This window comes from Panthera leo, chromosome A2 (genome assembly GCF_018350215.1).
Source record: "Panthera leo isolate Ple1 chromosome A2, P.leo_Ple1_pat1.1, whole genome shotgun sequence".
Lineage (NCBI taxonomy): Eukaryota > Metazoa > Chordata > Mammalia > Carnivora > Felidae > Panthera > Panthera leo.
Window position 1 is genome coordinate 118,160,362 of NC_056680.1, and position 576,716 is coordinate 118,737,077.

General features: G+C 43.0%; 2 protein-coding genes and 1 non-coding gene across 11 annotated transcripts; 1 reads left to right on the forward strand and 2 right to left on the reverse strand.

Annotated features, from left to right (window-relative positions):
• Nucleotides 1-41,440: 41,440 nt before the first annotated feature.
• On the forward strand, nucleotides 41,441-132,358 carry TAX1BP1 (Tax1 binding protein 1). Of its 3 annotated transcripts, none has more exons than XM_042920852.1 (18): nucleotides 41,441-41,570; nucleotides 48,836-49,004; nucleotides 64,554-64,656; nucleotides 69,051-69,238; nucleotides 72,573-72,731; nucleotides 82,584-82,732; nucleotides 82,826-82,916; nucleotides 86,975-87,160; nucleotides 91,633-91,857; nucleotides 92,391-92,537; nucleotides 93,911-94,028; nucleotides 95,242-95,345; nucleotides 98,457-98,582; nucleotides 102,235-102,306; nucleotides 119,608-119,791; nucleotides 120,368-120,516; nucleotides 130,534-130,616; nucleotides 131,230-132,358. In XM_042920852.1, the coding sequence occupies exons 2-18, from the start codon at nucleotides 48,843-48,845 to the stop codon at nucleotides 131,429-131,431; spliced, it is 2,448 nt and encodes an 815-aa protein (XP_042776786.1). In that variant the 5' UTR covers nucleotides 41,441-41,570; nucleotides 48,836-48,842; the 3' UTR covers nucleotides 131,432-132,358. The 3 variants fall into 3 exon arrangements, with proteins under 3 accessions (XP_042776786.1, XP_042776795.1, XP_042776803.1); XM_042920861.1 differs by having other exon boundaries at nucleotides 119,608-119,761; XM_042920869.1 differs by lacking the exon at nucleotides 98,457-98,582.
• LOC122214708 lies at nucleotides 106,543-106,650 on the reverse strand. The gene has a single exon (XR_006200083.1). It is a non-coding gene; the product is annotated as a small nucleolar RNA U13 (small nucleolar RNA).
• Nucleotides 132,359-134,941: 2,583 nt separating the features above from the next.
• Nucleotides 134,942-475,259, reverse strand: JAZF1 (JAZF zinc finger 1). Of its 7 annotated transcripts, none has more exons than XM_042920890.1 (6): nucleotides 475,060-475,259; nucleotides 282,816-282,888; nucleotides 182,856-183,052; nucleotides 146,809-146,913; nucleotides 143,155-143,324; nucleotides 134,942-135,250 (listed from the first exon to the last, which is right to left on the reverse strand). In XM_042920890.1, exons 1-6 carry the CDS (start codon nucleotides 475,172-475,174, stop codon nucleotides 135,074-135,076), a joined length of 837 nt encoding a protein of 278 aa, XP_042776824.1. In that variant the 5' UTR covers nucleotides 475,175-475,259; the 3' UTR covers nucleotides 134,942-135,073. The 7 variants fall into 7 exon arrangements, with proteins under 7 accessions (XP_042776824.1, XP_042776869.1, XP_042776861.1 ...); XM_042920935.1 differs by lacking the exon at nucleotides 475,060-475,259 and adding an exon at nucleotides 331,371-331,524; XM_042920927.1 differs by lacking the exon at nucleotides 475,060-475,259 and adding an exon at nucleotides 306,431-306,870.
• Nucleotides 475,260-576,716: the final 101,457 nt, after the last annotated feature.

A 576,716-nucleotide genomic window follows, 5' to 3' on the forward strand; every position in this document is an offset into this window, starting at 1 on the left:
GCTCTTTCTAAGGCTATTGGGAAGGTGGGATTCTCCTGAATGGAACAAAAATCTGGCATGGCACCATTCTTTGGATTCTGTAGGGAGGGTGTCCTCATTAATAAATGCAAATGAGAGATCATATTCTCTCTAATAAGCGGATTCAATAATACTCTGCCCATTGGCTTCTGGATTTCTTTTTTCCTTTTTCTTTTCCTTTTTTTTTTTAAGATTTATTTATTTTTGAGAGAGGGCAAGCAGGGAAGGGGAAGTAGAGAGGAGGACAGAAGATATGAGGCGGACTCCATGCTGACAGCATGAGGTCACAAGAGAGGCTCAATGTGGGGCTCGAACTCACAAGCTGTGAGATCATGACCTGAGCTGAAGTCGGATGCTCAGCTGGCTGAGCCACTTAGGTGCCCCTCTGGATTTCTAAGTGTGAATTCCTAACTGCCTGCTAGGACAGTGCGACAGAACTCCTGAATAACAAGGTGAACAAACAAATGCAAAGTCAATTTCCAGTCAAACCAGTAGGAGGGGAAACCCCAACAGAAAGATCACTTTCAATATGCATGAGGTTTCAGAGGGCTGGAAAAAGATCCAGAGAGGATTTCGCTGAGCAGCTGACATTCAGTCTTCAGCTGACTAACCTTGCAGTTTTGTCCTGCTGACTTGAATAGCTTTGTGAATTAGGGAGAGTTTGCAGCTTTTCTGACTCTTGCAGGTTACTGATTCATCAGACTGCCTTTCTATACCAGCCACTTGTTTTCCACTCTCTAATCTTCCTCCTACCCCATGTGACAGCGCACACTCCATATTTTAGCTCCTTGGCCATAAGAAACCAGCAAGGCACATTCAGTGACCATAGCTACAAGGCCCCTGTGGCAGATACTGTTGGCTGCTTTCCCAAGGTCATACCTCCTCTCCCGCCTTCCTCGCTGGCAGGACCGCCTCCCACAGTAGGGGCAGACAATGCCGAGTAGTTGCATTCTCAGCCTCTCTTGTGACCTTAGTCCTGGCCTGTGACATAAGGGCAAGTCTGTTGGGAATTTCTGGGAAAGAAAAGAAAGAAGTTTCTCCATACTTCCCTCCCCAGTCTTTCTGGTTTTGCTGTGATTGCATAGAAGGGGTGAAGCTTGAATGTCAGAGGACCATCTTGTGACAGTGGTCAAGAAATTGCACGGGTACCTGGGTGGCTCAGTCAGCTAAGTGTCTGACTTCAGCTTAGGTCATGATCTTGCTGTTTGTGAGTTCAAGCCCCACATCAGGCTTTGTGCTGGTGGGGCGGAGCCTGCCTGGGATTCTCTCTCCCCCTCCCTCTCTGACCCTTCCCCATTGTGATCTTTTTCTCAAAGTAGAAATTTAAAAATGTATATATTTTAAAAAATTTTTTTAATTAAAAAAAAAAAATGCAGAAAAGCCAGCTTAGAGCTCTTTGAACTTCTGTTTTGTGACAAAAATAAGTTATTTTTTAATGTTTATTTTATTTTTAAGAGAGAGACAGAGCGAGCACGAGTAGGGGAGGGGCAGAGAGCGAAGGAGACACAAAACCCAAAGCAGGCTCCAGACTCTGAGCTGTCAGCACAGAGCCTGACTCGGGGCTTGCATCCACCAACCGTGAGATCATAACCTGAGCCAAAGTCAGACACTCAGCCGACTGATCCACCCAGGTGCCCCTAAAAATAAGTTGTGTTTAAAGCCACTTTAATTTTTATTTATTTTTTTACTTCCACCCAAAAGCACCTTTACTAATTTCTTTTTACTATTTTTTTTTAATTTAAATTTTATTTTATATTTAAGTAAACTCTATACCCAACCTGGTGCTTGAACTCATGACCCGAGATCAAGAGTCACTGGCTTCACTGACTGAGCCAGCCAGGTGCCCCTAATATTTATTCTTAATATCAATATAGCTTGCCAACGTGAACAGATTCTGTGATGATTCGAATTGCCTTTCAGACAGTTCATGGTATCTACTTGGTTATTTCTCAGTCTAGTTTCTTTGATGCTATAGAAAAACAGTCTTCGACCAAAGGTATACAATGCCGTTTATTGAGCTTTAAGTAAAATCTGAATGGAACAATGGTGTGTGAAACAATGGCTTATCCTTCATGACAAAATTCACTCACCCCAACACTAAGTCAAATTTGATCTTTCTTTGTCTTTGATACTTCTGTACATATAAGGCAGAATGCCCGTGGACATAAAAATGTTTCTCAGAAAAGATGTATTTTTTTTATCATTGTGGGTAAAATAGCTCGTGGGATGTAAAATGGAAAAGATGAGAATCATAGCTACCAAGAGCTACAGATAGTGATAGAAATTCAAAAAGAAAAACCAAAATTGATGTCCGTATTTTGTTCACGCGACTCATTCTCATATAATCACAAATTATAATAAAAAAAAATCAGTTTTTAAACCTGGAGTTTTGTGGTCACCTTAGGAATGTTAGCAAAAGAAATCTTTGCATCTATTTTCAGCTAGGAAATTTGGCAAAACCTACTGTCTCCCATAAGCATCACAATTATTTGCTTAGTCAGAAGAATAAAATATGGAAAGGATGTTGAATGTGTTTGGGAATCGGCTTCAGAGTCAGAGCTCTGTCTCCTGAGGTCATCGCTGAAGTCATGTGGAAAAAGTCGCGGTAATCTACCGACTGAGCCACCTGGGTGCCCTGCAGTAGATATTATTGACAGCACGTGAATCTCCCTGTGAGCTTGGAAAATTTGAGTGAACCCCCCAGCAGCATATGGGGTTATATCACTAAGGATTAGGCTCAACCGTTGGCCGCAGAGACCCAAGTATAGTGGTTTAAACATATTGTCTATTAGCTCTTTTAAAATACATCCAAACGGTACAAACTCCCATGACAATAAAAATAGAGTTGAAGCAAAGATAGCTTTTCCTCTAGGGAGAAAAAGCATAAAATGTGTAGATCCAAACCTGTATTTGGTTCTACCTCTGGTACTTACTAGCTACACGGCCTCAGGCAAGCTGCTCTCTGAGCCCTAATTTTCTCTTGAATAAATGGGAAGAATAAAATGTGCCCGGCAAAATTATGGTACCGATTAAATGAGATAATAAGTGGGAGTTTTTATAACATATCTGCTGGAAAATGATTTTTTAAAATATTTATTTATATTAGAGAGAGAGACAGACAGACAGGGTGCAAGTGGGGGAGGAGTAGAGAGAAGGAGACAGCATCCTAAGCAGGCATCAAGCTCCAAGCTATCAGCACAGAGCCCTACGCGGAGCTTGAACCCACAAGCCATGAGATCATGACTTGAAGTGAAGTTGGATGCTTAACCAAGTGAGACGCCCAGGTGCCCCTGGAAGATGATTTGAAAAGAAGAGTCCACCAGGGGCATCTAGCTGGCTCAGCTGGAGGGGCATGGGACTCTCGATCTCAGGGTCATGAGTTCAAGCTCCACACTGGATGTAGGGGTTACTAAAAAAAGTAAATAAACTTAAAAAAAATAAAAATAAAAAAATAAAAGAGGAGTCCACCGAAAAATAGAAAATAAAATAAGTAAAGTAAGAAAAATAAAAAATAAAAAAATAAAAAATAAAAAAAATTAAAATAATAAAATAAAATAAAATAAAATAAAATAAAATAAAATAAAATAAAATAGTCCAGGACTGGAGCTGCACTTAGAAGAGCTTCTAAGGATCAGCACTTCATGTTGAAAGCAAAACTAATTGGTTCTATTGATCTCAAAGTTATCTGCAATGGGCTGCTGACTCGTCAGCACCAGGTGCTCTTGTTTCTTTCTTTCTGGGAGGCCCAGAACTTTTTCTGCCAGAGTGGTCAAGTTCTCTGTGACGGTTAATTTTATGTCACCTTGGCTGGGCCATGGTGCTCAGATATGTGATCAAACATTCTAGATCTTTCTGTGAGGGTGTTTGGGATGAGATTAGCATTTAAACTGGTATATTTTGCATAAGAGATTGCCTTCCATTATATGGGTGGGCCTCATTTAATTAGTTAAAGGCCTGAATAGAACAAAAGACTAACCTCCTCCAGGCAAGAGGGAATTCTGGCAGCAGAGGGACTTTGGATTTGAACTACAACATCAAGCCTTTCCTGGGCAATCACTCCGATGATCTTTGGACTTGAATTGCAGATTTTGAACTTGCCAGTCTCCATAATTACTGGAGCCAATTTCTTAAGATAAATCCTTTTCTCTCTCTGTTGTGTGTGCGTGTGTGTGTGTGTACTAAACTTTTTCCAGCAGTCTCAAAATTTTGTTTTCTGTGGTGCCTGGGTGACTCAGTCAGTTAAGCATTCGACTTCAGCTCAGGTCATGATCTCATGGTTCACGAGCTCGAGCCCCACATCAGGCTCTGAGCTGACCCCTCAGAGCCTGGAGCCTGCTTCGGATTCTGTGTCTCCCTCTCTCTGCCCCTCTCCCACTTGTACTCTCTCTCTCTCTCTCTCTCTCAAAAAATAAACTTAAAAAAAAAATGACCCCTCTTGAGATGTGTCATTAAAAGATCACTGTATTTGAACATCCAGATGACCAACTGACACATGAAAAAAAATGCTCAACATCAATCATCATCAGGGAAACACAAATCAAAACCACAATGAGATACCACCTTACACCTGTCAGAATGGCTAACATTAACAACTCAGGCAACAACAGATGTTGGCGAGAATCCAGAGAAAGAGAATCTCTTTTGCACTGCTGGTGGGAATGTAAGCTGGTGCAGCCACTCTGGAAAACAGTATGGAGGTTCCTCAAAAAAACAAAAACAAAACTACCCTACGACCCAGCAATTGCACTACTAGGCATTTACCCACGGGATACAGGTGTGCTGTTTCGAAGGGACCCATGCACCCCCATGTTTATAGCAGCACTATCAACAATAGCCAAAGTATGGAAAGAGCCTAAATGTCCATCGATGGATAAATGGATAAAGAAAATGTGATACACACACACACACACACACACACACACACACACAATGGAGTATTACTCGGCAATCAAAAAGAATGAAATCTTGCTATTTGCAACTACATGGATGGAACTGGAGGGTATTATGCTAAATGAAATTAGTCAGAGAAAGACAAAAATCATATGACTTCACTCATATGAGGACTCTAAGAGACAAAACAGATGAACATAAGGGAAGAGAAGCAAAAACAATATAAAAACAGGGAGGAGGACAAAACAGAAGAGACTCTTAAATATGGAGAGCAAACAGGGTTATTGGAGGGGTTGTGGGAGGGGGGATGGGCTAAATGGGTAAGGGGCATTAAGGAATCTACCCCTGAAATCATTGTTGCACTATATGCTAACTAACTTGGATGTAAACTAAAAAAATAAATTAAATGAACATTTTTAAAGAAGAAAAAAAATCACTGTATTTGATATCACAAGATAATGACCCAATACCAAGAATATCGGTTATAATGAGCCTCTGTTAGGATGGTTAAGTGGGGAAAGAATGAACTTTTAGCTGGGTATAACTGTGCCTTGCCTATTCCAGCCTTGTTTAGGACAGACAATGCCTTCACACATAAAGTAGGGGTAATATAAGTAAAGTATTATATTAACTATATGTTTTATTCATACTACTTTTCAATATTAAGCTGGTGATTTCCTGGAATGCTTATGAATGTGCATATTAATTGCATTTCTAAAAGTTTTCTGCAGATTTTAAAACACAATTTATTAGCAAATATAGTCCACAGCCACAAATACTAACTACTTCCAACTGTGAATGTGTCAATTCATCATTCCTTGATACTTTTTCATCACACATTTTAGAATGGCATTCTCAGTGTTTGGTTGGAAAAACTTCATGTTGGTGCTAAAATAAAATTATTGAGCATGAATGTGATTTTCCTATTATAAAATACAAAATTATACATGTAATGATGACTCACTTATACAGGCAAACTAGAGTTTTATGTAGAAGAGAAAGAAGTGATATCTTCATTTATTATTTCTCTACTGTGAAATATGTATTTTGTGACTATATGCAGGCCTTTAGATTATAAAGTAATAATTAATTTCCCACTAACTATAATAGATGTCTTTTGTGCATTTAGGTGTTTTTGATCACTTAAAGCTTACCGCTTTATTTTTAACTTTTGCATTCTAAACAGCTGAAATATTTTTTTTAATAACTGAAATGGTTTTATGAATTATCTTGTTAATCTTCATAATACTACCCAGAGCAAAACTGGGAATCAGTCATAGTTTTGGGGGAACACAATGTTAATGTAACATGTATTTATATTTATTAATATAAGTATATATGTTATATGTAAAATACACATTTACTCTGAGTATGCTTAATCCTTCACATTTTTACTTAAACACAGGATAAGTAACAGAGACAAGTAAATGAATGTCTTTTATTCATTTTTATGCCATTGGTAACTCACACGTAAAACTTAGTGTTTATGAAGCTCTAAAGACACTGATGATTAAATTTATATGAAACATACACAAAATAGGACTATATTTTCCCTATGTATATAAATGCATAGAAAAATCTGGAAGGATACATGCTTACCTGATAACAATGAACACCTCCGGGGAAGTAGGGCTGGCATCAGGATGGAGGTAATGTTCTAAGAGGATTTTAGCTTTATCTATAGTGTATATATAATTTATGATTTTAATAATTGAAAGATTTTTTAAAATGAAAAATTTTAATGTGATTGATTGCTAGCAGTTTATTTGTCATGCCCATTACCTGAGTCCCTATAATCCTACATTCATCAGTCACTAGATGACCCTGGCCATCTAGTGCATGGATATGTAGACTCTTTTCATCACAAAGGAGTGGGCATTGTAGAGATTTGTTCTACACGAGGCTCCTGCATACATAGATGTTGGCTGAGAAAGAATAATTAACACATCTCTCTCTCTCTTAAGGCTCTGTTTGCAGGTTTGTTGAGAATAATCATGGTTTAAATAACAGTTATGTATTCAATGTTTATTCTTTTTTTTAAATTTTTTTTTAATGTTTATTGTTGAGAGAGAGAGACAGAGTGCGAGTGGGGGAAGGGCAAAGAGAGAGGGAGACACAGAATCTGAAGCAGGCTCCAAGCTCTGAGCTGCCAGCACAGAGCCTGACGTGGGGCTTGAACCCACAAATAGTGAGATCACGATCTGAGCCAAAGTCGGATGCTTAACCGACTGAGCCACCCAGGGGCCGCTATTCAATGTCTATTCTGTGCCAGGACCAGGGTAGACACTGGACATCCAAAGAGGCATAAAAGTGATCGTGCCCCTAAGGACAGGTGGAGAGACTGGGGAGACATACATAAAAGAATACAAATACAGTACATATGGTGAAAGAAAAGCTAATGAACGTCTGAGCCCAGTGAATGGGGAACACACGGGATGGGGTAACAAATGGTGCTGAGGACTGAGGTGAAGAAGGAATTGGGAAAGAGTTGTAGTGATAGTTAGATGGATTCTTGAAACATAAGAAGGCGTGTGGTAGGCAAACAAGAAGAAAATGGGCACGACCAGGAAAAGAATTGTTAAACTCCCTAATCAAAGATCACTAGGGGAACCTGCTGATCGTCCAAAACTGGGTCTACACATAGTGAGCAAGTCACAGTACCACCATTAGGGCACCTCAAAAGGTAGGAGTTAAGGAAGGTTGCTTACTTAGAAGTTGCCATTTTTCATCAGATGGGTCTTACTTAGGTGGCAGCTGGTAAGTGTGGTCTGGGCAGAATTTGGTGAGAATTTGTAAATGAGGCGAGCTGTTGAAAGAGCCAGTGGTCTCATTGATAGAGTACATGAGCCAAATTCATTGTTGATCTCTGGTCTCACTTAGAAGATGTGAATCAGAAGGAGCTGGGGTTCAATCAGTTCAATCTTAGAGAATGTGTGTGGCATGTTTAGCATATACGGGTTAGCACAGTAGAGTTTTGTGATCGTGATGCATTTTTCAAGTCACATTTCGGTGTCATCTTAGGACCTATTCGTGCAAATGTACAGGACGTGAAAGGCCATGGCCTGATTACAAATGTCGCATGAAAGTAATTACTGAGATTGGGTGTCAGCCTCGGGGCCAAACAGTGATAAAAGTTTTCTGTTCCTCATTATCTAGCAAGTCCCTGGGTCTTTCCTGGTAGCAGGTCAGCCATGGCTTCGTGTGTGGCAGGAGGGCAGGAACAGGTCTGTGAGCATTCTGATATCAGAGACAGAGAGAGGTGTCCGGACAGGTTGCCAAAAGGAGGAAGGCCTGGGATGAGGATCTTAAGCCAATAAAAGAGAGAATAAGGAATAAAGCTTAAGGTGAACAAGTGGGATTCTTGGCGACGTGGTTACATATAACACCAGAGACCAAGAAGACAGTCAAAAATCCACACACCAGATAAGAACTAGATGGTCTTCCAAATCTAAAACTTAATGTACCAAAATCATAAAGAAAGGGGGAAAAAGCATAAAGGTGGAAAAGGGCAAGGTAGAACAATCGGACATAAGGATGAGGAGATGGTCATAAAATATACAACATTTTATCAAGGGCGACTTGATACTCACTGATCGCAACATCCCCTGATGGGTGGTCATCTGCCCCCTCTATGAACTTCTTTGAAAGAGGCCATATACTTGTGTGTGCGTGTGGACAGTTTTAATCATTATCTGAGCTGAAACTGCATCATCTGTAATTTCTGCTCTTTATTTCTGCCTCGGCCACTATACAGCATATATCTTGTCTTCCACCCAAGAGGCCTGCATGTTTTTGAAGAAAGTAATCAATGTTATCAACTCACCAAAGTGTTCCTTCTTCCTGGCTGAAGTCCATTTAAAAAATTCCTTTCTGGGGCACCTGGGTGGCTCAGTTGGTTAAGCGTCCGACTTGGTTTTGGCCCAGGTCATGATCTCACTGTCAGTTTGAGCCCCGCGTCCGGCTCGGTGTTAACAATACAGACCCTGCTTGGGATCCTCTCTCTCTGCCCCTCCTGCATTCTCCCTCTCTCTCTCCCAAGATAATTAAATAAACTTTAAAAATAAAATTAAAAAAAATTCCTTTCATTTTTATTCTGATATTCTGTGCACAGAGAAATATTATGTACAGATAGGAATAAATTGTAAACGTATGTATAACTTTTGACTTCTTATAGTTTTGATATTAATAGATATTTTCATAGCTCATAAACTTTTTACTTTAGGATACTTTTAGATGGATAAGAAAGTTACAGTAATATTATAGAGTTTCCATTTATCCCATACCTCACTTTTCTGTTATTAACATTTACTAAGGTACATTTGTCATAGAAAATGAACCGATATTATTAACTAAAGTCCACACTTTATTCATTTCCTTTAGTTTTCATCTAATGTCTAAAAGTCCATTTTTCACATGCCAGATTTCTAATCCTGGTCAAAGAGGTGAACAAAAATAAGAAAAGCTGGGGCAACCTCATGGATAGACGTGAGGTCCACACCCAGGAGACTATCTAGTAAAAGCTATAAACTTTATTAAATTAACTCATTTAATCCTCCCAACAATTTAGGAGGTAGGTGCTCTCATTATCTCCATCTTAAAAAAATTTTTTTTTAATCTTTATTTAGTTTTGAGAGAGAGAGAGTGTGAGCAGGAGAGAAGGAGATACAGAATCGGAAGCAGGCTCCAGGCTCTGAGCTGTCAGCACAGAGCCTGACATGGGGGTTGAACTCACGAACTGTGAGATCATGACCCGAGCAGAAGTCTGACCCTTGAATGACTGAGCCACCCAGGTGCCCCTCGTTATCTCCGTCTTTAAGAGGCTTGAAGAGATAAACTTACCTTCCCAGAGTCACATTGAGCCAAACCTCCAGTCCAAGTGTGTCTGACTCAGCAGCATAGCTCTGTCCCTCACTGGTATATTTCCCAAAAAAAAAAAAAAAAAAAGGTATTCTGTGTCTGGAATCCATGATCCACTCATTGTTAAGATAAGATGGCAACATGAGGGCCATTTAGCCATCTTCTAGCTGTGGGTTTACTTATTTAACACACATAAAAAATTTTTTTTGCCTCCTACTATGGAGAAGAAATGGCTGTATTTTGTAGGAGGGACTTTGGACAGAAGCAAAGACTAGGGACACGGGTCCCGATAGTAACCATGAGTGTGAAATGTAAACATTTTAGTAGTCAAATTCTTTACTGCAATTGACAGGCTTCCAAGAACAATAAATGTAGGGAAATTTTGTTTAATCATGTGATTGGAGTTGGCAATAACGAATGCCCCTAAATAGAAAATCAATAGTATCCAGGTCCATAAATGTATTATTTCTACTTCTGTCTAAAGTGAATAGGACATTTATCAAGGGTCAGAGATAAACAGGTGATGCTTATGAACCTCAGCGTTGAGAACCACTGGTTTACTAAGTTCTGTGTGAATGAGAGATTGTATAAAAGAAAGTCCTTTTTAAATCTTTGGATATAAATTGTCTGCTTAATTGTTCATATAATGTAATTGTAATATGGTAAACACGTAGTGATGATGTTAGCCACCATTTATTGGGCTTTAAGTGCCTGACATTCATTTTCTCATTTCATCTTCAAAGGCTCTGTGAGAAAGATATTCTAAACACAATCCCACAAAGAGTGAACTGAAGTTTAGAAAGATTAAGCACTTAATGTCAGTAATTTAAAACTGAGCCAAGGTTTGAGCCTGGGTCTGTTTGATGCCTGGATGGGGCCTGTGGTTTTGCCTGTGGTTCTGCCTGTGGTTCACCTGCTCAAACAGGAGCCTTAGGAGTTGGGGAAAATGTGATGACCAGTGGTCGACCTTGAGGTTCACCCTCTAGGTTTTAGAAATGAAGATGTCCTTCAGAGAAGAAACAGAAATGTCCAGCTAGTCCTGGGATGTAATAATGTGCCATGGTATGAAGGTTCTTTGGTCCAGATGCAAGCTAAACTTTGGGGCACCTGGGTGGCTCAGTCAGTTTAAGTGACTGGCTCTTGATTTTGGCTCAGGTCATGATCTCAGCTCAGGTCATGATCGCACAGTTCGTGAGCTTGAGCCCCGCATGGAGTTCTGCACTGGCAGCATGGAGTCTGCTTGGGACTCTCTGTTTCACTCTCTCTCTGCCCCTCCCTTGCTTGCACGCTCTCTCTCTCAAAAATAAATAAATTAACTTAAAAAAAGAAGAAGAAGAAGAAGAAGAAGAAGAAGCAGCAGCTAAGCTTCTCCTATGTGTGGATTGATGAGTTTTATATGATTTATTCCCATAAACCTATAATATGGTTTGTTCACATCGATAGGGCAACCTGTTGGATATATCCAGGTATGAAAAAATGAACTTTACCTACCCATGAGGGTAGGAGGAATGTAAAAAAGAATGGGGAGATGGAAACATAATACACAGGGAGAAGAAGGAAGACAATACGAGGTGGTTTTGAAACCATCCAGCTTTGTCTTCCTATACTGAATAATGATGATAATAACAAACACTTTTTATTTTTATTATTTATTTATTTTCAATTTTTTTTTTTTAACATTTATTTATTTTGAGAGACGACACAGAGTGTGAGAGGTGGTGGGGCAGAGAGAGAGGGAGACCAAATCTGAGGCAGGCTCCAGGCTCGAGCTGTCAGCACAGAGCCTGACGCGGGGCTCGAACTCACGAACCGCGAGATCATGACCTGAGCTGAGGTCGGCCGCTTAATGGACTGAGCCACCCAGGTGCCCCATGTATTTTTTATTTTTTAAGTGTTTATGTATTTGTTTTTGAGAGAGAGAGGGCACAAGCAGGGGAAGGGCAGAGAGAGCGAAGGAGACATAGAATCCAAAACAGGCTCCAGGCTCTGAGCTGTCAACCCAACACAGGGCTTGAACCCACAAACTGTGAAACCATGACCTGAGCCAGAGTCAGATGTTTAACCCACTGAGCCCCCCCAGGCATTCCAGCAAACGTTTTTTAAATTGAATTAGAGCTGGCATACCATGTTACAGTTTCAGGTGGCCCATTTAGGTCCACAAGTCTATACGACATGCTATGCTCACCGGAGATGTAGCCATCATCTGTCACCATACAACACTACTACAATATCATTCACTGTATTCTCTCTGTTGACAAATACTTTTTGAGTACTTACCACATGCAAGCATTTACACGAGCACTTTGCAACTCTACCCAGTCCCTGCCATATAGATAGAAAAAATAGGGTTGGAAGAGGTAAAACGTTCTCCTAAAGCCAGTCATGCCTGTCCGACTCAAAAGCTTAGAAAGTGTGACATTTCTTAATCTATGTACGTATCACCCATGGTTCCGCCACAGGTCTTAAACACCCTCCTCCAAGAAGGCATTGGAAATAAAGGTGTGGAGAGAAGGTCTGTGGAAGATATGATACAGAGTTTCTCTGGACAGGACTCTGAGAGAGGGTGTGGGACAGGGCAGTTGAGAGCTTGGCACGGTTTGGCTCCCGTAGGGTTGGAAATATGTACTCTGTTAGCTTGACTCTAACTATGAACTTTGTGTTTTCCTTGCTTGTGTTTCTTTGTCTTCAGTTTCCTTTGGAAAATTCCAGTCTGCTTTGCTGGGCTGACAGAAACAACGTGCTTTTTGTTCATGCTTGAGCCAGAGAGTCAGGAACAACAATTTCTCTGTCAGGGTTGGAGGAAAGGTTGGAATAGGATGGAAGGTGGTAGGGGGTTAACCATGGACATCAAAGGGAGAGAAGCCCAAAAGGGAGACCCACATGCACAGACACTCCTGGCTCCTTTTCTCCAGTATTGTGCCAAAGGGGAAGGCATTGCAAAGGGGCAAATACCATGTTGCTTAATTTGTACTGTGCTCCCTCTTGACTGTAGATTCTCTCCGTCAAACAGGCATCCAGTGGAGCGTGTGTAGAGGTTCTTTGGGGCACCGTATAGGAGGGGTCTCCACTGTTTCTCTGATTTGGGATAAACCAGCCTGATGCATTTTCAAGCCCATCAACCCCTTCTTCTCTCCGCCATATAACCCTTCTGACCCCCTTGACGCTGCTCTTGCCCCACAGGCAGTTTCTCTTGAGTGGGGTACCCGTGAGATAGCTCCAGCCTGCCTATCTTTGTGATTGCACACTTGACCAGAGAAATTCCCACGTCCTTGCCATACCTGTTGAGAATCTGACTAATTAAAACAACAACAAATGCACTTTAATGGACGCATTGTGTTTTACTAGCTAAGCCTACAATAGTGCCCTCTCTGAGGGCATTCTTTAGCATTCTTTAGCCATTCTTTAGCAAAGGGGCAGGCCGCTCTTCGCTCTTCGAATGTCCCTTCTCTCCTCCTTGTCATCACTCTCCAATTCTTTTTCCCTCTGCTCAGACAGGCATAGAGGGTAGGTATGCAATTCCGGGGCATGATCCTGACTTCAGCCAGAAAATGGCTCTCTTCTTCCAGGCACTCCCCAAATTTATGAACCTACCAGTGGTCCTGTTAGTGTTCCCTTCACTTGGTCCGGGTGGAGGGTGGGAAAGGAAGAAGCAGGGGGAAAAAGCACGGTGGAAGGAGGGAACTCATAATCCTAGTATATCTCCTAGAATTTTGGTTTTCGTGTATAAGCTGCTGGGTGTTTGGGGTGCTAGCTGGCATAGCAAAAGCTTTGCTTTCAGCAAGTTCCGAGGGCACACATCTGAAAGCTTTCTTCAGAACTGAAGGTAGGAAGTGCAATCGCCTCTTGTCCTCGGTTCTGGCACCTGATGTTCTCACCTTTGGGGCAATCAGAAGCAACAAGAAAAATCTTACTCAGCAATCAGAGGTGACAGGAAGAATCTTCTTCAACGTTCCAGTATGTGTTAAAGCAACAGTAAAGATGCAGAGATGTGCTTATCTCAATCGTAGAGCTGATGGACCATGGAGTAGTAAAAGCAATGACAACCCTAGCCCACAGTAGCTGTTAAACCAGTGGGAGCCATTACCGTTTGACGATCTCTAATTTAAAACCTGTAGGGCCAGCTACGTTCTAGAATTCAGACGTTTGGGGATTTTAAAACGGTACTTGTATATATTGTGTGGCTATTCCCGAGGGGTCTGGAGCAAAACCCTCTCATCAAATACATTAATGTCTCTGCAACGAAACGTAGAAATCAGCACAAGAACTGGTTAAATAAAGACTTTAAATAGCCTGATGTCAGTTCAAGCGACGATGCGCCCTTAAATGAGTTCAGACTAGTACACGGTTTTGGCATCTACCGAGTTTTGAACAAGTTGTCAGCTTCCACAGTTCCTCAGATTTCAGTTTTAGATAAAGGACTGTGGGTTTGAATTAATCATACCAGGTCATTGTTCCGGGAACTGGAAACCAACAAGCCAAAACACTGGACTATAGCTTATCCTCGCTGCTGATTCCCAACAATGCTTCATTAATCTGGCCCTTCACAAAATAAACTGTGTTCACTTGACCCATTCATATTTTACTGAGCTAGCCTAAAACAATGCCCTTTCTAAGTGCAGCAGCTGTTCTACCATTCTGGCACAAGTATTTGCTGTCTGGTAGACATACCTCTCGGATGACTATCATGGTGCAGAGATTCAGCAAAATGGTGCCTTGCTGGTTAACATTCATACAACTCTGAAACATGCCTAATTATTACCAGGGAGTGTCAGGCACAAGGCTGAGTTCGTTGGGAATTTGGCCAACCTTAAAGAGGATAGAGCACACCTCTTAGTTACTAGTCCCTTTAAAGTGTTACGTTCTGGCTACTGTCCGTTGATAATAAATGCCCCGGACCTTGGCCAAGCTCCAGGCAATCAAGGATGACTTCTGCTTTTGAATGACCACGTTTTTTTTCTTTTTAAGTTCTAAAAAAGGTAGAGTAAAAACTATTCATCCACAGAGTCCCCGGACTACTTGAATTTATTGTTACCGTGAGATATTTACTGCCAATTAATTGACTCATTTAAAATAATACACCGTAGAAAGCTTCATGTGATGCTAAAAATATTTTTAGTATTAACTTATTAGAGCAATAAGAGCGATATTTTTAGCACAATTTAAAAAGTGCCCTAGGGCTTTGGAATTGAAAGAGTATGTTCATAATTTCCACGGGGTTGGCATGAAATATAATTATCAAGAAATGCATGGGATGATAAACGCTCAATTCAGAATATGAGTTCTCTCTGCAGGGAGGGGAACGCAATCTCTGAGGAACGTATAGGGGCTGACAATTGCACCGATAAAATTCTATCCTTTAAACTGGATTAAGGGTACATGGATATTTATAATTCTTTACGTTTTTTCAATGTCTAAAATATTTCATGATAAATATTTGTATGATTTGCATGAACTCATCCAGGCTAGGGCAAGAGAAGCACAACATAGACTTCCTGTGTCAAATATCTTGATACTGATGAACTATTTGCTATTCAGCCATCCTTCCAAGGATTTGCTTAGTGTGTCCTACAATGTTTGTTTCATTTTGTTTTTTGTCCTTCAATGTTTCTTGATCATTGAATGCCCTCCAGGCTCTGAATTCTTTGTAGGGGTTACTTGGGAGACAAAGGGAAGCATCTGTGGAAAAGAATTATGTTTGGAATGTGAAGTGTGACATTTTATCCTGAGGGAGATTGAAAGGACAGTAGAAACTCCTGGTCTGCTCCAAAGCCCGCTGCTATCACATTTCTGCCCCCATCACACTTCTCCCCCCAACAGTCTGCTCTTGCACGGCTCCTCCTAGCCTTACCTTTGTGTGCTGCAGAAGTTGGTCATGCTCTCTGCCATTGAAAATGAGGCACCATTATTACAGGGGAGTGGCCTTTCCCAGAATCCCAGGCTTTTTTCCATAAACATTTGTATGCAAAGGAGCCAGAGTCCCATCCGTCAGCTTCACAAGATGTGGGAATCTGATCATTGGCCTACTTTGTCTGCAGAAAAATCTTCTTGAAAGCAAATGTTAAGCAAACATTATGAAAATGCTTATTTAACACTGTTTACATAAACTTTAGTATATTAAACAGTTTCTCATATTAACATTTTGCTCGCCTTTTAGATATTATCCCAGTAATTATGTGACATTCTGTTATAAGGGTAGTGCAGATAAGAAACCTCTTGGATATCATGTACACACGTTATGTATGTTTGCAGTGTGTTCTTCGAATCTTGGAGACATATATTTATTTCTCTAAAGTAAAATATGCTACATTTGAAATCCTCAAATAAACTTACGATTTCTAAAATTTGTTATTTCATAAAGAGGACAACTAGGTTGTGTTGGTGATGTTTATCCTCTGCTTATGGGCTGGTATTTGGGGGAATGGACAGCTCTAAGGCCTTCTGGCTCAGTAGCTGTCTCTGCTATGAATCCACCCCAAAAGAGGTATTGGGAATAATAGCAGGACCCAAAACAAGGAAAAAGAGGAAGTCAAAGTCTGGTAAGAGTATCTAGAAATCTCTGTTGTCACATTAAACAGGGTAAAGGAGGGGCACCTGGGTGACTCAGTCAGTTAAGCATCTGACTTCAGCTTAGGTCATGATCTCACGGTTGAAGCATCGCATCAGGCTCTGTGCTAATGGCTCATGGAACCTGGAGCCTGCTTTGGATTCTGTCTCCCTCTCTCTCTGCCCCAACCCCCCATCCCAACTTGTGCTCTGTCTGTCTCTCTCTCTCTCAAAAAATAGACACTAAAAAGGGGTGGCTGGCTGGCTCAGTTAGTAAAGCGTCTGACTTCAGCTCAGGTCACGATCTCACCGCTCACGAGTTCGAGTCCCACATCCTGCGTCGGGCTCTGTGCTGACAGCTCGGAGCCTGGAGCCTGCTTTGGATTCTGTGTCTCCCTCTCTCTGACCCTTCCCCAGCTCACACTCTGTCTCTGTCTCTGTCTCTCTTTCTCTCAAAAGTAAACATTTTAAAAAATAGACATTTAAAAAAATATTAAACAGGTTAAAGGAAAGAGAACTAGGGTCATGGGTCCTACAAGGCTCTGGTTTTGGTGAATAAAACCAGGACCCTGGTTTTCTTGGTTCCATGGGCCAAGGCCTGGTCAGTTTTTGCTAATCTACAAAAGTGGGGAGGAGAAGGACCAATCTATAGCTGTGGAACCCGGAGTAAATTCACTTCTGTTGGAAAATCAATCCAAAACTATGTTCTTTGAAGGATAGGGTGGTTACATTATCCCAGGAAAAGGAGACCCTAGTGTTCAATTCTGAAATATCATAATGGTTCATGTTTCTAAGGGTTAAATTAGCCAGAGTACATTTGCTTGTAGGCAATGGCTTTGAAAGGAGCTGATTTTAAAATGGAAGCTTTTCTAAGACATTGCAGACCTGGTGACCTCGGAGTAGTAATCTGATAATTTTTTTTTTTTTTAGTGCTCCAAACTGGATTGGGAATGATAATAACAAACCTATATAGCACCTTAGCATTTACAACTTTCTCCTGTCCTTAAGTGTATGAGAGAACTCTGGGCAGAGAATCCATCTGGGTAGGTAAAGGTACTCAATACAGAAGTTCTGATCTGGCTTTGATGGGGACTCTAAGCTGAATAACATATACATTCATTTATTTCATTAATATTATTTGAGTTTCCCTCATGTGCCAGGCACTGTGGAAGGCATGGAAACGTTGCAATAAATGAAACAAAGTCCCTATCCTCATGCAGCCTACGTTTTTACAAATGAAAATATGGCATATTGTAGCAAGTGAGAAGTGATAAAAAGAAAACCAAAGCAGGATAAAGAGCTAGAAAAGGAAATCAGGGGAAGAGGGATCTGTTTTGCCTAAGGGAGTAAGAGAAAATCCCTCTAAGGTGGTGACATTTGAGCAGAGGCTAGAATAAATCAAGGAAGTATGCTATGTGGCTGTCTGAGGGAATAACATTCCAGGCAGAGGTAACAGCACATGCAAAGCATATTCTGAAGCAGAAGTATATGTACGTATATTACTTTTTATTATAGAAAATTTTAAACATATGCAAAAGGAGAGAGAATTGTCCAATGAACTCCAAGTATCCATTACTCTGCTTCCAACCAATTGACCAGACTCCACCACCGCCCCCCCCCCCCCCCCATATTGGGTTATTTGAAAGCAAATTCAAGCCATCATATAAATACTGAGTATGTATTTTCAGCGTAAGAACACTCTTCTTTGACATGCCACAATACCACAATCATACGTAAAAATTTATCAATAATTCATTAATATCGTCTAATATTCTCTAGTATTCAACCTTTTCCAGATTCGTTCATATATATTTTTTTTCTAGTTGTCTTGTTAAAATCAATTAAAAAGAATTTTTTTTTAATGTTTATTTTTAAGAGAGAGAGAGACAGAGCACGAGCGGGGAAGGGGCAGAGAGAGAGGGAGACACAGAATCCAAAGCAGGCTCCAGGCTCCGAGCTGTCAGCACAGAGCCCGACGCGGGGCTCGAACTCACGGACCGCGAGATCATGACCTGAGCCGAAGTCAGATGCTCAACTGACTGAGCCACCCAGGCACCCCTAAAATCAATTGTTAAATAAAGTTATCAGAGGTGTGGGAGAAACAGCAAGGAAGATTGTGTGGCTGGAAAAAACAGAATTCAATACCTCACAAAGGGCGACAAAAGCAGAATCAGAATCAGAACATCAGTTCAAGTAAGTGAGAGAAGGCGATCAGTGGTCAAGCAGATAAAAGGAGCAGGCTTTTATTTCTATTTAGGAGGAGTGTCGCCCTGTGGGCCTACCTCCAGGACACTAGGGGATGAGATTGCCCCACCCTTGAGGTCCTTAAATTCCTTGCGCTGAGAACCTTTTCAAAGTGGCCAAACAGGAGACAATGCCCTTTCTGTTCAGCACTAAACTTAATTCTCACAATAACCCTGCAAGATAATAATTGTTATTCATAAGAAATGAAACTAGGGGAGCCTGGGTGGCTCAGTTGGTTGAGCTTCTGACTTTGGCCGAGGTCATGATCCCGTGGTTTCAGAGTTCGAGCCTCGCATCAGGCTTTCTGCTGTCAGCACAGAGCCCGATTTGGATCCTCTGTCTCCCTCTCTCTCTGCCCCCTCCCCCGCTTACTCTGTCTCTCTCAAAAAAGAAATAAACATTAAAAAAAAAAAGAAGAAGAAAAAGAGGAGCGCCTGGATGGCTCAGTCAGTTGAGCATCTGACTTTGGTTGAGGTCATGATATCGCCGTTTGTGTGTTGGAGCCCCACAACGGGCTCCGTGCTGACAGCTCAGAACCTGGAGCCAGCTTCAGATTCTGTGTCTCCCTCTCTCTCTCTGCCCCTCCCTCACTTGTGCTCCTTCTCTCTCTCTCTCTCTCTCAAAAATAATTATTTTTTAAAAAGTGAAACTGAGGCTCAGAGAGGTCAAGAGAATGGACCTGAGTGCTGGCCTCTGTGGCCCCAAAGCTGATCTTAACTTTCCGATATTACGTCAAATGTTCATCTGTTTGTTGTCTGTTTCCTCCCTGATGAGAATGTAAGCTCAAAGAGGCAAGGACCTTGTCTGCCACTGATTGTCATTTTCCTGGGCCCAGGAAAGTGTCTGGCACACGGGTGAGACTAAAAATGTTAATTCAATGGATGATGTATATGTTACATAACCGTGAGTCTCACAGGGGTCAATTCTACAAATTTCAGTGTCTTCATGGTTCAACATGAAACTTTCCATCCTTCTCTACCTCCTTCAATGCCTTCTGGATCCACAGCTCTGGGATGGCCTGGAATGTTGTCAGGGTTGCACAAGGCGAAAAGAGCTCAGGATTGCTCCCACGTGAGATACGATTTTTACCTCCTAGGTCTCGATAACATCAAACATTGATGAGACTGTGGGTTAACAGGAATTCTTGCATACCGCTGGTGGGAGTGTGATAGAATTACTTTGAAAATCGTGGGCACTAGGGGCGCCTGGGTGGCTCAGTCGGTTAAGCGTCCGACTTCAGCTCAGGTCACGATCTCGCAGTCCGTGAGTTCGAGCCCCGCGTCGGGCTCTGGACTGATGGCTCAGAGCCTGGAGCCTGCTTCCGATTCTGTGTCTCCCTCTCTCTCTGCCCCTCCCCCATTCATGCTCTGTCTCTCTCTGTCTCAAAAATAAATAAACATTAAAAAAAAAATTAAAAAAAAAAAAGAAAATCGTGGGCACTAACTTGCGAAATAGGGTCTCATTCCTAGAGACCCCTTGAGAGAGAGAGAACCAGCAGGGGAGGGGCATAGAGAGGGGGGACAGATCTGAAGCAGGCTCCTTGCTGACAGCAGTAAGTCCGATGGGGGGCTCAAACCCACGAACCATGAGAGAGTGACCTGAGCCGAAGTCGGACGTTTAACCGACTGAGCCACCCAGGCACCCCGGTATCATTTTTATAAAGCATAAAACAAGGAAAATGAAACAATACAAAGTTGAAAGGTCTATACATATGTGCCAAATCCTTTTTTTTTTTTTTTTAAGTAGGAAATATAAACACAGTTCAAGACTGTGGTTCCTTCTAAAGAGGAGGCAGAGGAATGAGGCAGGTAGAGGCAAAACACTGATAACGTTCTAGTTCTCCTTAATTTTGTGTGGTGTGTTCATGCTTTACTATGATGCTTCAAGGCTCAGATATAAATTATGTGGCTTCCATTGTATGTATCAGATGTCAAATAATTAAATAAACAAGCCAGTTCAGGATGGAGCTGTGTCTTAGGGCTCGTGTCTGTCGTCTGCACAGCCATCTGCTGGATGCTGGCAGGAGTGTACCTCTGGTATCTGGAAGCTGTTGTTTACTGCATCATGGGTGCCAAGAGGTGAGCTGAATCCCTTAAGTGAGAAATGACACTCACTCAAACTTGGAACTCCCAAGTACATATCCAGTAATTACACACCAGAGAGCAGACTTCATTCAAGGAGAGCATTATTTATTTGTATGTAAGCATTCCCTTACTGTTCGACAGTGTAGTGATCCTGCCAAGAGATACCAGGGATTGGAATGTACTCTTTTTTTTTTTTTTTTTTTTACGTTGATTCATTTATTTTGGGAGACAGAGAGAGTGCAAGTGGGGGAACAGCAGAGAGGGAGAGAGAAAGAAAATCTCAAGCAGGCTCCGCACAGTCAGCGTGGAGCCCGATGTGGGGCTCGAACTCACACGCCGTAAGATCATGACCTGAGCTGAAGTCGGACTCTTAACTGAATGAGCCACCCAGGTGCCCCTGGAATGGATTCTTTAATAAACATTTTCCTTCATGTCATTGTGCTGCATAAAGCTGAAAAGATCACGCCTTAGATTCATGTAGCCTCTCCCACATAGATAGGGAGGCACACAAATTCTCAACTACACATGAAGTATCATTATAGGAAAGTCACAGATTTCATCACTCTTTCTAGTAATTTTAGGAGTCTTGCAATCGGTAAATGGGGTAACTTCATTAATTCTAATTAAAGGTCAGAAATGAAAATCAAAAACACACAGAGAGGCTTTTCCTTAATGAGGAATTTTAACGACATGTGACCTTAGCTGTGTGACAAAGACCGTATTTGTATTGCAGTCTAAGGTGTGGGACTATTTTGGAGAGTATTAAAAGTGCTCTGAAAAGGGAATTTCTTCATTATTTTTAATAAGTTTTAAGTAGATAGGAGAAATGGGTGAACTGTTTTGTTTTTTAGTTTAAGCAAACTGAATTTAAAGAGTCTGTTAACTGGGGCGCCTGGGCGGCCCAGTCAGTTAAGTGTCCAACTTCGGCTCAGGTCATGATCTCATGGTGGTTCATGAGTTCAAGCCCCGTATTGGGCTCTGTGCTGACAGCACAGAGTCTGGAGCCTGCTTCAGATTCTGTGTCTCTCTCTCTCTGCCCCTCCCCTGCTTGCTCTCTCTCTCTCTCTCTCTCAAAAATAAATAAATGTAAAAAAGTAAAACTAAACTAAAAATAAATAAACTAAAAGTAAAATAAACTAAAAAAATTTAAAAAGTCTGTAAGTATGCTTACTCTCCTTGTAATGAAAATGAAGATTTATAAGTCACCCTGAAGATATGATTAATGTGAATAAGCTCGTAATTTAGACACTTCTATTTCTTTATGTTTTCACTTGTGTGTCTTTATCACATGAGCAGATAATTGCTAAATCTTGACCTTAATTTTTTCAGATTAGACACAGTGCCAATCACTGATTCAGGCTACAAGGCAGTTTTCTTACAAACTTAATAACAGCTTTTAACAAAACAAATGAAGAAGTTTCGTGTGTGTATTACATATATCACATATGCATACACATATAAAAATGAAAAAATATATATTATTTAATTTTTTAAAATGTTTATTGTATTTTTGAGAGAGAGACAGACAGAGCATGAGCGGGGGAGGAGCAGAGTGAGAGGGAGACACAGAATCCGAAGCAGGCTCCAGGCTCTAAGCTGCCAGAACAGAGCCCAACGGCGGGGCTTGAACCACAAACCGTGAGATCATGACCTGAGCCAGAAGTCAGATGCTCAACCTACTGAGTCACCCAGGCGTCCCCATGAAACTATATTTTAAAAAATACTCTAGAACATTTTTACTGAATGTGAGGCATACACTTTGGGTCTTTCAGTATAGATGGGAATTTGAAGATAGACATAGAGGAAAGAGCATGTTAGGTGGAATGTAAAGGGGGAACACATGAAACATATTCCAGAAAGTGTGGGTCCAGTCTGAGTTTGCAAGAAGAAGTGGTAAGGGTTGAGAATGGAAAGTTAGATTGGAATCAGGCAGTGACATCCTTGATTGCTGTGCTGAGATGTTCTATATAGGATTCACAAAGTCCCAGAAGATAAATTATTAGATGTCTGTCACTCAGCCTCACTCAACTCTTCCGTTCCGTGATGTAGACCTGAGCCACCGAAATGACTAACTTATATTCCCCGTGTCTGTCCATTCCTTGAGCTGGTCAAAGGCGAAAACAACAAATTGCATGTGTTTGGAGCAACACAGAGAGCTTGTATCATTGAATTCAGGGACCTTGTCTTATTCATTCAGTCTTGCACGAAGGTTGGCATGTGATTAGTGCTTAATAACTGTTCTTTTTTTTTTTTTAATTTTTTTAACGTTTATTTATTTTTGAGATAGAGAGAGACAGAGCATGAATGGGGGAGGGTCAGAGAGAGGGAGACACAGAATCCGAAACAGGCTCCAGGCTCTGAGCTGTCAGCACAGAGCCCGACGCGGGGCTCGAACTCACGGACCACGAGATCATGACCTGAGCCGAAGTCGGCCACCCAACTGACTGAGCCACCCAGGCGCCCCAATAACTGTTCCGATAGTTATCTCGTCGATCACTTGGTAGAAATCATTAAAAGAAAAACCAGAGCCCATATATTTCCCTTTTTTTAATTACATTTTTTAAATTACAAAAGGACACTGAGTAGACATAACCAAATACAATGTATTGTATTGGTTTGAAAAAAAAAAAAATAGGTGCAGAAAGGCATTTCTGAGACATTTGGGAGATTTGAATACAGTCCAGATATATGAGGATATAATGGACTCATTACTCATTTTCTTAGGTGCCTGAAACTAACTTTCAAATGTTCAGCAAAGAGTATACACACATATACACACACACAGGTAAAGAAAATTCGTGAGACCATCATGAATTGTTGAATCTGGTTGGAGGGTATGCAAATACTTACCTTTACTATTCTTTTAATTTTTCTGTATGTTTGAAATTGTTCCTAAGTAAAAAGTTAGGAAAATTGTTAATTTCAAAAATATACCCCATCAGTCGGGGTTCTTGGTTCCTAGAAGGAAACTAACTCTGGTTAATTTAGGGAAAGGTTTTTATTTAAAAGACAGTGAGTAGCTCACAGATCCTTTGGGAAGGCTTGAAAGTCGTAGGCCGGCTTGCCCTGTGAAGACCTCCTCATCCTGCCCCTGCCAACCTCACAGCTGGTTCTGCTAACCCTCTGATGCTACAATTACTGCCAGTCTTCCTCTGGAAATAGAATGTCGCTGCCACCAAGCTGCTGCCTCTCCTGGGCCCGAATGGATTCTGGAAGTATCTGGCTGGTGTAGCGCGTGCCCTGACTGCAAGGAAGCAGGGGAAAGCATGTAGCTTGCATTTCAGTTTCTAGAGTGGATGTTTGGCCTACTTCATAAGGTGGGGGATTCTCCAGAAAGAGCAGGTGGTTCAGATGTGGATGGGCCAACGACAATCACAAAAGTCAACTGTTTCTGCAACTGATAAAGAAGTCTAGAGGGGCACCTGGGTGGCCCAGTCGGTTAAGCGTCAGACTTCAGCTCAGGTCATGATCTCAACGGTTCATGGGTTCAAGCCCTGAGTCGGGCTCTGTGCTGACAGCTCAGAGCCTGGAAACTGCTTGGGATTCTGTGTCTCCCTCTCTCTCTGCTCCTCCCCTGCTCACACTCTGTCCCTCTCTCAAAATAAATAAAGATCAAAAAAAATTTTTAAATATGGCCTCTCTGAAACCTACTGTTGTAGTGTTTTTTGATTCATATATCAATATATCATTGCTTGTCTACTTCATTCTTTTAAAGGCTGCATAATGTGGGCATATCAAAATGGATGTAAGTATTCCTTTATTGATCAACATTTAGGTTGTCCTGATTTTTCCCTATTCAAACAATATTTCAGTAAATGTTTTTGTGCACATTATCTTTGCGCTTATGTGTAAGTATTTCCAAGAATCCTAGAAATGCATTGCTGGGTCTAATTGTACAAGCATCTAAAATTTATAGATACTGTCAAATTGTCTTCCTAAAAATTTTGTACTAATGTACATCCCACCTCTCTAACATGAGTATCTCTTTCTCTTATCAGTCTCTACATTTGTGACTATTAAATGGTAAAAAGTATTTTATTGAGATTTTAATTTCTATTTCCTTGGCCATTAGTAAAGCTCGGTATCTTTTCATGTGTTCATCAGCCATATTTATATTTATCTGGGTTGCCTGTTTATATCTTTTAACTCATTTTCTCCATTGGTTAGTCTTTTTCTTGATTTGAGGGTGCACTTCATATAAAAATCCTTTGACGTGTATGCTACCAACGATCAGACCTTTGTCTAAACTAAGACCCTAGGAACGTAGAGAGCAGTGGAAATGCTGCGTGTGTGTGTGTGTGTGTGTGTGTGCGTGCACGTGCACGCACACGAGCGTGCATACTTCTCTGTGATTAAAAAAAATCAATCTAGGGTATAATCTGAACAAGGCCTGTAGCCTAGGTAATAGTATCATGCCAATGTCAATTCCCTTCCTCTAATATTGTGCTATCTAGTAAATTAAATATTACCATTGGGGAAAGCTGAGTGTTTTAGTCTGCTAAGTCTGCTGTAATAAATTAACGCAAACTGGGTGACTTAAAACAACAGAAATTTTGGGGGTGCCTGGGTGGCTCAGTATGTTCAAGTGTCAGACTTTGGCTCAGGTCATGATCTCACAGTTCATAAGTTCAAGCCTGGCATCATTTTGGATCCTCTGTTGCCCCCCTCTCTGTCTTCTTTCACTTGTGCACTCAAGCACGCACACGCTCCCTCTCTCCCTCTCAATCTCGAAAATGAATAAACATTTAAAAAAAAAGCCACAGAAATTTATTCTCACATTTCTGGAGGCTACAAACATGAAATCAAGGTGTTGGTAGGGCTACTCTCTCTGAAGACTGTAGAGGAGGATGTTTCTTAGCCTCTTCCCAGCTTCCGGGACTTTCCAGTAATTCTCTTTCCTGGGCTTGTACAGATATCGTTCTAAGGTCTGCCTTTGTTGTCGTATGGTATTCTGTGTCTGTGTTCAAATCTCCCTCTTTTTCTAAGGACACCAATTATTGGACTAGGGCCCACCCTAGTCCAGTATGACTTCATTTTAACTTGATTATACCTAATAAGACCCCATTTTCAAATAAGGTTGCATTCATTGGTACCCCGGATCCTAGGATTTGAACTCATATTTGGTGAGGGGCACAATTCAACCCACAACACTGGGCGAACTACTGGGTCTCTGTACCATTGTTTGCAACTTCCTCTAAGTCTATAATTAATTCAAAATAAAAAGTAAAAAAAAAAATATGTCAATCATATCTCAGTAACAAAACAAAACAAAAAAACAAAACAAAGCCCTCTCTGGAAAAACAAAACAAGATTATTAACAATTACAAATAAAACAAATTATTAATAATTACTTCTTTAGAAGATTTTATTTAACACATCAATACTTCTTGCTTTCCTTGGAATTACTGTGTGTGATTTTCATAATTTATTTGATTATAATTATGTAATTTTGTAATTCATTAAGAATTTTTAAAAGATGTTTTATTATTTATTTTTGAGAGAGAGAGAGACAGAGTGCGAGCAGGGGAGGGGCAGAGAGAGAGGGAGACACAGAATTTGAATTTGAGCTGTCAGTACAGAGCCTGATGTGGGGCTTGAACTCACGAATCATGAGATCATGACCTGAGCCAAAGTCGGACACTCAACTGACTGAGCCACCCAGGCGCCCCTAAAATTTTTTTTAATGTTTATTTTTTTGTTTTTGAGAGACAGAGAGCATGCATGTGAGCAGGGGAGGGGGAGAGAGCGAGGGGGACAGAGGTATCCAAAGCGGGCTCTGCACTGTCAGCAGCTAGCCTGAGGCTGGGCTTGAACTCATGAACTGTAAGATCATGACCTCAGCAAAAGTTGAACGCTCAATCGACTAAGCTACCCAGGCGCCCCTTAAAATTAAAAAAAAAAAATTAAAACCTAAGAGTAAAAGCACCGTCCTGCCCTTAAAGTGCTTCGAACTTAGAGCTTAGCCTTTTAGAAAGATAACTTCTGTAGTAGTGCACCTGGCTGGCTCAGTCAGTTAAGCTACTTGGCTCTTGATTTCAGCTCAGCTCATGATCTCATGAGCACTGGGCTCCTCGCTGACAGCAGGAGCCTGCTTGGGATTCTCACTCTCCTCTCTCTGCCCCTCCCCCATGTACACGCATGGGCTCTCTCTCTTAAAATAATTAAATAAACATAAAAAAAAAAAGAACGATAGCTTCAATAGCCCTGCGATGGGATGGTGAAGGAATGATTGAAGCTAGAAGCCGAAAGACTAAATAAGAGATGCACAAATTTATCAAGATGAGAAGAGCTGGGGGGGCACTGGTGGGGATGCAAGGAGAGGATGAATGTGAGAAACACTCAGAAAGTAACATGCACACGATTTGGTGACTGATTGGATACAGTGGAGGAAGTGAGACAGAGGAGGTGAGGAAAACTCTCAGATTCTTGGCTGGAAAGACTGGGTAACTGGTGATGCCATTCACGGCAGCGATGTGCTAATGAGTCTCCGTTTGTCCCACCAGAGCTCTTCTCCACTCTTTACCCCACTGCTTTGTGGCCCAGGGAGCTGACCTCTGTGGACATGGTCACCTGTGCTCCTTTGACCTTTGCTTTCAGGTTGGGTTTAGCCAATGGGTATCAGTAAGAGATCATGAAGACAGACATAGTGGTCATGGGTGTGGCCACGGCTTCTGTCTGGAAGCCCTTTCTCCACCTGCAGGTAACATCTCCTTCCCCAGCACCTTTAGGCCTGATGGGGGATAACTGCTTCCCTCTGTTGCTAGAGAATCCTTACGGAATCTCTCAAACTCTTTACTACACTCCCTTCAATGACTTCTTTAGTGTATTATCTGTTTCCTGCGGGACTTTGAGTTTATGATGTTTGTGCTGAGTTTACGATGACGTACGAGTGGCAATGTGTACATGGGGTTGATGTCAGCAGGAAAGTCTGGGCTGGAGATCTGGTCGTTATTAACACAAGTATTAGTATATTTGGCAGTTGAACATAGGTAATAATAACAGGAGAGAATTGAAAGCTGAAGGTACAGCCAGCTGGACTCTGAGAAGATCAGTATTCAGGGAGGCATTTGCAAAGTCAGAAGCATGCAAGTGAAAATGAGGACGAGTGTTCAGAGAAACAGAAGAATGACTGGGATGTAATTGCATCACGGAGGGGTGGTAGGAAACAGTTTCAGGAAGGAAGGCGTGGACGATAATATCAACAACATTTTCCTGTCCGTTGAAAAGTATGTGGGGTGAGGTCTGAGAATTGAAAATCAGGTTGGGAAATCTGAGGGTTATTGATGACCTTATCATGGGACTTTGCAGTGGACCTGTGTGGGTGAGCACATTGTGTGAAGTGAGGAAAGAATGGTGAGTGAAGAAATGGGGGCACAAGGTTAATGAACATGTAGAATATGAAGGGATGCCTGGGTGGCTCTGTCGGTTAAGTGCCCAACTCTTGATTTCGGCTCAGGTCATGATCCCAGTGTCGTGGGATTGAGCCCTGCATTGGGGTCTGGGCTGACAGCACAGAACCCACACGGGATTCTCTCTCCCTCTCTCTCTGTCCCTCCTCCACTCTCTCTGTCTCTCACTCTAATAAATAAAATAAAATAATGAACATGTAGAGTATGAATATTAGTCCATGGCTCAAGTCTGTCAAAAAAGCTAATAATTCATTGATCTAGTCCACCATTTCAATTTCTATTTTGGGTTCCTCAAGCCCAGTTTTGTTAGGATTTTGGAATATTACTCAGTACTAAGATGGGGCAGGGATATTTGGAGACCCGGCAAGGTTAGACAGGTTGGGTGGTTTTGTCCACTGACAGGTACCCTTTTACTTTTCCCCAGACCCAGGGAAATCCATTTCCAGAGTTGGGGAAAAGGATGCTGTCTGTTCTCACTCCACGTTTATTCCCCGATCCCTGCCTTCTTTTCAAGCTATTTTCTCTATATCCTAAATCCTCTCCCTGTTTTGGGGTTTGAGATCTTGGAAACAAATGCCAGAAAGATTTTCCTTCTATATCTCTGCCCCGTGGCAACAAACCTATGGGTTTGATAGTGGGCAACATTTGGGAAGGTGGCAAGATATAGAAGGGGGAGACACCAAAAAAAAAAAAAAAAAAAAAGAAGAAGGTTAATATTTCAAATATATTTTGTCATATAGATTGCTATTTTTAAAAAAATTTTTAATGTGTATTTTTGAGAGAGACAGAGCATGAGTGGGGGAGGGGCAGAGAGAGAGAGAGAGAGAGAGAGAGAGGGAGAGAGAGAGGGAGACACAGAATCTGAAGCAGGATCCAGGCTCTGAGCTGTCAGCACAGGGCCCAACATGAGGCTCGAACTCACAAAGATCGTGACCTGAGCAGAAGTCAGATGCTTAACGAACTGAGCCACCTAGGTGCCCTAGATTGCTATTTAAAGAACTTAAGTTGGGAAGGGAAGAAGAAAAATAGCATGATAGTTGGATATGGGATAAAAAAAAAGTTCTTCTGGAATGACAGCAATTGTGATTTTAAAAAGCACAAGAAGGGTCCCTTCTCTACGGAGATTTCCCCATGGCTGTATGGAAATCTACAATGACAGTTTCATTTGTTCAAGCTCACAAGTCTTTTTATTTCTTTTTTCTTTCTTTTAATGTTTATTTTTGACAGAAAGAGCATGAGCTGCGAGGAGCAGAGTTAGAAGGGGACAGAAGGTCTGAAGGGGGGGTCTGCACTGACAGCAGCGAGCCTGATGCAGGGCTCAAATTCACGGACTGTGAGTTCATGACCTGAGTCACCTGGGCGCCCCATGCTCGAGTCTTATTTTGAGATCCCCATACTTGCATTAAGTCCCTCATAGTCACAGAGATTAATATTGAACTTAAGCTTCTTTTCTTTCCCTGTACAAGACTGCTTGCTGCCTGAGGGTTAGGGGTTGTTGAGCTTGGGAAAGAGTTCCTGAAGAGGAGGAAGAAGTGTTGAGAAGGAAGGATTCTAGAAGGGGAATTTTATCTACTCACAGCTTCTTAGAACTTGCTGTATTATATACTAACCAAACTCAAAAGTCTATTTTCACAATTAACCAATAAAGTGTACTACAAATCACTTTCTAAACATACTCAACATAGGTACTTAGTAATAATTTCATTTTTCCCTTTGTCCTCATGGCAGGATCAGCATAGCTGTGGCCTCATCTGGGAATAAAGGCATTTCTTTCATCAAGGAAAACCAATGCTAAATGGCAATAAATCATTGTTCATTGAATTCTACAACCTAAACTATATGTTGCAGAAGAAATTCTAGCCCCTATGCATCATAATTAACATCAAATAGTAGTACAAGATTGCAGCACAACAAAGAGCTACATGGCAATAACCCTAACTGGTCAGAAATAAATTAACTCACTGAGCAATTACTTAAGGGGAAGAAGGAAAAATAATCAAGACAGTTTCTACCTATGAAGCTAAAGTAATGGGCATAGTGGTTATATCAGTCTGGGTCCAATCAATAGAGGGAAACTACACAGTGATTTGAACAGGGAAACTTAAATAGAAAGAATTCTTGGGGGTGCCTGGGTGGCTCAGTCGGTTAAGCGTCCAACTCTGATCTAGGTCACGATCTTGTGGTTTGTGAGTTTGAGCCCGGTGTTGGACTCTGTGCTGACAGCTCAGAGTCTGGATCCTGCTTTGGGTTCTGTGTCTCCCTCTCTCTCTGCCCCTCCCCTGCTCACGTTCTGTCTGTCTGTCTCAAAAACATAAACATTAAAAAAAAAAAAAAAAAACAGAATTCTTAACTCTAACAAGGGATTGAATTAACCAGGCTAATAAGGTGTAAAGGGAACTCAAAGGATCGTGATAAAAAATATAAAAGGAACAGACACTATCCCCATGGCTGAGACACATGCCCAAGCAAGAGCACCTCCGGGGCAGAGATCAGGAGATCTCATGGAGAGGGCATGGATATGAGTCATTGAAGGAAGAAGTTTCACAAAGAAGTACCTGTATTACTGAGCTAGTGGAACTTGCTGGAAACTCACTCTCTGGAACTAGCCAGAAATCCACCTTTTGGAACCTGCTGGACAGCCACTATGTAGAACTTGCTGGAAATCTGCCCTCTAGGGTTGTAGAGAAAAATGTTCATGAAGTATTTCAGGACAGGAATGAGGAAGCAGAATTCTTGTCTACTGCAATGTTTCTCCAGCACTTTCTACTGACAAAGCTTTGTATTAAGCCATCTGGCAAAGAAAAAAAAAAAATTAAAGGACTTAGGTGCACTTTCACAAAGCAGGCAAAAAGGGTGAATGTAAAATGGACAAGCAACAAACTGGTAATTGATGTGGCAATAACCCACAACTTCTTTCCCCTTACTCCTAATTTTAAGCCCATCAAAAATGTTTTGTTCTATGAGTAGGATGGGTATCAATCAGGGGAATGACCAAATTCTCCAATACAGATAAAATTTAAATTCCTTTTCATGGATCTCTTGAGTTCCTGGCAAATCATGAGATGTGGTCAGAAACCAGGTTAGCACCCATGGGACATGAATGGATATTAAGATAGATTCACCTGTCTAGAGCACATTATGTACATTCTGGTATTAATGCAACCTGTTTTGATGTGATGGGGGCAGCATGCAGAATGAAGGGGGGTTAAGAAAGAGTGGGGAATGGTGAGGAGGAATATTGACAATTCTTTTCAAAAGTGAGAAGTTTGGTTGTGAAGGTGAAGGCAAGAGGCAATAGCAGTTGAAGGAAAATAAGGAGGAAATTTTGTTTTTTAAGATTTTATTTTATTTCATTTAAGATTTTATTCAAATAATGTCTACACCCAACATGGAGCCTGAACTCACCATCCCAAGACTGAGAGTTGCACGCTCCATTGACCAAGCCAGCCAGGCTCCCCTGGAATCAGGAAATATTTAAAAATTTAAATAGAAGAGGCATGCCTGGGTGGCTCAGTTGGTTAAGTGCCAGACTTCGGCTCAGGTCATGACCTCACGGTTCGCGGGTTCGACCCTGTGATGGGCTCTGTGCTGACAGCTAGAGCCTGGAGCCTGCTTCAGATTCTTTGTCTCCTTCTCTCTCTCTGCCCCTTCTTGGCTCACACTCTGTCTCTCTCTCTCTCAAAAATAAATAAACATTAAAAAAAAAATTAAATAGAAGAGACAATGGGAAGGACCTCGTGGAGGCAGAGGGCTTGAATATAAGAGAGAAAATACAGAGTTCCTGAGAAGGCGGGAGGAGATGAAATCTGAAGTAAAAACATATTTCAACCTAAGATTTTGATTCAGCTTTTGTTAAAATTTAGAAGTTCAGGAGATTATATTAATAACATTTTTTTCTTTTACTTTTTTGAAAAAAGGTTTATTTACTTATTTTGAGAGAGAGAGAGAGAGAGAGAGAGAGAGAATCCCAAGCAGGATCCACACTGTCAATGCAGAGCTGGATGTGGGGCTCGAACCCATGAACCCTGAGATCATGACCAAGCTGAAGTCGGGAGCTTACCAACTGAGCCACCCAGGTGCCCCAACATTTTCTTAAAATAACTTTTATTTGTTTGTTTGGGCGCCTGGCTGGCTCAGTTAGTAGAGCATGTGATTCGATCTCGGGGTCGTGAGTTCCAGCCCCACATTAGGGGTTAGAGATTGCCTTTAAAAAAGTACCTTTATTAACTTTCCTTACCACTGATATGCAAGCGAGCCCAAAAAATAAAGGTGTGTAATTTAAAACACTGAGAGGAAAGAATCTTCTTGACATGGTATCTTAAGAATTCAAAGAATTCTCCTCTCAGTAAGGAAGAGAGGAGAATATTTACTTCCAGTGACCTCCAGTTTCGTAAGGATCAGAGAGCACTGTTAGGAACAGGGTGGGGCAAATGTCTTACTCAAGTATAAATCTCTACAGGCTCTGTTTCTTCTCTTTTCTGTTCTTTTCTTTTTAAGGTTTATTTATTTATTTTGAGAGAGAGGAAGAGCTTGTGTGGGTGCATGCGCACACGTGACCAAAGGAGGGTTAGAGAGAGGGAGAGAGAGAGAATCCCAAGTGGGCCCCAAGCTCAGCACACAGCTGGATGCGGGGCTCCATCCCATAATGGCGAGATCATGACCTGAGCTGATTTCAAGAGTCAGACGCTTCACTGACTGAGCCACCCAGGCTCCCCAGGCTGTGTTTATTAATATCATGAATTACATAGTTTCTCTCTTTATAGTGCAAGAAACTTCCCAAGACACTCATTTTATTCCTTTAACTTGTTAATTTTTAATGTTTTTATGATAAATGCTTTTCTTTTATTAGTTGAAAGACAATTTGTATGTTCTACATCGTATATAATTTTATTTGAAACTTTAATAAAGTTATCTTTAAGTGTTGCTTAGGCTACATAGAAAGTCTAAAGACTCTATATTTCTTTTTTTCTTATTTTTTTAATCTTTATTCATTTTGAGAGGAAGAGAGAGACAGAGTGGGAGTGAGGTGTGACAGAGAGTGAGGGAGACACAGAATCCAAAGCAGGCTCCAGGCTCTGAGCTGTCAGCACAGAACCTGACATGGGGTTCAAAACTATGACCGTGAGATCGTGACCTGAGCCGAAGTTGGACTCTTAATTGACTGAGCCACCCAGGTGCCCCAAGACTATATATTTCTAGAAAATAAATTCTAAGTATAATCAGCTACAAAATAATTGTCAAGAAAGTTTGAGAATGAAAGTGGTATAAAGGATACAATGCTCTACCTAAAGACTGCTAAGGTGGTTTTAGGTGCCTAGTTTAATTTTTAAAGTTTTTTTTTTTTTTTTAATTATGTATGTACGTGTGTGTGTACATATTTGTTGAAGTATAGTTGACATACAATGTTACATTAATTTCAGGGGTACAACATAGTGATTTAGCAAGCTTATAGGGGCGTCTGGGTGGCTCAGTCGGTTAAGCGTCCGACTTCAGCTCAGGTCACGATCTAGTGGTCCGTGGGTTCGAGCCCCGTGTTGGGCTCTGTGCTGACAGCTCAGAGCCTGGAGCCTGCTTCCGATTCTGTGTCTCCCTCTCTCTCTGTCCCTCCCCCCATTCATGCTGTCTCTCTCTGTCTCAAAAATAAATAAACGTTAAAAAAAAAAAAAAAACAAGCTTATAGATCATACTATGCTCACAAGCATAGCTACTATCTGTTACCATACAATACTATTATATTACCATTGACTGTATTCCCTATGCTATGCCTTTCATCCGGGTAACTTATTCATTCCATAATTGTATCTCCCACTTCCTTTCACCCATTTTGTTCATCCTCCCACCCCAAACTCCTCTGGCAACCATCAGTTGGTTCTCTGTATTTATGTATTTCTTTTTGTTCATTTATTCATTTTTGTTGTTTTTTATTTTTTTAGCGTTAATTCATTTTTGAGAGAGAGAGAGAGAGAGAGGAAGTAGGGGAGGGGCAGAGAGAGGGGGAGACATAGGATCCAAAGTGGGCACTGAGCTGATAGCAGCAAGCTCAACGTGGGGCTTGAACTCACGAATCGTGAGATCATGACCTGAGCCAAAGTGGGGTGCTCAACTGACTGAGCCACCCAGTGCCCCAAACTGTTGTTTTTTAGATTCCTTCTATAAGTGACATCATATATTACTTGTTTTTACTCTGACTTATTTCACCTGGCATAATATCCTCTAGGTCCATGCATGTTGTCACAAGTGGCAAGATCTCATCCTTTTCGATGGTTGAATAGTATTCCACCGTGTGTATACGTCACATCTTCCTTATCCATTCATTTATCAGTTGATACCTGGGTCCCAAAACATTCAATTTTAACACCAAAGTTTTTGCTTAGTACGCTCAGACATAACTTTTGTGGTAAAGCATATGACGATTCCAGAGTCTATAAACACATTTGTTATGGGAAATTGCACTTCATTTGTAAGATAGAAAATCAAAATATTGGATAGGATATTGAACATATGTTAACAAAATGAGAATCCATGGACTTAGAGTTGGATAAGAAGGGAAGTATTAAAAGGAGAAAGCTGAATGGATTAGAGATCTCGATGAGTTTGAGAAATAGAGTGGGCATATTTGAATAAGCAAGTTAGAAGAATAAAAGGTTGGGGCGTTGGGGTGGCTCAGTCAGTTAAGCATCTGACTCTTGATTGCAGCTCAGGTCTTGATCTCAGGGTCCTGAGTTCAAGCCCTCAAGGTTGTTGTCAAAGAGCAAGATGCTTAATTTTGAAGGTTAAGGAGTTACAGGTGGGGACAAGGTCCAAGGTATGAGCATGGAAATAGGTATCTGGAGTGGGGTGGAGGTTATTGGAGATGAGGGGGTTCAAGAAATTGAAAGCCCAGGGGCGCCTGGGTGGCTCAGTCGGTTAAGCATCCTACTTTGGCTCAGGTCATGATCTCGCGGTTTGTGAGATTGAGCCCCGCGTCGGGCTCTGCGTTGACCGCTCAGAGCCTGGAGCCTGCCTCAGATTCTGTGTCTCCTTCTCTCTCTGCCCCTCCCCCACTTGTGCTCTGTCTCTCTCTGCCTCTCAAAAATAAATAAATGTAAAAAAAAAAAATTAAAAAAAAAAAAAGAAGGAATTAAAAGCCCAGCCTGTTGGCCTTCTAATTTTGATCTCATCCAAGGAGACACCAAACGGAGAGGAAGACTGCACGAGGTGATATTCTTCACTGAATGAGGAAGAGTGACTTGGAGATCAGCAGATGACAGAAACAAGGACAGAAGAGAGGGTAATAGCTCATTGGCATCCACCCCAAAGGAGCAAAGTTTTTTATAAACAATTGGGAGAGTAGCAGAGGAGAGGCAATGTGGGTAAGGAGTAAGTACATCAAGACCATCTCCTAACAGAGTAAGAGAAGATAACCCTATTTACAGTGTTGGAATCCTCTCTTTCTCTATCCAGAACCCATCATTATTCATATCCTATCTTAAAAAGCCCTCTTTTTTAAAACAAAGGTTTACAGATGTATTGATTAAAAAAATTTTTGTTTTTAATGTTTATTTCGTTTTGAGAGAGACAGAGACAGAATGCGAGTGAGTTAGGGGCAGAGAGAGGGAGACACAGAATCTGAAGCAGGCTTCAGGCTCTGAGCTGTCAGCACAGAGCTCGACGCGGGGCTTGAACTCACAAGCTGTGAGATCATGACATGAGCCGAAGTAGGATGCTCAACCGGCTGAGCCACACAGGCACCCCAAACAGTTGTATTGATTTTTAAGGAAAGAATCATTTCTAGCAAAGGGAATCTTTTTTTTTTTCAATATATGAAATTTATTGTCAAATTGGTGTCCATACAACACCCAGTGCTCATCCCAACAGGTGCCCTCCTCAATACCCATCACCCACCCTCCCCTCCCTCCCACCCCCCATCAACCCTCAGTTTGTTTCCAGTTTTTAAGAGTCTCTTATGCTTTGGCTCTCTCCCACTCTAACCTCTTTTTTTTTTTTTTTTCCTTCCCCTCCTCCATGGGTTTCTGTTAAGTTTCTCAGGATCCACATAAGAGTGAAACCATATGGTATCTGTCTTTCTCTGTGTGGCTTATTTCACTTAGCATAACACTCTCCAGTTCCATCCACGTTGCTACAAAGGGCCATATTTCGTTCTTTCTCATTGCCATGTAGTACTCCATTGTGTATATAAACCACAATTTCTTTATCCATTCATCAGTTGATGGACATTTAGGCTCTTTCCATAATTTGGCTATTGTTGGGAGTGCTGCTATAAACATTGGGGTACAAGTGCCCCTATGCATCAGTACTCCTGTATCCCTTGGGTAAATTCCTAGCAGTGCTATTGCTGGGTCATAGGGTAGGTCTATTTTTAATTTTCTGAGGAACCTCCACACTGCTTTCCAGAGTGGCTGCACCAATTTGTATTCCCACCAACAGTGCAAGAGGGTTCCCGTTTCTCCACATCCTCTCCAGCATCTATAGTCTCCTGATTTGTTCATTTTGGCCACTCCGACTGGCGTGAGGTGATATCTGAGTGTGGTTTTGATTTGTATTTCCCTGATAAGGAGCGATGTTGAGCATCTTTTCATGTGTCTGTTGGCCATCCGGATGTCTTCTTTAGAGAAGTGTCTATTCATGTTTTCTGCCCATTTCTTCACTGGGTTATTTGTTTTTCGGGTGTGGAGTTTGGTGAGCTCTTTATAGATTTTGGATACTAGCCCTTTGTCCGATATGACATTTGCAAATATCTTTTCCCATTCCGTTGGTTGCCTTTTAGTTTTGTTGGTTGTTTCCTTTGCTGTGCAGAAGCTTTTTATCTTCATAAGGTCCCAGTAATTCATTTTTGCTTTTAATTCCCTTGCCTTTGGGGATGTGTCAAGTAAGAGATTGCTACGGCTGAGGTCAGAGTGGTCTTTTCCTGCTTTCTCCTCTAGGGTTTTGATGGTTTCCTGTCTCACATTCAGGTCCTTTATCCATTTTGAGTTTACTTTTGTTTTGTTTTTTTTTAATGTTTATTTTATTTATTTTTGAGACAGAGAGAGACAGAACATGAATGGAGGAGGGTCAGAGAGAGAGGGAGACACAGAATCTGAAACAGGCTCCAGGCTCTGAGCTGTCAACACAGAGCCCGATGCGGGGCTCGAACTCCCAGACTGTGAGATCATGACCCGAGCCGAAGTCGGACGCTCAACCGACTGAGCCACCCAGGCGCCCCAAGTTTACTTTTGTGAATGGTGTGAGAAAGTGGTCTAGTTTCAACCTTCTGCATGTTGCTGTCCAGTTCTCCCAGCAATATTTGTTAAAGAGACTGTCTTTTTTCCATTGGATGTTCTTTCCTGCTTTGTCAAAGATTAGTTGGCCATACGTTTGTGGGTCTAGTTCTGGGGTTTCTATTCTATTCCATTGGTCTATGTGTCTGTTTTTGTGTCAGCAAAGGGAATCTTTAATATAAACTCTGAGGAAAATCACCATTCCGAAAGATGAAAATGATTTATTTTGCCTGGCTTTCAAAACTCGTAATATTTCTATAACATGTCTATTGGAACTTAGTTTTTCCAATTTTCAAACCATGTTGTCCCACGTATTTGTCAAATTTGTGCCCTTTTAATTATTCTTTCCAATAAGCCCTTTGTCTGCCTTCTCAGATCCTGTTCATCTTTCAAGGCCTAGTTCAGTTTAACAGAGTCTTGCTAATTCAAAATTAAGTATTTTGTATCGTGCCTTCTTTCTCCTTTACTACTCAAGGTCCATTTCTTACCATGCTTTGTTCTGTCTTCCCAGAGCACCTGGCAGAACCCAGCTCACATTCTATATGACCAAAAAGCATTTATCAAGAAACAGCATAACAAAAAAAAAAAAAAAAAGAAAGAAAGAAAGAAAGAAAGAAAGAAAGAAAGAAAGAAAGAAAGAAAGAAAAGAAAAGAAACAGCATGGTACGGGGGAAAATGGATGAACTTTGAGAGTTACAGATTTGAGTGCAAGTCTGGTTTGCCCTTTTCATGATCATGGGCAAGCTATTTAACTTTTCCGAAGCTACATTTCCCTGCATATTGGGGTGATACTGTATAGGATTGCTGTGACGAGTGGAGGCATCCGAAATATCTGGCAGAGTGGCTGACCAGCACTGTGTACTAAACAGATGGCGATTGTTTTTTGTTAACGATCTTCTCCCTGCCTGACTCCTGTGCCCAAGCTCTTATATTCTGACTTGGTCTTCTTACTTCCATGCCTTCATCAAAATGCTTTACCAGCGGTCTACCTCCTCCAAGAAAAGTATACTGCTCACGCAAGACTACACTGAGTTCTCTCATCTCTGAGTATCTTTTATACCTGTTTTATTGTCATATTTTAGAGTCACCCACATTTTCATAGATTCATTTATTTTCTTCCCTTTGTTATCATGAATCCTTCTAACAGAGGAACGGTGTCTTTTAGATATTTGCTCAATCTAAACACGGGACAGATGGTAGGTGATAGATTAGGAGAACCATCTAGAAACTACTTGAAATTATAATTGCTCCAGAAATATTATGAGATCCTAAGGGGTTTACTTTCCAATAATTCTTGGAACAGGTCTACAATCCCTTATTCACTGTTTTGAAGGTAAAATGTTCTCTTCACGTTTTGTGGCAAAACCTGTCTTGACCTGAACTCACCTGAATGCATCATAGCAGAGTGGCAAAGCTTGATCTGAAAAACCTGATCTGAATTGAAGACTGTGTGCTTTATCCTACCTTGTAGTGTGGTAGTCATAATTTTTCCTCAAAAAATGTTAACTTGATTATGATGTGCTGTTGCAGACCTTGTGCAATGTCATGGAACATAAAGCAAGTACATTTTTCGGAAGTCTAAAAAATTCTGAATTCTGAAACCCACCTGGCCCAAAGGCTTCATGTGTGGATCCATATCCCTTATGGCCCAAGTACACTGCTGTATCTACAATAGGCTAATTTTTAACAATTCAATTAAATACCGAAAGGATATATATTTAGCTTACTGGGAGAAACATGGTCTAAAAATTCAAGGGGCCATTATTAACTGGATTAAAGCAAGTTACAGTTCCTAAGCAAATACCTTCATGGGGAAAATAAGGTCTAAAAATTCAAGAAATTATCAAAAATAACAAAATAAAGTAAAAAGACTTGCATAAAAATGCTTTCCAATTATGGCTTTTCTTAAGCACATTGTTTTTCTGATTTCATTAACTGAAAATTGGTGACAATTAGAAATTATATATAAACAAGTAACGTGGTTAAAAAAGAGTGACACCTCTGAAAAATTGTGCTTATAAAATTTACTACTATCTTTACATTTCTTTAAAAAGATTTTTTTATTAAAAAAATTTTTTTAATGTTTATCATTGTGAGGCAGAGCATGAGAGCATGAGAGGGGCAGAGAGAGGGGGAGACACAGAATCTGAAGCAGGCTCTAGAATCCAGCTGTCAGCACAGAGCCTGACGTGGAGCTTGAACTCACCAACCGAGAGATCATGACCTGAGCCGAAGTCAGATGCTTAACTGACTGAGCCACCCAGGCGCCCCCAAAAAATTTTCTTTAGTGTTTATTTATTTTTTAGTGAGGAAGAGAGACAGAGTTTGAGTGGGCGAGGGGCAGAGAGAGACGGAGGCAGGGAATCAGAAGCAGGCTCCAGGCTCCCAGCTGTCAGCACAGAGGCCGACGTGGGCTTGAACCCACCAACCTTGAGATCATGACCTGAGCCTAAGTAGGAAGCTCAACAGACTGAGCCACCCAGGCGCCCCTACTATATTTTCATTTCTTAAGGGATGCAGTTATTTCCACTACTAGAAGACTGCTAATAGTAACACTAGTGATCAGTGATATTATCCCACCAATATCATCATCTGTAAAATAAGGAGGTTGGTACTAAATGACCTATAAAGTTCTTCTGAAATTCTACCATCAAGTATGATATACAACAGAACCAAGTTCAAAGGTTTTTATAGGAAGCAATTGAGCAAACATTAAGAACCTGTATTATTGAAGGTATTGTAATATTTTTTTAATTTTTAATGTTTATTTTTGAGAGACAGACAGAGTGCAAGTGGAGGAGGGGTAGAGAGAGAGGGAGACACAGAATCCAAAGCAGGCTCCAGGCTCTGAGCTGTTGGCACAGAGCAGGAGGCCGGGCCTTGAGATCATGACCTGAGCCCAAGTCAGACACTCAACCGACTGAGCCACCCAGGTGCCCCTGAAGGTATTGTAATCTTAAGCATGTGGAAGAAAAAAATGAAAGACTATGACAAGATTCTGTATGTTCTGTATTTAGAGCATTTAATGTGAGGTAATTATCCTTTCTTTACTAGAGATATTGATGATTTTAAAAGGTTTTTTTTTTAATTTTTTTTAACGTTTATTTATTTTTGAGACAGAGAGAGACAGAGCATGAACAGGGGAAGGGGCAGAAAGAGAGGGAGACACAGAATCTGAAACAGGCTCCAGGCTCTGAGCTGTCAGCACAGAGCCTGACGCGGGGCTCGAACTCACAGACCGTGAGATCATGACCTGAGCCCAAGCCAGACGCTTAACCGACCGAGCCACCCAGGCGCCCCTTAAAAGGGTTTTATAGCAAGAGGAATATGATGAAATAGAACAGAAACACTTGCTTCCGTGGAGTTTGGATTCAAACTGAATGCCTGCTATAGGAAGGTAAGAGACATCACAGTCAAAAGTGATTTTAGAAAATATAATTGAACAGAAAACACAGGACAAAATTTACACACACACACACACAATAACAGATAATAAAAGCAAAATAACACAGATAATAAAAGCAGGTAACCACTCATAGAAGTGCGGGCAGAAAGAGACTACTGCTGGGACAAAAGGAAATCCTAGAGCATTGGAACTGTATCGCGTCTAGAACCGAGGTCTTCCAATGAACAAAATGTCAGTCAAGCAAGCACAGGACTGGACCAGGAGTTGGGCTAGAGCTCTCGAGTTAGGGGTTGCAGTCCTAGCCCTGTGGTCCGCTCCTTCACTTCTCTCGTTTCCCTACTTTGTCATCTATAAAATAAACGGATTCATTTAGACAGGATTTTTAAGCGCCGGGCAATGCCATGGTAATAGTCCATGTAACTTTGGACTACCCTTTCAACCTAACTGGTAAGTTACCTAACTTTCCGGTCAAAGTAATAATTAAATGAAAAACGCAAATCCAAACGGACCCTGTTTGACTAGGTCTGCGAGCGATTCCTGGGAGGCCGAAGAAAGAGGAGGAGTAGCCGAGCCGGGGTAAAAGGCCGGTCTGGAGTTTGGATCCGCCCGCAGAGCTGGTGAAAGGTCACGTTTGCAGAGACTTCATTTCAGCTGAATGGCCCGGCCCACCAAGCGCGGCGGTGGCGGAAGGGGCGGGCCCACAGCCGGAAGTGACGTGCCGCCGGCTTTTTTGGCCCTGAGGGGAGGTGTAGCCGGTCGGGGGAGAGAGGTAGTGGTGGCGGAAGAGGTTCGGCGGCTGATGGCGGCACCGGCTCGGAAGCCTCTCTAACGCTCCCTCTGTCTTGGGGCTCCTCGCAGGGTAAGTGCCTTCCCCGACCGGCTCCAGCAACTTGTGCGGGGCCCCAGCTGGAGCTCTTTGGGGGCTCGCGGTACGCTCCTCAGCTCTTAAAGAGTCTAGGGGCCTGGCCAGTCTCGGGAATGATCGCCGTGGTGACGATGCAGCCAAATGACGATGCTTTCCTTCCCCAGGACAAACTTTTCCTTCTGGACTACGGTTGTAACGGGGGTGTGGGCAACTTCGGTTAGCATTGGGGCTGGGAAAAACGACGGGTGGCCGCCCCACACGGCGGGGAGGCCCCGGGATAGGCCTTCGCGATTTGGGGGGAGCCCTGGGGGACGTGGGCACTGTGGCGGGGGCGAGTGACACGGGGGGCCCCCGAAGAAGAACCTGTCTTGCCCGAGGCCCATTCTAGGGTGTGCTCTGAGGGCAGTATGTGTGCTGCCGGCGTAGGCGAGCTTGGGAAAACAGGTCGAGTCCGAGGCTCGGGTTTGCTCGGGTGGGGTGAAACCCAGGTGTTTTGGTTTGTGTCGCCGTTGGAGAAGGAGGCGGAGACTCACTGCGCCGCCTCCGTTTGCGGGCGGGGGGCGGAGTTAGCTGTTGGGGCCGGATCGCAGCCTTCACCTGGGCTACAGGTCTGGTAAACGTTTCTTTCGTCTGTTTATGGGTGGCTCCTACGCTTAACGTTCCGAGGGATCTCAAAAAAAGAAAAAAAAAGTCTTAAGAAAGCCACACGTCTTCTTTTGCTTAGGCAACTTTTCTTGATTTCACAACTCTCCCTTTCCTCCACCCAACACCCTGCAGGCTCGCAAGCTGTGGTCTGGTCCCGACCGGTCTCCTCGCCTGGGGCAATCTTTGTTTGAATTGGGTGTGTGTGTGTGTGTGTCTGTTGATACATTTAGTTCCCTTTTTAATAATAGGTTTATTTGAAAACACGGTGGCATTTGACTTTCTGTATAATAGGTTTTAAGGCTTCAAACGTTGCTTAGCACAAGGATTTACAAGGATTTAGACGGGAAATCTTACTCAAGTCTGCGTTATACTCATTGTAAAAGTTCTACAAACAGCGCGAACTGTGGCACTAATTACGATTTTCGTGCTCCGTTCCAAATCATTTAAAGAGATGAATTCAATAACATGTTAATCTAAAAGTGGGACGATTGCCCCTCAAAGTCCCATACAGGTAGAGAGAAGGGCCTGAGGCCAGGCCTTTGTTTTGTTCTTAAACTTGGTTTCTCGAAGTATTGATTACGTTAGAAATGACTTATTAGGTCTCTTCAATTTATTTTTTGCAACTTCAAACAACATCCTGTTGTTTTTTCTTGTAGTCACATTGAGTTGTATACCTGTTTACAGTTAATGCTGTAGCCATTTTAATGTTAAATATGAAACATTCTAACGATGCTCATGTACTTTGGGGGAATACATATGTGAGGTTTATTGGATTTTAGTTTTTTGGATTTTGTATATTACTAAGTAAAATTTTGGCTGTATGCTCTTCTGGCTTTTAAAGTTTATTTTGGCTCAAATCCTTACAGAAAGATAAAAATTCTCTTTATATGGGCCAAGATCATAGCTTTTTATTTTCTCTCTCTCTCTCTTTTTTAAATAAAGTTTATTTTGAGGGGCGCCTGGGTGGCTCAGTCGGTTAGGCATCAGACTTCAGCTCAGGTCATGATCTCACAGTTCGTGGGTTCCAGCCCCTCATTGGCCTTTCTGCTCTCACTGCAGAACCAGCTTCTCCCACCCACCCCCCTCAAAAATAAAAATAAAATCTTTAAGTTTATTTTCAGAGAGCGTGAGCAGGGGGAGGGGCGCAGGAGCGAGAGAACACCACACAGAGCGGTGCTGACAGTGCAGAGCTAGTCGAGGGACTGGAACTCACCAATCTTGAGATCAGGACCTGAGCGACATCAAGAGTTGGACGCTTAACTGACTGAGCCACTCAGGTGCCCCAAGATAGAGTTTTTTAGAAGCCACCTTTAAAAACAATCTACGGAGTAAATAAAAGTGGTATGAGTGACACCTGGGCAGAGTGTAGTGGTACTCAGCTGTAAAGAATTCTAGAGATAGGGATGCTGGTTGTAAGAGTGCAAATTAACAGATTGTTGGCTTTGTTTCTGCCTTCCAAAAAGATTTCAGATAACATTTTTCTGCTCTATAAACCAGCTGATAATATTTGAGCTAAAGTATGAGTAATTGGAAACTATTAGAATGTTAAACAGCTTTTCCTTCAGATATTTGTGTGTCCTATCTGAAGTTTGGGACTGAAGTTTGGAGATAATTTTAAAAGTTCATATATTTTTAACTGAAGATTTTAAAGACTTTTTTTTTTTTTGCTGAGTTTGTCATTCACTATATATAAGGTGTTCTATTGCAGGTCATACATGGAGCTTTTATTACTGATCTTTACTTACAAACATACACAAAAGGAGAACAAACAGTGGAAGGAACGACCATTTTGCTAATCTTGTTTTATCTCCTCCAAAACATTTTTCCCCCTGGAGTTTTAAAAGCAAATAAATCCTGGACATCAGGATATTTCACTTATAATTAGTTTAGTGTCTTTAACTTGATAAGGACTTTGGGGAAAAAAAAAAACCCACAATTACCACAATCCTATCACACAGAACAAAATTCAGAGTATATTTTCTAGTTCGCTTGGCTGAGGCTTACATTTTGGACTAGTCCAGCAAAATAAAATAAGTAGCAGAAGCCACTGGAAAAATACTACCACAAAAGACAGATTTGTTTTGGGCTTGAAAAAGTTCCAGCAGGAAGAAATACAACATTGAAGTGCTTCCACCTCTTCCCTACCCCCCCCCCCCCAATTTATTTTAGCTACTTAACTGAGTGCCCACTGCACGTTATTTGTCTTTTCCTTAGATATTGATGAATCCCCAGAATAACACAATTGGATTTTAGACCAAAGACTTAATAGTATAAAGTTTACAGCATAATTCATACAAAGCGACTCTAGAGATGTTCGGGAATATAGTAGGAAACATGGAAGAGGTCACTGCAGGCAGCAAGTGTATGCATTTCAGACTTGGTTTCCCAGCTGAATGTGTTTGGTTCTTTAATTCTTGAGTCGAAAATTTTTGCTTAGCCTTCGTTTGCATCTTAGCGTACTCACGTTTCTGGAGATGTACTTTAGAGAATGGGAAGTAAAATTTGGTCTAGTCCCGCTGCTTCCATTTCTCTTTGGGGGGGGGGGGCTATATTTCCTCTCCAGCTGAGGTGCAGTTTGTTCTTTTCCTCAGGATGTTAGTGAAGCTACACTTCCCAAGCATTACCACAAGGTGATGCAGTGACTTTGCACATTAACCTCTCCACTAGGCTTTGTGTCTCTGCCTGTTTGTGTGTGTGTGAGCGGGTGTGCATGGATATTGTATAAATCTGCCTGTGAATCATCTTGATACATTGACATTCTCAGTGAATTTCAGCATTTTTTAAAGCTTGCCCATCTTTTCATTTCTTTATCTGAGTAAGGAGTGAAACAGGACTTCTATGGGAAATTTTTATTTTACTGTTGGAAATGGATTCATTCATGTGGTAATTACATTCAGATTACATTTACCCCTGTTAAGTTTTTATGACTAGGAAATATATTGGAATTTAATTTTTAAAGTTTGAAAAACTAGTAATGAGAGTGGAATGACTTGTAAAACATTTCTGTAGTTATAATTGCATTGAAATTTTTAAAAAGGGAGGAAGGAGTGTTGGAGAGATATTAAGGTTATTAGGATCACAAATTATCTTAAGATTTATAATCATGAATATATTTAAAGTCTGATTTAGGGTTTTCTGTTAAAAACTTGAATTTTGGGGGGAAGGTTTAAAAATGCAGCTTTATGTTAATATGTTTATTTAAAACAGTGAAAACAATGCATTTATCTATACTAGTAAAATATCAATTAAAAGTTGTCTTCACACAGATTCCTCTTGAGTAAAGACTGTTGTGTGTACTTTTTGAGTCCTTTTTGATCAATTTATAAGCATATAAACAAACATACATAAATACATAGATCTGTACCTTCTTGCTATTTTTCATCTTTTCAGTGAAGTAAAAGTGTAAGATTGATTATGGATTTTTAAGACGCTGTTGTAGTTGAGGTTAAACAAAAGTTTAAACTTCACTGCCTTGTTTTATAACATAATCACAGCTTTGTTAATTTAGTTTACTTTAGGAAACATGATAAATTTTAAGAAAAAGTTTCATTCTTAAACTGCTTTTAATTAAAAACATGGCAACTCATTCTAATCTAGCCTTATTTTCTCCTTAATAAATACCCTCCTCAGAGAAACCGAAGTATTCATTTTCTTTGTAGAAAAATATTACTGATTCACTTGTCTGTTTTGGTAGTTGAGTCTGCTAGAGGTTGGTTTCATTGATTTAGCTATAGCTTCTCTTACTGATATAACCAGTACTGAACAATATTTCAAAACTGGAATTGATGGGTTATTTTTTCCTTCTTTATGAAGCCATTGACTTGAAAAGAGATTATCATTAGTGACTTTATTAGCACCATGACATCCCCCTGAGCCCAAATTAGGTCAGACAATTCAAAGCAGCAAAGTAAATAACACTTCATTTATTTTATGCAGAGTTCCCAATATTTGTAAGTAAGTGCTACCTTTTTTCATTTTACTGAAGGCTTTGGCATACCAGCTGGGGAATACTAGTTAAGTCCTTCTGTGAAATAGGGCTGCTGGTCATAAAGCCTTTTTGTTAGTGCAGAGATCTTACCTAGAAGGATTGCTACTGAATGCGCTCTCCTTACCTTGGAATCCTGGCAGAGCTCACACCTAGCTAACAGTCAACCAGACTGGTATTCTAGCAGTGGCCTCTAGGTTCACCATTGACATTCTCTTTATGAGATGTCCAGTATATTGTTTCAGTAAAGCAGTACTTGAATAGAAGTTGAGCAGACACAAGAAGAAAAGTGGATATTTTCTGAAGTGTTATTATTTTGAAACTTCAAAAATTTGCTAGTATTTCAAATAGGTCAGCAAAAGAAACATATTGTAAAAGCATGTTGTCTGAGATCTTCTTAGCAATAAAGACTTTTTTAACCTTTATTTTTGAGAGACAGAGACAGAGCATGAGCATGGGAGGGACAGAGAGAGCGGGAGACATAGAATCCAAAGCAGGCTCCAGGCTCTGAGCTGTCAGCACAGAGCCCAACATGGGGCTCGAACTCACAAACCATGACTTGAGCTCAACTCAGATGCTTACCGACTGAGCCACCCAGGTGCCCCAAGACTTTTTTAATAGTTAAAATGAGTATAGACTAACGCTGTGTTTGCCCTATAGAGACTTTATTGATTTGTGAAGTAAATGAGATTAATTTGGTTGGCAAAAATCTTGCCTCTTTTTTCCCCCATCACGGAGATTTCTGTTGTGATGACTAAGAAGCAAGTACCATAGGGATGTTGTCATAGTTTATGTGTACTGTAGAATCAATAATAATTGTACTGAGTCTGTGACACACGTATAGATGGCTTTTATGAGTAAATTCTCAGTTGTATCCTTTTTCTCAAAAAGTAGAGTACAAAATATGGAAAATATTTGTGTCTTGCAGATTTTTATAGTTCATTTTCACCATCTCTCTTGTGCTTGGTGTTCACTAAGCCAGTGAACATTCACTGAATCTGTAATAGATTTTCAACAGCTATGTATTTCATTGGCACTATACGTTAAAAAAAACACAACAACTTAGTTTTTGAGAGAGAGGGCGCAGTTGAGCAAGGGGCAGAGAGAGAGAATCCTATGAGGAGCTGAGAGAGAGGGAGGAAGGGGTGGGACTGAGAGAAAGTGGGGCTAGTGTTTTGCTCAAAGTGGAGCTCGAGCTCACCCAATGTGGAACTTGAACTCCTGAACTGTGAGATCATGATCTGAGCTGAAGCCAGATACTTGACGACTGAGCCACCTGGGTGCCCATAAAAAAGAACTTATTTTTAAATCAGTAAATCTATGGAAGGAGCACATGAACACTGGAAGCCAAGGTAGGATTATTAAACCCAGAATGAAAGGGTATAAAATCAGTATAGGCTGAAAGGAACAGATAAGCTGAGTTGTGTCAAGTAGACCAGCTGAGATTTTATGTGATTTGAGATATCTGAACAAGCGTGTACCAGAAGTCCTGAATGAAGACAGGCTGGGTCTGGGCATTTGTGGAAATGAGTGAGAGGTGGTAATGAATACTTAAGATTACTTGGGGAGGGGTGCCTTGGTGGCTTAGTTGGTACAGCATGAGACTCTTGATCTCTGGGTTTGTGAGTTCAAGCCTCTTGTTGTAGAGGTTATTTAAAAAATCTTAAAACGTCTCCCCAAGTAATCTTTATTTTTTAAAGAAAAAAAAATGCATGCACACACCCATACTTCCCCAGATCCTGCCTTCAGAAAGTCATTGTCATCTTTTCATTTTTTTTTGAGTTCTTTATTATTATTTTTTATAATGTTCTTTGAGAGAGCGTGTATGGGTGGGGGCAGAGAGAGGGGGACAGAGTATCCAAAGCAGACTGTGCTAACAGCAGGGAGCCTGATGTTGGGCTCCCAGCTCATGAACTGTGAGATCATGACCTGAGCTGAAGTCGGCTGCTTAGCTGACTGAGCCACCAGACACCCCTAAAGATTTTATTTTTAAGTAACTTCTGTAACCATTGTGGGTCTCTAACTCACAACCTTGAGATCAGGAGTCACATGCTCTACGTACTGACTGAGCCAGCCAGATGCCACCCAACCCCCCTTTTTGGAGACCCCCTAATGATTTTAATATGTAGCTCAGGTTGAGAATGCTGGTCTAAGGGATCACGAACATGGGTCAGGAATGCAGACACAGAGAGGTTAACATCAATTAATAGGAGCCTAAGACCTAGAGGAGGATGGGTCAGATTGAGGAAGAAAATTACTAAATTCCAGGGTTCAGCATAGAAACACTTCTGGTTCATTTGCTTTTGCTTGCAAACGAAACAATGGGCTAGGCTTTCCAAGAGAGTTGAGAGTTTTTGATTTTGGTTTTGTTTTTTTAATCCTTATGTAACTTTCTGAGTCATCTTATAACTTGTTATTTCCTGGTTGTGTTTTTATATTTAAGCACATTTAAAAAAATTTAACCACATTTTTAAAGACGAGTTCTAAGTATATATCTTGTCAATAATTATGGCATGCAAATTCTCATGTAATTTGCATTCAATGTTAAGCATTTTCTGAAGGTGTAAGGTTTTTTTTTTTGTTTTTTTTTAGTTGGTTTCATTCAACTTACATGATTTACTTGTTACAGATTCACAATGACATCCTTTCAAGAAGTCCCCTTGCAGACTTCCAACTTTGCCCATGTCATCTTTCAAAATGTGGCCAAGAGTTATCTTCCTAATGCACACCTGGAATGTCATTACACCTTAACTCCATATATCCATCCACATCCAAAAGATTGGGTTGGTATATTCAAGGTAAGAACTTTCTGTGTATTTCTTCCACTTAGGTATTCTGTTTTCTTTTTAAGCAGGTTGATACGTAGCTTATATAAGCCTCGTCTTAACTCTGCATTGAGGGCCTTTCTTACAATTGTAAACTTAAACGTTTTGTAAACATGAAATATTTAACAGTACAGAGTAGTATACAACAAATACTGGGAACTTGAATTTGCCAGACTCACCTCTCTTTGATCAAAAGGTTCAGTGTCACTCCAGGTCTTGTGAAAACTTTTCAGAATCCTTTTTTTTTCTTCTTCTGTTTTCTCCATTCCTTACCTGAAAAAAGATCTTTTCCTTTGAGTTGTTATATCATTTACTGTCTCTTCCAGTCATTTGTAATTAGTGTTAATTATACAATTCTATAGCCATGTTACTCTACTATTCTACTTGCTTAAATATTGCTCATATTGTCTTATGCTTTTATAAGAGTTTTCTGTTTTACATGACTAAATAGTAAACTCTATGATGGCAGGTATCCTAGTCCTTAAATTTTGCCATTTTTTATAATATTTGTGAATTACATTGAGGTGATCATTATGGTGGTGCTTTACTGTGCTACAGATTTTCTGGCAATTTCAACTCTTTACAATGTAGTAGAGAACTAAAACAAGAGAATCTCTTTGGGGTGCCTGGCTGGCTTAGTTGGAAGAGCATGTGACTCTTGATCTTGGAGTCGAGTTCAAGCCCCACTTTGAATATAGAGATTACTTAAATAAAATTTTAAGTCATTTGAATATTCAAAATGTCATAAATGTCAACAGTAAAACTTTCCTACTGGGTTCCTCTAGATTCTCCCTCAGAATAAATTTATTTTAGATCTGATTTTAATGGTTCTGAAATTTTGATTGGTGTGTATAAGTTAAGCAGCAAACTAGAAAAGAAGAGTTGCTGCTAGGGGCGCCTGGGTGGCGCAGTCGGTTAAGCCTCCGACTTCAGCCAGGTCACGATCTCGCGGTCCGTGAGTTCGAGCCCCGCGTCAGGCTCTGGGCCGATGGCTCGGAGCCTGGAGCCTGTTTCTGATTCTGTGTCTCCCTCTCTTTCTGCCCCTCCCCCGTTCATGCTCTGTCTCTCTCTGTCCCAAAAAATAAATAAAAAACGTTGAAAAAAAAAAAAAATAAAAAAGAAGAGTTGCTGCTAGAATTAGGGACATTGAGGGTATCTAGAAGTGAAAAATGGCTGTACAGAGTGAGGAGGGCAGAAAAACTATTGAACAAGGGGCACCTGGGTAGCTCAGTTGGTTAACCGACTTTGAGCCCTGCATCGGGCTCTGTGCTGACAGCTTGGAGCCTGCTAGTGATCCTGTGTCTCCCTTTCTCTCTACCCGTCTCCTGCTCATACTCTCCCTCCCTCTCCCTCCCTCTCCCTCCCTCTCCCTCCCTCTCCCTCCCTCTCCCTCCCTCTCCCTCCCTCTCCCTCCCTCTCCCTCCCTCCCCCTCCCTCCCCCTCCCTCCCTCCCCCTCCCTCCCCCTCCCTCCCCCTCCCTCCCCCTCCCTCCCCCTCCCTCTCCCCCCCTCTCCCCCCCCTCTCCCCCCTCTCTCAAAAATAAACATTATTTTGTTGAATTTTTTTTTTTTTTTAAAGTTTGGCATGCAATGACATTTCCTTTTATTATTTTATTAGAGAGCGTGTGCGTAGGGGAGAAGGAGAGAGAATCTTTTATTATTTTTTAAATAATTTATTAATTTTTAAAATTTACATCAAGTTAGCATACAGTGCAACAATGATTTCAGGAATAGATTCCTTAATGCCCCTTACCCACTTAGTCCATTCCCCCCCCCCCCCCCAACAACCCCTCCAGGAACCTTGTGTGTGTTCTCTATATTTAAGAATCTTTTATGTTTTGTCCCCCTCCCTGTTTTTATATTATTTTTGCTTCCCTTCCCTTATGTTCATCTGTTTTGTATCTTAAAGTCCTCATATGAGTGAAGTCATATGTTTGTCGTTCTCTGACTAATTCGCTTAGCATAACATCCTCTAGTTCCATCCATGTAGTTGCATATGGCAAGATTTCATTCTTTTTGATTGCCAAGTAATACTCCATTTGTGTGTAGAGACACACACACACACACACACCCACCCACCTCACCTCTTCTTTTTTTTTTTTTTTTTTCAACGTTTTTTATTTATTTTTGGGACAGAGAGAGACAGAGCATGAACGGGGGAGGGGCAGAGAGAGAGGGAGACACAGAATCGGAAACAGGCTCCAGGCTCCGAGCCATCAGCCCAGAGCCTGACGCAGGGCTCGAACTCACGAACCGTGAGATCGTGACCTGGCTGACGTCGGACGCTTAACCGACTGCGCCACCCAGGCGCCCCACCACCTCTTCTTTATCCATTCCTCCATCAATGGGCATTTGGGCTCTTTCCATACTTTGGCTATTGTCGATAGTGCTGCTATAAACATGGGGGTGCATGTGCCCCTACAAAACAGCATCCCTGTATCCCTTGGATAAATGCCTAGCAGTGCAGTTGCTGGGTCATAAGGTAGTTCTGTTTTTAATGTTTTGAGCAGCCTCCATACTGTTTCCCAGAGTGGCTGTGCCAGCTTGCATTCCCACCAGCAGTGCAAAAGAGATCCTCTTTCTCCACGTCCTCACTGACATCTGTCGTTGCCTCAGTTGTTAATGTTAGCCATTCTGACAGCTGTGAGGGTGGTATCTCATTGTGGTTTTGATTTGTATTTCCCTGATTGTGAGTGATGTGGAGCATTTTTTCATGTGATGGTTGGCCATCTGGATGTCGTCTTTGGAGAAGCATCTGTTCATGTCTTTTGCCCATTTCTTCACTGGATTATTTGTTTTCTGGGTGTTGAGCTTGATAAGTTCTTTATAGATTTTGGATACTAACCCTTTATCTGATATGTCATTTGCAAATATCTTCTCCCATTCTGTCACTTGCCTTTTAGTTTTGCCGATTGTTTCCTTTGCTGTGCAGAAGCTTTTTATTTTGATGAGGTCCCAGTAGTTCATTTTTGCTTTTCTTTCCCTTGCCTCCGGAGACGTGTTGAGTAAGAAGTTGCTGCAGCCAAGGTTAAAGAGGTTTTTGCCTGCTTTCTCCTCAAGGATTTTGATGGCTTCCTGTCTTACATTGAGAACTTTCATCCATTTTGAGTTTATTTTTGTGTATGGTGTAAGAAAGGGGTCCAGGTTCATTCTTCTGCATGTCGCTGTCCAGTTTTCCCAGCACCACTTGCTGAAGAGACTGTCTTTATTCCATTGAATATTCTTTCCTGCTTTGTCAAAGATTAGTTGGCTAGAGGGAGAGAGAATCTTAAGCAGGCTCCCCATTTGGTGTGGAGCCCGCAGGGCTTGATCAGTGACCTTGGGATGATGACCTGAGCCGAAATCAAGCATTGGATGCTCAGCTGACTGAGCCACCCAGTTGCCCTTTCAGTTTCATTTTGAATCCCTCCTTCCTTGATTTTGCCTGATAGAGGAGTCATTTACTATTTTTTTGTTTTGTTTCTTAAGTCAAATTCCAAAATGGAGACACACTCATTGTAAGCATTTTATGAAATCAGTACCTGTTTTGATTTTATGTGAGCTAAGAGTATCAAGTTAAACTGAGTGAGAATTGGTGTTTTGTGCAAGAATGGGTCAGGGAAGAATACAGTAGGGAAATAAGATTAAAGGAAGGGAGGGGCGCCTGGGTGGCTCAGTTGGTTGGGCCTCCACCTTGGGCTCAGGTCTTGATCTTGCAGTCTTCTAGTTCAAGCCCCGCCCTGCGTCGGGCTCTGTGCTCACAGCTCAGAGCCTGGAGCCTGCTTCAGATTCTGTGTCCCTGCTCTCTCTCTCTGCCCCTCTCCCACTTGTGCTCTGTCTCACTATGTCTCTCAAAAATAAATGTTAAAAAAAAATTAAAAAAAAATTTTAATGTTTTATTTATTTTTAAGACAGCATGAGTGGGGATGGGGCAGAGAGAGGGGGAGACACAGAATCCAAAGCAGGCTCCAGGCTCTGAGCTGTCAGCACAGAGCTCAACGCGGGGCTCGAACTCACCAACCGTGAGATCATGACCTGAGCCGAAGTCGGATGTTCAACTGACTGAGCCACCCGGGCACCCCTAAAAAAATTTTTTTAAAGGAAGGGAGGGGCATTTCTGACAGGAAAGTGGTATAAGCAAAGGCATTAAGTGGAGAATGTTATGAGTACAGGTTAGTTTGACTGGAACATATGTTTCATTTAGGGAAGTGGAGAGAGATAAGTGTGGAATTAAGCTTTAGTCTGTTAATGGAGGACCTTCAGTGTTAGTCTAAACTGTTTGTAGGTTTGTTATGGGTAGTGGTATGTCTTTGTATATGTAGGTATTTAGGCTGGTGTATGATAAATTGTATTTCAAGAAGATGAATCTTTCCCTTTTTTCCTTCAGACTGCTTATTCTGATTTTTAATTTTAAAAATTTTTAGTTAATGGCCTGTTGCCTAAGCCACAAGCTTATGACTTTCCCTTCATATTTAGTCAAACACCAGTTCCATCCATTTTACTGCCTATTTATTTCTTTATTTGTAATATCACTGCCGTAGACTTATGCCTCCTTATCTCTTTACAGGACTATTGCAATAGGTTACTTGTTTTCTCTGCTTTCATTCTTGCCCCCCCCCCCCCCAATCTATTCTTCAAACTACTCTATAAAAACTATAATATAAAATGAAAATCTGAGCATATCTTCCTTTGGTTTTAAACTCTTAAGTGGTTCTTTATCATCTATGGAATAATGCCAACATTAAATAACTTTACCACTGTGCCTTATAAGGCTTCTTTATATGATTTGATTGAAAACTTTATTTTTTTTGTCATTGCCTGCTTTATATTTTTTGCTTTGGTAATGCTAAACTATCTCTTGTGTACTCCAGGGACTATAACTTTTCTTCAAGAAATAAATATATAAGTGAATACAATTGTGTAGAATGCCCTTGGATTATAGAATTCCCTAGATAATACTTTAAAAGTCCATAGTAATTTCAGGCATACAGTAAAAATTTCAGAATCTATGGGAAGACTCAAGAAATCATGTTTAATAAAGTGGAATTGCCATGTTTATTGCATGTTTTAAACACTTTATGCATACTGCAAATTGCCCTCTAGGATGATTTTGATAGATATGATATTGACAGGCAAGCAGGGAGAAAGTGCCCAGATGGTAGCTCTAAGGGAGAAGGAATGAAAGGAAGGTGTGTGTGGTATGTTTTGAGAAAGTGTTAAGGAATTTGATTTGCCTGGGACAGGTAACAGTTTTAGAAGATAAATGGGGAGGACATCTGGTGGCTCAGTTAAGTGTCCAACTCTTGATTTTAGCTCAGGTCATGATCTCACAGTTTGAGATTGAATCCTGCTTCGGTCTCTGTACTGACAGCTTGGAGCCTGCTTGGGATTCTTTTTCTTTCCCTCTGCCCCTCTCCCCTGCTTGTGCTTGCGTGCATGCTCTCTCTCCAAAATAAATAAACATTAAAAAAAGATGAATGGTTGGTTTGGATTACGTTACGGATTTAATATCTGGCTGAGGAATAAAGTTTAGAGGTGAATTTTTATTTTGGAGGGTTGAGTGAGATTAATTGGAATTAGAAGAGAATGGAGGCAGGGAAAATGTTTAGACTATCCTAATTTCCTAGGTGGGATAATGAAGGCCTACGGTAGAAAAGGGAGTCAGTTGTAGGTAATAATCCCTAAGTAGAATCCATGGGGGTTTGTCAGCAATTAGTTGAATGAATTTGGAGTGGAACTCATTCATGGCTTCGGTATATTCAGTAAGGAGGAACAAGGTTATGTGTTAAATAAGAGTTGAGGGGACTTGAGTATGCAGAAGATTTGGTTCTGCTACTGTGGAAGAATGTCATAGGGAATTGGAGATTGCTGAGCATCAGTTTTAGGATTTTATCCAGAAAGGTTTAGCACCCAGAATTATGAGTGAAGAATTCCAAGGTGGTAATCATTGAGATTGCGATTTGGAGAGGTAAAGGTGGGGGAGAGAATGGGAAGGGAATTCAAGAAGACAAAGGATACTAGGGTGGATTTAGGTGCTCTGTTGATATGATTAACTGATTATGAAGTTGGGTAGAGAAATGAATGAAGCTAATCAAGGGATGTAGACTGGGTTGGAGATTTTTATTTTTTCCTTGTAGTTTCCCTCTCCTCTGTATGGACTGTTTTTGATTATAACTAAAATAAACACGTAACACTGGTTTATTTATACTTTGCAAAGATTTTTCATCAGAACATTATAGTTCCCATTTTACAGATAATGGAATGGAGGTCCAGAGAGAAGTGACTTAGAGTTATTCATTAAACTTTGGAGCTGAATCTTGAACCTCATGTAAACTGGCATTCAAGAATTGTTTTCTGGGGGCGCCCGGGTGGCTCATTTGGTTAAGCAGCTGACTCTTGGTTTCAGCTCAGGTCATGATCTCACAGTTTCATGAGTTCGGCCTTGTATTGGGCTCTGGGCTGACAGTGTGGAGCCTGTTTGGGATTCGCCCTCACCCCCTCCCACTCTCTTAAAATAATAAACTTAAAAAAAAAAATGTTCTCTGGCAGTTTGAGAGATCTGGTTATCTAAAATTAGCAACAGAGTTCCTAGTAAGTTCAACATGCATTTTATGAGTGATAGAGTTGAAGTAAAAATAGAGGAAAAGATTTAGAATTAGATCTCATGCTGTATTTTTATTGTAAATGCAACATTAATTGCAGTAAAATATATCACATTATGTTTGAGTTTTATTTTTGTTTTATTTATGTTTGTTTATTATTTGTTTTAATTTTTAAATTTATTTTCGAGCATGTGAGTAGGGGAGATGGGGGCAAGGGGGCGGGGAGAGAATCTTAAGCAGGCTCCATGCTCAGTGGGGGGCCCAGTATGGGGCTCGATCCATGACCCTGGAGTTGTGACCTGAGCCAGAATCAAGAGTTGGATGCTCAACCGACTGAGCTACCCAGGTGCCCCTAGTTGTTATGAATTTGATTTGGTTTTAGTTGTACAAATATATAAGCACAAGGAATTTACATTTAGATTTATGCTTAGTACAAATTAAATTACCTTATAATTAAAATAATTTTTAATAAACTAAAGGTCCATGAGATTTTTGGTTTTTTTTAAGACTTGAGAAGGAGACTTAACAGTTCTCATGTTTCAGATACTTTTCTAGGTGAGGAAATTGGGAGTGCAGTGATCGTCATGTTTCCAAAGTCTTTTTAGGCAGACCATGCTTCCCAGTAAGATACTGTTTTCACACATCACACCGCCAACCAGGTTAAAAAAAAAACACCTTAATTTCCTGGTGTGGACAGTGAAACTGAGCAGTGATTTTATGCATGAATATCTTGTTTCAAGCTTTTGTTTGTTTTTCCTTGTTTCTCCTTTCCTTCTCATATTTCCTTTTCATATTCTCTTCTTTTTGCTTTTTCTGCTTTTCTGCCTTGGTCTCCCTTGAACCTTGTCTCATTTTGTTTTTAAAAAGTATTCTCCTAAAAATAAAATAATTGTAAAATAATCATAATGTTAGAAAACTTGGAATAAAGTATTAAAAAAATTAAGATGATCAGCAGTCTTCTTGCCCAACTATATTCCTATCTAGTAACAGTGGCTAATACTATTAATGTTTAAGTATTTCCTTCCAATCTTTTTTTAATTAAAGGAAGACTTTCACTTTTTCTATTGCATATATTTTGAAAGTAGTTTGAATAATATTGCATGCCCTTTTTTATGCCCTGAATTTTTTCACTTAGGATTATAATCACTTCTTTACAAGATTTTTTGAAAGATTTTTTAAGATTTTAATCTATATCCAGCAGGGGGTTCAAACCCACAGTCCTGAGTAAAGAGTTGCATACTCCACCAACCACACCAGACAGGCACCCTGATAGTCCCTTTCTTTATCTTTTTCTTCTTGTTTTTTTTTAATTTTTAAAATGTTTTTATTTATTTTTGGGAGACAGAGTGTAAGTAGGAGAAGGGCAGAGAGAGAGGGAGACACAGAATCTGAAGCAGATTCTAGGTTCCGAGCCATCAGCACAGAGCCTGATGCGGGGCTCAAACTCACAAATCCTAATCATGACCTGAGCTGAACCAACTGAGCCACCCGGGTGCCCCTGTCACTTTCTTAATATAAGTAGCTTTGTAACGTTTTGTCTTATGGAGGGACGTTTATACTGGTTGATACTTCTATTTTACAGTCAGCATTACTTTCTCCTCATGTATATTTAGGCATTTTTGGAGTTCTTTTTCTTTTAAAAAGGGAGGATCTTTATTCTTATAAGTGATTTTGGGAAACTACAGAATATACAAAAGAAAGAAAATGCATGCCCTTATCCATTGTACCCCCACCTTCCCCAGAAATACCTGTTGTTAAGTTTGGTGTATATTTTTCTAGCTTTTAAACATCCATAGGCTCATTTTATACTATTTTGTAGATTATATATTTATCCATATATAACTAACATTTATTTTCAGTGCCTTTCTTACTCCCAGCTCTTAAGTCTGTCTTCCTTTACCTCTCCCCTAAAATCAGTCCCTCTGAGTCTGTTTCTCACTTTACAAGTGCTCTTTGTATGCTGTCCCTAATGTTTGTCTTTTGTTCTGTTAAGGTTTCTCCAGAATTTATTAATATCTTAGTTTTACTAGGTAATCTTGATGTCCTTCTGATTTTTACGTTCCGTCTCAGAATTTCCTTTATTGTCCGTGCTTCTCATCCAACATATTTTTCTGAAATGTTAATCCTATTTAAAGGGAAAACATGGGCACCTGGGTGACTCAGTCGGTTAAGTGCCCACTCTTGGTTTCGGCGCAAGTCATGATCTCACGGTTTCTTGAGTTCGAGCCCTGCATCCGGCTCGGTGCTGACAGTGCAGAGCTTGCTTGGGATTCTCTCCCTCTTTCTCTGCCCCTCCCCTGCTTGCTCTGTCTCTCTCTCAAAATAAATAAATCAGTTTAAAAAGAATAAAGGGAAAACATTTGTGGTTTTTTTTCCTTCCATGTTATCCTTGTTTCCTTTCCTTTTTATGCTTTTGTTTTGCTATTGCATTAGTAGAAGAATTATGCCTAGTACTTTGGTAATTCCTCAAACTAAACTATGTGCAATAACGGTTGCTTTGGTTCCTTCCTTAGTATAGATATGCCCTCTTAACTTGATTCAAGTGCAGCTCTTAGAAGCAAAGTGTTTTGGCAGTCATGGGAACTTTGTTCCTTTGTTCTAAGTTGTTATTCTTGTCATTTTTCATTGTTTTAAAATTGCTGTTATCAATTCTAAATGTATTTTCTTTCCATTTGCCGCTAGTAGACTAAAAGGCAAATTCCCTTGCATTTTAAGGGATTGAAATCTGTAGTCTGAGTTCTGAAATCTGAATTCCAATCATGTTTTAACCACGTGACCAGGAAAATAAAAACAAGCTGTGACTTGGACACTTTGTTGTCTGGCTTTTTTAATTAGATATTTACTGTTCTTATGCACTTGTACATAATTTCCAGAGGTGTACTGTGTTTTTTCCATTATGACCTGCTCTGCTGTATTTTCACGTGAGTTTAGGTGCAAGCCATACCTATCCTAAAGGAGCCTGTACTTTGTATCTTTCCAGATAGAGAGACTTTTACATTTATTTATTTATTATTAAAAAAATTTTTTTTTTTTAACTTTTATTTATTTTTGAGAGACAGAACAAGCAGGGGCAGAGCAGAGAGAAAGGGAGACACAGCATCCGAAGCAGGCTCCAGGCTCTTAGCTGTCAGCACAGAACCCGACGCGGGGCTTGAACCCACAAACCACAAGATCATGACCTGAGCTGAGGTCAGTTGCTTAACCGACTGAGCCACCCAGGCGCCCCTACATTTATTTTTTTATGTATGCCTGACATGGCCCTTCCAGAGTGACCTAAGATCCATTGTTCAGTGTTTCTTACTCAAAAGGAGTTTAAAGCACAGTTTTATACTTTATACTCTGGGTTGCATCTTGACCGTCTCCTCAGTGGTCTCAGCAGGGGATACCTTTGACATCTCGTAGCACCGTCAACTACTTCTCTTGAGAAGAGTTGGCCTGACATAGAGGCAGTAAAGGAAAGCAAAATGTTAGATAGACTTTCTAAGTTACCAGTGTAGGCAACCAATAAGGAATAGCCTGAGCTATTGTGATTCACTTGGAGAAAACACAGCAAAGACCAAACCACTCAACATCTCTTTTGTTACATATATTTTTCTTATATGATAATGGATCTCATTTCTCCCATTTTGTTTTACTTAGCTACAAACAGAGCTTTCGCTCTTTGCTGTTTCTCTTTTGTCAACTGCACTTCTTTTAAGAATTATGTAGTTACCGACTCAGTGTTGAAAGTGGTGGAATTTCAGAAGGTATGAAAGTATTACATATCTTGCCAGGAAAGGAGTGAGTAGTGTCCTGGTGGTTAAGAGTTTAAACTTTACGTTCAAATCCTAACTCTGCTATTTCCTAGCCTTTCACTAGTTTCTTAGTTTGTAAGATGATAATACTTACTACAAAACAAACATTCAGTAAGTCTCTGTTAACTGCTATTCCCAGTGCCACTTGAATCAGATACCTGTAATTGTGATGTTTGCAGTTTTGTGTGTCAGTCATTCAGAAGTTAAATGGCACACTCCGTTTTTCCTTCTCTTGACTACCTGGTCCAGGTAGAGCCTGTTCACTTAGGGAGATCTATCTATCTATCTTTCTTTCTTTCCTTCTTTCTTTCCTTCTTTCTTTCCTTCTTTCTTTCCTTCTTTCTTTCCTTCTTTCTTCTTTCCTTCTTTCTTCTTTCCTTCTTTCTTCTTTCCTTCTTTCTTCTTTCCTTCTTTCTTCTTTCCTTCTTTCTTCTTTCCTTCTTTCTTCTTTCCTTCTTTCTTTCCTTCTTTCCTTCTTTCCTTCTTTCTTTCCTTCTTTCTTTCCTTCTTTCTTTCCTTCTTTCTTTCCTTCTTTCTTTCCTTCTTTCTTTCCTTCTTTCCTTCCTTCTTTCTTTCCTTCTTTCCTTCTTCCCTTCTTTCCTTCTTTCCTTCTTCCCTTCTTTCCTTCTTCCAAGAAAGATGTGGCTCTAGATAAGTGTTTCTTTTAAGATCAGTAAATGGACAGAGACAAAGAATACAAGCTTTGATTTGTACCAGGTGTATCTGTTGGGGGAAGAACTTCAGATGGGCTCTTTTTTAGGAGATGGTGAAGCATTGGGGGATCTAAAGTGAGGGGAGAGAGCATCATAAAATCAAGATCACTGTCCCTAATAGGCTCTGTGTCCTTGGGTATTAATGAATGGTAACATTTAATGAATACCAGTGTGCTCAGCTCTGTGCTGATTGCTTTATGGGAATTATTTAATACACAGCCCTTTGAGATTGTTAACATCATCTCCATTTTAAAGAGGAGGGAACAGAATAACTTGTCTGAAGTCATATAGCTAGTAAGTGCTCTTTCTGGCAGTCTGACCTTAACTTCCTGTGGTCTTAGTCACTGTAATATACTGTGCTTGCAAAAACTACCGTTTATGGAGTGCTTACCGTGGGTCAGGCACTCAGTTGGGTGTTGCTTTTATGTTCATCATCTAATCTCATTCTTCTAACAGTTCTGAGAGGAAAAAATAGCAGCCTTTAAGTGAAGTAGATCATCATGGATTACTCAAACTTCTCATCTATAGAGACGAATAGCATCTTTCAAATGTTTTCAAATGGTTTTCTTGACTGTGACATACAGAAAGAAAGAAATGTGATTTGACCTAGCAAAAAGTTGTACGCAAATACACCGGAGATAAATTTTCAGGAAGTGTAATTTAGCCTTCATGCACTCATACTTCTAATTCTGTATAATTAAAAAATAAATAGGGCTGTGAACCACTAAATTGATATTACCACTTCTTACTGGATTGTGACCTACAGTTTGAAAACATTCCTTGAGAGACTAAAGATTGCTAATATTCTTCTAGTTTCAGTGTTCTGTAATCTATAATCCTAGGTTTATCAGAATTATAGAACATATGTATAATCTAACCCTGTGGATGAGGCATAATTTCTTATATTACCTGCAAATAGATATCTAGTATAGGCATAGCTTGGTTGGGTTCCAGGTCACTACAGTGAAGTAAGTCATGATTTTCTTTGGTTTCCCAGTGCATATAAAGTTATGTTTACACTGTATTGTAGTCTGTTAAGTGCGTAATAGCATTATGTCTAAAAAAAAATGATGTATATCTTAACTAAAAAATACTTTATTGCTAAAATGTTAACCATCATCTGAGCTTTCAGTGATTTATAATATTTTTGCTGGTTATGCCTTGATGATTCATGGCTGCTGACTGGTCAGGGTGATGGTTGCTGAAGGTTGGGCTGGCTGTGGCAATTTCTTAAAATAAGACAACAAAAGGGGCACGTGGATGGCTCAGTTGGTGGAGCATGTGACTCTTGATCTTGGGGTTGTGAGTTTGAGCCCCATACTGGGGAGTGGAGTTTGCTTAAAAAAAAAAAAAAACAAAAAAAAACAGTGAAGTTGGTCACATGCATTGACTCTTCCTTTCACAGTTTTTGTGTAGCATGCAGTGAATGCTGTTTGGTAGCATTTTACCCACAGTAGGACGTTTTTCCAGAACTGGAGTCAATCCTCTCAAACCCTACTGCTGTTTTATAAACTAAGTTCCTATAATATTCTAAATCCTTTGTTGTCATTTCAGCAGTCTGCACCATCTCAAGAACACATTCTTTGCTCCTCCGTAAGACGCAAATCCTCATCCACTCAAGTTTTATCATGAGATTGCAGCAATTCAGTCACATCTTCAGGCTTTACATCTAGTTCTTTTCCTGTTTCTGCCACATCTGTAGTTACTGTTTCCCCTGAAGTCTTGAACCCTCCAAGTCAGCCGTGAGGGTTGGAATCAGCTTCTTCAAGCTCCTGTTGATGTTTTGAGCTGTTCCCATGAATAACGTTTTAGAATCGTGAATTCTTTCTAGAAGGTTTTCCAGATCCATCAGAGGAATCGCTATGGCAGCTATAGCCTTACAGAATGTATTTCTTGAGTAATAAGACTTGAAAGTTGAAATTCCTCTTGATCCATGGGCTGTAGAATGGATGTTGTGTTAGCAGGCATGAAAACAACATTAACCTTGTATATCTTCATCAGAGCTCTTGAGTGAACAGCTGCTTTGTGAATGAGCAGTAAGATTTTGAAAGGAATCTTTTTTTCTGAGCAGTAGGTCTCAATAGTGGGCTTAAAATTATTTAGTAAACCATGTTACGGACAGATGTGCCATCGTACAGGCTTTGCTCCATTTATAAAGCATAAGCAGAGTAGATTTAGCATAATTCTAGAAATTTTGAGACGGTAAATGAGAATTGGCTTCAACTTAAATTACCAGCTGCATCGGCCCTTAACAAGAAAATTGGCCTGTCTTTGAAGCTTTGAAGCCAGGCATTGACTTTTCTCTCTAGCTCTGAAGCCCTAGATGGCTCCTTCTTTCAATATAAAGGCTGTTTCATCTACATTGAAAATCTTTTGTTTAGTGTAGCCACCTTCATTAAATATCTTAGCTATGTCTTCTGGATAACTTATTATAGCTTCTACATTAACATTTGCTGCTTTGCTTTGTGCTTTATATTATGGAGACATTTCTTTCCTTAAATCTCCTGACCCAACTTTTGCTAGTTTTTTCCTGCACTTTCCTTACTTCTCTCAGCCTTAATGGAATTGAAGATAGGATAGGGCCTTGCTCTAGATTAGGCTTTGGCTTGAGATAGTGTTGTGGTGGTGTTTGATCTTCTATCCAGACCACTAAAACTTTCTCCATATGAGCAATTAGGCTGTTTGGCTTTCTTACCATTCATGTGTTCACTGGAGTAGTACTTTTTTTTTTTTTTTTTTTTTTTTTTTTTTTTAACATTCATTTTTGAGAGAGAGAGAGAGAGAGAGAGAGAGCGAGCATGAGTGGGGGAGGGGCAGAGAGAGAGGGAGACAGAATCCAAAGCAGGCTTCAGGCTCCGAGCTGTCAGCACAGGGCCCCATGGGGGCTCAAACTCAAGGAGTGGGAGATCATGACCTGAGCTGAAGTCGGATGTTCAACTGACTGAGCCACCCAGGTGCCCCTGGAGTAGTAGTTTTATGTCCTTCAAGAACTTTCCTTTGCATTCCTTTTTTTTTTTTTTTTTTTTTTTTAATGTTTTATTTTTGAGAGAGAGCAAGCATGAGCAGGGGAGGGGCAGAGAGAGAAAGAGAGAGAGAGAGAGAGAGGGAGGGAGGGGGGGAGACAGGGAGACAGAGGGTCAAAGTGGGCTCTGTACTGATAGCAGTGAGCCCGATGCAGGGCTTGAACTCACGAACCCTCAGATCACGACTGCGTTGGACTCTCAATGCATTGAGCCACCTAGCCACTTCTCCTTTGCATTCCTAATTGGGCTCTTTGGTGCAAGACACATAGCTTTTGGCTTGTCTTGGCTTTTGACATACTTCCGTGCTAAGCTGAATCACTTCTTTGATTTTAAGAGTGAGATATGCAACTTTTACTTTCACTTGAACACTTAAAGGCCACTGTAGGTTTATTAAATGGCCTGATTTCAGTATCGTGTCTCAGGGAATAGGGAAGTCTGAGGAGAGGGAGAGAGTAATGGGCCAGTTAGTGGAGCAGTCAGAACATACATATTAAGTTCATTATTTTATATGGGTGTGGTTCATGACACTCCAAAATAATTATAACATTGAAGACCACTGCTTACAGATCACCATAATAAATACAATAGTAATGAAAAAGTTTGAAATATTGTGAGAATTACCAAAAATGTGATAGTTATGAAGCGACAAATGCTGTTGGAAAGATGGTGCTGATAGACTTGTTTGATTCAGTTATCCCAAACCTTCACTTTGTAAAAACAACAGCTACAACAAAAAAACCCAAATGTAGTATTTGTGAAGCACAGTAGAATGAATTATGTGTGTACTTGTTTTAAACATCTCTAATACTCAGTATTTAACACTGTACAGTTTGTCTAGAAAATATAGACTGATACATGTAACATAGACATTTTGTAAGTTGAAGATGTTTTAGATATAGGTGGGACATAGGTTTTCTATATGTGTATATTAATGTCTGGGCAATACATGCCTTTTTACAAAATTTACCAATTGGCTGCAGGTAAGACTTGATATGAGAGATTAGTGAAGTTTTAGTTACCACGTTAATGGGGAGAAGGAAATCTAAACACACTGAAATTTGAGATCTAAAATAGTAAGTTTTAAAAACTTAATGTATAGTGAAGTTATAGAGAGAAACATGAGTTGTTACATTTGATCATGTGCATACTAAGATTTTCCTTGAGAAATTGGGTATCAAATTGTATTTTTAATACATAATAGAAACTGGACTGTTCCATTTATATAGATCTTTATAACACTATGTTATAGCTTAATAAAAATCATAAAAATTTGACAGGCTTGTTAAAATACCCAATAATTTGTAAACATAGCGACCCATGTTTTAATTTTAGGATGCAGTAAAAGACAATATGCTATATCACTCTAGTATTAAACTACTTATAATCTCTGTGTTCTTATTATTTTCCTTTAGGTTGGATGGAGTACTGCTCGTGATTATTACACATTTTTATGGTCTCCTATGCCTGAACATTACATAGAAGGATCAACAGTTAATTGTGTATTAGCATTTCAAGGTAAGAACCGAAAACTGCAGAACTTGATGAAATTAAATGTTTTAATTTAATTTTTATGCCATTAAAAATGTTGTTCTCCATTGTAATGGTCTACTTAGGCATGTCCAACATACCAAAGTTGAATTAATTAGTGTCTTTGTTTAGCAAAAGTCATAAGAATATAAATATGAGTGTAGGATACATATTTTATCTAGGCATTTAAAAGGATTTTTATTTTTGCTTGGGGCACCTGGGTGGCTCAGTCGGTTAAGTGTCAGACTTCGGCTCAGGTCTTGATCTTGTAGTTTGTACTGCACATTGGGCTCGCTGCTGTCAGTGCAGAGCCTGCTTCGGATCCTGTGTGCCCCTCTCTCTGCCGCTCCTGCTTGTGCTCTCTCAAATATAAACATTTGTTTTTAAAGTTTTTTTGCTTATTTTTCATTGAAGAGTGAGTTTCTTTCCAGAGCCCAATGTGGGGCTCGATCTCACAAACTGAGATCATGACCTGAGCCGAAAACAAGAGTTGAATGCTCAAAGTTCAGTCATTTTTAATGTGATTAATTTTCTTCAGTTAACTTAATGAATTTGTTACAGTGACTAATGATTTCACTGGTAGTTTACCATGAAGTTAAAAGGCAGTAAATAAAGAGAAAAGTATCCAGTTAGTTAAGAGCATTTTCATGGGAGCTAAGCATAAATGCAGTTGTTTTCCAAGCTTTTAAAAATTCATCAGGTGAAATATTACTTTGAAATTCAGAAATAAAAGCTTCTGCCTGCCTAAAACTCATTTGTTATATAAAGTCAAGATAGTCATGAAAAACTTAGTCATAGAGTATTAGAGCTAGAAGAGATTTTAAGCACAATCCAAAATGACCTTGCTCATTTTGTGAATGAGTCATGAGAATCTTGAAATGCAAAACTCAAAACAACTAACACAAATATATAAATGTAATTCTTTGCCCAAATGAACTCTTGTTGTAATTCAACTGATTGCTTTCCTATTTTCTTTTCAATGTTATTAACCTAATGAGAGATTTTTCTAGATAGCTTTAAATTGCAGCTCTGAATAACTACATCTGGTATCTCAAACAACATTTGAACCATTTCTTAGTGGATTACTTTTGTGTGATTTATCAGACCTTGAGTATCTAGTTTGTAGAATTTTTAAGTTTATTTATTTTGAGAGAGACAGACACAGCGTGGGTGGTGGAGAGGGAGAGAAAACTTTGAACAGGTCCATGCCTTTTTTTTTAATGTTTATTTTGAGAGAGAGAGAGACAGTATGTGCATGCACATGTGCACAAGTGGGGGAAGGGGCAGAGACAGAGAGAGAATTCCAAGCAGGCTCCATGTTGCCAGCAGAGAGCCTGATTTGGGGCTTGATCATTCGAACCATGAGATCATGACCTGAGCCAAAACCGAGAGTCGGACGCCTAACCGACTGAGCCATCTAGGTGCCTCTGGTTGATAGAATTTCTAATGTCACGATACTAGAGCCGATTAGTCAGACTATATAGATTTTTTCCATTTAAACTTTTTATGTAAGTCTCTTGGCCATTTGCAAAGTTACTCAGCCATGGCTTAATAAATTTGGTTGTATATACTAGGAGGGTGGGGTTTTTAAAAGCTTTTAAAAATATATTGCTAGAGCTACCCTTATATTACTCTTTTTAAACTATATATTTTGAAATAATTTTGGATGTAAAGTTGCAAAAATAGTACACAGAATTTCTGTATACCCATTGTCCAGCTTCCGTTAATGTTAACATCTTACATAGTACATTTATTTAAAAAATTAGGAATTTAACATTGGTGCACTGCTAGTGACTAAAGTATAAACCTTATTTAAATTTTATTGTTTCCAGTAGTGTTCTTTTTTCTGTTCCTGGATCCGATCCAGAATTCCACATTACATTTAATTGTCCTATCTTCTTATCTCCTCCAATCTGTGACAGTTCCTCATTCTGTCCTCTTTCATGACTTTTACAATCTTATTTTTTATTTTATTAAAACTTTTTTTTTTAAGAAAAAAAATTTTTTTTTAAACGTTTATTTATTTTTGAGACAGAGACAGAGCATGAATGGGGGAGGGTCAGAGAGAGGGAGACACAAAATCTGAAACAGGCTCCAGGCTCTGAGCTGTCAGCACAGAGCCCGACGCGGGGCTTGAACTCACGGACCGCGAGATCACGCCCTGAGCCGAAGTCGGACACTTAACTGACTGAGCCACCCAGGCGCCCCACATTTTTTAAGTTTTTTAAAATTTATTTTGAGATAGTGTGCACAAGTGGGGGAGGGGAGAGAGAGAATCCCAAGTAAGCTCCGCACTGTCAGTGCAGAGCCTAATGTGGAGCTGGAACTCATGAACCGTGAGATCCTGACCTGAGCTAAAATCAATAGTAGGACACTGAACTGACGGAGCCACCCAGGCACTTCTGTGTGGTGGTGTTTTTTCATGATTAGATTAACGGTATACATTTTTAGGAAGAATATCGTACAAGTGCTGTTTTATAGTCACTCTTCAGTGCGTTGTATCAGGGAGTACTTGATGTTCCTCTCTCATTCCTGGTGATGTTAATCTTTTTTTTAATTAAAAAAAAAGAATTTTTTTTTAAAAACGTTTATTCATTTTAGAGAGAGAGAGGGAGACTCAGAATCTGAAGCAGGCTCCAGGCTCTGAGCTGTCAGCACACAGCCTGATGCGGACTCAAACTCACGAGCCTTGAGATCATGAGCTGAAGTTGGATGATTAACTGACTGAGCCACCCAGGTGGCCCTGGTGTTGTTAATCTTGATCACTTGGTATCTGCTGGGTTTCTCTACTGTAAAGTTAGTATTTTTCCTTTTGTAATTAATGAATACTATGGGGGAGTTAGTTTGAGACTAAGGAAATACCTTGTTTTTCCTCAAATTTTCACCCTCTAATTTTAGTATCTATCAGTAAGATCTTGCCTATAACAATTAAAAAAAATTTTCTTTTTCATGTGCGTTTATGTTTTTGAGAGAGAGAGAGTGAGAGTGAGTGTGTTCAAGCAGGGGAGGGGCAGAGAGAGAATTTTCAAGCAGACTCTGCGCTGTCAGCTGAGACAGCCGGATGCAGGGCTCGAACCCACAAACCGTGAGACCATGACATGAGCTGGAACCAAGAGTCTGGCACTTAACCAACTGAGCCACCCAGGAGTCCCTAGCTTGCAACAATTTTTATTGTTGTGTTTCACTAATGGTGCTTTTCTGTGCTCATTCCTTGGACATTTACTAGTTGGAATTACTATGTTGAGTAGTTGTCTCTTTCCCCATAAGCTCATAGGTATTTATTTTTTTCTATGGAATAAAATCTAATACTATCCTTTTTTGTTGTGCAAATTATTCTAGCTTTCTTTGGCCATTGGGAGCTCCATCAGGTGGGCTCCTGTGTTTTTTGACATTCCCTCCACCCCCTGCCACTTTGAATTTTTTGGGGGGAACTTCTTTTTTGCAAGCACCACAAGTTGTCCCAGGCTTTTCTTGTATTTTCTCTGATCCTCTCTCTTTTTGCTTAGGAAGAAAGTTAAATATTTTTTAAAGAAGGAAATCAAGTGAAGTAGATATAATAATGAGGTTGAAAATTTCAAGTTATGAAAGAATAGATGTAGTGGTTACAAATTTCTGGGTAGTTATGAATATTCAAGATAAGGTGAATGTATTGATCTTTGTGTAGTCATTTCACCACCACTGAATGCTTCCTTATAAAGTCATTGTGGGGGATGCTAGAATTTTTATATATATTATATATTTGCCCTCAGTATTTCTGAGTTCTTGATAGGATATAAAGCAAGGTAATTGAAAGTACTATGGAGTGTGGTAGGTATGTATGTATGTATTTTAACTGTAAAAAATACTGGGAGCTTTGGAGAAGAAGAGGTGAAGTTTAATTTTGAGCAGGGATAATCCAGCAAATCTTAAAAGGGGGTAACAGTTGAGACGAAGGAAGAAGGAACAAATATCAAACATATTCATCAGATAATGGGCTAGATGGTGTAAATACATTACAGATTGTAATTCTGAGGTAGATGGCTTCATAGCTGTTTTACAGATAAGAAACTGGGGCTCAGGGAGGTTGAGTTACAATGGCTAGTAGTACAGCTGAATAAAGCTGTGTGATTCCAAAGGTTATTTTTTATTCTGCAAAAGTGGACTTCATCTTCCTTTCTTTTATACAATTCATGTACAGCACATTCCTTCCGCTCAATATCTTTCTTTTCATGGAATGAATGTCAAATTTGAGGGAAGATTTCTTTATATGATATATTCCCACCCGCAACCTAAACAGGGTCAGGAATGAGCAGAGATGGCAAGGTGTGTTAAATGGGGGGAAAAAAACCCCGTTAATTTCATAATAGGAAAGTTAATCAATTTTTTTATTAATTTTCTTTTAGGATATTACCTTCCAAATGATGATGGAGAATTTTATCAGTTCTGTTATGTTACCCATAAGGGTGAAATTCGTGGAGCAAGTACACCTTTCCAGTTTCGGGCTTCGTCTCCAGTTGAAGAGTTACTTACTATGGAAGATGAAGGAAATTCTGACATGTTGGTGGTGACCACAAAAGCTGGTCTTCTTGAGGTTAGTACCAACAGTGAGCTAGTGATTTATAGATAATTTAAGAACAGGGCTCATGTTGGCATTTAAAGAATTTAAAAGAATAACCTGAAAATCAAATGGTTTTTAACTAAAATAATAAACTTAGAGTGTTGTTTTTGGAATACTTTAAAAATCTTCCTGTCAGCTATTGATTTCACTGTGGAAGGGTGAATCAGGGAATATCCCTGTCTCTTAGTTTAGGTTGAGCATTTTTAGAATGATTTCCGTGTTCATTTTATCAAGTAAATAGCCTGGATTAACCATAATTTAAAGAGAGAAGGTGAAAGCCTTCTTACATTCTTTTAATTGACTATTTGGGAGTCATCGCATTGGCTCTAATAGAAATTTACTGTGCAGATGGTCTAATGTCTTACGTCTTAAATTTTAGTAATTATTGAAGGAGAAAATAGAACAACATTCTTATTTTAAGATATTTTTCAGTATCTTTAAAATCTAAGAAACTAGAATGTTACATTTGAATTTCTGAAAAACAGCTTATTTAGTTTGTTCGCTATGTATTTTTGGTTAATTTACATTCATGTTTCATCCAGCAGGTCATTGCTTTTTCTTTATAGTCAGGTGGATTTTTAAAGTTTATTTATTTTGAGAGAGAGAGAAAGACCACATGAGGGAGGGGGAAGAAAGAGAATCTGAAGCAGGCTCTGACCTGTCAGCGCAGCGTCTGACATGGGGCTCGAACCCACAAATTGTGAGATCATGAGCTGAACTGAAACCAAGAGTCAGTCGCTTAACCAACTGAGCCACCCGAGTGCCCCAGATGGATATTTTTTATATGTAAATATTTTATGCCTTTGATTTTATTTTATTGATTTTATATCCTTATCTTCAAAAATTGAGGCTAGAGAAAAAACACAACAGGTCATAGATACAATACTTTCATTAGAGAGTCAAACTGAAGGAACCATTTTTTATTGTGAATTCTTCATATCTTCCCTTTCCCTTCCAGAAATTCCTTTCTTATCTTAAATAAAGAAATGTAACTTTTATAGGGTGACTGAAACATTTTGTGGTGACAGCCGCCTGATGATCAAGGTTTTTAGCCTGATATTTGAATGCTAGTCAAAGATGCTGAAACAAGCCCAGCTCTTAAAAAGAATGCAGTTAGTGTTTATATTGCAGCTTTTTGAATACTTGTTAGACCACCCTGATTTCAGGATGTCCAGCAGAAAAACAGACATTCAGGCATCGGTGTCTCTCTTATGTTCCTTCTCTAAGTTAATTGGGATGTCGCACAATTTATTCCACTTCTTCCTACTCATAAGGGGTACTTGATAAAGAAAATTGAAATTTATGTCTCTTAAATGCTGAGATAAAATATTTTTATATCTGACCCAATTTTTTTGATAAATATTTTAAATTTCCACATTCATCAAAATCTTTAATGGTTTTATCTAAAACTACACAAAAATAGTACAAATATATGAGATATTATTTGTGGCACTGTTGACATTGAAGGGTTATGTCTTGTGTTAATTTAACAGGTGAACCTTGATTGAGTTTTCGATTTTTTTAAAAAATAGGTCATAGTTATATATCTTCCATTATTCCCAAAATATCTATCTATTGGATGTTATAAAATTATTAATTTTCTTATTTATGATAGTGGTAGTTGAAAAGGAGACTGTCTTTAGGAGATGCTTGCTCTGAGTACTTAGGGGTGAAATGTCTGCAATTTCAAATGGTTGTAACAAAAAACAAAAACATAAGCAAGTGATAAAGGGAGATGGAGTTAAACATGGTGAAATATTAATAATCAGTGAATTTAGGTGATGGGTGTCAGTTATAAAATTTTCACTATTTTGTGTGCTTGGAAGATTTCAGATACAAAATTGGAGGCAGGAATTAGACTTGTATACATTTTTATCTAATTTGAATTCCTTTTTAAAATTTCTATTTAACATTCAGTAAACTCTTCAAAAAGTATATGCCAGTTAAGTGTATCACTGGGAAAATTGGTTCTTTCATAATGTTTCTGTTGCACCATGTCAAGATATGTTTTCACTTTTAAGCTGCCAGAAAATTTAGAGCCAAAAATTGGTTTTCAGAATATAAGGTATAAAGGAAGTTTAGTGAATACATAAACTTTTCTTTTTTGAGGGCATTTGATGGCTGTTATTTTCATTTGGTCTGATGGAAGAGGTAGAAGGGTCATTCTAAAAATTTGCTGCTCTTCCAACTTTCACAAGACCCATTTTAGAGTTTAATCAGTTTGATTCCGTGACCCTGGAGAAACAATTTAGTGTACCAGGAGAAAACTTTATTTTAGCTAAATGTATGATGCCTCCTTTGCAAAATTTTCCCTCTGAGTCTTCATTATTCCCATTTGAATCAAAGACTGTTGTAAGAGAAAAGTTAACTATTTTATTTACTACTATTTTAGGTCCTTTAATTAGTAATTTTAGAACATTGGAGGTTTTGCTGAATTGAGTTACTGTTAGTGTGCCCCCCAAAATCAATTATGTAATTTATTGTTACAATCTGCATTTTTGTCCTAAAATTTGCAGTTTTTTAAAGTTTGTTTTAATTTAGCTAAATAGAGCAGCTGTTATTCCTTAGTACCAAAAGTTTTAAGAGTAATGCCATAGGTGATGGTCTTCTATAACACACAAGGGAGTTCTTAGTACATTCGAAGATCTCTCCTAGCTTTACATTTAAGAAGAGTTATGAAATATATATGATTTCACTCATGTAGAATTTGAGAAACTCAACAGATGAACATAGAGGAAGGGAAGGAAAAATAAGATAAAAACAGAGGGAGGTAAACCATAAAGAGACACTTAAATACAGAGAACAAACTGAGGGTTGCTGGTTAGGGGGGTGGGTGGGTTAAATGGGTGATGGGCATTAAGGAGGGCACCTTTTGGGGGATGAGCACTGTGTGTCATATATAAGAGATGAATCACTGGGTTCTACTAAAGCTAAGACTGTACTGTATGTTAACTAACTTGAATTTAAATTAAAAAAAAGTGGTATACATTTTCTTCTTGATAAATACTCAAGAAAAACCCAGAATTAAGTCACTTGGAAAACTTAATATGCCCTATTTTTGGTACTAATTTGAAAATTGATTAGCAGGCAACTTCATAATAAAGTTTATTGATTTTATACCTTTTAATGTTTCCTTTTTTGCCCAAAGAAGGTTTAAATTTGATTTGAGTTTTTATTTACATGTATGATTCATGAAGTAAATCGTATGTAAAAGTTCTTTTTGTGCATTTCTTTACTATTTTTTTGAGATGGAAAACTAATCACATTTTAGGATTATAAAAAATCAATGTGAGTTTTTGTTTTATAGTTGAAAATTGAGAAAACCATGAAAGAAAAAGAAGAACTATTAAAGTTAATTGCTGTCCTGGAAAAAGATACAACACAGCTTCGAGAACAAGTTGGAAGAATGGAAAGAGAGCTTAACCATGAGAAAGAGAGATGTGACCAGCTGCAAGCAGAGCATAAGGTTAGTTGTGTTTTATGTCACTGTTTGGAGTTGATAGTATATTGCTTGAAACTCCACTTTTTCAAGAACTTAAACCAGTTAAAGTGAATAAAAACTACCTGTTTAAAAAAAAAAAAAAACAAACCCAGCATTTAGATACATACTTAGAGGAGAATAGGTCTGTTCCTGTCAGTTTTCTTCCACAGCTTCTTTTATGTTATAAATGTTTAAAATACTGTTAGCTTTTTTTGGTACCAGACTTGACGAGGTGGTTCCTGACAACTGTTTTTTTGTTTTTTAAGTTTATTCATTTATTATTTCTGAGAGAGCACACAAGCAGGGAAGGGACAGAGAGAGAGAGGGAGACACAGAATCTGAAGCAGGCTCCGGGATCTGAGCTGTCAGCACAGAGTGCCCATGTGGGGCTCAAACTCATGAACTTGAGATCATGACCTGAGCTGCAGTTGGTTACCGACTGAGCGACCCAGGCACCCCACTGTGTTTTTTGTTTTTTTTTTTAATGTTTATTTTGACAGAGAAAGAGAGCATGTGAGTAGGGAGAGGGGGAGAGAGAATCCCCAGGCTCAGTGTAGAGCTTGACGTGGGGTTCAGTCCCACCTGCATGGGGTTGCAACCTGAACTGAGATCAAGAGTTGGATGCTTAACCAACTGAGCCACCCAGGTGCCCCAACTGACAACTGTTTCTATATGATTTATATCTAATTGTAAAATAATTGATCAGTATTTGGTGGGGGAGGGTGGTTGGAAATAGAATTAGGAGTGATAAATGCTGATTAAGGGGAGAATAGAACAAAATAGTTAAAGTTACTTTTCCAAAAAGTGGAATTCAATGAAATAAAATGTAGTATTCGGCAAAATTTTGAAATCTTTGATGTGAGCAATGCTATAAATTATCCTAAAAAAAAAAAACAACACATAATTAAAATTGGCACAATATCTTGAGGTAAGAAAAAGAAGTATAAGTATAAAACAGTGTAGTTTCATTAGAGATGCAAATGGATTTAATTTAGGGTGACTCAGTTGTGCTCAGCTGAGCATCTGACTCTTGATTTCAGCTCAGGTCACGATCTCAAGGTTCGTGAGTTCGAGCCTCACATCGGGCTCTGTGCTGACAGTGTGTGGAGCCTGCTTGGAATTCTCTCTCTCCCCTCTCTGCTCGCTCTTTGTCTTTCTGTCTCTCAAAATAAACATTAAAAAAAAATGATATAACTTAATAGTTGAAAATAAAAAGCAATCACCTGGTCATTGACCTGTTATTTTCATAAGGAAAGTAATTGGTTAGTTTTTCAAACACAGATTGCGATGATACATATCACAGCCTCACAACTGGTTGGATATTCTTATGTCTTTTGACATGATTGACCCTAAAGATGGGATGTGTTCCATTCTCTTGTCCAACAAGGCCTAGAGCAGTTAATTATTACTTGAACCACCGGTACAATGATTTTCAATAATTTTTATACTCCAGTAGAGTAGTTGTAAATTGCACACCTGAACAGAGATGATACAGAAATAGGGCTTAAATTCTGAAAAACTTTCTCTTGACTTGTAGTTGTTTGAAGAGTGTTCTTTTGAGTTAGAGGGTGACCTGTCAAACAATGTGTACAATTCTAACTCTTCCTTTAGACATCTGTAATGTCTCTGTTATTACCATTTGCCTTTTTAGTTTAAAATAAGCAGTTATTCCCCTAATTTTACTATTAGTATCTTGCAGTAAAAGCAGGTATACCGAATTAAAATATGATAAAATACCAAATGTGCCTACCTTGATTGTTAGGACATTTCAGCTCAATTATGTATTCAGTTATTTTAACTCCCTGGCTGTTTTGTATAGTTCTTATTCTTTTCTCTCTATTCTTTACATGTTTATTTCGTTTGTGCCTGGGTTTGTCGGTTTTCCAAAGTGGAATGCCAATCTTTTTTTCTTTCACTCAATTACAACAAATTAGAGGGGTGGAAGTGAGATAGAAGATGATATTCATGACAATGGCCCATCACAGCATGTACTTGGCCCATAAGATCAAAAATGCCCTGAAATGTGGCCTTTGAGGTTTCAAATCTGATCAACTTGAAATCCAAGGGAAGAATGGATGATTGGAAGAATAGGAATGGTGGAATGGTAGGCTTTGAATTGTGTGAGATTATTCATGTGCATCAGGTCGTGCCTCTGGTTCAGTGGAGTATTAGCTGAGAGTTAATGCTGTCCACATGACGAGGGTTAAGCGCTACAGATAAGACTATTATAAGAGAGCTTATTCTGACATACTTAGATTGAGAAAGTGGTAGATTGAGGGCGGGGGATTAATGAAGCAAAATAAAATTTGTAGGAGATTGTGGCTCTTGTATCCAGAAGAGGTCTTCAGAAGTTTTTATGGCAACTCATAAGTCTTGATGACAGACACTAATCTTGGAGGGGACTTCTTCCCTGCTACTATTCTTGTGTTGGTATTGTACTCTGGGAAGATGAAACAGGTAGAAGTGATATATATATTTTTTTAATGGTATTCTATACTATGAAAATGGTAATTAAAAAAAGGACCTAGAACAGTGTTTGTTACATAAATAGATTCTCACTACATGTAGCTATTATTTTACTAGTTTTCATAATGATGATCTAGAGAAAGAACCAAAATGTGAATAAAATCTAAATATGAAATCCATGCCATTTTCCTCAGATTCTAGAAATGATACTTATATAATGTTGAAAAAAATTTCTTAGTCATATGTTGGCAATTGCCTGTTTATTTCTGGGGATGAAATAATGGGCTTGCAGGGAAAAATAGTTCCTTTTCTTTTCTAATCACGGGGCTTTTTAATGAATTTTTTTTTTTTTTTCACCTCCGGAATCAGTCTTCCTCTAATCAGGCAGGCCTGCTGGGCAGCTAGAAGTCGCTTGTCGCTTGCCTTAGTTGGGTGGCTTATAAAATCCATGACATTTCTTGGCACTTGTCTTAAGTCTCTTTTGTGGTGTGAATTCTAAAAAACAATCTTGATGCTTGTTAAGAATTGTCTTCTAAATGTTTTCTCTTTGAGGTCCTGGGTGTATGTACTGCTGAGTATCTGAAGGGCTGTTATGATGTATCATCTACAATTTCACTTAAAATTTTAGAATGGACAGTGTGGAACAGAATGATCTGTAGTACCCTTCAGTTTCTTCATGATAGAAAAAATTGTTTTCCTTGTTTTATAAAATAAGATTAGCTTGTTAGCCATTCAATACCTGACAAATACTGAGTTAAATGTTTATAAAGTAAAAACTTTCATCTTTTATAAATATTGACTTTTTTCATTATAAAATGCCAATAGTAACACTCCTATTTTGTAAATTAAAAGAATTGGATGTGTTAAGGTTATCAAAAACAGATTGGCTTAAATGTTATGTTTAATTATGTTTTAGATTATTTTGTGTAATTGGCTGCTTAAAGGAATAAATTAGGATTACAAAGTAGATTAAAACTGAAACCAACTAACATCTATAAATAATTATAAAATACATATTATATTTCACCTGTATTTTAATGTGATCTGTATATGTTCTGTCATTCATGGGTACCCTAGATTTAAAAAGTAATTATTTTCATAATTAAGGATAATTTTACATTCATTTCTAATTCACCTCTAAGTGTAGATTTTTCTCTCCTATAATAGGCTAATTAATAAAAATAAGTCATTATACTTAATGCAAGCCAGGTGCAGTTCCGAGTGTTTACTTATGTTAACTCATTTAATCCTATAAGGTGGGCATTGTTACGTAGGAACTTTACAAAGATAGCACAGAGGTGTTACTTAACCTGCCTAAGATTGAACAGTTTGTAAAGTGGTAGAGGCAGGCTGTGTGGCTCCTTCTAGTACTCTTAATGACGGTCTATACTTTTGCCTGAAAGGACTAAAGATTTGAGCTTATCTAATTGATCTTTTTTTAAAACAGCTTTATTGAAATGTGATTTATAACTGGCATACCATAAAGTCCAACACTTTACAATAGACAGTTCAGTGGTTTTTATTACATGTATAGAATTATGCAGTCATTTCCATAACCTAATTTTAGCACACTTTCATCACCCCAGAAGAAACCTGTACCTGTTGGTGGTCATTCTCTATTTCCTTTCCCTTCAGTCCCAGGCAACCACTAAACTAAATTTCTTTTTCTGTGGATTTGTGTATTTTGGGCATTGCATACAAATGGAATCATGTGTAGCCTTTTGTGACTGGTTTCTTTCACTTAGCATAATGTTTTCAAGGCCCATCCATAGTATAATAATTATCAGTACTTTATTTCATTTTATTGTCAAGTAATATTCCATCGTATTGATTAGTCTTTTTTTACCCTAACTTTACATTTTTTAGACTTACATAAAAATGAGCAGTTTTGGGACGCCTGGGTGGCTCAGTCAGTTAAGCAGCCGACTTTGGCTGAGGTCATGATCTGGTGGTTCACAAGTTCAAGCCCTGTGTCGGGCTCTGTGCTGAAAGCTCAGAGCCTGGAGTCTGCCTCAGAGTCTCTCTTTCTTTCTCAGCCCCTCCCCTGCTTACGCATGTATGTGCTCTTTCTCTCACAAATAAATGAAAAAACATTTTAAAAAATTAAAAAAATGAATAGTTTGTAGGTATATTCATTGTGTATTTGAAAATTAGAAGATTAAAAACTGAGGCTCAGGAAACCAAATGATAATAATGAGTCTTGTTTTTCAAATAGGACTAAAACAAACTATGGCTTTAAGTTTTGTAGTTTTCTTTTGGAGCCTAAACTATGAATTGAGTTTTTTTAATAAGATACATTTTTTTTTTTAATGTTTATTTTTGAAAGAGAGAGAGGAAGACACAGAATCTGAAGCAAGCTCTAGGCCCTGAGCTGTCAGCACAGAGCCATGCGGGGCTCGAACCCATGAACTGTGAGATCATGACCTGAGCTGAAGTCGAACACTTAATTGACTGAGTCACCCAGGCACCCCACCATAAAATATATTCTTAACTTGAATGTTGATAATAATAAGATGTACTTCAGTGTATTTTTTGGTATGATTTTTAAAATAATTGTGGATAGTAACCCCTTACCACATGGTTGATTTGCAAATATTTTCTCCCATTTTGGAAGTCACTTCTTATTTATTTATTTTTTTTAATTTTTTTTTTTTAATGTTTGTTTATTTTTGAGACAGCTTGAACGGGGGAGGGTCAGAGAGAGAGGGAGACACAGAATCCGAAACAGGCTCCAGGCTCTGAGCTGTCAGCACAGAGCCCGACGTGGGGCTCGAACTCACAGACCGCGAGATCACGACCTGAGCCGGAGTTGGACGCTCAACCGACTGAGCAACCCAGGCGCCCTGGGAGTCGCTTTCATTTTGATAATTTGATTTGTTGTGCAGAAGCCTTTTAGTTTGCTGTAGTCCACTTCTTTATTTTTCGCTTTTGGTGTCAAATTCATAAAATTCTAAGACCAGTGTCAAGGAGCTTCTTTCTCGGAGTTTCATGGTTTCAGGTCTTAAGTCTTTGAGTTGATTTGTTGTATGTGGTGTAAGGTAGTAGTTCAGTTTCATTCTTTAGCATGTAGCTGTCCACTTTTCCCAACACCATTTAGAGAAGAGATTGTTTTTTCCCTGTTGTATATTCTTGGCTCCTTTTCCGTGAATTAATTGACCATACATGCATTGGTTTATTTCTCTTTTCTTGATTCTGTTCCGTTGATCTGTGTGTAAATATGTTACATATCCATGTGTAACAAGCATTATAATGGAATACACAGAAATCATTCAGTTTCATTAAAAGACAGTGTAAGTAAAATTATACTGTCCTATTTTTTTTTTTCATATTCCCTTATTAATAAATACACATGAAATCTAATTTAAAAATTATTTGTCTGTGGATGGGGTGCCCGGTTGGCTCAGTCAGTTGAGTGTCTGAGTTCGGCTTAGGTTATGATCTTGCGTTTGTGGGTTTAAGCCCCGCATTGGGCTCTGTGCTGACAGCTCAGAGCCTGGGGCCTGCTTCAGATTCTGTGTATCCCTCTCTCTCTGCCGCTCCCCTGCTCAAAAAATTTTGAGCTCTCAAAAAATAAAATATTGTCTCTCAAAAAATAAAATGTTAAAAAAATTAAAAATTACTTGTCTGTGGAATGTATACGTGTTCAGGAAATAACTTAAACAATAAATTTATTTGTAGGCTAGCTTCCCTTTTAGCTCTAACCAAAAAATTTAATCCTCTGAATCTGGTATTATAAAGGTAGAATATAAGTGTATTTGCTCTTAGCAGATTTTCGACAGAAGTAGTCTTCTTGGAAAAGAAGAATAGTTATTCTTGATGCAGATTTTTTTAAGTGAATTTGTTGTTGCTGCTCAAATAAAGTATAAGTTTTTCTCAAGATAAATTTGTTACTGAAGAGATTATATGAATTTTTAACTTTTAAAGATATTTTAATTCAGAGATCTAAAATAAACTGAAGGGCGCCTAGGTGGCTCAGTCGGTTGGGCATTGACTCTTGATTTTGGCTCAGGTCATGATCCCAGGGTCATGGGATTGAGCCCTCTGTTGGGCTCTGAGCTTAGCATGGAGCCTGCTTAAGATTCTCTCTCTCCTCTGCCCTTCTCCCCTGCTAGCACTCTCTCTAAAACAAAAATAAAAAATAAACTGAAATAAACATGCTAAAATAACTTATTTCAGGTTAGTTTACAAAAACAAATAACCCAACTGTAACCTGAACAGGTTGTATTTATGGGGGCAGTGTTAATGAAAGAGGAATTGCCCAATTATTATTTATTTTGCCTTTTATCCTGTCATTTTAATGCCGTGAAGATGTTATTGAATATTGTTAATTATATCTTTGGTATGTTTCTAGAAACCAGAGAAGATGCACTTATATTCTATGTAGATAACTGTATATAGCTCAGTGTTTTAGTTGATTTCAGGAAGCAGAGTGTTTGAGAAAAGCCAGATTAAGTCAGATGAGTAAGGTTCATTTTAAAATCTAACAATTTCCATAAAAAACATAATCCTTTAAAATGTTTATTTTTGAGAGAGAGAGCATAAGTGGGGGAAGGGCGAGAGAGAGAAAGAGAAAAGAGAATCCGAAGCAGGCTGCCTGCTGTCCTTGCAGAGCCTGATGTGGGGCTCAAACTCATGAACCTTGAGATCAACACCTGAGCTGAAGTCAGATGCTTAACCAACTGAGCCACCCAAGGGCCCCAATAACATAATCCATTTGCCAATAATTTGCTGTTTAGAGCATTCAGGTACTAATTTACTAAATTTTACCACTGTATACATTTGAATCCAGAATACTTTTTCAAAATAGTTGTCCAGGGTAATATTTATTTATTTTGAGGGGGGAAGAGAGGCAGAGAGGGAGCGAGAATCCCAAGCAGGCCCCAAGCTCAGTCTGGAGCCTTATGTTGGACTCGATCCCATGATGGCGAGATCATGACCCGAGCCAATATTAAGAGTCGGTTGCTCAACCCACTGAGCTACCCAGGCACCCCAGTTGTCCTAATATTATATCTGTTTTTTTTCAGATTGTATTCATTTGTAATCAGAATTTGGTGTTTTTTTAAACATGAGAATAAGTATGTTCTGTTGCTTCAGATTTTTTTAGTGCGTGCTTAGCCACCTAAGTGGCTGGCTTACTTATTTATTTATTTTTATCTGGTTCATATTTGAGAGTTGACTTGAAGGAATTGCTAATAGTGGTTCGTGGTAGCAGAGATTCTTTAATCTCAGAGGAGGGGATGAAGTCGGCTACATGAATTTGAAATGTCCAAATCCCTTAATCTCCTTTTGCCTCCATTGTTGTAATTGTTCTTATCTTGGTACACAGTGTACCAGACTTAATCTGTTTAAGTTTTACTTTAATATTAGAATTATGTTTTGGGGCATGATTTGCAAATATTGACTGAATATTTATCTTAAATTTCAAGTGCTTTTCAAAGATTGTGTTCTAAATTCTTTTTTAAAAAGTTGGTTTTTGAAAGAAAGGAGTTTTAGTTTGTGTGTACTACCACAGACTTTAATGTCATTTTCATGCTAAGAAGGACCTAGCCGTATTGAGATGCTATGTGCTTCACTCAGACATGGGAACTAGAGGCCTGAAAAAGAATCTCAAGCATTTTCATGCCATTAGAAAATCCGTATGGATGCTGAGAAGCTATTAGGTGCTTTAATGGGTACTGGAGAAAGACGCTAAGACTCTTCAAGTTACATTAGAATTAATTTGTGACTCACTGTAGAGTTAACTTAGCTCATAGATAAAGCAGTTAGTTAATATTTTGCATTTAGTTGCTTATGAATCTTCTGATTCTTGGCCCATACATTTTTTAGAATGCTGTTTACCTGATATAGAACTTCATTAGTTACAGATTCAGAAACTAGTTTTTGCTTCTAGGCAATCTAATCCTTGTTTTAGGAAGAAATACCTGATTAAATCTGTAAGCTATTTACTGTGCAAAAAGAGCATTTGGTAAAACCAGCAATACAAAATTTAAAAAAAAGAAAACAAAACACAGCTATTAGAAACCTCTCTGGCTATCTTTATAAATGAGCAAGATAAATAAATGAAAAATGTGTCAGATTTTGCAAGAATCCTTGGATATTGACAGCAGTTTACAGCAGAGGGAATAAATATTATTTGCTTTCTGTGGTCATTGGAATCAGACAAGCATTTAGTTTTTTTTGTATGACAGTCTTTAGTTAATGTTGCAGATTCAGTAAACAAACATTTGCTTTGAGCAAAAATAAAACCAAGAGAGTGTATCTGACCGTTATTGTGATGAGCTTTTTAATGAAGATGCAACATAGCAATTTTCATATTCTTAAGTAATCTCTACACCCAGTATGGGGCTGGAGCAATTTTTATATTTTAGTGATATATTTAAAGTGGTATTTCCCTTATAAGTAAAAAAATTTGGCTGACTTTATGAAAAAGTTGTTTGTAAATACTGTATAACATTTGTTACATTTAAATTGTAAGACTGGTGCTTTCCTTTAGCTTCTGCTGTTGCCTAGATGGGTGGTACTTTTATATGTGGAAAGTTTTAAAAGTAGTTTTTAACAAAACCAGTTTGTTTTAATTTATCAGTTCTTTGAGGTATAGTTTTCCATAACAGTACTTTCATATGCACTGATACATTTGATTCTCATGATTTTATAGAGTGAGGGAGAAAAGGCTTTATTATCTTCATTTTACAGACATAAATTGGGCTTAGCGAGGAGCTTGACCAAGTTCTTATAAGTCAAATGTCTTGATGTGTTAACATTTTTTTAAACTTTTAAATTATTTGTCCAAAGTGGAATATTCTATTTTAAATAGAAGTAATTTTTTTTTTTTTTTTTTAAATTGCATTTACTACTTTTGTATTTCAGTTTCTTTGAGTATTTGTTCAGGCCTCTGAGCCACAGTGGCAGGATCATTAGGAACCTTGCTTTAGACATGTATCTTAACTTAGTGCTTTGGTATAATTATCAGTGGCACTTAGCGATCTGTGCTGTAATAAGTTGTTAACCTTGGTAGTATCATTTGAAACCTGATTTGTCACTGGAGTAGCATTGAAAAACAGGATGTCAAAAATGAAAGTGACCAGTTTAAAATGTTTTCTCTCATTTTTTGTTGCCTGCCCTCTGGTGGAGAAGTTTGTGAAATCAACAATTGGTGGTTGAGAAGTCTGGAAAGGAAATTAATAATTGTTTCATTTGGTGTATAAAAAGTTGAATGTATATTTCAGTTTCAGGTTTAGTTTTTAATCTAGTTTATAAACTTTAGAGGGGACAAATGTGGGATTAACAATTTAAGAATACACAGATTTCTTAAAGATTTGCAAATTTGTCTTAGAAATTACGTTTCCCAAAATACTCCTTGTTGTTTCTAAGGGTCTTGTTGAAGTATCACAAAGTTTAAGAACGGAAAATGAAGAGTTTAAGAAGAGATACAATGATGCTACGTCCAAAGCTCTCCAGCTTGAGGAAGATATTGTGTCAGTGACACATAAAGCGATCGAAAAAGAAACTGAATTAGACAGGTATTTCTGATGGTTTTAAAAAATAACTTTATGTTCCAAAAATGTTTTAAAGAAGGTTTTTTTTGGGTCTGTATTAATGTTACTTTAATTCAGTTTAAAGGATAAACTCAGGAAGACACAGTATGAAAGAGAACAACTGGAATGTCAATTGAAGACCGAAAAGGATGAGAAGGAACTTTATAAGGTAGTTTATTCTTTCCATTTCTATTCGTTATCTCTTGCTGTGTAACAAGTGATCCCAAAACTTAGTGGTTAGGGATTTGGTAGCAGCTTAGCTACGTGGTTCTGGCTCAGGGTCTCCTGGTCAGTTGCAGTTAGGATGTTGGTAAGGGCTGCAGTCAGCTTAAAGGCTTGATTGGAACCAGAGGATCTGTCAGGGTGGCTCATGCAAATGACTTTTGGCAGGATGTCCTTCAGTTTCTTGCTGTGTGGCCTCCTCAGTGGCTGCTTGAATGTTTTCACAACATGGCAGTCCGTTTCCCTTGGAGTGAGCTATCCAAGAGAGAACAAGGAGGAGGTCCCAGTGCACTTGGTGACCTAGCCAGCGAAGTTGTATGTTGGTGCTTCTACTTTGTCTTATTCATTAAAGACAAGTCACTTGGTTCAGTCAACACTCAAGGAGAAGGGAATTAAGTTCCACTTCTTGCAGAGAGGAAGTATCAAAGGATTTGGGGACCTTTTAAGACTACCCCATGGTGTATAGTCCCTAAAAGTTTTCAGGGAATTTGCTGGTATTTTAGTTGCTTAGCAGGTAATACATGATAAGTCAGAGATTTAATACTATAACAAGATACTTATTTATTAGAATTTATAAAACCTAATTGTTTTCCCCTTTAAGAACATATAAATCTTAGAACATTAACTTATTTCTGTGATGATCATTATGTTTTAGAGTTTGACTTTTAGAATAATCTTCAGAGAATGTCATTTTAAAAAATAATCTTTCTGGGGTGCCTGAGTGGCTCAGTTAAGTGTCCGACTTCCACTCAGTCATGATCGTGTGGTCTGTGAGTTTGAGCCCCACATCAGGCTCTGTGATGACAGCTTGGAGCCTGAAACCTGTTTTGGATTCTGTGTCTCCCTCTCTCTGCCCCTCCCCCGCTCATGATCTGTCAGTCTCCATCTCAAAAATAAATAAACGTTAAAAAATAATTTAAGAAATCTGACAGATCATTACCTTTTGAAATTGTTCTTCATTTTTAAATGATTCTGAAATAGAATGGTTAGCCTAAATACCAATAATGTTGTGGATGTAAATTGAGACATGTTTATCTTAAGTGTTCTTATCCTGGCAGTTTTTTTTTTTGTTTTGTTTTGTTTTGTTTTTAATGTTTGCTTATTTTTGAGAGAGAGACAGAATGCGACTGGGTTAGGGGTAGAGAGAGAGGGAGACACAGAAGAACAAGCAGACTCCAGGCTCTGAGCTATCAGCCCAGAGCCCGACGGAGGGCTCGAATTCACGAGCCTCGAGATCATGACCTTAGCTGAAGTCAGCTCAACCGACTGAGCCACCCAGGTGCTCAGCAGTTCTTGAAGGCAGTTCCAGATGAGGAGTTTCAAGAACTTTTTGAGTTAAGTCAGTATTATTTGGAGAGATTCAGTCTCTTGATTAGATTAGAAAAGGGCTTGCTTATGTATTGTGGTATATATTTGATTAGAGAAAACCCTACACCTGTGCGTATATATTTAGTATTTGAGACCTACAATTTGCACGTAGAAACTGGAATATGATTTGTATTGCCAGTGGTTTTTTCCTTTTTATTTGTGGTGGTGGTGGTGGTTTGTTGTTGGGTTTTTTTTGTTTGTTTTTTTTTTAGGAAGATAAAAATAAAAAAAAAATATTGAATCTACCATGCAACTTAGAGCAGAGAGCATGGATGGGGACGTTTTACATGCCATGGATTATACTCACTTTATTTCTTGAATAGCTTATCCCCAGAGCGTGTGTGTGTGCATGTGTGTCACTCTCAAAACAGGAAGAAAAATAGTGATGATTCACTTGTAGGTGGTTTTATGATTTGACCCTTTAAGAATATATATCTCAAAGTAATGTTTGATTTTTGAACAAGATTTTGTGAAAAAGGGAAATACAGATACCTAGAGAAATTGATGTAGTTGGGTTACTGTTGGCGTAGTGTTTTTGCAAACACTCTCCAAAAATGCAGCTTAAACTTTTAAAGTTACAAAGCATTTTTTAACAAAGTGAAAATCTGGCATCTCATAATTTTTTACTCAATGTCACTGTGAATTTCACTGAGAGGATTTCAGGTTTTTTGCCAGGAAAAGACCTGAGCATTATTTCTCTGTGGATAAAGTGCTTTCCGTGTCGTTTTCTTGTTAGCACAGTGGGAGATAATAAGAGAAATACAATGTCTATGTCTTCAGTCACTTCAATTCAGTAATAAAATGAATTCTGAAGGCAGACTAGTTAGTATTGGGAAGGGTTTGGGAAGATCCTAAGTAAACCAGTGATGGTGAAGAGGTGTAGTGAATAATAACCAGGACAAGTTATTGGAAAGAGAAAAGACCTATCCTTAAAATGGTCATTTTTCACACTGCCTTTCTTTTCTTTCTGTTATTAGAATAGGACTTGTGGTGTTTGTAGAGGATTGGTAAGCACATTTTAGGGCAAATCCAAAATTTATTTTTCCTTTACAGCTCTCAATTATTTCTCCCTTAGGTCTTGTGCTTTTTTTCACTTTCTGTGTCTGTTTTACACCTGAATGACAAGTCCTTTGCTAAAAGACTTCGTATCTGGAAGGAAGAGAAAGAATGAGGTGTTTTGGGGATTTATTCTTTTATAGTGTGATAATATCTCCAGTTTTCTGTAAGCATTATCGGTAGGGATCAAAGTGACTTTGAACTCTTCATTTGAATACACTCTGCCCCAATCTCCCAGCATTCCAAACAGTATTTCATTTGTGTGTTTCCCCAAAACTGGAAGTAAAACTCTTCCTTAGAGACTTTTGTTTTGTGGTTTTTCTTTTTTATGGAAAGGAGTCTCCATTTAGTGTGATAAGACATCGTGTTCTACTTTTAACCTCAGAAACATGCTTTCCTTTCCATATTGTTTATAAAAATAACCAGAGAGATTACTTTTGTCTCTCTCCTCAGCCCCCATTAGATCATATGACCCATCCCTGTCCTATCAGAATTTAGAGGAATTGATAAAACACTTGAGCTGGTAATTACGAAAATTAGATAGTGTTTCTAAAGTGATGCTGCAAAGGTCTTGGCTGGTGACATCTTCAGAAAATCTGGAATTCTTTGCTATTTTTATTATTTTTTTAACGTTTATTTACTTTGAGAGAGAGCAGTGGGGAGGGGCAGAGAGAGACAGAACATCTCAAGCAGGCTCTGTGCTGTCAGCACAGAACCCGATGTGGAGCTTGGTCCCATGAACTGTGAGCGAGATCGTGACCTGAGCCAAAACCAAGAGTTGGACACTCAACTGACTGAGCCACCCAGAGACCCCTGGAGTTTTTTTCCATCCTTGTGAGCAGGAATTAATGTTTCATTAGTCACACATTTAGAGTCAAGTATGAAAAGTATGTCAATTCATTTCTCTCTGGTACTCTTAACCAAAGCAAGATACTCTTTATAGTGAAAACTAGATATCTATACTCTATAATTTCAGTTATGGAATTTGACTTGTGCATCTGTTAATGGGCAAACTGCTGCCAACGTTCCTGGGAAAATTAATATAGTTGAGTTAATGAATCAAATATATTTTTAGGCACACAGGAAGTAAATGACAGTACTTCTCACCAGCCAGAAATTGAATTGCTTAAGATGTTCTTGAATGTACCCCTTTAGTTTTCCAGAATCTCGCCATACCTTTGTATCTGACTATATAACAATAATTTGTTCCCCCAACAGCAACCAAATTGATTTGCGTTTTTAAAGAGAACTTAAAAATCTTAAAAAAAAAAAAAAAAAAAAAAAAAAAAAAAGCATTAATTGGAAAAAAAAAATCAAAGGAGAAAACTTCAAAGATGAGGTAATATTGTTAGACCTTAGATATAATCTCTATGGAAAATTTACAACAACAAAAAATCTTAGGTTATGTTCTGTTCCCACATATTAGCTAGTTATTTGGTACAACTTGGGTCTCCTGACTCCTGGTCTAGTAGGTCTTCCCATCACTTGATCATATTTGGGCTAAACAGTGGTATTTTGAAATTTGAGTAATTTAGGTTATGGAGTTAGGATATTCTTGACATTTTCAAGCACTGTTAACAGGTACATTTGAAGAATACCGAAATAGAAAATACCAAGCTTGTGTCAGAGGTCCAGACTCTAAAGAATTTAGATGGGAATAAAGAAAGCATGATTACTCATTTTAAAGAAGAGATTGGCAGGCTGCAGTTCTGTTTGGCTGAAAAGGAAAATCTGCAAAGGACATTCTTGCTTACAACTTCAAGTAAGGTAAGTATTTTTGTGATACGTGTTTGAAGATTGTAAAACCTGTGTCTATTAAATGTATGCAATATTCTTTGTTTTTTATTTTTAATCTTCCCTTTTCCCAACCTTTTCTTTTGAAAAAGTTCAGTTTTACAGAGAAGTTAGAAGAACAGAACAACGAAAACATGTATCCTCAAATATTTTGCCATCTTTATCTCCCCATTTGTATGACCTTTTTTTCCCTCTGAGTCATTTGAAGTCAGTTGCAGGCATTATGATATCACACCCTAGATATTTTAGCATGTATTCCCTATCTACAGTTGTGGTTCATTATTCTGTATAACCATAAAACCATGATCATACCTAAGAAATTTAACGTTGATAATACTCATTCATAATACAGTTTTAGTATAATCAGATTATCCCAAGTATATATTTTTTATAAAGCGTTTATTTAAAACTTGTAACAGAGACACAGAGAGCATGAGTAGGGGAGAGGCAGAGAGAGGAGGACAGGGAGAGGGGAGAGAGAGAATCCCAAGCAGGTTCCGCACTGTCAGCACAGAGCCTGACATAGGGCTAGAACTCAAGAAACCACGAGATCATGACCTGAGCCAAAACTGAGAGTCAGATGCTTAACTGACTGAGCCACCCAGGGGCCGCTGCCACTCCCCCCCCCCCCCCCCCCCCCCCGCCGCCACTATATATTTATATATAACCTTTACAATTTCTTGACCTGGTGGTAAAGATCCACACATTCATTTGATTATTGTTGTGTTCTTTGCTCTAATCTAGAATAGGGTCCCTATACACCTTTTATGATACTGATATTTTTGAAGAATTCAGGCTTGTCTGAGAAGATGGTTTGTAATCTAGATTTATTTATTGTTTCCTCAAAGCTAGATTTAGGTCATACATTTTTGGCAAGAAAAAGCCTAAATAGATGATGTCTTGTACATGATTTTGCAGCAATACCAAATGTCACATAATGTTGATGTAATATCATTTGTTTAAAGTTGTGTCTGCCTGAATTCATTATATGGGTGCTTTCCCCCTCTTTGTGATTATTGAGTAATATGTAGGGTAATACTTTGAGATTAAGGTAACATCCTGTAATGCCAATAGCTTTTCACCCAGTATTTTTGATCCCTTAATGATCCTCACCTACATCAGTTATTATTAAATTAATGATTACAAAATGGTCACTTAAAAATTTTTCTTTTACACTTAATAGTAGGTATTCTTTCTTAAATAGTTTTTTTTTTTAATGTTTATTTTTGAGAGAGAGAGTAAGCAGAGCTGGGGAGGGGCAGAGAGAAAGGGACACGCAGAATCGGAAGCAGGCTCCAAGCCCCATGCTGTCAGCACAGAGCCCAACGTGGGCCTCAAACTCAACAGACCAGAGATCATGACCTGAGCTGAAGTCAGATGCCTAGCTGACAGAGCCACCCAGGCGCCCCTATTCTTTAAATCTTTTGATTGAGTCTTGTGTTTTGAATATGTTAAATAGTTGCATCATTCAAAAGTGAAAATAATTACAAAAATATTTACTGTCTCTTCCCTAAAAAAACCTTTTTTTTTTTTTTTACATACACACATATGTAAAGATTTCCCATTAGTTTTTAGTTTATCCTTCTCTTTTTGCAAAAATAAGCATGTGCATACATACACACTCTTAAAAAAAAATAGGTGCCATGCTATATACGTACTTTTTTGCACTTTTTTTGTCATTTAAAATGTGTAGTTTAATGGTTTTCAGTGTATTCACAGAGTTATACAACTAATACTGCAGTAAATTTAGGAATATTTTTATTACCCCCCCAAAGAAACTGTACCCATTAGCAGTTACTCCATATTCTCATTTGCTTCTCCCCCTCCCCCCAGTCCTAATTAATCATTGATTTACTTTTTTTTTTTTTTTTTTTGGATATATAAAGAGCTTTATATTTATTTCTTTTTTTTAATTTTTTTTTTTTTTTTAACATTTATTTATTTTTGAGACAGAGAGAGACAGAGCATGAACAGGGGAGGGGCAGAGAGAGAGGGAGACACAGAATCTGAAACAGGCTCCAGGCTCTGAGCTGTCAGCACAGAGCCCGATGCGGGGCTCGAACTCACGGACCATGAGATCATGACCTGAGCCGAAGTCGGGCGCTTAACCGACCAAGCCACCCAGGCGCCCCTATATTTATTTCTCATGAACCATGAGATCATGACCTGAGCTGAAGTTGGCCGCTTAACCGAATGAGCCACCCAGGCACCCCTAAAATTTACATTTTATAAAAAATTAGAATATTTATAACAGTGTTCCAAAACCTCTTAAAAATTTTTTTTATGGAAAATCTGGACATCTTGTATGAGTACGCATATAGATCTTTCTCATTCACTATAACAGCTGTATAGTATCCCTCGTTTAATAGCTGTGTATGTAATTGTTTTTTAGTTGTGTACAGTCCTTAGCTTTTATAAGCATGCCGCTTATGCAAACATCATCCTTGTACAAATATCTAGGCACGTGTATATATAAAAAAAAAATTAGTTATTTTCAAATTGCTTTTAAAAAAATTAATACCCCAGCATTTGTATTTATTAGTGTTTGTGATGGTAGCACAGACTTCCATCGTGGGAAGGATATATAATAGAATTTATAATAAATTCTCAGATAGTCTCAGTTTTAAATAATTTTTCATTATTTTAATATTGTACTGAATCCCTGTAAAGCTAAATTTAATGTCCATACCTTTTATTAATTTTCTTGGAAACTCATAAAAATAAAATTGCTAGATCAAAACCTGTGTGCTTTTTCAAGGTGTTGATGAATGTTATAAAAATCTGGTGAAAAACTACACCAGCTACATGTACATAAGCCTAACCGTTCATGAATTTGCTAATTTCCCTAAAGTCATCTGAATATTGGAGTATTCCTGTTTTTTAATCTTTGTTAATTGAAAGAAATTGATGTTTGTTTTAACTTCTTTATTTGATTGTTGATGAGTGGAGTTTTTTGTTTTTTGTTTTTTTTTTTTTGTATGCATAATGGCCATTTCTGTCTTTTAAAAAAAATTTCACGGTAGGGGTGCCTGGATGGCTTAGTTAAGTGTCTGACTTCAGCTCAGGTCATTGTCTTCATGGTCATGTGTTTGAGCCCTGCGTCGGGCCTTGTGCTCCCAGCTCAGAGCCTGCTTCCCATTCTGTGTCTCCCTCTCTGCCCCTCTCCTGCTCATGCTCTGTCTCTCAAAAATAAACAATTTTTACAAATTTCATGGTTATGCCTTTCTCCAATTTTTTGGGTTTTTTTGTGATTAGAGTTTTTTGATTTGAAAAAAATGCTGATTAGAAAATAATTTTATATTCCAAACATTTTCTTCTAGTTTTATTGTTGCTCTTTTGCTGATGATATTTACATAGTTAGATCTGTTAATGTTGTATCTACAAATATTTTCTTCACCTCAGTGTACATAATCCTTTATATTTCCTTCTAAGGAGCTAACAGTTTTTTAAAAATGTTTATTTATTTTGAGAGAGAGAGAGAGCGCGCGCATGTGAGTGTGGTAGGGGCAGAGTGAGAGGGAGACAGAGGATCTGAAGTGGGCTCTGTGCTGACAGCAGAGACCCTGATGCAGGGCTCGAATTCACGAACTGGGAGATCATGACCTGAACCGAAGTTGAATGGTTAACGAACTGAACCACCCATGCGCCCCAGGAGCTAACAATTTAAAAACCAAGAATGGATTGCACTTTTTCTCAGTTCATATTATTTGTAGTACAAAGATAAAAAATAGGAAACTTGAATAAACTAGATGTGTTGGGCTCATAATATTAAATAATTTTATTATGGCAATTTAAACTTTTTTTCTCTTTTTTTTTTCTTAACAGTAATTTTAACTTTTTAAGATACTTTTAGGTTAGGTAAGAGGGGCTGATTACTTTTTTATCTTCCCATTGTCTCAACTTTGATATTTGTGTATCAAATGTTTTATTTTTAGAACTAAGTTTTAAATCTGCCCTGTGGTTTCATAACGATATGGTATATGAATATTATATCGGATATGTTTTCGGTTAGTTAATAGGAAACTTAACCAAAATTTTTGTAATTACAGAGAAGTTTTTGAAATTATTTTTATTGGTAATCATAAAAAGTGTGAGTCAGTAAGTAGTTCTAGCTGTTAGAGATTTTGGGGGACAGGAACTTTCATTCAAATTTCTTTTTAACCAGGGATTTAAATATTGGGCATGTTGCTTGACTTATCAACTTAAGTTTACATGTGTTTAATGTGGTAGAGATACTGAGTGCATTGGATTGTTATCTGGGGATTCTAACACAAAGTTCTATCATAAGTTTTTTTAATAGACTTCTGTATTTTATTTAAGTCATGAGTAGAAAACCAGTGTTTAGTTTAAAACTTTGATCTGTTGAAATATGAGTAAAACTTGTTTCTGCTACTGTTTTTACTTTAATGGTTTCGTTGCTAATGTATTTATCTGCTTTTCTTCAGGAAGATACTTTTCTTTTAAAGGAGCAACTTCGTAAAGCAGAGGAACAGGTTCAGGCAACTCGGCAGGAAATTGTCTTTCTGGCTAAAGAACTTAGTGATGCTGTAAATGTGAGAGATAAAACAATGGCAGATCTGCATACTGCACGCTTGGAAAATGAGAAAGTAAAAAAGCAGTTAGCTGATGCAGTGGCAGAACTTAAACTAAATGCTGTGAAAAAAGACCAGGTAAAGTGGGCTAATTTTGAATTTCCATTTTGATCAAAAGCTCACTAGAACTTACAAAATAGATTGGGTTATGTCAGAATAAGGTCAGATTCCTGATCACAGAAATTTAAATTTCCATTCATTTTGTTTAGTCATTGTAACTTCTTGGGTTGAAATTAATGTAAACTTTAAGAAAAACTTAAGTAGGCAAATGCTTAGTGGTTAGTAAGAACTGCTCTGTTATTAAACTTTCTGATGTCAGGTATATATTGCTTTGTTTGGAATTTTTTATTTATTAGCTTCATAAAGTGGTATTATGGTTATTTAACAGGGTAATACTTATTCCTCAGGAGGGGGATTGTTCTTCTTTAGTTTTTTTAATGAACCCTAGTCCTAAGAATATAAAGCTAGATTTATTAGGAGCTAATGTGGCTCTGTTGCCCAAACTCCAAAACAAATAAAAACTAGAAGCCAGAAAGAAAAAAGTGAAAAGGAAGTTGGGATTTACTATTACATGTGAGATAGGAGATTTTTATCTTTTATTTTTCTCATAGGAAAAGTCTGATACACTAGAACACGAACTGAGAAGAGAAGTTGAAGATTTGAAACTTCGTCTTCAAATGGCAGCAGATCATTATAAAGAAAAATTCAAGGAATGCCAGAGGCTCCAAAAACAAATAAACAAACTTTCAGACCAATCAGTAAGGACAATTGAATTCTTACCGAATAGTTCCTTTATCAGTATTTTTGTTTACAAATCAAATTTATAGTAGTCTAAAGTTTTATTTATTTAACTAACGTCTACACCCCACACGGGGCTCAAACTCAACAACCTCAACGTCAAGAGTTGTGTACTCTTCTGACTGACCCAGCCTGGCACCCCCAAATTTATAATACTGTAAATATCAACCTTTTGAATATAATTTATCTCTGCATGAATTGAAGTGATTGGCCTAATGTTTGTAATGATATATGTTTAAATTTGAAATTTTTATGTGCTGGAAACCCAAGAAAGGAAGCAAGGGCAGCAGCAGGGGAAAACAGGGAGGGAATGCCCTCTTTCTTGACCGTTTCCCTCTAAGTTCTTGTTAAATGTCTTCGCTTAAAAGCTCTGTACATATTGAATCCCTCCTGTGACTGATGCCTGTCCTCAGTGGGGTTCACTGTTGGTTATCCTCAGAGTCAAAGATGGTTTCTCGTTGTCATTATTGGGTTCTTCCATCCTACTCATAGCCACTAGATTAGGAAGAGTTAATGTAGCTAATTATTTTGTATTCCATCTGAGAGGGTAAGCAGATTTAATGAAAACAAAGAAATTGTTTCTGTTTTGGTGTGTGATTTATTTATTTGAGAGGGCATGCTGCATGTGCCATTGGTGGGGATGAAGGAGAGAGACAGACTATCTCAAGCAGGTGCCACGCTTCGTGCAGAGCCTGCTGTGGGGCTCAATCCCATGACCTTGGGATCGTGACCCAAGGCTGATTTAAGAGTTGGATGCTTAACTGAGCCATCCAGGTGCCCCTTGGTGTGTGTTTTAATGTGGGTCCTTAAATTGTAGTTAAATATAAGGTTTGCTATGTAATGGAATGCTGGAAGTAAAGAAACACATTTAAAACCTGCGGTTGAAAATGATACCAAGTTCTCTCTGCAAACAAAATTTGCTATAAAGACTTTTATTTGTATACTGTATTGATACAGATGATATTTACCCAGAAATGCATGTGGTAAGCTAGGAATGCTTTTGTGAAAAAATATACTTTAAGTATGACCCACATGTATGGGTTTCGGTTGAGGCCTGTAAGTATATTATGACTTTGTAGTAGATGACTTATGAGATTTCTGTGATTGGCTTGCTTTGGTAGTAGTTTGATCATTTGGCAAGGAATACCAAAATAAAGTTTGTGTCTGTTGTAACTTTAGGTCAGTTAGTAAAGTGATGGGTGTTACCTTTAGTCTTTGCTGGTCTTTAAGACACAATAGCAGCTTTGTAGACTTCTCAGATTTTCTTTATGTGACAATTACTGAAGGAAGGAAATATAACTCATATAACAGTTTGTTGTTACATTTTGAATAGGCCAATAGCACCAGTGTCTTAACAAAGAAAATCGGAAATCAGCAAAAAGTGAATGATGCTTCAATAAACACAGACCCAGCTACTACTGCCTCTAATATAGATGTAAAGCCTTCTACAGGTAAAAATCTTTTAGCCATTTTGTGTAGTGTCCTGCCTCGATGAGTATTGATGCTTATTTATACTGCCTTATTCCAAGTGTGTGAGTCTTAGGGAGCTTCTGAAAATTCTTATGAGAGGATTAAGGCAAAGATAAAGTAAGGGGCTTAATAGTAAGAAAGTCTTACATGTGAAATACATAAAATGAGTGTGAACTAGTACTTATTTTCATGAGACTATTCATAAGTATTAAATGAGCTGGAGTTTGTAAGCTTAAATGGTTATAGCAGTTAGGCTATAGGATAGAAGCCAATAATTGAATTTTTAATTAATATTCCACTAAATCTGTGGAATCTCGAGGCATTTATGGTAATTCAGTTGTATAGTTCTGTTGGAGGGGGTGGGGTGGGGATTAATCTCCTGTTCTATTTATGTTTCTCTCTCTCTTTTTTTTTTTTATTTAATATTTTTGACCCGGGTACTATGTGGTTAGTATACCTATTGGTGGGCAAGTTAAATTTTTATTAGTTTATTAACTTCTAGAATAGATTAGGAAGATCTGGTGAATGTATTAACATGACAGTTTGAATTAAGTCTAGGTTTTCACTTGTCCTAATTTCTTTTTTTCACTTTATGTTAAAGATTGACGATAATGGAAGTCAGCACTCAAGTATATAAAAATACATTTCCTAATGTAGTGTTTGGGGTAATTGCTGTTTTAGATTTTTTAAATGTATTGTAAATTTCCCATGCTATTAAATATTTAATCAGGTTCAGCCACTATATAACAGGATCCTGACTTCCATTTATTTACACTTTTTGTAGTATGTAGAGTGGTGTTGTGTAAGTTACTTAATACTCACTGAATAGTAATGAAGGACTAGAAAAATAATTTAAAGTGTTTTCTCAGAGTATGGCTTTCTGTTTATCCTGTGTATTCAGTTACATGAAGAGAACAAGCATGCCATTTAAGAACTATTTTTAGCTGATTAAAAAAATCACTTTTCATTACTGAATGTGATCTTGTTTCTGGCCGGACTGACATTTTAAAAAATCTCATGTAGAGTTTATACTGTCTTTATTTAGTGTATGATTAGATGTTTTTAAGTAGATATTTCTCTCCTTCATTGTTCCATTTATTGTATCTCACAGTATACTGACCTTTAAGTTATTTTGAACAGGAAGACAATATGGGGGCAAGATAATTTTTAATATTATTTTCTGTCTTGTAATAGCTGAGACAGATTCTGACATTGTAACAAAGGGACAAGTCTGTGAAATGACCAAAGAAATTGCTGACAAAACAGAAAAATACAATAAATGTAAACAGCTCTTGCAGGTAAGCTGGCTCTCTTGTAAGTGTGAGATTTATCAGATATAATGGCTTAGCTTACCTAATATTTATATTTATATTTACATTTATATTTATATTTATTTATAAATCTTGGGGTTTCTTTTTCGTATCCATATACTGGTATTGAGTTTCACTTTTGAGATGATGAGAGGGGTTGTTCTGTGTACCTGCACACATAGGCCTGTATGTAAAATTATCCTAACATCATTAGTGTCCTTTCTTGATAATGGGCAAGTGATTAACTGAGGCTGGATAGAACTTGATAAAGGGAAGTGCTCTTTTTATATTCCCTGTATTAATAGCAAAGAATTTTACCACATCTTAAATTGACCAGAATTATAAAGTGGGAAAAGAGAATGTTAACCAAATGAGCTATTGCTTTTATGGTGTTACTTATTGTGACTATTTTAAAACTGTATTCTTCATACATTTCAGTTTTACAACTGTCTTGGTAGCATTCACTCCTGGAGTATTTCAAGGACAGAGGGAAAATGGTTCTCATTTATACCTGATTTGGAGAAGGGAGGCAAAGGCGTTTTGTGTTTGTGATTTTTTAATTTTTTGTGAGTGTATTTTTCTGTGCATGTAGAGAGGAAAGAGATATTTAGAACTATAGAATAATGTTCATACATTAGTTCAATGTTACTCTAGTAATTAAAATATTTTGTTACTGCCTTCTAAATAGTACTTAATCTTTTAAACTTTAAACTGAAAGTTGTTGTTCCTTTCTTCTGTAGAAGGATCGATGAGAATAGTTTTACCCTTGAGTTAAAGTAGTTGTTTATGAGGGACTAAACTTTTTTCATCAAGTCTGAAACAATTCAGGATGCCTGTTTTTTAAAATGTCATCATACAGTATTACTGAAAGGATGATAGAATGTTCCTAAGCCAAAAACTTCCTCAAGGTACATATTTTTTCCAAGTTGTGTTGAGGTGCAGTAAACTGCATATATTTGTTGAAATCCAATGAACTGCTTATATTCGTTTAAAAAAATGTTTTTTAATGTTTATTTTTGAGAGAGACAGAGCTCAAGTGGGGGAGGGGCAGAGAGAGAGAGGGAAACACAGAGTCCCAAGCAGGCTCCAGGCTCTGAGCTGTTAGCACAGAGCCTGATGCGGGCTCAAACCCACAAACCCTGAGATCATGACCTGAGCTGAAGTTGGACACTTAATCAACTGAGCCACCCAGGCGCCTTGAGCTGTATAAAATCTGCAGTTTGATCAGTTTTGCCATATATACAGTTGTGAAAATACTATAGTGCCAAGATAACATTTCTATTACTTGCCAAAGTTTTTATGTGCCCATTTGGTATATGTGCTGCTGAAATGAGCAGTTCTATTTGGAACTCATTCCTCCCTCTATTGCCATCCCAGGAAACTGTTGGCTTGCTTTCTGCCACTGTAGCCTACCTTTTATACAGTTTGTATAAATGCAGTCATATGGTATATACTCTTTTTTTTCCTGTCCTCTTTCAGCATAATTATTTTGAAATTTATCCATGTTGTTGCTTTTATTGGTGGTTCATTTTCCTTTTTATTGGGAGAGTTCAGATCTTTGCTGTTTTAAACATTGAGTTCATTTTATTACTGAATTGTAAGCTTTATTGTGGGTAGAAGTCTTTTGAAACATGTTTGGGAAATATTTTCTCCCAGTCTGTAACTTGCCTTTTCATTTCCTTAACGGTGTTTTTAGAAAAACTTTTGATTAAGTACAGATTTATCAATTTGCTCTTTAATGTTTTGTGCTTTTTATGTTTTTTTTTTTTTAAGTTTATTTATTTTGAGAGATAGCAAGCGGGGAAGGGGCAGAAAGAGGCAGACAGAATCCCAAGTAGGCTCTGTGCTGTCAGTGCAGGGCCTGATGGGGCTTGAACTCAAGAGCCGTGAGATCATGACCTGAACTGAAATCAAGAGTCAGATGCTCAACCGACTGAGCCACCCACGCACCCCTCTGCTTTTTATGTTCTAAGAAACACACACCTATAATCCAACTTGTAAAGATTTTTTCTTCCATAAGTTTTATAGTCCTAGGTTTCACTAAATTTAGGCCTGTTAACAATTTTAAGTTTATTTTTGTGTGTGGTGTGAGGTATGGTAATGGATAGTAAGTTGATCTAGGATTAATTGTTAAAAAGTTGCTTAGAGCATGTTTTTAAACTTTTACTTTGAATATAAGACATTCAAAATGAAATTGCCAATTTACCCTTTGGTCGTGGTTTGTAACTCCTTTCTTTTAATATTCTTGGTTGTAGAGAAGAGCATTGTATAAGAAGTCAACCTAGATAATATCTTGGTTAGGAAATCCCAGAGTATTATTTGTCTACATCTGGAAGCAGCGTCATTATAATCATACGATTCTTTTTTCTTTTTTCTTACCTCTCTGCAAAAGTTGTATATGCTTATTGTGAAATCTTAGGCATTATAGAAATAAAGAGTAAAAATGGTAAAAGGTACCATCATGATCCTGATTCCAAGTGATGAGAGCTATTCATATTTTGTTTATATTTTTCTACACAACATGATATAGAGTCATAGAAGATTGTGTTAACTTTTAAAACAAAAATAAGATTATACTGTATATTTTGTTTTTGCAACTTGCTATTTTAATGTATCTTGTTCCTTGTTAATGTGTAGATCTACTTTGTTCTGTTAAATATATACTATTTCATTGTATGGACTTAAAATGATTTTCCCCATTGTCTACTGACATTATTTCAGTTTTTCTTTTTTTATTTTTTTTTTATTTTTTAAAAATTTTTTTTTTTTTTCAACGTTTTTTATTTATTTTTGGGACAGAGAGAGACAGAGCATGAACGGGGGAGGGGCAGAGAGAGAGGGAGACACAGAATCGGAAACAGGCTCCAGGCTCCGAGCCATCAGCCCAGAGCCTGACGCGGGGCTCGAACTCACGGACCGCGAGATCGTGACCTGGCTGAAGTCGGACGCTTAACCGACTGCGCCACCCAGGCGCCCCTATTTCAGTTTTTCTATTGTTAGTGTTAAAATGAAACATTCAGTACATATCTAAATATGTTCATAAAGATAATGGCTGTATCTGTGTTTTTAAAAGTCTTTGGTAATTCTAATTTCATTTAGGATGAGAAAACAAAATGCAATAAATATGCCGATGAACTTGCAAAAATGGAACTGAAATGGAAAGAACAAGTGGAGATTGCTGAAAATATAAAACTAGCACTAGCTGAAGTAGAGGATAATTACAAAGTAAGTCAGTATTTGTATAATGTGAGGCAGGTGCACCTGGTACTTTTGCAGATGTGTTAGCTATAATTTTTATCAATCTGATGTGCAGTTTTAACATAGATAATTGGGATAGTATTTTTGTATATAAGTAAAAATGTACTACATTTTTAGTGGAGTATAGTTAATTAACTATGAACTGAGAAAATGAATACCCATACATATTACCATTGTGGCTTTAATTCTGTTCATTTTGATGGCTAATTAAAATGATATCTTTTAATTTTGCTTCATTTCTAAGATGAAAAGTGATCATTTCATTATCATATTTGTTCATTAATAAGTTTTTTAATGTTTATTTATTTTTGAGAGAGACACAGAGTGCAAGTGGGGGAAGGGCAGAGAAAGGGGGAGACACAGAATCCAAAGCAGGCTTCAGGGTCTGAGCTGTCAGCACAGAGCCCAACGTGGGTTTCTAACCCACAGACTGCAAGATCATGACCTGAGCCGATGCTTAACTGACTGAGTCACCCAGGCACCCCCCTATTTATTCATTTAGAAACAAACATGAGTGTATATAAAATTATTTTAGGGCCTCAGGGCTCCTGGGTGGCTCAGTTTGTTGAGTGTCTGACTCTTGGTTTCAGCTTAGGTCATGATCTCATCGTATGTGGATTCGAGCCCTGCGTTGGGCTCCACGCTGACAGTGTGAGGCCTGCATGGGATTCTCATTCTGTCTCTGTCTCCCTCTCAATCTCTCTCAAATATATTGAAAAAAATAATTTTAGGGCCTTGACATTTTTGTGGGGATATAATAATATGATTAGTAATTTTAAGATTTATATGAGTGTTATTAAATGAATCACCAAAATGTGTTACCTGTGATCCTAAAAAGTACTGCAGAGTGATGTAATCTTTTTTTAATTATGTCATTAGGAGGCCACATGTTTATTATTATTTTTCTTAAGTTTATTTTGAGAGAGAGCGAGCGTGTGCACAGAAGAGAGGGCAGAGGGAGAGGAGAGAGAGAATTCCAAACAGGCTCCGAACTGTCAGTGCAGAGCCTGACCTGGGGCTTGATCACATGAGCTGAGAGATCACGACCTGAGCCGAAATCAAGAGTCGGATGTTTGACTGAGTCACCCAGGCACCCCAGTGATACAATCTTAATTAAAATTGTTTTTGCCAGTGTAATAATAGGCAGCAAACAAGCTTAAATAGTAAATTATATTTGTAAGAGTGTTAGAGAAAAAAATAGGCTGTTTAGCTAATTAATAAGTAGGAAGATATTTTTATTCTAAGGAATAAAATATAATCTTACATATTTTGGTATCTATATGTACATGTAATTTGCATATTTTGTGTGACTAAAGATCAGGAAGTTTTGAATGATTTAACTTTGCTATAGTGTAGCTAATTCTACTTACAATTTTTAAATGTTCTTAAAGACACCAAAGATTAGGTTTCTCCCTGGGGCTGGAGAGGGTGCACATTATATACTAAGGTAATTTTACTGGTGGTCTTTTTTTCAATCTTGATCTATTGTCAGAATGAAATTTTCAGACTTTTAATTAATGAGATTATTGTTTCTGGGATAGCTGTGGATATTGTTTTCAATGACTGGCAACTTTGCTTATTATAAAGTGTGAATACTGAATTTATGTGAACTTTATCTTTGCATATTGACTAGAAAAAAAACTCATTTAGTAAAATTAAAGCCTACTATATAGAGAGAGCACTGTGTTAGCTTTTATCTGGGTGATCACACAGGTATGGCACAATGCTATCTATGCTTAAGGAGTTTACAGTCTACTAGAGATTGCTAGTGGTATCATGGTGATGCTCACAACTCCTTGATATTCGTGACCCAGCTAATCATCTGTCAGATTCATGGGAAGTTAAATAATGTTTTTAGTTCATTAATGATCAAAGTGAGCATCAAAACTAATGTTCTAGATTATGCTGCTGGTAAAGGTGCTTGGCTTTTTGTTTAATGCCCTTTGACTTCTTTTGTACTGTTGAGATAGTACTCACTAAACAGATACTCGTTGGACAAAGCAAAATGGGATGAAGTTCTACGTGAATGATAAGTCTAAGAAGTACCTTAGAGCTGTTTTCAGGGGAATATTTAGGAGTTAAACATGGAGAAAACAGACCCTTGAAAGAGAAAACTGGAGGGGAGGAGAAGCAGAGCTCGGGAAAGAAAGAAGCGGCATTCTAAGCAGATAGAAAGGCATTAATATACAGGTTTGGGGGTGAAAAGTGCAGAGCATAGTCTGGAGATTATGAGCAATCTTGAGTAATAAGACTTCAATGTCTGTAATGGAGTAGATTGGACTTGATAGATTGAAGCCACGTTTTGGGGGGCCTAAAATGGAATTTTAGTGCTATTTGTTGTTAAGAATTTTCTAAGAGTAAAGAAAGGGACCCAACTATAGTGGGTCTTTGTGAAGTAATTTGGTAACCCTGAGGGGATTTATAGGTGGAAAGAGTTTTTGAAGGTGAGAAAATCAGATAGAAATATTCTTAGAGAATTACTTGATAAAGGCCACCCCTTTGGGGACCGTCCTTGATCACTTACTCTTGAACAGGACATGAGTCTGTCAAGGAAATCTTTGAAAGGCATCCTCAGGGAAAAATTATTTGAAGGATAGTTTTGTGTTTGTATCCATAATGCTTATAATGCAAATGGGCGGTGGTTAAACGAATGAATGACTTAGACTGACGATGTTGGGAAGAGGAGTAGGAAGTGTAACAGCTTCCTAGCTTCAGTCACACTGGGCTCTGAGATTGGTAATATCTGTTAGCAAAAGTTAGAAAAGTAGGTTTGGGACCCTTTGCCCTCAAAATGCAGAAAGACAATAATGAAAACATGTCATCCGTCAATTGAAAAGACAGATTTGAGGGTGCCTACGGTAGTTCAGTCAGTTAAGTGTCCGACTCTTGATTTTGGCTCAGGTCATGATCTCACAGCCCACATCGGACTCTGTGCTGACAGTGCAGAGTCTGCTTTGGATTCTCTCTCCTTCCCTCTCTGCTTCCCCACCACCACTTGAATGTGACCGTCCTTCTCTCTCCCGCTCTCCTCCCCACCCACCCCCTCCTGCCCCAAAATAAGTCAATAAACTTAAAAAGAGAGGCACCTGGGTCGCTCAGTCGGTTAAACATCCAGCTTCGGCTCAGTCATGATCTTGTGGTTCACCATTTTGGGCCCTGTGTTGGGCTCTGTGTTGACAGCTCAGATTCTGTGTCTCCCCCTCTGTCTGCCCCTCCCCTGCTTGCTCTCTCTCTCTCTGTCTCTGTGTCTCAAAAGTAAATAAACACTTAAAAAAGAAAAGTACTGTATCTATAAAAAAGATTTGGAACTTGGGGAAGAAAGAGGTGTGCCACATTTGTTAATAGTTGTGATTTTTCCCATGGGGATCATAGTTGAAGGCGTAGAAAAAAGGAAGTTTTCAGGGGGAATATAGAGAGAAGAAGCCAAAGAAGAAACTTCGATAACACTCAAATTTAAACAAATTTTGGGGGGGATAATATCCAGAGATGTCAAAGAATAAGACCCAAGGAAATACATGGGTTATGGTAATAGTAAGTATTTTGATAGAATGGTATAAACTAGCTCTTGATGTGTAGGGAGAGAGTGGATAATGAAAAAAATGATGATTTCTTTTTTCAGCTTCAGTTGGCAGAGAAAGACAAAGAAATAAATGGACTGACGACACATTTGGAAAAACTCTCCGGGGAGAAGGTATCGAATGGTGTACTTTAACATCTTTCATGAGACAGTGAATGATACTACAGCTTTATGAAGACACACATTTTATAATCACGTGAGGGTGGCTAAAAAAAGTTAAATTAAGGGTGCCTGGGTGGCTCAGTGGGTTGAGCGTTCGACTCTTGATTTTGGCTGGGTCATGATGCTAGGGTCATGGGCTCGAGTCCTGCTGAGCTCCTCGCTGAGCATGGAGCATGCTTAGGATCCTCTCTGTCCCTCTGCCCCTCTCCCCTGCTTCTGCATGCGTGCGCGCTTGCGCTCTCTCTTTCTCTCTGTCAAAAAAAAAAAAAAAAAAAAGTTAGGATAAAGAAAAGACTGAAGCAGATCTTAGTATGCTTAGGTCCAGAATCTTTTTAGTTAAATAATATTTTTAAAATATTTTACTTTATGGGGAAAAGGCTGAAGTGTTTAAGTTTAGCTTGCTCTTTGTTACATATATTGTATTTAATAATAAAGAAATTTTAGGATGTTTAAATTTAGAAAGAGTAAAAAATTTAAAAGTTATACATGATATTGTCTTTATCTGGTTTTCTTTCGTGAAGGAAACATTTTAGAAGTTATTTAATGATTTATAGTGTAACTTACCAGTGAAACAGAATGTACATTTATAATGTAAAAAATGCTACAGTGTAGCATTTCACAGAGTATTGTTTGAGGTCTTTTGGGGGCCCCTATCCCCTTTTAGAGGTCTACAAAGTTACAAACTATTTTCATAATACTAGAGTGTTATTTGCGCCCCCCCCCCCCCCCCCCCCCCCCCCCCGTACTGTGTTACATTTAAACATGCTGGTATGTAAGCAGTGGTGTTAAAACTGCTGGTGTGTTAGTTTTTGAATCAAGGCAGTTACACCAAACTCCGTTAGTGTAGTTACCATACATGGGAGGACCCTGCCACCCCACCTTTCCTGTGCCTGTTATCTCTGCCCCGCAGCAGCATCTGGGCAACGCCAGTGGCTGCTGGGCTTCTCCTGGGGCCAAAACAGATTTCCCAGCCACTGGCGGCCCAAAAGTCTGGAGAAAATTTGCTTGCCGTTCTTGCTGTTGGGCAGCTCTCCAGTCCAGCGGAAGGGCTACGTGTCATGAGGGAAGCCAGGCTGTGAAGAGCCGGGTTGCTTCTGTGGCACGGGCAGAGCTTTAGAAAGATGGTCCTCGAAGCACACCTGGTAATTGTTGCATGATGAAAGGTAATTGTCGCATGATGATCCTGCCCTGCTGCCCCCAAAATAAAAATGGACTCCTGTTGGTCCCTCCCCCCTCCCCCCAACCACACACACTTGGGCACTAAGGGAGGTCAGTCGGTTGTCCCCCTCCCTTCCTTTGCCGGGACTTGGCAACCCCAGAGAGGAGCCGCTGTGCCCTGAGTCCCAAGAGGGTCTCTGAGGGCTCCCTGCCTTGCAGCCTCCAGCAGGGGCGCCTCTGTAGTGTGAGGGCGCTGGGGCTCGTGTGGGAGGCCATGTGGCGCGGCCATTCCCACGGGAATGGCACTAGCTGCAGACTTGGCACCTCTGCTCTGGATCCTGGGTTAAACTTGAAGTTGTGTTTTAGCTGGCGTGTCTTGGCTTGTGGTCCATGTGAGTCGGCTCTGTCAAGTCGCCATAATAAAGCTTTGTAAGGTGGCAAAAAACATGTTAACCGTTCATCTTAACCATTGCAGTAAAGGTTAAAAACAAAAAGCCTGATGATGAAACAGTAAAATAGTAATCTTTTATTTTCAAACGTTTTTTTAATCTTTGTTTTTGAGAGAGAGAGAGAGACACAGTGTGACCAGAGGAAGGGTAGAGAGAGCAGGAGACACAGAATCCGAAGCAGGCTCCAGGCTCTGAGCTGTCAGCACAGAGCCCGATGCGGGGCTCGAACTCATGAATTGCAAGATCATGACCTGAGCTGAAGTCAGATGCTCAACCGACTCAGCCACCCAGGTGCCCTGAAACAGTAAAATAGTAATCTTAATCGAAGCTTGATCTCAGGGTGCATGTCTTTTTAATATTCTATGTGATGAAATGGGAAGTACCCCCAAAGTGCTTCTGCCTGAAGTATGATGGTTATCTTAAAGTGAAGTACTTGTGCAGTTGTTTGGGTTGTGAGCTGAACTAGCTGCTTTTTTCCTAGCATATCGTTTCTGTATTAAAGAATGACTAATATGGGTGACTCAGTTGGTTGTCTGACTCTTGATTTTGGCTTAGGTCATGATCCCAGGTTCGTGGGAATGAGCCCTGCATCGGGTTTCATGCTGAGCGTGGAGTCTGCTTAAGATATCCCCACCCTCTCCCTCTCCCCCCCCCCCCCAACTCCTTGCCCCTCTCCCCCCCTCCTCGTCCCTCTCCCCTGCTTATGCGCTCTCGTGCACTCTAAAATATATATATAAAAAAAAATGACTAGTAGACAAGATATATAGTTATTTTAAAGGTAAGGTATTTGGTAGGTGTTTTCTTGAAAAGAAGTGACCTTTAAGGAAAAAACAAATGATAGTATTTATTGCCAGTGATAAAATTCAGGCTTTTAAGCAAAAACTAGAACTTTGGGTAACTTGTATCTGCTACCGTGAGCTTGATAATTCCCAGTGCTTACACACTTTTCTGATAAGATGGGCAGTAATATTAAGACTGATTTTTAAAAAGTGTTTAGTTAAATTGGCCAGCATTTGGAAGATCTACATGACTCAGTGAACCAATCAAGTTTCCCAAATGACCAATGATGATACTACAAAATCACCCATGATAAGGAGGCCATTCAGATCTTAGGGTTGAGTGGCGTTGCTGTGTGATAGTTGCAGAATTCTGACTTATCTTTTTTTTGTTGTTTTTAAAGTTTGTTTGTTTGTTTATTTATTTATTTAGTGTGTGTGTGTGTGTGTGTGTGTGTGTGTGTGTGTGTGTGTAAGTGGGAGGAGGGGCAGAGGGAGAGAGAGAATCCCAAGCAGGTTCTGTGCTGTCCGCACAGAGCCCAGCACGTGGCTTGATCCCATGAACTCTGAGATCATGACCTGAGTTAAAATCAAGAGTCGGATGCATAGCCAACTGAGCCACCCAGGCTCCCTGAATTCTGATTTTTCAAATCCATCATTTTCTGTTTGTCCCTCAGCATTCTATAAGGAAGAAGAAGAACCTTTGGGGTGTCACAGAGCTTCCCTACCCTCTCCAGGCATGGCACTGTCTTAGCACATTGGTGTGTTCACCAATTGGAATTGTTTAAGAATTTTAAATCTGGGGTTTGAATATAATAGCATGGTTAATTAAATCATTGGTCAGGTGATTTAACTCAGTCTCCATCTTCCCTCCTATCCCTGATGTAGAGGGGGGCTGTTAGTAAAATTTCTAACTCTCTGTAGTCACGTGCTTGGTCCTTCTGGTGGAACTGAGGGCTTCCCAGGAGTCACCTTGTTAGCATAAATTATATTAGTCTAAAGGGACTTACTATGAATGACAGAAGACATTGTTGCTATTCAGGAAATTCTAAGAGTTTTAGGAGATCTTTGCTAGGAACCAGGGACAAAGGCCAAGTACATTTTTGTATCTGTGTATGTGTATGAGTATATTTTTAATTTATATTTAGGTGTCTTGTGTCCATCTGTCTATCTTCCTGACAGTCATGAGTATGAACTCTTTAGTCAGTGGATTGGAATTTGTTGCTCTTTGGTTTTGTTTTAAATATTTGTGTATTTTGAGGTGAGTGTGCAGAGGAAGAGGGAGAGACAACTTCGGGCAGGCTCCACACGCAGTGTGGAGCCCAGCGTGAGTTGAGATCATGACCTGAGCTGAAATCAAGAGTTGGATGCTTAATGGACTGAGCCACCCTGGCACCCCTAGAATTTTTTTTTTTTTTTTTTAATGTTTGTTTATTTTTGAGAGAGAGAGACAGAGTGTGAGTAGGGGAGGGGCAGAGAGAGAGAGCGAAAAATAGAATCTGAAGCAGGCTCCAGGCTCCAAGCTGTCAACACAGAACCCGACGCGGGACTTGAACTCACAAACCACGAGATCATGACCTGAGCCAAAGTCGGAAGCTTAACCGACTGAGCTACCCAGGTGCCCCGGGGACCCCTAGAATTTATTACTGTTCTTAATTGGATGTTTCTACAGTTCTAGATTTGGTCAATGGAAGCACTTTGAAACTGGTTTCCTGATATTCACCTGTATCAAAAGGGTGTTGTTGATTTTTTTGAGTACTTAATATCTTTCCAGCATTGCAAGATATTCTGGCTTATCTTGTACCCTTCTTCCTCCTGCCTTGCGGAGGTTGTAACAAGGTTTGAGGGAGGCACATGTCATACAACAATGGGAACAAACACCCAGTCATCACGCTTTTGAACTACAAAAGGATCTCATCGTGTACCCTTCTTAACTCATCTTTGGTTTGTCCGTTGTTGTGTTTGTTCTTTTTTAAAGTTTATTTAATTTGTTTTGAGAGAGACAGAGATAGCATGAGTGGGGAGGGGCAGTAAGAGGGAGAGAGAGAATCCCAAGCAGGCTCCATGCTGCCAGTGCAGAGCCCGACATGGGGCTCAAACCCACGAAACTGTGAGATGATCACCTGAGCTGAAATCAAGAGTTGGACACTTAACTGCTGACCCACCCAGGCACCCCTGGAATTGTCCTTTTTTTTTTTTTTTTTTTGTAATAAGAACAGAGTTTTTGGCTTATTATTAGAGATGGTATTTAGAAACCAAAATATGGGCCCTCGGTGTGTCCATGATTCCTGGTGCTCATTGCCTCTAGATCTTTTCAGTGGACAGAACTAAGAAATGTTATTTTAGATATCATGAATTGTGGTCCAACTCCACACAGTTCTTCTCCTTGCCTTCCTCATTTCCTATTTCTATGTCCCGTCTACCGTGAGAATTCTGGTGTCCAACAATACCAACACTTGTATGCATTTGCCAAACCCAATAATCCACAAATATTACTATGAGACAGAAACCTATTAAGTAAGAATAGAATTTGAGGGGCATCTGGTGGCTCAGTTAGTTAAACGTCCAACTCTTTTTTGACTCAGGTCATGATCTCAACAGTTTTGTGAGTTCAAGCCCCACATTGGGCTCTGCGCTGACCCTGTGGAGCCTGCTTGGGCCTCTCTCTGCCCTTACCCTGCTCGCGAGCGCTCTCTCTCTCCTCCCGCAAAATAAATAAACCTAGGGAAAAAAAAAAAAAGAATTTGAGATTGAAGTTGTTTTTCCTGCCTCTTAACACTTTAGAGTATTATGTTGAAATAGTTTTTTCTTCTTCCTCCTCTCTCCCCTTCCTCTTTGCTTTTAGTGTGTGGGAACACAAAATGAAAAGTGGGTTATAAAGATTCCTGCAAAGGGACACCTGGGTGACTTAACATTGGCTCCTGATTTGGGCTCAGGTCATGATCTCACTGTTTGTGGGAGGGAGCATGGAGCCTACTTGGGATTCTCTCCCTTCCACTCTCTGCCCCTCCCCCATTTCCATGTGCTAGTGCTCGCTTTCTCTAAAAAAAAAAATAAAAAAGATTGCTGCAAGTAAACAATTAAAGATAATTAAAACAATAGCACAAATGAAGAGTGAGAAAATGATTTTTTTTTAATTTCTGGTATGAGTTTTGGTCAAGTGTATTGCAAAGTTAAAACAATGATGCTCTAATCATGGGGCACCTGGGTGGCTCAGTCAGTTGAGTGTCTGACTCTTGATTTCTGCTCTGGTCATGATCCTAGGGTTGTGGAATTGAGCCCCGGGTCCAGCTCCTTACTGAATGTGGAGTCTGCCTGGGGTTCGTTCTCTCTCCCCTCTCCCTCCACCCCCCTCTCCCTTTCTCCCTTCCCCTTTCTCCCCCCTCCCTCCCTTCCTTCCTTCTCCCCTCTCCCTCCTCCCTCCTCTCTCCCTCCCTTCTCCCCCCTCCCTTCTCCCCCCTCCCTTCTCCCCCCTCCCTTCTCCCCCCTCCCTTCTCCCCCCTCCCTTCTCCCCCCTCCCTTCTCCCCCCTCCCTTCTCCCCCCTCCCTTCTCCCCCCTCCCTCCCTTCCTCTCCATCTCTCTCTCTGTCTCCGTCTCTCTCTCTGTCTCCGTCTCTCTCTCTGTCTCCGTCTCTCTCTCTGTCTCCGTCTCTCTCTCTGTCTCCGTCTCTCTCTCTGTCTCCGTCTCTCTCTCTGTCTCCGTCTCTCTCTCTGTCTCCGTCTCTCTCTCTGTCTCCGTCTCTCTCTCTGTCTCCGTCTCTCTCTCTGTCTCCGTCTCTCTCTCTGTCTCCGTCTCTCTCTCTGTCTCCGTCTCTCTCTCTGTCTCCGTCTCTCTCTCTGTCTCCGTCTCTCTCTCTGTCTCCGTCTCTCTCTCTGTCTCCGTCTCTCTCTCTGTCTCCGTCTCTCTCTCTGTCTCCGTCTCTCTCTCTCTGTCTCCGTCTCTCTCTCTTCTTCCCTCTCTCCTTCCCCCTCTCCCCCCCTCCCCCCTCTCCCCCCCCCTCCCCTCTCTCCCCTCTCTCTCCCCCTTCTCTCCCCTCTCCCCCCCTCCCTCTCCCTCCCTCTCTTCCCCCCCTCCCTCCCTCTCTTCCCCCCCTCCCTCCCTCTCCCTCCCTCTCTTCCCCCCTCCCTCCCTCTCCCTCCCTCCCCCTCTCTCTCCCTCCCCCTCTCTCCCTCCCCCTCTCTCCCTCCCCCTCTCTCCCTCCCCCACCTCTCCCTCTACTCCTCCCCCTGCTCACTCTTTCTGTAAGATAAAAAATGAGTGATGCTGTAATCAGAGCTGACAAGAAGTTGGGAAGAGATGTATATATATTACAAATGCTTCAGACAACTTTGAGATACGGATTTACTTTCAGTATTGTGAATAAGAAACCCAGCTCTAAGTGTGTATTGTGCTTAGAGATATTCGCTAATGCTAGAGAGAAGCAGTCAAGATACTTTATATATTTTACAAGTATAAAAAGACATTTTTATATGAAATATTTGTATATGATACATACATAAAATTGTTTAGAATTTATAAAATGGTTATATTACCTACCTGACAATTAATATTTCTACATTAAAATGTGTTTGAGGGGCACCTGGGTGGCTCAGTCGGTTAAGCATCCGACTTCAGCTCAGGTCGTGATCTCAACAGTCTGTAAGTTCGAACCCCGCATCGGGCTCTGTGCTGAGAGCTCAGAGCCTGGAGCCTGTTTCAGATTCTGTATCTCCCTCTCTCTGCCCCTTCCCCGCTCATGCCGTCTCTCTCTGTCTCTCAAAAATGAATAAACGTTAAAAAAAAATTAAAATAAATAAATAAATAAAATGTGTTTGAAGTTTTATATAGGATATAGTCCTGAATGATTATAACTGCTTGTATGTTTTATTATGATATAAATGGCTGAAATCACATAAAATAGCATTGTAACTGTAATATACTGCACTAACAAATTTTCCCCAAACTTAATGGCTCAAAGCATTTGTTATTTCACAGCTTCTGTGAGTGAGGAGTTCGGGTGTGACTTAACTGCGTCTTCTGGCTTTAGACCTCTCACAAGCCTGCAGTTAGGTTGTCAGAGGGCTCAGTCATCTCATGGACGTAGATTTGTTTCCAAGCCCACTCAGGTGATGTCAGGATTCAGTTCCTTGGTGGTTATTAGTCCAAGGGCAGACACACTTCCTCTGCTGCCATCTTCCATGCGGTCACTCCTCTCCTGTACTCTTGACTCAGGTGAAAGGTTACTCAAAACACAGGGTAACCTTTAAAAATGTAAAGCTGATCACTTCCTTGCTTAAAGCTCCTTAATGGGCCTGTTGTGCACTTAAGATTAAACCTTAACATGTGATATTTTGTATGACTGGCCTCCATTTCTCTCTCTGTTCCCATCTTAAGCCACAGTGTCCTGTTTCACTATCCTCCATTGCAGAGTCTCTCTCAGTAGTTCTCAAACTTGAGCTTGCATCAGAATCCCCCGTAGTGCCTGTTAGACCCTAGATTCCTGGGTTCCATTCCCAAAGTTTCTAATTCACTAGGTTTGTAGTGGGGCTTGAGATTTGTGTTTCTAAGTTCCTGGTGCTGCTGCTCTGGGCACCACACTTTGAGAACTGTTCTAGTCACTCAGTCTGTACAATTCACCAATTGCCTTGTTTTCTCAGGGCCCGCATTCATGTCCTTTATCAGGAATATTCTTGCCTACAATTCCTTATTATTTTGTTAGACTTTTTTTTTTTTTTTAAGTTTAAACCTAAGAGGGGCCCTTGGGTGGCTCAGTCAGTTAAGCATCCAGCTTCAGCTCCAGTCATGGTCTCATGGTTTGGTTTGCGAGTTCAAGCCCTGCATTGGGCTTCGTGCTGAGAGTGTGGAGCCTGCTTGGCGTCCTGGCTCTTTCCTCTCTCTCTCTGTTCCTCCCCCACTCACACTTTCTCTCTTAGGATAAATAAGTAAACTTTTTAAAAAAAGAGTTTAGGGGTGCCTGGGTGGCTCAGTCGATTAAGCATCCAGTTTCGGCTCAGGTCATGATCTCATGGTTCATGGGTTCGAGCCCTGCATTGAGCTCCACACTGACAGTATGGAGCCTGCTTGGGATTCTCATTCATTCTCTCTCCCTCCCTCCCCCACTTGCACTTTCTCACTCTCTCAAAAATAAATACAAAAAAAAAAAAAAAGTTTAAATATATGAGAATAGAGAGAATAATAGAATGAACTGTTGTACTCCTCACCCAACATCAGTAATTGTTATTTTATGGCTGTCTTATCTATGCAACCATAATTACCTTCCTTCTTCCCCAGTGATTTTTTTTCAACTATATTCCAGAATTCGTATTACTTCCCTCTAAATATTTAAATATTCTTTTCTTGATTCATCCTTCAAGTCCCAGATTAACTGACTCTTCCTGAGTGAGGCCTTCTTTGACCTCCCACTCTGAAGTACATACCTTTATTGAATTCACACCTGGGACCTGTTACTTTTATTTCGTAGCATTTAACATAATTTGTAATTAATGTTTATTTCTGCCTCTGCTTAATTGTAAGATACATGAAGATAGGAAATGTCCATTTTATTCACCATTTGTAGCTCCTAGTACAGTGCCTGATACTTGAAGTTAAGTATTAGTTGAATTAATAAATTAATGGGGCAAACATAATTTATAGCTTTTGCTTATAAAAACATTTGGTGAAAGAAATGTACTGGAATCAGCAATTTTATTGTCAGTAAGTACCCTGCCCTGTCAGGGTGCAATAGAAGTAGGACAGTTTGGGGGCGCCTGGGTGGCTCAGTCGGTTAAGCGGCTGGCTTCGGCTCAGGTCATGATCTCGCGGTCCGTGAGTTCGAGCCCCGCGTCGGGCTCTGGGCTGACAGCTCAGAGCCTGGAGCCGGTTTCAGATTCTGTGTCTCCCTCCCTCTGACCCTTCCCTGTTCATGCTCTGTCTCTCCCTGTCTCAAAAATAAATAAAAACGTTAAAAAAAAAAAAAAAAAAAAAGGACAGTTTGTTTTCTGCTTCTGGTCTCCCTGAGTTACTCCTGATTTTCTTGCTGGTTACACTGTAGTTTTATGTTACTTAAAAAGTCTGTATTTATAAGAATTTCTGTTTCCTATTTTAACAGCTTATTTAATGTTTATCTCCCCAGTGTTATCTCAGAACCATCAGAACCCCTACCCTAGTAGGGTACAAGGTTAGGACTAAGTCCCTTTTGTGTATCACTAAAACCTAGATCCACTAGAATGAACCAAGTGATTGTTGAGTGGATAAATGAAAAGTACTTACCACCATCTAACTATTTATTTTACATATTTTGTGTATTGTAGTTCTTCTTTGCCCTAGAGTATAAACTCCATATGAGCGGGAATTTTTGTCTGTTTTGGTTATTCCAGAATCCCTAGTGCCTACCACATAATACTCCCTAAATATTTATTGAACATGTGTGTGAATAAAAGAACTAACAGTATGAAGTAATAGCTCTCTTAAGATTAAAAACCCTACCAATTTAGGGATGCCTGACTGGCTCAATTGCTAGAGCATGTGACTCTTGATCTCAGGGTCGTGAGTTCAAGCCCCACATTGGGTGTGGAGTCTACTATAAATAAATAAACACATAAATAAATAAATAAATCCCTACCAGTTTAACTTCATTTAGGAACTTAATAGCTTAAAATATCTTATTTTCATGTCATTCAAAAACTATTTAATAGAATTATCATTTTCATATTTTCATACTATTTCAAATATTCTGCATAAACGCCTTAGTAGAAACATAAAGGGGGAGAGTAAAGAAAATAATAAGCAAAAGCAAAATGGCAAATAATGATTTAAAAGAAAGATTGTGGGAAATACAAATAAAAATTTTTTAAATTAAAAACCATTTCAGAATAGTTGTTAACATCAGATACCTGACTATTTATTTTTTCTGAATCATTTTGTGTTTCCAGACGGTTTGCTTCCTACATGACAGTGGAAGAGTAGCATATATACTTAAAATTAACGGGAGATAGCTGTAATGAAATGTTATAATAATAGCACGATTAAATAATCATGACCCCACACAACTGGTCCTAGGAAAGTCGTAGACTACCATGTTTCCCTTTTTAGCTAAAACTTAGCGGCTATCTAGGAGTGATAAAAGGAGGTTATGAGAATTATATAATACCTTGAACAGCTTGTTCAGAGTTGTAATTCCGAACATTTAATGTCTTTCCTCCTCTTTGATTGGGTCAACATGTGGCATATAAGGGAAATATATTACTCCTCCTGTTTAACAGTTGGGAGTACCAGAGACCTCCTTAATTCGTTGGGTAATTTGTAAAACCAAGGCTACTGTGAGCCATTTTGGGGCCTTGAAGAAGAAAAAAAGATGTAGGCATTCTAGCAGAGGCAAACCAGCTAACCACACTTTTGTGCCTTAGAACTATAAAAGAGGATTCCTAACAAAATCTATTCGTTACATTGTGGAGGCTTTTATTTTAGGAGGATTCTAAGTCAGTCATTAACAGTTTTGCCCAGGTGACATAGCTGTATCCTGTCATGCATGTCTTTGAAGGTAGAGGAGGTCTTGGAGGAGTTCTGAGTTTTTGGCCATTTTTCTTTTTTTTTTTTTTTTTGTACTTCTTTATTTTTGAGGGAGAGGGAGAGAGAGAGAATTCCAAACGGGCTCTGCACTGTCAACACAGAGCCCGACATGGGTCTCAAACTCCCGAACCGTGACAGCGTGACCTGAGCTGAAACCGAAAGACACTTAACCAACTGAGCCACCCAGGTGCCCCTTGACCATTTTTGTTCTAAGGGCCTTTTGATATAGTCTGGTGAAGTCTGTTTTCAGAAATAGTTTTAAGTGATTAAAGCAAAATATACAGAATCACAAAGGAATCAAATTCTAAGAAAGTTATCAAAATTTTCAGTTTATGATCTATGTGACAGGTAGTATATGTGCTTATTTCAAAATGTTAAGATTTAGCATGTCTAGTAATTACTAATTTCAAAGTAGTGAAATATAAAGGCTGTTTTGAGATGGCTGCAGTGACTGTAATATGAAGTGAATATATCTTTGATTCTGTAGGTGACAAAGGTATTGGAACCGTTCGCTTCTGTGGTTTTTGGCCTTCATAATCGAAGAAAATGCTAAATTTCAGTTAGAAGTTAGTGAAAAGATAACACATTTATTTTCCCCATCTAAATTGATTTATCTCCTGAATTCTAAACGTGGACCCTTTGGGGGGTGTTGTAAATGCAAATTTAAGAATCTTCTCTAAGTCAAGAGTTCAGTCTTCCAATTTACCAAACAGCCTACCCATAACTGTCTTGTTCATGTCACTGTGTTCTCTTCACCCCACCTCCAGTTTCCCTCATGAGGAATCAAAGCTGCTTGTTACTGGACCTTTTCTTACCCTGCATCCTATTTGCAGGGGATTTATTACATCTCTGATGGTAGAGGAGAGGGGTATTAACTTAAGAGTGAACTCTTTATTGTGTTGGAATCTCTGAAGTTGCTTGACTATACCAATGAATGCATAAATCTCTTGTTGAAACCCTTGACTCCATATAATTTGCTTAAACTTTTGTAGCAGTTGACCCTGTCTAAACCTTTTACTCTTTCCTGTCCTTTTCCTCATTTCTTGAATCCTTTTGGAAATATTTTTTGGGGGTGCCTGGGCGGCTCAGTCGGTTAAGCATCTGACTCTCTATTTCAGCCATGGTCGTGCTTTCATTGTTTGTGAGTTAGAGCCCCGCGTCAGGTTCTGCACTGACAGCTCACAGCCTTGAATCTCAATCCCTCCCTCCTTCTCCCCCACGTCTCCCCCCTCCACCCCCCTCTCTCCCTCTCCCCCCACCCCAGCTCTCTGCTCTTCACAGCTTGGTGTGCTCGCCTTCACACGCATGCATAGGTGCGTTCTCGCTCTCTCTCAAAAATTTTAAAAAAAAATTTTTTTTTTAATTTACTCTCACTTTTTATCTACTCACATTGCACTTTCACAATACTGAATTACGGTGGCAGCGCGTCTGGGGTTTTTTTGATTCATGGCAGGAGATGAGGGAACCTCTGTTGAGGTCCTGCTGTGTTCTAAACACTCATTTCTCAGTAGTCCTCCTAGGGCTGGAAAAGATAGATTCTTCAGGGTTATTAGTGCTGGAGAAGTCTGACTCCAGTCTGCCATATTATTTGTTTCTAATTTCTGCTTATTTATTTCTAATTTCAAGTATGCCTAGAATAGCTTTGCTAGAATAACCTTAGTAAGGACCATTTTACCATGTTATTACTGTTTCAAGAACAGTTAGACCCATTGTAATAAACTGTATGACAAAGATTTGGCACATCTGGCCTTCACTTGACTTTTTAGCTACATATTTCTTGCTCTTAACATGCAACCTGTGCTCTAGCCACATCGTTCACTTAACCAATCCTGCAATATGCTTATTATTTCATGTATCTTCTATACTTTAAAAAAAATTTGTTTTTAACATTTATTTATTATTGAGAGACAGAGCATGAGCTGAGCATGGGAAGAGCAGAGAGGAGTAGACACAGAATCCAAAGCAGGCTGCAGGCTCTGAGCTATCAGCACCGAGCCTGACACGGGGCTCGAACTCATGAACTGCGAGATCATGACCTGAGCCGAAGTCGGATGCTCAGTCGACTGAGCCACCCAGGCACCCCTATGCTCTTTTCACAGGCTTAGGACAACTTGTAATTGCTGTATCTCTTCTCATCTCTTCTCTGCTGTATCTCCTAAATTGACTTGAATTTTTCATGTTTACCAGTTTTTCTTTCTATGGTAGTGACTTACTTTGTTTTAAGAGTCTTATCTGTTTTCTCATAGGTGACATTTAGCAAAACCAGCTGAGCTGGTTTTGCTTTACAGATAAACTTTTCCACTCTTATATTCTATGTTAAAATTTCTGGTTGATTTTTTAAATGACTCTATTGATGTACAGTTTAATGAAACCCACCTATTTTAAGTGTAACTTGATGAATTTTGGTAAATATATATAGTCTTGTAATTACCACTGTATTCAAACTATAGAATGTTTCCATTGTACAGACTTCCTTCATGCTCATTTTTAGTCAGCTCCTTCAGTTATCCCCAGTCCCAGACTGTCACTGATCTGTCTTCTGCTACTGTATAGTTTTACCTTTTCTAGCATTTCATGTAAATGCAATCATGCAGAATTTATCCATTCACTAGTTAGACATTAATCCTTTTACCAGCTGATGGACATATGGATTATTTCTAATGTTTTGCCGTGAATAATGGTGCTGTGAACATTCTCATCTCTCTGTGGGCATGTGTTTTCATTTTTCTTGGGTAGATGCCTACAAATGAATTGCTCTCTTGTATGATGGATTTGTTTTTAAGAAACAGCCAAACTGTGGGGCGCCTGGGTGGCTCAGTCAGTTGAATGTCTGACTTCGGCCCAAGTCATGATCCCGTGCTTCATGAGCTCAGGCCCGTGTCAGGCTCTGTGCTGATAGCTCTGAGCCTGGAGCCTGCTTCGGATTCTGTGTCTCCCTCTCTCTCCACCCCTCCCCTCTTGCCCTCTGTCCCTCCCCTCTTGCCCTCTGTCTGTCTCCCTGTCTCCCCAGAATAAACAAACATTAAAAAAATTTTTTTTAAGAAACAGCCAAATTGTTTTTCAGAGTGGCTGTACCATTTTGCATTCCCACTGGCAGTGTGTGAGCATTTCAGTTGCTCTGTAGGCTCTTAGTACTTGGTATTATCAGATTTTAATTGTAGTCTTTTCTGGTGGGTATGTAGTATTAACTCATTATGGTTTAAGTTTTAATTTCCCTGATGATTAGTGGTGATGGGTATCTTTTCATGTGCTTATAGGCTATTCATATATACTTTTTTTTTTTTTTTTTGAGCAAGAGCATGAGCGGGGAAGGGGCAGAGAGAAGAGGGTTGGGGGTGGGGGACAGAGGATCAACGTGGGCTCTGTGCTGATAGCAAAGAGCCCAATGCAGGACTTGAACTCTCAAACCATGAGATCATGGCCTGGGCCAGAGCCAGACGCTTAACCAACTGAGTCACCCAGGCGTCTCTTGATTCTTTTGTAAAGTGTTCATATCTTTTATCTATTTTTTCTATTGAGTTATCTTTATTGGTTGTATTTAGTTTTAAGAGTTCTTTATGTATTGTACGTACAATTCCTTTGTCATATATTTTGGAAATATTTTCTCCCAATATGTAGCTTTCTTTTTCACTTTTAAAAATACTATACTTGAGGGGCTTCTCAGTGGCTCAGTCAGTTAGGTGTCAGACTTTGGCTCAAGTCATGATCTCATGGTCTGTGAGTTGGAGCCTTGCATCAGGATCTCTGCTGTTAGCAGAGCCCACTTCAGATCTTGGGTACCTTGCCCTGCCCCCATCTGCCCTCCCTACCCCCCCCCCAACTAAGCATTTAAGAAAAATATATATCTTTGAAGAGCTAAATCTTCTAATTTTGAAAATAGTTTAATTTAGCAGTATTTTTCTTAATGATTCATGCTATTTGTGTCCTAACACATTTTTGCCTCATTCAAGGTTACAAAGAATTTTCTTTTATTTTCTTCTACTAGATTTATAGCATTAGCTCTTATGTTTAGATTTATGATCTATTTAAAGTTAATTGTTTTGTATGGTATGGTATATAATCAGAATTTGTCCATTCCAGTTCTTTTAAGCTTATGCTTAAAAAAGCCCATCCCTGTCCTTCATTGAATTACTTCTGCATCTTTGTTGAAATTGAACGGACTATGAATATGGGTATTTGGGGGGCTCTGTCCTTTATTGATTTATATCAGGGGTCAGCAGACTAACAAGCCAAATATGGCCCATGGCCTATTTTATAAATAAAGTTTTATTAGCATATGGCCATGCCCATTCACTTAGGTATTACCTCTAGCTGCAACGGTAAAGGCATATTTGAGTAGTTGTGACAGACTGTTTCTTACAAAGCTGAAAATGTCTATCAGGCCCTTTATGGGAAAAATTTGCCAGCCCCTAATCTGTATGTTTAGTCATATGCCAACATTGTGTCTCCTGATTTTATAGCTTCTTATATCATAAATCTTGAAATCAGGCACAAGTCTTTGTTTTTTGTTTTTTTTTAAATGGGCTATTTTAGCACCTTTGTATTTCAGTCTTTATTTTCGAATCAGCTTGTCAATTTATACAAAAGCCTGCTGGGATTTTGTTGGGATTGTATTGAATGTATAGATCAATTTGGGAGGAGTTAATAGCATAAAAATGCTGTTTTCCAGTCCATGAATGTGGTATATTTCTTTCTGTTGAGGCTTTCTTTAGTATCTCTCAGTAAGTTTGTGGTTTTTAGTGTATAGGCCTTGCACATTTTTTTATTAATTTATATTGGAATATTTTGATATTATCTATTGATGCTACTATAAATGGTATCTTTAAAAACTTCATTTTTCAACTGTGTGTTGCTTATATATAGAAATACAGTTGATTTTATGTATTGACCTTGTATACTGCAATCTTGCTAAATCCACTCATTCTCCTAGTTTTAGTAGATTCCTTAGGATTTTCTACATATGTAATCATATCTCCTATGAATAAAGATGATTTTACTTCTTCCATTCCAGTCTGCTTTAATCTTAATCTTGCCTGAATCCACTGTTTAGTATCTCTAGTATGATGTGGAGTAGAAGTGGTAAGAGCAGGTGGAATTATTTAGTTTTTCACCATTAAGGTTCACTGTAGGCACTTTGTTGTTCAGTCTGGCTATTTGAAATGTCTTTTTTCATATTAAGGAAGTTCCTCTTTATTTCTGGTTTGCTGAGATTTAAAATATATATATGTGAGACTGTTGAGTTTTGTAAAATGGTTTTTTTACATCTATTGAAATGATCATACGGGGTTTTTTTTTTTTCCATTAGTCTGTGAACATAGTGATTTACATTGATTTTTGGATGTTAAGCGAACTTTGTTTTCTTGTGATAAAACCCACTTGGTCCTGTTATTTTTAAATACCATATTTGATTTTTTTGTTTGTTTGTTTTGAGAAAGTTGTGCACACACATGAGCAGGGGAGGGACAGAGGGGGAGAGAAAGAGAATCTTTTTTTTTTTTTTTTTTTAACATTTATTTATTTTTGAGACAGAGAGAGACAGAACATGAACGGGGGAGGGGCAGAGAGAGAGGGAGACACAGAATCGGAAGCAGGCTCCAGGCTCTGAGCCATCAGCCCAGAGCCCGACGCGGGGCTCGAACCCACGGACCGTGAGATCGTGACCTGGCTAAAGTCGGACGCTTAACCGACTGAGCCACCCAGGCACCCCGAGAAAGAGAATCTTAATCTCGAGCCTGACGTGGGGCTCGATCTCATGACTATGAGATAATGACCTAAGCTGAAATCAAGAGTCAGATGTTTAATCAACTGAGCCACCCAGGCACCCCATGTTTGATATTTTAATGAAGATTTTTGCATCAGTATTTATGAGGGATGGGGTCTGCAGTTTTCCTTAATGTCATTGTTTGGCTTTGGTATTAGAATAGTGCTGGCCTTATAAAGTAAGTTCAGAAGTGTTTTTTGAAAGAATTTATATGGGTTTGGTATTTTTTAAAAATAAGTTTCTTAAATGTTTGATAGAGTTTACTAGAGAAGCAGCCTGGTTTGTTTTTGTTTTCTGACTTTTATTGACAGCTAACTTGTAAGAGCTGCCCAGTTTCCTCTTAGCTCAATAAAAAGAGTATCATCGTGGCACAAATTTGAAAATGCATTCGGCTTTTTTATTCTGCCTTCTGATGTTGGAAGGGACAATTATGCGTAGTTGAGAGCCACCTGTATTCTTTGAACATGATGGGGAAATAATTTTATTTTATTTTGACCAAATGTTTAATGCTGCCCCTAAAATATTTCATTGCTTATTCACCTTTGGTTTTGTTAATTTTAGGAACTTAAAATGAGTCTAGAAAATCAAGCAGAAAGGAAAACAGAAGGTCCGAATTCTCAGAGTCCTCGGAAGATCTCACAGCGTCTCAGTACATGCTCAGAGCAAAATGGTCATGTTGCTGCAGTGCCAAATGTACAGCCAGTTCTGCAATATGGTAATCCTTATGCAACACAGGAAACCAGAGGTTATTGAAATATTTTTGGCTTTGGGTTAACTGAATATGAAGTTTTTTGGTTTGTATCTTCCTGAGATTAGAGAACTATTAGTACAGTTAGCTGTAATAGAAATCTTATTTATTCATTTATCTATCTGTTTATTTATTCATTTTAAAGCTATCTCTAGACCGAGATTCTTTTAAAGTTTATTTTTGAGACAGAGCACCAGCAGGGGAGGGACAGAGAAGGAGACACAGAGTATGAAGCAGGCTCTAGGCTCTGAGCTGTCAGCACAGAGTCCAACGTGGGGCTCGAACTCAGGAACCGCAAGATCATGATCTGAGCCACCCAGGCACCCCAGAAACATTATCTTATAACCAGTAGTTTTAATGTTTAACTAGGGTTCATCTAGGAGTGCTGCAGCGTGAATGAGTAGTCTTTTTGCTTATTACATGTAGTTCTTATTTTAAAAAATCACTTGGGTTAAAAGACATCATTTTTGTGATGCCCTAAAATGGTTCTTATATCCTGTTCATCATAGCTATACACAAAGATTCTCATTTTAGTACCAAGTTTCATTCTACTCTTCCAAAATTTTATTTCAGATGGAGCAGATGGTGCTTTTTACCCCGATGAAATCCAGAGGCCACCTGTAAGAGTACCTTCTTGGGGAGTGGAAGATAATGTTGTCTGCAGCCAGCCTGCTCGAAACCTTAGTCGGCCGGATGGTTTAGAAGACCCTGAGGATAGTAAAGTAAATTGAATTTCCATTTTCTGAGCCTGTCCCTTTTATTTTTTGTTTCCTGTAGAGAGGTTTGTGGAAGAAGGGAGTGTGTGTGCTTGTGTATGCATGTGATTGCTTACTTAATTTTTGGAAAAATCTGCTTTTATTTAAATTTGAAAAATCAACCGTCAATATGCGTCAGACTTACACTTTAGGATTTATACTAAAGTAAAAGATTAAGTTCAGAGAATGGCCTCAGAATATCATAGCTATCAGTTTAATCTTTAAAAAATGTTTTTGAGATATAATTAACATATAACATTAGTTCAAGTATACAACATGATTCCATATTTATATATATTGCTAAATGATCACTACAACAAGTCTAGTTAACTTTCATTATCACACATAGTTACAAATTGTTTTCCCTTTTGTGATGAAAACCTTTAAGATGTGCTCTTGGCGGCTTTCAGATGTATGATACATTATTATTAGCTATAATCACAGATAGGTTAATCTTAACTATCACTTATTAAGTAATTTATTCTTTTGAATGTCGATGTACTAGGTTGGAAGAAGCAGTGTTAATGACAATATTATGCTTCAGTATGTGTCCTTTAATTTTAACATTTATGCCCCATTTTAAATTTTAAGATGGACTATATATAGCTAGAAAAAGAGCAATCTTTATATATATAAAATATTTAAAGTATTTTATATATATTAAAATATTTAAAATATTTTAAGTATACATTTAATATATATATATATATATATAAAGTATTTTATATATATTAAAATATTTAAAATATTTTAAGTATACATTTAATATATATATATATATATATATATATATATATATATATATATATATATAATTATATCACAATTTTCTCCTTCTGAGAAATAATTCTTTTAGACATCATCAGTATTTAATTTTTTTAGCAACCCAATACTGATTATTGAATTAGTTTGTGTAGCATGTCATTTTTACTTTTACTTCATTGAAGAGATTTCTTGACTATTTAATAATAAATTCTTTTCCTCATAGCAGCTCTTTTTGGATTTCCTGTGCATTAAGATGAATTTAAAAGAAATGCTTTATTGTGCTCTTTGCAAGTACAGCAGTATCATGACCTGTTTCTCATTTAATCTAGTTTGCTGCATTTAATTGCTATTAACCTTTGCAGAAACTGATCAGTGTTCAGACAGGCATGATTTTAGCCCTAGTGCTCAACACCCATAATGGAGAAAAATGTATTTCTCCCGCCTGCCTTTTGGCCTTCTATGTCCATTACTGGGAATAATTAGGAAAACTGTCAGAACTTTTGTAGCCTATTTAAGGTCTAGAGTATAATCTTACTGCTTTTTCACACCTTTACTTCACATTTTGCATATTTAATCTGATCATTCTTGGCACAGATGTTACATGTGACAAGCCCTTCTCTTCCATAGTCATCTGCTTCAGTTTAATTAGGAGAATGTTCTTTCTGATCTGTGTGCTTTGCCCTCCTGCAAACCCATGAGAAGCAGTGTTAGAGTCTTGTGCTCATTTGCTGACATGCTTAGATTTGGTAATGAGATGGAAGGACTCTTAATAGGCAACACCTTGGGTAATTGTATTTTGCAATCAGAAGATTTTTCACTTTAGACAGAAACTAATTTTTATGTACATTTAGACTTTTCAGAAAATCTTGTCATTACAACAATCACTTGCAAGTAAAGTATTTTAATGAATAATTTTTAGAATATAGAAAGCAGATTTGAGTTGACCTATTCCTTTTCTGTGGTTCCCTGCCCGGGGAGTAATTAACAACCACAGGACCCTGGAGTCAGGGTTGAGTTTGCTTGTTCTCCAGCCTACCTCAGTCATAAACTTGCCATATCTCCTCCTCCCTTCTGTACCAGAAACTGGTCAGCTATAAGATCAAAAGCCTTTTGTGACTCCCTTTTCCCTAATAATTGTAGTAGCAATAACTATAGCATCATAATTATAATGGTGCTTGGCTGTTTAAATATATCAACTCATTTATTCTTCATAGCAGTCCTGTGAGGTAGGAACTATTATGATCTTTTCTTTTATAATGGAGGAAACCGAAAGAATAACAGGCTTGCTTCATCACACAGCTGGTTAAGGGTACAGTCAGATGAGGATTTGAACCTCATCAGTTTGGCTATAAGAGCTGTGGTCCTAATCACCTATCAAATAGACTAAACCAGAGGTTCATGGCATGACACCATATAGGCGAAAAGAAATACTGAACAATTTCCTAATGAATGTAGTAACTATTTGAAAAAAATAACGTATTCTGAATTGAAAGAAAAACTCATATATATTTTTTAAGCTTATTTATTTCTTTTGAGAGGGTGGGGGAGAGAGAGAGTCCTTCTATGAGCATGGAGCCTGATGCAGGGCTCTGTCTCACAAGTGTGAGATCATGACCTGAACTAAAATCAGGAGTCAGATGCTTAACTGACTGAACCACCCAGTCTCCCCGAAAAATGCATATTTTTATTTCACTTTTAAATAAGCACAGTTAGGGGCACCTGGGTGGTGCAGTTGGTTGAGAGACCGACTTCGGCTCAGGTCATGATCTCACGGTTCGTGGGTTTGAGCCCTGCGTCAGGCTCTGTGCTGACAGCTCAGAGCCTGGATCCTGCTTCCGATTCTGTATTTCCCCCTTTCTCTCTCTTCCACTCTCCTGCTCGTTCTCTCTCTCTCTCCGTCTCTCTCTCTCTCTCTCTCTCTCTCTCTCAAAAATAAGTAAACATTAAAAAAAAATAATAAAGCCTGTCTTTAAAAAAATAAATAAGCACAGTTATTAATGGGATATATGTGGTTGTTGACCACTGTACAACTGCTTAAACCTCAGAGTCAGATTGGACAAGCCACCTTCATTTCCTCATTCACATTGATTTTCACAAAGCACATGCTTTGTTTCATCAACTGCCAAAAACCCACCTTCTTCTCAAAGATAAGGTGTCACTGAAAGGAATGTAGCACTATCTAATGTTGAAATTGTGGGCTATCTTGAACTAGTTGTTCATGTAGTATCTGACAATTAACTTAGAAAATTAAAAATCTCCCATAGTACTCTGTGAATTTGATGTGGTGCCTTAGCAATAGAGGAACCATGTAAGCCCTTGCTACTAAGAAGTACAGTATGTGGACCAATAGTATTGATATCTCCTGGGAGTTTGGTAGAGATGCAGAATCTCCAGCTTCACTCTGTACCTAGTGAGACTCAGACTGGATTTAACAAAAATCCTTTCATGATCATATGCTCAGTAGAGTTTGAGTTGCATTGGTCTCAACATCCTAAGCCCATCATTCAAGACAGGAATACATTTTCTTCCTTTAACACACATCCTACTTTTCAGTTGTTTTCATGCCTTTGTTCACTAAACTCCTTGGACTGCCTTTATTCCTTTTCCTTCCCTCTATCTCTGAAAGACTAAAGCCCACACATTCTATTGATGTGTGGTTTGCTTGCAGCTTTTCATAAGATTCCTTCACTGTGAATCCTTGAACTGAAGACAATTTTGTTGGTGAACATTTTTTTCCTGATGAGTGATTCTCAACAAGGGTCTGTGACTGAAATTATTAAAACTACATTTTGAAAGAATCAGGGCCTCTTTCCTGTCATGGTGCATTTGAGTTCTGGGTTGGTATTTGTCTTTTTTGGGTATATACCTAATGTGTGATTACTGGATCATAGAGTGTTTCTATTTTTAATTTTTTGAGCAACCCCCATATTGTTTTCCACAGTTAGCTGCATCAATTTGTATGCCTACCAACAGTGCATGAGGATTCCTTTTTCTCCACATCCTCACCAACACTAGTTGTTTCTTGTGTTTTTGATTTTAGCCATTCTGACAGGTGTGGAAGTGATAGCTAATTATGTTTCTGATTTGCATTTCCCTGATGATGAGTGATGCTGAGCATCTTTTCATGTGTCTGTTGGCCACCTGAATGTGTTCTTTGGAGAAATGTTTGTCCGTGTTGGGAGAGAGAGAGTCAGAGGCAGGGCACGAGCAGGGGACGGCAGAGAGAGATGGAGACATAGAATCGGAAGCAGGCTCCAGGTTCCGAGCTGTCAGCACAGAGCCTGACATAGGGCCCGAATTCACAAACTGTGAGATCATGACCCAAGCCAAAGTCGGATGCCCAGCCAACTGAGCCACCCAGGTGCCCCTCTTCTGCTTGTTTTTTACTTGGATTATTTGTTTTTTTGGGTTGTATCAGCTCTTTATATATTTTGGACATGTAATTTGCAAATTTCTCAGTTTTTTTTAGTTTTTAGGTTTTTTTTTTGTTTTTGTTTTTTTTTGGTTTTTTTTTTTTTTTAGAGTGCGAGCAGGGGAGAGAGGCAAAGGGAGAGAGAATGTTTTTTTAAGTCTACTAGAAATTTTTTTATGTTTGTTTATTTTTGTAGAGAGAGAGCAACAGAACATAAGCGGGGGGGGGGGGGGGCAGAGAGAGAGAGAGAGGGAGACATAGAATCCAAAGCAGGATCCAGGCTCTGAGCTGTCAGTCAGCACAAAGCCCAATGCAGGGCTTGAACTCCCAAACCGTGAGACCATGACCTGAGCCGAAGTTGGACTTTTAACCGACTGAGCCACCCCGGCACCCCTATTGGTAGTTTTGATTACTGATTTAGTTTTATAGCTGGTTATCAGTCTGTTCAAAGTTTCTATTTTTTCTCATTTTAGTTTGGGTAGGTTATGTGTTTCTAGGAATTTATCCCTTTCTTCTAGGTTGTCCAATTTGTTGGCATGGAGTTTTTCATAATATTCTCTTAGAATTGCTTGTATTTCTGTGACGCTGGTTGTTTCTCCTCTTTCATTTGTGATTTTGAGGTTTTTTTTTTTTTTTTTTTTTTGAGTCTGGCTAGAGGTTTATCAATTTTGTGGTTTTTAAAAATTTTTTTTTAATGTTTTTATTTATTTTTGAGACAGAGACAGAGTGTGAGTGGGTTAGGGGCAGAGAGAGAGGGAAACACAGAAGCAGAAGCAGGCTCCAGGCTCTGAGCTGTCAGCACAGGGCTCGAACTCATGAGCTGTGAGATCATGACCTGAGCCAAAGTCGGACGCTCAACCGACTGAGCCACCCAGGCGCCCCTATTTTATGTTCTTTTGAGAACCAGCTCCTGGTTTCATTGATCTGTTCTGTTTTTTTTGTTTGTTTGTTTCTGTATCATTTATTTCTCTCTAATCTTTATTATTTTCTTCCTTCTGCTGGTTTCAGGTTTTTGTTTTTCTAGCTTATTTAGGTGTAAGATTAGGTTGAGATTTTTCTTGCTTCTTGAGGCAGACCCGTTATAAACTTCCTTGTTAGGACCACTTTTGCTGCATCCCAAAGATTTTGGACTGCTCTGTGGTCATTTTCATTTGTTCCCATGGAATTTTTAACTTCTTCTTTCATTTCTTGGTTGGCCCCCTTCATTGTTAGGAGCAGGTTATTTAACCTCTATGTATTCTCTTTCCTGATCTTTTCTTGTGTATTGTAGTCAGAAAGGATGCCTGGTGTGATTTCGTTCTTTTTTAATTTGTTGAGACCAATGTTTTGTGGCCTAATATGTGGTCTGCTCTGGAGAATATTCTGTGTGCACTTGAAAAGAATGTATGTTCTGCTGTTTCAGGATGGAATGTTCTGAATATTTAAATATTTATGTTTATATATGTTAAATCTATCTGGTCCAGTGTGGCATTCAAAGCCACTGTTAATTTTCTGTTTGGATAATCTGTCCATTGAGGTAAGTGAGGTGTTAAGGTCTTCTGTTATTCCATTACTGATTAGTTAGTTCCTTTATGTTTGTTATGAACAGTTTTATGTATTTGGGTGCTCCTATATTGGGCGCATTTTTATGTCTTCTCGTTGGATTGTTGTCTCTATGAATTTGACTATTGATCCCTCATATAAGTAGAATCATGTAGAATTTGGTTTATTACTGGCTTTTTCACTTAGCATAATATCTTCAAGATGTATCCATTTTGTGATGTGTCAGAATTTCCTTTTTGAGGCTAAATAATACTCCATTTTGTTTATCCATTTATCCATTGATAAGACATTTGGGTTGTTGTCACTTTTTGGCTAATGTAAATAATGTTGCCATGACTGTAGGTGTACAAATCTGAGTTCCTCCTTCCAGTTCTTGTACATGTATACCCAGAAATGGAATTGCTGTATCAAAGGGTAATTTTATTTTTGTAATCATTTTGCATTTGAATTTTGAATTTAGTATGATTGCATTTTGAATTTAGTATGATTAATCTTATTTTATTATGATTGTCCTCTTTTATTGTCCAAGAGATTAACCCCTCTTAATACTATTTCAGATATTCAAGCTGGTTATGTACTTTAATAAGAAAACAAAGAATTATACTGTTTTTATTTTATTCTATGTTTTGAGTTACTTTTTATGTTTTAGTAATCTGTACATCCAACACGGGGCTCGAACTCACGACCCCACAATCAAGAATTGTATGCCAATCGAGCCAGCTAGGTGCCCCAAGAATTTTTTTTATTATTTACTGTTGTTTTTAATGTATGTTTATTTTGAGAGAGAGCATGGGGAAGGGGCAGAGAGAGAATCCCAAGCAGACTCCTTGCTCTGCAGAGCCTGGCATGGGGCTCGATCTCATAATTGTGAGATCATGACCTGAGCTGAAATCAAGAGTTGCATGCTTAGCCAACTGAGCTACCCAGGTGTCCCCACTAAGAATTTTTTTATAGGCTAGATTTTGAGTTGGGAATCTCATGAGAAGATTTTGAGTTTCATATGGAGCTTCAGTTTACTGTAGCTTGTTTGCTTTGTTTTGTTACAGAAATAGTATTGTCATGGTGAGTCTAAAGGCAGGTGAACAATGTAAAGTGGTTTAGATGTTTCTGGAGATTAAAATGCTGTGAAAAATGTTAGTTTTTAATTATTTGCAGTTTTTCATAAATATCTCTCAGTTTGGTATTCCCAATAAAATTTGCTTACGAGATTATTTTGGCAGTTTAGCTAACAGACTAGGTGCTGGTATTTTAATGCCTTTTCACAAATTGTTTTTGCATTGACAACTTTCAGTACTAAACTGTTGATTATTTTAGCAGCTTGGGGAAGGAATCTTTCTCAAATACGTGATTCTCTGCCTTCCTAAAGAATACCTAATCTAACCTTGACGATTCAAGTTTATTAATTGAAACATCAACATTAAACAGTGTTTTCATGTTCTGTTACTAAAGCTGTGTGATCCACTACTGAAATATTATTGGATGTTTTGAGTTGTCTGCTTTTCTTTTTACTGGTAGCCATTTTTTTGTTGTTGACAGTGGGCCTGCCTGAATAGCCTTACTTCCCAAACTAATTTGTTATATTTAATCTAGTATGGTTTTGGAAACTAATTAACCAGGCTTGATGAGTAAAATAGAATAAATGCATTTGTGAGTGAAAATGTCATTTTCCATGTCAGGATCATAAGACTTGGTATGAATTGGCTACTCAGAGAACTTAACCTATTTTCTGGTTTTGAATTACTGAGTAGGTGATTTTTCTTAGTTCATGAGCTCTTACGTCTCATTATAACATCTAGAATTCTACTCTTGAATCCCTTTCCCCTTTTATTAGGTAATAGGTGGTTAGAAGATACAGAATAATAGGGTTATCATTGCCAAATTACATATGGCTTTAGAAAGTATAAAGGTAAGAAAAAGTATGCGTTGCTTCGCACCCTTCTACCTGATGTTTAACGTGTCAGATTAGGTCGGTCTAAGTCTAGCACTTGAGCAACAGACTCTGTTGTTAGCTGGTTCATGGGAGCAGTAAATTGGTATAGGCTCTAAGTTATTCCAAAACAGGGAAAAAAGGTTATGAGATTTTTGGTTCCATTATATTTTTGATCCTTAGAAAGTTGAGTTTTATTATAAGTATCTGTCATCAAGAATTTTGATAGTGGAGCTTCAAGACCTTTCCTTTTTTCTTTTCCATTATTTTCTTAGATAGTATTTGAAAATATGAGGTTTTATGCTTTTTTCCAAGATAATTGGGAAAATTGTGTTCATTATCATTTTATATGTACTTCTTTAAGCAGATTCATTGTTCAAATATTGCTGCTGGAAGCCCTAAATCTGGCAGCTAATGTGGCACAGAATTAAAATTTATTGTCCTAAATACTAGGGTTAGCAGATTCAACTACTGTATCATTTTACTGTACCTACAGATTTAAAAGCTGTCTAGATTTTAGTTACTTGAAGACTTAATATTCTTGAAGTATATTCCCCAATTTCTCAGTCCCTCATTAGGTTATATCTATTTTGTTTTTGTGCAGTGAGCAGTTTCCTCTTCACTGTGACCACCAGGGGATTGAAAAGCATGTGCAGACTCATTATGATCAGAATGTTTTAAATTTTGACTCCTTTTTATTGTGAGTTAGTAATACAGTTTAGCAGTTAAAGAAAAAATCACCTCAAATAGGCCACTATGGAGACCACAAAGTATCACTTCCATGCACCCTCTACCACACTTTTCTGACCAAGAGCTACTTTGAGTTTGGGTCAAGGTCGATCTTCAGCTTATCAGTAAATGTAACCTCTTTTAATCTTACTGAAGATTAAAACTTGTTTTTCTGTGTTGGTATCTATTTCCTAGTTTGAAAACTTTATGAATAAAGGAAACAGGGATTATCTTAATGTTACCACACTGAAAAAATATGTACATAGGGTAGTATTTAACAGGGAATCATATGTAAACAAAAATATTTTCTCATGTGATGAATATGAAAAAAAAAAAAAAAAAAGATCTCCCTTACCTTTCTTGGACTGTTTAGGAAGCAATAATCAGAGTGATAGCCAGGTAACCTCTCCTACCTCCCACTTCTGATAAAAGAACTCAGTTTGTCTTTTGTTTCCTTAGAATTTCACACTATACACTTTGTTGGTACCTTTTCCCATGACAGACTTGATTGCTTAGCCCATTTGTAGTGACTCTGGAACAAGCATAACTACCCAGCAATATAAGGACTTTCATCAGTGCCTGGTATACCTGTTTATGTATTGTTCATGACATGAGAGCAGTCAACAGCTGCTCAGAGGAAGAAAGCACATGGGCACTTCATGGCGATGTGGTTGGCTTTTGATGTGACGTGAGTCTATATTTGGCTGTTGATGTAGCTCATACAGATCTCTAAAAAGTGACCACAGGGATGTGGGCATGGAAATCCAAGCCAGCATTTGCTTTGATTCAAACTCAGATTTACAGGTTTTTAGCAATTTTCCTTGGCAATCTGTCAGACACTTAATACTGAATTTCCTTCTTTCACAACAGAGTTATGAGGCCTGTAGTTTGGTACATTCTTTGCTTTATCATAGTTTTCCAGTTTGATTTGCCTGTGTGTGTGCCCCCAAGAACATACACATGCAAAGTCATATTTTACTAGTTTTCCTTGATAATTTCTGTGTATCATGTGATGGGATGTAGGTTACAAATTCATTGAATAATAGGAAACAATGCAATCTTAAAATTTTTATGAAAGTGGTGATCTAGTCTAGTGTATGGAACAATAAAAAGTCAAAAGATTACCTACACGTAATAGGTTTAAACAAGTTTATGGATCCGTACTTTATATACAGGTGTGGTACATTCTTCCACAAAATACTGCTTCTATTTCAAGAAGACTTAGTCCATACTGAATGCTTTTAATGTTTATTTTTGGGGGGGGGGGGGCGGGCACGGGTGAGGGGCAGAGAGAGAGACACAGAATCTGAATGGGCTCCAAGCTGTCAGCACAGAGCCCGACGCAGGGCTCGAACCCACAAACTGTGAGATCATGACCTAAGTTGTGAGATCATGACCTAAGCTGAAGTTGGATGCTTAACCGACTGAGCTACCCAGGCGCCCCATGGTGAATGCTTTTAAAATTGACTTTTAAACCTTTATGTGAAAACTAATTGGTAACGGAAGTAAAATTTTAAAAAGTATAATCTTAGTTCCTTTGTACTGTGCTTGAATTAAAGAACATTCAGTTTCTGTCTTCTCAAAAATTGCAAAATTATGTTTTGCCTAGGAGGATGAACATGTGCCCACTGCTCCCGATCCTCCAAGTGAGCATTTACGTGGGCATGGAACAGGCTTCTGCTTTGATTCCAGGTAATTTTTCTTTTCCTTGTGTAGAGCTTGGATTATGTAGATGAGTGGTTCTCAAAGTATGGTCCCTAGAAACTTGTTAGAAATGTATATGATCGGGGCTGTACCTGGACCTTCTTAACCCAAAACTCTTGGTGTGGGTCCCAGGAGTATGTGTTTTAACATGCCTTCCTGGTGATTCGGATGCATGCAATCCTTTAAGAAGCAGTGCTCATGAATACTCGTAGTGGTCAAACTGAATGAATACTGTAGGCACATTATAAGTTCTGTGAATCTTTATAGTTTTACAAAAGGCATTTTCTGTTAAAAATTGAGGAATTCTTGTCACTGAGCTTCATTTTACATAATGTGATTGCATTTTGGGGCTTTTAATGGAAAAGTTTTTGTCAGTCTAATTGTAAAACTCCATCGAGAGGCTTTAACAGTGGTTTACATAATTGTCAATAGCAAGCGTTTAGAAGCAGAGGTTTCTGGAGTAAGTGAAGACTTTCAAGGTAAGTTTAGTGTGAAATATCGGCTTACGTAGATAAATATAACATCTAGCCTGAAGATTATTGCTGTTTAGAAATTTTACTTTTTGGAAATAGTAATTCTTTCATTTTTCTGTTTCTTCAAGCTTTGATGTTCACAAGAAGTGTCCCCTCTGTGAATTAATGTTCCCTCCCAACTATGATCAGAGCAAATTTGAAGAACATGTTGAAAGTCACTGGAAGGTGTGCCCAATGTGCAGCGAGCAGTTCCCTCCTGACTATGACCAGCAGGGCTTTGAAAGGCACGTGCAGACCCATTTTGATCAGAATGTTTTAAATTTTGACTAGTTACTTTTTATTATGAGTTAGCAATATAGTTTAACAATTTAAAAAAATCCCCTCCAATAGACCACTATGGAGACCACAAGGTATCCCTTCCGTGTACCTTCTACCACACTTTTCTGAACAAGCGCTGCTTTGGAGTTTTGTGTTACTAGGGTCAATCTTCAGCTTATCAATAAATATCATTGTAACCCCTGTTAATCTTACAGCTTAAGAAAACTTTTTCTGTGTTTGTATCTTTATTTATTCCCCAGTTTGCAGAACTATATGAATAAAGGAAATGGATTGTTTTAATGTTACCACACTGAATATATATGTGGAGTGTGTGACTTAGCATAATATTTACAAGTTTCTGTTGATCTTGTTGATTGAGCATGACTACTAAATATTATGTAATAAAAATAATTTATAAGTGTGGCAAAATAATTATTTGAATACAGAAACTTCCATAATTTAACCCATGAAAGGATTTTTTTTAACTTCCTTTAAAAATGGAGCTGCATGTAGAATCAGCTCACATGCTTGCAGTATAGCAAATACTTTTTGATATTTGAAATGTTTGCTTTAGGAATAGAAGGCATATTTTGCTAATTTTATGACCAAAACATTTTAGAATGACTTGAGTGATTATTTTTAAGCCATCTTGAAGTTGTATTTCTGTCTAATGGGAAAATGGAACAAATACACCAGTGCAGTTGTTTCATAACAACTGTTTCATAGAAAGGATCTACTAAACAGTGGTGGTTGTGGCATAAAATCACAGGAAGTGTATCCGTAACTTTTCCACATTTTCCTGATGGAGGAGAATTTTGAAAGAAGATTCTCAGTAAGTGATTGAAAATGTGATGTATAAATGCAAATCAATGTGTTCATTGTGTCTCTATGTAGTATTCTCATTAACATTAAAGAGGACACATTTTTGGAGATGTGTAATTTCATTGTCAAGTTTATTTACGATAGCTTTTCATTAAGTGTAAAACGTCATTAACATTTTTTTTTTTTGGTCTGGGCTGTTAAGTTTCCCAACAGTGTTTCTCTTAAAATATGAATGGTAAGAATTTACTGTGATTTTGCTTCTTTTGTAGTTATCAAAATATTTAAGCTTAAGCAAGGTAGCTGGGATGTTAACCTTACAATCCGCGTGGTGGCATTTCGGTGTGCTGTGTGTGAACTGCATTCACATCGTGTTGCTTGTATTGGTTTCTGAAAGCCGAAGTTGGAATCCTTGAAAAAGAATTGTGAGTGCAGGGCAAGACGGGCTGTGGCAGACTAGAAGGCAGCAGTAGCTGAGGACCCCCCCCCCCCCGCTCACCTTCCCGGGAGGGAGACGTGCGGATAAAACACGTTCAGTGGGGATAGTCTCACGCTGCGGAGCAAGCCAACCTACGAGTATCCTCCCCGTGTTAGGGTGGTAAGGGACACTACTGAAAATACAGAGCCCTGTTTGTTTTGGGTCAGAGGCAGTTTATTTTAAATGATTTCATTTACATTTATAAGCAGCTTTTCTTGACAGCAATTTTGATTAAGTTGCCTTCAGTTCTAAAACAAACCTCTGTTGCTTTCAAACTTAATGTGCTCTGTCCCCAACAAAACATATGAAAATATAATTTAAAGCACAGTTTTCACAGACACAGTACGATACATTCACTATACACGGTATAACAAAATATTCCCATCCTTACCTGTTTAGTAATACTGTCACAAGGAATAAGTAAATAGAAATTGAATTTGTTTTATAGTTGAAAGAAATTTAACATGCACAATGACTATTTTATGACTGTTTAGCTGTTGAACTACTGATCCAGCCTACATTTCTTGCACTAGAAGGAGCAAAGCTAAATAATGACTGCTGGCCTAAAAAAATTTTGGTCAATTATAGGTAGATATGAAGTATCCAAGCAGGGCCTTCTTATGCACCAACTAGTTGCTTCTCATTGTCTGGATCACCCTTTTTCAACCTAGAACACTGTATATTCAGGACCAAGACCACTCTTCAGAGATCTGAGGAAATTTTTCGAGGGCAGTGTCTTTAGAAATACTTTAAAATCCCTCATTATGAGGGATCGACAACTGAAGAATATAGAAGCTTACCCATCTGGCCAGTCATCCTTTCAGACTGCGTGAAGAATTGAGGAGGGACACCTTCCCAGCTGTAAGACTTTCATCAAATGGGAACATGGAAAGTTATTTTGTAAGCAGTTCGAGTTTGCTTTTCACCAGTTTTGTGGGTAGTTAGCCATCTCAGAGCAATTTTTATTGCATAATGAGGCAGTTGGTAAACTCTTGCATGTTTAAGGAATAGCACTTGGGAGAAAAGAACACTCAAGGCATGATGGTATTGTTGGTGAGAAAAACTTCAGGAATGGTCCAGACGTAGGTCACTCTAATGGGTCATATTAGTCACTCTCTGACCACCTGCCACAAGAAGCACTTAATTGTCAATAAGGCTCAATTTCGTATTTCGGCAAAATGTTTTATAAAGCTAAACAGACGTTGCCAATGGGAACACAGACCTCTACAATGTGATGGGAAAAGTGCCTTCAAAAAAAATGTCTAAAAACACAATGAGCGTGAAGAAGAGGCAGTTGGGGGGTGGCGTGGGGGGATCTTACCAAAAATGTCCTCTTTGAAACGTGCTTGTAATTTTCTTATTTGCAACCCATAGGTTAGGGCAGTGGTTGCAAGAATTGGCAACACATAAAACATTAAATCTGTTGGCAATAGAGAACTACAAAGTGCTTTAAAACTTCACCTAAAGATGAAGATAGAACTAAATTTCACACACACAAAATTTGCACTTAAGTATTTCAAAGTGTTTTCTAACAGATTTCAGGGAAAAGTATTTCACTAAACTGGTATCTTGGTCCACAAATATCAACAGGCATAAACTGAATCCCTTGCACCCAGCAGGCACTCCATGAATGTGTGTGAAATTAATGAGTGAACTGAATAGACTATTTTGTACAAAAATGCCATTTAGAACACAAATGATTGGTAAGTCAGATGGCAAGATTTTCAGCTTTTTAAGGGGCAGAAGGATTTGCAAGATAATATAAAACACAGAAAGCACACCTTTTACGTATGTTATTTAAATATGAAAATACTTTTAGCATATTATGTTAAACATTCTTATTTATATTTCCATTACCTAAAGTCTTTCTACTCACAAATACTAACTCCATTATGTAAGGCATGGTAACCAGTTTGATAATGAAGGTATTATTTTGGTTTTGAACATAGTGAGTTGATGTGTTGAAAAACTTCAATCACATTACAATCTTGGGGGAAAAAAAAAATCTCAGTGCCAGCCCCTCCTCCCCCCAGTTGATATCACTGCAATACAACCTAATAATATGCAACATGCCCTCAATCTTATTTTCTTTTGGGGGAAATGTGCTGAAGAACCTAGAGCTTTTTCTGTTTAGCACCTTATATCAAAGTAATGAAAATGGGTATGATGATGACATGTGCAAATGTACAAAATCATTAACTCTACAAAGATACATCATTCCAAAATTACAGAAAAGTTTTAAAGCATGCATTTAATTCTTTAAAGGGTTGCTGAATGCTTCCCCTGCAAAAAGGTGGCTGTTTTCAAAATCAGCAACTGCTGGTGAGGGTTTCTTGGCACAGTTGGGGACCAGCATGTTATTGCTGCATCTTCCTGATAATCTCAGCCGACACCGGGGGGTGGAAATTGATTGTGTGGTGCCGCAGGCCCTGAGCTGTCTTGTAACTCTTACCACAACGACATTTGAATGGTTTGCGGACGCGGATCTGTGTTCTGTGACCATTCTTAGCATGGTACTTTATGCCATTCACATTCTGTGGAGAAGACAAAACGTCACCGATCAGATGCAACCAAGACGTCAGACTGGGGAAAACCTCGGTGTGGGTCTGGGTTACAATGGACCTCTCCTGGATGGCAGGTGTGTACAGGGTAGGCTTTGCCTGAGCTCTAGTGCCAGCAGCCTGATGTGATCGTGGGCCGTGCAGAGTGGGTCATGTACTCTGACAAATTTTACATAGATTATGTATTCGAGACTGTAGGATCGTGGGCCGTGCAGAGTGGGTCATTTACTCTGACAAATTTTACATAGATTATGTATTCGAGACTGTAGAAGGAAGCACAGTTAGTTCCTCTGCCTAGAACTTTACTTCCTTTCTGGATCATTTTTTCCATTTGGAAGAGCGTTAACAACAAACAGTCATATAAACATAGCCTCAGGATGACCAAAAAGCTGTCTTTCGAAAGAAGACACAGGGCAATAGAGTTCAAGATCTATATAAATCCCTGATGCGGAAACTCACCTAAGTGTTTTGCTTCCAGACGGCTGGAATAACCTACCTTACCTGGAATTTTCGTCCATTTTCTACTTTGCATTAAGGCAGGGTCTCTGCCACAAATCTTGCCCAAAATCATGCCGTGACACAGTTGTGTTAAATAAGCACCCGTGGACAGACTGAACATTTATGTGCTGCATTCCAAACATAGGTTATGGAAGTCTCAACAATGTAAGAGTTCCAAAGTTCAAGCTGGCATGCACATTCTGGATTTCTACTAAGACTCCATGCTTTGAATCACTCTACGGACTTAATTTACTATTGCTCAATCCCAATTAAATGGTGAGAAAACGGGCATTGAGTGATGAAAGATTTAAGTAAAAATAAATGGCCTAAAAAAATTAGATGATTAGGTGATATTAGAGCATAGGTTCTCAACTCCCACGTCTGCTACTGCCAGATTTGGGAGTAAGGGAGGACACAAGAGCGAGCTTGAAACAAAGACGGGAGAACAGGTCGTCAGAAGAGTGGGCTGTTTCCTAAAGTATTACATGAATCTGATTCCACTGAGCCTAGTCCTAAACCCAACTCGGGATTCCAACATAGCAGTCTTGAACTTTACTCAGAAGATGCCCTTCCTGAGCTCCCAGGTACAGGGATGGCCTGCTGTTCCATGGGCATCTAGGACAGTGCCTGGCCCGTAGTAGATGCTCCATAAGCATCTGTGAGTGGTGAATTTGTTAGAACGTGGTTCACTATTCTGGAATGAATTGAGTTGCCATTAAAATGCGTTCAGTGATTACTATTTACATTCCCCTCTTAGAGATCCATAACGCACGTTATCCTGCTTGACTTAGTTGAACCCAGGGGTGCCAAACAGCAATCAGTTGGCTGTGTTCAGAGCCTGACTGACGGTTGTCCATGGAGTCAAAGCACAAGGACAAACACCCTTTGCCCTGGACCCCGGGCTCTGGGGCATCTGCACCTTTGTTTCTGTCCATCCCGCATCAATCCCTCCATGCGGGACAAGGGAACCCCTCCCTGTTCTAGAGGCATGTTGGGGAGAACCTGCTGCTGCAGCAGGGACAGAGGGAGAGCAGTGACAGTGGCAGAATCAGGCCCATTAAGATGATGGGTAGACTGCCCCTGCCGGCCTCCTGCTATTCCAGCCACCCCAGCACAAGCCGAAGGATGCGAGTAGAGCCAGCTGCGTATCCCAGCCCGAGCTGGCATCTTTCTGCCACCGCATGAGGCACCCAGGTAAGAACCACCTAGCTTTTGCCAGACAACCCACAGAACCACGAAGGACAACAGTTTTAAGGTACTTGAAATAAGTTTTTACAAACATTAGAAAAGCACCACTGGCTTTCTAAGTAACAATACGGTAGGAAGTTTCCTGGCTCGCAAAGACTAGAAATTTGCATCTGTCCCTCGCTGACATCCCATTTACTAAAAGCTCAACAGATACATTCACTGAGCACCTAGTAGGGTCCTTCTCCGTAGATGGAAGGGTGACTCAAACATTTCATGTCCTTGTTTCCACAGGGAACTTGTAAAATGGATCATCAAAAATCAAGAAAATAGAGGAACCCAAAACTAACTACCTTTGGCTAGCAAGCAAAACAGCATGGCGACTCCCAGCAGGAACAGGGCTTAGATCATCCAGGCCTGAGTTTTTACAATTAGGGGAGAAGTCTCAAACCAGAAATTGCTAAAGCCACAAGAAGCCAGTCCAACATGACCGGATCCAGAGTTCGGCAGGAGAAGGACAAGGCCAGGGTGGAGGGGATTTCAGCAGGTCTGTGGTCTGTTCCCTGCTTGAATGTAAACATGGTGGTGTGAGTCTGGCCATGAGACCGTGAGGAAAACACCGCTAACTCCATACATTTGCTTTATTACTTCGGAAAAAACGAGTAAGCCCCTTGCACATTTGGAAACGTGGCTCTTCCAGGGTTGGCCAAAGGACCTAGAAAACCTACCTTACCCGTCTCTTTGTCGCCGTGATTTCAAATGTTCACAAGGGTCAGTGGGATACCCTGGCACACGTTAGTGCAAGCTCTAATGAGATTCAAGATTTGCCCCATCTGTTCATTCACAGATAGCAATGGGAGCTTTCACTTTTCTAACACTTGAGGTTAAAAAAGATTCACGGACATGTATATATAATTGCAGAGAGTCTAAAAGAAGTTTGGTCTTTCAGAAATATTAATAACTAACATAGGTGATGGCAGGCGACTTGAAAATGAAATGCTTAAATCCTCTGGTCTCTGGAAAGAGGAAAGGGAGTTGATCTTTGAATTTTTTTTTTTTTTACATTTATTTATTTTTGAGAGAGCGTAAGGGAGAGGCAGAGACAGAATCTGAAACAGGCTCCAGGCTCTGAGCTGTCAGCACAGAGCCCGACACGGGGCTCGAACCCACAAACCATGAGATCATGACCTGAGCCGAAGTCGGATGCTTAACTGACTGAGCCACCCAGGCGCCCTGGGAGTTCATCTTTAAAAAGGGAAAGAAGAAAAGGGGGGGGGGGGGCAAGGAAGGTCAGTAACATGAAGAGCTTCTCATGCTGAGTATTTGAGGTGTCCTGTCTTATCCAGTACTCCTGTTTTAGATGAAATGGACACTGAGAAGGTGAGTGAAGCAGGTAAATGATAGGCTTGGGATGGGAACCCAGGGATGCCGGATTCCAGAGTAGTCCACATTTCTCCCAGAATTCCACATACCTGAAGTGCTAGGTACTTACTATGTAGTACAACCAACTGGTGGTCTTTGAAAAATTTTACAAGTTGGGAAGGATTGGGACACTCCATCTGGAGAAAATGGTCACTAAACTATGGTGGTCTGACACAGGGCTGGCATGTGCCGGAAGGCAGGGAGGAGGCAGCAAGGGGGCACAGGCAGGCAAGGGTGGCATCAGCTCATTTCCATGCCAGGTTCTACCATCAGGAGCTACCTGCCCTGATGAGGGAATAGAACCAGTCAATGCACAACAAACAATTCAGACGCTCTTCTCTAAATTCCAGTCCAGATCAAATCATGAAACCTAAAGTCTGTACGCCAAGCTGGGCCACTGTGTCCTCAACAGTATTTGATTTTTATAGTCCGGACTCAGACCCGAATAAATACAATATGTGACATGTGCCCTTGATATAAAAACTAACTTTCAGTTCCCCGCAGGCCTTGAGGCTCTACATAAATGAGAGGATGAAATCACTTGGGGATTTGATAAGGAAGAAAAATTAAACGAGCTGGGGTTGGAGGGGGTGGTGGTGTTAAGAGTGGAAAGTAAAGCCACCTGTAGCAGCGTGGTGACACCAACCAGCCTGAGAGCTGAAATGGAAGTCACTCCCCCACTGGACTCCGCATGGCCGCACATACAACGTCCAGGATGAGTCAGGTGGGAGTCACATCTTTAAAGTCCCTTTATTAAAGCAATCTGTGTCGAGGGTAGGTAATTGTACAAATGTAGAAAATGCAAAGGAACATAAAAAAAGAAGAGGTTAATCACTATTGAACATCTGAGCTACCTCCTTCCAGCATTTTCCCCATGAGAGATCTATCACATGAGATTGGAGTCTCCCACCGTTATGTATTTTTTTTTGAAAGAAGGATTTTGAGGGCATCATTTTATTCCATTGCCCTACTGTTAGAAATTTAGTGTTTCCTAAATTTGTGCTGTCATAGTGTGATGAACATCCTTGTATATCAATCTCTGCATCCCTGACGATGTGCTTGGGATGCATTTCTAGGAGACTATGGAGCTAAGAATATGGACTTTTTTTTTCTCTTTCTCTCTCTTTCTTTCTTTCTTTCTTTCTTTCTTTCTTTCTTTCTTTCTTTCTTTCCTTTTTGAAGTTCTGATTATTTACTGCCAAGTTGCTGTCTGGAAAGGTTGCCTGTTATACCCCCACCAGGGCTTCTGATGGGACAGTTAGGAGAGGCAAGGAGATTTAGATCCGCTGAGGGAGAGAAGGGCTGATGTGGCCTTCCCGGAAAACCTCGAGCTCACACCTGCCTGGCTGTATCTGGACATTAGAGGCCGCCTTCACGCTTTCTTCACGATGCTGAAACCACCAGTGTTCTCCATGTAGCAGAGGGACCCTTCCAGAGAAAGTGCAGGGGACAGCTTGTTCTGTTGCCTATTTCTTAAAAATACCCTTGATTCTAACAACTCTAATATTTAAAATTATCAAAGGCAAAAAAACCTCAAAGCACCACAGCCCATCTTTTAAAGCCATTCCCAGTTACAAGCTTGGGGAGTCCTCTCTCTCTTGCCTGCAGTCAGAAGAAGAGTGTGGGTTGCACCAAGGTGGATGGGATCAGTTATTCCAGGCCTGAAACGTATCTGGGACAAATCCAAAATCACGTTACTGCTCTGGGTCCTGGTGGTTGGCTGGGGGGGGGGGGGGGGGGGGGGGCGTTGTCTTCTTCCCCATACACTTTGCCTCTGTTCCTTTATCCTCAGAGTATCTATTGTCCGAGCCCTATGACCGATGCTGAAGGGTCTATGAGCTGTGTGGACCCTTGGGGTGAAAAGCTAGTAAGTGCTCTCTCCAGTGGTATGAACAGAGCGAGTAGAAAGGTCAGGGGATCGAACTTCAGTTGGGGAATGAGCGCCGGGAAACTTGGTAAGGCCTCCCCCAGAGGAGGTGGCATTTGAGCCGTGCCTTGAGAAGTGAGGGGAATTCAAATGACAAGTGCTGATGGAGAGAGGAGGGAAAGGGAGCACCCCAGGCAAAGGGATTCATCCGGGAAACAACCTGGAGACTCGGCTGTCCTGCTGGGCCCCTCTCCCTTGCCCAACTCAGCATGAAGTCTAGAAAGTGAGGAACGTCACCTCTCTGTTCTGCAAATGCTGGGAAGTGGCGAGAAGCACTGATCTGGGGTCGGTGCCCAAGCGGCTAACGGGTTAGAGACTCCCTGCCAACAGCAGACAAGTCTGAAGGGAGCCCTGGGAATGAACAACAAGATGGCACCACTTCTGGATTCTGCCTGACGCCACAGCACAGCCGCTCATTAAACCTTCCTCCAGCCAACACCCAATCCGACCATCACGCGGTAAATAAGAGGCAGGAATTACACCAGAGCTCACCACTGCCCTGCGGCCAGTAACTTCCCAGCAGAAAGAGTCAAACTGAAGCTTGAAAGGAGTATGACCACGCTTCCTCAAGCACTCGGTTAGAAGTAGTTACGTGTTTGTTCTTGGCCCACGTATCATTACTTGGCCTTCTGGCCCAGAAAAGGAAACTCACACTTCCCTCATGGAAATCAGGACCACAAATTGCAACCCGGGGTCATCTGTCAGCTGGTGGTACTGAGTCAGGCAGCCTCCGCAGCCCAAGCTTCACTCAATTTTCTTTTGGCCTTACGTGCAGAAAGAACACTCAGGTCCCCAACCACCCAGATGTAGACAACTACAGGAGAAATTGCTGGAAACCCAAGAGAAAAATTACAGCAAAAGAATAATGGTAGGAAAACAAGTGAGGTGGGGAGGCGGGGGGAGGCTGTGGAGAAGGAATGAAGGGGGCAGGGAAGCCTGGAGAGAGGGGCATCTGGAAAGCAGGCAGGAATCAATGAGCGAATTCTCAGTCTAGCTTTGTCCACTTTGAAATAAATAGAGAAGGAAAACTCTCTTTCTGACACGCAAGAGCTACCCTCTGGAAAAATGAGCCTGTCTGACAATCCCTTGGCTTTCTGGCCTCCCGAGGTAACAGCCTCCTTGCCTTTCCTACTCTGTCTTCCATGCCTCTGACGTAGAAAATGTGTGTCCCGGGGCGCCTGGATGGCTCAGTCGGTTAAGCGTCTGACTTCGGCTCAGGTCATGATCTCGCGGTGCGCGAGTTCGAGCTCTGCGTCGGGCTCTGTGCTGACAGTTCAGAGCCTGGAGCCTGTTTCAGATTCTGTGTCCCCCTGTTTCTCTGACCCTCCCCTGTTCATGCTCTCTCTCTCTCTGTCTCAAAAAAATAAATAACCGTTAAAAAAAAATTAAAAAAAAAAAAGAAAGAAAGAAAATGTGCGCCTGTAACTCTGAGTCATGTTCTGACCCCAACAGCTCCCCTGTCCTGATGGGATTCTCACACCTCCACCCTGGCGTTTTCATTTTACACAAAGCATATCTGGACTTTTCCATGATAAAATGCTAACAGTATAAAATAGGTGAAACCTTGGCCACTTAGTCTTGTGATTCATTTGTGTTGCATGCTTCTATATAGTGGCTGGCACAAAAAATACTGAAGTCGTTTTCTTTTTTAGTGTTCAGGGACATATTTAAGAGCAATGGGAGAACTGCTTATGCTGTTGCACATCTTTTAAGCCTTTTTATTAAAAAAAAGGTCAACCTGCTGAGCTATGGGTAAATTCGCATATCATCAAATGTACCAAGTATGTTTCTGATTTTTATATTTCTGTCTCACAGCTGGATTTTAAAGAGTTGCTGACACTTGGCAGAAGTGTTGCAATTTTTTTTTTAAAGTGTTTGTTTATTTAGTTTTGAGGGGGAGAGGGGCAGAGAGAAGGAGACAGAATCCCAAGCAGGCTCCACACGGTCAGCACAGAACCCAAAGGGGGGCCCGCACTCATGAACCGTGAGATCGTGACCTGAGCTGACGTCAGACACTTAACCGACGGAGCCACCCAGGCGCCCCGAAAAGTAAAAGACTTTTTAATCAAGTATGTATCATCAGCTAAGAATGTATAGATTTTAATATTTATATAATAAATATTCTTCCTTCCTAAAAAAAAAAAAATTTGTTTTTTAAGGCGCCCTCTGGACTGACACCTGAATGTTGTGGGTGTTCCTCATTGTTTTGTCCCTTTGAGTTTTCTTAACAGAAGATCTAGTGCCCCGGGCTGTTCATGACACCCAGCCAAGCTCTCGGAGACACGGGTTCCACATCATCTATATAGAGAGGGCACTGAGGTGGGCCATTGGTGAGAAAGATTTCAAAGCCCCCTTTTCTGCCTTTCCTGCCAGTAGGCGGGGGCTGGTGGGGGCGGGAGGGGGCAAGAGCTCCCTCCCCGAAAGCTAAATACCCTAGCACATCCACTACTTTTAAGACGTCAAGGCCGCCTTCGGAGAGCCACCTGCACAGCCAACCACTGAGGCAGGTGCTTGGCAAACAGGTGACACACTTGATATTCTGACTGATAGGACATGAGTTTGAAGACCACCGGGAACACGATCCTCCTACCAAAAACACCCCCTCTTTCGACCTGCAGCTCCCGCGCAGATGAGCAGAGGGGAAACCCCACGGAACTGCCAGGGACCAGGGGCCCGCGTGTGCCCAGGCACATGTCTCCGGGAGGACCGGGCACTCAGCCCGCACGGGAGAGGGGGGCATCTCTGCCCGGGCTGCACACTCGCTTGGGCAGGAGGAGCTGCTGCCCGACGTGGGGCTTGTTTTTCCACGCAGTCATGCCCGGTGGGGTGGTGGTACCGCGTTTACCTTGTATCTCTTTTTACATCCAGGAACCGGGCAGGCAAAAGGCTTCTCCTCCCCTCCGTTCATGCACATCGAGCTAAGGATGGCTTCGGAGCTTATGGCGCTCTCCGTGGTCCAGGACTCATCGCTGTCTGACTCCTCGTAGTCGACCTCCTCCTCGTCGTACTCGCTGCCTGCAGGGTCAGAGAAGCGCAAGAGCCATCAGCAGCGGTCCTAGGGCTCCCTCCAGTTTGCTCCTGCCACCCGCAGGGCAGGGAGGAATGGGTGACCACACGGGGGCCACTCCTCCTGCCCTGGGGGAACATTCCAGGCACAAAGGGACTGCCCTGGGGGCAGAGAGACCTGCGTTTCCACTAAGAGACCAGATTAAGAGCTGCCCAACGACTCCTGGCAGGCAATTAGCTGAGCAAGAACTTGACCGTGACTCCAAAGGTGCAGGGAAGGCTCTGAGGCCCAAGCCGAAGACACCCAGCCACGGCAGACACCCCTGCCCGAACACGTACACACCGGCTACGGCTGACGTTCCAATGCACAGAATTCTGTCCCCAGAAGTTCACGCGTATTAGCCTCGTAAATGCAAACACCTGCGGGAGGGGGTTACACTTGACACTGAATAGCTAGCTACACTTCAGTGGGACTTAATTTCAGATCTTTTCCTTTACAGCTCGAGCTGAGAGGACTGCGAGGAAATCTGGAACTAAAAGGGGGTTACCAGAAGCTAGGGAGCGGGGGGCTGGGGGGGACCCAGAAACACCTGAAGCTCCAAACCCAACTCATGTCCGAGTACAAGTTGTAGCTCATGGAGGACCAAACACCTCCCTACCACACCTGTCCCCAGGGTCCTGTCTACACCTGTCTTTTCACAGCATTCCCTGGGAGGGCGGGCTCACCCATCCCAGTCAGACTGCTAGGATGGGAGGAGGGGACTCCCTTGTGTTCCTGACGTTAAGAGCTCTGTTCGGAATTGAATTAAAAATGTGCTTCCCAGACTTCTGTTCAGGACGGTGGGGACGGAGAACCACTTCAACAAGCAGCCGCTTTTTGCTCTTTTTTAATGAGGCCCAAAGCCATTTATGTTGAGCTTTTGCACAATACAACCCCGAAGGACATAATTCTAAAGATCATAAACAGTGTAAAATAATATGTTGACAAGTCTTAATGCATTTACAAGCCCCGTGGAATAAATAGGAATTATAGCACAACATTAATAAGAATTATATGGTAGCAATTACAGTTGTGAAATTCATCCCCCAGGTGTGAGGCTAAATTGCACCAGGGGCCTGCCTGGGTGCTCCATGGTCCGTCTCTGCTACATCAATTATTTCAACACCAAATATTGGCATTTTTATTGGGTTTCATTTTAATAGGCATTAATAAGATTGTTTGAAGAGCCAATTGAGCCAGGCACAAGGACGCCGGCCTCTGAAGCTAACACTTAAAAGGATCCACGAAGGAAGGAAGGGACTTCAGGTTGATGGCGCGCCTCTTGTGTTTCAGGCACGGTCGATGCATTATCTCATTTAACCCTGGAGAGGACTGTTGCTTTCAAAACAGGAGGAAACCGAGTCCAGTGAGGTTCAAGAGCTTATGCGCTTTCAATGAGCTATTAAGGGACACTGCTTTTTTCCCCACCGTGCCTCCCGGCCTCCACTGCCAGCTGCACTCCCTTTCGCTGGTTCTTTATCATCTACCACTCCGGAGTCCAGAGCAGTCTGTTTTGAGGCCTATTTAGAAACTCGGCTGGTGCAGAAAAATCAATTTGGCAAACGGTTTGGAATTCAACTTTCAGCTGGGTTGAAATAACTCTGGGTTTCGGTAACCCTGCTGTATTGGGCCGTGGCCCCCAGGAATAAGAGACCCGTTTGGAAATGCTTCTACGAGACAACACAGGGGTATATACTCCGCCGTGTTTCGGAGTCTGTGAGCAAATTCTGAAATCTGTTTTTAAGTAGGGCATTGTTTAGGACATTTTGCTCTTAAACAAATGCCACATGCTGGTGTCCTTTAAATTGCTTGTTAGAAAACTATAAATGCTATTTCACAAAGCTCCTCCAGCAGGCTTTCGGAAAGTTCGAATGACTAATTTACCCATCTAATTGGGCTAATTTGTTAACCTGAATACCAAGAACCATGCGACATTTACAACTGGGGGGAAAAAACCTCAGACCAACTGAGGGCTTAATGAAGCCCAGCAGAAGAGAAAACTTCAAGACTCCACTGGATCAAAGGGAGCCAGCCCCTGAGGGCTGGATGCTGGGGACACAGTCGCCTGGAAACCACGCGGCATCCTGCAGGTAGGGGGACCACACAATTCATCATCCGAGCTGGGGCGCCTGTGAGGGGAAACGCCAGCCCCGGATGACAGGCGTGAAGGGGCACTGTCCCTGGCTAACTGCCCGCCCCCGCCCCCCACACCCCCTGGCAAGGCACCAGTTCACCACAGGGACCGCTGGGGCGCTTTGCGAAATTAACCGGCTCCCTTGGTAGGGGATCAAGAAGCACCTGTTTACACTGAATTCTAGCCTATAACAGACATCAGTGCACGTCTTGGCTGGGCATGTCAGCTGAGTGACAAGCTACTGGCATCCGCTTTCTCTTCTGTGAAAGGGACACAAATCTCTTCCTTGCAGTTTAAGGATTAGAATTAACGCCTACAGAACGTCTGCACATAGTAAGTGCTCAAAAACGTGGAAGACAACGTAACTTCATTTTTGTGATAACGTTACATGAACACGTTGCATATGATATGTTTAGAAAGGCCTGTTGTGAAATCAAGCAAAAACTAAGATAATTCTGAAAGACATGGGAATCTCCACCAGAAAGACAAGCGCATTGCGTGGACTTCTCAGTGTGGGCAGAGCTAAGCACCTCCCCATCTACAGGGAGGTCTGGGAGCCCAGGTCTGGGGGCTTGTGTGAGCCCTGGTCTGCCACTGACAAGCTGTGTGGCCCCGGGCAAGTGACGTCACCTCTCTGATCTTTTAGACTCCTCACCTGTAAAATGGGCTAATGCTACTAACCAGCCCGTAAGGCTGCGTGAAGCATAGCTGAGTTCCTGTTTTTCAAAACAACATACCGACGGGGCGCCTGGGTGGCTCAGTCAGTTAAGCGGCCGACTTCGGCTCAGGTCACGATCTCACAGTTTGTGAGTTCAAGCCCCGCGTCGGGCTCCGTGCTGACAGCTCAGAGCCATGAGCCTGTTTTGGATTCTGTTTCCCTCGCTCTCTCTGGCCCTCCCCCACCCATGTGCTCGCGTGCTCTCTCTCAAAAATAAGTAAATGTTAAAAAAGAGTTTTTTTTTTTTTTAAATTTAAAACAATACACCGAGAACAATGCCTGGCACAGGATAAACATTAAAGGAGTATTTGGTACATAAACAAGTAAAACATTATAAAAATAGGTTCCTCATTTCGCCCACCGTTCCCTCGCTCTTGAGGGTACAGAAGTGTGTGTGTGTCGGGGGGGGGGGGGCTCTGTTGCTTATCTTAACTGTACCCCAAATGCCACCCTGTCGTCCAACAGAGCTGTGAGCAGCTGGAAGGCGAGGCCTGGTCCTCAGCTGCTGGCCGTCTTTCATTCTGCAGCCAGGGGACCTGCGGCAGGTGGGGACAGGCGTGCTCTGCTCCCAGGCCACACGCACGCACGTGCCAGCACCCGCCTGGTGCTGACATCTGGAAGACGTGCCGGCAAGGCCCGGGGTGTCCTGCAGAAAACATCTGCAAACGGCCACCGCCCTTCGTCTGCTCTCGAACATCTTTGCGCCCTAGGAAGAGCGAACCCGAAACTAAAGTCACCTCCTGAGTTACGAAAACATTTGGGCCAAGCCCCTCTCTTTTGTGCTGTATTCCTTTCCTCGCGTCTTTGCGTGGAGAAAAAATACGCCCCAGGGCGGTTCATTTGTCATGTGTGCCGCATCTGCGATTTTCAAAACGAACTTCATGAGTTCCTGGTAGCTTCCAGACCATTGCTGGAGTTGCCCCGCCCGTTACGGGAAGTGGGGCGTGGCAAAGCTGGGTCTCCCAGCAGGGGCCGCCCGACAATTTGGTCCTACATCCGATCAATTAAACCTTGTTGAGTATGAGCATGTGGGAATGTATTTATTGGAAAAGGCATGTGTGCACTAACACGTTACTGTACAAACATACGCAAATCAAAGGATGAGGATAAAAGAAGAAGTAAATGTATCATAAAAGACGGGCGCCTGGGAGGCTCAGTCGGTTAGGCGTCCGACTTCGGCTCAGGTCATGGTCTCACGGTCCGTGGGTTCGAGCCCCACGTCGGGCTCTGTGCTGACAGCTCGGAACCTGGAGTCTGCTTTGGACTCTGTGTGTGTCCCTCTGTCCCTCCTCCGCTCATGCTGTCTCAATCAATGAGTCAATCAATCAAGTTCTGCTGGGGGACACTGGGTCATGGAATCAGAATCCTGGAACTTACGGGCCACTGCACCCCACATTCGGCTGGCCCACGGTGGTCTGTGCGGAGGGCTTGCCTTCTCAGCGCTACCTGGCCCAGGATCGTAAGCGGCAAAAGGTTATGGTTATCCCTTTCGTCTTCATCTTCCTTTCTTCTCCCCACTCTCGCTCTCTCCTTTCTACAGGGCAGCCCTACATCCTCGCAAGGGCCCGTTGAAAAGGGCGAGGTGCTCAGACACAAAACCGGAAAACACCGGCCACGAACGGACAGCCCCTCCTCAACTTCATGCTTAGAGGGCCCCGAGGAAGGCTTTCTGACAAAACAGAGCGAAAGCTTACGGACCCTAATGAAGAAGAACAGGTGAAAACTGCCAGCAGGTTTGACGGATTCCAGTCGTGGCGCCCCCGTGCCCTGGGTTGTGCTACCTGGGAAACAGCGCAGGAGAACCCTCTTGGAGACATTTCCCCTGCATTTTGAAACAAACATCGGTTGGCCTGATCAGGTGTCCAAACGTGACGAACCCGTTGTTCCCTATTAGAAGAGAGTACACCCTCCCAGATATGCGTCTCAAAAGGGAGCCCAAGAACGGAGGACACGAAAGACGGGCTGCTGAGCACTCTGGCGGACGCTAGCCCAGCCACGTCTCTGTTATGACGGTCACTGCCTTTGCAGGTCCTCTGGCTACAACACTCCATGGCGTGGAGGACCTGTCCTAACACGGCCTGTTCATTTCAGTCCACCGGTGGGCCGCAAGAGAAGATTTTCGGGAGGCATTTATGACACAGTAACAATGCCTGCTTTCTGTTGGCCTCCTTTTGCTTTCAGTCATTTGCTCCCCAAATTCTGGCGCTTCCCCCCCCAACCCCATGCCTAAACCTCTCTGTGTTTACTTGGACTTCTTAATAAGAGTCGCAGCCAAGAACGAGCAGGTTTTGTTTTACACGTGTCGTTCTGGAACCAGAAGGAGTGGGGAGGTGCTCCTGCCGCTTAGGGTTTGGGTGCCTCCTGTGTGCCTGGTGCTTATCCCGTAACCAACCTTCATTGCCCAATTTAACAGAGGGGAGAGCGGGGGGTTCAGGAGGTGACGGATGTGCCGAAGGTCACCTGGCCAGAAACAGGCAGACTGGACGGGTGCGAGGGTACTTGGTCCCAACCCTCGTGCTCCTTTCTTTTCAAATTGAACATCCCCTGCGTGACGGATCAAGACGTGACACACAAAACAAGGCCCTGGAGAGACCGGAGAGGAAGGAAAGGGGACGCATCGTCGTGTGGAGTCACAGCCGCTCGTGGGGTGCACACGGGAGTGTGTGGGAAGCACTGGGCTCGTACACCAAGTGGTTTCAACCCTGCCCTCCCAGGGTGGGCACAGTCGAGTCTTCCAAAGAGAAGCTACATGAGCTGGTTTTTCAGATTCTGCTTTGCCTTAGATACTATGACTTTTAAAATGCCACCGGTCGGTGTGAGAGTTTCTCCAAGAAAATGTCATTTCACCGTGCCCTGCCCACATAAACACTGGCTGCCAGTGGTCTGCCTCGGGCTGACTTTTCTATCGTCACCATCCACACTGCACAATCCCCACGCGGGGCCTGCGGTGGGCAGGACAGCAGCCAAGAGAGGCAACCCCGAGAGCCCCATTTTGGCATCTCAGTTTGGGGAGGAGCACAACCTAGCAGAGAGGGTTTCGTGATAAGGCAATTACCATTCTGCAGGATCGCCAGAAAGATCCCACCGGTGGTTGGCAAAGGAAGTAAAAACCAGAGCCTTTCTCATGCATCACATGAGAAAGCGAGGTGGTCCAGAGCCTCTGCACACACATACACACACACACACACACACACACACACACACACACACACGCAGATTCACCCACCTGGACCCACATCACTGCCCAGGAGCCCTGCTGAGTGCCTCTGGCAAGCTCACTGTCACTCGCCCCAGGAGCCACTTCAAATCTTGTCTACTCCCCTCCAACCTCTGCCCATCTGTCCTTTGCTTACCCCTTTAGCCTGTGCGCATGGCCTGCTCTCCATTGGAGCACCCACAGTGTTCTCATTCCTTGTATTCATAAACATAAAACACTGACACACAGATAGATGAAAACAAGTCAACCTTTTCCAGAAACCCAGCATACCCCATTTTCCCTATAATGCACATCATTAATATTCATGCACAAGTGCTAACTGCAGTGACAGCAAATTAAAACTCTCCTGGGGTGTCAAATTCTGGCAAATACATTAGCAAAGAGTCGCCTGCCTTATAGATTTATCATTATAAATTAGCTTTAATTGGTACTGACCCAATTTATAGAAGCTACAGCAACAATCGTCTAAATGAATTGGCAACATTATGATGACCATGGAAGACACGCTAATGGCTGGGGACTATGTGCCAAGCCTCGAAAGTTCTTGACCTCCTTGCTCCTGGCCTCAGCTTATTCCTGGATGTCATCCTCCCCCAACTGCTCCTTAACTATGCAAATGGTCCTGGCTCTCCAAGCCAGAAGCAACCTTTCCCTCATAGGACTCAACACTTTCTAACTTACTTGGAGGTGCCTGGCCATTATCTTTGATAATCTGCCCAGTGCTGTGGTTGCACTTAAGGAGCCAAAGACACGAGCTTGTTGGATGAATTAATGAGGGAATATACTTCTCTGGCTCTAGTAGAAGGGGACCCAATATTACACAGCTCTTGACCTCCTACAGTCTTAAAAAAAGAAAAAGTGAGGGGCGCCTGGGTGGCTCAGTTAAACATCCGACGTTGGCTCAGGTCATGATCTCAAGACTCATGAGTTCGAGCCCTACATCAGGCTCTGTGCTGACAGCTCGGAGCCGGGAGCCTGGAGCCTGTTTCAGATTCTGTGTGTCTCTCTCTCTCTCTCTCTGCCCCTCCTCCACTCACATTCGGTCTCTCTCTCTCTCCTTCAAAAATAAAAAAACATTAAACAAATTGTTTTTTAAAGTGAATATATTATCTTACTTGCCTTTTAAAACCCTCTAATGACTTCCCATATCAAGGAGCAACCCGATGCCTCATCATGACCTTATTCCATGTCATAGCTGCTTGGAACTTTATTATCTGAAGGACTTCTTCTCCCACCCTGGAGGGGTCCCCTTGCCAACTGAGGGCTCCAGCTGGGCATACTTCTCTGGGTCCCCAATCTCCCAGCTCTTCATGCTGGCTGGAGGAGAAAGAAACTGCCCCCCGAAACAAAATACCATTTCCTCCTTTATTGTCCCCAGCTCTTGGCTATTTTTCAGGACAAATGGGCACTGAGAAATAACATCTCATACATGTGAAACTAACGTAACGTTGTGTGTCAACCATAAGAAAAAATGGCAATGTCTCTTCAGTACAGCCCAGATTTCAGCAATATCCACCCCCTGCCTTTCTGCATCCCATTAGGAATTCCACTCTTTTACCTTTGGGGGAGAGTAAAAGGACTTATTTTCCCTTAGCCTTCGAGTGGTTGCTCAAGAGTCATAGAGATTTAACATAAAAGTTTTCTGTGACAATTGGCTGCTCTGGAGACCTACCCCCGATGCAGAGTCGTAGTGTTTTCAAAATGCATACTGTGACCCAGAAGTGAGTCATACAATCAATTTGGTGGGGCATTAAAGAAATAAAATAAAGACAGAATGGAATAGAAGGTGTCAGAGTCTAAGAAGTCTTCATAAAACTTGTCTCAGGTGTGCATCTCAATTTAAAATATAGTTCTTAACTATGTGTCACGCTAAAAAAGCTTAAGGCTATTTTTGACCATTAGCATCTCAGTTTATAGAACTTCTAACTAAAAGAACCATTTCATCCAGATTAGAAAACCACCAAACAATTTTAACCAACATTTAAGTAGGATGTAAAACAGGTCAAAAGAGAAGAGAAAGGTCATTTTTGGTGACCGTCACCAAGGTATTGTGTCAGCTGGCAGGAACCTACAATCTACCTGAGAACGTGGGCTGTTGGCAAGCCAACCTCAGGACCATCTGGAGGGCACACATAGACGGGGGGCCAACAGGTGAAATAGGAAAGTGACAGGTGTATACAATGGGCACCAAGTATGAAGACAGTTCGTCACAAAACGAAAAAGATTGTGGTACCCTTTATGACTGCGTCCCACCATGATCTTGGTCAATGCTCTCGGGGACAATCTCTGTTTTCAGAGTAGGCGCATCCGGTTCTAAAGAATGGCACAAGTCATTCACAGACCTTGTGCTGAACTAAGAAGGGTCACCCACGGTACCCTGGACTCTGCCCGGTCTGTCATCAAGTTGCCGAACAGAATGGGTTCTCAGAGTTTCAAATCAGCCAAGCTAAGTAGGGCAGGTAGCAAGCACAGGCCTGTGAGTGGTGAGTGGGCCTTCTGGAGCCAATACTTTGGGCCAGACCCAGAGAATCACAACTGCCCTGAACCAGGAAGGAGCTGGAGCCAAACTCAGGAAGGAGAGACCTAAGTGTGTCCAAGGGCAGTGGGGAGATCCGCCTTCCCCATCACCCTGATCGGCTCACTGGGAAATCACCGTCACAGGGGAAGTTCTCCTTATTCCCTGCAGCATCCCCAGCACCGAGCACAGCTCCTGGCCTCAGTGTGCCTTAGCTCGTCTTTGTAAAATGAACAAAATCCACAGGAGAGACCCCTGCACCGGAAGAACATTTGCTGTGTGCGTAATGTGCACATCTTGTACTTCGTGATTATGCTTCTTTAAAACACAATGCCATCTGTGCATGATGTAACGAAGGGACGCGTGATGACGACATTAGGGATGACCTTGGATCTGGGGATCTGCGAGACGCACATCCTCCAGTTAACCCTGATGAGCACGGCTCCAAGACCAAACCCAACCCCGTGCAGAGGCTGTGTGGGAAGGCAGGTGGCTCAGGGGCTTGGGAGCAGGCTGCCTGCATTAGGATTCTGGCTCTGCCGTCGCTAGCCTTATTTCACCTCTCTCTACCTCCTTTCTGTTATTGGTGAAACTGAAAAAAAACACTAGGGTTGACCTCACACAGCTACCGGGAAGACCGTACGGTTCAGCGTGGATAAGGTGATCAGATTAATTTCTGGCACATAGTTGTGTATATATTAGCACTAGCTGGAATTATTATTTTAATCAGTAACTAAAATTGTCTAGACTTGGGCGCCTGGGTGGCTCAGGCGGTGAAGCGTCCGGCTTCGGCTCAGGTCATGATCTCACGGTCCGTGGGTTCGAGCCCCGCGTCGGGCTCTGGGCTGACAGCTCGGAACCCCGGAGCCTGCTTTGGATTCTGTGTCTACCTTCTCTTTGCCCCTCCCCCACTCATGCTTGCTCATACTCTCTCTCTCAAAAATAAACAAACTTTAAAAAAGTCTCAGTTTGAAAGAAATGACATAGGCTAGACAAAGCCTAACAGGAAATCACCTGGTTACAGTCATCTGCCTAAAACGCACAGACAAAAATACCTGTACTTTGCATTTCCAATACAACGGATCGAGGTACTGATTTCTAATGCTGTCGGGGGGAAAAAAATAAAACGCTGATTTGGGATAAGACCGCTGAACTGACTTTTGTTAATTGGTTCACCGTACTGGAGACCCGGGGATGAAAAGGACAAAGACTCTCTGCCCTCGAGGCGTGCAGTGAGGATGCGGGCACCCCCAGTAGTCTGTTGTCACACCTCAGACTCCTCCTCTGGGGAAATGACCTGCTTCTAAAAACATGAACTCTGGGGGGCCCTGGGTGGCTCAGCTGGTTAAGAGTCTGACTCCGGCTCAGGCCGTGCTCTCCTGGTTTGTGCGTTCGAGCCCTGCGTCAGGCTCTCTGCCGGCAGACGCACTGAGCCTGCTTTAGCTACTCTGTCTCCCTCCTCCCCCTTCTCCCTTTCTCTCTCTCAAAAATAAAAAAAACATTAAAAACATTATTAAAAACATAAAAACACGAACTCGGCAAACAGTAGGGGGCGGGAGGATCTCTTGAACCCAGCACAGCCTCTCCGTGCAGTACAGGCACCTGCGACAGCTGACGATCGGTGTGGGGTCTTGCCTTCGAACTCCGAAATACGGTATGCTGTGTTCACAGAGCGCACACCTACAGACGGGGGTGAGTGTTTTTGTGCCGAGAGAGGGCTCGAAGAAGAGGGCTGGGAAGGAGAGGATGACGGATACTGAGGAAAAAGCCTGCAATCACTGAGCTGAGAAATAATTGGGGTCCGCCGGCAGGAACCAGTTTCCACTGCACCGGAGTAACGGTCCCTTTCCAGACACAGCCGATGACAGGGAAACGCACCACAACAGAAAATAAGTTATTCCTCTGGGGAATAATGTCATGGGAGTCACTGAAAGTTCACACAAATCTCCGAGATCTCCCATAAAAGCTCAGTTTCACACTTCGTCCCATGTGGAAACTACAGCCTGTGCCGCGTGAAAAACGAGTTTTATGAGAGTACTTCTGATTTTTAAGAAGGCTATTTGGCTTCGTAACAAGGCAGCTTCCTGAAAGCACCAGTGATGTCGTTTTTTTTTTTACATACTGCCCCTATCAGGCCGGCTTCAGACTCATCAGGGCCGCGTTAAAATCCGGCGGAACGTTAAGCGTGGGACAAACCTTGACAACAGCGATCGGGAGGGAGAAACTGCAGGGGCAAGAACTTCCCAGCCAAAGAGATCGTTTTGGACATGTAAAAGCGAGTCAGACTTTTTCCACTCCGGACATGATAATAAAGGCTCGGGTGAGAAGCAGACAACGTGGCCTTGTCTGTTCCTAGCTCCGCCCATAGCTCCACCCACTCCCTACGAGCTGATTTACCAGGCTTTTCCTACGCGCCAGGGGACGGGGCGCCATGGAGTGACTCCCCCTCCCCCCCATGGCACTTTGCTTTTTATTTCTATTTCTTTGGCAATATCTCACAGGGTCACAAGAGGACACCGTGGAGCCTGACAGCGTGCATCCCGGCGCTGGCTCCTTCAGTGACTCACTAGGTGACCTTGGGCCATTCACTCAGGTCCTCCTGGGCACAGCACCCACGGCAGGGGGCTAAATGAGTTAATACACACAGAGGTGCTTCAACCAGCACCCGCCATTTAGCAACAACTATCTGCTGTTGGCGTTTTCACGGGCTGAGCAGACATGCGACTTCACAAACTGAAACGTCCATCAGGCCAATGGACGATGCTCAGCTGCTTTTGAAGATCTTGGGTCACTGACAGACCCCAGGAGCCGCAGAAGTCAACAAAGCTGCCCACTGGCACGTGCATGGCCGTGGCTGGCTCCTGCCCCCTTGCTCAGCTCCCTCCCAGGCTCCAGCCTGGGCTGGCTCCCGTGCTCTCGCCTCTCGCCCTTGGCTTGCTCCAGCCTGCTTGGGTTTGACCTATGCTGGGACGTGCTTCAGCAGCCCTGCACCTGGCCACCACACCTCCAGATTCATCCACCCCGAGCGCGGTTCATGGTCAACCCCATTGGGGTTTCTCTAGCCTTCCACCCTGGACAAGCATGTGGAATAGGCTGCTCGCCCTGACTCCGTCAACTCCCCTGACATATGACACGTGTTGTGGGACAAAGACACGACGCTACTTCCTCAGAGGACGACAACCTTCTTCTCTAAGGTGGACACAGCTGATTTGAGAAAATGGCTTTGAGCTTTCCCTGTTGCCGAGACACAGAAGCATCAACTCTGGCCACGGGAGGTGGCCCGGTGATAAGAGCGAGGCCCCGGGACTCGGACTGCCAAAATTCACGTCCTGTTTGCCGGATCTTGGGCGACTTACCTCCTTTCAGGCCCCCGTTACCTCAGTGAAAAATGAGAACCGCACGGGGCGCCTGGGGGGCTCAGTCGGTTAAGCGTCCGACTCCGGCTCAGGTCATGATCTCGCGGTCCGTGAGTTCGAGCCCCGCGTCCGGCTCTGTGCTGACAGCTCAGAGCCTGGAGCCTGCTTCGGATTCTGTGTCTCCCTCTCTCCCTGCCCCTCCCTCATTCATGCTATGTCTGTCTCAGAAATAAATAAATATAAAAAAAAAAGAGGACTACAGCAGTGTCTATGTGCCCACTGGTAAGAACTGGGCCAGGGCACAGAACAGGCTTTCCACAGGGCCCGGCAGAGAACAGGGTGGATGGTCACATGCACTGGTAGCACGAGGTCTTTCTTCCTTGCCCAGAACAGAGGGGGGTGGACTCTTTTCCTTTCCTCCATCTTTGTCCCCTCTTCAACTACAGGGTCTCTCTGGACACAAGCATCATTAGACTGCAAATCCCGACTCGCAGGCTGCCTCTCCTCAGCGTGTTTACGGTAAGTCGTGTCTAACAGAACGACGCCATATAAACGCCACGGGGCGAAAAACAAGAGGCGTCCCCCTGGTTTAGTAACAAGACTAAAGGTTTATGATCAGCTATCTACTGAAGGCTGGAAACAGGAATAGTCGTGGCCCCAATAAACCACATCTATCCGTCCCCAGGCAAGCAGCAACAGACATAAGGAAAGACCTGTCATCCCGCCCAAACCTTCACACGGAAACGTGACGGGTGATGTATTTACAAGCCGGACTCCGAAATCACCAGGTGCTTCGGTTCTGTTCTGCCTGAACTGCCCATGGCCGGTCGGATGGGAATCTATCTGTATGACAATGGATGAAGATGAAGCTGTTATTTCGGAGACTTTAGACATCTGTGTCCTGATGGCACCAACATGGAGGAGCAGACGCCGTGGCATCGGCTTGGCTTCTCCCATTCTTCGCGCCCGGCCTCCCCCGCTTCCGAGATACGTTATCAAACCGAAGCAGGGGCTTCTATTTGGGTCACTTCCTGGTGTGCTAATCCCCCGAGAGAGCTGGCGGGCTGCTTTCTGGCCTCTTTTCCAGAATCCTGTCCAGGAGAGGGCAGGCCAGGAAGATGCCCCACCTGCCATCTTTGACATGGGTAGGAAGTAGGCTTTGCCCATAAAAAGCAAAAACAGAAACACAGTGACAAAAGACCAAGGTCCTTTTTGCCCATTTTCTTCTCTTTTAGAGCTGGGAAACCGCATTTCTAGCAAGATCTGACCCTCTGTGCAAAATAAAGGAGAAATGGTGAATTTCTGGGTCTCCTCTTCCGAGAGCCTCCACTAACAGGCCCCACCTCGCTAATCTCATTTAAAAAAGCACCCCTTGGGGCGCCTGGGTGGCGCAGTCGGTTAAGCGTCCGACTTCAGCCAGGTCACGATCTCGCGGTCTGTGAGTTCGAGCCCCGCGTCAGGCTCTGGGCTGATGGCTCGGAGCCTGGAGCCTGTTTCCGATTCTGTGTCTCCCTCTCTCTCTGCCCCTCCCCCGTTCATGCTCTGTCTCTCTCTGTCCCAAAAATAAAAAAAATAAAAAAAAAAAAAAAAAAAAAAAAAAAAACGTTGAAAAAAAAAAAAATAAAAAATAAAAAAGCACCCCTTGTCCCAATTAGTTCCCCTCCCCTGGGACCTTACAGGGGGTGTTTTCCACTCCTCTGACCCTCCAGTCTCCCTCGGCTCCCGCTCTTCTGCCCCTGTTCCAGCCCCTACCTGCCCCTTTCATGTACATCTTTCAGCTGTTTTCAGTTCCAGAAGAGTCCGGACTTGGCTTGTATGCTTCCCTCCTACACTTACAAATCCCAAGTACACCATCAGTACCTACTTTCCAACTGATTTTAAAATGCCCAAGCTGGACCTTTAGAGAATGTCATCACTGAGTCACAAAACGATAACATTTCAAGCCTGGAAAGGACCTCCGATATTCTGCACCGACCTCCCCTCCGACAGAGGACTAACCTGCATCGATGCCCGGGGAGGTGACCTGTCCCTGGGCACATACTCAGCGCGAGTCCCGACGGGGGCGAAAGTCTGCCACCCAGGTCTGAGTCTCCTGTCTTGTCAGCGGCTTTCATGGGCCGAGGAAGTGGGAACCCCAGCCCTTGCAAGCCAGGTGATCGAGACCTCCCTCACCTCACAGATCCTGAGCCATAAAAGCTGTTCAAGGCTTATGACCAGAAATGGGCTCGGGACACACACTCAGTCTTCTGATACCATGTCTGCCCAAAGAGGTTGCCTATCTACTTTTCAGAAGGTGACGCTGAAAGAATTAAGTTCTTTTCAAAACTACCGGCCGTTAACAGTGCTTCCTAGGTAGCTCCGACGGAGTTCAGGCGCTCCCCGGCCATGATCTGCACACACAGAGGCAGCTTCGTGGCTATACAAGGGACAAGAGGTTTAAACCCTTCTCTTAAACGGTTACTCTAACATCAAGGTAGAAGTTGGGTCCTGAGGGGAAAATGAAGGTGAGAATTCTTCTTTCTAAGTTCTCGCATCACTGAGTCACTTCACGGCCCCGTCCTCCTCCTCCACTGTGTTTGATTTGTGGCCAGCACTAAATCCAAATGGCCCGTTTTTCAAATCAGCCCTGGCCCAGAGACATAAAGGTCGACCTTGAAGAAGCAAACCCAGTCCTGCGTGCCAGAGGGGTTGTGGTATTTGTAATTCGACTATTACAACCCTTAGCCTACCTCCCATTTTCCAGCGGGCGCCTCCTACTTCCTCCCTGGCATTGTTTTGCTCAGTAAGGAGAATGCACTTGATCCAAAGACAAACCCAACGACCCCTGGCAAGGCCTGTAAGTTCTACGTCATCCACAGATTTCCTCAGGGGCGAATGTGTGTGTCGCAGACCAACAAGGGATGTGTTTTCCAGTTGCCTCAATGAGGATGAATGGACAGATATTCAGCAAACCTCTGGGGAGACGCAAGGAAACCTCTGGAATGGGCATTATCATCAGAGCCCACGCCACCGGCACGGGTGGCATTTGTAAATTTCGGGCTCTCTCAGGGGCACAATTTTCAAGTTTCGGCCGTCCACGAGACACGCTTTATAGGCCTGCGGTTTTCTGAAAAGTCAACGCTCAGCAAGCCAAACCCCAAATGTAAATGATGTGACGGTCTCAATCTTTTGGAAGCGGGTTCTACCTGAGCTGACTATCAAACAGCGATCCCGTGACACGTACACACGCAGGTCACGGGATCAAAGACGGGGACAAAAGTCGACTGGTGCTATCGCATGTGCCTTGTCCCGCAATCCTCCAGAAAATCCAGTTGAACTACTTCTAAGGGGCGAAGGCAACTTGTTGCGATGTCATCACGCGAGGTGCCGTTGAGGCTTTATAGCTCGAGTGCCCGCAGTCTCTGGCGGTCGTTCTGCACTCTTACATAAATGCGTCCCCCAGCACCCCCAAACTCCACTCTCCACAGAAACGGGCTTTTCAATAACGAACAGCCGGCTCTGTTCCACAGAGCACAGGAAAAACATGATAAACCTAAGTCGCACGGCCTTGGCTGTAAACATATTCTTACCCAAGATTTCTGTATAAACAAAACACGAGCTATTAACCACTTGCAGAACAACAACCAAAAAATGCGCCGGGTTTCCTGCAATTAAGCTGCAATGTTTTACAGTGTCATTTTATTTATAACTGAAAAAGAGTAAATAAATAAATATATAAAAAGTCCAGCAGACCCCTCCCACCGAAGGCTTATTCTGCAAATTAACTTTGCAGTAATAAAACGTGTGCCAGCTGGAATCCTTCCCCGGTGCTCTGTGGCACAGACAGCCAAAGCAGGTATACGGCTGAGAAAAAACAAAGTAGGGCATTTTCCACCTTCAGCCAGGGATGTTAATTGAACTTTGGCAAATGTTTAAAGATTTCTCTCTCCATGTACAAGCAAGAATTAAAAACAGTTGAGCTGGGGAAAATGAACATCTGTTACTGCCTTACGCTCACAACCACAATGAAAAACATTCATGATTAAAGCGATTTTGCTTCCCTGCTCGTTAGATCTGTAATCTTGGGTTAAAAATATAAATGCAGAGGCTCCTTATTGTCTTTGGGGCTTTCTTCTCATGGCTGCTTGTAAAAAAGGTAGTTTACGCTGGGCTGCATTTTTTCCCGTTGGAAGAACAATACCAGGAAACAGATTTGCGTGGAAAGATAGGGGATGACAACAGACAGCACCTACGCAATCGAGGCTCGTTTTATGAAGCTATGAAACAGTAGTCAAGAAGTGTTTTATATTTGGGAGTTAAATACACTTTACAGCTGTGTAAAAAACCAGAGCCATTTTGGACTGAACATAAACATTCCAATGTCTACGAGGTTTACCTCTTTCTGTTGAGCAAGCCGGGCAGGCTTCTATCAACTTGGAGGGATTTGTGTGTTAAACACGACGGCGCCGAAAAGCCTTCCACACCAAGTCATTTCCCCTTCGACACGCAGACGTTTCATCAAGAAAATCAAATGTGCTTCCATACGTGCACCATGGCTACTGAAATAACCTCCCAACTGAGACACCAGCGGCCTCTGGTCTCGCACCCTCCAAACCCGTCCTCCTTCCTCTGCCAGATGAACATTCTCGGAAATCACTGCGATCCCGAAGATCATTCTTCTCTGATTGCATTACTTACCTCTCGTATGAAAAATGTCTCCCCGCTGCCAACTCTATTAAACACGAATTCCCCAGCCTAGCGTTTGAGGCTGTTATATCTGTGTGTACGCTTTGTGAACCCGGTACAGCCACCAAACTGGTGCATCAACTGTGACAGGTCCCCACACCGTCTCCATGCTATCTGGGCACGGTTCGGGGGCTTGGAGTCCACAACACCCACTCCATCATACATATAACCCTTACCTGTCCTCATCCTTGAAGGCCTATCCCAAACGCTACTGTTCCCCAGGTAACCACATGGTAACTGAATTGTTCCCAAGTGGAAGTGACTGCCCCTTTCTTTGACGACACTTAATTTTAGACTCTTAGCTTCCGGGTCTTAGAGGAGCTTGATTCGTACACTTGTCTTCCTCTGCAACTAGATTCTCCTCTCCCAGAGGCCAATGATTCTTTTATTCACCTTTCATCCCCTCCCTGTGGCACGCGGCACTGGGTCTTTCAGGAACAGCCATCAGACCCAGTTCTTTGGGTGTCGTTCTTCTAGAGAGCTGGTGGAACATTTTTTGGCTCTTGTCTGATGTGCTGCTGCGAAGGTAGATGCAGATACTTGATCCGCTGTTGTGTGAACTAGAAACAATCATACTCACTTTCACCAACGCAAGGAGTGATTTGGTCACACAGATTGGCCAGGCGTGGATTCTAACTGGAATGGCAGTCTTCATTAGTCCCTTTTCTTGGTCAGGCCAAGAGGGGAATTCATTGTTAGCCATCGATTAATATTGCTTTGGAAGGATCTTAAAACACAGCGTGAATGAGCTTTTCTCAAGTTCAGCACACCTTGCCTGCTTAAAGGTCTAGGGCCCCTGCCGGAGGAGGCTGGCCCCACCTTGGAATGTGTCCATAAGCTCCAGCCAGTTGTGGCCCCATTCCCACACCACGGAACCCACTCGGGTAAAGGTGATGGGAAAATCTCCAGGGGGAGAAGACCAGAGGGCGGAAAACTGGCATACTCCTAGCAGAACATGGGGCTTTGTCTGAGGTTTTGGAAAACAAGTCGAGATGGTTTTCTTTCGAAGCGGTATTGGTTCAGCACGCTTCTCCGTTTCCTTGCCGCCCCCCTCAGGAACGAAAACCAGAAGTGCTGAGGGAGCGATGATGTTATTCCTGGCCTCCACAAGAACAGGAAGTGCCATAAATCTCTCAAGAAAGCTGAGGCTCATGGGATTTCCAGAACCAATCCGCCGATTTACGAGGATCAGAGCATTCGGACAGACATCCGAGCCTTAGGTCCTTATGAAAAGCATCAGCATGTGGGAACATTCCTGTCACTTAGGAAAAGGCTATTCTTTCAAGGTTCCCCACTTACTAGAATACGCCTGACATCTAGGGAAAAACATCAAAGAAGCATAGGCCAGTCAGCAAACCTTTAATTTGAGAATGACTTCTCTGGGAAAATTGCAACAATAAAAAGGAGAGACGGTGTGGCATGACACGGGTTTTGCATCTGGGTGGGAACATCGCTCAGAGAGTCCCCAAGTTATCAAGACTGGCCTTCGCAAATATGAAACAGCAGTGGTTCGCACACAACGTCCGTGGCCTGACGCTGGGCTGGCGGGGCTAGGAACACCTGGGAACTGCCGAGAGCTCCCGATTCCTGGCTCTGCCCTTCAAATCTGACTAAATCTAGAGTGGATTCCGGGGAATCCATATTCGTGAGATGCTCGCGCGTCACTGGCAAAAATTTGGGAACTACTGAAATACGGTATATCGTGATAGAGGCAGTCAATGATTTAAGATCATGCCTTGCTTCTAAAAGAGAGCCCCGGACTGTATATTGCCCCTGCAAACCTGTTCGTGCCCCGCCATACCCAAGAAATGGCACCATCACCCACTCAGCTGCTACGGCGAAGAATTCAGGACTCACTCCTGACTTTCCCTGTCCATCCACTCCTGTAATTCCCATAAGGCTCCACCTCCAAGCACTCCAAGCCCCTCCACACCTCCACCCTATGCTCTGGTCCTGTCACTGCCACCTCTCCCGGAAGGCTGCGGTCGATACCAACCACCCTTCAGCCATTCTTAGCCCTGTCCCCCAGAATCAGCAGGATCATCTTTTAAAAAACATAAAACGAGCCATGACATTCCTGTTTAAAACTCTCCAGCGGTTTCCTACCATACTGTGAAAACAAGGCAAACTCTGGCCAACTGGGCATTCTTCCCCCTCGGTACCCATCTGAACCAGCCAGCTCACCCATCCTCTTTCTTTTTCATCTAAGATGTATTTTTAAATTTTTAATTATTATTATTTTTTTAATTTATATCCAAGTTAGTTGGCATATAGTGCAATAATGACTTCAGAAGTAGAATCCAATGATTCGTTCCCTAGATATAACACCCCCTGCCCATCCCAACAAGTGTCCTCCTTAATGCCCCTTGCCCATTGAGCCCATCCCCCCCATCCACAACCCCTCCAGCAACCCTCAGTTTGTTCTCTGTATTTAAGAGTCTCTTATGTTTCAGAGGAACTGGGTGGCTCAGTTGGTTAAGCATCCGACTGCGGCTCAGGTCATGATCTCACGGTTCATGGGTTCGAGCCCTGCGTCGGGCTCTGTGCTGACAGCTCAGAGCCTGGAGCCTGTTTCAGATCTGTGTATCCCTCTCTCTCTCTGCCCCTCCCCTGCTCCCACCCTATCTCTTGCCCTCTAAAATAAACAAACATAAAAAAAATTTGTTTTAAATAAAAAAGTCTCTTGGGGGCGCCTGGGTGGCTCAGTTGGTTAAGCGTCCGACTTCGGCTCAAGTCATGATCTCATGGTCCATGGGTTCAAGCCCCGCGTTGGGCTCTGTGCTGATAGCTCAGAGCCTGGAGCCTGCTTCAGATTCTGTATCTCCCTCTCTCTCTGACCCTCCCCTGTTCATGCTCTGTCTCTCTCTGTCTCAAAAATAAATAAACATTAAAAAAAATTTAACAACAACAAAAAAGTCTCTTATGTTTTGTCCCCCTCTGTTTTGATATTATTTTTTTGATATTTTTTTTGATATTATTTTTGCTTCCCTTCCCTTATGTTCATCTGTTTTGTATCTTAAATTCCACATCTGAGTGAATTCATATGATATTTGTCTTTCTCTAATTTTGCTTAGCATAATACACTCTAGTTCCATCCACGCTGTTGCAAATGGCAAGATTTCATTCATTTTGATTGCCGAGTAATGCTCCATTGTAAAAAGATACCACATCTTCCTTACCCATTCTTCAGTCAATGGACATTTGGGCTCTTTCCATACTTTGGCTACTGTCGATAGTGTTGCTATAAACATTGGGGTGCATGTGCCCCTTCGTAAGAGCACACCTGTATCCTTTGAATAAATACCAAGCAATGCAATTGCTGGGTCGGAAGGTAGTTCTATTTTTTATTTTTTTGAGGAACCTCCATACTGTTTTCCAGAGTGGCTGCACCAGTTTGCATTCCCACCGGCAGCGCAAAGGGTTCCTCTTTCTCTGCATCTTCGCCAACATAAGATGAACTGCTTCTTAAAATTCAGAGTCAATGTCGTCGCCACCAAGAAGTTCTCCACGACTCTTCACTTCAAGGCTGGGCTAGGTGTCCCCTCCTTATAGGTACAAGCCAAGTTTGCCTCCATCAAAGGAACTTAGCATCCTGTGTGGGTCTCATCATCTCTCTCTTCCCCACTTGCCTCCGGGCTACTTGAGGATGTGGCTTAGGGGTTTTATCTTGGCGCATACACTTGGCACACGGTAGACGCTCATGGTTTTTTTCTGTGTATTAACAAGAATAATTCTCCCAATGATTCCTGGGAAATAGTTATTCTAGAGGAAGGGCATGTACTGAGTATTTCTGAAGGGCACACAGATGCATCACATCTCCTATGTCACATCTCCATGAGTCACACAGGAGAGGAACCAGAAGGCTGCTTTGGGGAAAGGCACACCTGGGTTAAGATCCAGGTGCCTACGCGTACTAAAATCCACCCTTGGGCAAGTTACTTAACATCTCCGACTTTCAGTTTCCATCCAAATAGAAAATGAGGATGTGAAAAAACATGCTTAGCAAAGGGCACAGCACATTCTAGGTGTCCCCACACAGTGACTAATGTTGTTAGTTTTAGTCCTCCAGGTGGGCATACCACAGGCTAACTCGAATGTCCTTTACCAAGCTGTGGTTGGGGTCAGAGGGTCTTCCTTCAACTTGCTTTCATAACTATTTTGTTCCATAAGTCAGATCTCCTGATTTGTCTTCCTCCTTAGGCGATCTCTGTTTTAACATCATTTCTGGAGTGCCTGGCTGGCCTCGTCAGTAGAGCATGCAACTCTTGACTTCGGGGTCGTGACTTTGAGCCCCACGTTGGGTGTAGAGTTTACTTACACACACGCACGCGCACACACACACACACACACCAGAAAAAGACCCACAACATCATTTCTGAAAAGAAAAGTCTACCGGCAGTAGAATTCAGTCATCTGATTCCACTCTATGCAGAAGAGAATCTGCCGGGGGACACCTTACCCCTTGTGCCCTTCTCCCTCCGGCATGCACATTCCTGCTGTCCAGTGTCACGAACGCTATTGTCATTACACCCGCCCAAACCTTGCTAAGTACCTAAAGTGGAAGGAACACTGGGTTAGGAGTCTGAACCCTTTTTCTCTCTCTCTGGGTAAGTCTTGCCAGCCCGGTTTCTTAAAATGCCAAGCATTAAGCTGCTTTTATCTCACTAATGAATAATTAGCTGTGGCAAGCAAGAAAGCAAAAGGCACAGCTGGATCATTCTCAAAAAGAAACCGTAATAATAACATCCCAGGTAGCGTAACTAGGGTTAAAACGGAAGGGGATGGCAAGGCCGTGTAGATACCAATAAAGCAGAAATCACAAGCTGGGTGTCTTTCCTTGGTTGATGGGGGTCAGTGGGAGAGTTTCCATTACTCTTTCGGGAGAGAGGTGCGTGCACTGGTGTGGATGGCTGGTCTCCACAATGGATGCTCTATGTTTGAAAGCCCTGAGAGACTAGAGGCAGTCTTTCCCACTGCTGCTTTGTAGCTTGGAAATCCCAGCTAGTGATGACTTTATGGGTTTATACGGTCTAGACAAGCGGGTTACTCTTTGGTGAAACTGCTCCTCGGGGAGGTTACCGTAAAAATTCCCATACTACTAATTACCATTCCGAAGGGCAGGCTACCGAGAGGACGCTGGGCTTTGGCAGAGGCTGAGGTTGGAAAGCCAGTACTCCCAGCTTTATCACCAACTACGTTTATTTTCTCCCCTGTCAAAACAAGGACAGGAAAGGGGGACGAGAGCCCTATTGAGACAAATCAACCCTAGGTAACCAGGAGGACAAAAAAACCCCAAACCAAAACAAACCAAAACAAAACCCCACAAAACAAAAACAAAACAAAAACAAACGAAGGCTGCCCATAGCTGTGCCCGAGGAAGCAGAGCTTTCTTGGAGAAACAGGGGAATGCTGACCCTCTCTCTGCTTTCTATTTTCTCCGTAAGTTATGTCAGCTTTTCTCTGCATCTGTAGATCTTTGGAAGAGAGTGTGTAAAGACACAGTGTTGTGAACTGCGTATGGGTGTAAAATGCTTCCTAAAATATCAGAGCCGTGGTGCGAAAACCCCGAGGGACTCACAGCTATTTTTTCCCCGAGGACTGAGCCAAGACACCTGTCTAGTAAGCTTCGGACTCTGGTTAACGGACTCTTTGGGAGGAAACACGGGCTCCTGTGAAGGGGAATCAAGGCCTGGGCTCCCAGGTGTCACAGCCAAATGCAAACAAGTTCTGGTAGATCATTTTCTCCGGAAGCCCTTCCAGACCACGCCTGCCCCACACAGGGGCCCCCTCTGCCCTCTGCGCCCCTCCCTGCTCTCTTATGACCTTGCACGGATACAGTTTTCTCACCAGTATCTTATTTGTTGTGACAGTTTCTTCTCTTTCCCACTGAGTTGCTTAGGGTATAGACTGCACCTTTTTCTATGAGTGTTTCATTCTGATGGACCCAATGATGGTCTTACGTGCTAAGGGCTCAGCTAAGTACATGCTAAGTGGATCACTGATAAAACAAAGGAGAAATCTCTGCCCGCCCTCCCCCAAAGGCAAATAGAGTGGGGCACCCGCGTGGCTCAGTCAGTTGAGCATCTGACTTGGGCTCAGGTCATGATCTCACGGTTCACGAGTTTGAGCCTGGAGTCGGGCTCACTGCAGCCATCACAGAGCCAGCTCCGGATCCTCTGTCTGTCTCCCTCCCTCCCTCCCTCCCTCCCTCCCTCCCTCTCTCTCTCTCTGCCCCTCCCTTGCTCTCACACACACACACACACACACACACACACACACACACTCTCTCTCTCTCTCTCTCTCTCTCTCAAAAATAAACATTAAAAAAAAAAGGTAAATAGAGAAAAAGCATTTTTCTTCCTCTTTGTGGTTAAGCTCTAGTACAAAACCTTGTTTGTTCTGGGGATGGGAGTCTAGGCATGCTCTGAGGTCTGCAGGCCCAGAAGGAATTGCACGGCCACGGTCTGATGAGGTCTTGTGAATGGAGAACTCCAAATCTAACACAACTGGCTATGAAAGCCCACTCAGTCTTTTGTAGTGGCTGGAGTGTGATGGAGAGGGAAAGCACTAGAGTGGGAACGGTGGAGTCTGTTTTGGCCCAGTGTGGCTACATGACCTTGAGTCTGACACTACACTTGCATGAGCCTGTATCACATGGCCATTCAAATTTTCTGACCACGATTCAGTAAGAAATAACATTTTATGTCACAACGCAGAAAACAACACACACGAGCATGAAACTAAGTTTCCCCAGACAATACTTACAGTTACTGAGTGTGAATTACCCTATTTTCTATTTCTTTTTTTGTTGGTTTTTGTTTTCAATGCTGGCGATAACTTACAATTACAAAACAGCCAAAATGATCGCTCCTACATCTGATGCTATTTTATGCCATGTGGTCTTTCCTCTTCTGCTTTCCTCTGTCGTGGGGAGGAGTTTGGAGCAGTAACATACCTCCTAATTTCAGGGGTGTTAACGAACCACGACTCCCATAATAAGGCACCCCCCACCTGCCACTCTCTTCCAAGAACTCTCTCCATGGGGCGAAGGAGGGAACGGGCTGCTCTAGAGTCTCTGACCATCATGTTATTTTACTTTGCTTATTCTTAAAAGTTTATTTTTTGAGGCACCTGGGTGGCTTTGTCAGTTGGGCGTCCGACTTCGGCTCAGGTCGTGATCTCATGGTTTGAGCCCCCCATCGGGCTCGGCGCTGACAGCTCAGAGCCTGGAGCCTGCTTCAGATTCCGCCTCTCTCTCTCTCAAAAATAAACATTTCTTAAAAAGTTTACTTTTTTTTTTTTTAATGTTTTTTCTTAATGTTTATTTATTTTTGGGACAGAGACAGAGCATGAGCAAGGGAGGGGCGGAGAGAGAGGGAGACACAGAATCTGAAACAGGCTCCAGGCTCCGAGCTGTCAGCACAGAGCCCGATGCGGGGCTCGAACTCACGGACCGCGAGATCATGACCTGAGCCAAAGTCGGTCACTTAACGGACTCAGCCACCCAGGCGCCCCAAAGGTTTACTTTTTTAAAGTAATCTCTACCCCTGACGTGGGGTTCGACTTCACAACCCTGAGACCAAGAGTCGCAGGATCCTCTAACAGAGCCAGCCAGGCGGCCCCCCGACCATCATTTCAAAGGGAGCGAGTAGTGTAAGTGAGCCCCTCCCACCCAAGCCGTAGAATCTCCGTCCTTTCTCAGCAACAAGCATCAAAATGGTTTGAGGCCTCCCCAGTTTGAAAACATTTATTTTTACCAATTCATCTTCGTTAGTCTCCCATTCCTCTGAATATTCCAAACACGTTTGTCCTGAACGAGAAAGACCATGGAAGATGAACGTGTCACGGCTAATATATTGCTTTGCTGTCACTGAATAAGTTGAGGCCATTCAGAGTACTTCAGAGACAAGCACTTTGAGTTGTTTTCTTCACGATCACATTGCCACTGACCTCGATCCCCTTGGGCCAAGCCAGAGGATAAAGGCAAATCTTTGAGAACCCAATTCGCCCCTGTGTGTTTGCCAGAACTTCACCATCTCTTTCTTGACAGGTTTCAAGGGACCATACTACACGCTGTTTGACATTCAGCTAGCATCAATCAAGGGCACGGTTCGTGGTCCCAGGTGCAGCCAAGTGAACTGACCCACACGGCGATCAAGTCCAAGACCTCAGTAACACCATGCTGTGGTCACGGAAGCTAACTTCAAGCCACAGAATTCCAGAGGAACCCAGGGGAAGACGGTTTACTACGAGAGTGTGAAGAATCAGTACGCAGAGCTGATTCTGTTTCGTAACTTTCTCTGTCAATGAGAAGAACCAACGACAACTATTAATTGGGCACCTGAGTAACTATATGGTTTATGACGTTAATAAATTCAGGCCACTCAGAACACTTTCTAGACATGACCTTGACACATCCCTCTGAAGGAGCCATAAACTGCCATCTTCTGGAAGACGACAAAAGAGGCAAAACGTTCTGAGAAAACACCCGTTCACTTTTCAGTCCTGTCATCTTTCCAAAATATACAATTATATAATAGAAAATACAGACAAAGTGAAGAGAAATTCTGGGAGGCTGTGAGATGCTATTTTTAAGAGGCACCACTACCGTGAACATGAAGCTCCTTTCAAGTTTATATATAGCATAATTCATTTTCCAGTTTGGCCTCCTTGCTGGATAGAACTAAAGGGACAATGCTCCTCAGTCTGCCACATCGATAGCTTTAGCTCAAGGGCTCCCACGCGGCAAAGGACAAACTTTCTAGGCCTGGCAAACCTTCCTCTTCTGATGATGCCGGGAAATAGTTCTTTGTTGGGAAGCAGAAAAGGGAGGGGGGGAAAAAAAGGAATCCTTTTTTGGAATGTGTGTTACTGATTCCTTTTTGGAAACACGGCCCTATGGATTATTTACAAATATGTTAACTGGGTTTATTTAACTTTTAATTTGCTCGAAACTCGCCCAAGTGTCACGTACGAATTACCAATGGTGGCCGTATGCTTCCGTAATGCACACTTCCCACGTGGCTATCCCAGAACCTCTGGTTTATTTTTGAAACGGTTTTTAAAATCCCAACTTTTGTATCTGCAGTTACTTCATAATTTTATGGTTTCAGTTTCCCAAAGGGGCTTATTCCTCTCCCAGGGGGAAAAAAACAACAAAAAACCAAAACCCCAAACCCACAAACCCTTCTAGGCTGAGGTGGCATGGTCCACAGGTCGTGCAAGGAACCCATCTAGCTTGTCACAACCAACTCCAGGCCCCTTGGGCAGTTCACGCACAACTGAGGTGCAACATTTTCATTTTGTGCTTTTAACAGTTAATGATTTGTCAGGTTTTGTTAGTCTCGAGAAAATAATTTCTTTTAGGTGCAACGTAGCATTTTCTAAATCACACGCGTGTATATTACTGAAGCCAAGTGGCTTTACTCGAACAATGTTTTCAAAGACTATTTCTTGGTAAGGGCAGTGAAATACTGTTCACGGCACCTGGGTGTTCTACCAGAATGAACTTGATCGAGTTGAATTTTCGGGAGACTTTCAACACAATAATGGTCTAGAGCTTTATTTTAGAGAGTAGCCACCCCCCGGCGGTGGTGAGGGGGCCTGTTGAAGACACAGGGTCATAACCGTGTCCCCAAACCATCATCCAAAGTTGCGTGACTGACAGTGGTCTTTGTCATTGTTAGTGCACCCGAGGTTAGCCTAAATAACACCACACGGTTCTGCCTGGTGGCCAGAAACTAGCCAACAGCAGCCAGTGGAAAAGCATGTTGTGGTCCTTTCCACCGCTGAGTTTAAGAGTCAATGCAGGGGTGCCTGGGTGGCTCAGTCGGTTGAGCGTCCGACTTCAGCTCAGGTCACGATCTCACCATTCATGAGTTCGAGCCCCGCGTCGGGCTCTGTGCTGACAGCTCAGAGCCTGGAGCCTGTTTCCGATCCTGTGTCTCCCTCTCTCTCTGCCCCTCCCCCATTCATGCTCTGTCTCTGTCTCAAAAATAAATAAACATTAAAAAAAAAATTTAAAAAAAAAAAAAAGAGTCAATGCAACTGCTTTCCAGTCAAGCTTTGTGACTGAAATTTTCACTACGCAGTTACATAGCCTGTGACGTATCTCACACAGAAAACGCCTTTTTCGCTATTTGTTACAAGGGAAATCTGCTTTACACGTGCTTTTAAAAAAATTATTTGGTATTCCTTGTTATTCTGGTAAGTCTGAAAAAAAAATGTATCAATTTAGAAACTAAAAACTCCCCCCAGACCCAGGTTGTAAAGAGACATCTTAGCTAGTAGACAACGGCAGCCACTGTCTAGGTACTTTATCTATTTTAGTCAAAGTTATTCGACAGGAGGAAAAGCAAGTTCTTTCGGAGCGACTTGCTCTCGGGCCTGGCACCATCTGGAACACCTTGGCTGCCCTTTTTTGCCGTTAGGGAAAAAAAAAAAAAAATAATAATAATAATAATTGGGTACGTGCATAGAGACATAGCACGTCATGGCATTGTTAAATCTCAGATTCCTACACAGCTGTCCCCCAACCAACTTTACTTTCTCGGGGGTCGTTTTGTTTTGTTTTGTTTTCTTAAGAGTATGAAACACGTCTGCGACCTGATAAGATCAAGCCAACTCGTGGCTGCTCTGATGGATATAAGTTAACACCAGCAACCAGGCTCCCGAGGAGGAACTAAGTTAACTCTGGTGGCAAGGTGCTAGAAACCTTTCCATCCCCGGCACCGGAGAGGCTCCAGCCGCCTGACGTTTCTCCCTTCCTGTCAAATACCACTCCCTGCTTAGTGCATTTCCAAGACGTGCGCAGAGAGATACTGTACCTCGGTTGTCCTTTTAGCAGGAACACATTAGCTTAAAGCGTTCCCATTTTCCTGCCGAGTCTGTCTGTAATGCTGTGCCGTTGGATGTGCCTGCGGATCATTTTAGTCTGAAAAACCGGACCCACATGGAAAAGACATTAAAACAAGTTTGCTGCCGTGATACCCACGAAGATGAAAGGGCCTCTCTGATTTTCACATGCTGTGTTTCGGATGGGAGGGAAAAGAAAACGGTTCTTTGGAAACGCAGGCATTTGGCCGGGCGACAAATTCATCAGGTGTTAAATCCCCATCACCTTCGTGCTAGAGGCGTACCTCGTGTCTGTTTGTTTATTCGTGTTTCCAGTGGAATCTGCACCGTTTTCCCGGCTTACAATACATTGCTCTCTTTAGCATTCGTATTTCGGTTCTGGTACTTGCTTCCAAAGGAAAATTACTGAGACGTGTGCACTGATGGGTGTTGGCATACAAGTGAGCTCTGGATCTTGGCTTGAAGAGACTGCATTCTTTCTGGGGGGCTAAGGGGGGGGGGTGTGGGCAGCAGAGTCGTAATGTGTGCCCTTTAAAACAACTTTATCTTGTGATCTTTCCCGATATTTTTTTGGCCGGCGCAGAGACCCCTGCTGGGACAAAGAAAAAGCAACACTGACAGGGAGCCAAAGCCTTGCCGCGAACGGTTTCTAGCACGAGGTGAAACAGGGCTGTCAAGACTTTTGAGATGTCTTGTGGGAATTCTTAACAGTGGACATATTATTTTTATTGGGTTTGATTAAACGACGCAGTTCATAGCAGACATGACATTGAGATGTAGAACTAAGTGGACAGGGTTCAGCAGGGCATTGCTAGAATCGTAGGCCTCAAAAATGGCTTCTTTAGCGAGCGTGAGCTACAGATACCTTCTGTCGCCGCGAACAGTACATCTGAAGGTAAGCCAGCGGCCATTAAGTCGCTGCCCGTGATAGAAACCGGGTTTCTTTAGAGGCAAAGATTGTTTTATTTGACCGCGCTATCGACTTCCTCACGGTGCCTAAGAAGGTTGAGGATAAGGGATTCCACTTACTGTCCATCTTCAACGGAGAGGAAATTCCAGAGATTTTCGTACTCAAAGGACCACATGTATTCACTTCCCTTGTTCTTCAACGGATTGTTTACAGCACAGGAAACTACTATTTGCTCCAAGCTCAAGGAGGGGGGTGGAAATTGTGGGGTCTTGCCTCCTCATTTCTGCCCGGGCCCCAAGTCCTCGAACAGAGGCAAACACCCAGTGCAATGCACAGATCTCGAGCGTGCAACTGGTAAGTGGGATAAACGTACGCCTCTGTGTAACCAACATCTCAATCAAGACACGGAACAGGTCTTGATTCCAGAAAGTTCCAGAGGTCCAGAAAGTTCTCTTGTGCGTACACCCCTCTCTCCACTCTCCTGGGGTCAAATACTGTTCTGATTTCTGTCACCGCAAACCGGTTTGCTTGTGCTTGAATTTCCTGTGTACGTCTTCGTGTCTGCCTCCTCGCACCCGGTGTCATGGTTTTGAGATTCACCCCCGTTTTTTGGCGAAACATTACTTTGTTCCTTTATATGGCTAAGTGGTATTCTACTGTATGCACAGATCACAATTTGTTTATCCATTTACCTGTAAGTGAATTAAAAGTTTGGGGCTTCGTGAATAAAGCCGCTCTGTACATCCTTGTACTTGTCTTCGGTGGACATGTTTCCATTCCCCTTGGGCAAATTCCTACAGTGGGATTGCCCGGCCAACACCATTTTGGTTCTGGAGCCCGGAAGAAGCCCTGTGATCTCTGCAGGTCTGGCCCTCCTCAGCCGGTGGAGAGGCAGTGACATCTGACGCTCTCTCCCTTCAGAGCAGCTTCGAGGATGTTCTCTGCCCTTCATGGGAACAAGGGCAGGGAGTTTCCAACATGCTCTTGTCAAAATTCATGTGGTCCTAAAGGCTTTGGGATGACCTTTATGTGGCCCAGTGAAATGTTTAGACCTTCCACATCTTAAAAGGCACTGAAAATGTAAAAGAACCTCAAAGAGGGTGCGGCCGAGGGATGCCCGTTGCCTCTGGCTGCAACGGTGGTTGGGCCTATGCGGGCATATCGTTCAACAAGAAAAGGCACAGAGCTCAATAATGAGTGTGTGCATCTGTTAGAACCATCCAATATTCCATTTTTTTTAGTGCTTTGAATTTCCACAATTAAAAGGGTTATTATTACTTCACTTACTAAAATAACAAAACAAGGGGTGCCTGGGTGGCTTAGTTGGTTAAGCATCCGACTTCGGCTCAGGTCATGATCTCATGGTTTGTGGGTTCGAGCCCCACACTGAGCTCTGTGCCGACAGCTCGGAGCCGGGAGCCTGCTTCGGATTCTGTGTCTCCCTCTCTCTCTCTCTGCCCCTCCCCTGCTTGCGCTCTCTCTCTCTCAAAAATAAACATTAAAATGAAAAAAAAAAAAACAAAATAAGATATAAAAATCTGTAAACCTGCTAACTCTTTGCTCCTGCCATCTTTGGTCATAAGATGGTTTATCTCAAATGCTCCTGTGTTAATACCATATCGGATCATTTTTGTCTCCAGATAGGACCCCCGCGCCCCTTCCTTGAGAAAACGCATCCATGCCCAGAGCAGGTCATTAGCAAATACCACCTGTAATGCACATTCCTGGAACCAGCCTTTTCTGAGGTTAGCGCAGACCAAAAATAAACACACACAGGCAGTCCTGGCCGGGGCCGGCGAAATACTGTCTGCCCGAGAAGGCAGGATTCAGTTAAGAGCAGAAAGTGTTTTCTTTGTTTTGAACATGCCATGCAGCCACTTCGAGGAGCCCTAACCCACCTGCCAGCGTCCGCCATTCCCACCATAGACAGCCAACAGTTCCTGGACACATTGGGCTTGTTTACCCGGGGCAGAGCGTCTTGCTGCCGAGGAGGGCACTTCCAAAGCCAATGTCCTTTCTAAACCGGTGGCTTAAGTAGAGTGTTCACACAAGTGGTTCTCTCCGTCCCTGTCTCTGTGTCATTAATCTTCCCAGTGAGGTGGGCATTGCCTCCAACGTGCAGATCCGGAAACGGAGAAGCGGGAAAGTTTAAGGCCAATTCTGTCTCGAGCAGCAGAACCAAAATCTGAATTCAGATCCGCCTGACGCCTGAGGCTCTCACCCCTTTATACTTCCACGTTCCCTGAGGTTTCAAAAGCGACCCAGAGAACCCCAGATACACTATGATGTGTTTTGTCAACATACCCAAGTCTGATTACGAATTCCCCAAGCTGACATTCCAGAATGATCATGGAGTATAAAACTGTCTGCCCCAAATCGCTTTCCCGCTGATCTCACCTTATTCCAGCTCCTTCGGACTTTACATTTGACTTACAGTATCTAAGACATTTTATGGGTGTGACTACGCAGCTCAGAACTGTGCTAAAATAGCACAGAGGGACTGACGCCACATGTTTCTCTCGTCTTGGTCACTCCTGAGAATTTAGGGCATCTGCGATTAAGTCATGTTCATTATGTGTCCGTCCTGCATGTGTATAACTGGCTTCTACTAAAAGATGGAAGTTCTAATCCACTAGGGCTATGGCTTATGCTTTTCTGTATCCACAATACCTGGCATAGCACTTATAAAAAACCAGATACTTAGTAAATTATGTCAAATGAAAAGATGCCCAATCCACAGGGTGCCTGGGTGGCTCAGTTGGTTAGGCATCTGACTTCGGCTGAGGTCATGATCTCGTGGTTCGTGACTTTGAGCCCCACTTTGGGCTCTCTGACAGCGTGAAGCCCGCTTCGGATCCTCTGTCCTGCTCTCTCTCTCCCCCACTTGCTTTCTGTCTCAAAAATAAACATTAAAGGAAAAAAAAAATAAAAGAAAGAAAAGATGCCCAATCCTAGTGCCACGGAAAACAGCGGCTATGCCATTTGGGAACCACTTGAACTTGGGCAAGTTATCATTGAAGTGAGGCTCAATTTCTTTTGTCCTTAAATTGGGGTGAATTTGTCCTTATTCCTTTAAGGAATAATTCCTTTATTCCTTATAAGGAATTTGTCCTTAAATTGGGGTGAATTTCTTTTGTCCTTAAATTGGTCCTTTAATCATGGTGAATATGAATGCTTTTGTGCACCATAAAATGCTATAAAGATATAACCCATTATTATTATTACAGATCACCATTGATTCGATGGTTTTCTTCCAGTCAAGAAAGAGTTTTGTTCAGGAAGGTGTCTTATTGAGCTGTGGAGTTCTAGAAGAGTAAATGAAATACTTCTTCACTGTTGCCATCCTTACTCTGCTAACACTTTCAAGGGCAAGAGGAGATTCAAAACAAGGGAAGGGAAGCAGAATTAGCGTAAGATTGGGCCGTGACCCTCAGGAAGCAGGATAAAGGTTTTACAAGTCAATCAGAAAAGAAGATGAGAGAACAATTAGACCAAAGTAGTATATAAACAAACAAGCAAAGCAGCCATGGGCCAGGAAAGGGTGTGTTAGTGACCCTGAACATAATGCAAGCCAGATAATACGGCAACATCTTGTCATTCTCCAGCAACAAGACAGCACTTGTATATGAAAGGGAAATGTAAATCAAGGCCATTCTTTTTTTTTTTTTTTTTAAGGTTCATTTATTTTGGAAGGAGAGAGAGAGAGAGAGAGAGAGAGAGAGAGAGAGAGAGAGAGAGAGAGAGAGAGAGAGACAGCGTGTGGGTGGGGGAGGGGCAGAGAGACAGAGGCAGACACAGAATCTGAAGCAGGCCCCAGACACTGAGCTGTCAGCACAGAGCCTGATGTGGGGCTCGAACTCATGAACCGTGAGATCATGACCTGAGCTGAAGTCAGAGGCTTAACCGACTGAGCCACCCAGGTGCCCCAAGGCCATTTTCTTAATAGGAAGACTTGGGGGAATGTTTCTTAGGCACTGTCTAGACATTCAACTCTTTAGGGCAGAGCCTGTCCAGGAGAAAAAGCCACTAATGTGGCTTCAGGAATTCATAAATAGGCCACGAAGCTCAGTCATGCTGAAATATTTCGCGTTGCTTTTCTCATTTTCCACCATTAAGCAGAATAGATTTCTTTCTTTGAGGTTTTTCTTTCTATTTCATCCTCTTCCTTGGATGGGCAGGGGGAGGTATGTTAGTTTCGACCTCACCTTAGTCATCTCAGAGGTTTTCTGTCTCTATTAAGCCTACTTCAGTTTATTTTGTCTTCCCAAAACGGCAGGCGTGGGGAGAGTTACCTCGAAGCCATTTATTTTATTTTTTTCAAGATTTTATTTTTAAGGAATCTCCACACCCAACATGAGGCTCGAACTTACAACCCAGAGACCAAGAATCCCATGCTCCACTGACTGAACAGCCAGGCGCCCCCACCTCAGCTCCATTTAAGTAGTTTCTAAACGTCAAGCAAAATTTTATTAGTTGTACAAGTCTATGTTGTAATTCCCATCCTTAGAGAAAAATTAGTACTTTCTTAAAAGATCTGTTGTGTATCAGTAACTCCTGGAAGTTTAAAAATCTTATAGTTTGAATAACTTATTGCAAAAGCCACAAAGGAATGTTAAGGATCTACTGTAAGGCCATACAGCAGGAGACACAGGAATATAAAGTGAAATAACACAACATAAAAACTCAAATTATGCATTAATACACATAATCTGTGACTTCACAGTCATTTTAGGGAGCCTAAACAAGAAAACAAAAAAAATGGGTTTAATTTCCATGGGTGCCTTTCACTGGTTTAATATTTGCATTCTGGCTCCCCTTTCCTGAGTGGGCCAAAATATATATACAAATATTTTCCAGGGGAGACTATGCAATGCCATTATAACCAGAAATCCAGCCAACTCTTTCTGTGGCTTCTCTCTCCATTAAGACATAAGCGAGCATCTGTTCAGTCCCATTGGACCCATCTCTGGAGTTCTATCAAGTAGACTACAGTAACCTTTCTCCAGGCAAGGTGGAAATATGTTAACCCAAGCGAGAAAACACGCGGCTGACAACTAGACAGATCACATTTTAAAAAGTAGTTTCCCTGGGAATGCAGGCTGGTGCAGCCACTGTGGAAAACAGTATGTTGGTTCCTCAAAAAACTAAAAACAGAACTACCCTACGACCGAGCAATTGCACTCCTAGGTATTTATCCACGGGATACAGGTGTGCTGTTTCGAAGGGACACATGCACCCCCATGTTTATAGCAGCACTATCGACAATGGCCAAAGTAGGGAAAGAGCCCGAATGTCCATCGATGGATGAATGGATAAAGAAGTGGTACGTATATACAGTGGAGTATTACTCAGCAATCACAAAGAATGAAATCTTGCCATTTGCAACTACGTGGATGGAACTGGAGGGTATTATGCTACGTGAAATGAGTCAGTCAGAGAAAGACAAAAATCATATGACTTCACTCATATGAGGACTTTAAGAGAGAAAACAAATGAACATAAGGGAAGGGAAACAAAAATAATATAAAAACAGGGAGGGGGACAAAACATAAGAGACTCTTAAATATGGAGAACAAACAGAGGGTTGCTGGAGGCGTTGTGGGAGGGGGGATGGGGTAAATGGGTGAGGGGCATTAAGGCATCTACTCCTGAAATCATTGTTGCACTATATGCTAACTAATTTGGATGTAGATTTTAAAAAATAAAAAATAAAACAAGTTAAAAAAAAAAAAAGTAGTTTCCCAACTTGGGCTATAGGTTAGAATTATCTAGTTTGGGAGAGCTTTTAAAAATGCCCAGTGTCCAAGCTGCACCCACCAACTGAATCAGAGTTTCAGGGATGGAGCCCAGGCAAAAAGTGGTTTAAAAATCCTTGAGGTTGGGGCACTTTGCTGGTTCAGTGGGTAGAATAATGGGACCCTTGATTTTGGGGTAGTGAGTTTGAGCCCCATGTGTAGTGTAGAGTTTATTTAAGATTAAAATAATAATAATAATAATAATAATAAATAAAAATCTTCCAAGTGATTTTGATTTCAGCCTGATGGAGAATCACTGTTTTAAGAGATTCAGTGGGAGGGGTGCCTGGGTGGCTCAATCGGTCATGATCTCACGGTTCATGAGTTCAAGCCCCACATCGGGCTCTGTGCTGACAGCTCAGAGCCTGGAGTCTGCTTCAGATTCTGTGTCTCCCTCACTCTCTGCCCCTTACCTGCTCATGATCTGTCTCTCTCTCAAAAATAAATACACATTAAAAAAAAAAAAAAAACAATTTCAATTAAAAAAAAAGGAGATTCAGTGGGTAAATATGGGGGTGCTGGGGAGGGGAGAAATTACTGTCTTAACTAATCTATAGACACTGACAACCAATACAATCTGCAAAAGCCAACCCAGGCCTTTCCTATGGGATGATCTCACTCCTTCTCCCAGAAAAGATAATTAAATTAATTTGAAGAAAAGAAAATTCACTAAACTCTTTTTTAGGGGGGAAGGAGCCATCAGTAATTCTGTCCAGATCTTCCGGTTATATGCACTGAATAGTTGTTTTAGTTATAAAAGTAAAACGGACTCAACTTAGTAAATAGGAAAGGAAAAAAAAAAAAAAAGAAAGAAGAAAATACCACCCATTTTCCTGTCATATTAAGGTAACCACAGTTAAGTTTTTTTTGGAGTAAAAAAATAAAATTGGGACCATGCACATATGGTTTTGTAATCCAATAATGTGAAAACCTTTCCTTGTCATTACACAGTCCCCCACAACACTGCTGTGAATGACTGCCGAGCAGTCCATTGTTTGAAACGGCCATTATTTATTGGTGACTGATGTTTGCTTTAGGTTTATTCACGGACACAATTAGGACCATGATCCCTCCGACACGAAGTATGATTAACCTGATAACTACCGAAAGGATAAACCATTGGTATAACACGTAAACAGGTGGTGGGTGGGGTGGGAGGGTCTTGATAGGTAGCATTTGCCGATTTGATCGGTGTAAATACTCCCACCATGGCCAATTTCAAGATCGTCCTTCTACCAACTGGTTTGCCCCCTGAACATGGAACAATTGGCTCTCTGGAATCAGCTCCAACTCATCCTTCAAGAAAACCCTGGCTAAACTAAACTGGCCAGTTCTCCAGTTGTGACATGTTGTTTGAATGGCACAGTGGAAGTTCTGTGGATGAAGGTGAGCCGTAATTACAGTTATCTTAACACTCTGTTGTATTTTGGTTTTGGAGCTGTCAAGCTGGTAACTGGGGCAGCTAGATGGCTGAAGGTCTAATAAGAGTTCTCTAAAAGGTCTTAATATGGAAAGTGCTAGTACACTGGAAAGACCACCTTTTTTTTTTTTTTTTTTTTTTTTTAATTTTTTTTTTTCAACGTTTTTTATTTTTATTTTTGGGACAGAGAGAGACATAGCATGAACGGGGGAGGGGCAGAGAGAGAGGGAGACACAGAATCGGAAACAGGCTCCAGGCTCCGAGCCATCAGCCCAGAGCCTGACGCGGGGCTCAAACTCACGGACCGCGAGATCGTGACCTGGCTGAAGTCGGACGCTTAACCGACTGCGCCACCCAGGCACCCCAGACCACCTTTTTTTTGAATAGACGGACATGGGGCTTTGCGAAGTTAACCTTATCATGCCTCTATGTGTTTAATCTGTATATGGGAATGATAATGTTGTCTCAGTAGAGGCGGTGTTGGGATTAAAAACCTCATTCATAGGGCCGCCTGAGTGTCTCAGTCAGTTAAGCATCTGACTTCGGCTCAGGTCATGATTTCACTGTTCGTGGGTTCAAGCCCACGTCGGGCTCTGTGCTGATGGCTCCCTCTCTCTCTGCCCCTCCCCCACTCATGCTCTGTCTCTCTCAGAAATAAATAAACAGTAAAAAAACAATTTCATGCATAAAGTATATAGTAAGCATATAATACAGTCAACACTCTATAAATGTTAGTTGTCTTTCCCCCTTAGTGATCATACTCTAGATGTTCTTCTATGACAGGATGAATTCTGTTGACACTTTATTTGCAGGGAATTTAATTAAGTTGATCTTTAAATTATATATCTTTATGATTTAAACCAGGGATTGGCAAACTATGACCCGTGGGCCAAATCTGTTTTTTTAATAAAGAAGGTTTTACAGAAACTTTCAGTTTTAAAGGAACACACCATGTCCATTCATTTATGGAGTTCTCTAGCTCAATGGCAGAACTGAGTAACTGAAACAGAGACCCCGTGGCCTACAAAGCAGGAAATATTTACTATCTGGTCCTTTACAGAAAAGGTTTGCTACACCCGTGATTTAAACCATTCTAACCTTTCCCTAACTGAATACTTTCTTTTTCATAATATGCATCTATATTTAAAGAAAACAAAACAGAGAGAAAATGAAAAAGATGAGGAAAGAAAATTTTCCTAGGATTTAGAAATTGCAAAATAAATATTAGGTCCAAGAGCACCGGAGAAATACTTGAAACTGTAGGATGAAGCTCAGCTCTAATTCAGTCAAGACGGTATATTTAAAAGAATATTTTATAAATGAGATTTTCTACAAGGGGATTATTACTCCTGGACCTGGAATACACCTTGAATGTATATGGAACTTGGAAGAGTGAATTTAGGAGGCAGAAACTTGGAATATTATTTATAACTTGGCCATGAAAGTGAACAAAACCACATTAGTCAGGCAAAATAAGCTGATCTCTCTAACTACAGGTAAAATAACATTTCAAACGTTGAAAAATGTACACATTCAAAACTGTACAGGGTAGGGGTTTAAGCAACCATTTCCCCTAATTTCTGATGTTTACACGGAATGTTCTTCAAGCAGCAAATAAGTTACCAGTGATTGTGACAGACTGAACATGACACATCTTTACCACGACATAAATTAATTCTCTCAGTGGGAAATTGTTAAAATAGGCAAGCTGTCAGAAAGATTTCTTTATGTCTGAAGGAAAGGAAATGATTCCATTTCTTCCAAACATTCTTACATGAACAATAATAAACTCTCACTTTTAAACTGCCTATTTTCATGGGGTCCTACGGCACTGGTTACTAATTGGGGCAGTCATGGTTATCTGCTGTTGGCCACGAATCAGTCCACATGAAGTCAGGTATAAAACACTCTCCGGTATAAAACTGCCCCCATAATTCATATTATAAATGAATAAATATTCATAGAAACACCCAAAAAAGAGGATCGCAGAATTACACTACGCTCTCATAGCGTTTCTTAGATTTGCACAAAGATCCTGGCAAGTAAATCTTCACAGAATAAAATATGGTGGCTTATCTAAAGAACGGAAATAGGGTGGCTTATTAAAGAAATGGGCAAGTACCCAACACATATGAGTGACCCTGACTCTGTTCCTGAAGCAACGAGTTGAAAACTCCAGACCACAGAGATGAACATTTATTGGATGCTGGGTGTATACGTACGCTCTCACGTTTAACACACACATACCTATATAATGGGTATTATTAGTGATCTGTAAAGGGAGACGTACGGGTAGGAACTCTGATGGGTCCGCCTCAAATGCCCTAACTTCGAAATGCTTAATCCTGACAGGACACAGGGTATCTGTTAGCCATGAGCCCCCCCAAAACTGCCCTTACAAAGGAGGTCCCATGACCAAAGTCAACTAAGTTTGGGAAACTTACTAAATCTTTCCCTTGGAGAAGAACAATATATATTAAAGCCCCACATTAAAGAAATCAGTCTGCTTTGGTTTAACCCATCAACTTCCCCCATCTTGTTAGGAAATGCCTTTCTTCCCGCTACTATTTCGTGAAAGTCAATATTCCGAAACACACTTTGAGAAATAGTACTGTAGTCCCCTCCCTTGCTGGGAGATGGCCGAAAGAGAAATCCACAAACTGTGAGAGAAAATACACATTTTTACCCACAGTCAAGGGGGTGATGCTACAGAGATGACGGTGTGATTCCAGGTGGCTTCTCTTTGCTCTTAGGATCAACCCATGGTGCCCTGGCTCCTGTCCAAAGCCCCGGCCTCATCCCACACTGGTCAGCGGGCCTATTTCAGTACCTGGGACCTGCCAGGCTCCTCCTCATAGAACTTCTGTAAAAGGTTGTTCCCTGGCTGGACGTTCCACTTGAGTCCTATTTATCTTTCAGGGGAAGCGTTTTCTCCATTTCTGTCTGGGTGCCCTCCTATCACTGAGTTCTATATAGCACTTGTCACGGTTACAATGTTCCATTTATTTAATGCCTGCCTAAACTCCCACTGTGGAGAAGGAGGAGGGAAATATATGGCAGGGCGATCCCAGGATGCCCTCTGGTCTGCCCCGCCTCCAGGCAGAAGGGCAGTCTGGGAAAGAAGTTAAAGTCAGGGAAGACACACTCAGAAGCCCGGTGGTTACGGGTCCAAATTCCATCCTGCGATTTAGCTTTATTCACTAATAAAGTGGATTTTGATCTCTCCTTGGGCGCCTGTTCTACTTTTCCAGTTGCTTCTACATTTGGGAGGGGAAGACAAGAGTGTGCTTCCTCACCGCCTACAACGCCCACATCTCCCACTAGGGCCCAACTGCCTTCAGGACGCGGATGAGGTCTCCTTTGGCTCGCTACTTATAGCTCAGTGTCTGGCACGTAGAAGGCACTCTGATTGGTTTTGTTTTTTTACATCTATTATGGAAAATGTTTAACATAAGCAAGCATAGAGAGAATCGTATAACGAACCCCTGGGTAGTCATCAGCCGATGCCAACAGTAATCAACGTATGGCCATCTTGTCTCATTTACTCTTCCACCCGACCGAAGCAAATCCAAGACACTGTGTCACCTCATACGTCGCAAATGGTAAGGGCTTGAAAACGTATCTATAGAACCATTATCACCTACATACTCCCAGTAATTCATAAATATTTCTTCAGCGATAAACGGAAGACTTAATCAACAAACTCTACAGAGACCAGTAAAGGGTCAAAGATGGGAGTGGCTCTGAATCATCATCTGTCCCCGGCCCCCTCCTGCCCCCCAGCATATCAGACCTCACACGCTCTTCCCCAGTAACTCCTCCCCCGCCCCCAAGATGGCAGGGCCAAGCCACTCACCCGTTGGGGTGCTGCTGCGGAACGAAGAGGAGGGGGTGATGGGCGGGGTCACAGGAGGGGTAAGGCTTCCACTGCTGTGGCGTGGTGGAGTGGACACATTCCCTCGAGACACCGAGCTGGACAAGGTCAGCGAGAGCTTCGGCTGAATCTTCTTCTTCAGGGACTCCTGCTCTCGGCGGGCAGCATCTGTCATGAATCTGAAGCAACAACGGAGGGTGAGCAGCCAGGACCATTTATGGAGCGTGAGGAATGAGGACGGTTACCCGGAGTTGGACAGATGCCCCACCCTGGGAAAGGGGCCCGTTCATAGGTCTCGAATCTCAGAGACTCACGACAGATTCCCTTCTCCTACACGATGGAATGATCTCTAGCTCAGCGTCTTCAGGTTCCTCACGGGGTGGGGGGCCCGTTTCTTCCTGAGGCAAACCCTCCTGGTGGGAAACGTGTACACACAGACTATGTCTGTACTCAGGGCAGTGCCTTTGGTGACAAGACTTCCTCTCTCTTGGAAGGTCCTCTCTTGTCTTTCAACTCCTAGAAAGCCCACCCATTCTCACAGTTCCCCAACCTTCCCAGGGGGAAAGGGCTTCCTTCATCTGTAGATTGGTAGAATTTACTGTTCATAGCACTTCACTGCCACCTACCATCTATGACCCCCTGAAAATGGATTCTTTTTTTTTTTTTTGGTCTTACTCCAGTTCCTCATACTGTTATTTGGGGTTTGAAAATTGTCTTGGCAGACTGAAGGTCTTGTCTCCCTAACCGTTAGCTGAAAGGAAAGGACACCCGTCCCCACAAATCGCTGCCAGCACACCACCAAGTCAATCTCAGTCAACATTTACAGAGTGAGTAAATCTGCCCAAGCAGATTCACGAAGAAGGGAAGAGAGCAGCACAAGGAGGAAGATCACAGCTGAAGACCTGTTTATATTGTGATTTTATTACTCATAAAGGGAAAGGTGACTTTTCCTGATCATTTCACTTTGGAAACGTCAAAGTTATCCCTTCAACCCTTCTCTTACGTTAGTAATATTCAAACTTCGTTCTTTTCTCACTGTATAACATTTCATAAGTTCATGTAATACGAGATTCAAAACAATCTACGAAATGGTATCTGTCGCTTAAAGAGCGAACTATTTTTTGGATTATACATTTTTTTTTAAGTATAGGCTCCATGCCCAATGTGGGTCTTGAACTCATGACCCTGAGATTAAGAGTTGCATACTCTACTGACTGAGCCAGCCAGGTGCCAGCAAACTTTTTTTTGTATTACCCGCAGGTGGGGCTTTGTCAACTGCATTTTTTAAAATTGTGGCAGAGGGGCGCCTGGGTGGCGCAGTCGGTTAAGTGGCCGACTTCAGCTCAGGTCATGATCTCGCAGACCGTGAGTTTGAGCCCCGCATCGGGCTCTGTGCTGACAGCTTGGAGCCTGGAGCCTGTTTCAGATTCTGTGTCTCCCTCTTTCTGACCCTCCCTCGTTCATGCTCTGTGTCTCTCTCTGTCTCAAAAATAAATAAACGTTAAAAAATTAAAAAAATAAAATAAAATAAAATAAAATAAAATAAAATTGTGGCAGAAAGCCTAGTGCATAGAACACATGAAAGCTTTTAGGCAAGAAAATAGGCACCTATGCCCACTGCCTTGGCCAAGAGGACCTAACTATGCCTCTCAAGTCCTCCCTGTACCCCACCCCCATCATTACGTTCCATTTTAATACAATTCATCATTAATTAATTCCATTGCACTTAAACACAGTGTTAATTACCCAACACATTTCACATTCTGTCTACAAAATTTCTTAGTATCTGCCTTCATTACACTAGGGAGTTTTGGAAGTCAACAGATAGTCCCCATGCCTGGTTAAAAAGCTTTAAACACTCAATGAAACAATATTACAGTATTGTTACAACGTCTTACAATGTCTACTTTTGTACTTGGAACATGCATGGCTCATTTCTTGAATGGCCTCTGCAATACAATAAAGATATATAATAAACCAGATATTTATGACGATCTGAAAGGTAATAAAGCTAAATGCTTTGCCTTGAGCTCTTTGGTTTTGTGCTACAAGATGGCAATGGTTTAAAAAGAAATGAAGGACAATGCAAAACAGAATTGTTTGTGCCTGGTATCCAGTACTCATTTACTTTCAGATGCCCAAGTTGGCTCTATTGTTCTTAAAACTGCTTTTTTTCCCCCTCCTCAGAAACCTCTAGCCAAAATATGGACTCTCAAAATATGGCAACTACTCAAAATAAGGAAAAAGAACAAGTGCTTTCCTCTATTATTCTAAGTAGAATTACTAACCGGCACAGCACCAAGCTTCTCGAATGGGGGTTCACAGTATGCCCGGGAGCGGGCACAACCACGGGACGGACATACTGCTTCCTCTAGAAAGACCAATTGTTCTCCAGGTAGGGATTTCAGGTCAGTTTTTTAAATGGTAAAAAGAAAAGAGACTTTTTGAAGTAGACTCTACGGACAGACTCTATGGAGTAGAAGGTAAAATGTACATCTTGCACCTTAGTTAAGAGCATGGGACTTGGAGCCAGGCTGCATGTGCTACTTTCTTTTTTTTTTTAATTTTTTTTTTTAAGGTTTTATTTATTTTTGAGACAGAGACAGAGCATGAACAGGGGAGGGGCAGAGAGAGAGGGAGACGCAGAATCGGAAGCACGCTCCAGGCTCTGAGCCGTCAGCACAGAGCCCGACACGGGGCTCGAACTCACGAACCGTGAGATCATGACCTGAGCCAAAGTGGGCCGCTTAACCGACTGAGCCACCCAGGCGCCCCTGCATGTGTTACTTTCTATGTGACTTGAGGCGAGGTTGATAAACCTCTCTAAACCTCAGCTTTATTCTCCGTAAAATGGGACTAAGGACCATCGGCAGAGGGTTAAGACACATCTCTTCCTTTTCTGCAGGAGACTTTGATCTTTGGTTAGCTCAGATGGTAGGCCAACTATGCTAGTAGGCAAGCACTCCCTGTGATCACACTGACTCCCGACTGGTAAATCGCTTCTCGACTGGGAGGAGTGAGAAACCATTTATTCATTCGTGACAGGAAGCCACAGCTCGGGCTTCCTGCGTGCGGTGATCTTGTATCTAGACCATTCCGGCGGGGAACTGAGGAGTATGCCCGTGGAGGGTTATGGGACTTTTGGTTCCTCTTCCGCCAGGGCAGCCCCCACCCTTGCCCGCGGGGCATCCTGACTCCCTGCCTCTGTACAGATCACTGTGTGCCAGCGAGGACTCCACAGAAGGCCCGATGCTGTCCTGCTGGCAAGCTGTGGCCCTGCCTGCTGTTCCTCTGAAGAGACTCAGTGCCCACTCTGGCTTCCGGTCGTCTTGAGAGTCTGAACGTTCATCATGGGAGAAAATCACCCACTAGCGGACAGGGTAGCGCTGACTTTAGGAGTGCCTGTCATACAGGAAGTGGCTCAAAACACAGAAGCTACTGTCATTATACACAACCCTGTGATACGGTTTCAGCTAATATTCGGTCTATCTTACCTAACTCCCAAGTTTCTTGCGGATGCGTTGCACGTTCGTAGGTCTGAGCTTTTTGTGTTTGTGCCTGACGTATAGAACGGGCTGTGGCTGGGCTGATGGGGAATCAGCCCAGGGAGTGCACATACGGAGTTAGATGGAAACTCTTGTCAAAAGAGGGAGGGAGAGAGGAGGGAGAGAGGCGACGGGCTTCTCTGTGTCTTCTCTCACCCCAGTTAAATAGTATCAATAGCTCATGCTTTTTATTGTACAATATTCTCCTACAGCTCAGGTATGAAACAACAACCATAAAAAACCACAACAAGGTGCACACACATACCCCCCACCTTCACCCCCACGTGAGTTTGGTCAGCTATGGACAGCAATCTATTTTCGGCTTATACCTGCTAAGTGCTTTCTAGAAGTGAGAACGAGACATCATGTTAAAAGCATTAAACATGAAACCCATAAAGCACTTCTGCCAACCTTCTTCTCCCTCCCTCCTTGGATTGGTGGTTGTGAACTTGCTTGCAGCTATACTCATAAATCCTGGCAACCCTGCCATATTAAGATACACAGCTGCAGGGTTATTCCCGGTGACGACACACACGCGCACACGGGTGTACAAACGCCTTGGGAGCATTGGTTACGACTCACCAGTTTCTCACTGGCAATATTGCACTGCTCCTCTCTCTTATCAACCACGACATCACCTATTTTTTGAGACCTATGAAACCCTAAAGTGTTAAAGCAATGTTCCACCAAGATGGCCGCTTGTCAAAAGATGGGCAGATTCCCAACGGCAAGGAATCACTCAGGGAGACGAGTTCATAAAGAACCTGATACGGCAGAGGAAGGCTGTGAATACAGCCAGGGGCTAAAGACTCATTGGTTTTGACCAGAAAGCCAGACAAATCCACTCCCCACCTTTGAAGGCAGCTGCACTCTGACAAGTGTCCTTGAAGGATCACAGCCCAGACCTTTCTGTGGTCCGTCTTAGAAATGTCCCCCTGTATTCCCATTGCTGACAGGGAATTCCAACTTGGGAAGTCATACCACCCTGTGGTCTGGTGAGTTTTTCTCAATGGGTTTTGACGTGCTGGGTTTTTCACCTTTTCTGAAGCCTTCAGTAATAGCTGCCAACATGGGGGTCTTCGAGCTGGAAGAAACCTAAAAAGACAGATCGCCTAGTCTAGCCCCCTCATTTTTCACATTAACTGGGAACGGAGGTGTCGCGGCCTGTTTAAGGTCACTTTGCTGGCGAGGGGCAGAGAGCTGGCAGCAGAGAAATTCAGCCTCAGCGCTGAATCAAATGCTCCTACTCTGCCAGGCTGCTATGGGCATATCAAAGAACCCTGAGCTTTCTGGTTTTTGCTTCAGAGCCTCGGTCTTCAAAGTTGCAAAGGCTTATGGAACCAGAGCTTGGGGCTTGGGGCAATGCAGAGGGAATCCCTCTGGGGGGTTCCATGTTGGAAGTGAGGAGGCTGGGAGAATAGAAGGCTTCACCCCTCCATGTCAGCCACGTTCTGCTGTGTGGGGCTCCTTGGCTCCTGGGGGCCCCCGATTTGTAACATCACCAAGCTGTGATGTGGGGAAGCTGGCCGTGTCCACCTCCTTGAATTCTTTCTGCTTTGCAATGGGAACTGTTCTAATCTTGTAGAAGTTGTGTGCTATTGTGGGCTCATACAACTCATCAGCTCGTGAGAGCTGATCATTAAACGTTCAGGGATTCTTGTGAGCCAGCTGTGAAACATACCCATTATTAAAAATTAAATTATATGAGCTTATAATTAAACAAGTATATTTTTAAAAGGTAATACACAAAGCCTATCAGTTCTTAATTATTTTATTCCATTTTACTATTATCTATGTCGTTGGGGTCATTTACATTAATATCCTGTCTGCTATAATTTCCATCTAATGATAATGGTGCTCCCATACACCTCTTCCCAACTCTGTTCAATGACATCATGTTGGTAGCTTGAAACTGTCCATACTGGGAGTATTTACACCATGGAAATTGGCAAATATACCAATCAGGGACTTTTTCCTCTCTAAAAGTCAGTTATTAAAAATCTGTCAGAGGGGCACCTGGGTGACTCAGTCAGTTAAGCATCCAACTCTTGATTTCACCTCAGGTCATGATCTCACGATTTGTAAGTTTGAGCCCCCCATTGGGCTCTGCGCTGACAGCGCGTAGCCTGCTTGGGATTCTCTCTCTCCCCCTCTCTCTCAAAATAAATAAATAAACTTCAAAAAAAAGACTTATCAGGGGGCGCCTGGGTGGCTCAGTCGGCTGGGCATCCGACTTCGGCTCAGGTCATGATCTCATGGTTCGTGAGTTCGAGCCCCGTGTCGGGCTCTGTGCTGACAGCTCGGAGCCTGGAGCCTGCTTCAGATTCTGTGTCTCCCCCTCTCTCTGCTCCTCCCCTGCTGGTGCTCTGTCTCTCTCTCTCAAAATAAATAAAGAAAAAAAAAACTTATCAGAGTACCTTGTAATTATTTATTTTCTTTTTAGTGTAGAAAAGAGCATTTGAACTAGGCTCCTTGCCTACTCACTAATGGAGCCAAGCACAGAAGGGATGAAGAATATATATAAGGAAGGCTTCCTTTCCTTTCAAAAATTATAAGAATACATCTCGTTAAAATACACTTATGTAAACATTGTTACGGATTTGTGACATTTTTTTCCAGTTGTGGAATATACACATACACATACACAAATGAGTGCACATAATCCACATGCGCAGTTTAAAGAGTAATAATAAAATGACAGTCTATAGGTTCACCACTCAGCTTCTTACCAGAACTTCTGAAGTTTCCGTATACAAGTATGGTTGATTTTTGAGGGTATTTTCCTCCAAGTATTGCCTTTCTACACATAGAGAAAACGGAATATTTCTCAAAGAAAAAACACGGTCACCTGAGAGTTCATTCACTGTTGACTAACAGCCTGGAAATCTGTGGTCAGCCAGAGCCGTGTTTTCATTTTGAAACCGAAACTGCCGTAAGATTAATTTTAACTTTCCTACAAATCAGAAATGCCTAAGTTACTTTAATTTAATATGGTCATTTGTAGTAATATTTGTTATTGCTTGGGGAAGTACATATTCCTTAAGTAAATTTTCAAGACTCCATTATAAATCTTTTAAACCCTTCGACCACAATGTTCATTCAGTCTGACATGTTAAATGTGGAAACATGAATATAACACCACAGGGGGAAAATGTCAAACTGCTAGTCCAGGGAGACCAGTTTCAACCACAAACTCAGGAAATTTACAGATTTCACTGGAACCTGGACAGAAACCCCACTGCCACCCACTCTACGGCCAAACACCTGAGCCTAAGTGTCCTGCTGGGGAAAAAAACCACATGGCTTTCCCCGGCTCTGGAGAACCGAGGGATGGAAATGACCACTCGAAACTGGAGGCTCTCTCGGAAAAACCTGAAAAGAATCCAAACTACGAGATGCGTGGTGTGGTTTGGCTGTTATTATAAGACTCTGGAGAGGGCGTGTGGTCCAGAGGCCTGAGTCGTGCGTCAGGAGGCTTGTGCTGGGGCGAAGAAGCGGGTGGCCTCCGGAAGTCCCAGTGCTCTCCGTTCTGGCCCTGGGTTTGTCTACTTGTTAAAATTGAAGCGTTCTGGTGTTATGGGTATATGTAATATATCACCCCTAAGTTCCTTCCCAGCTCCAACAGTCAATGATTTTAGCAATAGCACGGTGCAGTGTTTTCCACGTTTTTACCACAGCCCGATACGAGACAGATCTCCTATTGGGAGCCCGTACACATACGTATAATTAGGCCTGCAATTGGCAATTGTGAAATATGCAAAGCTCTGAAAACTGGGAAATTTGTTTTTACAAGTTTGGCAGCGAAATTAATTGGGAGACAAACCCTGAATTGAACTGCTTAAAAGCTACTACCCTATTGATGGTATTTAGTGTGAATATTCATACGCCTCCCTACGCGAATGTTAATGTATTTATTTGATTTACAAGGGCTGCCTCGGACTTTTCAGGGAGTGTTATGTAATATGCAGTACTTGCACTGTATTACCTTTCTGAAATTAGAAAAACTACAAAACATATCTGGACACACAAAGAATTTTTATGTAATCCGTCTGAAACAAAAATGTCATGAAACAACCCTTACTCTGTGTAAGATACCCTGATATTTTTCTATTCTATCTCATTTTAACAAAATCTCCTGGTCATGACCACAACACTGATTTCTCGACCCGCAAACGGGTCACGGCCCCCAACTTTGAAAATATTAGTGTGGCAGTTAAGAGGGTGGTGGGCTTTGGAGGAAGACCATTGAGATTCTAATCTCTGCCCTATGCTCTCCTGCTGTGTGACCCTGGGCAAGTTACCTCTCTGTGCTCCAAGTTCTCTCATCTGTGAATAGTGACATCTAATAACAAGGCCTATTTTACAGCGTTGTGAAGACGAAGTGAGTTCATACACCTGAAGCACTTGTGACAGGGCCTGGCACCTTGACCTTGCTAAATTTCAGGTTCCTGGCACATAGTGGATATGAACACGATTTGTTCTGGAAATTCTAATTCATAAACCTTTGCTCTCTGCCACTTACGCCGGCAACTGGTCGCTTCCGGGCCGAATTACTGAATAAAAGGATAAGTAGTGCCATCATTAATTCTGCTCCTTCTGAAACCAAAGAGCCACGCTTATGCTTATGGACGGTACACATGTTTATTACGCTAGTGTTGCAATCACAGGTATATTTGAGAAGGTAGCTACCGTGGCTGGGATACAAACAGAAAGTCCTTCTCCTGAGGGACAACAGGCTTTGGGGGGGGGGGGGGAAGGGAGCTATCTGTAAACCCATACGCTTCCTCTTTACTTTTCTGACTTGATTTCTTAAGAAGAAATGAACTGCAGAAGGCCTTTCCAGCCGGGCAAGCAACAGACCATCCACAGAGCCAATACAAAGACGTCTCTCTCTCTCTCTCTCTCTTTTTTTTTTTCAAAGTTTATTAATTTATTTTGAGAGAGAGAGAGAGAGAGAGAGTACAAGCAGGGAGGGCGAGAGAGAGAGAGAGAGAGGGGCTCTGCACTGACAGCGTGGAGCCCGGCGTGAAGCTCGAACTCACCAACCGTGAGAGCATAACTTGAGCCAAAACCAAGAATCAGACGCTTAACTGAGTCACCGGGTGCCCCAGAAAGACATCTTTCTATGGAGCTCAAGCCTGCCCTCGCCTTGGGAGATCCATAAAGTTGCACTGGTCCACAACCACAGCCTCTGTACAAGGCACCACATCCAGCTACCTCATTGGAAGTCCCAAGCTTTGTTCTGCTGTTTCAATGGCCCCTCGGGCATGGCCATTTTTCAGTGGAAACAAATTTCTGAAACCCAGAAAGCCTTTGAAAAAAGCTGCTGGGAGCTGGCAGATAGACCACGAGATTCCAAGCACTCCCAAATCTGGCTCCAGACAATGGGATTTCTGACCTGACGAGGACCCAATCCGTCTTTCCAGGGGAGAATCCAACGTGTACATTACCAATCCAACTTGTACATGACTTTTCTTTCCTCTGACTACTGACTGCTACATGCGCTCCAGGACAAAGACGGACAGAGAGCCAGTAAGGAAGGCCGTGGGAAATGACCATGGGAATAATGGGTACATTTCAGCATGCGATCATGTGTGGCCCACATGTCAGAAGATCTGGCTGCCGCGCTAGGTCTCCAAGTAACAATGGCTTTCGGAATACACATCTGCTAATAAATTCATGAGGCAGGTCTTCACATTTTCGCAGCAACTTAAAGCCGCAGTGCGGCTGAAGGAGTACTTGTTCGACACAGCTGGCCAGTGAAACATAACCTGGAAGCAACAAGTGGAGTAATCCCTTGTCCACTTGGCCCCTTTACGAACAGAGGGGTCTTCTCTGGTGATCACTGAGAACTTAAATAAATGTGGTTCCTTTCAGGAGACAAAAGTCGACCCAAGTAATGCTAGAATTTAGACTCCCAAGTAATGCTAATTTCAGAAAGTTTCTAATAATGTTTCGAATTAGTAAGCGTTTCACTTCTCATCCAGAGCTACTTTTGACTTCATCATCTGAAGCCGATGGGGTGGATTTTGAAGCTTCGTTAAAATTTCTGCAATGTCACCAGAATTCTGAGCCTCTTTTAACATGCTGCTATTAAAAATGTAGTGCTAAATAATAAAACTAAAAGCAGCACCAGGAAAAAACCCATACCATCAGATCAGATCAGTTTAGCACTTAACTTGTGAGGGTTTTCTTGTGTGTGATTTTCATCTGATATTCACATGGGGGTGGGAGTACTTTGTGAAGTGCATAGCCAATGAATCAGATTTTGTTCTTGGGGACCAAACCAAGCTGACAGATTTACTGCATTAAGTAAGACTTTTCTCTCTATTTTTCCTTTTACTTTATATCTGACACACACAGGATATAATTCCCGGACTTTGAGGAGCTCTGGTCTAATCTGCGCAAGATAAATTAACATTGAAGGCAAGCCAATTTCCTATCAGATCTTGTAGCTCATTTTTCTTATAAACTTTCACTTTATTTTTGGGGACAGTGAGAGGAAAAGAGAGAGGGGAGTAAGGCAAAAAATAAAAAAGAGGTGATTAAAAAAAAAAAATCTACTCCTGCGATACCTGCCTGGCTCACTGGGAAAAGCATGGGACTCTTGATCTCGGCATCATGAGTTTGAGCCCCCTATTGGGTGTAGAGATTACTTACTCAAAAATAAATACATTAAAAAAATCTATTCTCTTGACATCATATTTTATTTATTTTTAGGTATCTATTTAAAACAATTTTTTTAAATGTTTACTTATTTCTGAGACAGAGAGAGAGACAGAGCATGAGTGGGGGAGGGTCAGAGAGAGAGAGGGAGACACAGAATGTGAAGCAAGCTCCGGGCTCTGAGCTGTCAGCACAGAGCCCGACGCGGGGCTCGAACTCACGAACCGTGAGATCATGACCCGAGCCAAAGTCGGTCACTCAACCGACTGAGCCACCCAGGCGCCCCTGTATGTATGTTATTTTAAAGGCAGCTACAGTTAATTTACTTCTCTATGGCATCTAGCCCGGATATTATAAGCCTTTAAAAATATTTAATAACTAACACTGGTCTGCCAATTTTTATATTGCCAAGTGGTGTGCCTTATCTAACTACCATCTACCGTCTTCGGCCTCTTGTTGAAAAAAAAAAAGGTCATTTTAACATAAAGTAGAAGGAGGACATAATCTTCAAATAAAATCATCCTTTCTTGAGAATTTTTTTTTAATGTTTATTTAATTCTGAGAGGGACAGAGCACAAGCAGGGGAGGGTCCAGAGAGAGAAGGAAACACAGAATCCAAAACAGGCTCCAGGCTCTGAGCTGTCAGCACAGAGCCTATGCGGGGCTCGAACTCACGAACACGAGACCATGACCTGAGCTGAAGTCGGATACTTAACTGACTGAGCCACCCAGGTGTCCCTAGAAAGACTGTTTTTTTTATTCTAAGATTATGATAACAATAGCGCACAGGAAAAAATGTGCCTAAAAACTTTTGACATGCAGACAATATATATTGAGTTTTATCATTATTTTCTAATCATATCATCTGTACACTAGAATGTATTATTTATATTATTTATAATTATTCTCTAGATACAAGTTAATAATAACATCCAATTTTATCTTCTGTCACTGCCATTGCTAAAAATTCTACTTCAAGGAATGTGGACAAAATGAAACTCTTACATTTGGGAGGAATCATACGCAATCTGCTGAGCAAAATGAAAGACGCCAAAGAGAAGAGACCCAAACCCAGTAGTTTCTCCAAGGGCTGGGAGAAAGGCGAGAAGAGCGGGTGTCCTCCTTTGTCAGGGCACACAGAGGGGCCGTGGGGGTGTTGGGGAGGCTCCCTGCTCCCTGGCCCCGCTCCCCCTTGGCATGTTGAAGACTAGAAACATCCTCATGAACAGCATCATTCAAAGGCTAGCAGCTGTTCTGTGAATAGCACTTAGGAGTTACTTTTTTTTTCTTTTTTCGCCAATAATCTCTTCTGGAATCTTAGCACTCAAATGAAATTCATGTACTGAAGGTGAATAACGGGCCTAACGCACAAAATCCCATTCCTGCGTACCATTACTCTGTACCTTCCCGATAAATATTGGGTATTTTCTCACAAGGAAGGAGTAATAAAGTCCATCTATCTTAACGAAAGCTCTGGTTCTTGGTTCCAGCAACCACTATTTTAAGCCACAGGTCAGCATAAATTATCAGTGAAGCAATTAGTTTTGATTTACTTTAGCCTGAATAGAGTAAACCATGGTCTTTTTCATCGCCAAGGCCAAGAATAAAAACCACTTCTGAAAGCGACATCCACAAATCTTTGGTTTGGAGGCCAACTGGAATATCCCTCGCCTGGCAGCATTTCTCTCACTCTTCCATTTCTCTTTTACGTTCGTCGAGCTGGGAATAACTGTGGCTGTTTCTTACACATGGTTTTCATTGCTAATTTCACATCTGTGTCAAAACCAATGAGCAAAATGAAGAAGCTGCATTTTATGAGCTTTGGTGGCACAAAACTACAAATAGCTTTGGAGGGTTTTGTTTTGTTTCTGGTAGTGAATGAAATGAGTTATTTGAGTTTTCCACGTCAACGGCTAATGAGAGGATACATAATTCTCTCCATGAGCAGGGAGAAGTTTCAAACCTAAAGAACAAAACTGGATTTAGGGTCTCTGGAGTCATAGTTCTAGTATCACTAACAGTTGTGAACACGGCCTAGTGGTTGAAAGTCTAGTCTCTGGAGGCAAACTCCTAATCTGATTTACTAGGTATTCGAACTGGAGCAAAGTACTTACCCTCTCTAGTCTGGGGATCGTGATTTATACAACAGAGGTAACCCTAACACATACCCCATGAGGACTACTGTCGAGATCTCATTAGATATATGCATGGAAAACATAATACTCAAGAGGCCACTCAGAGTCTTGGTTTGTCCTTGGGTGTTGGCCCTAAGTGTTGGACTCTCACCCAGAAATTATGAGAAACTGTTTCTAAATGTAACACTCCTTTGACTGGATAATCCCTGCATCAGAGGACATTTTGCAGGGGGGAGCTATGCAGTCCACAGATGGGCTTAGATAGATACGTTAAGTCTGGGATCAAAAGCCTCCATTTCTTTTTTTCTTTTTTAAAATTTTAAAAAAATGTTCGTATTTATTTTTTTTATTTTTATTTTTTTATTATTTTTTTTTAAAGTTTTTTATGTTTATTTTTGAGAGAGAGAGAGAGAGAGAGAGAGAGAGAGACAAGGCATGAGCAGGGGAGGGGCAGAGTGCGAGGGAGACACAGAATCTGAAGCAGGCTCCAGGCTCTGAGCTGTCAGCACAGCCCCAGACGCGGGGCTCGAACCCACGAACCATGAGATCACGGCCTGAGCCAAAGTCGGACGCTCAACCGAGTGAGCCACCCAGGCGCCCCAAAAGTCTCCGTTTCTAAGGAGAAGTACTTCTCTGATGCTGCCATGACCTTCCGCTTGGGTGAGCTCTTCTAAGCAGGTGACAGTCAACGTTTAGCTGAGAACAAGGGACTCCAGCACCAAAGGATGGTGGACTGAGAAAGGGGAGATATGAGAAGACTCTCAATGTCAGAGGAGATCTCAAATGGGCAGGGTTTGTTTATGCCAGGGATGGCATGTACCAGGCCACTGGTGCCATTTATAACCAACTCTGCCCATGAGAGGCACCGCTAATTGATCAGAGCCCTCTTCCTTGTGCTGTTTTTGCATTCCACCTTAGAAACGTCTTCATTACCAGGTCTGACGTGGTCACTAGCCACCGATGAAGGGAATGCATAAAATGAAGGTCTGTGCCATATCTGACTTCTACATTTTCCCCTATATACACTGATATTGATAGGGAAAAATCTGCTATAAGATGGCCTACAGGACTGATAGGGAAATTCCAGTCCCCGCCCCAAGACTCACCTTCTGGGTTCTTCTTCCTACCCAGCTTGCCGTGCCCAAGAAATTACTGCTAATGGGGAATGCGGAAGTAACAGACTATAAATTGTTCCTTCTGCTTAGGCTCCGGACTCAGGCCTTTGGAGAGTGATCTCCTCTGAGCCCAGCGTATGAAATAAAACTCCTGCCTTCCAAGATCTCTGAGTGCCGCTTGGTTCTTGCGCCGGGTGATCCAGACCAGGTTCCATAACACTATTTCCACTAATAGCCCAGCCTAGGCATATCCTAATTCATTTGGACCACCCTGTCTCCTGTCTCAGGGAATCAGGGAGCAAAGACAGCAAGCAACAGACATATCTAAGAGAGGGGTGCCTGGCTGGCTGCATGTGACTCCTGATCTTGGAGTGATAAGTCTGAGTCCCACATTGGGTGTAGAGATTACTTCAATAAATAAAACCTAAAAAAAATTATCTGAGAGAGAAAGCCACGTGCAAGACAAGAGCTGTCTCCAAAGTAAGGCACGCATGTTAAGCACACAGTCGGATAACTGCATATATTCGTGAATATAATCATAAGGCCAACTGCTCACTGAAATTTATTTTTGTATATTTGTGACTCACTTATACACAGAGTAGCAGTCAGTAGATTAGCATTGTTTAGAAATGGTGGAGTCAACAGCAACTTTACTTAAAAGCATTAATCCGGGGCGCCTGGGTGGCTCAGTCGGTTAAGCGTCCGACTTCAGCTCAGGTCACGATCTCGCGGTCCGTGAGTTCGAGCCCCGCGTCGGGCTCTGGGCTGACAGCTCAGAGCCTGGAGCCTGCTTCCAATTCTGTGTCTCCCTCTCTCTCTGCCCCTCCCCCGTTCATGCTCTGTCTCTGTCTCAAAAATAAATAAACATTTAAAAAAAAATTTAAAAAAAAAAGCATTAATCCATTTAGGCAGTGAAATAATTTGGGAGGCAAAGTCACTTCTACACATGGGCTGTCCTTTACAAAGTACTCACCTGTGGGTGTCACAAGCTTACAGACCTCAAGTTTTGTGGGCCTTGGGGACTGATTTTTTTTTTCAAAGTGATTTTTTTCTTTTTGTGGCAAGAGCTCAGTTAAGCTGCTTCTGGACTAGTATTTGATCTTCCCTGTTTTCCAGGAGGCTGGCATCTGATAAATGTGTTTATGTATTTGGTTCTTCAGAAAAACACTCACATCAGGGGACTGAATTATTTTTTAAAAAATCAAAGATAGGAACTCCCACGTCTTCCTGCTTACTCAAATCCAATCAATGAGTTCGTGGATGCTAAAGATACTCGGTAAACTGTAAGCTGTATGTAAACACAGGGGGAAGAGAAGATGGGTTGACTGACGATAGTGGTAATTTATACTTTTTATTAGAGATCATTTCAAAAGCACTCATTAATACTATCTTGCCTTCTTGTTTAAGCTTTCTCCCGCCTACTCCCTTTTCAGACCAATGATTATTGATCATTCTTCTCTATACCATTCTGTGCTCACATAATGTCTTGAGAAATACATAGGGACAAAAAAATGGAAGAAGAGAGAGAAGGGGGAAAAAGAGAAAATTTTCAACATAGTCCCTGGGAAATACCTACTGAAGATTTAAAAATCGAATGAGATGGTTAGCACAGCATAATTGCAGGGTCTCTCTCTCTCTCTCACCCCCGCAACCCCCCCCACCCAAGCCATTTTGCTTGCAAAGTTAGAGCGTGGTTATATTATACACAGTACATACTACTGAATGACATAATGGAAGTTTACTCATTTGGAAGCTCTGAGCCAATGGTTCCCAACTCTTTCAGCTATGGGGACCCCATCATATAGTGTCAGTGTGCCGCTTTGACTATCATAATGGTATTTCTAGTGTCCCTTAAATTGTGTGTGTGTGGCGGGGGGGGGGGGGGGGGGAGAATAATACAAAACTACTATTCAGTATTGCTTTGAAATGAATTTGTATTTTACAAGATCCCCTAGGCACCTTTCCTCCACAAGTTCCACCCCAAATGGGGAATTTACAGGTTATTCTGGGGGAAAAAATTCAGGTGTGTTTGTGTGTGTGTTTAAAATTTTCAAGAATGTCACTGTATTTAACTGCTAATGAAGTGTTTCTTGGAGGGGGGCCCCCAGCCCTTCTGCTGATTTACAATGAACAGCCTTCATTTGCATGCCAAAAGCATGCACTAATCCTTAGCATCGACCGGGACGGTTCCCAGAAATACCTACTCGTGCCCCCACAATCCTGTTTATCCTGCTGGTTTATTTCCCAAACCTTTTCTTACAAAGACTACAGGCCCCATTTCAAGCAGGCCAACCTGATTATCCCAAATCCCTAATTAGTGTAATTAAAGCTTTAATGGATTGCAGCCAGGATATAAACCATGCAAACCCCTTTCTTAAACTTGTTGAGTGTGCAAGGCTGATCCAAGCCAGAGGGCTTCCTGTTGAGGCCCTGAAGGCCCTGGACGCCCCTGCACCCAACGCCCAGGCCATTTCTGATGCCCAGGGAGCCTCTTCACCGGGTTCCCCCAAATAACCAAGCTGCTCCCGCACGGTGTCTACTGAAGAAACGGGCATTTTCATTAAGGAGACACCTCTCCACCCTCCCAGTGATACTAGCCTCACGGGGCATTTTCCCCTGTCGCGATGCCCTGGAAAACAAAGCTAATTAAAATAATTCCAAGCAACCTAGGAGAATCTTGTTAGTTCCTGCAGAGGACTTTTACATTAACTCTTCTTCACAGAATCACAGAATCGCTCAGAACTTTTCCAATAACCAAGGCCTGCAGCTTAAACCTATACTTTTTTTTTTTTTTAAGGTGTTCCCTACAACGTGTAAACTGACCCATCCTTAAAATGGCTCTGGTGAGTGTTCACATTCTCTAAGCTCCAGATGGATGTTTGCAAATTAATATTAGAGAGGGGAAAGGAGAGAAGGATCTATGATTCAAAATAAAAGCCTTTTCAGTGTATACTATGCTAGATGCCTTGTAATAGCATCTAGTTATTCTTGAACCCTCATTACAAACTTATCAGGGGTTATTATCAGTCCTCTTCCTCTTTCTTTCTTTCTTTCTTTCTTTCTTTCTTTCTTTCTTTCTTTCTTTTCTTTTTCTTTCTTTCTCTCTCCCTTTCTTTCTTTCTTTCTTTCTTTCTCTCCCTCTCCCTCTCTCTCTTTCCTTCTTTCTTTAAGTAATCTCTATGCCCAACGTGGAGCTTGAACTCACAACACCAAGACCAAGAGTCACATGCTCTACTGACTGAGCCGGTCAGGCACCCATATCGGTCCCATTTTACAGATGATAAAGTTGAGCCTCAGAGACATGAGGTAGTTTGCCAAGGACCCACAGCTAATAAAATGCTATAGGAAAGGTACAAACAAAAATGCTAAAGATATGATGTCCAATCCAACAGCCAACAGTCAAACGGGGCTACTGAACACTTGAAATGTGGTTAGTGAAATTGAGCAACTGTTATTTCCAATTTTATTTGATTTTGACTGATTTATTTTTATTTATTTATTTATTTTTTTTTTTTTTTTTTTTAATTTTGACTGATTTAAATTTAAATAGCTACATGTGATTAGCGGCTACCATATTGGGTAGCACAGAAAGAGCACATTCTCATCATCAAAGACAGTTTTACTGGACAGTGTTGCTATAGCGGATAGGGTTCCGAATATGAAATGGTGGCGGGACACCCAAGGGGTTTAAGCAAATAGCTCAGCAACTGACATCAGGAGTCATCCATTTCCTTCCAGAGAAGGAAAGCAGGAGAACGTATAAGGGAGAAGAGGGACCAGGGTCGAGAAGAGAGTATGGGGGGAAATGCCCACAATTTTAGAGAGTAGGGGGAAGAGGAGCTCCCAGAGTTACCGAGGGAACGAATTCTTACACTTTTTTCAGGCTTAATAATTAATTTCTCCTCTTACATTTTTAGATGGGGGACAAATATATTAAGGCTGAAGATCTGCATTTTTTTTTAATGAAAAGACACATTGGCTTATTCGTTCTACTGTTCTGTGCAAAAATGTCCTCTCTTTGAAAGGCATGGTATTTATACCTTCCAGCTCAGAGCGGGGAACACTATGTGCAGTGAAACATTAGGGCAGGACACTGCCTCACGTGGCTTTGACGCAATGTGCAGGAAGTGGTTCAAATGCAATTGCAAAATGTACACGAACCTCCTTAAATCGGGAGATCCCCAAAACCTGCTGAAATAAGAACTCTGACGCAGGTCCCTGCTGTGAAGGGTACTTTACGAATGATTTTTGCCTCCCTCCCCTCCTTTCAGTTGCCTGGGGGATTCTTCATGAAGTTATCTGATCCTGTATTTCTTAGTGCGTAACCAAAGTCACTCAGAGAAAAAGCCTAATCCTCTTCCTTATAGGGATTGAAAAGACGGCTCAGGAAGCCTTTGCGGTGAGGAATGTTAGTTTGGAGAGATCTGAGATGAGACAAACTCTGTTTTCCCTTGGAGAGGATGAGAAAAATCTTGGGCCAGTTTACTCCATACTTTTCATCCTACAGAATAGTAGAGGCTGGAACTCCCACAGACTTCAAAAGGGAGTTTCCCACCCACCCCGGGGAATAGAGCTGGGTGACACAGAGTGGGGGCGGGGGGGGGGGAGGATAGTGAGAAAGGCATTAGCAAGGTGATAAATGAGCCTCCTCACATTTAGGTTAGAGTTAAAACAAAAACCTTGAAATTTCGAGTTCTGAAAAGCCCATTAAAACCTCTCCAACTTTTTTCCTATATAATTTACAACAGGGCTTTGGTGACTACTCACAGTGCAAGGGGCCCTACAATGCACAATGCAGAATCAGGAGAGAGGAATTCTGGGAGTTAAAATGCGTGAAGTGTGCAAACAGAAGGCCAGCTCTGCCTATTAATATGGGGCGGGTGGGGGGGAAGACTGGAGGATGCCAACATTAAGCTCCCCTTCTCCCCTCCTCACTCCTGATTGTAGCAGATAGTATTTGTAGTCATGGTGCTGAATTTACATACAGCCGGCTCTTGCCCCATTTGTGCAATTAACCACATTTTCTCTGTGCTGGCATCACTCCCTGGGAGAACATGAGGAATTTGCAGGGAGGCATTATATCTTTCCGGATACCTGGGAGCCATTTAGTGGGTAATTCACTGAATGGAACCCCAGTGCCTTTGAAAGAGTTAACTCACCTCCTGAGGGTCCCCGAGAATGTGCTTCATCATGCCTAATGGGACCAAAGGGAGGTCATTACAGAATAGTTTATATGATTTTTGTTTTTAAGTAACCAAATTGACTTTTTCTGATCTCTCTTTATGTTACATTTTCCACCACAACATTGCAATGCATTATTAAGGCAAAGAAAAAACCAAAAACTAGAAGGAGGCCCTACTGTTTGGGCAAGTAGGATGGGTGAGAAGAAGGTGTTTTTTCCTAAGGACAGGCAGAGTAGAGACAGCAGGTGGAGACTTCCCTTGTGAAGAGAGCCTGGGTGGGGGGCACTGCGGATGCTGGGGGAGTGGCCAGCGCACTTACTGCAGGCAAGATCTGTGTCCAGCTCTACTGCGTGCTAATTATATGCCTGTGATCAAAATGTTAAGTTGCTCCGGGCCTCAGTTTTCTTATCTGTAAAATGGGAGTTTTACCTACTCATTTATTTCCACCAGTTCTGGAAGAATGAAAGGTGGCTTTCCAGGATACGTGAAGTACAATAAAAAAGAATGAATGATAAGGGCAGAAGAAGTAAGGCAAAACAAGGCCGGGGACATAGCACAGAGGCAGGAATGGGACTGAAACAAACTGGAGTGTTACGCAGCTACCGCGTGGACTGAATGAATGTTCCTGAAAATCCCCGCAAATGGGAAAGTTGTGGACAAACGCAAGGGGTTGCTCCCCACATTCCCATCCATTGAGCACAGGACTACACGTGCCGGAATCCATTTAACAAGCACCTATGGAGGTAACTGGGCTGAGGGAGACACCGAGGGGAGGGAGCCGGGTCCCTGCTCCCCGAGGCTGTCCCCTCTCTGGTAGGAGGAGTCTGAGGGGAGCACAGATGATCTGAAAGCAGCCTGTGGGGAGAATGTCAGCAACAGGGGGGAGAGCGCTGTGTATGGCTGGGCTGGGGTCCTGGAGAGTAAGAACTGTGTGTGCATGTCACCCCAACTCCTGTTGTCTCTCCTGTAGGAATTCTGTGTACCTTTTCTTTCCAGACTGCATTTCTGGCTCTCACGTGGTCAGGCAGGACTGCCAGAAAGCAGCCCTCACATCCCTTGCTAAAACATGGAAAATCCTGCTGGTCAACCAAAGAGAAGAGGGGCGTGTGGCCAATGTTGACCTCGCCATTCTTACCCAGTCCCCCAGACAGACTAGACGATATTAGCTTTATTTTCACATGGGGTTCTTTTAGTGCCTTCTGCGTCTTTCGAACCATGACCCCACCTCATGCTCAACGCTCCTGTAGAAAACGAGCGTCGAAATTTCCCAAGACATGCACGGGGCTCCTCTGTCTTTTAGAATCTCCCCCTCTGGTGTGCTAATGGAACCCATTTTATGTGTAGTAGTAACCAGAGCACCGTTTACTTTAAGTGAAGAATTTTAGCTGGTGAAGAAATGAGCCCCAGCTCTTAAGCAAGGATTAGACTTTGCCTCGGTAACCAATAAGATGCCAACCGGCAGCCATTTTTAGCTACAAATTACCGTTAAGAGTTTACTATCAGGATGATCCCTTCAAGCAGGCCCTATTAAAAAAATAATCACCATCTGCTAGACTCCCTTCTTTTTTATTAAACTGGTCATTAATTACTGGTAACAACTAATTTCGCCTAGATTTTATTAATTATAAAATAAACTGGGGAGGATATCAACCTTCCTGCCTTGCTGAGGGCAGGGATTCTTTATAATGCTACATTTCAAAAGGGGGTTGTAATAAACCACCAAATTCCATTTAATATGGTAATTATAATTCTCAAAATTCATCCTTCCTGTGGTTAACGAGTGCCTTCTTTCAGCTTAGCTCAGCCTGACTTCAGCGTGGGTCATTAAATAGCAAACTAGTTTTCACCCACTGGTAACAATAGATCTTTCATGGGTTACTGCCTAATTAATTGAGGTGCAAAATTCGATCACTACAACTTTTTAAAAATTTCATATTCCGGGTATCATGTAACAATACAACATTATCGTAGAGTAATTAAAACCGGAGTTTCAATGTTTTGATTAGAACAGGTTGACCGTCTTGGATAAGGTAAAGTGCAACGTTTTACTCATGTTTTTCAACTACAACATTCAGGTTAAAACATTTGAAACAAGCCATTAATTTAATAACATGCTCATCCAAAACAAATCATAACTCATTTCTTTTTACTGCAAAAGTAATTGAGTAATGAATAATGAAAACCATCCCACTGAAAAGGGCAGTAAATATGTTGACTTTATTATTAATACTCAATTTTGGTTAATAAGGCAGCTATTAAATCTGAAACATGATGGACTTGATTTATTGACTTTTTCAAGATAACAGTGAAATATTATCTAGTAAATTCCAGGGTTCTTGCAAGAGAAGATGTGGTCATGAAACAGACTGGAATTTAACTGAAATTTCAGTTCACATTTAGAACTGTTTGACCTCAAACCTCTTTTCCCCATACTTCACGTGCTCCTTCAAAGAGTTTCAAGTGTGTGTGTGTGTGTGTGTGTGTGTGTGTGTGTGTGTGTGGGTGCTCCTGAGTGAGAGTGAGCGAGCACGAGACAGGTGGGCCAGGAGAGGGACTGAAGAGCCTTCCATACCAATCTGCACCCTCCCGAGCTGGAATTCTCTGGTGAATCAGTACTGCGTTGGTCATTTTGAAAGGAGTTCATAAAACCTACCAAGACGGCATTAGTTACACCTAAAAGGTCTCACCAGCATGTAGGTGATGACTCAGGGAAAAGGAAAAAGAATTCATTAAATGTAAAGGGGACTAATGGAGTTTTTTCCCCTCGCTCCAGTAAATTGAATTATAGTTGATTCTTCACTTATTCACAGTAGTTATGTTCTGTAAAGTTACTGCAAACACTGAATTAGTGAATACTGGAGCCCCGTGTCACAGCTTTTGATTCTTTGATTCAGGTTTACAAAGACATTTTAGCTAGGAGGAGAATCCACAAATAACGAATCTGCCAATGATGAGGACTGACGGCACCTTATACCGCAGGCTTATACTAATCATTCAACCCTACATCGTATTTCCACATCCACTGTAATTCTCTCTCACGTGTAAGACTACTCTGCCTTATGACAGGCCCTTCATTCAACGGTACGAGCCAGAACACACACTTTATTCAGTAAAGCCTGAAAATTTTAATAAAGACTGAAAAAGCCACAGCTCACAAACTGGGGGTGTATGCAATGCTGACCCAAGATGTAAAAATGAGATTTGATAGGACAATCCAGGCATCCGGGTCCCTTAAGAAAATGAGCAGCTCTAGGGGCGCCTGGGTGGCTCAGTCGGTTAAGCGGCCGACTTCGGCTCAGGTCATGGTCTCGTGGTTGGTGAGTTCGAGCCCCACGTTTTGCTCTGTGCTCAGCATGGAGCCTGCTCGGGATTCTGTCTCTCCCTCTCTCTGCCCCTCCTTCACCCATATGCGCTCTTTCTTTCTTTCTCCTTAAAGATAAATATATAAACTCGAAAATAAATAAGCTTGGCAAGGGACAATAAAAATCAAATTCTTCCATGAGGGAGTTGCTCATGTGCCTAAGCGTGTTGGGGGCAGACATAAGGTGGTAAGAGCTGCGATATTAGATGGTATTTGTGGGATATGTTGGCTGTGAGGAGGTCACTTTAATTACTTGCATAGAGTTTTTCTTGTGTGGTTAAGTTGGACATAGAGGCCTCTTGCTTTGATATATGCCTTCTTTTCAGATATGCTAAGATCCTGTGATGGGTTTTGGAAGGACTTAAATAGTCCTTCTGGGCTCATCTGCCTCTCATAACTCGTACAGATCTCCCTGCAAAGGGGCCACTGTATGAGCTGATGACTGTCCTTGTTCTAGGTTTCACAGTTGAGTTGGTTGACCTATCCTTCAGCCTGTTCTAAGGAGGACCTGCCTATGCAGTGGTGGCAGCAGTCACCTGTCCACCAAGGCTCCAAAACTGAGACAGTGGGGGGCCCAGCCAACACATTTGAACTTGTTAAATATCCTTTTTTGAACCTCTCCCTAACACCCAGCTGACTGTGTAGAGTGCAAACGGGGAGAACTTTAATATATGAAATGTACATAGCTGAAGAACCCATGAGCTAACAGGGCTACTTGTACTTGGGCAGCCAAAGGGGGTCTTGTTGTAGAACAGACTAGCAGGGGTCGGACATTGAGTCAGGTGTCTCTCGTCCCCAAAGAAGACGACGCCTCCTGAGAATGGTGGCAAAGCAAGGACAACACTGGGAGGGAGGGTGGGGGGATGGGGAATACAGCAGAACATGTGTTCCACAGAGAGGATGTTTCCTGCTGCAAGGAACCTCATCGATGCAGAATTTATTACCTACAAAACTGTTGGAACAGGGTGGTTCCAGGGTGGCTAATTAATGCAGTAGCACCCAGGAGTCAGGTTCCGTCCATTTTTTTTTTTTTTATCATCCCTAGCATGTTCGTTGCTCATCTGGTTGCAAGAAGGGTGCATCCTAACCCAGTATCACATATTTTCATGGAGATGCATTCTTTTTAAAAATAATGAGGACCTTTTCCAGAGCGCCTTCCTTCACCTTCCAATCTAGTGCACATCCCATCACGTTTCATTGGCTAGAGCTGCACCACAACATCAACTGTGTATCCGTCAGTGGCAAGGAAAATAAGTTGCCATCATTAGTGTAGGGCAAAGTTTCTGATTCGGGTCTGGGGAGGAACCAAAGCATTCACACCTCTTACAAGTTTCCAGGTGGGGCTAATCTTGTTGGCTTGAGAACCACGAAGCTTAGACTTTTCAAGATTTTACCACCTGACCAAACTTCGGACTCTTCAAGCAAATAAGGAGAGGAAGAGTTTGGGGGTGGGAACCAACAGTCGGGGAGCTCCACATGCTCTTTATGAATCATATGATGTCTGTTGCAACACTGGTGAGGGTACGTGCAAGCAGGCAGCTTGAAGAAGCCCAGCGGCTTGCAGTCCCAGTTTTCTAGACGGGAGCTAAGACCACGCAAGCTTAACATCCATGGAAAGTAAACTAGAGCTTATCAAGTTCATGGTCATCTTGCTTAAGAGTTTTAATCACTGGATACACCAAGTGCTACTTTCTTTCTAAAGATTACACAGGAAGATGTGGCAGTTATTGATGTCATTCTCGAAGTGTCTCTGGCTCTCCAGTTTCTGGGCACAGGACAGGGCATGGCCATGTGACTGGATTTAGCCAGTGAAATATGCATGGCAACAATGGTTCACACGGAGGAGACTTCTCGCTGGGGTCATTACAGCACACGGGTCAAGGTTTATCAGACTAGGTTACTGAGTAAGATGAACAGAGCATTCCTACTGAGCCACACCGGACATACACAGTGGGCAAAAAGTAAACTCTGTTAAGTCCTTGAGTTTTGGAGATTATGTGTTACAACAGTACAATCAAGCCCATCCCGGGGCGCCCGGGTAGCTCAGTCGGTTGAGTGCCCAACTTCGGCTCAGGTCATGATCTCACGGTTCATAGATTTGAGCCCCGCGTTGGGCTCTGTGCTGACAGCTCAGAGCCTGGAGCCTGCTTCGGATTCTGTCTCTCTCTCTCTCTCTCTGCCCCTCCCCTGCATGTGTTCTCTCTTTCTCTCTCTCTCTCTCTCAAAAATTAATAAACTTAAAAAAAAAGCCCATCCTATCTAATAGAAAGTATATAAAATGTTAACGCTGTATTTATTTTTATTCTTTTAGCTCAAACACCCCCCCCCTTTAAAAAACCCTAAATATCCTTGAAGCCCTCGCTCAAGTTACATCTCATATTTCATCATCACTCTGGCCAACATTTATCTCATGTGGACACCAATTCCACAAGAAAATCACAAGGTTCAGCAGCTGGTTATTTTCTAGTTGCTCGTGTATAGTAAAGCCACTTCACTGATTAGACTGGAGACGTTTGAAGGCAGGGATCATGTCACAGACATTGTTGTATCCTCTTGAGCAGAGGAGGGAAATTAACAGCTTACAGACAGAATCGAGCTGAAGAGTGGAGCTGTCAATAGTTTAGAGTATCTGAACCATTCCATTCATTATTTCGCACAATCAGGCCGTTATTGAGCATGTCTGGCTTGTACAGTTATATTGAACATTTGCGAGCAGAGTTGCAAGCAGTCACTTCATTAATTGCTGCAATTTTTACCACCTACAGAAATTTCCATTTCTCTGACTCTATACATTGACTAATATTGACTATATACTAACTAATTTGACTATATATTGGCCTGTTCACTGTATCTTTCCCAAATGAACTAAGGGACGGAAGAGAAACAGCGGTGCCTGTAAAAAGCCTTACCTTTTATACAGCTCCTCGGAGCTCCTTGCTATTTGCTGGACGGGACGCTGCCTGATTCATGAGTTGTTGAGTAAAGCCAACTAGATCTTCAAATTTACTCAGCTAAATTTTGTTTTTTAACACAGGTTTCATTAATATCTGTCATCTGACTTGGGACTTTGTGAAGTCATGCAGCCCAGCCGTCTAAAGATTTTTGCTTTCAAACCATAGACAATATTCGAGTTCTTAAAAGCAGATGTTAAGAGGCCCACCCGTTTAATAAATGATGGGGGTAGTATTGAAACAGAACCTAGTAAGGGGCAATGCTAAAAACTGAGCATAGGTAGGGTGGACGGTACCATCAGGATGCGATCTTAAATTATACTTTGCAGAATTACAACGTGTGTGCTCTCAGCAGAGAGAAATATTTTGGACCTCTCCAAGTTGTGAGTAGGATCCAAAAAGGGGAAATTGGGGGTGAGAAACCAATATAAAGATCATAAGTCAATCATGTAAAAACCTGTGATGAGAGTTTAAAAAAAAAAAATCTATCATTTAAGTTTTCAAAGGTAAATAGATTCAGTAGGTCTGGGGCAGCACCTAAGAATGTGCATTTCTTCTTTTTTTGGTCAATGTTTATTTATTTTGAGACAGAGAAGAGAAAGAGAGAGAGAGATTGAGCAGGGGAGGGGCTGAGAGAGAATCCCAAGCAGGCTCTGAGCTAACAGCAGGGAGCCGGATGTGGGACTCAAACTCACAAACTGTGAGATCATGACCTGAGCTGAAATCAAGAGTCGGTTCTTAACTGACTGAGACACGCAGGTGCCCCTGAATGTGCATTTCTAACACGTTCCCAGCTGATGCTGATGCTGTTGGTTTGAGAACCACCAGGCTCAGGCTACTCAAGATGCAAACATGTCAATAACGCACCGAAGCAGCATATTTTGTTGTCAAAAACATAACCGGCCAGTGCTGGATAGAGCAAGCATGAGGATACATTCTATGATAACAGGGCAACAACATAAAAATAACTAAAATAAGGCCACAATTGCTAGAAGGCCTACAATAGGTTTGGGTGAAGTCTGAGAAGAGAGGAATGCCTTAAGGTTACAAAAAGAAGGAGCGGGCTCAGTTTTGTGCTATTTGGTTACAGGAGCCACTCATGAAGAATGTGGCTTCCAGAGAGCTGAGAACATTCAGCCCAATTTTACCTCTGCCTTTAAAGAAATCATTAAAACTAGCTGATCCATTCAAGAAACACAAATTGGGAATAGGCTCTCGTTCTAAATACCACTAAAGACAACGTGTGTAGAGGAAAAATCACTCCTTGTTCCCAGTAGTTGAGTTTACTGCGGGCTAGTAATTGCTTATGCCTTAGTTAGAATCCTCCTTGATGGCCACCCTTCAAAGCCAACCAAATGGAGGTCTTGAAGGCAGCATAAATAACTTAAGGGAAGTACCTCTGGTGTTTGAAGAACCAAAAGCCTGTGGCCCTAAGACTAGACCAGGGCCATGTCATTCTTGTAAATGACATCCAAAAGTAAAGGTGTCAGAGTAATGTTTTGTGCACTGAGTCCTTAGCGTTTGCAAAACTTCAGCCTCATTTGGCAACTGCTGCCTCTTGGGAAGCAAAATTACTTCCATCATTAAAACTTCATCAAGTAATAATTTTATTACAGTTGTTAACATAAATAACTGCAGTAAAGGAGTACAGAGTGATCGATTGGTTCTTGAGAGCTCAAGGGAGTCCTTATTTAGCTCCGATACAGACAATCGGGGCAATATTTATTTGAATCGCAACCTACGTATCGACTATCCACTTGGGCGTGTTTTCATTTGTGTTAGGTTTAGCACATTCCATAACTGAGCTCTCTAAGCAGGTCTGCTTCAAAAATAAGGTCTCACATAACAGCTGAGTCTAAATGATGATGTGTCATATGGCATGTTAAATATTTTTCTGATTTCCTCTGCTTCCCTTCCTGACACGGGGTGTGGGGGGGGGGGGGAACTGTTCTAATAAAATGTAAAATGAAATTCTGCTAAGATGTGAAAAAAGGAGGGAATGTGTGCATAAATACGAAGCCCCCTCCCTCCCCCCCGCAGTCAGGAGGAAGTGTCTTCAGCCTGTCTGATCTGCTTCAGTAGCACAGGACAAATTTTTCATTAGATTAACGTCCCCCCTCACGGTTCTACACTAACGGAATAAGATACAGCCTGCTAAGATAGATTACCATAATATAATGATTGAAGGGAAAATATATGGTGTAATACAGAGAGGTCTAAATACCTGTAAGTGGAAAAAAGCATAAATGACTGTTTTAATTAATTTCCTAATGTAAAACACAGCTGCAGTAATGTTGGCAAGTCTCACCCGCCTGTTTTAAATTTGTGACATGAAATCATGCCACTTAATTAAGTCTTAATGCACAAAAATATATTTTATTTACTTTTTATGGAATATCAGCATTTAAAGCTTTCTATTTATGTGTGTAAACGCTTTATAAATTACTTGAAATACTGAAGAGAAAAAAAAAAAAAAGAACCAACCTCACTACCACTAATCGGCAGTTACAAGGTACCAGTTTTGGTTTCCATAATGAAATGCCTTTTCGCTGGACGCCTGCTGCTACGCGAACTAGCTCTAGGCTATTAAAGTAATGAGTCCGGACAGAGTCCTCCGATCTCCTGCTTGGTACAAAACTCAAGGAAAAGGCCTTTGCCCACAATTCCTAGTCTGTTTACCAGACTGCAACCAGACTGACTGCAGGGACACTATAAAGCCTCTGGGCTTCCCCTGCCCCCTTCCAGCAAGTACGCCTTTTTTGCTTTTTCCAAGCGTGGGCTATGAAAACATGGTATTAGAGAGCCCTCTGCAGGCCAGAAGTTTTGCAGGCGCTTACCAGCACAACTTAGACTTGCAAAGAAAAAGGGAATCACAGTCGTCAAAACTGCGTACTTCAGCTCTCAACAGAAAGATGTTTGTCCTAACAGCAGAGGGACATGGGCTCTTCCAAAAGACTCCCTTAACACATATCACTTTTGTCAGCTCATGCTGCCTCTCACAGAAAGTTCCTGTAAGCCCCTGGGACCTCTTCCTTAAAACACACTGCAGAATATGAGGGACAATATCAATAATACTGCCACAGTAGTTCTTAAGATTATCCATGAAGGATATGGGGCTCTGAGGAGCTCATGTAAAAAAAAAAAAAGCAATTTGTAGCACATCTGGGCTTTAGGGGCTAAGGATACAGGGAAGAAGAAACTAGAAGTTAGTTATGTGGCTAAGCACCATGATTCCCTCAGCCAAGTTTTCCTTCTAGTGAATGAAGTGTATGCCTAGCAAAATGCAGTGAACTTCTCAAGTTTTTAGGGAACTTAGTGTAAATTTTTACAGGGCATTTTATATTGTGTTTTAAACTTTTTGGATAGAGCAAATGTAAATCATTACTGAAAGAAATCCACATGTAAAGATAAATACGAGAAAGTGTACCGAAGGCAGAACAAAAATAAAAAAAGCTCTCATTTTCAGTTAGACGGTACCTTGCAAACCACATTTTATGTTGGTTATAAAATACTCTGAAAGTCAGCAAAATAACCAACAACTTTTAGTAGGAAATTTTTTTCATAATATTTTCAAGTCAGCAGAAGTACTAACAACTTTTAATAGTGGGTGATTTTTTTTTTTCGGAATAGTCAAGAGAGTATTAATTTAAAAGAGGAAGTGTTTGACCACAATATCTCTCTTTATTGAGTCTATTCTGTGCCATGTAACTCCTACAGCTCCTGGGGCACCGAGAGATACAGCCTTCTAATAATTCTCAAAGGGGCTGGGGCTGGCTTCTCAAAGTTCCTCTCTCTGGCAGGAAAACAGTATGGTCTGTAGTCATGTGCAAGCCAGGGTAAGTGGAATAAATGGGAAGTCATGCGATGATCGAAAAGAACCTTATATTGTACATGTTAAAACTTCCTCAGTACGTTTACTCAGTTAACAGGATCCTTTTGAAAGACCCGTAGGCAGTCGAGAGGCGGCAGTGGTCTCGGGCAAGGACCGAGGCCGTAATTATTTGCACTAAATCTCTAGAGGAGTCTCACGGTTTCCCTGGGGACGCTGGTGACAGTCTAACTAGCCAACCGCACATTCTCGGGTGGCTTGGCATATCTAACTGCTGCTTTTCCCAAGGACACGCATTCGGTGGTGGAGGTTTTTCTCGTCTCCTCCACTCTGGGGTGTAGACGAGACCAGCATGTTCCTCGGGTAATGTCAGCAGACGTCTGGGTTCCAGTAAAATGACTCCTCCAAACGAGAACCCCCAAATTAAAATGCTGAGTTTCCAGCCCTGTTGAAGTCAGAAACAAGTGCTCTCAGCGTGAACTGTCAACAGCCAAAGTTAAAATAGGGCAGCTGCTAGTTCCTGAGGAATCGTCTCCACACACGCCATCCCAACCTCGCAGAGTTGAATGCCAGTTACTCTATCAGGCCTGGAATCCAGCTGCCGGGCTCAGCCTCCTCCACCGGGGGCTTATCTCCCACCGGGAGGCTGTGGCCGACTTGACTGAACCGCTTGCTTCTCAGCAGATGTTGCATTGCCAGCAAGGGGAGTGCGACCGGGCCTGGCGCCGCGGACAGTCATGCCTCCCCCCCACCCCTGCTCCCCACAGCCCACCCCACCCCCCCCCAGCCCCGTCCCACCAAGGCCTGGCCTGTGAGCAGACTTGGCCCACAGGGAGAGGACAGGTGATGAGGATTAAGCCGAGCGTATTTGCATATCCTCAGCAAAGGGAAGGAAATTAACACCACAGTGACATGATTTAGTGGCTGAACTTAAACCCGGAAAAAGCCCTAGACCAATTTCTGAACACCAGGAGACTGGGGGAAAGAGATATAAGATGCAAGACATCTGGCAGGGATGGGCCAGTCCAGGGGTCATGGAAGAAATAGAAATCCATCAGTTCGGGTCCAAAGTGTTGTTCAAAATTCACCCACAAATTAGGAGCGGGCTTTTATTCCTGGACACAAGAAACGCCTCCTTCACCTCACTCTTGCCGGAGGGTGCGGGTGTGTGTGTGTGTGTGTGTGTGTGTGCTGTTCTGGGCCATCGCTATCTGTGCAGGTGGCTCTCACAGCCTTGAGGGGGTCCTCAGTCACACGGCCCGTCACTTGCTTGCAGCCAAATTCACAAACAGTCTGACAATTAGGTATTTCGGAAACTGAACATTTTTTTGGACTTTTCACTAACAAAAGACACTTCTTAAATCTCTCACAAAAGTTGGGTGAAGGAAAAAAGAATGAATTAGCACCTGTGAAGTATATATTTTCATCTTTCTAAAGTCTTTTTCTTTTCACAAAGCCAGGAAGAGGGGCGATTTTTTTTTTTTTTTTTTTTAAGTAAGTGTTCGGACAACTGTGCCCTCCGATAATGGAAGAAGGCAAGAAGGCAGCTAATATTTCAATTTGCAGGCATATTAAAGCACCTAGCAAACCGGATGCCATTAAAAGTATCTTCTTATTTTTACGAAGCCAGTAAGGTACTGTGTGCGTTGTCTCGACAAATCCGCGGAAGCGGCTTTCGTTTGTGTTTTGCTCAGCTAATGAGTTCAGCTCTAAGGAAGCACAAACCTAGAAGTGCTTAGGGCACATCACACTACCCACCATGAACACAATACTTTACCAAGGTGATGTGCCTAACTCTACAGCAGTCAGACTATTTTAAGGCAAACGCTGGAACACATATAAAAAGATGGGACTCTCCTCTTCCACGCAAGCTGTCTTAAGCAGCCGTAGGCATGTATCCCACGATGCCGCCATTTCATTACTCAAAAAATATTTTAGGGGCGCCTGGGTGGCTCAGTCGGTTGAGCGGCCGACTTCAGCTCGGGTCATGATCTCGCGGTCCGTGGGTTCAAGCCCCGCGTCGGGCACTGTGCTGACGGCTCAGAGCCCGGAGCCTGTTTCAGATTCTGTGTCTCCCTCTCTCTGACCCTCCCCCGTTCATGCTCTGTCTCTCTCTGTCTCAAAAATAAATAAACGATAAAAAAAAAAAATTAAAAAAAATATTTTAGACCTCCTCTTGAAAACAGCTTTGGAAAATGCCTGGAATTTTGTGCAATAGCACTGAGGGCGGTGAACTCTTTACCGCTGTGGAGCCAAAGGCCATTTGTAATCAAGTTTGGAGAGTAAAGCCAGCTGGGTCAGCCCCCAAGTCCAGTAAAGAGTAAAACGCGCACAGCACAACTCACCCAAAGCAAACAAGGTGTGGCCAGATAGGAGTCTAAACCTCTTCTGTGGATTGCAAGTTGCCTCTGAAGGCCATGTCAAAAGGAGAGCTGCGGGCGCCCGGGTGGCTCAGTCGGTTAAGTGTCAGACTTCGGCTCAGGTCATGATCTCACGGTTCGTGAGTTCGAGCCCCACATCACGCTTTGTACTGACGGTGCGGGGTCTGCCTGGGATTCTCTCTCTCCCTCTGTCGGCCCTCCCCCACTTGCTCTCTCTCCCTTTCTCTCTGAAAATAAAGTTAAAAAAAGAAAAGCTGCGAGCATGTTTCATGTTTTGAGAAATGGGACCTTCACTGAAACACACCTACAAACATGTCCCCGTATGAGCTTTAAAGGACAATACTCACTTGGATGGATCATTCTGGTGCATGTGTGTGGTAGAAAGTAAGCAAAAGGCCCATCACCCGAGTCCTTTAAAATCACTGTAGCCTATCCTAGATCTAGGAACCTCTACCGAGGTCAGCTAGCTATAGAGCATCTTTCTTTTGGGTAGACACTTGACTCTTTGTAACTTAATACGTGTGTTCACACATACATACACACATGAGATGTCAGTTTAGTTATGAGGAAAGGTATACGAGAAACTTTGGGAACCTCACCACGACCAGCCTGGACAGTTCCCTGAGGTATATATGGAACTGCATGCTGGGGAGGAAGTGGACCACTGTGCATGTCCCCCAAAAGGAGAGAGAAGTCACCACTAGGGCAGACAGAGTATGGACAGCTGGCCCAGACTCAAGATGGAGAGTAGGAATGCTCTGGAAACAGCCCGTGACTGTTAGAAGCACCTCTGTATCCAGCTTCCACGAAGCACCACTTAACTTTGAGGGGAACAAAGGCTACACATCAGGATTATGAAACAGAGGTACGGCTGCAGTCTTGCGGGAGGCTCTCCACCTCGGCATGTCCCACGATTGGACCTGAAAGCTAGCCCTAGCAGGAAAAGATCTGCCCTTGGAATAGGCGGGATGCATCTTCTGCGGCATCACGGTCAGGAAAGATGGCAGGACAGAACTGCTGAGAACTTGGCTTTCACCTTCCCCTTGGCCTCCTCTTTGGACTGAACAACCACTGGGTTCTTGGAAAATCTGTGTATGTGAAGAAAATCTCAGACTTTCTGTTAACAGAACACGTGGGTGCTCTACCAACTGAATGGAAAAACTGACGTGTAGCCCCCTCTCAGCACCGCGACGTCACTATTTTGTTATCTTTTGTTCGCGACCTCGTACATTTTAGGCGTTCCACAAATATTTGTCAGCAGAGATGAAGATCTTAGGATTCTCACAACAAAGTGATATGGATCGGAAAAGTGTCACAAGACCCAGCTTACAGACAAGGAAACTGAGGCACAGAATGGCTAACAGAAGTTAGCCAGAACAAGAAAGTTCAAGGATCGCTCAGGCTGCTGTTTTTCTCAGTCATTTCATACTGGAGACTGGGGATTCGGCAGAGCCCAGGGTTCGTGGCAGGAGGCAACAAAGAGGTAGGTTTCCCGAAAGAGGGCAGACATCGGCAGCATTCATATCGACGGAACAGCAGCCTTGCCCTCTTCCTGAGGGCATCAGGCCACACCCTGTGGGTTGTGGGGGAACAAGAGGTCTCCCAGGGAGATTTTCATTTTGTAATGGACATACGTCTTCCTTTCATCTCCATGGTGTTGCCAGGGTCAAAGAACTGAGTGGAGGGGCGCCTGGGTGGCTCAGTCGGTTAAGCTTCTGACGTGAACTCAGGTCATGATCTCAGTTTGTGAGTTCGAGCCCCATGTCGGGCTCTATGCTGACAGCGCGGAGCCTGGAGCCAGCTTCGAGTTCTGTGTCTCCCTCTCTCTCTCTGCCCCTCCCCTGCTCACACTCTGTCTCTCTGTCTCAAAAAATACACATTAAAAAAAAAAAACAAACAATAGAATGGATTTTTCCACAAACTGATTCGGGGAACCCCCAAGGGCTCCTAGTAGTTGAGGGAGGCAGGACAAAGGGAATGACTAGGAGTGTGACCCTGACATGTGCTGTTCCTCTAATACCTAAAAGAGTAGGGGTCTGTGATGAGTGGCGGGGACTGCACCGGGAGACCAGAGGCTGCTTCCTCTCCTTGGGAGGGTAAGGTTCCCAGAGGCAGCACTTGAAAATTCCCTTGGGGAATCCCTACCTCTGCGCCCTCCCCCGGGCCTCTACTTACAGTATTTACTATGGAAACAAACGATGAAGCTCTCACCGCCACAAGGGTCCTTTTAGAGACATGTTAAACGGAGCATGGGCTCCAGAACTACTCTGCTGTGTTTGGAATCCCAGCTTAACCGTCTACTCTGTGTGACCACGGGCAAATTCCTCGACATCTCTGTGCCTAAGTGTCTTCATTTGTAAAATGGGGGCAATGGTACCTTCCTTGTAGGATTGTTGTAAGTTGACATAACAGAGGTAAAGTCCTTAGAACAGTGTCTGTCATATAGACACAATATCCACATACATATGCGCTCAACAAACGTACTACAGTATTCTAACTATCCTACGACCACACCCCTCCTTTTACAAGTATTGAAATTGTACCGCCTTTTTTCTTTCTTTCCCCAGCTGTAAGCCTGCCAAGGGCAGGGACCATGGGGTCTACTACATAGCCATCAATCCTGATTTCTTGTTGAAATAAGACTCTCAAAAGAGTATCTGCATTAAAAAAAAAAAAAAAAAAAAAGAACTATGGAGAAAGGTTACAAAAAGGAGTAATTCATAATGCTTGATTTGGGAACACTATTTGCGTAAGGGATCCTCAGCGCCCTCTAAATCATTCCAAAGGCTAATTAGTATTCTACAAGACAGTCAGAACCAATTCTGGAAGTAAGAGTTTCTTCCCTGGAATCAGTGTTCAGGGACCCTACAATGAAAGCTTCTCATGTTGCAGGTTATTGATAAAGTGAAATAATAATTGAATCTACAAGGCCCTTGTGCGACATGCCGTCATATAACTTTGTGTCAACATGTTTTCATGTTATCTGAATAGTTCATTTGTATTTATTTAATCATATATTTACTGAAAAGCAACACAGACTTGTACCAAATTGTGTCAAATGGTATGTGATTGCTATACTTAAAGTGTTCAGGTTATTTTGAACGGAGGGATTTATTTTCTTCTTGTAGCTCTTGGAAGTCTGGACCTATCTGGTTTCAGTTAGGCCAGAGTCTTTGGCCAGCATTTTCTGGTACATTTGAAACTGTTGAACAATGAAAAGTAAAAACATGTAATTGCCAGCACAGCTTAAGCCTAATGCAGATATAAACACAGTTAAGAGCACTTTATTTAGGTTCTGCTTTATTATTCTTAACTTTCATAGTAATTTTCAATCACAATGCATTAACAAATTTTTATTAGGTTTCCCAATGGAAAGCCAGTTGCAGGCAAGGCCTTTTATGACTCTCCCTAAAAAACTTTGCAGTTGATTTTAGATTTACCTTCTAACGCAGAAGAAAACAATTGTTAAAATCTTGCCTTTGTTAACTTTTAACTTAGTGTGCTCTAAGGTACACTAATTCTTTCCTTTGCTCTTTGCTAATGTCCTCCCCTGCATTGTGCAACTAGCCTCCTCAACCATCTCTGAGTTACAGCCTTTCAAACAGAGCACGGGACAGTTAGCAACAGGAGGGCAGGGGCAGTGTTGACCTGAAGGTTCTAAATCTGAGCATGGTCAAGGGTGGGGGCTGCTCAAGGTCAGATTTAAACTGGCAGCTCAGTTTCCTTGCCACTCAAAGTATTCTAAGCACCTTCTCCCTCTGGACTCTTCTTCAAGACTTACAAATAAAACAGTCTTCTAGGAGCCTACTCCTTTATAAGGGAGCTGCTACGTTCTGTTTTATGATTTACTGAGTGGTTAAAGTATTTCTCTGTGATTTAGGGCAGGGTGGCTCCAGCGGACAGCCAGGCATTGCCTGGTGGCCTGTGGGATGGCCAGCATCTTGTGTGCAGTGGCCAGCAGGGGGACGGGGACGTGCCAGCCACTCTGAAAACTCGGGTGGCCGGCAGGCCAGGGAGGCCTCTAGCAGCCATGTGGAGGAGATCCAGGCTCGTAGCAGGAAGCGAGGGTCATTCTGGAATCTTCAACGAAAACACTCACTACAGGGCGCACTACAGAAGAACCACTTTCACTAAATAGTACGTTAACCACAAAGAAGTCCCTTAAGTTGCCAGTTTCCAACACCAGCTTATTGAGTACACGCAAAGGTTTGTAGGTAGGGGAGTACAGTGTTTGAGAGTTTAGGCGTGAGCTGTGTGACCTTGGGCAAAGGATTTAACCTCTTGAATCTTAGTTTCTCAAAATGAGGTTTGTAATACTTGCATACCAGAGGGATGCTGTAAGGACTAAATGTGACCGGGCATATAAAGCTGTTAGCAAAATACACAGTCAACCCAGATATTCAGTAAACGGCAGCATTATTTTTTCTCAGAAAGGATAACAGCGATTTATTTTTTTGGATAATAGCAATTTTTAAAAATTCATATAGCATATATGGAAAAAAATTCTGAAAGACCTACAGCAAAATGTCAACAATGGTTAACTCTGGGTGGTGAGATTATAGGAATTTTTCCTTCTTTGTGTTTTTTTTCCTGTAGTTTCTGCATTTTCTATTACTATTACTGCTCTTATACCTATTACCTTTTGAGTGTGAAGTTACTATAATTAAACTGTACCTTACGTGAAAATAACAAAGAAATGGCTATGAGGAACAACAAGATGAGAAAATGTTACTGTAATCCTGACCTTTGCCCTCCTGAGTAGCCTCTGGATCATTCCAACTTTATCCTCCAATTTCCCCAGAAAGAACACATCACAAGTGGTCACACTGATGTTAATGAAATAAGGCACATTTGTAGTGACAGAAAAGGGTCAATATGAATCTATATTCATATTGTAATACGTGTGTGTGTATATGTGTGTAGATATGTCTGTGTGTGTGTGTATATGTGTGTGTGTGTATATACACATTCGCTTTTTGATAACTTGGTTTTGAGATATATTTAAGGAAAAAGGAAATGTCAAATTTATCTTCATGGCAAAAAAACCATGATTTAATAGTATTCCTGATACTATTTTTTGTAAGAACCCCAAAATATAGATCTTTATCACCAAGAAAATATTCATATGATTTCTATTCTATATTTATTCTTTTAAGGAAAATGTTTATCCCTTACCACTGAAATACAAATATTCCGCCTAATATTCTACCATAAATTGAAAGCAAATTATAAAACAAAAAAAAAAAAAAAGAAAAGAAAATGCTAACTGTCGAGAAAAACACATGCTAAATCTGAACATTCAAAACCAGGGCAATGGTCACACATCCAACGCCAGCATCTCAGAACCTTCAAATATATATGAATAGGAATTTGAAGTTGTCCTATCACTCTGCTCTGAGGAAAAGAAGGTGTTAACAATCACATCTTTACAGAATGTGAAACCAGACCTGATGACATTAAATGACTTTGGCTACTGACCCTCGGGTAAGTTTGTGGTAAAGGAGAATTTCTCAGGAGAGCACTAGTCTTCTGGAAGGCCATCTGCAATGAGATTAGATGTCGGGCATGGGCTGGCAAACATTTTTTTTGTGTGTGTGTTTATTTTGAGACAGAATGTGCATGCACGAGCGGGAGAGGGGCAGAGGGAGAGGGGGAGAGAGAGGATCCCAAGCAAGCTCCACAATGCCAGCACAGAGCCCGATGTGGGGCTCGAACTTACGAACTGAACCAGGAGATCACGGCCTGAGCCAAAACCAAGAGTCAGAGGCCCAACCGACTGAGCCACCCAGGAGCCCAGCAAACTTCTTCTATAAAGGGCCAGACGGTAGGTATTTTAGGCTTTGGGGGCCAAATGGTCTCTGTTACTAGGTAACTCCTCTGTGATAGTGTGACAGCAGCCATAGGGAATTCCTAAATGAATGGGTGTGGCTGTATTCCAATAAAACTTGATGTCTAAAAGGCAAGGGAGGGCCACGTTTGGCTTCAAAATGTGCTGGCCCCGGGTGTACGGGAACAAAACAAATTATAAAACCATTTTTTAAAGTTTATTTTGAGAAAGAGAGGGAGAGGGACAGGGGCAGAGGGAGAACAAGAGAACCCCAAGCAGGGTCCATGCTGCCAGCGCGGGGACCGACTTGGAGCTCGAACTCACAAACCGTGAGATCGTGATCTGAGCCCAAACCAAGAGTCGGACGCTTAATCTACTGAGCCACCCAGGCGCCCCATAAAACCATTCTTTAAAGGCTTTTTTCTTAAGAAGAAAAACATGATTATCACAGTATAAGAAAAAACTCTGCTTTGGGGTGAGACAGGTTTGAGGTAGCCTTGGGCAGTATATGTACCGTTCACGCATGAGGGTGAGACTCAGGGGTTTGGGTGGCTTGCCTAGATGTGCTTGGGAAGAATTCTCCCTGAGTCATCACAGGCTGAGTCCTGAGCAGAAACTCCTTTGATGAAATAAAAGCATGGGCTGTTGAGATTTTTTAAAAAGGAGGTAAGGGAGTGATAAGTCTAGGGAAGAGGGGGCCAGGACAGAGGAGAGTTACATGGGTATGGAGGATGAGAAAGGAAAAGAAAAACAAACCCAAGGGTTTGGAAAGCCATTTGGGGTTGGAGGGGACAAGGCAGTTCGTTACCTAAGGCATTTCCCCCAAGTGTTCTCAAATGCTACCCTGGATCACACGATGCACGGGGTGTGCCGGCCCACGGGTAACTCGAATGCTGTTTGAAGTTCAATGGGCAATCACGGTAGAGAAAACCCCAGTGTTGGCTAGGCCACGTCATAACGTAGTACTTTCTGATGACTACTGCTACATAGAATCACAGACCCCATCACCTATGATGCAGTTGCAGGTGGGAAAGAGGGCACGTGTTGTGCCCTTACTCATCTCTGAAAATCAGCCTGAAACACTAAAGGAAACTTAATTCCCAGGATAAAATCTAGGCTTTTTTTTTTTTTTTAGAAAGAGACTTTAAAAATGAAAGTTTTGGTCACACATGGTGTATCCCAAACCATCTTCATATGTATCCACTTGCTGCCAAGTCCTTGGACGTTTATTACTAACCTACATGACACGTTTTTTACTCTCCTTTATGCTGCTGTTTGCTTTTCCTGTAGGCTTCACGTCCAACATGGGCCTTGAACTCACGACCCTGAGATCAAGAGTAGCATGCTTCACCAACTGAGCCAGCCAGGTGCCTCTATGCTGACGATCTTTTTGATATGTTCCGTATCAACATGAACGGGCTAAGCCAGATGTGTGCAAATCTGCTCTATAAGACCTGGTAACGACGGCTGTCATTCACTGAGCATGTTACCAGGCAGGCCGGGAGGCACTTCATGAATGTTACCAGGGTGGACACTCTCAACAATCTTATGATACAGATATTATTATTTCCATCTTCCGATGAAGCAAAGTGGGCTGGGGGATGTCAAGACGTCCACAGTGGCCCAGGTCCTATATATAGTGATCTGGGGTTCAAACTGGGGCCTGACTCCACAATTCAGTAAGCCACACTTCCTCCTCCTACAAGTGTGAGAAATTCTAAAGTGAGTGAATACCAACCAAAGAAAGAAGCCATAGACCTCCAATACTTCAGTAGAGTTTTTTGTTTGTTAAGTTCACAACACTATGTCCTTCACACACAAAACTTTCAAAAAGCTCCCACACCTATTCCGGTGTAAGAATCAATGAACACTGTGGGGGCCTCTGAACTCTCTGGAAAGAAATGCCTTTATTCACTTAGCATTGGGGGAGGATTCAAAAAGTTCCCTGGATGGTCTCTTATTCTTTGCAGCTCAGAGGACTTCTCCGGGGACAGGCTTTTTTTAATTTTATTTTTTAATGTTTAGATTTGTATCTTTGTTCGGTCCTTTCCTCTTTTCCCCTCTTGCCTCCCAGGTTGGACTATTCAGACTCTCTCTCCTTTTTCCTTTCCTTAATACTCCTAGAACATAAGGAGTATTTCTATTTACTTCCCTCTCTTCTCTAATTAAAATATTCCTAGACCATAATATTCAACACAATCACCTACTTATCTTCAAGTTCCCATTTACTCATTACCACGGAATTGTTTTCTTCATTTATGTATCACACACGTACAAAATTCCAGCTGCATCATGGCTAGATGAGCTTGTGGGGGCTAACCTGGGGCCCTGGTCACCGTGCAGAATACTTTTTCTACGGAAAGTGTCTTTTTATTTTTTGGCAGTTGATTTATAAATGGACGTTTGCAATCCAACCCACCGGTCAGGTAGGGGCTGCCTGTAAACCGGAAGGGTGTGAGGTAGAAGGCGCCATTTCTGATTGGTTTAGCATTCTGAGGCTATGCTACTCAACCACTCCCCACACAGTCACGCCATGATCAGTCCCAGTATGGGTCCCACGTGCTGACAAAGAGCTCCTCCCCGGCTTTTGTGCCACAGGGCCAGTCAGTGGATTCACAGGCAAAGAAACAAGTCCAAGGCGCGGTGTGGGCCAAGAGAAGTCCACACTTCCATTTTAACTTGGTAGAAAGCAGGAATGCAGAAGCAGAACAGAGACCAAATAATCACCGTTAATAAAATATTGTCTCCATTCTCAAAACTCTACCTTCTTTCTTTCCCATCACACCTGACTGGGCGGGGGCAGCTGTCTGTAAAAGCTTCTGCTACTATTCCAAAGAAGAGCCATAGTTTGAAGAAGACATAAAGCGAAAAACTCCATCACACAAACTCCTGAGTAAAATGCCCAAAGGAAAATCCACACCACCTTTCTGGTCTGGTCTTGGCCACAGCTTCTGTTCCAGGAGCTATGAATACAATTCCATGCCACAAACACTGAATGAGTGCCTACTTGGGGCTGGCTCTGGGGTCACCACAGGTTAGATATTAAAGCAAATTTGGGCCTGTCACCTCAAGGAATTTACCGTGCGACTGGGAAAATACATACAAAACTCAATATAACTCAAGGTGTACATAAACATCTCAAGGCTACTAAATGCTCTCTTCCAACACTTCCACTCTGGAAATTTCACTGTTTGTTTTCGGTAAACATATTCAAATTCTCACTCTTATAATCTGCCTTTACATGTGGCTCAAGGCGTTCCTGGTAAAAGTAGGCCAGCGAGGATCAAACACCTTTTATGATGCTCTGAAGGCGGTGGTTGGGGGTTTAATAAAGACAGCACGCACTCCATAGTCAAATGGACATGAGATGTAGCATAGGGGGTTGGAGTTCAGACCGAGAAGGCACCAATGACAATCATTAGCTGACTGATACCTACCAGGCAGATATTTTTCCAAAACAATATTCCAAGCACTGAGAAGGTAAGAAGCAACGGAAATACAAGCTCCAGAAAACGAGCAGCGCTGCCTCCATAGGAGGAAACAACGCACAGTAAAATCTCTTCTGGACGCCCCTTTGGGATTCTCTAGTTTACAAAGTAACACATGAATATTACATTTTGTGTTAGGAAGAGGTACGGAGAGAAACAGGTAGTCTGGCTACAGACTTCTCTTCCTTAGATTTTAGAAGCTCTGATCTCTGAGTCACATTGACGACAATAGAGTTGTTCTAGCAAGCCACATTTGGCTGAACATTCTTAATGTGGTGCTTACGGATACACTGTATTTTTTGCACACTTGCGGACAAGATGTTGGCTTCATTTTACAGCCGACATCTTGTCCACATCAGGGGAGCTTTCTCACACAGACACGCATACCATGGGGGCTACCTGCTGAGTTCTGGCAGGCTTGGCAGCCTGCAGAACATAATGGGAAGGCAGTTGGAATGGAAAAAAAAAAAAAAAAAAAAAAAACCTTCCTGGGAATTTTTTAAGTGGTTTAAAAAAAAAAAAAAAAGAGGCATACCGTGTCCTAATGTCCCACACCGTGAGCTGGCCCAGGAAAGATAACCCAGGAAATGAGATGGAAAAACTGTACACAGGTTCCCTGACAGACGAGGCATTTTGCAAACCTCTTTAGGAAGCCACGCCCTTGAAAGTTTCGCTTTTTAATTAGCCACATGGAAGTTGAAAGAGCTGGAAATCATCATTAAGGCCACATGGAGATCTTAACCAGTTGCACGCCCCCGTCCTCAGAAGCCGGTATGCTCATTTGAGAGTTCAGGCACATGTTCAAAGGAACCAAGCTGGAGAAGAGTCTTCCCTGGGGAATGTTTCCAAGAGTTGCAGCGAGATAAGGAGTACCAGGGAAATGGCATCTAAATGCGGCGTTTTCGTTGTCGACTTTGGTGTGATGCTTTTCCTCTAGTAAATTATGTGGCTCAGCAAAGCAGAATGCACATCATTTTCAAAGTCAGAAAGAGAAGACAAAAGAGGAAATGTAACAGCACCACCTAAAGGGCATTTCACAGCAACAGGAATGAAACAAAGGTTAAAAAGCAGTAAGGCCTTTTCATTTTGCCTCGAGGCACAGGGTGCAAAATTGCCATGAGAAATGTGGTTTGACGGACTGGGCACTGTGGGACAGTCTCTGGATATATCACAGTGGTGATATTCTGGCCCTACATCCTGTCTGAAAAACTGGACAAAAATCAATCCAATCCACAGAACAGATCCTTCTGTAAAGTTCAGACTTGGCTGAATGAACTCAAATCGTTCACAGACCTAAATGTGGGAGCTCAAACTATAAAACCCCTAGAAGAAACACAGGAGTAAATCCTCCTGACCTTGGGTTAGACAATGGCTCCTAAGACGGGGCACCAAAAGCACGAGGAACAACATTTAAAACAGTTAACTGGACTTCATTAAAACAAAAACCTCTGTGTTGCAAACAACTCCATCAGAAAAGACACAGAATAGGAGGGGAAATATTTGCAAATCATGTATCTGATAAGGGACTTGTATCCAAAATATAAAAACAACTCTTATGGCTCAATGATAAAAAGATAACCCGGGGCGCCTGGGTGGCTTAGTCTGTCTAGCATTCAACTTCGGCTCAGGTCATGATCTTGTGGTCCCTGAGTTGGAGCCCTCTATCTGGCTCTGTGCTGACAGCTCAGAGCCTGGAACCTGCTTCAGATCTGATGTCTCCCTCTCGCTCTCAAAAATAAATAAACATTAATATATATATATATATATATATATAATTTTCATATGCTTATTGGCTATTTGTATATCTTCGGTGGAGACATGTCTATTCAAATCCTTGCTCGTTTTAAAAATTGGGCCGTAAAAATGGGGCTCAGTCCAATGAGCAAGGATTTGAATAGACATGTCTCCACCGAAGATATACAAATAGCCAATAAGCATATGAAAATAATGTTCATCATTAGTCATTAGGGAAATGCACAAGTAAACCACAATGAGATTCATTTCACACCCACTAAGATGGTTATAGTCAGACAGACAGGAAATAATAAGTGTCAGAGAGGATGTAGAGAAATTGGAATCCTCCTACATTGCTGGTGGGAATACAAAAATGGTGGCGTTGCTCTGGAAAATAGCTCAGGAGATCCTCAAAATGGAACTGTATCTCAACTGATGAACAAAATAGGGTCTATCCATACACGGAAATGTTATTTGGCAATAAAAACAAAGTACTGATGCATGCTGTAACATGAGTAAATCCTGAAAACATTATGCTAAATGAAAGCAGCTGAGACACAAAAGGTCACATACTGTGTTACTCCATTTGTGGACAATATCCAGAATAGACAATTCTAGAAGTAGATCAGTACTAGCCTTGGGCTGGGAAAGTAGGGGGAATGAAGTGAAACTGAAGTGCATGTGGTTCCTTTTAAGGGTGATGACAACAGTTTACAATTAGGTTGTGGCAACGATCACACCACTCTGAACGCACTAAAGCCATTTAAGCGTATACTTTTTTAAAAAAAAAATTCTTTTTAGGGAGAGAGTGTGAGAGAGCATGCACAAGCAGGGGAGGAGGGAGTAGGAGAGGCAGAGAGAGAATCTTAAGCAGGCTCCGTGCTCAGCACAGAGCCCAATGGGGGACTTGAGCTCCCCATGCTGGCATCATGACCGAGCCGAAATCGAATCAGATGCTCAGCCAACTAAGCCACCCAGCCGCCCCGAGTGTATACTTTAAATAGGTGAAATGCAGGGTACGTGAGCTGTATCTCAATGAAGCTGTTAAAAAAGATTCAAAGAGGGGCGCCTGGGAGGCTCAGTCGGTTAAGCGTCCGACTTCAGCTCAGGTCACCATCTCGCGGTCTGCAAGTTCGAGCCCTGTGTCGGGCTCTGGGCTGATAGAGCCTGGAGCCTGCTTCCGATTCTGTGTCTCCCTCTCTCTCTGTCCCTCCCCCGTTCATGCTCTGTCTCTCTCTGTCTCAAAAATAAATAAACGTTAAAAAAAAAAAAAAAAAAAGATTCAAAGAGTTTTCAACTGCTACCCAACAGCAAAACTAAAGGTATTATTTATTTATTAAACAAACAAACAAATAAATAAAATCTTCATGGCCTTTGTGAACCTGCCCTTTCTGAGCCCCGACCACTACTTTCTAGAGGAAACCATTATAACTTGGCAAGGTCACACAGCTGTTCGCAGAAGTGGGACCAGAACCCGGACTGCCCAAGGTCCATGCGGGCCAGGTACTAGGGTGAGGGAAGACTGTCTAGAACACGACTTTTAAGGAGGTATCACTCTCAGTGCCCTGCTTGCCTGGCCAGGCCTTGGTTCTTACCCACACTCTTTCCACATTGCCCCCCTGGGAAGTTCAAAAGAAGACCATCGGTAAACAGGAATACTCGTGTTAATGCTTCCATGGTCATTCCTCATTTGTTTTTCCCTACAAATGTCCACAAAGAAAATAAAAGGTTTTTCTTTCCTTTTACTTTAGGGAAAAGAGAGATGACCCAAAGAATGAGAGGTTAGGCAGGGCTTGGAAGGAAAACCAAGTGAGAGAAAATACATGCTTGCCAAGAGGACGTGTTTTTGTTGGTGACCAGAAGAACAACATGGCTTCTTTTAACTATTTCACTTAGCACGGTCTTCCTTCGGAAGCTCCACCAGTGTTTCGCCAACCCTCTCGCTCATCTGTGTCTACGTGCTTCTTTTCCGTTGGTTGAACTTTTTTGTGAGTGCCATCAATAAAGATTTCCATTACGGAAAATACAGCTTATCAGTGGCCCTAGTCTGTTACAGTAAAAACGCTGAATTATTGCTACTGAGCAGTCCTTTATTTGCACATTTATGCATTCTCTCTAAGGTGAGCTCAGCACACACCGTTTGCATGTTGCTTGGTTTGTATCCGATGCACAAAGTCAGGTACAAAGTGTGCTTGAAAGAGTAGGTAGGCTTTCGGCTTTATTTTGCCCATTTGTTTACTTCTACCGCGACTGATAACAGATGATGGTAGTAAAGATTAAAACGCTCTCCCAGGTCTATCCTGATTACCTATCCTGCCTGTCGATGGCATAAAATGGCTCATAAGGCCAGCCTTTCTATTTACACGTCCTGATTTATTTGCTGTTGTCAAAGATTCCCTATTTATTACCCCTTCCAGAAGGAACTGCATGCTTTAAACATTCTCATACCACTTCCTGCTTTAATCATAGCCAAATATTTGACATCACGGACATGCTTGGTGACTCCAAGTTTCAGGATCCCATTACACAGCAAGTTAAATAGGGGCCTGGGCTTTAATGTTTTAACGTTTAGTTTTGCTCTATTTGTCTCTCCAGACAAGCAGTTTCCTAATTCTTAAATCCTCCCATGAGGCTTTGCCAACAACGTGAGGCTGCCTTCGTGTACTTCTATGACTCCGCGTCAACTCGAGTTGTGGACGTCTTGCCAGCTACTTCCTGGGGACAGCTCTTAGCGACCGATGAGACTTGGCCGTTAGAAAGAAAGCTCTGGTACTCAAGCCATTTACTCCACAGGGAAGCAGTTAAGCTTAATGGTTAACAAGGACTCCGGAAGAGTAACTCACAGACAAAGTTTGAAATCCCAGGCTACCACTTACTAGCTCTGTGCACGTCACTTGCCCTCGCTCTGCCTTTACTTGCCTTTACTGAGAAACAGGAACCCACACAATACTCCACGGGGCTGCCGTAAGGATTAAATGAGGTGCGTAGCAGCTACTCAATAAAGGCAGTGGCTAGTTTTTGTTGAACTTTGCCTTCTGGATGCTTCTATGATGTATTCTTACCCTGGTTTGCTCAGAGGTAACCAAAATATGCTCTCTCTCTTCCCAAAGCACATCTACACGGAAAATAAATTGTTGACTCGAGGGGCGCCTGGGTGGCTCAGTCGGTTGAGCGTCCGACTTCAGCTCAGGTCACGATCTCGCGGTCCGTGGGTTCGAGCCCCGCGTCGGGCTCTGGGCTGATGGCTCAGAGCCTGGAGCCTGCTTCCGATTCTGTGTCTCCCTCTCTCTCTGTCCCTCCCCCGTTCATGCTCTGTCTCTCTCTGTCTCAAAAATAAAAATAAAACGTTAAAAAAAAAATTAAAAAAAAAATTGTTGACTCGAAAACACTCAAAAATCAGTGAATAGGTTTACTGCTTACAAATCAGAAAAAAAAAAAATTAAGCAATCCGTGTTCTCTCCTGTTTTTATGGATATATAACAATGGAATCAATATGCTATGAAAAAGCTTTATATCCCGTTAGGAAATCTCATTTACCTGACTGAATAGGGCTGTCTGTTAACACTGGCTTTTTTATCTCTTTGTTTCTTTGGAATTCGAAAGCAGCACATCTTACCATAAACATCCAAATGTTATAGAATTACCTACAACGTAAAAAGGGAGTTTTCATAGTCCCATCCCAACCACTGTCAGTGGCTGGGGAATGGCGGTGGCATTTTCCAGTGTATTCTCTTTACCAACTTTTAAAATATATATATAAAAGATTGTAGCACTTTGCATATTTCTTTTTCTTTTTAAACATAGCAATGTCTCTTGGACATCTTTTTAGGTCATTATATGTGACTCCACCTCATGATTTTATTTATTTTTTTTTAATTTTTATTTTTTTTTTAACGTTTATTTATTTTTTGAGACAGGGAGAGACAGAGCATGAACAGGGGAGGGTCAGAGAGAGGGAGACACAGAATCCGAAACAGGCTCCAGACTCTGAGCTGTCAGCACAGAGCCCGACGCGGGGCTAGAACTCACGGACCGCGAGATCATGACCTGAGCCGAAGTCGGCCGCCTAACCGACTGAGCCACCCAGGCGCCCCCACCTCATGGTTTTAAATAGGATGAATACACTCAATTTACTGAACCAATCTCAAACTTAAGAGCATTTTGGTTATCTTCAGGTTTTTTTCTATCACAAACACTTTCCCAGTCAAATTCTTTAAGAATAAAAATTTTTTTAACGTTTTTTTATTTAATTTTGAGAGAGACAGAGAGAGAGAGAGACAGACAGACAGACAGACAGAGTGTGAGCAGGGGAGGGGCAGAGGGAAATGGAAACAGAATCTGTAGCAGCCTCCAGGCTCTGAGCTGTAAGCACAGAGCCCAGTGCAGGGCTCGAACTCAGGAACCTCGAGATCATGACCTGAGCCGAAGTCAGCAGCTTAACTGACTGAGCCGTGTAGGCGCCCCCTTCACATGGCCTGACCTCTAGACGTAGGCACGCATCTTGTCTTGTTCTTCCCTTTTCAACATTAACTTTTCCCTGAAATAAAAACACCCCCCCCCCAACCCCCCACCACCAAAGCATCTGTGTTTATGGTTAGATCCTCTGGAAACCTGTTGCTCTGCCCTGGCCCTGGCATCTGTCAAGCAGTTCTTTGCCCTGTGGCAATTTCCATGGAGTTCCAGAGCATATTAATCTCAGCTTCGCCCCTCAAGGGTGCTGCAGCCTCTGGCAAGTTACTGATTATCGCTGTGCCTCAAGCACCTCATCTGTGAAGTGGGGATAATGCAGATATAAGGACTGAACAAATTAACCCAGTGCAAAGTGCTTTGATGAGGTGTGGCAATAAGTGGTCAATAAAGAGTAGCTCATGTTGTTAAGAGTTACGTGGTTGCCTTTAAGGATTCTTTTTGAAAGACCTGAAGATTCTGATTTCTGCCCCCACGTGGAGAGTACTTCCTCACGCTGGTTTCCGGAAGGGCATTCTGCCTCTTTCTCCCCCATCACTGTTTAGCCGGAAACCAGACACTTGGGCCATGTCTCTAAAATACCCCTACTGTTTAAGAGCCAAGGAGCAGCTGGCTATGCAGTGTGGTTCGAGGAGCACAGAGCAGACCTTTCCGCTCCAAAACACAACAACAAAATGTTACAGTTAGAGATGCCTCATTTGGGACCTTGGGAGCTCTTTGGTTATCAGAAATTCACTGCTTCGAGTATCAAGATTCTGGGAAGAAGACTGTTACCAGCTCACAGCTTAGCAAAGAGGAATTGACAGGGAGCTAAGTCAAAACAGGTAGAAATAATGGCTTGAGGTGGGGAAGGACTGAGACCCAGGGCGAGAAATAGTCTCGAAGGGGAAGCGGATGGAAAGAAAGCCTCGCCTTCCAGCCTGTAGGTCAGAGGCCTGCCTCCGCACCCAGCACTCGGCCAGCAGCAAGTCAGGCTTATGGGACTCTGGATCTGGAGCGAAGGGGATGAGCGTGGGTGGCCCTGTGCCCTGGCCGGCCAGCCGGCGACCCGCGGCCGCAGTCCTATTTCCTCCTTCACATCCCTCTTACGGCAATTTCAGCAGTTGGGCGAGTTTCGGCCAGAAATCACGGTGGCCTTCTAGAAGTGGGATGGTCCTGCGTGTAAGGCCACAGGCTAAAGGTCACCTTGCCGTCAGCAACCCTAACGTGTCGTTTTTCTTACATTTGGCACTCAGCGTAGGAGCCCGGTTTTACAGTTATTGGCCTGACTCCCAGCTTCATGAGAAAGTCTGCGGGGTTCAGATCTGCTTTCGTCCCCGGCTTCCCGTCAACCAGGCTGACACACGGTCAGATGAAGAAGCTGGAGTCAGGGGTTCTGCTTTCCTATTTGTCTGTAACTAGCCCTGTCTTTTTTTTTTTTTTTTTTTTTTTTTTTTAATTATACCATTATTTTTTTTAATTTACATTCAAGTTGTTAGCACATGGTGCAACAATGATTTCAGGAGTAGATTCCTTAGTGCCCCTTACCCATTTAGCCCATCCCCCCTCCCACAACTCCTCCAGGAACCCTCTGTCTGTTCTCCATATATAAGAGTCTCTTCTGTTTTTATATTATTTTTGCTTCCCTTCCCTTATGTTCATCTGTTTTGTCTCTTAAAATCCTCATCTGAGTGAAGTCATATGATACTTGTCTTTCTCTGACTCATTTCACTTAGCATAATACCCTCCAGTTCCAACCACGTCGTTGCGAATGGCAAGATTTCATTCTTTTTGATTGCCGAGTAATACTCTAGTGTGTGTGTATCACACTTCTTTATCCATTCATCCATCGATGGACATTCGGGCTCTTTCCCTACTTTGGCCATTGTCGATAGTGCTGCTATAAACGTGGGGGTGCATGTGCCCCTTCGAAACAGCACACCTGTATCCCTTGGATAAATACCTAGTAGTGCAATTGCTGGGTCGTAGGGTAGTTCTATTTTTAGTTTTTTGAGGCACCTCCATACTGTTTTCCAGAGTGGCTGCCCCAGCTTGCATTCCCACCGGCAGTGCCAAAGAGATCCTCTTTCTCCACATCCTCGCCAACATCCGTCGTTGCCAGAGTTGTTCATGTTAGCCATTCTGACAGGTGTGAGGCGGTATCTCACGGTGGTTTTGATGTGTGTTTCCCTGACGATGAGTGATGTGGAGCATTTTTTCATGTGTCGGTTGGCCATCTGGATGTCTTCCCCCGTCATTTTTTTTTTTTAAGTTTATTTATTTTGAGAGACAGTGTGTGTGTGTGCGTGCACACACACACACACACACACGAATGGAGGAAGGGGCAGAAAGAGAGGGAGGGAGAGAATCCCAAGCAGGCTCCATGCTATCATCACAGAGCCCGACGCGGGGCTCAATCCCACGAACCACGAGATCATGACCTGAGCTGAAATCAAGAGTCGGACACTTAAGCGACCAAACCACCCAGGCGCCCCTAAACCCATCACTTTCCAGCTAAGGTTGAAAGCCTGTTCTCTGGCTGCCATGGCCAACGAGGAAGGCTCTGAGGGCAAAGGCAGGCAGCGGACAGACTGGCGATGTGGATGGGGACCTCCAGGGCGATGGCAGCGAGCAGGCCACCATCTCCTGGGAAGGAAGCCAATTGTTGCCACCTGTCCTCTGTCCTCCTCATTCCTGCTCACCACCCAACACTGTACCAGACCTGAAGGCACCACCATTGGAAATCAACCCCGGCACCACAAAGTCCTCTTCAGTTTATTTCTGGTAAGTTCCCTGGAAGGGCTGGTGAGAAAGGCAAGACCCTTCTGCTGTGGCCACCAAACACTTCCACCCTCTCACACTGCTCTCTCCTTTTTCTCCCCTTGGGATCAGTCTCCTGCTGACAGCTCACAGCCTCGGGAGATCTACAACTCCCTCCGCCTGGTCCCCTCGTGCCCTCGGGTATCCTTTCTGTGCCCTAGACCCACCTCAGAGTCCTTGCCTGGGTCTAATTCATTGTCTTTCTATAGCTTGCATTTCCAACACACAGCACACGCTCCCCCAGAAGCCCCGTCTCAGAGTTCACCTCCAGTCTTTCTACAGAGAGAGACCACAAGCACAGCTAGGCTTTTACCAAAAGCTCTCTGAAGATGACAGTGATTTGGCCGGAAACCCTCAAGTCCGATAACGGCACCAAGATACCAGGGATGGTCCACGCCAGCCACTGACCCTTGGTCCCTGTAGGGGTAGGCTCCGGTAGAGGCCGCGTGGATCTTGGGACGTCAGCGGGGTTTTTCCACCAATGCAGCAGCCCTTGAAATTAATTTTCTATTAAAATCTAAGCCTCTCAGTCTGATAAACAAACTGCACATTCGCTGTGGATTCTGTATCTGACCTTTTACACTGGTTTTGTCAACAAAATTTACTGTATTCATAAATACTAATGTTCTCATTTGGTTCCCTATCTTTAGTATACTGTAAATTATCAGCAAGTACATAAATGTCTTGGCCTGGTAATATAGTGGCCTGAAATGACTTCCTTTTTCCTTTAAAGATGTTGCATGTTTTAATGGTAGGTGTTTCTAATTAACTTGAAGTGCCATAAACTGCCCACGTACGAACCAGAGACAAGTGAGTTGCATTAAATTAAAAGTGCAAGATCTGACTAATGTTAACAAATTAGGCATGCCTTCAAGACGCACAATTTCTCTGTTTGCAGTTGTCATCTTATTAATGCAGAGGTAGCAAGGATCCCGGAGCCGCCGTGCCAAATGAACCTTTCGAAATTAATACTTTTGGCAATCGGTTAGGAATAAGATTTCAAGCTTTAAAAAGATCCCCGCTCAGGCATCTCAGTATCTCTTCTTCCTCCATAAATGAGCTCGATTTGGGGATCTGATCTTTTTGCCAATATCAGTCCAAATTAGCACTGTAAATATTGAAATCAAGTGTTACTACTTGGCCTAATTTTCTTTCAGCTTGCAGTTAATCTTTATTCAGCCCTAATGAGTATTTATTGTATGACCCTGACAGCTTGCTACCGCTGTGATAAATTATCTGACTCAAGTCCGATTAAAAATGCAACCCTGAGTGCTAATTATCTCAACAGACCTGCTTAATAATAGCATTTCGTGTCAATTACGGAATCTCAGCATGGGTGTCAATAGCAACAAATGCACAGGCCTACCTTAGATGCTGACTTCCCATAATGCCCTTTTACTTGCCATATGTAAATCAGGGCGCTTCTGTACCTGTGGTGACCTTTTATTAGCAAACTGTCAAAATGATAAAACTAGCCACAGCAAAACCCCCACCACCATACAATTAGGGGCTACAGCTTAGGACAACAGGAGGTCAATCAGACATAGCTAATTATGATGCGTCTTACTTATGGCCTGTCCAGCAGGAAGAATGAGCCGTTTTTGAAGTTTATGCCAGCTTAAGCATGGCCCACAGGAGGGAAGCGACTGGAAAGCGGCAACTTGGGAGGCGGAGGCACAAAACTGCACACTCCTACGACTCTTCGGGGCATCTGGCATCAGATGGGAGGTCGCTTTCAGCTCGGTCACTTGCTTACCGTCACTTGGAATAAATCGCTTTGACTGAAAAATGGAGCCAACACCATCCACCCCATTGGCCTGGGGTCTGGGGTGAGGATTAAGGGGTAACACGTGTAGAAACACGGAGCATGGCCAGCGCACAGTGGGTGGTGAACACCCGTTCGCTGTCTCTGTGTTCCCGTTCCTGTGATCGAGATAGGATCAGCCACAAGTATCATTTATGAAGTGCTCACTCTGTGCTCGGCACAAGGTCTCACGTGTATCCTGTCACTCAATCTTCCTCCTTTACGACAGTGAGGATGTAAGAGAATAGCTGAGCTGAAAGTTACCTCTACAGACCATTTACTATAGTCTTAGGTACAGATGCCCTCAACTATTCAAGACCAAGGATGAGGCTCTTTGGAAAGATCATCTGGGGCGAGCACCGCACGGCCTGCCTCGGCCATAGCGAAAGGAGCCGCATTTTACTGAAATGGGCATTCGTTCCAGGTCCTGCGCCGTGGGGAGCACTTTCCTTTGTCGAAGGCACACTGTATCCCTCTTATCATCTTCCCCTTGGAGACCAGGGAATAGGTTAGGAGAGGCTAAAGGACTTGCATAACAGCCCGCAACGGGTAGGCTTCAGAGCCCAGGCCCGAGGGAGGCAAAGGCAAGGCTCCCATTGGCCTAAGTAGGTGGGCCCCCGAGGTGTATGTTATTTACTGGGACAAATGCTTTTAGTAGAAAGGTTGGGAGAAGTTGACATTGGCCTGAGAATATTGCCCGACCCTGTTACGGGGCATTTTAATCACAAGGAGCAGTAAATAATACATGGCTTTCTGCTGTGACCAACCCACAAAGCAGCAGGGCAGGACCAAGCCCCAACACGTGCCTCTATCTTTTCACGGGGGCTTTTCTGGGGGGTGAGGCAAGAGGGGGCTAGTTCATCACGTGACCTGAAGCATTTTCAGCCTTAGGTGGTCATTTTGGGGCACAAACCTCCTCTGCCCTGGCTTTTGCGACTCCAGGGAGGCTTGCTTTTTCAAGTGGACATCTCACCACTGTTTGATTCCACCACATGGCCACCTTCTTGCCTCACCTGCCTGCCCTCCCTGAGCCAGCCGGACAAGAACCCAGAGCACCGTTGCGGTTCGGAGCATAACTCGAGGCAACCTCCTCAAAAATGGTTCCGAATTTTCCCAGACCAGAAGGACACCATCCCAAGAAGGGACCCCTAGGAAAATACAGATGTTTCCATTCTCTACATCTGGGCCATGTGGTCTGCGCAGAAGGGACAGAGAACTCGTCCTGTGCAGTGAAGGGGCCAAATGGTGTTTCCCCAGTGGCCACACCCAAGATGGTTTGCGAGCTGGATTCGAGGCTGTGGGAAACAACGCGGGGGAGAGGAAGGCAGGGTAGACGCCTCCACCACCAGCAGGAGGCCGCGCGGCCGGCTGGCTAATGAGACCCAGATGAAGGTCTCCTGCGATAGATCCGGGGAGATGCAAGAAAGGAATGCGGTCATTTCCTTCTGAAATAATGTGTTCTCTCTTCCCCCGACACCTTGGGCCTGCTTCATTACTTCCTTCACATGCAATCTCAAATTAGGGAGCCAGGCTTTCCCCTCCGTATGATGCCAAGTTAGTGCCACGAGGGTGTAAATCAAGTGTTTCATAAACACTGTGTGGGCTGATTTTCTTTCCAGTGGTGTTCCAGTCCTCCCTCTGTGTGCGCATTCATTGCTTCCCCCTCAAGCAGGTGTGCCTGCATTTTGCTTTGATGAGTGCTGCTGTTATTTGGGGCGAGCTACACAGCCCCTTCTCCAGGGTGTTAGCACAGACTCCGTGCTTTCCACAGAGACACCTGGTGGCCCGGCCTTCCGCATCCTGAGGCCTCTCCGCACCGTGCCCTGTCAAGGGAAACTCGGATTTGGGCTGGGAATGAAACCTCGCAGGCTGAAGTCGGCCTCCCGATTTTCACACTTCCTCTGATTCCTACGACACGATGCAATGCTGATGTGGAAATTACTTGGTACCACATCCCTCCTTGGCGTGTCCTTGAACATACGTTCAAATTCCACATAAGGTTTTGCAAAAACTATGGAAACATATCCTCTACAGACAAGTTTAGCATGAAAGTTACTGCCCCACTGGGCAGGGCGCAATTGATCTGATACCATTTAACTCTCCCTGAACACTACGAAGGGAGCTAAATCTTTCCAAACACTTTAGTAATAAGGAATGTAATATATGTGTCTGGTGTGCTATCAGAGTCCTACTCGTAGCCTCTGTATTCCAAATCGTTCTATGCATGAATCCAGCTCAATAGGAAGTGTGGCTCATAGGTGGGGGGAAGAGTGCATTAGGTTTTAATAGGCCTTTGCTGGCCTGCAGACCGATCCCTTAATTTTCTGAGCATCTTACCATTTGCCATTTGGTTTCCTATTTTGAAAAATATGCCTGTCGACATACATCTACTGAAAAAAAAATTAAGTAATCTGAAATACAAACTGGGACCCAAGTGGTAGACTATAATTTGTTTTGTATGTGGATGCCAGATTTAAGCAGCTAGTATCAAATTTTTCATTTTATAATGTTGACCACATCTTAAAAATTAATTATGCCGGCTATTTATTTCACAGTCCTGGTCTCAGGCCAACATAACAGCTTCTTGAACTCGCCTTAAACATATGGATGCGGGATTTCATTTATTGTTTTTGGTAAAGTCACGTTTTTCCAAAAAAAATCATGCAGGGGTCACATGAGAATCTTGGGTGCTGTCATTTGCCCGAAGCTGTTTCCATTAGCAACAATATTCATAAAAACACATGTCAGCAGTTAGCGCTCCAGCAGTCTGAGTAAAGCCAGCCCTAGGGAGCTTCATTTCTATTTTGGGGCCTCACTGTCCTTCCAAGGGCAGAAAAAGGTTTTGGATCATTTCGCTCTGCAGGACACCCCTTGCCTAGCTTCTAGTTCTCGAAACCACACCCTTTTTGGAATCCTACCATCAGCTATGATGGGACTCTTAACACATGTTAGAATTCAAGAAATAATCTTTGACACCGCCCCACTATGCCCTGGCATCTTAAAACTATCACAACACGTACAAGAAAACAGTCCTTCCACCTCGGAGCTTTGGGGAAGGGTTCGAAAATCCACTTTGGTGCTTGCGGGGTACTGACCTGGTGGGGGTGGGGGGAGCGGGGGGGGGGGGGGAAGAAGCCTTTGAAAAATCTTCCAAGGCCAGAGATTAAACTCACCGCTACTTACTGGACACACTTCTAACCAAAGTAAAACAAGAAGGCATTGTTTCAAACAGAATTATATGTGTAGGTATCGGCTTTATAAAAAACGCTGACAGGGCTAGTGCATAAAATATTCAGTGAAGACCAGTATGGCGAGCCATACCCAGCGCTAACTTTCTGGACTGTGACGAGCAGTCCTGATTATCCCCATGGAGCTTCCGTGTGGCATCTTCCAACCTCTGACCTTGAGGTCGACCAGCAGGGGCCCTCCGTACCTCCTCTCTCAGTCCCAGGGTTCGCGGGGCCCTACAAGTCAGACCTTCCCAGCAACCCCCTCCCCCCCACCAGGCCTGATTACACCTGTCAGATTTTTATGGTTATTTGATTCCCTCCAGACCAGTAACCAACACACATCAGGGGTCTGGTTCATCGTGGTACCCTTGCCAAGGGATCTCAGGGTCGGCAGCATCAGCACGGCCTGCCCGTCTGGCCGAAATGGACTCTACCCAAGAGTTATATAATTTGTACGTGGCACTGGTCTGGAACTGACAGACCGTTCTTGGAAACAACTAATTTCTCAGAGCTCACAAGTGATCTACGAATCTGGGATAGTCCTCAGAATGTCCACAACTGTAGCCACTTGCCACAATCTCACTGGTGGAGTGCTTAATCTACCAGGAGATAGGACTAAAGTTTGCAGTAAATTTATTTAGTCTGGAAGGGAAATCAAGTGTTCTAGTTCCCACACACACCAAATAGGGATAAATATTTTTGAAGAATTACAGAATTATATAGAATAAAGACTCTCTAATATGCAATTCGGAAGGTACTCTGGGATCGGGCAAGGCCTCACGTTCAGCACAGCCAACAGGGACTGGGGATGAAGCAGCCTCTGTGTTACTTGACATCCTACTGAGAAAAGAGTCAAAGAGTCTCCATGGTCCCCCTAACAACCAACCAAGTCTCCTTGAGAATGTGGAGTACTCGGTGCTCGCAGGGCTGTGAGTGTCTTCCAAAAGACAACTGGGAAGATTAGAATACAAATGCCCGGGTGGCACATCATTCCTCCTAGACCAGAATCTCTAGAGGCTGGAGCCAGGAATTTGTGTCTTTAAGATCTCCTTAGGTGACTTGGGGGGAAGGGCCATAAATGGGAGCGATTTGTTCTCGGCCACCGGGCGGCTTCAGTTTTGCTGCCATTTAACTTCTATCACATAGATTGATCTGTGAATCCAGAGGCAAAGAAGGGTTTTGTTGACTTGTCTCATGGGTGGTGCCCAAGTGCTTAGTAAACTATCTTGGTCTACTCCTTACTCCTGTAAGCAGGGGCAGATTATGACTACCGACGAGCGTCACTGCCCTAAGAAGCGTGCCCAACAGCTGTGTGTTTAGGCTCTCTCTGGTCCTGAGAGATTTTTAAAAGGCTTTCTTTCCTCCCCACTCTCCCAGTTCAGTACCTCAAAAGTACCAATCTGGAGTCTAAGGTCTTGTGACAGTTTTAAGATGTGATAGTTTCAAGATGGTGGGCGTTATCAAAGGTGAGTTCTTGAATTCCAACATGTATTGAGCCCAATCATAGCTGATGACAGGATTCCCAAAAGGGTGTGGTTTCGAGAGCTAGAAATTAGGCAGGGGGTTTCCTGCAGAGTGAAAGGATCCAAAATCTTTTTCTGCCCCTTAGCAGGACAGTGAGACCCCAAGGCAGAAATGAAGCTGCCAACAAATGCCACTGTCCTAAGAGGGAAAAAATGAATTCAAAGCGTTCTGGGTAGCCATGCTAGCTCATGCCCACTGTGTTTCATCTGAAATGGTTCTGTATTTTTTGCCTACAGTAAAACTTGCCTGAAGTCTGGGTCCTTTTAGAGTAGGATCACAAAACAATTTGTTCTCCTCTCTGAGGTGAGAAGAAAAGCCTCATGTCTGTTCCACGTGTCACATTACCTCATAAAGCAAGTGATAGTTGGCATTTTGATTACCTTCAGAGAGTCTATGCTTTGCTTGTGTTCTAGTAGGGTCGATTATTTAATCACTAAGCCTGAAGATGCTCATATCATCCTATGTTTGCAAAATAGTTTTAAGTGCTTTCAAGTGCTTCCAAGATTAAAAAAAAAAAAGAGTCTTGTCTTCTTTGTCTTCTGTTGACAAGTCAATTTCATTGGATCATTGGATGTACTTCCGCTAACGGATTTAGAACCATTACGTAATAGTAGCCGTCCATAAAGAACAATCTAATAGGAACAATTAGTTTACTAAGAATCCACCACTCTTCTGTTTTTGGCATTTGTGGCTCATAGACGCTTCTGCTTCTTTCAAATGAATCTGCCTTAATAGGGCATTTATTTCTGGACATTTCACACAACTTAATCAAGTCCACATTTCTTAATTTCTTCTTTTTGATCCATGGTGATCTGCAAACCAACGCCAAAACTACAGAATTCGAAATGTAGCAAGTTTACTATCCCCCCCCCCCCCCCCCCCCCCCCGCCTTCTATTTGGTTATTTACATCCATAGTGACTTAAGGTAAGAAACTGCCATCGCCAGCCACTCCTCACTGGGGATCAAAGCCCTGGAACGCTTGATGAAAATTTATCAGGCCTCTGCCCACGGATTCCCACCTGGATGCTGACCGTGCCCGCTGCCAGTGCTGCCTCGAGATGACAGTGGTGACTAACACCCAGCCCTGCCTGCCCCCTCCAGGCCGGGCATCCGCTTGCCCTCCGATCTCTCTTCCCTCACTTTACCGAGAAGCTGCCAAGGAGGCCCAAAAGCCTGAGAGGATGCTGGGGGCCAGGGGGCTGGGTAGGAGAGGCCGGCGCGCCGATGACCGTGCCCTGCGCTGATCAGCCGGTTGGTCGGTGACAGGCAGCTCACGGATGTGGGGGCACCGGTGACTGAACGGACCCAGGGAGGCTGGGCAAAGATAGAAACTGTACGAGGTGCTCCAGCTTATCGCCACAAAGGTGGTCAAATAAAAACTACCTGCCAGTATTTGGTAAACTTTGTATGGAAGGCGGTGGTTTTATTTTTTGCCCCTCACACGAGTCTCATCTAATCAAACAAATCTGGTGATACGTATTACAGACCTTAAGGTCCTACCTAATGAAGCAGTCTTCATTTTCTACCTTAAATTTCCCCCACCACACTGCAATGCCTGTGGAAAGAGAACCCAAGCAGAAACCTTAGCAATCGTCTCTCATTACGTCGCCGGGGGATGACTTCGCCTTCGTACATCCGTGCCCTTTCAAGGGGTTGGAACAATCCCGACAGCCCCGTATCCTGGAGATCAACATCAGGCACGTAGGAGTATTTTTGGCCAAGCTGTGACGAACTGGAGCACAGCTATGGTCTGTACAAACCGATAATCTCCAAGGGCTTGTGGACAGTTCTGCAACTTGCAAAATGTGGAAAAATCCAGCTCAGCTTTACCCATCGGTTCTCGCGACAGTAACGTTCACCAAACTAGAGTCCCTCCTGCGAAAGCTATATCCCATCTTCTTGGTGATTCAAAAAAATGGGGACTACGGGATTTAAAGCCGGCGGTGGAGCTTTGGGGCTCTATTTTGGAAGTTTTCTCCCCTAGACCCACCTCACAATTGTGCCAGTGGTCAAGACAACTTGGCAAATCACTAACTACCATCTGCCCTTAGAAGACACCGAGTTTCTGAACACCTGGAAGGCCAGGACATATGCTAAAATGGGCACCCACAGATTCACAAGGCTGGACTCAGCGGGCCCTGTTGTCAGCTGCATCCATATCCCATAAAAGCCGCTCCCTCCACCAGTTACATGCTTCGCCTCACTACCCAGATTGTTAGTGACTCTGCTCTTTTGGGGGAATCCTCCGATTCAACAGTCATTCGGAGAAATTCTGTAGGACAATACAGCTCTTTATCAGGACTCCAGGAGGCCCAGAAGAGTTGGGGGAAAAGGAAGCCTTTGTGGTAAAAGGCAACTCTCAACAGAAGTACCCTGTTTGATGGTGCCGACCCTGGGGTACCATCTGACTCCCACGATCCTCTCTGTAGTTGGGCCCCCCCAACACTGCAGTTTTCTCCTTTTCCTCTTGTGTGGCTGAGGTTCCCACAATGGCAGCTTTCAGGCTGCAGGTGTCATCTCAGAATCCAAATTGCCTGCAGGGAAGAGCTGCCATGCTCAGGGCATGAAGAGCACCTTTGCCACATGGGTCCTGACCCATTCGATGGGCTCTGTGGCCATTTAAATTTTGACCTCCTGGCCAACGCCAGTCTTCAAGAAGCTCTATCTCACAGCTTTGCCAGCTTCATAGGATGTATATCAGGAGCTTCAAGTTTCACCTTTAGATTTAGGCAAAACTACTCCCCATCGCCTCCTACCTCCATCTTAGAAACTTCCTACGATTTCTAACTACAGGTGTCCCTTCCATTTACTAGACACTCTGCATCAGACCCACTGGGGGTTTCCTTGCTCTTCATGACACCCTTGACATAACCTCACCCCACACCCCCCACTACACCTGTTAGACACAGGTATCCTTTTGAGTTTCACAGGCATCTGTTAACATTTCTGAGGTTCAAGTTTTTGTAGTGTCATCATGAACACAGTAAATAAAATTACACCTACTAAACTGTTTTGTAATCTACAAAGTACCGCAGAAGTGATTACTTGGTCGCCCAGATCTCAGTGTAAGACTTCTCTTTACTTTGCAACGTTGTTGAGTCTATATACTCTCAAGTCATAGTAGGACACCTGGGTACCACCCTAGATGGGGGTTAGTGAATCATTTGAGGGCCTAAATATGCAAAGCTGTTTTAACTTCAAGATGGTCTAGGGTTTTTTGTTTTTTGTGAAAGAGAGAGAGAGAGGAAATCCTATGAGGGATGGGGGAAGGGGGCAGAGATGCAGAGAGAGAGAGAGAGGGAGAGAAGCAGGGCTCACCAGAAGTGGGGCTCTAATTCATGAACCATCAGATCATGACCTGAGCCGAAGTCAGATGCTTATCCGACTGAGCCACCCAGGCGCCCAAGATGGTCCAGTGTTCTTAGGCATGCTTAGAGCATCTACTTGGACTCTGTCCCTACCAAGAAGGGCTAGGATTGTCCAGTGACCCTCCTCTAAGTGTGATGAAAATATATCTGTGGAAGACAATCCATGAATGGCTAACTGTCATGACCATGGGACCTCTGAGTAATTCTTAGATAGGCATACATTGTACTAAAAATAAATCGGCTTGGGGCGCCTGGGTGGCTCAATCAGTTGAGCGTCCGACTTCGGCTCGGGTCATGATCTCACGGTCTGTGAGTTCGAGCCCCACGTCGGGCTCTGTGCTGACAGCTCAGAGCCTGGAGCCTGCTTCGGATTCTGTGTCTCCCTCTCTCTCCCCCTTCCCTGCTCATGCTTTGTCTCTCTCTGTCTCAAAAATAAATTAAAAAAAACATTAAAAAATAAAAAAAATAAAAAATAAATCGGCTTTTCATGATAATGTCAACCTACAGTAATTAAAAAACAAAGATCAAACCTTGAGCGGGACTTATGAAATCATTTTAACTTTGAACGAAACTTAGTTAACAAAACTTGACCTCTGTATTGTCCTACTCAGTAGGACTATGTGCATTGAGCTAGATATTTTATTTAATCCAATACCTAGCCTATGATGTGCCCCACAGAACTACACTAAGCAGTTGTCTCAGTACCCATACATTAATGGTTATTCCAAGGCCTGACATAGGACACAATATTACAAATCAGTCCAATAAGTTTCTATTAAAAAGGCACTGATCTCGGTTGGGCGTCCGACTTCGGCTCAGGTCACTATCTCGCACTCCGTGAGTTCGAGCCCCGCGTCGGGCTCTGGGCCAATGGCTCAGAGCCTGGAGCCTGCTTCCGGTTCTGTGTCTCCCTCTCCCTCTGCCCCTCTCCCGTTCATGCTCTGTCTCTGTCTCAGGGATAAATAAACATTAAAAAAAAAAAAAAAAAAGGCACTGATGGCTCAAACGATCTGAATTTCAATCATAAAAAAGACATTCCCATTGCACACAAGAGGACTTATCCTTTAATTTTCTGCAAATGCAAAATAAGGCTGTTACATTCTCCTTTTAAAATGGCATTTAAATAAATGGTTGTATGTGTTCCATAATCTTGCCCTTATTTTTATGATTGTAAACCACTTACACTGGACTTAATTACTTCTATTTATTTACCCACTCAGGAAGTTTGGCTCAGTGCCTGTCATATAGTAAAGGCCCAAGAAACAGTTATTATCAGCATGATGTCCATACCCTCTCCTTCAGTATGGTTTTTCATTTGAATCTGGGTTTGATAACTTCTTTAGGAATAATATTGTAACTCACTCTTTGATAGCTTTAAAATGGTCTTTACCCTGAATTCCTGGATATGTTAATTCCGCTAAGCTAAAAGAATACCACTACGAGCCTGACAGGCCTCTGACTATTTAACAGTGCAATTTTTGCCAGGTTCTAAGGCATCTGCAACCACAGCAGATGCAAATACGAAGTGAAAGCATGCATTTGAGATGTTAAAGCAAAAGCCGCATGCTTACTTTTCTGATTCTGGTCATCTTTCCCAGGCAACCACACTTGGCTTTGTAGCTACGAGAATCTGAAGGTGCCTATTCCTACATAACGAATTAGGTCACTCAGCAAACATTCAAATTCGGATACTCGAGTTTCTCAGTAAATGCTTTTAGAATGAAAAACTGGTTAATGATAAGGCAAGCGGTGTGGGTGCTCCCAGGAGCTGCATTATCAGCAATTCAATTCAACATAACCGCGGATTGGTATTCAGTTCCTGGGGCATAAATAAAACAAAAAAAACAGCTCCTGCCTTCAAAGGGCCCGTAATCCAGCAGGCAAGGCAGGTACACAGATAAACACAACCACATCTACACAGAGGAGTAATTAACTGTAAGGGACAGGAGGAGTCAGGGAAGTCCTTTTGGAGAAGTTGGGTTTTGAGGAAACAGTTGGAGCTTATTAGATAGAAAACAGGATTAGGACACTGATCCTGGCACCCAGTGAAACGGTTCCTATGCCTCACCTGGGTCACCAATCCAAACAGGGGCCCTTTGCCAATGCAGACACAGCCCATGAGCACAAAATTACAGTCTAATCCACCGATTCTCTGTTTACATTCTTTCATGGGTCTCGTAAGTAATACCAACAGCTGAAATACGGATCTGGCTAAAAGAAACCAAATCCCTTTAGGCCTTCCCAAAGTGCCTGAGCTTTAGCTGGGAGTGGACTTGTCTCTCTGGACTATGAATCACCGAGGAAAAGGGACTGAAGCAAACTGTAAGCAGCCACAGGGCTGGGAGAGCGAAACAAGCATGTTCCCCTTTCATTAAAATCAGATGTTATCGACTTTAGTCTGTTTTCTTCTCTTCCTAAGAACAGACGCAGAAATGCATTTAAAACATGTTCAAAACATGTTCAGGAAAAAATACATTAAGATAGTTTTATTCTTATGAGAGTACAAACATGGAAGGGATTTGAAGGCACCTGCTATCAATATTCAATATGAAAAGTCTTACCTATTTGATCCCTTAAATGTTACCAAATGGAACCACAGCCTGATCAACAAAGAGCTTCATATATTAAACAAAATCATCTTTCCTAGAGAAAAAGGGGGCAGGGTTTTGTGTTTTTTTTTCCTGCTCTAAAGGCAGTAGCATGGGATATTAGTTACAGTATTAGCACAATCCTGAGCTTACTTTGTTTGAAAAGCATGGAACAGATATTTGATGACGCCTTAGTTCCACTAAACTCACGTTTTTCCAGCTGGCAAACATAATATGAAAAGTTAAGTCACGTAAGGCTATGTGGCCCCGTGTCCTAAAAATACTCTCCACTTTCTCAATTTTTCAAGCCCCTCTAATCCAATGTGCAGGTGGATAAATTTTAAGCTTGAACTACATTTTGAGATGTGGGCCTTGTGTTAACTTCAGCCAAGAAGTAAAAACTGTCCAAACCCAATTCTGGCATTCATCTGGAAGGTAGCATTTGAGATTAAAATTTACGTGTATAAAAAGGATTTACAGACTTAATGCTGAATCTAAAATGGGCTGTTTTAGTTACTAAGGCAAATGACAAATCCAGTCCTTGGACATCGTACTTAGCCGAAGTGCCTGCAGTTTATTACAGGCTCAGCTTTGAGAGGGAGAGGCTGTGGCTGGGGTGTGTGAGCTCAGAACTGACCTAATCAGAACGATCTAGAGCCTCAGAATCTCTAAATAGAGCTCCAGTCTGGTGGCAACATGTATACACTCACATTCTTTTGTTGGGAGAAGGAATAAAAAAAAAAAAAAAAAAGATCAATGTAACTTGAACAAAAGTGGAAAACAAAGACTGAGAATGAGGTGTGAACCCCTTTCAGATCAGACCAAAGACCTGGAAAAAAAAAACAAAACATATCTGTCGTAAGTTAGGGGCTGAGTCTGAGAGGAGGTAATGATCACCGTTGCTTCAACGGCCCCGGGAAAAGATGGACTCCTTATCCTGGACAACCATAACGCAGCTGGCTCCTCACTGAACATTTCACCAAAGGAGCCACAGCAACAATATCACCACCACCCAAGCGTGGCGACAAAGGTAGTAGACCCTGGGGCTGGGTGCTGTGATCTCCGACCCCTGCCCCCTACTGGAGCCCTGCCAGGCCCCTCTCCACAAGTGGGCCTGCTCATCCCTCGGCAGGACCCTTCCGGGCAGGCTGTCCAGGCTGCGGCAAAAACGTGTCTTTCGCTACTTCTAACAGCAGGCATTCCAGAGGCTTCGGACAGACAGCCTTCGGCCCTGCGGTAGGTAGGTAGCCCACCGCGTTATAGCTCCTGGAGGCACACACACGGGTTCATAGGTGCCAAAGTGTTTCTTTTCCCTGCTTCCCTTCACTGAAAGTTCTCCACCTACCCTGCCCAGCCTGGCTTGGAGGCGAGTGAGCTCCCAATGATTATAACACAACGTTGACCAAGATGGCCCTCGAGAAGCTCAGTGCCTGTGGCTACCTGTAGAGGGATGCTAACCATGGAACAAGACATGGTGGGGGGTGAGCATGACCACTGAGTCTTGGGACACTGACGTGGGGCGGTGGCTTTGGCGGGACCTTCCTGTCCACCTGCACTATCAATCCTGTTCTCCACTCCCTAAAGAAGACGCCCAGCCTCGCACACTGGCGGTTTTTCACTATGATTGGTCAGCCCAGATACGGAGGCCGAATTCAGCAACTCAAAGAGAGGTGGCTTAGGGCATCCACCTGTCATAAGTGAAAGTGATTACTGTGTGAAAATCAAAGGCACCAAAGTTGAGGGCCATGTGGAGGATAAGGCAGGCTTGGCTCAATCTCTGAGTAAGATCACTCTCTGAGCACCACACTTAACTTTTCAGGCTCTTGTGGGACTCTCTTAATGGACTTCTCCTAACTTCATGACAATTAAGGAGGCTGGCCAATAAATTCCTGTGGTTTGGCCTACCTATACTTCTCAAAATATATATTAGTCTTTTACATATTCAACGTCGGTTGCCGCCAGATTTGTGAAGTAACAGAAAAAAGTGGTAATAAGTGAAACATCCTTTGTAATTCCTGTGAAAATCAGGCCAACATGCATTCCCTGAATTCAGTGTGTTTTTAGAAAAAGAGGTGTAATTTATATCATTTCATTTATAACGGTGCTAAGTTAAGGCTCTTGGCTGCTTTTGACAGAGATCTTTCCAATCGGACTGCAATGATTTGTTTCCCTGAAACGCTTTCAAGTACGCAAAGACTTTTAATTAGCTTTCTAGAGTGTTTTCCTGATGGACATCACCTCCCCAAAGCCCTATAAGTTTCCTGGCTTCTAAAAAAGAACAAGAAGTTGACTCATGTTCTTCGAGTTTCAGGCTTTCTGTGGGTCAAGAACAAATTGTATCGTGACACTGGGTGCAAATGCCAGGAGTTCATGTGGACAGGAGTTCCTCTCCACCCACTCACCCAACCCCCACACCCACTCAGCGACCTGTCCACACTTTTTACATATTACAACTGATTGCGAGGGTGTCACTAAAAGGCATGTTTCTACACACACACACAAATGTCAGCTAGCAGTGGTAGTAAGATAGAAGGCCACAGTTAGGCACGATCTTGACTTCATGCAGCACTTCCTAAAGGGTTTCTATGGTCAAATACAGGTGGGAACCCCGAGGCTAAACAAAGTTAATCAGATAGCTTAGTGAAAATAAAAATTCTCAGAGGCTTTAATTTGCACCGTGAACCTTTCAAACTTGCACCAGGCACAGGTATCTCCGATGCACAGCATCCCCAAAACTTAAATTGGCTATAGAATCCCTCTGAAGAGCGTCTCATGGGATGTTGTGAGGAATTCACTTTGGGACACGTGGACCTCATTTACCGAAGTCATAGAGCACAGGAGGAAATGAAGAGATGAACTTCTGTTTGGATGGGGGTGGGGGGCTGTCACATAGAGGAAGTAGTGGCACGGCCAGCCAAGTCCTTGAGGAGGGCACAGGAGATCTTAATGATCGAGGATCAGGACCCTTTATTCAGCGCTGAGAGCTTCAATGATGAAGCAGAGTATAAAGTGATATATGGGCTAACACCTATTTAATTTGGATCTACCCTCTGCCCTTCCTTCATGTTCCCATAAGAGCAGATGATCAGCTAGTTATATAAAACAAGGGGTCTTCTGACTCAATTACCCTCACTGATTTTACCACGTGCCCAAAGACCCCTATAAAGGTCAAGCTCTTTGGGTTTCCGACTGAGGCATTCAAGAAATATTTTAACACGGGAATGCTATCAGGGAGGGTAATGTATTGGGCTGTGATTAGCCAATGCCCTTGAACCTTATAAGCAGAGGTCTTTATGCCCTAATGGCCCTCTACTTGGAATGGTAAGTTATGCACCTCATTCTCTACCCTCAACCAAGCCTCTCAAAGCTCCTGAGGGGGGACGATGTTTTTCTTCACAAAAATGCTAAAGACTGCTTTCCGGAGGAGGGGGGCCTTGTTTGGAAAGGCACACGTCCAGGCAACACCAGGAAAGCTGTGCTAAGGAGAATGGGTGAAAAATGCAGTCATGCCGAACTTCACCCACCTCACCATTTTGCTTAAGGCTAGGCCTGACTGTCGGCGACACCTGCCTCCATGACACAGGGCCGGTGTGAGGACATGTGCAAATTGTAGATTCCACCACTTGGGGGCCTGGAGACCAGAGGGGCAGTGAACTCTGTTGGGGTTCTGTTGCTATTTCTGAAGTAGGAGTCCATGTATTCGAGATCCCACAGAGTCAAAGCTGCACAAGAATAATGGCAAATTTTTAATTTTTCTATGAAAACTCGAAATCAAGTGGGCTAACTCATAAAGCCATTTCTGGATGGAAAGTTTGTGGTACTTCAGTTCTATTCTGCCCTGACTCTACATTCCCCGACCCCCTTTCCCCTCTAGTGACAAAGGCCTGTTTTGATCGGACATACGGATCTCCCTTGGTTCTCTCCTGGGTAAGTGAACAGTATTTCAATCCTCAAAGCACGCCACCTGTGACCTTCAAGGACACCAGCTTACCCTTGATAACACTTGGCCACATCCATTTGCCAAATTTCTAGCTTTGGTTTTCTAAATATTAGGCCTCATCTGGCATGGTAGAAGGGGTTTTCAGTGATTTATAAAATAAACCGATTTTGTGCTTTTTATTTTCTAGGAGATGGTGACACAAGGGATCACGTTCAAGGTGGGCTCAGAGAGAGTGACATCTTGGGCTGGTTTGCCTTACAAAGATATTCCTGCAGGATTTCAAATTCTGCAGCAGGCGTGAAGTATTATAAATTTCCAGAACTTCAGATATAAAGGCATAAAAAAATGAATAAAAATGGACTCAAAAATAAATCCAAATGGGGCACTTCAGGTTATCTGGAGAACTATATTTTCCTCCTTTGCCCCAGCTCCATTGTTGCAACATTCTATCATCTGGAAGATTCTATTTTAAGACACTACCTTAACAAATGCCCCTGCTCTCTACTCAAGACTAGTGCAATATTCCAGTAAGATTAATGAATTCACAGGCTGTTTCTAAGGATTTAATGGCTTCTTAATAGAATAGGGTGCACACACAGCCAGACTACTATGACAAACCATAAAAGGTTCTTAGTAAGAAACCTCAATTAGTTAATTAAAATTTGCTAATTGAAAATTCCAAGAATAGCATGTAAAATACCACAGACCTCTAGGTACAGTAATAAAACACGAATCTAACAAGCCCCCCAGACAAGTCCTACAGATCTACGCAGGAGGAGAACTCAGTCAGTGAAATAAGGAATGAGGGGACAGGTCATCCCACCGAAACCTTGCGAGTAGTCGCGTATTTCAGGAATGAGAATTGCAAATTATTATTTACCACAAAGACAGCAGGTACCAGGAAGGGGGGGGGGGTCATCTTTATTAATGTACTCGTACGTTCCTTCCTCCTCCCCCTCCTTTACAGACTCATCTCCCGGCGGTGGCAGAAAGCCATATTTAAGAGATTCGTGGGGTTTTACCCATTTTGTATATTTTAGCATCTTGTCTTGCTCCTAAAGGATGCACTTCATATCCAGGGTGGTTCTACAGGAAAATGCTCAAAATAAACATCACTAAGGTGACTAAGGCTTGTTTCTACTAAAGAGCAGTTCAAATGTCGAAGGGAAGGGACGGCAAGTAGATATACACCATTTTTTTTCAAATGCCATGCAACCACCTCCAAGTCCAGGGGAAAGGAGAGTGACAACAGAGCTGTAAGAACCCCCATCGGCCGGCCAACCCAGCCTGTGTGGTAAGGCACATGGCTGCCGTCCCAACAATCTGCAAGCCAGACTTCCCCGCTCATCTGAAGGGTCCCTGACGCAGTGCAAAATGGCTCCAGGGAAACCTGAGGCCCAGCCCACGTTCTCCGACTCGTTCTTGTTACAAACCAGGGGGTCCCGTTCCACGTGACTCGTCTTTACTCATCATAACGCATCAACGAGCAAAGCAAGGTCAAGTGTTTTACCTCTGAATCCAGTCTTGGAATTTGGTTTCGCGGTCTGGCCTGCACCGGACCTGCCCTGCCGTGTCCCAGTCAGGTCTCCTTCCGAAGGACTTTGGGAGCAGAGAATGGAGGTTTGTGGGCGATGGGCAGTGGGGTAGGGACAATCGGGGAAAGAGCTGGGATGCGACCTGGTAATAGAAATCAGCACACTACTGATAGGAGTGACGGTGGTTGTTAACAGGAGTAGAGGAGTCGTGGGAAGGTTAGCACAGCACTGGTGGTGGCAGAGTTGTGACCATAGCACCAACGTCGAAAATGCCGGCAACCACTTGGGGAAGTGCCTACAGAGTGTGCAAGACTGTTTAGACTGTTTCATTCATTTTTCTTTATTATGCTCCCTTTACTGATGAAAAAGTTGTGGCCCTGAGGTTAGGTAATCTCACCGCCACACAGGGAGTAAACAATAGACTTAAGCTTTTATTTTTAAAACTTCTTTTGAGAGAGAGAGAGAGAGAGAGAGAGAGAGAGATAGAGAGAGAGAGCGCGCGCACAAGCGCAGGGGAGGGGCAGAGAGGGAGAGAGAAAAAGAATCCCAAGCAGGCTCTGTCATGAACTGTGAGGTCATGACCCGAGCCAAAATCGAGAGTCAGGAGCTCACTGGACTGAGCCACCCAGGCGCCCCTAAACATTTTAATTAGAATGTTCCCGATGCTTTCTAGTTTTCCTCGGCATCCTCTGGACACATCTCAGGAAACACCTCTAAGCCATTCATTTTTCCTTTCCTTTGGCATGGGATGCCACTATTTTTTCCCCTGGCTAGCCAACTCCTATTTATACCGCAAAGCCTAATCACCTTCCTCCTCCTCCATGAAGCTTCTCTGATTACTTCAATTCCCCTGAAGTCATCGCACTGACCTTTGAGCTACTAACTCAGCCCAATACCCTGCGACACAGTGTGCATTGTTATTTAAGTTTTCAGGTACGTCCCCTTACTTGGGTGTAGGGGCCACATTTTATATTTGTCTCTCCTAAAGTACCTGGAACTTGTAAGCATGCATTATCTTTATTTCACCGATGATAAGCCCAATCAGTGCAACAAGGTAAGGAGGGCCCAAAGTGGGGCTAGGGCGAAACACCGATGACTTTACTCAGCATAAAAATGCATTTAAATTCCCCCAATTCTTCTCTTCGGAAAAGGTATACATCTGTGAGTAACCTTCTAACAGAAAAAGGTAAATTTCAGGACACAGTATCTTCCCAGTTCATTAGACCTGTCTTTCGCCAAACAGACTTCCACTGGAAAATTTTATACAGGTGACAAGTCAAGGGTCTCGTTTAAACCAGACGACTGAATGTACCCAAGGATTCCAGGAGTGAGAATTTACTTGTCTGGAAGAAAAGCCTACTGTTTCTAAGTGCTAGTTTATATTGTGTGTGTGTGTGTGTGTGTGTGTGTGTGTGTGTGTGTTTAAACGTTTGAAAGATAGAGAGATCGTGTACAAGTGGGGAAGGGAGGAACAGAGTGAGAGGGAGAGAGAATCCCAGGCAGGCCTGAAGGGGACGGGTGGGGGGGGGGAGGGGAGGTCTAACTTCACAAACTGTGAGATCACGACCTGAACTGATTCAAGAGCCATTAACTGGGGGAGTCGCCCAAGTGCTCTGTGAAGTATTTGTTTTCAACTTGCATTTCTTTCTTCCTGGGGGCATGGCACTTGTCCTGCAGAGGACGTTTCTTCTGGTTACTTCCGTTGTGGGCTCACTTTTGGCAAATTAACCTGGCACCGGGAACGTGGAAGAGACACGGCGTAAAAACGTGACGAGCATCTAACAATTTCGGGTTCTCTTGGCTGGTCTGTTCTCCGATGCACAAGGACGTCGTGCTGCGGTCTGAGGTGGACCCTCAGCACTGCTGCGGGTGACAATGGTGGGGTCGGCGCGTGCACAGTGAGAACTGGAGAAGTCGGGGAGAGCGCGAAGCTGTGGAAGGACAACCTCCGGAGGGACAAAGTTCCCAGGAGGCAGTGCCTGCGCCTCTCCAACTTAAACTGGACCTGCTGCTTGGGGCCTGGCCGCAAAGCCTGCTGCGAGGGGAGCAAACCACAAGGAAGGAAGGAAAAACCACAAGGAAAGGAAGAAACCACAAGGGAGGAGTTACAGGGGAGCCCCCAAAGGCGGGTAGAATGGATGGCACACAGAGCTAAGGACGAGAAGTCACACGGAAGCAGGACGGACCACAGATAACGCAAGAAACACTGGGGCTCTAAAAAGGAACGTGTGCGGGGCGCCTGGGTGGCTCCATTGGTTAAGCGTCCGACTCTCGATTTTGGTTCTGCTCATGGTCTTGAGTTTTGTGAGTTCAAGCCCCACATCCTGCTTGGGGTTCTCCTTCCCTCCCTCCCTCTCTCTCTCTCTCTCTGCCCCTTCCTCACACTCTCTCCCTCTCTCAAAATACATTAAAAAAAAAAAATTAAAAGGGAACGCATGTGAGAAGGCAAAGGAGCAGCCAATTGGGTAAATAAAGGCTCACTGCAACAGAAACCTGGCAATTGAAGATGTACTGCTTAAACTTTCTTACTGTGAGAAACTCAGAGGACGAGAAAAGCTGTCAGCCACCTACTGCCTACTGTGTACCAGGCACTGTTCTAAGTGCTTTACGTGTATTACCTTACACTTTGTACCTACCACAACATATACCAGTGGGGAAACGGAAGCAGAGGCAGGCCAACCAACTTGCCCAAGACTACAGTTTACCAAGGGGAGAGAGGAGATTTATTGGGAGTGGTTTTCTGTTTGTCACCACACACGTGCCTGGGAACACTGGGCAAGAGCTTAGGGCATTTATTTTTCAGAAAATATCCTCCCTAAAGAAAGCTGACAGCGAGGGCCACCGATGGCAGGAAAGAGGAGGCTCGCCTGAATTTGTTCTTGGGTCAATTCAAGAATGGAATGCTGGCTTAGATCGGCTCTAGGATACAGACCCGTCCACCAGACATTTCATATCCAACCAGGAAACGTCATCATTAAAAGAGTTTCAGGAGAGGGGAACCTGGGTGGCTCAGGCGGTTAAAGCGTCTGACTTCAGCTCAGGTCATGATCTCACAGTTTGTGAGTTCAAGCCCCACGTCGGGCTCTGGGCTGAACGCTCAGAGCCTGGAGTCTGCTTCGGATTCTCTCTCTCTCTCTCTCTCTCTCTCTCTCTCTCTCTGCCCCTCCCCTGCTTGTCTTTTTTTCTCTATGTCAAAAATAAACACACACTAAAAAAAAAGTAATAATTTCAAACCTTGCTTTTTACACATCAATTTTTGGTTGATATGAATTCCTAACGGTCTTTGAAATTCACCACAAGATGGGTATTTTCACCGAACTTCTTGAGAATTTACCATATGTAAGACTGGTTACACTGAAAAGGAAATGCACGTAGACAAGAAGTAACAAATAACTTGTCTTCAAACTTTTCTGATTGTAGATGTGCTTAACTCTGTTGGCCTTATGTTAGAAAAGAGTCAGGATGATCATTATAACCTTATAACTGTTTGGGAAAATGACGATGAGGTTCATGGTCTGAAGTGTTGGGAAAGCCAAGCTCACAGTACCTACCCAGCGCTTATGAAAAGTTTATCTGACTTGCTCTAACGATTGGGTGATTCACTGTCTTCTCCAATCCCCGAGAGTCCAGATTTGCTTTTCTAAAAACAGAAGGCTTTCACGCTAATCCTGGACTCTCCCAGAGACAAGGGGCACCGAAAGGATCAGAAATGGTTCCACGAGTTATATGTGGAATCCCATCCTGAACGCAGAACTAACAAATCCATGGAAGAAAGGCAGAAAGGCTTTGCCAGGCCATAAATTAATTACCTTTAATGGCCGGGCTTAGGGTAAAAGCAAATAGACATACAAGCACTTCCCTATCTGCTGCTTTCATTTTGGTATTTAGCACTAGAGTTAAAATCACTTTTAATCAGCAAGAAAGGCAGTTGTTTTTAAAACGGTAACATGCTGAAGAGAGAATTTCCCCTGATATTGAAGGGAATTTGAACTTTGGCCCTGGTTGTAGAACGATCCTATGTGTGCCTGTCTGGGATAAACTGCAAATCTTTTTTTTGTCTCCTTTAAATCAACAGGCTAAAAGTTCTCCAAAGGTTAACATAAATGATTCCACCCGCCATCGTTTCTTTTAAAACATCACTGTACAGGGTTAACATTTACCTTTAATTTAATAAAGGAAGCAAACTGAACACAGCAAGCTTTCACAATCAGGGAATTTAAATTTCAAAGTATATGGCGCTTTGAAGTGGAATTCTTTAGGACTGATTTTCTATAAATCAAGATGAACACAAATAATAAGACAAGATTTTCTGGGGAATATATTCTCATACGTACTATGTACACTTTGGCATATAGCATTCTGCAAACTCATTTCCTAATTGTGAAGTCAGTGAGATTTTAGGAGTCCAAAAATAATCGTCTTCCATTATCACAGCTCCATTAACTCTAAATTCGAAACAGTGTGGCTTTTGGGCTACACTTCCACCTGTTAAGAGGATCAGGGCTACTTTTTGGAAGAGAAAAGAAAACCGTTTCATTTCAAATTCTGTCCCTGTTCTGTAGTTATTCATATTGAATTAAAATGGTGGCACAGGAGTGGTTGTGAATCCTGGGGTCTTGGGCAGTGTGCCATAAATCGCACCGGTCAGAACATACAGGTCAATGTTTGTAAATGACTCCATTTTAAACAAACTAAGGTGGACTCATGCTCAACTGTACGTGAGGAGTATTTTCTCTTATCCTCACACAACTTCTTATGGTGGACAATGATGCAACATATGAACCGGTTACTTGTGGACCTGTAGTATACAGATGGCGATTGTGAATTTCTTTAGCACTTCACTCATACTCTTTTCCTCCTCCTCGTGTTTTGGGATTTAGGAGAAATCTGTCTTCCCTTAGGAATGTGTAATGAACGTTATCATCCAATATGCACATGGTGGCACAAAATGGAGACTCACTGGTAAATAGCATCCGCTTCTGAGCAAAGGTCCTATGAAAATAATCTCAGAGGAAAAAACTAAAAAAAAAATTTAAAAATAATAAAAAAAAATCAAAGGAAAAAACCACGGGCACATGAAATTGAAGCAAGCAGCAGTCAATCTAGAATAATGAAAGTTTATAAGCAGCCATTGTGACCAAATGGGAGTCCACATCTCCGTGACCTCTATCTTATGGGAGGAATATTATGTGGTCGTTTTAAAAAATAGTAATTTTGAAGATGTGGCAATATGGAAAAGCCTCAAGAAATGACACAGGTAAATATATATCCCAGGTATAACCTTAAACAAATGTCTATAAAATTAGATTAAGGCTCAAAATTAAAATACACATAAAATATTCTGCTAAAATGGTACAATATAAATGATCCACTCTCAGTCCACTATCTTTAAAGCAGACCTTAGGATTTCTTTAATTAAAAAAACAAAAGAAAAACAACTTTTTTTGCGGGGCTTCCTGGCTGGCTCAATCAGTAGAGAATGCAACCCTTTGATCTGGGGTTTGTGAGTTTGAGTCCTACACTGGGTGCAGAGATTACTTAAATAAATAAACTTAAAAAAATATTTTGTGGTCCACACAGTATAAAGGGTTTTGGTTTATCTGTTTAATTCAAAGGAGTCAAGCAGGAGATGACTAAGGAAACTAGGGGAAAAAGGTACCAACCTATTCTGGTTGTGAATCTTTTTTTTTTTTTTTTTTTTTTTTTTTTTTGGTGGTTGCGAATCTTCATGTTGGCTGGTTGGGTCACCTCAGGTGCCAACGGTGATAACTTATGGATCTGTTAGTCCTTAAAATAGTAGCTAAAATGCTCAAGCTAATTTCAAGCAAAATCACAGAGAGACAAAGAGAGAGAGAGAGAGAGACGCTAGAGACATTCCCAGTATATCTTGTGGTCTGGAATTTATCGTGGTATCTGTGACTGAGTGCACGAGTATGTTTGCATGTGTTTCTTTTTTCTAACATTATCAGCATGAGAACGACTAGAAACGTGCTGTAGATTTTTCAGAAGTCAAGACAGCTGTGACAGCTACAGGGTTTCATTTATAGACACTGACACTGCACATTTCAGTACATATCAGACTCAAAGGTTAAAATATGTACATATTGTTCTTCAGCGTGAAATCTACACAAAGATCATATCTAGACAGTACCAAAATGTTGCATTTCTTATTTTCTTCAAGTCATTGTACACCCATAACTTTGTTCCATATATATATTTATATAACACAAATAAGCCAACAAAAAGTCAGGTATCTAATGAAAAATGCAGCCATTCCATATACGAAATCTAAGAAAACGTAGCTCTGAGTATGTTCGTTGTTATAGTCAGATTGTCTCACACAGCACAAGTAAATTTTCCTTATGGCTAATATTTAACACACAACCATGCCCATCACTCAAGTCTTCTGACATCTCAAAATTACTATTTGAGATGAGTAAGGGCCATGGATCATGACATCCTTAAATTTCTCCAAATTTGACTACATGATGAAGACTGGCGAATGTCTCCCTGTTGAAAAAATTTATATTTCCATGTGATACATCTTTTTCGGGGTTATTTCAGTATATTCAGTTGAGTGCTGATTAACCCTTCTTGATCTTTAGTCCTGACAAGAAATGAAAGATGCTGTGTTTTATAAATCTTTAGATTTACCAAAATCTAATGTGCTCAAGACTAATGAAAAACGAAAGAGAAAAACAAAGCCAAAAATCATAAATCCTTCCCAACTAGAAGGCATTCCTCCTTTATCCCTAAAAGAAATTCATTCCCGCACATCTTGTTTGAATTTAACTTCTGAAGTTCGTCTCGTCCCATCCCTAGAACAAGTCAGGCAGCAGGGGATAAAGATAGGACTACATGAAATAAAAACACATGACCGATGCGGCCACTGTACACACAAAAACAGGAGGAGACAGAAAAATACTATCGAGTGATGTGTCGCTTGGATACATAGATTTCTGTATTTTGTCACGAGTGTTCGATCGGAAAGCTACCACAAGTATCTGGATTCTCCTTCCCCTGCTATTACAAAACATGGAAATGTAATCAGAAAACAGCTAATGCTTTATGAGCGGCACACTGGCATCACTTTTCAGTTCTAGAAGATTTGCTAAAAGAAGTAGTAGTCAACACATTAACACTATACAATACATTCGGCAACTCGACACGGGAAGGTGAGACTCCCGCTAACACAAGGCCAGGTTCTTCCGAGAAGGTGCCTTACACAGATGCGGGGTTGGAGTTTAACTTGGGAAGAGCGCTGTTTTTCTTTTATCCCCACCCGCTCTTTCTTAACCCCGGCCTTACATGATTTATAGTATTTTTATTGCAAATGCAGTAATGAAACCTCACTTTGTGCAGATTGAAGCGGGGACGAGGGAATTGCAGTGGTTTGGCGAGGAACGGAGGTTGGGAGTGAGACGCAAAATTCTATTCCTGTCACAAGTGAGAAAAACATAGTTCAAGGCTGACCCTGGACACAGTCATGTACATGGGCAGTGGGGGAGGGGGGGACGGCGGGGGGGGGGGGGGGGGGAGGGGGCGGGGCGCTGGAAGGCAAAGGACACGGATGGTGCTAGTGTGTGGAATGCGGCCGTGCCTGTAATGAGATGAAGCTCACACACTGCGTTATGCCTCTTCTGAGCCTCTGTAAACACAGAGACAGAGATGGAAGACAACACAGTCCGCCACAGTCATCACTGGTGGCCCAATGTTGCTGGTGGGAGAGGCAGGTTTACTTCCATGCTTTTATATTAGTTGAACCTTTTGGATAAACAAAATTCTTCGGAAACTCTCAAGGGATCATCCCGTGTGACCTGCCTGTGGTACCCTGCTTAGAAAGTTCTTTCCAGTTCTTAATTCCTTTAGAGGTCTGGGATTCTGATCTGGTAACTTGCAAAGAAGCAGTGCAAGCAGTAAAGACGAGGCGGTGGCCTAACCTCCCAGCTGCTGAAGTTCAGACCGGGGGAAAAAAAAAAAAAAAAAAAAAAAAGAGAGAGAGATCGAAAACTGAAGGGACATCCAGGTTGACTGCAAGATGGTGTGGAACTCATAGGCCTAAGGAACTGGGCCAGTCAGGGTCAACCTCTAAAAGCCAAGGGATTTGAAAAGGTCCAATTACCATTTCCTATTAAAGTCTCTCACCATAGGCTTCTGGAGGAGGGGAGAGACGTGGAAGCTGGAAGGAGTGGCTGTCGAAAAAGAGATGGGAACAGAGATCAGCCAACACGCGTTCTCTTTTTCTGCCCTCTTACATCCACTTCCCTCCTGGTGTAGGGTCTTTGGGACTTTCACAGACGGATCACAAATGGGGAAAAGGAAGGAACAGATCTGAGGGCAAGATGATCTTTGATTCCTTGGCAATGACACCAATGTTTATCTAGTCATTCCGTTTCAAACAAGGGATTCTCTAATTTTATATGAATGATTTGATCATTGTTCTGCAGGGACTCAGGCATGCGTTTTGGCTTCTATCTGGATCTCCTATTCACTACCCCTTTGAAAGGAAATCCAGAAGACAGCTCAGAAATTATAGCCCTCCTTCAGGTGTTGAAAAGACCTAGCCCTGTTCTAGGTCATGGCCCTGTGTGCATGAAAACCCTGAGACCGATCGCGCCAGTCATTCACAGACACCATGTACTGACATTTTCCTTAATATTCAACTGGCAGAGTTTTAAAAAATGGTCATCCTTCACGCCGGCAAGGAAACAGCAAAACAGTAGCTTCATTCACCACTGGTAAGAATAAAAAGGACTGCCATCCTTTATGGAAATAATGTGATAATCTCTATCGGTGGTAAAGTGTCCACACTCTTGAATCTCCATTCTAGAAACTTGTCAGAGGGAATACTGGCAACCTTTGTAACAGTGAAAAATAGAAAACGGTCCAATGGCTGTTGGGAAATGGTGAAGTAAGTTCCAAGTATTAATGCTGCCAAATGATTATTTAAAAAAATATTTAGAGGCGAAAAATGCTCACAATAATAGTTAAGAAAAGGAGATGACAAGATTCTATGTATGGTAGGATTCTGAAAAAACAGGTCACAAGGAAATAAATAAATAGCACAAGGAAAAAAAACTAGAAGAAAATAGCCCCAAATGTTAACCATTATTAACTCTGGATGGAAAAATTTAAGTACTTTCACCATTTTTATTTTACTAAATTTCCACACTGATGAGATGTTACTTTTCTTTTTCTTTTAAATATGAAATTTATTGTCAAATTGGTTTCCATACAACACCCAGTGCTCATCCCAAAAGGTGCCCTCCTCAATACCCATCACCCACCCTCCCCTCCCTCCCACCCCCCCATCAACCCTCAGTTTGTTCTCAGTTTTTAAAAGTCTCTTATGGTTTGGCTCCCTCCCTCTCTAACTTTTTTTTTTTTCCTTCCCCTCCCCCATGGTCTTCCGTTAAGTTTCTCAGGATCCACATAAGAGTGAAACCATATGGTATCTGTCTTTCTCTGTATGGCTTATTTCACTTAGCATAACACTCTCCAGTTCCATCCACGTTGCTACAAAGGGCCATATTTCATTCTTTCTCATTGCCACATAGTATTCCATTGTGTATATAAACCACATCTTCTTTATCCATTCATCAGTTGATGGACATTCAGACTCTTTCCATAATATGGCTATTGTTGAAAGTGCTGCTATAAACATTGGGGTACAAGTGCCCCTACACATCAGCACTCCTGTATCCCTTGGGTAAATTCCTAGCAGTGCTATTGCTGGGTCATAGGGTAGGTCTATTTTTAATTTTTTGAGGAACCTCCACACTGTTTTCCAGAGGGGCCGCACCAGTTTGCATTCCCACCAACAGTGCAAGAGGGTTCCCGTTTCTCCACATCCTCTCCAGCATCTATAGTCTCCTGATTTGTTCATTTTATCCACTCTGACCGGCATGAGGTGATACCTGAGTGTGGTTTTGATTTGTATTTCCCTGAGGAGGAGCGACGTTGAGCATCTTTTCACGTGCCTGTTGGCCATCTGGATGTCTTCTTTAGAGAAGTGTCTATTCATGGATAAAGAAACTGTGGTTTATATACACAATGGAGTACTACGTGGCAATGAGAAAGAACGAAATATGGCCCTTTGTAGCAACGTGGATGGAACTGGAGAGTGTGATGCTAAGTGAAATAAGCCATACAGAGAAAGAGAGATACCATATGTTTTCACTCTTACGTGGATCCTGAGAAACTTAACAAAAACCCATGGGGGAGGGGAAGGAAAAAAAAAAGGAGGTTAGAGGGGGAGAGAGCCAAAGCATAAGAGACTCTTAAAAACTGAGAACAAACTGAGGGTTGATAGGGTGTGGGAGGGAGGGGAGGGTGGGTGATGGGCATTGAGGAGGGCATCTTTTGGGATGAGCACGGGCTGTTGTATGGAAACCAATTTGACAATAAATTTCATGTATTAAAAAAATTTTTTTTAAAAAGGATAAAAAAAGAGAAGTGTCTATTCATGTTTTCTGCCCATTTCTTCACTGGATTATTTGTTTTTCAGGTGTGGAGTTTAGAACAAGCAATCCTAAAATTTGTATGGAACCACAAAAGGCCCCGAATAGCCAAAGTAATTTTGAAGAAGAAGACCAAAGCAGGAGGCGTCACAATCCCAGACTTTAGCCTCTACTACAAAGCTGTAATCATCAAGACAGCATGGTATTGGCACAAAAACAGACACATAGACCAATGGAATAGAATAGAAACCCCAGAACTAGACCCACAAACGTATGGCCAACTAATCTTTGACAAAGCAGGAAAGAATATCCAATGGAAAAAAGCCAGTTTCTTTAACAAATGGTGCTGGGAGAACTGGACAGCAACATGCAGAAGGTTGAAATTAGACCACTTTCTTACACCATTCACAAAAACAAGCTCAAAATGGATAAAGGACCTGAATATGAGACAGGAACCATCAAAACCCTAGAGGAGAAAGCAGGAAAAAACCTCTCTGACCTCAGCCGCAGCGATTTCTTACTTGACACATCCCCAAAGGCAAGGGAATTAAAAGCAAAAATGAACTATTGGGACCTCATGAAGATAAAAAGCTTCTGCACTGCAAAGGAAACAATCAACAAGACTAAAAGGCAACCAACGGAATGGGAAAAGATATTTGCAAATGACATATCGGACAAAGGGCTAGTATCCAAAATCTATAAAGAGCTCACCAAACTCCACACCTGAGATGTTACTTTTCTAAAGAGAAAAATATGTTAATGAGATAGTGAATCAAATGGATGAAAATTACAAACAGTGGAATGTGCTTTTTGGTTATTACGTTTCTCAAGTTGGGAAAGATTCAAAGGAATCCTAGGGGTGCCTGGCTGGTTCAGTCAGTAGAGCATGGGACTCTTGATCCTGGGGTCATGAATTCCAGCCCCATGTTGAGTGTAGAGATTACTTTAAAAAAGAAATAAAATCCTAGGGGTGCGTGAGTGGCCCCGTTGGTGAAGCATCGACTCTTGATTTTGACTGGGGTCATGATCTCATGATTTGTGAGATTGAGACCCACATTGGGGACTCTTGGAATTCTCTCTCTCCCTCTCACTGCCCCTCCCCTGCTCTCACATGTGTGCACTATTTTGAAAGAGCAAGCATGGACATGCATGTAGGGGAGGGGCAGAGGGAGAGGGAGAACCCAAACAGGATCCATGCTGTCAGCACAGAGCCCCGCATGGGGCTCGAACCCATGAACCTTGAGATCATGACCTAGGCTGAAATCAAGAGTCAGAGGCTTAACCCAATGAGCCACCGAGGCACCCCAATGAGTAAACTTAAAAAAAAATCTGAATTCCCACTGTGGGTAAGGAAGGGCAAAATAAACGCCTATACATCCTACACTGCAACATGTTTCTGGATGATACTTTGGTGAAATATGTTAAGAGTTCAGTTGTGCACATCTTTAGACTCTGCAACTCCCTGGGTGGCTCAGTCAGTTAAGCGACCGACTTTGGCTCAGGTCATGATCTCACACAGTGGGTTCGAGCCCTGTGTCAGGCTCTGTGCTGACAGCTCAGAGCCTGGAGCCTCCTTTGGATTCTGTGTTTCCCTCTCTCTCTGCTCCTCCCCAGCTCATGTGCTGTCACTCTCTCAAAAAATAAACATTAAAAACAATTAAAAAAAAAAAACCTAAATGTTCATCAAGAAAAAGATGATTAAATTTATAGTAAACCTATATATGCAGGCTAATATGTACCCATTATAAAGATAATATAGCCATATTTATTAATGCATAAATAGTTCCACAATGAAATTTGTTAAAAAGGGAAATTATAAAAATGGAATATAGGGTATGGCCCATTTATGGATTATATATTCTGTTTTTTCTGTATGAACACATTTTACTATGAAACTATTTATGTTAACAAATACATATATTCTATAGAGAGAGAATAAAACACAGAATCTTGGAAGACTATAGGCCAAAATGTTAAGTGTATTTCCTCCTGTGCATGGTGGTAGGAGGACAGGTGATTTTTGTTTCTTTTATAAATTATATTATATATACATCATTTCCAAGTGGGGGCACCTGGGTGGCTCAGTCAGTTGAACGTCTGACTTTGGCTCATGATCATGAGCCATGGGCTCATGCGCTCATGACCGCAAGGTCACATGATCTTGCGGCTCGTGAGTTCGAGCCCCGCGTTGGGCTCTGTGCCGACAGCTCAGAGCCTGGAGCCTGCTTCAGATTCTTTCTCTCTGCCCTCCCTCAACTCACACTCACTCACACACACACACACACACACACACACACACACACACACCCTCTCTCAAAATATAAATAAACATCAAAACAATAATAAAAAAAGATTTCAAAGTGGTCTAAAGAACACTGAACCAAAAGCTTGTAACCTCACCCCTAGCTTAAGAACTAAAATGATAATAACACAGGTAAAGCCCTGTCTCCTTCCCATGGTACCTCTGTCTCCAAGGCTAACTATGATCCTAGGTTTTGTGGTTCCTCACTCCATGCACTTCTTTCCATTTTCATGACATCTGTACATATACCTAGGTCCAATGCTTTCATTCTCAAAAAAAATAAAGCTGTTCTCATTTTTGAAAAGAGAAAGCTGACACAGCTGTGCCTCCCCTCCTTAGGATAGCTCTGGGGAGTGGATCCAAAGATACATCCAAGGCATCTGGGAGTTCAGTAGGGTAGATGCTCCAGGCCCCCTGTCTGGTCACATCCCTCCCCAAGGCATGGGTAGGAATGGCTCAGGGACACCTGTGGAGGTCACCACCCATTCTTGTGGATTCACATTAGCAAGAGTTTTTAAAAACCACCTCTTATGACAGAGCAATCTAGAAAAAAACAAATGAAAAGACCAAATTTTCTACAGTTTATTATAATTTTTTTAAATGTTTATTTATTTTTGAAAGAGAGCGACCACACAGGCAGGGGATGGGCAGAGAGAGAGAGGGAGACACAGAATCCAAAGCAGGCTCCAGGTTCTGAGCTGTCAGCACAGAGCGCTACGCGGGGCTCGAACTCATGAGCTAGGAGATCATGACCTGAGCTGAAGTCAGGAGGTTTAACCGACTGAGCCACCCAGGTGCCCCAGTTTATCATAATTTTTTAAACATGTGGATAAACATTTAGAAAAGCATTGTATCTGTTGATGAAATCAAAGCCTTATTTCTTTGTTTTTTCTCATTATTTTAGCATTTCTATAGAGAAAAAATAAAGAGGTATGATGGATTGAAAATGAATCGCTCAAAATACCACTATCCAACCACCAGAATACTAAACTGAAGTGACTGACAAAGTATTGGTGAGTTTGCAAAAACAACTAGCAGTCTCCTACCTTGCCTACAGGAGAATGGTATGGTTCAACCACTTTCAAAAACTGTCTGTTTTTTTTTTTAAATTTTTTTTTAACGTTTATTTATTTTTGAGACAGAGAGAGACAGAGCATGAACGGGGGAGGGTCAGAGAGAGGGAGACACAGAATCGGAAACAGGCTCCAGGCTCTAAGCTGTCAGCACAGAGCCCGACGTGGGACTCGAACTCACGGACTGTGAGATCATGACCTGAGCCGAAGCCGGCCGCTCAACCGACTGAGCCACCCAGGCGCCCCAAAAACTGGCTGTTTTTAACAGCTAAATACATGCACTAACACGCTTCAGCAATTCTAATATCATACCTAAGAAAACTGAATGCTACACCCACGAAAAGACTGGTTCAAGAATGTTCATGAGCTCTACTTAAAATAGCCAAAGACCATCAAGCGAATAAATAAATTTGGTAAGTCATACAACGGGATACTATGTAATGAGCAAAAACAAAACTTGTACTGATACATGTGGTAATATGGATGAAGCCCCAACATTGTTGAGCCAAAGAAACCGGACAATTAAGTGGAAATTAAACAAAAGATCCCCCGAAATTACTCAATTTTCTTTGCCAGAACAATATTATCTTATACATAATAGAATGAGTCCCTTAATTCATGTTCACATAATAAACTTATTAAGAGATTGGAGAGACAGCCACAAAAGCTCTGTTCTTTTGAAGTGAATTCAAAAGAGGCTTATAGCAGGTAGAATTCCAGAGCCAGGACCTAGTCTTTTTGTATTCAACATCTTTTAGGGGTCACCAGGATGTTGTGTAACCTAGAGAATTAGAAATTGAAGGGCATGCAATAATTTTTAAACTTTGAATTAAGATTTGATATTATTTTTTATTATTTTTTTTTTATTTTTTTAACGTTTATTTATTTTTGAGACAGAGAGAGACAGAGCATGAACGGGGGAGGGTCAGAGAGAGGGAGACACAGAATCTGAAACAGGCTCCAGGCTCTGAGCTGTCAGCAGAGAGCCCGACGCGGGGCTCGAACTCACGGACCGCAAGATCATGCATGACCTGAGCCAAAGTCGGCCGCTTAACCGACTGAGCCACTCAGGCGCCCCTAAGATTTGATATTATAAGCAAATATGTGCATGCGCCTTTAAAAATCTAGAAAGTACGACCTTGATATCTTAGCCCTAAAGAAATCTATGCTAAAGACCAGAAGAAACATTTTTTTTAAGGGGTAATGAACTAAGAGCATAATGTACATTTATTATTAAAAGCATTCTGGCTTTGAGTTTTCAAAAATATGGCTGCTGTCTAGCCAAGATTAATGTAATATAGAAACCAGCTTTTCATCATGCTTGTATGGCCCAGGAGAACTGTCCATCACCGAGTCTGGTTGGTGCTGCACACAACAAAGCGGGCCATAAAGAGCGAATGTTCGCATGGGTGCAATGGAGAACAAGCGTAAGTGACTTTGCAGCGTATCTGCTTCAAGTTCATCTGCTCCAGTAATAATGAAAATGAAAAAAATACATCACGTTGGCACCAACGATGGATTCTATTTTTCCTGGAAGCCTACAGGACAGAGGCATCTGTAGCTGACACTGTCCCAGAATACCGAGCACCTTCTCTAGGTATAAGGACCATGACACCACTTCTCCTTCTCTGCTAACCTTAGTTTGGACAGATGGCAAACTTGGGAAGTATCTGATGTAAAGAGGCACACAAGTTGCGAAGGTGATGCTGTGTTTTCCCACGAAGAACAACTAACTGTTGCTCAACCCTCTCATCCTGAAATCAAAGACGGAGTCAGCGAAGTCAGGCACAGGCAAGAAAAGATGTCTGCAGACCCTGCTGAGAAGGCAGGGGCAACTCCAAAAGCCAGATCCAATTTCTGGCCCCGGCACGCTGAATCCTATCTCCTTAAAGGAGAGAGGGAGTTGGCAAGAACTGATTGTATGCTAGCCCCACCATCTGTAAATTACATGGGCCCACGCTGTCACCGAAACCTGCAGGGAAATTTCAGTGATCACAGAAGGTGGAAGCCGCTGGGAAGGCTTCTCTGCAAATCCTTCTGCTTGTCGAATATCACGTTTGCGGCCTTAGCAATGGTACAGAGTGAATTGATTGTCAAGGAAAATGCACTAACTTGTACCAGGCAAGGGAAAAAAGCCCCCGGGACGGGAATGACATGAGTGCAACGGCCAGTGACCAAATTACCACCTGCTTAGGGTAGAATGAAAAATTCCTCGCTCTTGTTTGGTTTTATCAGCAAATGAAGACAAGGACATAAAATACAAGCTAGCACTTAAATTATCCAAGTCTGGTCACTCCGCAGGATCTGCATATCCGATTAAAGAATTCTACGTGTGTAAATTCTGAGCGGTAGGTTTTTTTTAAAAAAAAAATTCATCTTTATTTTCGAGAGAGAGACAGTGTGAGTGGGGGAGGGGCACAGAGCGAGGGAGACACAGAATCCCCAGCAGGCTCCAGGCTCCGAGCTGTCAGCACAGAGCCTGACGCAGGGCTCGAACCCACAAGCTGTGAGCTCGTGACCTGAGCTGAAGTCAGATGCCCAACGGACTGAGCCATCCAGGCGCCCGAGCTGTAGGTTTTTAAAAGCAACGTGTAAGAGACAACGGAGGTGGAGATTAGTGGGGGACATGGCCCTCATCCTGGACATGCCTGGATTCCATGCAACTTTGAGAGAAATCCTCTCACTTGTTACCTTAGTACCTGGGCATTCCAGACGAAGGCCAGGAAAAAGGCTGTAGAACAAAAAGATTTGGGAGTTCAAGTCCCAAGTCTGTCATTTACTAGCTGTGTGAGCTTGGGCGAGTCACTGAATTTTTCTGATCCTCGACCAAAATGAGGTAAGGGCAATCTCGTATAGTAGAATCCACGAACAGTGGAGAAAATGTGTGATTTCATAAAAATGAATTTGGATTAAAAAAAAGTTTACTGGTAAAGTTCTTTGTGAAACGAAAGGGGTTGCTATGCACATGTTAATTTTTTTTTTTATTATTTGTTTTCGCCATGACCTACTCCACAGAGTAGCCTGATGACATCCAAACGGTGATATTCTGATGGAAAGCAGAGTCAGAGTATGAGAAGTTATCAGGACATAAAAGAAAAAGCAAAGGCTGGGGCGCCTGGGTGGCTCAGTCGGTTAAGCGTCCGACTTCAGCTCAGGTCACGATCTCACGGTCCGTGAGTTCGAGCCCCGCGTCGGGCTCTGGGCTGATGGCTCAGAGCCTGGAGCCTGCTTCGGATTCTGTGTCTCCCTCTCTCTCTGCCCCTCCCCCATTCATGCTCTGTCTCTCTCTGTCTCAAAAATAAATAAACGTTAAAAAAAAATTTTTTTTTTAAAAAAAGAAAAAGCAAAGGCTTTGGAGTTTCATGAATTTGGGCCTGAGCCTACCTCTAAAAGCTCCTTAGTAACTGTGACACCTAACTGAGGTGTTCTTAATCTGGGTTCTGGGGACCCATACAGGTTATTGGTAGGATTCAGGAGATCTGGGAACTTGGATTAAAAAAAATAATAACTGATATCTTTACTTTCATTAACCTCTGAGACGTGGCATTTCTTTCAATAGCGAATCTAGACAACTAGTCACGGTATTTTCCCAGTACCTATGACTTTGCATCCATAGAATCACAGATATTCTGATATCATGGTATGACTGTAACAGATGTCTCAACACAATTATACTCATCACTAATTTTAAATTATGGAGGCTATTGAGCCAGAACCTAAGCTTTCTTTTTTCTTTTTTAAACGTTTATTTATTACTGAGAGACAGAGAGACACAGAGCATGAACAGGGCAGGGGCAGAGAGAGGTGAGACACAGAATCCGAAGCAGGCCCCAGGCCCCGAGCTGTCAGCACAGAGCCTGACGTGGGGCTCGAACCCACAAACCGTGAGATCACGACCTGAGCCGAAGTCGGACGCTCAACCGACTGAGCCACCCAGGTGCCCCCAGAACCTAAGCTTTCTTAATTAAGGCCTTGAGAAAGAAGCACATGTTACCACATCACAAATTTGTGATTTTAATATTTTGACAAGTGCATTTTGATATAACTCGTTTACTTTGTAATCCTACGTAGTTTGGCTTATGAGTTGAACAACACTTTGAGAAAGAGTACACAGTTCTCCAAAGGGCTCCAAGGCATATAAAAAAGGCTAAGAGCTCTTATAACTTTCTTTGCAATTTATTAGGTATAAAAGGGAGAGAAGAGCTGTGACACGGGATCATTGTGAGACTTCAGATGATATAGCAATAGCAAAGTGCACTGCCCAGCGCCCCACACATAGTAGGTGCTCAACTAATAGAAGCTACTCTGTGTTGAAAATGACAAGCCAAGCCGAGTAATTACACACTTCATTCTTAACAAGACAATCTCCACAAACTTTAGCATTGGTCTTTTAAGGATTTAAGGCCACGGCTTTCTTATGACTGGACTGTCTTTCATTGGTCAGGCTGGATGATCTTGTGCTGCTTGGGACGACACGGCTGTGTGGCTGTCCGAAGTCCACATTGCTATTGCTGGAAACAACCGACGCACAGAGCAGGGGTGAAAATCTACACTGTGGCTGAGGAGGGAGAGGTCTTTCTGGGGACATGAGGCTGACCTCGTTGCACTACTTTGAGCCAGCGGGCAAGGTCTTGGCCATGGTGGCGGAAATGAGAACAAGTTATTTAGAAACTGAGAACACAGAGCTATTTTAAAGCTTGCCAGCGAAGGGGCCTTCAAAGGCAAGACTGGTCTTTAGGCTCGGCATAATGAATCTCAATGTGAGAAAATTAAGTAATGTTTCAACCTGAGTCCCAAATCAACAGTCTCAGCAATATGAGAGTATCCTGCAAATGGGAGTGTGCTAGAGCTACGGAGAGAAGATTCATGGCCTTCTTAATTAACTCCGAGGTGCTGCACATAAGGGGAAAACGATAAATCAAGTAGATTACTGCCAGCGATCTGAATTTCCAAATGAAATAAGAGAGGTATAGCGCCGTGAGTCATTTTGTAAATGTGTATGGTGGTGGGGGGCGGGGGGGAATCTCCAAGGTCATCCCGTATGTTAAAATTTGCCACTGTGCACAACAGTCCCTTGATTTCAAGTATTTGACATATATGGTCAGGTATGAAGAGGCAGGAATTAGGCAGATGAGTAAAACACACAATGGGAGGGTAACACAATATACACGCACACATAAAACTGTGATGGTTATTCTCACATTTATTCAAAACCTATTTATCGAACACCTATGTGTAACAGGCACCGTTCCAGAAGCTGAAGATATAGTGCTGATCAAGATAGACAAACCGCCTGCCCCCATGGAGTTCACATGCTCCATGGGGGAGACAAGTATTGAACAAAAACAATGAAATGGTTATTTCAGGTGGCGATAAGTACCACAGAGAACAAGAAAGCAGAATGAGGGCAAAGGTGGATAGGGAACTATTTCAACTGGCCAGGGAAGCCCCGCTGTGCAGGTAACATCTGACCGACACCTGACGGGAGGAGGAAATGAGCTGTGTGAAGCTCTGATCAGGGGGAAAGCATCCCAGCAGAGGGACCAGAGCTGGGAGGAGGAGGGGCCGGGTGCGCCCAAGGAGGAGGGACTGTGGTTCTTGCTGGGGGGTGGACGGGTGGGGATATGAGAGGCAGGGGCCACCCAATCAGGGAAGCCTTGTTGGAATACAAGTGACACTCCTGACCATGGCCAAGTATGACAGAAAGCCACTGGCAGGTGGGGAGGGTGATCTGACTTAGATTCTACTAACAAAGAAATACAAGCATAGAAATACTGGCCTGTAGAATAAACAGGGATTAATCTACCTTGCAGCATTGTTATTGGTGGCGAGAGACACAAACACACAAGCAAATCTGGAAACAACTCGACTGTCCAATGGGTAGTGGGAGAGTGGAAGTCCTACACAACCATTTCTTAGAATTGTATGCAGCTATTAAAAAGGAGTTAGACCTACGTGTAACTTTGATGTGGAAAGATATTAAATGAAAAACAAAATAAAGAAGCATGTGTATTATATACGTTTGTATATTACATATATTTTATAGGTCTGTTTGTTTCAAGCTCCCATTTTTATAAAAGTGCTACAACCAAATCTCTATATACATGTCCGCACCTGAGGAAGAATGCAGACAGAGATACCTACCATGATGTTAACATGGCGACATTGGGTAGGGGTTTAGTGGGGAGCTGGAGAAAGAAGAGAGAAGCTACTGATCTAAAGCTTATTTATTTATTTTAAAAGAGAAAGAGACTGACTGACTCCCAAGCAGGCTCAGCACTGTAAGCATAGAGCCCAACACGGGGCTCAATCCCTCAAACCATGAGATCATGACCTGAGCTGAAATCAAGAGTCAGGGGCTTAACCAACTGAGCCACCCAGGCACCTCGAGAAGGTACTGACCTTAAATGTACACAAATTTGGATTTTATATGATTTAATGGTCACAGCAGAGTGTGTTAACACTATGATTCGGGAGGTAACTTAATCAAAGATGCAAACAATTCATTCTCAGAAGATGGGGAAACTTCATAAAATAGGTAGCATTAAAAGTTGATCTTCAAGAGCAGAAGTGTCATAGCCAGAAGAGAGAGAGAACGTAGCAAGCCGAAGGCAAAACATGGAAGGTTTTCGTACATGGTGCTGATGGGCTGATACTTTGAACAGACCTTTAAAAAAAATATTTTTTTTTAACGTTTATTTATTTTTGAGACAGAGAGAGACAGAGCATGAACAGGGGAGAGGCAGAGAGAGAGGGAGACACAGAATGGGAAGCAGGCTCCAGGCTCTGAGCCATCAGCCCAGAGCCCGACGCGGGGCTCGAACTCACGGACCGTGAGATCGTGACCTGAGCTGAAGTCGGACGCTCAACCGACTGAGCCACCCAGGCGCCCCTGAACAGACCTTTAGATGGCACCTGGTAGTCAGGGTTTCAGTGGAGAGAACAGAAGCAGGCAGGGAGTTTAGGGAGTTCTTGGAACAATCTGAAACAGGCTCTATTAAAGACAGAAGCAAGGGAAGCATTCAAGAGGTGATTAGGGTGCAGACATTACAAATTTGGCACCTGGTTATTTGGAAAAGGGAGGAAAAGAGATTGCTAGCAGATAATTAACTCCAAACTTCCTAAGAGTAATGAATGGGTAGGTACCATTAAACATTATAAATCCAAAAAGGAGCATCGGTTTTGGAGAAAGAGGTGAAATGATGGACCCGGCACTGGATGAGTAGAGCCCATACTGAACATTCGTGTACCAACCAGTAGTGGGCAGTTAGAAATGCAGATTTAGAGGAAACCTGGGGTGAGGAGGTGGGGAGTCCTCTCCACAGAGGCAATAGGTAAACTCGTGGAATGGAGTGAATGCAGACGGAAAAGCAAAATACTGAAGACCCAAGTTAGGGAGAAGCCTCCATGTGTGTCAAGAAGAGAAGAATGAGAACACAACAAGCTAACGGGCACAAGAGAGGAAAGGGTTCCAGAAACAAAGCAGCCAACGGGAATGAATACAGGTAGGCCAAATAGGTGAAGTTGTCAAGGAAGATGCCATAGTCATCCATGAAGAGAAAATAGAAACGGCCAGGGAATTCTTAAGACTGACAAGCCCTTTGGATCTATGTGCTGTTACGAAATGAAGCCAGAGGAGAGGCGTTTCAAGGCCACAGGGATGAGAGATGGGTGCGGAGTAAAGGCCGTGGTGCCAGCTTTGAACAAGGGAGAAAGAATGAAGAGAACATGGACAAAAGATCCAGATGAATTTGGAGAAGACAAGTGAGAAGCTGAGTGGGGACACAGAAGCAGCCGTTATCTTCTCAGCACGGGAACTGAGAGCATCTGCTGACAAGGGGATCGGGAATGCCTTTAGGAACTTGTGTACAACGGGTACACTCAAACCGACTGTGATAAGGTTAGCAAGGTTTTAACGTGGGCTGAACACGAACTATGGGATGGCCTTGAGGGCCCAGCCAAGGTCAGGGAGACTATGTCTGTGGCGGGACACAGGTAGGTGTTTTTCGATAGTGACTCCCAGCGGCTAGCCTGAGAGGCACTTGTTGGTTTTATCGGACACTGAGAGATTGGAGACAATGAGTGAGCAAGCTCAATGAGACAAGGGAATTAATCTAAATTGATAAATTCAAAGTTAATGTCCAGCAACCAGCCTGAATGGGGAGGCAAGGAAGGAAGGTCTCGGACCCTACAGGACTCAAGGTGAATGTGGTTCCAGGGAGAGGCTGAAGAGGCGACAGTGGACACTCTGATCAACACAGAAATGTCACAGTTGGAAATACTGAAAGTATAGCAGCTCTTGCTTAGGACGAAGTTCAGGAAATGGGTTTCTACAAAGGGAGAAGAATAGAAAATACAAGGCTATTCCTAGGTGGTTTCAAAGTCACGGAATCTCTAATTGCAGTAAGTTTGAAGATTTTGAAAAAAATGTAATGCAGCTTTGAACTGCACTCAAAGATGCATAAAAAAGATCAGTCATAAGAGTACTATATATAGAAGACCTAAAGACTCCATCCCAAAACGACTAGAACGGGCAGATGAGTTCAGTAAGGTCACAGGATACAACTGTTGCATTTCTTTTCTTTGTTTGAAGAGAAAACACAAGCAGAGGAAAGGGGAGTAGGGAGAGAGAGAGAGAATCTCAAGCAGGCTCCACACTCAGCATGGAGCCCCATGTGGGGCTTGGTGCCACAACCCTAGGATCATGACCTGAGTCAAAATCAAGAGTTGGATGCTCAACCAACTGAGTCCCCCAGGTGCCTCTAAGAAATCTGGTGCATTTCTATATACTAATGATGAAGTAGCAGAAAGAGAAATAAAATAATCCCACTTACAATTGCACCAAAAATAATAAAATACCTAGGAATAAACTAAACCACGGAGGGAAAATACCTGTACTCTGAAAACACTAAATAAAACATGGATGAAAGAAACTAAAGATGACACAAAGGAATCTATGCTCACGGATGGGAACATAATATTGTTAAGATGTCTATACTACCCAAAGCAATCTACAGATTCAATGTAATACCTATCAAAATATCAATAGCATTTTTCACAGAAAACTGGAGGTATCCTATCATAGTTCCAGACTTCAAATTATATTACAAAGCTGTAGTAGTCAAAACAGTATGATACTGGCACAGAAACAGACACATAGATCAATGGAACAAAATAGCGAGTCCAGAAATAAACCCATGATTATGTGGTTAATTCATCTCAATGGAAGAAAGTACGCAATGGGGTAGGGAGCACCTGGCTGGCTCAGTTGGTATAGCATGCGACTCTTGATCTCAGGGTAGTGAGTTCAAGCCCCACATTGGGATAAAGCTTGCTTAATTAAACAAACAAAAAACAAAAACAAAAACAAAGACAAAAAATGCAAGGGGAATAAGTCTCTTCATCAAATGGTGTTGGGAAAACTGGACAGCTACATGCATAAGAATGAAACTGGACCATTTTCTTACACCATACACAAAAATTCACTCAAAATGGCTTGAAGACCTAAATGTGAATCAGATTTGAAATCATAAAAATCTTTGAAGGGAACACAGGCAATAATTTCTGATCTCAGCTGTAGCAGCATTTTTCTAGATAGGTCTCCTGAGGCGAGGGAAACAAAAGCAAAAATAAACTATTAGGAATACATCAAAATAAAAAGCTCATGCAAAGCAAAGGAAATAATCAGCAAAACTAAAAGACAACCTACTGAATGGGAAAAAATATTTGCCGAGGACATATCCGATAAAGGGTTATTATTCAAAATATGTAAAGAACTTATAAGACTCAACAACCCCAAAAACAAATAACCCAATTAAAAATAAGAAGACACAAACAGACATTTCTCCAAAGACAACAAAGATAGCCAACAGACACATGATAAGACATTCAACATCACTCATCATCAGGGAAATGCAAATCAAAACTACCATGAGATATCACTTCACACCTGTCAGACTGGCTAAAATAAAAAACACGAGAAACAGCAAGTATTGATGAGGATGTAGGAATACTTGTGCACTGTTGGTGGGAATGCAAACTGGTGCAACCAGTTTCCATACTGTGGAAAATATAATGCAGGTTCCTCAAAAAATTTAAAATAGAATTATCATATGACCCAGTAATTCCACTACTGGGTATCTACCAAAAAATATGAAACACCAATTTGAAAAGATATATGCATCTCTATGTTTATTGCAGCATTTCCAATAGCCAAGTGATGGAAACAGCCGAAGTGTGCATCAATAGATGAATGTACACACACACACACACACACACACACACACACACACACACACACACACACACAGGAATATTACTCAGCCATGGAAAGAATGAAATCTTGCCATTTGCAAGAATGTGGATTGATCTAGAGGGTGTAATGCTAAGTGAAATAAGTCAGAGAAAGACAAATACCATATGATTTCAACATATATGGAATTTAAGAAACAAACAAAAAAAAAGAGACAAATCAGAGGCCAGACTTAAATACAGAGCTCTGATGTTTACCAAAGGAGAGGAGGTGGAGGGATGGGTTAAATGGCTTATGGGACTTAAGAGTACACTTACCATGATGAGCACAGAGTAATGTATGGAATTGTTGGATCAAGATATTGTACACCTGAAACTAATATTAACACTGTATGTTAACTATACTGAAACAATAAAAAAAAAAGATCAGTCATAAATACTGATGGGTGGACACAAGAAAGACTAAAAGCATGGCCTAATGTGGAGTTGTATATGCATCCTGCTTTAAAACACTGATTGCCCTAAGAACAAACTGCAGACAACAAAGAAGTTAGTTATGCAAAGAGGCCCAGTGCCTAACAAGCAAATCATATCACCAAGTTCTGCCAAGACTCACCTCTCTCACCATGTGTTTTATGCCAGCAGTACAAGCTAATTCTGCTGAAGCGAGCCAAAATGTCATGTAAGGGCTCTTTCCAGCTTCCCAGTGTCCCTTGAGAGTACATGGTTTTTTGCAGAACACAATGAGCAAGCCAAATCAGGTTAGAGATATTACAAGGAAAATCTGGCAGGCAGCCATCTCGGCTTTGTTTCAACTGATGTTCGTAAAAAAACAGGTTAAGAAAATGGTAGCACAATGTCTGGTGTTTGAGATCTAACAGCATGCAACATGTTTATGGCACGCATTAGCCCACAAACTTCAGTATGGGGCTGGGGCACCCAGAACTTCAGATCTGGTGGACCAAGGAGGGAAATACGAAAGCAGGTCTTATATTGTAATGAATACGGACTGCTCTCAGAAGACCACAAACAGGTGGTTTCATTAAAAAAACAAAAAAACAAACAAACAACAAAAACCCTACTGCCTTTAGATTAAAAAAAAAAATCAAGTGCTTCAGTCTTGTTTGTATAAAATAGAAGGCCAGTGCACACTTGGCTAATTACAGCATTTTTTATGAGGGTATGACTGACTATAATCTGGCAAAAATGAGTCCAACTGAAACAGCCAGAATGATGGTTTGGGAGAATTAGGTGAGGTTTTGGAGTGGGAAGAAAAGTGGGAAAGAGGAAGAAAGCTTTCATTAAGCAGTTTATATTCTGGTAGGAGGATTTAAAAGAAGTATCCAGACTGATTTTATTTTTATTCAAAACAACCTTTTAGTGTATTTTTCCTTTGAGTTCTTAAACATATTTATAATGACTGCTTTCAAGTCTTTGTTTCCTAAAACTAGCATCTGGGCCAAATCAAATGTTAGGGAGGGTCTGAATTGACTGCTTTTTTCCCCGTGTCTAAGATTTTTCTGTCCTTCATGTCTAGTAATTTTTTATTGCATATTAGACATCGTGATATCTGATTCATTCCTATGAAGACTACTGACTTGTGCTCTAGCAGGCAGTTCAATTTCAGGATGATTATGTTGAATTTATATAGGCCTAGATTTATATCTTCTCAGGGCCAATCTGTGCAAAGCCCAAAGTGTTTCCCTAAGAACTTCTAACTTCTCAGGACCCATTTCCAAACAAGATCTTGGAGAGACTTGGTTGTAGGTATTGTTAGAGTGGCTCTAAAGCAGGCCACACTCCAGGACAAAGTCCTTATTTCTAATATCTCAGTTAAAAGAGTAGGATGTTAACCAGTCATTTCCATGCTGACTGGGCTAGAATGCCCTGCCTACTGGCACCATCTCACCTCTGGTCTCACTGTTTCATTCTCACCCATGTAGTTGCTGCTCTTTGGTAAGATTCAGTCTTGCCCCAAATAACAGCATGTACAGCCCACTCTCAGCTATGGACTCAAGAAAGACCCTCATACAGACTTCTGTGGCCTCGTTCTCATCTCCCGTCCCCCTGTGCTACAGATTTCAGCAGCTTTAGTTGCCCCCAACACTGACGGACCTCTTTTCAGGACAGTGGGAATGTTATGCTGTGTTTATGTTCTAGCATACTCCACTGCATAAGGAAATTGTCCTCAGAATAAGCCAAACGACCAGAGAGCTTGCCTAATGTTTCCTCTCTCTCAGGGATCAGTCTTTACTACCTATTATCCAGAGCCTAAAAACCATGATCTCATAAATTTGTCCAGTTGTTTATGGCAGGAGAACTAGTGATAACCACCAGTGTATTTTTGTGCTGCATCCCATAGGAATGCTGAATAAAAGCACAGCATCCATTCTGATCATGTAGCCTTCTCAGTACACATGGGTAGCAGAGGCTCCTGGTTTCTTACAGAAGGGTCCCCAAAGTTCCTGGACATTTATTCACTCTCTTTCACTTATACACATATTCACATGCATTCATTCACTCATTCCATAAACATCAGGAATCTATTATATGCCAGACACTATTCTGTGGATTGGGGACACAGTTGTGGGAGACAGAAAATGTCCCTGCCCTCATGGAGCTTATTTCCTGGTGGGAGTGGTTCTGGTCTCACTCCAAAGCAGTGCTTCCCCTCTGCAGTTGTTCCTCTAATTACTGACTTGATGGGTGACTTAGCATGAGAATATAAAAAAAATAATTAAAAAACCTATACTTATGTAACACTACATCCCAGGCAGAGATGCATGTGCTTCATATGCACGAATTAATACTCATAAGAAGAAAGTGTCATTAGAGAGGAGGAAACAGAGGCTGAGATCGTCAACCTGCTCACAAAGCTTATGAATAGTAGAGACAGGTCTCTATGTAGCCGGACTTGTCCCATTTTTTTTAATTTTATTTTTAAGTAATCTCTGCATCCAACATGGGGCTTGAACTTAAAACCCTGAGATCAAGAGTCATATGCTCTACCAACTGAGCCAGCCAGACGCCCCACTCTACCCATACTTTTAGCCACTGCATTGCTCTCTTTCAAAGATGGAAGAGAATTATACTGGAGACGGGGGAAATAAAGTGATGGTTTCTAAGTAAGAAAATAAAAATTTTATCTTATTTTTTTAATGTTTATTTTTGAGAGAAAGAGAGAAAGTGGGGGAGGGGCAGAAAGAGGAGACAGAGAATCCCAAGTAGGCTCTGCACTGTCAGCTCAGAGCCTGATGCGGGGCTTGAACCCACGAACCATGAGATCATGACCTGAGCTGAAATCAAGAGTTGGATGCTTAACCAACTGAACCACCCATGCACCCCAAAGTTTTATTTTAATAGAAGCCAACTAGGTGTTTGGGAAGGCTAGGAGAAGGAAAGGGATCACTATTAAAAGAGGCACAAAAAATTTGATTGAGTTACCATAGAAGGGCACAATTTTATTTTCCTTTGTCCCAGCGGACCGTGAGGAAAGAGAAAACAGCATTCTGCATTTTGAATCAGAAAAAGAAAAGAAAGCTTTCCTGCATAAAAGCCTTCAGGGTTCCTTGGGGAAGTTGAGGATGTAAGCGAAAGTGATCTAACTGTAGCCACCTCCTGCTGGTATATGCAAAACTAGTCCCATCAGATGCTTCCAGAAAAAGTGCTCTGGGATCAGGTCCCTATGAACAATAGATCATCTCTCTTAGAGACTTAAAATGTATAGCAGCAAAGGAAGGAAAAGATTTGATAAATACAATGGTTTTCTTAGCTGCAGATTTAACTCAAAATTTACCAAACTTAATTGACCACAGAATTCTTTATGAGTAAATGAGGTGTGTGTGTGTGTGTGTGTGTGTGTGTGTGTGCGCGCACACGCGTGAGAGAGAGAGAGAGAGAGAGAGAGAGAGAGAGGCAGACAGACAAAACGACACCTCAGAACTGCTGTTCTATGAAACCCATTTTAGAATTTGCTATTTAATAGCAAACACTAAGCTAAATAAAATTCCACTTTCAGAGGAGGTCAAACCTAACGATTGCTGTGCCCAGCCACGCAGGGAGCCTTACAAAGAGAATTTCAGTAGAGCTGTAGTTTAGGTGCAAGAAAATATCAAACTTTTATTAGGTAGTAAATGACAAGGATTGACTGCAAGAAGGTACCAATTTGCGCCTAGGCAGGATATCCCTTTACAGCATACGCCAAAGTGAACACGTATTTTTAAACTTTGGAAACTTCATCTTCAGAAGAACGTTTTGTAGAAAAGATAACGCAACTAACAGCCACGCCCATGAAGGTTACCGCGTCTGTAAGTTAGCTCCGTTACCCATTCGGGGGAGTCACCAGTTACTAATAAGCTATCTTGTCACCTCAAGGGGCTACCTGAACTACATCACAAGAACTGGAAGGAAATCCCCAGGGGCAGCCCAGTGCTCCTCATCAGCCTTTTGCGGAGACTCACCCTGCAGTTCACCCACCACTTGCCTACTGGGGACACGCTGAGTGTTAGATGGTTTCCCCTAAAGTCACGAGCTCCGCCCTTTCTCTCCTCTGGAGATGGGAACGTGTTCCTCCCCTGCACAGCTGAGGCCTGCTATGCTAGGATGTGCCTAGCACCCTCGCTCACTTTCCCAGTAGGGAGGTACCATTTAGGCCTCCCTGGTGGACCTCGCTCCTAGCAGGCTTGGCTCCCGCTGTCTCCTAAGGTTTGATTTTATTAGGCTGCGACCCTCTGGTTATCTACAGCATGGCAATTACTCTGATTTTTAGGTCTGTGTCCCCTCTTCCCGGCTGTCCAACCGTATTTGTCCAACCTTAGCTTTCCAAATTCCCTCTGATCTTCCAACAAATCAGCCGGTACAGTGATGAGGAACCCAGATTCTGGAGTCTGGCAGTGTAGGTTTGAACACAATACTCCCCTGCATACCACCTGGGGACCTACGACAAGCCACTTAACTTCTGTGTCACCACTTCTGCACCTGCACAGTGGAGATCATCACAGTACCTACTTCACGTGGTTATTGAGAAGACTCAAATAATGTAAAAAACGCTTAGCATCGAGTTCCAAGCATAAGAAGAGTTACATTCATTCCTTCTAGTACTATATCTGCATTATTCTCTGATTCAAAATCTGTAGCTTTTCTTATTGCCCTTTGTACTTTCCAGGCATTTGCATGTTATACAGACTAAGTAATTAAATTTCCCATGCATGGACTTCTCGTTGATCCTCACACGACAAAATTAACGGAGCTTCGTGTCCTTAAAGCTCATATCTGGCTCCCCCCGCCCCCAAACTGTTCCCATAACCCTACTAATTCATTCAGTCTCTCTCATTCTTATTAAGCCATTTACATTTTACAGTTTGCTCAGGTGTTATAACAGACCCGCTTTTCAAGGAATTCAAGATTTGTTCGACCCGTTATGTTCAAGAGTAAAGATATTTGAAATAGGTGTAGTTACCTACAATTTAAAAAATCCTAAGTTCTTTTTTAATGTTTATTTATTTTTGAGACAGAGACAGAGCATGGGTGGGGGAGGAGCAGAGAGAGAGAGGGAGACAAAGAATCCGAAGCAGGCTCCAGGCTCTGAGCTGTCAGCACAGAGCGTGACGCAGGGCTCGAACCCGCGAACCGTGAGATCATGACCTGAGCTGAAGTCGGACGCCTAACTGACTGAGCCACCCAGGCGCCCCGAAAAAAAATTTTTTTAATAAAATAAGTATAAATAAAGGCTCCAGTTTCCACTTGGCTCTTTTCTTTTTATAATCCAAAAAGCTAGCTCCATTTTTAAGGACCCCAAACTCCGTAGATTTCAGTCTTTAGCAATGTTCTTGCCAAAGAAAGTTTCATCTCAATTTTGAGATGTTCAAACGTACATTAGAGTTGTATAAACAGGTATATGAGCAGAGAGATTTTTTTGTCTTCGCTGCTCAGCAAAATTAGACTTTATTTTCCCCCGAGGTTTGAGGGAAAAAAAAAAAATCTTTATTTGTTCAACTTTATTTTTTTTTTTCAATAGTGCTCTTTTCTGCTGTTTTCAGTATATTGCCGTCAAGCTTTCTTTCCAATTACCTAACCCTTGTTGCTCTCTTCTTGACTCTTGTACTGGCTTCATGTGAATTTCAAGGTTTCCCTTCTATGTCTAAGGGCCCTAAGGCGCCTTTTAGCATATCTTTCCCTGGGGCCAGACTTGGCTTCCTCCTTGCAGCTATTCATTCATTGCTCAGCCCTCTCATTTACTAGGTGTTTATCTATCACCTACAAATACCCAGAGTGTCTATCAGGTGTTAAGTACCATGTTACAAATGTGGCACTGTGCACAAAGGGATCTCGAGGGAGAAAGGTTGTTAGTAACCTGGGCAACCGTCCATGCACAGTCCTTCTCTTAACCTAGAGATCACCAGCAAACCTATCAATCCCCTTGTATGTCTACTCTGTGTCCTCTAGGGCAGGATATGGTGAATTTGGAGTTAAGAATCTCACGTTCACATCATTGTTTTTCCTATGCCAAGACTTTGGGATTCAGGCTTATCCTACTGTCCAGTTTATGCTAAACTATCATACTTGACTCAAATTCTCTGGTGGTTTTTGGGTGTGGCCCTTGTCCCTATTGCCTTTTTTTTGTAGTCCTAGGTCACACCTGGCAGAGTATTTCTTTGGTGAGTATGATGCCTCTGTAATGAGTACATCGCTGCAGCCTACATGTCTGACAACATGATGAATGACTGAATACAAAAAATTCATACATTCCAGGGGCGCCTGGGTGGCTCAGTTTGTTAAGCGTCTGACTTTGGCTCAGGTCATGATCTCATGGTTCGTGAGTTCGAGCCCCATGTCGGGCTCTGCGCTGACAGCTTGGAGCCTGGACCACAATGCTTCAGATTCTGTGTCTCCCCCCACCCCCCACCCCCGCCCTCTGCTCCTTCCCCACCCACGCTCTCTCGCTCTCAAAAATTAATAAACATTTAAAAAAAACCTTTTTTTAAATCTCACACGTTCTTATTGGATTAAAGTTTGGTATTTATACCTGTATAAATGTAGGTAACTTATTTTACCTAAAACAGTAGGCACACTAATCCTATTCAATGTCACAGTCCATAAGCCTATAGATCCTACTGTCCAATACTAGTAGGCTACTTAACCTATGTTACGTACACATAACTCTAAAGTACAATTAAAGCCTTTAAGACCCATGTTAATCCTGGGAAACCAGTTTTCTGAGAAATTCAGACAAGCATATACACCTGTATTTGTATCTGGTGTGATTTTGAAGGTATTCCACTTAAAACATTTCAAAAATTATGGGCAGTAAGAAACTGTAGAGACTTTATCTCACTTCCAGGCGAGGCTGATAAGTGAGAAATCCAAAGGCAATATGCAAATAGATGTTTATGTTAATGAACCCTTTTAAAAACCTGCTTCGCAAAAGAAAGTGGAACTGAGTACACGCAACTCTAACTCAAAGCTCTCTGAAGATTTAAGTAAGTTTTCCCCCCAAAATGCGTCGAAGTGAAACAACACAGATCATTCATTCCCCATTTTCTACTCCAGACCCTGAACCTCGGCTCTGGAACCTAGAGACTGAAACCACTCTTCGCCTCATATATTTAAAAAAAAAAAAAAAAAAAAAAAAGGGGGCAGTTGACAGAAATGCATGCACCGAATTACGAGCAGAGTATCTCATTCTCATTAAAAACCAGTTTTGCTTTTATGTTGCCTTTTTCTCTTTGGGGATGTGTGTTTTCTTAACATGAGTCGATTTTAGGTTGTCTCCAGAAATCGCGGTCTCCTTAATCACTTACGTTGGCTGAAAACACCAGGTCCTCCGACAGACTCGTATCAAGTTCTAAGTGTTCTCTAAAGTCATGCTCACACGGTCAGTTTCAGGAAAAACTCCTGTTACTCCACACAGATGGGGGTCGCTTGTTGAGAACGTTTTTACTACAAAGGAACTGCTACTAAATAACTTTCTGATATTAAATTATTTCAGTTTGTTACCTGCAGATATATTCTGATATTCCAACAATGTTCTGAATTCATAAAGTACCCCTTCACCGGAGGGTTTAAAAGGTTCACTCAAACATAAATCCATTAATCTCCCAAACTGCCCTATGAAGTCAAAAGAGCATAGTCTAAGTCTGCATACAAAATACTTCCAGAATGAGCTTATAAATCAGTCACGTTTTCAGGCATATGCACAGAGAACTACAATCCTACATCTTTGCAACAGAGAAGCAAGAAAATGCTGTATAGAGGTTGATGTGAAATAATCTCCAGTAAATATGTTAAGACTGGGAGAAAGCAATTTTTTCTACCGCTAAAAAGATGCATTTAAAAAATAAACATGTGGGAGATACGAGGTTGCTATAAATTCTGAAAACGGCTTACCTATTAATGTAACTGAGGGCAACATAGGTTGGCTGCTGTAATTCTTGTTTTTCTAAAACACGTGGATCTGTATCTGTAACAAAAACACATTTATGATTTTTCAGCTTTTGCATCAGAATATACGAGGGTACCTAACGTAAAGTAATCGAGGTTCAACAGAGAGAAAGATTTAACATACCTCATTTTAAAGAAAACCCAGACAGCAACGCACAATCATTTGTTCTTTCATTCATAAATAACAAGATATTACATTACTTTTCAAGGGAATTCCAAACATCAACAGTGATAAAATGTCCATCTGTCACACAAACTCTTGCACAATCCCCCTCATAAATATTGGTTTTCACTGCTTACAGTCACAATGTTGGCATGGTTTGGGGAGGGTAATCGGCCTAAGAAAGAAAGTCTCTGTTAATTATGCTCACTTGAATGCTGGAACAAATTAGTTGCCATTGGAAAGCTCCATCAATTTGAAAATCTACTGAGTATTGTTCTTGTTCACTGAAGACTTTTCTGGGTTTGGATTCACATTCTGGAGGGTAGCTCTTGTCCTTTTTAATTATATAATGAGTTTATTATAAGCTTTTCTAGACTCTCAATCAGGAATGCTCATGCTGGCTCAGAATCCACAAATACCACATTCATCAGAGGGGCTTTTCCCCCCCGAAGAGAGAATTCAACACCATAGCAACCTTCTTTAATGGTGCTTCTCCAACATGGCACGCACAAAAAGTGCACTTTTCACAACCAGAAGCGTATTCTCCAGCTTCTCACGTCGAACAAAGACTGCGCTCAACACAGGCAAAGGCGACGTTTGTATGGGGGGACTATAAAAGGGGGAAAACTGAACACGGCTTATTTTCCACGAGAAAAAGGTCCAGGCATTTCACACAGATTTCTTTTTCATTATAACCTCATTTAAAGCCATCTCGTTATTAGAACTCGTCCAGCTGCACTTGGGCAATAACACCTTCTTTGATGTAATGACAGATGTTGTTTCAAGCACCTTTGTACAGGAAGTGTTTATTGCACGTGGTAGATGTAAGATACACGCACTAACCCCAAAGCACATTAACAGGTGACGGGGGTGGGGGTGCAGACGTGGTGGCAGAGAGCACGGGTGGCAAAAATGATAGCCTAACAATCCACTTCCAACGCTTTTTGACTCCCAGGCTCGCACGGGGAAGTGGTGGCAATTTTATTCTTGGTGCCAAAGTGAAGAATCGCATGTTCACTTCATTGTTTTTCCTACGCCAAGAATTTCAGACACATACTACTCTGAACTCCCGCTTCCTGGGCCTTTGCCACTGCAGGTCCTCGAAGCCCAATTCTGAAACAAGAGACAAAGCTTCTCTGAATGGCTCCATCAAGTCGGGTCTCCGGGTTTTGGCAGCACGAGTGAGAACAGATCAATAACTCGGCATTTCCTCTCCCTCCCACAATGGTTACATATGCAACTGAGGCTGGCTGCAGATCACTGCGCCCGCAGGTACGACCCACGGATCTCTAAATACCGGCAACCACTCTTCAAGGGAAGCTTAGTGTTCAAATACAACCTCTCCTCACACTCATCCAAGTTGGCTGTGACCCCCAAAGCATAGCTGTGTTTCTGAGAAATGCTCTGGGCACCTCACCTGTGGTCACTAGAGAGGAACAGTAGAACAATGCTCACCAGGGTGTTTTATCCCCCAGAACAGTCCATTGGAATGCTGGGCAGGCTATGTGTGCAAATGGTGAGTGACAGACCAATCCTGCAAGGTCTCTGCAGGTGCTTAACGAGGTTAAGAAGCAAGAGATTGGAAACAAAAACCACGAAAATCAAGAGGAAGATAAGAAAGAACAAGGCAATGATTGCAAATGTCTGGGTGGAAAATCTCCCAAACGCTCGCAAAAACGGTTTGACCTCACGTGGAGCGCCTGATGACAGAGGTGCTGAGATTTTGAGACGCGGGCCAGAACTTGATTCACTAAAACCCATTCCTTCAGAGTCATCTGGTGCCGGATTTCATAAGGTGTATCGTTTTGAAAGAGAAGAGTGCCATTCTAAAATATGTGTTTTGTTGTTTTTTTTAAATTAATGTTTGTTTATTTTTGAGAGAGAGCGCGAGCGCGCACACACACAAGCAGGGGAGGGGCAGAGAGAGAGGGAGACACAGAATCTGAAGCAGGCCCCAAGCTGTCAGCACAGAGCCTGATGCGGGGCTCGAACCCAGAAACCATGAGATCATGACCTGAGCTGAAGTCAGACGCTCACCGACTGAGGCACCCAGGCGCCCTAAAATGTGTGTTGAAAGGGGAAAAGAGTTAGGAGGCCAATGAACATTTTTGTATCTTCCACTGTTGCCTTCATTCTTGTTATCGGACATTTGGTCTGTTTTCTCACAAACCATCCTCTGGAGCTTTCCTTTGTTTCCAAGTTATAAAAGTTCTAAACTGTTTTAAACATGGCTCCTCTCTAAGCCACCTTGGCTTTCACTTTTCTTCTACTAGTGTGTGACCAAGTATACACACAAACATACAGTTATATCCTTCTTTTCCTTGTCACGTGCTGATGCCTCTTTGGAGAAGGCGAAGAAACACCTTATATAAAATCCTTCAGTTCCCTGATGCTCAAATGAATGGTGTTGGCCACTGACAACACAAATTTCACCTTATAATCTTTCACAGAGAATCAAGAATGTTTGCATGCCAGTTGCAAAGCAAGGTTTTGAAATACCGTTTTCTTACGGTGTTTCACTACCTTCCACAACCTATGCTAGGCTTAATGCTCACATACCCTCAAATTACCTAGTGGCGAAATGGACTTCCAGAAGCTTCCGAACGCCACCGTCTCCATGACAAAAAGACCATCTGGAAGCACCTCAGGCAGGATTCCCTTTTTCTCGGATGCAGACTCTGGTTAACTGACAAGAAAGCAGACCTTCCAGACAGACATCTACCAGGCTTCACCACATCTTTTTCAGATTAGATGTTTCCTTGGGCAAGCTTTGGAACATTCATTAAAGCTTCGCGTTCTTAAAAATGAAATGAGGCGCTTGGTGCCCAGAAATCAGGAAGAGGCCTACACGAGTGCTACTGGAGGAACAGGATCAGCTGCTGGTCGCAAATCAACCTCGGCTCCGTCCCTCGCTTCCTGGCTGGCTGGTGCGCCGTGATCGTGACTCACCGTTTTATGGATTTAATTACGCCGTTGAGCCCTTCACATTCAGTAAAAGTAGAATAGCTGCCTTTATTATTTCTCTCTCCCTGGCAGAAACGTAACCGCCTGCTGCTGGAAACTCCCTACAGGAAAGGATTAGAGCAAAAAGAGACGAGGATTGTCACACAGGATGACAACGCGCTCCTCGGGGACACGGACCGTCCATTGTCAGAAGGGGCTGGAGAGAGCAATGCTATCCACTGGATAGGACTGAAGGCAATAAAAAGAACTTCCCTATTCCATGTGCCACGCCATGGAGAACTTTTTTGCACATAAGCTGCTGCAGGAAGAAATGGGATATGAATGGCAATGGCTGTAGCCCACAGTCGCCCAGATAGTTCGCTGGCTTGTTTGTTTATGGCGCCAATAAAAACCTGAAACTGGAACATCGGCTACCACGGCCCAGAGATATAATCCACCTCGGTAAACGGGCTGTGGGATCGAGGCACTTGATTTTTTCTTTCCTTTTTTTTCCCCCCCACAGCCGCAGGATGGTCCACAAGCCAGCAACTGGCAGGAAGGCAAGCGTTTTCTATAATGTGGCTGTCTACGGCCACAGACGACAACACTCTACCACTTTTCTGGTGCTAAGCAGTGACAAGAAGAGAAACCCAAATGTTTTCAGCAGGGCAGCGGGGGAGCCAAGAAAAAGCACGGAGGGATTCTGCTTTTCTGCCTCATACCACCCCCTGATGCCCACTGACTGATGGCTAAGAGAAATCGAACGTAAAGGTTTATAAATACCCAAGTGATAAAAACCTATCCGCCTCCTTCAGCTTCATGAAACGTGGCATCTTCTAAAATAGACGGCAATGTGCCTCTTCTAGGGTTCCTACCTCGGGCTAGTAGTTTGAACGCTCAGGGGTAAGGGAAGGACTACGCACAAAGTGGAAGATTTCTGTAGCTCGTTAGGGTCATAGTGACTCCTGGCTTTATAGATTCAATTCAATGGCGGAAGGGCTCAAGGTCACGGCACTAGCTCCCATTACGTCTCAAGTGGCGAGGAAAATGGCGAGGCAGATGGCAGAAATAAGGAAAAGGACAGTTTTCAGACCCTTCTCAATAGAAAGCGGAATTAGAACACGATGAAGGAGGGGCGCCTGGGTGGCTCAGTCGGTTAAGCGGCCGACTTCGCCTCACGTCATGATCTCGCAGTCTGTGAGTTCGAGCCCCGCGTCGGGCTCTGTGCTGACAGCTCAGAGCCTGGAGCCTGTTTCAGATTCTGTGTCTCCCCCTCTCTCTGACCCTCCCCTGTTCATGCTCTGTCTCTCCCTGTCTCAAAAATAAATAAAACATTAAAAAAAAAATTAAAAAAAAAAACACGACGAAGGAAAGGCCATGGTGGTCAATCAGTACGGCTCATGCTCATCGGCCCTGCTGTCTCTGGAGTGGGGGACCAGTGGCAACCGAGTGGATTTGTGGCCTATGTGGGGACTTTTATAGCACTATCTTCAAGCCAAAATAAAGCCATCAAGGTTGTTTGTTGGGTTAACGGAGGCTTAATTAATAAGCTCACGGGCCTTGGCTATGCCTTAGCTAGCATACTCTGTTAGGATTTTTATAGGCCTGAATTACTTACAAATTCGAGAAAGTGAGGAACCAGCGGTCCTACCTCTCCCCAAGACTGACGAGGCCTCGATCAGCAATGAGCTGTTTCCAGGCTGAGAGGGGCACCAGTGAGCTGAAGAGGCAGTATCATGCCCCCCTGAGAGGGCCCCCTTCACATTTGGCGTTCTCCCCAAACCAGGATCTTGTCCAAGAGTCTATAGTAAGAGTGGGAGGCTGAGAGGACGTGGGTGTGGAAGCAGTGAGGGACTAGCAGCGCTTAAGACCCTGGAGACGCATAGGCCCACGCAGTCAGACGCAGGATTCAGAAGATCCGGGCTGGATCCACCACTTTTCTTTGGGCTCCCTCAGTCATAATTAATGGGCGTAGCCTGTGCTCCCTCTTCCCCTAACAGCTGAACTCCTAAAAGACCACAGAGTGTTAGTTTATTCAGTGTGGCCTTCCCCAACACCCCTGGCTGCATTCGCCACATCCCTTCTGTGCCCCACTCCCTCGCCAGGACCCACAGAGGCGTCATCCGGGTCCGTCCTGCCCCCCTTCCACACTTCTCAGAGGTGAAAACCTGTCTCCTCTTCTCTTCTCTCTCCAGCGCTCAGCTCCGTGGCTGGCAAGTCTGAGAACGCACAATTATTGGAGGGATACACTAGTTTTAGGACCAGAAGGTAGAAATTTTGGTCAAACGTGGCAGACGGATCACGGGCATTTGTTTCCTTCATCACCCGAGGTCACACTAAAGTAGAACTACAGGAATAGGAAAAAATCTCCGGAGGGAGAGAAGAAAGAAAGGCGAGAGGTCAGCAGACCAGTGATTTCAGCCAGGATTCTGGAAGGTGGGAAACCCCTGCAGGAGTAGAAAGTGACCCAGAGAGGAGAAGCAGCTTACACTCTCAAGTGCCTGCCGTGGGAGAGACCCAGGTGCCAGGAGGTGGACCCGCTATGGAAGCCCTGAGTTGGGCCTGGCCTGGAGGCACCTGGAGACTCACAAGGCAAGGAAGGGACAGTTCAGAGCAGAAAATGGGAAGCTTGTTTCAATGGTTAATTGTCCAGAGGCACTGAACCAGGAAATCAAGCACAGCAGAGGTAGAGGGGAACGGTGGAGGCCAGGGCTGAAAAGGGGATGCGAGTAGAAACAGGCCTACCCTGTTGCTCCCAAACCACCCCAGCAGCTGGCTGGTGGAGTCCTCTGATTAAGTGGGCTCAGAGAAGAGACCACCAGATGCTGACATCCGGCAATTCTCGAATTAAATGATCCCCCCTGCAGTTAAGCCCATGCTCAGTGAGCCTCATCCATGTCTCCATCCAGAGCCTCTTATCAGCTTTTTATTGCCTCGGTCTTAGATAGGAGCCAAGAATAGTCAAGGAATGGCCATTGGACATTTGGGTGAAAGTCATGAAGATGAATGGGAGATACCAAACCAAACAGTAGGGGGGGGTGGGGAGATATGGAGACAGGAGCAAGGGCAAGACTTGGGAGGTCCTGTGACATACCTACTCGCACAGACCCAGTTAATGGCAGGGCAAGGACCAGAAGACCTACGTGCTGAGTCCCATTAGGCGGGTATTCTGACCATCAACAATGCCACTCCTCCTCGGAAGTCAACGCATTGCTACTATCCAGTTGTAACACTGGACTCCAGGCAGACCATCTTTCTAGCTTTCTCAAAAGCCCAGCACAGTTCGATTTTAACATTCGCACCACTTTCAGCACCGATTTTGATGATCCAACAATTTACAAAGACCAACTTTTAATTCACGGCTCGTTTGCTTCAGCTGCTGAAATAAATATTTCTTTCTGGTTGGAAATGGTCCTTTCAAAAAAACCAAACACACACACACACACACACACACACACACACACAAACAACCCTACAATGCACATAACCAGCCTCTGAATGGATCAACTTTTCCTCAGTTTATAGACACGTCATTTGAAACTTTTCCTAAGCCATAATTTCCATTACAGGGCAGTCAGTGGAAATTACAGTGAGATTCTTGCCTTCCTAAATTCAATGTGAAATCCAGATGCAGTTAAGTGTTGCTGTAAACTTTATGAGTTAAATATCTGAAAGTCAGGGCCGCTGTGCAGCACAGTAATACCACCTATTAAAAAAAAGCGTTCATGTACACGTTTGTAGCTGGAGTTTTCCTCTCCAAGTGAGTGGGTAAACATTATTCATCCAAGAACCACTGAGACAATGCTCTAGAAGGCTGATTCATAAACAAACATGGCATGTTGCAGCCCTCCCAGCTCCTGGCATGGCCAGAGGGTTCAGGTTATTAGAAATAGTCCTGACTGGGATGCTTTCTAACGCTTTATCAATGTCATTGAAGACTGCTTGAGAGTCAGAGCTAGTTTTCCCTAAGTATGAGACATGTAGGCCTTATATCTATGACACTATCATTCCGTACTCTTTGACGGTGACAGAGGGTTATCTATCTACCCAAGCTTTCACCTTGTTACCTGTGACAAGAGGGCCTGCCGGAGACCATCATGGCTGTCGCGTATGCCTGTGAAGTACACAACCTACACTTCTGTACCCAGCAGCCCCGGAGACTAAGGTGCTGGGATTACGCAATAAAATTCTTTCAAGCAAGAGTAAGGCCAAAACTGAGTACCGTGCATGTGTGCATGCACACATAAAGATACAGGCCTACTTTCCCCAGAAATGAGCCTGATGTTGGATCCAAGTAGTATGCTACACAAAAGACCATCAAGGAGCATCTATGTCACTCCCGGAAAATGGAAGAGCCTTTAATAAGCAGGTATCTGCAAGAGAAGACAGCTGCTGATGGGTAAGGCTAGGTGACAAAAGAAAAAGCAGGGAGAATGAGGCTCTGAAGTCCTGTCTTCGGGGCTGGGAGGGAACTCTCCGTTTATGGAAAGACCCCTCCATTCCCTTTGTTTAAAATTATTTGCCAAAGGAGACCCTACCCATTCTCCAAGGCGTCAGCCTATATGCTACCTCTACCATTGGGTGTACTATATGTATGTGTAAATCTGCTTAACTTCCCATCAAAACGGACGCTCCCCTTAGGGGACCGGACCTTAGAGGCCACACATCATTAAGCCCACTGCTCTGTAAACAATCACTGTTCATTATGATGTACGCTGAACACATAAACGCATGCCTTGGACATGCAGAAGACAAAAGACCCAAATAGAAGCACCCAGCTCAGACAATTCGACCAGTAGAGTCAGACGGGAGAGGAACACAGAGCCACACACAAATGCCTGTGCCAGTATATACAGATAATGTGAAAACTGTACCTACAATATTCAGAGGGCTCCAAAGGGATGCCAAGTTAGAACAGTGCAGATAGGGCTGACGTGGGAAGGCCTCACTTACGAATGGCCTTGGGTTTTGAGGGGAGGGAGTCATTCATGGGTAAGGTTAGGGGATCTATAAAATTGGCATGGAGTTCGAAGCAGAAGGCACAGGCAAGAAGTCTATGGGTACTATGGAAAGGCAGCGGGGCTGAAGAGCCATATTCATTAGTTATAGGACATTTACGGAGAGATTCTGGAACAGGGGTTCTGTCCACCACAGGGGTGTTTGGTAATGTCTCCCCTGGAGACAAGGGGGTCGGGGTGGGGGGTGCTACTGGTATCTAGTGGGTGGAAGCCAAGGATGCTGCTCAAACATCCTACGATGCGCACCATAGGACAACACCCCCCTTTTCTCCCTCCCCCCAACGAAGAATCATCTGGCCTAAAATGTCAATAGTGTCAATGCCGAGAACCACACGGATATTATAAGAAATGGAATGGTGGCCCCTCTGTTCCCTGTGGATGATAATTTCTGTTAATTTCTGTTGTCTGAATCAGGAGGCCAGAAGGCTATTAAGAAGGTGCAAAAGAAGGATACCAGAGATTATTTGAACTTGGAGAAGAGCTCTTTATGGAAACAAAGAAACGGAATTCATTTCAAGAAATACATGCTGAACTCCTGCCCTATGCTAGCTGCTCAAAGGACATCCTAAGTCAGTCGATTCACAACTGAGCAAGAAAAATGACATAATTCACAGTTAATAATAACCCAAGACAGACTGTGATGTATGCCAGTATAGAGAATCCTACCAACTGCTGCGGAAACAAAACAGGGTTCTCTGAGAATCAGAGAAAGTTCTTGAAAGAAAATTTTACGCGAGCTTTGAACTAAATCTCCAGGCAGAAAAGGCACAAAAATGGTGAGTCAATAGAACACAGTTGGAGCAGACGAACACGAGCAGAGCCTGGCCAGACATCCAGTGTGGCTGGAACTCCTTGCAGTTCATATGTGGCCCCCACCCTGCAAGGTCTGAAATGCTCGGAGGGTTCAGCCTTCATTCTGTGGACAACGTGAGAGCAGCTGAAGGTGTAAACCGATACGGTCTGTGTTTTAGAAGAATAAGCGGTGGGGGGTGGGGGGTGGGGGGTGAGGGGGTGGAGAATGGAGGAGAAAGCAGAATACAGAAATATAAGATCTGGTGACAGTAGAAAAGGAAAGACCTAATTTTTCTTATGGTATAGATCGGAGCGCCTCGTTATCAAAAGCAAGGAAGTAATTCGAAAGTGAAAAGGGTTTGACACAAAAAAAGGGAGGTCTGCTTCTGATGTGTGGGGAGACATTTTGCAGGACCAAGAAGCCTGGCCAGACAGAAACGGAGTGCTAAAGATCCCATCACACGGCCACACATTCCAGCAGGCACTTGAACCAGAGCAGGTCCCTCGAAACCACGATACACAGTAAAGACCCAGCTCTGACTAAACACTTGGTTATCACAGAACTCAGCCAGCTAATCAGTAAGCCTTGACGGAGGACCTACCAGGGATAAAGAAATCCTCTCCAGTTTAAAGAAAAGCCAGAGGTTGTACTGCACCAGAAACCGAGTAACTGGTACCTTTCACAGGAAGTGCAGCAGGAGTTGGGGGTGCTGAGTCACAGAGGGCCCAGAGTCCCAGTATTTTACATGATCTGGTACCGGAGTCTCTAAGGCTCGCTGTTGCAGTCACCCCTGCTCTCCCTTCTTGGTGTTGCTCAGGATTCTAACGCGAGCCCACACAAGTCAAACCGCCTCAGTTCAATACTAGCTGTATAAACCTCTTTCACTTCTTAGTATTCTTCGATCTGTAAAAGCCTGATAAAGATAGTACTTTTGCCCTATGGCGCAAATGGGGGAATTAAATAAGCAGTGTTAGGTGTAACGACTACTCAATTTTTCAGCCCATGAAGTGTTTTGCAATTAAACTCGGCACGGTTGTGGATTAACTCCATTTTACAGTCAGGGGCAGATTGATGCCTCGGAAACCTAAGAACTCATCATTTACACACACTGTGGCAGAAACTGCTGGCTGCCATCCAAGTCATTTTCTGTGGTTCCTCCACAGTGGTCAGGAACACCGCTGCCTGGTGGAGGCCCACATTTCCCAGCATTCCGGGAGCAGCCATGTTGACTGAGTCCTGGCCAATAGGACGTAAGGTGTCTGGGAAGCCTCCTTAAAAGCAGGCACCCTTCTCTGGGGGGTAATTTCCCCCTCCCGCTGGCTGGAAGAATAACTGGAGCTCCTGCTGCACCTACTTTGGATTCGAGAGAATCCTGGGAACCTGGCTGGAAGGAACACAGCAGGAGTCTGGAGCTCTGATCCCATGAACCCCACACTACTCCTGGACCGACCACCTCTAGATTTCTTGAAAGTGAGAGAAGTAAACTCTTCCACTTAAGCCATTTATGTTGGAACGTTTTCGTGAGCTATGTGCAGCCAACCCAAATCAACCAGAGCACAAGATAACAGGAATCCTAGTTTGTTTTGTTGGACCCGAAGTTCTAATCTGAAACTTTAAATATTTTTTGTTCTGCCCTCCCCCCTTTTCTTTTCGGATTAAAAAAAAAAAATCTTTAAGAATTTCTCATACTAAATTCATGGAAGGAAAATCAGAGTAAAATCGTACCTGCATCAACGCAGCACCTGTGGCTCTCTAACTGGGATACAGAATGGGAGAACAAGGAGGAGGAAACCGTCATGTCAAATTATAGTTTCGTTGGTGGCTTTAGGACTTTCTCCAGAATTGGTTATTAGTGGGCAATAATGAAGCAAATTGCACATGCGTATTACTTCTGAGTTATGAACAATGCAACCAGCAGTAACCTTTGAAGCTGTCAGGATCTTTTCAGGCAAGCAATTAAAGTGAAAAATGAGAGTAGGCACAACTCCCATCACCCAATACCACATGTAATAACACCACCTACAAACACTGACACAAGAGTGGGACTCAGTCTGAATATTTATTAATGCAGATCTGTTCCCATTTGTTCCTCTTCACCCCTCCCCCCCACAACCCATCCCACCACCACCTGCCGAAATTTTTTTTCTTTAAAGGGCAGCTCTCACGCCATGAATTGCATTCACCTGAAACCTACATCAACGGGGACATCTCTCCTGTTTGCACCTGAAGAAATTTCCTTCCTTCTCCCTTTTTTTTTTTTTAATTTTTTTTTTAACGTTTATTTATTTTTGAGACAGAGAGAGACAGAGCATGAATGGGGGAGGGTCACAGAGAGAAGGAGACACAGAATCTGAAACAGGCTCCAGGCTCTGAGCTGTCAGCACAGAGCCCGACGCGGGGCTCGAACCCACGAACCGTGAGATCATGACCTGAGCCGAAGTTGGACGCTTAACCGACTGAGCCACCCAGGCGCCCCCCTTCCCTCTCCCTTGACCAAAACGTAAATTTAGGACAAGCTTGGATTCTACAGGAGAAAAAGTTGATAAGGAAGTGAGTCCCAATTAGGAAATCAAGATTAAAATAGCTGGTATTTACAGAAAGCCAAATATATGGCAAGTATTGGGTGTTGGGCACTGAAGGTCTCTCCCCCCACACCCCCAAAAAGGGCCCCAGTTCTCAAGACCCGTGAGGATTTCACTTCTCTTGATCAGTAATAAAAATGATCTCGTATAAAAAGTATTTGCTTTTCTGCTAAGTGTAGGAATCTCTCACTACTTCTATAGGTTCTATGATTTAAATACAGAGAAGGGCTCTAAAGAAATGACAGGGATGAATACGGCGGTGAGCCAGTTGGAAAAGGTCTAAGCTGAGAAGAAACCCCCATGCTACAGTTGTGAAACCTGATGCCTATGGATCCTATAAAAAGTTGGTATCATTTGGTTTCATTTCTGTATCACCAAGTACCTAGAGACCAATGGTTCTCAGCCAGAACTGCATGTTAGTATCACCTGGGTAGCTTAAAAAAATTTGGATGCCCAGGACCCATCTCCAAAGATTCTAATAGGTCACTGGGGTTGAAAATCACTAACATAGACTCTGAGATGGCTTAGAAATCAGGAAAGGGATAGAGAACTGGTTGGGAAAGCCATTAAAGCAAACAGTTTGCATTTTTCCCCAAACTAAAAAGGCAACTGTGAAACTGGCAATGAATTATTGAAAGTGACTCAAAGGTTTTATAAATAAGCCCAACATCCAGTAAAACCTTTTAAATTCAGACTTCCTTGGACTCTGGTCTCCCCTCTTTTACTTTCTATACAGAAAGTGTTAAGCCTTAATAACTATGTTGACAGGTTAATATCTTCAAGTATTTTTAAAACCAAATCACAACCAACCAAATAGCAATAATCCTTGAATCGTGAGTGATTTTCATCTATTCATAAGAGCATTGTGGTAAGACTTCTGACCAGGACCTTTTTTGGAAGGGGGGGGGGGGGCGGTCATTGATTTTCTTCACAGTGTGGTCCTAAAATTAGTAAGACTGCATCACTTGAAGTATTTTGCAGCTCAGATTTTCCCATAATTCTGATTGGCCCGACCAGTGTGGTTTTCCTGCACTGTCATTATTCACCTCAGATACAAACCCAGGTCACAACCAAGCATATTAGCTTTGCATTTTGGAAACCAGTTAAGGCAAGGATTTGCCAAAAGGAATCACCCTCTTTACTTCTCATCCTCCAGGGAAGCTAAATCAGTCCTTAAATAAACAAACACGCACGCACGGAGACAAAGCTGATGATCTGGACCTAGTGACCTGGTCTGATTGGCGGAGCTCTGCCTGGCTGGCTGGCAATGGGATCCCAAACACCGCAGCCTCTGTGCCCAGACTGCAGTCAGGAGCGCAGCACGCAGGCTCATGGGCCACCAAGGTGATGAAGTCGTCAGGGATTCATTTTTCCCCATTCTATGCAGGCTCGGCCCCTTCATTCTACTTGATAATGATGGGGGATGTGTGCTGGGTGTAACTCCCATCCATCTTGTGATGGTGTGAATCTGGGCCCCTGGCATGGCCCTGGCACCTGGCCGATGGCTCCTGGCTTCCTTGGCTTTTGTGGAGGGACTTTTGGGAAGCAACTGTGGACTTCCTGTTTTTTGTTTGTTTGGTTGGTTTTTTAAGATTTACTTGCATTAGACAGGCACCATCATGTGGTAGCTACGAGCACAGTTTTGCTGCTTACTGTGCCGTCTGAGCAAGCTTCTCAGCCCAAGTTTAAGTTGTCTGATATGGAAGACAGTGACTCATAGTTTGTACGCATTATGAGGTTATTATAAGGATTACAAGAGATAAGTCATACACAGCACAGAGCACAGTGGCTGGTACATGCTAAGTACTTAATAAATCATAGCTGTTACTATTATTTCGGGCAGTCAGGTCTGAAAGCATTTACTGTGTACATCGTGGACTACATTTGTGAACGACTGTTTTTAAGTAGTGATAACAACTGATAATAAAAGGTATCATAACCGTTAGCACATACCTACTATGAACCAATATGCAATGGGCAGTCCGCGTAAGATCTTTGCAAGGGAAATCTCTCCCCCATCCCTTTCCCAAAGGAAAATTCAAGGCTCAGAAAAGATCCCGGTCCCACAACTAGGTGACGAAGCCTCAGATTCAGGCCTGACTTCCAAGTGCATGCCATTGACCCTGACCACCACCTGGTCCTCTCAAATTAAATTGCTACACGGCTTTCCCTCTCATCGCCGCCGCCCCATCCCACAGCAAACTGTGCCTGCAGCTCTAGGAAACGAAAAGAAACGAAAAGAAACGAAAAGAAACGAAAAGAAACGAAAAGAAACGAAAAGAAACGAAAAGAAACGAAAAGAAACGAAAAGAAACGAAAAGAAACGAAAAGAAACGAAAAGAAACGAAAGGCTCTGCATAAAAGCAGTGGCAAGCTTTGGAAGCAATGAAACACAGGGACAAATTTTGATGGAAACTGGAACCTGTAGGCGTCAATGCGGTTAGTACACCCGCATCTCCTATTTAGTTCCCCCTCTGGGTGCCTGATCTTAAAGAACACAGTCTTAGAACCAGAAGACACAGATTCTAGTCCTAGTTCGAATTATTTCTAACCCACAGCGTTTAGTCTGCTGTGAAATGGAGAGAATGATAGTGCACCACACCCTCACAATCTTGGGGTGAGAATCCTGCATTTTAATTGAACTATTACCGCAAACTCCAAGGCCCAGCCTCTAGCTGCCAACCCAAAGTGGCCCTGGAGTTCTTCTCCAGCAGGAATAACCTAGTGCGGCCACATATTTACTGGTCTCTCTGGCAAATACTGTATGGAGAAGAGAAGGCTTGACCTATATGTTAAAATAGTGACCATGGTCATTTGTATAAAGAACTTAGATTTCATTTTCCTTTCTTTGCCATCCCTGGAGCTTGGAGAGAGTGTGCATAGGCACCTGTGTTAATTTCTCCTGGAAGAGTCAGGAAATTCTCCAATTGCTTTTCCAAAGAGCCACAGGTCTTTTTCAGAAGAGACTGAGAACTTAATGGCTAGCTTTCAAGCTGAGCGTATTAAAAGCCATTGGGACTAACTAGAAACAGTGTGATCAATTAACTTGCTCTGCAGATAAAAAGGAAGGCCCTTCAGTTTATAAACCAAGACACATTTAAATGATTTTATCGCACATCAAGCCAAATACAAGACTCTGTAATACTTAAGTAAAATAGACGTTATCAAAGAACTTGCAAGACATCGGATTCCTCAGAGAGGCTCAGGGGACTTTGGGGATTTGGTAAACATTACTATCAGCTGGGCTCCAGAAAAAAAAATGGAAGGGAAAGACTCTGATGGATTTTCTCGGCTTATCTGAGATGACGTTTAATACTCTGGATATGGGTTCAATATCATAAAGATATTTAAAAAGGAATGGCTTTAAGTAGGAATGCCAAGATAACATCTAGTGTTTTTTTTTTTTTTTTAACTATGTTAGTTGCTGAAATCTACAGCCACACTGCCTGTTCCTCCTTCTCTCCTCCCCTTCATCCACCTCTACACTCTAGCCGACAGTCTAGCTCAGGGTTTTCTCAATAGCTGCACTGCAACATACAGTAGGACATAGATTTTAAATTATAATCAGTACACCTCCCGCACAGAAATATACAAAAGTTTCACAAAACATCACGCAACTTTACTACGCTGCATTTGCACGCAACATGTAATGAACGGATAATACTTCTTTTAAAATGTTGGGACAATCCATTAAATTGCTTTTAGGATCCACTGATGGGCGCCAAATGGTAATTACGAAAATGTTAATCTTGCTAAATTACGAATCAATATCATGCCTTAAGCCCACCCCTCCACGTGGCTCTGTATTGCTTGTGGGATAAAAGACTTAGTTAAAATATATGGAGGATCGTTCACAATTTAGCTCCAAACTGCTCTTCCTTAGTTTATGCTCCCTACCCTCTAGCAACTCCCAACTCCTGCCCAGTCTCTTTAGGCACCTTGTTCACGCCCCACCCCTGCTGTTCAGGTTACCCTGTTTACCTCTCCAGATCCACTGCCTGCCCTTCTCTGCCCCGTTCTGTGCCCTGAGCTGGTCCCCCCAGACTCTGTCCTCTGGTCGGGGTCGCCAGTGGGAAGCCCCAGTAAGAGATTAGAGGGTGAAAGGAGAGAGAAGGAGCCTGCTGGTAAGACTTTGTAACACAGGCCTACTTACTCCTCTACTTCAAACACCTCCTCCCCACTTCTGCTGTCATCTTTAGACTCATCCCCCAAAGCCTACCACAAAGGTACTTTCCCTCCAAAGCATTCTGGGAAACCACCTGGTAGAGTTCGCCTCAGCACACACGTCTAGTCAAAGGATGAATTACACTTTCAAATGTTTACGTTCCCCACAGACTGATCGTCTTCAGAGCCTGCATCCTGTTTCTCTTTGTGCCCAGCACTTAGCCAGGAGGCTGGCAAGAACCGATTACTGAAAAGATCAACAAATGAACGAAAGGTAACAGGATTAATTATTTAATAGCATCACGCTTGTATATCACAAGGTAGTATTTTCTAACAATGGTGTCTACAGAGTTACTTCATCTAAATTCCCATTCTGGGGTGCGCTAGTCTATTTCTGCTAAATGTAACTTCTGGGAGCTGGCTCATGACCACTGCTTACCGTGTGGTGAACCGGCTATCTCTAGCGGTGACGAACTAGCTCCCACAATCCCCCATCGACCTGGCAGGGTGTTTTCTGCTTATTATGCTAATTAGATTTTACTTGAAAGATGTAATTATTGCTGCAACCCAAGGAAATAATTAATGGCCAATTTTAGTGAGCAAAATATTCATTAATCAAGTCAACAGACAAGAGACCTGCAGAGTTTAAGAAAGGTCCTCGAAGAGAAAAAAAAAAAAAAAAAAAAAAAAAAAGAATCACCCAGAGATTTCTCCTTTCCATAAATATAGGTTAAATCTATTCAATTAGAGCCTCCCGAAAGTTTACATTTCAGATTTAGTTCAACGAGTCCTAATGAAGTCTAGGTTTTAACTTTTGGGTTCTAAAATGCATTGCCCAACAGAATAATTTAATCACTTTATTGCATGAAAAGGTGTGATTAAAGAGGAGGTACCATTCGTCTACTTGGTCTCTTTAAAATGTTTATTCATTCGAGGATTTCTAAACACAACAAACGTCAGCCTCTGTGTTCTTATGTGACAGGCAGGCAGGCAAGGATCATAATGAGAACACTATTCAGTTTGTTGGGTGTTTACATCATCTTTGTCCCTTATAAACAATGAGCCTTTTAAACCTGAGGGTTAGAGGACATTTTAAGCTCTTCTAACACCTTGGTAATCACAGCCCAGGGAAATATTTGCAACAAACAACAACACAGTGATCCAGAGATCAGATCAAACCTACACTTACTATTAAAAGATATTTCAATCCCAAGGAGCATTGTCCCTCATAAAAAATGATACACAAACGCCTTCCAGCCTGTTCCCCACAACCCTTCTCCTCAATGCCCTTTTATAATATTCATGTCCTCAGATTTATGTCGACTGTACATTTACTAGACGTGTCTCCCCATTACATTATCAGGGGCTTAAGAGATGAGAAGAGATAGGACCTGGAAAGCAGCATACAGTAACTGACAATCAAGTTTATTTTTGAAACCAAAACATTTCCAGGTTTTCCTTTAATTTTAAATGCTAACAACCATATTCCAGCCTTCACATGCTCATAAAGCTGTTTAACAGTCCAGAAAGAAAAAATAATAATTTTGTTTTAAATAATGTTCACCGTCCACGTCTTAATAGTCTGGACACTAAAGCATTTTTCATTCAGAGTAATGATCTCCAGGAGTAAAAATAATATAATTATAACTGAACTACTTGGTCAGCTAAATCACAACCAGAAATGCGCTGGTATGTATTTCATTCGCTGTGTCAAAAAATCTTCATTCTGGACCATCAACAGAGCACTAAATTTTGATCTGTCATTGAAAACAGGTCGCTTCTATTTCTGGCATACAGCATGGTAACAGGGTACAGCAATTGGTAAAGACAGCTAATATTTCACATTAAATCTCCCCACCTGACCTTCTGAATCAAAAAAGGAGGGACTCATGAATAAGGAATTATTATACAAACATCCCCTTTACTTCGCTTAAAAAAAAAAAAAAAAAAAAAAAAGTCTCTCAAGCAAAAGCGCGGAAAGAAAGGCCAGAATTCTTGGGAAGAACTGTGTTGTTGATAGGATGCCCACTGAAGACCAATGAAGGACGTGGGTTCTATCCCTGAGCTGCTTCCTCTTAAAAACACAAGTGTGGGCTCTAGGGGTCCAGGTGGTCTTCAAACCAAGTCTGAAGAGGCATTTCCACTGAAGGAATGAGGGACGAAAGGCCATGCCATCCACCTCGGGTGTGGCCTCGCAGGCCCCTTGGAGTCCAATGTCATTGAGAACTGAGACGTATACAGCGGGATGAACACTGTAGAAGGAAGCCTGTCTCCTGAGGCTCTCCTCCACCAACTCGTTTTGAAATCACTCGTGGATCCATAGTGAAACCACGCTTTTGCCTTTCTTTCAGCTTTCCTTTAAAGAAGACTTTCAGAAACGCTTTGCACAGACTTATCACCCCCCCCCCCCCAGCTCAGTCCTCGGGGAGAGCGACCCCTCCATTCGCTCCCACTTCACCCTCTGGTGCCCACCACCCTCACACTCATACTCACCATCTTGCGTGAAACCGCCTGACTGGCTTTCTCTCCCACAGGGCCGGCGTTTCTCACTGGGGGAGTTTTATAATGCAGTCTACACCTGGCTATTGCCCAGAGCTTCCGATTTAATTGATCCGGGATGAAAGACCCACTAAGTGAAGGCACCTGGCTTTTTAAAAGCTCCTCAGGTGATTCTAATATGCGGCCAGGGCTGCGAACCACGCCTGTGGTCCAGCTCCGCAGGGACAGGCACTGTGGCTCGTTCACCCTTGATTCCTCCACCCCAGGCAGGCCAACCACGGCACCCAGCGAAGAGCCTGCTCACTGCACATTAATTAGATAAAAAAAAGGTGGTTGCCCAATGACTGGAAAAGAAAAGTGAGGGTAAAGACAGGAGGGGCATTTAGCATGGGGTTCTCCAATAAAGGAACTTCGCACACTTTAGTCTGCGTCGGGATCAAGGGGAGGGCCCTGGGACAACTCAGACTGCTGGGCCCCACTCCCAGGGCTTTTCTGATACTGGAGCTTTGGGCTGGGGCCTGAGAATCGGCATTTCTAAGGGTTCCCAGGTGGCATAGATGCTGCCGGTCTCAGGATCCCACCTCTAGAACCACTGCACTGAAAACCACCAAAGCAGCCTAGTAACCTCCGGGGACCCACAGGAACACGTGACAACCCGGGTTGCAGGCATCTGATTGTGTGGCCAAGGACAGTGGAGGGACGGCGCAGGTCTGTAAGCCTATCCGATGGCTAGCCACAGGCCAGGGCCCAGGAAACCGCCCCTCTGGACTTCCAATTCAAGGGCCAAGCTTTAATTTTCAAGGCGTAAGCATCTGAATCATCTGTCACGTGCTCACTGCCATTCAGAATCAAGGCGTAGCCAGTAAGAACAATATAAAGCCATCAGCATTTAAATAAAAAATTACAGAACACTTTCCTAGAAATAGGCCCAAGATCAAGTTTTCCCAGAGCACCAGTGGCAGGCTTAGGCCAGGAGACAAACCCACGGCTGCTTGTTAAATCAACTCAAGCACTAGATTCTACAGCTGTAAAAATACAGTGGTTTAAAATCCAAAGCTTCTAATAGCCACCCAAATAGATGCTGTACTAGAATTACTTAAAACACTCTCTCTCTCTCCAACTACTCTCAGTTCAGAAATTTCTTTCTTAAGAGACAAAGGTAAGGAATAAAGAAAATGCCCAGTGCGTTAGGTTTTCCCACAACCGCACTGGTTACTGGTTCCCAGAAATGGGAAGGAGGTATTATCGCCAGCCCTTACCACCGCTCTCCAGTCACATGAGCCACAGAACAGAGACACAAAGGGAATTGTGACCCTAGCCCGCCAGGGCTTCTCCCTCCATATCTAGTTATCAGATATGGATCCTAGCTAGTGGTCATGGATCTGGGGGTCAGAAAACCCAATATGTGTGGGTTGTGAAAGAGTTAATCTGTGAGGAGTTCTAGAGCATGAGTAAACAGGAAACTCTGGCTTCTGAACATGACCTCTGTCAAAAGGAAGCATAAAGAGGGAGGGCTCACCCACGCGATGACTATAAAACATTACATGTATATACGGCCACGGCAACATCGTGGCTCTATGAAGTGACATAGTGACCAACCGTAATGTGGGACGCTGGCACAGAAAAGGGACAAAAATGAATAAAGTATGCACTTCAGTTAGTTATCAATTTGGTTCATCATTGTGACAAAATATACTACATAGCATTGTGAGATATTAGTAATATGGGAATACTGGGTGTGGGAATATAGAATTCTATACCGTCTGTAATTTGTCTGTAAATCTAAAACGATTCTGGGGCGCCTGGGTGGCTCAGTCGGTTGAGTGTCTGACTCTTGATTTCGGCTCAGCTCACGATCCAAGGGTTGTGGGATCAAGCCCCGCCTTGGGCTCTGAGCTAAGCATGGAACATGCTTGGATTCTCTCTTTCTCTCTGCCCCTCCCCTGCTCTTGTGTGCTGTATCTTAAAAAAAAAAAAAAGAAAAAGAAAAAATCCACAACTATTCTAAAATAAAAGTTGCTGTTTAAACAAATTAGGGGCTGCTGTCCTGAGCGAGACATTTGCAAGATACACAGGTGGGTGTCTGCATTATTTTCTATTTGTTTAAAATATTTTTGAAATACTCCCTAACTTAAAATATTTTGCAACTGGCCACCGTACAGATTACATGTGCACACGCTCCCTTCTCCCCCAGAAAAGGACTGCTGTTTGTTTAGACAAACCGCTGTGCGGGAAGCAGGCCTGAAACACACGCTCTCACCGACAGCCGCCTCGGATCCTTTCAGTCTGAGTCCCTGCGGACCGCCGGCTCTGTCACCACGGAGGGGACACCACCCGCCACACACCTCAGGATTATCCCTGGAGGAAAACCGTGGAGGATGTGAACTTGGTCCCGGGTGCTGCCCCCGCTCCAGTCTCTGCCTGGCCTCTCCCACCGACCGCCCTTCTTCCAAATTCTGTCATACTCACATTCTCTTGGACCCGATGTCCAGCTAGATGCCTTCAACTATTAGCTGAGGGCTGCCTTAGGATGCTACTCCTCCAACAGCAGTGGCAGTTTAGCGAGGGCAGGGGAGAGCCCTGAGCCCACGGGAGTGGACTGAGTGGTGGAATTTCAAGGCACTGTGATGGCAGAGGGCCACCTGTGCCTTCAGACCAAGCTTCTTTGCTTCACACCGGACTGCATCTGGTCAGGGGTAAAACCCATTTCCCTTGCCCCAGGGGCCTCTCTAACTGAGGAATGATTCCATGCCAGGCCAGAGCTCCTGATGTTGCAGAAATTAAGTAACCTCCTGGTTCTCATGTTTTCCAACCTCCGAAGGAGTTAGAAACAGGTGGTGAACCCGCCAGGATGGGAATGCAGGGGAAAGGGGGCCGAGAAGCCTGGGCAGAGCCCGTACACTGCATTCTAATCCCCGGAATCTCGGACGTTCCCGGCTGCCCACATGTTCCCGAGGCTGGCTATTTTCGCTCGGCTGTTCCAGCGCCAAAACCAAGGAATGTGTGTGTGGCGGCCAGCCTTCCCCCGACACCTCTGCCTGGGGCCTCGCCCAGACCAAATGAGTGAGGATGGGGGGGGGGGGGCGGTGGGGAGGGCAAGGAACATCATTTGGGAGTTCAATAAATAAAACTGAAAACTTACCGGTTTGTTCTCTACCCCACACAAGTCGGCATCTTGTACCTACTGGCTCCTCTTTCCCCTCACCTGTGCCATTATCCCACTCTGAGCTGTTGTCCCTCTACCCCACAGTGGAGTCAGATCCAACCTAGCCTGAAAGGGCCCATTAAAGTCCTAAATGCAGCCAGGGTTTCTCTGCTTTCTTTCACCCCATTCATTCTTTCGCTACAAAATATTTATTGAACACCTACTATGCGCCGGGTCCTGAAAATCCCTTCGGGGTGGAGCCCACATTCCGGGAAGGGAAAACGCCAATGAGGGAATAAGGGAGTACACACAACTACGCGTACAACGTCAGGAAGAAACCTAGAACGGAGGTTGGGAAGCTGGAAGGACAGTTCTGATCTCTTAACTGGCCCTTCAAATATACCATTACTTAAGCTGGTTAACGGTTCTGTGTTGCCGCCCCAGCTAGGTACCCCACGTTCGAGGACAGGGGCTGTTTGGGGCGTCTGTGAGCCCAGGGCTGTGTACTCTAAATGTGCGGCCAATTCGGCTGAATGAGAGAATTTCTATAAAGCAGCCGATTCCTATTTTCGAACCTTAGCACTTCTGGCTGCAAAGGAAAGTCGGGAGATTAATCGGTCCCGGTGGGGTCACGCGTGGTGAGTCACAGGGGCCGCACGGATGGAGCACACTCCTACCCCCTTCCTGGGTGCCTGGGCGCCTGAGTGCGGCACTGACGTGTCACCAGTGAATTGGCCAGATGTGATTCCTGCCCTCATGGTGTGTACGTTTTGGTGGAAGACAGCCAAAGATAACCAATAGGGAAGAATGTCAACGTGTGGCCATTTCTTTGAAGGGAGCAGGTTGGGGGATGAGGAGAGCGACAGCAAAGAGGTGGGAAAGGTTGTCTGGAGAAAGGGGACGGATGACAAGGAGCCGGCCAGGCAAAGGGACGGGGAGAGCGAGGCTCCCGGTGGAGGGCACAGCACGGGCAAAGGCCTGGAGGTGGGCATGTGCTAAGCGTGCTTAAGGAACTGAGCACAGGGCCAGGGCCCAGAGAGAGGCGGGAGCCAGCTCGCACAGGCCCTTGTGGCACACTGAACACAGTGTGGGTTTTACCGTAAGTGCCATGGGAAGCCACAGAAGCAGGAGACAACGTGAGATTTGTATGTTAAGAAAATTACTCTAACAAGATATCCTCAGAATCAGGGTGACCACGTGTTACTGTTTGCTGGGGACAATGTCATTTTATTCACAGCATCCCCTTTCATTGCCCAAAGTGTTTGCAGATCAGAAAAATTTATATGGCCATCCTCTCCAGAAACCATTATTATACACAGTATATCTATATCTATATCTGTATTTTTTTGTTGAGAGAGAGAGGGCGCAAGTGAGCAAGGGGTGGAGAGAGGGGGGCGGGAATCGATACCACATGGGGCCGAGAGAAGGGCTCACCCAGGTCTCGTGTTTTACCCGAAGTGGGGCTCAGACTCACCAACTATGAGATAATGACCTGAGCTGAAGTCAGATGCTTAACCACTGAGCCACCCAGGCGCCCCGCGATTCAGTACTGTATGAAACCTCATATTGTCTGGGCCAATCAAGTCCCCTTCAGGCCAAACATTCACAGTAGGAGATACAAAATATTCTATAGAGACAGGCTACGCCTATCCTCCAGCCAGATAATTAGAAAAAGGGCCTACTGTATTCTGTTTTTTTTTTTGAAAGAAAGGAAGAAAAGAAAATTCTATAAACTTCTCTCCACGATGTCGTCCATGTTTCCCAGCTGCCACGCAGGGAAGACTTTCCCGCGGATCAAATCTAAAATTTTCGTGGCTCGGCCGGAGTCTGTCCTCACTCGATATGGACAAACAGGGTCAGTGACGGCTCCCTGTACTGAGATACTGAGAGTCCTGTTCTCGAAGAAGCCTGCCAAAGTCACCTCTGAGGAGCTCCAGGTTACATAACCCCTGTTTCTCTAACCTCTCCTCTCAGGTCTTATTTTTCAAATGTTCAGTCATCCTTGTGGCTCCTCTGTTTATCCTCGCCAAGCTCTTCACACTGACACAGTACTTCTAAAGTTATATTCCAGAAGCGCTCTGCTATTTCCCCTACCAAATCTTTCCAGAAGCTTCAGATCTGCTCTCCTGCACATCTAAGCCGTGGACTGGGAAACTGGAGCCGGTCCGGCCATACCATGCCGGCCCTCCTGTCTTGCTCTCACCTGTCCTCCCTGCACCAGACCACCTAAAGAGAGGATTAAGCATAATCTTACCGTGTCTGGTTTACAAAGCCATGCATGGGTGACAACCTCTACCGGCTTGGATTATGTCCCCCTTCTCCTATTCCATTTTAGAACCACAGAATGTCAGGGTAGAGGCCACCTTAGCAACACTCTTTTCATTTAGCAGATTTATTTAAGGCTGAGCTAATAAAGAGCCCGCGGAAGGGCTGGAGCTCGCCCTGGACCGGAGCTCGCCCTGCACTGGAGCTCACCTTCTGCTTTCCCATCCCTCCACTATGACAAGGAAATGTCACTGCCCTCTGATTGTTTTCTATCGACCTGTGTATACATGCCCTTTCCTGTCTCCTTCCTTGACCTAATTTGCTTCTCGAGAGCAGAAAACAGATTTAATGGGGTCTTTGTATTCTTCACAACATTGTATCTTCTGTGTAGCCAGGACTTCACATATTTGCGGTCCAGGGCATGCAGGGGATTCTTAAGGCTCCTCCTCGATTTTTTTTTTTTTTTTCAAAGGACACACACCATTGAGCAAGGGTAATGTTATCAGCCTGTCGGTGGGCACAGGCTCTGGGGACAACCAGACCCAGGTCCAAATCCAGGTGGTGCCACCGGTTTACGAGTTACTAGGTAACGGGCTACCGGAAACAGAAGTCCATCTTTCCTCCTCAGAAAAAAAAGGGGCGAACAGACCTCCTACCTCGCGGTGAAGACTAATAGAAGCACACCAGGGCCTCAGCATGTGTGTTCTTCCCTGAGCACCAGCTTCCCTTGTTTCGTTTACACAAGCTCCTAACATTTTTCTCTCTAGGTTAAGCTTTTGTGGAAAGAGAAGGAGGGGAGAAGAGAGAAACCCACCCCCAACGGTACTATCGCTAGCGACAGTATTTTTTCCCCCATCCTGAACTACTTAAAACCCCCCCTCGGATGAGAGACAAAACTACGCTGTCACCTACATCCTTCTGCACATTTTTTCAAGCGCTGAGAACACCAGAATGGGGGGGGGGGGATGGCGGGGGATTCCTGAGCTTATTTGTGACCTAAGTAGGAGTTAGGAAAGTATTTAAATTTAGAGAGAGGGCTAAGAAAAGCCTCCTGATGAGGTGTGAGCCAATGGAAAATTGCACAGGGAAAATTAATAGGAAAGGCAGTATGTGGGCTAATACTGCAGCAGAAAGAAAGGGGTGAGGCAATCCCAGGGCCTTGACTGTGTCTTCCTGTTATGATTTATAAACTGAGGGAAGCCCAGTAGGCATTCTGACACTCAGGACTGATACCATACTGACATCTTGTGGCTGCAAATATCATGACACTTAGGTGGCCCCAAAGCAAAACGGACCTGCATATTAATATTACTACCATCTGTCAATTTTGCAGCATTTAAAAAACTTCAAATGTTGTTTCAACCACAGGCTCGCTGTTTTCACACCATGGAAACAGAAGTGAGGAAAGGCAGCTGCTCAAGCATCAAGGAACACGTATGCTGGAGACATTGGCATTTGGGCTCTGACTGGGTCAGTGCTGGTATTTCTCATAAATGTCACTGTTTTCAAGCACGTGCAACTCTTGGCTGAGCCGTTCTTATCTGGCACCTGAGATTTCGGGTAGGAGAGTTCCTAAAACTTAGCGGTTGTTTTAAAAGTGAAATGAAAATGGCAGCTGGAGCTTTCAAATACCAACCCCTCCCTCCCCTTCCCCAATGAGATCTAAGAGAGGAAGGAAGGAAATAGAAAAATAACCTGGTTCTTCGGAATTTCAAAATTAAATTTCTCTTTGCAACCATACCCAAGGAGCAACCCGGTCACGGATGCATGCCCAGATCCCTCCGTCCTGCAGAATCCCACGTTGTATTGAGTGTCTAGCTGCCTTCAAAGCGCTTGGGGGTTCTCAGAGAGCACACGGCCCAAGAGGAGGCAGATGTGGGTCCCGGTACCAAAAAAGCAAAGGAGACGTGGAGAAAGGCCAGCATGGGCCCGGAGAGTTCTGGCATGGGAGACGCCAGGAAAGGCTTCTGTGCAGTGTCTGTGTTTTCGGATGAGAGCTTGGTGCAAATAAAGACGGGCATAAAGGCATTTACAGCAGAGTGGTTAAAGTCACGGGCCTGGGGATTCAGAAACAACAGGACTCAATTCCTAGGCCCGTTACTTCCTAACTACACATCTGAGCATGTTACCCAAGCGCTCAAAAACCTCATTTTCCGCATCTGAAAAGCAGGGACACTAACTCCTTTCATACTATAGTTCTGAGGAGAGAACGCAGTAACGTGCCAAGTGATGGCTCCGCACACACTAAGGACACACAGATGATAATGATCGTTGTTAGCAGCTGGAGGGAGCAGCAGGTGCAGGGAGATGGCCGCAAAAGCAGGAGTGTGTGCGAGCACGGTGGGCGCATGATGGTCAAGGACAGGAGTTGGGGGGCGGGGCTAGGCTGGGGAAACGGAGGTTACTGAGCACTGGGCTGAGGCACCTGACCAGCTCGTGCCTTTTCTGTGCTCCCCAGGTGTTGCCTGACTCAACACCACCTAGATTTTTCATCTCTGTACCCTCTCTCCCCAGAGGTTATTTTGGCTACCTGAGGGCACGGGCCACATGTCACAACGCATGCAGCAGAGAGGGCTGTGCACAGCGGATGCCGGTGCCTCACTATGACGGGTCACTTTGGGCAAATGAATCAAGCTCTTCTGGTCTCAGGTTCCCCATCAGTAAAATGTGAGTAAAGAACAGTACCTGCCTCCTTTGGTTGCTGCGATGATTAAATGAGATAATAAGTGGAGAGACACGAGACAGACTCAATGAAGGACGATCGCTATCAGAGCCCCACCTGCTCGCTGTCGCTTCCTATGAAATCCAGGCGCAAAGACCTGAAGAAATGCCTGGGACAAGGCAGAGAGGATTGCACAATATCTCCACACAAATATGTTGTAAGGGATTTGTTAAGAAAATTAGGTTATCGTCCTATTCTCCACATTATGTAACTTCTCAGTTCTAAAGCACAGCTCCAGAAACACACTGCAGTGGCCCAGCCCTTAACTGCTTTTCCAGACTAAACCTTTGCAAATTTCCACCAAAATAATGAAATCAGCACCACCTCGTCCCAACCATCCTAACACATGGGTAAATGATGTTACAATAAGATCATCTAGCCCCCAGATCTTTTCCTAACAAGGCTCTAATGATAGAAAGGGCCCCAAAGTACCTTCTTTTAAAAATAAAAAATAACATGTCTTTTTGTGCATCATAAAAAGATGGTTTGACCGTAGAAAAAAGGGGAAATGTAGAAGATTACAGAAAATAAAAGTTAACCCATAACTATCCAAAGCACAGCTAAGTTTGTGCACTTTGCTATATTCTTTTTTTATTTTTTTTTTAACGTTTATTTATTTTTGAGACAGAGAGAGACAGAGCATGAACAGGGGAGGGTCAGAGAGAGAGGGAGACACAGAACCTGAAACAGGCTCCAGGCTCTGAGCCGTCAGCCCAGAGCCCGACGCGGGGCTCGAACTCACGGACCACGAGATCGTGACCTGAGCTGAAGTCGGACGCTTAACCGACCGAGCCACCCAGGCGCCCCCGCTATATTCTTTAATATGGGGTCAGTTTTATCTTTCCACGTAGTATAACTGAAAGATCTTGTTTAATATTTCACTCTTCATAAAAAAAAATTACTGAGCACCCATTTAGTACACAAAGCTGAGCTCGACACTAAGAGGTATCATAAGACACGTGAGATGAAACCCATGTTTTCCCAAAGCCTGTGCTTTAGCTGAGGATACGTGACAACACACAGGAGAAATAAATAACGGTCTACGCTAATGCTTATGAAAAGGAGTAGTAGAAACAAAAATGTCTGTAAGGGGCTCAAAAGGGAGATAAGAGGACCATGGTCTTGAGAGGGTTTCATGAACGAAGAGCTGAGTCCGACCATGAAGCACTACGATTTCAGAGATAAGTTGGCATTGCTAATAAGTTAGTAGTTTCCCCTCCTTCTCCCAATATACAGAATGATAGTTTCACTGAAATCATTCCCATTGCCACGCCTTGGCTATCACGGACACAACCGAGCTCCTGCAAAAGCTATTTCTGAAAATGCCATAATTTCAAAGCACTTTTTATTTACTTTAAAAAAGATTTTTTTTAATGTTTATTTATTTTTGAGGCAGAAAGAGACAGAGTGCAAGTGGGGGAGGGGCAGAGAGAGAGGGAGAACACAGAATCTGAAACAGGCTCCAGGCTCTGAGCTGTCAGCACGGAGCCCGACGCGGGGCTCGAACCCACGAACCGTGAGATCATGACCTGAGCCGAAGTCGGACGCTTAACCGACTGAGCCACCCAGGTGCCCCTCAAAGCACTTTTTAAATTTGGTTTTTATTCATGAGGGAAACTTGGAGCTTCGAGTGGACATCAAGAAGTTACCTGAAGAATGAGAAGTGAATTCCGAAGGTCCAGATTCCTGGTATCTAAATAATACTCGATGCAAGAGATCACGTGCACCACATTAGCGAGAATAAAATTTGTTTGGTAGACACAACCCTATTACACGTATGACTTTCAAGTTTGGAACCACTTTATCGACCTAACTTAACCCCTGGGGAGAGAATTTAATGATTAGCCTGCCTTCAACTACTCATTCACTCAGAAAACACTCATAAGAATTTCGGGGTGTCTGTTAATAAGTCCGGAAGGGGGCTAGATGCCGGAGGTAATGGTGAAGGGAACCAGACGGACGGTGTTCCTGCCCTCCTGGAGCAGAGAGGTGAGTAAGAGCGTCTCTCCCTCGCTCAAAAATGAACCCGTAAACATTACAAACAAAACACAAAAACCAAAAGGATATTCAAGCTCTAATCTGAGTGCGTGTCCACACTCCGACTCATTCTACTGTACCATTTAATGTCTCAAAAAGAAAAACAGGTCATTTGAAAATACACTAGCTCTGGCAAGCTGGGGGATACTGTCTGTTAGAGCAGATTGGCCGAGAGCCCAATCTGGGGTTTAGGATTCTACTTTGAAACCATACCCTCAGCTCCTAGACCATCATTTCTGGTTTGGTGGTATATTTAGTCTTGGATGGCCCTCACACCACCAGATGTTGGACTTGTGTGAAATGGAAAGTTTTCCGGCCAAGTTGCTGAAACCCTCAATTCTAGACCAGCCTTCCACAGCAGCTACAGGTTCATGAGAGGCAGGGTGGGGCGGGGGTTACTGTAGCCAAATGCACACGGTGACTCTTCCGAGCTTTGGCACCACACTTCCCACGAGGAAGGCAGGGTGGTTATATGTCAGTGACTCACAAGTAGAGTGATCAGATCCTTTGTTGTCCAGACCACCGGGACACCCTCTCAGAGCGAAAGGGGACACGATTAATAATCACGCCAGGCCAAATGTGTACAGCGGGTCGGGCCAGGACAAAGCAGAACTCACTGTCGCCCTGGTCATGAGGATTTCTTCTACCCTCTAGCTTAAGGTCTAGATGACAGCCAGTCAGGAGGCTTTGTTGGGTCTGGCCCCAAGCTTAACAATCTCACCCAGTTGCCAGTAGCAACAAGATACTTCTAAAGAGGAAGCTAAGGAAGAGGGCTCCGAGGGAGGACGAAGTCAGTACAAAAAGCATTCTTCTCTGGAGCCTGGAGCTAGCCTCAACCACCTGCTCTAAGCCTTAGAGGCAGCCTGGTTTTCTGACTCGGTCCCGGACCAGGGCCAGAGAGGGATACGAAAATAAGAGAAGGGGAATGTGGCACCGACACAAAAACCTCTCACCTGCAGGGCACCAAACTGACAGTCTGTGGCACTTGTGGCCCAACAAGAGTTCTGATTTGGAGCCCCCCTGTGGGCTCCTTCTCCGCTGGAGCCCCGGGTCCCTTCAAGAGACTGCAATGCCTCCAACACGTGCACGAGATGCAGGTTGAAAAACGTATCTCATTGTAGGGGAACCGGACCCACAGCGTCAATATCATTAGTGTTATGATGACCAGCACCACACAAATGCTTTTTTTTTTTTCCAAGCCTAAACAAACACAAGTGGCCTGTACCATTTGTGCGTCTGTCAAAAGAATAATTCTCAAGGCAACGGGCCAGCTTTGAAAGACCCAGTATCCCGCCCTTAACATAGAACGCTATACCTAGTAGTCACTTACCAAATGTTCCCTCAACTGAACAGAACCAAATAAAGTATTTTTTCCCGAATGACCGACATTGGAAAGGGGGACAAGTGGCTCCTTAATGCCGACTGGTTAGAAAGAGATGTCTACAGAGTGGCTGAAGCCCCAAGACTTACTATCCACCCTTTACCTCGGTTTTCCACTGCATCAGGTTAGAAACTGATTTGATTTGCTGCCCCAGATGGGTTTCACACCTTCCCCCATATTTGCCAGTGTGTCTTTTTCCATTACCCATGTTTCAAAACAGACTCTTTAATTTATGAGCATTTAGGGCTGGTGAAAGTCTCCAAGCCCCGGGCTCAGCACAGACTCAGGCCCCTAAGTAGTAACAGCTGAGTGGGTTCGTGTGTGTGTGTGTGTGCGCGTGCATGTGTGTGTGTGTGGTGGGGACTGTCTCCTGTCCCTGGATGGATGGACAGGACTACGGACCCCATCCTCAAGCCAGTCTCCGTGGCTGTTCCACAAAAGGAGCACTTAGAGAGTAGTATTGCTTCCATGGGAAAGAAGAAAATCCTCTTTCTTTGTGTGGGATGCCAGAAAAAAGTGGTTCCTAAATGCCCGTCCCTATTCTGTTTCTGATCTCTAGTAAGAGACAAGACATATCAAGGACAGTTCTTTTTTTTTTTTTTTTAATTTTTTTTTTAACGTTTATTTATTTTTGAGACAGAGAGAGACAGAGCATGAATAGGGGAGGGTCAGAGAGAGAGGGAGACACAGAATCTGAAACAGGCTCCAGGCTCCGAGCTGTCAGCACAGAGCCCGACGCGGGGCTCGAACTCACGGACCGCGAGATCATGACCTGAGCCGAAGTCAGATGCTTAACCGACCGAGCCACCCAGGCGCCCCAAGGACAGTTCTTTATTTGCAGGTCATACTCTGGTTTGGTTATAAAAATATCCTATCTTTTGTGAAACGATTTGTGACAGCAGATGGTATCATTTTTTAAAGTCTTTTACTGACACAAGGAAAGTTAGCATGACTATGTTGATAAAGTTTTTTTGATAAAAATTTTACTGGCCCGTGAAATGCAAAAGTGTAGGAAACGCTGCCTTTGACTCCATGCCAGGGCTCCCGAAGAACAGGAAAATGGCAGGATGCCTGGCTGGCTCGGTCGGTAGAGCATACAGCTCTTGATCTCGGGGTTGGGAGTTTGAGCCCTACGTTAGGTGTAGAGATTGGTTAAATAAATAAATCTAAAAACGAAAAAAGAACAGGGAAATGGTAATGGAGGTGGAGGGGGTGGGGAGAACATTTTTCCCTCAGAACTTCAATCCAGGGAGACATAAACCATACACTGTAAAGGGGAAGGCAGGCAGCAAAGATGTCTTCAAGGACCTACTCTACAACAGGCTCTGTACTTACATTATCTCAGTTAATCCTGGTAACTACTCTGCAAAGCAGATACTGCGTTTTCTTCTTATGGTGAAGGACTTAAGTAGGGGGCATCAATGCAAAAGACTCATCCAAGGTAATGCCATGTAAGTAGTGGGAGGCTGGGATCCAGTCCCAATGCCTGTTTTCTTTCCCTACAGTATGGGGTGTGAAGGTGAAAGAAAGGGGTGTGGGCCCTTGATTGCACAAGCATAATACAGCTTGCAAATTAATCTTTGAGTAGTGGGGGGGGGGAGCCTATTTCTGAGCATATTGCATTATAAAATCCAGATGATCGCAAAGACATTACAGTGGAATTTTGTCTACCCTCCGTATCTGCCGGTTTATTGGAAAATCTGGTCTCTGGAACTGCAAAGGCCCTGGAAATGACCTTCATCAAAACAGGCCCAAGTTCGATACGAACCAACAACCTAGTATCAGATGTGTCTCTGCAAAGTAACATTATTCAGCCAAATCTAAATTACCCCAATCATCATCATCCCTTTTTTTTCCTAACCTTTGGGTATTTTATTGCTTGTTGCCTTCTCGAGAAAAAAGGCTAGGGTAGGCTCAAATGATTGTTCCTTAGAACTATTATAGTTTAAGTGGAAGGATTTTGAAAAATCCGAGGACCAAAGAGTTCACTCGAGTATTATCTGGGGATCTACTTTAACCGTGTTACTGCTACTTTCCAAAATGGTACAAATCACATTATGGCTGTATTCTTAAGGTCCATACAGTATTTGATATTAGAGTAATAGTATCAGTGCATGTAATTATCACAAATAATGACAGGATTTGCCATCTCAATTGGAAAACGGCTCCTTTGCCTTAACGACTCCATCAAGTGTTGGTGAATAATGCTAGGCAAGCACTCATTCATACAACAAACATGTAGAGTGTGTCTATTAAATGCCAGCCATCGCTCAGGGTGATGGGGAAGCAGAAGCGAACTAAAAATACAGACAAAAACCCATGCCATCATGGACCTTTCATTCCAGTTGGGAAGAGACAGATAACAAACAGTGAAAACTGTACTGCTTGAAAATAAAATGGAAAATTTTCATCTAAAACAAGAGCTTTCATTTCCGACAGTTTTCTGGGTACACAGACACCCACGAGTTGCTCAATTGAAAAAAAAAAATTAAGCTTATTTATTAAATAACCTCTACATCCAACACAGGGCTCAAACTTGTAACTCTGAGATGAAGAGTCAATGTGCCCTTTTGACTGAGCCAGCCAGGCGGCCGTCAAGCTTCTTTTTTTTTTTTTTTTTAATTTATTTTTAATGTTTATTTATTTTTGAGACAGAGACAGAGCGTGAGCAGGGGAGGGGCAGAGAGGGAGTCACAGAATCTGAAACAGGCTCCAGGCTCTGAGCTGTCAGCACAGAGCCTGACGCGGGGCTCGAACCCATGAACTCTGAGATCATGACCTGAGCCGAAGTCAGACGCTTAACTGACTGAGCCACCCAGGTGCCCCAAGCTTCTTTATTTTTTTTTTAATTTAATGTTTATTTTCTTTTTGAGAGAGAGAGAGCGCGTGAGCATGAGCAGGGGAGGAGGAGGAGGAGGAGGAGGAGGAGGAGAGAGAGAGAGAGACACAAAATCTGAAGCAGGCTCCAGGCTCCGAGCTGTCAGCACAGAGCCCGACTCAGGGCTCGAACTCAAGAACTGTGAGATCATGACTGAGCCAAAGTCAGATGCTTAACCAACTGAGCCACCCAGGTGCCCCTTTATTTCTACATATTAAGAGAAAAAATTATTTTGCAAAGTATTTAAAACAATATACATAACTCAAAGCAAAATCATGCAAACATCATCTGTTAATATCCATTTTCCTGAAATACCCTCCTTGCGTTTTTTCACTTGTGGGGGTTGGAGTAATTCAAGGGACTTTGCTGAATCCTTTTAGAGGATGGCCCCAGGGAGGAAAACCCTTTCCCAGCATAAGACTCTCTCGCTTGCAAGGTCCTGCCAAGTCAAAGTTACCTCCTATAAAACCAACCATTCATTTTTATGCTGGACTGTTAAATAACATGGCCATGTCTTATTCAGAAAACTTTGGCAGAAACTTATGAAATATTCTAAGAACGAAGGCCAAAGGGTGATGATGAGGCAGTGCGATCGAGACTGAGTGTCTGATTCACGACGCTTCTCTTTGTTGTTAGGAATTGCTAACAGATGAAAAGACAAGTCCTCTAAAAATCCCCTCTTAAGTAGTCACCTATCATGTACGTGCAACAGAGCACATTGGGCTCATCTGGGAAGTTACTACAAAGGCAGCTGCTGACTTTCAGTACCCTAAGCAGGCGCCTGGTGGATAAAAAGGGCTGCAGAGCATGGAAACACCTAGGCAGAGAGTGGGAGACTACAGTGGGGAAATCTATGAAATTCCATGGAAATAAGTCACTGTATGAAATGAGGACCGTTTTTTAAAAATGTGAGGCAACTGAGACATAGTTTTCAACCTGTGTTCAGATTTTTTCCCAACATTTTCCAACTTAATTGTAAAAAAGCAAAAAGGAAACAAAGTGATGTCACTTGTTAGTTTCACTTGAAGTAATCAGAACCAAGTTTGCTGCCAAGGCGGTGAATTGTATGTTTACCTAAGCACTGACTGGTGTTCGTTTCGAAGTGGAGGGAAGATCACAAGGGTGAGCTGGAAGACTGATTCTAAGTAAAGCACATATTCCTTGAAAGTCCCACAAAGGCGGTGGGACAGAGCCCTCCCTGGTGGAAGCGCCGACCTCAGGTTATTTCCCGTTGAAAGCACTTTTACTTTCAAGATCGAACACATAAGACAGCAAGACAATAATGCAGCCTGACTGCCTTACAACAGGATGCAAAAGCATGAGATGCAGAGAACACGGACAAGGACGCTGTAGGTTTTGCATCTCTAGATTTAAATCTCAGCAAACCAAGAAGGCAAAGAGCCCTCCAAGCGGTTGGCACAGGGTAGAGAATGTTTTTAAAAGAATTGAAGAGGAGCGTTCAGTTTAAATATACATATATAGAAGGCAGCCTCAGCCCCGAGCGTCATGTGGCCGAAATTTTACAGGCTTGTGGAAGGAAGGCATGGAGTACAAACAAATCAATGTGGACAGGAGTGAGAGATAAACAGTTTTAAATGTCGCGTACAACTAAGATGTTTCTGCAGCTAGGTTCACTGCCAAAAGGAGAGACTTGGAAAATTTCAGTCTGGCTCTCGCAGTTGTGGGGTTTTACCACACCACCCAAGACAGAGCGGTGCCTTCCTCAGAAAAGCAACGATGCCTCGTGCAGGTAGAACTCCAAGGTGAGTGGGTTTGTTACAGACGACGCTGCCTAAGTCAGGGCTGTTAATACGTCCCAGTTTTGGCTTTCCTTCTTTTTTGGAAGGAAGCGAGGAAGGTCTTGTAAATTTCACATTATCTATTTGTCAGTTGGAGACTTCCAGCGCTAAAAAAAAGGGCATGAGTTACTAGGAACCTTTCTGCTATTTACAATGCAAAGTACAGATCGTCAGTCACCATCCTGACTTCAAAATAGTTTTCATTGATCTTTGTGTTGGTTTAAAACTTAAACTTTAAATAATGTCTCCCTCTCTTTTGGTGTAGGGGGAGAAGAGAAGTTTTGATTTCTGTTTTGGTCCTGACCAATGGTATTTCGTAAACATTTACTAAGATGATTGTCAAGTCTGACCTAAACTGTTCCCATGATGAGGATATGAACCTTCATCGAGCACTTGGGATTCTCTCTCTCTCTCTCTCTCACAATCTCTCTCCCTGCCCCTTCCCCACTTGCACGTGCGCGTGTGCGCGCGCGCGCGCACACACACACACACACACACACACACACACACACAGTCTCTCTCTCTCTCTCAAAATAAATAAATAAACTTAAAAAAAACACAGAGATAGGGAGGATGGATGGTGAGTGGGTGATGGGCAGAACAATAAGAAGGCATTTTGTGGGAAGACACCCCCCTCCAACTACCGCACCCCTCAGCCCCCGACAGCTTCTCAGGATGGGAAGCAGAAAGCAGGGCAAATAGTGACCCCGTGAGACCTCATTGTCGTCATAAGCGCTGACTGTAGAGTCGGCCACTTGTACGCGTATGTGTGTGTAGGCAGGACTTTTTCCACTTAGAGACTGCTTCTTTTCCCCGACAAAGATCCTCCAGGGAGAGGCAGGCATCTCGGCTTTGTCACATGGGGGGACTTACAGTAGGAGAATGCGAATGCTCTTCCCACACGTGGGAGGCTCCGCTTCTCCAAGAACACTCGGGAGTGCCTCCCATACCCGGAAGTGAAGACCGGGGGCTGGTTCTCTAATCTTTGCAACATATCTACGAGTACGCGCTGGGTACGGCCCATGTAATTTTTTTTTTTTTAATTTTTTTTTAACACTTATTTATTTTTCAGACAGAGAGAGACAGAGCATGAACGGGGGAGGGGCAGAGAGAGAGGGAGACACAGAATCGGAAGCAGGCTCCAGGCTCTGAGCCATCGGCCCAGAGCCCGACGCGGGGCTCGAACTCACGGAGTGTGAGATTGTGACCTGAGCTGAAGTCGGACGCTTAACCGACTGAGCCACCCAGGCGCCCCTGGGTACGGCCCATGTAAAAGTTCATCCTGGATTTGTAAAAATAAAACCTGTGAAATACACTATTCACAGCATGGGCCCCTCCGTGTGCTTACACACTCACTCACCTTCTCCTTTCCCTCTTCTTCAACCTGCACACGGGCACTGAGTTCTCTGTAAGGATCCATAAAGAGTTGCCACATTTTGGATAGAAACCGAAGAAAGAAAACACGTACTCCTGGAGAGAACTAGACGAGAACTAAATACACAGATGGGCCATTTGAAAAATTTAAAAAGAAGGTTATTGGGCATTCTTTGTAAGAACCACAGAAAATAAATACATCGTATAAGTTTGGGACCCGATGAAAGAGAAAGAAGAAATGAAGCCCGGCTGTGCTCTGCTCAAAGCATTCTCTGCTTTGGTGTGTTTGTAAACAGCACATCTTACTTTGCTAGTGTGGACGACAGCTTGAGAGAGCCTGGCCCAAGACCTCATTCACCGATCGGGTTTCCTCTTGTGTTTGTGATAAGTGAAACCCGACCTGCACTTTAACGAGAATCCGTCTGATATGTTTAGAATATGAGGTAAAGCTGCCCTCGAAGCAACAGAACTGCCTCTGTGCTTCATGCATTGCAGGCGAGGTCTCAGAGCCAACACAAGGAGACTGAAGCTTTAAATACTGGAGTTTGGATAATTCTGAGCATAGCGAGACTCCATGACCTGGCTAGTGTCATGAGCAGGTTAGAAGGCGGCGTGATCACCAAGGACCCATTCTTGGATTATCTGCAACCCAAACATACGTTCTTACTACGTCTCTATGCCATGCCTGGCACCTCTCGTCAGCTCCCCACTGGTCTAAGCATCCTAAGACCAGGTGTGGGCTCAGCATTTCTTTTGGTCCTCGACTCATACATCTTTCTTTTCTTTTTTAAAAAATTTTTAATGTTTATTTGAGACAGAGACAGAGCATGAATGGGGGAGGGGCAGAGAGAGAGACAGAGAGAGAGAGAGAGAGAGAGAGAGAGAGAGAGAATCCGAAGCAGGCTCCAGGCTCTGAGCGGTCAGCACAGAGCCCGACGCGGGGCTTGAACCCACAAACTGTGAGATCATGACCTGAGCCAAAGCCGGACGATTAACTGACTGAGCCACCCAGATGCCCCTCCATCTTTATTTTCTAAAGATGTCACTGCAACACCTTTCACGCTGAATGTAGCCCAGGACCTACCTAAGTGTGGGTTATGTTACAGTCACTTAAGCACACTAGATGATAAGCTTCTAGCTCTCCTTTTCCATCTTTACCCCCACAACATAGGAAAGTACTTGCCACTTAGTTGATAAAAAGGTGACTAGAAGTGAAAATCAGGAGACTGCTCAGACGTTGACTGCACTTCTGCTATGGGATCAAAAGTTCACAGGAGTGAAAACATTTCCCAAGAGTTGAAGACTCTGGATGTGGAGCCTGCTGTGTGGTGTGGAATATAAACTTGAGACTGGCAAAGTGGCAGGGGACGGTGGGAAGAGGGCTGGTGACGGCAGCAGATGCTGGGGCAGAGGAGGGACAGCCGGTGGTTCTGATTATTTATGAGATGCCAGGGACCCAGAACTTGGCCTGGGGGACACTGGGCTGCACACAGAAGCCTTGCCAGACACTCGCAAAGTTATCTGGCAGGGGGCAGAAGCCCTCAAAAAGGGAGGATGTTCTACTAATGAGCAGCGAGGGCTTGGAACACTAAGATTAGGGGAATTACTGTCATGTGACCACAGAACAGCCCCCCCCCCCCAACCCAGCCAACAAAGTCAAGAATACACCAGCTACATGGTTAATGCTGTCCCGAGGGCTTGACGGAATGAATTCTTTCCAATGCCATACTGCAATGATTTACCTCTTTCCTTCCTGATTTTGAAATAGCCCTGATTTCTAAATTTATAATGATGGCACTCTACAGGGACTTTTAATTCGTTTTAAAATCAGCTCGTCCTGACGCATAAAAATACCAATATCTCTCCCACTATAAAAGGATTCTCTTTCACTTGACTGTCTGAAATAAAACATGACAAGATAAATTTCAAATTGGTTTGTGCTCCACGGCTTCAAGGCAAAACACAAACCACACACGCAGACAAAGTTGATATAGATCTTGGTGAAGTGACTGATTCAATGAACTGAGAAACTGTAATTCTGTTTGCACTGAAAAGCGTCTAAAGCCAAGTCCACCCCCCAGAGCAATGCTGATGAGTTCTCTGGGTTCAGGGGGGGATTTTGCTCTCTATAGCCAAGACCTTTACACACGGCGTCCCATTGCCTTTAAAACAAACAGCAGGGGGAGGAATGTTCTGAAGCCCAAAGAAATACTTTCAGTTTCTTTCGTGACCAAATAAGTATATCTCACTGCTTGTCACTGTGAATATTAGTAGGCAGTCTTCGAGGGTGGTCAGTTACCCCTGAAAACTGAATTTGAAGGAAGGTAACTAACATATATACAGCGATTTGTGATTTATGTAATGTAGCATGTAATATTCACGACATCCTTGTAGGGAAGATATTCTCATTATGCCTAACCCTGCCCCATTCCAAAAAGGATTTACAAAAGAGACAAACTTCTTTCCCTTCATTCACAGAGGAAAAGAACAGGGGCCAAACCTTGAAAGTGATCGGCCAATGCTCACACACCCAGGTGTGTGGTCAAGTTGGACCCAGGTCTTCTGAATGCAAATGCCAGGATCTTTCTAGAACAATACACAAATGACACCATCGCCCCCCTTAAGGGAAACACGGAACTGTATGAAATATCAAAAGAGAAATCATCCTTGCCCTACTCACTCAGAAAGGAATTTGTTACTGAATAAAAGGTAAACATGCGATGGCTTCCTAAAAAGAAAGCATGATTTTTTTTTTTTTTCTTCACTAGCCTGGGTATTAATGAAATATCATCACGGTGGGTGAGACAGGGAAACTTGCAACAAGAAGCAGAGAACATGAGGGCTGAACAATTACTGTCCTCAAACTGCCATATTATAGACATGTCGACCCAATTTATCTGTTAAGCAGTTGAAAAAGATCAGGGTGGCATTACTCTCAAGTAAAGTAAAAAATTAGAAAAAATAAAAGAAATTTAAGAGATTAAAATGGGCGTCATCAAAACTAACTTTCTTAGCATTTCCTGAGAAATTAAACTCTTAAAAGCGAATGAGCCACTCCATTCAGGCCTAGAGTTCCTCTCCCTAATTGTTGATTTTGTTTCTTGTTTCCTCTTTGGGAAGGAGGGAACAGGAAGAATAAACTGGAAGGTAAAGTATAGACAGAAATTATGACCTGCTGCTTAGAAATTGTTAGCACGTGCTCATTAGAGAGTACACAGAACGGCAACAGGTAAGTCAAAAAATATATAACCTGATGCTACGGCTCCTTCTGGGTTTCATCCCCCACCGAAGCATTCAAGTGTTGTCCCGAGTAATTCTCGATATCAGTTTCTAAAGTAACAGCAGCTGAAACTCTGAGAACCGACCACAGGCATGCGCAAGAGTAAACACATGAAAATAAAGAAAAAAGGGAAAATTAAATGTGGCTGCCACACCAAGCATCTCTAACCAGATGGAGGTGTATTTATAACAAGTCAGCAAGCAGATCATCTTTTCGTCTAACCATGCAGCTCACAGAGTCAGACTGAATCCCTCCAGCCTCCTTGTAAGTGCACGTATGTGAGATGATCGCTAAGGACCCCTGCAACTCCACTCAGGGAATTTCCAACGTTTCTTTGTCTCCGTGCATTTGTGTATAAAAACTGGGGGGGAAAATAAAAGTAAAACAAACCTTCCCCAAACCAGTTATTTGATCATGTTGCTCTCTGCCAACAATTACGATTCTATTATGGACTAATGTCCGCTGGGAGAGCAGCCCAGCCCGGAATGAACTCCAGATTGGAGTCCACTTGATAAATATTTATGAGCAGGCCACGGACATGGTAACAAACGGAAACCTATCTAACCTTCTGAAGTGAAACATCTTCTTGTGGGTCATGCTGTTAACAGGGACATTCATAGTATTCAAGGATAGCAGTAACAGAAAGTTCTCCTTCTTACTCACTCCTATCTGGTATCATAGTCCTGGTTCATTTTTGGGGAACAACCAGGATGCAAATATAAGTGGTAAATTAATGCCTCCCCTCCCCTCCCCCCCACCCCTACCCCCCTGCAGGCAGCTGTGGACTCGGAAGACACCTCGATAAAGGCTCTGTAGTTTACAGACAGCAGGATCATTTCTGGAGGGCCTTCTGGCTTCCATGTGGTCGACAAGTTATTCTAGAGCCTGCCCAACAGGGGGAGGAAAACTGCCTCACAATGCAGGCCCGTGGCTCCCATCCTCCTTTATTAGACACTTAGAGATGTCTAACTCTGTTCTGGCACTCTGGGGAGTGGCCTGTTGGGGGTGAGGCTGTGTTCCTGGAGACGGACGGGCAGTATAGTCAGGAATACAGAGAAGCATCTGGAAAGAATATACATAGCTATATGGAAGACAGAGAACAGCCTAGCAACTCCCATAACAGAACAAACTCTCTCTAGGTACAGCAGGAGCCAACAGGCACAAATAGCTTCCTTTCCACTCGCCTATGTGCACCGTTCAGCGGCCCAAGTGACTTTGGGAAGATTCTAGACCTGTGGGACAAGAGCACACAGCTGAGCAGATCCTCAGTAGGGTATACAGAGAAAATCAGTCTGCTGAGAGATTCACTGGGGGACGTGCAGACCTTGCATACCCTCTGTCTAAAACACAATTATGACTGTAAGACAAAGCAGCCAGACTAGATGGTCTCAGATACAACAAATATTATGCTTTCTTGCAAGTGAACTCTACAATAAGATACAGAAGCTGAGGAATTTCAAGAAAATATCTAAGGGATCTGCTTAGTGAGAAGGAATCCGTGACTTTTATTTTTCAGTTCTCCGGGCAGGACGAAGGAAGCCAATTTTAATTTAACTCTCAAGCGGTCTTCAATGACCGACCTGTGCAGGATTGCAAGGGCTTCAACACGTTTGGACCTCAGACTCGTTTTAGGATTCGTACAAAATATTCTGACAATGACTCAGGAAAAGAAGGGGAGACTGAGATAAAAGTGGAGAAGGAGATCAGAGTCTCATTCCCAAATTCAGTAAGTGGTTGTGTGGCTTTGCACAGGTCACTTCACTTCTCGGAGTCTCAGTTTCTTCATCTGAAAGAAAGGGAAGGAATTTTCCATTTTTTATTTGTCTGTGTCTATTCTTTTTACCTTGATTTCATCAAGAAACCGAGCCCAGGTCACCACACTCGGTCAAAACGAGCCCTCTTTCTAAATTCTTCTACCGAGGATCATAAGTGTGCAGAGTTAGCTGGAAGCTAACTTCTTCTGAATGAACCCTCAAATCTCCAGGACGCCTCCAGCAACATGCAACTTTTTTACCAGCTGGTTCACTCTATTTGTGGAGAGCGAAATTGTCACCAATGTCTTCTGACAATATCCCTCCCCGCAACTTCTGCCCGTTCGTTCCTCTCGTCTCAAGTCACATGCGTGTTGACAGTGCTTGATTAGGAACAGAGAGATTTGGGAATTTTACCTTCCGACGTCACAATGTTACAATCTTAAATGGGGGGGAACAAAAAGACTCTTTTCTTCCGGTGGAAAAAGTCCTGAAGCTCAGCTAAGTCTTACAAATTGTATTAAGCAACGGAGGGAAAAAAATCCAACTAGCAATGATCCACCAGGTCAGCATCACACACAGAGTGGGGAGAATGGGAATTTTCCATGCAGTGGGACCGTCCACATAGATAATTCAAGACCATAATCATTCCCAACCCCCGAGTTTATGTGTTGTGGATTTTCTTTCCACGGACTTATTCTAATATTGTCAGTGTCCATGTTTCATTTCGCTGGCCCCAAACAGGCTCAACCAAGGAGGTTTGCAGCTGTTCTTTTAAACACCAGATCAACAGACCCAATGTAAGGAAGAACGCTGTCTCCACACGGCCTAGCAGATAACAAGATGTGCTTGAATTAATTAACGTAACTCACAGATAAACACTCATTTTTCAGGGATTTATAGTTCCAACGCTAGGAATCTATGCAGATTTGAACTTGTGAAGCAAATGATTCATATAAGTTTATTTGCATAACTGGACTCAAAGGAAGGAAAAGAGGAAAAGATAAAAACTGTACTATTGAATTGGTTATTTTCTTTCAAACGCTTATAAATAATGTAGATAATCTCTCCTTTTTTAAACAAAACTGTTTAACATCTGCTTTTTATAATATTGTTATTTCTTGTGAAACTCTGTTTGAAATTCTTGTTCCCAAGCATTACTTGCAAATATCAACTAAAATTCCCAAAAAAGAAACATGTGCACACCTCATAAGTCCAGTAAATTCTTGAATAACTGAAAGCCTTAGTCCAACAACACAGAATTCCAGATTACCTGGAGCTTGTCTTGCCACTGGATTTTATTTTAAAAAGTAGGAAGTTAAAGAACTCACCAAACTCCACACCCAAAAAACAAATAATCCAGTGAAGAAATGGGCAGAAAACATGAATAGACACTTCTCTAAAGAAGACATCCAGATGGCCAACAGGCACGTGAAAAGATGCTCAACGTCACTCCTCATCAGGGAAATACAAATCAAAACCACACTGAGATATCACCTCACGCCAGTCAGAATGGCCAAAATGAACAAATCAGGAGACTATAGATGCTGGCGAGGATGTGGAGAAACGGGAACCCTCTTGCACTGTTGGTGGGAATGCAAACTGGTGCGGCCCCTCTGGAAAACAGTGTGGAGGTTCCTCAAAAAATTAAAAATAGACCTACCCTATGACCCAGCAATAGCACTGCTAGGAATTTACCCAAGGGATACAGGAGTGCTGATGCATAGGGGCACCTGTACCCCAATGTTTATAGCAGCACTTTCAACAATAGCCAAATTATGGAAAGAGCCTAAATGTCCATCAACTGATGAATGGATAAAGAAATTGTGGTTTATATGCACAACGGAATACTACTTGGCAGTGAGGAAGAATGAAATCTGGCCTTTTGTAGCAACGTGGACGCAACTGGAGAGTGTTATGCTACGTGAAATAAGTCCTACAGAGAAAGACAGATACCATATGTTTTCACTCTTTTGTGGATCCTGAGAAACTTAACAGAAGACCATGGGGGAGGGGAGGGGGGGAAAAAAAGACACAGAGAGGGAAGGAGGCAAATCACAAGAGACTCTTAAAAACTGAGAATAAACTGAGGGTGGGTGGGGGGTGGGAGGGAGGGGAAAGTGGGTGCTGGGCATTGAGGAGGGCACCTGTTGGGATGAGCACTGGGTGTTGTATGGACACCAATTTGACAATAAATTTCATATTAAAAAATAAAATAAAATAAACATTAAAAAAGTAGGAAGTTACAAAATATATGTTATCTATTAAAACAAAAGACTTGTTGAGCATTCTACAGGTCAGTTTACATCCAGCCTAACCGTCTGTACTTGGAACACTTAAAGTCTGACACAAGAACAGCAAATGTTCATGATGAACACTTACCTCTGCCTCAAGTCCTTTTGTGAAACAAAGTAAAATATAAATCTTCTTTCATATCTAAAACCCTACTGCTTAGCACATTGATTACACTTTCATAGTGAAATGTTTGTGTTAACAAAAGTAATACACAGTGGTCAATTGGGAGGCGGTCTATATATTCAATTTTAAAAGACTCATGACTGTACGGTATATGGGATGTAAGACTGTAGAGTCTTAAGGTTTAAAGAGACCTTAGAGCTACATCTAACCCTCCTTAGTGTAGAGATCCTCCAAGAACATTCCAATATTAAAAAAAATTTTTTTACGTTTATTTATTTTTGAGAGACAGAGAAAGACAGAGCGTGAGCAGGGGAGGGGCAGAGAGCAAGGGAGACAGAATCTGAAGCAGGCTCCAGGCTCTGAGCTGTCAGCACAGAGTGGGGCTCGAACCCACAAACCGTGAGATCATGACCTGAGCTGAAGTTGGACGTTCAGCTGAGGGCACCACCCAGGCTCCCCGAACATTCCAATATTTTAAAAAATAGTTTGGGGTCAGAACTATATTGGACACACACACACACACACACACACTCATCTCATTACCTCACAATATTCTTATGAGACAGACAAATTAATCTTGCAAACAGGGAGAGAGAGAGAGGCTCAGAAAATGAAGAAGAGAATATGAGGAAGCAGAAAAAAAAATCAGAAAAAAACGTCCCCGGTTTTTGCCGATTTTTTCCTATGGTCTAAGAGCCAAGGATAAACAAGAAAGAAATCAGACAAGATGAAAATGCGCCTCCTTCTCCGTGGCCAACGCACACACCAGCATTCCATAATTAATTTACTGAGAAATATGTAGGAAGCCAAGCCAGCCCCTGGAGCACAAACCACGCACATAAATGCGAGCCTCCTCTCAGGATGTTACAGCACCACAGCAACAAACATATTTAGGATCTGCTCCCAACTTTGCACATTCAGGAATAATTGCACAACTAAAGAGAGTTACGAGGAATGCTAAAACCCTTTCTCCTAAGAATAACGAGTACGATTGTGTTTTTTATTTTAACTTAAAATTCAATAAGTATACACCTCCCTTTATTCCCCAAGGAGATAAATAACAGGAACGACTAAGTACCGCACAAAATACAGACACGGGATAAAGGTGGCAGTTTTAACTTTGAAATTCACCAATCTTGTCAGTTAAAGTCAGACCTAAAACATTAATTTATTCTGAAACATTAATTAACTGGAGCTTTTTTGCATTTAATTTTCTCTGGCATTTTGGAATCTATTCTAAGCCCTGTAGAAATGGCAGGTCTGATGTTATTAAAGTTAGCCTTTCGGAGAGTGCTCGAACTGAAGCCTCGAACACATTAAAAAATGCTGAGAGTCCAGATAATGCAAATCCAAAGTATTATTAAAGGGTATTCTTTACACATCATAGAAAAACCTTAATTTCATGAGAAATGAATTCAACTTTTAGGAAGGTTTCCATTCTGTATACTACCTGTGCCCCTCCAACTCCTCCGAAGAAAAATCTAACGCCAGTTTCCGTCCCTCCCTCCTTCCTTCCTTCAAGGGTCTATTGAGGGCCAAGTACACACCAGGCAGGTACCGTTGTTCTGAGTGGAACAAGCAAGGTTCTGTTTTTGTGCTGCTTACCGTCTAGGTGGGAAAATTACAAATAAGTAATAAACAAGACAGTATGTAAGAGTGCTGAGAACAATATAAAAGTAAAAGGGTGACGGGGCGCCTGGGTGGTTCATTTAGGTAAGCGTCCGTCTTTGGCTCAGGTCATGATCTCACGGTTCATGGGTTCGGGCCCCACGTCGGGCTCTCTGCTGACAGACCAGAGCCTGGAGCCTGCTTCGGATTCTGTGTCTCCCTCTGTCTGTCTGCCCCTCCCTCGCTCGTGCTCTCTCTCTCTCTTAAAAATAAATAAACATTAAAAAAAAAAAAAAAAGTAAAAGGGTGATATGATCAAGAGTGACCAGGAAGCCCTCTTTGAAGAGGCAGCACTACGTCAAGTCTTAAAAATCAGAAGTTGGCCACACAAGGATCTAGGGGTAAACGTCTCAGACACAGAGATGACTACTGCCCCTGTGGGAAGGTGAGACCGAGCTGGGCACGCTTGAGGAGTAGGAAGGTCACAGTGGCTGAGCCACCAGGCAGGGGAAAGCGTCCCCTACTGAGAGGGAAGCCTAGGTGAAGAACAGGGGTGTGTGTGTGTGAAGGGGGGTGAGATCATGAGTTTATGAGTGTGTGTGTATGTGTGTGTGTGTGAGAGAGAGAGAGAGAGAGAGAGAGACAGAGTATGTGTAGGGGAGTGGGGATCAAGAGTTCTATTCTGGACATGTAAAGTTTTAAATGCCCACTTAAAAGAATGGTTCTAATAAAACAATCATTTATAGCAATTACATGATCAAGGGAGAATTTGGAATGGATGCCACTTTGTATGGCCACATTGGGTAGAAGACTGTGGTTCTTTAATAAGCTGTGTTCCATTCTGTGAGTCACTTTAGATACTCATTTTAATTAAGCAATATTTAATTTAATATGTCCCAAATTCAATATAGTAAGTCATAAAAAAATATCCATTAAGAAAATCCTTTCAGGGTCGCCTGGGTGGCTTAGTTGGCTATATCAGACTTTGGCTCAGGTCACGATCTCCCAGTTCGTGAGTTCAAGGCCCACATCAGGCTCACTGCTGTCAGCACAGAGACTGCTTCGGATCCTCTCTCTCTCTCTGAGCCTCCCCTGCCTGTGCTCTCGCTCTCTCGCTCTCTCAAAAATAAATAAGCATTAAAACCTATCATTTAATGCCAAAGAGTCCTTTTAGAAACCACAAAGATTATTTCTATTTTACAGCTATAGTGTGCTCTTACAGACACAAATTCGTTCCCAGAATGCAAATCGACAAGTGACCTGGGGTTAAGTTTTACATTAAAATGTGTGCAGCAGAAGTCGTGTAATAGAAATTAGAGGCAAAAGACTTAGTCGTGCTCCACATGCCAAGAACTAGCGTCTGGCTGGTCATGTCAGTGTGACAGCACGTCCGTGTGTGTGTTTGCAAGGATGAGAGCTGTTGGCTGACAGTGGAAGGAAGGAGAATTCACCTCCTTTCCAAGTCAGACTGTCCCAAATGATGACACTTCCTGACTTGGGATTCTACGAGTTTGAATGTAGGTGGATTTGGTGTAAACTGTTAGAAAAAAAAAAAAAAAAAACAGGTGATACAGACGTGGGAAAAATGAAACTAGACATCTTACTAAAGTAGAAAATTATGAGGCAGCACGGAATTCCATGAGCACATCTACTTCCCAAGCCTCGGCTCTCCAGAGCCAGTACAATCTCACTGCATTGTTCCTCTTTACCGTCCAAGACATTCTTGTGTCTGAGAATCATCAGTCTGAGGGCAAGATCTACATACTTCAGATTATTTGAATTTAGAGGATTATGACTATCACGCACACAGGGGCCAAAAGTTTTTATTCCGAGTGTCCTTGCCAACAGTTGGGAAAATGCCGCCTTGCTCTCTATTAACAAATCCTCAGAGGGGAGAACTCCCCCGTAACATAGCTGTCTGTCAAGGGAGACTGCCTAAAAACCCATCATAAGCATCTCAGAAATGCTATTTCCCATATACCGACCAATGCTACTGATGGCTGTGTTCTCTGAGAAACTGCTAAGGAGAAATTTTAACAACTATTGGACTTGCAAGGAAGGGCTCCCTTCTCGTTGCTCTAGGAGACGAAGCCTCTCCAATCCGGGTTCAAAAAATCCAGACCATCCTATGACGTGCTGCCTTCAAACACGCTCAGTAGTCCAAAGGTGACGGGGTCACCTCATGAAAATAAAGTCCCGGGTGCGTGAAAGAGACAGCCTTCGCGGGGGAGCAGAGAAGTAGTTACAGCCAAGAGGAAGGATGGGTTGAAGGCACGCAGGATGGGTGTTGAAGAACTAGGAGGAGTTCGTTGGGTTAAGAGGGTTGGGAGATGGAGATGACATTTCAAAGGCGGCGTTGACTGTGTGACAGGTGATGGCCGAATAAGGTGCCTCCTTGGATTACAGGGTGGGGGGGGGGGGGGAGGGGAGGGGACAGGAATGAGCCTAGAGACGACACTGTTGCCAGTGCCATAAAGGAGGGCCCTCGAGGTCCTGCCAGAACGTGACCGTTACCCTGATGGAAATGATGACACACGAATTCTGAGTCGGGGGTGTGGACACGATCAAATGTGCATTTTAGATACAGCACTGGCAGCATCTGGAACATGGATCGGGGTAAGGCTCGGGGCTTACAGCGTGCCAAGAACTGGTTAAGATAAACTAACAAATTAACGTATGTAAAACAGAAGTACTGATGCATGCTACACCATGAATGAACCTTGAAAATACTGTATGTAAAAGAAACCAGTCACAAAAGGCCAGATATGTTATGATTCCACGCATATATGAGATATCTAGAATAAGCAGTCCGATGGAGACAGAAAAGCACATTGGTGGTTGCCAGGGGCTGGAAGAGGGAAGAACAGGGAATGGGGTCTCCTTCTGGAGTGACAAAGCATTCTAGAAAGTCCTAGGGGCGCCTGGGTGGCTCAGTCGGTTAAGCGTCCGACTTCAGCTCAGGTCATGAGCTCATGGGTTCGTGGGTTCGAGCCCCGCGTCGGGCTCTGTGCTAACAGCTCGGAGCCTGGAGCCTGCTTTGGATTCTGTGTCTTCCTCTCTCTCTCTGCCCCTCCCCTGCTCGCTCTCTCTCTGTCTCTCTCTCTCAAAAATAAACTTTAAAAAAAAAAAAAAAAGAGTTGGGAAGGAAAAAAAAGTCCCGATAGTTGTACAACATTGTGAAGGCACTAAACACCACTGAATTGTACACTTTATTTTTTATTTTCATTTTAGAAGTTGTTTTTTTTAATTGAAATTTTAGTTAACATGCAGTGCAATATTAGTTTCAGGAGTAGAATTCAGTGATTCATCACTTACATACAACACCTAGTGCTTATCACGACAAGTGCCCTCCTTAATACCCATTACCCTGAATGAAGGGTACCCTTTAAAGTAGTGACAATGGTGACTTTTACTTCAAAAATCATTACATCTTTGTAAATCTAATCATTCAAGACCCACATAAGTGAACCTTCTTAGCCTGGGAGCATGACCATCTGTCCTTCCCTCCTTCCTACCCTCTGACACCCCCCTCCGCCTCCTTTTCTTTATTCCCAGCTTGCGAGAGACCTTGGACAAAGTCAAGCAAACCCCGCAGTCCTCACTGTCTTCTGCAAAATGGGATGTGCACGAACCTGATCGTCTTATAAATTTTTCGGCTCTAATGACTGAAGGACAACTTACTGGGATGACGTAGGGCTTATGCAGGGGACACCTCCAGCAGAGAGCGGGCACAGGGCATGAGAGCCCCCCTTCCTCCAAAGTGTCTGCAACTGTTCTAGCCGGTGAGGTGATCTGCTGAAGATTTTTAAGAGTCTGTCCGTGTTCTCTGAAAGTTCTACAAGGCAGCAGCAGTTAGAAAGGAAGCTAATAACCTATTCTTCTAAGGTAAAAAAACAAAACAAAACAAAACAAAACAACCCACAAAATGTATTTTTCCTTGGTTTTTAATTAAAATTGACCTTTCTGAATCTATGGCTGGAGGCAGCTATAGTAATGAAAAACGATGTCATTTACTGGTGATACTAACAGTGTGGCAGTACGATGAAAAAGGTTACAATCATCATAGAATTCCTAGGTCTCTGCACACCATCTAATTGTTGGGGCGAGGTCAGGGGGTGGGGGGAGATACAGATTGAGAGACATTATAATCACACTTGAGCCAAGGACTGACCCAACCTCATCTGAAACCCATTTGGGGATTCTCGGGAATTCAGTCTCAGCTTTTCCTTTAATTCTTCCCAACAACCGGAAAAGCCAGGGGGAAAGGGTTCGTTCCGCCCAAAGGAGATGGAATTTTGACACTAGGGGTCACCAGCCTCTTAAACTGTGAATAAGAGGAGACCAGTGCCTCTCCCAAGGGGTGGGTGGGAAGGAAGGAAGGAGAAAGGCTGGGAGAAGGAGGAAGGTGAAATTTCGGGAGGCATAAAAGAAACTGACTTTTCTTCTTCAAAGAAGGTGGGGGTGGGGATGGAGGAGGCGGGAGTGTGTCTATGGAATGCCTCTCAATGGCTAAGTGCCTCGGAGCCTTCTCCCTAGAATCCAGAATGTTTTCTTCTGACACTGAGGAAGAAAGAGGCTGCTTCCTTTTTCTCCCTCAGCAAGTCAACCAAACTGAATGCCAGATGCAGGGGCGCCTCCAGGAAAGGAACGACCTTCTAAGGGACACGTGAAGAAAAGCTCTGCTGAACTGGGATTAAGCTATTTCTCTAAAACTCCTCCTGTATTTTGGATTACCCCAAACTCGGGGTGCAGGAAGTGATTATATCCAGAATAAGAGATACCCGTAAGTGTAGTGACTACAGTGTAGACTTGAATTGTTAAGCAGAATGAGAGCCAGTGCTGGGGTTCATGTCGGGAACACTTCATAACAGGTGCGTGGGGGTTTTTGGTTTGGTTTTGGGTTTTTTTTTTTTTACCATGTTATTAAACTCCCTACCCCTCCCCTCCGGCCTGGTTAATTACTTACAAGCACTGTGACAGGTGTCCTTCTCCAGCTTTTTCAACACACAAGCAAATACGCAGCTCCTTGTGCCACGTTTTGTACCCACTTCTTAGTGAGTGCTTACTGGTGTGCATGGACCATCCACCCCGTTTGCTTTGCACAAAACCCTAAGGACGTGAGTGCTATAGTGAGCCCCATTTTTATAGACAGGCAAACTAATGCTAGAGAAGTTAAGTGACTGCTCAAAGTCACTCAGCCTTAGAGATATCAAGTCTATGCCAGACCTGGGATCTTAACTGTTATGCCAACACATGGCATCTACCTTATGTCAAATGATACAAAACTAGCTTGTTTTTTTGTTGTTGTTGTTGTTGTTTTTTAATGTTTATTTATTTTTGACAGAGAGAGACAGAGCATGACCAGGGGAGGGTCAGAGAGAGAGGGACACAGAATCAGAAGCAGGCTCCAGGCTCTGAGCTGTCAGCACAGAGCCCGACGCAGGGCTCGAACTCACGGACCGCAAGATCGTGACCTGAGCCTAAGTCGGATGCTCAACCGACTGAGCCACCCAGGCGCCCCTAAACTAGCTTGTTTTTAATGGCTGCATGGTATTACATATAAAGAATACTCCAAATTTTATTTAACCTATTCTCTTACTGAGGGGCATTTAGGCTGCCCCCAGGTTTTCTCTACATAAATTCTGCTCTGGTGAATTTCTGTAGCACAGCAGTAGATAGACTTGCTATGTTAAAAGTCGCTATGCTTTTTTTTTTTTTTTTTAACGTTTATTTTTGAGACACAGAGTACGAGTGGGGGTGTGGGGCAGAGAGACAGGGAGACACAGAATCCGAAGCAGGCTCCAGGCTCTGAGCTGTCAGCACAGAGCCCGACGCGGGGCTCGAACCCATGAACCGTGAGATCATGGCCTGAGCCGAAGTTGGTCGCCCAACTGACTGAGCCACCCGGGCACCCCAAAAGTAGCTATGTTTTAAGTTTGGATAGATACGACCCTCCTAAACAGCCGACATAAACCTAAACTTCCAGTAAGAGTGTAGGAGAAGGCTCTTTTTGCCACACCTTCCCAAGCATCAGACATCACAGGTCATTTTAATTTTTGGCGACTGATCGATGAAAATTGAATCCAATAGTCATTTTCCTTGATCGTAAGCAAAGGTATTTTGATGCTTATTAGCCAACTGTATTTCTTACGTGACTGTTCATATCCTCCCCACACTTTTCTGTTCCATTGTCTTTCCTTACTGATTTGTGGTAGCTCTCTATAAATTCTGAACACAACACTATACATGTTTCATATACTTTAATTTCATTTATAGTTTCTTTTGCCATAATTTCACAAAACTGAATTTGTTAAACGTTTTAAGACTCCAGGGTTCCTTGTCATGCTTCTAAAGACCTTCCCCACAACTATAAAAAATATATTGCTTTATATTTCCTTCTAGAATTTTATAGATTTGAAATGCAGTGTGTGGCATGAACCGGGGATCTAAATATATATTTTCCCAAAGAGATTGCCAGTTGACTTAACACTATGGTTGAGCCTTGAACAACAGGGGTTTGAACTGCAGGATGCACTTATACACAGATTTTTTTTTTAAATAAATACCCTGGAAAATTCTTTGGGGATTTGCAACAATTTGAAAAAAACTCACAAACAACATGTGTGTCACTAATCATCTCCTCATGAGCAGTTCATCTCTCTGGCAAAGCGCATATCACAGTAAAAAACTGATCTCTCATGGTCCTCCTTAAGTTTTAGGGGGAATCAAGAGTTACATGTAGATTTTTTACTGCATGGGAGGTTGGCAACTGTAACTCCCCTGTTGCTCGAGGGTCAGCTATAGATATTAAATAGTTCATCCTCTCCTACTGATCTGAAAGTTTTATCTTCATACTAAATTCTCATGCACACATAGATCTATTTATAGGTTCTCCGTAGCATATTATAAAATCTAGTAGGGCAAATGCCCCCCAATTGTTTCTTTTTAAATACATTTCTGTGCCATTTTTGCTTATTCTTTTATATGAACTTTAGAAGCAACTTGTCAAGCTTTAAAAAGAAATTCTAGGGGGACTTTATTGGAATTGCATAGAAGTGTTACATTAATTTGGAGAAAACTTGCTTTATAATACTGAGTTCCTAGCCAGAAGTGGAATGTATCTCCTTTTATTAACACCTCTGCCTACACTTCAGTAAAGTTTTAGTTTGTCTCCTACACATTTTTTGTCAACTGTACTTTCTTAGTTTTACAGATTGTGATGCAGTTGTGAGAGGTATCATTTTTTCCCAGAATACTGTGTATGTGGTGAATGCTGTCTTATAGGAAAAATATTTATTTCTGTTGATTCATATTCTTTCTTTTTAATTTTTTTAATGTTTATTTATTTTTGAGAGAGAGAGAGAGAGAGAGAGAGAGACGAGTACAAGCAGGGGAGGATCAGAGAGGGAGACACAGAATCCTAAGCAGGCTCCAGGCTCTGAGCTGTCAGCACAGAGCCCGACGCGGGGCTACAACTCACAAACCATGAGATCATGACCTGAGCCGAAGTCAGATGCTTAACTGACTGAGCCACCCAGGCGCCCCTTGTTGATTCATATTCTAATGATGAAACAAATCGGCTGAAGATTTCTCTCTTTTAACCGACTGCGTCTGACATTTATAGCACATGGAGATAATTATATAGGTTTCAGCATTTTATCCTATTAACTTACTGAATTACACTGGCTTCCTAATATTGGACTATGCTTACCTTCCTACTCTAAGCTGTATAATATCATGGTGTATTATTCTGCTAATGATGTGTATTCTGCTGATGAGTGAGCTAGCTCCACATTTTCTTGGTCATATTCTCGTCTGGTTTAGTTAACAGAACTTAAGCTGATCTGGAGAGTCAACCCGGATGCTTACTGTCTCCCTCTAAGCTTTGGAGGCAAACAAGGTGCCAATACCAAAATCTATATCTGGTATTTAGGAAGGAGATTAGCTACTTCTCATAAAGGACTCAGATGGTTGGTTAGGACAGAAATGGAAGGAAGGGTGGATAGACGGATGGACAGAAGAGTAAGTTTCTCCTATGGTTATTTTCTATTCATATATTCTTTCGAGTCACTTCTGATAGTTTAATAATAACCGTGAATTTTCAAATTCACTATTAAAAAGAAAGATGCATAGAAAATGCTTGTGAACCTTCGGTTGTATCTTCCTCCTCTCTCCCATTAAGCTTGCCAGAGCCCAAAGGTGTCTCTATTTTATCAATGTTTTCAAAGAAAAGTGTTTTCAATTTTATCTATCAAACCGGTGAGGCTTTTGTTGCTTTAAACATGTTTTCTAGAATTTCTGAAGTTAGAGTTATTACATTGTTAGACGTTTGGGGTAAATCTGCTCTTTTCCCTCAAATACTGATGTGAATGCTTTTATTTTCAGTAATTCTAAGTTTCTTACAAATATTTTTGGACTGTAGTTTGTACTTTGATAGCCGCTTTGGCCACAGCTTATGGGTTTCTATATGAAGTGTTCTCATTCCCTGTAACTTTTTTTTTTAATTATTTATTTTGCATTTATTTATTTTTGAGAAATAGAGTGAGACAAAGCACGAGTGGGGGAGGGGCAGAGAGAGAAGGAGACACAGAAGCCGAAGCAGGCTCCAGGCTCTGAGCAAGAGGTCAGCCCAGAGCCTGATGCGGGGCTCAAACCCACGAACCATGAGATCATGACCTGAGCCGAAGTCGGACACTCAACCGACTGAGCCACCCAGGCGCCCCTCATTCCCTGTAACTTCTAAATAGACTTTTGTTCTAATTATGATTTTATTCTTTAACTCAGAGTTTTAAAAATGTTCATACAAAAAAGCGTACATGAATATTCACAGCTTCATTACTCATAATAACCAAAAGGTGGAAATAACCCAAATGTACATCAATGGATGAATGGATTTAAGAAAGTGTTACAGTCACACAAAGGAGGGGCACCTGGGTGGCTCAGGTAGTTAAAAGTGTGTGACTCTTGATTTCGGCTCAGGTCATGATGTCACGGTTCATGACTTCGAACCCTGCGTCGGGCTCTGTGCTGACAGCGTGGAACCCGCTTGGGTTTCTCTCCCTCTCTCTCTCCCTCTGCCCCTTCCCTGCTAACGTTTTGTCTCTCTTTCTCAAAATCAACTTTAAAAAGTCTACTATACTCACATAATGGAATGTTACTGAGCCGTGAAAAGAAATCAAATTCTGATTCGTGTTACAACATATATGAACCCTGAAAACAAGCTACGTGAAAGAAGCCAGATACAAAAGGACACATATTCCACGCCTCCGATTATGTGAACTGTCTACAGTAGGCAAATATTATAGAAGGCGGGACATGGCTGCCAAGGGCTGGGGACAGCAGTGAGTGGGAAGGGAAGACTAGTGGGTTCAGGACTCTGTTGGAGGTGATAAAAACGTCCTGAAATCACATAGTGTTTATGGTCGCATAATTCTGCGAAAATACTAAAAAAACCACTGAACTGTACACTTCCAAAGGGTGAATTTTAGGGGGTATGAGTTGTATCTTTTTATGTTTGTTTAGTTTTGAGAGAGAGGGAGAGAGAATGAGTGGGGGAGGGGCAGAGGGAGACAGAGAGACACAGAATCGGAAGCAGGCTCCAGGCTCCAAGCTGTCAGCACAGAGCCCGACGCGGGGCTCGAACTCACCGACCGTGAGATCACGACCTGAGCCCAAGTCGGATGCTCGACTGACTGAGCCGCCCAGGCGCCCCGGGGAAGAGGAGCATTTTAAAACTTTAAAAAGTTGCTAGACCTGGTTAAGACTGTCCTTATCGCTGACATCTGGTATTACTGGATCTTATTTGAAGAACCTGGACTACGTATGGCACCTAACTTGTAACATGCACAGATTTTCTCTGGGGCCTGGTCCATAATCGATCTTTGTGACACAGGAGTGCCTGAAAAGAAGACGTGCCCTCCTTGTGCTGGCTATTCAAGTTTGCTAATGGAGTTACTAACATTTTCTATACGCTTTCTTTTGTTATGGGGTTTCTGGACAACTTCTGAGAGAGACACTATGACTGTGTTTTTTCACAAGTACTGTAATATTTTATTTTACTAAGCTTCTATTTAAATTCCTGTTGACATACAATGTCGTATTGGTTTCAGGTGTACAATATAGTGATTCAACACTTCCAGACATCACCTGGCGCTCATCACAAAGGCCCCCCCTTAATCCCCACCATCGATTTAACCCATCCCCCACCCACTTCCCCTGTGGTAACCATCCGCGTGTTCTCTTTAATTAAGATTCTTACTGTCATATTAAAAAAAAAAAGTTTATTTATTTTTGAGAGAGAGAGAGTGAGTGAGGAGGGGAGGGGTGGGGTGGGGGGGACAGGGGATCTGAAGCAGGCTCTTGGCTGACAGCAGACAGCCCAGTGCGGGCCTCGAACTCACAAACCGCGAGATCATGACCTAAGCGAGGGTTGGACACTCAACTGACTGAGCCACCCAGGCGTCCCTTACTGTAATATTTTAAATAAACATAATGCACTTTGGATAAATAATGTCACTAATCTAGTAAAGTTCTACATTTTCTCCGGCAAACTGGCTTCTAAATGCAACTTTTCCCAGCTCCTTTTGTATATTCTCCATCAGTTTCACTTACAAGGAACACATCACCCTACTGTTGAAAAAAAAACATCCAGAGATTCATGTGCAAACTCCCTGCCAAGTTCGGTGCCACAAAAGAGGGTCGTAGGTGGCACAGGCAATCAATAAAGATCACAAATAAGGACAATTAAAATCAACAAGTAACTCAGACTAAAACAAAAATCACAAGGAAAGAAATCACACCTAAAACTGGGCATTTAGAATCCCTACCATGTGATTTAGTGACAGAAACTAAACACTCTGGTGTGGCCTAATGGAAAAGAAAAACTACTGTCATTTTTTTTTTTTTTTTCCTGTTTAGGAGCTGATGCCCTGAATCCTGGAAACTGCAGGTTCATTCCGAGGGCAGGCCTCATGTGATGTTTAAAGGGGAAAAAAAATTAACCTTGTGCACACCTCCTATATTCAAGATCATTAATGAAAAGCCAGAATGTTTAATTTGCTCTGATGTTTCTGCTTTCTGTCATTTTTGTATAGTTAACAGGATCATAATTTAAGTAAGTCACACATTGTAAATAACCTGGCTATATTATTCGCTCCTCCTTAGTAATTAGACCACCTTTTGTTACAGAGAATCCTATAAACCATTTAACCATGAGTGGTTGTAAACTGCTCGTATTAAAAATTGGGTGCTCCCTCTCCTAAGCTGAATGGCACCAAGGAAGCCACGTACCTTTTTGTTTTGTCTCTACATCACTTTCATTTTACTGGAGTTTCTGGAATCGATTTGATAATTTGATCATTTCAATACAGGCATAAAGAGCTACCATAAAAAACTTTTGGAAGAAAGCGGTCCCTACCGACCCTGTCGCTTTATATCAGTGCAGAGGAGAGGGGAGTGTTGCACGGATTTGTAATCTACTCTCCAAGCCGTTTCTCCAGCCTTTTTCGAAGATGATAAAACCATTTGGCACAGCAAGAACTATGGACGTATTTTAACAAAGAAAACAACGAAGAAAAAAAAAAAAACCCGGTCGTCTCTCCAGTTTCACAAGGAGAGCAAAGCAACCTGCAGCTTTGTGTTATTTGAGATTACTTGAAATGCCGATCGGTCAGGATGTTAAAATCACGCCTGCAAAAATCATGCTAAGACTCCCAGTCTTAGAATAAAGGACACTTGCAAAGAGGAGGAATCCTTTTTACCCAAACGTAGAGGAAGTGTGGAGACTATTTTGCTTTTATTGTAGTAAAAAATACATAGCATTAAATTTATCATCTGAACCATTTTCAAGCGCACTGTTCAGTTGTGTGAAGCATATTCACATTGTTGCACAAGAGATTGTACTATTTTGGTTACTTTAAATATTTCAGACACTCATCTGAACGATACGGTATCTGTGCATTTGTGACTGGCTTATTTTGTTCAGCGTAATAATGTCTTTGAGGTTCATCCATGTCATAGCAGGTCTCAGAACTTCCTTATTTTGAAAGGCTTAATAAGATTCTGTTGTATGTATAAACCACATCTTCTTTAGCCATTCATCTGTCAACGAACATTTGGGTTGCGGTGTTCAAACACCTCTTCAAAACCCAGCTCTAGGGGCACCTGGGTGGCTCAGTCCATTAAGTGTCCGACTTTGGCTGAGGTCATGATCTTACATTTCGTGGGTTCGAGCTTCCCATTGCGCTCTGTGCTGACAGCTCAGGGGCCTGGAGCCTGCTTCAAATTCTGTATCTCTCTCTCTCTCTCTGCCCCTCCCCCACTTGCACTCTGTCTCTCTCTGTCTCTCAAACATAAAAACAAACAAACAAACAAACAAACAAAAAACCACAACAGCTTTCAATTCTTTTGGATATACACCCAGGAATGGAATTGATGGATCACGTGGTAATTCTTTCAGGTTTTTGAGGAAACTCCATACTATTTTCCATAATGGCTGCCCCATTTTACATTCCCAACAACAATGCACAAGGGTTCCAATTTTCCACGTCCTCACCAAATGCTTGTTTCTTTCTTTCTTTCCCTTTTCTTTTTCTGATAGTTGCCATGCTAATGCACATTAGGTGACGTCTCATTGTGGTTCTGATTTCCGTTTCTTTCGTGATTAGTGATGTTGAGCATATATATATATATATATCCATATATATATATGGATTATATATATATATATATGGATTATATATATATATTATCCATATATATATGGATTATATATATATATGATTATATATATATAATCCATATATATATATAATCCATATATCCATATATATATGGATTATATATATATATATATCCATATATACATGGATATATACATATGTAATGGATAAAGGATCTGCATAGCCAGTTCCCCAAAGAAGATATATATATCAAGATATATATATCTTCTTTGGGGAACTGGCTATGCAGATCCTTTATCCATTACTTAAACAGGTTATTTGGTTTTTTGTTGTTCAGTTGTAGAAGCTCCTTATACTCTTGATGTTAGCCCCTTATTAGATATATAATTTGCAAATATGTTCTCTCATCCCACTCTGTTGATTGTTTCTTTTGATGTACAGAAGTTTTTAAGTTTAATGGAGTCCCACTTGTCTATTTTTGCTTTTGTTGTCTGTACCTTTGGTGTCATATCCAAGACATCATTGCCAAACCCAATGCGCTAAAGCTTTTCCCTTTGTTTTCTTTTAGGGGTTTTATTTCTTCAATCCACATGAGTTATTTTTAAAGGTAGACCAGAAACTACAAAACATTATGTTGTTTGATATCAGAACACATTGCTGACAGAATCAGTTCACTATATCTTATCCTCATTATGCTTTCAACTCCAGGTTTCTAAATTAAGTGGACTGATGTGGTTAAGACTATGACAATTACAGTTAGGAAAAATATGCTTTTTCGGGGGTACAGTCAAGAAATAATCAAAGAAGTTTATTCTGCTAGCTAGCAAACTAGAACAGTACATAAAACAGTACTTTCAAGGGGCGCCTGGGTGGCTCAGTCGGTTGAGCGTCAGACTTCGGCTCGGGTCATGATCTCATGGTTCGTGGGTTCGAGCCCCGTGTCGGGCTCTGCGCTGATAGCTCAGAGCCTGGAGTCTGCTTCTGATTCTGTCTCTCCCTCCCTCTCTGCCCCTCCCCTACTCACGCTGTCTCTCTCAAAACAAACAAACATAAAAATAAAACATTAGAAAAACAAACAAAACAAAAAAAACCAGTACTTTCATATCTCCTATCAACGGCAAAAGTATCCCAAAGATCCAAAATGGGCTGTAATCCTAAATGACAGATTTCTACAGATAAGAGTTTGGAAGGGAACCGCTTTTTTACCTTTCACTACACTACCAACCGAGTTGTAAGCAAAGGAGCAGAGCAGAGTGGAAAAAACTGGAGTAGGCTGAGAAGACACGGGCTGGATCTATCCACACCTGGAAAGACTCTCGAGGGCTTTGTGGGACCCTCCCATCCCCATCTTTCCCACCCAACCCTCCCTCATTTGTTTTTAACCTGTTGAATCAAGCAAAAATAAAAAAGGACAAAGGAAAATCACTGTTTGAGCTCCTCCCAGGATTAAAATTCAATTTCTTCAATTAAGGGAGGAACCAACATAATTCTTCATCTGTTCTCTGACTTTTCATATATGCCTTCCCAAATCCATTTTCAGATTTTTTTTTTTTTAAATATTTTACTTTTAAGTAATCTCTCCACCCAATGTGGAGCTCGAACTCAAAATCCGGAGATCAAAAGTCACATGTGCTACCAACGGAGCCAGCCAGGCGCCCCTTCCCAAGTCCATTTTGGAAAGTAAATGTGCCATAAATCAATTCGTACGGGAAAACAAAAGCTGCAAAAAACTGTCTGCCCCAGGGTATATATTCCTAAATATACTTAAATATACAAAATACTGCTTTGATAATCAATACTATTTATCTAGAATGCCTTCCCTATGTGCCTTGGCATAAAACTGACCACACAATGGTTACAGGAGCTGAAGAAATGCAACTTAAAAGAATCTGCCCTTGAAAATTTAACCGAATGCCACGGTCCTATATAATAAGTGATACAAAGCTTTTTAACTAGTAAGATAGCAATGCCGTAATCAGCAATGGAACAGAAATGGGCCCCTTACTGTGTGTAAAGAGAACACTGCACAGTCACTTTGAGAGACAGAATGGTAAACCGTACTGAGGTGCGGGCCCCCTGCCCCCTGGTCACACCGGAGACCCGGGGACCCCTCCCCCTAGTGCACTAGCTGACAGGATCTCTATTTGTGGTTTGTTTGAGTATGTTCTGGCCACACTAAAACTACTTGTAAATATTTCTACTGTTTCCCTTTAGGGAAACCCAAGGCTTGGTATAAAATGTGATTCTCTCATGCTTGGGGCCATTAGGGTAAATGTGCTTCGTGTATCCCACTTAAAAAGTTAACTCAGGAAGAGGTACAGACTCTGGGAGACACAGTCTGCCTTTCTTCCTGCTGTCTGGTTAATGTAGCAACTGGCTGCTCAGGAAGGAAGGGGAGGGAGATGGACGGGAGGGCTGAAAAGACGGCTGGCTGGCGCGAGGTGGGATTTACCCCCAGACTTGCCCACCGTCCTTCCCTGAAACAGGCGACGGGTAGCGAAAGGTGCCCGCACTGCATTTGGAGTCGCAAGTCCCTGCCATCGGTGCTGACAATGTTCTACATCTCAATCTAGACGGTATTCACATGAGTACGCACGTAATACGTGTTGGTAAAAATTAGTGGGGTCCACTTAGGATTTCTGTATTTTATGTCAATAAGGCTTTGAAAATTACATCTCAAGAGTTCCCAATATAGACTTAATACATAACAAGGGGTGGCACCAATTCATTCCCTTTGGGGTTTTTTTCTTCACTAAGCTTTTTCAATGACCTGCCCTCTCCAAATTCCAGTCTCTCTCCCTTCCAATAACCTTTATAAGGCGCTAACATATCAAGACTTCCTAAAGTCCAGACCTGGTCAAATCACACTCCAGGTTAAAGAAAAAAAAAAAAAAAATCCCTGTTTTGTCTTGATGTCAGTTGCTCACTGTCTATAAACTCCCCAGCCCGGCACCTATGCCCACCCCTCACCCCGGGCCAGCCACACGCACTGGCTCGACAGACTCCACGACGGTTGTCCCCGAGCCCATCCGCGGCCAATTCTCCACCCCACACTTCAGTGCGTTATTCCTTCTCTGCTTCCATCCCTGTCCAGATTTCCACGTCACGCTGTTAAAATCCTATCCATTTCTTTCCAGATTCCTCCAAATGGATAACAGTAACAGCGACAAATGTTGGTTTACGTTTGTTAGTTAATAATGCTTTAATACTTTTTATCACATAGAATATAAGCTCCACAAAGTCAGGACTCGTTTTATCCACTGGTGTATCCCATGGGCTTGGAACAGTGGCTGGCACAGAGTAGGTGCCCAGCAACTGTTGACTGATTTAATAATAATAACTTTCACGAATAAGCGCCCGTTTCCCAAACACTCTGCTTTACAAGTATCATTTCTATTCTTGAAAACACCCTCGCAATACATATGATACAAACCCCGCGATCTAGATGGGGAAACTCCAGTTCAGAGGTGTTAATGAACTTGCCCAAGGCCTCCCAGCTCAGAGCAGTCTGGATTCAATATCCTCATCCTTCAAATTCTCAGGAAACGAGGTACTCCCACTGTGGTACACGTCTCCCTGAGATGGCAGTTAGGTAACAGCCTGTCCTCTCCTGCTAGTTCCCATTCTTTATGAGCAGACAGAATATTTACCAGTATTTACAGGATCCTCGGACGCACCCAGCCCAGGACTCCACAATGAAGCTGGGGACTCCATAAATATCTAGTGAGTCACGCAAGGGCAGATGATAAAGGGGGTGGAAAGAGGCTGATTTAGAGAGGCTTCTCAAAAAAAAAAAAATTTTTTTTTTTAAAGCTGGAGCACGCAAAATACGTAAAAGAGCACGAATCAGTACAGGAGGCAAGTTAATTAGACAAAGGAGGTGGTTCACACCATGTGTACAGGGCAGTGGGTTCCTGGGAATGCAAGCCTATATCGTATAAAAATGAACTGCAAGCCTCAAAGGCAACAGCATATTGAAGGCAGCTTATTTTCTCGTACTATTTTGGAAAAAAAAAAAAAAAAAAAAAAACCAAACTATTTAGGCTGGGCTGAAAGTATTATCTGAAGGTAGGCATGAAATTTCACAAAAGAAGAAATCATTCCAAACGTTTTACTCCATAACAACCACGTTCACCATATCACAAGGGCTAAACTAGTGGATTAAACTAAAAACCAGTGCAGCTCATGAAATCCAGCAAGTTCCCCTGCTTTATCCTCAGATGAAGCTCAGGTTACTATCTGGCAGTCACCAGCATGGCCGCAGACTGCCCCTCTGTCTTTCTTGTCCAAACGGGTCCTCGTGTGCATTCTCGCCTCCCGGCTCCTGAAACCCCTTCTCAGGTCTGTGACCCCTTGCCTCCATAACTCAGGAACCCACCTAAAAGGACATTTCGGGGCACACCCATCTCTAACTTGGGGGCTACCTATACCACCTTCTATTAATACATACCTATACAAAATGTTTTGTGCCTTTAAGGGACAAAAGGTTTAGCATTCTAGAACATGCTAAAATGTTAAGTCAGTAAGTTCATATCTGGAGCACTTGAATAATCATACTAATTTGGCCATTTTTCTCCATTTCTCAACAACAGAACGTAAGATTAAAGCTAGTTCCTAATGAATCGTCACGCTGTGATCCTCATCACTGAGGTTAACTTTAATTTTTTTTTTTAACGTTTGTTCATTTTTGACTGATGGAGACAGAGCACGAGTGGGGGAGGATCAGAGAGAGAGGGAGGCACAGAATTCGAAGCAGGCTCCAGGCTCTGAGCTGCCAGCACAGAGCCCAATGCGGGACTCGAACCCACGGACAGTGAGATCATGACCTGAGCCGAAGTTCAACGCTCAACCGACTGAGCCACCCAGGCGCCCTGAGGTTAACTTTACAGTCCAGTGGTTACCGTATACCAGAGAGGGGTTTGCCACGGGTGGGGACAGGTTGAATTTCACTGGGACCCAGGACTTGGTGAAAACAAATGAATTGGTAGTATAAGAAGATTTGAGTCACGTAAGTACATCAGAGAAAAATGTTTTCATGATTTTAACCTCTATGTCCTGCCTCTATGAGGTTTTTAGAGATTTTACACTTTACCTTTAGACCTCAGTAGAGGCTGAAGAGAGACCCCGTGAATGAGCGTAAGCAGTAACCATGACAACAGCTAAAATTTACGAATAAGCATTTACTATTGTGCCAAGTATTATCAAAGCATTTGATATGTATTATCTCACTTACTCCTTAACCATCCTAGGTGTAAAAACATCTGGGCCTAGTGTGTTTGCTATGAAAAGATTGGGACTCCTACTTTTTTTTTTTTTTTTTTAACGTTTATTTATTTTTGAGACAGAGAGACAGAGCATGAACGGGGGAGGGTCAGAGAGAGGGAGACACAGAATCTGAAACAGGCTCCAGGCTCTGAGCTGTGAGCACAGAGCCCGACGCGGGGCTCGAACTCACGGACCGCGAGATCGTGACCTGAGCCGAAGTCGGCTGCTTAACCGACTGAGCCACCCAGGCGCCCCGGGACTCCTACTTTTAATCATTGCAGCCTATTCAGGTTTTTTGTAGCTTCCAGAGTCAGTTTTAGTAAGTTAGAGATTTGTCTATTTCACTTAAGAGTTCAAATGTACCGACTGAATAAAATAAGATTAAATTAAAATAAAATAAAATAAAATAAAATAATAAAATAAAATAAAATAAAATGTACTGACTGGATTTAAATTTGTTCGGGGCGCCTGGGTGGCTCAGTCGGTGAAGCGTCCGACTTCAGTTCAGGTCATGATCTCGCGGTCGTGTGTTGGAGCCCCGCGTCGGGCTCTGTGCTGACAGCTCAGAGCCTGCAGCCTACTTCGCCCTCTCTCTCTCTGCCTCACCCCTGCTTGTGCTCGTCTCTCTCTTCCTCTCAAAAATGAATAAATGTTAAGAAAAAAAAAAAGATGAGAGCCTATTTAAAAAACTGCTCAAAATATTCTCTTATTAGATTTAAATCTCTGGCCTCACTCCCCATAGGCAGTTTTTCCTTTACTGTGTTTATTTGTAGCTTTTCTCCTTTGGTTTTCCTTGATGAGTCTGGGGAGAGGATGGTCAGCTCTATTAATTAATCTCTTCAAAGAACCACCTGTTGGCTTTCTTGACCCTGTCTAGTGTACATTTTTTAACAATTTCCTCTTAATCCTGGCATTTATTTCACTATCTCCTTCCTTGTATTTTCTGTGAGTTTAGCATGTAGTTCTTTTCCTAACTTAGGTTGGATGCTTCAGTCAGGGAAGCAGAACCACTAAGAAGGAATCCATTACAGGAATCAGACCTTACTAGTATGAAAGGTGCTAGGGAAGGGAGGACGGTGGTCGCTCTTTCCAAAGCCCCACAGTAGGAGGACCAGTCCGAGTCTGTGGGCAGGGAACTCAGAGGCCAGGCGAACTCTGCACCCGTGGCGGGTGCAGATGTGGGGAAATACATGGTGGGAAAAATACGTGGCGAGGCCTCTGGATCCCCTGTGAATCTACAGTGAAGAATCTGGGGGTGGCCGGCCAAGGTTTAGAAGAGGTGAGTGCACACAGGAAGAGAAGGGGGACAGGTTAGAACCTGCCATCGTCTCTCCTGCTCTGGCCACTGCTGTGTCTCCGCGGAAGTCCCTTGGAGAATAAAGGCCCCTGCTTCTCTCACTCCGTGTCCCAGTCTCGTACAAGTTCTTCCTTGGGCCAACTAACCTGGAACTACCTAAGGAAGGAGATTCAGGGAAATGTAGTTCCCAGTTTTACCAATGGGACAACAGACCAAAATAAAACAGATGCTTTCATCTCATTAATTTCCAGCCTTTTTGCAATTGTAAGTAAGCATGTAAGGGAACACACTTCTAAGTACCATTCGGCTGCATCCCACAAGTTTTGACATGTAATGTTTTCATTATTATTTATTTCTAAATGTTTTATAATTTCTGTACCGGCTGCTTTGTCTTGTGATGTGTTTGGATGCATGCTTCATAGTTTCCAAACATGAGGTTTTCTCCAGTTAGCTTTTGTTACTGAGTTTTTTTGTTGTTGTTGTTGCTATTGTTTTTAGTGTAGAATACAACAATGTTATTGAACAAATGATTACAGTTTAAAATACTTTGAATTTTAAAAAATGAATTTACAATGATAATTTTTCTCCAAAAGAGCAAAAACATTGCTGATTTTAAATCCTCCTTGCTATCTGAACAATATGCAAACGCCCTGTTGTAAAATTTTAGTCCATATCTTGTAAAAAAAAAAAAAAGAAAATCTATATTAGTGACATGGCCATTTTTGAAGACTTTACCCTGGATAGTTTTCTTTACTTCCTGGTGTTCAACTCTGTTCCTTTTTTCTCTCTTTGATCAGCTGTTACAATTGCTTTTTTTTTTTTTTTTTTAGTTTATTTTTTTAAATTCACATCCAAGTTAGCATATAGTGCAGTAATGATTTCAGGAGCAGAATCCAGTGATTCATCCCCTATATATAACACCCAGTGCTCATCCCAAGTATCTTCCTTTAATGCCCTTTGACCATTTAGCCCATCCCCCCACCCTCAACCCCTATTACTGAGTTCTAATTTGATTGCAGACTATTTGGTTTGTATGATGCCAGTCCTTTAAATTTGTTGCAGGTTGCTTTATGGTTCAATTTTCTTAAAATATTTTATGTATCCTTTAAAAGTATGTATTCTTCAGATGTTGGATACGGGGCTCTTTATATGTCTTTTGCATCATCAAGCTAAATACTGTGTTCATTGTATTCCTCAATTTTTGCTTCTTGATCTACCAATGAATGACAGAGAGAGAGAGAGAGAGAGAGAATGTTAAAATCTCTCCCTATGATAAAAGACGGTCTTATTCTTCCTTGTGATTTCAATAATTTTTACTTTCCATATTTTGAAGTCTTAGTATTAAGTGTATACGCTTAGAATTATTTTATGTTTCTGGTAAATTGTACTGGTTGTGACCTTCTTATCACTAATAATACTTTTGCCTTAAATACTATTATTAATATACCACAACTTTCTTTTAATAGGGCTCTGTCTGGCATATAATTTTACATACTTTTAATATGTATGTAGTTCTGATTCTTGTAAACAGCATATTGCTAGAATTTCTAAAAATCCAGTTCAATAATCTTTATCTATTAGCTAGGATAGTTTTTCCATTTACATTTAATATAATTACTATTATATTTGAATTTGCTTCTATCATCTTATTTTGTGCTATTTCTCTTACCTATTCCTGTTTTTTGGATTGATCAACTATTTTATTTCTTTTTTGCCTCCTCCACTGCTTTAGAAGCTAAACACTTTACTTCTAATCATTTAGCAATTATTCTAGAAATAGTGAAATCTACATAATGAATCTAAATTTTTTTTTTAATTTTTTTTTAACGTTTATTTATTTTTGAGACAGAGAGAGAAAGAGCACGAACAGGGGAGGAGCAGAGAGAGAGGGAGACACAGAATCTGAAACAGGCTCCAGGCTCTGAGCTGTCAGCACAGAGCCTGACGCGGGGCTCGAACTCATGGACCGTGAGATCATGACCTGAACCGAAGTCGGATGCTTAACCGACGAGCCACCCAGGTGCCCCGAATCTAAATTTTAAACAGAACTTAAAATTTTAAAACCCAAGTCTTATCAATTTCTTTACCTTCCTCCAAAGTAACAAGTTAAGTTTAATTGCTTCATGACTGATATGCTACGTTGGCATATATTTTGTTTGTTTTTTAAGTTCCTAAGACAGTTAATGCTGGTTCCAATTTACCCATACATTTACCACTTTCTTTGTTGTTTGTTCCTTTTTAAAATTCTGATATTTTTGAGAGTTCTTTCCTTCTTTGCAAAGTTCATACTTTAGAAACTCCTTTTGTGAGACAATCTGATGATGACAAATCCTTTCTCACTGATCTAAATATTGCTTTGTTTCACCCTCTGTTTTGAGAAATAAACTGAGGTGGGCACAGAATCACAGACTGACTGTGATTTTCTCTGAGCATACCAAAGAGACACTGTTTCACTACTTACCGCTTCTGTCATTGCTGTATGTTAAATTGCTTACCTGTTCCTTTGAAAGCTATCATTTCCCTCTGACCACTTAAGATCATTGTCTTGGCCTTGTGCAGTTTTACTATGTCATATCTAGGTATGAACCTCTTTTAAAAATTTTAATTTTGCTTGGAATTTGCTGGAAGTCCTGAATCTGTGGACTGATCTTCTTTCAGTTCTGGAAAATTCACTCTTCTCCTTAGCCCCTCTTTTGTATCTTCTCTCTTTTTTTATTCTGAACATTAATTCAATCTTCTTTTCCAGCTTAAAACATTTTTTCTAATGTTTATTCATTTTTTGAGAGAAAGAGACAGAGCATGAGGAGGGGAGGGTCAGAGAGAGAGGGGACACAGAATCTGAAGCAGGCTCTGTGCTGACAGCTCAGAGCCTGATATGGGGCTCAAACTCACGAACTCCAAGATCATGACCTGAGCCGAAGTCAGATGCTTAACTGACTGAGTCACCCAGGTGCCCCATCTTTTCCAGTTTATTAATTCTCTCTTCAATTCTGTCTAATCTGTCATTAAACTGCCTTTTGGGCTTTCAATTTCAGTTATATATATATATATATATATATATATATATAGAGAGAGAGAGAGAGAGAGAGAGAGAGAGAGAGAGAAATTATATTTGCCTCTTTCTCAAATTTTCTTTGTCATGGTAATAGTCTTGCTCCTTGGACACACTTTCAATCTCTTCTTCTACTTTTAAACACCGAAAACATACTTATTTTAGATGTTGTGTCTGATAAATTCAATATCTAAAGTCCTTGCAGGTTGATTCTGCTGACTCCATGATGATGTGTTTTCTTGTGTTTTGTGATTTTTTTAATGGGAGCTAATATATTTTAGCAACTCTGTGAGGGTTCTTTATGGTCAAATTAAGGCAAGTTTCTCCGCAAAGAATTTGCCTTTGCTTCTGCTAGGTGCTGGGAGCGACTACCAACCCAGTACCGTTTTAATTATCAGTGTAATATTTTTCTGTCCATCCAGCTAGCATGAATTCTAGCTAAAATCCATGAACTGTCTTGAGGTTACAAATTTTCTGAATTTTATGTTTGCTCTGCCACATAGTCCTCAGGTTCAAGATAGAAAAGTTTCCTTGGAAGAACCTGGGTTTTTGTTACCCTGGGTCACCATTACCAAGAGAATGGAGCTTTCATGGCTCTAGCTCCATAAAGGGAGGATCTTTCGCTAATTACTTCAGTCAGCTTGGGTAGGTTCAGGGTTTTGCCTTCTGTGGCCCTGGAGGTTATGAAAACCTAAGAGCAAGTTTAAGGTAAATCAGTCTGCTATGCTCAACTTAACTCTCTGGGTTTCCAAATTTCACTTGGTATTTTTAACATCTGAGTGTTTCTTCCTGTCTTGTCAGGTCAGCAGTGTAGTGAAAAATAATCCGTTCCATCAATCCTGTGAGCAGTATGGTATATAGGGGTTCAGAATGAAAGCTTTGACATCAAACTGCCTAGGTTCAAATTCCTGCACGGTACTTATTAACTAGGTAGTCTTAGGGAGTGTTTTCAATTCTGTCTCCGTATCCCCACCTGTAAAATGGTAGTAAGTACTTGCCTCATAGGAGGGTTTTTTTTTTTTAATTTTTTTTAAATGTTTGTTTATTTTTGAGAGAGAGAGAGAAAGAGAGACAGAGTGTGAGCAGGGGAGGGGCAGAGAGAGAGGCGGTGACACAGAAACTGAAGCAGGCTCCAGGCTCTGAGCGGTCAGCACAGAGCCCGACGCAGGGCTCAAACTCACAGACCGTGAGATCATGACCTGAGCCGAAGTCAGATGCTCAACCGACTGAGCCACCCAGGCGCCCTTCATATGAGGGTTTTTGTGAGGATTAAATGAGTTAATACATATAAAGCACTTAGAACATGCCCGGCCATAGCCAGCACTCAAAAAAAAAAAAAAAAGGTGCTATCATTTTCATTACAAGTTAGATGCTGGTGCCATACTGACACCTTACAGTGCAGAATCTGACTTTCTGCTCTGTAATATTATTCCTTTATACTACCATTTTATGAAATCAGTGTCTGTAAAATGTAACTTCACATTCACGTTTTTGCCACTGCATTCATTTTTATGAAACTTCTAAGAAAATACACAGTACACATAGATATATATACAATCATGAGTGACATCACTGAACATTTCTACTTATCCACTCTTGAAATTTAAGACAAAGAGAGAGCACAATGCAATTAAAAGGCATACATTTAAAAAACCCAGTGAGCAATTTCACGGTGTCTAATGGATGGCGTAAGGGTAAGCAACTATGCAGTATGTTCATATGAGTGTGGACTGGGGCTTGTTCGATAGGATTAGCCCCGGCTCTTCCTAAGTTTTAGGAGACGGAGATACACAAATAAGAGGCCTAAGAGTTTTCAGGCCCAGAGTGGCTGTGTTTAGATGTAACAAGCCAACATAGTACAAATTATGTAAAAAGGCATATACCGTTCAGTCTTTAATCTTCTAATAGTCAGAGAGATGATTCTGTAAGGCAAGTATTTCTCGATTTTAGTATGTGCTCATTTTAAAAATAAAGCGTCCAAATCAATTTGTCATGGACTCAATTTTTAATTGAGTACTCCATTTACACTGCCAGCACTGATGGGTTCTTCAGTTACAAAGCACAGAAGGAGTCCTCAAAGGGAAATCAGCTCCTTTTGATTTATCATTATTCTTAACGACCACAAAACAGACCATCGTTGGCTGAACTCGAATTTGGGCTAAACTGGAACCTGCCAGTTATTAGTTCCTCATGGCTCACCTCCAAGTTCACCCTTTAACACCTGCTCTGTGATAATCAGCTACTAGACTCGAAGCATCTCTTCTTTACAGTGAGTTCAATATTAGGCTTTGCCAGTAGAGGGCGCTGCAAGGACACCGCAGTGGCTCTGGCATTCGGTTTTTGCATCTTGGTCCCCTAGCGCTGCACATATAAGAGAACATCTGGTGATCCTCTGTGTTCCAGCCAGAAATCCAGAGCACGCAGCCCCTCAGTGACCATGCAGGGCTGTTCTGGGCCCAGCAACCACCTCCCCACGGCCCTGTTATACCTGCACACTGCAGTTCTGGCACCCACTGTACCCCAATTCCCTTTGCACTGTTGGCCCGTCAGCCTCAGCTTGTCTATGCCCCGAGTGTTGTTTCCAGCTGGTCCAGCAACTGTGGGACGGCAGTGGCCCAGACAGCCTGCAAACCTCTTGCCATCCCAGTGGGCTGTGTCCATACCCTTTCCGGTGAGGTCTGAACCCCAGTTGTGGGGAGGGGCCCCCTAAGCTTGCCCCTCCTTAGGTACTCTTCTTCAGCCCCAGAGGAGCCTTTTGTGTTCTCTTTACACCCTATGGTTACTCTCCTATCTTAGCTTAGTAATTCTTGATTTTAGATTTTTTAAACGTAATCTCTTTGCCCAATGTGGGGCTCAAACTCACGACCCTGAGATCAAGAGTCACATGCTCCACCGACTGGAGCCAGCCAGTCACCCCAATAATTTTTTATTTTACTCATTCCCTATTTGAATGATAGTGTGGTTTCTGTCTCCTGGCTTGACCCAGACTGATACAGTACCTGACTCTACATTTCGGAATTCATATAGAATTCATATTATTTTGTCATCATATACCACTCTCTCTTTCGATGCAAAAAATGGTCTTTCCATGTACGTCACAGCTAAAATGTTGGCCAACCATACTCCTCACATGTTCTGAAAATTCTTGAATGATGACAGGGAATTTCTTATATCCTATGAAAGAATTCCAAGCTTAGCGCCTTACCTACCCAAGGATATCAAGTCAAATTAATGATTTCATCCTCTTCAGAAACCCTAGTCTCTTTTCCTTTCACAAAGAAGGGATGGTCTTTTGTTTATCATTCCAAAATAACAAACAGAAGATCACACACCATGCTTTATGCTAAAGCAATTTATTTTGACAGGAATTGGCAGATCCTAATCACTCCCTGGGTAACAGCTTGCAACTAATATACTAAGTCATTTAAAAATAACAGGTTATTTGCCCATTTATTTAATGCTCTTTGAGGGTCCATTATCAGTCAGATCCTAGACCAGGTACGATGGCATAAAAAGATGAATGCTCAGTGGACTAGAACCAGAACATGGGTGAAAAGGTGCACCTGGCTGGCTCAGATGGTGACTCTTGATCTCAGGGTTGTAGGTTTGAGCCCCACATTGGGTGTAGGGATTACTCACAAATAAAATACGTAGGGGCACCTGGGTGGCTCAGTCAGTAAGGGACCAACTCTTGATTTCAGGTTAGGTCATAACCTCACAGTTGGGGGGGGTCGAGCCCCGGGTTGGGCCCTGCACTGACAGTGCAGAGCCTGCTTGAGAGTCTCCTCCTCTCTCTGCCCCTCCCCCACACGGTGTCTCTCAAAGAAACTTAAAAATTTTTTTTTAATCTTAAAAAGAACATAGGTGAAAAAAAGAACAAAAAATAAGGGAGACTTAGCAGCGAAAAATGAAAAAGTTTCCCCAGAGAGGGGTACCTGGGTAGCTCAGTCAGTTGAGTGCCCAGCTTGATTTCCGCTCAGGTCATGATCACGTGGTTTGTGAGTTTGAGCCCCGCATTGGGCTCTGTGTTGATAGTATAGAGCTTGCTTGAGATTCTCTCTCTCTCTCTGCCCCTCCTGCTCCCCCCGCCAAAATAAATAAATAAACTTAAGGGAAAAAAAGTTTCCCCAAAGAATCACCCTTGTAATCACTGTTACACAGTACTAAATACCTCTTAAGTATTACTGAATGCCCAATGCATTTGGGGGCGGGGGGGGGGGGGGAAGGATCAAATATCTTCAAGAGTAAAAATTTAAAAGTTTCATACCACATCCATTTGGGATCAGGGTCTTAAATGAAGGAGCTGAATTAAATTAAAAAATAAAACAAAACTACTTTACACAAATAGAAAGAAAAAGAATATTCTGTGTTTCATTTGCAATATTTCCCCATATTCCTTGGTAAGGAAAACAAGCAGACATCTAGGATTACAAAATTTTTTTAAGACATCCAATTCGCCCAGCATGCAAATAACTTGACATTTTCCAACTGTATTTTCAGTAACATTTGAGATTCCCTCAGTAAATAGTTTCCGATCTATATGCCTCTCTTTGACATGTGAGGGAGGCCTCAAGAAATGCCACCGTCTGAAAGTCATCACAATGGAATTTCAAATGTAATGAACTGCATCCCGTGTCTACATAAAGGGCTTCAACAGGACTGCGAGAAATGTTCTATTCTTTCTCCCCCAAAATAATTTTAAAAGGTCACACCAGTCTAATAGTGATAAGTAACTGCCAACAATTTTTTTTAAAGAGACAATATTACAAATTATAATTTTTTAAAAATAGAAATAACTGAGGCAAGCAAAATTTACATGCATCAAGAAAAACCAAAGATATAGAACTAATAATATCCCTCGACGACCAGACAAATCTGGCCATATAGTCTTATTTTCACCTTTTAATTTTTAGTTGGTTACTTTCCCACAAAAATATAAATATATTTCAACCAGCAGCATTGTCTACCTTAACCAGCCAGCAGGAAACCAACATAAAATTTAAAAGAAGGGAAAAAAAATTTTAAGAAGGAAACTATGTAAAAAAAAACCCTATTATATAAGCAAATGCTTTTTCAATTCTTATCCCACCACGTGAGCAGAAAGCAACATTTCTGGGAAGTGATTATGAACTAGAAAAAGGATGAAGAGAGATACAGTCCTACTCATCACCCACTTAGTAAAGAACTAGTTTTTTAAAGTGGAAAAAAATAAAGCAACGCATTCCAAAAAGTGGTTGCAAAAGAAATTCCGTAAATTTTCAAACGAACCTAATGACAGTTGAGAAAACAAACTGTCAGCAACACTCTAGTTAAACAGAACTTCCCCATACCTCACGCTTGCCAAACAAAATATCATAAATGTGGGATAAAACAGGAAGAGATCTTATCGGCTAATTCAGTTTCCTTTGACAGATTATGAAATCAAAGACCAAACAAAAAAAAATTTTTTTCCCTAAAAACTGCTGTTAGTGACCTTATGATCAAGTGGAAGAAATAGGGTGCCACTTGAGAGGCACCAGGAGATGACCATGCCTTGACAATTTCTTGACCAGCCTAACAGGATATCTGAAATGGTCCCATCAGAGATTTGTTCTACTGCATTATGCATCATATCTAAGAATCTGGAAGTTGAGCGGGCATTTACAGATCATTGGTCTGAAATGAGTCAAGGAGCATATCTGAATTACGTTTAGGTTTTCTTTTAGAGAAATGACTGGATCTCCTTGACCTCCATAACCTCAGAGCCTGGCAGACAGTAATAATGCACAAATCGATTGTCGTGTTTGTGAAAATGCCCAAAGAACCAGTCAATGACTTTCTCCCTGAGTACTGATACAGAATCCTCTGGGAGTAAGACTCTGGAGAGGTCAGGTCTTGACTAGTAGGAAGGGCCAGAATGGAACCAAGAAACATCATTTGGAATTCTTTCAAATGTAAGCAGAGTGGAGAAAGCTCCAGGTAGAGGTGTGGATGGATGAGGGAGGCTGGGAAAGTGCCTCAAGAGAGCATTCTGGAAGGCGAGATGAGGGAATGGAAGAAACACGCTCTGTTGATTGCACAATGTTTCCCAGACCCTCTCCCGCCAGTGAGCGGACCATAAATGTCACTATCCTGTCCCAACATATGCGGTTAAGTCAGTGCAAGATGACTTAAAAATGTGGCAACTATGTCAAGAAGATTACCAAAGATGTTTTAATTCTTAAAATCTTGTTAACTAGGTTAGTAAAATCGCAACAGTTTAATGTGACGGTTGACAGTAAAAGAAGAATCATCAGAACGTCTCACGACTTTTTTCCCCTAGGAAATTCTGATAGGTCCTCCTGTGGTAACTCGGGAAATGCAAAGTAAACAAAATGACGTGTTTTATTTTTGCGTTCGCTATACAGCCTGGGGCTATTTTTTCTGTCTCTTTCTTTCCAAACAATGTACCTTTTAGATCTGACACAAAAGACAGAAAGCAAAAAACAGTCGAGCCCCATCAAGCAAATTTTTACTTGTGACCAAAATACTGGACCAGATGGACCGCGCGCTTGCCAAGAGCACGGTTAAATGTTCGCAGGAGGACCGCTAGCATAAGCATGGAACATGCTAGTTCTTCTATCTCTGTTTTTGTTTTTATTCTGCCAAGAACCAAGGGCTTAGCAATGCTGAGGAAATTACCCCTAGGCAGAGTCAGTCTTTTGCTTAGCACATTACCTAAGTGTTAACACCTTCGATGCAGTGGAATTCTAACACAAACAGTTACAGAAACAAATCTCAGAGGCTACAGAGTTTCACCGGGGGTGATTTCCAAAGTTGCTGGATACAAAAGAACACGGAAAAGGCTCTGAACACAGGCTGGGTCCGGGCCGGGAGTAGGAAAGCATCAACAACAAAGGACGGGAACCGTCCGACCCGCACACGATACGATGATCGCTCCCCTAAAGGACCGCAAAATCGCTGTGCTCTTCAGTTGTTACCATCTAAGCACACACACAACACTCTCCGGGGGATGGCTGCTCTTGCTGATTTTGTTCTCGTTGTTTTAAGACTCTAATGGGGAAAACCAGTTTGTGATTCCGTTTTATGACCTGAAGAGATGAATGGCCTTTTTAAGAAAGGCTTTCCTCCACCAACCCCCCCTACAGAATCCATCCAAATGATGCCTCCACTCATCCAGAGCCAAGAGAACCGGCGGGTACCTACAGAACCCTGGCAGGGTTCCAGACGGCCTTCCAGACGGATAGTTCTGCCAGTTAACTCCTTTGTGCCCGCCTCACCCTTGAACGTGAGGGCCTCTCACAAGCTGCTGCCAGCCATCCTCAGCTGTGAAACCACCCGATGAAATCAAAGGAGACGATGCTGGAATCTCCCCTTCAGTGAACGAAGCAGAGCTTATCATTTACTAGGCCCGCAGCAGAAAGAGGGAGAAAAGGCCGGGTTCAAACAAAATTGAATGGGGACAGTCCTCACTAAAAACGTTTCCCTGCCACTTCAGTGTTGTCTGGAGAGAAGCTTCCCGGGGATGGTGACCTGGGCGTGAGCAGGACCGAATGCCACTGTAACTGGTTGTTGAACTTGTAGTCTGTCGCTCCCTCAGTTAGCAGATGCGCTGTGCCCGCATCCCCAAAAGAATCCCTTCACTGCTCCTGCCCTTTCTCTGGAGTCACCTCGGCCTCGCCACAATCCTCAACACTGAGACTCCGGCCAGCGTCTCATCAGGGGCTGCCCATACAATGGACCATGCCAGGCATGAAGTGATCTGATTACCGCCCATGGGGAACTCCAGAGGACAGGTGATGGAGAATGGGTCAGACACACCTTCTCTTGTTTTCTGCCTAGCTTAACAAAATTAAAAAAAAAAAAAAAAAAAGCAAAACAGGAAAATTGGGTTTTGGTACTTTGAAAAACCTAATGAATTGGAATCCAGTAGGGAAATCAGTTTCAAGTAGTGAAAAATCTCAGTGTAGAAAAACGCCACAAGGGGCTTACAGGTGCTCTATCCGATCTGCCAACTTTACAGATGGGATAAGAGACTTTCACCCGCCGGTCTGCTGTGGCCACAGACTCCTGGTCTACCGGCCCCTCCCCTGTGTCACTCTGTTTCTCCGGAGTTTCTTAGTTTTAAGACAAACTGTCCTCATTACTCTCAAGTGTGCTAGAAACTGGGCTAGGAGGTAAACAATAGGAACTGTTTTTCCATTAAAACGAAAGAAAGCTCTCTAACCAACATGTAATTGATCAGTCAACACCTATAACTTGTCTAATGTACGCAAAATGAACTGGTTCCTTTAAGTTAAACATTGCCTGTGTCATATGAATTATACAATTTACCTACCGAATAAAATCCTTCCTAAATTGCATAAAGGCACGCTTCCCCACAGACCTGGCCGAAGATCCCAGTGTCTGATTGCTACAATGCCACTAATGAGCTTTAACTCTACTATAACCAGGGCCACGTGCAGTTCTCATGAGCGGGATAAGTACAGAAAATGTAGAGATGAAACCTACGGGTTTCAAGATACCTATCCCTACCTGCAACATAGAATAGAGAAGTAACAGGCCTAGGAAATGTCACTTTAAACCAAAAAAAAAAAAAAAAAAGGAGGAGAGAAAACATGAGTCATCAATAAACAATCTGTTGACAATTTTAAAACCATACAAAGCGTTTTAGAGTATTAACAATTGCCCATATTTTCCCTTGGAATTGCAGGGAAACTGGCTCTGATAGCAAAGACAGATGGCCCAGGCCATTAACTGAGTCATCCCTGTATATGGTTCCAAAATGCTGCCTGATATCATGGCAACCGCACATGAATGAATGTCCCACAAAATGTGACCGAGGCCTGCACTGGGGAAGTCCCACGGGATTTACTCCATTTCTAAGATGTTTCCGGGGCTCTGCGAATCAGGTCCTCGGTTCACAGATGCTCACAGCAGGGGGAACTCCCACACCACCCAACCTGCCTACCGTACAAGGCAGACGTGGGGGACAGTGTCCCAGCGACTGAACCAACAGCGCACTGGATGGCGGAGCCCGGAACAGAACCGGCTCTCTGGGCTCTGAGGCTCAACGCCTTTCCTCTCCTCTCCCTGCCGAATCTTTCCAGGTTTAGAGAAAACTGAAATTGCTCACCACTCAGATGTGTTCACAAGGAGACTCATGCTTCATGATTACCCTCTTTTTTAATCTGGAGACCCGAGTACCGCACATACATTAGATATTTGTGTCACGTGGAGTTTTTCTTGTCTTAACGGAACATGAAACATGGCGCGTCCCACTTTCCACTTCACCAAAGATGGCCCTGAGGACCAGCGTCTCAGCCTCCCCAGCCCTCTAGCTCTCCGCCCGCCAGCTGGAGTTACAAGACCAAGGAACAGTGTAGCCGATTTGTTGACCAAGGCTGAGCCATGCCCCTAAGGTGAGACGGTCTGTAGGAGAGGCCTGTTTTTTTGTGTCTGGATCACATCTGAAATACCTGAAAAGCTTCTCTCCATGCCCGAACTGGAATCACAGAGGAAATAAAACTGTGCCTCGTTGTCTCCCATCAGACGCAGGGCTTATGCAGACTGTAAACTTCACAGTTCCACCCACCTTGCAGATGACCCAACCACCTTTGATGATGCCGCCACCGAGGGAGCCAAAGTCCTGGGCGTCTGGATCACGTCCAAACGCAAACCAATCAGGGGAACCAAAGCTACATGCTCTAACAATTAGTTTCCAATTTAAGTCACTGGGGTCTTTTCCTGGGCATTGCTTTTGTCTTTCTGTACATAACTCCACAAACAGAGGGAAACAAACTTATTTTCAACCCAGCTGGTTCACTGATAACCATGTGTGGAGGCCCTTAGTATTTAGATTTGGGCACTGTTTTCTCTGGGCAGCGGCTCTATGCCGGGCTCACAGCACTCACGGGGCTACGAGAGGGGCCGTTTGCTGAAAACCTCATCCACCCCAAATGTTAACAAACTCACACTAGTCCCCAAAGAAGTCCCCGCTGGCCGGGTCTGTCTGGCCTGTGGGTTTCTGCACACCTAATCTTGAGGCCCGCAGGCCTGGAGTGAAGCCAGCACTCCGGCTTCTCACCCACGGACACCCCTGCACCACCTTCTCTGAATGCGTTTCCTTCCCTGCTCCCTGCAAAGCGTACTTTGAAAACAGTCCCCTCAGATGTGGAGAGCTGAGCCCTGGCAGTCATCCCAGGAAAGGAGAGCTTTTCTGTTGCTCTGTCCTTGATTGATCCTCCAACAGCTGTGAACCTTTTTCTTCGTTTATTTTTAAGCGATTAAAACTACAGCTTGGCATCCTTGTGGTCATCTGTCTACACTGCATCTGGGGGGGCTTTCTCCTGAAGACCGCACGTTATCGCTCCGAAAGAGAAAAGTCTAGAGGCACCGCACACCCCTCAGGAAAATGACCCGACTGGTTTTCGTGCCTGAAAAAGCCAAACGCTTGGAAATGAGAAGTTGAAAACGTCCATGTGGCCACATTTTTCCTCTCCTTTGCTTCCATGTCCACATGGAAAAGAAGAAAAACTGTAGATGTTTGCAAAGGTTTTATGAAATATGAGCTTTGGCTAAGCAAATGTTTTTGAAAATATTTGGACCATCCAAAACGGAACAGATGTTTTTGCAAAATTTTCCACCGTCCCGTCGCTGCAGTCCTCTGCGTGATTCTGCCCCTTGTCCATCCCCCCGGACAGGCTATCAGTGGCAGTGGGTCTGGAGAAGGTGCCCCAAATCACCTGGCCTTTCTTACAGTTTTGAACAAGCCCCTTTTTTCTCCAAGCCCATTGTTCCTCCTACCTGCCGAAAGGACGCTCTGGCATTTAACAGCGTGGTGGGCCAGAGCGGGGCGTGGAGGGGGAGGAAGATGCCAGATTCTCTCCATGACATTCACCAACAAAGCCTAAAATTTCACAAGAGCAACACTTACTTCTCACTGTGTCCTGAAGCCCTAAGGTCATCCCAACCCCCCCTCCCCCATAAAAGCATGAGGTCCTCGGGGGCACAGACCTATGTTTCTATTCATCTTCGTGCATCTAGCATTAGCCTACTGCACGCACAGAGCAGACACTCAATAAATTTGACTGACCAGAATTAAAGCTACGAATACCCTTTGTGAGCACAGGGCCATGACCTGCAGGCACCTTAACTAGAATCAGCGGCCAGGTAAAAAGCGAGATGAACAGAGAATTCCTATGTTGGTAAATGCCTATGCTGGTAAATGTCTGAGATGGAATTGGTTGGTTTCCCCACCGTATGAAGAGCCGGTCTCCCTGTATGCAGTGATATGTCCTCGATGTCAGCAAGCAATGCAGTGTGACACAACGGGTTCCAAGCTGCCTGCAAAACCGAGAGTCGAGACCACAGGAAAGCCCAGACCCCAAAAGAGACTGGGAGCATGTGTCAAGGGCCGGAAGGGCCTGCAAATGTTTCCAGAAGAGTACAGATCACAGCGTGCTCCTTTTCAGCTTTCACGACCAGGACAAAGATACGATAGCTTTGGTCAACATACCTCTGTCAACCACAACAGGGAGGGAGAGTCTACGATTTCGCTGCTAAATTCAAATTCTCCCGAAAATCCTGCCTCGACTGTCCTGAAAATAAAATATCTTTAATCCTCCTCCCAAACCCACTTTTATAATTACACTTTCATTTCTTTTCTTCCAAATAGGACCATTTGGAAAGGTTTTGGTTTTTCAATAAATGTATTAATACACAAACGTTAATACTTTCCATAAATGTATTTTTAACCCAGCTCCCAACCTGCCAAGATTTCTGCCAAACCTTTCACTTACAATTTGCCACCCACGTACAGACCCCCAGATGGACCTTCCATCCAGTGACAGCACTTCCAGCTGATTAAAGGGTTTGGAGGTGATGACAAAAATATGCGCGGTTTACAAAAACAGGCAGCAGGGAAGGGCACATCTGTGATTAGAAAAAGCACAAATTTGCAGAGGAAGCTGCTTTCGATTTGCATTCTGACTGCCGCTTTCTGAAGGAGAGGGTGGCTGTTCCAGATGGTCACATGGCACGGCGTCCGGAGGGATTCTACACTTGGTAGGTTCTTAGTAGCTCTTATTCCAAAAATACGGAACAAAACTACCAACAAGAAAAAGGAGCTGATGGTAACTTTTTTCTTCTCGTCAAGAGACAGAACGTGCTAAAGAAGAAATCAGTGATCCTATAACCTTGGCAGAACAATCCGAAAACATGAGAGCGCACAGGACCTGCATTACACACGTCTTCTGCTCTAAAATCTGCCAAAAAGAAGAATTTCCAAGAAGATGCACGTAGGAAACACATATTGCTTGCACAGACTGAGTCCCACTACAGATATGGGGGACACGCTTCAAACACAGTTTGTACCTCAACCCCGCATCTGTTAGACCCGCCCTGGAGCGCTAGCCCAGCTCGTTCATTTCAGGGAGAAGGTGTGATAATGTTGTCAACCAGGGTGTAAAACTGACTTAAAACAAACTGCTATAATCAACTTCCCCCAGACCAACTGAACTGTATGCATGGTAGTGTGTAATAAATAATTAATGCAATTAAAGAAATGGCATGAGCCCACTATAGAATTTAATCTGTTCAAGCTGAAGAATAAAGTTCATTGAAAATAATTGTTACCATATTTCCTTATGGCTACGACTCTATGAGGCTCCATGATTAAACAGCATAAAACAACTCCTAAAATCTAGTCTTCAGTATAAACTGTCAGTGCTTCACCTTTGAGATAAATAGCCCCAGACACGCAAATTTTTGCATATACTTTTTAAAAAAAGCCTAGACGCAATTGGAGAAATGAGAAAATAAAGAAAAACAAAACAAAGAACATATAAATCACCCTTCATTCCCTTCCACCCCACAGAAAACCTACGGGTAATGTTTTGGAAGTAAAGATACAAACACTTAACAGCAGCTGTTTCACAAAGTTAAGGTTGGATTATGGGATAAGGGAAGGATGAACTTACCTTTCTTTGTACCATCTAATTTTTTTTTTTTTTTAATCACACGCATGTATTGCGATTTTAATTTTTTGAAACTACTTTACAGGCAGATGTACATACCTTCCAGACTTTTCTCTGGGGACATACTTTTAAAAAGCTAAAATGGCAATTACACTGCGTGAATGACCGAAAAAAAAATTACATTTAGGAAAAACAGAAAGACCACCTTTCTCCCCTAGTTCCCCATTCATTCCCAACCTCAGGGAAAACTCTAGCTGTGGCCCCACCATGAAGATATAGGACCTTTATAATTAGCATTATCTGTAGGAGGGGGGAGGGGAATGTGTGACCCCTATCTTTCTTTCACCCAAAATACAACCCTACTGTTTTCTAGATTTCACTTCTGGGGGTTAGAGAGGATCGGCTGGGTCCCCTAAGTTTCTAAACGAGCAACCAGTGTCTACAAAAATTACGTACACAGAGCTAGTAATGCCAGAGCCTGGCTGGAGACCCAGTGTCGGGACTCCACCCGGTCCAGTGGGGGCTGTTGCTGGCGGGGCTCTTTCCTACACACTGTTTCATTTCTAAGAAGGAAGGTGAGTCCTCAGACGGTGCAGTGACTTTCGGCTGCCCCTTGCCCACCCAGCAACACCAGAAGGCCCAAGGTTAGCAAATCAGAGTCATGAACATTCTCCCCACCGGACCCTTCGAGCCTGAAGCTTTGCATTTTGCTTTCTTTTCATTTTCAATCAAAGCAGGTTAGCTGGGCTTGGTCTCTTAATGGTTTTGCCTAAAGCGTTCTCCCCTCCACAGCGGACACTTTTACAAGGTGCACTGAAAACCACCAAAGTCTACTCCCTTTTGAGGACCCCTGAATCCTCACACCTCCTCACATTGAAGGTGGTACGTCCCTGACTTCCTGTCTGCATCATTCTCCTTGCCTGGCGACCCCCGGAGGGATGACCGCTCTGCCGTGGCCGGTTTCAAAGTAACTGACCTTCGGCGCGCTCGCGCAGAAGGCCCTGGACGTGCAAATTCCTCTGTGCTGCCAAGGGAGAGAAGGTTCAAGAGCAATCTCCTGATTGCATGGTCACAGGGATTGATAAGGAGCAAAACAGAATGAAAGAATCACAACTGGAAAGAAATTGCTCATGAAAAAAGAACTCACATGCCAAATAAACCCAATCACTTATGTTGGGAAAGATGCGCGAAAAGAATAGTTTCCTTCGGTTAAAAAAATCAGAGGTGAATCCCTTCCCACGTAGTCTATCACTTTCTATGCCTTATAAAAAGTATAGTTAAGTAACGGTATTATACAGGAGTCACTGCAAAATTTCAAAGTGCCTCATGTTTACCCAGGCAGGGCTGTTTTTTCAGGTTCTGGGAGAGGATGTTTAAATTATTTGGCCTAAATACATTACTTTGCCCCAGATAAGTTAACAAGTCCGTGTCATGATGTCAAAAGAAGGGCCATTAAATGTTAGTTCACTGGGCGACGCTCACTTGTGGCTAAATTTAGTAATTTTTTTCCCATTTTTTTTTTTTTGTGGTAAAATACACAAAACATAAAATTCATCATCTTAACCATTTTTAAGCATACGGTTTAGTGATACGAAATACATTCATAATGTTGTGCAAACATCACCACCATCCACCTCCAGGACTCTTTTCTTCTTGTAAACTGAAACTCTATACCCATTAAACAATAACTCCCTATTCCCCCAGCCCCTGGCAACCATCATTCTAACTTTCCGTCTCGGAGTAATTACTTCTTTCAAAGGAATAATTCCAAAATTGGCAGGGGTTAAAAATGTGTAGGGCTTAAAAAAAAAACAAAACAAATAGAAATACATGTATGTATATACCTACACACACACATGCAAAGAAAGAGAGATTTCTATCCTATGGAACACGCTTCAGGTATTTGTGGAATACAAGATTCATGGCTTATTAAGTAATAACTATGTTAGAAGAAGTGACTAAGCTACTGTCCAGCAACCAGGAGCTTATACAAGAATACTTAATTACTACAATATAATTTACATTCTATACAAGAATACTTAGATAATTACTACAATCTTTACATTATGCATGCTATTTCTACCTTGCCCACTGTGTGGAATTATTTACTTTTCAGCTGCAGTTGAATTGACGTTATTATACAGGGCATCGTTTTAGGACAAAGGCTTCCACCCACTGGAGTATCCGCTGCGAATCCCGCGGGCCCAGAATGACCTTTTAATGACTGGTTCAAATCTCTATAGAAATGTCAACCATTAACAACAATATTACCATACAATAACATCTACCCCTGAATTATGTCCTCATTTTCTAAAAAGACATTGGCTTTGAAGGGACAACGTGACTCTGGAAATAAAATCTGCTTTTAAAGAACTAACTCTTCTCAGAAACCAAGCAGGGCTGGCATGGGTGGGGGGGTGGCAGGGAGTCAGAGGGATGGTTTAGAGCACATAGCCTTTGGAGCCGGGCTGATCTGGGTTCAAATCCCATCACCTCACTTCAAACTTTTGGTCTGGCAAGTCCCAGAATCTCTCCAAATCTGTGTCCTCAGGTGTCAAGTGAGTAGGGATGATTATCTGAAGCAAATGAGAGCAAATGTCAAGCTCTCATTTGGTAAATAACTTCTCTCATTACTATAACCCAGCATCTCAGGTGGTAGCAGAAGGAGAGACTTTTCCTTCATAGAAACTTCTGCTCCGGGGCGCCTGGGTGGCTCAGTCAGTTGGGCGTCCGACTTCGGCTCAGGTCATGATCTCACGGTCCGTGAGTTCGAGCCCCGCGTCGGGCTCTGTGCTGACCGCTCAGAGCCTGGAGCCTGTTTCAGATTCTGTGTCTCCCTCTCTCTCTGATCCTCCCCTGTTCATGCTCTGTCTCTGTCTCAAAAATAAATAAACGTTAAAAAAAATTAAAAAAAAAAAAGAAACTTCTGCTCCACAGAAGCTCATTTATTCACTTAAAACAAGCCATTGGCTGGACAGTGAACTGATCTACCCCAAGAATATAAGTGATTGGTTAAATGAATGAGAAAATAATTTAAAAATACACATATTTTTACCCTTATTGATTTGGAATGTGTTCTTCGAGATCTTCTCTATGCACCTATAAATTTGTATTACAGTTGATTGGGTTTTTTCCTCCAAAACAGGATTATGCTGTACATATTGTTCTACAAATGAATGGCTTTACTCAATAATATAGAGAGACAATATCAACCTCTTTAACGGCTTCCTATAGTGCGTATACTTTATGAAAGCGCTCCCCACATTCAGGGATATCTCGGTGAATCCAATTTTCCTGCTATTAAACAAAAGTTGAGCTAAGTGGCCTCACGAAGTACTTGACTGATCTGAAACTTAATCTGACACGAGCTATCCGGAACGCGGTGACATCACACCATAAATAAGGCCACGTAACAGAACGGGAGGAATGAGAGATCGAGAACTCCTGCAGGCCTTCTGGGCGGTTTTTTTTCTCTCTCTGAGTCAAAATGGATGCACCATGGAGGAATGCATGCCTTCTCCCCACTCTCAGTGCAGAGACAAAGGTCACATGCTTAAACGTACATGTTTAGGATTCTAGACTTGGTTTCACTCAAATGGCCTTGATTGGATGGGGTCCCTCCGCAGTATTAAAACTGCTCTAATTGCATTCTTCAAGCCAGCTGAAGGCTGACAGCTTCCGCTCCCGGCTCATTATCAGAGCACTTCAAGAGGCTCCATTATGAGCGGAGCACCTGGTCCAAATTTATTTCAACGGCCCAGGGCAAAATGGGAAGGTGCTTAATGTTCAACCACAATGGTGACATTTTTATGAGATATCCAAGGTTCAGAAACAAATAAATGAAAGGTTTGAAAGGAGCACGAACAGAAACTGTGACAATAAAAATTCAACATTAATATATCAATTTTAAATCATATACCACCCATACACTTGGGGTAAGGCCAAGGGTTCAATGCAGGCTAAACAGAAAGAAAAAGAAGGAAAAAAAAGGCCAATAGCCAACTCCTCCCACGACAGGCTTCGCTAACAAGGCTGATCGTAGGTTTAACTTAAGGACTTCAGAATGAAATCTGGAATTCTGAATCCTGGTTAGGATAACAATTACATTGTCTATCTGCACCGACGTGAGAAAGAAAGGAAATTCAGCCAGAAGTGTTAGTTCTAAATATATTATGTCCGTATCTTTTCTCTGATTTGCTTACACAACTGCTGTGTTTCTCCACTTAAAAAATTCCCTTTTGGAAATGAATAAGTTAAAGATTCTTTACACAGATGTTTCCATAAGAAAACACTGTGCAAATATGCATTTAGAACTTTTTAATAAATGTATAATAAATGTCTAATAAGAAAGATTTCCCAGGTAGATCATGGCAGGTCCAAAGTAAACACTGCATCCTATTACATAAATCCCTATCTAGAGACTTCTTGTCAAGCGGGATTTTGCTCTCCGCGGCTGAGTATTTGCAGAGGACTTGGTATGCAGACGACAACCAATTTTAAAGCCCCGAAACCCAGCTGCACAGCATTAGTGAGCTCTACCCTCCACTAAGAATCCGTTCAAAGAAATGTTTGAAATAAATATTTGTGTTCTCTCACTAAACACAACAATGACACTCATACTGGAACCTAAGAAAATGATGAATGAAAAATTATAGCACTGGCACTTTACAATGGGAATGCTGACTTAACCGGAACTACACGGATTTACTAAATGTTTAGTCTCTTAAGAGAAAAAGAGAAGGATAATTAATCAACTACACTTGGAAATGTTTTTCAGCTATTAGATGCTTTTGGTATTGCAGTTTTATCCTTCTCAAGCATTTTCCTCATTACACCGACCATACAGATGAGCAAACATTAATTGGCCAGACTCTAAAGGCTTTAATTATTTTACTGATTTAAAAAGGCAATTAGGCAGCACCTATTTTTCACATATTGATTATACCTACTCTGGGTTTTAGATCTGAATGCATCAGGCCACTAGAATAACCACACGCTGCTATTTGAGCCTTTTATTTACTTTTTCCAACAAATGAATATATGCACTTGAAATTAATTACCTGATAGAATCAGGTACCACAAAAAAAAAAAAAACAAAACAAAAAAAAACAAAAAAAACAACACTACAAAAAAAAAAAGTGGCGACATTCCTTTAGGATGAATTCTGTATGTAGGCCGCCCAGCAAAGTGACCATTTTTGTAACTGCCTGCAGGTTCTCCAGTGTTAGGTTTTGGAATTTGGGAGTTTAGAAGAATCTTCATCCGGGTGTTCGGTAACAGGGTGTTTTGTTCGGTGCTGATCTAGCCTTCCCCGTGCCTTTACTGTGTTCTGCTGTCTCTTTTGAAACTACTTAAAGGGGTGGAGCTCTGGGAGACCACAGGGAATTTCCAAGCGCACCATGGAAACCAGAGCCGGCATTTGGATCGCGCACATCCGGGTCCCGGTTTCTCCTGCACTTTGACCTTTCTCGTTATCCTCTCCATCTACGATCCGTCTAAGACCCACTTATAACACAGATGAAAACAGCTGAGACTTGCAGTCTCAGGGCTGTTCAAGGCGGTACTGGTGAGGCACACATTCCCAGTCTTTCCCATCTTTCTGGGACCGGAGGACACACAGGGGTCTGGAAAGCCTCTACGCGATGCTGTGTCAGCTGAAAAAGTTTGAGAACCGCTGCCACAGAACAGATGGTCTTCTAGCTTTCGTACAGCCTCTCAGCTCTACTTTGGGAGGTCACCGGAATGATGACAATGCACCATTTATGGGCACAGTGGTGTGGTGGAAAGAGACCTAGATTCAGGTTAAGAAGACGTGGCTGCTCTAGATGACATTGATTAGCTATACAACCGGATCCTCCAAGCCTTTCTAGCTTTTGTTTCTCCATCTACAAAATGGGAACAATCATGCCTGCTTTATCTATCACAGAGAACTGCCGAGACGATCACACACACGTATGAGAACGCTTTGTAAAATGGAAACTAGTATACAAATGTCATTATGCGTGCAGAAGCCATTTCCTTCATTCAATCATCTGCACTGCCCTCTTGTGGTGAGAGAGCTGCAGTGCTACTCAAAAAGCAAAATTACTTCGTGAACCCAAGATTCTATTACCGCCAGATTATTTTTATGTAACTAACTCTTGATGGTTGAGTGGAGAAAGGGGCACTTGACATGGAATATAAAATGGAAAGGATCTACTCTACTTGGGTTTATTTGTTTTCACCTTGATGCCATGGCAGAGCCTGAATTTCAGTGACATGGAACGGAGAGAGTTTAAGGAAAGAATCCTCAATTTGTGAACGGTAAATCCACACCCAGAAAAATTGCTGGAGAGTTCATCTGTGGGTTAGCAAATACTAAAATTACACCAACGACGGCAGTCAGCTCTCAAGCAAATCAATAAATGCTCGTGGATGGATTGAGTAAGCACTCAAATGTTTCATTAGGAAGTATTGAATGGTTATCACTATGCAGCAGGCCCCGTTTTAAATGCTTTGCTCCTTATAATCTCATCATGGCACCCAGTGTGCTGTTAACAACCTTTATTAACTGCAGCATCGGTTTACAAACCACAGTGAGCACCACAGATCAGAGAATGACCTATTAATGAGGGGACGATATCAAGAAGAAATTGTATGTTGGGAATTGGGGGGAAAGCCAAGAGAACAACACAGGGAGAAGTCGTTGCAAGGCGCTGGAGGAGGATTTGCATTCCTCTGACCTCCAGGCTGCCGAGAACAGCTGGAGTGTGAAACTCGCTCAGACTCAGCTGAGTGTCCCCACTCCTCCGTAAGCTGAGAACAGAGTGCTCCCCACAAGGAGAATGGCTGTATGATGAGGGAAAATGCATGCAGATAAGTAATCACAACTGGAAGACAGGGCAACCTTGTCTAGCTCCAACTTGAAGGAAGGCTGGGGAAGGAGTTGGGGAGTGGTCTACACCCGCAGAGGATGAGCATGAGGGGAAGAATTCAAGGGAATCAAGGGGTAGCAGAAGCTTGCGAGGTGTGGTCATAACCAGCACCGATAAGGCAAGTAACTGTCATATCCACTGGCTTAGGGTGGTTGGTTTTCGGGACTAAGAAAGGGACCGAGGTTTAGAGAGCGCAGGGCCCATGCTCTGGGGTAAGCTGGGGGGTGGGGGTGGGGCTGGAGCGCTGTCATGGCCTTGGTCAGGAGCCTGACCCTGTCTGGAGAGGGATGCCAGACAACCTGATGCAAGAGTGACACTCAGGGACTTAGTAAAATGTCAAGGTCAAGGAGCGTGAAGTACTCGCAGAGAAAGATTCGATATGCGTCTATATTTTTTCTTTCCTTATTCCCGAATAAAAAAAAAAAAAGTTTAACGCAGATTGAGCTTTTTCTATTTCTATGTATTTCTATGTGTTTACATATAACATTCTTTTAATGACAAAACTCTGCACTCTTATGCTTTCTTAATAAGATTAATACAGTTAAGCTCCTATTAATACATATACCTGGCTGCCAATGGACCTTAATAAATGTTTACTGAATAAACTAATGACTGAAGGTAATATTAAGGGGCTAGACAAGTTGACTTCAAAACTTACCTTCAGCCTAAAAATGGTATGTTTTGAGAGAGCAGGTATGTTTATTATTTACAAGCCCCTATGCTATTTTAGAATAGAGTATGTTTGAGAATTATGGGAAAGTATATGGAGACTTAAAACTTTAGGGACCGCTAAAGCATTCTTTAGGTCTCTGACAAAACAAAGTGAGATTTGGTAGAATTTTTCCAGAAAAAGCACGCCAAAGGATCGCCTCCTTTGAGACAAGGCGCCTGTGGATGTGTGTGGGAGGGCGGCGAGCGTCCCTCACCTTGGCCGCCCTTGTACATTTGACTTCTCTGCACCATTCAACTGCCCTGCTGGGCATTCCTCATTGAAGTCTTCCCTTCTGGGCTTCCCATATGTCCTCATCCATTGGGGTTGCTCTAACGAAATGCCATACTGGGTGACGTATGAACAACAGAAATTTACTCCTCAGAGTTCTGGAGGCTGGGAAGTCCAAGATCAAGGGGCCGACAGATTTGGTGTCTGGTGAGAGCCCGCTTCCTGGTTCATAACCGGCACCTCGCAGGGCAAAAGGGGAGTTTAGGGAGCCCTGTGGGCATCTTTATAAGGGTCCTAATCTACTAATCGCATTTAGAGAACTCCACCCTCACGACCTAATCACCTCCCAAAGGTCCTACCTGCTAAGACCATCACCTTGGAGGGTAGGATTTCAACATCTGAATTGGGTAGGAGGATGTAAGTATTCAGACTATGACACCATTGTTCTCCCACCTCTGGCCATTCATTTTGTTCTGGCGGTCTCCCCTCTCTGTGGAACTTTCGAGTATTCTTGTCCTAGAGGATCTTCCTGCGTGCGCCTCTCATTCCACACGTTCTTTCCTCCCCTGTGGTTTTAGTTAATCTCTGTACAATAACGGCTCTCAGATCTCTTTCTCTAGCGTCAACTGCCTCTCAGATATGTGTACCTGGTGACTCCCCAGGCTTCAGTAGGTTCAAAATTGGAGGCATCACGTGTTCCCCTGCACCTGGCTGGTGGCTGTGATCCACCCAGCTGCCCCTCGGGGCTCCTCCCTGGGGCCTTACCCCTCACAGCCCCCCGATCACCGAGGATCACTGGTGTCCATTCCAGATCCCAGTCGCGACAACCATGACTGGGGCTCTGGCTCCAGTGCTCCCAAATCTACTCCATGCTCCACAAGACGGCCAGGGCCAGCTTTCCAGATGATAATCTGATCACCTCATCCTGACTCAAGGCCTTCCTATAGCTCTTAAAGAAAGTGGAAATTCCTTAAATTCTGTTCAAAGGCCCTTCCGGTGCTGACTATCGCTGAGGGCTCCAGCCACTCTCCCAAATTAAGTACTTTTTCTTATCCACTTTGCATTCGCTGCATTTCCAGATTAAAATGCTTTCCCTTATCCATCCCTCTGCCCTCCGACCTGGCAACAAACCCCTCCACCTGGCCAATGCCCACCCCTCCTGCATCTTTTTAGTTGCAGGGAAGTTTTGCCTGAAGCCCTAACTCTACATTCTAGATGCTTCCTTCGGGTCTCTTCACTTCCCTCGGCACAGCCCTATGCCTGGTCTGTAATCTCCTACTGACTTCTTAGCACTCCCACCTCACTTGTTTATAAACTCTTGCAAGGCTCTAAATTCTTTAAGCCTGTTGCCTTCACATCGTGCCCCTGGAGCACAGCACAAGGTTTGTTTATCACATGAGAGGTGCACAACCAATGTTTCCTGAGGAATTAATGAGTAATTGTTACTATTTTTACTCATGAGTACTTGGCCTCTGAGTTGCTCGTGCAAAACGGGAAGGCCGTGGGCTTTAGAATCGGACAGGCCTGGGTTCCTGTCTTAGCGCCACAGTTCTCGAGTCGCAGAAAGTCGATCTCAGAAAGCGTAAGGAAGCCCTCTAAGGCCCAGTAGCCAAACCTGGAAGGGCAGTGCAAACCATTCACTCCATAGGGCTGTTGTGAGGATTTAAATGCACATCACATAAATCACCAAGGGCAGTGAATTATTTTCTCCCCCCAAAACTCAGTGCTACAAACTTGTTTATCACTGTATCAATTAACACGATTGCTGCCTTCACCTTCAGGCCATCAGGGACCTTTCCGAACTTCTTTCTTTTAAAACAATTTTTTTTTTAATGTTTATTTATTTCTGAGACAGAGAGAGACAGAGCACGAGTCGGGGAGGGGCAGAGAGAGAGGGAGACACAGAATCCGAAGCAGGCTCCAGGCTCTGAGCTGTCAGCCCAGAGCCCGACGCGGGGCTCGAACTCACGGACCGTGAGATCATGACCTGAGCCAAAGTCGGACGCTCAACCGACTGAGCCACCCGGGTGCCCCATCCGAACTTCTTTATGTGAGCGGTTATTCCGAGAAATGAGGCTTGCTCGTTGGCCCGGCCCATTCACTCAGGGCCTGGCGTTATCACTCAAGTAAATTGCTAAGTCTCGTGCCTGGCAGCCTAAGGATTGTAGGTGTCGCTTCTGCGTCTTGCATGTTACGGTAGCAAATCTAATGTAAGGACAATAGTTTGCTCCTCCCCAGGATGACTGAACGAGAGCAGAAAACAATGGAGTATATTCTGATAAGTATACTGGGCGCTACAAGGAGTACTGAAATGCATTCTGGTCTTGTAACCACCACACTGCAATCCTCTCTGCTGCCTGCTCAAGGTTCTGGAAAAGTCCCCTTGCTGCTAGGGGCTGCAAGACATTCTTGTCCTTGTAATGGTTTATAAGTGATGCCTTCAAGGGTATATCCTGTTTTCCAAAGGGAGGGAAGGAGGGAGAGAGGGATGGAGAAAGGAAAGGAGGGAAGAAGAGAGAGGAAGGAAGGAAGGAAGGAAGGAAGGAAGGAAGGAAGGAAGGAAGAAAACCTAAACCTTGCCCATCCTTGTGAATTTTACAGAATCTTGTTTTACTGATTTTATGGCACAACCAAGCCTTTCTATCCCCTCGAAAGACAAAACAAATTAACATATGAAACCCTTTTCACTCTGGCCAACTAGTGGCTTTGGAACCAATCACAGAGTTGTGTAAGATGACTTTTTAAATTAAAACTCTTAAGCTATCCAACAAGTCGTGTACATTGTGGCAGCCGAGCGCCCACTTCAAAAGTTTGGATTCTGACCACAGCCTCCCGTCCAACCCCCCTCGAATTCCAACAGAATTAATCCCGGCTTCCTGGCCTACGCTCACAACTTGAAGAGAAGTACCACACGCTAAAAACCATAAGGGCTCCTTCAGTCCTTCCCTGATGTGACATGAGAAATCCTGAACTCCTGGGGCGCCTGGGTGGCTCAGTCGTTAAGCGTCTGGCGTTGGCTCAGGTCATGGTCTCACCGTTCCTGAGTTCGAGCCCCGCGTCGGGCTCTGTGCTGACAGCTCGGAGGCCGGAGCCTGCTTCGGGTTCTGTGTCTCCCTCTCTCTCAGCCCCTCCCTGACTTGCGCACATGCTCTTTCTCTCAAAAATAAATAAATATTAAAAAAAAGAAGAAATCCTGAACTCCTGAGGGTGACCCAACTCCCCATGCTCCCCAGGATATCGGGTAAGCGTCACCATGCAATCACCATGTCTCAGGGAGGCAAAAAAGGGCTGGCCTTCGAGCAAGTCCTGGCAACTTCCTCTCAGTTCGAAACAAGAGAAAACGTACGTTCTGATTCAGAAGGGATGTCTGTCGTCTTACCCAAGGGGACCCACTTCATTTTGTACCTTCCAAGGAAGGCTCACACATCACATAGTTCAAGTTTTGTCCTAGAATTCTTACTGATTTTGACCTAAAATAGGACTTCATGTGGCTGACTGGCATAAACTCCGCAAGACATTAATACTGAATAATTTTTAAATGTCTTCTGATACGTATCATAACCATGTTTATAACATTCCCTCCTGGTTTTAAATAGATGGTCCGACACCTAAGTACAGAGTTATTTCCTTAGGAAAGGAGCGGGACAAAATGCGCAGTAAGAAATCGTCTTTCTTATTTAAATGCTTTCTCTTTAAAGAGTATAAAACTTGAGGTTTTTACATGCAGCTTAGGTCTTTATAAGCCTACAGATAGGTAAATGGAACACTTAAAACCTATTCCTTTATATATCTTCGTCCCTCAGGACTAGGACCTCATATTCAAAGTGTCATCCCGAGTGATTTTTTATGACCATGTTATAAACCCCTCCAAAAACAGGGTTTACAATGAAAGTGTTGACATCATGTTAACTATTGCTCTGCAAACAGAGCCCAGTAATCAAGGCATTTTATATTTATGAGGCAGGTAAAAGTCTGTAGCCATTAATCACAGAACCATATTGACAGATTCTAAGCTTGAGGTCCAGCAAAATTAATGTGTCCCATTTCTTGCATCATCAAGACCAAGAAGCAAATTGGCGGGCATTTTTGTAATTGTAAAGGCCTTGACATTTTTACAAAAACCAGGGAAGCAGCCTTGCTGAGATACTTCGTTGTATCTTCACCTGCTGTGGTCAGTTTTCGCACATCTGCCAACTAGCGGAGACGAGTTCTCCTTCCCACAGATAATTCAAGAGACTGGCGTGGGTCTGCACAAACATGGCCTATAATGCAGGGCCACCACAATCATGAATTCCATGCAGCGATGTGCCTAACCTGCATCGAGGCCACACCAAATTGTGATCAATTGCCAAAGGAATAGTCCACTCCTAAATTATAGTTCAACATTCCTATATAAAACAATCTAAAATGTCAGCACTCTGTCTTTATGACATCATGCCATCCCAATAATTCTGTTTTACAAGTAAATTCCTATTATACATTAATAAGGGCTGTTAGTGGCTAAACATCTTGCCTCCCCAGTAATGACTCAGTTGAAGGCAATTAGGGAAGCCAGGTGCAGCGGAGCTGGGTACTCATAAAAGTTTTTAAATTTTACTATTTCCGCTTGATTTTGGGGGAGTGCATTCCAATCTGCCCAAATTAAAGAGGAAGCTAGGGCCATGCTTTCAGCTGTTGTGTTCTGACCATTACCGATAACTCCCTTTAATATTTCTCTGCTTCTTAGAAGCCGATGATCTGAGGAGTTCAGGTTCCACCCAGAGCATCAATATTTCACGGCCTGTCACTCACACACACACACACACACATACACACACGCACACACACACGCACACAGGCAGTCTCAGAATAACAGAACAGCACCTTCCTTTAAGACTTTCTGGGGCAGCCCGAGGTAGTAAAATTGATGCATGAAAGAAAGAACTTTACTCACTTTGTTAACATGTTTTTGTTGTAATTAGCTTGGGTCAGTGAAGGAGACATCAAATTAAAGTTTTATGTCATAATAGGAGCGATGATTTTCCCATTACAAGAAAATCAATTTCCTTCTACAAACTACAAACACTACATTAAAAGAATTAATAAGTGTAAAGACTTAACACATCTGAAGCAAAAGAAAAGGTTACCTCTGCTGATGACAAATATCCTTAGAAGCAGAATTTTAAAGAGTTAACGACTTACCCACAGTACTAGCATGGGGGTGATGTGCTCTGGGAAATGGGCCCGCCAGGATGGCATGCAGAAAATATGGATTCCTTCATTTAACCTTTTATGTTTTTCTTCTCTTTACTAATTCACACGAGTCATTTGGAATTTAATTCGTTTTTTAAAAAAAATACTTGAATGTAATAAACATCAGTTTCTAATACCAAGTCTCTAATTTACCAACGTTTTGTTTTTTGTTTTGTTTCGCAACAAGTTATATGGAACTTCTATATGTTAACGATCAGATAGACAAAGTAACCATGTGACCGGCTGTGCTAATCCAAGGACCAACGTGATCCCGAAAAGCTGCATAAATCCTGTTACTGACAATGAGACGGGGTGTCATTTTGATTTCAAGAACAGCCTAGCCAGAACCATCCTAAGAAGCAAACTTGGAGGGATGGCTTGGTCCAAAGGCCTCCTTTTAAAAATAAAAAAATCACGTTCCATCTAATTTCAGAAGGCAAAATGGATATGATCACATCTGAACAAGGACAGTCTTTAAAAGTGATCCCTGATTTTCTTTCTTGGCTTTTTGGGGGTTTTCCTTTTCGTTTGCTTTTATGTTTTTGAAAAATCCATATTTACCAGAACAGGTTTAAAAAAAAAAAGTGGTGTGGCACTATTTCAGAAAATAACAGGGTTCAGCATTGCATTGTTAGTTTGCATTAACAACCAGTTTCCCCATTTTCTGGGGGAAAAGCCACATACACTGAGACCCTGTGCACACACTTAATCGTCTCTTGCGTTTTTGTTTTGTTTTTGTTTTTTAACATTTATTTATTTTTGAGACAGAGAGAAACAGAGCATGAATGGGGGAGGGTCAGAGAGAGAGGGAGACACAGAATCTGAAACAGGCTCCAGGCTCTGAGCTGTCAGCACAGAGCCCAATGCGGGGCTCGAACTCACGGACCGCGAGATCGTGACCTGAGCCGAAGTCGGACGCTTAACCGACTGAGCCACCCAGGCGCCCCATCTTGCTTTTTAACAGAGAAAATTTTACTGAGGCCTTGGTTACTTAGGATATTACACTGCAGAATGTAATCATTTTACATATAATTTTCAAACTTACCAGCAGGGAGAAAGCCAATTGTTTGTAAGAAATGAGAAGTATGTCTTTGTCATCTTTCTTTCCTTTTCCTTGATCAACTACTACTCTCTCATGAAAGAGCTTCTAAAAGTCATCAGTATTCTTGTATATTCTTTTTCTCCTCCCCAATTTTTTTTTTTGAAATCTTTTTTAAAAATTTGTTTTAACGTTTATTTATTTTTGAGAGACAGAGCATGAGTGGGGGAGGGGCAGAGAGAGAAGGAGACACAGAATCCGAAGCAGGCTCCAGGCTCTGAGCTGTCAACACGGAGCCCCACGCGGGGCTCGAACTCACAAACCGCGAGATCATGACCTGAGCGGCAGTCGGATGCTCAACCAACTGAGCCACCCAGGCACCCCTCTCCTCCCTGAAGTTTTCCCTGGTGGGAATTCGGGAGATAAAGAGATGGCTTTGACAGGAGTCTTGATTTCACTCAAGCAGTTACCCAGGCAAGCCTGCTTCCCAGGGGCTATGGCCCTGCCACCGACTGAATTACATCCAGAGCCCCTCCTACAGGTTAGATGCCCTAGGATAACAGATAGAGCCTTGAAAACCAGGAAGGGCATCGGGGCACCTGGGTGGCTCTCGTCAGCTGGGCATCCGACTTCAGCTCAGGTCATGATCTCACAGTTCATGGGTTCAAGCCCCGCATCAGGCTCTGTGCTGACAGCTCAGAGCCTGGAGCCTGCTTCGGAGTCCGTGTCTCCCTCTCTCTGCCCCTCCCCCACTTGTGCCCTGTCTCTCAAAAATAAATAAATGTAAAAAAAAAAAAATTAAAAAACAAAACAAAACCAGGAAGGGTGTCTCCAAACATGCCCATTAACAGAGCTTACGGGACACATCCAGTGCAGTCTGGCGCGAAAGAGGCTGCCATTTGCTGTGAAAGGGGGGCAATCATGCACGTGGTAGCCAAGAGCAGCTTCAGTGGATTGGTGTTCCCAACGTTTCATCACCTTTTAAAGCCCAGTTGCTTCATTTTTCTACCAATCTCTCTTCCATGTTGCTAAACCTTCTTGCTGTTGTCGTTGTGGCCGATTCTGAGATACTTCTCCATTAGGAATCAGTTTCCCATCAGGTTCCCTAGGTCTCATAAGGAAATTCAGCAATTCGTTAGTAATTGCTATTGGTGGCTCCCTCCTTGCCAGCAAGGTACAGCGAGGTTGCAGGTAATTAGACCTGGAGGCTCCATCGTGGAACGTGTTTCTCTGTTCCCTAATTACACGAGGAAACCTCAGTAGGTTCCAGTTTTAATAGGAGTGCTGCCTGCTGCAGAGATCAAAGCTGGAGGTGAGCGTGATGAAGTCTAGCCAGATTGGTTTAAGGACTGTCTCTTCTTCCCTCTACTTCCAAACCCTCCCCTCCCATCCCCCAAAGGGAAGGGGGCCTGTCTCCGTTTCTGGGGAACGGTCTTCTTTCTGACCCTCCTCTGCGGGAACACTGTTATTTGCACCTGCCACACCACCATTACTGCACGAAATCACTATTTGCATTCTTTTGCCGCATGTGTTTCTTTTGTTAACAGGGATGGTCGTTTATATGCGTTAATACAATCTCAAACTATCCAGGGGCTTGATTCCCATGTCAATCCCTGTCTCCTAGGTCCTTTTCATTTACCATCGCTGATCTAGAAAACTGGTCAATTTATTAGCACTGTATATGTTCATCATGTTGTCAACCACCACCACCAAGAATGAAAAATTTTTCAACAAGAATGAAAATGCTATCCAAAACCCAGATTCCATCTGGATACATTCCAGCGAGCAACAGTGGAGACGAAAATAATACAGAGACGAAAGCAATAATAGTATTGGATATTTAGGGAAGCTTAAAATAAATTTAACCAGCTACGGCCTCTCACTTACACGCACACTAACCAGTTTGTCAAAACTATGCTTCTGTAAAAGAAGAAGAAAAAAAGGAGGGGGAGGAGGAGGAGGGGAAGGAGGAGGAGGAAGACGAGGAGGAGGGGGAAGGGGAGGACAAGAAGAGGAGGAGGAGGGGGAGGTGGGGGAGGAGGAAGAGTAAGAGAAACAAAAAAACTCAATGTTGGAATTACACTATTCAGACCAAAAAGCCCATTTTAGATTTGGGTCCCCCAGAATGTAACCACAGGGAGCCCCAAATCCATCATGGTTCCAATGCCAATCAAGAGTCAGAGCTCCAGAGTCAGCCTACCAGGGCTTTGACTCCAACATCCATTGTGGATAGTGGGCAAGTAAGCCAACCTCTCAAATGTCAGTCAGGTTAATGACTGAACCTCCTTCATCAGGCTGCAGTGAGGACTCAGTAAGGCACTGCCTATATGTGGTGACCTTATTAGCTCAACGAACCTTCACTGTCCCCATCACCTTCATCGTGATGAACAACGAAGAGCCCTACTTACCAAAGATGTCTATGTCTAGTCAGAATGCGATGTGAATACTGGGGTTTCTCCCAATTTCTTCTGCAGGCACTTTACTTGCCCATACTTTCCCTTCCTGTTCATAACTTTAAACATTACCAAATCAAGGCATAAGAATCTACAGTTGACTTTTAACATAAAGTTGAAGCCAATTTACTTGTCAAAAGGAAGGTTATTTCAGGGTTGCAATGCATCTGGAACATTTAACATTTTCTATTCTATGTAGATGAAGGGTAATAGCTAACTAATGTGAATCACCCTGTCTGAGCATCACAACACCCTCTGAAACAAGTATTATTACTCCCCTACCACAGAGGGGGGAAAGACCTACTCTTTGACCTACCTACGGTCACAAGGCTAGTCAGGTCACAAGGCTAGTCAGTAATGGAACTCGACCAAAGCCAAGTTTCCCAACTTTTTTTTTTTTAATGTTTATTTATTTTTGAGAGACAGAGACAGAGACAGAGACAGAGCATGAGTGGGGGAGGGGCAGAGAGAGAGGGAGACACAGAATCCGAAGCAGGCTCCAGGCTCTGAGCTGTCAGCACAGAGCCCGACACGGGGCTCGAACTCACAGACAGCGAGGTCATGACTTGAGCGGAAGTCGGACACTCAACCGACTGAGCCACCCAGGCGCCCCCAAGTTACCCAACTTTTAACCCTACTTCTTCATCCCGTTTGTCCTCCTCTTTTCCTATTCAAGTCACTGTTTTTATCTTATTCCATGGATTTCTGTGTGCGTGTTTTAGCTTTTTATTTAAAAAAATAATTCGAACTATTTTTCTATCAGGTGAAATAAACATTACAATTATTACAGACTTTTGAGAATTGTACTTTATATTCTATCAGCCTAAATTTCAAGTTGTCATTATGTCTTAAATACGAGTCCATGTTTTCATGAATATTTAATGTTTCCCTCTAACAGCCATGTTATTTTTCACGATTATTAAAAACCGCAGTTGTTAAACTAGGTATTCATGAGGCATTTTTCCCTTGCCCCAAATATGCTACCATAACAAGTTTACCACTAACAACATTCTTAAAATAGTTTAGATTTTTTTTAATTTATTTATTTATTAGTAAGTCCACTCTTAGAGACAAGGGAATAAAGTTTTAATTTCTTGCGTGCTCTTAAAATCAACTTAATACTAGCCTGAAAAAAATGAATCCTGAATGAAGATCTCACTGTAAATTTACTACATGTATAATAAGATCAAAGGGAAATCCGTTTAATGTAAAATTTGCTTATTGCTTGTGGGTTTTAAAATTCAGAAATACACCACAACATCCACATCGCTGCCTATGTGTGTGTGGCCCAACCAGGGAAATATTCTCTTGTTTTACATTATGAGGGTTCTCGACTCCCAGTTGATGGAACTTATGAAACCCAGCTTTTACCCTAGCATGCCAGGAGGCAAAAACCTTGTAAAATCAGCTTAGCAATAACATTTCATGAAGTTCAAGTGTTGTTACTACTCCAAGAAAAAATTTTTTTGCTAGAATGGCTTCATTATACAAGTACATAGCAACATGCAACCCTCCAGTTAGAAGTTAAGATTTTGGTAAGATTTTGTCCTGTCATCGGGGGCATATTTAGAGTATTAAATATGGCCCTATGTGTATATAAGTGAACACTGAGTTACATATATACAAAGGACACCCAGTGGATAGGAGTTAATATTTAAATTATCAACTTTAGCTTCTTTAACTTCTTAACTTATTATTATTATTTAACTTATTATTATTATTTCTCAAACTCACGAACTGTGAGATCATGACCTGAACTGAAATCAAGAGTTGGATGCTTACCCGACTGAGCCACTCAGGCGCCCCCTTGAAGGATTTCTACAGGATGTTCTAGTTACCGCGTGTATTTGGAGAAGAACATAGACGGGCACGTCTTCTCCAAAAACATTCTTCAATGTGATGTTTCACTATCTGACTTACCACCCCAACCCACCATTAGTCAGAGTCAGTGATGGTGGCATTGCAAACAAAAACCGGACTGATTACGTCACTTCAAACCCAATTCTTTGAAAACCCTGATTCTTCGTCTGCCGTCACTTAGATACCTTCTTTCCGATTTGCTAAAAATTTCTCCTGGCATATAACCATTTCGCAAGGATAAGATCCATTCAGGTCTAGCAGGTGGTGTAAGCTCACTGGGTTGTTTTGCTGGTGAGCTGCTAAGCTAAGCAGAACCCAGTGCATGCAGGGAAGTGAAGGAAGTGAAGGAGCTCTGTGACATATTCCCCTTCTCTCTGAGCCCAGAGCACAACCCCAATGACAGGTGCCGCTTCCCTTCTTCTCAGATGTTATAGCTCTCCCCCTCCCCCACATCCCACCAGGGCAATGTCTACAAATGAGCCAATAACACAGATACCTTTTAGAATGGCCACTGACCACAGAGTAGGGGGTGGGGAGCAGAATCGGGGGGGAAAGCTTGAATTCAGTGCACAGTAAAACTTGCTCCTTCCCCTTCACTATCCCCATACATTCATTCGTGAATATGTACCCAGCACAACTAGCACATCACAAACGTGGAGACACCTGCAAAGCCAACCGAGGTCTGCCCCCTGATGGAACTGTCATTCTTGTGCAATGGAAGCAGGAGACAGATGATAACCACATAAGCACATAAGATCACGTCAGACAGCGATAAATGTCCTCGCGTTGCAGAGGTGGGAAAGTGTGTAAATATCCAAAATACGGTAAGACTAGGAAATATGACAGTATACAAAAGTCAGTAATGTAATCATTTGAAGGAGAAATCAAAGTTTCATCTGCATCTATGGTCGCAATCGATGTTCATAGTTTTCTTTTTTCATCAAGAAGGAATCCAACAGCGGATAGCTGTCTGCCTACTCACTATCCATCCCTCCCTTTCTCCATTAACACGGATCCCTAACGTTCACCCAGAATGAAGGCGACACTTGTCGGTCTCAGGGTTCCACAATTGTTAAGTGGCAGGGTGGAAAGTGAAGGACCAGCCTGCCCGAACACCAGCGGTCATGCTCTTTCCAGGCCCGGTCTCTTAGCCTGTTGTCTATGAAGATAGCACTATGCGGCCTGAAGGGCCCGAAGAGGCTGGGACTGGCCTGGGTTTCTGTTCTAGAAGCATAAACTAACTTGTTTGTGACCCTACACGTGTTAATAAACTCTTTCTAGACTACCATCTGCTAAAAAGCGGCCACCTAACGGTCACGTAGGAAGAACAAATCGTTCGGTACAGAGCACATGGAAATTTCTGGAAGAAGGAAACAGGAGCAAGCAGATCCAAAGCCTCTCCTTCCACACGGGGACACCAGCTCCACCCTCACTTTCTTCATGTTTCTGCTCACAGTCTTTTAACAAAGCCCTCCACTCCTATTGCCTTAGGAAGGCAGAAGAGAATGAATATCTAGAAATATATCTGAAGTCCCAGCAAGAAAGAAGCCGATGTAGGAAAACCAGCACCCCAAAGAGGCACACAGTCCTTAGACTGTGGTTTGGCGTACCCCTGACATCCTCCTGCGTTCCCAAGAGTTTGGCATCTCCCAGTTGAGAAGCTCCCTTGAGAAACTCAAGGCCAAACTTCTCAGGCTGGTTTTCAAGGCCTCACCCAATCTACACATCCATGCCCAGGACTCTTCATTTTCATCCACACCCGTCTCTTCACCGTCAACCACACCAGTCATTATACGCCGTCACTCATCTGTCCAGACCTCCCAGGCCAGACCCCCATCCCAAGGTGTCCCCTCCCTTTCTGCTGATCCTCAAGCTGCCTGTCCTTCCAGCAGGGCCTCCGCCACCTTCCAATGTGCACTGAGGGATCCCTTCTCTGAACCTTGGATCCCCCTTGAGATGCTACCCTAGGCCGCCAAAACAAAACACTGCAGGCTGGGTGGGTGTAAGCAACCCCAATCCATTTTCTCACAGTTCTGGAGGCTTTACATCCTGGATCGACGTGCCAGCCAGTTTGGTTGCTGGGGAGAGTATGAGCTTGTAAGACACCTTTTAAAAGGGAGAGAGGTTTGAGCCGAACGTACACAGAGTCCACGGTAAAGAGAAAGAGGACAAGGCGGGGACTGCGTCCGCTTTTGGGACTGGGGAAAGCCCAAATCAGGGGAACAAGAGAGCCATAGCGTAGGGTTTGCAGAGAGGTTTTACGGTGAGGAAAAAAAATTATGCAAAACAGGCAATTAGTGTTGTTATGAAGCACAACAGGATATAACAAAAGGCAGTCCTTGGTGTTAGTCTCTGAAGGCCACGGGCACTTGACTGGAACACAAAACCCAGAAAGGGCCTTTACTTTACTCCCTTGTCATGCAAACAGTGGAAACCCTCACAGACATAATAATGCAAAACATCAGTCTCCACTAACTGAGCTGAAGAAAAACTCTCATCGAATCCAGTATGTTTTTCAAGCGCATTAATGAAATGATTTCTAGAAGCACTATACCTCCCACCTAGTCCCACATACTGCACCAGATGATGGAGGTATCAGGAAAGTATTAAATTCACAAAATTAAAGAAATCACGGCTCAAATCTGCTCTGGACAACTTCTTGTCTTACTAGTGGGCAGTCCACAAAAGCTTTTTAAAACTCTGTCATTATCAATTACTTTGTTTTTAAAAATCTAAAATCATGTCGCTCAAGCAGACTCAGAACATTCTAGCTCTCCAGTGTGGAACCGCCCACGAACGCCGAGAAGTGGGACTAAAACACTGACTTACACTGCCCTCTGCTGGTACACTGACCACATTTCAAGTTCCTTAGTTGACAAAGTTGCCAAAAGGCAGTCCAGTATTTTGAACCAGCAGATTCAAGGCTAATTACTAAAAACAGGTTGTGGAAAATATTACTAAGTGGCTTAAATCTGCACCACATCAGGCACACATTCCTAATGAAAAGGGCACATGTGCGGGAAGAGGTGTTGCCAAATCACATCTGCTAACCTAATATAAAGCTTTTTTTTTTTTTTTAAACCCAACTCTTTAAAATATGCATTAAATTCACAATAACGCCTTTAAATTGCCCCACTTTCCTACCTACCCGTGTCATGCCAACCAACTTTTCAGAAAACAAAGTGAGTAAAACAAAAATTAAATGTTGGCTTCACCGCTGCGTTTCAGCCTCTGCTTAAGTCAGCCCAGCAATAAATAACTGCATGTTACTGCAGTTTACAAAATTCATTTTCTAAGTATAGACTTTTTTTTTTTCATTTAGAAGCTGCTAATTTGCCAGAATGTTGCTGGAAAACATGCCATTTGTTTAAACACACACACATCAGCCTCCATTAAAATGATTACAGCATCATTCAAGAGTCTAAAGCATTTATTAGGTGTCTCTAATCCACAGAACATTTTACTAAGCCCTGTAGAAATGAGTTAAGCCAAATCCTTGCCTCAGAGTTTGCTGCCTAAAATAGACGAGCTAACGCAGATGGACACAATGGTACAAATAGCACAGGTACACGAACTTCAGTGAGTGTACCTACATTTTGTCCTGAGGTACCCAAATGGGAGAGTTCTGGAGCTGGATGTTCATCACGAGCGGGCGAGAGGAAAGCAGTTATTTAAAATTGCACAGAAATGCCTCTGGAAGGAGGTGGGATTCCAGGGACCTCAATGAAAAGGGAAGAAGGCTCGGGGACACGGGGACAAGTCTGAGAGGTCTCCAGCACAGAGAAGTAGGACAAGGACATGAAGGAAGTAAATCTTAGAAATTCCATGACACCTTGTGGCCACATAGCAGCTTTCCTTAACTAAGTCCAGGGTACCATGTGCTTCTGCACAGGCATGATGGACTCTAGGCTCCCAGTCTGCCGTGGCTTCAGAAGCATCCAAAGAGTTCCAGAGGCAGGTGCAAAGGCAACCCCAAGTCACTAGCTTGCCTTAGTGATGTACTTTACAGGCCATATCTCTCTCTCTCTCTCTCTCTCTCTCTCTTTCTCCCTCCTTCTCTCTCTCTCTCGCTCTCTCTCTCTCTCTATATATATATAAAATAATAATACATATACACATATATGTATACATATATATGTACACATATATATGTATGTGTACATATGTATACATACATATATGTGTATATGTACACATACATATATGTATATTTCATGTATGTGTATGTATATGTATACATGTATATACATAGGGCGTGTATATATATGTATACATATATATGTGTATGTGTATATACATATATGCATGTATATATGCATATATATACATACGTATATATAAGTATATATATGAGTACATATGCATATACATACATATACACATATATGTATACATACATATATGTATACATACATATATATGTATATATGTGTGCGTATATGTGTGTGTGTATGTGTATACACACACATACACACACATACACACACACACACACACACACACACACACACACACACATATAAGTAAGCTCTATGCCCAATGTGACGCTTGAACTTACGACCCTGAGATCAAGAGTCCCATGCTCTACCAACTGAGCCAGACAGGTACCCCTACATGCCAACTCTGAGAGCTTAAACCTTCCCTTCATGCAGACAGGCAATGCCTTAATTTCTCCCACAATTCTATGGTACATTTATTTATTTTACTTAAGAAATATCTCACCATAGCCCAAGCCTCTTTATAAAATATTAACACACTAAATTCCCATAGCCAATTCCATAATACAGGCACTATTATTAAATTCCCTATTTTACATATGAGGAAACTGAGGCACACAGAAGCTAACGCTTTACCCAAATTCACGCAATTAGTAAGTAGCAGAGCCAGGAATCAAAAACTCAGGCATTCTGAGTTTGGGCTCTTAACTGCTATGCTGTGTCATGTAACACAGTGCATGTTTTAATCTCCAAGTGGAAACAAGAATACTGTATAGTCAGGATAGAAGGAGTTTTGCCGAGGAAACAATCCCCAAGTCCACAAGGCATATTTCTTGCTCACATTACATGACCACTGAGGGCTGTCAGTCACCACACAAGAGGGACAAGGGGACCCCAGAGACCCTCACACAGGCAATTATATTTCTCTTGCCCAGATGCACCACACATCACTTCCTACTCAAAACTCACTGGCTGGAACCAATCGTATGGACCCAGCCACCTTGATTCAACCAATCATGTGCCACAAGCCCAGCCAAGGGTCTGGGAAGTGTGCTCTTACTATGTGCCCAGGAGGAGATAGAAATGGAAACATTGAGCAAACCATCGTAAAAGACTGCCACAAAACAAGGGACGACTATGACAGTAATGTCACACTTTTGGTAAACAAAGATGACATCACTGGCCCACTGACATATGTCAAGGCATTGTCCTACATGCAGTAATGGATTTGCACGGAGGCAGGCATCCAATCCAGTACCGCGGGTTCATTCACGCCTTCCCTGATCCATTCCGAAAGCAGTTACCAAGTAGCACTACCCGGTCTTGCTGGGAAAGCCCACATACACGCAGTGTGCAAGCACTTGATAATAATGGCAAACAAAGGTACAAGGATACTAACTGAATACAGATAATGCACACGTGGGAAAAGATTAGCAATCAAAAAGTCATATGCAGTTTGAAGGAAGTAAGTCTTTATATGGATTTTATGATGGAAACCCAGAGCCAAAGACAAACATCTGAGCAGGGAGAGAGAGGCTGGCTGGTAGCCTAGAGCAGAGAACATTTTCTAGAGTGAACGCTGTTCAGAAATTGTATCCTATGGCTGCGCAAATAAAGAAACCGACGTGAAGCCTGGTCCCATGAACTTGTCCCACCAGCTCCACGTTATGAAACACTGAATTAATATCCGAGTTGGGACAAAACCCCAACCTTCTAGATTTTTCATTGACGACTGATCGGCGAAATGCAATAGCATGCTGCCTGAAAATCAAACTTTTACGACACAGTGGTCAATTCACAAAATACGCTGGGCACTGGAATATGAAATAAAATCATACTGTCACAGGAAAATAAATGTGCTCACTTCTGAAAGTTGAATACGAAATTTGATTTTTTTTTTTTAACGTTTATTTATTTTTGAGACAGGGAGAGACAGAGCATGAATGGAGGAGGGTCAGAGAGAGAGGGAGACACAGAATCTGAAACAGGCTCCAGGCTCTGAGCTGTCAGCACAGAACCCGACACGGGGCTCGAACTCACGGACCGCGAGATCATGACCTGAGCCGAAGTCGGACGCTTAACCGACTGAGCCACTCAGGCGCCCCTGAAATTTGAAGTTTTAAAACAAATACTAGAAAAGAACAAACACCGAGAGGTTCAGATTTTGAAAAAAAAATTTTGTATTTGAGCAGAGCTCGGTTTCTAGACTTTTCTTTAGATCCCTGAGCTATCTTATAAATTAAAGAATCTTAGAACTAGCAAAATGTATTGGGGCACCTGGGTGGCTCAGTCAGTTGAGCATCTCACTTCGGCTCAGGTCATGATCTCACAGTTCGTGAGTTCAAGCCCCGCATCGGGCTCTGTGCTGACAGCTTGGAGCCTGGAGCCTGTTTTGGGTTCTATGCCCCGCCCCCCAACTTCTCTCTGCCCCTCCCCTGCTCATCCTCTGTCTCACTCTCTCAAAAATAAATAATCATTTAAAAAAATTAAAAAAAAAAAAAAAAGAACTAGAAAAATATAAACCAAAAATCTAGTCCGGGCACATCTTAGAGAAGAATGTGGAACACAGACAGATGGATGTTGACTTGTTCAAGTCCATGCAGCTCATTCAGAATCAAGAGGGAACTTGCACCCAGCTCCCCTGATTACCAGCTCTGTGCTCTTTCCACTGTTACACAACTATTCCTGAGTAAAAACAAGCACAAGCCTTGCATGGTGGCCCTAAACGTTAATAAATGAACGACACGGCTGTCTTCAAAAGTGGTGACAAACCTAGATTTTGCACATGCACAGGAAGGGTCACTAATCCTATTTCTTCTATTTCAAATCTGAAAACACACATTTCCTACTGTGTCACTTAACCAATCACTTAAAAACCGAGGGTAAGGCAATGTTTTTCAAATCCTGGATCAATCACGTTAGCAGGTCACAATCAGTACTTTTTTTTCCCCTTTTGAATAAGACGGAATACATATTTACTTAGGCTCTATTTTTATTTGCCAAATACAGGCTAATTTTTCTTGTTACAGCCTTTGCCCAAGATTCATAGGCCACGAACGAGTATGTTTTACTGCCATTTAAGTAAAACACTGGTTTTATGAGCAAACAAGTTAGGAAAGGATTCAGTTAAATCTCACTACCTATGAAAAGTAACCTGGCTGTTGCCCGCTCTGACTTCTCTCCTTAGGGACATTCTCCAGGGACGGAGAGAGCTGGGGGGGGGGGGGGGGGTGGAATTCTCCAGGAATGGAGAGAGCCGGAGGGATCCGATCAACAGAGCTTTGGGATTCTGAGCTTAGAATTCCATCCTGCAGATATGGGAGCCAGTGGTTAAATGGGATACCACCTGGAATGGGTCTGGGCATAGTGCTTTCCAGTGAAGACCAAGGTCAAGGCAACTCAGTGAGTTACAACCCACCCTGCAGCTTTTTTTTTTTTTTTTTTTTTTGGTTTTTGGTCTTTTTAATCATGACATGTTATCAGCTGTGAAGAGTTGGGGGACCTATGCAAACAAGAAATTTCCCTACAGGGGCAAAATTCAGGGGCACACCTACAGACAGTTTTCCTTCCATATATACTCCTTCTCCAGGTGGATACCAGGTCCCCTGCCTAAAATATTTTCTTTTTACTGTGTGATACTCCACCATTTGGATACATACCAAACAGAGGATGGCAGGCAAGTTTCTTATGGAAGTATTTAAGGATCTCCAGGGAAGGGCTGGTAGTTAAAAAAAAAAAAACATATTTAATAAATCTGTATTTTTCTGTTTGTTATGCTTTTTTTAAAATTTTTTTTTAATGTTTATTTTTGAGACAGAGAGAGACAGAGCATGAACGGGGGAGGGTCAGAGAGAGAGGGAGACCCAGAATCCGAAGCAGGCTCCAGGCTCTGAGCTGTCAGCACAGAGCCTGACGCGGGGCTCGAACTCACAGACTGTGAGATCATGACCTGAGCCGGAGTCGGAAGCTCAGCTGACTGAGCCACCCAGGCGCCCCTGTGTGTTATGCTTTTAATAATAGACACCAAAGAAAGGGGTGCTTGGGCAGCTCAGTCACTTAAGCATCTGACTCTTGATTTCGGCTCAGGTCATGATCTCATGGCCATGAGATCAAGCCCCATGTCAGGCTCTGCACTGACAGAGCAAAGCCTGCTTGGGATTCTCTCTCTCTCTCTCTCTCTCTCTCAAAATAAATAAATAAACTTAAGAAAAAGAAAGTAAAGTTCAACAACATCTTATCTGCTGCTGAGAAGCTTGGGGTTTCGAATCAATTCCACCTTAAACCAGCACCACCATGTTATCTTCCTGCTAATATAACCGCCCCCATCCCTCGACGTCTTCCCGGTTGCCTCTCCTTCCCATGCTAGGCAGGTATTAGCAGTCTCTCTCACTCCCCAGAATTTGACCTCGCTACCCCTCGTCTCATTTTTAGCAGACAACCTTGCCTCCTACAGACGATGAACAGGGAGCCACTAGATGGCAACTTCCTCGGCTCTTTGCCTTACACTCGCAATGTTCCGGCGTCTACACCCTGCCTGTCTCCTTCCCTGCCGTCCTTCAGGCGCTCATCCCCTCCCACCTCCTCGGAGGCCTCACTCACCCCATCAGCATCTTTTCCCATCGGCACTTAAACCCGCCTACTTGCTCGTCTTTAAAACATTTTTTAACGTTTATTTGTTTTTGAGAGTCAGAGAGAGACAGAGCATGAGCGGGGGAGGGGCCGAGAGAGGGGGAGACACAGAATCCGAAGCAGGCTCCGGGCTCTGAGCGGTCAGCACGGAGCCCGACGCGGGGCTCGAACTCACGAGCTGCGAGATCATGACCTGAGCCGAAGTCAGCCGCCCCACCAACGGAGCCCCCCAGGCGCCCCATACTTGCGCATCTTTAAATAAGCAGAGGAAAGCCTTCCCAATCTCTCCTCTTCCCAGCCCCGATTCTGGAGAGCCTGGTGGACACAGATGCCACCCAGTTTTCCCCACACACCCCACCCGCCACCCCCGCGTTTTCAACCTCAGGTGCCAAGTCCACCAACTGGCTGTAGCGGAAGATACCCAACAACCTCATCTGAGTGGAGTGCAACACACAGAGAGCCCGTCGACCCTTCTGGAAACCCCATTTTCCCTCAGCTTCTGTGCACGTGCTCTCCTGCTTCACCTCTCACCTCTGCCATCCTCCTCGGTCTCCCTTGAGCCCTCTTCTCCCGGGTTTCCCACTGTTGGTTTTACTCTCCTGAGTGTGCAGAGTCCCCCCTTGGGGCGAGCTGACCGGCACCTACACTTCCACGTCCCCGCTGATGCTGTTGCCAGAATCCACATTTGGATTCTACCGGAACGTCACTCATCCACGTGATCTCTCATCACATTCAATCACAAGTATCCCCCATTTCAGTCAAGGCCACCACCACCCACCTGGATGCCCAGGCTGGAGAGCAGGCATCACTCTGGCTCGCCCCCAACCCTTCCGGTCAGGACCATCAAGCCCCATCCATTCCTCCTCCCACTGTGTCTTAAATCCAGTCACTTATGCCCGATGGTCAAGAACAGTCTGCCTGGGTTCAAACCCTCTCCCTGCCATTTACGATTATGTGACTGGGCTGGTTTCTGGTCCTCAGTTTCCTCACTTGTCCAATGGGACAAAATAGCTTATATAGTCATAGCACACACCTCCAAAGATAATTTGTAGGATTAACTGAATGACTATATGCGAGGCACCCAGAGTGGTGGCCGCACAGTACGTGTGATGTAGGGCCGGTGATATCCTGGAGGTTGTTGTGGTCAGCGTTCATCACCACCCTGACTCAGGCTCTCGTCAACCTGGCACGTAGACACTCAAATCCCCTTCTGACTGGCCTCTCTGCCTCCAGTTTGCCTCCTGCCAACCCAGCCTCCACAGGGTGGCCAAAGCCATCTTTCTGAAATGCAACCCTAACTGTGGCCCTACGCCACTCACAGCTGTCTTCCTTCCTTTCTCCTTAGCAAGGCTCCCAGGCTCCTGCCCTCCCTCCACTCCCACTCCCCTGCCCGTGACCTTATACTCCAGCCTTAAGAGGTCCTTTAAAGCCTCCAGGGTGCTATACTCACTCCGCCACAGGTCAATGCTCAGCCTTTCCCTGTGCCGGAAGAGTCTGCTCTTCTTCATTTTTCTATACTCAGCGCCTAGCTGCCTGCCTGGCTTGCGACAGGTGCTCGGGAATTACCAACTGACATGAATAAGTAAATCCTACTAACCATAACCTCTCTAATAGAATGTAAATTCCTTTTGTAATAAAGCCGTACTCACTCACAGGATCCCTTCTAACGAAAGCATATCACGATTCTACCTAGATTCTAGTTCCTTTGAACTTGGGAATGCTTTGCAATGTGTCCCACTGGGAATAAGGGAATGCTAGGATTCACAATTCAGCATTTGATGGTAACCGATGTTGAAAAATGATGATGATGATGATGATGATGGCAACCCCTAACGCTTACTACACATTTACGACGCATCGGGCGCCATGCTAAGCATACCACACGGTACTACATCTAATCGTCAGGAAACTCTGAGGACAGTACTTCCTACCCCCAGTGCATCTGGAAGGTCCACAAAGGAAAGTCCCTTAATGGTGCCCAGATTGCTCTTCTGAAACTGTTCACCAAACAGAGCTAAATGTTCTTCACTAAATGTGCCCTCTCTCTCTCTGTCTCTCTCTCTCTGGACCATGGTAAGCAGCCATGACCTACTCTAACTTTGCCCAATAAGCAACAGGGCAAAGTATGGACCAGAACTGAGGGCTGCCAGCCCCACTTTCCCCTGACTTGGTTCTTGCTGACATGTTGGCCAATATGACTTTAGAATAATGTGGGGATTATTTGCATTAATGGAACTGAAACCCTCCACTTCTATTCAAAGAGTATAGTATACTTTGTCCAAACGTCCAATATATGGTCTCTTACCCTATAGTCAGCCAACACACCTCCACCTAAAATTTCAATGTTAAAAGGTTTGGGACTTAAAAAAATGAAACAAAACAAAAAACTTACATTCAGACTGGCTGAAAAAAAATTGTATGTAATCTTCTCTGTCGATTCACAACTTCCAGCAAGACTAAAAAGCATTTTTTTTTTTTACAGTTAATAAATTCCAGTTTAGAAAGGTTAAATTTTCTAAGCTTTGGAAACTCACCAAAGCTTAGGAAGAAAGAGGGAGTATTTGTGCACGATGGAACAGCTTTTTAACATATTTGCAAAAGCTACCCCGCCACAAAAACAGAACTGATGAACGAGAAAGGGGTCTTCGCTTTCCTACAAAGAGTTTGGCTTCTTAGTCTCCAAGATTTTGGTGCTTAGACCTCGACTTGGCCGGCCTCAATATTGGGAGCAGCCAAGAGAAGTTTCTGTGCTCACTAAAGGAGGAGAAGAACACTAAACATCCCGTTCTTTTTAATAGTTCTGATGACATATATCCAAATACTTAAAGTCAAATTTTTGAGAGATGTTTGCTTTCTTCTGTTAATTAGTCTGAAATCCGATGTTGGAAGGAAGAGAAATGGACAGTGTGTTCCATATTCCCCATTTACTAAAAGGGAGAAAAGGCAAGTTCTAAAGAGAAGATGAGGAGAGAAATCCATCAGCGTTAGTAAATGAGAGTAATTCTTCTGTTCATAAATCAAGTTCAAAATAAACCATGAGCCAGGACTCCTAAAACAACACATGAGAGCATTTCCATAAACCACCATCGCTGCGTGAACTGTGGGTTTCAGATTAGCATCTTTGGGCTTGCCCCAAACTTCTGTAAACCCTGTAAATCCACATGAAACACGTTCTCTTTCTCAAACTACCAATTGTTCAGGTAGAACTTAGGTACATGTAACTAACAAGGTATATTTCTTACTGAATGAGGAAGTTCCCAGCTTACGGACAGGAATGGGTACGTTCAGAGGCATGGCAGTTAGGTCTCAGCACCCACACGTGAAGGATGACTCCACAAGCTTACTTTCACTTACTGTCCTATATTTTAGAGACAGCATGTTAGGTCCTAGAAGCAGCATGATGAGTTTCCTAGGAAAGAGCTCAATTTAGCTTCGCTTGCCACAGAGGTGTCTTTATTCTCTGACCTCTCTGGTCACAAACCCAAAGGAGTAGGAGAATGGAAAAGAAAACAGGATCACAAGATCATCACCAACATACACTGCTTCTCAAATCTCCTGCCAATATTCTGAAGAGCAGAGGTCTGCCTGGAAATGAAGAATCATGAGACTAACTAGACCAAGTTTGTGGGAAGTGATCCTGGCTCCACCTCGAAGCGGGTGTGGGGCGTCCGTGTGGAAGCACTGTGATCTGTGTTGGGTTAAAAACCAGAATGAATGGGGTGCAGGTGGTTAAGTGTCCAACTTCGGCTCATGATCTCGAGGTTCGTGAGTTCGAGCCCCGCGTCGGGCTCTGTGCTGGCAGCTCGGAGCCTGGAGCCTGCTGCGGATTCTGTGTCTCCCTCTCTCTCTGCCCCTCCATCCCTCTTACTCTGTCTGCCTCTCTCTCAAAAACGAATAAATATTAAACCAAATTTATAAAAAAAAAACAACAGAACGAATGAAGCGAACCCTTAACCAGCACATATCTACTTTCTGGATAAAGATAAAGCTCTTACTTAACCTAACATAGAGCTGGTGTAGTAGTTACTTAGAGATTATGTGATCTCAGCACTTAAAAAGAGAGTAACACTGAAGTGATTTGTATGGAATTCTGCATTTTCAGTATTGCTTTGAAGTGCGATGTTTAATGACTTAATGAACTAACCAGTCAATTCCCCCAATTTCACAGGTAAAGACAGGGGTATTGGAAACATAGGAGTTCCCCTTCTCTTCTCTTCTCACCATGCCAAATTTTGCAAATAATACCACAACTGTGATTTCAAACACAACTGATCTGCTATGCCTACCACAGCAGCTTGTCAACATTTTAACTATGCTATATGAAGCACATCTGTATCACAGACACAGGCTTATATGCCATATTTTATACAGTATTTATATACCTTACATTAAAATTTAACATTTATTTATTTTTGAGAGACAGAGAGAGGCAGAGCATGAATTGGGGGTGGGGGGCGGAGAGACAGACAGACAGACAGACAGACAGAACCTGAAGCAGGTTCCAGGCTCTGAGCTGTTTGTTAGCACAGAGCCCGACACGGGGTTCGAACTCACGAACTGGGAGACCAGGATCCGAGCTGAAGTCGGATGCTCAACCGACTGAGCCCCCCCAGGTGGCCGCATATATTACATGTTATATGTTTATTCCACCATAAGAATATCTAACAAAACTGAGATGCACAAGATGTTTTGAAAAAGAAATCACAGAAGATACTGACATATTTAGTTTAAGCCCACTTAAAGTGCGTGCCTGGTATATTTGGCAATCTGCAAAAAACCAAACGCATATCTGACTAATGAGCTGCAATATCACCTTTTTTTTTTTTTTTTTTTTTTTTTTTAAGCTTGAACGGCATTAATAGGCCAGGGATCCTTTAAGATGTAGAACTTTTTGTTTTGAACACAGCAGGCCTCAAGGGATAAAATCCTAATTTTCTACATGTTGTCTTATGAACCACAGATGGATAATTGGCACCTCATCAACTATGTCTCAGTGACTGGGGTGGGCAGTGGTGCCGCTGTGGGTGGGAAGCAGGGGGCCAACACCCTCCCCTCCCGGCAGGTGCCTCCTCCCACCCTCTTGCCTGTGCAGCTCCCCCGAGAAGATCATCGGGAGGCAGGCAGCCAAGGGCACAGCTTAGTATGGGGTCAATTATGAAAAGGCAGGGAGAGCTAAGAGATGGGACAGTGGGGGGACGCCGGAGGCCTGGGAGCTGTACAGACGGGGCCCAAATCCATCCCAGCTCCAATCCTCGCTGCACCCTATCCACGAGCAAGGCTCTCTCTCTTGGGCTCTCAACTACAACCACGGAGATAAGAGTATCTTCCTTGTAGGACTGTAGTGAGAAATACATATCACATTGCAAATAAAATGGTTGATAGCAGTGCCTAGCCCGTGGTAGGGCTCGGTGAATATAAATGTTCCCATTATCACCGTTTTCCTCCTTCTGGCTTGAATAATTCCCACAGGCGGTCTCTAGATCATCTCTTAACACCATGACTTTGGCAAACTAAGTAACAGATATCCAGGCACGGATTAAAAAAAAAAAAATATGAACCAATCGCACAATATGCTTATCATGATGGATACTCGTGATATATTATTGGTTTCAAAAAGGTTCTTTCAAACAAATGTTCTAAAAAAGGTAACATAGTTAGCACTGAATCAGCCCTTTGAAAAGAATATACATGTCCATACCTCACACCTATGGCTGGAAAAATGAGCACAGTCACAAACTGGACCCTGTGTGGTGCAACGGTTGATTTTAACTTTTTTTCCTTTGGCTTATCTGTTTTTCTAATCTTTCCACAATGAACATACACTATGTATTTCTATAAAAGATAGGGGAGAACAAAGTGTTCGTAAGAGCCTGGGTCAGGGCGCTGAAACGAGCCCAGAGTTAACAATACGATGCAAGAAGCGTGTGATGACCTAAATCAGCACACAAAGGTCAGGTGCGGCCAGAGGCCTCTCCTGGCAAAAGAAAGCAGACTTGACTTTGAGCCCTAGCCCAGCTGTCTCCCCACCGTGGCCCTTGGTGAGTCATTTATTGTGGGCTCTGTTTATGACTGACCGATTGATGGGATCGGATCTGACCCACAGGAACACTCACAGGGATGATCATCCCTTCTCCTTGTAACACCGTAGCTTGGTCCCCTCCTAGCTTTCTTCCCACCTCCCTGGCAGCTCCTTCTCTTGTCTCCTTTACTGGTTCAGCCAGTCTCTTAGCTTCTTATCGTCCCAGTACCTGGGACTCAACCCCTGACCTCTTCTCCCTTCTATGTATTCTCACCTCCAAGGAGATCTCATTCACTCCCTGACTTCAGTTGCACCGATACCCCCAACTACTCCTAAATGTCTACCTTTAGTTCCGACCTTCTCCCTGAAATCCAGACTGGAGTAGTAAGAACTGCCCACTGGAGGTGGGCATTTAGAGATCTCGTAGGCATCGCTAACTTGGCGTGGCCCAAACCAACGTCATCTAGGGCCTCCGGCCCTAGACCTGTTCCTCCCTCCCGGTCGCCCTCATCACGGTTAACAGCAACCAAATCCTTCTAGTTGCTCAGGTCAAAAACTTTGGAATCACCCTTGACCTCTTTCTTTGCCTCATGCCCTAAACCCAAACCTGTCGACCCTACCTCTAAAATACACCCAGAACCCTGCTACCACCCCAGGCCAGAACCATCACCTCTGTTCTGGGTTCTTGCAGTAGCCCCCTAACCAGTCAGTCTTCTGCATCCACCCTTGCCCCCTCCAGTCTGTTCCGAACACGGTGGTTGGAGTGATGCTATAAAAGTGTCCATTCAGGGGTGCCTGGGTGGCTCGTCGGTTAAGCGTCCGACTTTGGCTCAGGTCATGATCTCACGGTCCGTGAGTTCGAGCCCCGCATCAGGCTCTGTGCTGACAGCTCAGAGCCTGGAGCCTGTTTCGGATTCTGTGTCTCCCTCTCTCTCTGCTCCTCTCCTGTTCATGCTCTGTCTCTCTCTGTCTCAAAAATAAATAAACGTTAAAAAAAAATTAAAAAAAAAAAAAAAGTGTCCATTCATCGTGTCATTCTTCCGCTCAAACCGGCAAATGGCTCTCCGTGTCCTGTGGGAAAAAAATGCCAGAATCCTCGCGCCGGCCTACATGTGGACATCCCTACCTTGTCTCCCTTCCCCCTCTTCACTCACGCCGGCCCCACTGGCCTCCCTACAGCTCTCCCTCCCTACCTTCTTATTTCCTTCAGGCCATTACTCAAGTGTTTTCTCACCGAGCTGATTCCCCAACCGTGCTATCTCAGTAGTTCCCTCTGCCCCCACACGCTCCCGATCCCCCTTCCCTGTCTTGCTTTCCTCCGCTGCCCCACAGAACTTACATTTCACCTACCTCATCTATGCATGGCCGGTCTCCCCACAGCTAGTGCAAAAGTTCCAAAAAAGTGGGAATTTTTTCAATTGTTTTGCTCCTAACTGTATCCCCGGCACCTAACCCAGGGCCTGGCACATAGTAGGCACTGAATAAATACTTGTTAAATAAATACATAGGATTAAATGGATTCTGTCCTTACCTCTGTCAGGGTTATATAAGAAACACATAAAATAAGGAATGCGAAAGGAACTACTAAATAATGTGACACTTCAATTAACTATGTGAGTGCTATTACTGTCATCATTCTTGTATTGAAGACGTGCCCCAATCCTGTCAGAAATGGCCTGCATTAGTCATGCTTGAACTATGGTTCCCCACCTCCCTTTTGCTTATCTATTTCAAGTAGAGCTTAGTAACTGAGAATTCCCACAATACTAAGACTCAGGAAAGGATTAGGTTCAGAGACCCATTCAATGTCTAACACTGCCAATGATGATCTTAATCACAAATTGGGATTTTTGTCTTCCCTTGGAGAAGACTAAGAGGATAGGGAAAGGGGGATTAAAAGATTAAGTATGATCACTTAAGAGTATGAAGAGTGCCCAATCTCCCTTCATTGTGTTCAGAAATACTGCTGAACCTCCACGCAGCTCAGGGGAACAGGACCCTGTCCTTGACTTTGGTTTGACCCTGATGATACAATCAAGTCTCATCCAGGGTGGGTTTCTATGGAAATTCTCAATGGACGAAAGCTTGGGTTCAGCTTAATGGTCTCCATCTGGAAAGCAAGAGTATACAAAATACTCTATGAACTCTAGGAGATACCGGAAAATAGCATGTTTCATTATAACCTACCCATAATTACCCTTGGAGGCACCAAACAGAAATGATACAGAGTTAGAACTCTCTTCTAAACATAAACGTTTCACGGCCAGTAGAAAACTCAGCTTGAAGACAAATTTTCTAACCTATCGTCCATCTTGGCTAGAATGATTGTTTAAAACTCCTCTCCATGGGTTCTGAAAAAACCATAGCCCTTTAGAGGCCAATAATAGTATCTTCTACTTGCAAAACTAACATTTAGGTACTGCAGCTAAACTGCAAAGCATTGTAAATCCTGGCGAGGAAGGCAATTAATCTAATTGGGCTGAACGCATAAGGGTTCCCAAGGGGGTAAAACTGTATCCTGGGACACCTGAGCCCAGCAATATGCCTGCTAGGTTTAGGGCAGAGGTGAAGAGAGGCAGTCCCCATCATGCTCCACCTTTGAGTTTTAGAAGAGGATTTCCATCATCTTCCCTAAGGCCCCTTTTAGAAAGAAGCACCCTGTGGGGTGCCTGGGTGGCTCAGTCGGTTAAGCTTCCGACTTCGGCTCAGGTCACCATCTCACGGTTTGTGGGTTTGAGCCCCGCATCGGGCACTGCGCTGACAGTCAGAGCCTGGAGCCTGCTTCTGATTCTGTGTCTCCTCCTCTCTCTGCCCCTCCCATGCTCACGCTCTGTCTCTCTCTGTCTCTCAGCAATAAATAAACATTAAAAAGAAAAAATTTTAAAAAAAGGAAGAAGTGCCTTGTAAAATTATATGCTATTAAAAACCCTACCATCAAAGTTGGAAAAAACGGACCAATCTAAGACTTAATCAGCATTAACTCTAAGATTTTGCTTGTCAGCGACATGTCAAGCCTGACTTGCTCCTCTCCTATCATTACACTGGGACTGCATTACCCAACAAGGAGGAAAAGAGTCAACCAAGAAGAACTAAAGGAGCTTCCACAGAAAAAGGTTTCATCCCTCACTTTATGTAAGTGACTAATTATTGAGGATATAGCCTCTCATCCTCATCAACCCTGGCTTTTGCTTTTTTTGCCTTCATTAAGCACAGAGCAAAAAAACCAAATTATTTTGCATCTGAGCTCTCTTCCAGGCCCAACAATGCATTTCCCAAGAAGAACCAGATATAATGGGACACTGTCTCCAGGACCCAAGGGCAAGCCCGTCATCCGTTCTGCTGGAACCCAATCAAAGCACACGAGGAGGTTTTCAGCAGATATCAAGAATAATCTTCCCTGTGGAGGGGGTCTTGGAGTTTCCCTCAGGGTTTGAAATTCTTCATTTATTACGGTGAAACTAGAGAAAATGAGTCAATGTGCATCAGGCCACAGGACGACAAACACAGAAATGCTCTCATGTTGCTGGCATGACCCGTTTCTCTTCCAAAGAGCAGTGATTTATGTTTGTTTGTTTCCACTTGCTTTTGACTCCACACTGGGTTTGCTATTTTCCTCACACCCAAGTCAGGAAATCTGGACCTAATGTTCCCCGGTGCATTTATTTCATGTCCCACCTGGTCATTTCCCCGCCACGGTCAAGGAGAATCAGTGAATAAAGACCATCTCGGTACAGCATTATGCCGGAGAATTTGAAACAAGCCGGTGAGGCGAAATCGCTTATGGTTTTCATACCAGGCATACCTCTGAGAGGCTCGATATAAATACTCCTTTCAGCTCAGAACATCGCACATACCATGATGAAATACCGTACTCTATGTGAGCCGGAGACACGAAGTTATCCCTCGCTTAGGACACACAGGTTCACAGGGTTGTGTTTCCACGGTCCACACGGGCCCACTGGGCTAGCACAGACGGGGGCTGGAGAAATCTGAGGGTTCTAGAGGGTTTCCGGGTGAGCAAAGCTATTTAAGTTACACCCCAGTTGCTTTGTCTCAGGAAAAGGCGACTACAACTGGATGGCTGCGGCAGAAGCATCTAGACTTCGGCAGTTCCCCGTGACTCGAGCAACAAATATCACCTGAATCGGTCACCTGAATCTCCCCGTCTTACAGGCGTGCTTTTTCATTTGCCCCTCAAACACCGACCAAACCACAAACCTCCCTCCCAGGAGAGTAAGTTTCCAGCTCCTACTGAGGGAAGTCTCTTGAGGCATTTCTCCTCATGTGCGGAGTTCTGCAACCAGTTTCTCGAAGTGCTTCTGTGTATCTGAAAAGGCACCTGCATACTACGCCAAGGTTAAACCGTAGCGGGGCTGAGCCGCGTCACCTGCAGAGAATGCGAGCAAGAAGAGCGTTCATCTTTGTGCCAGGTGACCCGGGGTGAAAGAAGAGGGCTGTGGTGGGCTGAGGGTGTTCTTGCCACCCGGAGTCACGGTGCTTCTCACTCCAGATCGATGAGGAACCTCAACTGGGGAGGTGTTTCGTGGCGTATGGCATGAAGCAGCCAGGATTCCAGGGATCCAAAGCTCGACTAGCTTCTCAAGCCAAAAATTACAGGGTAGGAGTCGATTCCTACACCAGGGCAGACCAGCAGAAACAAGATGAGACAGAAGATTAAGTAAAACACGGGCAACCCAAGGAGGAGGAATAACGGACAACGAATGCCCTCAGGGGTTACAGCATCATGGGAGCAGAAGGCCACTCTTCAGTGGTTCCAAGAAAAGAATACAAAGTCGCCATTCCCAGCCCAGGACACACATCTCTCAGTTTGCTGGCAGACCGTGCATACAAAGCTCCACTCTCCAGATCCAAGCAGAACTGAAACAATATCATAGGGATGATTTATTAAATGAGCAGCGGCCTGCAAATTAAAACGGGGAGACGTACGATCAAAGGCTTTTATGCCGCATCTTCCGCGAGCACATCTCACTTCACTGAGCTAGGAAAACACCTCCTCTATAGGGGTTAGACAATGCCCTCCCCGGGGCTGCAGGGCTTCACTTGGGTGGGATGCAAGGACTCCTTTCTTCAGGGGACAGGCTTTTTCCGAAGCCAGAAGGATAGTTAACCCGAGACTACATCTCAATTCTGCAACTGGTTCTCTGCACCATCTTAATCGTGCCCGTTCACTAATTCAACAAATATTTACTCAGCACCTACCCTGTGCCAGGCACTGTGTTCTCAGCACTGCTTTTTCCTAGTGGACACAGTCGTACCGGGCCCAGTTCATTTCTTGGTTGGATTAACTTTCCAACCTCTCTTCATGTTTACCTTTCCAGCGATGCCAAACACATTCAGTTTCCAAGGTCACCAGCATTCTACTTTCAAACTAGGAGCCTCCCCCATGATGCTCCTTTTTTACATTTTGGTGGCAAGAGAGCCCACGCCCTTGGTTTCTGAGCTCATCTCTCTCTAGATAATCAAACCAGCTCACGTTCCTTGCCTTCCCTCGTTCCTGCCAGTTCTCTCTGTCCCTCTACCATTCGCCTACTCAGTATCTCATTGGTCTGATCATCCCATGAGATGCCTTGATCGGGAATGCCTTATCCCTTTCCTTTTCCAGGCAAATCTGGAAATCCTGCCTTTCCTACATGATCCATCTGGTAATAAACTAAGCACCTTCTCTAGGTGTATCAATTGCTCTCCATGAAAGAGTGTCTGCAAGGGACACTTTATAAACCGCTTCCAACTACGTCATGTCAATCAACCCTCAACGACACTGTTGAAACAGCGATTACCTAACTCACTTCACACACAAGGAAACCAAGGTGTGCACAAATTAACCAACGTGTCCTAGAGAATACAGCAAGCAAGCAGCTGACGTGGGACCCAAACCCTGTCGATCGGCTGCTACTTCAGAACCTTTTCCATTCATTATTCAGTCTGCCAAACCCTGCTCAGGAAGCAGCCATGTGAAACAGGTAGGATGGACAGTACTTCCCTTGCCCCATCTGCGGAGGGCCAAACTGGCCAGAAAGAAGGAAGAATGGGCGAAGCCAAAAGAGATAGGGATTTGAGGCCTGGGATCTGAAATAGCCTAAGTGAATTTACGAGTAGGATCCAACAAGATGTCGTCAAGCAAGAGCCTCCGATGAAACTAAATCACAAAGCAGAGCAGGTCCTTCTTAAGGAACACTTGCTCACCACACACCTTAATTAGGAAAAAGGCAAACATCCATTTGGCTCCTGAAGAGTTAGCATTTAAAAAGCACGATCGAGAGAAAACCACAATCAACGACAACCAACTATAATTAGAGAGCTTAAGAGAAAACCCAGAGAGCGAGGATTCCAGCATTCTCCAAGAAGGTGCAGTCCCATTACCGAGTCGAGAAAGGGATGTACTTTTGCCCCGATGTCCTCCTGAAAGAGTACGATGCCCGGTCCCAGAGTTGCCAGACGGCTACCTGAGCTCATATTCTTCACCCAGGAGCCTGACCGGGCACGGCATTTCAGGTCCACTCCAAATCTGTCTGTCTCCTGTTGGTTCTTGTGAAGGGGTCAGTAGCAAACACAATTGGAAATACATTTTTTAAAGAAGTAGAGTAGGGGGAATGCTTGAGCTCTATCTGACAAGACGTACAACCACCCTCATGTTGCCTGCAGCTTCCCGGAGGCACTCCTGGAACAGACGACTACACCTGGCGGAGGAAAGGAGGGGACCAATGGTCACTCTCTCAGCCTGTTTCGTGTTTGGTAACGATCCAGGAATCCAAACAGTCACAGATAAAGGAATATTCTCTTACTCCTCTATTTAGCTAAGTACTGCTAATTCCATGAAATTCAGTAATAATTTCTTTCAAATCCACTGCTATAAGCCTGCCTGCACCCTTGCCAACTCCGATTCCAGGCAAAGAAGTTAACACACGGAAAATACTCATTTGCTTCCATGTGTTCAGCCTCTGACTACTGGAGGTATTTCCCTTCAGTGTTTTGTTTTGTCAGGATTTTGTTTGGTTTTTTTTTTTCATTTATTCATTTGTTCATTCATTCATTCATTCATTCAGCTTTTTACTGACGTGGAACGTAGTACAGGATTATCCTTAGATGGAACACAGGCTTTGCGATTAAATGTAAAACTAGGACTCTATAAAATATCATTCGTCCTTCTATATGACAGCTATAGATATGTCTTTGACTAAGTCTCAGCACTTCTTTGAGGAGGTTCCTTATTAGTAAAAGAGGGATAAGAGAATCCACCCTACCCATCTTAAAGTGCTTTTCTGAAAGCCAAGTCAAACGATGAATCTGAAAGTGCTTTCTAAATATTTTCAGCCTGGACACCTGTGGATCAGAAAACCTAAGAGCAAAAAATTGATTTACCCTCCAGAGACTTCCAGAGCACAGACTGTATCTGTGTGTGTTATGAGCATGTGCACGTGTGTTATCGGCAAGGGTCCTGGTAGTGGCTTTGTGCCCTCCACTATTATCATTACCAAGTACCACTGTATCTCTGCAAGCATCCAAAGTCAAGGTTGAGGGGCGCCTGGGCGGCTCAGTCAGTTAGGCATCGGACTTCAGCTAACGTCATGATCTTGCAGTTTGTGAGTTCGAGCCGGCCGCGCATTGGGCTCTCTGCTGTCCTTGTAGAGCCCCCTTCGGATCCTCTGTCCCCCCCAAAACTCTCTGCCCCTCCCCTGCTTGTGCTTTCTCTCTCTCTCTCAAAAATAAACCAACATTAGGGGCGCCTGGGTGGCTCGGTCAGTTGAGCGTCCGACTTCAGCTCAAGTCATGATCTCCCAGTTCGTGGGTTCGAGCCCCGCGTCGGGTTCTGTGCTGCTGACAGCTCGGAGCCTGGAGCCTGCTTCGGATTCTGTGTCTCCTCTCTCTCCTCCCCTCCCCCGCTCGCACTTTGTCTCTCTCTCTCTCTCAAAAATAAAAAACATGAAAAATTTTCTTAAATAAATAAACCAACATTAAAAACAAATTCAAGATAGAAACAAGTTGGGTAGCACCGCCTATCTGACCCTGAATCATATGGAAATTATGGCGCTAGAACATCTAATTCTCAATCATTCCAATTCCAGAGCCCTTTTCTTCACTTTGTTCTTGTTCCAAAGGCTTGATTGGTGGACAAGATACTTAAAATGTCCCGCACTTACGGTTCTGTGATCATGAGGTATCATCCCTCCACCCAGCTGGTGGCAGAAAAGTGTCTGACCAAGAGGATTTAAAACAAGTACCACTAGGAAAGACCTTTCTGCAAGAAACCTTAGGGGCCTCCAAGTGGACAACTGAAAGGAACCAAGAGCTAGTGACAGAGAAGTCAATGACCCAACAATCGAGGGCGGTTTTATGAGTTTCATCCAATGAAGCAAAACTTGGACCAAAAAGCTCATTATTCAAACCAGATGCTGTTTTTGTAATATTCATTTCAATGATGAACGGTTTCAATTTTATTTTGAATATGTAATAGAAAGCAGGCAGATCATTACAATAAAGGCGCACTTGAAATTTGTAAAGTTGGTCTGAAAAAGAACTGAATGTAGAAAACCTGTTTTCAAAAGTTTATTGCCAAGAGCATTTTTTTTCTTTTGTAATCATGTGACAAAAGAAATGCAATCGTGGCTTGAAGCAAGACCAGTTATGCACAGCAATGAAATTACCCTTTAATGATAATCAGCCCCAAATCTTGATTACTGCCAGCTCGAATTAATCTGGTCATAAGGCATACAAAGTACTGCGTTCATCTAACTCAAACAAGAACGAAGGATGGGCCCCTCGAGTTGAGCAGCCAGATAAGATAGGGAAGCGGGGAAGGGAGAGAAGGCCAATCACCTCGAGTGGCAAACAAAGAGCAGAATGTTCACAGAAATGTTTACTGGGGCACCTGGGTAGCTCAGTCGGTTAAGTGTCCGACTTCGGTTCAGGTCACGATCTCGCGGTCCGCGAGTTCGAGCCCCGCGTCGGGCTCTGGGCTGACGGCTCAGAGCCTGGAGCCTGCTTCGGATTCTGTGTCTCCCCTTCTCTCTGCCCCTCCCCTGCTCATGCTCTCTCTCTCTGTTTCTCAATAATAAACGTTTAAAAAAATGTTTTCTAAGTGCAAGTTACTTTTTAGAAGTCTGACAATGATCTTCCTCTTCAAGATTATTCTTTGTCCTGTCCGAAGAATGATGTGGAACAGATCTCATCTCCAGGAAACAAGTGAGCATCCGTAGCCTGGTGAATCCAGGGAGAAGGCGAGAGCAGACTGTGGGGAACGGAGCCCAGAAAGAAGACTCTGGCCTTGGGCTGTAATCCCCAAAGCAAAAGGGAACAACTCTCCTGTGTGGGGCTGTTCAGAGGTGACAGAGCTTGCTGTAGTTTCTGGGTTCAATCCAGTACCCAGAGTACAATCCAGTGAAATGCTACCGTAAGAACAATGCAGCCTGACCACCAGCGGCCCTTGTCTGTTGGCTTGCGGAGACCGAGCTGGAACACGTTAGACATGGAGAAGATCAACGCCTTCATTTCACAAACAAGCAGACTCAGGCCCAAGGACATAGAGCGAACTCATGTGGGACCAACTAACGGCCAAGTCCGTTCTCCAACCCACGCCTCCTTTGTGGGACTCCCTACACACCTGCTCCATCCCCGAGATGACGAGGAGGCCCTAAAGAGCAGTCACTAAGGACCTTTATTGTGGAGCGATCACTGCATTCCGTTACGGTGATGGACAGACACGCTTCTCTTCTGCCCGGAGCGTGCTCATCTGGTGATTCAACACCAGACAGGTGCAAAAGAAGATCTATATTCATACTGGAGTTATAAACCCTATTTATCAAAACCCACTCTGGGCCAGACCCCACGTTGAGCACCAGCGTTCATTTGCCTCTTGTAAGGCTCACAACCCAGGAAGTGTTGATAAACTCATTTTACTGAAAAGGCAGCCAAAGCAGGTGACGTAATTTGCGGACACTCACACCGCTAGGTAAGTGACAATCCTGGGATCAGACATGTTCTTCTAGCCCCTTGAAGGCACTGTGCTTTCTACTATCCGACCAGCCCTCAACGTTTGGCACAAGAAAGAACTCCTCATTCAACTGATTTATGAGAGCTGCACAAGAATCATTATGCAAGAAGGAGACAGCTTTGGGGCACCCGGGTGGCTCAGTCATGGCTCAGTCAGTTAAGTATCCGACTCTTGATTTCAGCTCAGGTCATGATCTCAGTTTCACGTGTTCAAGCCCCGTATAGGGCTCTGCACTGACCATGTGGAGCCTGCTTGGAATTTCTCTCTCTCTCTCTCTCTCTCTCTCTCTCTCTCTCTCTCTCTCTCTCTCATCTCTCTCTTTGCCCTTATCCAGTTCGCACTCTGTCTCTCTCAAAAAAAAAACAAACTTCAAAAACATTACACACACACACACACAAAAATAAAGTAACAGATTCTGAACAATGATAAGTAAACTTTTAAAATTGGGATGTAAGCATGAGCCTTTTCAGTTACTTAGCTAAGGAGAGAAGTTTCTTGCAAAATTCTACTCTTTCCTTTTAAAAACTCTTTGCTTCACAGATCCCTAGCTATTTCATTTATCACTCTTCTCTTCTCTTTCAAGCAAAAGCTCAAGTCCCCACAAGCAGAACAGAAGGACAACGAAAATCTTAACCAGCAGCAATGACTTTGCACAGAAACAGTCGCCAAAGTCAAGAGCCCGTGGACAAGACCATGAAGGACTTCATTCTCCCAGCTCGCAGCCTTCTTGTGGCTGGCCGGGCTCCACACGTGCTTTCACCTTCTGGCAACCACCTGCCACCTTTACCTTCTGGAAACATGGGCACGCGGCCATGCTAGAGATTTCTGCTCTCTGACTGAACACGAACACCTCTCAGCTTCCAGTCTGAACACAACCCTGAAGACCAGCCTCACTATGGGTTTGGTGCTGCTGATGTCTCTGCAATGTGTAATCTTCTGCCTATAGGGAGGCTGGCCTGTTTAATTAAAGCTAGAAGATTCCAAAGAGGCCTATTCTTTTTTTTTTTTCTTTTTTAGAGAAGGTCTTTTTTTATTAAAAAAAAATTTTTTTAACATTTATTTATTTTTGAGAGAGAGACAAAGCATGAATGGAGCAGTGGGGGGGCAGAGAGAGAGAGAAGAAGACACAGAATCCAAAGCAGGCTACAGGCTCTAAGCTGTCAGCACAGACCCCAAGGCGGGGCTGGAACTTACAAACAGCAAGATCATGACCTGAGCTAAAGTCAACTGAGCCAAATTTTGTTTAATGTTGATTTATTTTTGAGAGAGACAGAGTGTAAGTAGGGGAGGGGCAGAGACAGAGAGGGATGCACAGAATCTGAAGCAGGCTCCAGGCTCCTACCTGTCAGCACAGGGCCCAACGCAGGGCTCGAACTCACGAACCGCGAGATCATGACCTGAGCCAAAGCCGGACGCTAACCTACTGAGCCACCCTGGCGCCCCTGAACCTACTTTTGTTAACACACAGACCAGACGAGAAGCACCAGCCAGGCAGATGGGGCATGGTGTGCTCTCGACAAAACACAACCAACCTCACTTTCCTAGAGACGTTTTGAAGTTTATTTCCTGGCAGTTTCAGGTTCTGGGAATACAAAGATGATGAGAGCTCCGTCCTTGAGGAGCTCACAGTCTGGTGAGGGAGACAATACCTTGAAAAGATTAACGGCAGTTATCAGGTGATAAGTGGAGAACACAGAGGACACCAAGTGCTATAAGCAAACGGGACAGAGGGACTAGGGGGACTTCATCAAAGAAGGGCCACACGAACTAGCTTTTCAAAACGAGCAGGGAATTTTCAGGGCAACGAAATGGAGGTTCAGGAACACTGCAAGCCGAGAGGACAGCGTGTTCAAAGACTCACATTTATGAAGGAGCCTGCAGCCCGAGGAGTGAAGAGAAGCAGTGTTTGTACGGGAGGGGAGGCGGGGAGCTGGTAAAGGAAGCATCTCAGAGACTATTACAAAGGGTCTCTATAGGCATCTTGGAGTCAGTGAGGGTTTTAAGGCATATTCAGTTGTGGTTTTGTTTTTTAAGAAAGTAATTCTGGCAGAAATGCCGGTGTAGACAGGGGTTTACACTAGTGCTGTGCCATATATATATATATATAAAATGTGAGCCACAGAGCCAAGCCACATATATAATTTTAAATTTTTTAGTAGCCACATCTAAGGTAAGAAAAAAACAAGTGAAACTAATTCAATGATATATTTTAACCACCCAATCCCAACTATTATCATTCAACATGCAGTCACTATATTTTTTTTTAATTATTAATGAGATAGTTACGTTCTTTTTTTTTCTTGTCTTCTAAATCTGGCACACTCGGCCGCACATCTGAATTTGGAGAAGCCACACTTCAAGTGCTCAGAAGCCAGATGTGGCCCGAGGTGACTATAATGGACAGCACAGCTCTAGATAAACCAAATACAAGACCCACTTAGGAGGCTGCAACCGAGAGTCCAGACGAGGGATGATAAAGGTCTGGGCAGATATTTCAGTCCCTGGACATATGCTAAGCTGCCACTGGAGTGCCATTTTGCAAATCTGCAGCTTCCTTTTTGTTTTGAATCAGCCGTAATTCACATGCTTCACAAATAAAAACGGTATCGCCGTGTGTCGAACAAACAGCATGCTCCCAACCTTTTTCTGTCCACCCACCCCTCCCCACCCCCCCCACCCCTCCCCACCCCACCCCTACCCCCCATTAACTTTCTACTGAGTTTCTTTTATTTATTATCCTTTCAATATTTCTTCATGTAGATACAAGCCGATATGAATGCAGACTCGTATGTTGTCCCTTTTCTTTCTGCACCAAAGGTAGCATACTACGCATTCTGCTCTATACCTTTTTTCATTTAGTCACATATCTTGGAGATCTTTCCATATTACTGCATAGAGTTTCCATGTTTTCTTTAAAAACACAATATGTGTTTTAAAATACACAATATTCAATTGTATGGATGGGTCACAGTTTATTTCACCAGACTCTACTCATGAATGATATTTGAATTGTTTCCATTCTCCTCTATTACAAACAATGGTCTAATGAAAACCTCCTACATACGTCACTTTATATGTATTCAGATGTACCTTCGGGGAAAAATTACCAGAGCCAAATTGCTGGGTCAAAGGGTAATTGCATTTGTAATCTTGATAGATATTGCCAAACCGGCCTTCATAAGGGTTGTGCTATTTTGTAATCTCACAAGAACTACAGTGACAATTTTTCCACATCTGGTCAACGGTATAGAATCATCACACTTTAGAATTTTTGCCAGTCTGATGAAGTGAAAAGTAATACTCCAGCATGATTTAAATGTGCATTTCTCAGGGCGCCTGGGTGGCTCAGTCGGTTAAGCGTCCGACTTCAGCTCAGTCACGATCTCACGGTCCGTGAGTTCGAGCCCCGCGTCGGGCTCTGGGCTGATGGCTCAGAGCCTGGAGCCTGCTTCTGATTCTGTGTCTCCCTCTCTCTCTGCTCCTCCCCCGTTCATGCTCTGTCTCAAAAATAAATAAACGTTAAAAAAAAATTTTTTTTTTAAATAAATGTGCATTTCTCTTATTACGTTAGAGTTATAAAGACAATCTGGATTTCATGTTCTGTGAACATGTCCTTTGCCCATTTTTCTACTGGTCTGCCAGTCATTTCTTATTCATTTGTAGGAGCTCTTTATGTAGAGATTAACCCTTTTCCCATTACAAATACTTTTTCCCCTGATTGTCATTTGTCTTTTGAATTTACTTTTTGTGGCTTTTACCAGTTAAAATTTTTTATCCAAATTTACCAGCCTTTTTCATTTATGGTTTCTGAATTTTAAGTCACAGTTAAAAAGGCCTTCTTTATTATAAAGGAATTTGCCCATGTTTTTTTTCCAGTCCTTTTAAGATTTTAAGCAGATATGAATATATACTCATGTTTTGAAATGTTTGTTACAAATCATTTTTCACTTGTTCCAATGGAGGTAGACCCGACATCACGTTTTGAAATGTTTGTTACAAATCATTTTTCATTTGTTCCAATGGAGGTAGGCCCGACATTTTAGAACTGCCTCCCTGATTTCTCCCTCCTTTCTTTGTCATAATTCTTCTGAATATCAGTGATCATCATGCAAAATGAACTAACCAAGGTAGAGTTTATTTGAATGATATGAGATATAGAACCAACCTTATCTTTCTCCAGACACCTACCCACTTGGCCCAATGCCATACTAAATATTTCATCATTATCCCATTGGAAGCATAATTTTTAAACACTTTTCTATTTGTGTAGACAGCAACCTGGACTTTTATAAACTCATGGTTCTAATTCTTTAGTCTAGACACTACAGAGGTAAAGACAATTTATGCTATTCAGTTCATTTATGGGAACTGCCAAGTGTCATGAAACTGTATTCATACAGCACCGTCCTTCCTCCCACATAGTCATCAATATCTTTTCAGCAGATGCTTGACTTGAAGAGATATACAGATGCAAACTGCCATTGAGAAGTTTACCATTTAAAGTTGTGAAGTTATTTTTCACAAATAATTTGTTTAAAAGGCAAGTAGTATACCACAATGAAAGTTTAGCAAAATTCTGTGCCTCTTGATCTTAGGGTTGTGAGTTCAAGCCCCACGTTGGGTGTAAAGCTTAGTAAAAAAATAAAATAAAGGAAAGGAAAAGAAAAGAAAAGAAAAGAACAGAAAAGAAAAGAAAAGAAAAGAAAAGAAAGGAAATCATCAGATTTTGGGGGCGCCTGGCTGGCTCAGTTGGCAGAGCATGAGAATCTTGATCTCAGAGTTTTAAGTTTGATCCCTATAGGGGTGCCTGGGTGGCTCAGTCAGTTAGGCAACCAACTTCAGCTCAGGTCATGATCTCACAGTTCGTGGGTTCAAGCCCCACGTCAGACTCTGTGCTGACAGCTCAGAGCCTGGAGCCTGCTTCGGATTCTGTGTCTCCTTCTCTCTCTGCCCTTCCCCCTCTTGCACTCTGTCTCTCTCTCAAAGATAAACGTTAAAAAAAAAATTAAGTTTGACGCCTACAACGCGCATAGAGCTTACTTTAAAAAAATCTTTAAAAAAAAAAAAAGGTTGGCAAAACTCTTATCAATCACAGAATTCTGGTCAAATTCATCTTATATGATCACCAGTGTGCCATTCAAAAGATTTATGAAAAGGAAAGGAGAGAAGAGACAGGCCGTTCAGAAAATACCTGGTCCACCTCAGGTAGAAAAGTGAGAAGTGATATTTTTTTCAGTTTTCAAAAAGGTACGTACAAATATGGAATGTTCCGTGAACTGGCTTGTCATCTTTACACGGGGCCACATCGTCACCTCTGTAATGTTCCAATTTTAGTTTGTGTGTCGCCAAAACGAACAGGAGAAATAATATTCTTTGACAAGGGCTTAACATTCCCAATTATTTCTAGTCAAACGCTGCCAGTAAACTGGAATTTTTAAGGTAAAAACGAGAAAGGTATAGTATTCTATGGTAAATGTCCTTCTACTCCAACATTGATTCATATCGTGCGTATCAGCACCTTGTAATATCCAATCAGTGCATACTGCACATATTTCTCTATGACTTGAGGTTGTAAGACTAGTTATTACAGTTCAGTTTCGAAGAGATTTACACACACGCGCGTACACACACACAGAGTTATAAGCAGCGTATCCTTCAAAACTAGCAAGGGGATCAGTTCTAACAGGGGATGCTGGATGCTCATGTATTAGATACGAATCAGAAAGCTTTACACGGGATAAGAGTACCAGAAAGATAACACAGCCAAAGGATCCTATATAGGAAATAAAGGAGATGCCGGGGAAGTGGCTCAGGAGAATCCTATGGAGTAAGAGCTCTCCCAGGCAGGAACGAAGCATAGCTTCTAAGACGTCTGTGATGTTTCTAAAACAAACAGCTGGGGTGGAAGCCCAGAGCCCTGCGAACACAGATGCTGAGGCTGCACACACGCTACTTCTGGGGTGGCCTCCCTGTCTCCCACACCCCCCTCCCCTCAAGCTGCTGCCTCCCACATCAGCCTGCAGACGCCCCATCTCTGGCCCTGAGATGGGTCTTGACCTCTAAATTTGCAAATGCCTAATGAAGGCAATTCTAAGTATCAAAAACTTACCACTATGCCCGCGGCCCCTCCCTTCCAACAGACAAAGCTGTATCTTGTTTCTCCATTGTAAAAAATATTTTTTGAATGTTTATTCATTTTTGAGAGAGAGACAGAGCATGAGTGGGGGAGGGGCAGAGAGAGAGGGAGACGCAGAATCCGAAGCCGGCTCCAGGCTCTGAGCTGTCAGCACAGAGCCCAACACGGGGCTCGAAGGTCTCGAACTCACCAACCGGGAGATCGTGACCTGAGCCAAAGTCGGACGCTTAACCAACTGAGCCACCCAGGTGCCCCTACTTCTGTGTTCTCTTAACTCATTTCCTTTTTTCCTCCCCGCTTCACAAACGATTCTACAAACAGTTGCCAGATACCTTTCCTAAATGGTACCCAAACTTCCAGTGTTCCCCGTTACTTACACGACAGCCTGAAATCACGTCAGTGATCAGTTCATTCATTCAACAAAGATTTGCTGAGCCCCCCTGTTGGCCAGGCACTGTTTTAGGCATTTGGGAACATGGTTGAACAACAAAACTCCTAATCTTATTTTTTTTCCAGCCCTTCACTCTACCTGTCTCCTGGATAATCATAAATATTACCTATAAATAAATCTATACTAGAATATTCTAGTATGAGTATATATCCAATGATATCTTAAAAAACCAGGAGTGAGCAAGACAGATGCAGTCTTTTCTGCATGTCCCACTCTGGCCTCCTCTCAGCTTTCCACTCTGAAAATGCCTTCTCCTTTCCTCACCCTCTAAACCCTGCCCACCCTGAAATGCTCAGTGCAAACCCTCCAGCTTCCCTAAAGATTTTTCTGGGCACCTATGCCCCCAGCAGGGGCCATCAGTCCTTCTTGTCACATCCCTTATCTTGTAAAGTACATCTGGAGTGTGTGTGTGTGTGTGTGTGTGTGTGTGTGTGTGTGTTTTCTTTTCATGGTTTCATGAAACTCCCTAATTAGAACAGAGATCTCTGAAGACCAGATACTTGTTCTCTCCTGTGTACTTTCTAGAATTCCATAATCACAGAACATTACTGCCAGAGGAAATATCTGACACCGGTTCATCAAACCCAACTTGCTACTTGAGAAAGCTGAGGCATAGGGAGGCTAAGTGCAGTAACAAGTGCTTAAAAAAAAAAAAAAGAATAAATATTAATTGCCGGCAGTCAGGCATCCTTTTCTTTGTCCCTGGAGGTGGAGGGAGATGTCTGAATTCCCGGATGTATGAAGTTCTTCCTTCTTGGAATCCATGCACATGCTGCCAAGCTGTCTGACAATTTGCTGAGAGCTACTGCCCGGCTGAGGCCTAACTAACCTGGAAAAACCTGGTGGATTTGCCTGGTGCTACACGGTTGCCCTCTTTCTAACTTTCTTTAAAAAATTTTTTTAATGTTTATTTATTTCTGATACAGAGAGAGAGAGACAGAGCATGAGCAGGGGAGGGGCAGAGAGAGAGGGAGACACAGAAACTGAAACAGGCTCCAGGCTCTGAGCTGTCTGCACAGAGCCCGACGCGGGGCTCGAACTCACGGACCTCGAGATCATGACCCGAGCCGAAGTCGGACGCTCAACCGACTGAGCCACCCAGGCGCCCCTCTAACTTTCTACTGCCTGCAGGTTGCTGGAGATCTCAATGATGCTAAATAATGAAGCCTGAAGCCCACAGATTGTCCAGATTCTGCATTGCTCTCCCCTCTCCACCCTCAAGAAATCCAGGGCTTCCTTTATCCTGCCATATCAGTGTTTTACCTTCCACGCTGGCCAGAGAGCTGCCCCTGCTGGGAGCCAGAAAGCTTTCTGAAGGAGGCAGCTGCCAAGGACAGGAGCACGCAGGTAGGGGTTAATGGAGACATAATTAAAAGTACCTACAAGTGCAAAATCAGAATAGCCCTGTGAGAAGTATAATTTGGAACAGGCCAGTAGAGACCAGATGTCATCTACAAAGCAAGGAGGTGTGGCATGATATACAAATGACAAGTTGTTTTTTTTTTTTTTAATGTTTTTAATGTTTATTTTTGAGGCAGAGAGAGCATGAGCAGGGGAGGGGCAGAGAGAGAAAGAGAGAGAGAGAAAAAGAGAGAGAGAGAGAGAGAGAGAGAGAGAGAGAGAGAGAGAATCCAAAGCAAGCTCCAGGCTCTAAGCTGTCAGCACAGAGCCCGACACGGGGCTCGAACCCACGAATCTCAAGATCATGACCTGAGCTGAAGTTGGATGCTTAACTGACTGAGCCACCCAGGCGCTCCTAGAAACGCCAAGATTTTTAATATGAGCTCCATTTCTATTTCCCTATCTCCATGTGATTTCCTCCCTACTAGTCACAAGAAATTCAAAGAGGCACATGTGGTCTTCTCATCCCACTCCACGTACCTACTAAAATGGCAATGGGTGCTCAGTAATGTGTCCTAAATCTCCTAAAAGTGAAGGGCCAGTTTATCCTTTGCTTGAGCTGAAAAAAGTCAAATTTAACAAAAGTACAGTCATGCACATGTGGTCACTGTAGATAAGAGTGGCTCACGTTTGTATGTTTCTCTGGGGGGCCAAGAAGAGCTGATAATACTTAATTGGCCACAGATTATGAAGCCCACGTTCATCAAATTAGACTGGAGGTAATTGCCCTTCAGATGTTGTTTTAGGCAGCTGTTCCGTTATTCACAAGCAAATCTGTGCCCTCAATTTATAATAATCCCTCGATGTCATGGTCTTTTGGCATAGCTGAATCCCACAACCTCGGAAGCCATCAATAGTTCTCTCTCAGGCCATCCCAACCTGCAAGAATAGTTTGGTGGGAAGAAAATCTTGGTTTTCAAGATGAAAGAATATTCCTTACATTTATGAAAACCTTTGAAATATACAGACTTCCTACCTAACACCAGCTAGCAAATAGCCTTGTTTGTTTCTATCTAAGCAAATGAATTGTTAAAAGCAGGAAAAAAAAAACATATCATAAGCTCCAAAATTTTCCGATTGTAGCTTCTTTGGGGAAAGAAACAAAGATTTATTCCCGAGTCCAGACCGAATGACATCACCCTGCCAGAGACACAGCTGGCTGCCCCAGGGGCGGTCTCTAACGTGCCCCCTCCCTTCTCCACCCCTGCAGCTTTCCCTCCCACTCCTCCCTTGCAGACAGGACATCTTCCATCCAGTTTGGACTGCCCACCGGTGTCTGGAGCAAGCTCTGCCACTCAGCTTATGTGATAATCTGAACCTCGCTTACCCAAACCAGGCCACCATGACCCAGGTCGAACTAACAATAACTCCTGACCCAGACCGCGGACTGGAACTCTTCCTGGTCTTCCCTGCCTTGAGCGGGGACTGATTCAGGCAACCGGGGTGATGCTGGGCCAGCGATCAGTATTTCAGGAGGCTTCCCAGGTCTTGCAGAGGAGGAGGGGACAGAGCCTGGGGGCCTGACATGTCAGGGCAGCTGGCCTTCTATTAGCCACAGACCTGAGCAGACGAAACGCTAACGTATCCAAGGTCATGTCAACCCTGGCGCACCACCCACCACCCCCTCACCCACTCAATAACACAGCATTCGTGTGTTCATTCCTTCCTTCCTTCTCTATTTAACGAGTCCCTGTATAAATGTAGGCAGATACATCTCAAAATTGCAAATCTAGTAAAATTCTAGTTACCACGAACCCACTGAAGTAGGAACTTCCATTAACTGGAACGATGGGGTTCCTTCATATAAGTGACATTCAAGCCACACTGAACATACCAAGTTACTGATACTCTCTATCTAAAATTATCTCTCCCTCTTCTCTACCAGAAGAACTCAACTATATTTATACTGAAAAGATACAGATGTCATTTCCCTAGGAAGCCTTTTCCAACTCCTCCAGTCTTCTTAGAGGGCTTTCCAACTACATCTCCCACCACACCTTCCTTTACTCTCTCCTCAAACTACACTGCCCTTTTCTCACCTCCTGCCTTCCATGTGAAGTTCCTTTCTGCCTCAGGGCCTTTGCATATGCAGTCTACTGTGTCAAAATGTTCCTGCTCATATTCCAACTCATGACTGACCCCAGCACCACAGCCCCTATGGCTCCCCACCCCTCATATCTCAGTTGAACCAGGAAAGCCATCCCTGAGCCCCACCATTCACCCTCATGGTCTCACATGCCTTTCCTTCCTTGGTTTATTGGAACTGTACTGTTAGAACTGCGATATTACTTGATTAAAGTCTATTTCCTCAGTAGACTATAAGCTCCATATGAGTAGGGACCATGACTATTTTCATTTAGCATTGTGACCAGTGACTAGCACAGTGGCACACAGTAGGCATAGTAAGTATTAGCTGAATGAACAAGTGACCTTCTCTGTAGTACTTGTGTCCCTGAATTCCAACTGCCCCGTTTGTGTATTAGTCCCAACCTGGCCACTGCCAGCCACCCCAGAACCAAATCCTTTTCTACAATGTCTTTAAATGGACATTTATCCAGGGAAATGAACATTTATCCCTATCACCTACACCTTGTATGTCCACATCTAGGAACAATGGGGGCTAAAAACCAGGATCTTCAGACCCCAAGGTTGATGATCCTCGTGTATACTAAGGTCATGAAAAACGGGCCTTAGAATATAGCCGGGAGCACCTGGGTGGCTCAGCTGGTTAAGTGTCCGACTTTGGCTCAAGTCATCATCTCATGGTTCATGAGTTTGAGCCCCACATCGGGCTCTGTGCTGTTAGTGTGGAGCCTGCTTAGGATTCTCTCTCCCCCTCCCCTGCTTGCACTCTCTCTCTCCCTCAAAATAAATAAATTAAAAAAAAGTTTTTTTAAAAAAGAACATATACAAAAAGAGGGTGCCTGGCTGGCTCAGTCGGTAGAGCAGGCAACTCTTGAACTCAGGGTTGTGAGTTCAAGCCCCATGTTGGGTGTAGAGCTTACACTGGAATATATATATATATATATATATATATATATATATATATATATATACACACACACACACACACACATATATATATTCAGTTTATATATATGTATATATATTCAGTTTATATATTGTTTATATATGTATACATACATATATTCAGTTTATATATGTATACGTATATATATTCAGCTTATATATATATGTATATGTATACGTATATATACATATATATATGTGTGTATATATATGTGTATATATATATATACGTATATATATATGTGTGTGTGTATATATATATACACACATATATATACACATACACACACACATATATATATAAATTCAGTTTATATATATGTATATATATTCAGTTTATATATTGTTTATATATGTATACATACATATATTCAGTTTATATATGTATACGTATATATATTCAGCTTATATATATGTATATGTATATGTATATATACACGTATATATATGTGTGTATATATATGTGTATATATATATATATACGTATATATATATGTGTGTTTGTATACACACACACACACACACACACACACACACATTCAGTTGATGTCCCGGCTGTATTGACCACTGAGTAGGACACAAACAGGGCAGCTGGAGACCACAATGTATCATGTGTAGCTTCTCGCTTAAGGGCTAAATTGTGTCCCATCTCCCCACAAATTTGTATGCTGAAGTCCTGGCCCCCCAGTACCTCAGAAGAGTGACTGTATTCAGAGACAGGGCCTTTAAAGAGGTGATCGCGTTAACTGAGGCCCTTAGGGTGGGCTGTAATCCCATGTGGCTGGAGTCCTTATCTCAGAAGAGGCAACTGGGACACAGATACACACAAGGGCAGAGCGCGTGAAGACCCAGAAGGGAGGCGGCCCGCTGCAGGCCCAGGCGAGAGGCCTCCGAGGAAACCAGCCCTGCGACACCCCAACCTGGTACCTCCGGCCTGCAGGACCGTGAGGAAATAACTGACTGCTGTTGAAGCCACCCAGTCTGTGCCACTTTGTTATGGCGGCCAGAGTACCCAGCCCAGTGCTCCAGCAGAGTTCCTGACAGAAAGGAAAGGAATGTTTGCCAAGTACGCACTGCCGGCCCCGCCCTTTGCAATCCAAGGTGCAAGGTCCCTGCTGCTGCTGTACCTCCTTCTTTATTTGACAAACGAGGACACTGAGGCAGAGTCACAGAGGCCACCGAGCCATATTCTGACTCCAGGGCTGCTTCCAAACTCCACATCCTGGTTTGCACTAGACCTTCAGATCCAAAAGACCAAAGTGGAGTAGTAAATCGGAAAGCAGATTCTCATTTGCTTCGTTTAGCCCTTAGAAAACGGGTAAGATCACCATTTCAGCTAAGTTGGAGAGCCAGATGCATCCGTATGCATCACCCAAATAAAGCGATTCAAATACTGTGAAACAGATGTGAATAGGAACTAATTTTGCTTTTCAACGAGCATTTTGAACAGATCAATACTACAAAATGCTAAACAGCAAAATGTCATTACAATTTAAATACACCTGCCCAGCTGATTGGTTCAAAGAGGCACTTACAGTAGCTAAGAATGTATTTTCTCTTCCTAAGAGCGGGAGTCTATTATGTAAAATAAAGTCATGAAAATTTTAATTTCCCTGCATCAAGGACAGAACCTGGTGTAGCCCACAAACCAAGGAAAAACTGAAAGAAACAAAATGCAGCTGAATGCTTAATCAGCTGTCTGTCACTTTCTGAATAGTGACTAATATTCTAATTATTAGTCACCATACCGCGAAGGTGCAATTAGAAAACAGGGACGATTGCTCTAATTTTTTTTTGTTGTTGTTAACCCACAATTTGTGAGGCCTTCAGGAAAATATGATTTAAGTCCCTATCGTCTTATAAAGGAAAAGACGATTAACAGTTAACATTCAGTTCCCCCCCCACCCAGCGTCTAAAAAAAAAAAGTCTTTGAAGTTGTATTGACAGATATGACTAACAACTGTAATCACAGAAATAAATTTGGTAAAACGATAATTTATCTGTCACAATTTACTGAGAAAGAAAAAAAAAATGCCGCACAAGCAGCCAAATTGTGAAGTTAAATGAAAGCCAAGATAGAACCCAGTTTTTAATGAAATGTAGAGCATTATTAATTGGTCTCCTAGCAACGGCCAGGCTAAAATTACTTAACATGTCTGCTCAATCATATGCAAATATGAGCGTTATCCCTTAAATGTTGATTATAGTTGGTCTTTTCAGATGCAAATCCAATGTGTAAAGTGAATGTAAATGTTGACAATGCTGATACCCAAAAAAATACTGATTAACACCATTCTGGGTGCTCAGGAGAGTTGAGGAAGGGCTGCGGGGCTGGCTTGGGACACCATCTTCCCGCACCTGTACCTCACCGCTGCCCTCACACCAGCAGCGGCATCAGAGAGGACAAAGAAAAACGAAAAGGGGCAGGGCCTTGCTGACTGGCGCTGCAGTGAGTTCTCCTAAAGCTAAATGACGGATGCACGATGTTTTTGGCTTACAGCTCAACTGCATGATGCAAGGGGCTTGCCCACCCAAGACCAAGCTTGGTCTCAAGTTTGGTTTGCACATAAAGCCAGACCTTGAGGGGACTCCATCAGGGCTCAGGTAGTCAAATTCCCTTCAAAACTGCCAAATGAGACACTCTTCAACTATACTTGGGCCTTGTCCTGCTGTTCCAGAGCTGCTTGGGAACAGCCAGGTTCCACTGGCAATACGTAGGGTGCTTTTAGGGGTAGAAAGTGTTTAGCCCAGTCATAGTCCCCATCGGGCTCCAAAGCCACCTTAATAACACATCACTACTACTCCAAGCTAAAGCAATGTGCTTGCCACACTTAACGCTTATTCATGCAACAAATATTTACTGCATAATTACAATTTGCCAGGCGATGATCTACGTGCTGGAGAGGCAGCAGTAAGAAAAAAATCCCTATCTTCACGTGTCTTAGCGTAGGGGAGAGACAAGTAAACCAAGAAACGTGTAAACAATAAAATTTCGGGTAGTGATTAAACAAACAAACAAAACAGGAGGAAAAAAAGTAGCCCAAGGAGGAGAAGGGGAAGGGTAGGGTGGGGTAGACCACAGCACAGAAGGCCTCTCGCAGGATGACTTCTGCATAGATTTAGAAGAAAAGGAAGAACCCAGGTCCAGGAGGGGAAAACAAGCCTGCACTCTGGGGCAGAAATGAGCCTGGAACACCCTGAAGGCCAGCGTGGTTACTGACAAGGAGCAGGAAGAGTGGAGGTGTGTGTGTGTGTGTGATGTGAAAAGTACAGCTCTGAGTTCCTAGACCACCTTCCCACAAGACTGCATCCCTAAGCCCCAGCCCTACAGTATTTCACGGATGCCACCTGAGGGCTGTACTTCAGGACTAAAAGAGCATAAGCATAGGCAGGAGGAAAGAGGAGGGAGTCTATTCCAACCATTTTTCATTTCATTTATTTATTTTGAGAGACAGAAAGAGAGCGCAAGCGGGGGCATGGCAGAGAGAAAGAACCCCAGGTAGGCCCCCCCACTGTCAGCACAGAGCCCCATGCGGGGCTCAAACCCAAGACCCAGGCGACCGTGACCTGAGCCGAAGTCAGATGCTTAACTGACTGAGCCACCACCTGGGTGCCCCTGTTCCCCCGAACTCTAAAGGTACTTTCCTCTCTAGGTCAAGTCTCAGTCCTCTCCAGACCCCTGAGAAATCGAGGCGCCAATTGGAAAGTACAATCTTGAATGGTTCTCCCTTAGAGGAAGTGAGGTGGACTTCTTCTGGCCGAAGCCCTCTACGTGCAAGCCTCTGACGGTTGGGGACTAGGCAAACAGTTTACTCCAGACCCTAAACCGAGACTCCAGGATATGCCAGACAACAGTCAGAAGCTCGGGACGTATATTCCAAAAAGTCCTGATGCTTGCTTAGATGGAGAGTTGACAAAGATCACAGAGACAGTTCCATACTAAGCGTAGGATCCCCAGACCAACCTTATGAGTGTGGGGCCTAGGGCTGGACAGATCCTTCTTCGAACACATCACCCTTTGGCCTGACTCTGTGAAGGCTTTAAGAGTTAGTATTAAACGCAAATGACCTTAAGGGAAACTTAGATGTAGTCCACCTGGGAGTGGGCGGGGCTGAGTGTGGGGCACACAGACGCCCAGGTAAACGTGTGGAAGTGGGGTGGGGCTTAATCTGTCTGTCTGGCGGAGCACGGACCTGCTTTGGGAATGGTGACATCCTGGCTTGCAGAGGGGCCACATGCTGGTCTGCGCGACACCACACTGCACCAGTCTTGCCTCGATGCACGTCAAACCTTAACGAGAAACATCACTAGTACTGCGTTCGGCCCAGAGTCTAAAAAGAAAACAACAGCGCTAAGCAGTTTAGTGTCATCAAAGTGGAGCTAAATGTCAAAGAGACAGAAACGTGGAGCCGGCCACCCAGTTAGACGAAGGACAGCCCTCTATATGCAGCATCATCACCTCACAGCTCAAGGAAGCATAGTAAGGTCTGAGTTACAGATCAAACACATTGTACGGGTGACTGTCGTCCTGGCCACCGAGATGTTCCTTTTAGGCCGCTGGTTCCCGAAGCAGCCTCCGCAGCTGGCCGGGCACTTGCCAGAAATGCAGAGTCACAGGCCTAGCCCCGTACTTACTGAATTAGCAATCCGGCCGTGAGCCCGGAAATCTGTTCTAACAAGCCCTCCAGGTGATTCTATGCCTGCAAAATGTGAAAGGCAGTTTCCGAGCCCATTTCAGCAAGAAGGTATGTCTCTGAGTTTTATACTTATAGCACCATCTTGCTATAAATTATTTCAACCAACAGGAAACCAAGGATAGCTGCCCTGCACCTTCGGCACGTGGCATGCAGTCAAAATAAACACACTAATTGTGTGAATTCCTGACACAGTGACTTTTTCCAAAGAATGCACCACTCGGAGCACAAGATGCTGATTTACTGATTTCTTAAGATAACCAATTTTTTCCGGCTGAGAGAGGAATGGAAAAAAAAAAAAAAAAAGAGGGTTATTATTTAGGAAAGTCAAGTTTGGTGTAGCCTTTGGAGAGAAGCTTTGAGAATCACAGAGTTCTCGGATCGGATGCTTGTCTCCCTTCCCGGACCCGCTCCCTCACAGTCAGGTCTCCCCACCCTAACAGGAGGTCCCTGGGGGGACGGAGGGTCTCTGATTCACTGCGAACACTACAAAAGCCCTTGCTGAATGGAGGACTCCCTCTCATCTTTACGTCTTAAGAGAGAATATTAAACCTTCTAGCGTTCCTGGCAATAAAAGGGATGTCACGCAGCAAACGTTTATCAAAAACATAATGCAGGTGAAAAGACAATCTAGAAGGTATTTTAAGTATAAGATAAATATACACGAGGAAACCTGCAATCAGAAGGGTGCATCTCGAATTTCATTGTGCAACAGAATCACTTGTGATGCCCGATAAAATCGGAGGCTTCTGGGACCCACTACCAAACACCTTGATTTATGTGAGTTGGGGCCCAGGGTTCTGCCTGTTGACTAAGCATGCCCAGGTGATTTTGATGCAGGGATCTGTATTTAAATTACTGACATGGTAACGTCTCCAATTTTCAAGGGGTATTAATAAGGGGGATGCGAAAGGGATTTCTTTTTAGGAAAATAAAGCAGTCCTACAACAAAAGGACTACAAGTTCCTTTTCTCTGTGTGTGTGTGCTAATGTCAGAAAATTGTAGTTGAGAAAAAGTTTGTACGAATCTTCCATTAATGTAACCTTTTAATAAGCAACTTTTTTTTCTGATTACAAAAGTTACACATGTTCTTTGTAAAAAAAAAATAAAATAAAAAAAGCAAAAGGGAGAAAGCAAAAATACCCACAACCCCACCTCTGAAATACCTTGGTACATTATATTCTTCCAGATAACTTGCTGGTTCTTTCTACACACATACAGACACACACACACACTTCGTGTGTGTGTGTGTGTGTGTGTGTGTGTGTGTGTGTGTGTGTGTGTGTGTGTCTCTTTTTTAAAAAAATAGTGAAATCAGGAGCACCTGGGTGGCTCAGTTGGTTAAGCATCTGACTTCAGCTCAGGTCATGATCTCGTGGTCTGTGAGTTCGAGCCCCGCATTGGGCTCTGTGCTGACAGCTCAGAACCTGGAGCCTGTTTTAGATTCTGTGTCTCCCTCCCTTTCTTCCCCTTCCTCTCTCTCTCTCTCTCTCTCTCTCTCTCTTTCTCTCTCAAAAATAAATAAATATTAAAAAGTTTTGAAAAAGGGGGGGTTGCGCCTGGGTGGCTCAGTCGGTTGAGCATCAGACTTTGGCTCAGGTCATGATCTCATCATGGTTCACGAGTTCGAGCCCTGTATAGGGCCCTGTACTGACAGCTTAGAGCCTGGAGCCTACTTTAGATTCTGTGTCTCCCTCTCTCTCTGCCCCTCCCCTATTCATTCTCTCTCTCAAAAATAAACATTAAAAAATTTTTTTAAAAAGAATAGGGGTGCCTGGGTGGCTCAGTTGGTTAAGCGTCTGACTTCAGCTCAGGTCATGATCTCGTGGTCTGTGAGTTCGAGCCCCGCGTTGGGCTCTGTGCTGACAGCTCAGAACCTGGAGCCTGCTTCCAATTCTGTGTCTCCCTCTCTCTCGGACCCTCCCCCGTTCATGATCTCTGTCTGAAAAATAAACGTTAAAAAAATAAAAATAAATAAATAAAAAACAGTGAAATCAGAGTTTATGTAGTTATTGTATTATGTTTTTTACATGTAACAACATTGTCAACATCTTTCTACCACTCCTTGATTCTCTTAGATATAAAATGACAGGATCTATAAATATTCTCTATTGGTTAAGAGTTTGTAAAAAAATCAAGATATTAAAAATCTGTCTATGTGACCAGTACATAAATATCCACAATGAACACATAAATACAAATATTTGTGTCATTTGTACAAGTATGCTAAAAATCTCATTAAAGTTTTTATTTAAGTGAGTTAGCATTAATAGAGTTTATTAGTAATTTTTATTAGCTCCTTAGCTCATTTTAATGAATGTGTACACATTGATTACTTAAAGGCCTCTAGACATATATATGCAGTATATTAACACAAGAAGTATTCACTTTAATGAAACTTATTAGACCAAGGTTTTTCTAATTAAATTCAAAGGGAGCCAAAAAGGCTCTACTGGAACAAAACTGAGATCCAAAAAATAAATAAATAAAAAATTTTTAACTTGCCCGCAGAGTCATAAACTTTAATTCGATTCAACCTGGAAGTGGTCGAAACATAAATGGCATTTCACAGAATACACTCATCATAACGTGAAAGGTAAATTCTTGCGTGTTTCTGGGATAACACACATGAAGTTCTAAGGTAGTATGCCAATGTTACCCAGAGTCTAGTTGGGATCTAGCTCTCTGAAACAGTGCTTGCTCCCCATTTCTTAGCCTACGAACATACCCCTCAATCTCTTGAACACAAGAGATCGGACAGAATGCAAGATCTACGTGTGTTAAGCCAAAGAACAGGGAAAAATTTAACCTCTTACCATCTGGCCTGAGAACTGCTTTACAACTGAATGAGATCCAAGGGTCCCTTACTATCTATGATCATGAAAAATCCAAGTGATACGTTCTTCATGAATAACTGTTCTCTGAGAGTGATGGGCATGGTCCCGCCTGAGGTATATCATCACCACTGCTCGGAGAGCTTTCTAGAAACAAAGACTCCCAGACCTCTCATCAGAGATTCTGGCTGAGTTTTTAATATAACCACACATGAAGGTCTGAGATGCCCTGACCTATCACAGTGGTTTCTAAGCCAATTATTCTTAACATTAAAAAGCGTTCATTAGTTTTCATAAACCTGGGAACTCTAAGTACAAAATGACTGAGCTGCATGTTGGTGACTCGTGTGGTCACAAGGATAGAAGGCCCTCAAAACTGTACTCCATCACTGCAACAAAAACCAATCAAGCTAAATGACTACCTGAAGGGGCGCCTGGGTGGCTCAGTCAGTTAAGCGTCTGACTCTTGATTTCCACTTAGGTCATGATCTCATGGTCGTGGGATTGAGCCCCCTGTCGGGTTCTATGCTGACAGTGCAGAGTCTGCTTAGAACTCTCTCTCTCTCTCTCTCTCTCTCTCTGCTCCTCCCCTGCTTGTGCTCTCTTTGTCCCTCTCTCAAAAAGTAAATAAATAAACTTTTTTGTTCTGGTTTTTAATTTCTAAATGACTACCTGAGGGTCCACAATGAACTAACTTTCCCCCTTGGTACCCGAGGTTAGGGAAACAGCAAAAGATTGCCAATCTCCTTCTAAAACATTTTTTTTATTACACTAGAAGATTAGAAAATGTTTAAATATCCTCAAAATCATAATTATCATCTCTTTTCCTATTAACAAGCAAAAGGGGCAGATACTTGGACCCTACAGCCTGCTCTTTGCACATGCTGATAAAGCTCTGGACACAGCATTCTTTTATTCATTCAACAAATGACCAAAATAAGCCTTTCTCCGCACCAACCACAGACCTGCAGAGCTTACCCCAGAGCGCTCTCCTGCAATCTGCCTAGAGTTCTACTACCGTTCCTTTAGAGAGTCAAATATTGCCTGATTTTTCAAACCTCTGGCTTGGAAAACTGGGCTGTCGCCTTGCCACGGGCATTCTTTCTCCAGAGTTTTTCCTCTTCTGTGGGAAAAGCAAACGCACAGCTCTCTCAGTTTACTACTGTTCTGCATGATGCTCGAAATCCAATGGGATTAAAAAAAAAAAAAAAAAGATCAACACACAAGCCTTCCAATTATGTGTATAAAAGTCTCACCTGGAACATATGGGTCAGAGACTGACCACAGAAAATATTGATTAAAACAAAAAGCTCTTTGATCATACTGGCCCCATGATCAGACGTTTCTTGGCTAAAACATTTCTTAGTGGAAATCCCAAGGAGAATATCATTATATGTAATTTTCCTACTATAACTGATGAAATGGAATGTAATAAGTGCTCATTTTGAAAACATGTGAGTTATTGGTCACTTGATTACCATTAGAGAATACTAATTAGGGTAAAGAGTATGTGGCAGTCTTGGCCGGAAAGACAGTCAGCAACGAATTCATCAGGGAGACAGAGAATCAGCAAGGTTCAGCTAATTTATAATATTCACCGCAACATGAAATCCAGTTGTGTTCCAGACCAGAACTCATTAACAGTGCAATGGGAGAGTAGAGAGCAGAGACCATTTTGCTTACAAGCTGGAACACTTACAGGAACAAAGATCAGGATACTCCTAGCTTATGGGAAACCAAGACTGTCCGTAAGGCTTTCAAAGAAGTCAACTGCAAGGACGAGGAAAGATTCTTAAGGGTGGTAAGCAGAGGATTAACTAGAAGTCATAAAGTGAAATTATCGCAAACGCAATTTGAGCTACACATAAGGAAGCAATTTCCAGCCATAATTTTAATTAGGAGCACAGAATGATCTTCTGTGTAACGATGGCCCTTCATCATTACCATTATTCAGAATTACCCTGCCTCCATATGCATAAACATAGTGTGGAAATGAAACATAGATGGGGAAGAAAGGTCAACCATGATCACTTTTTTTAATCCTCCAACTGCAGGTGCAATTTTCCAAATAAAATACCCGAAGACAGTTAGCTCTCAATTTAGACTCAATTTACAAACAGTAAGTCCGGAGAGCCGCTACTCTCTCCCACCCTCAACCCCAACCCATCTCTGGTCCTTCACACTACACCCAAATATGGAACTTTCTGCTGCTGCTGCACAAGAATCTTCACAGATGTACATGGAACCCTCGAGAGAATATGTAAGCGGAGGAAAGGGAGAATCCATAAAAAGCAGACCCCACTTTAACCACAGAGGCCAACTCCCAAGCAAGGAAGGCTGGGTCTCCTCTGCCCAAAAAACACCATACTCCAAACCTCTCATAGGGTTCACCCACCTTTAGTTTACCATTTAGTTAGTAAAATGGGAAATTCGTTGGGCTTCGCCCTTTGAGAAATGCAAATGATGTTATAAGCAGGCCAGACCATATCAGTTATTCGCACCACGAGGCAGAGTTGTTCTCCTACGACCGGCTGTAACTGGCCACCTTGAAGAGACGGGAGTTTTGAATGGGAATGGTTAAAAGGGGAAGAAAGGTAAAATTAAGTTTGGTAAATGAAGTGCTATAGGGATATAGCAGGGAAAGGGCGCCACAGTGGGGAAATAAAATTAAAGAACCAGAAAAACACCTGCTGCCCAGATAAAGGGATACAGATAAAGAGAGAAGATGACAATGTGCAAATTGTGTTTCCTTTTTCAAATCCACCAGGAGGACCCAAGAAAGAGATAGAAAAAAAAATTTCCCCCTTTTTCCTTACCAGCAGCAACTTGCTTTCAGGACCCAGAATTCAACCTAGCATTGCACCTTCTGTATTACAGGCACTGGGTAAACATCACACAAATGTGTGGATGATACTCCCACCGCTACTGAAAATGAAGCAAGCGAACTATGAGCTATCCTGTCGGCAAGCGACAGCTTTCCTAAGCGAAAACCAGGTAAGTTGGCGAGAGGGAGACTAATGTGTTCCTTATCCAGTAACATCATTGATTGCTTCTGAGAGATGCCGACTATCTGAAACACAAACCTGCATGTGATATGGCACGCACACAGAGACATAGGTGCGAGTGAAAACTGAACAGGAAAGTTCTAGTCCCAGTGCTTGGGCTCCCTCAAACTGGAGAGCCCTTTCTCCTCGCCAGGCTATGTACCTGACAACAGTACTGGGTTGCTACCACAAACATTAACTAAAAGGCAGATGTGAGACAGAGCTTGCATCGTGCGGCACGAAATATACTGTTTAAGACATAGGGGCTGCTATACACGTTAGGAGTCTTACAATTGTTCTTATGTCAGTTAATTGCCTCTAAGAGCAAACAGCACCCTGCCATGTGCTCATAACTACATGTGCTTTGGCTATTTTCATAAGGGCTGGTTTGGATTTATAGCAAAATAACTTTACTCAGGCCTTTCTGCCAAAATCTTATCTGATAAACGCCCCCCGCACGTGGACATCTGGGGACGGCATTCTGAGGCACTGCTCCCAAAGAACAGGGAGGAGGTGTTTTGGAGGGCAAAAGCGAGCTTCAAAAGAAGCAACTGCTTTTTAAGTCTGCTCAATAGTGAAGAGCGGGAACTGTAAAATGCCTCTTCAAAACTCACGGCAGGGGTGAGGCGAGGTGACGTGTACAGCAACACCAGGAACAAAACACTTATAAACAAGCTGGTGGTATTCTGGCTAGGTAGGTGGCACGGGCATAAAACTTTGTTTGTATCTACGTATCTAGGTAGAAGTCGGTTATCAACAGATTCATCTCCAGTCCTCTTCCTGTATGAACGTCTTGTGCTATTGTACTGCCTCTCTTATTTGAAGCAACACCATGCAGTGAAGTTTCTCCAAGCTGCTGAGATTGGCACCTGTCCAAATACCTGTTTTCCATTCTCCCGGTTTCACCTCGGGAAAAATAGTCACTTTTCCAAAATGGCTGGGGTAGCACTGCCAACCTATAATGCTGCTATGGAATCCAAAAGCCTAACACCAACAGTGATCGCAACCGTGTCAGGGACCGAGTGTTGGAAGCTCCCTACGGGCAGGTACCGCGCTGGGCCTCCTGCATTTATTACCTCGCCTAACCCTTCCAGCTCCGTGAAGAAGGTGTATCTTCTGACTTTACAGGTGAAGAAACTGGGGCACAGCAAATTTAAGTGATTTACTTTGAGGTAATACCACTAACAATACATGGCGGAACTGGGATTCAAACCCAGTTTTCCGAAACCCAAGCCCTTATCCACCATTCTACACTTTTTCCTGTTCTTGTGATCTCTTAAATGGGAAGTCGGCCTCCCTTGAGAAGGAAAACCAAAAGAAAAGATATCATCTGGATACAGACAAGGATCTGACCTGTGTTCTCCAGCAAGGAGGAGTCTGGAAACAGTAGTGTGTTTAGAATCAAGACAGAATCAAGACAACACCCTCGGTTGAGGGAGGGTAGGCTGTGTACCCTAAGCAGGCAGTCGACCTGTGGTATGACTGGGCAGCTGAAATCCACCAGTGCTTATGCCAGCCGTGTCAACCCATGTCAGAATTTGAGGCCTGGGTGGCTCAGTCGGTTAAGCATCCGACTTCGGCTCAGGTCACGATCTCGCGGTTCGCGGGTTCGAGCCCCGCGTCGGGCTCTGTGCTGACAGCTCAGGGCCACGAGGCTGCTTGGGATTCTGTGTCTCCTTCTCTCTCTGCCCCTCCCTCACTTATGCTCTCTCTCTGTCTCTCAAAAAATAAAATAAAATGTTAAAATACCATATGATCAGACCAATACTGACATAAGCATGAATTGTACAGGACCAGGGGTCTTCTGGGTGAGGAGGTCAGAGGGACTGCCAGGAAGGCCTCACCTGAGGCATTAAATCATGAGATAAGCCAGGAGGGAGCCGACAGAATGAAGCAGGAGAGTGGGAGGGCCACAGGGTTGGACGGGCCGTCCCCACAAGTCTGCAGGAGATGAGGCCAGAAGCCAGAAAATAACAATGGCCAATGCTGCAGGCTTACCCTGTGCAAAAGCACTTTGCTGTCCAACAGCCCTAATAAGCTAGCATCCTGATGCCACCTTACCAGTGCGGCAGCCGAGGCACAGAAAAGGGCAGTGACTGGCACTAAGCAGCTCAGCAAAGCAGTGGGGCTGGGACTGAAACTCAGGACGTCCCATCCCAAAGTCCACAGCGGGACCCTGTGCTGCAGGGCCTCACCGGGAAATGACGCGACGGAAAACCACTCTTCCAGCTATATGAAAAGTAGGGGAGAAGGGGCAGGCCAGAGGCACAAGGCCGATCGACACCAAGATGCAGCACGTTCTGCGCAAAGGCCTCCACCTCACTGGCATCTCCTCTGTCCTGCTGCCAGTTGCCCGCCACAAACCTGTGGCGCTGCAAAAGAAGACGGTGAAATCTACTTGGGGAAACTGATCTGCAGCAAACCGGAAATCCCTTTCCCCACTACTGTGAGGTCCTCGATAGCATTTATCACAAGCATCGGGAATCTTTCTTCGCACGTCTTCTTCTTCCCTTGGACTTGGTAAGCTCTAGATGAATTATGCAGAACTCGTCTTGGGGTGTCCCCAGGATGCAGAGGGCAATGCTTTCTGGATGGTGTCCTCCCCATCTCCGCCGTTGCGCTTTCCCAACAGCCATCGCATGAGTGGTATCTACAGTGGAGCCAGGAGCTCAGGATGGCCACCTTGGATCCCTTTTAGACCATCTGGCAAGCGGGAGGGACTTGGTGACAAGCAAGTGAATACTGTGTCGGTACTCTGGAAATGAAGAGAAACTGAGTACCCGGAGGATACGTTTATTGGGACTTAACAACATATTGAGCACTCTTCCAAGAACTTTACATGTATCAACTCATTTAATCGTCATGACAACCCTATAGGGTAGATTCAATTATCACCCATTCTCTTGATAGGGAGACGGAGGCACAGGCAGGTTACGCACCTTGCCCAAGGCCACACGGTACATAAATGGTGGAACCAAGATGCCATTCTAGGTGATCTCACGCAGAGCCCAGAGACTTAACAACTATCCTCTACCAACCACCTCTCAAGAGGAAAACGAAAGAGAGGAGAGCCATATTCCAGAACCATACCTAGTTCATATCACAGACCAAGCAGACGTGGCCTCTCTGTAGGGCTTACGTGTTTACTAACAGGAGAGAGTGAAACACAGAACAGCATCCGTTTTCAAAGTCCCGATGCTGATAAGAAGTCCCAATGGAAACAGAGCCAGAAGCTACTCTCTTTTCTACAGCTCTGTGAACAGACATAGCCAACTCAGAAAAGCACAGAGAACAAGCTCATAATGGCCTAAATATAAAAGCAGAGCTTCAAATCCAACCTACTATTAATTAATTTATGTATTGCCACTAGGGAGGAGGCAGTTAGTATTAAGTTAGATTAAATTATGGAGAAGCTTCAGCATTGCTGTGACTATTTCAACAGTAATTATTAAGTTGCTATGCCTTCCCTCCCTAATAAAAACCCCTTTATTCTCATTCTCAGAATGCTTTCCCATTCACCTGTCGCCAGCTTCTTTTGACAGGCATGACAAGCTTTCAGATTAGACTAAAGACACGTTTCAAAGGGAACAAGGAAATCTGATTTGTAAATCCTAGTAGGCCTCTGATCCGAACTTGGTCTCCGAAGGGTATTTGTCTCCAGTTCTCTCCAAAGGGTCCTGGGTCTCCCTGCTGTGCCAAAGGTACACTGGCCAAGACCGTCAGGCCCTGAGGGAACTGTGGACGTCGGGAACAGGGACAGGGGCACTGAATTAGCAGTCCAAAGACCTGGGCACACTCCTTAGGGGCTCTGTGACTCTGCCCTCCATCTGTCTATCTATAAAAGAGAGGCACCTATACCGCCTCCCAGAGTCGGCAGGAGGCTCAAAGACTATACGAGTGTGAATCAATTAATTGATAACTAATTAGCTGGCTAGTTCATTGACTAGTTCATTAGTGAACTGACTGATCAATTAGGTCCCAGCAAACCTAAAGTGGAAGGGCTGAGTTACTATTCCATGGCCCAGCTCTGAGGACCTCTGGTCCTCGTACTCCTGCTTCACTATCAGAGGCCAATTCCCGACCGCCTAGAGCGACACCTCAACCTGGTTCATGTTTCTGCCACAAAACGCCGCTTTTGCTTGTCCCTGTCACCATCTGAGGACATGAAGGGCCATCGGCCTGTCCCTGAAGTGGCCAAACCTTTCAAAGAAAAGACCAAAGGAAGTTCTGAGCAAGGGCTCACTCCTTCCCCAGCACTTGCTAGAGGACCAGAGAATATTTAGGGATCACTCTTCCTGTTGCCCCACACTCAGTTATTCATTCATCCAGTGTCTTTGCTGAGGGGCTACTATGTGACTAGGCCCCGGCCATAAGGATGAAGACAGCACCCTGCCCTCAGGGAGCTCAGTGTGGCCGCGGAGGGGCACAGAGAGCATGCTGGCCGTGGTGGAGGGAGACAGAGGCCACAGTTCTTCCAGGAAAGGGAAGGAGGTGGGTAGCAAGACCAGGAAAAGTTGAAGGGCTCCCATAAAGACCAAACGAGGTCACTATAAACCCCAGTCGCCCAGGAAACACAGAGAGCAATGTGCTGAGGTGTCAAAATAGACGAACTCTAACAGAGATAAAAATAGTTATTACAGCATTTTTACTGCAGCCTAGGAAACCCAGGCCTGTCTCCCCTCACCCCAAACGCCAGCGAGAGTCTGACGTGTGGCTCTGAGGGGAGGAGAGACCATGCATGCCTTTAAAAAGTTCTACAGGTGATTTCACTACCCAACCCCCAATGGATTCTGTTGGTTCTTCCAATATTTTTGGAAGTACACACAAACAATAACAGTTCTACAACACGCCAAATTAACACAGAGGTGATCTGGCAACACCAGATGTTGGGAAGAAAAAATCCCTTTGCTTTCTTTATATTACATTATTATGATAAGAATAATTCTTATATTTTAAGATTATATGATATAAGAGACCCTACAGTATTATGATTACTACATTACATTATTATGATAAAATGCTAGGGAAGATATTAAACAATGGATTTTTATAAATATTCCAAAATACAATCTTTTGAAACTGCTGAATTCAAGAGGTTTACAAAGGGAGCCATACAAGTGAGGTTCAAATATAATTTGAACTGTTACAACTTTCTGAATGGTTGTAGGAAATATTAAATGTTTTACCACAGTAAGAACTTTATAGCCACGAATATGCGGTAGCACATGTGAAACCCATTCCCAGCACGTAGTTTTAGGAAGCTCTCAGTTAGGTTATGTTATCCCAGCTTCTAATTTGAGGTGGAACAAAAATTCACAGGCTTAGAAGATGCAGCCACAGCCTGTATCCCGTTCCACTGAAATCCCAAGCCAAATGTTAAATAGAAAGTTGATCCAGACACAACTCGGAGACACGTGACTTCGAGAAAGTTTAAGTTAACACACAAGATGAACAAGCAGCTCCCACATAGGCTGACAACCAGAAAAGAAGCTTTAAGAAAAGAATTTTTTAAAGGCTCAGCTTTCTGAGCTGCAGAGGTGGAGTCAAAGAACTTACCCTACGTTCTTTAGGTACACAGGGATGGAATGCCAGAAAATTCCTGTAAGGTGTTGGTAAGAGGCCAACACGACTCAAAGCAGGCCAGTTTCCTAAGTAAAAAGGCTGTATTTAGAGTAATGTCAAGTTAATTCCAACAAGACTCTCTGTTTAACTTTTATGTTGTTATACTATCTGCAGTCCCAAGATCAAACTAGACTTTCTCAACAAAGCATGCCTTAAGAACTGGAGGCTTCATTATAATTAGACACAGACCAGGCTTTGCTGTTCCTTGCTTGGAAAGTCCCTCCCAATACTTGTGTATGTTGCTAACTCATCCATATCCTTCAAGTTCCAGTTCAAGGGCTGTCTATTTCCCTGGCTAAGCCTTCCCTGACTCCCTCAGGTACGGCTTCTTCCTGTTACACCTTGAACACACACACCTTCCTTAGAGCAAATGTCTCACTGAATTCTAAGTTTTGGCCAGCGTGTCTGTCTCCCCTTTACAGGTAGAGACCACATCCTTTGGTGATGATATTCCACTGACCACACAGTACTAGGTGTATAATATGCTTAGTTACTTACTGAAGGAACTAATAAACGGATGAACTCTTTCTTCTACCCTCTAACAATCACTAAAGTAGCTCTCTGCATCAAGGAGGAGAAACATGACTTATGTCCAGTCTTGGGAACTGCAGACAGATCCTTGAAGTACAAGGAGAAAAATGATACTGTCCATAAAAGGAAACGACTATGGTATATTCTCATCAATGAAGCCAGAGTGGCCCTTTAAAAACATAAGCCAGGTCGTATTATTTTATTATCTGCCTTTCCTACTAAAATGTACGCTCCAGAAGGGCAGAGTCAATTTCATTCACTGCCGAATCCCCCTGGGACCTAAAAAAAAGTACCTGGAGAAGGTGCTCTGTAAAAGAAAATTATTGAATGAAGGAATGAATAAATACATGAACAAATAAACCTCTGAAGAAAAACTTGCTGGGTGGGAGGACTAGGAGAAGGGAAAGAACTTGGAACAGATTCTGCACTGCTAAGCATGTTTACAAATTGCTTTATAATCACTAATTAGCTTTTCTAAACCACATCCCCTCGGATGCAGGCAGTCCTCTCCTCCCAATTTTAAGATAAGGGAATCCAAACCCAAGGTCACACGGCAAATCAGCTTCAAGTTCCATGCTTAGCCCCTAGCTGGTAATAAGAACAAGATTAAAGATACTGCTGATTTGTAAAAGGCTGAAATATTAGAGGAAATAAAACAGCTGAAGGCATGGGACCAAGAGCGATTTGCACATATTCTCAGCACACTGCATCAAAAGAAAAACAGACTGTTCTGTCTGGAATCGTAAGTTCTCAGTGTGTGTGCACTGCATTATTCAGTCATCAATTTCCACGGCCCTGAGAGGCAGACATTTGCAGGAAACAATGGGAGCTGCAGTTTTGCTCCCGAGTCTCAGGCCCAGGCTGCCAATCAGCAGTGACACCACTCTGTCACCGGGTGTCTGGGGCTCGCTCTCACCAGGGCCTGCACAAGCTCTTTACAGAGGATGGACAGGAAGGAGAGAGGAGAATAAAACACCTACTTCAAAAGGAAAGAAAGAAAGAAAGAAAGAAAGAAAGAAAGAAAGAAAGAAAGAAAGAAAAGAAAAGCATTAAATCAAACAGTTGGATAACATCAAAAATAAATATATATAATCACAGTTGAATCACAGTATAATCATCTAGCAGCGAATATGCTCATTTATATTACAAATGAGACTCTAAACTATACCCCCACCCCCAATAAAGGAAAATGGACAGATGGATAAAGAGTCCTAATCTATTTCAGGTTTTTTTTTTTTTAATCGAAATCAAATTTACTAAAAAATTACACTTGCTTTCCCAGCGCTATTACTCAATTCCAAGAAGGAAGAGTAAAATATAAATTCTGATAAAACCTACAAATTAATTTTGGTTGGTCTTTTTCAGTTTCCTTTTTATTTAGCTTGGGAAATGAGACCAACCTCCTGTCTTCTTCTTTTTGTTTTTTTTAAACATTTATTTATTATTGACAGAGAGAGACAGAGAACGAGCAGGGGAGGGGCAGAGAGAGGGGGAGACACAGTATCTGAAACAGGCTCCAGGCTCCGAGCTCTCTGCCCGGAGCCCGACGCGGGGCTCGAACTCACGAGCAGTGAGATCATGACCTGAGCCGAAGTCGGATGCTTAACCGACTGAGCCACCCAGGCGCCCCTAACCTCCTGTCTTCTGATTTAAAAATTATTTTCCACTGTAACACACAAACACACTCAATCCTGCAAGAAGGACAGCGGCCATCGTGAGTCTGCGCTGCTGAGTGGGGAATGAAGGAACCAAGAGCATTACAAAACAAGAGAGCCCCCATTGTTAAACTTCTTTAAGCCTTGTCCACATTTCCAGCAAGTAGAAAGACCAAGGAAAAGGTAACGACAATGTTGATGGCACTATAAAGTCTTGGAGGCAAGCTTCAAGTGCACAGTCTTTGCTTCTCCAGATGCTGAAGGTCTGACACTACGAGGTCACGCTTCCCAAAATACTGAAAGCACACACTGGAACACATGTTGAGAAGGAGACAAGGAAAACCCAAAGCTGAGGATAAATCATATCCCGACCCTGCAGCTTAATCACTCACTTAAACTCATCCTTCAGTAATGTCAGATGAAGCATTTTAACCATTTTAGCACAGCGGGTTCTTGTAGACACCCAATAAACATACCGAAAACGGTTTGGTAATAATTCATCTTCAGAGGAGCACAAAAAGTGAACTGAAGCTCTCTCCATATTAACCTTTTAAAACAGCTTTATCGAGGGAGAATTTGTACAAAATAGGGGCACCTGGGTGGCTCAGTCTGTTGAGCGTCTGACTTCGGCTCAGGTCACGATCTCACATTTCGTGGGTTCGAGCCCTGCGTCAGGCTCCGTGCTGACAGCTCAGAGCCTGGAGCCTGCTTTGGATTCTGTGTCTCCCTCTCTCTCTCTCTGCCCCTCCTGGCTCACACTCCCTCCCTCTCTCTCTCTCTCTCTCTCTCAAATAAACATTAAAAAAAAAATTTTTTTTAAAGAATTTGTACAAAATAAAAATCATCCATTTTTAAGTATACACTTTGATGATTTGAGGCAAATATATACAGTTCTGTAACGACTACAATAAAGAAAGAGAACATTTGCATGGCCCCAAAAAAGCTCCCTGGTGCCTATTTTGTAGTCAAGCCCTGCCCCCTCCCTGCCTCCCAGGCCCCAGGCAATCACTGATCTGTCTTCTGCCCCTGGAGTTTTGCCTTTTCTAGAACGTTTTATACATAGAATCACACAGTATAAGCCCGTGTCTGGTCTGGCTTTTTTCACGCGGCCTGATGGTTTTGAGACGCAGGCATGCTGCAGTGTGGATCAGGAGTCTGTTCCTTTTTATTGCTGAGGAGTATTCTGTTTCTTCCTGTCACTCGTACATTCTTCCTAGAAGCCCCAAGAGAAACCCTGTGCTAACACTCCAAAAGCTATTTCTTCACTTTCCTTGATTTTGTCCTCCAAAGAAATGTCAAGATGGCTTTGGTCGGTCACTTGACTCCTCTCCAGAGGGCCATGTGGGCAAGTCAACAAGAATTTAAGCAAAGAGCTGGAATTGACTACATAAGCCGAGGAAAAGTAGCCAGAAGATGAGAAGTCAACATTCTGACGAAATCTCTTATCTCTTAAAGATTAGACCAACACTAAGTTAGAGAAGGCCATTCCCCCACTTATCGATTGATCAGTATTTCTCCATTGTAGGGAATACTGACTCCCCTGACGGACGGCCACCTGTCTGCTGTGAGGGTACCCAAGCTATCCCCAGGGTACTTGACGCAGGATATTCAGGTGTTTTGCATGACTGAATTTTCAGATAACTGAAATTTATCTTATTAAGTGCCATTAAGTACTAATTAAATACTAAAAAGGCACTAATTTCATGCCTTATTAAACAGAGCCTACCGAACATAATTAAACGTTTACTTGATGATGCAAAATCATCATTACATACAGTCTGACTGCCGTGCTGAGCTCTTAAACAGAGATGTTCTCAAGGGTTACCAAGTTCGGCAGACTTGTGTCTTCCTATTTGAAATGACTGCAAGACCATTGTCTTTTTTTTTTTTTTTTAAGTGTATTCATTTATTTATTTAGAGAGAGACATGGAAGGGGCAGAGAGAGGGGAGGAGAGAGAGAGAATCCCAAGCGGGTTCACAGTGTCAGCACAGAGCCCGACGTGGGGCTCGAACTCACAAACCATGAGACCATGCAGCCAAAACCAAGAGTCAGACACTTAACCAACTCAGGAGCCACCCAGGCACCCTGACAGTTGTCATTTTTAAAAAGAAGTTGCCAAGGCACCTGGGTGGCTCAGCCGGATAAGCGTCCAACTTTGGCTCAGGTCATGATCTCATGGTTCATGAGTTCCAGCCCCACTTCAGGCTCTATGCAGACAGCTCAGAGCCTGGAGTTTCATTTTGGATTCTGTGTGTGTCTCTATCTCCGTGCCCTCCCCCACTCATGCTCTCTCTCTCTCTCTCTCTTTCTCTCAAAAACAAATAAACATTAAAAAAAAAAAAAGAAGTTCCCATCTTTTTCCAATAATATTACTGGGCACTCTTGATACTATGTTCTTGCTGCTAACCTACTCTTATTTTCCCTTGAAAATTAATCATAACACATTTGCATGATTCAGAGGTTTAGAGTGTAAGTATCCAAATACCCTGCAACTTAGGAACTGTTCACAATTGATACATGTCTTTCAGATCATTTTTCCTCTACTAGTAATATATATATACAATATATGATGTATATATACATCATGTATAATGTATATATACATCATATATATTGTATATATACATCATATATGATGTATGATGTGTATGTATACATATATATCATATATATACATCATATATGATGTATATATACATCATATATGATGTATATATATGATATATATGATATATATACATCATATTTGATGTATATATATCATATATATCATATATATATACACATATATACATATGATATATATATATACACATATATACATATGATATATATGTATATATATATATCATAAAAAGTTTGGCTACCTTCCAAGGCATTTGAAAAATAGAGAAGAGAAATCATTCACCATCTACTATCTTAAACAGCCTTCACAATCTGGTGAATTTCCTTCTTTTCTTTCTTCCTGTGTAACTCGTTTTCCCCAACTATTTGGAAGGACCTATGTAACTTGGAATGCCACTTGTATGATCACAGCTTATCAAATGTATTTCTTTAATTTGTAACCACCACTTTTTACAGGCTGCATTGTAGAACAAGTGAGTGTACCAGCTATAGAGCCAATCCTATCTCGTTACTCATTTAGGATATTTCCAATTCCCTGCTACCATGCATGGACTTCAGAGAACATTTTATGCATTAAAGTCTAACTTCCTGACTTAAAAAAAATTTTTTTCTTTTAATGTTTTATTTATTTTTGAGAGAGAGAGAGAGAGAGAGAGAGAGAGGGAGGGAGAGAGAATGAGTGGGGGAGGGGCAGGGAGCGAAGAAGACACAGAATCTGAACCAGGCTCCAGGCTCCGAGCTGTCAGCACAGAGCCCAACGCGGGGCTCGAACTCACAAGCTGTGAGATCGTGACCTGAGCCGAAGTTGGACACTTAACTGACTGAGCCACCCAGGTGCCCCCCCTAACTTCCAGACTTTTCATCTCAGAAAGCATATCTGAGTGGCTTGCGAGCGACTCTCATATCACCAGAGTGAAGTCTAAGAAACTGTCTCACTCATTAACTCACCCATTCACCTATTCATTCTTTTTAAAAAAAAGAAAAACATACTAAGTTTCCACTTGGTGTTAGAGATCGTTGTTTCTAGTATTCGTTACAAAGAGCGAGACGTGGTCCCCGCCCTCCCCAAGTTCACAAGCCGGCTGTGGGGACAAACTCACTGCACTCGAACAATCAGAGAGCAACAAAGGAACAAAGCGCAGGTCACGGATTTGCTGCCCAGCTGCACTGTACTGACGATACAGCTTCCGAGTCTGTGGGAGGAAAATTCTAGGCTAACGCAGTCAGAGGTGGGCAGGTGAGGGGCCTGAAGGACAGGTGCACTCGTCCCACCTACTTACACCGGCTTCGTTCTGACATTAACGAAAAGGTGATATCCGAATCTTTTCTCCCAATCCAAAGTCATGCATAGCAAAAAATGAGAACTCGTCCTCTCCTGGCATTAATCGCCGTCCCTGCCATTTGCGGCGAAGGACTCAAGACCCTTCTTGTGATATCAGGGTGCATTCACACACGAGCTGGGCTGTGTTGCCTCTGAGCAGGCTCCCCTCCCCGGCACAAGCTCTCCTATTTTGGCCACCTGAACCAGACAACCATACTCCCTTTCTTGCTCTGTCAACAAATACATGAAAAATCTTTTTTTTTTTTTCCCTTAATGCCTCATCGGACTGGAAATAGTGCCAAAGAGGTACGTCACCAGGGTCATGAAAGACGTCCATGAAGAAAGGGAAAGACTTCTTGCTAACTCATCTACTTCTTTTCTCTGAAGGTCATCTGTGAACGGGCAGGCTCAAAGGTCCCCGCTCCACCCAAGTCCCTCGGACATATGGGGCCCTGTCCTTGTGGTCTACTGCGTGCCCCCCTCATTGGTGAATTTTTCCGTGTAAGAAATAGGGAGAGGAAAAAAAAGATATAGGGAGAAGGGGCACTTGGCTGGCTCAGTTGGAGGAGCATGTGACTCTTGATCTCAGGGTCATGAGTTCGAGCCCCACACTGGGTACAGAGATTACTTAAATAAATAAATAAATACTTTTTAAGAAAAAGAAAGAAATAGGGAGAAGAATCAAGTTGCTAATTGGTAAGAGTGGAAATAAAGAAGTAATGGGAAAGCCTGAACCTGCGGGTTTAAATACATTTCCACACAAGCAACACATTTTTCTTCCATTTGAGTCAGCGGGAATGAAAAAAATTCAGGGGCATCTGGCTGGCTCAGTCAGTAGAGTGCACGACTCTTACTCCTGGGGTCATGAGTTCAAAGCCATATGTTGGGTGTAAAGATTACCTATAAAAAATAAAACAAAATAAAACCATTTGTTTGTTTGTTTAGAGAGAGAGAGAGAGAAAGAGAGAGAGAGAGAGGATCATGAGAAGAATAGGAGGGCAGAGGGGGGGAGAGAGACTCTTAAGCAGGCTCCACACTCAGTGCGGAGCCCAGTGTAGGGCTCAATCCCATGACCCTGGGATCAAGACCTGAGCCAAAATCAAGAGTTGGACCAACTGAGCCACCAGGCATCCCTAAAATAAGATATTTTTTTAAAGGAAAAGAAAAGAGAAGAGAAGAGAAGAAAAAGTTCACTTATCTTTAAACCTGGAATGTGCCTCAACAAATGTATTTGCTACAGCATCTGATATGGCAAGGAGCTAAGTGATAACTACATAATTCAGTCATTCTTTGTAGTCATCTTGTTTTCTTCCCACGGTCAATTATCTTATTTCATTCTCTTCCCCACATGTTCCTCCTCTGATGCAATAAACACACTGTTTGTAAAAGGTGAACGTTGATTGGAAAAGCACCTTCTGGTAGCACCCTCAACAGTAACAGCAGAGCAAAGCGACTGCCCAAGTGGTCACAAAGGCCATGTGTCAGAGCACTGTGCCTTCTCTGTGCCTTTGCCAGGAGCCCCGCCACGAATATCCCCTGGATCCTTCAGGAAAGGTCTGCAGCTTCTTCAAGGAACATCTGGACTCTTCCGGAAAGCAAAGAATCGAGTAAGCAGAGTGAGCGTCACACCAAGGGGAGACGATCACCCCACCTGGCAAGGTGGCAGGTCTGCAAACGTTAGAGGGTGACGTTTGCGGGGACCCTGACAGGACTTCCATCCTGTCAAAGGGTGGGTGAGCACCCCAGGAAAACTGAGCGAAGTGAGCAAAGATAGGCAGGCACAGCTGTGGAGCTGCCAACAGTTTGGCACAGTTGGCTTGAAAGAGTTGCTCCCAGGCTTGGATTTCACAAAGCCGGACTTTAAGGGCAAGGGCCGTGCCAAAGCAGCGTCCAGAGAGAACACGATCTACTATCATCGTCTTCCTTTCATCAAAGAAACAAGACTCTCGCCAAAGAAAAGACTCTCTCGGAATAAAGAACGTGAACGGCACACTTAACCTGAAGAGAAAGGGGTCACTGCCTTTTTTCCTCATTTTGCTGCAGACCAGTAGAAATGGGTGTCATGAGCTGGCACAGGTCTGCACGTGGGGGTGAGATCACTACAGAGCTCAGGATGGGCTTTTCCTCTCCGATCAGGCAAGGAAGCGGTCTCCAGGTTCAGAGTGGAGAGAGATCTGGGGGGACCCAAGTAGGGTCGGCAAGGAGGCTCGTATGGCCATAAGGGCACATGCTTCTCTTACCACAGGCCGTCAGTGGGCCAGTGCGTGAAGCACACTCACAAACAATTTTAAACTACAGTACATAGATTCAATATAAGGGGCCGTTACACATTTCACGTACAAAGAATTTGTACTAGAAGTAAAACTGTTTAAATTTAAGTAGTAAGGTTAATGGAAAAAAAAACCACGCTGTGATTTATACAGAAGAATTTAACGGATCGTGAAAACAGAGAAAGACTGAAAGGAAATACTTCCAAATGTTAACAGCAATAGCCCTGGGAGGGGACATTATGAATGCACTTCTTCGATGTCTTCTAAATTTTCTATCATTCATGTTCACATTTTTCTGTATTTTCTTCATTTTCTACAATATTTTTTAAGCCAGAGGATAAAATATTTTTACTTGTCTAAGTTTGAGAGTCAAAACTTAATTTTTTAAAAACGCTGCGCTTTGAAATTGTTATAAATTTGCCACAGTTCAGTAAAGGTTTGGGAACAATATTCGTTACCAGTAAAAAAAAAAAAAACAACAAAAAACAAACAAAAAAAACCCCACAAAATTGTGGCTCATGTTGACATACACTTACTAATTCTTTTTCTTTCTATTTTAGAATATCTATCACATTAGCATTTTACTCACAGATTTCCCAAAACAAATCAGCAGGTTCACATCTGTATGAAGTTTCATTCTGACCTGAAATGGGAGTTTCAATTTGACTTAATTATTTTATCACAGAGGTAAAATCTAGCCAGATCCGTTGATTAATCGGATGTTCCCTTACGCACAAAAAGGCTACAGGTCAGCTAATGATCAGTGGACTTAAAAGGATATGAATTAGCTTTGATGAACTCATGACAAGGTTGCCAAAACTTTTCTATGTGGGATTTTCCCACGTTTGACCACATCTCTCCAACAATTTTACTAAGATTCACCCAAATACGTAGAAGTTCGATACTTCGTATAAGGTCCCCAAATTATGAGCTTCCAAAATGGCTTGCTTCGTTACTCATAAAATCTTGAGTCTAGTCCCTAGAATAAGTTGGTCCTCTGACCCACAGGTAAGCCATCCACCAGTTACCCCACTCCACTACCTACCTATTAGCACATCTTTTTCTCTCCCAAGCTTCACTGCTAATTCTTATAAAATGCTCTATGCATGTAATACTCTATGCAAGACATTGTATTAGTTCCCTCTACCTCCCACTGACTCCGGGAGAGGGGGAAAAATCAAAGGCCACCTAAGTAAAATAAATCTTGATAGAGTCTTCCTTTACAACAGAGAAGGATAAAGATAAATTCTACTCAGGAAATAGAAGAATGACAAGAGTACCTGTGGCGAGTTAATGAAGAACAACAATAGTTGGGGAAGCAGTGACCGGAGAAGGGGTTATCGATACAAGAAAAGGATTTGGAAGGTCAAAGGTGTGAAAAGGGGAGACCGTGAGAAAAATGACACCGAGGAAGCACAGTAAAGATACACAGATCAACAAATACGGGTATACAAAGATGACTGATAAAAAGTTTTTCAGAACGAGTATGACGACGTTTTGTAAATCTGCACAAATCCATGTTGCATTTTCACAACTGCAGGAACAGAGCCGTACAGGTAGATCGAAGCAGAATTTTTAACCTTTATACATCACACAAGTGTTGAGCTATGGCTAATTTCCCACTTCCAGAGGCCAATTTCCAGTTTATGACAATTTTCCCTTTGATTCAGAAGCAAAGACAGCGAAAAATGCTTGGGCAGAGAACAGCCTGGGATTGTCTCCAACTGAAGGACACAGCCTGGGGTTGCCAGGCCAGCAGTCCCACCCCCACCCGCCCCAGTGTAACAAAAGAGAAGGAAAACCAACCTACTGAGCCAACCTTAGCTCCCCTTCTCCACTTCCCTCTCCCATGTTCACCGACTCCTACACAGCACTAGTCTCTGGAAGCTAAATGCAGCCTGGTTTTCCCACACCCCTTTCCTATGCACACACAGTCGTTGGTGTGGAAACATCCACCCTACTAGACCCTGGTCAAAGGTCACCCTTACGTTTGGCCTTCTTCCAGTGACTACCCCTCACCCATGCCCCGGCCCCTCCCACTCACCTCCACCGTAGCCCTGTGAGCGGTATGGGGCCACCAATAACCCCCAAAGAGATCTTGGTATGCTCATCTTTGAGCACAGTTCCCAACACAGTATTGGCCAGGGAGTGGCCTCTCGGAAAGTGTGTGCTGAAAAAAAATCATTCAATGGAAGCATTGGTCTCTTCTGTAAATGAATTGAGCCTAGACTGAAAGCATCCCTCTTATGCTGTAAAAAAAAAAAAAAAAAAAAAAAAAGAAAGAAAAGAAAAGAAAAGAAAAGAAAAAAGAAAAAAGAAAGTAACCATGTTTTCTTAAAAGTTTCTTTTCCTAAATTCTGCATTCAGGTTATGACCTAAAAAAGAAAGAAAAAAAGAAAGAAGTGACTTTAATTTTTCTGTTGGGGAAATCTTCATTGTTAATAATCCAGATTATAGCTTTTTTTTTTCAATTGTAATAAATGGGGGGGGAGGGGAGGAAGATTGGTTAATTACAGATGAAAATACCAGCAAACTCTAGCTAAGGCAAACCTGGCCCACCATAATCTCCATTCTGACCCTCTCTTCACCATCTGCAGCCATACTGAACAAATCTATTCCCTCCTCCTATGTGGAGCTGTGTTCTCTTCACCAAGCTAAGCGTTTTGACGATATGACTCTTCCTCACTCAAGGTTTCCAGAGCCTTCATTTCCTGACCGCCCTTCTCTAGAGATCTATTTCACTAAACGGGACAACTGGAATTGATGTGGTCTAGCAATGACCACGGTGGGGTGACCACTCACCAAAGCCAGGATGTAATACCTCTATTAAGTCGGCTTTTGGAGGCCTGCAACAATGTGGGCTCAGGCTGAGTTTCTGAGGAACTGAAAGCCTAGAACTTTTTTTGCACAGCATAGATCCTCTCTTGCCACCCCCTCCCCCACTTGTCTCCCTCCCATATTCCCCCTGGAACAATCAACATGAAAATCTAAAACAAGTTCCCATCAAAATTTTACTATGAAAAATCCAGGGAGAAGGTTGGGAAATGCTGAGAATTCTGAGCATCCGGTCCTTTCATAATGGGACGAGGGAAGGCTATGAATGACAGCCCCTACACCACAGGCTTCTAAGGTTTGGGACATTGTCACCCTGCTTGACTTCCTTCTACCCATGAGGATATCTAGCTTGGTAAGGGAGAATCTGCAAAGCACAGATGAGTTTTTGCTACAATCCCACAATCAGAGCTGTCCAACGACAGAATGACCAGAATGGACCTGAAAAGAATTAATGCGCCCCCGATGATCACCGTATTTAAATTTTTTTTTAATGTTTGTTTATTTTTGAGACAGAGAGAGACAGAGCACGAATGGGGGAGGGGCAGAGAGAGAGGGAGACACAGAATCCGAAGCAGGTTCCAGGCTCTGAACTGACAGCACAGAGCCCGACGCGGGGCTCGAACTCACGAACCGTGAGATCATGACCTGAGCCGAAGTCGGACACTCAACCGACTGAGCCACCCAGGAGCCCCTGATGATCACAATATTTAAGCACAGCAGTGGCCTATTTGTCAGGATTCTTACAGAAGAAATCGTGTATGGGGTTGCTGGACAAGTCTGAGCGCTCTCGTGACCATTCCAGTACGTAAAATTTGATAATTACACAGCCTCTTCAAGATCCCTGTGCAAACTAACCTCATTTCCAACACTCTGGTGCCCTGGAGTGAGTGCAGGACTCAAACATCCACTCAACAATCAACCAACCACCCAAACCACATTTACTGAGTATCTCCCAGATGCCTGTTGTTTCTTATACAGGTGAAAATAAATCCCGTTCACTACCCCTATCCAATTGCATCCTTTATTATCCTGCTTGTACCTTATTAGTTTACCACTGAGCAACTTTAGGATGCTGATGATAACATTAAACCATTATTTATGATCTGCCATTCCTACCTATCACTTATTAATTATGGTACTCAAGAATTTACCGATTTCCAAACCTCTGTAACACCAAAGACTACAAATACATTCATTTTCCTCACTAAGGTGAACCCTACATACGGAAATAAAAAAATGGTGCTCCCGTGATAGAAAAGAATGGCCTATTCTCCCCAAAGAAAATTATATTCAAAACAGACAAAACACACTGGGGAGAGCAAGAGCCAAAACATTCAAAAAAGAAAGAGCTTAGAAGCAGATACAGTAATCTATTTGCAACTGCTGTCTGCCCTCGTTCACGAAAACTAAAAATAAAATTGGCCTGTGGTTTACTAAATTTGGTTGCAAGTGCTTTTCCCACCAAACCACTCTGCAATCACATCAATCACTAATAAAAATGACTGGGAGGGGGACGGAAGAGAGGCTATAGTAAAAATATACTGTGTATTTTCTGGAATGGATGATGAAACAGAATCACTTCGTGTCTCAACTATTTTAGCACCTTCTCGTTTTACTCAATTTCAGGCCCATTAAAGGGACCCCGCAGTTGGGCAGCACACCAGGAGAACTCATTTTGAGAGAAGATTAAACCCCGCCCCAGTAATGAACTGTCTTCGGTTACTGTACACATCGGTCAAACCAAGTAATTCACTCTGGGTTTAACTCATCTCGTAGGGCTCTGGAATAATGCATCACTTTTCGGAGAGAGGTGCAAGTCCATTAATTACCAAAATAAGCTGCCACAGTCTTCGTGCGTCCCCTATAAAGTGTCTTTTAGTTTTGAGGCAAGAGGAGAAACTCAGATGGGAAATGAGCAATTTGGGAACCTCTTACAGCCCTCTGGCCCGCAGTTAAGTAACCCTTTCTTCCTCTTTCAGAGTCAATCAGCAAAAGTTCTGAACACAGAAAGCAGGGCCTGGCCACTCGTGGCCATGTGGCAAACAGAAGCCCCACCCAAATTCTGAATTATCGCACGAAGCAATGACCCAGGCAAAGGAGACCAAGAGAAACAACCGCACCCAAGATGTGACAGTCTAGGATGCGGGTTGTGTGCACGTGTGCCCGTGTGTGTAACCACAGAAGTACAAACACACGCACCACTTTTAGAGACTGTGCTATGTGGCAGTGAAGAATAGGGTCCCTGGGGGCGCCTGGGTGGCTCAGTCGGTTGAGCGTCCGACTTTGGCTCAGGTCATGGTCTCCCGGTCTGTGAGTTCGAGCCCCACGTCGGGTGGAGCCTGGAGCCTGCTTCGGATTCTGTGACTCCCTCTCTCTCTGTCCCTCCCCTGCTCATGCTCTGTCTCTCTCTGTCAAAAATAAACATTAAAAAAATTAAAAAAAAAAAGAAAAAAAGAATAGGGTCCCTGGAACCCAGCTAGCTGGATTCAAATTCTCACCCCGCCACCTCCTGGGTTGAAGACTTTGTCCAAGGTAACTTCACAATGCCTCCGCTTTTTGCCCTGCAAAGTGACCATACAGGTACCTAACTCCTAAGGTGGCCGGGAGGTTACACAGGCTAATACAGGTAATGTCCAAAGTACAGTACCCAGCACGTACAGATAGACCCTGGCCAGACACAGCGTTGATTCAACCCAAACCGTCAATCACGCTAGCACACTGGCACTCTGTGGCCTCCAAGGGCTAGGCCGCCGTGTGCTTGAATACCAAATCACCTAGATTGTTCAGCCGCAGCCATCACTCCTTAACCGAGTCTTGTTGTGAAAGGTTCTCTTGGCCTTGTTTCCTCTCCCAGGCATCAAGTGTCTGTTTTCCTCAGAATCTGAAAGTCACTGGGTCAAGGCCATCAAGGCCTCTTTTCACACAGGGCAATCACAGACTGAGAACACTCTGTGTGGCGGCGGTACGGTGGTCGCCTGGCCAATTTCACGGGGAGTCACTTCGTGGCTTTGGCAGAGTCTGCCACTGTCTGCTGGAATAAATCTGGAGCCAAAATATGATTTGTCTATTTGGACTTGTGTACATTTTCTGAGTACAAGAGACTATTGATAAGGAATCTAAGAAAGAGGAAAAACTGCTTGCCGATTCCCCTGAAAGCACAAAATGCTCATTCACGGAAGGGAGGTAGGCAGTTCGCTCATTATAATTCGGGATTAAGGCTGTATCTTTAGTTTCCAGGTGCTAAAACACCAATTTCTGGGCCCTGCCCCCCTAGTTTCTACGTTAGGAGGTCTGGGGCAAGAGGGCAGACACAGTGTGGAGAAGCTGCATTTCTAATACAGTCCCAGTAGATACCGATGCTGCTGCTGTGGGCACCACACTTTGAGAACCGCTGCATCATCGGTAGGAATAGCTCCTCAGCCGCACGGAAGTTAAGTTCAGATCCTAGGACAGAGCACACTACCAAGCAAAGAAGGAGTTATTCTCGTCAGGTAACTGTTGAGTGAACGTATGAGTGAAACAGGTCCATGAGTAAGTCCTCTTCCGTCAACACGTTCCCCACACTTTGTTCGTATCCATGCTACTGAACACTATATATAAATCAAGATGGCCGTCAGTATCCTTCAACCAACCACAGTGGATTTTAAAAATAGAAAACAGATGGGGCGCCTGGGTGGCTCAGTCGGTTGAGCCTCCGACTTCGGCTCAGGTCATGATCTCAAGGTTCGTGGGTTCGAGCCCCGCGTCAGGCTCCGTGCTGACCGCCTACTCAGAGCCTGGAGCCTGCTTCGGATTCTGTGTCTCCTTCTCTCTCTGCCCCTCCCCCACTCACGCTTTGTCTCACTCTGTTTCTCAAAAATAGATAAATGTAAAAACAGAAAAAAGACTGTAGCGCGCACACACACACACACACACACACACACACACACACACTGTGATGATTCGCTACATGTACCCCAACATCTATACCCTCCTCCTTCCTTTTAACGAGAGAAGCCCCAGAGTTTTCACTGAGCAAATGGTTGCCTGTTTGCAAACTACATTTCTCTACCTCCCTGAAGCCATGTGTGCCCAATGATGACAAGTCCCTCTTGCCCTAGGCTGAAGAGTAGGCAAGGCGAGAGGAAGCCAGCTTCAACTTTAGAGTCTAGGACAACACTCTGAAGCAGAGGTTGGCAAACTTCTGTAAAGGGCCAGACGCCACATTTTTTGGCTCTGTGGGCCATCTGGTCTCTGTTGCAACCATTCAACCCTGCCATTGTAGCACAAAAGCAACCACCACAAACAAGATGAAAATAAATGGGTATGGCTGTGTTCCAATAAAGCTTTATTTACGGACATAAAATTTGAGTTGCATGTAATTTTCACATGTTAAAAAACTTTTTTCCAACCCTTTAAAAATGTAAAAACCATTCTTAGTATGTGAGCCACACAAAAACAGAGTACAGGCCAAATTTGGCCCATGGGCCATAATTTGCCAGCCATGCCCTAGAGGATGATGGAGGAACAGTGGAGAAAGAAGTTGTCCTTAAAGGGCCTCATGGGACAGAGGTACTGCCCACCCAAACCACTATCTACTTCTGTTAACAACACAGAAGGAAGCTTCTATCTTCTTTGAGCAATTGCGTTTCAGGGTGCCTGCTAAGAAAGCTTAGCGTGTAACTACAGACCAGGCAGCTACATATATAAAATCACATTTTTGTGGGAGATAAGTCTGAGATATTAGGACCGTTCAAGATGAACAAAAAGTTAAAGAAATGGAAGAAGAGTCCTTTTCTTAAAATCCCTGATGTAAGCTTCAACTCCATGTTTCTTGATAACCTTCTAAGACAGCAGAATTGACAGGAATAAATATCTATCTTGGTTATTGCAGCAGAGATCGCCTGATGCCTACTCTCTCCTTATTACTTCTGAACAGAACCCTGGACAATGTATCCGGCAGAAGAATTACACTTCTTAGCCTCCCCAAGCTTAGTTGGGAGTGGGGAGCCTGGACCTAAGAGAAAGAAGGCCACACTGAACATATGAGTGCATGCACACACACACACACACACACACACACACTTCCTAACACTGTCCAGGCCCCTCCCCAAAACCATAGCTCATGAGGGACCAAGAGGAGGTAAACAGGCCTCTCCCTTCCCATTCAGGTCAATAGGCTACCTCCCATTGTTGGCCAATGTACTGGAAGCAAAGCTGGTGCCTGGGGCTTCCCAGAAAGCCCTGTTGTCCTTCGTCTAAGCCTGGAAATCAGGAGCCTTAACTAAGAGCTCTGGAACCATGACGTAAGGAGGAAGAGAAGGGTAGGGATCTCGGCTGGCATGAACATCCTTGGGTCAGTGACGAAGAGCAACAAGCTAAATCCAGAATTCTTTTACCTGAGCTACTTTGGGTCAGGTGGTCCCAAATTGGATCCCATTTGCACAACTAAATAAAGATAATACCTGCATCAGTACAGTGCACAACTCAGAGAGAAGAGTCTCAGCTTAAGGAAGCATCAGTCACGGGATCGAGATGATGTCTTGCAAGGGGAGTCTGGGGAAGCCAGTTTTGCATGAGGGCGCAGTCACCCCTGGTTTACCCTGACCCTATTTATACCTCCCGGCTGGTGCTCTGTGGAGGCAGCCCTGTCACTGACCGCAGCTGAGCATTCATAGGATGTGGCCTCGGACTGGGCCTAGTGACCTCGCGCATTCAAAGAGGCGTCAAGGAGGGCGGACTGCTCAGTTGGCTGAGGCGGAGAGGAAGCCTCTGAGCAGATGCTACCTGAATGGTAAGGAGCAAGGCAAGGGTGGTGGGCAGGGGTGGGGGTGGTGAGCCTTGTGCGCCACCGCGAGGTGTTTGGATTTTTCTCTTGCTGGAATGGGGAGGCTGATGAACAAAAAAGGACGTGACCTGGAGGCAGGGAGACCAGTGAGGAGGCTGCGGCACTCGCTGCAGGAGGGTCTCGGTCATCAGGCTCCTCGTCAACCCCAAGGACCAGTTCCGCTCACCGCATGGCACCCTTCCTGGCGTGTATACAGCCTGTTACCCTGGATATTGCATGCAGACCAGGGTCACTCCTAATGTCACTCCTAACGCCTAGGCAATTTAAAAAAATTTTTACCCAATTTTTAGCCCTGCTATTCCGCAGTCATAAAAACATAATAAATTAGGGATTTAAAAGTTCTTTTAGGGCAACTGGGTGGCTCGGTCGGTCGAGTGTCTGACTTCAGCTCAGGTCATGATCCCGCGGTCCATGAGTTCAAGCTCCACGTCAGGCTCTGTGCTGACAGCTTAGAGCCTGGAACCTGCCTTGGAGTCTGTGTCTGTCTGTCTGTCTGTCTGTCTCTCTGTCCCTCCCCTGCTCATGCTCTGTCTCTCTCTCTCTCTGTCTCTCAAAAATAAATAAATATTTTAAAATTTTAAAGTTTTTTAAGCTTAGACTGTGATCTTTTAAAAGCAGCTACTTCAAGGGGCACCTGGGTGGCTTGGTCGGTTAAGCGTCCGACTTCAGCTCAGGTCGTGATCTCACAGCTTGTGGGTTCGAGCCCCGCGTCAGGCTCTGTGCTGACAGCCCAGAGCCTGGAGCCTGCTTTGGATTCTGTGCCTCTGTCTCCCTCTCAGTCCCTCTCCCACTCATGCTCTGGTTCATTCTCTCTCTCTCTCTCTCTCTCTCTCTCTCAAAAATAAACATTAAAAAAATCTTCAAAAAGAAAAAGCAGCTACTTTAGTTTTGTATACAATAGCAAAAAGATCTTAACAGAGACGGGCTGATACTGCCCCCAAGGTGGTGAAAACTGGTTCTGGGGCGGGGCCGTGGAATCTATCTCACTCTTTATCAGTAAAGCACAAGGATGCCTACAGTCCAAATATATATAGTACATCTGTAGTATTAAAATTTCACGGATGGGGGGGCGGAATAGGAAACGATGCCCAAGATAGTTCCTGAGGAGGGGGCTTAATGAAAAAAGGGGCTGAGAAACACTGATTTACATAAACACCTCATCTGAAACATAATAGGGACTGAATCCCCACTACCATTATCTCTCCCCTCATCCTGCTTTACTTCTCCTTCCAGCACTTACCACTACCTAACATGACACGTTTTGTTGCTGCTGCTTATCTGGGTCCCCCGTCTAGAACGTAGGCTCCGCGAGAGAGGGGAAAGAGTCGAGTCTTTGTTCACCGCTGCATCCTCAGCCCTTGGAGCAGTGCAGGCACACTGGCTGTGTGAAAAGTAGGCTGCTGGCTTACGTGTCCTCAAAGGCTCCTCCTGCTGTAAAGTTCTGTGATTCTAAGATGCCCTCAAAAGCATTGTTAGCCACAAAGCGTCATTTCTGATCCCTCCCAGGAGGCCATTCCTTGCATACCAAAAGCATCTCATGAGAAGGTGGCCTTATTTATGATCCGCACCCCCAAGGACCAGCTGTGTTTTAGGAAGCCTTCGGTGTATTTATCAAAGCAGCTCCACCATCAGAAACTTCAGTGTAACAGAAGCTCATGCTGCATCAGGGGGTGATGAACAAGCCTACGGGATTTCTGAAACAATCAGCAAGATACAGACCTTTCTGACTCACGCCCAGCTTCTAACCGTCAAGAGGACATGGTATGGCTGCTCAGCCTTTTGGCTAAGATCAAGTGGAGAGGGGAAGGTATTGAACTGAAGTCAGTAGGAGTCTTTCTTAGAAAAGTTCCTGGCTTGTCTGTGTACAGCAACAGGCAGGGGACCACAGCATCTTTAGACCTGAGGGAGCCCTCAGAAAGCATACATTTCTGCTGTGGAGTGCCGCTCTGGATCTCCAAGTCCAAGTTTGAACTCTGGTTATTTTTAGTGACTGACAGAAGGCAAGTTATGTACCCACTTGAAAGCTCATCTCTCTCATCTGCAAACTGGGAATAATACTAGGCACACCCTACGGGTGCATTAACTCGTGGAAAGCACTCAGAACCATAGTAATGCCCTAGTACACAGTAGGCATCCGACAAATATTAGCCAGTATCACCATAAGCAGCATTTTGGTCTTCACATTTTTTCAACTTGAAAAATCTTTTCCTCTAAGAAAAGTGGACCCTGGGGGTGCCTGGCTGGCTCAGTCAGAAGAGCGTGTGATTCTGATCTTGGGGTCATGAGTTCGAGCCGCCCGTTGGGTGTAGAGATTAAATTTTAAAAATTCCTTGAAGTTTTTTTTTTTAAACTTAAAAAAAGAAAAGTTGACCCTAAATCCCTGGATAGAGGGGATTCACACTACGATGCAGTTCTATGGAAATCCTAGAGCCCCAAGAAGCACTCTTGGAAAACCAGCGATGAAAGGTCAATACAAATATTTTACTCTCCAAGAAATGGAGATTCAAGGTTGACGTGACTGGTCAGAGTCCCGCTAGAACTCCAGTCTCAACTATTGACCCCTCTAGTGCCATGTTACCAAGTGCCTCCTTGTTATCAAACAGGTGCAGAATGCGTGTGCTAATGGGGCTTCCCCACTGTCAGTGGAATGAGGGGTCACGAGTGATATGCAGAGACCAGAGTGCGGGAGGCAGTACAACTGACCTTCACAGACAATCATGGAAGTTCACCATGGCCCACAGTGCAAAGCAGAAAGTGCCGGACGGAATCCCTAACAGAAGGTAATGCAGCCTCTGGCTTGAATATTTCCGGAGAACCCACTGCTTTTCCCGATAGCCTTTGCTAGTGACTAGCTACAACAGCCAGAATTACAAGCAGTATGTAACTATCTTTTACTCCTGAGGACTCCACCATTCCCAGGGAGGTATGGTGAAGGCCTTGGAGTTAAGTAGGCCTGGCTATGTAATCTTGACGGTTACTTACCCTCCTTAAGGTTCAAGGTCTCAACCTAGAGATAGATAATAATAGAACCCCTCTCTTGGCCTTCCTGAGTCAAAGGAGAGAATACATTCAATTGTGTTTAATAGTCCATAGTTGGATTCAACAGTCCTACAGTTGGAGCTAAATCCTATTAATTATTATTAATAAGATCCTATTAATTATTAATATTTAATTATTATTAATAGGATCCTATTAATTATTATTATGAATCCTATAATTATTATTAATTATAAATCCTTCAGTGTATAAATAAATCCTACAAATCCTATTATTATTAAATCCTATTAATTCTTATTAATAGGATTTATAACAGCCACCCACATCTTCCCCATTCAACTACTAGAGTATATATCAGCTATTCAATAAAAACAAAACTCTCAAAGGCAAACTTACTTGTTGGTCCAGGGTGGGGGCGGGCGGGGGGGGGGGGACCTGCTAGCTATCAACCCAAACTAGGCCCTCCCATACTCCACAGTAAAAAAACTACTATTAGGCCTTCCTGAGAGCCTCTGTAGCTACAGATGGCCACGCAATTAGGTTCTCACCAATGCCACAGGAGTGGGATGACCGGTCACCCTTGAAAGCCTTGGCCACAACACATTGTATGTGCAGTCTTTCACACTCTATTCCTTCGCCCCAAGGTGAATACAAAGATTCATCCCCAGGGAAGGACCCTAGGGAACTCAGCCTTTAGGATACAGAAGCGGAGTAGACTTTGAGAGAGCAGAGAAACAACATGGAATGAACCTGAAGCCCTGAATGACTGCATGCGGCTGAGGAGCCTGCCTATCCGCCCCGGATCCTTCTGTGAAAGAGAAACCAACTTCTCGGACCTTTACTCCACATGATGTATGTTACGTTGGGCCTGTTTGTCATAATAGCGGAGTGTGTAATTCTAGTGTGACCGCTCCTTGGGAGAAATGACTTCGCTGAAAACTTGTAATACTTTTGTGCAAGCTGATGATAAAATCACAGCCACAATCTGAGAGCCAACTCAGGGGTTAGGGCAGGCATTAGAATATTAGAACAAAATGTTCTTTACGTCTGGTAGACTCATCGTGAAGATCAGCCTGCATATTGTTTTCAACTTCTCTGATGTAACAGAGATGCTCCCGCTTTGCTGAGTGTATAGAAAGTGTCTGATGAAAGGCAAAGCATGGAACTAACTCAAAACCTTTAAACTCCTATGGCTTCAAAAGTCTTTATTTCCAGGCAAAATGTGAAAGTGAAAAAAAAAAAAAGAATGACTAATTCTGTTTTTAGGAACAATCTAATCTGGTCCTTGGAGCTGAAGGTTTATAGCAGAGGATAACTTGCCTGGATACAATTCGGGGGGTATCAGTTTACGTTCCTACATCGTAAACTTAGTGCTATTGCGGAATGGGGACACAGAGATGAAACACAGAGCCATGAATCATGCCTTTCGGGGGCTCACAATCTAGTGAGGAGAAACAGAAATGCTGAAATAACAATGCTGGAATGCTGTCTGTAGTACCTGTCGCACCAGATAATAAGCGAGCTTACATCATCAGCCACACTTCTCATTTCGCAAATGAGAAAATTGTACTTTCAAACGTTGCCCAAAGTCACAGAGCGGCTCAACCAGAACCTAGGGGGGTATCTGGTACCAGGAACCACTCCCTGAGCCCCCAGGAGGTGTGATGTACAGTGGAGGGAAAGGAGGTTTCCAACTGGCAGGTCAGCCGTTTTCCATCCCCTGGGACACTGGCTCAGAACTGGGGGGAGAGAAAGGTCACACGATCCAGCCATAAGGTAGTCCCAAAGCTTCTCTGAAGCCCTCTGTGCTGGGAAAGGGCCTCATAGGTAGGGTCCCCAACCTTCCCAGCCTTGTCGCACAGCTCAGGAACTTATAAGACGGGCACATGGGGCCACCCAAATTAAAGTCTTTGGATTCTTACATAATCTCAGAATGGAAAAGATTCCTCCCTAACCAGAGAAGGAGACTCCTCTGTTTTTTGTGACTAAGGAGAAATCATTTAGAGTCACACGCTCTATCAACTGAGCCAGGCACCCCTATTTTTACTTTAAGACTTAATTTCCCTGTGTGCAATGTTTATCCATGCCTTCTTTTTAAAAAATGTTTATTTTTGAGAGAGAGAGCGCATGCTCGCACGTGCACATGCAAGTGGAGGAGGGGCAGAGAGGGAGACAGAGGATCTGAAGTAGGCTCTGCACTGCCAGCAGAGAGCTCAACGCACGGCTTGACCCCCATGGACGGTGAGATCGTGACCTGGGCCAAAGTCCGATGCCTAATCGACCGAGCCACTCAGGCACCCCAATGCTTATTCATTAGTCCCAATGTATGGCTCTCACATTCTCTGGAAAGTGTAGGAACAGCAATCTCATGTTTATATAGGATTAGAATCACTGTAGGGCAAATTTCTATCTCTGTAAATTTCAAATCCTTCTGGACTTTTTCTATTTTTTTTTATTGCATATTCTAAAATGCTTACTTATTTTGAGAGAGAGAGAGAGAGAGAGAGGGAGAGAATGTGCATGCAAATGGGGGAGGGGCAGAGAGCGAGAATCCCAAGCAGGCTCTGCACTACATGAGCGCACAGCCTGATGCAGGGCTCAAACTCAGGAACCCTGAGATCACGACCTGAGCTGAAAACAAGAGTTGGACACTTAACTGACGGAGCCGCCCAGGCGCCCGTGGATTTTTTCTATTTCCAATAAATGACCTCTGTGGTAATGGATTACTGTTTACTCACATCCCTACCCCTCCCTTGCTCTATCAAGTCTGTGCGTGGTCACATGACTTGATTTGGCTAAAGGAACACGATGGACGTAACATGGTAGAGGTCTTGATTTTTTTATTTTTTTCTGATGGCGTAATTTTATTTTATTTTTTTTTAAATATAATTTACTGCCCAATTGGCTAACATACAGTGTGCACACTGTGCTCTTGGATTTGGGGGTAGTTTCCTGTGGTTCATCACTTACATACAACACCCAGTGCTCATCCCATCAAGTGCCCTCCTCCGTGCCCCCATCACCCGTTTTCCCCTGTCCCCCACCCCCCCCCCCATCCACCCTCAGTTTGCTCTCTGTATTTAAGAGTCTCTTATGGTTTGCCTCCCTTCCTCTCTGTTTGTAACTATTTTTTTCCCCTTCCCTTCCCCCATGGTCTTCTGTTAGTTTCTCAAGACCCACACTTGCGTGAAAACACATGACATCTGTCCTTCTCTGACTGACTTATTTCACCCAGCCTAATACCTCCCAGTTCTCTTGATAGAGGTCTTTAAATAAGCTTCCATGACTGGTGTGGCACGTGTGCTCTTGTGGTCCACCATGAGGAAAGCGTGAAACGAGGAGCTGCCGCCCCTTCAGCCTGGTCTCTAAAATGAACACGTCAGCTAACCTGTGCCCAACCTGCAGCGGACCAGTCGACTGGCAGCCTGAAGCAGAACCACTCAGCTGAATCCCTCTGCAGACCAGACAGCGTGGGAACAACTGCCTACCGTGAGAGCCACTGAGTTTGGGGATCATTTGTGATGCTGCATTATCGTGCCCGCAGCTGACCGATGGCATCACCATTTTATATCAACCGGCAAGGCTAAATTACAGGTACAAATCTACGGATTTCCGGGCAACGCATGCTCTTTGATTTTTCTCTTGGACCGCACAGGCATCCTGTCACCCAAGACACGCCATTTCTCGATTACTGGAACGAAGATCCTGGCAGGTTAGAGTGTCGTAGATGGGTTCACAGACCCTCAATAAAAACAAAAGCTCATTTTGACTGTGAAATGTTTATGCTAACATCTTCCCATACGATGTAGACGTAGGAAACCAGAAGCTATTTTTCACAGAAGACATACGTAAAATACTACAATTTCAGAATAAAAAGGGTACTGATGGTAAAATAGTATCTTCAGGCTCATGGTCTCTCTAATCTCCCTCAGTAATTCTTCTGTCCTTCTGTCAGTATGTTTTAAGTTACTATTGTCAAAACCATTGTCTCGTCTCTCCTCCCCACAGCCTCCCCACCCCACCCCCTGATTCTGGTAACACTCCTATCACTAAAATCTATGCAAGATTTCACAAAGCTCCTGAAAAATATTTTTTAAAGAAATCTGTAGGTCCCCACAGTTTAGGAACTGCACCAAACATGACTTTTTCATGCATCATGATTACTGATAAGCCTGGTTTTCACTCCCACTTCAAGATAAAATAGCACACACTACATGAATTACATCAGCCAAATGAATTAGTCCAAAATTTTTATTTCAATATAGGTTTTGAGATACGAATGAGACTTTGGGGACTGAACAAAAATTCCAATGAGATGTGCAAGCAAATGAGATGTGAAGAGATCTAGAGGCCAGTTTCCCAGATCTCTATAGGGCACTTTGCAGGCAACAACGGGGTCCTTGAGTGACTTGAAAGTTACAGAAAGCATAGCGGAAACAATAACCATAATGAAGCTGCACAACATTCCATGTCATTTGGAGCCGGAATTAATTTTTTTAAAGATTTTTAAATTTTCAGTACAATTTACTCCCTAACGTGGGGCTCGAACTCATGACCCCAAGATCAAGAGTCGCATGCTCCACAGATTGAGCCAGCCAGGCGCCCCGTGACTGGAATTATTTTAATTCCATTTGGTGACACTGGCTGATACATAGGTCTACAGGTGGATGCCAATCGTTCCAACCCTATTCCCCACCACGGTCTTCCTTTCTCCGTCTCCTCCCACCACATCAGCCTCCTTGCTGCTGCTCAAACATACAGACACTCCTGCTCTGGCCCTTTGTCTTTGCTGGTCCTTCTGCTGCCTGGAACATTCTTCCCCCACAGACCCAAATGGCTCCTTCATGCCCCTACTTCATTCAGGTCCCTTTGGAGACGCCTCCCCCTCGGAGGCCAGCCCAAGCTACCTTATCTCAAACAGGCCTCTCACCCTCTCTCTTCGACTCACTCTATTTTCTCCTCATGGCATTATGACTTTGAAGTTCTTATGTGTTTGTATTTTTTCTTGCTTCTCCCATGAGCGTGGACTGTGTGTAGTTCACTACCATGCCCCAGCTCCTGGAGAGTGCCCGTAGGGTTCACACGCAAGAAATATTTACTAAATACATAAACTGGGAGTTTTAGAAGTTGCATGAAAAAAAAAAAAAGAAAACATTTAATTACTTATTAAATCAGTTTGTTAGACAAAAATCTTTCAATACATAGAATCCATGGGGATGGAGAAGGAAAATAACTAAAAGGACCTTCAGTAATAGAGTTGGAAACCATATTTTCTTAAGTTTATTTATTTTGAGAGAGAAAGAGAGAGACGTGCACACATGCACAGGCAGGGGAAGAGCAGAGAGAGGAGAGAGAGAGAGAAATCCCAAACAGGCTCTACACTCTCAGTGGGGAGCCGAAGGTGGGGCTCACGCCTGTGAACTGTGAGATCACAACCAATCTGAAATCAAGAGTCCCATGCCTAACCGACTGAGCCCCCCAGACATCCCCAAGCCATTTTCTTATCCAACTACTGAGAAGTCACATAAGCCTGGACCAGCTGCTTAGGTGTATCAGATCCCAGTACACTCTTTAAGGGGGAAAACCATTGTAAGTCTGTTCTATAGGACTGAAAAATATTTCAATCATTGTCAAGTACCACTTAGAAACAAAGAAGTTAAATATTCTCTGCAATCAGTACACAACTCAACTATTGCCCCTCGACCTTCTAAAACAAGGCCTATCTCAGAACTTCCCTGAGAAGCTTCCAGCATTTGAGTATGTGACATTTCAAGGACTGTTCTTAAAGAGGTGCACAGCCACTCGACCAGGAGAGCACAGCATTTGGTTAGATTCCTATAGTCGTGTTCTTGGATTGCTTCATAAAAGCCCTACAAATCCTTCCGAATGATTCACAATAAACCTTTACAAACAATGCATACAAAATCATGCCCTATTTTTCCACTGCTTAGTTGGTACAACATGAAAAAATTATGTTTTCTGTTTATATAGCTTAATAAACCTCTCTAGACTCTTAAAATGCCTTTTCTCCTAACTGCAAAATTGTATTTATCAAATATGGAAGCATTTTTCTAATCACGTGATCTAACGTCTCAAAAACTTAAATCTGGATAAACAATACTAAATTAAGGCTGGTATATTTTGAAACAGCAAGAATTTGTGTGTGGAATGTTTTAACAGCTCGTGGATTCCTACGACCACTCAGTATGACTTCTACAAATACCAACCAAAACTCGACCAGGGAAATCAAAGTTCTCAAAGTAAAAACGCTTAACAAAAAACAGGAATGTGTAACGTTATTTTGATTCTTCCTCCATCATATTATGGAAACATAAAGAGGACAGAAGAATCTGAGGAATGTGGCACCAGCAGCAGGCATCACGGATGCGAGAAGATGGTCCAATAATATCGGTGTTAATATTTACGGGATGCTTCCTTAGCTGCCCTTGGTATGCATGTTTTAATTTAATCCTCATAGCCACACTCTGAGATAAATACTATCTTTATCGGACAGAAGCTGAGGTCCAGACAAGTTAAATATCCTTGGCCAAGGTCACACAGCCGGTAGGGTTCAGGGCAGTCCTGCCTACCCACTCCCCAGTAAAGCCTCCAGCATGGCTTCCTCCAGAAGGCAATGAAGGGAGCTACCTAGAGAGCTTTCTTCTCTTCAGAATTCACCAGAGTTCCAACAGCTAACATACCAAACAGAAGTGGTACCTCACAAAAGCTTGAGATACGTACTATTATTTCCATTTTACTTTTTTTTTTTTTTTTAAGTTTATTTACTGATTTTGAGAGCGAGCAAGAGACAGCCAGCACATGGGAGGGGCAGAGAGAAAGGGAGAGAGAGAATCCCAAGCAGGTTCCGCGTGCTGTTAGCGCAGAGCCCGGTGCGGGGCTCAAACTCACGAACCCTAAGACCATGACCCGAGCCGAAATCAAGAGTTGGCTGCTTAACTGACCGAGCCACCCAGGCACCCCATTTTAGAGATGAAAAACAAGGAGGCACAGAGAGGTTACGTACTTGACTGAAGGAAAAGTCAGGATCCCAAGTGAGGTAAGTAGCTTCCAGCAACCACAGGCTGGACCACTGTTCTACTGCTATTCTCTCTACTCCTCTTGGCCAAGCACTCTCGCCCACTCATGACTTTAACCTCCTTGGCTTCTTCATCTGTGGAATTAGCTAGTTGGACTAGACAACCTCTAAGTTTCCTTCTGGCTTCTCAGGGACATGGTGCTCAATTCATCTGCTTGAAATCATCCTTTTGCCACGATGAAAACACCCAGGATAGAGTATTTGAGTGATCCTGTTTTTTTTCCCCCGGGGGAGGGAAATGCACCCAAATCATGATCCTAATATACTTTCAGGATTAAGGCTCATTTTTTTTTAGAATTTGGTATCAAAGAAAACTTGACATCACAAAGTTTTCATTAAAAAAAAAAATAGCTATGGGGCGCCTGGGTGGCGCAGTCGGTTGAGCGTCCGACTTCAGCCAGGTCACGATCTCGCGGTCCGTGAGTTCGAGCCCCGCGTCAGGCTCTGGGCTGATGGCTCGGAGCCTGGAGCCTGTTTCAGATTCTGTGTCTCCCTCTCTCTCTGCCCCTCCCCCATTCATGCTCTGTCTCTCTCTGTCCCAAAAATAAATAAAAAACGTTGAAAAAAAAAAAAATTAAAAAAAAAAAAAAAATAGCTAACCATTTCCTGAAAAGAAATGGCAATTAAAAAACAAAACAAAATCATAAGCTACAATTCCATTACACCTGTGGTAGTCTGTATAGCTTCTTTGCTGGAAACAATGGTCTTCAAAGTTTACTGTGCATCTCAGCATTTATACATATTCCATTAAAACACATGGCCTATCATCAGTATCTTACTAAAGACGGTGATCAGCGGCAGTGGAAGAGTTTTCTTGCACAGTGTTTTAAAACCATCTGTACTGGTTGCAAACCAGTATAAGATATATTTCATATAAAAAAAATCATAGTTCTTAGCCTCTAATAAGGACAACAAGGATCTGTCAACAATGGCCCGCACTCCAACATGACAGCACGGGGCTGGAGGTGAGTAGTAGTCCTCTTTGTAAGCAAAGCAAGGGCTCTCTTTAGTTGGCCAGAGTCCCCACCACTCCCAAGTAGGTTGAACTTCATCACTTTACACACACAGTGTCCTGAGGGCATGAAGTTCGAGAAGTTGAGGACACAGGTTTTGCAGCTTAGGCATTTCTGCTCTAACTACACATCTGAGATGGTATCCCATATTCAAAACTGCTCGGGGTGCCTGGGTGGCTCAGTCGGTTAAGCATCTGACTTCGGCTCATGTCATGATCTCACGTTTGTGGGCTCAAGCCCCGCATCGGGCTCTGTGCTGACAGGTCAGAACCTAGAGTCTGGAGCCTGCTTCAGATTCTGGGTCTCCCTCTCTGCCCCTCCCCTGCTCATGCTGTCTCTCTCTCGCTCCAAAATAAATAAACATAACATAAAAAAAAGTTTGTTGTTTTTTTTAATTTTTTTTTTTTAACGTTTATTTATTTTTGAGACAGAGATAGACAGAGCATGAACGGGGGAGGGTCAGAGAGAGGGAGACACAGAATCTGAAACAGGCTCCAGGCTCCGAGATGTCAGCACAGAGCCCGACGCGGGGCTGGAACTCATGGACCGCGAGATCATGACCTGAGCCGAAGTTGGCCGCTTAACCGACTGAGCCACCCAGGCGCACCAAAAAAAGTTTTTTTTTTTTTAAACCTGCTCTACGTTAAACGCTTGCCTCCAGTCAAACTCAAAACTGCAGCTATAGAATGGAAACCCCAAAAGGTCACACCTCTTTAAAAGTGTTATTCCTTTTTTTAAAAATCCACAATCTTCGCAATGCTAGTTACCCCATCAGTGGGAACCAACGGGTTCCCAACTTTGACAACAAATTAGAATCTACTTTGACAAGGGCTCAAACCCAGCTCACCCCAGGTCAATCACATCATAAGCTCTGGGGGTGGAGCCAGCTGTCCTTATTTTGTCCGGGTTCACCCATGTGATTCTGAGGACAACTCACGTTGTCATACAGGGACTCATAAATTAATAAGACTGATTGCCACAAGCCACAGATAAGAAGAACTCTCGTTACTTTGCAACACAGGTTACGTCGACATGTAAGATGCCCTTCACTTTCTGGGTTTTGACAAAATGTTATTTCTTTCTTCCAACATCTAATGTGAAATATGCACATAACTTAGTAGCTCTTAGCCAAATTTCCTGTCTGGTGTTCACACATTTTAAACAACAAATATTTTGGTGTGGGCCCCTGGAAGTGCTGAAGTGAGGCCAACGTACAAAAGGGAGTTTCCAGCTCAGGCAGAACATTGAGACATATTAAAGCACACACTGTCAAACAAAGAGTTGGTGCCAGACTCCAGATGTCTAGTGTTAAAAATATCCTATCAAAAGATCTCCTCGGTAAAGATCTGAAATTGAAACTATCTATAGAGTGCTTGGGGCCGATGAAGTGCCCGTGTGATATCTGCTGACTCCTGAAGAGGTATTTTAGTCCACAGTCCACCAGCCTGTCCATTATCTCAATGAAGTGAGAACAGCAGAGGAAAGGAGGGGCCTGGAAAAAGTTAATCTAGAATTTCTGAGGTGAAGGCTTTCTGTAACACATACCGAGCTTACAAAGAAACTCCAAAACCCCATTTCCTTCATTTGATGTTTGATACCTGAAGAAGTACGGGCATAATATAGGCTTATTTATGCTTATTACCATGGTGTTCAGTTTACTTAACAGTAAGCTGTACAAATATGTCTTTACAGATTTCCCTGCTTCTGCCATTACTTAGATAATTACACCAGGTACTGACAATCAGGCAGCTAAATTAGCATTCGAGAGGCTTTCATGGGATGATTTAGGTAAGAAAAAACTGGTGCGTCAATTGTAAGTCCAGATGTGCTGCTGTGCCAGCTGTTCAAGGCCTGGTGATGGAGTAATATGACCTAAAACGCGCTCTCTCGGGAAAGGACACCAGGGAAGTGTCCGGGAGAAAGGGCTCTTAAGCACACCCAGGACGACTAGGGCTTTGGCTCTAAATTCACAGTGTTTACAACCGGGTCCCATTGTGTGATAACTGGTCCAAACACAACTTTAACACACGTGACCATAATGCCAATGCTTTAATTTGGAGATCTGGAGTCAGAAGTTTGTGCGTGCAGTGTTAGGTATTATGTTTCTCGGGAGTCCCCTACCCCAGGTAAATAAGGATCCGTGAGGGAGGGGAAACCAGTTAGCACCTTCAGACAATACGGTAATTGCAACCACTTTAAAACTGCTGACTTATTATTTCCGTCATGATTGCGACGATGGGATGCTCGGTGGGATGCTCGTGGACCCTTCCAACCACTGTAAACTCCAGGAGTCTGGAAACATTTCTAGTTCTACCAGAAGGCAGGCATCCAAGCATCTCCCCAAACTGCTCTCTTTGGAAATCCAACCTTTCTTCTGTACGTCATCAAGCACTCAGGTATACAAGGGCCTTCTATCAAAATGTAAGTATCTTTTAATTTATTTATTTTTGACACAGAGTGAGAGTGCAAGTGAGGGAGGGGCGAAGAGAGAGAGGGAGAGAGACAGGATCCCGAGTAGACTCCGCACTGTCAGTGCAGAGCCCGACACAGGGCTCGACCCCACGAACCGTGAGATCGTGACCTGAGCCGAAACCAAGAGTTGGACACTTAACCGACTGAGCCATCCGGGCTCCCCTAGAATGTAAATATCTTGTACAAGAGCACAGCTTAGGCTGTATAGAGCAGGTACTAAGGAATAGGAGGACACCTGAGAGCAAAGCCTACCCCACACTCCCCTGAGCCTTTGACTGGCTATGTGCTTCATGCTATGTTATTTGCTCTATGTCTCGGTCTGTATCTAGTGTCAAATGGGACTCATGCGGCATTCTGAAGCAACACATTAAAAGCAATCAGCCTGTGCCTCGCTAGTAGGTGCTTCCTAAACAGTAGATATTGTTACTAAAGAAGACTGTCAGAATTGTCCCGGTTGGAAAAGCTAAAAGGTAGATGGACTCAAGATTCAAAATCCAGTTCTGTCCAGCTTCACAAGCCAAGCGACTCCCCACCCCACCCCCACCCCCCCTCCTTTGTATACCAAACTGCCCTAGCAGAGAGGTGAGAGGAAGCAAGGTACACTTTTGTCCTAGCATTGTTGAAGCCCTAGAATGTTCTAGGCAACCAAATATTGTAGGTAAGACAAGAAATAATTCAACGAAGCTTCCTAATAGTCTCAACGTGGAACAGGCCTAACCAAGTTCAGTTCCCAAGTGTGAAAATAAAGACATGGATTTTTTTTCCAAATCTCCTTAAAAAAAAAGTCTTCTTCAAATTTCCTTAATATAAACTGCCTTGGACTAACAGGTATTTGCATGGCTCCCATAAATATATACCTACAAACACGTAAATATATCATTCCTCATATATGAATGCTTCCAAGATGTTTTTCACCGCCCCAGGTTACCCCTGCAACTTATTCTTCTCACAGTCCAAAGCACTTCTCAATTTTCGTTCGCATTTCATTTCTGAAAACACATCTTGAGGAAGAGCCTAGGAAGATGAGCAGGCCCATCCACCAGGAAGGGGCTGTGTTTTGGCGGGAGGCAAAGGTTACAAGAGGTTACCATGGAGTATGGCGGGCAAGGCACTACGGGACAAAGGGGGAAGAGCCAACTATAACGATGCACCTATCTGAGGTGGGAGAGGCTTTCTGTTCTGCAGGAAAATATTTCTGTTTTATAATCTTACCAAAATACACATTCTGGTTCGTATCTCACTAGATAAAGTATTTAACTAATACAGTAGCATATTTAACTCCAAATTGGAAGTACTCCTAGGATGGGGTAATATTTATTTCATAGGCTTACAGTGAGGGTAAATTAAATATTGTATGAAAACTGGGGTGCCTGGGTGGCTCAGTTGGTTAAGCATCCAACTCTTGATTTTGGTTCAGGTCATGATCTCAAGATTCAGAAGTTCAAGCCCCGCGTAGGGCTCTGCACTGACAGTGTGGAGCCTGCTTGGGATTCTCTCTCTCCCTCTCTCTCTCTCTCTCTCTCTGCCCCTCCCGTGTGCGCCCTCTCTCTCTCTCTCTCAAAATAAATAAATAAACATTAAAATAAATAAATATTGTACGAAAATTGGTTAATACAGTCTTTGGCACAGGGTAGTGACTCCCTAATTGGGTTCAAGAAATAGATCCATGCTTTGTGAGGCCTGTAGATTTAGACCCTCTTTATGGGGAAAAAAAAAAAGTTACAAATACAAAATTATTACAAAAGTTATCATTTATTTAGATTAAGAAATCACAACACAATGCAAAATTTTTAAAGCTACCATTACCAAAACATCACAAAATCCGGAACAAGAAACCAGTAATGAATTAACCACCTGACACGCTGCTGTATATATTTCTTTTGGGCTTCATGTTCTTCGATTACTTCTCATATAACAATGATTTATGTTAATATCATTCCCTACGAGGACATTAGTATTTTCTATAAATCACTCCTTCCTCAAGTATGGGTGATCCATACTTATTTTTAATTATTGGTAATTCAGAAAAGTTACTTTCTGCCTCACAGCTCCTTATTAGTAATGCCATAGAAATTTTTTGGATCGTTGTCAAATTTGTGAACACTTTTATTTCCTTTCGTATATGAGCCGTAAGAATTCAGGGCATTTCAAGTTTTGTTGTGCATTGACTGACTTCAAATATTCTCTGTGTTGATGACACTCATTAGCCAGTTTGTTGTCAATATTCTTTGTTGTCGATACAGACGCACTTGTGTCAAAAAAGCAAGAAACTTAAACACAGAATTTCCATAAAAGACATAGTGCATTTATAAATGTACACTTATACCTCACATTGCATTATATATAATTATATATAATTTTATGATATATAAATATATATAAGTATATACAAACATACAATATATATATGTATACTATAAATATTATACATATATATCATATTGCATCATGGAGTATATTCCTAACAAAAGGAACTTCCCACCTAACCACACTTAGATAAGAAACGAACTCCCTGCTTAGAACTTTACACATTTAACAAACACAAGAATTTTCCAGACTAGCTTCTGGCTCCATACATTTCAAACTAATTCCTACTGGTAGATGTCAGAGTACACATTCATACTGCAATACTTCCTCCGGCCGGCCCTGCCCCTTTGGGGGAGGGCCCCAGGTGGGCTGGCACAGTGGGCAGTGTTCCTGGGAAGTGACTCCCATATGCAGGTGGCTAGGAATAACTTAACTAGACACAGAGATGACCATGAATCACAGAAATATGTACCATTACGCCCAAGCTAAGTGTGTCCCCAATTCGACTTCCCCCTAGCTGTATCTCAAAAAGACTCTCCACCCCGATGTCACTGGGCCCAAGGAGATAGGTGACAGGAGGGATGTCAGAGTGGAAAAGAAACACTTTAACCACCTGCTGCTAATCTTACTTGTTGAAATTTTACAAGCTACGATCCCACGATCGCACACTGCTAGGGCTCCTCTAGGATCTTGGAAAGGACTGCGTGGATCCTAGTAATGTATTCAGACGTGATAAAACACGTGTTGTCCAAGCGCGGGGCCCTGGGGCTTGACCTTCATTGGCTTCATAATAAATCTGCCTCTGTGGTCCTTACTATTACTCATTATTTATCTCAGTCCGTACATATCTAGTCTCTCCAAATAAATTTCAACTCCTTGGTGACAGGAAGTACTGTCTCAAGTACTAACATATAGCAAATACTCAAAAACGTGTGCGGTAGTCCTCACTATACATAGTGATTTTGACGGAGTCAGAAAGAGAGCAAGTATATGTATAATATAAATGTATATATGTATTATGTACATACATATAAATATACGCACACACATATATATGTACACACATGTGGGTGTAGAGATATTCACACACACATATAAATCTATTCAGATATGTATTATACACGTATATATATTTTACATGTTATATGTGTCATTTATCTATATAGTATGTCTATACATCAATTCTCTATATAATATCAAAGAGACAGTGAGTCGTTCCATGTTAACGACATGGCGTCCAGATCTTGTCCCTTCAAGAGATCTATCTCAGAAGAAAGTCACCATTATAGCCTGGCAGACAATGAACAGGGCTTCCTTTAGGAGGCCAGTGGGTGAACCAGACAAGGGCCACTCTGGCCATTTGGAGACTATCAATGCTGGACAGAGAGTCTGTAGTCAGTGACCCAAGAAGAGTCACTTTGACTCCTGCCAAAGTGGAGAGAGAGCTACTGGGAAGCCTTCATCCTTAAAGAGAATATCCATTAATGTGGTCCCTGCTTGCAGCTGGCCTTTTAAAAAAAATAAATAATAGGTGAAAATGACTGCAACACTCCAGTGCTTAGTACAAGGGGAAAATATATTTTCCTTTAAACTGATTTAGCACATTAAATGAAAGGCTTGTTTTTTTCCAACAAATTTCTGACATTTGCAGTTTCTGATTTTCAGATTCTAAATAAACAACATGTGCCATTCAACACTTGAGCGAGGTCAACATGGAACAAATCTATTGCCTCATCATGAAACAAAATGTATTATCTGAAATCCAGCAACTTCAGTAGTACGCAGGCCCTATCAGCACTGTCAAGGTCTGAGGGCAGGGATAAGGAGGGGGTGGGAGAGAGGCAATATAAAGAATTATGGGGTATGGTTCTTGTCCTGACAGCAAAAGCTGGAAAAAAGGGAGGATTTTTTATTTATTTTTTTACTTTTTTACATTTTATTTATTTTTGAGAGAGAGAGAGTGAGAGAGCACAAGCGGGGGAGAGGCAGAGAGAAGGGGAGACACAGAATCCGAAGCAGGCTCCAGGCTCTGAGCTGTCAGCACAGATCCCGACGCGGGGCTCAAACTCCCAGACTGCGAGATCATGACCCGAGCCGAAATCAGATGCTCAACTGACTGAGCCACCCAGGGGCCCCTACAAACTAGGGAAGATTTTTAAGGGGTCTGGTAACTGTCCTGTCTCTCAGATCTCAGTCTTAAACACAAGACCTTTGGCTTCCAGACAGTTCGAGGAAAGCCCCCTGCATCAAGAGTCACCAGCCTGCTGTAGCCTTGAGGCTTCTTCACTGTCATCAGTGGGAAGCATCGCCATCAGTTTACATATCTAGTATTGTCACAGTGGGAGAGGTCTCCAAAATAGACGCATTCTAAAGGAAGCTATTTTCCACATACAGAGGCTTTTGTCAACCCAGTCAATCAGTTGCAGGCAGTTTTTCTGTCTGTGCATCTCAGTCACACATCAGAAAACATGGACACTACAACAAGAAAACAATCAGAAGCTTGTGAAACTTAGGAGACAGAATGTTCACTAGCAACGTCCCATAAAGGGTGATTTGACTATTTAGAGGTGAGAACCGGCTAAATGGAAAAACGATTTTGGAGAATGCTGTGAAGTTTTGGATTTAGGGTTCCTCCACACAGCGTGTGATACGTATGCACACGCATGCACACGCATGCACTTGAAACCTTGCCTGGCTCTGTACCTGGGACCTTCTTGTGAACCATGGGAGGGAGTAACAGGGCATCGCACCGCCAAGCCACAAGGTGTAGGCAAAGAGCAGGGCAGGCAGTGACAAGCCTTGCATTCATTCATTTAGTCATTCAGTCATTCCTCCTCCCCACAGGAAATGTCCTCATGGGAATGTGCCCACAAGCTCCAAGCACAGTGCCTCTTTCTAGTCCTGGCTTTTTCCAAATAAAAACAGGCCACAAGGAAAGGCCATGTTGGAAGCCACTGGCCTTGACACCACTTTCCAGTCCACAGTGGCAAAAGCCTTTGCCAGCATCTAAAGTACCTCTGGCCACGAAGAACAGAAAGTGGCCAGTGCCTTCGACCCCAATCTCGACGACTGGATGTTTTCCCATTTCCATGTTTTCCCATTTTCAACCTTTCCTGGGAAAGGCCTGACGATTTCACATGGCTGTAGGTAGACACAACCCACCTTCTGTTCACCTCAAATGTAGCCTTTCACAGTAGGATTGCAAACATACTCATTTAGTAAATACACAAAATGCAAAGAAATTGGCTGACTGTGCTGTAAATGAGTACTTTACACAGGCTAGTTCACTTAATCTTCATCAGCCACTGCATGGGGTAGGTGCTGTTATTGTCTTCATTAAACAGAGGCAGAAACTGAGGCACAGTGTCACTGAGCCATTTGTCCACGGTCAAATGGCTGACAAGTGTCAGAGGTGTATATTCAAACCCAGGCAAGCAGGTTCACTATGCTACCCCTCAGATGATCCTCCCTTCAAGAGTTCAGAGCTACTTTAGTGGGGATAATAAGGGCTTACTAACCGATTACATACCCATTTATTTAGTATACTGGGGTGCTGTTTTAAGAAGATAATGCAAATACTATTGTTGGAGCCCCATTCTACACTACGGGTAGTACAGTAACTACCTTATTTTTCTTTCTAAGGACTTTGATCTCTACTAATTAGATGGTTTACAAATCTACTATCTGACATGAAGCAGCATGGATTTTTTTTACCTTGGTTTTGGAAATGAGGAAACTAACAAGTAGAAACTCACAAGAAACCTGCTGACATTTCAGGGTCAAGAACCACCAAGTCATAGCTATAGTGAGTCACTAGGTCAACAATATTTCATCTCCTAATGGGGCCTCTACAGAAAAATCTGAGTCAACAACAGCAAAGCTGAGGCTCCTAACACCTGAGGAAAGTTCTAAATGAGCCGCTAGTTTAGTACCATCACAAGAATAACTGAATTGGGTCAGATTTCTCTGTTACAGTTTAAGAGGTGTGGTCTGCCTCAGGGCCTTTACACTGTCTGTTCCCTCCGCCTAGACCTTGATGTTCCCCTTGTGTCCTCATGGCTAACTTCCTCCCTTCTGGCAAGGTTTTGGCTTACCTCTTAGCTTCTCGTTCTCAGTGAAGCCTGTCCTAACCAGCCAATTAAAAATGCTAACAATTCCTCCTCTCAATCCACCTTAGCCTGCTCTTTCTCTTTTCCATCCTACTAACCACCTTCCAACATCCTACTTAACTTATTCTTCTGCTGATTGCTTACTATCTCCCACCACTAGAAAATAAACTCCCCAAAGGATCTTTGCCACCAAAAAATACCAAGAGCCTAGAACTGTGCCTGGTACAAAACAGATGCTAAATATTATGACATAAATAAATTCAAAATGCAGAGGAACGTTTACAAATATACCAAATAATCAAATTTAGTAAGAATGGGGACGTCTAAGTGGCTCAGTTAGTTAAGCATCCAACTCTTGATTTCGGGTCAGGTCATGATCTCACAGTTTGCGACATCGAGTCCCACATAGGGCTCTGTGCTGCTGGGATTCTGTGTCTCCTCTCTCTATGCCCTTCCGCCCCCCCTCCCCCCACTTGGCATGCACTCTCTCTCTCTCTCTCTCAAAATAAATAAACATTTTTTTTTTTAAATCTAGTAAGGATGATTAAATACTTGCCTTTCTGAAACCAAAAGCCAAAAGATTTCTCTGCACTGGGATGCATGGACAGAGCAGGCATTTCATGAGTCTGTGACATTGACCTTCAGTGCTAATAGTGCCCTTGGTGTTTCTGAGATTCCTAGCTACCAGTTCAGCTTCACCTATCCAGGATGTGCACGTCAAGAGTGTTCCTACAAACTCAAGTACCTACTCACAGTAAGAAGCAAACAAATCTTGATCAGCTTTTCCCGTCTCCAGGAAACAGAGCTGGGCTATGAATGAATTGAGAGCAAGCTGATAGAGAAACACTTCACAATTGCAGGGCTATGGGATTTCTAGGCAATTTGAGGGGAGGGCTTCAGCTGGGATATGGGGGTTGTACACAGAGACAGGTGCTCCAGGACCAACCTAGCGATGAAAGGCAAGGACAGGGGTGCCTGGGTGGCTCAGTCGGTTGAGCGTCCAGCTTCGGCTCAGGTCATGATCTCACAGTTTGTGGGTTCGAGCCCCGCATCGGACTCTGTGCTGACAGCTCAGAGCCTGGAGCCTGCTTCCAATTCTGTGTCTCCCACTCTCTCTGCTCCTCCCCCACTCATGCTCTCTCTCTCTCCTTCAAAAATAAATAAAAACATTGAAAAAAATTAAAAAAAAAAAAAAAAGGCAAGGACAAACTCTGGAACACAGGTGCTGCACTCCTCCAGGAAGAAGAGAGCTAAGACAGAGGACGGTGAAAAATCACACTTCCTGTGGCTCTACATAGCCCCAAATCCTTTTTCCTATGGGTACAGGAAAATGGTTAAAAACAGGAGCTACGTGTACATATGTAACAGAACAGAGACAGCTATTCTAAACTTAATGCACTTAATTAATCTGAATTAAAAAATACAATTTTAATGAAAACTATGGGCCTCGGGCACTGAAGGCCTTGAAAAATCTGTCAAGCGAGAAACACGCCACAGTCCCATGAGTCTTCATTGCATTATTGCTTAAGAATTTTGACTAGTGCTTAGATAGTAATAACTCAGAAAGGTCCCCAAAATGGAACTACTACCTGAACATATTTCTAGTACTCTCATGATCGCTAACTACAAGCTCCGTGCAAAAAATGAAGGATAATATTAACATAGATCTTTTAATAGTCCTTTCAAGCATCTTTTTAATGTGGCCACTCAGTAACAAGGCCGAGAAATCAGTAAGTCAATCAGGAAAAATAAACATCTGCCTCCAAAAACTTATAGCCCAAACCGCAAACAATAAATACCACTTAACAATACACACAGAGCTTTCACTAAATGCTTGGTCTGCTATATCTGCACTCAAGACCCTTCATCAAGTGTATTTATGTGACACTGCCTACTAATCAGGTTGTTTTTATTCTTCCTGAGGTCAGTTCTTACTTGCGCATATAGGGCTGTTTTCGAAAGCCCCCTAAGGGGCCTCTCCTCAATAGAGGCACCCAACAGTTGAAGTTCATCTCTTCATTCAGGGAATTTCAAGTGTTTGTTCATTTTAGCATTTACTTTCCATAAAGTTGGCTGGTTTTAAACTAATTCCAAAGTACAGTCATGGGTAGTCTTGCCACACAGTGTGCCTAAGTCACAACTATTGTTATAAATTTAATTCTTCAATATTTTCATTAAGAGAAAAGAACTAGCCCTTTGGGGAGGGCCCTTAAAAGCTGAGTTTCAGAAAACTTTACAGAACCTTTAGGCCTCTGGAAAAATGTTTACCCAATACTAACAACAATTTCTGCAAACTTAAAAAGCTTTTTTGATCTACCAACCATTTAAAACCATCTTCTAATTGATTACAAGCTAAATCCTCAAGAAGGAAAACCGCCTTTAATACATTTTAAACTTATATTTTCTTTTAACCAGCTAGTCCAAGCAGGCAGGCAATGTGGGAAAAATTTAATTACTCACCTTAATTACAGTTTATCCTGAAATAACTCTTAGCGAAAGTGAATGGGATATGCAATGACAGCCCTAAGTGGGGCAATATTATTTATTTATATATTTATATAATGTATATTTCTTATGTATATTGTTTTCTATGTGTTATTAAAGGGAAGTAAATTAACTGACAAAATTACTATTGGAACTTTGCATTACTTAAGTGTTACTATTATTTTGAACTGCTCATCATGAAAAATCTGATTTATCCTTAAAGTACCTGCGGTTATGACTATTTAATCATGCTATGAATCAGCAAATTTGTTAAACTCCTGCTTTTAAGACTACCAAAACTTGCCTAATCTCACACCTCCATCGGAGGAAATGGCGTTCACTATCATGTGGATGTTTTAAAACTTTGTAAGTTTCAAAACCTGGACAATTACTCATCAGGATTATCTCTTTAAAGACATTCGGTAGACATTTTCAATGATTATTCCCCATTCCGGAAGCCCCTGCCCCTCTTTTCCTATGCTAAACTAGCATTCAACCCTTATTAAGCACCACTGTGTGCAAAGAGAAAGCACTATACCAAGCAAAAGAGCATAAGGCTCGGCCTCATTTTATTCGTGCATAAATAAACACAGCAGTCGTGATTTATTCTCACAACTTTGTAGGAACGTGAGTTGCATCCACATGGCTGAATCCACAGCATTCATTTGGAAAGGGCTTTCTGGGGTTAATTTACAGGTTCTCCGGATCAGACAGCCCCGATGGGGCATCACGCGGTCCCCTCATCTTCCAGCCCACACGGGACAATTCGTGGGCGCCAGCCACACCTTCTGCAGGTGGCTGGACCGCCGGAGCCAGATGAGCCCGACCCATCTCCCCTCGCAGGGACTCCGGATAGGAGTACGGAAATGCGTGCAAGGACTTCTGCGAATTCAAGGACTTGTTGAAGGGCCCCGGGGTCCTGGGCAGGAAGGGAAGCGGCCTGCCCGCGGGGGGCCCCCTCCCCCGCGGCCACCGAGTCCCCCACGCCCCGGGCGCTGCGCAGGCCGCCGCCGCCGCGGATCCCGGGCGTAGCCGGCGCACCTCGGGCCTAGCACCATTTGAAAGGCAAATCTCAGAGCTGGGGCACATTTAAATGCCCTGCCGCGGCCCCGGGGGATTGCTCTCCAGCACACACAGCCGCAGGGGCCTCCGGGGCCGCCCGGCCTGGGGCGTTGGGCGCGGCCCGCCGGCGCCCCCGGGACCTCAGCCCGCAGCGCCCCGGCGTCCGCGCCAGGCCAGGGCAGGGGCGGGTGCCCAGGGCCCCCAGGCCCGCGTCCCCGGCGGGGCCGAGCGAGCCCCGCGGCGCCGGGAGAGAGGGCTTGAGCGGCGTCCTCCGCCCGCGGCCGCCGGCTCCCGCCCCCTCCCGACGCACCACACCTAGCAACCCGCGCTGACAGGACGCAGTGGCGGCGGCGGCGGGAGGAGGAAGCGGAATGGCTGCCGCGGTGGAGCCACCCCCCGCCCCCCCGCTCCCACCTCCCAGCGGCTGCAGCCGCCGCCGAGCCCTGACAGCTCGAGCCGGGGCGGAAGCGGCGGGCGGCGTGCAGCGCCCGCCCCCCGCCGCCCCCGGCGCCTCGGGCCGCCCGGACCACCGGGCCAACTAACTCCGCGCCCCAGCCCAGCGCCGGCCGCCCGGCCCAGCCGCGCCCTCCGCCCCGCGCCCCCTCCCCCGGCGCCCGGCCCCGCCGCCGCATCTCCCCGCCGCCCGGTCCCTCCTCCCGCAGCCCCCGCCGCGGCGCACCCCCACTCCCACCACTTCACCGCCGGCGCGCACGCCCCTCGGAATCCCCCAGCCCGGCCGCCCGCCGGCCCCGGCACCTCGGGGCGCCCGCCCCCCTCCCCCACCCGAGCCCGCTCCCCGCTCCCCCCCCCCCCCCGACCCAGGCACCTCGCGCCTCCGCATCCCGTCACCCCCACGCCCCGGGCTTGCACACACCCTCCCGCCCCGCCGCCGCCTGCCTCCCTCCTGGCCACCCCTGGCCATTCTGGGGTTCTCGCCTGGGCAGGAGTTTCCGCGCGCCGGGCACCCCCGCCCACCCCCGGGCCATTTACCGATGTGGTTGTCCTCGATGTGCTCGATGAGGTCGGCCAGGGTGGGGAAGTGGAGTCCGCAGCCCCCGAATCGGCAGGTATTGGAGAAGAAGGAGGCGGCGGCGATGCCTGTCATGGTGCTACATCGAGAGCCCCCCTGGTGTCGGCTCTGCGAGCGCCGGGCCGGCGGGCGGAGGGAGGGAGGGAGGGAGGGAGGCAGGGTGGGGTGAGGAGAGGAGGGGCTGGGGGAGGGGGAGAGAGGCGGGGTGAGGGGAGCGGAGAGAACGGGACGGAGGGAGAGGGGGCTAAGGCGATGGAAGGAGAGCGTAGAGAGACCGGGAGGCAGAGGGGAGGCGGTGGCGGCGGCGGCGGCGTCGGGAGCGGCGGGGGGAGGGTGGGGGTGGGGGGTGAGGCCGCTGCAGCTGGGAGGAGGGACCAGGGCGCGCGGCAACAGCTGTGCGGCCCCAACCTCGGTTCCTGGACTGAGGCCTCACCTGCGAGCTCCTGCCACCAACTTTATCTCTCTCGGCCTGCCCTTCGCAGTTGGTAATACGTGCAATCTGTTTGGAGCTTCCTTGGTTATGTATATTACATTCGTGATATATACACATCTATTAATTACACACGCATCCCCGCGATGAGAACTCAGGGAGCTACCCAGGCCCCACTCGGGGACATTTGTTTGCACTTGGCCACCTGTCTAGGTGTGACACTGACATTCACAGGGGACCCAGGAAAGGTAATTGTGTGCACCTTACTCCTTAAACCTTTTTTTTTTTTTTGTAAGTCATTTTCTCTGGAGGTTTGTACGAACTAATTGATTTTAATGAAATTTCCCTCTAGGCCAAAAGAAAACCTTAGCTTTATTTAAATTTCAAAATAGATTTCTTGATTGTCAAGTGCATCGCCCGTGTTTTACATATGTACCACGTTTGTTACACTCCCTGCTCCTTTTGGGAAGACAAAAACTAAAATGATTTCATTTTCCCAAATTACAGCACCCCACTGTCCCAGCTCAGTTCTGGGAATTGACCCATCTGTCACCCTGGAAGCAAGACTCTTCAGCAGAAAGAACAGCACAGTGGTTAAGGCTAGGAGTAAAGTCAGGGTCAAGGGACATATTTACTCTTCATCTGAAAGAGAAAAGACTCCTGCAATCAATCTTGATTACACCGTCCTGTGAGCATTTAAACCATAATGTTGACCAGTGAAGCACTTAAGTTGAATATGGTAGCTTCCCTGAAAACCTGCATTTTGCTAAGAATTGGTTCCTTTCTCGTCCCTACCCCACCCCACCCCATTGCACTCATATTTTTACCTGCAAAGCGTGTGATTTCCGATGGCACTTTTCCAGGTGCCTAAAGAACATTACACATTAGCGGCAATCTATGACCCAACAGTGCATTTTTAAATTAATACAGGTATACTGAATTTAGCACTTTTTCTTTCTTAGGAAAATTTCACTTATCTCTGGTGCAGACACACACAGAAATAGTATTCCCCTCTCCCTAAACTGTATTCATCTCCAGTGTTATCGCTAACAGTAAGATTGTTAACACTTTTCAATTGAGTTTTTAGAGTAAAGGCACCACAAAAGTTTTACAAACAAACAGTCATAGCAGTTGGGGACGATCGGTTCCCTCATCCGTGGCATCTCCTCTTCTCGCCCATTCCTTCTCGCCCAGCTCACAAGGTGACAGACTTGTGCTGAGATGAGAGTTGGGTTGCATGAGGCTGGGGCAGTCGTGTCATTGAAGTTCAGTCTGGTGCCAAGAATGGTTCGCTGGGCCCATTGGCGGGTGGGGGCAAGGCCTGGGTGGGCCTGATAATGAGCCAGCGACCCGGTTGGCTGGATACCGGAGCCAGGGCCAGACAAGGGTCTAAAGAGCAGGAGTTAGAATTCTAGATCTTGAATTAGAATTTTGGCAGCTGTGGCTTGCATTCAGCGGCCCAGTCTGGGAAGGCCTCAGGCTGAGAGCAGGCAGAATATCTGGCAGGCACACACCACATCAAGTAACAGGACAGGGAGGGCAACGCAATGCAAAGTTGGCACCCAAACTGCTGCCAGCTTCCCTCTGGAGATAAGTGTTAGGCACCACCACCATGCAGGATCTAGGAATTATCAAGAGCTTCGGAGAAGTAGCGACTCTGTCCTCTGGAGAAAAAACACTCCGTGTGGAATTATTAACTCTGGGTGAGAGAGTTCAGAGGTGGAAAGTGCCTGAAATGTGCAGGTAAAAGACAAGGAAGTAAGGAGGCTGCATTTCACGAGTGCACCAAGTGATAGGCCACACTTAACAAATAGAGGTGTTTTTTTTTTTAATGAAATGAGCCAAAATAACATAAATCAAATTTTTACTTTTTAAGATTTAATTTTTTTTTTACCTTAGGCCATTATTCATATTATTTATAGTCCACTCTATTCATTCTTTTTATATGCACTGAAGCTCTGCTTATGTGACATTCTGCTCATAATTTTGTTTTAAATCGGTGCACTCTAGGTTATTTCTGGCCTTTATATTAGATACATGATCATGAGCTATTAGAGCTGGGAACATACTCTCTCTCAGGCCCACTGATACTATAGATATGGTATATTGAGGTCAAGGACATGGAGTGAGTTCTCCCCAGGCTCACACAGTTTCCTCTCTGTATTCAAAGTGCATTCAGTAAGGCATCAACAGACAATAAAAGAACAAAGATACAGTGACCACAGGCAAACTTTAAAAAAATTACAGTAGCTTGCTTACATTATGTACTTACATTTAAAAGTGTTTATTTTAGGGGTGCCTGGGTGACTTAGTTAGTTAAGCATCCAACTTTGGCTCAGGTCATGATCTCACAGTACATGAGTTCGAGCCCGGCATTGGGTTCTCTGCTGTCAGTGCTGAGACTGCTTCAGATCCTCTGTCCCCCTCTCTGCCCCTTCCTCTCCGGTTTTCAATATCTCAAAATAAATAAACTTTTTAAATAAAAAAAAAATAAGTAAATAAGTAAAAGTGTTTATTTTGGGGGTGCCTGGCTGGCTTAGTCAGTAAAGCATATGACTCTTGATCTGGGGGGGGGGGGTCACGAGTTCAAACCCCATGCTGGGCCTAGAGCTTACTTAAAAAAAAATTTTTTTTTTAACTTGAAAAATAAATGTGTTTGTTTTAAGGGTGTCCCCTCAGATAAAGTCAACACTAGGCTATAAAAATATAGAGAATAAACATTTCAACCTTAGTTATATCCAAGACAAAGCGATGGCTGATAAACCTCTACATTTACAAAAAAATATTTGTCTGCCTGATTTGAGTGGCAAAAATATTTCAAAGGAGAGGGAGAGTGAGAGAACTGAGGAGTTGGATGGGATAGTGGCTATGGCCAGAAGACTTCCCTGGGTTTTTAAGTCCTTCTTCTTGCACACCCTTTGCTTTTCCCCAGGGCACTGTGCCCCCCAACGCATAGGCCCAAAGTATGAATTTCGTGGCCATGTAGCTTGGTATTACAAATGATATGGGATCCAGTAGCAGTCTCCCTCAATCCAGCACGGCCATGGTCCACGGGCTGATACAGCTGCCAGCAAAGTGTCAATCCATTGGTCTAACGGAGCCAAGTGAAGCCACCAGGGAATTGTGCTTCAAATAATTGGCCTCCACATATGCGAATCAGTTAATTTAGGGATATTCTGATCAAAACCGTATACTTCCCGTGCCCTGAGTGGACATCTGTTAGCATGACAAGAGGATGCCTATGAACATTGGGTTGTGTTTTAAATCGAACTCTCCACACTGCCTTCGATTCTAGCTTCCTCGGGTTTTCTGGGTCATTCCCCAGGTCCCTTTTAAGTTGCTTTTCAGGTCCACTGGATGTAAACAAGCTCATAAGTGGATTGAGGCATTCCTTTTACTGCCACCACTACATAGACTAAACAGATCATGAGCTCAGGTCTTCTTCAACTCATGCCAGTCTATGATCACTAAAAATGGCAGGGGCGCCTCGGTGGCTCTGTTGGTTAAGCGTCCAACTCTCGATTTCGGCTCAGGTCTGATCTCGCCATTCGTGAGTTCAAGCCCTGCGTCGGGCCCTGTGCTGGCAGTTCAGAGCCTGGAACCTGCTTTGGATTCTGTGTCTTCCTTGCTCTGCCCTTCTTCTGCTCACACTCTGTTTCTCCCTCTCTCTCTCTCTCTCTCTCGCACACGCACACAAAAATAAATGAACATTAAAAAATATTTTAAAAAAAAGATTGGCAGCTCTTGGGGCATTTGGCTGGCCTAGTCAGTGAAGCATGCAACTCTTGATATCAGGGTTGTGAGTTTAAACCCCCACATGGGGTTAGAGATTACTTAAAAATAAAATCTTAAAAAAAAAAAAAAAGAAAAGCATGGCAGCCCTTGAAGAAGACTCAGGCTGTCACTTCTGTCAACAGCAACCTTTGCCTTGACAGGAAGTTTTCTTCAGGCTTCACCTTCTTCCATGGAGGAGGACGTCCATTCCAAATTTTCTTTTTTTAATTTTTTTTTTTTAACGTTTATTTATTTTTGAGACAGAGAGAGACAGAGCATGAGCAGGGGAAGGTCAGAGAGAGAGGGAGACACAGAATCCGAAACAGGCTCCAGGCTCTGAGCTGTCAGCACAGAGCCCGACGCGGGGCTCGAACTCACGGACCGTGAGATCATGACCTGAGCCGAAGTCGGCCGCTTAACTGACTGAGCCACCCAGGTGCCCCCCCAAATTTTCTTTTTTAACATTTATGCAACAAGTCTTCGAGTTTTTTGTACCGATTTGACTCCAGCTCAGAAACGAGCCAGCTTTATCTGCTCTTTGGTGATTAACTCCCATTTTGCCTAGATTTAAGTGTTGGCCTTAGAATGAGTAATGGGGGTTCTCCAGTTGGATGCCACCAGTGACCAATCCTCACAGGTGTTACCCCTTAGCTCTCTACCTGGCTGCTTCTGCCTCATTAACTATATACATGGTTCTGGCATTTCCATTTCCAGCCCCTCGCAGGCTTTCTTCAGAACTAAATCAATGAGACACTCAACCCATGACTGGAGTTCTAATTGAGCATCCCAGGTTCGCTCTCCTACTGCAGTCTGCTACACTGCCTTCCAGACAGTAGCTCCAAATCCAAATCTGATGGGGTTTGGCCACCCAGCCTGAGCTTTAAATATGGCCGTAAAAGCCGCCAGCCGCTCATGATTTCATTCGTTCCTTTAACATAGTTTGATGGAACAGCTATGTGAGGCTTTTGCTGCACGACTCCAGAAGGCATTATTTACATAGGCACCTGCATGGACAGTGACCCCAGGATTTGTACTTCTGTGTAGCCTGATCCACTGTGCAAGATACCAGCCTGTTGCCTTGGCCACCCTTTCCTCCTTTTCCCTTTCCCTCCTTTTCACCTTGGGATGGGGATCCAAGGTGGAAAGGCTCAGGGGATCACTCTTGTTGCCATTGACTATAATCAAGTCACTAAGGCACCACTGCTTGAAAAACACTGAGCAGCCTTTTTGCCCTGACATGTGCCTTTAGGTATTATTGATCCTTACCCAGCAATGCTCGGTGTTAAAGATTTTCTATCCCTTCAAAGACTGCCGGCGCCTTTTTTGTCCTAGCTTTTTGAGGTTTCCTCAGCTCCCACTTTACAATTCTTTTGCTCTAGAACTCAAACAAGTGTCAGAGAAGACTGGGCCAGAGGCTCGAGTTGGGAACACAGCTCCGTGATCTCACGTCCCCTGCTAGAGTCCCTTAGCATTAAGCCTCCCCATCAGAATAAGCTTTCTGCTCAATGCTGTCCATAATCCGATCTCTGCAGAAGCCTTCCAAACTTTCCTCCAGCAGTTCCCTCACATGTACCGGCAGTTCAGTATGGTCCCAACCAGTTTTCCAAATGCACTCACTGTACAGGCACAGGCCACTTCGCCTTTGCACGTGTTCTGTGCCCCCACCAAAGACGCATCAGCAGATCAGCCGGTCACCTCCTGCAAGAAGACTTTCCTACATCCTGCCTCCTCTTTCTTCCTGGCTAAGCTACATGCTTATTATCTGTGCTCCAGCCAAGCTCTCCCTGCATTTGATTTTTTTTTTTTTTTTTTCAGCTGTTGGCTTACTGGTCTTTCTTCTCTAGACCGGTGGTTCCCAAACCTTTTTAATCAAGAACTCCATCAACAACAACAAAAAATTTACACCTTGATCCCATAAATATTTACATTCTTATTTATAAATTACAGAAAGGCACTCCTATCCAAATATAGTATGTACATTATAAAACAAGTCAGACAGTTTAAGAAGATAACTTTTTGGGGGGTGTCCAGGTGGTTCAGTCGGTTGAGCATCCAACTTTGGTGCAGGTCACGATCTCAGTTCCTGAGTTGGGGGCCACATTGGGCTCTGTGCTGACAGCTCGGAGCTGAGAGCCTCCTTCAGATTCTCCTCTCTCTCTGCCCCTCCCCCACTTGTGTTCTGTCTCAAAAGTAAATAAATAAACATTTTTTTTAAGAAAAGAAGGTCACTTTTTTTTTTTTTAGAGAAAGAGCACATGTTCAGGTGAGGAAGAGTAGCTGAGGGAAAGAGCGAGAGAGAGAGAGAGAGAGAGAGAGAATCTTAAGCAAGCTCTACACTCAGCGTGGAGTCGGATGTGGGGTCAATCCCATGACCCCAGGATCATGACCTGAGCTGAAATCAAGAGTCAGATGCTCAATTGAGTGAGCCACGTAGGTGCCCCTTTTTAAAAAAACAGAACTGGAAGGTCTACTATCTCCATCCCACACCCCGGGATATTGTCGGGTCCCCCTCCCAGGATGAATGCATTCTGCTTTGGAGGCCACTAGTCCTAGTCTCCTTGAGAAAGGAGACTATCTTTCATCCTGCCCGCACATAGTGTTCGGTACAAGTCGTACGGGGGTATAACTCAGCATGCGATAAGGCAACGCACGAAGATTTCAGTTTTCAGTGCTGAAGCAGTTTCTAACAATTTGCTACCCTTCTTCTCTTATGTAGCATCAGGAAAAGATAGTCTTCCATCACCTCTCAGCTTGGATAGATTACAACTGTTATACCTTGCCACGATCATGGCCTAACCTTCGGCGAGACTTTTTTTTTTTTAGGTCTAGCACAGTGTCACTGCACTGTACCCCTAACAGGCATTTATGAAGTGCTTGTCTCATTGGTTTTGATGACACTGGTTTCCTAGTCTCTGCTGATGCAGACAAAGCCATTCAACTGGACAGAGATAAGCGGGGAGGCATTGAGCCATGACGGGAGATCTGACACTTGCTCTCCTTTTATTTGACTGACTAGGACACCTTTCCTTTCACAGATGTTCAAGTTCATGATAATGATTGTTTTAGATAACAATTACCACCATTCATTGAGTGCCTACTGTTGTGTCAGGCATTAGACGAGATATCTTGAACATAGATCAGTTTTTAAACCCTATGTTATGCTCCAATTATGGGTAAGAAAGAACAAGACCCAGGAAACTAAAGCAACTTCCTAAGACCCATAAAGCTAATGAGTTCTAGAACTAAAATTTGCACCCAGGTCTGTCTGACTCCAGAGTCTTTGCTGTTAACATAATATCTGTACCCGAATGGGGGTGTTATAGGTAATTTTCCTTCTCTCCCCTTGAATCCGAAGAAGCTGGCCTCTTGACCACAGGCAGGACCATGCTCACATCCATCACAGACGTTTAAGATTGAGGGGCAAAAGTGGCCCAGTTTGCCAAAGGCACTTAGTAGAGAGCACTGAGGGTCAGGATGGGGTATTGATGGTGGAGAGGCCTTGGTGTCTCCACCAGGTATCGACACTCTTGGCTTGTCTTTTCCCTTGCCTTCTCCTCTGGAATGCCCTTTCATTCCTGTTCCCCGATGTCTTCTTTTAAAATTGAACTTAATAGAGAAGAAAGACTTCGAGAAGATACTCTTGTTTTGCTCTTTGGCTGGTTCCTGACTTACCCTTTATGGTGTACCTTCCCACCGTTGATCTTGAGGTGGAGTGGAGAAGGTAGGCATGACCCATCCCGTGCAAAGGTGACTCTGTTTGCTTTGGTCATCCTCTTTGTCTTCGTCCCCTGTCTGTGTCATGACTCTAACCACGTTGCTTTTCAGCCAATTGTTTGGCATCATCATATTTCCTGTTGCAGTTTTAGTTCCCGGAGCCGCAGAGCCAACAGCCCTGCCGACCGTCATCTCAGAGGCCTCTGCATCTCAGGCCCTTCTTTTCTAGGGCTGGACCCATGCGGAGACCCCTTCTGCCTTTGAGAAAACAGACCCAGATTCCAGGAGTACCTCCAGGAAGGCCATTTGCCTTGGTTGTGTAACTAAATTTACCTTTCTATAATTTTCATCTCATTATGCTTTTGCTGACATAAAGGATCCTTCTCTATAGCACCTCAAATATTTCTCAGCTTTTTATTGATCTTGGAAGTCTCAAACTCCGAAGCCTTAAGAGCCAGGCAGGGGAAATGATGAGAGAAGACAGCAGTGTGTGAGTGCACTTGTACGCATCGTGTGAACGGTGGGGACAAGGGGAACCTGGAGAGCACTGTTCTCCTAAAACACTGGCAGGCAAAGTCCCATCTGCAGGCCACATCTGAGCCACTAGCTGGCAATCTCTGTTTTTCCTTCCATGCCACAGTGCAAAACTTAGATTACTTTTATTGTCCCACTAGCCCAAGAGTATTGACATTAATTATTTCTAAATTTCTCACCACCATGAGATTAGACGCAATCTAACTCTTGGTGCAAATACTTCAAAAAGGACCCTTTGCACCTTAAACAGATCTCCAAGCTGATGTCAGAGCTGCCCAGGTAATGGTCATCGTATCAAAGGGAAGAATATTTGCTAAGGGCTTTTCTCCAGGCTAGAATACTTCTCGGTTCTCCGTTGTCCTCTCATGTTTCCCAGTGCAGATCAGAGTCTTAAGAGAATTAATTTTCAACAAGCCGAGTACGTGAGTTGTCCCAATGTATCTAAACTGAGGCCTGTATATATAAAGATAATACTTAGGAGCACCTGGGTGGCTCAGCTGGTTGAGCGTCTGACTCTTGATCTCAGCTCAGATCATGACCTCAGCTCAGATCTTAATCTCAGCGCCCTGAGTTCAAGCCCCGTGTTGCCTGCCGCATTGGGTATGAAGCCTACTTTAAATAGATAGATAGATAAGACAATAGTTTGTAGTGCCTGACCAGTCTCCAGCTATACTTTAAAAATAAAGAACGGGGTATCTGACTGGCTCAATCAGTAGAGCATGCAACCCTTGATCTCCAGGTTGTGAGTTCGAGCCCTACATTGGACATAGAGTTTACTTAAAAAAATAATAGTAGTAACAATAAATAAAAGTAAGTAACAAAACCTTTCAGTGGGTAGGTTTGGTCTTTCCAATCCATGAATGCCCTCAACTGGGTCTGCAGTTCAAAGGCATTTTGCCTTGAAGCTGTTAGTTCTCTTTAACATTGTGTAATCAAACATTTTAGACTACAGTTAATCTTTGCTGTCAGAGCTAACTCCTGACTCCAATTTCTTTCTCTTCCCTCTTTCTCCCACCAGCCCTACGTATACCCCCTCCCCAGTCCTACACAACACCCATCTTTCTTCACCTGCTTCCCTCATGACCCACACCCCCCAGTCGTTTGGTATGGCGTTTGAGAAAGTTGCACCAGAGAAGAGAATTTAAGAAAGAAACACAGGAAGAAGGAAATTGGGACAGAAAACCAAAAAAAGGGCAGAAGCAAACTTCGAGAACAGCTTTCTGTGTTTTGTCTCTCAGGTTCGCTCAAAGTCCTGCAGCAGAGAAATGCTCCCTTCAGGCAACCCCCACTCAGCCTCCCAGCCCTCTGATCTGCAATCAAATTTGCATCTTTCTTGTCTTTCTTACTCGGTTCTCTGGTCCAAAGGACCAATCAGAGGAAAATTTCAGCATCAAAAAGACCTAGATCCCAACAGTAGCTCTGTCACTTACAAGCCAATGACCTTGGCGATGACAGTTACTTCAATCTGTCTGAGATTTCTTTATCTACAAACTGGATGTAACAGCACAGATCCTACGCAGCTCCTGGAGATGGGATGAAATGCCGCCTGTGAAAACACCCTGGAAACTGTAATATGCTAATCAAAGATGAGGCATTATCATTATTATCTCTGAATCCAGTGCTGCAGATGCTATGGTGCGCGGTCATCTTTTCGCCAAACGTCCTTAGATTTCTTGGAGAAGGGGGTGGGTGTTACAGTCTGGTACAGCAGTGAGGCAGAACTTTATGTTTTAGGAGGGGAGTTGGCATTTGAAATGGCCATATATTGCTACTTCTAAGATATCATGAGGACGTGAAATCACTTTGGAGCGGACCTACTCTGTTCTGGAATGATCCATTTGAGTGAATCCTTTTATTTGTATAAGCACAGTAAGAGTAAGCATCCGTTATTCGGGGAGAAGCGCAACAGTTGTTTTTGTTTGTTTGTTTTGTTTGTTTGACTAGAGCTTGGGGCTTCAACTCTGCAGGCGGATGGGGTCTTTTTGCCAAAGTGAATGGTTCAGGAGGAGGGCAATGTGCCCAGAAGTTTCCATCAGAATTAAGCTCTGGGTTTTTATTCAGTGGTTATCTGGATGGAGGCCAGCTCTCTTCTCATTTGAACAAGGAAGCATGTGGCCCAGGTGATGCTAGCAGACATCCTCCATCCCATGAGGGACTCTGCCTGAGGATGAAACCAACAGAGAGGAATGCAGAGTTGAGAGATTTTAGAGAAACTGAACTGGAGCTCTGATAGAACTGTGCCTGAAGCCCACGTTAGTCTTAAGAATTACATGAGCCAGTGAGTCACCCTTGTTGTCTAAGCCAGGTTATTTGGGGCTTTATGGTACTAGATGCTGATGGCAAAGTCATCCTAAATGGCACAGAGTTTGAAGGTTTCTAGAGAAAGTGCAAACCCGTTACATAGCGTTCAGTGAGCTTACTGAAAAGAAGTTGCCAAGTCTAATCTTTCCCACTGAGGTTCCCGGTTTTGAGAGTGCCTCTGGTGGGCTGAGGCATGCTGCCTAAAATAGCTGATGGGAGGGACATTGCTGGAGGGGGTGGGTGTCAACCACAAGGCCTGAATTGTTATAAGGGAAGGCAGGCTGGAGTGGCCCTAGCATATGGATATGGATAAAGCTATCACAAGGTTGATGGACATGAATAACTATGGTCCATGATTATGCCCACATTCCGTTTTTAGTAGATGCCGCCACACCATTTTCCAAAGCAGATTTACCAGTTTGCATATTCAGTGTCAATGTTTGCAAGTTCTCAGAGCTTTTTACTTTGATTCTGCCCACAGGCTAATAAACGAGGTATTCTGATTTTACCAGAGCACAGCAGTTTCCAAACAGCAAATATAAAGGTTGCTGCCAGAATGAGACATACTAAAAAAGGCACACACACACACACACACACACACACACACACACACACACAGAGAAACACACAAAAGCATAATAATTCAAGTAGCAGAGCAATTTGGGGTGATGATTTAAAGGTAAATACATTTCAATTATCTTAATTAAGTCATAAACAGTGCAAGTGTAACCCAAGTGCCTAAGGAATTGCTGATTCTAACAGTTCTCTGTGAACGGGAGGACCTCCGCCCTCCATCAGAATTTCCCTTCATAATGTATATAGTGGGCTTGGGGAAGGAGTGTGTGGTGTGTGTGTGTGTGTGTGTGTGTGTGTGTGTGTGTGTGTGGTGAAGGGAGGGGAAATGGCAAGAATGGTGGTTTTCTACACAAGTAGCAGACAGTTAAAAATATTCCATTACAGAGACACCTGGGTGGCTCAGTCGGTTGAGTGTCCGACTCCTGATTTCATTCAGGTCAGGATCTCCTGGTTCGTGGGTTTGAGCCCCACATTGGGCTCTGCACTGACAGCTGTGGAGCCTGCTTGGAATTCTCTCTCTCCCCCTCTCTCTGCCCCTCCTCTGCTTGCCCTCGATCTCTCTTTCTCAAAATAAATAAACATACATTAAAAAAATATTCCGTTCCATTAAATTATTTAGTAAATGCTGATGAAACAGGCACCCAGGTTCCATAAGATCTCCACTAATACTTGGTAATTTTTTTTTGTTAATTGCTGCTTGAAAGAGTGTTTCAGCTTTCTGAAAAAGTAATTACATTAGACTTAGTTAACCAGTGGCAGCAGCTTGTAAAACATGAAGGGTTTACTTGAAAACAGTGGAGAGAATTGATATACATTTAACTGACACAATAGTCTCATTTAAATATGGATTTACTAAAAAGCAAACATTCAAACTGACAAAATTCTGCATGTTCATTCAAGTAGTACCTAATTTAATCCTATATTATCTTTCATGGGCTCCATCCTTGGGGTCGGGAGTGGCAACCCCATGAAATGATTTCTTCGTTCTCAACTTGATGTCTTTCACCTCCTACTGTGTAGGCTTTCAGATATGCTAGGTGAGTGGTATTATTATCTGTCGGTACTATATGCTGGCCTTCAGAAGCTAATGAACAGACCTGAGGAAATTCTGGCTGCTTCTGTGGGCTTTTTTTCTGCTCTATATGTGGTCATTTCCAGCAACTCACATTTTCATCCGTTCAGAGACATCTTGTGGCAGACATTCCTAGGTACCTATCCAGTGTTTATTCTTGCCTTGCTCCTGAACAGATTTTGTTAAGGGAAACAGTGTGTCCTGATTAAACCCAACATTCCCAGGCTCCCTGGAAGATAGGGGTAGCCCCATAACTAAGTTCTTGTTATTGAGATATGAGTGAAGTCATCGGGTGGAGCTTCTGGGAAAGCTTCTTAAGAACCATACTGACTCAACCACTGGGCACCATTTTCACTTGGCCCTTCTTTATTTCTGCTTTCCAAGAACACAATGTGATAGCTGGAACTCTAGCAGCTATCTTATGAACACGAGGATAGGGGGGTCACACTCTAACATGGTATTCTGGAACTGCCACATCAGTCTGGACTGCCCACCTCTGGAATTCTCACTTTGTGAGACAAATTAACTCCTGTGTTATGTAAACCACTGCTTCTCTGGTTTCTATTACTCACAGTCAAGTGCGATTCTGGTATTCTAAATATTCATTCAGCATAATCCTTTATTTGATTTGTTCAACATTTTACAATTGTCTTTGAACAGAAGCCATTCAACAGAGATGGGTACAACTCATTCAGGTTCCCTGGACTGGATATTGAAAGATTAAGCTTTAAAGGCTCCACCACCAAGCTGAATTATCCACTATGAAACCAGGGACTGAGTGGAAGGACAAATCCTCTACTCCGAGGTAGTACTGGGAAGTCCACAGGGTAGAAGCAAAGGTTGAGGTCTGAGAGCTGTCACAACAGAACTCTCAGCCTGTTGTCATGGCGGCAAGGAAAGAGCCTTGGCAATATGGCGGAACAAATACGAGGCTTCCTCCTGCCTTTACACGGGGTCTTGTAGCCCTCCCTGTTTAATCAGGCCCCCCTGAATCTAAATATCTTTTGGCAGGTGTAAATTGTTCTGTGATCAGTCCATAGACCCCTCTCGGTTCATCTGCCTTTCCCACCTGGTTAAACTTGGGATGGTTTTTCTAGCTCCCCTCTCCACCCAATACCACCACCAGTAGTGAGAGGTTGTGAGAGGAACAACACAAAAGACCACTGTGGAGGGTACCATTCCCTCTCTGTCTATAGATCCCTCACGCCATTTTCTCCGCCCCTCTGCTTCTATTTTGTTTCCCCATATCATCATTTGATTAATAAAAGTAGAATGTCTGTCAATAGAAAATGTTTGTAGATGCCAAAGCAAGTCAACTGCATACTGAAACATTTTTGTGAAGTACAACTTCCAGGGGCGCCTGGGTGGCTCAGTCGATGAAGCGTCTGACTCTTGATTTCAACTCAGGTCATGACGTCACGGTTCATGGGACGGAGCCCCTCGTGGGGCTCAGCGCTAACGATGCAGAGCCTGCTTGGGATTCTCTCTCCCTCTCTTCCCCTCCCCACTCCCCCCCCTTTTCTCGCTCTCTTTCAAAACGAATACATTTTGTTAAAAGGTAAAACTTCCAGAAGCAGTTTTATAGATGCACCACTCTAAAGCCAACTCAAGATTCAGGCAAGAAGAGAAAAAGAAGAAAGAAATGAGTTCAAACTTAAGCAAGTCTGACCTACTAGCCTGGCAAAGAAATGAACCTACTTCCAAAACAAGAACATTTTCTACATTCTGCCAGTTATTAAGTTAATTACCTGCTCCATGCCCCTTAGCACTGCTATCATTTTGGTAATGGTGTGGCTTTAAACTTTTCACTCTTTTGTGGTTTCTGAAGCTGAGCTGGAGCCAGCTTTTCAAACTACTTTTAACTCAAAGAGCCCCTTCGGCGTGTCATAGATGTCAATGCGATTGGCGGCAGGTGTTCCCCCAGGCCACCGTGCTAGGGCAGAGGCAGAGTGCTAATGAGGACAGAGGCTCCTATTCTGAGTCCCAGATCCCACATCTCTCCTCCTTTGGACCCAAACGAGACAGGGAAAGGCTGAGGGCCCTGTAATGGCTTTTCTTCCTGCCGGTTCAACATTGGCCCCTGGCAGCCTCACCCAAAGGGTCCTGTGGCTTTTGTAGAGTCCCTGAGCGGTCATGGTGTCACTCTGCTTTGGCCCCTGCCCTAGAGCCACATCAGGGTCATACAGGCCTTTTCTACCCTGGGAGCACAGATGGCGGGGGGGGGGGGGGGGGGGGGGGGGTGTCCCAGCAACACGGAGCACCTAGGGCTGTCCCTGGACCTGTTGTCTTTCCAGACACGCTTAGGTGGTCCCTTTTCTCTGACTCCCCCGGCCATACAGGATCTGTCACTGGGGCAGATGGACTAGTGACATTTGTCTGAATCCCTTTGCGGGGGGCACCTGAGCTCCATACCTCAGGTCGCAATAGCACAACTACTGAGCATTTGAATTACTTCATCCTTCTAAACTTCAGTTTATTTACCTGGAAGATGGGACTAAATAAGGGTACCTGGGGGTGCCTGGGTGGCTCAGTCGATTAAGCATTTGACTCTTGACTTCGGCTCAGGTCGTGACCTCTCGGTTCGTGGGTTCATGCCCCGCGTCTGGCTCTGAGCTCCCACTCTCTCCGCCCCTCCCCCGCTGGTGCTCTCTCATGTATAAATAAATCGTTTTTTAAGCGGTACCTTTACATTGCAGCCATTATCACAACAGCTACCTTTTTTTCCATTTACTACACAAGGTGTATGGCTTAACGGGTAAGCATACAGCCGGCAACACCAAATCGCCTGTGGTAAAGTCCTGCCTCTGCTACTGAATTCGTGAACGACCTTGGCAAGTTGCCTGAGTGCTCTGTACCTCAGTTTCTCCATCCGTAAAATGGGACTAATGACAAACCTGCCTGATGGAGCTCTCCTGGAGATTAAGGGAGCTAATAACATACTGTGGAATTAACATAATGAGTGCCACAAGCTTTGACAAGCACAGTGACAAACCGTGTTCACCTTCACCACAGAAGAATCATTATTCATTCCTATTTGCAGATAAATTGAGGTCTAGAAAGATTAAATGATTCAAATGTTAAGCACCTGCTTTTGCGTGCTTTTTGAAAAAATATTTTTAACATCTATTCATTTTTGAGAGACAGACAGAGCACAAGCAGGGGAGGGGCAGAGAGAGGCAGACACAGAATCCAAAGCGGGCTCCAGGCTCCGATGTGTCGGCACAGAGCCCGATGCGGGGCTTGAACTCACGAGCCGTGAGATCCGACCTCAGACGCTTAACCGACTGTACCACCCAGGCACCCCATACTTTTGCCAGCTTTTGAGGACCTAGGTCTCCTCTTCTTCCTTTGCTTTGAGAAACGCTGGATCCAAAAGGTCAGGGGTCAGCAACACCTCACTTCCCTGACGTCAGGCCTACAAGCCATTTCTTCACATGTCAAACCTAACCTGAAAATTCACCTGCCCACGTTTCCCAGAGCTGACTCCCAATGGCCCCCACAGTGAGGCTCCTTCCTCCCTGGACCACGTCCGTCGTTGGGGAGGGGGTGCGGCCCAGGCTCCTCAGGGAAATGCCCTGGGCCAAGGGAGGCACCTCACTAGAGAGAGAGGAGCGCCCTCTCCGCTGAGGGAGGCCTCCCGACCAGGCACAACATCTTGCTCGCCTTGGGTGCTGACCACACCGCGGTGTGAGAGCGGCAGCGAACTGTTCCCTTTTTGTGCAGTTCACACTCAATAATTAGCTCCAGCTTCACTACCTTAGATTTCCTGGTCGAGGCTCCTGGCTCACAAAACTCAAGGCCCCTTCTGACACTTTCTTCTCAGCACTCTTTGAGAAAGAAGTGCGAGTTCTCCCTTCTGAATGGTCTAATTCTGGACGTGGAGTTAGTGTCTATTTTTTCCACCACGACCTTGGACTTCTTCTCTCCGCTTCCAGCTGACCTTCAAGTCTGGCTGCTCTGGAGCACGACACACTCGCGGTTCTCACACCCAGCGGCTAATCGCTCAGGGGACTTTGTTTATCTACTCTTCCCCGAAGTTCAGAGGCCCACACCTGCAAAATGTCAGGAGGGCTCAGTGTTGTCTCTTCGTCTTGTCCCCCAAAGAATTTGGTGGGGGAATGGATTTTCCAGCAAGCGACAGTTCTCGAAACATGTTCCACTTTGGAGACGCCCGCTGTGAAACTGACTAGCCCTTCTCCGGTGGGCCCCTTCCCAGAGGCAATTGCTATCAGTAAGTTTTTGTGTTGCCTTCCAGAAAAACAGGCTGTGCACACACACATCCTTTGGAACCAGTGGCTACCATGATATACACGTTGTCTTGGACCTTGATTTTGTTCATTTAATAGTGAATCTTGGAGCTCTTTCCATATGAGAACATATAGGCGTTTTTCCTTCTTTTTTTTTTTTTTAATTTTTTTTTTTTAACGTTTATTTATTTTTGAGACAGAGAGAGACAGAGCATGAGCAGGGGAGGGTCAGAGAGAGAGGGAGACACAGAATCTGAAACGGGCTCCAGGCTCTGAGCTGTCAGCACAGAGCCCGACGCGGGGCTCGAACTCACGGACCGTGAGAACATAACCTGAGCCGAAGTCGGCCACTTAACCGACTGAGCCACCCAGGTGCCCCAGGTGTTTTTCCTTCTTTAAGGAAGAGCGTTCCACTATATATGAAAGTACCTATGCTTGTTTCCTATTGCTTCTGTAACAAATTACTACAGACTTATTATTTTACAGTTTTGGAGGTCAAAAGTCCAGAATTGGTCTTGCTGGGCGAAAAGCAAGGTGTTGTCAGGACGGCGCTCCTTCTGGAGACGTTAGGCAGAATCCACTTTGGTGTCTTTTTCAGCTTCGTGAGGCCACCCCGTTTTTTGGCTCGTGGCCCCAGTTAGCAGTCCTGTCACTGATCTGCCATCACATTTTGTTCTCACTCATTCTGACCCTTTTGCCTCCCTCTTGTGATTACATGAGGCCCACCTGGATAATTCAGCATCTTCTCCCCATCTCAAGATACTTAACTAAGTTACATCTGGAAAGTCCCTTTTGTATTTAAGGTAACATATTCACAGACTCCAGGGATTAGCCTGTGAACGTATGGGGAGGGGGGGCATTGCTCTACCTACCACAGTTTTTATTATCTGCTTGCTCCGTATGGACTTTTAATTTTTTTTAATGTTTTTATTTATTTTTGAAGGAGAGAGAGAGACAGAGCGTGAGCGGGGGAGGAGCAGAGAGAGGGAGACACAGAATCCGAAGCAGGCTCCTGGCTCTAAGCTGTCAGCACAGAGCCCGATGCGGGGCTCGAACCCACAAACTGCAAGATCACGACCTGAGCCGAAGCTGGACGCTCAACCGACTGAGCCACCCAGGCGCCCCAACCATGTGGACTTTTAGATTGTCTTTTGCTATTTTTACAAGCCCTGCTCCAGGGACTATCCTTGTACATAGGCCTTATAGCGTGTGTCAGAATACAAGCAATTCCTGGAAAACGAATGGCAGTTTCGAACATATGTACATTTAAAATTTTGAGGGGCGCCTGGGTGGCTCAGTCGGTTAAGCATCCAAATTTGGCTCAGGTCATTTTCTCATGGCTTGTGGGTTGGAGCCCCGCATCGGGCTCTTTGCTGACAGCTCAGATTCTGTGTCTCCCTCTCTCTCTGCCCCTCCCCCGCTCAGGCTCTGTCTCTCTCTCTCTCTCAAAAAGAAATAAATATTAATAAACAAACAAATAAATAAATAAATAAAATTTTGATAGATCTTTGTCATGGTAATTTTTAAAAACTTTATTTTACTTGAGATATTCTGAATGCACAATTATCATAAAACCATTTAGGAAGTAATAATCATTTTACTCTCTTTTGAGTGAATCTATCTATGATTGCTCTCATCTATGATGGCTAAGACTGCATCCTTGACTGTGACAAAGGCTCTGAATCGCAGGCAAGGGGTTTCAGAAATATGGACCTGAATTCATTTGTATGGTTAAAATCTAATACTATAAAGCTGTGGCTACTGAAATGTAAAGTTAATGGAAATTAAATATAATTAAATATTCAGGTCCTCAGTCACACTAGCCACACTTCAAGTACCCAGTAGCCACATGTGGCCAGTGGTTATCACATTAGATAGTGTAGACAGTTCCATTTGACGGAGTTACTAACAATGATCTTTTGATCCTCTGTCAAATTAGAACCTACCCCTTGCCTAGACTGCATTTAAGTCAATTCTATTAATCCAGTAACATTTATTGAATGCCTACCTTGTACAAGACACTAGAGGATGATTTTTTTTTTACAGGTCCCTGTCTCAGGTAGGTCACAAATCAATAGAGGAAGACAGAAGCGTTTCCTGAACTTGCCTTGGGAATTCCAACTGACTGTAACAGAAAATGACCCAGACACCAGTGAGTTCCAAGGCAATTGATAGGAGCAGGAAAGAACATGTAGTCTGTGAGGGCTCCTGGAGACAAGAATATAGAGGTTCTTTTCCCATCTTTAAAAATAGCTTGCTCATTGTCCATTTTTCTAACACTGTTGAAATATTGAAGTGTTCATTGGTATTTTATTTGTCAATAAAAATGAGAAAGCATCTCAAAGGCTCTTAATAAGGCATTATAGAGATTACAGCACAGACTCTGGAGTCAGGCTGCATGGCGTTTAAATTCAAACTCTGCTATTTACTAGCTGTGGGACTTCAGTCATCTTCCCTGACCCCTTCTGGCCCTTAGTTCTCATCTGTCAAATAAGTACATGTCTCCCAGGGTTATTGTGAGGTTTAAATGAGTTAATGTCTGTAAGTGCTTAGAACAGGGTCTGGCGCTTATTGAGGACTAAATGCCAGCCATTGCTATTATTTAAACATGAATAACTCTAATGCTGAAGTTTCAGCCCCAGGATAGAATTTAAATGTTCACTCGGTTCTGGATTGACCGTGGAGGAGTTCAGTGGTCTGCACGAATCCACCTGGGTCTCGCTGGGCAGTGAGACAGATGTGACATACACATGGCTGTTCAGGCTCAGGTCCAGGACCCCACCTGCCCTCCCTGGACCCTGCATGGGACAGCGGCACTAAGGGAATTTGCAACCAGAGAGACTGGCTTTCCTCTCTGACACGGACAGAGGGAATTTCACACTCATGGCAGTTAGCTGTGGCCGGGTCATTCACAAATTTGGCCAAATTCTACCTCTCCATGTTCCGTGTGCTGATTTATAATTGGGACACGTCATATGTCCTTTTCTTGATTCTGATACTCTCCCTCTTAAATTCTGAAAGATACCTCATCTCCACTGCCTGAAAATGCAGATCTCTGTGGTGGTCACAATGGTAGCCATTTTGGTGGTGACTTCTTTTGGATTCCTCCAACATTCTTGCTCCTTTCCCTCTTTCCGCCCATCTCTGAAATGTCTAATACCTACCAAGACTGTCCTCACCAGACCATTAAAAGAAATAAAGGCTGGAAAACACTCAGCAGATACAAAGTACTACATAAGCGTGAAATAATAATGCTTTTGAGGGGCACCTGGCTGGCTCAGCAGATGGAGCGTGTGACTCTTGTTCTCGGGGTTATAAGTTCAAGCCCCACGTTAGGTGTACAGACGACTTAAAAATAAAGTCTTAAAAAAATGTTTTGAAGCATAAAAATGTACATTTCGCTGATTTTATTGTAGTATGAGTTACCTGACTCCTTTGTATGGAAAGCCTACTTCTTAAGTACTAAATTCTTCCTGCAACACTTGGAAATACATATTATCAAAGCCATTTGTTGTCCTAACCACTTAGCACCTGCTTATAAGAGCCTCGGGTTGTTGTTTATCCCTCTACAACTGTCAACTTCGATCTTGAAGCCAAACTGCAGAATTGTAGATTGCACCAAAGAAAAAATTATAAAAAAATGAGCAAGAAAATAAAACACACCATACTGCTCGTAGTTCCCTTAATGCAAATTAGCTAAGAAGCTCTTCAGAAAAGCAGGAAGGATGAAGCAATTAACAGGTGGTTCCACGACACTCTGTATCACTTCTGCTCTGAGGCAGATTTACCCTAAAGCTAATGACCTTTCAGGGCCCTGAAACTTGCATGGGTCCCCCTACCAAGGCCCTGGGCCTCCTGCTGTACTGTTTTGTTAAAGCACCCCCCCCCCCCCCCCCCCCCCCCGTTATTATAAGCATCAAGCTCCTAGAAACCTAACATCCTCTGTTGGTGCCCTAGTAATTACTATTTTTTAAAATATTTATTTATTTACTTTGAGAGAGAGAGGTGGGGAGAGGAACGGAGACAGGGAGAGAGAGAATCCCAAGCAGGCTCCGTGCCGCCAATGCAGAGCCCGAAGCAGGGCTCAAACTCAGGAACTGTGAGAGCCTGACCTGAGCTGAAACCAAGAGTCGCCGTTTAACCGACTGAGCACCCCCCCCCCCCCCCCCCCCCCCCCCCCCCCCCGCGCCCCAGTGCCCTAGTGATTGTTACACATAGGCCACTAACAAAGAGGCAGTTGCAACGCCTTCCGGGCTGAGGGTCATTCTCTGCTTTGCTGAAGATGGTGAACTACTTGGTCCCATTGTTCATGGACTTGCTGACCCAGGGCCTGGGACTCTGCACCTCCGTGAGGCAGCCCTTGTGGGCTGAGAAATCATTCCCTGAACGTCATCCCAAACTTCTTTAGAATCCTGCGGACTTGAGAAGAGCAGCTGAAGCACCAGTGAGAGAGGAGGACATTTTGGGAAATTCTTCCTTTTTTTTTTTTTTTTTTTAACGTTTTTATTTATTTTTGAGACAGGGAGAGACAGAGCATGAACGGGGGAGGGTCAGAGAGAGAGGGAGACACAGAATCTGAAACAGGCTCCAGGTTCTGAGCAGTAAGCACAGAGCCCGACGCGGGGCTCGAACTCACGAACAGTGAGATCGTGACCTGAGCCGAAGTCGGACGCTTAACCGACTGAGCCACCCAGGCGCCCCGGGAAATTCTTCCTTTAATTCAGGGGTTCTCAACCTTGGCACTGTTGACATTTGTTGGCCAGATAATCCTTTGTTCGGGCCGGGAGGGGGGGGGGGGTCTGTCTTGTATATTATAGAATGTTTAGCAACATCTGTGGCTTTTATGTCATAGATGCTAGTATCAATTCTCCCCTTCCTACCCAAGTTGGGACAACCAAAAATGTCTTCAGACATTGCCAATTGTCCCCTGGGGCAAAATCTCCTCTGTTCAGAACAGCTGCTTAATCGAACATTCCAACAAATTCCTGTAAGATGGAAAGTGCCGTTTTCTCTTGAACGACATGGTGGGCATCTTGCTGTCCACTGGCAAGACTTCCTCCGATGCAACACAAGCAGGACTTTTGGCTGGTAGATTCGACATTCAAAAGGCAGCTGTTTATTCACAGATGACAGAATCTCATACATAGAAAACTCTAAGGCATTCATACACACAAAAAAACCTACTAGAGGAGTTCAGCAAAATTGCAGGATATAGGATCGATGTCCTCAAAATCAATTGTATTTCTGCATGTTAGCAATGAATAATTGAAAATGAAGTTAAGAGAACAATTCTGTTTATAATAGCATCAAAAAGAACAAAATACTTAGGAATAAATTCAACCAAAAAACCAAGGTGTGGACACGGAAAACTATGAGATTAAACATTGTTCAACGAAATTTTAAAGCATCTCACTAAGTGGAAAAACATCTCATTGGAAGGCTTACTATTGTGAAGATGGAAATACTCCCCAAGTTGATCTATCGCAATACTACCCAACTGGATCAGCTTAATTCCTATCAAAATCCCAGGTAGCATTCTTTTTGCAGGAACTTGCAAAATGATCCTAAAATTTATATGGAAATGTAAAGAGCCTCGCATAGTCAAAACAATCTTGAAAAGAAAAAGGAACTTGGAGGGGCCCTTGGGTGGCTGAGTGGGTTAAGCCTCCAACTCTTGATCTTAGCTCAAGTCATGGTCTCAGAGTTCATGGGTTTGAGCCTGTATCTGGCTCTGTACTAACAGCTTGGGGCCTGCTTAGGATTCTCTCTCTCCCTCTCTCTCTCTGCCCCTCCCCTGCTCATGCTCTCTCTCTCTCTCTCAAAATAAACATTAAGAAAAAGAAGAAACTTGGAGAACTGATTCTTCCCAATTTTAAAACTTACTATGCAAATTTACAATAATCAAGCCAGTGTGGTATGGTATAAGGATACACATAGATGAGTGGAATAGAATCGAGAGCCCATATTTCTTAATAAAACTGGAGGAAAAAAAGAAAAAGAAGAATTGAGAGTCCTAGAAATAAACCCTTACATTTGTGGTCAAGTGATTTGCAACAAGGGTGCCAAGGCAATTCGGTGAGGGAAATAATAGTCTTTACAACAAATGGTGTTAGGAAAACTGCCTAATAATAGCTAGATGAAAAGCATAAATGGACTTCAACCTCACGCCATATACAAACAGCAATACAAAATGGATTAAGTGTCTAAATACAAGAGCCCAAACTATAAACCTCATGTGAGAAACATAGAAGCAAGGCCTTCATGACCTTGAATTATGCAGTGCTTTCTTGGATTTGACTCCAGGAGCACAAGCAATAGCAGAGAAAAAAAGATAAGCTGGACTTAATCAAAATTAAAATTAAAAAATCTGTGTACTTTAAAGGACATCACCAAGAGAAGGACTAGGGCATCCACAAAAGGGGAGACAATGTGTGTAAATTGTATATCTGATAAGGGATTTGCGTCCAGAGTATATAAAAAAATTCTTACAACTCAACAATTAATGAATGCTCCAATTTTAACAGAAGCAGAATACTGGAAGTTGTATTTCCCCAAAGAAATGGCCAATAGGTACTTGAAAAGATGCTCAGGGGCGCCTGGGTGGCTCAGTCGGTTAAGCGGCCGACTTCGGCTCAGGTCATGATCTCGCGGTCCGTGAGTTTGAGCCCCGCGTCGGGCTCTGTGCTGACAGCTCAGAGCCTGGAGCCCGTTTCAGATTCTGTGTCTCCCTCTCTCTGACCCTCCCCCGTTCATGCTTTGTCTCTCTCTGTCTGAAAAATAAATAAATGTTAAAAAAAAATAATAAAAAATAAAATTAAAAAAAAGATGCTCAAAATCATTAGTTATCAGAAACATGCAAACGAAGGGGCACTGGCTGGTTTAGTCGGTGGAGCCTACAACTTCTTAATCTTGGGATTGACTTCGAGCCCCATGTTGGGTGGAGAGATTATTTTTAAAAATATAATACCGTCTTAAAAAACAAAAAACAAAAAACAAAACAAGACATGGAGGGGCACCTGGGTGGCTCAGTCAGTTAGGTGGTCGACTTTGGCTCAGGTCATGATCTCATGGTTGGTGAGTTCAGGCCCGCTTTGGGCTCTTGACAGTGTGGAGCCTGCTTGGATCCTCTGTCTTTCTCTGTCTCTGCCCCTCCCCCACGCACAAGCTCACTCTCTCTCTCAAAAATAAATAAACATTAAAAAATTAAAAAAAAAACAGACCTTAAAAAAAAAAAGGAACATGAAAATCAAAATCACAATGAGGTACCACATCACACTCAAAAACGGTGCAGCCACTTTGGAACAGCTTAACAGTTCCTCAAAATGTTAAACATGGAGTTATAGTGACCCTGCCACTCCACTCCTAAGTGTTGAATTGAAATATGAGCATGAAAGGTGAGAAGTATGAATGAAAATTGAAAATACATGCCCTACAAAAACTGTACGTGAAGGTTCACTGCAGCATTACTCGTAATGGACAAAAAGTGGAAAGAACCCAAATGTCCGTCAACTGATGAATGGGTAAACACAATGTGGTATGTCCATATAATAGAATGTTATTCAGTGATCAAAAGGAATGAATTATTAATACACGCCACAACAATGATGAACCTTGAACACGTCATGCTAAAAGAAAGAAGTCTCGGGGCGCCTGGGTGGCGCAGTCGGTTAAGCGTCCGACTTCAGCCAGGTCACGATCTCGCGGTCCGTGAGTTCGAGCCCCGCGTCAGGCTCTGGGCTGATGGCTCGGAGCCTGGAGCCTGTTTCCGATTCTGTGTCTCCCTCTCTCTCTGCCCCTCCCCCGTTCATGGTCTGTCTCTCTCTGTCCCAAAAAAATAAATAAAAAACGTTGAAAAAAAAAAATTTAAAAAAAAATTAAAAAAAAAAAAAAAAAAAAAAAGAAAGAAGTCTCCCCCAAATGGCCGCGTATAGTATGACGCCCTTAAATTAAATGTGCATAATAGCTAAATCTATCGTGACAGAAAGTAGATTAATGGTGGTCCGGGACTGGAGGAAGGAGGCAATGGGAATGCTGATGGTTTACGGTGGGGATAATAAAAATGTTCTGGAAATAGTGGTGATGGTTGCACAACTTGGTGAATGTACTAAAAACTGCATTGTATACTTAAAAAATAAACTAAAAAAAACGACTGAGAAATTAGGATGTAAAAAAAAAAGGGGGGGGAATCATTTGGAGAGAAACATGATCGCTATACGAACTTCATCAGAGAGGGCCTTAAGGAGAGCGGAAGGCTGTGGGAGACAATAATCTGGCACATCTTGGTGGGAGTCAGAGAAGTGCCTTAATATCTTATGACAACAGCTGCATTAAGTTTACCAGAGGGAATAGGGCTGCTGGATGATCGGCCTCCTCCCTCTCTCCCCATGTTGTCTGGCCTCTGAGTTCGTCTGCTAAAACCTTAATATAGCACAGGAAGGAGTCACTGATACAACCCACAGAGAAAGAGCCAGAAAAATACAAACTTGCTTATAAAGTATATACCGGGTGTCAGGAGGGCAGGTACAAAGGGTTACATACCTCCTTCATTCCCCTAATGAAGACGAGGCTCCCATCCAGGAACTGGAAAGACTTTTTTTTTTTAAATTAATTAATTAATTTTGTGAGAGAGATAGAATTTGCGCTCAAGAGAGAGCAAGGGAGGGGCAGAGAGAGAAGGAGAGAAAATCCCAAGCTGGCTCCGTACTGTCAGCACAGAGCCTGACTTTAAATAAGATTATGACCTGAACCAAAACCAAGAGTCAGACACTGAACCAGCTGAGCCACCCAGAATGCTATAGACTGAGCGGCTTTTTTTTTTTTTAATTTTTATTTAGTTTTGAGAGAGAAAGAAAGAAGGAGTGTGAGTGGGGGAGGGGCAGAGAGAGAGAGGGAGACACAGAATTGTCTCCAGGCTCTGAGCTGTCAGCAGAGCCTGATGCGTGGCTCGAACTCATGAACCATGCAATCATGACCTGAGCAGAAGTCAGACGCTTAACTGACTGAGCCACCAAGGAGCCCCAGACTGGGTGCCTTTGAAACAGAAATTTATTTCTTGCAGAGAAGTCCAAGATCACGGCCCTGGACGATTCAGTGGTTCATAGATGGTGCCTTCTCATGTGTCCTCACAGGGCAGATGAAAGAGCTCTCTTAGGCCTCTCTCTCTTTTTTTTTTAAGGCTTATTTGTTTTTGAGAGAGCACGAGTCGGGGAGAGGCAGAGAGAGAGGGAGACAGAGCGCAGTCTTTGAGCTCAAGGCAGCAAGCCCAATGCTGGGCTCACACTCATGAACCGTGAGATTATGACCTTAGCCAAAATCAGATGCTCAATGGACTGAGCCACCCAGATATCCCCTGAGGTCTCTTTCATAATGGCACTGATCCCACAGTTGGGGCTCCACCCTCATGACTTAACCTCCCAAAGACCCCCACCTCCAGACACCATTGCCCTGGGGGTTTGATTTCAACACGAATTTTGAGGGGGACAAAATTTCAGTCTAAAGCACAGATCTTATTCCTGCTTTGTACACGTTGTAGGAATTTAACTGCCTTTGCGGTTTGCCCCCATTAATTACATTATACTCGGGACTGCCCTCTGTGTGGTTTATTTAAAATAGAGACAAGCAGGGGCGCCTGGGTGGCTCAGTCGGTTAAGCGGCCGACTTGGGCCCAGGTCATGATCTCGTGGTCCGTGGGTTCGAGCCCCGCGTCGGGCTCTGTGCTGACTGCTCAGAGCCTGGAGCCTGTTTCGGATTCTGTGTCTCCCTCTTTCTCTGACCCTCCCCAGTTCATGCTCTCTCTCTGTCTCAAAAATAAATAAATGTTAAATAAATAAATAAATAAATAAATAAATAAATAAATAAATAAAAAAAATAGAGAAAAGCAAAAAAAAAAAAAAAAGCCACTGGAGATACAATACAGATCTCCACCCAGGGGAACTTGCATTCTAGAGATTAAATGACAAGCTGTTTCCTGGGGTTTACATACTCTCCTTAACTTTTTGTGACAGCCTTATGAGAACGCAACTATTATCGTGAGGAAAGCTAAAGCTCAGGGAGGCATCACTACCTGTCTAAGCTCCCGCTGTAAAGGAAGGGCCACAATTTGAACCCCAGCAACTGACTCTGGGCACTGAACACTTAACCACAATGCCCACAACAGTTCTCGAACCGTGTGCCTAGGTGCTCCAGAGAGGCATAGTAAAGGCCACTACAGAATCACTTTCATTCTTTTTTTTTTTTAATGTTTATTCATTTATTTTGAGAGAGAAAGAGAGCTGGGGCGGGGCAGAGATAGAGAGACGGAGGGAGAAGATCCCAAGCAGGCTCCGCGCTGTCAGCCCAGAGCTTGATACGGGGTTTGATCTCACGAACTGAGCTGAAATCAAGGGTTGGATGCTTAACCGGCTGAGCCACCCAGGCACCCCGAATCCTTTTCATACTTGAGGTAAACCAAAGACATATATACTACATGAACTACTGCTATTAAATTGTTTGGAACTAAACTAATAAGTAAAACCATTAGATATTTCTTTGGATACAGGGGCACTGTGAAATATTACTAATATTATTAGCATAAGATTAGGCTGAAGGCACTGTGAACTGAGAGAGTTTAGGAATTTCTGCATTCTGATATTTACACGTCTGGTACTCCCTCTAGACTGCAAGTCCTTGAAGGCACCTTAGCGCATAGTAACCACACCAAAAATGTCTGTTGAATGAATGAATGAAGAGGAGACTAGAACTAAAGGACAGGTGTATAAGCGACTTAGAGCCAAGATATAAATAACAGGGGCAACAGATAGAAGAAATGGCAGAAGGGGATGCACATTCGGGGAACAGAAATTATGTGGGGAGCATAGTAGCCAAAGGCAGGGTAGTGCAGTAGATAAGCACGAATTCTCTGAAGTCAGGCTACCAGGGTTCGAGTCTCAGCTCTACCCCATACTGGTTCTGCAATCTTGGGCAGGCAGCTTACCTTCCCTGGGTCTCGGTGTTCTCATCAATAAAACGGAGTTAAAATAAAATTGCTGTCACAAGCTAAATGAGGCTGCTTAGGAGAATGTCTGCATGTGGCCATTATTTCTTACAGGGCTGTTTGAGATATTTTTGGCTTCTATTCAGCCAGGTTTATTTTTTCACGAGTTAAAAAAAAATTTTTTTTCTTAACGTTTATTTTTATTTTTATTAAAAAAAATTTTTTTTAATGTTTATTTATTTTGGGGACAGAGAGAGACAGAGCATGAACGGGGGAGGGGCAGAGAGAGAGGGAGACACAGAATCGGAAGCAGGCTCCAGGCTCTGAGCCATCAGCCCAGAGCCCGACGCGGGGCTCGAACTCACGGACCGCGAGATCGTGACCTGAGCTGAAGTCGGACGCTCAACCGACTGAGCCACCCAGGCGCCCCAACGTTTATTTTTATTTTTGAGAGACGGCACGCGAGCAGGGGAGGGGCAGAGAAAGAGGGAGACACACGATCTGAGGCAGACTTCAGGATATGGGCTGTTAGCACCGAGCCCAACGAGGGGCATGAACTCACGAGTCGTGAGATGGCGACCTGCGCCAAAGTCAGATGCTTAACTGACTGAGCCACCCAGGCACCCCATATGTTTTCATGAATTTGAAATCATCTTGACGGTAGGAGGAGAGAACAGCCAAGCTGGTGGCAGCGAGGGTGGCCCATTGCCCCAGTTTTCCTGGACTAACATTAGAGATGAGGTGTTTGGTGCCCACACTGCGATAGCCCTGAGCAAACTGGGACACCCTAGTTGGTCACCCTGGTGGCAGCTCATCTCAATTTCTGCAGGGAATTCGACTGTAGGCTTGTTCCTGGCTCTGGAGGGGTCACTTCACTGGTAGGCCCAGCAGAGGCAACAGGGAGGGATTCAGGTTGTTTGTGGCAAAGCGACAGGAGGGAGTAAGTGTGAGACTGAAGGCAGGAAGGAATATATGGTTTAGATTTATGTCAGCACTCTAAGAACACAGGAGAGTATCCCTCTACGAGGCACCATGTTGTTCAGATGGTCTAAGTCTTTAAGAGTTTTCAGAGAAGGGGAAACAATAGTTTTAATTAAATTTTATAGATAACTCAAATAATATTAAAAAAATTCTTTTTAATGTTTATTTATTTCTGAGAGAGTGCGAGTGGGGGAGGTGTAGAGAGGGAGACACAGAATCCAAAGCAGGCTCCACGCTCTGAGCTGTCAGCACAGAGCCCCATGCAGGGCTCGAACTCACAAACCATGAGTTCGTGACCTGAGCTGAAGTCGGGCGCTTAACTGACTGAGCCACCCAGGCGCCCCTAGATAACTCAAAGATTATTGAACCACGTGAATATATATACCAAAAAGTATTCCTTTACTCCTATCCCTTAGCCAATTGGTTCCCAACACACGAAGTCACCCTTCCAGAGTTCCTTTAGCCATATATAAAACCTGCAAATAGGCATTCCCATTTCACCTTAATTCTGGCATCAGATGACCTTAAAAGTGGGTGCAGGCATTCTGGTCAGTGGAGAAGATATTCTTCAATAAATGGGCAGCTAAGAGCCAATCTCAAAAAGACTTCACTTCAGGATGTACCGACAAGTTGGGTTTGGGGACCGCAGAACTGAGACCAAATGGAGATAAAGGTGACATCTGTATCTCTTCACCCTCTTATTTTCGTTTAAGCCCTGCAGTTTTTTGCTTATTTGTTGTCCAGATTGACAACCACTTTTCTACAGGTTGGTTCTGTTCTTTTCAATAGTGTTCTTGGAGTTTATTTCATTTTCATTCCCTTTGTCACATTATGAGCTCAGGATGGTTGACAACCACCCCCTCCCGTGCCTACAAAGTGACATCACTGTCCCCTGTTATCTCAGTTTCTCACTGGTGGTTTCCCTTGTGTTATAACTGATTCTAGATTTAGGCACTTGTTAATTCCGCTCCAAAAGTTGTGCGGCAGAGAAAGAAGATGCTGTAGGCGTAGGCTACATTTACCCAAACATTTTTCCAACCTCCTTATTCCATCACTCCTCCCCATCTTCTGCTTGCCATTCTTATGTCCTCTCTCTCTTTCTCTCTCTCTCTTTTTTTATGTTTATCTCCTTCTGACATCTCAAACCTTCCATCTGAGTTCACTTACATTCTGACTGCAATACCTTCTTTAGAATTACTCTGAATGAGAGTCATCTGGTAATAAATTATCTGTATTTGTTACTTTAGAAAGTCTTTATGGAAAGTTATTTTCGCTGGGAAAGAAATAAAATATATTGGCAGCGATTTTCTTTCAGCACGTGGAAAATATAATTTCTGGGGCACCTGGTTGGCTCAGTCAGTAGAGCCTGAGACTCTTGATCTCAGGGTTGTGAGTTCAAGCCCCATGTTAGGTGTAGAGATTACTTAATAATCTAAAAAGAAAGGGAAAGGAAAGGAAAGGAAAGGAAAGGAAAGGAAAGGAAAGGAAAAAGAAAAGAGAAAAGAAAAGAGAAAAGAAAAGAAAAGAAGAAAAGAAAAGAAAAGAAAAGAAAAGAAAAGAAAAGAAAAGAAAAGAAAAGAAAAGAAAAGAAAAGAAAAGAAAATAGGGGTGCCTGGCTGGCTCAGTCAGTTAAGCATCCTACTCTTGGTTTCAGCTCAGGTCATGATCTCATAGTTTCATGGTTTCATGGTTTCATGGGTTCAAGCCCCATATAAGGCTCTGTGCTGACAGAGCTCTCTCTACCCCTTCTCCACTCACACTGTCTCTGTCTCTCTCAAAATAAATCAATAAATGTAAAAAATATAATTTCTATTAAATATATATTAGACCTTACCACTCTATATTCCATGACTTTTACTCTCTTTCATTTTCCCCCAACTTTTTTCTTTTGCTATGTTCCAGATACTTTCTTCTGTCTAAAGCTGCTGTTAACCTCATCTATTGCGTTTTTAACTTACTAGTTAAAAACTAGTTACTAGTTTTATTTCTAGACATTCGATTTAGTTCACTTCTAAATATGCTAGATCAGTTTGTATGGTTTCTATATCTGCAGACATTATCAAGCTTGTCTCTAATAATTCCAATATCTCAGTTATTTGTGGGTCTGTTTCTACTTTCTGTTATTTCTGCTGTTCTTGCTCATGATTGCCTAATTTCCTTGTGTACTTGGTTATTTTTCATGTGTGCTTCTTATTGCCTTTGAAAAGTGATATGTGGGGGTTCTTTAAGGCTGAGAACAAAGGTGCTGCTTCTAGAGAGTATTACCTTTGTTATTGCCACATGAATAACTGTGTTGTCCGTCTAGGAACACTCCGCTAAATTTACCACTCAACGTTCTTTTGGACCATCCACGTGATGTGAATTTGAAGTAAAAATCTTTGTGAGGGCCACTTGGTGGTTAGAAAAAGAAAATCTTCAGGGGCGCCTGGGTGACTTAGCCAGCTAAGCATCCGACTCTTGGTTTTGGTTCAGGTCATGATCTCCGTGAGTTTAAGCCCGACAGTGGGCCCTGTGCAGACAGTGTCAGCCTGCTTGGGATTCTCTCTCTCCCTCTCTCTGTCTGCCTCTTCCCCACTCATGCTCCCTTGCTCTCTCTCTCTCTCCCTCTCTCTCAAAAATAAATAAATAAACTTAAAAAAACCCTGAGGGTGGGGTTTCCCCCCCACTGCTCAGCCCAGTAGGAAGGCGACTTCCCCTGCATTCCCCTGGGGTTGGGGTTAGTGTTAGTCTTATTTCTGGTTCCATCTTACCCTGCGGCCCCTTCTTATTGTGGGGATTTTCTGTTACAGTCTCCACATGGGGTGGGCTTGGGGCTTTGATTTCTTTTTCACTCCAACAAGTATAAATTCAAAGCTGCTGGGATTGACAAATTATCTCTGGACATAAGAGGCTACTGCAGACTTATCTAATTCTTTGCTTTTGCTTAGATAGCTTTTTCATTTGTCAGATCTTCCTTGTCTTAAGGGATATGTATTTTTTAATGTTTTATCTAGCATTTTTAATTGCTTTCAGCGGGAGGGTTGATCTGAGTAACCTAGCTAGTCATGATAAAAAAAAAATGGTAGTATAGGGGAACCTGGCTGGCTCAGTCAGTAGAGCATGTGACTCGTGATCTCTTGGTCTCAAATTCAAGCCCCAAAACTGACTTAAAAAAAAAAAAAAAAGGCAATATACACGTCTATTTTTTAACCAGCTACATACTTCTCCTATCATATGCATACGTCAAAGTAATTTAACTACCCTCTTATGATGGACATTTTGTTTCTCGTCTTTTGAAATTATAGGTACTACTGCAATGAATGAATTTCTACATCCACTATAGCACTATCTATATAAAATCTCAGATATATACATACATTTGTTTTTCTGGAGGAAAAGTACTCAGAAGTAGATTTCAGAATCAAAAGGTATTATACATTTTGACTTTTTAAAGAAATGTTTGCATTTATTTTTATTTTTTGAGAGAGAGAGAGAGAGAGAGAAAGAGAGCGAGCAGGGGAGGGACAGAGCGAGAGGCGGGGAGAGAATCATAAGCAGGCTCCAAGCTCAGTGTGGGGCTCTATGTGGAGCTCAGCCACAAAATCGTGACCTGACCTGAAATCAGGAGTTGGACACTTCACAGACTGAGCCACCCAGGCTCTCCACATTTTTACTTTTGAGAGCTATTGTTAAGTTACACTTCAGTGCACCAGCAAATGTGTAAGAGTTTCACCATAACCTTCCTAACTGAGTGTTACAATGCTGGGTTTTGGAAAAAGCAATCCTTAAAGCTATGCTCTCAAATGCTATCTTGGCTCGTCTGGAAATTGTGGCCATGAGATTGTGATCGTGGTGGGAACTTGCTTCAGTTGGACCAACACTGTGCTTAAAATTGCCCTAAGGTGTGGGGCTCCTGGATGGCTCAGTCGGTTGAGCGTCCGACTTCGGCTCAGGCCGTGATCTCACAGTCCGTGAGTTCGAGCCCCACGTCGGGCTCTGTGCTGACAGCCTGGAGCCTGCTTCGGATTCTGTGTTGTGTCTCTCTCTGCCCTTCCCCCACTCTTGCTCTGTCTCTCTCTCTCAAAAATAAATAAACATTAAGCAAAAATTAAAAAAAAAATCACCCTAAGGGGAGTAGTAACGGAGGGCCCAATCATATCTTCAAGCCCCATAGTATCTTGACTTAAAGAAAACAAACTCTAAGTCCACAGAGCATGGAGATCAAGTTGGAATTTAATGGCAATGCCAATTTCCCAAAGGCCTAGTACAGAGAGACTTGAGCCAGATCTGAGCTAGTGGGCAAGGAAATGTGACTTCATCACTGAAGTTGTCAAGATAACCCTGACACTATGGGATGAGCTTTGTCTCTTTTGAAAAATGTGTGGTTTTTGCCTAATCCAGGCAACAAAAGATAATTATTAGGCAATATCTAGTGTTATGGGCTGAAATGTGTCCTCCAAATTCATATGTTGAAGTCCTAACCCTGTTACCTCAGAATGTATTTGGAGATAGGACATTAAAAGAGCTAACTAAGATTAAAGAAGGCCATTGGGGTGACCCTATCCCTTTTAGTGTCCTTATAAGAAGAGATTAGGACACAGACACACACAGAAGAAACACCCTGGAAAGAGACAGGGAGGAGAAGATGGCCATCAACAAGCCAAACAGACCCCAGAAGAAAGCAATCCTGCTGATAACCTGGGTGTTGGACTTCTAGCCCCTAGAACTATCGTTAGTCATTCAGTGTGTAGTACTTTGTTATAGCAGCCGTAGCCAATAAATAAATGAGGGATGGCCAAGGAATTGTTTACGACATCTGATTTTAAGTTGCCTAAAGCTTTGAGTTAAAGAAAATATGGGAGCGGAAACTTATTTGATGGCTTACCTGCCTGTCTCCACTCTATTCATTTTATTTTATTAAAAAAATTTTTTTAATGTTTACTTATTTTTGAGAGAGACAGAATGTGAGCGGGGGGAGGGGCAGAGAGAGAGGGAGACAAAGAATCGTTAGCAGGCTCCAGGCTCTGAGCTGTCAGCACAGAGCTCGACGTGGGGCTCAAACTCGCGAGCTGCAAGATCATGACCTGAGCTGAAGTTGGACGCTCAACCGACTGAGCCACCCACGCACCTCTATTTTATTTTTTAAATAAGGTTAATTTATTTATTTTGAGAGAGAGAGAGCACCGGAGGGGCAGAGAGAGAGGGAGAGAGAGAGAATCCCAAGCAGGCTCCCCACGGTCAAGGCATAGCCTGACACGGGGCTTGATCTCACGAACTGTGAGATCATGACCTGAGCCAAAATCAAGAGTCGGATGCTTAACCGACTGAGCCACCCAAGTGCCCTCTATTCATTTTAATATACTTCTAAGGAATCCATACAGTCATTCACTACTGAGATAATTGAAAATTTTTTTTGAAGCTTTCGGAACTGTGACACTTTCTTATCTTTGCTTTTTATGAAATCAGTATGATATTAAGTGGCATGGCAGATATATTGTAACTAACACTTTTTCAATATGGTGGCATGTTACACAGAGGCAGGGCTTCCTCCTTTCTATGCTCTGTGCTCCCCCATAATGGAGTGTAGTGTCCAGAGTGGCTCTTGTCCCTGCCACAGACAGACATTCAACGTGAATCCCTCGCTACGTGACTGGCGGTGACCAGTGGGTAGATTGTACATGCCTCTGTGGATGAAGGCAATCTGAGATTCGAAAGCTCTCTGGGAGACCAGCGCCTAGACTCGGTAAGCCAAGAGTTTTGAACTCCCCGACGTGCCTCTTTCAGGAAATGGGTAGAATTTGGCCCAAAAGGCGGCGATAGGAGATGTACACTAGGATTGTCAACAGGATACCTGTGTACCGGTAAGTTGAAGAACACCCCTTTTTGGCACAAATTCCAAACTATTTACGTATATTTATTGAGGTAGAAAAATAATGTATTTGCTTATTAAAATGTTCTCTTGTTTGTTTTACAGGCTGCTTATGCTAAGAAAGAAAATAATGTTTTACATTTTTTTGAGGAGGATTTTCAAGAATCTTTATTTGATATTCTTCTGGCCAAAGGAATTTACTTGTGTGAAGCATGGAGAAAAGGCTCAATGCTTGGCATCTGTTTTTCCTTTATATTTTGAATTTAATGGCCTCTTGAGTCACTCTGTTGGCATATTCTTTTGGCATGTGCTGTGGATATCCATTCATATTACTAAAGACCTGGATGAAAATAATTTCTTGGTAAATCACTCATATTATACACTGACCTAGCTGCCATACCCATAATTCCCCAGAACCCATCATAGTTCTGAAAGCATTTAGTGATTGTGCATATTTAAATGTAGAAAACAAATTTAAATAAGGACAAACTTTAAGAAATTAAGATCCCTAACTTCAGGTACTTCATTAAAGAAGAAAGGAAACAAAGAAGAGGAGGGGTACCTGGCTGGCTCTCTAAATCTTAGGGTTGTGAGTTAAAGCCCCATGCTGGGTATAAAGATTATTTTTAAAAAGGAGAGACAGGGGCGCCTGGGTGGCTCAGTGGGTGAAGCGTCCAATTCCTGATATCAGCTCAGGTTATGATCTCACGTTTTGTGGGACTGTGCCCCATGTTGGGCACCATGCTGATGGCGTGGAGCCTGATTGGAGTTCCCTCTCTCTTTCTCACTCTGCCCCTCCCTGCTCGTGCTCTTTCTTTCTCAAAATAAATAAACATTTAAAAAGAGAGAGAGAGAAAGAGAAAACACACCATAATTGCACCAAATAATTTGAGATTCCTCTCAAACTTCCAACATTGTTTCACCTTCGTTCATGTAAACCTGAACGAAAGGTCTGGAAGCAATATTTTACATTGCAACAATCTTAATACTTTTTATTTTTGAAATGATTTCAAAATTCCAGAAAAGCTTCAGGAACAGTTTAAAGAACTCCTTTATATCCATTCATCAGAGAGCCTAATCAGGAATCATCAGTTTTTCTAGTAACATCCATCACAGCAAAATGGCAATACAGTATCAATATGGTACCATGTCCTGCCTTTCGTTGTCATACCTCTTCAGTCTCTGTCAGTCCAGAACTATTCCGTGATCCTTCCTTGATTTTCATGATTATAACATTTTTTTAAATGTTTATTTTTCTTGAGAGAGAGAGACAGAGTGCAAGCAGGGGAGGGGTAGAGAGGGAGACACAGAATCCTAAGCAGGCTCCAGGCTCTGAGCGGTCAGCACAGAGCCCCAGGCGGGGCTCAAACTCACCATAAGATCATGACCTGAGCCAAGGTCAGAAGCTTAACCGACTGAGCCATCCAGGCGTGCCCGTGACTCTAACATTTTTTAAGACGACAGGCAAAATATTTTGTTGGCTATTCCTCATTTAGGGTTGTCTGATGTTTCCTTATAATTAGATTCTGGTTATGCATGCATTTTTGGCAGAAATATCATGAAAGCAATGTTAACTTCTCCTTGCATCCTATCGGGTGACACATAATTTCAATCTTGTGATGTTATAGTTGATGTTATACTTGAATAAAGTGTCTGCCAGTTTACTTCACCGGAAAGCTATTCTTTGCCCCTTTCTAATTGTCTTTGGTGGAGAGATATTTTGCAATTATGTAAATATTCCATTTGCATCTAACTTTCACCCACAAGTTTTGGCATTCATTGACATTTCTCGTCTGAATTAATTATTACTAAGAGTGTTGGCTTCCTGCTCATGCTCTGTCTCTCTCTCTCTCTCTCTCTCTCAAAAATAAATATTTTTTTTAAATTAAAAAAAAAATAAGAGTGTTGCCTAAAGGTGACTTTCTATTTTTTTTTTATTTCTTCTACATTTAATAGTTGGCATTCTGCTATGAAAGAGCCTTTTCTTCTCCCCGTTTATTTATTCATTTGTTGGTTTAAATCTGTATAGACTCAAGGATATTTATTCAATGGATTATAATCAGGTCTTGTAACTATTTCTTTATTTTTATTTTTATTTTTTAAAGTTTACTTATTTATGTTGAGAGTGGCAGAGACAGTGCACGGGGGGGGGGGGGGGGGGGAGGGAGGGGCAGAGAGAGAGGGAGAGAGAGAGAATCCCAAGCAGGTTCCACACTGCCAGCGCAGAGCCCGATGTGGGGCTCGAACCCATGAACCATGAGTTCATGACCTGAGCAGAAACCAAGAGTCAGATGCTAACTGACTGAGCCACCCAGGCGCCCCAGTATAACTATCGATTTTGATGTTCAAATCGTTCCAGATTCAGATTCACCTAGTGGTTGGCCCTTCAAACCGGCTTCGAAATCTTTTTTGACATACTCCTCTTGTTTTTTGAGTACTTCGTTACTTCCTGACATTAAATTATTCTTCATGTTCATCTTGTAATTTTGCTGCCCCAGCCCTGAAATCAGTCATTTTTTCTAAGACCTCTTCTAACTGTTAATGAAAAATGGTCTTTAGAAATCAAGATCTGTTAGGTATGCTTACTGATAGGGGCTACTGATGCCTCCGGGATCTCTCAGTACAGAACTATGATAGAACATAGGTGTATCTATATTCATTTTTCTTTCAGCTATGTATCTTGTAGAGAGAGGCAGGTATATATATACAGGTATATATACAGGTATATATAGGTGTCTCCATTTCTATGTATATAAACAATGAGTTCACAATAGTACCTCCACTTGAGTTCAAACTCAATACCATAGTGTTCATTATCCTTCTTCTATCTTTTTTTTTTTTAACGTTTTATTTATTTTTGAGACAGGGAGAGACAGAGCATGAACATGGGAGGGTCAGAGAGAGGGAGACACAGAATCTGAAACAGGCTCCAGGCTCTGAGCTGTCAGCACAGAGCCCGACGCGGGGCTCGAACTCATGGACTGCGAGATCATGACCTGAGCCGAAGTCGGCCGCCCACTGACTGAGCCACCCAGGCGCCCCATCTTTTTTTTTTTTTTTTTTTTAAGATTTTATTTTTAAGTAATCTCTATGCCTAACATGGGGCTTGAATTCACAACCCCTAGATCTGGAGTCACACGTCCCACCAGCTGAGCCAGTTGGGCAACCCTCTTCTTCCATCTTATATTTATAATTCCCTTTTCTGGTAGCAAGAAATCTGGCTCCATAATCATCAATAGATCTACCTCTTTGCTCAATTCGTCTTTATGAAAATAATCCTCTAACCTCCTTTACCAGCATCTAGTCAACTACTTTCCGGCTGTCCTTCCTTGGACCCATCTAATAGCTTTTTAAATTAACATTAAGGAGGGGAAGGAGGGAAAGAAGGAAGGAGGGAAGGAAGAAGGAAGGAAGGAAGGAAGGAAGGAAGGAAGGAAGGAAGGAAGGAAGGGGGAAGGGGCGAAGGAAGGATATTATCATACTAATCATGGATAAGTAGGGAGTAGGAAGTCTGTTGATCAAGGGAAAAAATATAAAAATCAGGATCTACCTGATTGAGAAGGTAGTTATCAGGTGAGGCTAGATTCTACTGCAGTAACAAACAACCCTAACTTCTTAGCAGTTTTAAATAACAAACATTTATTTCTTGAGCCCACAAAGTCCACTGTGGGCCTGACGGGCTCTGGAAGGTGACTGCTCTTCACGTGTTCATGTGGTGGTTCAGCACACCAGGCTGCTTTGACCTCATTGTCCCTCCATCTCATGATGCTACCATGTCAGCACAGGTCTCGGGGATCTCTGAGGCAGGAGGCGAGAGCATAAGATGACCAGCCTGAAATACTTACTCAAGGAAAGGACACACATCAATTCTGTCCACTATTTGTTAAAGAAAGTCACATGACCACTCCAAATTTCAAAGGAGGAAAGAGAAACAATCCTCCCCTCTGCCCATGAGAAGAGAGCAGAAAATACTGATACAGGGGCGCCTGGGTGGCTCCATCGATTAAGCGTGCGACTCTTGATTTTGGCTCAGGTCACGATCTCACACTTGTGAGATCGAGCCCCCTGTTGGGTGTGGAGCCAGCTTCAGATTCTCTTTCCCTCCCCTTCTGCCCCTCTCCCGTGCTCTGGTGCTCTCTGGAAGGAAGGAAGGACGGAAGGAAGGAAGGAAGGAAGGAAGGAAGGAAGGAAGGAAGGGAAGGAAGGAAGGGAAGGAAGGAAAGGAAGGAAGGGAAGGAAGGAAAGGAAGGAAGGTAGAAAGGAAGAAAAGAAAAAAGAAAATACTGGTACACACAGGGATAGTTTTCTCCCAACTGTTAAGAAAAGCCAGCAATATTCAGACTATTCAGATTCATCTTTTTTTTTTTTTTTTTGTAAAGGAGATTTATTATCTCCCTAAAGCCATACATATTTTTGAACTCCAAGATAATTAAGCTAAAAGCCACATTATAGTGACTAAAAAATCATTTTTAGATGATTTACTTCCAAATTTACACAGGACTGAAATCTGAATTTAGAGAGGGTTCAGGTAGTTGATGAAGTTTCCACTCTGAAAAACTTTTCAGCAACTAAGTCAGCAATTCTCAAACCTGGTTGTGCATTAGAGTCACCTTGGGAGGTTTATAAACATAATTTGCTGACCCTTACTCGCAGGGATGCAGATCAGATCGAGCTGGGGTGGGGTCTGGATAGCACTAGTTTTAAAAACTCCCTAGGTGAGTCCAGCCCAAAGCCAGGATTAGAATCCATATGGCAGTCCACAGCTCCTTCAGCCTGCACACCGCCTCCCCAGGAAACCTCCCCAACCCTAGGTCTAGGTTATGTGCTCCTGTATCCCTGTGTATTCTCTTTGTATCCTTGTATTGTATCCTTTATCCTTTTGCACTGTATTTGCCTGGATGCTTAGTATCTAGCTGTAAACTCTATAAAGATAAGGACCTGCCATTTCACTCATTGAGTCCAGCTCCTGGCATGATGCCTAACACATAGTAGGTGCTGAATTAATGTGTGTTGGAGATATTAAAAAATGAGTGCATAAAATTGGACTGAGAACTTTCCGTCATATTGTTTTCGGTTCCAGTGTAAAGGCTATAGGTACAGACATCGAGTTAGGAAATTGGTTTATTTGTATCCTTTGCGAACGACTGACATTGACCTCTTGTGAAAAGATCCTAGTCTAACCGCGCAGTGAACATTTGTAAAACTGGCTAAAAAACAGCAAGTAAGATATTTGATGTTTAATGTGATTATTTGGTCTTATTTTGAGGGTTAGACACACGCAAGAACTTTTTTTTAGGAGAAGCAGAGATGGCTCATCTATTTGCCTAAGCAGAGTGTGAATCCGGAAGGATCTAAGATAGTAAGTAACAATCATACTGTCTGCAGGGTAAAGCATAAACGTATCTATTGTCCAGGGACCTTCACAGTCTCTCCCCAGCAAGCCTTTCTAACTTCTCCCAGTCGACTATGGGTGGAAAAAGTAGTCAGACATTTTGAATCCAGAAACCTCAGAGTTAAATGGCTGTATCAGAATATTCTGAGAATCTTGGGTTGGCTTCGTAATGTCTCTGGGCCTCAGTTTCCTCACCTGTAAAACCGGGGAGAGAGGATATCTTACGGCTGATTTGAGAGTTAAGTAAGATACTGCACAAGACCGTGCTTTGTACACTGGAAAAGCTTTGTGCATGCAAATGCTGCTTGTTTTTAGCTGCCAAAGAGAGCTACCGATAGATGCCACACTCACCCAATTTCCCCATCTCGTACATCCCTTAGCCTAGAAGGCTCTTTCTTCTCATTTCTGTCTATCCAGACATTAGGCTCAGCAACTGTTAGTGTCCTTCCCTTCCCTCTTGAGTTGTGATTTCTAACTAAGTCTGGGCAGTGGAACCCAAGCAGTGACTGGGGAAGGATGCAACGTGGATTACCCGGTTTTCTGTAGCTCTGTAAGTGGAGAACAACAGGGTAGAAAGGAAAGAGCCATCCCCGCCCCCACCCCCAACATTTGCTCACTAATTTCAAATGTGCCGTTTACTTTTAATTATTCTCATAGTACTTCAAAGCATATTTTGTAAAATTAATAAAGTCTGAGTAATTTGAAACCTCTCCCAGTTAGCCTGCCAATACATCTTTGCTGAGAAATGCTGGAAGTGGAATTCTGAGAGAATGATTTGATCTATGGTTCAGGGACAGAAGGATTACTGAGGAATTTTATATGTTCTCAGAGAGCCTTTCTATTTCAGGAGGAAAAGAAGACAAATTCCATTTCACAGAAGCGAGTGAAGCTATACCAGAGGGTTGCTTATGGAGCAAAGAAGTGAATTTTCACTCTAAACTACGCTGGCTGTGTTCATAAATATTGAAGGTGGAAGGAAAATGATATAGAAAGCAGAAACAATGTTTGCGATCGAATTCTAAGAAACTGATGCAGACATGTGATTGAAAACATTTCAGCTGTGTGAAGGCCTATATTAATTTCTGCATGATAACATTTGTTTCCAGAGTTTCCTGCCGAGATTAGAGACTTATTCCAGCACTTACCAGCATAATGTCATAGAAGATTGACTCTGTGCGATGCTCTGTGACGAAAGGTCTCAAGATTAAACCAGCTTGGTAAGCCATGCACGCTCTTGTTTCCTTCTTAGAGATTCACAATGCCTGTCTGCCTATTAAAACTCTGAGCACTTCAACAGTAAAGATCCTGTTTAATTTTGTTTAACTCCGTCATCCCCAAATTTCTTTGACTGTGAAACCTTTTAAAAAGTAATTACTATTGCACACTCTTACCAACAGCTAAAAACCTCGTGTCCTCCGGGGGTACCCGCCGGGCAATTCTCTATTAACATGCATGGGTTAAATATATTCATTTGCCCAGAGTGTCCTCTCTGGAATGGAGTTGCAACAAGAATTACATACATTTTTGCCTAAAGCATAAAGCAATTAGCCATAAAGGATTTGTTGTGCTGGCGGGGTTTTTGTTTGTTTGCTTTTTTGTTAACAGCTTTATTGAGATACGTAATTCACACACACAACTCGTTCATCTAAAGGGTACAATTCGGTGCCTCGTGGATATTCCGAGTTGGGCAACCATCACCGTAGTCAGTCTTAGATTATTTTTATTTGCTTCATGTCCTTCATTACTTCATTATTTCATGTCCTTTGGCCGTGGTCCCTCGTCTCCTCCCCCTCACCTCAGCCTTGAGTAATCACAAAGCGACTTCCTATTTCTATAGATTAGTCTATGTATATAAACGGAATCACACAATATGTGGCTTGTCCTGGTTTCATTCACATGGCATGATGTTTTCAAGGTTCATCCGTGTTGGGGCGTGTGTCAGCACTTCGTTACTTTGCTTGTTGCTACCGAAATGGAGATCGGCAGAAGACCAGGGACGCAAAGCAATTGATGGGTGGGATTGGTGAATTCTCATGCTGAGGATAAGAGTTTCCCCTGAGGCCGCCAGGATGAGCAAGCACCCTGGCTAGGTTAGAAAGTGCCCTAGAGCGCCTGGGTGGCTCAGTCGGTTAAGCCTAAGCATCCAATTTCTTTTTTTTTTTTATTTTTTTATTTTATTTTTGGGACAGAGAGAGACAGAGCATGAACGGGGGAGGGGCAGAGAGAGAGGGAGACACAGAATCAGAAACAGGCTCCAGGCTCCGAGCCATCAGCCCAGAGCCTGACGCGGGGCTCGAACTCACGGACCGCGAGATCGTGACCTGGCTGAAGTCGGACGCTTAACCGACTGCGCCACCCAGGCGCCCCATAAGCATCCAATTTCGACTCAGGTCTTGAGTTGCGGTTCCTGGGTTCGAGTCCCGCCTCCGTGCTGACAGGTCAGGGCCTGGAGCCAGCTTGGGATCCTATCTCCCTCTCTCTCTGCCCCTCCTTTGCTCTCTCTCTCTCTCTCTCTCTCTCTCTCTCAAAAATAAATAAACATTGGGCCACCTGGGTGGCTCAGTCGGTTCAGCGTCTGACTTTGGCTCAGGTCACCATCTCACAGCTCATGAGTTCAAGCCCGCATGGGGCTCTGTGCTGACAGCTCGGAGCCTGGAGCCTGCTTCAGATTCTGTGTCTCCCTCTCTCTCTGCCCCAACCCACTCACCCTCTGTCTCTCTCAAGAATAAATAAACACACACAAAAAAATGTTTTTAATAAGTAAATAAACATTAAGAAAAATTTAAAAAAGAGAGAGAGAAAGGAAGGAAGGAAGAAAGAAAGACAATGCCTTGCCAGGGGAAGGAGTGCCATAGTCTTTCCTTCTTTCCCTATGCTTTTGGCTTCAAATCTTTTCACACATGTTGGATTTGCCTCCTCTGCAAAATCTGTTTCCTGAAATTTTTAAAGAACAGCGATGCTGTTCTTTGATATGCGGGGCTTGAGGCCTGTACCTATTTCTTGAAATGAGTATCCAAAGTCAGAGAAGCTAGTTTCTTGCTTGTTCACTGACTTTAGAGAGAATTTCCACGAGGACTTGCATGGAGCTTCAGCTAATCCTTTAAAAATGTAAAAATAGTCAGGAGAGATAACGCTGCTTCTCTCCTGAGGCAGCTACTAGAATCACTATAGGGATGTTATATTTTGCAAAGTGTCTCACAGCAATTTTCAGTAATTAGCTCCTGAGAGCTCTGGGGGTGAGAGGAGTTCTTTTCCTTAACCAAGCAGGTAAAGCAGGACCTGGGCTCAGAATTTACAACCCCGACCCCATTGTGCTCTCCCCAAGAAGAGAAGAAGCAAAAGAAAAGAGGCGGGTGGGGGCAGGGAGGGGGAGCGGGAATTTTGATCTTCCCTGAGCACCCGGGACTTAGATTTTATGCAGGTTGCTTCTATTTTCCTATATTGTGACTGTCACTTGCATCCATTGCCTGCTATTTATTCTTGATGCTTGACTATAATGGCCTTTTTTAGATTGTAGAGCTCAAGGACCCCAAATAACTAGAGGGGAGGGGTTTGGGAGGTGGTTCTGTCACTGGCTTAAGGAGATCCTAAGATAGATCTGACTGGTCACTTCACTATAATGGTCTATACTTAGGCTTGGTTACCTTCAGGGGAGTATTGATTCTGAGGTGCGGGGCCACGGAACTTACATGCTTTATTCATTCATTCAGCCTCTGAACACTTTAATGCTTACAGTTTCTAGACAATAAAGACAGCAGCTGCCCTCACGGAATTTATAATCCTGCTCACGTTCTAATAAATCATAGTTGTCTCATGTCTCTTGTGGATTCCATGAAACAACCAATGATGTCTCAAATTAGCTCCTTTCTGACCTGAGCTCTTTAAAGAGATCCCAGGTGAGCAAAGAAATTGAGGCTCAGCAAAGTTTATTGGGAGACAGACCAGGACTGACTCTCAGACTCTCTGATTCCACATCCCACTCTCTTTCAATAAATCAGTGCTCTCCAAAAGACTGAGAAACTTTGGCGTTGACCACAGTCTGGGGGATGCCCAAAGGAACATTAACAGGTGACAAGAAGAGTGTGCTAAATTCAGCCATACTGACAAAGGCATTTTTGTGCCTCGAATCTTGTGGTGTGGTGGAAAGCACGCAGGCTCTCATAAATCCGTGAGGATTAGATTCGTTTCAGAGTATTTGAAATTCTAAAAATAGTGGCTGAAAAATTAAAAGTATATTTGCTTTTCGTGTCAAAGGATGGTATAAGCTGCTTGGTCTTAAGTGAGGGGACCTTTCAGCTTTCTGCTGCTTCTTCCTCATTGTGCAAAGTGGCTGTTAGAGGCTCCAGATATCACATCCTAGTTCCAGGCATCAGGATGAAAGAAAGGCTAAAAAGGATGTGGTCCCTTCCCGCTGGGAAGATTGTTTAGCTGTTCTGCATAATATTTTCACTTTCACCTCATTGGTCAGAACTTAGTCACATGACCAACTGCTGCAAGGGAGAGTGGGAAGTGTGGTCTTTTCGCTGGATGACAGTGTGCCCCAATGTGAATTAAGATTCTGTTACCGAGAAGAGGAGTATGAATATCAGAAGATAACCAGCACTCTTTGTTCTAATATATCCCACCTTCGTTTTATTATGTGATAGACTCTTAGCTATAGCCTATTAACTGAATTGATTACAGTTTTTCATTCATTCAGCAAATACAAATTGATACCTACTGTATGCCAGGCACTGTGTTAAGTGCTAGGGATACAAAGAACAATAAGACACAGTTTAACCTGGACTTCATTAAAACCCAAAATTGTGTGCATTAAAGGACACCATTCTGAAAGTGATTCCTAAGGAAAAGGAATTTTTTTTTTCTTGCAGATAATAACCTGCTAAAGGAATAGTAACAAAACTATACATATCGAACTCTTGCAGCTCACTATTTGAAAGACAAACAACCCAATTAAAAGGTGGGCCAAGGATCTGAGTAGACATCTCTCCAAAGAAGTTATATGAACGATCAGAAAGCAAATAAAAACTGCTCACCATCGTTAATCCATTAGGGAAATGCAAACCACAACTACAATAAGAAACCACCTGACATTAGAATTGCTATCCTGAAAAAGACAAGGGTTGGTGAGAAGACAGAGAAACTGGAAACGGCATACACTGCTATTAAGGAATGTAAAATTGTACAGCTGCCTTGGAAAACGGTCTGGCAGGTCCTCAAAGAGTTAAACATAGAATTTCTCTATGACCCAGCAATTCCCCTCCTAGGAATTGCCCAAGAGAAATGAAAACACATATTCACACAAAAATGTATACACGGTCACAGCAGCATTCTGTGTAATCGCCCCAACACAAAAACAACCCAAACGTCCATCAACTGCTGAATGGATAAACGAAATGTGGTGCATCCTTACAATAGAATATTATTCAGCGATAAAAAGAAATAAAGTGCTGACACGTGCAAGAACTTAGATGCACCTTGAAAACATCACGCTAAGTGAAAGAAGCCAGTTACAAAGGGCCACCTGCTGCATGATTCCACTTACACGAAATGTCTAGAGTAGTAGGTAAATCTGTAGAGACAGAAAGTAGACTCATGGTCGCTTAGGTCCCGGGTGGTGTTTACAAAAATTGGGGGTGATGGCTAAGGGATGCAGTGTCTCCTCCACAATTCTGTAATTGATTGTGGTAACCTATACACAACTCTGTGACTGTAGTAAAAGTGACTGAACGGTACTTACGTGGGTGAATTGTATGGTATGTGTATTACATCTCACTAAAGCTGTTAAAAAAAAAAAAGATACAATTTGTGTCAGATCATGAAGGATCCTGTATGCCAGTGATGAGAGGTTTGGTGTCACTGTGGAGAAGAAATAGAGCCGTGGCACCCCTTCTGGCCCCAAATATCCTCTGCCAGATAAAATCCACTGCTGCTCATCGGGCTAATCGATGAGTCACTGCTCTGGCCAGGACTACGTACCCCTCTGTCTATCCTATAAAACAAGTGTCTGTGTTGGTCCCAGGCATCTCAGTCTCTCGGACCTCTCTGCTCAAACCTCGTCTTTGGTCCCTGTAGCCACACCATCAGCAGAGAAGGTGGTTGCGGTAGGGAGAGGGGTGCCCATGAACATTGCATAATCCATGCTTCAGATGGTAAGATCGTTCCCTCCACCTTGCTCACCACCTTCCCTAAATATGTTAGACCATCCCATCCCTTTCCCTTGGTTTCTTGCTGGGTATTTAAAAAAAATTTTTTTTAATGTTTATTTATTTTTGAGACAGAGAGAGACAGAGCATGGACTGGGGAGGGGCAGAGAGAGAGGGAGACACAGAATCCGAAGCAGGCTCCAGGCTCTGAGCCATTAGCCTAGAGCCCGACGCGGGGCTCGAACTCACGGACCGCGAGATCGTGACCTGAGCTGAAGTCGGACTGCCTAACCGACTGAGCCACCCAGGCGCCCCTCTTGCTGGGAATTTTAAATTGATTTAATAAATGATGTGATTTGCACATGTTAATTTGGTCTCTGAGCCTTCTGGTACAGTACGTTTTGGGTAGCTTACCTGGTAGTGTACTTAGGTAGTATACTTAGAGTACTTAGTATACTCCATCTTAGAGGCAAGTGTTCTTGCCTCTGCTGTGAGTCCCAGCTACGCAGTGTGACGCAGCCATTGGCAGCTTGCAGATCTCGCAGATCTGCGAGCCTGCAGATCTCGCAGACGGGAGTTCACCCGTCTGGTTCCTTCTCTGGAACACCCATCAGTGTCTAAATAGCTTTCTTCCACCTCCTCCATCAGTTTGAAAGGTATCTCCTTTGGGAACCGATCTTTTTCAAATCTATTGATACCAGTATAAACTTTAAGGAACCTGCTTTGATTCTGCTACTCCAGCCCTTTGAAACTCAGAAATTCTTTATCTCACGCTACCAAGTCTGGCTTCAGAAGTTTCTTTTGAAAGTCAATGTATCTTTTCTATCTGCATTTCTTTCTTGGCAGCCGTATCTGAGGGTACGCCCACACGCACAGACACACACAGATACACACACACACACGTACACACACCATGCACACAGCCTCTCTGCTGTCGGAATGGGAGGAAGGACCGGAATGGAATACTAGGGAGAGAAGCAGCATGGGTATTTCATAACGCTGCTCTTCCCCATTTGCGAGGGACCTCACATAGCTATCACTGGGGCATTAGTAAAAGAAGTCCAAGAAGTGTTTGACCCCAGGTGTCAGATGATTTCTCCCTCTCTGTGTCTTTGTCCGCTCTTCTACTTGTCCTCACGCAACAGCAAGATGGCTGCTAGCAGTTCCAAGTAGAGTACAAAGGTGCTATGACATGTGCTTCTGGAAAGATCTTTCTTACCCCCTGTCTAATTTTAATGTCTCGTAACTTTGGTTCTTCAAGGGAATAGGGATAACATTTATTGATTACCTTCCACATGCTGGGCACTGCTTCCCAAGAGTTCCCTTTTAAAAATGGAAATTCCCTCTGGCAGGGAAAACCCCCTTAAGCCCTCATTATCTAACCCCTAGAATTAACTTATTAGAAGCATTTCCATCCGGTATAGCCAGCTGTGATCAAGGCCACGCAAGACTGGAGTTGGGCTAGTCATCCCGGGGTGGGCATGAGGTAAAGAGCCGGGAGAAGGAAGACTAGGGCAAGGGAGGTGGACTGCCAAAGTTTGCCAGCCCTGCCCTCCCCTCCCCGAAATTCACCCCGTGGTAGCCCTGCAGTCATTGATGTGCTAATTAAAATCCCTGTGGATTCATTAAAGTAGGCCTGAAAGAAAATCTCTGTCTTGCACTGAGGGTAGCTAGTAGTTTGAGTATAAATATGGAAGTTATGAAATACATTCCTTAAAAAAAATTCTCTCATTTTGCCTTTTTCTATCAGTCCAAATGACCGAGTTTAAACATCCTTTTAATGCTTAGAAATGCAAAATATCGATAATACGCTGGGAGAAGAAGTATAGGTCATATAAACAGGCTGGCTTGTGTTTTACAATTTATATTTTCAGACTGATCACAAGTGGTCCATCGGCATGCATAAATTAAAATGACCTAGTCATACAATAGAATACTATTCGGTGATGAGTGGCCAATCGGCATGCGTGCTTTGAATGACCTACTCATACAATGGAATACTATTCAGTGACGAAGAGGAAGGAATGACTGATATATGCAACTACATGGATGAATTTCAAAAACTTACCCCTTTAGGGGTGCCCAGCTGACTCAGCGGGAAGACCATGCGACTCTTGATCTTGGGGTCATGAGTTTGAGCCCCATGTTGGGTGTAGACATTACTTAAATAAATAGCACACACCCTAAAAAATTTACGAGCAAAAGAAGCTAGACACCGAAGACTATATTACTGCACGATTCCATTTTCTATGTTTTCAGGTGTGTGCATTTTACTGCATGTGAATTACACCACAATGAAAAATATTTCAAAAATATCCCCTGGTCTTCTGGTTGGCTTATGCTTCCTCAGAATTGACTGGCTGCATGTCGGCTGGTGATCTGAAGTAACGGGCAATACAAATATACCAAGTGTAAACCTGTCAGGGTAAATTATACAGCATGCAAACTGCTGTATGCTGAGGTGCTACACATTTCGGGTTGAGCATATGTCAGGTTACTAATCACTTTACTATATCTATTAGTATATCTATTATCTATTATCTAGTAGTATATCTATTACTATATCTATTATCTATATCTATATCTAGAGCTATTTTACTTAGCTCTAAAATACAGACAATACAATACACCCCCTTGATACTGTTTTGGATTTTGGATATATCTAGAATGCGCCTTTTTTTTTTTTTAAGATTTTATTTTTAACCAATCTTTACACCCAACATGGGGGCTCGAACTCACAACCCCAAGATTAAGAGTTGCATTCTCCACCAACTGAGCTGGCCAGGAGCCCCTAGAGTGCTTTTTCATAGGAAAAGTGCTGACCAAATTAATCCCTGCTTCATTGAAACAAAGACTTCAAATGGCTTACTCTCTTCTATCCTACTCCCCAGGAATTTCTAGCAAAATAAAATTAAAAAATAAAGTAGTTCAGCTCTGGTCCTGTAGAGTACATATACCTATATTTTTTCTTTCTTTTTTTTTTTTTTTTTGTAATGTTTATTTTTGAGAGAGAGAGAGAGAGAGAGAGAGAGAGAGAGAGAGGAGAGCATAAGCAGGGGAGGGGCAGAGAGAGAGAGACACAGAATCCAAAGCAGGTTCCAGGCTCTGAGCTGTCAGCACAGAGCCCGACGCGGGCCTCGAACTCGCGAACCATGAGACAGGGACCTGAGCCAAAGTCAGACACTGAACCAACTGAGCCACCAGGCGCCCCTCATTTCTAATGCTTATTTATTTATTTCGAGAGAGAGTGGGTGCCCGCCTGCACGTGCCTGCACATGTGAAGGGGGAGGGGCAGAGAGAGAGAGAGAGAGAGGGAGAGAGAATCTCAAGCAGGCTCCTCGCTGTTGGTGCAGAGCCTGATGTGGGGCTCAACCCCACCAACGTTGAGATCACGACCTGAGCCCAAACCAAGAGCCAGACACCAGCCGACTGAGCCACCCAGGCGCCCCCCGTGTTCTTTTCAACACACAATAGATTAAAGTGTTATGGAGACTTTATCAGGCTTCCCTTCACCCCCAGCTCTTTCATGCAGGTGGTGGTCTATTGTACAGGAGTAAAACCACCTCTTTGAGTAACTGAGGTCTCCTGGAAAATCGAGCTGCAGTGGTTGGTGGCTTGAAGACAGAAACAATTCTGAAAGGCTCACGGCACACTTTCTCATCCTCATATTTCTCCTATTCTTTTTGAGAACGCGAATCCTTATTATTTTCATTATTCATCTGCTCCTGTTGTTTATTCCTTTCCTGAAGTCATAATCCTCTTTTTGAGACATCCTGGTTGGTTGCTATGGAAATGGTTATTTTGCTGCAAACACAGAATCATGACTTTTACAGTGGAGAATAAGCAGCAGAAGCAAATGAACTCTTGGAAAAGCCTTAGTCCTGTTAAAGCCAAAGCAAGACTGAAAACTGCGAAAACTGTGAAGAGAAGCTGTCCAAAGTTTTTCATGAGGCAGTAAGTTAACTGGACATTTTCTCAAATAATTATTTGATCCCATCGATGAAGAATTTACGGCTTGGACACATTTATGGGCACTGATAACTGCGGACATTACAGTCCGTCCACAGTTTTGAACCTAACAGTTCGCAGTAGTCAGTGATTTAATATTAGTACTATCATTTAATGCTTTTCTAGTCATACCCCCAAAGTATAGTTATAACTCTACTTCAAACTTGGCCATTTAAACTTTGTTGTTCTTAAGTTTCCTTATTTATTTTGAAAGAGACACAGAGAGAGCGTGGGGGGAGGGATAGAGAGAGAAGGGGAGAGAATTTCAAGCAGGCTCCATACTCATAGCTGGGACGCAGGGCTCAAACCCGTGAGCCCTGAGATCGTGACCTGAGCTGAAATCAAGAGTCAGATGCCCAACCGAATGAGCCCCCCTGAAGCCCGCAAACTCAGCCATTTAAATTTCTGTGTTCTCATGTTTGACTTTATATAATTTTGTGTCATGTCTTCTTTTCCTTTTATTCCTTTCCATATTTCTATATCATCTTAGTATTTTCTCTCTGTCTGTCTGTCTATCTATCTATCTATCTATCTATTTTTGTAATCTCTATGCCCAACCTGGGGCTCAACTCACAACACCGAGACCAAGAGTTGCATACCCCACCAACTAAGCCAGCTAGGCACCCCAATATTTACAATTTTTTAATTACATTTAAGAAACGACTTATTCTGGGGGCGCCTGGGTGGCTCAGTCGGTTAAGCGGCCGACTTCGGCTCAGGTCACGATCTCACAGTCCGTGAGTTCGAGCCCCGCGTCGGGCTCTGTGCTGACAGCGCAGAGCCTGGAGCCTGTTTCAGATTCTGTGTCTCCCTCTCTCTGACCCTCTCCCGTTCGTGCTCTGTCTCTCTCGGTCTCAAAAATAAATAAACGTTAAAAAAAATTTTTTTTTAAATAAAAAAAATAAAAAAAGAAACGACTTATTCTGGTTTCTTGAATATATATGTCATATCACGTTTTTTCACCATTGTACAGGAAACTGCTATAAATACCTCGATGGCAGGTCTTGAAAGAAATTCTCTACAATCCACTCTGGGAAGTTGAGGCTTAGGGCAAAGAGTGTGATGATTTGATGTAGCACACTGCCCTACATACACATCCTCATGATATGTTTGTTAAAGGAGTGGCTCTCACCACATACGTTTACTTTAGGGTAGGTAATAGGTGTGGCCCTTACATATCAGGGAAATCAGGCCAAGAGAAGGTGCCAAGGAATTTTGGGGAAGAAAGCAAAACTTCTAGAGCCTGAGAAATCCGGGGAAGCTAAGCGACTTGGTTCAGGCTTCGCTTGTGAGGAGGGCACTTTCAGAGGCTGGGGTTCCTCTTTCCCCTTCATTCTTTCCCCCGCCCGAACTGTGCTTCTCAAGGAGCTTGCAGAGTCCTGAGAAGACTCCGAGGGAATGCTGTGTGTTTCTGACTCTGTATAGTTTGTTAATGTTTGTGTACTTTCTCTTCCAAAAATGACTTCAGGCAGAGCATAGAGAGACACAAAATACAACAGAATAATGCCAAGATAAAAAAGCTAATCAGGTCAAATACAAAGTATGAACAAGTGAAGTTACTCCCAAAATGTATACCGGAGGTCATTTGGAGTTGGAAAAGATGTTGACCCTAATATCACCCTGAGGTTCTTCAAGGCCGGAGGAAAGGGGAATAAAAATCAGCATAGACTAGGAGCTCCTGGGTGGCTCGGTCGGTTGAGCATCCAACCCTTGGTTTCGGCTGGGGTCATGATCTCATGGCTCAGGAGTTCCAGCCCCATGTGGGGCTCTGAGCTGACAGTGCGGAGCTTGCTTGGGATTCCCTCTCCCTGTCTCTCTGCCCCTCCCCCACTCACGCTTCTTGCTCTCTCTCAAAATAAATAAGCTTTAAAAAAGAAAAAAGCCAGCATGTGATAAACCAGTTGCCCAAGAGAAGAGCAGCATTGGCCATCGCTGAACCCATGTCTTAACGGCCCTCGGCCTCCAAGAAGTAGCCAAGTCATACTTTCATCCCAGCGATGTAGCTTTTAAGCTTCCGTGTTGGGACAAGTACCGTCACTGATGTAGGCTGTATTTATAAAGCCCGGCCCCCCAAGCACCTCCTACTTGATGAGGGCACTGTGATGATGCCCATCAGGTGGGGAATAATACAGGATTCTTGGGGAGAATTTAAGCATAAGTACTAGGGAGTCTGAGAGCAGTTTATCCTACTTGAATTTGATTTTAAGTACTTCTTTTCTGATTATGGAAGTAATATATAATACGGCCTTCTTGAAGAAAATGGAAAAAGTATGAAAAAGAAATAAATGTCAGTATAGATCTACTGCATATAGGATTTTTTAAACCTTTAGGTATATTTCTTTCCATAGCGAGGGTTTTATATGTATGTGTGCCTATATGCACACACACATATTTTTGTGCACGTGTGTGCATATACGTGCGTTTGCACATGTCTTTATCTATAATCAATACACATATGTGGAAACCACAGACAAAGCAAATGGGAAAGAGGTAGGGTGAAAAGATCCGCTGAGGCCCTGCAAGGTAACTGTTCGGATTTCAAAATCTCTTTGGTCTCATCAGGGGTAGAAAGTGAATCTGGTTAAAGGAAGTGTCACATGTTAGTCCCTCCATTTTCCTAAGACTCACATCCCGGTAACATTTTGCAGTTTTTTGTATATGTGTCCCACACATTTTGTGGTGAGTTTAACATAATTATATGTGTGCTTTTTAAATTTTTTTTTCTTTACACTTATTTACTTTTGAGAGACAGAGAGAGACAGACTTCGAGCAGGGGAGGGGCAGAGAGAGAGGGAGACACAGACCGAATCAGGCTCCAGGCTCCGAGCTGTCAGCACAGAGCCCGATGCGGGGCTCAAACCCACAAACTGTGAGATCATGACCTGAGCTGAAGCCGGAAGCTCAACCCACTGAGCCACCCAGGCACCCCTCACTTTCATTACCCTTAAATCAATGCCTATATGTGATCCTTGGCGGGATTAAAGAAAAGGTAAGCCAACAGAGAAATAAAGAAAATTTACCTTTTCCATTAACTCTTGTTTTCCTAGTCACATGCTTTTTCCTTTCCCCTTCCTATGGATCAGTCTTATGTCTTACGTCTGCATTATTGGAGGACAGGACCAGCAGGCATGGAGGATAACAAATGTGAGGCTACAAAGCAGCTAAATCTTCCTAAATTATATAATGTTTCTAATTTACCAGGGTCCCTATTTTGACATGCGGAACTAACTCGCAATGTTAAATAACACCTAATTTCCTTTAAATTACATAAGACGCATATCTGATGCAAGAAATCGAGGACATTAATAAGCACACATTTAAAAAAAAATCCAAATTACCCAGAATTCTTGCACTGACAGTGTGGCGCCCGCTTGGGATTTCTCTTTCCCTCTCTCTTGTCCCCTCTCTGGCTTGCTGTCTCTCTAAAAGAGTAAATAAATAAACATTTAAAAAAAAAGTGTAGATTATTGGATATACCATAAAGTACTTTACTAATCTCCCACTCTTGCACATGTAGGCTGTTTCCAATTCCATGCATACATAGGGATGTGATATACATATTTTACATCTTTATACACATTTCTGATAAATTTCTTGAAGTAGAATTACTGAGTCAGAAGGCATGCGTAGTTTTAAAACCTTTTACCATAGTACATAGCCCATAATATGTGTATCAACAAAGCCTATACCTTATGATCTCTTGAAACCTTTTCTAACTTTATTATTCAATAATTTTCCTTTCTAAAGTTTGTTTATTTGTTTGTTTGTTTGTTTATTTATTTATTTATTTATTTATTTATGTAATCTCTACACCCAACGTGGGGCTTGAACTCACAACCCCAAGAGCAAGAGTTGCAAGCTCTTCCTACTGAGCCAGCCACATACCCCATTGTTCTATAATTTTCTTAATCTAATATGGGAGTATCATGGTTCTTGTAGGATTAGCATAAACCACATAAGTACATAGATTCCTTATTGACTCTATATCTTTTTATTTTAAATGTTTATTTATTGACTTTTGAGAGAGAGAGAGAGAGAGAGAGTGCACAAGTGGGGAAGGACATAGGGAGACACAGAATCCAAAGCAGGCTTCAGGCTCTGAGCCATCAGCACAGAGCCTGACATGGGGCTCAAACCCAGGAACCATGTGATCATGACTTGAGCTGAAGTCAGAAGTTTAACCGACTGAGCCACCCAGGTGCCCCAACTCTGTATCTAGTAGCCCTGAAAACTTCACACTTTTGAAAACAAAACAAAGCCCTTTTAGTTTTGTTTTTTTTTTTTTTTTAGTTTATTTATTTATTTTGAGAGAGAGAGAGAGAGAGAGAGAGAGCATGCTTGGGAGGGGTAGAGAGAGAATCCCAAGCAGGCTCCACACTGTCAGCACAGAGCCCAGGATGGGGCTCAGTCTTGCAAACTGAGAGATCATGACCTGAGACAAAATCAAGAGTTGGATGCTTAACTGCCTGAGCCACCCAGGCGCCCCAAGAGCTAGATCTAAATGAATAATATATTTTTCCATACTTAATGATCCATAGGGACAAACTTGTAGAGATTGATTTTTTTTTAGATTTTAAAACTTATAACTGCTATTAATCACCAGTCTTAATATATTATTCTAGCATGTCTTTAGACTCAAGAAGGCTTTTGTCTATAAATCCACCCTACATAGCTATTTTATTTGGAAGAGAGGATAATGCAGATGACAAATGACTCATTGTTCCTGGAGCAAAGTAACATCATTCTGGAACAAAAGGAAAAAGAAAAATAGTAACAAACGTTGCTGTAATACTTTTGAATTTGGATTTATTTGATTCCTCAACACTGTTCTAACTTTCTGTCTTATTCCATTCCTCTAGACACATCTTTAACGATAAAAAAGAATGGTTGAAATCTTACATATGGGCTCAGATATTTAACAACTTAAGACCTGGTGACTGCATTCAATTATGCTGCTCTGTAAGAGATTAGAAAATATGAAATCGCCATAACACGGTTCCCGTAGGGTTTTCTGCAAAGTTTCAAATTCCACATCCATCATAATGTTTATTGATTACCTTCTCTGGGCTACTTGTGGTGCTAGGTGTCAGAGATAATGCAGTGAACCAGACACTGTCCCTGACCTCACAGAGCATAGAGCTCGCAATTAAAAACCATATAGACCCTAACAGAAATAATGGAATTAAGAAGCAAATACCCAGGAGCCAGGGTGGCTCAGTGGGTTGAGCATCCGACCCTTAATTCTGGCTCAGGTCATGATCTCGCAGTTCATGAGATTGAGCCCCACGTTAGGCTCTGTGTTGACAGTGTGGAGCCTGCTTGGGATTCTCTCTCCCTCTCTCTGTGCCCCTCCTCCTCCCCTCAAAATAAAGAAAAATAATAAACATTTTTTAAAAAGGAGAAAATACCCAAATTTCTATGTGATCTCCGCCTCCCCCCCCATCTGTGATAACCCCACCCCACCCCACCCCAGCCTCCCAATCCTTCTCAGATGTTAAACAACCTCTCTGAGATCCTTTCCCTTTTGAACAGTAAAGGGCCCGGTACTGGCCGAACTTTCAAGAAAGCTCAAAAAGGTGATTTGCCAGATTGAATCACAACTGAAATGCATCCATTTTTTATAGCAGAAAACAGAAGAAGCGTGAATAACAAACATACTTCCTTTAATTGATATCAACCGTATTCTTAGTCGCTCTCCAGGTGGTTAACACCTCCCCCTTTTCATACATACACACAGAAATCGTCCGAAAAGCTCAGCTATTAGCAAACAGGACTGTTGTCAGTGACCGTGGCCCCCGAGAGGTCAGCAGAGGCTTCCAGGGCAAGCTGGTCCCCATTAGACTGTGAGGGCGGCAGTCACCTATCCCTGGGCCCCGCAGCGCAGCAAGGGCCCCATCACCCCCTGCATCCAACCTCTCCCACCTTGCTACCTTTTCCTCCCCAAAAGGTTTTCTGCAACCAATCTGATATTAATGTTGCCCAGGAAGTAATAAAATGTGAACTTTAGCGGAAAACAAAGCCTGAAGCTAAAGGGATAGCTCTAAATGAGCAACCTAAGGCACTGGTGAGCATATAGAATGTTTGAGCAGAACAAAAAGAAACTAGTAACAAACATTTCAGGGGGTGGGTGCAGGCATCAGGCCACAGCAGGGAGAGCCGGGATTTTGGATGACAAAGCACACCTGGGTTCAAATATTTCCTGAGCGTCAGCTTCCTCAAGTACAAAATGGGAATTATGGCATCTGTTTTATGAGAACAACTATTTTATCTCTATGGAGTGGGGATGAGGTATGATAACGTCTGTAAAGGAAAGGAGCACTGTAAGTGCTCAGTAAATATTGGCCATCTGTTAAGTCCTCGAAGTCAGAGAGCAGAGGTGGTCGTGAATCCTGCACGTAGGCACTCGCTCCATCACTTTCCCCTTCTGTAAAATGGGTTACTCACGACAGAGTTCTCAGGCTGAGTCTGAACTCCAGATATCTGGAATATAAATGGGAGAACTGGGAGGAAGCATGGGAAAAGCAGACCGATTTTTTGTTTAACTTCGGTTTATTTTTGTAGAGTAAAACAGTGGTTCTGAAGCTTTGAATTCGCATTAGAATCACCCAGAAAGCTCCCCCTTTATATGTTAATTTATTCAGCAAGTATTAACTGTAAACACACTGTGAACCACATACATTCTTTCCTCAGGAATTTATGTATGTATGTATTTATTTATTTATTCATCTATCTATCTATCTATCTATCTATCTATCTATCTATCTATCTATCTATCTATTTATTGTTTTCAGAGAGAGAGAATCCTAAGCAGGTTCTATGGAGCCTGAAGCAGGGCTCCATCCCAAGACCCTGGGATCATGACCAGAGCTGAAATCAAGACTCGATGCTCAACCTACCGAGGCACCCAGGTGTCCCAGGAAACTTGTTTTTCAATGCAAAGTCTGGGGCCCATCCCTAAGAAATTCTGATTCAGAAGATCTTGGGCAGGGTTCTGTACAGGGAATCTGTAGTTTTGAAAGCACCCTGGCCATTCTGAGTCAGGGCAGCTGTGGGCAAACTCTGAGAAAGTTGGCTGGAGAAAGTGTGCCTAGATTTCCGCTCTGAGAATACGTTGTTTGGGGAAACTCTCTTTAATGGGCCTTTCAGTGATTCAAGGGAAAAGCAAACCTCCTTTAAAAAAAGAAGTTTGTTTATTTTGAGACAGAGAGAAACAGAGCCCGGGAGGGGCAGAAAGAGAAGGAGAGAGAGAGAATCTCAAGCAGGCTCTGTGCTGTCAGCACAGAGCCCAACTCAGGGCTCAAACCCACAAACCGTGAGATCATGACCTGAGTCAAAGTCAAGTGTTGGATGCTTAACCGACTGAGCCTCCCAGGTGCCCCTCAAACCTCCTTTTCGGAAGTGGAAAGACTTAAGACAAAGCTAAATCTATCAGCAAAGTAAAATGAAAGGCCATCTCATCGTGAGTGAGATGAAATCTTGGCATATTGTTTCTTTCAGGAAACGCTCCTTTGTTCTTAATATAGATTTAGACTACTATAAATTTGGACATAATTTTGCTTCCCAAAGAGTTACTAGTTACGCTGGGAGAGCTGGTGCAGAGGTGGGCAAGAGAAGCAAGACCAAGGAGTCTAGATTTTCTTTGCAAATGGAAAGCCAGCAAAGGGGTGGGACCAGAAGTATCAAAGCCCAGGGCTCTTGGTTTGATACGTGCCTCTCTTTGGTGTTACTTCAGATCAAACTGAAAGAGGACTTCAACTTCCTTTTTTTAAAAGCAGGCTCCACGCCCAACGTAGGGCTCAAACTCACGACCCCAAGATCAAGAGTCACATGCTCCACTGACTGAGCCAGCCAGGCAACCCTTAACTACCTCCATTTTGACCTCAAACTTTGTAATGAAGTTCTTTCTTTCCAGCTTATCTCTTAACTCAGGCAAAAGACGCCGTGGGCAAAGCCTACCCTGATAGGAACCAAGCCACCCTCTCAAGCAATAAGGACTGTCCTTGAGCCAGCAAGACCCTGGGACTGCCTCCAAGACAATGATGGACTTGACCATCACTGCTTACCTGCACTACACACTGACTTTGGCCCACATCATCCTTATATAAACAGGGAAGTATTTTGGGCACTTTGGAGACAGTCTTTGAGATGCCAGTCCGCTGCCTTCCTGGTTGGCCTCACTGAAAGAAATTCCTTTCTTGTTCTACCTCCCCTCATCTCTCTGCCTTTGGATTTTGTCAGTGGTGAGAGGCCAGACTTGGTCTGTTTGGGCCCCCTGGAGTCAGGTGGTCTTATACCCCTGTGTCTGGCTACAAATGAGGGAGTTTACACAAAAGGCCAGCGTTCCTTCCCAGCACCTGGCAGGATTTGCTTTGGACCTGGAAAGAGCTAATGGTTTAATCCCTCTTGAGGGCACAGCTGATGGTCCGTCCCCCTTCTCCCCATAGAAATTCCCTTTTTTATGTTGGAGTGGCTCGGTACAAATTTTTCAACGTTTTTTTATTTTTATTTTTGGGACAGAGAGAGACAGAGCATGAACGGGGGAGGGGCAGAGAGAGAGGGAGACACAGAATCGGAAACAGGCTCCAGGCTCCGAGCCATCAGCCCAGAGCCTGACGCGGGGCTCGAACTCACGGACCGCGAGATCGTGACCTGGCTGAAGTCGGACGCTTAACCGACTGCGCCACCCAGGCGCCCCTCGGTACAAATTTTTAATAGTCCTCTTGAAGAGCTTATGTGAGCAGTTTGAACTCTAAGATTTTTTTTTTTTAACATTTATTTATTATTGAGAGACAGAGAGACAAAGAGCGTGAGCAGGGGAGGGGTAGAGAGAGGGGGAGACATAGAATCTGAAGTAGGCTCCAGGCTCTGAGCTGTCAGCACAGAGCCCGACGCGGGGCTGGAACTCACAAACTGCGAGATCGTGACCTGAGCCGAAGTCAGTCGCTTAACCGACTGAGCCACCCAGGCGCCCCAGATATTATTTTTTAAAATTCTGCTTTTTCCAGCTAAAAACATTGGCTTCACCAGAAGTCTAAGTAGAAATTGCCTGATCAGTTTTTTTTTTTTTTAATTTTTTTTTAACGTTTATTTATTTTTGAGACAGAGAGAGACAGAGCATGAACGGGGGAGGGTCAGAGAGAGGGAGACACAGAATCTGAAACAGGTTCCAGGCTCTGAGCTGTCAGCACAGAGCCCGACGCGGGGCTTGAACTCACTGACTGCGAGATCATGACCTGAGCCGAAGTTGGACGCTTAACCGACTGAGCCACCCAGGCGCCCTTGCCTGATCAGTTTTGATGAACATGAGAATTGTTTAGAGTAGCAATTACTTGTTTGGCATCCATATAGCAATCTGCTTGCACTCGTTAAGCAAGCTCAAGCCCCTCACCATCTTATTTTAATTTAAGAAAAAAAAATTCTATTATAGATGTAATACCTGCTCCTAACGAAAATTTAGAAAGTAACATTAGGATAAATAAAAACGTTATAAATAAATAACGTTAGGATAAAAAAAAATCGTCAATAGTCTCACAAATACATTGTGATGTATTTTCCTTTCAATGTATACATTCTTACATCGTGGCAATTACATGGTCTACATAAAATTGCATATACTGATTTCTTAAAAATCTGTTTTTAAAATATCTGCTGACTCTATGAAGCAGGAAAAAAGTATCACTTAGAAGTTTACTGACCAGACATACTATCCCTCACCGTAATCTCTGGGTGCATTTCCTTATAATTCCTTTCCATATATTTTTTTTTTCTTAAGCATAATTGCAATTATGTTGGGCTAAAGATTTGTTAATGAGGAAATGTCACAGATCTTGTGCTAAAGAGGGTAAACAGATCAGATCTGCTACTTGGTGGCCTTGCAGTCTTTCCCAATTAAACCTCAATGACTCAGGACTCTCAGTGTGACTTTTAAAGGTATAGGAAAATCATTATTCATGTTCCAAGGCAGAAAAGCAGAAGAAAAAAAAAAAAAAGAAAATAGGGCCATTGTGTTTCACTATGTCGTTCTGCTTGGGTGTGGGGGAAGCATCTTTGAAAAATAATTCTCCTGGTTCAGGTTCTTAACAGAGAGCCCAGTATAGCCATTGTCGGCAACTGCTTGAAGAGAACCCTATTCGTTACCGTTGTCAGTGGCCATGAAACAGGCAGAAGATTTCCTCTGAAGGATATGGCTCCGTAAGCCCATTTCTTGGCACAGGGAAGTGGACAGGGGAGCCACAGGAGAGGCTGTGGGGGAGAAAGTGTGGTAGGACCCCCAGCTGGAGCCCTTGAATTCAGGTCCTGACTTGAGTAGATGAGGGATCCTCAGGCCTTTTAGCTACAACTTCCTCTTTCGGGAGTTCTTAACTTTCATCTATAACGTGGTCATCTGAATTTACTTTTTAGAATGTACTGAGGTGGGATACAGGGATTCCTCACGTTCTGAGAGGTCACATACTTGAGAATGATACATATATAATTTCATATATGAGGTAGGAAACAAAGGCAAAAGAAAAAATGAAATTTCCTTACCACTTATGGCCCATTGGCAAGTCCTTGAAACAGGCAGAGTGACCTTCCTTGTGGAACCCAGCTCCCTGGATGTTAATACTTTGCTAAGAGCAAAAGGCAATCTTAGCTTAATGTTATCCTGACTTCCAGGATCCTGTAAGTCTACTTTAATGTATAAAAACTCCTTCAGGAAGTTCCTTTATCTCTACCCACCCCCCCCCCCCCAAGATATATGTTGGCAATCATCTTCTAAGCATACATCTAAAGGGTCTCATGATTAAGGTTTTATTAGACAGTGATAAATGACCATTTCTTAACAACAGCTAGCCCCCTCAAGGTCCTGGAAACCTTGCCTCCAAAATTCCTTAGAGGCTTAACGCTATCCCTGACCCTCTCTTGATTCCCCCCTCTCCCCCCACCCCCGCCCTGCCAAACTGGAAAGTATATAATCAGTCACCAGTCACAACCCCAGGGTAGCTCTTTCTATCCACGGGTCTTGTCCCTGTGCTTTAATAAAAACAGCTTTTTGCACCAAAGACGTCTCAAGAATTCTTTCTTGACCATTTGCTCTGAACCCCACCATTTCCACCTCAATATATATATATATGAAATTCTGGCATCATGATCCTTTTCCTAAAGTCTGTAGACACATCTTCCTAAAGTCTGTAGACACATCTGTAGACACATAATAGACACTATTATAGGGGTCAAGTTTAACGTAAGCCTGATTTGTATCTTTTTGTAGGTAACCTTTTGTTGTCTCTGCTTGGATTGCTCTTTACTTTTAATTTAATAATTTTTCTAGAATATGTATGAGAGAGATCTATTTTTGTAAACCCCCGGATATATTTCCCCTTTGTGTCATCCAGTTTGGGTTTTTTTTCCCCTTTCTCCTGTAGTCCTTCCACCACTGCTGGACGGTGGGTCCTATTGCCTGGGGAGGGAGCGGCCAGGATTAAAGAAGTTTCTAGAGTACAGGAGGAGATGCTGTTGGCAGAAACAAGTGGGTCTTGACTAATTTGAAAGAATGTAGTAGAAGCTACTCCATGGCCTGGAGGTGGAGACCGATGCACATACACACGCTGAGAATGCTCTCCCCCAAACACCTGCATGGCTCACTTCCTCACTTCCTTCAGGACTCTGCTCACATGTCACCTCCTCAGAGAGGTCCCCTCCCTCCCTGCAGTCAGATCAATCTGTCCCCACTGTTCCCTCTTGCCCTGCATTCCCGTCCCCCTTACCCTGCTTTGTCTTTCTCCACAGCACCTAGCCCACCTGCCATACTTCTATGCTGTCTCGAAGGCTCTTTTCTAGTTCTGCCCTGCTGGGCTGCACTAGAGACATTTCTTGCGTGTTTGTCACTCTGAATGGACAGAACGCAAGAAAAACTTGAGACTTCCCTGTTCCCTCTCTAGTACTTTCTTGTGGGGGCCACCCCTCCCAAGGTGCCCTGTCACTCTCATCTCTCTTAACCTCTTGCTGAGTTGCTCTCTGAGTCTCTAAGGGGACATGAAACCGATATACCGTGCACAACAAGAGCTTATTTTTGCTCGCTCCAGTTCCCCTCGTTTCTAGAACAGTCCTTGGCATGGCACATAACAGGCACACAATAAAGAACTGTCAAGTAAATATATGAATATATCTCACGGACAAGTTTGAAAGAAGAGAGTTCGTTTGGAAATGGGATACTTTAAGAGAGACAGTTCCCAAAAGCCGTGGTTGTAAAAAAGGAGAGAGTTCCTCTCGTTCTGCTTGGCCTATGACTTGTATTTGTGGGCTGGGTGGTGGTGAAGGTCTGAGTGCATTTCTACCTGGAGGGACGACCTCTAGAAAGGGACAACTTTCTAGAGGCACATACCGGGAAGACCTACCAGGTTCTGGCAGTCTTTGTTTTCGGCATAAATTTCATTCAGTATGGATTTTTGTCTCCTGCGTCTTCGTGTGAATTTTAGCCGGAAAGTGGACCAAACTGTTTCAGGGTTAATACCCAGATTTGCCATCTCAAACTGGCCACGTAGTTACACTTTCAATTTACGTAACATGCACTTCATAGAAAATGTAAAACTAAACTACAGATAGCTTATTTCATCCCCTAAAGGGCAGGCGAGAGACCGCAAGTCTCCGTTAGGTAGAATAGCTTAAAAGAGTATATTGTTATTGTTTCCAAGTACAAATACTTTTTGCTAATTTGTATTGGCCACATTCACTGTTCTCATTTGCTGTACATTAGTGAGTTTTTACTGTTTTAAAGAAGCCTAAATGATGAAAACATTTGGACACGGGCTGTTCATAGGTTTTATCCATTCATAAAAGGCAAGGAGTAAAGATTAAAAGAAAAGTAACATCAAAACCCACAGAAACAAGTAAAATGTACTTAATTGAATCTTTGGCAGTTTATTGATGCTGAGACTTTTCCCCCCTTGAAAATATATAAAATTTCCCTTTTATCTTCTCTCAAGCATGCCAGAATAAATTAGTGACTGCATAATTAATATCCAGGTATTTTGTGATATTTTGATAATGGGCTCCCCCTCTTCTAATCTCATTTTATATTTCAGACCACACACTCTCAGTTTGTTGATAATGCATTTGGTTGCAGCCGGAGATATTTCCAGGTCTAAAGCCAGGTTCACATTTTTGCTTTGAAGAGACAGAAATTCCAAACAAATACAGATGGCCAGACCATAAACTTAATTAAAATTTCTGCTTTGCTGGATGTTACATTAAATATGGCCATAATGCCAAGAGAAATACACGAAAAATCCATTTGTATCCACATCCTGCCGCTTCTACGTCGTATAAAATAACAGAATGCTAAGAAGTATGTGTTTGTGTATACGTGTGTGAGAGCATGTGTGTGTTAATCCTGTTCTCTCTTTTGGCTTGGCCGTCATACCAGTCATGTTTTGACCAATAAAAGATGGGTTTTAATTAAATCTGGGATTGGCCAGCTGTACATCTGTTAACTTCTCTTCTATAAATTCTCAAGCACTAATTTAGGTACTTTCTGAAGTAGTTTGACTTTCTTTTTTTTTTTTTTTATGCAAATCCGGAACATTTGCATCTTTCCTATTTATTTATTTAGAGGTATATAGAGATAATTACTCATTTCCAGGAGGGTAATAAGGGTCATTCATAGGAAGGTAAAACAGCTTTCTTATAGAATTTGAAGCAGAGGAAGGGACTTGCCCTGCCATTTGTAGGTGAAGACTCCATCCTGGAGAGGCCCGGTAGAACGAACAGTCCAGTGTGCCTAGAACACGCCAAGCCCAGTGCAGGCTGGGCACAGAGGGCTGAAGGGACAGCTAGGAATCCGTCTGATAGGCCTGGTTGGCCCTGTAGTAGGACACCAGTCAGTTGCCACCAGGTGTCTTCGGCCAGCTTCCTCCAGAAAGATGAGCCTGAGACCAGGGCCTACGCGCGGGGACTTTATGGGTGAGTGTGATCCCGGATGGAGGCAGAGATGCAAACCGGGGAATAAGGATATGTTTCAAACTGGCCACCACGATGGTCAACTGGCTGCTCTATCCCATGGGATCTTCCGCGGAGTCTCATGAAATGCATCTTAGGAACTTCCATTATGGGCTGAATTGTGTCCTCCCCAAATTCATGGGTGGAAGGCCTACCCCCAGCATTTCAGAAGGTAGCTGCATTTGAGAGAGGGTCATTAAAGAAGCGATTATGTTAAAAGGAGGCTGTTAGGGTGGGCCTTAATCCAGTCTGACCGGCATCCTTTCAAGAGTTAATTTGGACACACAGAAAGCTATCCGGGATGCGCACACATAGAGGAAAGGCCATGTGAGGACTCAGCGAGAAGGTGGCCGTCCACAAACCAAGGAAAGAGGTCGCCGAAGAAACCAATGCTTCCTACACCTTGATTTTGGCCTTCTGGCCTCTGGAGTCGTGAAACAATAAATTCTGTTGTTCAAGCCACTCGGTCAGCGGTGCTTTGTTATGGCAACCCTAGCAGATGAACACATCCTCTGACAAGGGAGAAGAAAGGGTCAAAGTTTTGACCGTCGGAGGGTCCCGTGCCAGCCCTTCTGGGTTGCGTACGCTTAGTTAGGTGCCAAGCAGCTTCCCTTGGAGTCTCAGGCACTGGGGGCAGCAGAGATGACCTTAGGGGAGGTGTGACAGGGGCACAGGTGGGTTTAAGGCCAGGCCTTGGTAGATAGCAGATGTGAGAAGCAGGTTGGAGCCTGTGCGGGACTGGGCGGCAGGGTGTGCAAGGGAAGGATGGGAGGGTGGCCGGGAGGAGAGCTGGATGAGGCTGAGAGGAGGGAAGGCAGAGCTGAAGTGATGGGTGGTACACGGGGTGTGATACCAAATGATGAGGGACAATGAGGACAGGCACCGGGCTCTGCCCCCTCTACCGCCTGACACCTCACATGACATATGTACTTCACATCAACTATCTCGCCTGAAACCAGCACCCCTCCCGGATGTAAGCAACGTTTTTAACCCTATTTTACAGATGACGAAACTGAGGCAGACAGAGGTGCAGGAACTTGTCATGAGAGCTGCTAGCCACTAGTTGAGCTCAAGGTCAACTGAACCTGGCTCCCAAGCTTACGTTCTCGCTCGTGTCTCTCCGCTTTCTCTTCTTGATGCCCTGATTGCAACTGTTTCAGAAAAGAGAAATTTGAACAGATGTTTTCGTTTGTCTGAATTTCATACAGAAGTTATTTCTTTGAGAACCTATAAGGTATTCTATGCAGAACATTACCACGAGGAGGTCAGGGTAGCCCAGTGGTTACACAGTCAGACTACAGAGCCAAGAGGCACATGTTCACATCCCAGCTCTTCTACCCGCCAGCTGGGCGACTTTGGGAAAGTCACTCAACCTCTCTGTGCCTTACTTTAAACGCATCAGTGATGAAACACAGCACCCACCTCCTGAAGTTGTTGGAAGGATTATCTGATACACATAAAGTGTTTCATGTCCTATGTTTTTTTTTATTATTATAATGTTTAAAAATGTTCACCAGGTATGACTTCTTGCAATAACTCTTATCCGTGAACATCATTGAACATCACATGCGCATCTCTGAATTTTCGCAACACGTCAGTTGCTCTGTAGCCTAAGGGACAGATTTTTAAGAAGTAGTCGAGTGTCAGCTGTGAAACATCACATTGCCAGCATCATAAATGAAGTCACCATTTGGCAAATAATTCCTTGGCAGGGGCGGTTCTCACCAACAGGGAAAATGAAAAAATAAAATTAAATAAAATCCCCACCGTGATCTGTCAAGCATTTCAGACACATGGCTCAGAGGCTTTTCCAGCTGCAAAGTTCGTTTTCCTCCCATCTTAGAACTCGGAGGGCTGAACTACGCAGAGGAGGTGACCTGTTCAGTAAATCCCGTTTTGTTTGTTTGTTTTTGTTTTCTGTGGCTGTCCTTTCTCTGCAGGTGAGGCTGTTTTCCACGGGGAGAAGACAACCACATTACTCAAACGCAGACACGGTCTCGGGCTTAGAGGCCGTTCATTTCTTATCTGGTTGCTTTAACTTAATGTGGGGAACCCGGCTGAATGATTGCGATGGTTGTTCTTATCTCATTTCCCCCCTTTCGAGGGTGGAGAGAGCAAGTTTCCTCATCTGTGAAATGAAGGGGTTGGACCAGATATCCTCCAAGGTCCTTTTGGCTCTGGCACTTTTTTGTGGCTTTGGGTTCGCTTCTTCTTGGGTATTGTTCTTTGTTTTCCAGTGCACTGAATAAGGCCCACACAGCTCTACATGCTTATTGGAGTCAGGGCTGCTGGGAAAGCAAAAGGCAAGGTCTTACATTTCAGCAAGGCCTTACAGTTTATTTATTTTTTTAAGTTTCTGTATTTGTTTTTGAGAGAGAGCATGCACAGGCAGGGGAGGGGCAGAGAGAGAGGGGGAGAGAGAATCCCAAGCAGGCCCCACACTGACAGTGTGGAGTCCATCATGGGGCTTGAACCCATGAACCATGAGATCATGACACGAGAGAAGAAATCAAGAGGCAGACGCTTAACCAACTGACCCACCCAGGTGCCCGGCAAGGCCCTACAATTTATAACATGCCTTCACATATGTGTCCTTTATAAAATCTTTGCAAAAATCAGAACGGACTTTTGGATGAGATTGAGACCCGGGGGAAGTTAAATGACTTGTCCAAGGTCACATAGCTTGTAGGAAGCAGGGCCTTGCAACAAGCCTTTCTGTCAGCTCAACGGTGTCCACAGTCTGCCACAGTGCCTCACAACCCAAGAGGACACGATGACATTATAAGGATTCTCAGTTCCTTTAGAGGGGACTCTGTTCTGCTTAGCTTGTGTGTATGGCCCTGAACCAGTCATTATGGCCAGGGGAGAGGAAAGCTTCTGATTTGCCCAAACCTGGTCATAGCATCTTAGAAGTTGGGAAGGAATCAGCTCCCCTGAACCACTGAAAATGGGAGTTGGCAAATCAAGGGAGCCAGTCAGCAGAAGAAGACAGAATACGTGGCACACAGAAAAATAAGAAAATCCCTCTTATCTGCAGAGAAAGCATTTCCCCTAAGAATAGATTTCCAAAATAAGTTCAGAAACATTTCATTTTCTACTTTGTCTTAATTGAGTTTAGTTTTTGCCAAAGCAGTTTTCCCTTGAACTGATATTGGCGCGCACCGAAGACTAACTCTCGGGTGGTTGAGGAAATGTAACAACAAAAGCTCAATCATTTCAAGGACCGGGATTTCTGGAAATCCATATCCAGTTAGTGTGTTTGGATCCCAGCTCAAATGAGACAAACTCATTCTTCTCTGGGGCATGCAATAAGAATTTGGAGCTCTCCCAATCGGGTCAAACCAACAAACATTTCTGGGATGTCTTACACGCAGGGGCCCAAGGTATAGAGAGGTGATTTGGGCAGCCATGTTTCCTGCTTTTTCAATCTGACCCCATCATCTAGTTTTCTGTTTCTTGCCGTGATTTCCAGATTCTATACCTGTGAGACCTTGTGCTTTTGGGGTGTATGTCATTCAAGTCCCCTTTGACTTCAAGGAGGTGCTCAAAGGGTTGTTTTTTTTAAAACACTGCTTTTGGATTATATTCTGTTGACCAAAACTTTCCCCTCAGTTGTCATGGTAACTTTCATATTGCAAGAGGCTAGATGTTAGCCTAGAGGTTTGACAAGCAGATGACTTCCAGACAGGAGCTGATTTAGGACTTCTGGGCTGAGACACAGGGCTTTTACTGTCCTAGAAACTAGTTTACATAATTTGTAAATCATTTGGATTCAAATAAGCTAACCTCTGACTGAAGTATGAACTGTCCCTTCAAGGTACTACTCAACTTGTTCATTTATATTCTTCAAGTTTCAACTATTAGCTGGCTAGTTAGCCCTTGGATGCAAGGAAAGGAAAAGTTGTCGTGTGTGTAAGTTGCACGTTTTGCAATATTGAACAATTTTCACAAATGCATGGAGTTTGATACAAATTATTTGTATAGGCAGCTGGATGAATATCCAACACTAGAATTGCAAAATTGTTATTTTTATGAAAATATTTTAAAAGCTTTCGTCAAGGGCACCTGGGTGGCTGAGTTGGTTGAGCATCCGACTCGATTTCGCCTCAGGTCATGCTCCCAGGGGTGAGGGATCAATCCCCATGGCAGGCTACGCGCTGAGCAGGGGGCCTGCTTAAGATTCCCTCTTTCTCTCCCTCTGCCCCTCTCTCCTGCTCACTCTCTGTCTCGAAAAATAAATGAATGAATAAATAAATAAGCAAGCTTTCATCAGAGTAAAAAAAATTAAATATACTTTTGAGCTTTAGTTACTTTTCATGAAAAATTTTGATATTATCGGGTGCCTAGGGATTCAGTCAGTTAAATGTCTGACTCGGTTTCTGCTCAGGTCACGATTTCATGGTTTCATGAGTTTGAGTCCTGCATTGGGCTCTGCACAGGCAGCACGGAGCCTGCTTGGGATTCTCTCCCTCTCCCTCTCTCTCTGCCCCTTGCCCACTTGTGCTATCTCTGTCTCTCTCAAAATAAACTTGAAAAATTTTTTTGATATTATTAATAATAAATGTCAGTTCCTATAGATCAGTAGATCATTTTGAATACTTGGAAGAAAAATGATATTTTTGGCAACATATAAAAATCTCCTATATTAATATGTAATGATTTATATTTTTTGGAAAAATATATTCAAATTGTGGATACTTTGAATGCATTACATTTTATATTTCTAATCCTTTAGACTATTACTATCTATAGGACATAATTGATGTCAGATTATTGATAACAACCTCGTTAAGAGATTTTACTGACATGAAGGCAATATTGTTATCCAAATAAATATATAATAAAAGGATATAGGTCTTTATCTTATCACAGTGCATCAGGACAAAACTCACACGTGCACCACAGTAACGAATTTAGTTGTCTTTGATATTTTTCGAGGTTTCCATCATCAAAAAATCCCTGTGTAGAAACACAGCTTTACACATACGTTACAGACATTGTAAAGATATATTGTCAAGGCATGGGAATAAGATACACTTTATCAAAGTCGGTAGCTTGATTCACAAATGTGAAAAGTTCAAACACTGGCATGTGGACCTACTGTGTTCTTGTACCCCAGCCCCCATAGATGTAAGCTGGGCCAGCACATACACTCAGGTCTCCCCTGGGCACCAACCCTCAGGTTTAGTCACTTGGGGAAGTCGGTAACCACTGGACCTCTCCCCTGGGAACACACATTTGTCCCTCTATTTAGTCAGTAATCTGTGGGGTGAGACATTGTACAGTGTTTTAGAATCCACTGATAGCTTTCGTCAAATCAGTTATTAATTTAGGGACCAGAAAAAGATGATTTTTCCAATGCTATCTATTCCATTTATTAGATGGAATTCTTCCATAACAAAGAGCATCCCTTCCTTCCTTGATATCCTTTGCCCCTTTCATTTTAATTAAAAAATGTTTTGAAACATACCATCGAGGCAACAACAAAAATCAACACCCTTCAGATCTCTTGTTGTGGGGGGTGTAACTGACTGAAAGCCCAGTTGCTGCCTTTTGGATCCTTTTGTTTGGTTGGTTGGTTTTGTTTTTAAGTAAACTCTATCTATACCCAGGGGGGGCTTGAACCTACAACTCTGAGATCATGAATTGACCCAGAGATCACAAATCACATGCTCTACCGAATCAGATGCTCCACTGCTCTACCCACTGAGTCAATGAGGCCCCCTTTTATTTTTATTACCTTCATCAGTTTTTGTTTGTTCATTTTAACAGTCTTGACGTCTCCCTTTTTTTTTTTTTTTTTTTTTCACACTTATCATGCCACGAATTCATAGGGAATGGATTCCAGTAGCTAAGGCTCCTTTCCATTGCTTCTCAGGGTACAGGAGGCTAGCGCTTCGGTTGAACCCAAGTACCTTCCTCTTCGGCTTCCTTCTTTCTCTGATCATGTTCCTTCACACACTTCTGGAAACTATCACGGCTCTCGGAGTGCTTACTATGCTCGATACTTACAGTAGTTCTCTCGGCAAGAATCTTGCCTTTAGATTGTTTCTAACAATGCCAACATCATGCTGGGTGACACTGTAGACATCCAGTTTTGTCATGGGAAAATTTGTGGGCCGTTCCATTTTGAACAGTGTCCATTCCCTTGATGTCTACAACGTCACCTTTCTTGTAGATTCGCGTGCATGTAGCCAAAAAGAACAAACTCCCTGTTTTCCGAAAGGCCTAGTGAATATAGCCGGTGCCTGTCCTCTTTCCCTTTGTGTTGGGCATTGTTTATTTTTGAGAGAGAGAGAGAGAGAGAGAGAGAGAGGCAGAGAGACGCTTAATCCACTGAGCCACCCAGGCGCCCCCAAGGTGTTACCTTTTAAAAGCACCTACAAAGTTCTGCCAAAGTCATGCTTCTCAGGTGACTGGCATGGCAAGGACCCCGCTTCTGTAAGATGGAGACTCCTTGATGGGTGACCTTGGCTCCTCACTGGTCTGGCTAAAACTTTCTTAGAACTGTACTGCAGTCCAAGGCTGCTCCTACCCACCCCTGCTTCCTCTCCCTTCTTTTTCCCTAGTGCCAGACCTGCATCATGGTCCCTTCCAGGCATTTCCCTAATACATTTCTTGAATGTTTAACCCCATCCTGGATTCTTAGAGCTAACGCAATCATAAAAACAAGTTTATAAAACACACATATAAGCCTTATATAATAATAAAAATGTGTGAATCTGCCATCCAGACAAAGGAATAGAAAATTACCTGTAACCCTCCTTCCTCTCCTTCACTACAAAGCGAACCACTGTCCTAAATTTTGTGTAATCATTCCTTCCCTTTTCTTTATTGTTTAATCAATGATCTACGTATTCCCAAGCAAGTCGTTGTTAATTTTTTTCTATTCTGGAATTCTATATAAAAGGAATTCAACTTCAGGTATTCTCTGACTTTATTACTCAACAGTCCATCAACACAACATTCAGGTGTGTACAACCATAGTTAAAGTCAGGTGACTTTGATATTTGTCTGGTTTCGACTGTATGTTTTATTCCTTTGTAGTAGTAAGTTACATATTCTGGACACTAATATTTTGCTAATCATATGTGTTGCAAAGATCTTATTTGGGGCTTGACTTTTCACTTTCTTTGTGATATGTTTGATGAACAGAAGTAATCACAGATACCTATCTTTTCCTATACTGTGTTTTATTTAATAGATTCTTTCCTATTTTCAGAGCTTAAAAGATATTCCTCTGTATTGGCTATGAAAAGTTGTATTTTGCCTTTTATAATTTGCCTTTTATATTTTAATCTTTTATGTACTGAAATTGATTTTTAATATGGCATGAAATAGAAATCCAATTTCACTGTTTTTTTTTCCTTTTTTTGAGAGAGAGAGGGAGAGTGTGAGTGGGGAAGGGGCAGAGAGTGTGAAAGAGAGAAAATCCCAAGCAGGCTCTGCACAGACCGTGGGACTCACGAACTCGTGAGATCCTGTCCTGAGCTGAAACAAAGAATCTGAGGCTTAACCGACTCAGCCACACAGGCGCCCCCTAATTTCATTTTTTTAATTGAAATATAATTTAGATCAGTAAAATTCACCTTTTACAGTACTATGAGTTTTGATAAATGCAATTGTATAACCATCACACTTTCAAGCTATAGAACTATTCCTTCACCCCCAGAAAGTCCCTTTATGCCCATCTGTAATCAACCTCTTCCTCTATCTCAATTCCTGGAAACCACTGATCTATTTTCTGTCCCTATAGTTTTACCTTTTTCTATTAGGTCTTATAAATGGAATCACACAGTATATAGCATTTTTTTTTAAGCTTATTTATTTTGAGAGAGAGAGACAGAGGGGAGGGGCAGAGAGAAAGGGAGAGAGAGAATCCCAAGCAGGCTCCATGCTGTCAGCGCAGAGCCCAACGTGGGGCTCAATGTCACTAACCATGAGATCATGACCTGAGCCGAAATCAAGAGTTGGAGGCTTAACCAACTGAGCCACGCAGGTGCCCCAGTATGTGGCATTTTGAGTATAGCTTCCTCCACTCTGTAAAATGCATTTGAGACTCATCCGTGTTGTGTGAATCAGTAGCTCCTTTCTTTATTGCCAAATAGTATTTCAATGAGTGGTTGTACCATTGTGTGTCTACCCTTCATCCATCACAAGATATTTGGGTTGTTTCCAGTTTTTGCTGATTTCCACCAGTACGATAGGAAGATTGTATGTTCTGCCTCCTCACCAGCTTACCAGCTGATATTGTCTTTCAAAAACCCATTCTAATGTGTGTTTAGCGTATCTCATAGTGGTTTTGATCTCTTTCCCTTAGGAAGCAGAATGGTAAGCACCTTTTCATGTGCTTATTTCCCATTTGTGTCTCTTCTGGGAAGGAATGTTTGCGGTTTAACCCTTGAGTTGCTTGTATTATTATGGGATTGTAACAGTTCTTTACATATTCTTAAGGTCCTTTATGAGAAGGTGGTTTACAAATATTTTTTCCCAGTGCGTGCCTTACATTTTCATTTTCTTAATCGTATTATTTGAAGAGATGTTTCTAATTTCATAAAGTCTATTGGATTATGTTTTTTTTAAGGATTATGCTTTTTGCACCCTAAGAATTCTTTGCCTAACCTAAAGTTACAAAATTTTCCCCCCTTCTATAAGTTTTAAAGTCTTAGCTTTTACTTTAGGTCTATGATTCATTAAACAGCTTAACTTTTTTGTATGCTAAAAGGTTAAACAAGTTATTATTATTTAAATTTTGTTAATGTTTATTTATTTTTGAGAGAGAGAGAGAGAAAGACAGAGAGAGAGAGAGCATGAATAGGGGAGGGGCAGAGAGAGAGGGAGACACAGAATCTGAAGCAGGCACCAGGCTCCAAGCTGTCAGCACAGAGCCCGACACGGGCTCGAACTCACTAACTGCAAGATCATGACCTGAACCAAAGTTGGACGCTTAACAGACTGAGCCACCCAGGCACCCCTGAAACAAATTATTTTTAACAATAAAATATTACCATTCTGATGTTTCCATCTCATAGAAAATTACATGGTTACATTTCAGCTACTTGATTCAAGCTTCTTCCATGTTGGTATTTTTTTTTTTTAATGTTTATTTTGAAAGAGAGAGAGAGAGAGACACAGAGTACGAGCAGGGGAGGGGCAGAGAGAGAGGGAGACACAGAATCCGAAGCAGGCTCCAGGCTCTGAGCTGTTAGCACAGAGCCCCAGGCAGGTCTTGAACCCATGAACCATGAGCTCATGAGCTGAACTGAAGTCGGACGCTTAACGACTAAGTCACCCCAATGTTGGTATTTTCTCCCACTTGCCATTATGAACTTTCTTCTTCTTTTTTTTTTTTAAAGTAAGGTATACACCTAATATAGGGCTTAAACACATGACCCTGACACCAAGAGGGGCACCTGGGTGGCTCAGTTGGTGGAGCATCCAACTCCTGATTTCAGCTTAGGTCAAGATCCCGGAGTCGTGGGATCAAGCCCTACATTGGGCTACACAATGAGTGTGGAGCCTGCTTAAGATTCTCTCTCTCCCTCTGCCTCTGCCCCTCTCCCCCACTCCTCATACTCTCTCTTTCTCTCTCAAAAAAAAAAAAAAAAGGAGTCACATGCTTTACCAACTGAGCCCATCAGGCACCCCTTAACTTTCTTTTTTAAACAGAATATATGAAGTCCAAATCAAACAATCTACCCTTGAGCCAATTTCCTTGGGGCACGCAAACTATCAGATAGGGTATTTCTACGTGCAGAGAAAATCTCGATTCTAAACGTAAAAACCCTTGATGTCATTAAGTTGAAAATACGAACCTCAAAACTACCTAAGAAGACAGACTTTCTTTACTTTAAAAATTTTTTTTTAACTTTTCAAAATATTTATTTTTTTTAAATTAAAAAAAATTTTTTTTAACGTTTTTTTAATTTATTTTTGAGACAGGGAGAGACAGAGCATGAACAGGGGAGGGTCAGAGAGAGGGAGACACAGAATCTGAAACAGGCTCCAGGCTCTGAGCTGTCAGCACAGAGCCCGACGCGGGGCTTGAACTCACAGACCGTGAGATTGTGACCTGAGCCGAAGTCGGCCGCTTAACCGACTGAGCCACCCAGGCGCCCAAAATATTTATTTTTTGAGAGAGTGGGAGAGACAGAGCGTGAGCAGAGGAGGATGAGAGAGAGGGAGACACAGAATCCGAAGCAGGCTCCAGGCTCGGAGCTATCAGCACAGAGCCTGATGCTGGGTTCGAACTCATGGACTGTGAGATCATGACCTGAGCCGAAGTCGGACGCTTAACCGACTGAGCCACGCTGGCACCCCTACTTTTTAAATTTCAGTGGAAATATTGTTTTAGCTACTTCCTCTTTCTTAAAATTGCTGTTCACTCAATAAGTGCATTAAAAAAATAAACCCTCAAGAGAGGTATTTCGTGATCAGATTCATTTTGATATAGGCTCAGAAAGAAATTTCCATCTTCAGCAATGTCTGCCTGCTGGTTTGCCCATGGCGAGGCCAACAGACATCGCAGTGGACTACCCATAAGCCTTGTCTTTTCCTACCACCCCTCATCTTTTGAAGACGATTCTGTTTGCATGTGCACACATGTGTGTCTACATATATGTGCCTGAAGAGACCTGATGGAAATGAGATCTCGGTCTCTTTCTCTTTAGCCATGTGGGGAGCCAGCCCTATGATAAGTGACCGTGGTTGAAGAGGCTGCTATCTAAAAGGGCTCTTGCTGCTTAGGATACCACCTCTTGGTCTCCTGGTTGGCCTGGAGACTTTGTCTGCAAACAGCAGCTCCGTGGAGCAATGCTAAAGCTGTACCTCTGCTGAGCCTTTCCTGGGAAGTTTCTTCAAAGTATAGTGTGATTTACAGTCTGAAATGATAACCCTTGCAGGAGGCGAGCAGCACTCAACGTGCTTTTTGCCGAATCCCACAAATAAACATTCCCGTGGCAAAGTGATCTTTTCTACCTTTGCGTATTAGATTTAATAAGGGGTTAACGTCAAAGTCACACACAGAACAGAGAGAAGGATGTTACTGAATGCTCAGCATGGTATCTACAAAAGTTGTCTGCTGAATGCAGCACATTTCCTTTTCAGGGTTGATAAAAAGCCCAAATGGGCAGGATGCTGATATGAAGGGGAAACCAACATACTCACATTTTGGGTTTGGGCCTGACTCTCTTTAAACTAGGTCTTCTTGGGGCACCTGGGTGGCTCAGTCGGTGAACCGTCCGACTTTGGCTCAGGTCACGACCTCATGGTTTGTGGGTTCGAGCCCCGCGGCGGGCTCCGTGCTGACAGCTCAGAGCCTGGAGCCTGCTTCGGATTCTGTGTGTGTGTCTCTCTCTCTGCCTCCCTCCCCCACTTGCATTCTGTTTCTGTCCGTCTCACTCTCAAAAATAAACCTTAAAAAAATAAAAAGAAATAAACTAGGTCTTCTTTTTTAAGTCACAGGGATCATACATGGGCTACTGTCGACATCTCACACTTCTACCTATGTGAGCCTACCTGGTGACCAGAAAGTCGTGAAAAGAAAAGACTCACTTTGAAATTCTACCAATACCGTTGCCAGGGAAAGAATGGCTAGGATTTTCATGTCTTTGAAAAACGAAATCGAAGAAGAATCTTTGTGTTCAGCTGTGCAATCTAGTTATTACATCAAAGCTAACTGCCATCCTAAGAAAACTAGATGGGATTAAGAAAGCTTCTCCCTTCTCAATTTGGTTGCTTAGTATGTCCCTGGGCGTTTTGAGGTGAACACCTTTATTAGTCCCTGATTTCTGTGTGTAATAAATTACAGTCTCCCCAGTCCTATAGGTAGAAGCCTGCCTCATTTGTAGCAGAGTGAACTTGAGGCCACACCCCAGGTTCGTCCTGATAACTGACTGGCATAAGTGAATGGGTGCCTTTAAAATAACAAGGTTAGGGGCGCCTGGGTGGCTCAGTCATTTGAGCGTCCAACTTCCGCTCAGGTCATGATCTCACGGTCTGTGAGTTCAAGCCCCGCGTCGGGCTCTGTGCTGACAGCTCAGAGCCTGGAGGCTGCCTGGGATTCTGTGTCTCCCCTCTCTCTGCCCCTCCCACACTCTCACTCTGTCTCTTTCTCAAAAAAAATAAACATTAAAAAAAATTAAAAATAAAATAAAATAAAATAACAAGGTTACAGGGACACCTGTCTGGCTCAGGCAGTGGAACATGCAACCCTTCTTGATCTTGGGGTTTTAAATTCAAGCCCCATGTTGGGTGTACAGATTACTTAAAAATAAAGTATTTTTAAAAATAGGATAAGATACAATAAGATACAATAAAATAAAATAAAATAAAATAAAATAAAATAAAATAAAATAAAATAACAAGGTTACAGAAAAGTTCCAGAAGGACCAAGGGCTATCAGGGGATTGTATCTTTTTTTTTTTTTTTTTTTTAGTAACCTCTACCTCCAACTTGAAGCTTGAACTCACGACCCCGAGACTGAGAGTCACATACTTTACCCACTGAGCCAGCCAGGCACCCCCTGTTTCTATTTTCTGAGTGCTTAAAATTTCAGCTGTTAATGACTAATATTTTCTAGAAATTGTTGCAATACATAATTTTGGTAGCTATTACATTAACTGAATTGGAGAAAAAAAAATATATATATATATATACACACACACATACACACACACTCAAGACACAAAATACAATATTTTGCATAAATTTATTTATGGATGCCAACTTTTTTTTAGAACTGAAGATTCTAAAGGAAAAAGTTTAACAGATACCAGTTGTCTTGCATTGCATTAGAAAGTCCTGTAGGTAAATTTTTAAGTTATTAAATATACATATTGCTATAGGGCAAATGTGGATTCTTTTAACTAACCCACCTTTTAAAATAATCTTTAATTTAAAAATTACACTATTAAACTTTCAGAGATTTTTAAGGGACATAATTCAAAAGAAGGAAAAGCAATATGCACTTAGATTTTCATAGTTGGTTTGTTTACAATAGGAAAAAAGAAAGAGAGAGAAAAGAAATGTCTCATGAAACGTAAATAGTTAACTGTTTAAAACCCGATGGATTATTATGTAGTTGCTAAAATGCCATTTGTTATTTCTACTTATAGGTATATAAAATACATGTGAGTCAATATTAATTGAAAAGGCAAAAGTGTGTGTACTGTATGAGTGAAACTGATTGAGATATATACACAGGAAAAGAGAATGGAATGTTTTTAAAAATTGTAGATTTATTGGGTGTCTGGGTGGCTCAGACAATTAAGCATCCGACTTTGACTCAGGTCATGATCTCATGGTTTATGGGATCGAGCCCCACTTCTGGTTCTGTGTTAACAGCTCAGAGCCTGGAGCCTGCTTTGGATTCTGTCTCCTTCCCTCTCTCTGCTCTTCCCCCACTCATGCTCTGTCTCTCTCTCTTTCTCAGAAATAAATGAACATTAAGAAAAATTGTAGAAGATTTGTGAAATATTGAATTACTTTTTAGCAACATTTGAGCAATGAGCATTTTTAAATTACTAAGCCACGAAAACTATTTCAAATTTACATAATCTTAAACTCTTCTTCAATAATCTTCATATATTTCTGGAACACCAAAACCAGAATATATTTCATAAGGAATAAGGGAATCAATTGTATCACTAAATATACTGTTTAGTTCAACTTTTTCTTCTTTTGGCGGGGAGGGGATCTCAAATCTTTCTTGATAAAGTAGTACTTTGATGTACATTCTGGCACAAATTCCTAACCTTGTCTCAGATAACACCCTGAGTAGCTCCATTTTAGCCACGCCCACCTGCTATTTCTCAAGTATGACAACCTTCTTTCTGTCTCACACTTAACTGTTTCTTTTGCCTGGAGTGTTCTTACCATTCCTGATTCCTTTACAACCCTTAGGTCTCAGTTCAAATGTTATCATTTCAGAAAGGCTTTTGTTAACCTACCCTAAGTAAGGTTGTACCATGAAATCCCGTTTTCCTCTCTCTGGATTTCTTCGGCAGGCTTTCCAACATTTGTTTGTGATTTTGGAGGTGGAATTGTGGGTGATTTTTTGGCTAGGACAGTGATATGCTCAGGTTGTATTCCAGGTGGGACAAGGGCAAGAGCAGGAATGGTCCTAGAAAGTCAAGTTACTTGATGGTAACCAACGTGTGGGAAGAAATCTGTGTCTTTCATTTGCAATAGGAAGATGCCAAAGATCTCACAATGGATATGGGAAAGGACACAGGATAGAGCATCCGCCAAAGGAAATGGGCTGAGACAAGTAACCCCAGGGCCTCTTTCCTTTCTAATCCCAATCAATGATCTGCATTATTATCATCCGGCTTCCAAAATGACTGATCACCTTTGTTATGTATGTGTCAAGAAGTCCTGGATGGAATGGTGGTGGCTGTGATTTTGCAAAAACAAAACAGAACAAAACAAAAACAAACAGCACCAAAAAAACAAAAAACCAAAACGCTCCCCCACACTCCAGTCAGGTGAAAAAAGAGTCATAATTCTAAGTAGGTTTATTCTCAGTTCATCTTTCTTTTCTGCACTGAACAAAATTCTAATGCACTATCTTGGTTGCAGAGAGACTGTTGCTCTGGGAATTGCCTGGGCACCCACCTGTTCTCCCAGCCTTTCCTCGCCTTCTTAGTCACTCAAAACCTGACCTCTTTTACAGAGAAGCAGAGACAAACCTTCCCAGGTTTCAGGGGCTACCGGATACCCAGCTTTGACCCTAGAATGAGGCAGGGCCTCAGAAATTCCACGGAGTAGGGAGAGTCCCTGACAGAGCTTTTCAAACTTTCTGAATCCATAACCCTCTTACTCTGTTTTTGGTTAATTACAAGATGCTAATAAAGAAATCGGTATTTGTAAGAGCCAGTAAACCGGCTAGCCAGAAAGTCTGGGGAAAAAAAAAGCCATAATTAAACATCGAGAATAGAAGTTGTGGGGTTTATAGTAAAATCTGTCTACTTACTATGTTCCTTATCTAGGCCAAAATATGACAAATGCAATGGACATTGAATCGACTGGTGCAATGTGCTTATTGGTGTAGTTCTTTGCTATACTCGGGCGTAAATGCACTGCTATGGGATGATGATAGTATCATTTGGAGATGGAAGAAGGAAATTGCCTCAGAAATAGGCTCATTGAATCTTGAAACCAGTAGATCCAAAAACTCAAGTAACAGCTCTTCCAAATGTCCCAAGGAATTGAGGTAAGTTTCGGAAGACATGAGTGTCACGATCCTACATTTGATAGGATTCTGATATTTGCCTGTTACAGATTCACTGACTTGACAGAATTAGAATTCTTTAGTATCCAGGGGCCCCTGGCTGGCTCGGTTGTTAGACTACGCAACTCTTGATCTTGGGGTCATGAGTTTGAGCCCCATGTTGGGGCTTGACAAATCGGGTAAAACTCTGAAAAAAAATTCTTCAATATTCAAATTTGGGGGGTTAAAAAAACTGGGTGGTTTCGTTGTTTTTTTTTTTTTTTGCGTAGAAATCTTCTTTTTAAAAATTTTTATTTATTTATTTTGAGAGAGAGAGCACGAGCAGGTGAGGGGCAGAGAGAGAGAGAGAGAGAGAGAGGAGAGGAGTGAGAATCCCAAGCACGCTCTGTGCTCTCAGTGCAGAGCTGGGAGCTTGATCTCAGGAACCATGAGATCATAACCTGAGTGGAAATCAAGAGACGGAAACTTAACCTACTGAGCCATTCAGGAGCCCTGCCTGGAAATCTCCCTTCATTAGATTTTTTTTTTTAAGGTTTTGGCCCCAAGATAGTCTAGCAGCTGGGAACAGGCCCACGTAACCTGAGTTCAAATGTCGACGGTCACATACTCAGTTTATTTTACCTCAGCCTAAATGAGCTCATCAACGTAAACCACTAAGAACAACACCTGGCACATAGTCAAGTCTTTAAAACCGCGTCTACTATTGGTATTTCATTTATTTTTTTATTTTTTTAATTTTTGTTTTTAACGTTTATTTATTTTGGGGACAGAGAGAGAGAGAGACAGAGCATGAATGGGGGAGGGGCAGAGAGAGAGGGAGACACAGAATCGGAAACAGGCTCCAGGCTCTGAGCCATCAGCCCAGAGCCTGACACGGGGCTCGAACTCATGGACCGCGAGATCGTGACCTGAGCTGAAGTCGGACGCCCAACTGACTGAGCCACCCAGGCGCCCCTACTATTGGTATTTTAAACCTAGTAGATCAAAGCATTAGGTTAGGCAAAAGTGGTAAAACACCTTGCTGAATTGGATGAAGATTCTTACATTTCTTAATATGGATGCATCGCCTAGGTAGGTCCAAAATTTAAATAAGCAAATCCTGTTTGTAATAAGCTGTGTTGATCAGTGTTTCTAGTGTTTCACAAAATAAACTCTAAAACAGTGGTTCTCTTTTTTTTTTTTTTTTAATTCTTTAGAAGTGCTTATTTTTCAGAGAGAGAGAGAGAGAGACAGAGCACAAGTGGGGGCGGGGGCAGAGAGACAGGGAGACACAGAATCTGAAGCAGGCTCCAGGCTCTGAGCTGTCAGCATGGAGCCCGACACAGGGCTCGACCTCATGAACCGCGGGATCATGACCTGAGCCGAAGTCGGATGCTCAACCGACTGAGCCACCCAGGTGCCCCGAAAGTAGTGGTTCTCACACTGAAGCTTGCATGAATCATCTGGAGGGCTTATTAAAATGCAGGTTGCAGGACCTCTCTGCAGTTTATAATTCACCAGCTCTGGAGTGCGGCCTTAGTGTTTTCCCTCTAACAAGCTCTCAGGGGGTGCTGGTGCTGCTGGTCTCTGGACCGCACTTTGAAAACCACTTCTCTAATGGCTGGTGCAGTTCATGGTAATTACATGGAGGAAAAGTCCTCCCCTCCTCCTTCCTTTTTCTGCAAGGAACACTGCCGTCCTGTGGTTTCCTGGGAACTACAGTGTTCTTTACAAACAACTTGATCTCTTTAATCGAATTAAAGTCTCCATTTACTCCTTTTCTTCATCTCTGCAAGTACTTCCCAGACAGTTCTCTAGTCTAAGGCATCGGTGTTTTGCTTTTGTTTTTTAAAATTTGGTTAGGAACATTAACTTTGCCTGAGAACATTAGCTTAAAATTTGGTGAGGAACATTAACATTTAACTTTCTGCTTCCAGATGGTGGTTACACCAGTTACCAGTATGATCTTGGGCAAGTTTCCTAATCTATCTTTGGGTCCCTCATCTGCAAGGAGGGCATCACCTCTCCTTGCACAAGGGGGTGGGGAGAGTTGAATGAAATCCTAAAAGCAAGTCCTCAGTGCAGTGCCTGGCCCAGAGCAATGGCCTGGTAAACGTGAGCTATTAGTGATCAATAAGCAAAACAGGAAGCCAAGATCTTGTACTAAAGAGCAAAGAGTAATTGAAAAGCAATAGACAAGAAAATAATGTCCTCTTTAAAGAATAGGCATGGGAGTGGGAAGGATTTGAATTTTGATCAGATTAAGGACGCTGAGTTACTAGTTACTTCACTTGAGCACCTAATAATATCACGCATGAGTTAAGGCCAATTTGCTGGAGTATTTTGACTTGTTTCAACTTGAGAGACTAGAAACATCTTGCTGGGAGTTACCGTCACGTTGCTGGAGGAGTTTTACAGTCTTTCTCTTCTAGATCAGCGCTCTTTATATATAATCTCTGGGTACAGGAACCACTAACTCGTCTTACAGCTTTTCATACTGTGAATGCAATGCTTTCCCTTTAACTTAGTTCATTCTCTTGGAGCACACATTTTCCAAACATTTCAGAAAATCAGAACTTAACATAATTTGGCAGCAGTTACAGCAGGATAACTCACTTTTGCAAACATTTGGGATTCTTTGGAAGAAATTTCTAGACTCACTTGTGCCTGACTTTATTAAGTTTATTCTTTTCATGCATTCATATTCATCTTTCTGGAAGCACCAGCCCTTGTAAGGTCGTGTCTACAAAAGTGGATCTTTGCGGTAGACACGTTACAATTCTAAACAAGTCTCTGAAAACTTCCTCTTAGCATAAAACAAAAGAGGCCATTATTGTGGATATGTGTCTTTTTTGCAAAACAACTTCTGAATTTATTTTGTATAGGAGGCACCGCAGAAAGAAAGGAAGTTCGAGGAGAATCTTTGGTGGACAAGATTGTTTTTTTTATAAGAACCTGTCTTTGAGAGGGAGGCAATCTGAAGCATGCATCTTCAATCAAATAAATAAAACAATAACTTTTGGCTCTGCTGTAACATATGAGCTCAAGGGTTTTCCTTCTCCTTTTCAGCTTACACATTTTAAATGTGCTCATAGTTCCCAATTTATAAACATCTATAAATGACTCACCAAACAGATAACTTTGTTCTGTCTCCTCATACTTTCATCACCAGGGCCCATTCATGGGAAGTTTTCAGGGGAAACGTCTAAAAAAGAAACAAGCGAAAAAATACATCTAATTGAAACATTTAGAACAAGGGTCTCTTCTGACTTCAGCCTGCATCAGAAGTAACTGCAGGGCTTGTCAAAACACAAATGTCTATCATGGGTGAATGGATAAACAAATTTGGTGGACACACACACACACACACGAATATAATTCAGACTTGAAAAGGAAGGAAATTATGTTATACGCCATGACATGGATGAACCCTGGGACATTATGCGAAGTGAAATAAGCCGGTTACAAAAGGACAAATATTGCATGATCCCACTTATTGAAGTAGGGAGAGTAGCCAAAGTCATAGAGACAGAGAGAATGGTGCCTGTCAGGGGCTGGGGGAGAGGAGGAACGGGGGTTTATTTCATGAGAACTGGGTAAGAGTTTCAGTTTGGGGTGATGAAAAAGTTCCGGAGATTGGCTGTACAATATACCGTGGACGTGAGTCCTACTGCAAGACCGTAGGCTTAAAAATGGTTGGGATGGTAAATACTGTGTGTATTTATCACATTTAAAAACTAAAAAAATAAAAAGAGAACGGGGTTAGAGAAATTGGAGACAGCAATGTTAAAGTGTCAAGGAGTTTTTCTACGATGGAAAGGTGAAAATGGGGCACAGCTGGAGGGAGAAGTGAGGTCAAGTGTTTTGCTCACACAGTGTGATCCTAGTTGTCTGTTCCTATTTATGAAGAAGAATTATGTTCATTGACATAAGAAAGCTTATATAGACTTCCTGTTTTTCAGTGGGAAGCTTGCAAGAGAGTAGGGTGTGCAGGCCAGCAGGACTGAGTTGAGGAATGTCCAGGTGAGAAATAATAAATTTCTATTTTTTATTTATAAAAAAATAAATAAATTTTATTTATTTATAATAATAAATATTTGCAAAATGATTTATTTGCAAAATGCAAAAATGCATTTGTTAGAAAGGGACTGGGGTGCCTGGGTGGCTCAGTCGGTTGAGTGTCCGACTCTTGATTTTGTCTCAGGTCACGATCTCGGGGTTTGTGAGTTTGATCGGGCTCTGCACTGACAGTGTGGAGCCTGCTTGGGATTCTCTCTCTCCCTCTGTCTCTCTGCCCCTCCCCTTATCTCACGCACACACTCTCTCTTTCAAAATAAATAAACTTAGGAAAGGAAAGGAAAGGAAAGGAAAGGAAAGGAAAGGAAAGGAAAGGAAAGGAAAGGAAAGGAAAGAAAAGAATCACAGGTCAGTCTGAGCCCAATATGGATGCTCTTAAAAAAAAAAAAAAAAAAGAGACTAATAGTATTATCTACACCCAAGTTTATGGTGAATATTAAAAACCATGTGAAAAGTACTTGGCATAACACGTGGCATGTGATGTTGAACAAGCCTTAGATACAGTTACCATTACCTATGGCTTATTAGTTGTTCTTTCAAAAAGGCAAAACTTAAATTTTTTGTCTCTTTTACATTTGTGAATTATTTAGTATTTTAGAAAAACTCAAGTTTTCTACCTGTGGTTGCCTTTACTCCTGACACAGGACCATGCATTTCTGGTCACCAGATGTGTGGGAGGTCCCCCCCTGCCCTGCAGCAGGCAATTCTCCACGGCACCCACCAGACATCCTGGACTTCAACTTAGATCTGACACTATCTGGGGAGAGTGCTGGGTCCCACAGGTTAAGAGCTCGATCCTACAAGGCTGCCCCGCCCCCTTCCTCAAACGCCAATCACAAGCCCACTGTGTTATCACCTGTGTTTCTGACCAGCTACAGATGAGAGGTCCCCAGGACCCTTTCCTTGGGTTCCATTAATTTGCTAGGGCAGCTCACAGAACTCAGACATTTTACTTACTAGATCACCAGTTTATTATAAATGGATATAACTCAGGAACAGCCAGATGTAAGAGTTGCGGAGGGCAAGGTGAGCTTCCTTGCCTCTCTGGGTCCACCGCTCTCCCATATCGTCACACATTCACCGACCAGGAAGCTCTCCAAACCTAGGCCCTTGACGTTTTTATGGAGGCTTCGTTACATAGGCAAGCTTGATTGAATCATTGGCAATTGGTGATTGATTCCACCTCTAGCCTCTTTCCCCCTTACCCGAGGTCTGTGGGTAGGACTGAAATTTCTAACCCTCTACACGTGTGGTTGGTTCTGCTGGTAAGCAGCCCCCATCTTCTTTTTTTTCAATTTAATTTTTAAAAATTTACATCCAAATTAGTTAGCATATAGTGCAAAAATGATTTCAGGAGTGGATTCCTTAAGCCCCTTACCCATTTAGCCCATTCCCCCTCCCACACCCCCTCCAGTAACCGTTTGTTCTCCATATTTATGAGTCTCTTCTGTTTTGTCCCCCTCCCTGTTTTTATATTATTTTTGTTTCCCTTCCCTTAAGTTCATCTGTTTTGTCTCTTAAAGTCCTCATATGAGTGAAGTCATATGATATTTGTCTTTCTCTGACAGACTCATTTCACTTAGCATAATACCCTCCAGTTCCATCCACATAGTTGCAAATGGCAAGATTTCATTCTTTTTGATTGCCGAGTAATACTCCAGTGTGTGTGTGTGTGTGTGTGTGTGTGTGTGTGTGTGTGTGTGTGTGTGTATACCACATCTTCTTTATCCATTCATTCATCGATGGGCATTTGGGCTCTTTCCATACTTTGGCTATTGTCGATAGTGCTGCTATAAACATGGGGGTGCATGTGTCCCTTCGAAACAGCACCCCTGTATCCCTTGGATAAATACCTAGTAGTGCATTTGCTGGGTCATAGGGTAGTTCTATTTTTAGTTTTTTGAGGAGCCTCCATACTGTTTTCCAGAGTGGCTGCACCAGCTTGCATTCCCAAGCCCCCACCTACTGGTGAGATTCAAAAGTCACCTAATTAACAAAGACACACCTTTACTGCTCTCATCTCTTAGGAAATTCCCAGGGTTTTAGGAGCTCTGTGCCAGCAATGGGGACCAAGACCAAATATGTGTATTCTTATTATAAGCCACAATATCATATTTAGGATATTTTATTAGAATAGCATATATGGTTAAACAAATTTAGTTGTGGTTCTTTTGTCTATATTCCTTGTACTTTTCCATTTGGTTCCTGGATTTTTTTTTTTTTTAACAGGGGGAGTTGGAAATCTCCCCCCTTAAATTTGACATTGTTGTTTTTGCTACATATGAACATTTTGTGTGTGTGTGTGTAGAGCAACGGTTGCTTGTGAGCTAGAACACATCTCACTGTTTGGGAAGGAAACTGTAAAATTTCCAGAACCTTTACCTTGGACCATAAGGAAAAAAAATAACCATTTGCCTTGGCCTTTTTGAAAGATCCTAGTTATCTAGGCTCCAAGAAAAAGGCACAATCAATTTTGTGAATTACCATCTCATGTGAACAAAACCAAGTCTTTATGGTATTCTTAATGTGGTTTCTGAAAGGGATTTAGATAATTGGGGCAATTTACAAAAGAGTATGTTCTCCCTGGGGCCAACCCTGCTTTTTCTGTGGTTCTGCAGGTTCTCTGCCCCCTTGTGGCCTTCTGCAGGTTTTTGTTTTTTTTAATTTTTTTACAGTGTGTCACATTTCCGGGCTTCGAGAGTAGCGACTGCCTGGTTCCCTGAACACCAGATGCAATTGCTAATCACATTTGCTCAGACGGGGGAGGAGGCCCCTCATCTCAGCCTACAGGTCTTAATTTCAGAAATTCGCTTTCGGAGCGCAGAGAGAGGGAGAGGATTGCTTTCCAAATTGAAGGGAATTATGTTACAGGCATTTGATTGTATGAGGAGGCAGAATCCCTGAACAGGAAGGAAATCTTCAGAAGTTTTTTAATTCGATGTGGACTCTAGAAGACATTCAGGACAGATGGGCAGGAGGCTAATCTCCGTGTTGTATCTTGCTGTCTCCTTGAGACAGTGAAATCATTGTTTTAAAAACATTATTTATTAGAATATATGTTTATTGTTAACATTTTGGAAAATGCTGAAGAATAAAATGAAGAAAATAAAAACCACCTATAACCCTCTCACCCAGACATGGTCATTTTTCAGTCTGATTTAGCCTCTCCTAGTATTTTTTTGAGAGAAATTATGTATACACTTTTGCATTGTATATGTAACAAAATAAGGGTTTTCAGATAGGACAGAATAGGAGTTGTATGGCCTGGAGGTCAAATCCAGTCCACAGTCTCTTTCTATATGGTCTGATTAAGAATGGTTTTACATTTTTTGGAGTGCCTGGGTGGTTCAGTTGGTTAAACAACTGACTTTGACTCAGGTCATGATCTCACAGTTTGTGAGTTCAAGCCCTGCGTCGGGCTCTGTGCTGACAGCTCAGAGCCTGGAGCCTGCTTTGGATTCTGTGTCTCCCTCTCTCTCTCTGCCCCTCCCCTGCTCTCTCTCTTTCTCTCTCTCTCTCTCTCTCAAATAAACAATACCAAAAAAAAAGAATGGTTTTACACTTTTAAATGGTTGAAAGAATCAAAAGAATAACATTTTGTGACATGTGAAAATTATATGTAATTCAAATTTCCGTGTTCATAATAAGGTTTTATTGGAACATAGCTGCATATATTCACTTTATGTATTGTTGATGGTTGGTTTTGCACCACAGTGGTAGAACTGAGTAGTTATAGCAGGGACTATAGCTCTGTAAATTCTAAAATATTTACCGTCCAGTCCTTTACAGAAACACTTTGGCAATCCCTGTTACAAAGTAAGCATTCCAATACCTTTAAATATTTTTCAAAAATCAAACAACAAAATTATTGTTCATATAATTTGGTGGGGATGGGTGCTACTTTCTTTTCCCTCATTCTCCTGCTCTTAAAAATATTTTCTCAGGGTGCCTGACTGGTTCAGTTGATGGAGCATGCAATTCTTGACCTTGGGGTTGTGAGTGCAAGCCCACACTGGGTGTAGAGATTGCTTAAATAAATAAAGTGAAAAAAAAATACACATATAGTTTTTTCACAGTGATCTTTTAAAAAATATTTATTATAAAAAATTTAAATATACACAAAAGTAGAGTACAATGCTGCCATATGCCTATCACCTGGATTCAGTAATTATCAAGATATTGCCGTATAGCCTTATTTTTTCCCTTTATTCTTTGCTGAACTATTTTATTTTATTTTTGAGAGACCATATGCGCGTGTGGGTAAGTGCGAGGAAGAATAGAGAGAGGAGTGAGACTCTTAAGCAGGATCTAAGCCCAGCATGGAGCTTGATCTCACAACCATGAGATCACGACCTGGGCTGAAATCAAGAGTTAGACGCTTGACCGCCTGAGCCACCCAGACACCCCTGAACTATTTTAGAGAAAATTATTGAGATCATGTAATTTCATCCCAAAAAACTTGGGCAGTGTTTTTTAACTATAAGAATAGTACCTGCTCATGATGAATACTAAAGTAAATTTAAACCATATAGATTTAATGTAAATACACGAAGTAAAAAGTGGAAATTTCTTTTTTACCTCTCTGCATGCCTTCCCCTGCCAGTTTAGTGGGCATCCTTTCACCCATTTATTTATTGAAGCAGTGTTTTTATTTATTTAAGCAATTTATTTACCCAGTGTTGGGCTTGAATTCACGACCTCGAGATCAAGAGTCACATGCTCTCCCAACTGAGCCAGTCAGGTGCCCCTCACCCATTTTTTTTTTTTTTTTTTTTTGTAGATAGAAATAAAATTTTTTAGTATATGGATTATCCACAAAAGTAATTTTGGAATAAAGAAATGAGAGAAGAGGGGAGCCCGGGTGGCTCAGTCAGTTAAGCCTCCAACTTCAGCTTCGGTCATGATCTCTCACGGTTCTTGTGTTTGAGCCCCACGTCGGGCTCTGTGCTGACAGCTCAGAGCCTGAAGCCTGCTTCGGATTCTGTGTCTCCCTCTCTCTCTCTCTCTCTCTCTCTGCCCCTCCCCCGCTCGCACTCTGTCTCTCAAAAAAGTAAATAAACATTAAATTTTTTTTTAAATAAATGAGAGAAGAAACCCAAATGAAAACATATATGGAAGCACTGCAAACTGATATCTTGACCAGCCAACAGCGAGGAGTGGGACCCTTTTAAGTTATTGGTTGGGGTGGGATGAGTTTACTCCTTCCCCTGTCATCCGTCACCAAGAAGCCCACATCATAAACCAAGAATGTGAAGGTGGTATGCTGGGGATGTCTTACTGCCCTTTGCCACCACCCCATCTAATTTTTCAGGTAACAGGTAAATGCACGCAGTCAATTTTAGGGGCCTTCCGTGAGGCTCCCCGAATGGAAGTTGCTTACTTTAATCTGCCTTATTATTTTTTTAACTGTTTACTCTGAAAACAAAACTGAAATTTAGAGAAAACGTCCACGAACTGTGTAATGAACTACCGTATACCCTTAACTCAGACTCACCAGTTATTGCCAGGATTGTTTTCTCTCTGTCTGTATTTATGCTTATTATTATGAGTGCTAAGCAATTTGAGAAAAACCTGTAGGTATCACGGCTCTTTATTCCGAAGTCTTTCAGTATGTAAGTGTGCTTTTTTCGAAACTTCACTTGAGAGTGTGGAATGAAGCCTCGTGCAAGACCCTTTAGAGTTTGCTCAACACAATGTCTTTCTATTGAGAATTCACTGGAATAGGTTGTTTGTGGAGTTACCCGATCACTGTTGAACTATAAATCGACAATTATACATCCTCTTCGGTTTTTTCATTTTTTGGAAGAAACAAAAGACAAAAACCATTTACAGTGGGATTTTTGAGTGTTAGGATTTAGAGTAGATTTTTCCATTGTGTTCTTTCCTCCATGAAATGGACATACTTTTTTTTTTTATTTTTTAAGAAAATGTTTACTTTTGAGACAGAAAGAACGCGAGCAGAGGAAGGGCAGAGAGAGAGGGGGACAGAGGATCCGAAGAAGCTCTGCCCGACAGCAGTGAGCCCGATGCGGGACTCGAACTCATGAACCACAAGATCGTGACCTGAGCCAAAGTCGGACGCTGAGCCAACTGAGCCATCCAAGCGCCCCAAAATGGACACACAGTTTTTTAAAAAATAATAACTTTACCGAGATATTCACATAGCATAAAATTCACCTCTGTAAAGTCTACAGTTGAGTGGTTTTTAGTTGATTCACACAGTTGTGCAGTTATCATCACTACCTGATTACATACATTTCATCATCTCAAAAAGAACTTGGACCCATTAGCACTTTTCCACATGCCCCTCTCTAGCCTCTGGCAACAACTAACTCTACTTTCAGTTTCTATAGATTTGTCGATGCCGGACATTTCATAAAAATGGAATCATACAATATGTGGCTTTTTGGGTCTAGTTTCTTGCACTTAACAGGTTTGCAACGTTCATCTTGGTAACATGTGCTACCATGGATGAATCTTGTTCATTTCTATGGTTACATTTTGTGTGTCAACTTCTCAGTTGATGGATATGTAGGTTGTTTTCATTTCTCAGATATCACGAGCAATGCTGCTATGAACATTTGTGTACAAGGTTTGGGTGGAAATAAATTTCAGTTCTCTTGGGTATCTACCTAGGAGTGGAATGGGTCATATGGTAGGTAACTCTATGTTTAACCTTTTGAGGAACATTTTTGAGGAGTTACCAAACTGTTTTTTCAAGTCGCTGTGCCATTTTACAAGCCCACTAGCGTTATGTGAGGGTTTCCATTTTTTCACATCCTTGCCAAGTGTGCTTGTCATTATCCATCTTTTTATTACAATCCTAGTGCACATTCTCATTGTATCTCATTGTAGTTTTCATTTGCACTTTTCTTTTCTTTTTTTTAATAGGCTTCATACCCAGGGTGGAGCCCAATACAGAGCTTGAACTTATGACCTTGAGATCAAGACCTGAGCTGAGATCGAGTTGGATGCTTAACCGACTGAGCCACCCAGGTGCCCCTGATTTGCACTTCTCTAATAATTAATGACAGTGAGCAGCTTCTCATGTGCTTGTTGGACATTTCTATATCTTCCTTGGAGAAATATCCAGTTAAATTCTTTGCCCATTTTTTAGTTGGGTTACTTGTCTTCTTATTGCATTGTAACAGTTCTTTATATATTCTGGATACAAGTCCCTCATCAGATACATGATTTGAAATATTTTCTCCCTTCCTGTAGGTTATCTTTCCATATTCTTGAAGCTCTTTTCACTGTCCTCTGAAGCACAACCATTTTTAATTTTAATGAAGTCCAAGTAATTTTTTCTTTTGTTACTTCTGTTTTGGGATCATCTCTAAGAACCATTGCCTAATCTAAGATAAAGATTTATGTCTATGTTTTCTTCTGGGAAAGTTTTATAGTTTTAACTCTTACCTTTAGATCTATGATCTACATTGAGTTAATTTTTGTATTAACTATGTGATAGGGGCATACATTATTTTTTAAAGTTTATTTATTTAAGTAATTTTCTGCGCCCAATATGGGACTCGAATTCACCACTCCAAGATCAAGACTCATTTGCTCCTGAGTGGACCAGCCAGGTGCCCTGGGCATATGTTATTTTTAATAATAAAAATTATAGGGGCGCCTGGGTGGCTCAGTCGGTTAGGCGGCCGACTTCGGCTCAGGTCATGATCTCGCAGTCCATGAGCTCGAGCCCCGCGTCGGGCTCTGTGCTGACAGCTCAGAGCCTGGAGCCTGTTTCGGATTCTGTATCTCCCTCTCTCTGACCCTCCCCCGTTCATGCTCTGTCTCAAAAATAAATAAACATTAAAAAAATAATAATAAAAATCATAAAGTATTTTTTCTTTCTTTATTTTTTAAAAAGCATTAATTTTTTTAATGTTTATTTATTTATTTTGAGAGAGAGAGAGAGAGGACATGAGTGGGGTAGGGGCAGAGAGAGAGGGAGAGAGAATTCCAAGCAGGCTCCGTGCTGACACGGTGCAGAACCAACTCAGGGCTTGAAGCCATGAACAGTGAGATCATGACCTGAAATGAAATCAAGAGTCAGATGCTTAACCAACTGAGCTACCCAGGTACCCCTTTTGAAAATTATATTAAAAATAAGTTTGTACTCACAATGAACAAACAGCTTTCAAACTCCTAAAACTTGTTGCTTCAAAATTTGTAGCACATAGCTAGGCATTTAAACCTTTATTAGACTGAATATTAGATATTCACTAATATTAGACTGAATATTATCTTTATTAGACTGAATTAGAAAAAGAAATATGAAAACAAAGTGAGCTTTTTCATTCATTCATTCATTCATTCATTCATTCATTTTAGAGGGGGAGAGAGAGCATGCAAGCAGGGGAGAGGGGCAGAGGGAAAGAATCTTAATCAGGCTCTACACTCAGCACAGAGCCCAATGTGGGGCTTGATCTCATGACCATGAAATCATGACCTGAGCTAAAATCAAGAGTCAGATACTTAACCCGCTGAGTCACCCATGCATCCTGAGCTTTTAAAGATCTGCGGGGCGCCTGGGGGGCTCAGTCGGTTAAGCGTCCGACTTCAGCTCAGGTCACGGTCTCGCGGTCTGTGAGTTCGAGCCCCGAGTCGGGCTCTGGGCTGATGGCTCAGAGCCTGGAGCCTGCTTCTGATTCTGTGTCTCCCTCTCTCTCTGCCCCTCCCCCGTTCATGCTCTGTCTCTCTCTGTCTCAAAAATAAATAAACGTTAAAAAAAAAAAAATTTAAAGATCTGTGATGAGGCTGTCAGATGGGTGCTGCCTATGACATTCTGCCTGGCACAGCAGTCCATATCCCCATTGTTCCATTAACTCTGTTTTATTTTTATGTTTTCGTTTTTGGGTTGTTTTTTTGTTTTTGTTTTTGTTTTTGTTTTTTTTTTGTCTCACATAGAAATCTCATTTAATGATAAGAAAGCCAAAAATAGCCATGAAGTTCTAGGTTATACATTTTAAACAAAGAGGCAACTCAAAAATCACAGAAGTTTGAAATGTCCAACTAAAAGCATATTCAAAATGGCCCATCAACCCCAAAATAATGTTTATACACATTATGTGAAGATGAACGGATTTTAAAGTTTCTAGGTCCCATTTTCAGGTCACAAAATATTTAAGGGTTTCTCCTAGATGTATTTTCCCAGCTACTTATTTATATATTAAATTTTAAGTTCTTGAATACAGGCACCGTGCCTTCACCGTCTTTATCTCCCCCAGGCTCCTGGGCGGTTGCGTGCGCTAGTAGGGATTGTGTCGAGACTCTCAAGACTGCCAGCAATTGAGCAGTGCCCAGTCTGCCCAACTGTGCCCGGAGGTCCTGACCCACACAGCAAATTGCAGACAGCAAATCTTAACATTTATCTGTTGAGATGAAGTGAAATCGCCTAAGTTCTCCCTAAAATCAGCAGCCGTTCTTGGTGAGTAGGATGCCTACTCGGCAGGTGGTAAAAAGTGACCCGGATGATTGTTTGCATTGAACGCCTCTGTTACATCTTTCAGGGTTTATTAAGACGGACTCTGGTCTTTGTTCTACTAAAACCCATGACTGAGTTAAGCAAAGGAAGAGGCTGCGTGGGCAGCAGCGCGCTCCCTGCAGAATGCCAGGCGGCTGACTTCATACACACCGCATGCGTCCTAAGGCACATTTTCTATCCGGGCCGCTGTGATATCTGACACTTGTGTCCTGGTCATCCACCTTGTGTGCCTTCCTTTTCATCACAGAGTTGAACGTGGCTTCCAAGTAAACAATGCTGGGTTTCGAGTGACCCAGCAGCTGCTAGCTTTGGTGAGAGCGTTCTCCTTCTCCCCGCCCCCCCCGCTTCTCGTTTCCTTTTGCTCTCCCATCCCTTTCTCCTCTACCCCCCACCTCCTCCTGCCTATTCTACCCAATTACCACACCAGAAACAACTTCTGTCTCTCTCCTTTCCCAAAGAGACACTTCCTTTATTCCACTGCTTAAACAAATAAAACAAAGTTTCCCTTTTCCCTGAACCACCTGCTCAAAATACAAGCGGGAGACCAATTATAACCAGGGAGACAAATCCCCTTTGAACAGCTGATCCAGGGCATGGATTTGGAGGCTTATCTTCGGTCTGAATCACAGGGTCATGCCAGGGTCACCCCTAGAGCAAATCGTCCCCTTGGCTTCCACTGAGCTTACCCTGAAATGTGCAAACTGGGTCTCTTTTCCCATGGATTATGGAGCTCTTTGGTGAAGGCTGCTCATTTGATGTACTAATCACCATCTTGACATGACACAGGGGAAGAGTTTAAAAGTTTGCCTTTGTATGGCAGGGCTTCCAGCGTAGTTTCTAATTATGTCCTTACAATTGCAGATACAGGCCTGTGACTGCAAACCGGAAAAATAACCTCCAGAGAACAGGGCAGAGAGTCGCAAACTTTCACGTCCACAAATCTTCCAGGAATGTCATTTGGATGCAGATTTTGATTCAGTAAGACTCGGGTGGTGCCTGGGATTCTGCATTTATTTATTAAATTTTTAAAAAATACTTATTTATTTTGAAAGACACACAGAGAGAGAGAGAGAGAATGTGAGCATGAGCAGGGGAGGGGCAGAGAGAGAGGGAGAGAGAGAATCCCAAGCAGCCTCTGCGTTGTCAGCACAGAACCCAACGCAGGGCTTCAGTTCACGAACCATGAGAGCATGGCCTGAGCCGAAATCAAGAGTCAGATGCTTAGCTGACTGAGCCACCCAAACACCCCGAGATTCTGCATTTTTTAACAGCTTCCAGGTGATGTTGATGCTGTGGTCCATGGGGCACACTTTGAGTAGCTTACTTTATGCAGCTGGCTGGGAGCCTTTCTATTTGAGACATAATTAGTAAAATTAGTAAAAAAAAAGTTAACTACTACCCAAGGACCTCCTTTGTGCAGGTTTTCCCAACCTCCCAAACTCAGCTGGATGTTTCCTCATTTTTGCCACTCTCTGTTTAGTTTGAATCTTTATTCCTGCAGTGATCATACTGAATTATAGATGTTTACATGTCTACCTCCCAGGCCATGCGCACATAGGGGTAAGGGACACCTTCTCATTCATCTTTGAATCAAGGGCATCTAGAACCTCATCGGGTAAACAGTAGGCACTCAGCAGGTATTTACTGAATAAAAAAAATTGATAGATTAAATTCATACAACCTAAACCACCTGTATCTGTCCCAAACTTCATAAATAAGATAAAAAGGCAAATGGCAAGCTGAGACAAAGATTTGCAGTATATGAAGATATCTTAGGAGTTGTTATTGTGTCTCCCAGAAAGACATATGGAAGTCCTAACGTCCAGTACCTCAGAATGTGATGTTATTTGGAAATAGGGCCACTGCAGCTGTAATTGGTTAAGATGAGGTCCTATTGGAATAGGGTGGGCACTAAATTTACTCCAACTGCTGTCCCCATAGGGAGGAGATGACAGATACACCAAGAGAACCTTGTGATCACAGAGGCAGTGATTAAAGCGATACATCGACAAGCCAAGGAACACATGGGCAACCAGAAGCTGGAAGACACAAGGAAGGATCTCCTTCTAGAGGCTTTAGAAGGACGATAGTCATGTCAACACCTTGATTTTGGACTTCAGCCTCTACAACTGTGACACAATGAATTTGTCGTTTTAAGCCACTGAGTTGGTAGTATTTTGTTACGGCGGCCCTCGGAAATCAATACACACACAAGAAGAAAAAGAACGATTTAGTAGCAAAGGAGGCAAAGAACCCTATAGGCAGGGTTTGAAAGAATAAATCCAAATTGCCAAAAGCAAGTGAAAAATGATCAAGGGCTAATAATAAATACAAATGGAGGCAACATTAAAATTATATTTTAATTATTTATTATTACCGTATTTATTATTTCAGTTATTTTATTATTGTTTTGAGCAGTCATTTTAATTACTTTTGATAAATAAAATAGTACCATGGGGTTCAAGAGAACTGTCCCTCTTCTGTGCTTGAGCCACTGTTGTCTGTTGATTTGACCTCCAATGCATCTTAAATCTTTGCATGGCTTCTGCAACTGCCTCCTTCCAAGAACACCGTCATTGACCTTCTGGGCAACTAATTAATCTCCTAAATGGTCCTGTTACTTATGTTGCTTTATAGCAGCCTGAGGGAATTATTTATTTATTTAGATTAAAAAAAATTTTTTTTAATGTTGCGTTATTTTTGAGAGAGAGAGTGAGTAAGCACAAGCAGGAGAGGAGCAGGGAGAGAGGGAGACACAGAATCCGAAGCAGGCTCCAGGCTCTGAGCTGTCAGCCCAGAGCCCGACGTGGGGCTCGAACTCCTGAACTGTGAGATCATGACCTGAGCCAGAGTCAAAGGCTTAACTGACCAAGTCACCTAGGCACCCCTATTTATTTAGATCGGTTTTCCAGAGGGAATCTTTTAAAAAATATAAAGCAGGCCATGTGACTCTTCTGCTTAAAACCCTTCAATGACAGCTTTCATTGCAGTTATTGTGGCCCTGCCTGAGCTCTGTGGCTGCCAGTCACCGTTGTCCAGCCCCGTGGCTTCTTCCAGTTCCTTTACGGAGTTCTCTTGGGCCTGCACACTTTGCTAGTCCCTCTCTCAGAGTGCTTGTCCCTCCACTCTTTACTTTCTGGTCTCAGCTGCAATGTGTCAGTGTAACTTCCTTGGTCTGCCTCCACCTACCTTAGGTCTCATCTCGGGTGATTTATTACAGGTGGGCGTTTGCTTAAATGTCTCTCTGTGCCTAAATTGGAAATTCTGCAAAGGTAAGCATTGTACTGATTTTACTCCCTACTGTAACCCAGACTTTGGTATGGGAGACATAGCAGGCACTCAATGTATATTTGCTGACTGAAGAAATGGAGACAAATTTGGGAAAGTAAGGCCAAAGTTCTTAGAAATATGTATATCCTTTCGATCAGCAACACCACTGACCGAAGTAAGTATAATTGAATATCAGTGATATGTATAATCGAATATATAATATATAATTGGATATGTTATATATAATTGAACATATAATTGAATATGTTATATATAATTGAACATAGTTGGCACACAATGTTACATTAGTTTCAGGTGTACAACATAGTGATTGGACAACCATATATTATGCTATGCCCACCCTAAGTGTAGCTACCATTTGTCCCCTTACAACGCAATTACAATATCTTTGACCATGTTCCCTATGCTATGCCTTTCAAGACAGGAATATATTTAAAAAAAAATTTTTTTTAACGTTTATTTATTTTTGAGACAGCGAGAGACAGAGCATGAACGGGGGAGGGGCAGAGAGAGAGGGAGACACAGAATCCGAAGCAGGCTCCGGGCTCCGAGCCGTCAGCCCAGAGCCCGACGCGGGGCTCGAACTCACGGTCTGCGAGATCGTGACCTGAGCTGAAGTCGGACGCTTAACCGCCTGAGCCCCCCAGGCGCCCCACAGGAATATATTTTAAGAAAATAATTAGGGATCTGTTTTGAATCTGGTTTAAGACTAGTTACATTATAACTTAAATAAATAATAGCAAAGTAAATAATAGCACTAAAGTGGGAAGAAATACATGTCAAAAATGACGAGTGTCATAAATTATGGTTTGTCCATTAAAATAATATTATGCAGGTACTCAGCTTGATGTTGCAGAGATACATGAACTGACATAATTTCTGTGGTCATATGTTTTTGTAAAAATAAAATATATGTTATATATATATATATATATATATGTATATATGTATGTATGTATGTATTTTTAAAGTATTTATTTAAGTAATCTCTACACCCAACATGGGACTCAAACTCATGACTCCAATATCAAAGGTCCCATACTCCTCTGGCTGAGCCAGCCAGGCACCCAGGTATATGATTTATTTTTATATCATTGATGATATAAGAACACAGAAGAACGTTTGGAAAACTACATAGTCAAATGTTGGAGCACCTGGGTGGCTCAGTTCATCAAGTGTCCGACTCTTGATTTTGGCTCAGGTCATGATCTCACGGTTTGTGAGATCGAGCCCCATGTCAGGCTCTGCACCGACAGTATGGAACCTGCTTGGGATTCTCTCTTTCTCCCTCTCTGCCCCTCCCCTGCTTATGCATACTCTCTCCTCTCTCAAAATAAATAAATAAACATTTAAAAAATGTTAATACTGATTATCTTTTCGATTTGTTTTGATTTAAAAAAATTTCTTTAAATATTTATTCATTTTTGAGAGAGAGAGACACAGAGACAGAGAATGAGCAGGGGAGCGGCAGAGAGAGAGGGAGACCGAATCTGAAACAGGCTCCAGGCTCTGAGCTGTCAGCACAGAGCCTGATGCGGGGCTCGAACTCATGAACCACGAGATCATGACTTGAGCTGACGTTGGACATTTAACTGACTGAGCCACCCAGGTGCCCCCAATTTGTTTTGATTTTTTAAATTCCTTATATGTATGTTTAAAACATAATCATATTTCTTATAAAATTAAAATTAAAGTAATTAAAATTTTTACTGAGTGAGTGAATGAGTGAGACTTCCCTGGTTTGAATTTGGCACTTTTGTTTCGACAAAAAAATGAAATAAGTTGTATAATCAGAAACAGTTAGCATTCTAAGATTCCATTTAGATCTCAGACATGGTTGCTCACTTCCACACAAGCTTGTGCTGTAAAGGGAAGATGTCCCATCTGAGGGTAAGTCCCAGACCGTCACTGTTTTTCATGGTTGAAAGGTTATTCTGCAGCTTTTGTTGGCTGAACTCCTTTTTATTTTAGTTTTAAATTTATTTTTATTTTTTTTAAGTTTATTTATTTTGAGAGAGAGAGAGAGAGAGAGAATGTGCTTATGCACAAAGAGCAAAGGAGGGCAGAGAGAGAGAGAGAGGGAGAGAGAGAATCCCAAGCAGGCTCTGCACTGTCAGCACAGAGGCTGACATGGGGCTCAAACTCATGAACCATGAGATCATGACCTGAGTAGAAATCAAGAGTCGGACGATTAACCAACAGAGCCACCCAGGTGCCCCATGAACCCCTTCTTTATATTATGGGAGTTTTATTCTGTTTTGACTTTAGGTAAGAATTGAACGCAGAAACCTACAATTTCTCCTGTCGAAGGAATCCCAATACTTTGGTTGGATCCAAAAATAAATTCTACTGTGTAGACCAAATATTGTTTAGAAAAAAATGGGGTCTGGATCAAGTTTATAAAAAAAAACATATGAATACATTTTATCGTTTGAAACTTTTCACAGATAAAATCATATGGAATCTTAGAACTGTATTTCCTGAACTATCTTTCCATGAGGAGCTCAGTGACCTTAGAGCCTCTGGAGACCCTTGTTCTAACCCTGCAGAGATGAGCTGAGTTACTCCTCTATTTTTCCCTTTGGCATGGCTCCTTGGTTAGATTCAGAGGGAGCCTCTTTCATATTTATGGATGAGCACAAGATTGGTTTGTTTCACATCCCTCAAAGTCTCTAGATTTGGCTGTGTTACACTGTTTTCACCAGAAAGAACAGGTTAAAGAAACACACTACTTTGTGTATTTATGTGTGTGTAAAACACAAATGTACATATTCATAATGAACCAATAACAATATAAAATAGGGACTTTTTAAAATTTATTTTTATTTATTTATTTATTTTAACGTTTATTTATTTTTGAGACAGAGAGAGACAGAGCATGAACGGGGGAGGGTCAGAGAGAGGGAGACACAGAATCTGAAACAGGCTCCAGGCTCCGAGTGGTCAGCACAGAGCCCGACGGGGGGCTCGAACTCACAGACCGCGAGACCATGATCTGAGCCGAAGTCAGACGCTTAACAGACTGAGCCACCCAGGCGCCCCAGGGGGACTTTTTTTTTTTAAAGCTTATTTATTTGTTCTGAGAGAGAAAGAGATTTTTGAGAGAGAGAGAGCATAAGTGGGGCAGCAGCAGAGAGAAAGAGAGAGACAGAGAGAGAGAGCGAGAGAGAGATCAAGAATCCCAAGCAGGCTCCCTGCTGTCAGCACAGAGCCCAGTGCAGGGCTCCATCCCACAAACAGTGAGATCATGACCTGAGCTGAAATCAACAGTCAGACGCTTGCTTAACAGACTTAGCCACCAGGTGACCCACTTTTGTGCGATTTAAATGAGATAAGGCATTAACGTGGCATGGTGACGAGTAGACATTAATAACTGACACGTTTTGTGCTCTGTGTCCATTTTCATCAGGGTTTTTTTCCCCTTTGCATCCTCCTGGATACGTAGAGAAGTGATCAGATCCTTGAAGTTGCTCACTGAGTGTACAATGAAAAGAAATGCATCAAGCTCTCTTTTCACTAACATGTATTCTAATTCAGGCTAACTCTCTCGGAAGTCCAACCATTTCTTAATTCTCACTTAACATATTTTGGAGTGTGGGTGAATGTAAAAATTAGTACCCTCTACCTTTTTTGTTGGGATTCCTTTCATCATTTTCTTTCCATTTAAATAATGGAAAGCACTTTAATGTTTGTGCATTTTGATTTCAATTCTTCACTATTCATGTGTCTCTTTAGCTATTAGTCCCCGATTCTACTTATTTTGATAATATCAATTGTCTCAGATTTTCTGGTTTAAATATTTAGTTTCTTTCCATCTACTTTATTTATTTATTTATTTATTTATTTATTTATTTATTTATATTTTTTCAAAAACACAGCTAGCCCTGGACATGCCTGGAAGGATTCACAAGAGACAGGTAACTGGGATGACACCTAGGGAAGGGATCCAGATTAGGGATAGGCAACAGGGTGGAAGGAGATGTACCCTATTCTGTATACCCTTTTGTATCTTTTGAACTTTGTATAATATGTATGCATCACTGTTCAAAAATAACAATAAAGAAGCAGCCAGTTTGTTTGGACTTCGTAGCGTCCACCCAGTCTTTACAAGAAGAATTTGTACCTTGTTTCTTTAGTCAGTCAACAAATACCTTCTAAAAATTCCTTTTGAACAAATCACTGGCTTCCTCTGACCTTTTTCTTGAAATGCCTCAGCCCATTATTGCTTTCTTTGAGAGCAACTTTCACCTTTAGCCAAATATATAACTTGTTCATGTCCATACACAATAGCGCACCACCTCGGGCCTTCAAACACACACACACACACACACACACACACACACACACACACACACACAAGAACACAGTGACTTTGGGAAGGAAAACATTGAAACATTGCATACTGCCTTGGCCTCCCAGTGAGTGGCCAGTTTTTACAAAGCTCTCCCCACTGCTAAATTGTTCCTACGTTTGACAGTCTGGACAAGATGTTCTTTGAAGACCATTCTATTCCTTCCTCTTTAGTCCTTAGCAAGACTCTAATTTTAACCTGGAGAGGTTGTCTGGTTCCTGTCTTCTGGACTATTGCCCCCAGCTGAATAGAGATTAGTGTCTGGGAGGGGGAAGCCATTATCATATTAGTGAATTAGAATTCAGATTTTTGGTAAAGGCAAATCTTTGTAAGCTTAGAGTTTTGAAACATACTTGCAGAAATTCAAGCACATCCAAAGGAGACTGATGACAGATGTAAAGGCAAACGCATTCAGTTTTTTAAAACTCCGGAATAATTGAGGATAACGCAAAATTAAGTAATGTTCTTACTTAAAAAAATAAAATTAAGTAATATTCTTAAGGAATCATTTTGCTAATAATAATAAGTATTCTCTCTTCAGGGCCAATTATATAAATGCTAGGCCCTGTGCAAAATGGGAACGCATGGTTCCTTATGCAAAATTGTTAAGAATTTCAAGGCTGTGATGGCAGAGCTTTAAAGCAAGTGTGGGTCCTTCTGAGCCCAGGGCCTTGTGTGCCACACAAGTTGTATGCCTATAAAGTAGGTCCGTGAAGCGGGTTCTGTCCCTAGTAAGAAATTGGCATAGTGGTTAAGAGTGTAGATTCTAGAGCCAGAAGATCTGGATTTAAATTGATGCTTTGTTACTTACTAGCTAGGAGACCAAGGGCAAGTTATTTATTTTTTCTGGGCTTTAGTTTCCTTACCTGTGTAACGGGGAAACTATCACCAAAACTCACAGGATCCTGTAAGCACTGAATGAGCAAATACATTTACAGTGCTGTGAATGATTCCTAGCGTTAGTATGTGCTCAAACTATGTTAGCTCTGAATACACACATGCACACACACACACACACAAAATAGTGTTCCTCTATTGCCTTCTTGCCTGGAGGGGTAGCATCACATCTTTGAAGTCCAACACCACACCACACCCTTTTTTCTTTTTCCTTCTATGTATCGAAACAATGTCTATGTGTCCATCACAGTTGGAGTAGTTTTTCTGCTCTTTTTAAAAGAATATTTTGTTATGCATGTATGTATGTATTTATTTATTTATTTATTTATTT

What these genes read in the sequence shown, in the direction of transcription:
- JAZF1 (XM_042920882.1), bottom strand. Translation starts at nt 284,044, where the DNA reads ATGCGATTCTTCACTTTGGCACCAAGAATAAAATTGCCACCACTTCCC. An exon ending in ACCTGTTAATGTGCTTTGGG is followed by an intron (nt 282,889 to 283,875) that starts GTTAGTGCGTGT and finishes TTTTTGTTACAG; the next exon opens with ATACAGATCCACGTGTTTTA. An exon ending in GATGTAAAAAGAGATACAAG is followed by an intron (nt 135,251 to 143,154) that starts GTAAACGCGGTA and finishes TCTTCTCCACAG; the next exon opens with AATGTGAATGGCATAAAGTA.
- TAX1BP1 (XM_042920852.1), top strand. Translation starts at nt 48,843, where the DNA reads ATGACATCCTTTCAAGAAGTCCCCTTGCAGACTTCCAACTTTGCCCAT. An exon ending in TGCAACACAGGAAACCAGAG is followed by an intron (nt 119,792 to 120,367) that starts GTTATTGAAATA and finishes ATTTTATTTCAG; the next exon opens with ATGGAGCAGATGGTGCTTTT. An exon ending in AAGACCCTGAGGATAGTAAA is followed by an intron (nt 120,517 to 130,533) that starts GTAAATTGAATT and finishes TGTTTTGCCTAG; the next exon opens with GAGGATGAACATGTGCCCAC.